The sequence below is a fragment of the Equus asinus genome, chromosome X (assembly GCF_041296235.1).
Source record: "Equus asinus isolate D_3611 breed Donkey chromosome X, EquAss-T2T_v2, whole genome shotgun sequence".
Classification (NCBI taxonomy): domain Eukaryota; kingdom Metazoa; phylum Chordata; class Mammalia; order Perissodactyla; family Equidae; genus Equus; species Equus asinus.
The window spans coordinates 117,803,404-118,380,119 of record NC_091820.1 but is presented as its reverse complement, the minus strand read 5'-3'; the positions used below and the strand labels follow the sequence as shown (position 1 = coordinate 118,380,119).

At 38.4% G+C, this 576,716-nt stretch overlaps 1 long non-coding RNA gene across 1 annotated transcript; it reads left to right on the top strand.

Annotated features, from left to right (window-relative positions):
• The first annotated feature begins 108,516 nt into the window (after positions 1–108,516).
• On the top strand, positions 108,517–549,483 carry LOC123282718 (uncharacterized). The gene is made up of 7 exons (XR_011499886.1): positions 108,517–108,735; positions 170,720–171,029; positions 173,447–173,605; positions 371,009–371,164; positions 437,186–437,398; positions 500,668–500,766; positions 549,375–549,483. It is a non-coding gene; the product is annotated as an uncharacterized lncRNA (long non-coding RNA).
• Positions 549,484–576,716: the final 27,233 nt, after the last annotated feature.

Genomic DNA, 576,716 nt, shown 5'->3' with positions numbered 1-576,716 from the left:
CCTTGCCCTGGCTCTGAGTGGGAATTCCTCATTGTTCTCAACAGAGGGGCATGTCAAGAATTTGAGGATCAGGTCAGAAAAGGATTCCCCCTGAAATGAAAGGTGACGTGAATCTTCCAGGAGTAGATAAGTGCAATTTCTTGCAGCAGGAACCCTAAGTCAGATGCATGAAGATGCAGCTGCTGAGGTGGAGGGTTGGGGGTGTCTAAATGCCAGACAGGGAAATATCCCAAGGAAGATACCTATCTCAGAGGGAATTCATGGAAGATACCCTGCAGTATCATTAATATCAACATGGGCTTCAATGAGGAGATGTCAGCATGATGGAGCTTATGGTGTCTGGTAAGGAATTTTGAAAAAGAAGAGTTAGAGATCTGGGATTTCTCCATGTGTCCAAGGGACAGAGACTGTATGTGGTGGCTCCGAGTCTTTAGAAAAGCAGTCTCTGTAGTGCAGTGTTTTATCAGTTCCACCGGAGTCGGGGTAAAACTGCCTACAGAACTCTCTAGTTCTACTTTCTCAGATTCTATGTGCACCAAACTGCCTTCTTTTTGCCAAAAATAACCACTTCCATTTGTATCATGCTCTCCAGTGCACAAAATGTTTTCAAATATCATTAAAAAATGCTAAGTGGTAAATATTATTCTGTTTTATACAGACGAGAAAATCTAGGCCAAAAGGGTTAAGTTACATGAAACTGTGAACCTAGATTTAAATGGATGCAGTTCATTTTTATTTTCTTTTCTTTAGAGTTGTTTAATGACTTCAGTTTCTTTCTTGGAGACCAGGATAGTGGGCCCAAGTATTCTGATTGTTGGACAGGTCCATCCTACCATCATCTATAAATCATCTATTGATAACTTGGCAGTCCAGTTTATCAGTCTGTTTATTGTGAGTTTAGCTATTATAAACCAGTGCCCAGAGGATGGGGAAATTGACAGAGCCAAGGTCCTGTAGAGTGCCAGACCTTGGATCATGGTCTTGCATCATACCAAGGTGCAGACATCCTCACAAGGCCTGGCTGGAAAAGAATCTGCTGACCTTTTCCAAACTGTCTTAATTGCAAGATCACTCAACTGTTTCCACTGTTTTCAAGCTGCTTGAAAAAGAGCAAACAGTTCTAATTTCGCTTAGCCAGTTTGCCAGCTGGAGATGCAGAATGGCGTGGGGAGCTGATTAAAATGAGTTGGTAGTTTAAAAACCAGGAGCCAGTTGACCTTAACTGTGTTTCTTCCAGCTTTTGTATGTCATTGTTGAAGCTGTAGGTAAGTGATTTGCTGACCTCAGCTCTGGAGAGGTTTTATACATTGTTCATGTGGTCATAATTCTCACCCCTTTTGCTTTCATACTTCTCAGGGGAATAATTACTGCCTTGGGCTCCTGCTTTTGGGGTATTATGACATGATTCTCTGAAAAGCCCGGTCTGTCTGTCCTTCCTTCTTCCTTCCTTCCTTTCTCTTTTTAACGTCTCTTTGTTTAGAAGAAAGAAATCAATTCTTGAATTGATTTCAAATTGCACTTGAATTTAGAAAATTAAAACAGATGAACAGCAAAATACCATTATTTTTAGAGCTCATAAGACAAAGCCTGGCTGACTTGGGTTTTGACTATTGGTTCTTATAACAAATGGCTCCTTTAAGATGGCACCAAAGTCAATACTAATGGTTATTATGATTAAGTACAGCTCCCTTGGCATCCGTTTCCTGCTCTCTGGCTTCCCTCCCCTCTCTCCAATGCACACACATGGATTCTGTAAAGTCAACTCTCCCTGAGATACACAAGGCCAAGGAGAGAAAGTTTGTGGCTGGCAGTTCCACCCGCTTCTCTGTGTCTTCTCTCTGCCTAACAACTCAGTGTCCTGGCTCCACCAGGGCCCCCCCACCCCACCCCACTGCACTTGCCCCCTCCCCTGCCCTCACTCTCTAAAGATCTTCTGAGCTTAAGGCACTTCAAGGCATTTTAAGGCATTTCAAGATTCTCCTCCCATTTCTCCTCTTACTGAGACTGCCTATCCTGGGCCCCATCCTTTCAGGATTCTGCTCTCTGCCCAGGTAATGATGAGGTCAAATGCCTGCACTAAAGGTTCACAATGCTTTTCACTATATTATGTCTTCAAGATAGCACTAATCCAAGGGTGTGACTGATAGTGTGGTTTTCAGGTGCCTGTGGTGGGCATCCTACAAAGAAAGCAGAGGTAGTGTATTGGGTGCCTCAAATAATACTAAACTAATTCATGTTTGTACACAACTCTACATTTTACCAAGTACTTTTGCATTCATTATCTTATTTTTTTCCTCCAAACAGTATTGTGAAGTAGGTGATATTAATTGTTTCATATAAAAAATGAGGAAATTGAGGCTCAGAGAAGTTAAGCAATTTGTCTGGCATCACGCGGCTAGTAAGAGACTAAACTGAAGCTGGAACCCAGCTCACTTGACTTGAAATTCCTTGAGTTTTCTGCTCTGCCACCATCTCATAATCATTTATCTCAAGAATTTTTTAAGCACTAATTGTGTATAGTCCCATGAGGGATACAGTGGTGAGTGACACAGACATAGCCATGTCTTTACTGGAGCTTATTATATTCTAGGTGTATAGAGAATATAAGTATATAGAGATGGAGACAAAATATGAGCGAATGTATATACTTTTAAAATTACAAATCATGAGAAGTGCTATGAAAGAAACCTAGACTAAGGAATATTGGTGGAAGAGTTTCTCTAGATAGGCCTCTTGGAGTAGGTGACATTTAGGCCGAGGACTGAAAAGGAGCTAATAATGGGAGGGTGGAGGGGGAGACCAGTCCAGGCAGAGGATGTGCAAAAATCTTTGAGGCATATTCATAGTACACAAATGGTTGCCTGCCTCACCCATTCCATGTCCTCAGGAGCCATGTTCTGTATGTGCAGATGCTTTTAGTGCTTGATGAAGTATCATCAGGAATTGTTATACTATTGTGCCAACCATATGCACCAGTTCCCTTACACACTGGACTTATTTCCTTGCTCATCTTAAGAAGGTCCTTAGAAACTAGACTGATTTTTCACCAGAACTGCACAAGGTTTGCTTTTGAAGTTGGTCATTTCCCCTAAGCTGTACCTCTAGCCTCACCTGTCATTTTCACAAATACTGTGTCCCAAGTATGAGATTGTGGATGGTTCAGGCAAACCCATCCCCATTGCTGACCAAATAGCTCATAGAGACCACACTGACATGGGGCCACCAGGATGGGACCAGGTGGAATTTTGCATGTGAAAAACAACATAGTGAAAAACAGATTGTTCTTGATTTGCAAGAAGAGAGGATTTGGGCATCTTTTGCCAAAGGGGTTCTATCACACTAAGATGGATGGGTTTATACTTAGTAGATGTTCAAACAATGTCTTGATAGTGCAAGAAGCTTAGCTTAAACTGTCTACCTGACTCACTCACTGGTAGCCTTCCTTTTTAGATGCTTCTAAACCAAAAACTTACTTAATTAAGCCCTGACTGTGTGTCCCTCCCTGTACCAGGCCTTGTGATACATGCAGAAATATCACCATCACAGTCCCTGCCTTTGAAGATGCTGTAGTCTACATGAGGAGACAAAACATAAACATGTTTAACAAAGAGAGGAGAAAGAAAATCAAATATTCCTTCAAAAGCTAGCTGTTGGCATAGAGAAGCACAGTAAGAGTTCAGGAAAGGAGAGGACACTTCCTGGAAGCTGTCAGATTGGACAAAGTGTTTGAAGGGTTGTAGGAGTTCGATTTGTGGACAGCAAATACAAAAGGACAACCCAGAAGGTCAGTGTTGCTGTGCCCTGGATATACTCAGTTGGCCTTTTGGAGATGGGATCCATGTTGCTGCATATTCAGGCTAATTCACAAATGGTTCAGGAAGAGCGATGCACTTGCTGGTGTGCTGATAATGCCCTACGACAAGAAGTACGAAGTGTTCTCACTTTCTCTGTTTCACTCATCCTCCTTAGGTTCTATATTGCATTTTGAGATTTTTGTTTCCCCCTTCGAGGATACCCTTAAAGTTAATTTGAGCTTACATTTACCTAGATACAAAGACTGATGGTGGTGATGGTGGTGTGTGTGTTGGAGGAACGATGTCGTTGGAGTTCAAGCAGATCATTTTCTGTACTGTGGACATCACCAAGGATGGCCATGAACCTTACATTATCCCTCAAGGGTGACCCTGGTGTGAGCAGAGGGGTGGAGTTGGAATGAACATAATACAGGCTGGAGCAGGGGAAGGGGGCTGTGGGAGGGAACGATCACCACAGGTGAAGAAACTCAAAGAACAACTAAGAACACTATCCAGCAACCTTAGAGCTGGCCGCCAACACTATGGGGATGCATAAGAAGCAGGAGACATGGTCCAGGCCCTCACAAACCATCTGGTACAGTTGCAAAGACACAGTGCACAAGTGGAAATAGCATCAGATGGCAGGATTGGCAGACACATTCCAGTAGCTCCATAGGAAATATAGGGAGGCAGATGGGGATTGAGAAAAAGTATGGCCTTTTAAGCATTAGAGCTGTTCAACAGTAAAAGGGCAGCTGCCTTGTGGGGTGCTGAGCTTCCTCCCGGTAGGGGCATTCAAAGGTGGGATGCCTCTCTGTCTGGGAAGTTGCAATCCAGAGTGTAGACAGCGTGACCTGCAAGCCTCCTTCCCCGTCTTAAAGTCTGGGAGTTTGCAGCTTCATGCCTTTTTACTGACCTCGCATTTAGAGAACCATGTAAGCCACCCATGGTGACAGCAAAGACTTGACCAGCAGGTTGGAAGGGCTCCCTAGACTAAGAATTCGCCCCCTGGCTCTGCAGCTGGATCTGTGCCTGGTTAGGAAGCAAAGCTGCTAAAGGCAGCACTGACTGCTTCAGGGCTGCTCTAGGAAAGTGGTTTCAGCCGTCTTTCTTCATAGGCAGGTGTCAGCCAAATGTGCGACAAGCCACTTCATTCTGGGAGGCACTTTCATGCCCAAAGCCTGGGGAAACACTAGAACTAAAACATCGCCTGAGGGAATCAGCTGCTGGTCTGGCTCTGCAAACCTTCGAATCCAGCTAATGAGGAAGGCCTGAGGGGAAGCGGCAGAGGGAAATGAAAAAACAGAGGAAGGAGGTTTAACCATAGCAACTCCCCACCCACTCCACTAAGGCCTGGGCCCCGATACTCCTGTGAGGAAAATGAGGCTCAGAGAACTGCGGAGGCACCTCCCAAGGTCTGCTGAACTGAATTCCAGGCTCCTTCCCTGGTGCCAGAGTTATGTTCCCCAGGCTTGGGAAGAATCTTTTTAATGGTCCCAGGTGTCCAGGGCTCCATGGAAAACAAAAATCATTTCCCAACCCTTCACTACTCTTGGGTGAAATTCATAGAGCTGGACTGAGCTCCCTTAGAGGAAGATAAGCTATTACTTAACTTTCATAGAGGTTTCAGGGGATGTGATAAGACAAGCCAAAGAGATTGGCTCTTGCTGATGCAGTTCCTGGCCAAGGTCTGCTTCTCCACCAGGTCTAAAGGGCTCATTTGGGGGTGAAGTGGGGAACTGGACTCTGAAATCAACCTCAAAGCAAGGGATCTGACATGTATTGAGAGCGTACTATACATCTAATGTAAAGTTTAGATATATCCTGGCTCATCTTAGCAGCCATTTATACCTTTACGGCTCTACTTAGTCAAACATTTGGTTTCCTTCATGCCTCACTTCTTGGGGAGAATGTATTCAGTGTGTGTGTGTGTCTGTATGAGGTAGGATGGCCTTTATTTGCCCTCAGTAGTAAATTGCCCCAGAACTTGACTTCCATCAACCGAGTGCCTTATGGTCCTCAGCTCTGGCTTGAACTGGCAATGGAGTCTGCTTCAGCCTCAGTTTCCCTGGCGGGAGATATTATAGACTTCCAGGGTGTCCAAGATCATTCTGGGCGTGTTCTGCATCAGTGAGGTCTGCCTCTACTCCAATGACTTGGGATAAGCCTTTTGTTTACTCCCATATAAAGAGACTTGACATGTTAACTGTTCAAGACCAGGTGTGGCCTGGAGAGCTCTCACAGCAGATTACTTAAAATTTTGTTTCCTGTTCCTGGGGGATACACAAGAACACAGCTGCAATTTTGCTAAACTTTTCATAGGATTTCAGAATTCGATGCTCCAAAGTCTCTGATACCTACCCCTCCTTGGCATCTTCATCATTCTGGGCTCTCCCTTCTCTCTCCTCTTTTCTCCTTGTTGAAATATGTTTCTAATCTTCCAGGCCTCTCAAACGCATCGGTGTTTCCTGCTTCAGTGGTCCCGGTGGAGTCACTCATTCTGTATTTAATGTATTCCGCACTTTAAATGGTCCTGTTAATTACTCCCTCCTTACTCTGAATTTACTAATTTATTGATCAAATTTCTTTTTGTGCATGTGAGTTTTATTTTGTATGTGCAAAGAATTTATTTGGATCAATTTTATTGACCCCCCTCCCACCCTCGCCTCCCAGGATACTTTCTCAAACTTTAATTAAGTCTCTGGGAAGTCTCTTTGCTTAAAGGGGAGCCTCTTGCTTCCTCCTTTTGTGAGCATTGATAGCATCTGAGTACTCCGGGCTAAAGTGGGTCTAACCACATTTTCAAGCCAGTGGACATTTGAAAAGGTAATTAGAGTTGAGAACTAGGGCAGAGGCTCTCAAAAGTGTAGTCCCCAGACCAGGAGTCTCAGAATCACCTGGGAGCTTGTTAGAAAAGCAGATTCTCAGACTCCACCCCAGAACTGCTGAGTTGGAAACTCTACGGGTGGGAGGCAGCAATCTGTTTTAACAAGTCTTTCAGGGGATTCTGACTGATGCTAAAAATTGAGAAGCAATGCTCTAGGACAGGACTCCTCAACCTTGGCACTACTGACATTTTTGTGCTGATTCTTTGTGGTGGGGGCTGGCCTGGGCATTGTATGGTGTTTAGCAGCCAACCAGCCTCTACTCACTGGATGCCAGTGGCACTCCCAATCGTGACAACCAAAAATGTCTCCAGACATTGACAAATGTCCCCAGGGGAACAAAGCATTCCTTGTTGAGAACCACTGAACTAAGGGTTCAAATCACCCTCCCTTTCCTGCCTAGAATTGTCTCCTCTTTATTTCACTTGGAAATTCATACACCAGATAAAAGTAACTATGAGCAGGTATCCTGGGTTCTCTAGCATATTGCCTTCTTTCATTTTGTATTTCCTATGTATATATTTCCTATCCCCAACTATTCTTGTCTTAGGCTAGGCAGATAATAAACCCAATGCCTGACTTGTTTTAACAGTTCCTTTAACCGCCTAGGATTAATGCCCTATTTCCTGGCCTTTGTACAAAACTCCTTAACTTTGCTAAAGAGTGATCCAATTTTTGTTTCCCTCAGAGACATGAGAACATTTCCAGGCTGTGAAAGAAGTGAGTGGGTGGGGGCATTCAGACAATGTCATCACTAAGGAGATGAGCGGGAGGAGGGACAAGGCAGCATCTTCTGCTCATGCCCCTCTCCCTGCTGAGAGCACCCAAATGCCCAAGTGCCACCGTGAAGAGGACAGGTGAGAGTTACTAACTGTGCCTGGATGAATGGGTTAGGCTGAATGAATTTCCCTTTGGATGGAAGTCTTCCTTTCGATTGCAACCTGCTTCCTCTATGCATATCTACCGCCTTCTATCCCTCTTCCATCTCTGGGCCGTGGCAAGTCTGCCGTTTGCTCCCATACCTGAGTGACTCTCTCTCCACGCCTCATGAAGCACCGCTGTTAGTATAGCGGTCAGAATGCAGACTGGAGGAGGTGCTGAGCTTATGGTAATACCACTGTCAAACTCCAGCACCTGGTCCACTGGGAGAGGCACCAGTCAGAGGGGCAGTCATGGAAACCTGCCTCCCATCACAGAAATGGGCTGGAACATTTAGGGTTTTTTTCCACCAGGCTAATCTGGGAGATGAAATGTCTGCTCCTGAATAGTACCCATAAGCCCACAGGGCATTCTCCCCTTACCCAGGCCAGGTGGCCAATTAAGAGGCAGCCAGCTGGAAAACTTTCCATGTGCCAATCTAGATGGGGCCTAAAACATTACTAGAATAAACCAGCAATATAGTGCCAGTTTATTCAGGTTTCCATACATGACTTCACATAACTAGTGACATGCAAATTGGTTCTGCTTCCAAAGTAGACAACATCCTTGAGTGAAAATTAAAAAGGAAAACCAAACAAACACTACCACCACAAACTCAGTTTACAGCCCTAGTCAGCTGGAATTCTGACACCTAATCACACATGGCAAAGTGCTGATAATGGCAACAAAAGATTTATTGACTAAACTTTGCCCTTTAATATGATTCTCAAGAAATTGTTTGGTTCAGAAATTTGCAAAAGAAAAAATGGAGAGCAAGAATGAAGAAAAGAAGAAAGCATATTGCAAAAATAGCTTTGGCCTGTGGGAGTAAATTAATAAATGATTATTATTAGAAAATCAGTTTTATCCCACCCCAACTAAATTAATGTTAAACAAATATTTGAAGAGCATGCCCAGAGCATCCCTAAATCTCAAGCCTTCTCTGCCTAGGTCTGCAGAAAGCATTTAAAAATGTAACGGACTCACTGGTTCAGGGAATGCAGCCTTTCAGACCTCTCCTACCTTCTCACTGCCTGCACCATGCCTTCTGTGAGCATCTGTGTTTTCAGACATCCTTGGGTTCCTGTCTTGGCTCTTCCTTCCTACCTTGCTTTCTTTAGACTTGGTAGCCTGGTTCTCATGGAAGCTGCCAGTAGGAATTGCCCCACCCTCCCATCTTTAGAAATTCTGTTCACGTGCACCTGCAGCATCAATGACGCTCGGTCCCAAACTCAGGTGTGCATAAAATGTAGCTTTCTTAATTTTCTTTAAGTTGTGGAAAAAAAAGTGCAGACTGAGAATTTTTGATTAAGTCTTTGCTGTTTATAAGAAGTGTATTACAGGAAGGAAGTCGAGAAGTACTCACGAGCCGGAGGCTGAGGCATGCCACACCCTTGATCCTCACATCAAAATCGCAGACTGTCTTTTATATGTGAGTATAACCTAAGACCCTTTCCCAAGAATTCTCTTATGATAGCAGAGTATGAGGATCTTTGTCATCCTCAGATGTAGATGGTGAGAACTTGTGACATTCATCAGGTGTAAGAAATTGTCATAACTGCCAAACTTCCAAAAGGCTATTTAAAAGAAGTGCTGATAACATCATTTGAAAGGGGGGTCACCATGTTTTTCTAGTGAAATATTAGAGATCTATCATTTTTGCTGACATTTTTTCCCTTCTAATTACTGACACAGGACAATGCCTTTTGGTGGAGGAATTAATTTCTTCTCATGTTCTATCCTCTGTGGATTGTGAGTCCACACATTTTTACCTGTATGTTAATTTGGCTATGAATATGCTTCTCCAAGGATTATACTTGCTCACCATCACCATTAGAGACGCTCCAGGGAGATGCACAAGCTCTGAGGCAGAAAAGGAGGCCCTTGCTTTTGGATGATGGCAAACTACAGTGGTAAGCAAGGTGAATATGGTTAAGACTCCAGTTGCTATTAATTAGCTCAGTTGTTTCCCAGTTCATATAATTAATCCTGAGGTTATCTGCCCACGCATTTTTTTGAGATTTCATTGTAGTCTTCACCTCAGTAAGTCGTGGATGCCAAGAATGACCCCCTTTTCCCTTCTAGGCTAAAGATGCTACAGGCTTTGGAAACCTAGGGGATCCTATCTAGGCTTTGAGATCTTAAATTGTGTCTGAGCTTTGTAGAGGAGTTAGATTTTCTCTGTTTTTATGGGCTTGTGGCTTGAGTCCTTGGTTTTCTGATTCACAGGTGGGGCAGGCTTGCAATTAGATGTACGTTTCTAGTAGGTGGTCTGGAGTCCACACAGCTGTCTAGGCGTGCTATAGACTGAATGTGTCTCCTCTAAAGTTCCTATGGTGAAACCTAACCCCCAGTGTGTGTGTATATATATACCTAGCATGGATATCTTGGTGTGGAGGCCAGTGTTGGTCCCGCAGCCTGCATACATTGTGAAAGGAAATGTAGGCATTCACCCTTGGCTATAAGACGGCAATGTCTCCTTCAACATTTGAGGGAGTGCACTGCACTACTAGCTGCAGGACAGTTGCGTGCAGGCTGAGTTGTGGCTTGCAGCTCACAGGTTCATCATAATTTGAAAGGCCTTAGGCCACGTAAGGCCTATTTCGTGGCAAAATGTACTTAATCCTTGCTCGATGTCCCAGATTTTGTTTTGCTTCTGCTTTGCCAGAGCTTTGAGGGTGGTAAAGAATATATGTTTGAAATTTGATTTTTATGGCTTTAAGTACATGTTGGAAATTTTGTCCCGTAAAACAAAAACCTTGGTCTGAGTTCATGTTAAAAGGAATTCCACAGGGAAGAATGTATTCCTGGAGCAGTTTTTAAAACAATGGTAATAGCTTCATCCTTACTGCAGAGGAAAGCCTTAGGGCAGCCAGAAAAAAGGCACACTACAACTAAGACATGGGAGTATTCCACTCCTGGAAACAGTCAATAAAATCAATTTGCAGGTAGGTGAAGGTCCTTCCACTCCAGTCGTGCCCTATATCACATTTGTAGCAGCTTCCTTGCATTATAAGCAGCACAAAGAGGGTAGCACATACACACTGAAAAGATGCTATATTGGAAAATCTCGGTATAATTCTACCATTTTTAATTTATTCAGTTATAACCCTCCCCCCCAACCATGTGTACTTTAAATAGGATGCTGAGCTAGTACATGACTCAAGGCCTGTACTTAGGGAGGAAGGCTTAGAGGCCATAGGGTTCTGGTCAGGGTATAGTGAACGGGGGCTGGAGGAGGCAGCTTGCTGTCCAAGCAGGATTTCTCTTAGTGAGGCCCCATTGTGTGGATGGGACTGTCTGGGGACAGAATAGAGGGGCATCTGCTGTGGGCTGACAGTCTATGCATCTGTGCAGGAAGTAGTGTGAACAGCTGCGTCACCTCGAGCATGTCCCTTTTTAGTATTTTAGCTGTCTGATCTACCAAACAAATCTGCCTGGGAACTAAAATTTTCTTAAAAATTAAGTAAATTTATAAAAATGACAAACCTAAGGGTCTTAGATGTCTCAATACTGAAAATAACTTAATAAGATTTCACTTTTAAATCACACCTCCAAATTAATTGCACATTTCAAATTAGATTTACAAGGCTGTCACTAAGAGGGCAAATTTTTTCATGTATCCCAAATGTATAAAATATCGAATATGCACAGATTTCTTCTTAACACACACGAAAATAAATACAATGGGTTAGTTCTTTTAAATATCTCTATACCTAATTCTATATCATCCCACCTAAAGAAGAGTTACCATACCAAATAAATGAGGATATTTACCAGCAGAGATTGAGGCCTGGAGGATGACAGGATTCTCATTCATGACCCCCAAAGAATCTCTTGAACCCTATTTATGGTTGTTCTGTGAGTGACTCCCTAACCTTAGGAGGTGAGTGATCAGCTACTTAGCCTACTTCCCTGGATTAAAGTTTTATACATTATGTAGTAAGTTTGCAGCTTCCATCCTGGTTGATAAAACCTTATGATATTTTAATGTGTTTCTCCTCATTCTAAAGAACTTGGAAATTGATGGAATCCTGAGATATGTTAATACTTTTTACATTCATTCATATTTGTAGGACCAGATAAATCTTAAGAGTACTTAAATTTATACCCAATTGAGTTCTAGATATTTCACTGGGCTTTGTCTTATTTGAGACCACAGTTTATGGGCCATGTTGATATTCCCCTGGAGTCAGAAAATGCCCTCTAACTTATGTATTTACCATTCTAATTTCTATATTCTCCATTGATGCTATACACTAATCAATAATGCCTCATGAATGAGAAATAAGACTCCATAAAATACATTCTATTCTAGTCACCTTCTTTTAGAATCATTTGTTATTTTTTCTTTGTGTATCATTACGGAAGTATGGTTTCTCATATATTTAATCAACTATAGTCATTATTCTCTCCCTTTCTTTAAAATCACTTTATTGAGGTATGATTGACACACAAAATTGTCACTTTGTGACAGTGAGAGTCTCTTTTAAATTTGCTCCTATGTTGTTCTCACATGACCCACTAATCATTGAAAGCTTTGTTGCTTTCTGGCGCAACAAGTTTTTTCCAGGCTCATCTTGTGCCTTTCTGGCCCAGACATAGAATCACTCATTTCTCCAAGGAGTGTGGCTCCTTTTAGTGGAAAAATATCATCAGAGACCAGAATTTGAGCACTAGGGGGCACTGTGGGGGTTTCATTGCTCTTGGGTCATTTCAATGAACAGAACTAGAAAAGATTTTCGCTTTCTCTTGTTTCATATTGGTATTTCCAATGCTTTTCTAATAGTACAGAATTCCTTCCTAAATTTTTCATTCCTAAGACAATAAATATAGTTACTTATTTGCTTAATCTGGTAAAACAGGAAGATTTCCAAAATAACAATATAGTACTAAAACAATCAATAAAGGTATTGAATAAAGTTCAAGTTTTTCAGTACAGTTCCTTTTGTTCTTAGTTGCATCCCACTAAGAATATGCAGTCAGATTTCTTCATTCTAAAATCACTCTTAGCTCCTCATTCTATGTGGTTAAATAGGAATTTGTGTGATAGTTTCATTCAATTATTTGTTTGCTTTCAGTGTGAAGGCCTTGACTTTTACCAACTGATACTTCTTAGTTTTTAGAAAGTGAAGGTCTCTACTTCTGTTTTCCTGGTGGAGATGGATTTAAAGGAGAGAGGAGGGTCCACCTACCTGTCTATCTGAAGATGATGGAAAATTTCAGATGCTCAGTTTACAAGGTTCTGTTTCATATATAATGGTACATGATTCATGTCCATGATTTCTGACTGAATAAACTAATTCTGACTCCTATTATTTAATTTCTAGTAATATAGAAACTTTACATTTTCAAATATTATTATTATTAATATTGTTTTTGAAGAAGATTAGCCCTGAGCTCACATCTGCTGCCAACCCTCCTCTTTTTTTTTTTTTTTTTTTTGCTGAGGAAGACTGGCCCTGAGGTAACATCCATGCCCATCTTCCTCTACTTTATATGTAGATACAAATATATGTATATACAAATATATGTATATACAAATATGTCTTGCCAAGCGGTGCCATGTCCGCACCCAGGATCTAAACTGGTGAACCCCAGGCTGCCAAAGTGGAACATGCAAACTTAACCACTGTACCCTGGGGGCTAGCCTCAGTATTATTATTATTTTTAAAGATTGGCACCTGAGCTAACATCTGTTGCCACCTTTCTTTTCATAGGTGTATATTCTAGTTGTAGGTCCTTCTGGTTGTGCTATGTGGGACTCCACCTCAGCATGGCCTGATGAGCGGTGCCATGTCCACGCCCAGGATCCAAACCAGCGAAACCTTGGGCCACTGAAGCAGAGCATGTGAACTTAACCACTCAGCCATGGGGCTGGCCCCTCAAATATTATTTTAACTGTACTGAATTCTGTCCTTATCTTAAAACTACTTAATTTCTTGCTCTCTTTTCTAAGCTACACTCTCTTCTCCTTTTTATAACATTGCAACTTTCCTTTCACAATTACATATATCATGCTATGTACTGTTAAGCGATGTTTGGAGTTTATAAAATGATTTTTCCAATTAGTATTATTTTAATGCGGTAACATTCATTATCTTTAATTTTCCTAGTGAGGATACAGATGATAGCTAGAATATTAGAATTCCATATGATTAACAAAAACAATACCTGTAAATATAAATTCTGAAGGTTTTGCCCCAAACCCTCTTTTGATTCATGGCTCACAATTCAGATTTTACTTGGTATATACTACCAGTATCCTTATTTAACTGTATACATTCCTGTTGTAGAATTTTATTTTCTTAGAGGCTTTTAGATAAATACCTTAATGCTATATGAATTCAAACTTCTAAAAGCCAATTTAAAATGTTGGAAAATATAACCATAGTATAGTATATAAAAATAAAATATAGTAATTGCTGGAAAATGTTTCTTTAAAATTTAGTGAGAAACTTCAAGTAGATTTTTTTTCTGTAGATTTCCAACATTTCTAGATTATCTGTGTCTGCTAGAATTTATGAGACCAGTTTAGAACAAAAATTTCCACTGAGATCACGAGGTTCATATTATATTTACATAAAGCTCTACGTATTTTTATTTCAGTGCAGAAATCCTAATCCTTGCATGGGACCAGATACACCATGCCCCAATCCCAATTTTACTTCCTGTAGGTGCTGCACAAAATTGCATCCTTTCATTTTAAAGTAAACCAAATCATCTCCTATTTTCATTATACAAAGTGCTTTTCAATCACCTTTTGGAAATTAAAAGATATCCAGTACTAAATTCCCACATAAATTATATATTTAAAAAACAAGACTCAAAAATGAAGATTTTATACCAAAGAAAGAGATTTAAGATGAACTGACTCATTAAGATATTTTGTCCATACCCTGTAGTCCATCTCTGCCTTTTCTGGCCCTTCCTGCCAGGAAATTGGGCTATTTATTTCTTCTTGTCCCTTGGATTGAGGAGCACCAGTAGCAAGTCCATCTAGTCTAGAGACAGAAAAGCACACTTCAATTTTTTGAGGTCCTGATGGTGAGCATTCACAGTAAAACTACACTGGCAGGCTAGATTGCTACTTGGAACAGCAAAGCCTTTCTGAGCTACAAAGGACTCAGCTGCAGAGGATGCCCAGGTAGTGGCAAGGAGGCGAGGAGGAAGGATAAGTTCTTACTAGGGGTGCACTTGCCCTGCATCCTCTCATCCATCTCCACCTTTCACTGGTGGTCTGTGTTGCCTTCTCTTCTGTGGGGTCTTCCTGTCTCTTTGGCCTGCAATCTGAAAGTTGGGGGCTCTGGACTCTTCTATTTTGAAAACCCACAGATCTGATTCTCTGGCGTCTTGCTGTTGCCCTGCAGGAGGGATTAGAAAGTGGGGTAGAGAGCGCCCCTCTCTCTTATTCTTACTTCCCCCAGCTAGGGGAAAACCTGTTTCCCTTCATATTTCAGGCTAAGACATTTTGTCTTTACCTGAGAATCCCCTTCTCCTAAGGGCTTCAGCTTTGGGAACTTAAAAACCAGAATGATTGGCCGGCTAGTTCTGTTTTCTACTCTGCCACTTGCCTCTTTCGGGACATAAGCACAGAGCAGCTACTTGCTTGAATGAAGGGAAGGGAAGAGTAAAAATGTCAGGAGGAATCCACCTCCACCTCCTAAATTAATAATAAGAAAAAATACTATCATGGAATGTGCAGTGCAGAGTAACACAGGGGAAGAGTGAGCCATGGCTAGCCGAGTGAGAGTGTGGACACCTACTTTGGCAATGGTGCTGAGCAGTGTACAGTACATTGCACATCTCTCAAAAAAAAAAGTCCTTGGTTGTCCACATATGGCCACATCCTAGAATAACAATGACAAACTAAAGGTTAATGGATGAAAAAAAACCCACCTTCAATGCAATGAGGCAGTCACTGCAGTAGCCAAAAACTGTTTGGGTAAGAAAAAGATTCAAGGACATTTAGGCAGGTGAAGTTGCCAATTGACTAGATTCTCTTATGATAATTTTCTCGAAAAGACTCCAGAAGACTGATCCTGTCAATATTTTATGCTTTATTTCAAAAGATGGAGATAGACTATCTCAGACTAGATATAGTTTTAAAAGAACTGGTTAAGAGAGCTTGTTGGAGGTCTGATAGTGACCTGTATGAACATATTACCTATTCCCCCCCACAAAAAAGTAAAACTAACACCACTGGCCTGGCATACACAGCAAAATCGGAGAAAGCTCCTCCAGACCTCTTGGGCCACCATGTAGGGAGTGGCATTTAGATAGGCCTACTAGTCCAAAAGTCTGTTAAAGTCACAAGCATTCATTGTGTATTTAGTAATTATAGAGCACACTTATGCTAATGAGGCCAGATTTAAAGATTAGCAATGCATTTTAATGATTTAATTATAATCCTGAAGTGATATATAAGGGATAAAATTGTACATTGCAATGCTGTTGCTGATCGGAGCTGCTTTGTTTTCTTATCATTTTTAAAGGTGTGCACACAAGGGTTGGGGGAGTGGGAGGAAATTGATAGGAGTTCTAGGAATGCTCATGTAATAGATCCCTGGCTTATAATAAAGTAACTAGAGCAGAAAAACAGCAGCATTGTAAACTCAACGGAAGGGATTTCCAAGAAGTGTTTAGTTTCTGAAAGGATAAACTGAGTGAGGGGCCATCTACCTCCAAATGCCACCCACTAGTAAGAGCCAGTCAGAGGATTCTGTTGAAATTAGTGTTTAGCCAGTGTTAAGGCATAGTAAGCCACTAAGAGTCCCAGATAAGGTATTAGTAAATAGCTTTTAAGAAAGTCATTTATCCGAATTGCTTATTTAGCATTCACTGTCATTTAGTTGAAAGCATGATCTCCAGAGGACACAGAAAGCTTGATAGGTGTTTAGCAGAGAGCAAAGGAGAAAGAGTTGCAGGATGAGGCCCTGTTTAGGCCTTCCCTGGCTTTGGGAGTCACAGCATGAGGGCATCAGGGCCAGGGGACAGAGGATCAAAGACAAGCTTTATCCACTTCCAAATTTGGCTCTAGTTAGTCCTATTATCCACTTCACCAGGAAACCTGAAACTAGAGAGATAAGCCCTTGCATTTTTATAACACTTTCTACCTTTGTAATGACTTCTGTTCGTTATCAATTTCGATCTTCACAGAATCCTGTGAAGTTATCAGGGTCAGATTTTATTATATCCATTTGGCAAATAGCCAGCTATATTTCCGTCCTCTTCCCTTTTGTGGTGGAGCATTCTTGAGCAGGGAAGAGACCCAAGGAATTGGATAGGTACTTAAAGAAATCAACTGCCAACTGGAAACAGAAAGAACATTTACTATTCTATCTGGATTGTGTTTTTAAAACCACTTTATTGAGGTGCAGTTGACATACATAATACGACTGCACGTATTTAAAGTGTACTATCTGAGAAGTTTTGACATATGCGTATACTTGTGAAACCATCACCACAATCAAGGTGATGAGCATATCCAATACCTCCAAAAGTTTCCTCATGCCCCTTTGTCACTCTTCCCTCCCTGTCCTCCCTGCTCTAATTTTTTTCTTTCTTTTCCTTAATTTGGGTTTTATTTGTTCTTCTTCTAGTTTCTTAAGGTAGAAGCAGAGATCATTGATTTGAGATCTTTCTTTTTTCTAACATAGGCATTTAGTGCTATAAATTTCCCTCCAAGTACTGATTTGGTGGTAACCCCTAAACTTGGATAGGTTGTGTTTTCATGTTCATTTTGTTCAAAATACTTTCTAATTTCCCTTTTGAACTCTTCTTTGACCCTAGGTTATATAAATGTGTGTTATTTACTTTCCAAATATTAAAGAATTTTCCAGATACTTTTCTGTTACTTATTTATAATTTAATTCCATTCTGGACAGGGAATATAATTTTATGACTTGAATCTGTTGAAATTTATCAAGACTTGTTTTATGGCCCCATAATATGGTTGTCTTGGTAAATGTCTTATGTGCACCTGAAAATAATTTGTATTCTGCTGTTGAGTGGAGTGCTCTATAAATATCACTTAGGTAAAGTTGGCTGGCAATGCTGTTAAAATATTTTATATCTTGATTTTCTGCCTACTTATTATATCAGTTGTTGAGAGACAGATGTTGAAATCTCCAGCTACAATTGTGGATTTATCTATTTCCTCCTTGTAGCTCTTTCAGTCTTTGTTATATGTGTACTGAAGCTCTGTAATTAAGTTAATAAATGTTTGGGATTGTTATGTCATCTTGCTGAATTGACCCCTTTATCATTATGAAATGACTTTCTTTATTCCTGATAATATTCTGAAATCTAATTTTTCTGATATTAATATGGGCACTCAGCTTTCTTTTGATTAATGTTAACATGATATATATTTTCTGTCCTTTTACTTTTAACCTATTTATGTGTTTAGATATGAAATGTGTTTCTTATAGGTAGCATATTGTTGGGTCTTGCTTTTCTATTCAATCTGACAATCTTGGCCTTTTAATTCGGGTATTTAGATCATTTACACATAATGTGAATATTGATATGGTTAGGTTTAAATCTATCATCTTGCTATTTGTCTTATCTGTTTTCTGTTCCCTTTTCCTCTTTTCCTACATTATTTTGGATTAACTGAATACAATTCTGTTTTTTTTCTTTGTTAGCTTATTAGCTGTAACTCTTTGTTTTATCTTAGTGTTTGCTTCAGGGTGTATAGTAAACATCCTTAACTAATCACAGTCTACCATCAAGTGGTATATACCACTTCATGTATGGCATAAGGACTTTACAATAGTTTACTTCCATTTCTCCCATCCTTACCTTTGTGCTTTCATTGTCATACATTTTACTTTTACATATGTTATAAACCTCACACTACTTTATTATTTTTGCTTAAACAGCCAGCCATTGTCTTTTGAAGAGATTTTAGAAATAAGAAAAAAATCCCATATATTTATCCATATAGATACCATTTCTAGTGTTCTTTATTCCTTTGTGTAGATCCGGATTTCCATCTGACGTCATTTTCCGTTTTCCGCCACTAACTGGTGGTGAGGTTCTGCCAGTCCAAAAAGAAGGCTCCTGAGGAAGACAAATAAGTAATTCTTATTGTACACTTAAAAGCCAAGGTTTGATTTTAGGGATAATGAACTTTAGGGATGTGGTCATAGACTTCACTAGGAGGAGTAGGAAAGTCTGAACTCTGTTCAGAGGGATCCAGATGTGATTACCTTAATGGAACAAAGGAAAGAGCCCTGGATGGAAGAGAAGAGATAAGAAGTGTATGGTACACAGTGACAACTTGGAAGTTTGCCTCCTGCTAGAAGACTTGGCCTGTGATGGTTCTGTCTGACGTGGCCCATTTGGGAACTCTTCATCAGATTCAAACATGGCAAGATATTTCTGAGCAGTGTAATGAATGAGTTTGTATAAATTCAATCAAGCGACCAATATGGATAATATGCTGGGTATGTGGTATGTTGTGGAGGATGGCTAGGAAGCAAGGTCTCTGCTAACCTTCTACAGGTTGTTGCAATAATCCAGATTGGAGATGATGAGGTTTTATTATGGTACTGGCAATGGAGAACAAAGAAATTAATATGAAGAAGATAAAATCAAAAGAACTTAGAGGCTAATGTGATATAAGGGGAGGGAACAGAAGATTTTAGGATGTTTCTCAAACACTCAAGAAGCATATGTGTATGCTCTAGTTTCCAGGATTGAACTTAGCCAGTCTTTTATAACAATAATGGTGTCTAGAAAGCCATAGGCTTACAATGTGGTTACTTGAAGTTGTCAGATTCAAACCATATCCTTGGCTTTTCTATAGAGGCAGTTACCCCCAATTTCCATTCCACCCTTCTTTCACATTAACAGAATCACCAATTTCTTGTTTGGCTTGTGACCATCCACAAAAACAACTACTTCATTGTTGTTGGATGTGGTCGTATAAGGCCAATGGGATGACAGGAGAATTTTGTGGCAGTTGGGGGGAACCTTTCTTAAAAGAAAACTGACGTGTTCTCTTTATTCCCTTTCTTCTTCCTCCCCTCCTCATTCAATTCCTGGATTATTGTGAGGTCCCTGAGGACTTGGTGGAGCAGAGCCACAATGCAATTTTAAGATTGCCTATCTTCAGACTTTCACGTAATGGAGAAATAAACTATCTTCTTTGAAACACAGATATTTGGGGTCTGTATTGCAGCTACACTTAGTTTTAATTTGTACATCTTGGTTGCTGTGTATTAAGAATAGTCAGCACACACTTCTATCTCGTCTAACTCAAAAAGCATTGGCCTACAGAAAGATAGAATCTTTCTCAAGTATGTTCCCATGTAAGTACTCATCCCCACTTCATGAAAACTAGGAAAAGAGAGAGGCTTTTTTCCCCTATAGTATGTGTTTCTGTTCTATCAGTGATCCTCCAGAATGAACTCATAGAAGGTGTTGAGTGATTTGTTGAAATAATATATGAACTTTGAGAGATAACAGGGGCTTTAGGGGAGGACTTGGTGCGGCTTGGATGTTTCTTATAACCCTATTAATTGATGTAATGGGATGAACAGCATTTTGGAAAATAATGATTCCCCTGACACTCGGCTTTAGTTTTCTATTGAAGTAAGTGGTCAGCAGAATAACGGCCTCCCAGAGATATTCACATCCTTATCCCCAGAATCTGTGAACATGTCACCTTACATGGCAAAAGGGACTTTGCAGGTGTGGTTAAATTAAGGATCTTGAGATGAGAAGATAATTCTGGGCTGTCTGGGTAGGCCCAGTGGAATCACAGGGGTCCTGATGAGAGGAAAGTGGGAAGGTCAGGGCCAGAGAAGGAGGCCTGATGATAAAAGCAAAGGTCAGAGAGACAGTCAAAGACTTGAAGATGGAGGAAGGGGCCATGAGCCAAGGAATGCAAGTGGCCTCTGGAAGCTAGAAAAAGCAAGGAAACTTATTTTCCCCTGGAGCCTCCAGAAGGCATGCAGGCCTGGTGGCACCTTGATTTTAGAATCCCTGACCTCAAGAATTGTAAGATAATAAATATGTATTGTTTTAAGTCACTAAGTTTGTGGCGATATGCTCCAGCAGCAATAGGAAACTATTACACTGTGTAACAAATTATCACAGAGTTAGTGACTTAAAACCGCTCCCCTTTATTATCTCACAGTTTCTGTAGGTCAGAAGTTTGGGCATGGCTTAAGTAGGTCTTCTGCACAGTGTCTCACAAGGCTGCAATCAAAGTATCACCCAGCTGTGTTCTCATCTGAAATGCTGACTGGGGAAGTATCCATTTCTAAGATCATTCCGTTTGTTGGTAGACTTAATCTTGCAGCTATGGAACTCAGCTTTTCGTCTTCTTGCTGGCTGTGGACCAGAGGCCACTTTTAGCAACTAGAGCTGTCTGCAGTTTCTTGTCACGTGGCCCTCTACATAGTCCCTTTTACAACACACGTGTGTGTGTGAATCACAGGAGTGACATCTTATCCTCATTGCAATATAACTATAAATATAGCCTAATCATAAGAGTGACAGCCTTTGCCATCTTCTATTATTTATAAGCATATCACAGGTCTTGCCCACATGCAATGGGAGAGGATTATGCAGGGCGTGAATGTGGGGGACACCCTAAGATCTGTTTGCCGCAGTTGGCATTAAAAATCACAACAGTTAATCAGTCCTATCAGCTGAATCTAGTGAGATTTGGAATCAGGAAGAACTTGGAGCTTGGCAGAGATTGGAAAGCTAAAGTCCATGAGAACAGGCATATGCTCCTCAAAATACTTGTGCTAGAATGTTCATAGCAACCATATTTATGACAGTGAAAAGTAGGGAAACTACCCAAATTCCCCTCAGTGGTAGAATGGATAAATAAATTCGTATTACTTTGGATGAATAGACAACTAAAAGAAATGAGAAGAACATTCTAAAACTAGATTCAACCATCTGAGTGAACACTAAGCAGAATAGTGAGCAATTATTGAACCACTAAAGCATAATAGTGAGCAAAAGAAACTAGACACAAGAATGCATACTGTAGGGCTCAAATTTATATAAAATGCAAAAACAGATGAAATTAATATACGCTGGTAGAAGTCAGCATAGCTGTTAGCCTTGGGTGACAGTGACTGAAAGGGAACTGGGGAGCTTTTAGGATGCTAGCAGTGTTTTAGTTTTTGATCTAGGTGTCAGTTACATACACGTTTAGTTTTTGAAAATTCACTGTGCTGGACACTTATCATTTATGCATTATCCTTTATATATTATACCTCAATTAACTGCTTTTCTTAAATGCCCCCCAAGAAAGAAAAAAACCCAAAGTTTTGACTGGTGGGATCCAGTAAGAGGTGTTAGAATGGCCTAAGGGCAACAAGGACTGTAGTAGAGTGGACTGGCCAATCTATTCTAGAAAAGGACACAAGAGTACAGTCAGGGAGCTGCATGGGGTAGGCACTGGGCACATTGTTACGAGATATTCAGTGTTCCCCACGCCCTGCATTCAATCCCCAGTGGAGGTGGCCTTGAGGGTGCTGCTGTTTATAACTTCTCCCCTGTTACTAAGGACACTTTTTAAGGCAAACTGTCTGTGGATGGGCAAAATGGACCTCTCCCCTCCCCCAGAGGCCCCTGATAAACTAGTAGTACGACTTCAAGGATCCTTCTGTGCCTATGAGAAACCCATCTTGGCTGGGCTCCTCAGTGGCCTATCTCTTTGTGAGCTCACCATAATCTGTCAGCTGATGCTAGGACAGAGCAGCAGGGCCCAAAATGGGAGCAAAACTCACAAAGACTTTCTGAGGCAATTAGGTGCCCCAATAGAGCATTCTGGTTTGTGGCTTCAAGTCACAGGCTTTATCTTGGCCTTCATGGACCTTTTATTTACTTTTAGGACTCTACTTCTCACTGGAGTCCTGAAGAAGCAGCAAGAGGATGGCACAAAGCCAGAGTCCTCCACGAGTGAGCTCTTTATCTTTCTTCTACAGAAGCTCTGTGCAGAAACAGCAACTCAGGCTGTCCCTTAAGCAGCTTCATTGTCAAAGGCTCGATAGAATTCTCCTTCTGAACAAAGGGAGATACATTTCTTTATCTCTCTAATTAATGCTTAGACCTAAAAAAAATGTGTTCAGTCTGCAGTCTAGAGGATGAACTACCTGAAAAAAAGAGTATTTTTCTTTGGAAGAAAAAAATAATGTTGATGCCGTCTCTGCTGTATGGATTTTCACATCAGTCAGGGAGCTTGATAAATACAGAATCAGAAAAAAAAATTCCAGGGGGTGTATTCTGCCCCAGCCTAGACATTCAGGCTCCAATTCCCATTATCTAGCAGTCCAGTGGGTTGAAATGGAGCAAATGCAGATCACTGTGAGCTACGCTAAATGTGTGTTGCACCAACCACTGTTTAATATGTGCAATGCTTTCTGTCTTCACAGTTATGCATTTTCTAGTCTTGTGCCAAAAGACCAATCATCAGAATATAGTGTGCTGGTGGGGAGCAGAAACAAGTATAGAATGCATTCAAACTTTCTGTCTCCCAGATCAATTCTAAATTGACCCTGCCGGCTTAGGGAACGTAGTGCATGGATCTGCTAAAGCTTATCTCCCTGAATAAATCTCTTCTCTCCCCCTTTCATCCCTCCCACCACATTCTGTCCTTACTCTTTATGCTCCTTTTGTCTTGTTGCCTGTCTCTTCCCTGCTTCTTTCTGGGTGACTGGACTGTGGCATCTTCCTTGCCACATCTCAACATATGATCGTTTGAATATCTTGCAAGAGCCACAAAACAAGCAAAAATTAGGCTACAGCACAACTAAATGATTAGGGTTTTATCTTGATGAAACAATATCTCAAAATGATTTAGCAAAAAGATATGGAATCTTTTTAACGTGCATGACCAAAGGATAATCTAGATATTGAAATGGCTTTGGGTTTATATTCTGTACATATTGTAAAGCTTCAATTATGAGAGAGACTATGAACATAAAGTGATCAGTACAGAAGAAAGAGAAGCCAGGTGGCAGAGCAAATGTTTTCTATTCTGCTCTCCTGGAAAATAGGAGAGATGTTTCTGTAATTTAAGTGAGGCCTCTATTCCCTAGATTCTCTCCTTCTGAAACCAAAGGATCCTTTCCAGAGCCAGCAAATTCAGGTTTCATCCAAAGGCATTATTATACCTTGTGGCCAGAAATTCCTGTCTTGCCTCGTTCCTTAGATCTGAATCCCTCTTCCCCAGAGCAGCTGGTGCAGTGTGGCCCTTCTACCCTATTTTTGGGTAGATGCTGGCAGAGTTACCCCCTGAACACTTTTGGCTTTGGCTTTGCTGTTGGTGTCCTTTTGTTGGTGACAAAAGGTCAGAAGTTTGGGACATGACGCTTCGTGATCTAACACCGCAATACCGACTACTCAAGACACAAAACTCCAAGGAGGAAAGAGAAAGGAAGTTGATAGAGGATTGGGGGACTTGGGAGGAGAGAGGCTGCAGCCCATACAAGCACCTTCAGAGTCTGCACACTGAGGCTCCACCCCACAGGAGCTGTTCTATTTTTCTTATCTGTTCCAGATCAGCTCACTTTCTGTATTCATCCCTGTGGAGTTTTGTTTGTTTGCTTCAAAAGACTCTCTTGCCTGAAGCTTCTAGTTGCAACCTTTTGTTTTGAATTTTATGGTGACCATTACACAGATTCTGCCACCCAAGTCATTCCATTTGAGAATTCAAAGGTGTGAGGTTGCATGAAACCTCTATATAAAGACACTAACACCGTGATCCCAACTAACCAAGAGATGACATTACAAAAAAAAAAAAGAAAGAAAGAAAATCAAAGGAGTTGTTAAAGGGGACAGTAGGGAAGACAGTTGCTGCCTTCTGCTATGGACAAATATAGCATCCCACCCCCTCACCCTCCCCAGCCTTCTTACTTTTCCATCTGCATGCGAGTCTCGAAATGATCACTAGAGCCTGCAACCACAGGCTCCATTTCTGCAACCTCAGCCTCCCCCTACATATATATATATGTGTGTGTGTGTGTATATGTATGTATATACACACACATACACCCACATACAACTTCCCTTTGATTCCTGTTCACTTTTGACCTAATTCTTGAAAGCTGCATTCTCAGTGCCCCTCTCTGACAAACACCCAGGGGAAGGGGGCACACCTCACTGGCTCCTGAGTCAGCTCTTGAATACTCTCATGAGGCCTCTTTTTGTCAGATGCATTCCGACTACTCTCGCTCAGGCTTCTCTCTGCCCCACAGGCCCAGCCTCCTACTGGAATTCTCCTCTTGAAGTTTTTTAATTCAACCTCTGTGCTCTAATAGACAACCTTGTATTTCTCCCCTTTATAGCCCTCCCCTTTGTTGCGGAGTCTCAATGAGGTGCACAGCAATAAATATTTTTCCTCATTAACGTATCTCTTCACTGTCAGGGCCAGATGTAAGCAGAGCTGTGAAGTCTTTATTAAGCATGCACTATCTTCCAGCACCATACAAGCATTATCTCATTTAAGCCCTGTAATGTTCCTATGAAGTGGGCATCGTTATCACTGTTGCACAGGTGAGGAAATTGATATACAGAAAGGTTAAGTAACTTGTCCAAGATTAAGTGACAAAGTCAGGAGTCAAAGCTAAGGCTGCCTCTTAACCAGCTCTCCACAGAGGTGATTTAACAGGGTCCGACCTGAGCAGTGCTGTCCATCCTTTTTCTTTCCCCTGAACCTCCTTTTCAGCTCCACCGCAGGTGCCTGGCACCCTCAGCTTTCACCAGGACCCTTCTGGCATTGTGGGCAGTGATAGTTATCTATTTGACCTATTCTGGAGGAATATGGAAGCTGGGAGGCATCAGGAAGAAAAAGGTCCAGGCTGGCTACTTCAGTTTATATAGTTTTCTGGCCAGAGATGGACTATGAGGCGAGGAAGTGTTCTTTGTTCCTCAAATCATATGATAGAGACCAGTGCCTACTCTACTCATATGTAAGGCCAGGCCGGAAACCACATTTGACATGTTTTAAAGCCTTAGAATGTGGAGGAGGAGCTCAAGAAGTAGTATAGGAACACTGTATTGGTGCTTCCTCTCATGCTTCTTAGCACTCTGTCACTTAGCAATGCTCTGAAATCCTGGAGGAGACTTTTGTGCTCTCCATGAGATGTCTATGTTCCCATATGTTTTATTTTCTTGTGTTTCTGCTAGAGTAGCCATTCCATTCTCTTGTATTTCCTAGTTAGTTTTGTCTAATTTTCCCTCTATACCATAATCTTCTTAAAGCCTGGAGACCACATCCTGTGTAATCTAGCACAGTACCTTACTTTAAGTAGGTGCCTGTTACATCTTTGTCAAATTGAAATGAAGTCAAAAGGATGAATGCTGTTTGAAATTTCAGATTTTGGTACAGGCTAGAGGGAGCTCGTTATGTGTCATAAGGCAGGCTCTAGCTACAAAAAACATTGATTTTTCTTTCCTTCTTCATTCTTCTCCCTCTCTGACTCCTTGCTTTCACCCCCCCAAACCAAACCATCTGCTGTGAGGCACAGAGAAGGCTGGGAAAGATAAAGAAATCCAAAAGTGAAATTTTGGCACGGAAGCAGTGTGCTTTGAATCCACTCTATACATTAATAACAGGAACCAGTGAAGGGAGCATTCTTCAGGCTGAAAGGGAAGTCCTGAGATTAATAGCTTCTGGGTTCCTGATGGATACCACTGTCTCTTTTTGGGCCTTGGGAAAAAAAAAATGCAGTCCCTGGATTCGTGTGTGATCATGAACTCGCAGAGATCACAATGCAGGGAGAGCCTCTAAGAGGAGCTGCCTTAATGTGCTTCCCTTTCCTGGGTAGCTGAGCCTCTGACTAATTGGGGGTCATGGTAATTGGGGGCACACAGAGGGTTGCTAAAGCTAGAGATTAAGCCTCCACCAACTGTGCATTGGTTTCCAATTGTTGGAGGACTAGTGGTGGTACAGCTGCAGTTGGGTCTTGCTTTTGTTTATGTCTGTGCTGAAAGCCCAGGAGGGAAAGCCTTATTGGGAGAATTGCGGCTAACGAAACAACCCTCAGCCAGCTCACAACGGATGACCATCCATGGCATTTATAGATATTTTAATGAGTGTCTAAAGTGTAGTGACAGTGAAAAGTGCAAGGTAGAACTGGCTGCTGACATTGTGTGCTCTTTAATTGGACAAAATAAGCATTGGCTCAGATTTTCAGTTGGCATTTGCTTTTGAGCCTGGGTGGCAGGGTATGGCCTACAAGATACCTGATGAGATGCGTGGAATTCAGGGCACTACTTTTTATTTTTCGGTCAGGTCTCACACTGAGGCCTACTTGATGGACAATAGAAAGCCCACATCAGCATCCTTTCTTCCATTCCCGGGAATATCCACCATTCCTTTTTTGCTGATAAGTTAGAAAGCAGAAGCCTAGGTGTGATCTCTCCAAAGGCCACCACTACATAACCAAAATAATAACTCATATTAATAATGCTATTGTTATGAATAATAATAATAGTATTATTCATAGAAAAGTCTAAGATAGAATTAACAGTGAACCAGGAGGGGACATTCAGAAACCTTTTAAACTTTGCTTCCACTCCCATTTTCTGCCAGGATTCTGATAATCAGAAAGTCAGAAAGGCTTTGAATGGTCATCCACCTATGGCTTCCCTTTTTTTCTTTATTCTCCGTCTAATTGAGCAAAATACCTCTGTCACACACCCATGACTTGGACCCAGTTATAGGCTCCCTGTAAATAAGGGTAGAGGTGGGAAAAGACAAGAAACATTGTTTCTCCAATATGGTACATAAGAATCTAGAATTGAGGTGAGGTTTGGCATGGGTGAAAAGGAGTCCTGGCATGGCCTAGTATGAAAATCAGTGGATGCGATAAGACATTGGAAAAGATAGTATCAGAGATAACTAAGGGCAAAAATTGAAAGTTGTAACACCAACTGATTTATACTATCTCCTGTGATCTTTCCTCCACTACTACCCCTTGGTCATATGCCTGTTGTATCTGGGAGGGGGGCATATTTAGTGAAAGGGGACTGGAGAAGTGGGGCTTATAAAAACTTAGTGAAAACCTCTCTCTTTGAAACAGTCTTGAAGTGCAGACATTGACATTTATGATGTGGGGTTTGCCATGCGTCTGAGAATATTGTCATAGATTCTTCCAGGTCAGTCTCTGTTCTCTGATTTTATTTGCATTTATTACCCCAGGATCCTAGGTGCCATGGCTATAGTGGCAACGGTTCCTGGTTATGGTAAAACTAAATCTGTGTCATTACCGCCTTTCTCATTACTGTTATTTAATTGACCAAATTAATTTAATTATGATCAACTTAATCCAAAATTAGAATGGAGGTGGTGGGATAAATGCAAGCTTCAGAGAGTGAAGAATTGTTTAGCACACTGCTTAGGCCTCTGTGTCCCACCTTGTGACATCCAGCTTTGCCTGAAAAGGCCATTGATCACTTTACCTTAAGGGTGCAATGCCTTCTCTCTAAAAAATAGATCCCTTCTGATTCCCTCTTTAGTTTTGGTTCCTGTATGTTTATAGTTTGCTTGTTTTGTTTATTCACGTTGCCCGTGTGGATGTCTTGTATTGCACTAGCCGTCCCCAGCTAATCACTTTGATAGATGAGGTTTAGGGCATTTCCTGACTGCCCAGAGTGGAAGTTTAATTAGACACCCAATCCGCTGCTGTGTATGTAGTCTGACGTGTTAAAAATGTATACTCTACCATTAGTATAAGGGTTGTCTAAACATAGATATTTGCTTTGGACCTTTAAACTTTCTGATTAATCTACAAAAGAATTTTTTGTATGGCACCAGTTTATCCTCAACAGATGGTTTATTAAGTAAAAATCAGCTTTAAAACAAACATGTCACAATTATTTTGTTCTCTGCAGCAGAATTCCTACTGTTGATGAACCCCTAATTGGAATTTGGTTCTGGCAAGGAATGAAAAACAGAGACATACTGTGAGGACAGAGTGCCAAAAATAGCACACTGAGCAATACAAAGGACCACAGCAGTCCTACCTTGTGTTTTCTTCCGGCGCCTTTCCTCTCCTTTCATATGGAGGAGACCATTTGGCCCCAGTATAATCCCATTTTGTGGCCAGGAGATGGAAACACTGAGATGTATGGTCCAAGCCACCAGTGAGGAAAGATCCAGGATGTCTGATGAGTTCTGTCCTGGATGTACTGGAATAAACAAGGTCCCAAGCTCAACTGCCTTTCTCTAATACCAAGAACTACCATTGCTAATGTCTCTCTAGAACTTCCCTGATGAAATGCCAACAGCGCTAGAGAGGAGTGACAACAGCAGCGATATCAAAATGGCTGAAAATTATTGGACATTTGCTCTATGATGGGTTCTGTGCTTAATGCTATATATACATCATCTCATTTAATAGTGGCAAAATCCCTGTGAAAGCTATACTATTATTTCCCTGGTTCGCAGATGAGAAATAGAGGCACACAGTAGTAAATGACTCACTCCAGGTCAGGCAGCTAATAGATGATAGGGCTGGCATCAGTACCCACCTCTGTTTGATTCCTAACCACTACGGTACTTATTTGACATATTTGTGTGTGATCATTAGGCCGTTAGTGCCCATTAATACATTAGGCTGGTCTCAGTTATCAGATTACCAATCACTCCCCTCTGTGCCTGACTTAATAACACACAAGACAGAGGAGTTTTAGAATGGGGTCTGAGTATTACGTGTGTGTGTGTGTGAATAGAAGGATAAGTACAGAGCAAGGTTCTGTACCTCATCTGTTGAAGTGTAATACTAGGAAATCCAAGACAGTTGCAATGAGGGACATCAGTGGGAGCATTATGAATATTCCTGAAATTAGGTTTTATTAATGAAGATTTCTGATAAAGTGGCTTTACTGGCTCAAAGACTAAACTCAGTGCAAACTCTTCCTTGTAAGTATGCTGACTACCTCATTGTTGGCTGCACTGAAACACGTACTTTGAAAAATCTACCTATGCTTGACACAGCCACCAGCCCTTGCTGGGGGAAGTAATGCAGTTTCAGGTCCCAGGGGATGCTGCAGGGAAAGAACCCCAGGTGGTCTGCAAAATTATCAGCTCCTGAAAGGTAGCCTTTTCTCTGAGCTGGGGGCGCCAGGCACACTTGGCTTCTAACTCACCATATGGCATGCGTTATTGGGCCAGGCTGCTCTGTTCAGTCTCTGGTGTGATGTGGCACTTAACGCTGTGGAATTATTTCCTTACTCAATTAAAAAAAAATGCCCTGCTCTAAATCCTCATCTGTTTCTCCCCACAAGCCCCTCTGCCAATCCCCTAGGCACCAAATGTATTTTTCTGCTGTGCTCCTTGCTTGTCCTTTCTTTTTGCTTTGCTTTCTTGAAAACTTTTGCCCTCTGACTTAAAAGTATAGCAGGAGAATGGGGCATGGTTTCAGACCCTGGGCCTGGATTCTCTCAAGGCAGCTGATCCATGAGATCTGGCCATTCCTTTTCTAAGGAAGGCTTTTGGTTATTTCTCTCCTGCCATATTTTTTAGGATTCCAAAAGTTCTTGAAGGCAGCAGACAAAACAAAAGCCAAAAAAGAAACAAACAAGACATCGAAACTAAGGTAATATATTAGGAGACCTATTGCTTTTATTTCTATAGCTCCTCATCTTCTGCTTAGTTCTTCTGAGTCTCTAATTCCATCAGCTCTCTGGTTGTGCTAACATATACTTGCTCAAATAATCATTTTCAGTGTCTTTATCATTTTGCTCCCCTGCTCAGGAAATGGCAAATGTGTGGGATTTCCTGAACTCAGGAAGACTGTCAGGCCCTAAACATCTCTATGCATCTACGGCAGGTCTTCAAAGTCCTAGGAATTGAGTAGTGTCTCTTGAAGGCCCCAGTGAACAATGCAAGTTGTTCCTGGGATAGATCCTGCGTGCATTTATGAGCAGGGTCTATCCAGAGTTTGCATCAGAATTACTTGGGTAGCTTGTTACAATGGGTATTCCTGGGCCCTACCCTAAATTTACAGAATTAAAATTGTGTGTGTATGTGCTCACTTGTGTGCGGGGGGAGGGAGATGTCAGGCCCAAGAATCTGCATTTTAAAAAGCTCCCAAACAGTGTACCCAGCAATTTGAGAACTATTATCATAAAGATTTTAAGAACCATGATCATATTTTTTAAAACAAAGATCTAGTGGCAATGAGGAGGTTTTCTGGCCTGTGGCAAAGTAAAGATTCAGATAGGAAAAGCAACTTAAAGAGCTGCTCCAGGGGGGGCAAATTAACAGGTCACCTGTGGGAAATTAATGGAAGGTTTTGCTTTTAGATGTTAGGAAAGAAGTTGGAAGTCTGGAATAAATGGCTGCAGTGTCCGTAACTCCACCTCAGGTCTCTCCCCTAGCAGTTTCCATCATTTATTTAAAAAATATTTTAGAGGGCTTTTCATTCACCCTTGTCCATCACAGGGAAAGAGCTCATTTCTGCCGTTTAAACCAGAACTCAGTGGTATAATGTCACATCTGTGGAAGAAGGATGGTGCCACTGAAACAGTAGATTCGAATAGTCTCCAAGTGTGATGCTCTGATCATCTGCATCTGAATCAGCTGAAATGCTGGTTGAAGTGCAGATTCCTGGGCCCCACCTCAGACCTAGTGAATCAGAATAGGAGCCCCCAAATCTGCATTCTAACCAGCTTTCCAGGTGACACTGATGTATAATAAAGTTTGAAAAATCAATGTTCTAAAGTATTTCTGTCTTTGCTCTTACTGGGAAATTCTTTGCCTCCATCTCTGCCTGTGGAAGTCTTGCTCATCCCTACAGTCCCAGACTTCCCTGATCCACTTGCCCCAACCCCAACAGATGTGACCTCAACAGATGTGACCTCTTCTGTTGCTATGGAAATGGGAAATATGGGGAGACATCATGACTGGGGTGCAGGGGAGAGTTGGGGAGCACTGAAATGCAGCGGCTTGACGGGAGGTGGTGGGAGAGACCCAGGGTTTGTACTTAGAATTTGTATACTTGAGTTGAGGTTGCAAAAAGGCAGGAAGCCCAGGGCAAACCAACAACAAAACTACCTAGGCCCTATAGTTGCCTAAGCTCAGCAGTGAATTCGACCTCCATAGCAATTATGTTGGAGATGAGAATTGGAGGTCATGTCAGGGAAGGGATCTGGAGTGGCAAGTGAGACCAAATGCCTGCCGACTTGACAACAGCATGTGGAAGAATGGAGATAGGCTGGCCTGGATTCTCCTTCCCCTTTCTCTTTGCCTGTGGGAACCCTATCCCATATTCAGCATCACAGTGCGCCTTGCCCAGGCTGCTTGGGCCACCCCAATCTGAGAGTAACAAGTGACCCATGATACTCTCCCACCCCTCCTCTTATTTGAGGAGTATGGAGGTACACTTTCCTGGGCTCTTTTGCTGATGTCTTCAGAGGCCCTGGGGCAGAAAATACCAAGGAGCAGCCCATAGTCCTTGGGAGACCAGGCTATAAGAAGATCCAGGGCAAAGTGAGGTCTGGGGACCACTTGCATCAGCTCAGGCTGCTATAACAAAATACCATAGACTCAGCAGTTTAAACCACAGACATTTATTTTCTCACAGTTCTAGAGGTTGGAAGTCTGGAATCAGGATTCTAGCATGATTGGGCTCTGGTGAGGATTCTCTTCTTGGCTTGTACATGTCTACTTTATCCTCACGTGGCCTCTCCTCTGAGCATGTATGGAGAGAGAGGTTGATCTCTCCCTCTTCCTCTTTTTATGAGGCCACTAATTCCATCGGATTAGCGCCTCACCTTATGATCTCATTAAATTGTAATTGCCTCCTAAAGGTCCTATCTCCAAATACAGTCACACTGGGTGTTAGGGCCACAACATATGAATTGTGGGGGACATGATTCAATCTACAGCACACAGCATCACCTGTGTGTGCTTGTTTGAAAGGCTCCATCTCACATCTCCTCAATCCAAATTCCTTGCAGAGTAGGGCCAGAGAATCTGTAAGCACTTCAGGTAATTCTGATGAATACTCACACTTAAGAACTACTGCTTTCAAGGATGTGCTTTGTTTGTATTTAGTTCGTATGATCTCGATGTTTTTGAAGCTGGTTTTATCTTTACCCTGTACTATGACTTGGTGGGCAGCACAGTCCCTACTTTCAATTACTTTTGGCTGAAGTAGAGCTTTCTTTCGTGTCCTAAACTGGTGGTTCTCAAATTTTAGTGTGCATGTGAATCAACTGAAGATCTTGTTAAAACTCAGATTCTGCTTCAGCAGGTCTGGGGTGGAGCCTGAGATTCTAACAAGCTTCCAGGTGATGCTGTTTTGCTGGTCCATAGACCACACTTTGAGTAGCAAGATCCTAAACATTTTTCCAAGTGTTAAAGGTGCGCCTCTAATTCAGGGATAGCAAATTCCAAATTCCAATGTTCCAGTAAATGTGTGAAACTATCAGAGGTGATGTCAATAGGGCGTGATAGAACCTGTAGGCATTGAAATACACATTTTTAAAACCCACTAGGCTGGCCAAATAGTCTGCAGACTGCTTCCATCTGAGGCAACTGATTTGCAGCCACTTTGCTAGTACAACTATTTTAAGGTTTGTCAATAAGTATTTATTTTCCCATCTACCCACTTTATAGGTTTTTAGATTTCAACCACAATCCCTTTCACTCTTCCTCTCCCCACTCTTAATTGGCACTGCTTAATGTTGCTTTGTAAGCATTTTTAAGGGTTATAATTATTTCAAAATTTGTGTCCTATATAAGCAAGCAGGTTGTAACTCTTCAAGGGCAGACTGGGCCTTGTTTCTTTTGTCTCCCCTCAATAATGTTTATTTAGTTCAGCGTTCAGTTCACAGTGAGGACTCAGTCCCTGATGACTAATTGACTCACTGTCAGGACCAGGACAGGACTTCAGAAGAGAAGTGAGTTCACTAGGATGGCTGAGATTGGGAGATAAGGACCACATCCTATGTGATCAGCATACAGTTCCTCCTAGTTCAACAAAGGCAAGCCAGGATTTTCTAAAAAACAAACATTGGATTTTTCCAATATTAGAACACAGACCAGGCTTGCTCAACTACTATTGTTTTGAATTTAGCAGGATGTGTTGTGTTTGCAGCTTCTGGACTTACTTGATCTGCTATTTTTGGTGCTCTTCATTAAATGGATTGTTGATATGTAAATACACAAGTTGCTGTGCAAAATTGCCCTGATTTTCTTGTGAACTTTCTTTCTGCAGTTTGTGGAAAGGCATTATGTTACTTCCTCACATTCAAGAATATTTTAAGTACTTGCAGCTAAATTGTGCTAAACCAATTGTCAAAACTTGGGAGTGTACCATAAAAGAAAATTGATACAGATAAAATCAACCCATTTGCATGGTCTCCTGTTTATTTATATGTATGCAAATATTTCAGTACATGGCATAGATATACACACACATTGTGTTATGGCGAAAGATTCAACTAGAGTTAAAGACCATACGCAGGGAAGAGCTATTAGCAAATTAATTAAGAATTGTCTGTCATGCTGTTGTAATACAAAGTCATTTGCTGGCTTAAAGAAGAACTCTTTCCCTCACTGAAAATTGTGATTTTATAGACTATTAGCTGATCTCTGCCAGAAAAGAGACTTCTGTTCAAATAAACAAAAGGTTGTAGATGACTAGTCAAGTGTGAGCATGAACTGAATTGATTACTTTTTCGATTATGATTCTCTGCTTTTTCATTTGTTCAAAAAATATTGATTAATCGGAAAGTCTTCTCTGTCAGACATAGTACTGGGCACAGGGTAAACAAGGGGTTGTAGCAGTGCCTTCTTGAAACTTACATTAATTCCAAGTTCTGTCATCAGTGTGTGTGTGTGTGTGTGTCTTGGTCCCTTTGGGTTACTATAATAAAAATATCATAGACTCAGTGGCTTAAACTGGAAACATTTCTCACAGTTCTAGAGGCTGAGAAGTCCAAGATCAAGGTGCTCGCAGATTCAGTGTTTCTTGAGAGCTCTCTTCCTCGTTCACAGATGGCCATTTTTTTGCTGTAACTTCACATGGCAGAAGAGGTGAGGGAGCTCTCTCAGGTGTCTTTTATAAGAGTGCTAATCCCTTTCATGAGGGCTCCAGCCTCATGACCTAATCACCTCTCAAATGCCCCACCTACTAATACCATGACCTTGGGGGTTAGGTTTCAACATAAGAATTTGGGGAGACACAAACATTTAGTCTATATCAATGTGTATTTATATCTTATAGTAATTATAACAATCTTGGATATTTTCTTTATATAATCAAAGAATTATACAGTTGGAAGATGCCTTGAAATGCCATTTAACACATTCCTTCATCCTTCAGCTAGCTGAAGAAGCTGTATGTGTGTTGCAGCTACACTGAAAGATGTGCCCCACTCATATCTCCTGGGCACTCACCATTTCTGTGCACACCCACCTGACAGCTTTGAAATGGAAGCACCAAGCACTTGGCTATGTGCTTTTTCTGGTGTCTGGAGCCCGCATGACCTATGCTGGGGAGTTGACACATCTCCTCCAACCAGTGAATCAGCCCTCAACCAAGAACTGATGGGAATTGGTAGGTAAATACCCCAGCTCCCTTCCCCTCTGTTGGGATGACTCTGAGGTGCGTTCTACACTATCTTGCAGAGGTCCCTAGTGGGATTGAGCCTCAGTTACCCACAATGATGACCTGCTCAGGAATCACTTTATATTGGCTTCCTTCTGTTCCTTGCAATACTTCCTTATTTCCCTACCAGTGCTTCCTGGGATCACCACCCAAATACACCACTGGTATCACACTCTTGTCTCAGGGTCAGCTTCTGGGGGAACCCAACCTAAGTCATGTGTCAACCCTTGGCTCTTCAAGGATACATGATGGAATTGTATATTTAAGGGCAAACTTATTTTGAAAGTCATATATAATGTAAAATACATGGCTATCATTCATAGGCAAATATAAGTACATTGTTTATTTTTGTCAAACATTTAGATGCACATGATTAGATAAGTATATTTGGGGAAGACTTTATCTTTGAGAAAAAGTAAAATTCTTTTGCAATTCAGATAATAGAACCTCACTATGGTTGGGCAATTTCACAATTTTGTGTATTGGAATTTTCAGAAAGCCAATCATTAGCTTGTAACATTATGAAACCTTGTTTTAGGATCTGGCTGCCTCTTTGAATCTCTTCCCATCGCCTCTCCCTACATAACCTAGGTCTTCCTGGGATAGAACGTTGAACTGAGTGGTTACACCTTAACTCAAAGCTCACCTCCTTTTATGTCTGTTTCATTTTCTGTTGTCTTTTGTTGCTGTTATTCTCTCATCCACAGTCTATGTCTGTTTTCCTCTATCTTGAATGGAATCTTACCCCTAGTTTTATAGACATGTTGTCCGGAATTTCCCTTTGCAGCCTCATAAACCCACTGCATATATTTTTCTCTTCCGTTTATTGGTGTTGAGAAAGTTATCTGATTTTTATCAGACTTAGAGTATTCTAGTCTATGAATAATATAGTATGGAAAATGAAACCAGACAAGAAACATAACTATTGGGCTTATGGCAGGACTGAGAACTTATAACATGGACTTTTTATACTCATGCATTTTATGTATGTGTACTAGAATTTATTTACCTCTCTCATTTTAACTTCATTCTTCCCTCCAGTGCCCTGCAACTGTTAGGATCCTTTCATTTATGAGCTTGAAGGTGGCCAGTCCAGGGGAGGAAGTATAGGAGAAGTTCCTTGATTAGAAAGGAAGGCTTGGCTTCAGTTACCAAGGCCTTTGTTGTTAGCACTCCATGTCGCCTGCCCCAGTTGCTTGTCTGGTTACTTGAACTCTTGTCTTTTCCTGCAAGTGTCTTGATTCAGGATGTTTGCTTAGACTTTGGACTTCAGACTCCTGTCTTGTCTTTATTTTCTACGTCCAATGTCCCTGCCTAACTCACTGCCTATTATGAATTCTTACACATAGTAGGTATTGAATAGATATTCCTTAAAAATTGGATATATACCCCGACTCCTGCTTGCATGATCCTTCTAAGGCTTCTAAGACCTAAGCCCTTGACTCTTGGCTCCAAACTTCATCCTGAACTTAGGATCCTGGATAATTTCCCAGGGCTGGCAAGCTCCTCTGCCTGGATCCTTTCCTTTACCCCCAACCCCGCCTCAGTTTCTTGGAGTTCTATTCCTTATTTTGCACCACGACTTGATGATTTGCTGTAATGCTGACAGTCCAATATAGATAATATAACTAGAATGTTCACAATAAGGGAGTAAATTAACAAATCTGAGATACACAATCCTGTTTACACTTTTATTTTGAAGGATAATTATGTCTCTGCTTAAGTAAGACCCTATGTATTGAGTGCAGATGTCAGAGCAAGAAAGTGTTGACTAAGACTGGGTTCCTGCTGTGAAGTGCAAGATGCGTGAAATTCTAGCATATGTGCTGAAATTTAAACCCATCATTTACTGACAGGCAATAATTACTTTAATGAAGTCAGGAGACTATTTCAAACAAGCAATTAGAGTTAACAATAAAACTGTAAACAGGACCCTAATTAATGAACTTTCAAACTGTACTTCCTACCTCTGTGAATGCTATGAGCTATAAAAAGAATGAGAAGAATATTATTGAATGCTTATGTCATGCTGGGCTCTGTGCCAGGCACTTTACGTGTATTGTCTCTTTTAATACTCACAACAACTCTGTGGAGGAAAGAGTGGTATCACTTCCATTTTGCAGATGAAACTGAGGTTCCAGAGGTTAAAAAAAAATTACCCACAGTCATACAGGTTAGTAAACGGTGGACCTGTGATTTAAACATTGGTTAGTTTGACCCTAGAACCCAAGCTCTTAACCATGACATCTAGACTAGACATTTGTAAAACTCACTTTCCAATTTTGTTAGTCAGTATGTACTAATAGGAAACACATGATACCCTTAAATTAGGATAATTTGAAGAGGGTCTATTCATAAATGGACTATTTACAGAGGTGTAGGTATAAGGGTAGGTATATACTCCACAAAGAGTAGCATGGTAATATCAAAGGTTGCTGTTACTATCTCTAAGTTGAAGGGACAAGAGGAGGGAGCAGTTACTGGTACCCAGAAGGAGAGACTCATGTTGAGGAGGCCGATATGAGGGGGGGCAGTTGTCCTTCTCTAGAGGCACAGTCAGACAAAGGCAACCTTGCAGGGAGGAAGCCGAGGGACTAAATAAACTTACCTCACCTTCCTCCTTCCTTCCCATCCCCTTTCTGGTCTCCCCACTGGCCAAACCTAGCCAGAAGCCAGAGAGTAGTCTTAGGGGTTACCTGGTAAACATGTTGGAACAGCACACCCAAGTGTAGAATATATTTTCCTCTGAAATCCAAAGAAGCCTGCCAAGCGTTGTGCCTCTTTCTTCAGGGTGGGCAGTACCAGGTATAGGAACTTGTTTCTTACTTTGGAAAGGACATCCTGACATATCCCAGAACGCTGAACATTCTAAAAACATCATCAATGTGGCAGGCCCCTGAACTTTTGCAGAGTTTATCTTCTACCCTCTGGCATACGTATATCTAATGGAGACATATAGGATTCTTGCTACCTCTTGCTCATCAGGTCGCTAGCCATCCGTTATCAAGTAATGGAACAGTATCACGTTAAGGGGCCTCTGGACTATGTTATGGCAGAGAACAGAAGAATTGACAAAGCTGTAGGGTGTGGTAGTGAAGATATACTATTGTCCCTACCATGTAAATTCAAACTGCTTTAATTTTCCTTACTGATTGAGATGGAAACGGAAGCATTTTCCAGGTCAATAGCTGCGTACCAGGTGCCAGGGAGTATTTCAATTTTATCTAGTAAAGATACCATATCTGGAACCACAGTTGTGATTGACATCACCATGTGGTTAAGTTTATATTTACTATCATTCACCAAGACCTACCTCAGCTTTTACACCACCAAAATAGGCACGCTGAGTGGGGTTGTGGTAAAAATCACCATCCCTATGTCTTTCGTGTCTTTTATGGTGGCACTAGTCTTTGCTATTTCCCCAGGGATGCAGTATGTCATTTGGTTTCCTATCATGGTGGGGGAGAGGCAGTTCCAGGAGTTTGCATTTGGCTCATCCTACCATACTAGCCCTTGCTGTGTGGGCAAAGGAACAAAAGAGGCAAATCTTCCAATTACTAACTATGCTACTCCCATTTCCACTAATCTGAGATTGGGAGAATAGACACATAATGGGGCTTTTGTCCTGTTGGATGAATTGTTAGACTCAGGCCAAGACTCGATCTACCACCTGACTTCTGAAAGCGCCTGTTCTGACAGGTGGAACACAGTGGCATTTTGGTTTCTGGGGATAAGTGTAAGATTAGAGTCTATATCTAATAATCCCCAAAAGACCTGGGTATTTTTATTTCCCTAGTATTTGGCCATACGTGCTTCTGGGGAAGGCTTAGAGATGATTCAGTTTACTCTTCTGGCCTCAGCAGTCTGGGAATTGGCTTAAGTTTGGGAATTGGATAAAAGGCCATGAATTGCCACTACAATGACTTAAGTTTCTGCTTAGTAAACTAAGGTTTTTTCTGCCTGTATATGCCAAGCAGCACCTTGGTAGTTTTCATGTATTTCATTTTTAGACTTCCGTGATCAATTAACCGTCACCAGACATCTGTACAGGTTAACACACTGATTGCCATTTGGTGCTTGGGTCTTATTGTGGTAATTGCACCTACCATGTCACTGATTGTTAAATGACACTACCTTGCTATTAGCACTTCAGGATCCCATTATTCCCATTGAGAACAGGATGAACCATTCTACGATAGCATCCACTACCATCATCTATGACCTACACAAGACAGCCACCTCAAAACTCTTTGAGGTTGTTGGTTCTCTCCCTCACCAATGTTTGTCATAATGTCTTGATGAAGGAAATGTTGTCCAGGACCTCATGGACTAATTGCTATGGCCATTTGATTTCCCAAGACATTGCTCTCTACCTGCACTTCATTCCATGCTATGATAAGTGATAATATGAGTGATTATGATGCCACTGTATGCCATGGATTATCTTCTTCCTATTTTTCCCCAGCAAGGAGGTTATCCTGGTACTCCTGAATATGACCAAACCAATCTCAGAATCTCACTTTGAAAGTCTGTTTCTTAGGGCCACTTAAGAAATAATTACTGTATCAGTAAGATCTCAACTGAAATAAAGTGGAAAATTAGCATAATTCATGGAAGACTTATTTATCAAGGGATTATTTATAGGGGTGTAGGTGTAGGGAAACTGCAAGGGATTGTGTAGTACTCTAAGGATGGTATCAGTGAAGACGTTACCACTCCTGGGCCTACGGAATGAAGAGAGGGAGCAGTTATCTGAACTTGGAAGGAGAGAGTTGTGTAAAGGGGACTATCTTGAGAGGAACAGTGACCTTTGGATTACGGACACAGGCCAAAGCAATCTTGCAGGGAGATAGCCAGAGGATTAAAGACCCAGACCTTACTTTTTCCCTCCTTCTGCTCTTCTATTGGAGACCACACCGGCCAAGACCATCCAAAAGCCTAAGGTGAAAGGAGACAATTGATAAGGTCCATATAGGTCATCTTCCGAAAGCAGAGAGCAGGGTGAAGGCTGGAGAGTGGCTCTAGAGGGGTAAGTGGAAGATATCCACCATACCACGTATTAATAGAATATCTTCGTCTACCAATGTGCTCTGCTTAGTTAAGATAGTTTTCACAATTTTCAGCTAAGCGGAAAATATAAACCCTTCACCAATTGGGGCTTTTCTGCCTTTCTAAATGGTTTCAGCAAAGTTACCATTTAATGTCTCACGATCACCTGATAATGCAGTCACTATTTTCTTTATTCTGTTGCATTTAAGTCAGAGTTAACTTGACATTTACATTACTGTAGGTCTTCTCAGGGGGATAGTTCAGTTATTTATAAATGTGCCTTAAAGTCTTTCTATAACTTTTCATTTTTATCTCCCACTCTTCAAGACTTTCCCGTTTCTGTCAAAAATACCCAAACTGGAAAACTGATGTCATCTTTGTCATATCCATCTTTTCCTTTAACATCAAGCCAGACACCAGTTACAGTTAATTTTTCCTCTAATTTCTTTTCCAGCCTCAATTTCTTTCTCTCCTATTGTAACCACCCTAATACAAACCTTTATCACTTCACACCTGGATTTTAGTGATGGCCTCTTAATTGCCACATTAATCTTCTTAGATGGTAATTTTGAACATGAAACTCTACTTTCAAAAGGATGTCAATGAGTCCTCAATTTCTGCAGGAACAGGGCCACGCTCCCTAGCATGGCATTCACAGCCCTCCACAATTCAGTTTGCCACCTTCTTTCCCCAACTTGCCTCTCAGTAGTTTTACCAGGCAATTCTACTCCAGTGAAATCACTCAATTCCTTGTGCCCTGAAACTGCATTTCCTCTTCAATGTGTTGGCGAAGTCGTTCTTTCTTTTTGGAATGGGCTCTTTCTTCCTCTTCGGTTTTGTAAATCCCATTCTTCCTTTGAGGCTCAGCTCCGCTCCTGTTTTCTTCAGACTGCCTGCACTTAGTCCTCAGTGAGATTTTCTTCTGCATTCTGGTAGCACGTACTTGGATGAATAGACAGAGTAATACTAGTACTTCTTCCTTAGGGCTTTTAAAAATAGTACTTTTCTCACAATAGGTTTGTTGTGAGCCTTATATAACTTAATATATGTGAAATTTTTGGAATAATCCCTGGTACATAGTAAGCTCTCAGTAAATTTTAGCTGCTATCAAAATTGTTTATTATTATTATTACTACTACTCATTTGGCACTTAGCATAGTACTTTATATTATTACTTTGCTTTGCATGTATTTGGAATATTTCCCTAATTAAATTAGATTACCATCCCAATGAAGGAGGGTATTTTTTTTCCCAGCAATTGCTGTATTCTCCACATCTACCACAGAGCCTGGCAGAGAGTGGGCATGAATAAATGCTTACTGTGTGGTAGATGATGATGGTGATGGTGGTGATGATGATGCCACTCTATTCTCCACTGCTTTTAGAAAGTGGCTGTAATAAACATCAACTTCTAAAATCGTTGATTGCATTATAAAGCTGGTAAGTACCTCACAGATAATTTAGTTCCACAACATCATCTTCTAGAAAGCTGAGGTTCAAGAGAGATAAAAGGACTTGCCCAAAGCCAAAGTTGCCAGTTAGTGACAGAGACAGAGCTAGAACTCAGAATGCATTCCAGATCAGTGAATTGAAGAAATATTTATTGAGTATCTGTTATGTGTCAAGTACTATGCTAGCTGTTGGGGACATATCTGTGACCAGAACAGAGCCCCTGCCTTTCATACCATTTACTTTTTATGGCAGGGAGAGAAATAAATAAACACATAGGCAAACAAACAAAAATAAACAGTGACAATTGCTATGAAGGAAATAAAAGTGGGTGATGTGAAAGACAGAGTGAAGAGGTAGGTAACACAGGTCTTCTGAGATGATACTTGAGCTAAGTCCTGAATGATGAGAAGGAGACAACCAAGGGAAGAGCTGATGAAGATGGTTTCAAGTTGAAGGAGGAGTAATTGCCAAGGCCCTAATGTGGGAATGAGCTTAGTGTGTTCTAGGAACTGGAAGTGTGGCCTATGTAGCCAAAACATAGTGCATGAATGACAGAGTGGTAGGATTTGAGGCCGGAAATCTAGGCAGGGGTCAAGTCACATAGAGCTCTGTAGACTATAGTCAGGAGTTCATATTTTGGTTTTGTGAACCTGTTTATGCTTTAAAATGATCATTCAGGCTGTTGTATGGAATAATAGCCTATACAGAGAAGGACAAGGGTGTGTGAGAATAATTAACCCAAACTTGGAACTAGGCAAAATAGGTTACTGAGCCTTCTTCCAGTGCAGTGCTGGGCTTGACTTTCTATTGTCTAGGATATTTTACAACCTTTTGAGGCAGAGGTTATCTTGTAGATTGTTGCCCAGTAGAGAAGCAAATGAGGTTTTGTGGGTTTTTTTTGCCATTCCTATTGTAACAGATAATCCCAAAGTTTATAGTTATGGTCTTGTTGGCTATTAACTAGTTTTGTATCTAACCTATAAGTCATATCCTACCATTACCTATAAATATCTAGCTTCTCAAATGATCTTTGGACAAGATTTAAAATCTTATTGGTTCTTGTATTAATTGATGAACTGACCCAAATCTTTGACATATGTTTGTCTATGAGAATCATGAGTTTACCTTTTTAAATATTAAAAAGTAATTTTTTTTAACTTTTAAATTTAAACTAAGTTTAAATTTAACAAGTGGAAGCAGCCAGAATAGTCAGAGGGCAGTTGTGGTAGTCCAGGTGAGCCATGGCAATGTCTTGGATGAGGGTGGTGTTAGTGGACATGGTTGGAAGTGATTGGATTCCTTATAGGTTGGAGGCAGAATCAACAGGACTTCTGACTGATGGAACATGAAAGATCAAGGAAAGAGTAAGCAAGAAAGATTCCTAGGTTTTTGGCCTAAGTAACTGGCAGTGCCATTAACTAAGATCGGGAAGACTGAGGGTGGAAAACTTTGGCAGAGCATGTGAGGTAGAAAATCAAAAGTCCAGTTGGGATAGCTAAGTCCAGGTGTCAATTCGTTATCTGTGTGGAAATGTGAAATAGGCTCTGGGATATATGAGTCTAGAACTTAAGAGGAAATTCTCAGCTGGAGATAAAGATTTAGGTGTCATTAGAATTTAGGTGATGTTTAAAACCTGGGCCTGGATAGAGCTGGAGTTCTAAAGGGGATTTAGAAAAATGAATATTGTTAGGCTCCATTACATATTCAATACATTTAGGGCAGGACCTGGAAATCTCCAATTCGATTACATGATTCAGGTGGTGATTTTGACACTGAGAAACAGTGATCTAGACAGAGTTTGGCAAACTTTTCTGCATTAAGGTCCAGATAGTATTTTAGACTTTTCAAGCTAGACAGTCTGTCTCAGCTCCGCCACTGCAGGAAAGCAGCCACAGACAACACATAAATTCCTGAGCGTGGCTGTGTTCCATTAACATTTCATTTACGGACCCGAAATTTGAATTTTATACAATTTTCATGTGTCACAAAATATTATTTTTCTTGTGATTTTCTCCAACCATTTTAAAATGTAAAAGGCATTCTTAGCTCCTAGGCTGTGTAAAAACAGGCAGTGGGCTGGATTTGGCCCGTGGGCTGTAGTTTGCTCACACGTGATCTTGATCAGTGGTCTGTCAAGAAACATAAGGAAATGTAATGTTAAAGTTTTTCTTTATATTTACTTAATCTTCTCCGTTAAAATTTCCTAGTTTTGTAATCTCTGTAATGTAATCATCATAACAACATTTATGTGGCCCTTTCCATGTGGAAGAACTTGACGTATATTGAATCATCTAATCCTCACAAAACTCATTGGTTAATAATAATAGTCTGATAACATTATTAGTATCTCCATGTTATGGATGATGTAACTGAGGTAAAGAGAAGGTGGGTAACTTGTCCATGATCACACAGCTGGTAACTAGCAGAGTCAAGATTTGATTCCAGGCAGTTTGGTGTCAAAGTCTGTCTCTTAACCACTGTGCATACTGCTTCTCATAGATTAGTATCTCTCTCCTCCTGTTCTCCTCATATCTTTCTCTCTCTCTCCCTTTCTCTCTCTCAAACACACACACTCACATGCACACTTACACACTTGTGTATATATTTATAATCTACAAATAAATATCCACCTATTGGGGAACATACTAAAAACCTTTTACCTGTAGGGGTTGGGATCACAAAAGTTTGGAAACCACTGATCTAAAATATAGAAACTGGATTAGTCAAAGTTCTCCAGAGAAACAGAACCAATAGAAAGTAAGGGGGCGGGAAGAGAGAGAGAGACACAGAGAGACAGAGAGACAGAGACAGAGAGAGGGAGAGAGAGAGAGGAGCGGGAAAGAGAAACAGATTTATTGTAAGGAGTTGGCTCACATGATGTGGAGGCTGAGAAGTCCCAAGATCTGTAGTCTGTTAGCTAGAGACCTAGGAGAGCCAATGATGTAGTTCAAGTCTGAAGGCCTGAGCACCAGGAGAGCTGATTGTGTAGATTCCAGTCCAAAAGCTGGTAAGCTCCAGACACTCGGATAGCTGATGTTTCCGTTCAAGTCTGAAGGCAGGAAAAGAACTATGTCTCAGCAGTCAGGCAGGAGGAGTTTCCCCTTCTTAATGGAGGGTCAGCCTTTTTGTTCTATTCAGACTTTCAACTGATTGGCTGAGACTCGCCCGCATTAGGGAGGGCAATCTGCTTGATTCAGTCTACAGATTCAAATGTTAAGGTCACCAAATACACCTCATAGACATACCCAGAATAAATATTTGACCAAATATCTGGGCACTCCATGGCCCAGTCAAGTTGACACATAAAATTAAACATTGCAGGGACTCTCTTGATTATTCAACCCTCCATTCATCCCTCTTTGCTGTTGTGAGGTTTTCTCCTCACCTTGAAGGGGGAGCATAGTTGTTGCCCTGAGGTGGTGGTAGACTTCAAATGCTTGAAACTTTCTAGATCAGCTCATAGCACGCCCCAAGCCACACTCCGTGTCCTGGGCTACCTCACTATACTCTGTACTCTTAAGTGCTTTTAGATATTTAGCTTTATGAAAATTCTTTTATATCAACCAACTTTTCTTATTAAAGCAATCCTGGTCTTAAAAAACAGAAGCATTGCTGACAAATGGAAGCACGTTTAAACATTTTTGAAATAAAATAGAGCAACTAGCTCTAAAGGGAAAGTGTTTGAGAAACCTGGATTTGCTCATTGTATTTGCTTAAAGGGAGGCATACCTCAAGCTGCTTGCTTGCTCACCCTGATCAATGAGGATTTCTGCTTGTTAAGTAAGCGAAATTTCTACTTGTATTTATTTTCTTTTGTGACATTTTGTTGAAGCAGGGTGAGTTTGAAAGCTAAACTATTTGGGGGCATGTGTTCTTTTAATTTTTCCCCCTCAGTCCTTTTATTAACTCTTGCTCCAAATCTGTTGTGTTTTCTATAAGATGTGCAGTTAGGAGAAAAGAGAAAAATACTAGGCAAAGGTCAGGGTGGGTGGGAGGCATGGGGGCTCCTGCACAGAACTGCTCTGCTCAGTCTCCTCTGGAGTACAGCAGATGGGGAGGGGTGCCATTGTTGCTGGGGGTGCAGTCAGAGCCCCAGAGCTGTGAGGCCAGCAGGAGGAGGCAGGGTCCATACCAGAGAAGGTAATTAGTCTCAGCCTGCGATCTTCCACCCTCACAATCCCCTGTAGCCTGCTTCCTGTATATAAAACGGCCTCTGTGGTGTGTGTGGGTGGCTGGGGATAGGAGAAGAGCAGCCTCATACAATGTGTTTGGTCCTAGCTGGCCCAGAGAAGAGCTCTGTGGAGGTTTTGCTAAAAGTCAGGGAAAGAGAGAGAAGATGTTTGCAGAATGACAAGTAGTGGAGCAGTGCCAGGCATGCCAAAGTCAGAACAAAGGGGGGATCCTGAACTCCCTGAAATGCTCTGGACACGTATTTGACACAGCCAGTTTCCCCCACCCCGCAAAGGCTTGTGCCCACTCCTTGCTCCTGTACCCTCAATTTAAATGCAGTTCCATTTTCACATGCTGGAAGCTCAAGGGGCAGAGGAAAAGGGGATAATGGTAGGAGAGTCTTCGCAAGAGATCCTATAAAGTGGAGTTGTTTGAATAACAAAAAGCAACGAAAACAATAGGAGACCAAAGGCAAGGAATGGGACAGGGCAGAGGAGCCCTGTAAAGTGGGAAAAGAGATGCAGGACACGTCATAGAGAGCAACTGTGGTTTCTCTAAAAGGGGGCTTTTGCTTGATTTTTCACCTCTCAAAAGGTGTCAACTTAAGAAAACCTTACAGCTCCTGTGGGCTGCTTGCTCTCAAAGGGAAATGAATTATTTAGGAGTGTGATGAATAGTTCATCAAACCTCCCTCCCGCAGGGTTGCTGCTTAGGCTCAGGGTAATTGGCCAGGAGCAGAAGGGGGGAAGGCCCTCTCCTCGATGATTCTTCCCCCGACCTCTTGGAGGAGGACAAAAGTGGGAGGGTGAAGGTGACTGCTCCAGGGTGGATCTTTAATCCCAGATGGGAAGAACAGACTGAGGCAGAACCCAAAAGAGGGATCATTCCTAGGACAGGCCTGCAGGAGGAGCCAGCATCCTTCAGTGGAATAAGCTCTCTTCTGAAGGGAGGGCTCTTACCTGCGAGGGCTCCAGGAAGCCTCAGAATCTGCCCTGACTCCCAATCTCCCCTACGGCAGAGCAGGTAGCAGGTGCTCCCAGGCCGTTTCAGCCTCTGCTTTTCCCTGTTGCAGGCCCTTGGGGCTTTGGGTGTCTGTAGGTTGAAGGTTGTCTAACAGAAAGAGAAGTGCAGAGCAGCAGCCAGCCATAAAGCTATGCTTCCAGGCCTGCCTCTGAACAGCCTTGTTTTATCCCCAATCTTCCCTCCCTCCCCGACTCCTGTTGTCTCCCAGGAGACACCCACCTACCCACACCCACGCAGCCACACACTTAACAGAAATGGTCAAAGGGATGGGCCCAGCATTATGAAGACAGATTTCAGACTGAAGAGACTGCATATTTTAAAAGCAAAGAAAGGAAGGACATGATCAGAGTTTATAAAATCACTGACAGGATTGAAGGAAGACAGACAAGAACTCTAGCTGGCGTCAGCCTGATCAGTGGAGGGGGTGAGAGGCAATGTAACGTGCTGCTTCTCTTTAGTCCGTCAAACATGGGTTGAAATCAGGGCTCTGCACCTAACCTGTTTGACCTCGGACCCTTCACATAAGACCCCTGAGCCTCAGTTTCCCTGTCTATACGTTGGGGATGGCAGTACATCTCTCACAAGTATATTGTAAGGATTAAATGAGCTAACTTTGGTAAAGTGCTTGGCCTATAGTAAGCTTTTGAGGAATGCTAGCTGTTGCTGTTCTTATTTATATTATTGTTATTCTACTCCCACATTTGTCATAGATCACATGGGGAACTGGGCAGAAGAATTTGAATGGCTCTGGGAAAATCCACTCCTTACTATTGGAGAGAAACATTCTCGTGTCTAGGTCATACATCCTATCTCTTCTTCTAGGCATTAGATGGCTTTTCTTGTCAAATTGCTGTTGCTGTTCTAATTCTCTCTCTCTCTTTCTCTCTCCTTCCCTTCTGCCTGTTGTGTTCGGGGGAAATTTTTCTCAAGCGTTGTGAAAGGTCTGCTTTATAACGCCAAGTTCTATTATTAAAGGATTTGTATTGGGTTACTAAGCCCGGTTGGCCAAAACTTCATTACCTACTGTTCCAAAGCTAACTTCACTTCACACAAAGAAGAATAATTTAACTACACACATGCGCACAAATAATGATGTGTCCCAGTTGACTCCCGTTCTTCTGAAAGATTTAGAAAATCATTTAGTACAATTATTCCTAATGTGCTGCCCATCAGCTCTAAGACAGTTCTGCAAAAAACAGCTGCAGCCATTTCACTCAAAGTAATGGATTAAGATGATAAATCTGACAAGACCTGCCTGGCGAAGTTAGCATCGAACTAACATAGTCCTTTCCCATTGTTTGGGATCGCCTCTTTTGACAGAGGACATGTTCTGAGTAGGAGCATGTGATGTCTCCCAATAAGTGATCAAAGTTGCTAATGTGGGGTCATCATGTGCGGGAAGCTCATAAGCTCAGTTGTTAAAGGAGCCTGACAATTTCGGCTGAGTGTTTTCTGCTCAGTGCCACAGTGTTCTCTGTGGCTGAGGAGCAGCAAGCTTGATGTCAGCTAAAGAGCCCCAGGTAAGGGCAGATGGTTCCCAGCCTTCTGTGTGTGAGGAGCAAGGTCTCTGTGGCCAGGAAGCTTCCACAGGCCCGCTAATAGATGTGATGGGATGTTCATTCATTCATCTCCCCTACGTTTACAGCTAGCATCCACGATATTCTAGGCAATGAACTACAGAAAAGACTAAAACCTGGTCTCTGCCCTCAGGGAGCTTATGGTGTAGCCATGGCGACAGGCACATGTAATTAGTCTAAATTAAGTGGCAAATACTGGATATGTCTGGCAAACTGCTGTGGTGGGTCCTCCATACCATCTATCTTTAATTATCTGACCAATTTCATGTGGAGGAAGGATTTTATTTGTCCTACAGAGCCATTTAGAGCAGAACTAAGAATTTAGAATAAAAATAATTCCACTTTTTGAGTTCTACCCATTTGTATCAGGCACTTTACACATTATCTCATTTAATCCTCACAGCACCTGTATTAGCCAGCGCTTCCATAACTGGGTGGCTTAAACAACAGAATTTTATTTTCTCACAGTTCTGGAGGCTGGCAAGTCCAAGATCAAGGTGCTGGCTGATTTGGTTGTTGGTGAGAGCTTTCTTCTTGTCAGACAGATGCCTTCTTGCTGTGTCCTCTCTTGGACTTCCCTCAGTGTATGTCTGTGAAGAGAGAGAGGGAGAGAGAGGTAGAGTGAGAGGAAGGGGGAAAGGGAGATGGAGGGAGGAAGAGAGAGAAAGAGGGAGGGAGGGTGAAGGAGAGGAAGAGAGGGAGAAAGGGAGGGGGAGGGAGAGGGAGAGAAAGAGAGAATGTCTTTCTTCCTCTTCTTTTAAGGCCACAGTCCTATCAGATTAGAATCCCACACTTATGACCTCATCACACCTTAATTACCTCCTAAACACCCTATCTTCACATACAGTCACATTGGGGGTTAGGACTTCAACATATGAAGTTCGGGGGGACACAATTCCATCCACAACAGCAAGCCTGTGCCTTCAATGATGTTATTATCACTGTTTTCCAGATGAGAGAAAAGAGGCTCAGAGAAGTTAAGTGACTTCCCCAAGGTTACACAGCTAAGAAGTTGAAGAGATAAGATTCTAGATCTGACTAAAGGGCACCTGCTTTCTGCCATACCCTATTGCCTTTTGGATCAGTGGCACCTCCCATACCACTGGGTGGTAGACTTTAAGTCAATAAAGGGAAGACTTTGATGTTTGGAATAATTAGAGCTGGTAACAGATTTTTAAGGTAACGAGGTCCTCATCATTGAAGGTGTGCAGAAGAGGTCAGATGCTGTAGAGGACACTCTTGGACTGAATGGGAAGTTGTACTGAAGCAATGATTTTCAAAGTGTGCCAAGTGAGGGTGTGGGCTCTGGGATGCCCATCCTCAGCCCTCTTTCAACCAGAGCCACTCAGTATTCATCTACTATGATAACAATAAGCCAACATTTACTGAGCATTTACCAGGCAGTGTTTTATGAACTTCCTGTGTGTTTATTCATTTAATCACCACAACAGTGCTCTGAGGTAGTTACCGTTAATACTCCCATTTTAAGGTAGCTGAAAACGAAGGCATGGAGAAGTGAAGAAACTTGTCCAAGGTCACACAGGTGAGGTAAGTGGCGGAGCTGGGATTTGAACCCAGGCTGTCTGGCATGTATTCCCTCTGTAGTATGCCAACCAGCCTCTCAATTTTATTAGAAATCATGTTTCTTTGAAAGAATTCATATAAATAAAGAGTCATATGGAGAAAACTTTTTGAAAATTACTGTAATTATATCCTCTGAAGGTTTCAAGTTTCATTGGTTCAATAATTGTCCTCCAGGTTGGACTGGTCAAGAAACTCCTATGACTTTTTCTATCCAGCTAAGGTCTTGGCCTCCACCTCTGACTGCAGACTTGAATCTGGCCCCTGGCTTTGCTAAGCCAGGACTTGCTGGGTTTGAATCTTGTTGTACCTGCAAACTGGCAAGGTGCTACAGCCTGACCTGGTCTTCTGGTTCTGCACTTCACTTTCTGGCTCATGATACTTGACTGTAGTCTATGGCATTTCTACACACTGAAACCAGCTAATGTATTGTTTCCATCCAGCTTGAACACAAACTGGGATTAAGTTCCGTTGGACACAGCTTGTGAACTGGTGGAGCATGTGAGCCTGAGGAGCCTCCTAGGGGAGGACTTCCCCAGGGAAGAAGGAGCCAGGCGAGAGTGATGAGCCTGACCCAGTGAGAAAGCCCTGGAATCAGAGCAGAGGGGAACAATAACTGTGCAGCATGGTTGTCTGTCTCCCAGATTTGTCTCCTGGCCAAGACCCCCATGGAATGATGCCTCAGTGCTGTGGAGAGTAGGAAGGATGTAAATAAAAAATCAAGAGCACTGGTTCATACAAAACTCCATAAGACATCTGGGCACCAACAGTGCTGCTTAACTATGGCTCTCATAGAGCCAAATCTGAACAACGAAGTCAGTCATTCAGTTACCAATATGGATTGAACACCCAGAGTGTTCAGAGTCCAATGCTTGGCTTTCTGCTGAGTAAGGAATATAAGTTTTTCTTGGAAAGGGAATACAGAATAGGGAAATAACGTGGTTTTTATTTGGCAGTGTCAGTGGAGAAAAGGAATAAAAATACAGTGCTCAATGGAGTATGCATGACCAGAAAACAGCTATATGTATATTGACTGCATATAACCCTGTTGTCAGAGATTCAGTTTCCATATCTTACAAATAGGGCTATTATTATCTACCTTGCAGGGTTGTTGGGTGGATTAAATAAGTAAATGCATATACATGGATAGGAAATACCTAGTTCAGTGCCTATCACACAAGGGCACTGATAAATGGAAAGCCTTATTTATTGTTATTGTTATTGTTATTATTATTAGTTGTAGTAGTGGTAGCGGTAGTGTAGTAGAGGTAGTAGTATTATCCTTATTATTAGCACCCAAAAAGTATATTGTTCCAACAGCAAAAAAATATGAATCTAGGGACAATCTGAATCATGGTAATGTTTTATTTATCAATACCAGCTTCAGGAGCTTAATCTATATGATCTTCTCGCTGAATATGCTCTGAATGTTATTTCTGTCTTACTAGTTGGATAAGAAGTTCACTGAGAACAAGAATTTCTTTCTATCAAATTCGAAACTTGCTATGAAAGAGAATAATGTCTTCCCAGCCCTACTGGTGACTCTACCATCAGACATGGGGCTACCTGAAAGCTGGCTACAAGTCACCACTGGGCTTTAGGTCTCCCCAAGGACACAGACACCATCAGCATTCCTTTTTCTTACTGGTTAGTGACTTGGTATTACATATTACAAATGACTTGGCATTACTTTTGGGCTGAACTGGAGTGAGAAGACGGGAAAGGGATGAGAGAAAATAGGATCCAGAAGCCTTATCTTAGTTGAGATTCTATGGAATATCAAAAACTATTTGACCCTCCAAGATTTTACAGCTATCAGATTTCCCCAGATACTGCACTAAGATGTTTTCATTCATTCTAAACCTGGGCACATTTTAGGACCTATTGAATCCATGTGCTTTCAATTGATTTACATTTAACACATCAAAATGTTGTTTTGTAAGAGAGATTTGATGTCCAAAAAGCCTGCTGAGCTGCTTTTAACATTTTAAAGGCTTTTTCTTTGAAAGAATGGAAACCTGGGTGGTACTCTCTGTTATTTCTGGTCTCAGAAGGCCAGAGGGTGCTGGAATAGTAGAGGGTGTCCTGGGATAGACCGTCTCATGTAGAGCTGGCTGGTTAGCTGGAGGAGGAGAGAGACTGAATAGAGTTGCAGGCCAGGTGTGAATGGGGCACGTTCTTTGAGCATGAAGGCCAGACAGACATCTGAAGTCCCAATATCACTTGTTAAAACTAGTTCAGGTCTTAGCTCTTTCAATGAGTCTTTCTTTCTCCTTCTTCAGACTTTACCTTCTTCAATTTCTTAACTTTTATTGGGCAAACCACAGTGTTTGGCACAGAGAAGTGGCTTGACTGAAATGTGACTTTGGTGAGGGGATGTAGAGCGGGAGGTGCCTGTTGGAAGAGTAAAAGAATGCAAAAGGCATGAAGAACTGTTAGAGTCGAATGAACATTAGGTACAAAGCACCTAATCCAGTGGTCCTAAATGCAAACGCCCAGGAGTGAAGCTGGTGGGTGGAAGGCATTGGGGAGTGGTGGGCACTTTGGGAAAGTAGAACATATTTTCTCCATCTACAATCATTTACAAAAATTTAAACACTGTGCAGGCCAAAGTATATCAGTGGGTCCAGTTGACCATACAGGTCTCAAACTTACCGAATCTTGGTCTAATTCAACCCTCAAATTTATCAATGAGGAAATTAAGGCCTGGGAACTATGAAGTGCCTTTCAAAAGGCACCCAGTTAGTAAATAGCAGAAAGAGAGTTGAACTTTAAGCTTTTTGAGTGTAAGCACTTTAAGTCCAGTGCTTTTTGTAATCACACTATGCTGCCTCCTTAGTTGGACCTTATAAATTAGAAAAAATAAGAGAGATACATATGAAACCAATGAAGGAAACTTATGACTCATCACAGTGCCCAGTGCTGGTAGTTTTGTGGGGAGAAGACTGACAAATTGACAGAGGAGAAAGTATGAAAAAGTGGCCTAGGAATCAGAATTGAGGAAAAGAAAAATAGGGCAAACTCATCAGAAGTTGGGGTGGCCCAGAGAAGGTGGGCCTTGAATCACTTCTGGACTGGAAGTGACAAAACTCAAGAGAGCATAGAGGTGAGATGTCAAGAGGGAGAGTGACGGCAACAGGTAGCCCCTCTGAAGAGTTAGGTGAGGGAGTCTCAGTAAATATTTAATGGACAGTCCCCTGTGGTTGATATTTGAGTTAGCAGTTTAAAAGCATACCTGGAACTACCTAAGCTAAGAACTGAAGGAGACAATATTTTCTGTCACCTGGAGGCTTTGATTTTGAGCCATGTGACGTGCAAATATACGTGTGTGTGAGGGCATGCTTCTTTGCATCTAGAACTGTAAGTTAAATACTACTGTAGGTCTAAGCTCAGATATTTGACTGACAAGAAAATGAGTTACACTGTACAAGTATCTGATGTCACCTCCATATATATAGCTAAATTTTTTTTTTAAAGATTTTATTGTTTCCTTTTTCTCCCCAAAGCCCCCCGGTACATAGTTGTGTATTCTTCGTTGTGGGTTCCTCTAGTTGTGGCATGTGGGACGCTGCCTCAGCGTGGTCTGATGAGCAGTGCCATGTCCGCGTCCAGGATTCGAACCGACGAAACACTGGGCCGCCTGCAGCGGAGCACGCGAACTTAACCACTAGGCCACGGGGCCAGCCCCTATATAGCTAAATTTTGACAGACAGCATCTCCTGGGGAAAATTGTACCATCCACAGCCATCACGGTCCTCATTTAATTGCTGTCTAATTTTTATGTGCAGTTAGAAGTTGATACTATGTGCACCTGTGAGATGCCATTTCAGGCCCTCTGTTTTCCTAGCTAACTGTGTGATGTAATTTTGAGAGTTGACACCATTCAATAACACCCCCCAAAGAATCAACTTAAATTTAAGGAACCCATAAAGTAGATTACTTCAGGGACATAGTCCTCTTCTACATATTGGGGTGGTAGGTTCAAATCTCAGTCCACAAATTTAGGTTTCTATAACTCAACTTAATTTCTGTTTGAATCTTTATACCCCCTGGATGGCAGAACTTAGTATAATTCTACTCAAGAATACCTTCTTCTTTTCCTAGGTTCATGTTTGCTGGGGAGCCATCTGGTCCTCCATGTCATCTACCAGGCAGAGTGCCCCTTTGTCATTCCTCCACGTGGCCCCTTAAGCTCTAATGGCTTTCTGATACTTATATGCTTCATTTGAGGACTTGGAAATCATTCTGCTCTTTCTAGGCCATGACCAGGATCAGAAATTTCTTTTCCTCCCCATTCCCCAAGCCTTTGGCTAGGAGGCAGGTTGCAAAGACCCGCTCAATAAGTTTCAGTCACATCTATAGTCTCAAAATTTCCCTGTTTCTTCCTTTCTCACAGTGAAGGGTCTTTTCTAGTCTGAGGAAATATGAACTACTTCCCTCCACCATAAACATATTGACTTTACTCTCTGTCTTCCCTAGTGCTCTCAGAACCTAAGCTTTTGGTTACCAAAGCTGAATGACTCTCTCTTTTTTTTCTGCTTTTGTTCAATCATATCCCTTCCTGAGGAAATGAACATAGAACTGCTGAACTGATGGAGTTGGGAAGAAAGTGGTGGTCATTGGGGTAGAGACTGCACTACCAGGAGAAAAATGATACTATCCTGATCAATCCTAAACGATCTAAAATCATGATTGCCATCAGCATTATTATTTATTCTTTGTTACCTATTATGTGCACTTTGAGTTACTTCTCAGGGACCAAAATTAAGCTTTTTTGGAGCTAGTCATATCATCCTTATTCCTAGGAGCTGCTGGGATTCTGTGGCATCAGGGGCAGTCTGTGGCATGGGAACTAGGCAAAGCAGCCCACGGGGCAGTTGAATGATGCCAAATCTTCCTTGCACTTCCTCCCACTTTAGTGCAGTTGTGGCCCTGTATAAAGATGTTGTTTACTGAATTCCTTTTTGAAAGGTCTAAACTATTCTTTAATCCTCCTGAAGAAGCAGTGTGTGTACTTCTTGGCTTGCTTAAGATTTCTAGTTGAAAATCCAGATATCGTAAATCTTTTCAAACCTTGACACTTCTGCTTACAAAATGTGTGTATGCATACGCATGCGTTCACACAAGGAAGTGAGTCGAGAAGAAACACAAACAGAGAGAAAAGAACCAATTAGGGCATTGTGGTATAGGGGACAATAAAAAGATATTTGGATTCCAGGAAACAAATGAGTACTTGAATTATGGGTAAGAGCAGCAGAAATGAGCTGATGCTTAGAGGGTTAAAATAGGAAGCTTGGCTTTGTTTTCACTAAGAGACAGAGGCTTGCAGGACAGAGGAGAATAGAAGCTGCAAATGTTAATTCAAGCTCATTGCCCCTTCCTTGCTCTCCTCCCACCCCACCTCCTCATCCCATGGTGAGAAATAATGATCATGTTCTGCACTTGGAAGATTGGGTAATAGGAAGCTTGGTGAGAGGAAATGACTTTCTCAGCTAATTGTCAGCAGAGGCTGAAGGACCCACAAGTAGTGGCTCCCAGGGTGCTCTCTCATCCACTTTTCCAAAGCAGATGCTGGCTGGTAAACTCAGCTCGTCAGAGTCCTGTGCTAATGAGACCAAGGTTGTGGATTTTTTCTAATTTGGGCCAGGTAGCTTTGCTCTGCTCCCCAGGTACAGACTGAACACAGGCCGTAAATTTTAACCCTAACTGTAGTCTCAATCTGAGCCTCAGGCTGGGGCCCTAACCTTGATCATAGGCTGAACTCTCTTTTTCTGAGGAAGATTAGCCCTGAGCTAACTGCTGCCAATCCTCCCTTTTTGCTGAGGAAGACTGGCCCTGAGCTAACATCCATGCCTATCTTCCTCTACTTTATATGTGGGACACCTTCCACAGCATGGCTTTCCAAGTGGTGCCATGTCCACACTGGATCCGAACCGGCGAACCCTGGGCCACTGAGAAGCCGAACATGCGAACTTAACCGCTGTGCCACTGGGCCAGCCCAGAACTCTAACTCTTGTCACAAGTTGAGTCCCTAACCCCAGCCATAGGTTGAGTCCCCAGCCCTGGCCAGCTACCTCAGATATATGTATTATGGGTCATAAAAGAGACCAAGAAAGAAGGTAAGAATGTTGTAGTATATGTCCATTACTTCTACTAAAAAGCCACGCACACATGCACAACGAACTTCTCATATTAATAGGACAGGGTGACCTGTTTTCATACGATAACAAATGCTAGATACAAGATTTTGTACTAGAAGTCACAGGGCTAGAGTTCAGAGTATAAGAACTGTTGGCCCTAGCTCTGAGGATAGAAGCTGGGATAAAAGTGATCAGCTCTCTTGGAAAATGTGTCTGGCATTTTTCAAATTTGTTTTGTTATTGTTAGTGCCACTGAGTGAATTTGGATTCCTAGCGACCCTGTACAGCAGAGCTGAACCCTCCTCAGTCTTTTCATGCTATCCTCTCACCTTCTGGCGCTATAGCAGACAACACTCTGCTGCTATTCACAGGGTTTTATGGCCACTTTTTGGAAGTGGGTGGACAAGTCCTTCCTCTTAGCCTGTCTTAGTCTGGAAGTTCTGCTGAAACCTGTCCACTATGGGTGACCCTGCTGATGTTTGAAATACTGGTGGCATAGCTTTCAATATCACAGCAACACGCAGCCACATAGTAAGATAACTGACAGACGGGTGGTGTGGTTCCCTGACTGGGAAATGAACCCAGGCTGCAGTGGTGAGAGTGCTGAATCTTAACCACTAGACCATCAGGGCTAGGTTTTATTTGTTAAAGGGACAAATAACAAATTTTTTTCTAGTTTGTCTTGCTCCGCTTTCTTATGTTTAAGATTTCAAGGCCAATGGCCATGAAAGATGTTTGTGAAAATGGCACCTGGTACCGAAAGCCCCTTCCATTCCTGAATCATTTACCCAACTGATGTGCCAAAGTATCTGAGCCCGCCTTCATGCAAGTCACTGTTTTGCAATTTGATATTGGTAGCCCCCATTTTATTTATTTAAAAATTTATGTTTTTTCTTGAGGTAACATTGATTTATAACATTGTATAAATTTCAAGTGTACATCATTATATTTCACCTTCTGTATAGACTACATCGTGTTCCCCACAAAGAGTCTAGTTGCTATCTATCACCGTACACATGTTAGTAGCCCCTGTTTAATTGCAGATCTTACCTGAGAAACTTCCCAAGTATATAGATGCTGAGAATTAAAAATGCATTTGGGAAAGGCGTCCATCGTGAGTAACCAAAATAAACTGTTTCCAGAATTCAAACCAGTCCAAAAGTTGGTGGGTAAAGTGTAGAAGAGGTTTAACTACAAACTGGAAGAAGAAGACTTAAAATGGAGTAAATCTCACTTGATTTGTGTCTGCAATCACTTCCTCTCTTCTCAGTTTTTAATCAGTCTCAAGTAAGTTGTCTCCTTAACATAAACAAAAGGAAAACTGTCCTTCAACTCCATGTTCCCTTCCCGGCCAAATTGAATCAAAGAATAGGGTAAACTCACTGTCTCTACTTCCTCACTTACATTAACTTTTAATTTTCAATTTTATTGAGGAACAATTTACATATAACAAAATGCATACATTTTAAGTGTACATTAATGAGTTTTGACAAATTTATACACCTGTGGTGTGTAACCATCATCACAATCATGATATAAAACGTTTCCATCACCCCAAAAGTCAGTTGCCCCTTCCCAGTCAATTCTCTACCTCCCAGCCCCAAGCAATGACTTATCTGCTTTTGTCACTGTAGCGTAATCTTTTCTGAACTTTGGTATCAATGGAGTCAATGAGTACAGCATGTACATTTTTACATCTCACTTTGACTAAGCATAGCATTTTTGAGATTGACCTATGTTGTGGCGTGTATCAGTAGAGTGTTAGCTGTAGGTGTTTTAGATATGCCTTTTATCAGGATGAGGAAGTTCCCTTATTTGCCAATTTTGCTAAAACTTTTTTTTTAAAGATTTTATTTTTCCTTTTTTTCCTTTTTCTCCCCAAAGCCCACCAGTACATTGTTGTGTACTTTGAGTTGTGGGTCCTTCTAGTTGTGACATGCGTGATGCCACCTCAGCATGGCTTGATGAGCAGTGCCATGTCCATGCCCAGGATTCAAACCGGTGAAACCCTGGGCTGCCAAAGCAGAGTGCATGAACTTAATCACTCGGCCACGGGGCCAGTCCTGCTAAAACTTTTTATCAGGAATGAATGGTGAATTTTGTTAAAGTGTTTTCTGCGCCTTTTGAGATGATCCTGTTTTCACTTTTTTAGTCTCTTAATATGGTGACTTATTTTAATTTATTTTCTTTTTTTTCCCCCTCCTCAAAGCCCCAGTGCATGGTTGTATATCTCAGTTGTAAGTCCTTCTAGTTCTTCTTATGTGAGCCACTGCCACAGCATGGCAACTGACAGACAAATGGTGTGGTTCTGTGACTGGGAAATGAACCTAGGCTGTCAAAGCGGTGCGAGCACTGAGCTTTAACTGCTAGGCCATCAGGGCTGGCTCTTGATTGATTTTCAAATATTAAGTCAACTGTACGATACTGGGATAAGCCTAACTTGCTTATGATGTATTATCCATTTTATGTATGGTTGGATTCAGGTTGTTAAATTTTGTTAAGAATGTATCTGTTCTTGAGGGATCTCAATCTGTAGTTTTCTTATCTTGAATGGCTTTGTCGTGCTTTGGTAAGAGGAATGCTGACCTCATAGAATAAGTTTAGAAATATTCCTTCCCCTTCAATTGTCTAGAAGACTTTGTGTTGAATTGGTATTATTTCTTCTTTAAATGTTTGGTAGAATTCCCTAGTGAAATCATCTGCGCCTGGAGTTTTCTTTCTTGGAAAGTTTTAAAATACAAATTCAATGTCTTTAATAAATACAGGTCTATTCAGGTTAATTCTTTATCCTTTAGTGAGCTTTCGTAGTTTCTGTGTTGCAAGGAATTGATCAATTTCACCTGTTTTCCCATTTATTAGCAAAAGATCTTCATGATATTCTCTTAATATCATTTTAATATTTGTAGTATCTATAGTGATGTCACCACTCTTATTTCTTATATTGGTAATTTGTTTCATCTGTTTTTTTCCTAATCAGTCTGGCTATAGGTTTATCATTTTTATTGGCCTTTTCAAAGAACCAGATCTTGGTTTCATTGATTTTCTCTATTGTTTTTCTGTTTTCTATTTCATAGATTTCCACTCTGATTTTTATTATTTCCTTTAACCTGCTTATTTTGGGTAACATTTGCTCTTCTTTTTCTAGTTTCATAGGTAGAAGACCTTTCTTCTTCTCCAATATATGCATTTAATGCCATAAATTCCCTCCTAACTATTGTACTAGCTACATCCTACAAATTCTCATTTTCATTCAATTCAAAATATGTTCTAATTTCCCTTTTGCATTTTTGTTTAACCCATTAGTCATAAATAAATGTGTTGTTTAGTTTACAAATATTTGTGATTTTATAAATATCTTTCTGTTATTGATTTCTAACTTAATTTCAAAGAACATTCCTTGTATGACTTGGATCATTTTAAATTGATTGAGACTAGTGTTATGACCCAGAATATTGTCTATCTTGGTAAATGTTCCATATGCCCTTGAAAAGAATATATATTCTTTTTTTTTTTTTTGAGGAATATTAGCCCTGAGCTAACATCTGTCGCCAATCCTTCTCTTTTTGCTGAGGAAGATTGGCCCTGAGCTAACATTCGTGCCCATCTTCCTCTGCTTTATATGTGGGATGCTTGCCACAGCATTGCTTGATAAGTGGTGCATAGGTCTGCACCGGGGATCCAAACTAGTGAACCATGGGCCGCCAAAGTGGAACATGCAAACTTAATTGCTGCACCACCAGGCTGGCCGAAGAATATATATTCTTATGTTGTTAGGTAGAGTGTTCTATCTATGTGAATTATATGTTATACAGTTCTTCTCTATCCTTGCTTATATTCTGCCTAGTAGTTCTATCAGTTGCTGAGAGGGAGACATTACAATTCTCAACTATATTTGAGGGGTTTTCTATTTCTCGTTTCAGCTCTGTCAGTTTTTGCTTCATGTATTTTGCAGCTCTGTTGTTAAGTGCATAGATGTTTAAGGCTGTTATACCCTCTTACACTGACCTTTTTATCATCATGAAATGACCTTTAAGCCTCCTTTGTGAACAAGCATTATTTCCTGCCCTGCATGAGCTCTGAGTATTGTTCCCTCTAATCATTTATGGGTACTCCCCCTCCGCCAGGATTGGGTAGTTTCCTCATATGGCTGTGCTAATACTCAGCTGAATATTCAAGGAGGACTCTCCACAGATCTCCAGAGTTCTCTGCTATCCAGAAACTTTCCCAATAAACTCTGGCATCCTGACCTCTCTAGACTACTAGCTCCATCTTACCAACTCAAGGATTCTATTAAGCTGGGTGTGGGTTTGCCCTCCTGTGCTATGGCCTAGAAACACTTTACAGGTAGTGAGCTGGAAAAATCATAGGCATAGGGCTCACCTCATTTGTTCAACCTCTCTCAAAGATCACTGTCATTTGTTGCTTGGTGCCCAATGTCTGAAAACTATTGTTTCATTTATATATATTTTGTTTGTTGTTTCATGAAGGAGGGTCTGTTCAGTCCCTGTTATTTCATCTTGGCCAGAAATAGAAGTCCCAGAAACATTTACTTTTAGATATATTCAAATTTGGCTTCTACGTTCTTGATACTGAAACTGCCCTTGTAGGACAAACCAACGACATTTTATTGACAAATTCAATGGATGATTTATAATCCTCTTATTTGACCTCTTGGCAGCATTTGACTCTGTTAGACCAGGACTTTCATCTTGAAATACTCTCTACATTTGACTTTTGTTAAATTACACAGTGTACTAGTTTTTCTCCAACGTTGCTGGCACTCCTTCTTAGTCTATTTCATGAGCTCATCTACTCTACCTGTCTCTTTAACCTCAGTATTTTAAAAAATAATAACATACATGGATTGGAAGAATAAACATAGTTAATATGTCCATACTACCTAAAGCAATCTACACATTCAACACTATCCCAATCAGAATCCCAATGATATTCTTTACAGCAATTGAACAAAGAATCCTAAAATTCATATGGAGCAACAAAAGACCCCGAATTGCTAAAGCAATCCTGAGAAAGAAGAACAAAGCCGGAGGCATCACAATCCCTGACTTCAAAGTATACTACAAAGCTACAGTAATCCAAACAGCATGGTACTGCTACAAAAACAGGTGCACAGATCAGTGGAATAGAATTGAAATCCCAGAAATAAAACCACACATCTATGGACAGCCAATCTTCGACAAAGGAGCTGAGGGCCTACAATGGAGAAAAGAAAGTCTCTTCAACAAATGGTGCTGGGAAAACTGGACAGCCACATGTAAAAGAATGAAAATCGACCATTCTTTTTCACCATTCACAAAAATAAACTCAAAATGGATCAAAGACCTAAAGATTAGGCCTGAAACAATAAGTCTTCTAGAAGAGAATATAGGCAGTATGCTCTTTGATGTCAGTTTCAAAAGAATCTTTTCGGACACCATAACTTCTCAGATGAGGGAAACAATAGAAAGAATAAACAAATGGGACTTCATCAGACTAAAGAGCTTCTTCAAGGCAAGGGAAAACAGGATTGAAACAAAAAAACAACCCACTAATTGGGAAAAAATATTTACAAGTTATTTATCCAACAAAGGGTTAATCTCCATACTATATAAAGAACTCACACAGCTCAACAACAAAAAATCAAACAACGCGATCAAAAAGTGGGCAAGGGACATGAACAGATATTTCTCCAAAGAAGATATACGGATGGCCAATAGACACATGAAAAGATGCTTATCATCACTAATCATCAGGGAAATGCAAATCAAAACTACACTAAGATATCACCTAACACCTGTTAGAATGGCAAAAATAACCAAACCAAAAAGTGACAAATGTTGGAGAGGTTGTGGAGAAAAAGGAACCCTCATACACTGTTGGTGGGAATGCAAACTGGTGCAGCCGCTATGGAAAACAGTATGGAGATTTCTCAAAAAATTAAAAATAGAAATACCTTATGACCCAATCATCCCACTACTGGGTATCTATCCAGAGAACTTGAAATCAGCAATTCCAAAAGTCCATTGCACCCCTATGTTCATTGCAGCATTGTTTACAATAGCTAAGACATGGAAGCAACCTAAGTGCCCCTCAACTGATGATTGGATAAAGAAGATATGGTATATATACACAATGGAATACTACTCAGCCATAAAAAAAGACAAAATCGTCCCATTCACAACAACATGGATGGACCTTGAAGGTATTATGTTAAGTGAAATAAGCCAGGCAGAGAAAGATGATGTCTGTATGACTCCACTCATAGGTGGAAGTTAAACATGTAGACAAAGAGAACTGATTGGTGGTTACCAAGGGAAAGGAGGGTGGGGGGAGGGCACAAAGGGTGAAGTGGTGTACCTACAACATGACTAACAATAAGGTAGAACTGAAATTTCACAAGGTTGTAAACTATCATAATCTTAATAAAAAGTTTGAAAATAAATAATAGCAAATATTATTTGAACATTTCCTGAGTGCTAAATGCAGTGGTAAGTGATACAAGAACTTCAAACTCAACATACCTCAAACCAAAATCATCTTACGTTACTTCTCACCCTGACCTCATAATTTACTCCTTTTTCTGTGTTTCTTATCTAAGTAAATGCCTTCCAGTGGTCCCAGCTGGAGACCTAAGAATAATCCTTAGTTTTTCCCTCTCCTTCACCATTTGTCTTTATCCATTTGGGCTGCTATAACAAAATACCATAGACTGGGTGGCTAATAACCAATAGAAATTTATTTCTCACAGTTATGGAGACTGGAAAGTTCCAGATCAGCGTATTGGCTGATTCGGTGTCTGGTGAGAAATTCATAGGGGACCATCTTTTCACTGTAACCTCACATGGTGGAAAAGGGGAAGAGTCTCTTTTATAAGGGTATTATAAAAGATAATGGAGGGGCCAGCCAGTGGTGTGGTGGTTAAGTTTCTGTGTTCTGCTTTGGCAGCCCAGGACTTGTAGTTTCGGATCCTGGGTGCAGACCTAGCACCACTCATCAAGCCATGCTGTGGTGGCATCCCACCTAAAATAGAAGATTGGCACAGATGTTAGCTCAGTGACAGTCTTTCTCAAGCAGAAAAAGGAAGATTGGCAACAGAGTTAGCCCAGGGCCAGTCTTCCCCACAAAAAAAAAAGAAAAAGAAAAAGACAATGGAGTCCCTTATAAGCACATTAATCCAATTACTGAGGGCTCCCAAAAGCCCCACCTCCAAATATCATCACACTGAGGATTAGATTTCAACATATAATTTTGGGGGGAGCACTTAAGTTAAATATTCAGTCTATAGCATTCCACCTTTGGCCCCCCCCCAAATTCATGTCCTTTTCATATGCAAAATATGTTCATTCCATTTCAACAGCTCCAAAAGTCTTAGCTTGTTCCAGCATCAACTTAAAAGTCTTAAGTCTAAAGTCTCACCTAGATATCATCTAAATCAGATATGAATGAGATTCAAGGTGCATTCATCCTGAGACAAATTGCTCTCCAGCTCTGACTTTGGGAAATCAAACAAGTTATTTGCTTCCAAAGTACAATGGTAGAACAGTCATAGGACAGACATTTTCATTCCAAAAGGAGGAAATAAGAAAGAAGAAAGGAGTGACAAGTTCCGAGCAAGTCCAAAACTTCACCCTGTTGCAGCACTAATCGTTCTTAATTATAATTGCCTATTTAGCTGTTTGCCTCTATGGCTTGACTGTGAACTCCTTGAAAGCAGGGACTTTCTTGTTCATCATTATATTCTGAATGGTGAGCACGATTTCTAGTACATAACACATTTTAGGGACAGATGAGCGAATGCTCAACTTGACCTATATTTTAGGAGGAGATAGCACCTTAAATGTGTCCCAGAACTACACCTAGGTTGCCCTGAGTCTCTTCTCTATTCCTGTGGGTGGTATGGAGGAGGGAGAGAATAGTTCTCCATGGAGTGATCAGTGGAGGCTTCATGGGGAAGTGAAATTCAAGCTGGAGTTTGAAAAACAGATAGGACTTTTGAAAAGTGATTATTGAGAAAGGCATTTTCAAACCCAAGGAATAGTATCAGCAGTGACATAAAGGGAAACCTGATTGTGCATGGCATGTCTGGGGAAGAGCTAATGGTTTAGTGTCATTAGGAGAAAGGGTTGACATAGAAGTGTGTAACAGGAGATTAATTTAGAAAGGTAGGTTGTGGATCTCATGTTAGAGACTTTGGATGGCATGCTATGGGGTATGGAATTTATGTCATTGGCTCTGAAGGTTGCTTTTTAGAAGTTTATCCTGTATTAAAGACTTCCTGATGATTTGAAAGGATTGGACTATCTTGAAAACACAATGCATTTTCTTTTTTTTCCTTAGAAATTGGACTATAAGTCAAGGGAGAAGGAATGATTCACTTTACAAACATTTATTCTGCAGATCATCTTTTGAGAGCACTTTTTTTTAAAATGATGTAAATTTGAAATATACATTAAACTCCAAACAAATGATTTTGAAATGTATCCGTTGTTTTGAACTTGTTTTGTTTTGGCTTCCTTTTTAGCAGAGGTAATTGACAGTCAGCTACATATTAAATAGTCAAACTGTCAGCTTGGCACGTGCTGCCTTCCCCCCACCAAACACCTTAAATTATGATTGCTGTTCCTAGGATCAAATGCAGTAGTCAGCCATGTCAATCGTTAGCTGTGGCAGGAAAGGGCAGTATGAGTTAGAGGGGTGGGGGCTGGAGGAGAAGATGAATCATGGCGCTATAAAGCAAAAGAACTGTATTCTAGTCTTTCTCTGTTTCTGGCTGTGATTTTGGAGAAGTCACTTCCTTTGTTTGTACTTGAGTTTCCTCAGCTGCAAAATAATTAAGTCTAACATTATGTATGGCTTTATTTATGTCAATATTACTCACCAAGACATCTTTATTTGTTGAGAGAACATACTTACCCTAATTTGTTTCTAGTGAGTTACTCCCATAATCACTTGGCCAACTTACTTGGTTCTAATTAGTAGAAACAAAGCCAAAACCAAATCCCAGATCATTTTGCTCCACATAGCACTTTACTGAAAATGAATCAAATCAGTCCCCTAGATAACGATTCTCCATTTGGAGCCTTTGTCCCGTTCTCCTCATGACTTCTTCCCTTCATTCATTCTGGTGGGTGATCTAATCCACTCTTGCAAAAGACTTCTCCAATTTCTATATTTTAGTTTTGGCCTCTGTCCTGAAATTTGGATTGGAACTTCCAACGGCTTATGGGACATTTTCACTTAGATATCCTGCAGGCACACCAAACTCAAACTATCCCAAAATGAACTTCTCACCTTCAAGCGACAATACCATTGCCGAAACAAACAAAAACCAAATATAGTTCTCCTCTTGTTCCCTAACTCCGTGAATGGTACAAGAAGTGCAATTTAACATCATCTGTGCCTCCTTCATCTCCCTCGACCTTTAAACCTCAGCAATTACAGATGCTTTACAACGTTTCTTACTTCTTTTCTCTCCTTTTGTCTTCTACTGCCACTGCCCTCAATTAGGCCTTAGTCATCTCTCTTCTAGTCTGTTGCAAGAGCCTCCTAAATGGCTCTACTCTCTTCACTTCTATCTGCCCTCCGCATGCCCATCAGAGTCATCTTTATAAAAGCACAGTTATCAACATGTTACTCTCTTCATAAACTGCCACCGTATCCATCCTCATTGCTTACAGAATAAAACGCAAACAACTCTACTTGGCATCTTAAGCCCTCCACAATCTGGCCCCAGCCTACCTTTCCAGGCTTATCTCCCCCTTGCATCCTATGATCTATTCTTCTTGCCCCTATGCCTTTGTTGATGTATTCCCTTCTACCACCAATGCATTTCTCTCCATCTCTGCATGGTAAAATCCTTCCCATCCTTCAGCTTGTTGAGTGTGCTGCTCCTCAAATATTTTGTCATTCTGGATTATGAAATTATCTTTATTGATCAGATTCCCTGCTTGACTCTTTACTGCTCCTGTTCATGTGGTTCCCTAGGAGGTGCCTATTGGGGTCTGCGCTCTGTTTTCAGTGAGAGTAGAAGATGGGTAGAATGTGATGATGGGCAGCATACTTTAACAGTTGGCAGTCAGGATGTGGCCACCTCCTTTCCTCCCGGAAGTTGCCAGCCTCCAGGGATACTATTCAGGCTCCCTGCCTCAAGCACTGTTCCTGCCTGAAGACAGACGCCCCCACTGCTGTTGCCTGACTCACTGTTGGGATAGGGCAGGGGAATGCATAGCGGTTGGACAGCTTATCTGCTATGATCTGCTACAAATGTGACCCTGTTAATGCCCTTGTTGGTTTCCCCTCTCCCATAGCCCTCATACTTATTCCTCTGCATAGAGTGCTTCTATCCTCTTGTGTGCCTCAGCCTCACTCTTTACCCAGATAATACCAACTCACCTTTTATTTCTCAGCTTAATCATCAGCCTCTCAGATTAGGTTAGATCCCCATTTTCTTTTCTTTTTATTTCTCTTCACAGCCTGTTGCATGCTTTAATCATTTAATTAATTAACTTCAGCCATTTATTTAAGTTCTGTTAGGGTACAATTATATTTTGTTCACCACTGTATCCCTCAGGGAATAGCATAGTTTCTGGCATATAATCAACGTTTAAAAAATATTTGTTGACTGACTCAGTGACTGGCTAGGTGGCAGTTTATTCTTGGGCTAGTCCTTCATGGTGCTCTGGATTGAATTGTACCTTGAGATATTTCTTTTCCCAATGTCTCTCCAGCCACTAGGGAGACCTGAAATTTCCACCATTCCTTACTCCTCAATGTTGAGGCTTTGAGGATACCTGTGAGAATGCAAAAAGTGTGGCCATTGATTATTACCAGTGAAGAGGTCTTAGCCAGATCACAGGACCCTTTGAGATGAACGTTAGGCTAGTAAATTAAGATGGTAGGGGAGGAAGGGCCTTGGGAGAGAAATCCTACAGCATAAACTCTGGGGAGGGTGTGTGACAATGCCCAAGCACTCAGTGTGAGGGTATTGAGGACAGAGTGAGAGCAGGAATAGAGAAAGGCAGTGATGTACAAACCAGGCTCCATTTATGTCTCAGCTTAAGTTACGATCTCTGTGCATTATTTTGGTTTCTATATGAGAATTTGTTGTCAAAAACTGGGGCTTTTTTTGTGGTGAAGAAAAATCCTAACCTTTTATCAAATGACACTGTGAGATTTATAATTAGATAATAGTGGCTGTCTCCTGAGGGGACTGTCAGTTTGCAAATGATTCTCACCAGATTATGGTGGGATCAATAGGAGCTGAATAATTAAAATTCGATACTACTATGTCTTTTTCAATAACATTGTGGAGAATGATGTATGACAGATTTAATTGAATTTGTCAGACACCATGGCTACATGCATAGATCACGGGGGATATTTTTAGAGTTATGTATTTGATTTTCTGATGAGACTTGCAATGGGCCTTTTAACATTTGAGGTGCCTCCTGAGGCCCGCACTGTTGTGCTCTGGGAGTGCTGACAAGGCCAGGAAACACTGACATGACATTGTGCTGAACGTCAAAAAATCTGAACATAAAGTGGCATGGTGGGCTGCTAACTGAATGCATGGAGAAAGTTGATTTTTTAAGCAGGAAAAGGGTCCTAAAAGAAAAAACAGCACCTATTACCTAATAATTTTCTTTCTTATAGCATTTGGTTAGCCACTGGAGCGATCATTCTGGAATAACAGGCAACTTAAGTTCTCGTCCTATCTCTGACATGTACTAGATCTGAGACCTTCAAAAATCACCCAAATCTCTCATATACAAAATGATGGGGTGATGCCATCTGTTGGCCTTCTCTGCCTTACAATATTATCAGGGACAAATGAAATAGAAAGTTTTAAAGGGCTTTGTAAACTGTGACGTACTGTGAACATGTAATGTGTTGTATTTGTTTTTGTTACTGTTGCCTTCATTCATTTATTTGTTCATTCAGTCATCAATACATTCATTTGCTTATCCATTTAGTCATCCATCCATCCACTGATTCGATGGAGTTTTACTAACAGTGAGCTATGCCAAGCTCTGTGCATAGTCCCTGTCCTTGAGGGGTAACACATCTAGTGAGAGAACAAACCTATATACAATTAAGTGCTATAAAGTGCTACAGGTATTATGACAGAATTGTGTACTGGCTGTGGGGCACAAATTAGGTCATAGTGAGGATGTCAGGAAAGGCTCGAAAGAGAAGGTAAATGTGATATGAATTGTGACTGTTGGGTAGGTGTTTACCAGGCAGATGGGGGCGCAGGAGACAGCATTTTGGGTAGAGGGAGAAGCACAAACAAAGGCAAAAATATACGAAATATCCTAGTGTGCTCTGGGAACACCAAGTGGTTTGGTGTGTTTGGAGAGATGAATCTGGAGAAGTAGGTGGGGCTGTCTTACGAAGTACTCTGGAGTCATTAGCGGATGCTAGGTCTTTATGCTGAAAGCAATGGAAGCCCAGAGGGGCTTTAATTAAGGGAGTGGCATGAAGATATTTACCTTTGAGTTAGAACCCTTGGCAGCAGTGTGGAGGGTGGACTGGAAGGGGACAGGGCTAGAGGCTGGGAGACCAGTTAGAGGTTATTATAATGGTTCTAGGGAGAGGAAATATGGACCTGAGTTATAGGTTTAAACCCTACATGAGTAGGAGATACTCATGATAGGAGGAGAGTTTTAGACAAACTTGTCTTCTATGACAACTTATGAGTTTCCCTCCATCCAGTATTCACAATCACAGGGATGGCTCTACCATCCTTCTATTTGCTTAAGTCAGAAACCTTCCCCTTCCTAACCCTCGACGTCCAATAGTGCAAATTCTACCTCCAAAATCTCTCTCCACCTCCGCTGCCACTATCCTGGTTCAGGGCACTGAAATTATCTTATTATTCCCTTCCAATCTGAAGTCCACACTATGGCCTCGAAAGCTCAGAGAGCAAAGGGTGAGAGTGGCATAAGAGAGTCTTAACCCTTCTGAGCCCCAGTGCCTTTATAACACAAAGAAAATAAACAAAGTTAGTTTGAGAAGTACTTGGCAATCTTTTTTCAGTTGGTGGGAAAAGATAGCATCCAGTTTTGCTTTATTACGCTGCCTAGAGACAAACTTGTTCCTTTGTTCTATGGAAGGTGGTGGGGGGTGGTGATTTACAGACTCTTAGCTTCCATACAGCTTATTTCCCTTTCGCTTATAGGGCGAAGGTGGGCGTGTCTCTCCTATTTTTAAATTTAGTTAACACATTAACTATCTTTCAAAGACCTATTCAGGTCTCCTCTCTCTGGTTTACTCACAGTTACACTTAGGCACCAAATGCCTTTGCTCTGTATCTCTCATTTATGCTACTCAACTTTATTCTTTTCACAAATATTTATGGAACTGGCACCTTAAAAATGGTTAAGTATTCAGCTGCATACATGGTGGGATTTCGCAGACTCAAAGAGTGTCAAAGCCGGAAGGGGCCTTTGGGATCATCTGTGCCAAGCCCCTGGAAGCAGTGCAGTCAGACACACGAGTCAGGATCAAAATCCTTCTTCTACCACTCACAAGCTTTGTGGATTTGAGCAGGTTGCATAACCCTTCTGAACCAAATGTTCCTTATCTATAAAGTGAGCATTGTGATAACTGCTTGGGAAGATGAAGGAAATGATTAATCTAAACAGTCTGGAGCACAGTGTCTAGCACATGGCAAGAGCTCTATAAATGTTAGCTCTCTTCATCTCCTTCCTTTCATTTTATTAATGAGGATGCAGAGACTAAGAGAGAAGTTACTTCCCTAAGGTCATACAGCTAGAGTCCTGATTAGAACACAAGTCTCCCGTTTCCTCATTCATATTTGTGGCTATACTTAGAAGCTCCCAGCTCTGGTGCAGGAACAGGTAGAGGTAGAGGTTTGGAAGACTTTGTGTTGCTGGCCAAGGAGATAGAGGGGAGGAGGACAGTGAAGCCAGCGAAGACAGACTTCACCTCCCTCCTAATTTTGCTGAGGGCTACAATTGCTGCTCTCGTCCTAGAACATGGTGTGGTCTCATTTATCATTGATGAGTTCTACTTACAAGTTTACCTGCTGTCAGCATACAGGGCTGCTGGAAACAGGAGTATACCTGATCCCTAGAGGAGCTTCCCAGCAGCATGTTGCATGATAGGAGGAGTTAGCTGGGAGGAGTGATCAGCCACTAGGGAATAATTGAGAAATGACTGGATTCTGAGATTGTTACAAAAAGACACAAGAATGAATCTCCAGCAATTAATAGCAGGCAGAACTTAACAGTTGTTTCAGAGTCAACTGTCTTGAGGTCATTCAGATGTTTTTTTCCCATATTTCAAATATGATGCCATTGAAAGACTGAAATTTATTTTAAGAACTGTTATTTACAGCTCACAGCTACAACAAATGGCAATGATGTTGGATGTTTCACATTTGGGTGCACCTAAGGTTGTTGCTCTCAGACATTTACTGTCTGTTCTGCTTATAAATATTTACTTCCATGAATATTCTCACAACATGGCTCAGTTCCTATTTTTCCAATATGAGCAAAGTCAGGGCTATGTCAGTAAACATAATAAAAAAAAAAACCACATCTTGATATTGTTGACCATGAGGCTCTGAGGTCTGGGTGGAGTAGGCTTTGCTTAATTCGCTTTACTTGTTCACTTACATAAGAGACTCTATTGCTGTCCCTCCCTACCCCCCACCCCACATCTTTTACTGGTGGATTATCAATTAGAGTTGATAACTTGGTATCCTTCCCATAGCAAGGTAACACTGCTGATTTATAGTCAATTAGACAGGACGTATCCTTTGAATTGTGTCTGTACTAGTGGGGCATGGGTTTCTCTGAGTCAATCATACTTTTTTTTGTCGTCTTAGTGTCCAACCATAAATAGCTGTCAGATGGCCAGGGTTAGAGCTCAGTCTGTGGTCAGCATTAGGGGCTCAGTCTGGGGCCAGGGTTAACTAGGAGCCAGGGGATGCAGTGAAAATAACTGGGTCATTTACCATTAGTGGAATAGGTTAGTTGGGATTGACCCCCAAGTGAACTTTCCTGAAACCCCAAAGGGCATTTACTTATCTGACCTAGCATCTACCACATTCCATTCAGAAAGAACACAGTCTTGAGAGAAGAAAGCCAGAGCTGGAAGGTAGACGGCGAAGGTACAAGGAAGGGAAGGTCAGAAGCAAGTCCAGGCTAGAGAAACACGTGGGTCAGCTGCCACTGTGGGATGCCCGAGGGCATCAGGCCCTGCCAGATGGACTGTGCAGGGAAAGGACATGGAGACTAAGGAACCCTGGAAACAAACTTCACCTATTTCACAACTTTGTCTTTCACACTTTCTTTAGAATCCAGCACTTCTGTCTGGAGGGATTTTAAAAGGAAGCATTTTGGAATATTATATGTGGAATGACAGCTGTGATGTTTGTTCTCTCCACCCTTGAAACCATGGGCTACCTTTGAAGCGTTAACCACCTTGAGCAGTCTCCCAGTCCCATCGGTAGTCAGGACCTTTGTGTGCAGGGACTTCCAGTCTGGTCACGTAGGATGCTGTTTAACCTGGAGGTCTGAGCCTGCTGCCAGGCCTCTCGCCTGGGAGAGGACAAATCTTTCACTGGCTGCTGGATGTGCTGCTGAATGTGATAATCAGAGAAGGTAAAAGGTCTCAGAGGAAAACCCTTTTAAAGGTGTTCAACTGTAGTGTCACCACAGATGCCTAGTGCAGCTTTGTAAAGAAGACAGGAAATGCCCTTGGTGTCTGCCAGGGGACATATGCTAGAACGCAGTTGCAATGGCAGCCAGTTTAACAAGGCTCTGGTGAAGAATCAGGCAGTCCAAGAGGACTGTGGCTTAGGAGTGCACTAAAAGAGTGGTTCCCAAAACCATCCGGATAGCTTGTTAAACATGGGGATTCCAGGGCCTTAAACGTGAAGATTTTGATTCATTCCACCTAGACCCATTCCATTCATTCCATCTAGAGTGGGGCCAGGGAATCTGTGCGTTTAACAAGTGCCTCAGGTAGTTCTGATGCTACTCGTGCTCAAAACTACTGCAGGAACAATTTATTATTTCAATTTTTTTGAACTGGACTTTGTGGTGATTCTGATGTGAGATGAGCTGAAACCTCTGTTGGGGTCTGTGATGAGAGGGTCACTTTAGCAGTGGAATGCTGTAAACAAGTTCAAAATAGGGAGAATGGTTTACCTGTGTAAGAGAATTCTCTGATTCGAGGAGAATCAGGCATTTGCAAGCACTGTTAGAATATTGCTTTGTGTACTAAAAATTAGTACTCTGTGTACATTTCTGATAAGTGTTCTCCTTTCTTTGTGGTAAATTCTATAAGGCCCTCTCATATACAATGCTCACTTTTCCAAGCTTAGGTTAATGTTGAATGACAGAATAAAAATCCACTTCAGGTTAAAAAAAAAAAGCTCATAATTCATGTTGACTAGATCGACTTCCTCATAGCTTATTTAAACGATTAATTTTTGACTACAGTAGAATTACAGATCATGAGGTGAAGGGTATAAATGGGGAGAGCAGTAGCTGAATTGTAGAGAAAGATGGACTTCAAATAAAGGGCTTTTGTGCTTCTTGATATAGAGATTGCTGCCAGTTTCCCCCTGGGAAAATCCTATGTTCATCAAGCCCAAAGCATTAAGAGCCAGACAAGAGGGAAGGAGAGAGGAGTGGGAGTGAGAAACCCTAATGTATATAGGATCTTGCTAAAATACAGACTGATTCTGTAGGTCTGGGAAGAGGTCGGATATTCGGCATTCCTAACACCGCCCACGGTATGGGTGGGGGTGATTAGGGAAGGCTTTAAGGGAGAGGTATGCCTTGAGTGGGGCATTGAACAATAAGGTTAGGTTTGGATAGGCAGTGAAGAGTTAGGAGACATTCTGTGGTGCAGAGAGTAGGAGAGGCAGTTTGAAATAAAGGCACTGAGGATGGGGCAAGCATGATGTATGCCCAGGACAATGAAAAGCTGGTCTTTCCAGGACAGAAGGTGAAGATAGAGTAGGGTGGGTAGGATGGGGGCATTGCATGGAGAGTCTTGAGCGCTGGCCTGGGGAGTTTGGGCTTTGTCCTGTAAATAAAAAAAGTTAACAAAAGATTTTGTACAGAGGAATAACATGCTGAAAGCTGTGTCCTCGAAAGAATTAATCTTATGGTGGTACATAGGATGGATCAAAGGGAAGAGAACTTTGGAGGAAGGTAAATGTCAATTGTGGTAAGACAGCTGTGAGGGGATGAGGCCCTGGATCAGGGTGGCAACAGAGTTTGGAAAGCAAGACTGGGAAACAGCAGGACTCTGTGACTGATTGAAGGTCCCCCTGTGTCTTTCTGCCTCTCCAAATCACCTCATCTGGAAGGGCTAAGAGGCTGTGGGGCCAAGGTTTATCTCACTAGTGCATTTTTGAAGCTCTTGTTAAACTCCTGAAAATCAGACTGTGAAGTGAGATGGCTGCTGTGACCTTGTGAGAGAAGCAACCCTCTCTTATATTGCTGAAGGGGCTGAAAGGTGATGTTCTAAATGGTATATAAAATTCTGAAAGGATGGGACAAATGGTTGCCAATAAGCCTCGTGAGATAGTAACTACCGCTGAACCACAAGGTCATAGGCAGACCTTGGAGAAGCTAGAAATGAAGCAAGCAATTTAGGCTGGATTTTGTTTACAAGGTATGTGTAACTGGAGACTATACTGACAAGAGCTCAGCTATAAATATAGATTTCATCCAGAAGCTATTTGAGGACAATGCCTGATATGCTGTGGGAATGAAGGGTTAAGAGGAAGAAATAATTGTGGGTTTTGTCCTTTCAGGATTTGTGAGGCCCATGCCTGATTGGCTAAATGTTATTCTGCCCTTTGTAATACCTACAGTGTGTTCCCGCAGCGTGGCAATCATCCCCTGTGTTCATTTCATTGTTCAGAAAATTAAATGACGTATGCCCCTATTCCAGGACTATGAATTGAACTCTGCACCAAAAAGCCCCCACCCCTGTCTGTAAATCTTGCCCATCGTTACTCTGCCATGGGTCCTGGAAAGGCCACTGTGCAAATCACACTGTGAAGGCACTGGGTCCTGTGAAAAAGCAAGTATGTTAAACTAAGAGGAGCAACATCGGTAGAGATTACTTTTACTGCCTCCTTAGCATAGAGAGAGCATCAAAGGAATGGGGATAGAGGGCAGATAAGTTGTGGGGAGGGGAAACAGGAAGTTTTGGGTGATTAGATACTGTTGGGAGAAGCCTCCTCAATACGCATGTGGGTGGTACTAGATAGCTAAGAGCCACTGCAGGGTGTGGAAAGATGAGAGACACGTGTTGACTTCACAGGTCTTCCTGGGTCAGCTCGTGGCAGCCCCACAGCTGAGGAGCAGCAAGCTTCAGAAAGTCTTCAGTCTGAAGGTCTGGTGATTGACAGTTTTCCATTGAGGGGATGTTGGTGGTATGTGCTGTTTGAGAGGCACCTTGCCAGGCATTAGGCTTTTGTGAAAAGAGCATTGATTCATATCATAACTATATGTTTCTGCTGGGATGAAAAATAACCTGCTGGGCCTTAATGGAAGAAATTTGCAGACCCCGGGATTAACATATAGAGAGGAACACACCACCCCTAGATCCCTTTGTAGCACCAAGTGGTGGTTCTGAAGGGAAATTCTAGACTGTGAACAATGTGACAGCTCCTATTACCCGACACAAAGTTGCCACTTGATATATGTTCATTGAATGAACAAATAAATGATTGAATGAATGAATAAAGTACAAATATTGTGAACAAAGCGCTAAATTTAAAGCCACAAGGTCTGGGTTCAAATTTCTGGTCTGCCATTTAGGAGCTGTTGGAACTTTGGTAAATTTTTTCTCTCTCTGGGCCTCATTTCCTTAATATTTAAAATGAAGATAGTGATACTCGCCCTGCCTCGCTCACACAGTTGTGAGAGAAACAGCATATAAAAAAATCAATATTCTTTTGGAAACTCTAAAATCCAGAGACATCCTGGGCTGACTGAGGATGGCCATTTTGGTGTTTGCTAAGATAAAGGTGTCTCTGGAGCTCATAACGGAGGGTCACTACAGCTGGTCTCTGCCCCCAGATATATCCTCCTACAAGAAACCTCTGTGCTGTCCCAAATCCAATCCCAGAGTCCTGTGCAAACAGTGTAAAAATCAGATTTCTGTTCTGCCTGGCTGGCCTGTCTTTCTGAAGGATGGGGAGCACAGGAAGCATTGAGGGCTTTGTACACAACGTCTTTGGAAATCATTGACCAGAGGCCTGCACTGTCTCCTTGGCTGGTCACAGTCATCCCTCCAAGATGACAGTCATCTCAGGATCTTTTTTCTGTATCCTCAACTATCCTTATGATGGCACTACCCCAAGGTAGGGGGACAGGAGTGAGGGGAAGAATGGGTCTCTCTCTCTCTCTTTCTCTGTCTCTCTTTCCCCTCACCTTGTGATTCACAAAGAGCAGTTGATTTGACTTTTAATCAGTCTTCTCTTTGTGTCTCTCTCCTTTCATCTGAGGGCTCATTCCTCACCTTGGCCTCTGCTCAGTTGATTTCAAAGGCAGCTCCCTCACATTCTCTTTCTTGGACACATTGTGCAGAGTCCCTATTTAAATGGATGCTTTGTTCTGGGGTTAAGGGAGAGAAGGTGGGATGATTTAAAAATCCTGCTGGGAGTCCTTGAAGAAGCAGGCTGAAGTACTGTTTGCAGAAGTCAATAGGCTTGTTGTAAGCAGGCATTGTGTGTTCTAGTACAGGCGGCTGAAACAAATCAATTTCAATTTACTTGTCCAGCAAAAGGAGCCATTATTTAGAACTGAATAGCCAGAGCTCCCATAATATATTGTGAAAACTTATTGTAGTTTTTACTGAGAATTAGCTTATGATGAAATTATTTGTTTAGAAGCAAAGTGTGGATGTTTACAGAATATAAATTCTGGAGGTATGGATTAGAGGCAGTTGAAGAATGGGCCACATTTCTTTTCTAAATGTGGTGGCTGGGTGATATCCATCCGACATTGATATCAGAGTACATTGCTGGCGAGAAACCAGGCAGGATCCTTATTTTGACAACAGGCACAATTAACACCAGAGGAGGGTGTTGGCTAGTTAGGGAAATACTATAGTTAAGGCTGAAGTTCATTCACCTTTAAAGAGCAAGTTGGCTCATAAATTTGGCTCCCTTACTTTTTCCCTTAGAAGAATGTCTGTCCCTGGCTCTATATTTTACGTTAGCTATATGGCTTGGTATATTACCAGTAAATTGTTGAAACTCCCTGTAGGAGTAACATTTAAGGCTTGATTCACTGAAGTTTTACGTTTCCCTTTTCTCACAGTTTACGTTGGGAAAAAAAAGACACTTGGGCTTGAGACGTGATTTATGCCTCTCCCCTAAATTGGCTGATCATATATTTTCCTATTTATCGAGACTTTCTGTGCAAACTGTGTAACTTCTGATTACTGATCTTTTGGAAAATGGCTCCAGTTTTTACTGTCTGTATATTGTGATTTTCTATTGAAAGATGTCTCCCTATCTCTTTCATGAATGCAAGTTCTCATGTTTTCTACAAAGTTAAGATACCTTTACCTACTGGAAAACATATCAACACCAGGTTCTTTGGAGTATCTACTCCGTGCCAGGTACTATGCCAGGTCCTGTGCATTGTCATCATTGTGGTCTAGCAGAACTTTGGATCCTGCTCAGTTGACTAAGTTGGGTAGAACACTGGGTTGTAGAGTGAAAACTGATGACAACTTACTACAAAAGCCTCAGCACCTGGTAACCTAGAGGTTATTCTTACCCTCATTGTGCTGTCCTGCTTGTACTTGCCTTCCTTTTGCAGTGGTCTCCACCCCACCTCCCTCCACTTTCCACCCTGAGTGCTTTATCAATAGTACTTACATAGAGCTTGAATTTAGTGGGTGTTCATTAAATGTTTATTAACTGAATGAATGGAAGGATGCCTCAAGGTAAAGAAGTAGATAATTTGATATACTAAATCAAACTAATGTAATAATGAATGGCTATGATGACTTGGTATGCTCCTTTGCTCAAATATACTATTTATATTTAATAGAGACTTACATGGTGGGAGCTTTAGACACCATAGCTATCCCAAGATGGACCATGTGTGGCAGCAAGGTCATACCCCATATGTAGATTAAATGTGTTTGATTTGAACTTGCCCTGTTTTCAAGCCTTGCCTTTATTTATAAATGTGAACCTTGTTTTGGAAGGAGAGGGTGGATTAAATATAGCATTCAGTCAATACTGGACAATGCCTTCAGCCTCAGAAGCCAGGCATTGGTAACCTAAGGTAAATTGGCTACCTTACCTGTGCTGCTGAATGATCCAGAGAAAGTCATGATTCATATCAGTTTGAATTTTCAGACAACAAAGAGCAAAGATTCAGTTGCATCATTTTAATGTACTGCCAACACAACTAGTTAATTAGGGCAGCTCAATGAGCAGACATTAGTGGCAATCCAGTCAAACTGGATGTTTGTAACACATAGACCAGTAGGAAAGAATCAAAAGCCTAGAAATAAACCCATGAATATACTGTCAACAAGTATTTGACAAAGAAGCCAAGAATACTCAATGGGGAAAGGAAAGTCTCTTCAATAAATGGTGCTGTAAAAACTGGATATTCCCATGCAAGAAAATGAAATTGAGCCCTTACATGACTCACAAAAATTAACTGGAAATGCATTAAAGACTTAAGTATAAGACACCAAACCATAAAACTCTTAGAAGAAAACATAAAGGAAAGTTTCTTTGACACTGCTCTTGGTAACATTTTTTTGAGTATGGCACAAAGCACAAGCAACAGAAGCAAAAATAAACAGGTGGGACTATATCAAACTGAAAGCTTCCACACAACAAAAGAAAAAATCAACAAAATGAAAGGCTGCTCTCGGGATGGGGGAAAATATTTGCAAACTACATATCTGATAAGGGGTTAATATCAAAAATATATAAGGAACTCACACACTCAATAGCATAAAAATACATAATCCAATGAAAAAATGGGCAGAGGACTTAATAGACATTTTTCCAAAGAAAATATACAAATGTCCAACAGGTCCATGAAAAGGTGCTCAACATCGCTAATCATGAGGGAAATGCAATTCAAACCCATAATGAGATATCACCTCACAGCTGTTAGGATGGCTGTTATCAAAAAGACAAGCGATAACAAATGCTGATGAGGATGTGGAGAAAAGGAAACAATTGTGCACTGTTGGTAGGGATGTAAATTGGTATATTCACTATAGAAAACAATATGGAGTTTCCTAAAAAATTAAAACTAGAACTACCATATGATCTAGCTGTCCCACTTCCTTCATCCGAAGGAAATGAAGTCACTGTGTTGAAGAGGTATCTGCACCCCCATGTTCATTGCAGTGTTACTTACCAAGGCCGAGAACATGGAAACAACCTAAGTGCCCGTCTACAGATGAATGGATAAAGAAAGTGCGATACGTATATATATATATATATACACAATGGAATATTATTCAGCCATAAAAAGTAGGAAATCCTGTCATTTGCAACAACATGGATGAACCCTGAGGGCATTGTGCTAAGTGAAGCGTGTCAGACAAAGACAAATACTGCATATTCTAATATGTGGAATCTAAAAAAGCCAAACTCATAGAAATAGAGAGCAGAATGGTGGTTGCCAGGGGCTAGGCAGTGAGGGAAATGGGAACATGTTGGTCAAAGGGTACCAACTTCCAGTTATAAGATGAGTAAATTCTGGGGATCTAATATATATCATGGTGACTGTAGTGAACAATACTGTATTATATACTTGAAAGTTGCTAGGAGAGTCGCTCTTAAATATTCACACTGCAAAACCAAAAGGTAATTATGTGGGATGATGGAGCTGTTAACTAACATTATTGTGTGAATCATTTTGCAATATACACAGGTATCATTCTACACCTTAAAATTACATATGTTATATATCAATTATATCTCAATAAATCTGGAAAAAACCCTGATTTTTTGCATGATATGTTGACAGAACCACTAGTTGATTGACCTCTTTTTATTTTAATTGCTTATAACATTGCCACATAAGCACAGGAGAGGTTCTTGTAGGGCCCGAGAATATTCAGCATACTGAGAAATTCAGTTCTTCCCTAAAGTCATGGTTTGAAAGTCATAGCAGGTGAAACATACCAGATGAACCCTGGACCTTTAACTCAGACCCTTATTTTCTTCTTAAATAGTTAGCTGATTGTGGTGGTCTGGTTTGAATATTGTTTTGGATTATTTAATGAAATTGAAACACTCCCATATTTATCAGAACCTCTTTTACAGTTAACATCATTTTTTTTGCAGAGACATCTGCAGTCTCCATTTCAATGTAACTCTCCGTCTCCTGATCTAACTTTCTTTCTCTTATCTCAACCAGTCCTTTGCCACTTACTCTATTGCTTTTTGACCTCTCCTATATTCCCTTCTTTTATGGTTATTTAACATTGTTTTTGGTGGGTTTTGCCTCCCTCAACTCTAGTAAATGGTCCTTGAGGGCTGAGGCTGTGTTACATTCCTTGTTAACCCCCACAGGCACTAATATCTATTGAATTAATATTACATCCAGTTACAAAACTATTGTAACATTTTGCATTAGTATTGCAAGGAATAACCTTACCATTAAAATAGATTTAACATGCGTGAAATAATAATAATGATCATTGATTGGTCTTTACTACCTGTCTTTCTAGGAACTTTGCATGTATTATCTCATTTAGTCCTTGCAATGATTTCAGGAGCTCTCACCGAAATCCGACCGTGCTGGCATCTTGATCTTGGACTTTCAAGCCTCTAGAACTATGAGAAATAAAATTCTGTTGTTTAAGCCACCCAGTCTGTGGTATTTTGTCAGGGCAGCCTGAGCTGACTAAGACAAATGTTGAGCATCTTTTCATGTGCTTGCTGGTCATTTGTATATCTTTGAAGAAATGCCTATTCAAATACTTTGTCTATTATTTACTAGGATTATTTGTCTTTTTATTATTGAGTTATAGTAATTCTTTATATATTTTGTACACAAGTCCATTATGAGATATATGATTTTCAGATCTTTGCTCTCATTCTGTGGGTTGTCTTTTAACTTTCCTGATTATGTCCTTTAAAGCACAAAAGTTTCTATTTTTGATAAAGTAGAATTTATCTGTTTTTTCTTTTGTTGCTTATGCTTTTGGTGTCATATCTAAGATTCCATTGCCAAATCTAAGGTAATGAAGATTTATCCCTATGTTTTCTGTAAGAGTTTTATGGGATTTGCTCTTACATTCAGGTCATTAATCCATTTTGAATTAATTTTTGTTTATGATATGAAGTAGTGGTCCAGTTTCATTTTTTTGTATGTAGATATCTAGCTGTCTCAGCACTATTGTTGAAGAGACTATCTTTTCCCCTTTGTATTATCTTGGCACTCTGGGGTAAAAATCACCCGTAAGTCTAAGAGTTTATTTCTGGACTGTCAAATCTATTCCATTGATCAATATGTATATCCTTGGCAGTCCAATACTCTTTTTTTTAAAGAACTTTATTGAACTATAATTGATATACAAAGAACCGCACATATTTAATGTCTACAATTTTATGAGTTTGGACATATGCACAAACCTGTGGTACCATCACCATAATCAAAGTAATAGACATATCCAACTCCTCCCAGACTTTTCTTTTGTGTATGGGTGTGTAGTAAGAACACCTGACATGAGATCTAGCAGATCTCTAGAACTTATTCATCTACTATAACTGAAACTTTATACCCATTGAATAACAGTTCCCCATTTCCCCCACCCTCAGGCCCTGGCAACAACTATTGTATTCTATGCTTCTAGAGTTTAACTATTTTACATATTTCATATAAGTGGAATCATGCAGTTTCTGTCCTTCTGTGACTTATTTAACTTAGATACTGTCCTCAAGGTTCATCTATGTTGTTCCAAATGGCAAGATTTCCTTCTTTTTTATGGCTGAATAATATTTCCTTGTATGTATATACCACAATTTTTTATCCAATCATCTGTTGATGAAAACTTGGGTTGTTTCTATATCTTCGCTTTTGTGAATAGTGCTACAGCAAACATGGGAGTGCAGATATTTTTTGTAGATCTTGATTTCAGTTATTTTGGATATATATACCCAGAAGTAGAATTGCTGGATCATATAGTAGTTACAGTTTTAGTTTTTGAGGAAATTCTGTACTGTTTTGCACAGCTGCTGCACCTCTTTAAATTTACAATGGCAATTTACAAGGGTTCCAATTTCTCTACAACCTTAGTAACACTTCTTATCTTTTGCTTTTTAAATAATAGCCATCCTAACAGGTTTGAGGTAATATCTCCTTATAGTTTTGCTGTGCATTTCCCTGATAATTAATGATGTTGAGCATCTTGTCATATACCTGTTAGCCACATATATGTCTTTTTTAGAGAAATGTCTGTTCAAGTCCTTTGCCCATTTTTTAATCTGTTTATTTACTGTTTTGCTATTAAGTTGTAGGAGTTATTTGTATATTTTGGAAATCAACCCCTTATCAGATAGATGGTTTGCAAATATTTTCTCCCATTCTGTAGGTTGCCTTTTCACTCTGTTTATTGATTTTTTTGCTGTGCAGAAGCTTTTTAGTTTGATGTAGTGTAGTCTCATTTGTCTATTTTTGCTTTCATTGCCTCTGCTTTTGGTGTCATGTCTAAGAAATCATTGCAAAACTGGTGTCAAGAGGCTTTTCTCCTATGTTTTATTCAAGGATTTTTGTAGTTTCTGGTCTTGCATTTAAGTCTGTAATTCATTTTGAGTTGATTGTTGTGTATGGTGTAAGGTAGGGGTCCAGTATAATTTTTTTTGCATGTGGATATTCAGTTTTCCCAGCACCATTTGTTGGAACAACAAACCTTTCCCCATCATGTGTCCTTGGTACCCTTGTCAAAGATCAATTGACTCTACTTGTGTGGGTTTATTTCTGGGCTCTCTCTACTGTTCCATTGGTCTATATGCCTGTCTTTATGCCAGTACCATACTGTTTGAATTATTGCAGCTTTGTAATATATTTTGAAATCAGGAAGTATCATGCCTCCAGATTTGTTCTTCTTTCTCAAGGTCACTTTGGGTATCCTAGGTCTGTTGTGGTTCTGTGTGCATTTTAGGATTCCTTTTTATTTCTGTAAAAAAAATGCTACTGAAATTTTGATGAAGATAGCATTAAATCTGTAGATTGATTTGGGCACTATGGACATTTTCAAAATATTAAATCTTCCCATTCGTGAATGTGATATGTCTTTCCATTTATTTGTGTCTCCTTTAGTTTTTTTCATCAGTATTTTGTAGTTTTCCATGTACAAGTCTTTCACCAGCTTGGTCAAGTTTATTCTTGAGTATTTTATTCTTTTCAATGCTATTATACATGGGATTACTTTCTTAATTTCCCTCACAAATCCTTTGTTTCTAGTGTATAGAAGCACAACTGATTTTTATATGTTGATTTTGTATCTTGTGACTTTACTGAATTCATTAGTTCTAACAATCTTTTTGTAGAATCATTAGGATTTTGTACATATAGAATCATGTCATCTGCAAACACATAATTTTACTTCTTCCTTTTCAATGTGGATTCTTTTTATTTCTTTTTCTTACCTAATTATCTTGGCCTGAATCTCTAGTAAAGTGTTGGATAGAAGTGGCAAGAGCAGACATTGTTGTGTTTTTCCTGATCTTAGGGGAAAGGTATTCAGTCTTTCATCCTTTTTTTTTTTTTTAGGAAGATTAGCTCTGAGCTAACAATCCTCCTCTTTTTGCTGAGGAAGACTGGCCCTGAACTAACATCCATGCCCATCTTCCTCTATTTTATATGTGGCATGCCTGCCACAGCATGGCTTGACAAGCGGTGCTGTGTCCGCACCTGGGATCTGAACCGGCAAACCGGGGGCTACCAAAGTGGAACATGCAAACTTAACTGCTGCACCACCTGGCTGGCCCCAGTCTTTCATCATTTATTATTATCTTAGCTGTGTGTTTTATATAGACCTCCTTTATGAGATTGGGGCAATTCATTCTATTCTTGTTTGTTGAGTGCTTTTCTCATGAAGGGGTATTGGATTTATCAAATGGTTTTCTGCATCTATTGAGGTCATCCTGTGGGGTTTGTCCTTTATTAATATGGCATATTACATTGATTTTCTTTCTTTCTTTTTTTTTGAGGAAGACTATCCCTGAGCTAGCTACTGCCAATCCTCCTCTTTTTGCTGAGGAAGACTGGCCCTGAGCTAACATCCATGCCCATCTTCCTCTACTTTATATGTGGGACGCCTACCACAGCATGGCTTTTGCCAAGTGAAGCCATGTCTGCACCCGGGATCCGAACCTGGGAACCCCGGGCTGCTGAGAAGTGGAATGTGTGAACTTAACTGCTGAGCCACCAGGTGGGCCCCATACATTGATTTTCATATGTTAAACAAAACTTGCATTCCTGGGATAAATCTCACTTGATCCTGATATATAATCCTTTTTATATGTTACTGGTTTGCTTTGCTAGTAGTTTGTTGAGAATTTGTGTGTCTATGTACATAAGGGATATTAGTCTCTATTTCTCTCATCTTGTGATGGGTTTGTCTGGTTTTGGTATCAGGATAATTCTGGCTCTATAGAATTAGTTGGGAAAAATCCTCTTCTGTTTTTTGGAAGGGTCTGTGAAAGGTTGGTATTAATTCCTCTTTGAATGTTTGATAGTCACCTGTGAAGCCATCTGAGCCTGGGCTTTTCTTTGTGAGAAGTTTTAAAAATTACTGTTTTAATCTCTTTACTTGTTATAGGTCTATTCAAGTTTCCTATTTACTGTTGAGTCGGTTTCAGTGGTTTGTATCTTTCTAGGAATTTGTCAAATTCATGTGATTTGTCAAGTTTGTTGGGATGCAGTTGCTCAAAGTATTCCCTTATAATTCTTTTTACTTCTGTAAATTCAGTAGCGATGTCCCCTCTTTTAATTCCTTATCTTGTTAATTTAATAACTCTTCTCTCTTTTCTTTGTCTCAAGATTGCCTTTAGAATAATGTACATTGGATATTACATTGAGTCAGTGAAGAAAGATGATTCAGTTATAATAATAGCATTTATTTTAGTTATAATTAGGGTTGGCCTTTGTAATATTCATTCTGATACAATACAGAAGAGTTTATGTGGGCTTTTAAAGGTGAAAGCAAGAGTTTTCTTTCATTTATTTCCTGGTCACCTGAGGTAATATGTGTCATCTAGGGCCTCTGGTTGTTTGGCCAAGTTTACAGAACCCTGATGGTTATGAAATATTTCTATGTATTTGGGAACAGTTAGGAAATAAGGGACCCAGCCCCTGCATTTTGGGACAGAGAAAACTAGAAAGAAGATAATTTCAGATACTGTTGTCACTATAATTTATTATCCCTATCTCCAAAAAGATAATATGGAGATCAAGGGAAGTAAAGTGGCTTTTGCAAGGTTTTATAGAAATTTACTAAGAAAGATGAAACTAGAACACATCTCTTACATGTGTAGTCACATAGTCACACCTAACTGCAATGGAGATTAGAAAATATAGTCTTTCCATGTGCCCAGAGAGAAAAGGAGAATAGATTTTGGTAGGCAGCTGATAATATCTAACATACTCTGATAGCTCGAGTTAGGAAGGCCAGAAGGAAGACGTGGAGGGAGTTGATAAAGCAAGGAGAAAGAGGTCTTTTTTTTTTTTTAAAGATTGGCACCTGAGCTAACAACTGTTGCCAATCTTCTTTGTTTTTTCCTGCTTTATCTCACCAAATCCCCCAGTACATAGCTGTATATTCTAGTCGTAGATCCTTCTAGTTGTGGCATGTGGGATGCCACCTCAGCATGGCCTGATGGGCGGTGCCATGTCCGCACCCAGGATCTGAACCAGCGAAACCCTGGGCTGCCAAAGTGGAGCGCATGAACTTAACCACTCGGCCACAGGGCCCACCCCGAGAAAGAGGTCTTGATGAAATAGTTCAGGGTCTTCATAGAGTTGTTGTGAGGGTATGCATACAAAAATAGCTATTATTCATTCAAGTACTGGGTTAGTGATTTCTATGAATTATCCTATTTTATACTTAGAACTTTGTGAAACAATTACCATTATTATCTGCCTCTTAAACATGAAGAAAATAAGGTCCAGAGAGATAGGCTACTTACCAAGGTTCACAGAGTTTATCGAATATGATAAGGGATGGTTATGAAGCCAAACCCATCAAACTCCAATCACTGCATGGGACTGTATTTTAGTTATAGTGCAAGAATGAAAATAAATATTTGGTGAGAGATTATCTTTGGTTGGGGCGCTTGGGCAGATTTTGCAGAGCAGGTAGGGTTTGAGCTGATCTTTAAAGAATGAGTGGGATTGAAGTTGGAAGAATTTAGAGATGCAGGGAATTCCAGGGAGAAGAAGCCTCATGAGAAAAATTAGTAAGTGAAAGTATGTTTGGAAGATAATGAGTGGAGTGAAGTTTTACAGGTAACTTTGGAAGATGAATCTGGAAATATTCAGAAGATTTGAACGTTAGACTAAGGAGCACGGACTTGATCCTATAGACAGTGAAGACAAATGAAGTACTTTAAGATGGTGTCAACCCCATGTTGTTTTTACAGATGGGCAAAAAAAAAAAAAAATACTGGTGTAAATTGAGGAATGCTGGAGAGCCCCCTCCACCTTATTTCCTCACCACTTATAACTTCCTTTACCAAGTATCGTATTTCTGAAATTCCACTATTAGTGATTAATTCCTTAGGGTTATACTCTCTGCTCTCTTTTGAAATACAAACATCCCTGGAAAGAGTAACACATTGTCATTAAGTTTTCAATGCGAAGGTCTTCATTAGTTCCGTTCATCCCTCAGAGCAGAGGCCCTCCCAAGAGCACGCAGAACCTGAGAAGAAAGGAGGAAGGGTCTCTGGAGGAGGAAAGAGAGGGCCATCCTTGCCAAAAAGGCTCTGCCTGCTTCTGGCTTTGAATTTGAGTCAGCTCTCAGTCCCAGAAATTTGAATTACTAACCAATTAGAAGCCTGAATCTTTTCTTGAAGAGGGATGGGCTAAGAGTTGTATTTTTCTGTCTGCACAAAGGTTTCCCTTGAGAATAAGTCACTATTCACTGTGAGAATCCAAATCCCCAGACTGGCCTAGTCTCATTCTCTCTCTGCATCAGTTCTTAATTTATTTGCTGTGAAATAGACCTAGAAATAATGATTATGTGTTTGCGTGATTGTATACACACGTATTATATAATCATTATTTCTATGGTCATATGCATCTATATTTTTGGGGAGAGAGTGTTGCAGGAGTCTGATTAGTTGGCTTTCAAGTTTGGTGCTGAGTTAGCTGAGGATTTCTCTGCATTGTCCTTTAAGAGGAAACAGCTCCTCTGCTGAGAGAGATCCATTTCAGCTTGGAGAGCTTATGGCAGGAAGGAAAGAAGTCACTGGGGGTGGCACTGTGGGAGTTGGGGTGCATAGTGTGGAAGGAAGATCGTCAGATGCTTTAATCACCGGTGGGTACCTTACACCAGGAGAGCAGGGAAGATAGGTTTAAAAAGGGCAATCAGGCAGGGCATTGGACTCTGATGTGTGTCCTCAGGACTCTATTCTAGGAAATGGAGATTTTACAGACCACAGACAGTGCCAGCCCTAAAGACTCTGTGTGGTTCCACATGAAAGCCACTCTCTGTGACAGCAAATGCCAGGCACTAACTTTGGGTGACCTTTGAGTGTGTCTCTTGAGTAGTAAACTTTAGTAGCAGTCTGAGTTGATTTTTTTCCTCAAGTGAAACGTTGCTCTGTTGAGAGAGTGAGAGTGAAAGAGAGAGAACAAATGAGATCTGGAAAACTTTTCAGTCAGGGAGAGCTAGAGGGCCAGGTTTGCTTTACTAAAACAATTTCCCAAATGGTGACTGTCACTGAATGTCTTAGCTGACGGGATTTGAGAAAATGACAGGAGAGTGTTGTGCACTCAAAACAGGTTGCACAGGCAGGATCTGGGCAAAAGTTACCTTCGTCTATGACAACTGCACTTGGATTGCCCCCGTCTTTTTCTTGTTACCCACTAACAGTGAAAGATTTATTATTAGTGAAGGGAAGGTGGGGCTGTTTGCAGGCTGATAGGGTAGAAGTGGTGTGGGAAGGAGAGACAGAGACGCCTGAGGATGCACCTATGGTGTGCTGCGAGAAGGCGAGTCTAAGAACAGCCTTATGAAACTGGAACTGTTAGTCTCCCCACATTTTAAATGAGGAAATAGTCTCAGAGAGGCGAAGAAATTTGCCCAAGGTCACATAGCTAGTAAGAAGCAGAGGTGGAAGATGAACCCAGGTAGTGTGGCCTCAGAGAATGTGATCTGAACCATGAAGCCATACTTCCTCTGTTGGGCAGTCCTTATCCTGGCTAGGCTCTTTTTTCAAAATGTTTTTTTTTTATTGAGGTCACATTGGTTTATAACATTATATAAATTTCAGGTGTACATCATTATATTTCTACTTCTGTATTGACTGCATTGTGTACACCATCAAAAGTCTAGTTTCCATCTGTTACTGTACACACGTGCCCCTTTACCCCTTCCACCCTTCCCCCACTTCCTTCCCTTCCGGTAACCACCAATCTGTTCTTGTATTCACATATGAGTGAAATCATATAGTAAGTGTCTTTCTCTGGCTGATATTTTACTTACTATAACACTTCAAGGTCCATCTATGTTTTCAAATATGGCATGATTTTGTCTTTTTTATGCTAAATAGTATTCCGTTATATATATACATATTTCTATATATATACCACAGCCCCAGGCTAACTGGTCTCAACTTGAGTTCACATTGCCCCAGATTAGAACTTCTTTCTCAAGCCCCAGGTCTCTGATCCCTAATGATGGATTTGACTTGCCCCATGGAAGTCTCTGGAACATCCTGGGATCTAAAACTAGTGATTTGGTCACTGGAATACATAAACAAATCCACCTGGAACTTGGAGGGGTGGGGAAGGGGGTAGCAGTGATCAAATAAATGATGATCTGTTGGGGAATTGTTGTCCAGAAATGGGATGTCATGAATTACATCCATTCAACCAGATTTTATTATGGTGTACCCAAATTCATGCCTCAGGTTGAGTTGGTAAGTTGTGTTCGTCCTCTTCCAAACCATTCTCCACACAGCTGTCAGACTGATCTAGAACATAAATCTGATTATACCACATCCTACCTAGAACCAGTTTTTCTAATATGTCGTTCAAGGGCTTTCATGATCTTGTCCCTGCCTCCCTCTCCAGCCTCTTTTAAAACATGTGATGTCTCTTATTTTATGCTGCTGGTAGATCCTCAGATATATCCTTTTGTTTCATGTGTCCATGTCTTTCTTTATTCACGATGTCCCTTCTGCTTGAAATGCTTTTCCTACCTGTTACTTCTCTTTTTTCAGGAACATTCTCTGAACCCCCATTTCCCTCCTCTCTGCTCTGAAAGAACCGTAAATTTACCTCGTTTTAAAATACTTAATCATATTGTATTCAAATTATCTTATTCTATGTCTGTCTCCCTACCTAGATTTTCGGCAGAGTTGACAGGCTCATGGGTGGTCATCTGACCTCACCAGGGCCAGAGATGATGCTACAAGAATTTGAATTGAGACATTGAGAAAGATTCTGCCTTTGTGTGGCTGGATCAGTAATGTATGCTCAAGGATTACCTGAAGCTATGTTTTCTACCATGTTTGTCCCCAAAGTAAAGGAAACTGGTTTTCAAAGAAAGATAAAAGGATTAAAATAGTTCATCCCTCAGGCCCAGCTATATTTCTCTCATTGGATTGCATAAGACATTTCTATATCCTATAATTAAGTCATCATTTATGCTTAAGCTACTCAACTGACTTTCTGTGGTTTATGTCCAAAAGAGTCCTAACCAATATAATCTAGAACATAGTAAGTGCTAGGCGACATTTGTTGACTGGGCTCAAATGGGAAGTCTTGATTTCTGCCCTATGAGAACTTCCTACCACTCTAGTTTGGGAAGAAAAAATAATCTACATGAAATAATTGGATAACAATATACCACTATATTACTAGGTCTTTAGTCATGGGACACAGACTGCTAGCACCATAGGAATGCAGAAAAAGGTTTGCTAAGGTAGCAGTGGGGCTAACCAGGAACAGCTTATGAAGGTGGTAGAACTCAGACCTGGCCTTGAAGGATGGGTAAAATTTACCTTGACCCCTATCGTTCCAAAAGCAAGGTTCCGGAGAGACCGCTTGCAGTCCTCAGACGTACCCTAGATAAACCTAGATAATGATGATCCTAGCAATGATCCAAATAACTTCAAAATCACTAGGGTGAAGATAGGGATCCCAAAATGGGTTAGATCTTGGTTGTGCCACAAGGGCATTTGAACAGAAATTATCCGTTGCTGACTGGGCCTAACAGTGATGAATGATTTGGTACAGGTTGGAAGGGCCCTAGGAAGATTAAAAAAACCCCAAACCTATAGTTATTATTTTATTAACCACTCTGTGCACCTGGAGGGTGATCCTAGTGATTCTTAATCTAAATTCCGGGACTAAATGACAGTGGCCAGCTAGGCCTTGCTAACTCGAAATTGCTATCTGTGAATTTGCAAGTCCCTATGCGGAAGGAATAGCTGTTTCTGCTCTTTTATTCCTGTCGTTAGATATGCTAGGCCCAGTTCCTTCATATGACCTGAGAACATGGCATGGAATGCTTGCATGGGCACTAAATGGCTGGTTTGTTCACTGCTGTCAAATTGCATAGTCTGTAAAGGCCATTTACTTTGCCTTCCTTGCCACATGGATTTGAAACCTTAGATCTGAGAAAAATGTCTGTTTGCTGTAGATTTGGCTGTGTCCCAGGGAGACAAAGCTTTATGCAGCCTTTCAACCAGCAGCATAAGGGTTTATTAGATATAAAAAATATATACATTTGCTATTCTTTCAGGGCAGTTAATGGAGTTACTACGTATAAAATTTTGATAATATTTTCTATTGCCCATGAAAAATTATACAAAAGCATGTAGGTATTAAAGATATGCTATTAATAGTTTATGCACACACAATCCATGTTCAATTAACTTCAAACATTGTGTTTACTATGTGCTAGTTATATGTTAGACATTAGGGAAAAATGATAAGTAAGACAAAAATTCTTACCTGGAGAATATTCACAGTATGATAAATGTGATAAAAAGAGAAAATACGTAAGGTACAGAGTAAGCACTGAGGAAGCACAAATGACTTTATTTAGGAGATCAAGGAAGACTTCCCTGAAGAGAAAAGTGGCTGCTTTTCATGAGTGAATGGGTATTTACTAGATATACATAAGGGAGGAGGGAGAGGTCGTTTATGTGACAGGATCAGCATGTACTAGGGCAAGGAGAAGCAGCAAGATATGTTTCAAGAACTTGATGCAATTCAGATTGCTAGAGGATAAGATGCAAAGGCATGGGTTGGGGAACATGAGCCTGGAGAGGCAGGCAAGAGTCCAGTCATGAAGTATGTCTACATTATTTTTCACATGGTAAGGAGGCAGTGATATGGTTTAAACAAGACAGTTTTGTAAACCAATTTGCATTCACTTATTCTTTCAGGCTGTCAGTTAATAAGAATTTATTGAGCTACTACTATGTGCCAAGGTCTCTGTCAGGCACTGTGGATATAGTCTTTCTCTTGATGGAAGTAGGGAAGACAGATAAGGGAAAAACAAATATAAACGTGATGAGTGCTCTGAAGGATAAGGGCAAAATGCTATGGGAGCTAATCTAGTCTGGAGGGGTGCGGGTCAGAGAAGAAGTAATGAAATATGTATGAGTATAAATTAACTCAGCAAATGGGGAAGGGGAGATTATCAAAGACAGAAGGAGGGAGATACACAAAACTCCAAGGGAGAAACCAACAAGGTGTTTCAGGTAAATGAAAGTACACCAGGATGGCTGAAATGTAAAGGACCATGGGAAAGAGTAGCAGAGAAAGTGGGTTGGTTTGTTAGTCTTTGTGTGTCTGTTTTGGTTTAATTTGAGAGACTATTCTAGCAGCAGGATAGGGGGTGGGTTGTGGGAGTGGAAACTGGAAGCAGGATGAAAAAAAGAGTATTGCAGTAGTCCAAGGGAGATGTGATGAGGAGCTGGTTTAGGACAATGGCAGTGGGAGAGAATAGAATGGAAAGCTGTCCAGGTGATAGGGTCAATATGACTTAATAACTGATTAGATCTGACTGCTAAGAAGAAGAGAGGAGTAGAGGATGACTTGGTTTTCTGGCTTGGGTACTGGGAAAGGGAGGGCCACAAACCAAGATAGGGAATATAGTAGGTTGTTTCAACTCCGGCATGGCTTCCAGTTGCTGATTGCTTTCATGGACTTTGACCTTCTTGTCTCACTCTGCAGGGCAGCACTTCTGCCCTCTGTCAAGAAACAATGCATTTTTATTAAATTAAAATTATAATACGAATGGGGCTAGCCTGGTTGCATGGTGAAGTTTGTGTGATGCGCTTCAGGGGCCCGGGGTTCATGGGTTCAGATCCTGGGTGCGGGCCTACACACTGCTCATTTAGCCATGCTCTGGTGGCATCTCACATACAAAAGATAGAGGAAGATTGGCACAGGTGTTAGCTCAGGGCCAGTCTCCCTCACGTACACACAAACACACAAAATAGAACATGAATGTGGTAAAACAATTCAAACAGTACAGAAATGTATAAAAGGAAACTTAAAATCCCCCATCCCATAACTCCTAGTCCATCTCCCAAAAGTGACCTCTGTTAATAGTTTCTTTGGGAAAAATATAGTATGAATCTAATAGCATACATATGTAATCTTTGTAAATTTGCACAAATAGAATCTTATAGACTTATGCATCTCCTTGCTTTTTTAAATTTTAATATATCTTGGAAATCCTTCTATATTGGACATACCTTGTTCATTTTAATAACTGTTTAACACAGTGTTCCATTATATGGACGTTTGGGTAGTTTCTAGTTCTTTGTTGTTATTCATTCCTTAAATAGATATTTATTGAGGGACTATTCTGTGCCAGACATAATCTCTGCCTCTGTGAAGTAAACAGTCCAGTGGGGAAGATGATCATTAATTAAATTACAGAAATGTAGAATTGTAACCATGACACATGTTCCAAAGGTACTTTGAGAACCTGCAGGAGGGCATTTGGCCCAGTTAGGGAGGCCAGGAAAGGCTCCCCTGAGGAATTCATGCTTGAACGGATTGCAGAAAGATGAGTAGGTGTTAACAAAGTAAAGAGGGGAAACAACATTCTAGACAAAGTACCATGGGTAGATGTATTTTAATTTTCATATGCAACAGGAAATCATTATTATCCAAAGATTAATTATCTGAGTCCTCACAGTTACAAGATTTTATGGAGAAGCAAAAGTCATTAGAGCACAATATTCTTTAGTGAATTGACCACTTTGGAAATTATTTCTCTCATAACATTCCTCCGTACTTAACACTGAAGCCTATGCTTGCCCATCATATAAGTGCTTTTGGCAGTCTTGACAATGGAAAGAGAATACAAATGAACTGCAAAGTGAAATTTCAAATTTTGTAAAAGACACAGGACTTAATGAAGTTGGTGAACGTGGTGGAGATTTGCTTGACTTCCACAAAGCCATCGACAGGTGAGGACTCGGCATAGTTAACTTTTTAGGAAAACAACAAATTCAGACAGATAGTGATAAGATGGATAAGATCAAAGAGAATAATTGGAATATCAGGAATCAAGACAGGTCATTGGGAAAATTGATGAAGCCCTTGAATATTTTGTAAAACTTAGTTTTTATGATCCTATTGTGAAATCATGAGGATGCCTTGTACTATCATGCTGTTTTTGTCAGAAAAGTCACACCAAAGAAATCCACATTTAACATTTGATTTATTTATTGTTCAAACAATGCATGCATAGTTGCGTTAAAACTTTACTTTTAAAAAAATATAACGTATAGTAGACTTCTGTAATTTTTTTTATGTTTTGAAGACAAAATTCCTATTAAACTTAAAAAATCTACTATGAAATTCTGGTTCTCATTTTAAGTAGGTTTCCTTTATGTGGCCCCTTTGCCAGTAGCGGTTATTCTTGAATACATGGATTGCTTCTATTGCCCAATTATCCTCCCCAGAAGTGGGACCAATTTGCATTTCCACCAACAGTGTATGAGGGTGCCTATTATTCCTCATCTTGGTGAGCTATTGAATTATTGACAATCTGATGGTTGAAAAAGTCATTTTCATTACTGTTTTTATTTGCATTTCATTAAGCATGAATAAGGTCAAGCATCTTTTCATGTGTTCAATGGCCATTTGTATTTCTTTTTCTGAGAAATGGCTGTTACTATTCTTTGCTTGATTTTCTTGGGGATTGTTCATCCTTTAGTCATTGATTTGTACAAGCTTATTGTAAATGAAGGAACATAGTTTTCCGTTTGTCATATACACTGTAAACACTTTTCAGTCTGTTTTTTGTTTTTGACATTTTCAATAACAAAGGTTTACATTTGTTTGTAGTCAATTTTATTTGTCTTTTTCTTTTTGGATTCTGAGGTCTGTATCCTGCTTACAAAGTGCTTCTAACTTCAAGTTTATCAATTAATTCCCTTATGTTTTCCCCTCGTAATTTTAAGTTTTTGTTTTTTTACTGTTGAAATCTTTGATCCATCGGGGGTTTATTTTATTATAATAAGTGAGCAAAAAATTCAACTTTTTTCTGAAACAGTCACATGTTTCAACATCATTAATTGAATTATCTGTATCTTCTTTGCTGATGTGAAATGCCAACTTTGTCCTATACTAAATTTCCTTATGTATATCAGTTTAATTTTGGACTCTATTGTATTTCATTGATGTACCTATTTCTTCTCCATTTTTAAGTTCTTTTAATCTTTGCAGCTTCATAATGGTCTTAATTCTGCTCCCTTATACTCCTCATTCAGAATTTTCCTGGCTAGTCTTGCTTATTTTTTGCCTACCTGATCTGTCTTAGATGACAGAATGTGTTAAGATCTACTCCTACCACTGGTTTTGGGAGATTTCTGCTTGCATTTTATGTAGTTTATGTTCTGCATATTCTGATTCTGTTATTTGGTGTATGAATATTTATGGCAGCTATATCCTCATTGTGGATGGTGTCCTTTATCAAAACACTTTTTTTCCTTGAATTCAATCTTCTCTGATATTAATATGATGACCTCTGCTTTCTTCTTTCATCATTTTCATGGTACATAATATGTTTCATAGTTCAATAATGCTACTTTGGCTTTCAATTTGTTTTCTTAGCTCTGTAGTCTCCCTTTTTATCTCATTCCTCTCATTCCATTGTTTTATCATTTGTCTTTGATGTCTTGTTTCAATGACTCTATGAGCTCCTGACATTTTTCTTTTCTTCAGTGAGGAATGTTTTCTTCCAGCATGGATTCATGATCTGTATTTCCTTCTTTCCTTTTTCTCCCTTGCTTTCTCCCCGTCTCTCTCTCTTTCCTGTAGTATTTTTTGCAGAGTTGTCATTCTACATCTTTTTATTGTATTCATGTTTAAGTTAAAGATTTCTCTGAGAAATTCTATATATAGTGTGATGAAGTCTTCACTCCCTTTTCACTCTGTATCTCTTTAAGAGCTTCAGTTTGAGGACTAGGCATTGGCCGTTCTAGTCACATTTTGCTGCCCCAGGGCAGTCGTAGTTGGTGGATCCCAACTTTCTTGTCTGTCATTTTGTTAAAATGCGTATAACAGGATTTATTCCACCTAGTTCAGTGATGATCTATCCTTACTAGGCATCACAATCATCTGGGGGAAACTTTTTTTTTTTTGAGGAAGATTAGCTCTGAGCTAACTGCTGCCAATCCTCCTCTTTTTGCTGAGTAAGACTGGCCCTAGGCTAACATCCATGCCCATCTTCCTCTACTTTATATATGGGACGCCTACCACAGCTTGGTTTTGCCATACAGTGCCGTGTCCGCATACGGGATCTGAACTTGCGAACTCCGGGCCGCTGAGAAGCAGAACGTGTGAACTTGATCGCTGCGGCACCGGACCGGCCCCTGGGGAAAACTTTTTTTAAGTACCAATGCCTGGGCCTTGCCTTCAAAGATTCTGACTTATGGGTCTGGCCTGTGGCTCAGGCATTGGTATGTTTTGGCAACTCCCCAGGTGGTGACTCTAATGCATAATTAGGACTTGGAACCACTGACACAAGGGGCAGCTTCATTTATTCCATGTAGATACCTTCAGCTTTAAGTTGTCCTCTAACTCAAGATGAAGCCTAGAACCTTCCCTTTCAACAAGTATAATCAATGCCAGAAGTCAATTTTTCCCACTTCATCCTCCTCTCTTAGATAATAAAGAAAAAAACCACTATGTGAAACCTTTGGGTTTTGGCCACGGTACTCTTATCCTGCATGCTTGGGGGGAATTCAACAGGGCATGTCCGTGTGCCTTTCCGTTCTGAGACTCTCACTCCTTCAAACAATTTTGTCGTATTTAATTTTTGTTTATTTTCTACTCTGCCTGCTCTCAGTTGTTGCCAGAAAAAAATTAGCCATGGGTGATTAAGATTGGTTTGTCTTCTCATTCCAGCACCTGTCGTAGGCTGCAAAAACCAAAATGAAGCCGTGCTGACTTTCCTGTATTTTCCCCAGTATCCTGGCACAATACTGAGGTGTTAAGGAGTGCCTTCTCTTCTTGAGAGATTTTCCAAATCTCTTCCCTTCAATGTGCTTTCAGGATTTTTAGCCACTCACATTCTTTCCACTGAACTAATTCATAAGAGAGAGTGGCTTGATGAGAGCTGTATCAATTCTGAGAAACTTCTACTTCTCATTTCCCTTGGCTGCAATTTTTCGAAGATTGTGGCTTGAGTATGAGCCTGCCTTTGTTTGATTGCCGCTTATTTTTTTTTCGTAATTTATGTTTATTATTGTTCTTTTCATTAAATTTTGGGAACGGATTTTGTGTGAACAAACCTCACTCCACCGTCTTACTCTTAGAGTTCATTTGTGCTGTCTTTGTTTATCTAGCTTCATTTCTGTTTATGAAGTACTGTAATTCTTGGTTCTGTATCCTTACCCATTCCCATAGTCCAGGGTAGCCAAAAGCCTGCATTTTCTAATCTGTGATGTGGTGTAGGGTATTTGCTCCGATACTAGGATGGCTTTAGTTTGTGAGGATTAGCCACTAGAAATTAACAGTATAGGTATTTCAAATTGTTATTGTTACTGAACATGGAAACATCTTATTGTCATATTTTCTAAATGACATGGTACCAGAAAGTAAGGCACAGAAATATTTCAGGCAGCTTTTCAGGATAGAATAAATCTCAAAGATTTGATTTGGGAAAATGTGACAATTCAACTGACACTGCAGAGTGGCGTAGTTCAGATCTGTCCACAAAGGAGTTGAGAAAGGCTACCTCTCTCCTTCTAAAGAATTGGCAGACATATTAACTGGTCTGTATAATATTGGGCAGTAATACTGGTTTGGCCATTTGGTTTCAAGGTTAATGACTCTTGGTATCAGGTGACCAAAAGGAAGTTACATCAGGTGTTTAGTCTGTTTCTTCCTTCAACAAATATTGAGTGCCTACTGTATGCTAGGCACTGTTCTAGACACTAGAAATATAGCAATTGTATCAAAGAGACACGACCCCTGTTTCTCTGGAGCTTATGATCTAGTAGGAGAGATAGAAAAAGCAGACATAACAAAAAACCCTACTTTTGTTGGGTAGTGATAAGTACTAGGGAGCAAATAAAGGCAACAAAAGGGATATAGTAGAGTGGGATTGGGGGCTACCTTAGAGAAAATGGTCAGGACAGTCTCTCTGAGTAGGTAACATTTAAGCAGGACTTGTTTGTGTGGCTGAGGTGGCATGTGAGTGGGGGTGGGAAACTACTCACATAAGATGCTCTATGATAAAAGGAATTGACAGTTATCTAAATTTGTGAGATGCTGCATGCTATACATGCTATATTTTTCTCCTGAGGATTCTCGATGTAGATTAGTATAATAAAGTCTCTTGGAAATCTTTCAGGAAAAGAATCAGTTAACTTTGTATAGCTTAGTGTTTCTCAAATGTATTTGATGACTTTTATGTGTAATTCATATTCCAGGGAAGGAGGTGAAACATGGGACAAAATGTGATAGGATAGCCACATTAGAGCTCAGATACAGGGAAGTCCTTCTTTAACTGAAGCGCAATTATTTAGAGCCCATAATTACGGGAGTTTGTGCTGAATCTTTCCCTTCCCAGTACCCTGCCCCCAGCCCACTTGGAGGAAAAAGAGCCAAATGGTAATAAAACAGGCTGAGATAGGGGATAGAAAAACATTCAGAATTGTTTTAATTAAAATAAAACCAACAATTATGTTGTCATGGAATTCACTGGGCTAGAGTAATTTAGCCCAGTCTCCAATCTCTGATACACATATAATCTTGTGCTACTGACCACTGATATGTTCAGGAGACCCTGAGGCCCTCTAAAGGTATTGTGGGTACTCAAAGAGGAATTCAGCTATATTCGCCAGTCTAGACTTTTTTGAGATACAAAAAAGAAAACACATCTTAGAAAGATTTTCCAAATTGGAGGTTGAATTTAAATTCTGCTTAATTTGTAGTTAACCAGAAATTATAAATGACCCTACTCCCCCAGTTTCCAATATCTGTTCCCTGAAGCTTTCAGAGTGAGCACTAAGTGAGTGAGTGGGGCCAGGGCCATGGTTGTGGCTACTTTCAGTCACAGTCCTGAGCTTCCCTGCTGAAATGGGCAGAAGCATTTGAAATACACTGAGTAATATGTAAGTTCTGTTGATGGAGAGAAGAAAACCTGTGGTGCTGAAGTTTCTTCCCAAACTCCTATGCATCTACTCAAATATATTTCCACAGTCTTCATTGCCATTTTCAGGTTTTGCTTTATGAGTCAAGTCCTTATCAAATGCAAGTAGTCCTTGGAAGATCAATACCTCGGGATGTTAGCCCACTTTCAGAAGCACCAGTTTAGTGGTTCCCAAGCTTTAATATTTATAATAATCACCTGGAGTTGATTGCTAAAACTGCAGTTTCCAAGGTATTTCCCCTATCGAGAGTCTGCTTCAGTAGAATTTGGGTGTGGCTCAGGAATCTGCTTTTTTAACAGTTCCCCAGGTGATTTTGATGCAGTGGTCCAAGGATCACAATAAGGTAAACATTAGATTGGTTCAGAGCTCTCCCATTCCCATCCCAGAGGTCTATGTTCCTTATTTCCATTTGGCTTCAGGTCTCAGCTCTGGAGCGCTGCCACTGAGAATCATCTATTTCACCAACACTGGCACTAATGCTCCAAATCTCCAGCTCCAATATTGTTTCTCCCATGGTGAGTTTGCTTCTTCCACTGCACTGTGCAATAGGAAAGCTGTGTCAAAGCTTCTTACTGGTTCTCTAATTTTTGAAGCCAAGAAGTCCTCCTCTCTGTTTCCCCATCTAATGAATCTTGAAAAGGAGACAAAGGCTCAGCACACTTCAACCATTTTTTTTGAGAGTCTACTAGATTCAAGGCCAGAGGAAGATGTTTTATGCTTTCAAAGTAGAGTTATTAACGAAGCCTCTAAGACCTTTATAGCTGGAAAGATTTTTCAAAATGAGCCACCATCATGGGTTCAGAATCCAACTTCACAATAAAGATTGAAAGGTTTTTTTTCCCTAAAATCTCCAACACCATGCTTGGTAATTTCTACAGTATTGCAAAAATCAAATTGAATGTGCCTGTACATAAAACATCATTTAATATTCTGGGCAATTTATTTTTAAAGAGGAGCTGTCAGTCTTTTGACAAGCTTCAGACTTGACTTAGTCTTACAAATGTCAAGGTCCAGTATCAAGTTTATATCTCATCAATCTTTGTAAGTTTGCAGCTAGGGAAGACACTAGCTAACATTATCTTAGGGTCATGAAAATATCAGTTTACTGAATCAGCAGACATGAAAATCTGTCTCCTGTTTGATGTTTGATTTTAGTACCTGAACATAGGCTATGGTGTCTGAATATTGTTATATTATCTTGAAATTTTAATAGGTATTGTAGAAAATCGAGAGTCTTTGGGGGAACATACATAAATATCATTTCCACAGTCTGGGAAACCCCAAATATCAGAAAATGACTCTTCTTAACAAGATGTCAGTGGTATCTCATAGGCTGAAGAGTGGGCTGGCTCCACTTTGCTCCATTTTCTCTATAATCTCTATTCTTCCCAGAAAATTACTGCTAATTGGACAAAGGACAACACTAGCCCTTTCATTTAGAGTTTTTGTATAGATTTTCTCCTTCCATTAGAATATCACTGGTCACCGCTTGTGCTGTGTAATCAGTGTCCTCCTAAGAGAATATAGGGAACTGACCACTGATGTAAGATTTAGATTAAGATCTTTATTTTTCTTGTTTAAGGTGGAAAACAGTATTTATTGAATTCTGAATTTGAATTTATAGTGGTAATCCTATCCCTTTTATTCATTAGTGTGTGTATGTGTGTGTGTGTGTGTGTGTGTGTGTTTGTCTATACACAAGTATTGTTTTCAGTCACTAAAGTGTTCTTGATTATTCAATCTTTTGCAATTTAATTGAGATATGGGACAAATAGATTACTCATGCTCATATAGCAAGCTCCCTGGTTTTACTGGTTAGTCTGGGAATATTTTGGAAAAAAATATTTAGCATCTTAGGAATCAAATTTGAGGTTCTGATTGAATCTGCTCTTCTATCAAGCATGTTTCTAATATATTTTGCGTGAAAAAGTAAACTTTGTGAAAACATGTATTGAGTGCCAGGCACTGTGTTAAGTATTTTCACATATGGTCTCTCACTTTTAGCAATCCATGACTCCATTTATACTCCATTTTATAGTAGGTGTTCAATACACATTCATTCATTCATTTTTTCAATAATATACTTATATTGAGAACCAGCTATGTGCAGACCACTCTACATGCTCTGTGATGAGGATGGTATTGGTGAAATTAAAGAGATATAAGAGAAATGAAAGGCTCAAGCAGAAGGTGACAAAGTAACTTATCAAAAGTGTGGGGGCACTTAAATGTACCAGGTATGACTTTGGGGCATGTTGGTGCTCGAGAGGGCTATTATATAAACCCTTGTTTAAAGCAAATACATGATTTTACATTTCCTGTCTGTTTCTACCTTCTCACCTATCTCTACCAATATCATCTACCTCCAAGGCTTTACAAATTTGGATTCTCTTATAGTGGATTTCCTTAATATAGAACATGTGGGCCATGCAGAGCCCAGACAGGGACCTTTGTGAGGTAGAAATAGGACTTGGTATTTGGACTATTTTTATGACGGGAAAGGACGGTCCTACCATTTTGTTTTAGTGTCGAATGGATGTTTTACCATCACAAAAACTGGAGTTTGTGATTAGGAGTTAGTAGTCTGCAAACTGAAACCCAACTGGGTTGCCGAAAGGCAGGCAGCTGCAAAGGAAAGCTCAGGCAATTATGGGTTTGCAAAAAGAATAAAAGCTTTCCCTAGCCATTCAGGATAGTATAATCAAATTTGTGTCTGTCAATTGCTAGAGTCAGATCATGGAGTTTGCCTACGATTACATAATCTGAAACCCAGGATGTGCAAAACTCATTAAAAGGAATACTTGGGAAAATGAGCGTGGTACTGAACAGACTTTGAAATTGCTTTTCATAAGTTATCTCCAAATAATCAAATCTAGGGAGGAGAGAAGCCAAGCAGGAAGTGACAGGTATTTCACTAAAGAAGAAAATAGGTATTTCTATCTTATTGTTTCTTCTCTGAAATGGTGGTGATAATAATAATGATTTTTAAAAATCTAGCAAGAGATCTCCCCTCCACCAGTTGCAGGGGAGAAATCAATAGGTAATGTTTCCTAAAACCTCCACCTTTGTTCAGACTCCCAAATGCAAACCCTCTTCCCCTTCCTCAAACACGTTTTATACAACTAAGTCTTTTCTTTGGGTAGATGCTGATTTTCCTCCCTTCTCTGGGTTTTGCTACCTATGCAACATAGATGTGAGAAAGGCATTGTAAATAAGATGGTACCTGGCCTGTTTCCTATCTAATCAGAAGATGAACACATTTATGCTAGTAAATGTATGCCCAAGGCAACCGGGTACTCTATCTTGTAACTTACATCATTGGCTGTCCTGCACTGAGGAAATCGTTATCTACAATGTATAGAGCTCATTCTCTCAGTCTAAACAAAACTTTTATGGTAGCCATATTGGCAAAACACTGCTGACATAAATTTTATGTGGGAATAAAACTATGCTTGGAGGGGGTGTAAATTTTATTTGGATATATAGATTTCAGAATTCAAACTTGACAAATTGATGGGATGACCAGGGAGAGCTGAATTTTCTTTTTTAAAAGGTGATAAAAATAACCCAAGGGCTATAGACAGAGATAAAAATAAACACGCTACATAATGTATTTGATTTAATTTATGATGTCTTTTCTGTGGCTGTTCTTAACAGACTGGAAGGAAGTGGGGCTGTAATGCCACTAGGCCCTGCTTTCATCTAGCAGAGGTGGTGTTGATTGCTTACCATGAAAGACGCTTCCTCCAGGGTGAATATAAGAGGTGCTGTGGGAGCTGTGAGGCACCACCCAGATGCTCCTTCACTCTCAGCTCACTGCTCAGCTACTGGGAGTGAGATTAGAGGTAGCCTCCAGCTGTCAGCCCCTTCAAGGTTTGCTTCAGCTGTAGAGAGTCACCTCACCCCAGGTCACACTTCTTCCTGGAGTTTCCCATATCCACTGCCGGCTGTGGAAATAAAAAGGCCTGTCTTCTCAGTCTAATGGGGAACAACTCTGAAGGGCCATTCTAGTTCCAGAGCGCCCTGTGGAGCCGGCTGAGTCTGTCCTTGAGCCTGCCTTGCAGCTCAGCTTTTCCCTCTGTTCCTTTTCACTTCATTTCCTGCTTTTCTACAAGTGTTGCTACCACAGGCACTTCTTAAAAACATCCTGGATGTAGGGGCTTGCCCTGTGACCAAGTGGTTAAGTTTGCGTGCTCCACTGCAGGCGGCCCAGTGTTTCGTTGGTTCGAATCCTAGGCACGGACATGGCACTGCTCATCCAGCCACGCTGAGGCAGTGTCCCACATGCCACAACTAGAAGGACTCACAACGAAGAATATATAACCATGTACTGGGGGGCTTTGGGGAGAAAACGGAAAAAAATAAACTTTAAAAAACAAAAATCCTGGATGCTAACCTCTTTCTCACTGTCTGCTTCCCTGGGAACACAACCTGGGTGCAGTGCCACATTATGACTTTCATGGGCCCTAGGCACTTTTGCCTTCATGGACTGCTTCCTCCATAAAAAATATTAAAAATTATATTCTATGACTATATTGGTATAAAGATGAACATATTAATATTATGTTAAAACTTTTTCTTCCACCTAAGAGTTCATGTTTTTTTCTGATTTTAAAAGAAAGCAAAACATTCTTGTGGGCCTCAGGCACTGTGCCTATTGTGCCCACTGAAGAAATCAGCGTCCCCGTGATGGGAGGCAGTTGTCCATCCAGCACAATAAAGACTATCAAGCCTGGGAAGACTGCTTTTGTTGCTCTCTCTTCCAACGTTAGATCATCAGGTCCCTTAACTATCTCCCACTATTCAGGGGACCAACTGGCAGCTAGCTCTCCTTTTGGAAAGGATCAGTTGTACTAAGATGCAATTGATTAATAAAGCTGAGGTTTAAATATTTTAACTCTAGAGAGGGTAGGTGGTGGAGGCTGGCTTTGTATGACAGAACAGTTCTTGTTGCTGATTGTGTCATTCCCTTTTCACTCTCCACCTTCTTTCCATGTCTGCATTTGTTCTGTTAAAGCTTCTTAAGGGGGAGCTGGCCCTGTTGCCGAGTGGTTAAGTTCGCTTGCTCCGCTGCAGGTGGCCCAGTGTTTCATTGGTTCGAATCCTGGGTGCGGACATGGCACTGGTCATCAAACCACGCTGAGGCAGCGTCCCACATGCCACAACTAGAAGGACCAACAACGAAGAATATACAACTATCTACCGGGAGGCTTTGGGGAGAAGAAAGAAAAAAATAAAATCTTTTTAAAAAAAAGCTTCTTAAGGGAACATAGATTGTACCTCAAGTCTGAGAGAGGCTCAAATGGTCCTTACCCATAGCACTTATCTGTGTTTGGAGTTGAAAAAGGAGTAAGAGGGAATACCTAAAGTGACCTACTTATCCTCTTACTCCCACCTTCTTGAGGCTTTTATTCTAGGCTGATCAGCTATCTTCTCTTTTGGTTTACTTAGGCACTAGAAGGTTCTTTTTGTTTGTGTTTAACAATCTAGCAAACAAATGTTTTTGAGAGTCTGCTATGCACCAAACATTTTTGGGGGATGCTTTATTTGCATGGTCTCAATTCAGTATAGCAGGATAGCCTAGCTCAGCCTGATCTTGGATTCATAATCTGGCTGCATGCAGAATCAGTGGCCCGCATATTATCAAACTACATTCACTGAAGTGCATAGCAGGAAGGAGACCTAAGAGAAGTAAGCTTCTGTGCTTAGGTGGCTAGAGTCAGAGACAGAGACTATCTGTCACTGGTGAGGACATTATGCGCAGAAAGGCAATAGAGCATCGTGGCTAAGGGCACGGACTCTGGAGTCAAGGTGCCTGAATTTGTGTGCTGGCTTCACCACTTACTTGCCGAGTAACCTTGGGCAAATTACTTAACCTTTCTGTGCCTCTGTTGCCTTACATGTAAAATGGGGATAATGATAAGTACTAACTTCATTGAGTTTTTAGAAAGGATTAAAAGTGCCAATATGTATAAAGCTTTTAAAATAGTGCCTGACCTATAATAAGTGCCTCAAAATGTGGTAACTAATGCTATTATGGTGTCCATTACCCTTACTGACCCCATGGACTAGTTTTCTTAGCCTCTGTGGACCTAAAGACTACAGACAGAAGTTGAAGGAATTGTTTTTAGAAGGATCTTTGTGAGACTAAGTACCAGTAGCACTCTTTTGGGTCCAGGTGACAAAATACAATCCACAGCTGGAGAGAGGGGATTTGGTGCCAGCAGGTGCCATTTGGTATCTTAGGGGTTTTGCAGCTTTGTGAACACTAAGAAATAGTCCCCTGAGCAGATAAGCTGTACCTTATCTTGAATGTGTCCCCATAAGATCAGGAGGCAGAAATGACTCCTAACTTGTGACAACAAATTATCAGGACTAAATCGAGCTGCTATAGCTTGCCAAACTCCCTCCAGCACTGCCTGCCCCGTTTACATGACCTGTTGTGATTAGGCCCAGCATCTTGGGTGTGGTTTGGAAGGGCAACGGTCATCATCTGCTCAGAGACTGCTTGCAGGTGGATCAGATACTTGGCTGCATGGCCCTTTGCTCATTGAGTACCAGACCCAGTGTGACCAGTACTGTGGCTCCCCTCTAGTGAGTATCTGGAGACAAATGTTTTATGCAAGGCTTTTACTGTAGAGACCTTGTCATAAACAGACATGTTAAGCAGACAATGGGAGATGAGGAGAACTCAGAAGGGGGAGAATGTAGGGGTCAGTAAGTGTTAATTTCAAACAAGCATCTTTGCCAAAATGAAATAATTACTGTATCTAGATAAAGCAAACTAAGTTGGAACAAGCAAATGTTCTTGGCAGGAATTCAATCACATGCTGCACAATTCAATTTACGGGCAGCTACAGACAGATTTAAAATATTTTTTTTGGCTTAATGTGATGTTGAATTATTGAACCCCTTTTTGTTAAAAATTTATTAACAATCCAAAAATACCAATACATGGATCACCAATCTATTTGTCTTATTCTTAAATAATCTGTCTACCTCATCTTTCAGAATTGGCATTACTAGATTTTTCAGAACATTGGGGAGCTAGGCTTCTTCCCTGTGATCCACTACTAGGGATCTGACTTGCCTTTTTCCAATATGGCTGCCATCTCAATGGTGACCTTGAAAGAGATCACAAGCAACAATTAACATTTCAGTCTCTTTTATTCTACAAACAAAATCTCTTCCTTGATTCCCATAGTCCCATTCCATCTTATTTTTTCTTCTTATCCTAACTTCTTAAGTAGATCACATTCATTGTCTCCACTTTCACACCTCTATTCCCTCTTCATGCCACTCTAAACTGGCTTCTGCTATCATTACCCACGAAAACTACTCTTGCCAAGGTCAACATGCTCACTGGGCAATGCTGTCCTCTCATCACCTATGTGCTGATGATTCCCAGATCTATATTTTCAGCCCCAACATCTCCCAGAAATGTCAGGATTATATATTCAACGCCCTGCCAGCATCTCTAGCTGGGTGTCTCACAGGCAATTCAAACTCTTTATATCTAAAAGGAAACTCATCACTTCCCCCTGCAAACCCATTCTTTCTTTTGATGTCTCTATTTTGTCACCCAAACGAAAAGTCGTATTTTATTCCTCTGTTTATTTTACCATACATCTAATAAGTCACTATGTCCTGTTGACTTTCTCTCCTAAATATTCCATGCATTTGTCCTTTCTATTCTATCCCTACTAATGCTCTCTCATTTTAACTTTAACTATAATATAGTTTGCCAATTCACCTCTGTTCTTCTCCTTTCCAATCCATTCTCCGTACTACCACCAGCAAGATCTTTCTGTAATAAAATCTGAGCTTGTCATTTCTATGGTTAAAACTCTGCAAAGCCTCCCCATTAACTACTGAATAAAGCTCAACCTACCTAATATGTCATTTAAGGCCCTCGAGGACCTTATCCTGCCTACTTTTCCGGCCTTACCTTGGAAATGTTTCCTTTTCGTTCTTTCCCTATACCATGCCAATTTTTGCTTTTATACTTTGCATATACTCTCCACTTTGTCTAGAATACATTTCTCTCCCTATACTCCCCTGGCCTATATAACTTAACATATCTTTAAAATTTAGCTTAGATCTATCTTCTTTATGATATAGTCCCTGTTGGCCTTCTCCACTCCCAGGGTAGATTAATACCCTTTTTTTGTGGTCCTATAATACCATAATAATTGTGCACACATCTCTCAATTTGCCTCTTCCATTTTTTTTGTAATTGTTTGTTTATATCTCTGCTCTTCCACTGCACTGTGAGCTGCTTAAGGTTAGAGGCCACTTGCTGACAGTTCTATCCCCACTATCCATCACCATCCCTAGCATCTAAAAAGGAATGCAATAAATGCTCAATATACAAATTAATGATGACACTGAGCACATAATTTTATAGTATTCTACTGTTAGTAAAGTTATTTCCCATATACTGTCTTACTTGAATCTGCAAAGTCAGATTCAGGAGAAACAGCTATCCAAAAGGGAGGCAATGTGGTAGAGTGAGTAAGAGTTTAGGCATTGGAGTCATATCTAGCTTGGAATCCTGCTTCCACCACTCACTAGCTGTATGCTCTTGGGCAAGTCATTTAACCTCTCAAAGTGTTGCTCCCCTCATCTATAAAATGGGAATAATAACAGTTCCTATCTCACAGAGGTGTTATGAAGATTATATGTGATACATAATTCATAGAAAACAAAACAGTCCTTGCACATGGTAAATACCCAATAAGTATTATTATTATTGTTGTGATGATGATCATGATTACTATTATAATTATTGTTATCCCTAATCTTTTTCTCTACCTGGCTTTTCCTCTTCATTCTTGGACTAGATCATCAGATACTGTATGTAAGGCACTTAGAATAGTTCCTAGCACATAGTAAGCATTCAAAAAGTAATTATTATTATCCTGAAGCAATACTATCCTCTATATTTGCTGGTTCACACATGGGGCAGAAGAAGAGTTGCTTTGGGTTTTAAAATATTTCTCTTTTGTCTTAGGCTGGGATACAGTAATCAATTATCCTGCTCATGTCAACAAAGTCCAAACTATGACTTCTTCTGAGTCAGTGGCAAATGCTGAGAAAGAAACATTTTCTCAAAGAATTAAGAAATGATGGTACCCCAAAAATTCAATGCAAAATTGTCTTTATTTTCATGGAGAAGTTTTTAAAAATCAATTTATTTATTTCTTCACCAAATAGTTATTGAATACCTACCATAGGTTAGGCATTGTGCTGAAAATTGCCTTCAGGGAGCTTGGAGTTTACAATATAGACTTACTAAATTAGAGTCTTCAGGTACTGGCCCCAGGTTTGAGAAGTGTTCTAGGATAAATGCAGAGATGTATAGTCCAAGGAAATAAAGATAAAATAGTTTAAACTATAGATTTAGCCTGCAATGAAAATTTAATGTGTGGCCCTGAAAAGTCCTATGTAAATCAATGATCCTTCCCTGCTGATTGACACTGCCATTTCAGAGCTACTTTATCTTCATTTCTGATTGATCTTCAGTGGGCAGAGTTTTTCTTTCCTTTATCTTTCTTCCTTTTTTTTTTTTTAAAGGATTGACTATAAATCTAACTCCATCAAGAGTACTTAACATGTCATCTAGCAAAAGAACATGTTCGGGAAAAGAAGTAAGTGCCATGCACTGGGCACCCATTATGGCCTTCCCTAGCTGCTCCATCAGAGTCTACCCCTCATTGGTTTTATTTCTTCTTTTTCACTTGAATTATCAGGTATGTGGTATAATCCATGTTTACCAAATTAAATGGTAGATAATGCACTTAGTTCTAAGCTGATTCTGCTGCCATTTCAGCAAAAACTTCAAGGACAAAAGAACCCCACCTCCCTGGCCCTTGGCATCTTGAGGATGAAAGACCCAGGCCTAATTATCTAAAATATGAGCTATCCTGCCAACCCTTACCACTATACCTAGTGGCGTAGCTTCCTGACGAGGTTGTACTACTGTATAAGTTGGCGTTCTGGGTTGCAAGCAACACAAACACACTCAGGCTACATTAAACTAAAGGAGATATTTGTGAAGGATATTAGGAACTCATATAATTGAAGAGAAGCTGGGAAACCAAGTTTGCAAAGAGCAGAAACTAAAGAAGTTCCAGTGAACATAATAATGTTGTTTCACAGCAGGAATCGCCTGGTTAGGACACTGCTACTGCTGCCACTACTTCTACCACACATATTAACTTTTATTTTCTTGCTTCTCTTATGAAAAAGGCAAACTCCTGATAGAACATCTGATTGGCCGAAATTGTCACTTGACTGTTCCCTGCCTGTATCAGAGGGCTGGTAGAAAAAGGATCTGAGTGACTGGGTATTCAGAGAGAGGTGGGAAGTGAGAGGTGAAACTAAGAACTACTCTTCTGCTAAGTCTACCTACAAAAGGGGAAAGATGTTTTCTCCCAAATTGGGACAGTAGTAGGACAGGAGATAGATTCTGGACAGCTTTTCTCCTGGACCTACTCTAATTAGGCTTTTATAATTACGTTTCCACTGAAATGATTCATAACAGTCACCAAAAATCAATAAATTGCCAAAACCAGTGGTTAATTCTCAGTCCTCATCTTATTTTCCTTTTTAGCAGTGTTTGTCACAGTTGATCACTCTTGCCTCCACGGAACAATTTATTCACCTGACTTCCAAGGTATGAGTTTATCCTATTTTCTCTGTAGTCACTCATTGGCAATCTTCTTTGCTGGTATTTCTTTATCACTGTGACTTCTAATTGCTGGAGTGTTCTAAGCCTTATTCCTTGGACCTTTTCTCCATCTATTCTCACTCCCTTATGATCTCATCCAGTCTCATGGCTTTAACCACCGTCTGTATCCTAACTACCCATACATTTATCTTTTGATCTCAGACTTTTCCCTGAATCCCAGAATCAAATAACTAACATTAATTTTCGGTTGGATTTCTAAAAATCATCTCAAATTTAAAATATTCAAAATCCAACTCCTGATCCTGCTCCGAACTTTTTCCTCTTTCCCATTTCAGTAATTGGAGATTCTATTTGAAATCTTGTCCTTACAGTTAAAACATATTCAGGATCTGACCATTTCTCACCACCTCTACTTTTACCTTTTTCATCCAAAGCACACTCTATTCTCACCTTGATTAATGAAAGAGCCTATTAATTGATCTCTGTTTCCTTCCTTCTGTATGGTCTACTTTCCGTACAGCAGCCAGTGTGATCTTGTTAGAACATAAATTCAATCATAGTACCCTTAGGGTCAAAATCTTTCAGTAGCTCAGCTATTTGATACAAGATTCTCATGAAACACTGACTGAGAAGTGTCTAACCAAGTTATTGTATGGAATACTTGTTGTTTAACAAATCTATTGCTTAGGAAATGTACAAAAGTTCTTAACAAATGGATTAGGCTCCAGAAGAGCTTATCTAATTCTTTGTTACATTGATCAGAGAAGGGAAAGAATATACAAAGCAATCAAAAATAGACTTCCTCTGATATGACTTGGGGAAGTGAAATGTGTTATGTGTCAGAGGCCAAAAGGTTGAAGAGAAAGAGACCTCAGCAGAAATGGAGGTAACGGAAACTGTATAAACAGAATTATTACCAACTAATTAGACAATTCCAAGATTGCAAAGTTTATGTCTTTGTGTACTCTGGGCTCATTTCAATCTTGAAATAGAACATGTTGTTTTGGAAAGAGTCACGGAGGTCATGGACATCCAGATAAATGACTAGAAGAAAGCTGGCTTAAAATTTGCTAAATTTTAATGCACTAACAAAGGCCAGTTGGGGCCTTTATGTTCTCAGTTTTCATGTGTGCAAGAAAGTAAGAGGGTTAGAGATAAGTTATGCAGGTCATCAGAGTAGCCACAATTATTGACTGATGCTGAAAGAAAGATGAAATAAATAGAATTTCCAATGGAAATGTCTAATGAACTGCCTAATTTGAGAACTGAGTTTGGATTCAGAAGCCCGTTATTGGGTGACAAGCACATAGCAGAAATGGAGATAATGGGCCATGCGTCCAGGATCCTGGGGAAAAAGGACATGACAATCTTGAGATTTTAATCAGGGTATTACCTAACTGATGTGTTCACATTAGTAGAAGAGAAAGCTAGGAAATGCTTTTTTCTCCTTTTTGATTTATAATGCAACCTGAATTGATTTCTAAATAAACTTCTCAAAGAGACAAGCCTGATAAGATTAATATTGAGGTCATTTACTGACATCAGGAAAAATATTGCTAATTGTTTCCTTGTATGGTATCAGTGGGAGAGAAAAACCTTGTGGATGATTAGCTTTCAATAAAGGGAAGGCCACTGGATTTAAAGTGACAGTTTCATTCTTTGTCTTAGCAATGAAGCAAAGACCAAATAGAAGGAGAGGGCTGCAGATATCTGTAGTGAATAAAGTGGGAAACAGAATAATTTAATAAGAAAAATGGTACTGACTGGTACAACTCAATCCAATACATATTCATTGGGCATCTACTGTGTGATAGGCATTGTGTTAGAGGCACCAGGGGATACAGAAATGACACAGCTCTTGCCTCAAGCTGTTTGCAATTATACTAATGATAGGGATAATAGCAAAAATAGTCATATCTGTAGAGTTTATGTATGACCCTAGGAGCACAAGTTATTGCTGCTGTGTCAGCTAAAAGCAGGGCATAACTGGTAGAGAAGAGGGGTTTCTCCCCACTGATTTCAGCTTAGAGTCTGTTGGGGCTGACAGGGAAGATGATAAGGAGGAAGCATTTCACAGTGGTATACAGATTGACAGGGCAGCAGTGATGGCACAGAGGTTCTGTGGGAATCTGCAGGAAGGTTGCTGTTCGTCACTTGCCCACGGGCGTCACTACTCTTCCTGATCCTGAATTTGAGATAGAAGGAGAGATATGGAAGGGCTGGAGTTTGGTAGATCTTGGGATTGTTATGTTTGTAATTGGGCCACCCTCTCACTTGTTATCATGCTCAAGGACTGCCTTGACTGTTGGCTTGTTTGCCAAGAAGACTTTGTGAGGCTTGTTGGCTTTCAGTTTCTTTTTAGCACTATTGTGTCCCCAGGCTGGTGGTTCTATAAACACTTGGTTCATAAGGTTTACCCTGTATAACATAAATGCAAAAAGTGTGGACATTTCAGAACACTGGCCTCTGCAAATTACTGTACGGTCGTTTAAAGTCATTCTTATCTACGCATTAAAGCAGAATTCCTAGTAAGTGGTTGAATAGACCAGCTAGTCCTTGTGCCTGCCTCATGGGTGCTTTCTTATGTGTTGTTCTATAGCCACTGCGTGTGGAACTGGCCAAGTCAGCCTTTTGCTAGGGGGTAAGTAGAAGATAATAAAGCTAGGGAAATAAGTTGAAGAAAAACTGAAAGAAGAAAGAATAGAATAGGACAAGCTGGCCCAGAAGGAATAAGAAAAAGAAAAGATTATTAAAAGTAGGAGTGAGTGACAAGGGAGAATGGATAGGAGGGTGGTAGAGGTGGCAGTGTGGATGGAGAAGTAATCATTTTAAGTAGATAGTAGAGTCTTGGATTAAGAAATAGAGGGAGAAAAGAGGAGAGAGAAGAAACAGCAGGAGTTATTACAGGAATAAAGAGAAGATAAAGGATGCTTGATTATGTTGGAGTCAGCAGACTGAGGACCAAAGGTTGATGTGAAATTGCTAGGTTTCCTTTGGGACGAAGGACAGGATTATAGTGCTCACACACAAACCCTTGAACAACTCCAATGACATTCTGATTCAACTTACCTATAATATGATTCTTGGATGACAGCTTTTATTCATTTGGGATATTATGCGAGATCTCAAAAAACCTAATATAATGGACAACGTTTCTTGATTGTGGCAAGAAATATGGGTTTGGTCTCCCAGGCAGAAGTCACCCTGTGTGTGCTGCGTGGCAGGTCACAAGAGTTGAGAGAGAAGATTGTAAATTGCACTTTTGAACCTGGCCTTGCAGCGCCCATCCAGGCAGCCGAGCCAGGCTGAAATGAACACGAGTTCAGCACAGGCGAATAATGATAAAAAATGTCGTTTGCAAGTCTTTTCTGTCAATAACAAAGCTCATCTTTTTGTGCCAGCAAGACATTGCAGGCAGCCCACATTTCAAATTCAGTTAATCTCAAAATAATTCAAAAATCAAAGAGCTTATTCAACCATCAAGATACACTAGATTGACTCACTGTATATTCATAGAAGAGACTGTGTTTCGGGGGAGGGAAAGGGAAGAATCCAATATCAGAATCAGTCAAAGCAGCACTAGTTTTTATTCAGTTTAAATTGTTTTCAGACCACACAACTGCACTCTGAATGCTAAGAAATATTGCTAAAGAATAGTTGATGATGGCATTATTTGCATTCTCAACTAGGAGTAAAATACAGTACCTTTATCTCCACAATTAAGTAGCCCTTGTTTCCCCTTTTAGTTCTTAATTTCACACTCTGTCCTTGCTACAGTTGCTGTAGCCCAAAAAGCTAGCAGGGAGGTAGGCAGAGGCATCGAGTTTGCAATTTGTTACAATATTGTCATTTTCACACTATTTTGTGTGTGTATAGTTAGCGCTTTGGTTTGTTCCTATATTTTTCTCCTGCATTCTCTCGATTATCTTTCTCCCAACTGAAGGGGAAAGGGCTGGGTTTACCTAACTCTGAACCTCAGTTCCCTCATCTGTAAAATATAGACAGTAATTGTACTCTGGAAGGCTCTGAGTAACTATTAGCTATTTATTCCCTAAATTTATCCTTTCTTAGTTTTATGGAAGAGGCGATTGCAACTAAGAAAGGTAAAGGCATTTGCCTAAGGCCCTAGCCCTGTGAATGGGAGAGCTACCAGCTCTACAAATGCACCCACTGTCCTTTGCCTATGCACCACAGTCATGTGCTGCATAACGCTATTTCTGTTAATGACAGACTGCACATGGGATGGTGGTGCCATAAGATTAGTACCATAGAATCTAGGTGTTAGTAGGCTGGACCATCTAGGTCTGTGTAAGTATGCTCTATGATGTTCGCACAATGAAATTGCCCGACACATTTCTTAGAACTCCCGTTGTTAAGCGATGCATGCCTGCGTTTGAGGTTAACTGAATGGAGTGAGGGAGAAGCACTGGCTTAAGGAAGCTGGTTATATTGTATAGGGCATGTCCATTACCGTAAAGTAGTTGTTCAATTTTGATGTAAGACACAGAAAGCAAGCTTGCCCAAGGAGTTAGAGGAGTTAATAACATCTCCCTACACTAAAAGGGGTGCTGAAGCTAAAGACTGCCCTTCTCCATTCATTTATTTATTTAATACAGGCCCACAATTCCAAAACCTGAAGTCTGAAAAATCAAGCTTTTTTTTGTTGTTTGTTTTTTGTAAATTTGGCGCCAAACTTCTTTAACAGCAAAATTCTTCCTGATCTGATGTGTGAGGGCTTTTGTATTCTTTATTAATCCAACTCAGAGTAAATATTTCTTGGTTTCACTACAGATATATTTAAGCTATTCGATTATGGGGTGCTGCTCCAGATCTTGCTGGGGTGCAATTTATAGTATGTGCCCCACATTATCTTTCTCAAATCTGAGAAGTGTTTCAAATTCTGAACTACTTATGGACCTAAGGGTTTTAGGTAAATGATTCTGGACCTATATATACATATTTAATGCTTTAATATGCCAGGCTCTGTGCTAGGTCCTGGGAATGTGATGAGGGATGAGAATAATGATGATACAGCTAACAGTTACAGAGTACTTACTCCATGCTGAGTACTGTGAAGTGCGTAATGTGAAACCTTCTATTTATTGGTAATACTTACAACAACCTTTTGTTGTAGATACTATTATAAGTCATGCTTCCTGCGCTCAAGGAACTTCTAGCCCCTGAAGGGAAAACAGAAGCTCTATGTGATAGACACTAAAAGAACTCTATAAGGAAAATGTATGCACTTTAGCTGCTACTGCTGCCTGAGCCCAGACCCTGTACTAACTATTGCCATACACTGGTGTATAATGGAGTGGGAAAAAGTCCTAGGACCAGGGGACGAGGAGGTGGCAGTGATAGAAAAGAAAAGAAAGATAAGGAAGGGGTGGCAGGTAGCCCAGTGGACCAGGAGGTATTCAGGGATAATATTTAATGGGATATAATGTCAGCTGGAGGGGAATTGAAATGTAAGAGTATGTTGCTTGCTATGGAGTTCTGGTCATGAGCCTTTAATGCCCTAGCACAGGTTACTGTGACAGATAAGAGTTTATGGGACAGTCTTGCATGTTAGCTTTGGAGGAATTAGTGAGGGGACAATTCAATATGTAGCATCTCATATTTCTCAGCCATTCCTTCCAAAGGCATCATTTGAGATGAAACCTCAGGGTCCAAATTTGTCTAAAGGGCAGGAGCCTTTAAACCTAAGGCCTAAGGGTGGCTGCTCAACCCCTCCTAAGTGAGTATGGCTTTGCCCATAAGTATATCAAATACTGCCTTGCCAGGTTGCAGGGCTAGGGTCAAGTTCTAAAATGTGTGAGAGAGTCTAACCTGATGTAGCACCTGCCCGTTTCCAGTAGAACTTTCTTTTTAATTGCTCATACTTAATGCAAGACCTGATCCATGCTGTTCAGATGACCATCAATTACAGATCTCTCCTGGCAGCAGGCCATGCTCCCCCCACCTCCCTTGCAGGTAATTGATGGGCTGAAGCGATCAAGGGTGATATGCTACATTGCAACCATCATTCCCATAACCAAGAAGACATGAGCACACAAAGCATCCTCGGTCCTTAATTAATAATTCTCATGAGCTGTCTTGACAGGAGCCATTTATATATTTGGTGCCCTCGTTTTTCTTTCCTCCCTGGGGTTAGGTGCTGCAGCTGGTGGGGCCATTAGCCCCTTGTCCCTGCTGGTGAGTTCTGGCTTGTGGCCTGCTTGTTTGTCAGAACAGAAGCCTCGAGCAGAAAGTGGGTAGTAGGACAGGATAGGCAGGAGGAGAGGGGATCTGGGAACTAGTAGTACCCACTTGGTAAGGCAGAGAGGCTTTGGGGCTAACCTAACTGTAGGCTATAGGAACAAGCTGAACCAGGCTGGTTGAAGGATAGCAATAACAATTGTAATAACATCAATAGCAGTTATCATTACTGTTAGTATTATAACAATTATAATGACAACTAGCATTGCTTGAACACCTACTCTGTGCTAGGGGCTTTACATTCATTATTTCATTTAATATTTGCAAGAACCCTATGTCATATGAATCATCATCCCTAATTTGCCCAGTGCTATATAGCTAAATTGTTGCAGAGACCAGATTCAACCTCAAGCCTATTTCTGTCCAAAGCATATCCCCTTTAACTAGACTATACTGCCCACTTGGAAAAGCATCATACAGTGAAGGTAATGTGTTTGGAATTCTCTGGAAGCAGAATTGGTTTGAAGGACAGACCAGCCAGGTAGCTGCCCAAGACATCAGGCTATAAGGGATATGGATACAGCACTGGAAAATTTGGAATTGTGGAACCAATTTACTCAGGTTTCCACATGTGAACACATATATTATTGGCTGTACCCCATCCAAAGCAGACAGATGCCTCGAAAGAAAATAAAAACAACCTCTTACCAGACTTAACATGTATCCATTGACTAATTTCGCAAGACTTATACAAGTTGCATGAAGTGCTAGAAGCCCTGCCACCAATCCTCAGAACAGCCAGTTGCCTAAAGTGACAGTAGCAGTCAGTTGAAAATCTGAAAGAGAATAATACATGGTCTAGTGCTGTGTGCCAGGAATGAGTGAGTTATTTTCCTTCCTACATTTTAAACACTTTTAATATGCCTCATAATAAATTTTCTGGTTCAGAATATTGTATTTAATAAATCCCTTAATTTGGACATAAAGAGGTATTAATTTTATTAATATAAAATCATATTTCTCTATACTAGTTTCTTTTTTTTTCTTCCCTTCTGCTCTCTGCCATCCTCCCTCTCTCCCTCCTCCTTCTGTCCTCCCCTCCTTCTACTATACTTTCCCAGCAGTGTGTCTCAGCATTGCAGCCCATTACTAGTTGCAGATCCTACTTAATTCTTTATGTATATGACCTTGGGCATCTCCATTCTGGGAACTGGCGAATTTCCTTGCCGTGGCAATGGACACCCCGTGCTGTCTGAGTCTTACAGAAGATAAAAGACCATCAGCATGGAAAGAAAATGTGTTCTCGGAAAAAGGGCCACCAGGTGCTCCAGTAGCATTCTGCTCCTCACAAAGCAAGGCTTTGATGGTGTGAAAGGAAAACGTGTGGCTTGTATGTTGCTTAAAATGAAGCCCTGAGTCTTGAGGTTTTTCTTTCCTTCCTCCGCTCTCACCCCAATCCCCCCAGAGAAATTGACTTGTCAGTAGATGATGCTCTTAAAATCCTTTTAGCCACCCATGTGGGCAGTACAACTGGCAAAATGTCAGGCAGTCTGTGTTAGCAATGTTAGCATCCTAGTGTCAGACAGCAGCACTGAGTAAAGCCAAGGGACAGGGAGAGTAAGTAATTCTGGTGGCATGGAAACTGGGAAAGATTGTAGAGAGCCCATACATTGCAAAACATTCAGAATAGTATGATAAACATTTAGAACTAAAAGGTCTCATAGAAATCATTAATCTAACCTCTTCCTTGTACAAACAGGAGATGGAGGCCCAGAGAGGGAAAGGGTTTCCTAGACTTATATAACGAGTGTCTGTGGCAGAGTAGGCCCTAAACTCTGGTGAATGTAACTATGATCTTACACAGCAGCAATTAAAGCCCAGGCCCCTGAATTTTCTTGCCAGTTGTATACTGTGTATTTTCCTCAGGTCAAAATGTGATCTAACTCACTCACTGATCTAGCTACAAAATGACTTTGCTGTCGAAGATTATTCTAGAATCCAAGTATACAAGATTCAAACAAATATAACTCTCTCTGCTTTTAAACTGTCATCTCTAAGTAAAGGGGAGTGGGGAAGGTTTAAACACAAATTGTTTGCTGGTATTTGCAATATTAATGGAATCGAAAAAGCAATATTAATAAAGGCGGTGGCAATGTGGACAGGGACCTGGCTCCACACTTATTGATTTGTCTCTGAGACCCTGCAGATAATAGGGGAAATGGCATTTATTTGACATGGTCTTGTTTCATTGTTGGGGCTCTTTATTCCCTATATGCTTTAGTTTCTTACATCAAAGAAGAATGGGTTCTCTTGGCTATTATGTAGTAGGCTATTTATGTTGACTTAGAGAATCACAATTGGTCCTATTATCCCCAACATACTTTAAAAAAATCCAGGATGAGTGTTTTGGCTTATGTTCATTGAAACAAAAAAAAATTAGAGCTAGTGGGGAATTTCAGATTGAGCTCTCCAAGTGCTTCATTTTAGAGAGGAGAGCCAGGACCAAGACATGACATTTCAAGGTCACACAATAAATTCATGCTGAGCCAGGATTAGAACTCAAATCTTATGACTCCTAGAACAGTATGCTTATTGGTGTAAGGAAGTGTTTTTATGACTTTTTTGGTAATAGGTTATCATGTCATATTAGTCTCAAGATATTGATGAGTTCTGTGTTCATATTGCACAAAGCATTTCTGGAACATTGTTCAGCTCCAGATGTGGAGGCTAATCTTGAGTCTATTATGACTTGTGCGACCTTGGGTAAGTCACTTAAACTCTCTGTGTCTCATTTCTCTCATCTGTCAAAACGGTAAACTCACACCTGCCTCACCTAGCTCACTGGATTCTTGGAAGTCTCAAACAAGATGGTGGGCAGAAATGTGCTTTGCAAAGAATAAAATGTTATTCAGATGAGGTTACAGTAGTATTAATGCCATTAAAATAGCTTCAGAGACACTGTTTACAATAGCCAAGACGTGGAAGCAACCTAAGTGCCCATCAACAGACGAATGGATAAAGAAGATGTGGTACATATATACAATGGAATACTACTCAGCTGCAAAACAGAACAAAATCATTCCATTTGCAATAACATAGATGGACCTTGAGAGAATTATGTTAAGTGAAATAAGCCAGCAAGAGAAAGATAATCTGTGTACGAATCCACTCATACGAGGAATTTAAAACTATGGACCAAGGACAGTTTAGTGGATACCAGGGGAAAGGTAGGGTGGGGGGTGGGCACAAAGGGTGAAGTGGTGCACCTACAACATGACTGACAAACATTAATGTACAATTGAAATTTCACAAGATTGTAACCTATCAATAACTCAATAAAAAAAAAGTAAAAAAAAATAGCTTCAGAGAATTTTTGCTTTCAGCAGTGGCAGACTACTACTTTTTAGGGCCACATTATGACTTTTGTGGGCTTTAGGCACTTTGGCCTTCATGAGCTCTTTCCTTCATAAAAAATATTAAAAAGTGTATTTTATGACTGCATTGGCATAAAGATGGATATATTAATATTACATATTAAAACACCTTCTTCGATCTAAAATTTTACTTTTTTCTTTTTGTTTTAAAAGAAATAAAAAAATTTTTGTGAGCCCTTAAAAGTATGTGGACCTTAGGCATGGTGTCTACTGTGCCTAATAAATAACTCAATCCTGCTGGTTTCAACCAACCCACCAACTGAGACAACAAAAAAATCTGTTCAAAATATAAATAATATCCATTTTAAGACACTGGAGCTCAAACAAGGCAGGAAAGAATTGGTGAACCAAGACCAAGAGAGGGGAGAAGCCCAGAGAGGTGAATCCAACATGTAGTGCTACATTTCCCCTCAATGTATTTCTCGATTCCAGATGTGCAGCTGAGAGGCTAAGAAGCTGAGCAGAGTTTACAATTCCACGGGGACAAAATTGAAGGTGAGGGCCCATCAGAGGGGAGGGTTTCTGGTAAAGACCCAGTTTGGTGTTGGAACCCTGAAGGGTAACATTCTACGTGTAAGGGCAAACCAGAAATAGGCTAGGCCTTATGGAGACTTGAGCCTGGCATCTAGTCGCTTTAATACCTGACTGGATTAAAATGATCTGGGGTTGTTAGTGCCCTTAGACTGTTAGTGCCTGCCGAAAACAAATGTAAATCATCTCTGGAAGATGATAATATCATCTAAGGCCTCAGATTCGTTTTCCAGTTTTTTACATATGATGTGTTGGACATTCAGTCAAAAATAATCAGTCGTGGGAAGAGATAAGACCACATGGATAAAAACTAAGGTAAACTATAGATAATAGAAACGGATCCACAAGGGCCCCAGATAATGGATTTATCAGATACAGACTTTAAAATAAGTATGATTTATATGTTTAAATAATTAAAATGTGTACAGATGAGATGGTTTGTTTTAGACTGGAGATAAATTACAGAAATCTACATGGATATGCAGTGAGACATTTGTCATTTTGGAACATTTGCCACACCCATCCCCTATATGTGGATCTTATACTTAGAAAGGAGCCAGTGTGTGATGTTGCCATCCACGTGAACTTTGGTTTTCCACAGATGCTTATGATTTCCTTGAACATTTAGTATTCCATGTTTCTTTTCAGGTGTACACTATAGTGCTCATTTTTATAAGCCCCCTCTAAAATTTAGAACATATGATCATTTGGAAAACACTGGGCTTTGATTTATCTTTGCATGCACAAATAAGTAGTAAAACAAGATTGTAGGAGGAATGCCAAGTTTACTTAAGAAATTGAACTTTTTAAAAAACAGTTCTCGAATAGCCTTTTTTTGTACCTGCCTTGCTAGAAATATTATTCTAATTACAAATGAGTCATATCTCTTAATTAAAGTTTGTCCAAGGGAGTCTTTTTAGTAAATCAGTTTGTTAGCACTTAGTTTACATTTGTGCATAATACTTGGTAGAATTATTTTTCTTTAATCTTTGTCTGGAAGGTAGACTTTGCACAAATTCAGATTAATCCTATTTCTAAATAGTTTAATTTGGCAAAGCTTTAGCCTTATAAAAGGCAACTCTGAATATCCTCTTTCTTGGATTCCCTCAACTGGCCATCTTACAAAACAGAGAGCATAAAAATGATGTTTTAGTAGGGTCTGGGGAAAAAAAGGTAAATATTTGAGACACGGTTTCAATTATTCTTCTGAGGAAGACTACTCATGGCTAAAGGAATGCAATTTGTTTTTTCAGATAGAGCAGGTATGACCCAGAGTGGTAGAAAGGAATTAGGCAGAGAAAGAGAGAAGAGTTCAGAATTATCACTTTAGAGACAGTTTCAACTGACTGTAACGAAACTATTTTCCACTTGACAAAGGACAAAAATGATATTCAGTGGTCACCAGCGACACAAGTTTTCCTCTCCCCTCCTCTTTCTTCTCCTTACCTCCTCCTTCCCCCACCTCTTTCCCTTTATTGGATGTTGAGTTTTCCCCCAGCAAGCTGTCATTGGTTTGAATAGTTCTGCTGCTTTTTGAATTATGCCCTTTTGCTGTGTGGTGGCCTCTGACGGGAACAAATTTAGTCCTAAGATATATTTTTATGGCTATTTTAGTACCCTCCCGGGAGCCTCACTTCATTTTCCCATAGAAAACAACATGGGTACCACCATTCTAATTCAGGAGGGGGTTGTGTCATTAATTCAGGAGGATTTGTATTTTCTGAGCTGTTGTCTTTCATAAATCATATGTAATCACATCTCTAAAAGTATTCTCAGACCCAGTGTTAACTGGGTATGAAAAAAGTTCAGCTCCCTGCCCTGTCTTCTGACAACAATGACAAAGAAATTAATAGCCATTTACTGAGCCCTATCTACATGAGGAGTTCACATTAAGAGCTAAAGGGAGATGCAGAAGAAAGCACAGCAAGGGGTTCTGTCTTTACAGGGGTTGTGACCAAATAGAAGAGAACGGATATACGTGAGGAAATGGTGTGAGGCCTTTGCTCTGCTCTATATTTGGACCTGATCTCTTTAGCCCCCACTGTGCTTAACATAGGGCCTGATCTATTTTCACCACTCAATAAAGGAATGTTAAATACATTAAAGACATGAATTGGTGTGGGTACTCATTTGTCATTAAGCCACACATACCTCCAGGACAGCGCTCATCTAAGGAGGGCTAATGCAGTGTTCACAAGGAAGCAGTGAAATTTGATGGTTCACTGACCATCAACTCAGCAGTAGGTCTCAGCCTTTGATGAGGTCATTGACTCTTCGAGAATATGATAAAACTTATGAATCCTTGCTACAGAAAAATACATGAGTGCACAAGTATGCTAGCTTTTGAGTGCAATTTAATCTTCCTATGGATTCTCTGTTCATAGTCCCCTGGTTAGGAACCCCTACTCTACTAGGTACCTATTAGGAGTCAGGCACTGTATGGTATATGCGGGGTGCTGTGAGAGCCCAGAAGAGAAGTACTTATCCTGACATGGTGATTCAGAGCAGGCTTCCTGGAGAGGTGGAGATTGAGGTGGAAACCTGAAGGATGAGTGGAATACTACTGCTACTACTACTACTAATTCATGTGACACCTTTAAGAGAGGCCTTTCTTGTCCACCCTGCTGAAAATAATGCCCTATTTTCTATCTCATTTCTCCTTCTCTATCTTTCATAGCACTTATCACAATCTGTAATTGTGTTGTTTTATTTACACATTTATTATCAATCCCCCCTCTAGAATATAAGTGCCATGAAGGTAAGTGAATTCTGTCTGTTATGTTTCCTCAGTACCCGAAACAGTGCTGGAAGACATTCTTAATTATTTGCTGAATGAATGAGGGCTTCCTAAGCAGATGGAACGGGTTGAACTAAAGCATAGAGCCACGAGAGAGTATGTGGAGACTATGAGCAATTCAGTGTACCTAGAGGGTAAAATGTAAGACTGAGAGTGATGGCAGATGAGATTGAAGAGGAAAGGAGTGTATAGGCCATGGAGGACCTTGTTAAGGCAGTTGAACTCTCTGTAGTTCCACTTCGGACAGCAAATCCATATACTCATTCATGGGGGCAAGATTCTAACTTCCAGGAGCAAGAACTGGGGGTGGGGTTGAGCAGGGAACCAAGCAGGAGAAAGGAAGTCCAATACAGTCTGACTTAGGATATTCTGTCGTAGGAACCCTACAACTGCTCCTTGCTTTTGACTCTAGTTTGAGTCTCTAACTATAGGCTGGTATTTTGGACTTAAGCTCTGTTAACAAGAAGAATAATGATGATGCTAAAAATAATAGTTGAGCCAGGCACTGTGCCAAGCTGTATACATAGATTTTGTCATTTCATCCTCACAACTGTCTTACAAATGAGGTGCTGTTATATCATAATTCTGTGATTTAGACAAGGACATTCAGACTCAGGTGAATCAACTACTTCAATGTCACACTTCAGCAAATGGAAGAGTAAGGATTTGAAACTAGACATTCTGCGTCCAGAGCCCAATTCTAACTAGTAACCTCTGCTGCTTTCCTACACTCTCAGGCTCTGCCTCTGGACTTGGACAGACTCAGCTCTATACTTCTGGGCTTCTTGTCCTTAATTTCCATCCTCAATGTCCTAACACTGGCCCACAGGGCTTTATGGCCAACTGCTCTGGTCTGTGATAAAACAACATCACACAAGGAATAATCAGATCCCTAATAACATTCAACAGTGAATTCTCTAGAGGTGGTTTGAGTGGATTAGAAATTATCTGGGCCAAATCTTGCTTTCAAATCAGTATTGATGTTGTCACTTGAAGTGATTTGTTGACAGAAACAGTATCTTTGATTAGCTTGGTCTAGAGAAGGCCTTTTCTGTTAAAGGAGATACCTGCCTGTGTCAGGGAAAGTAGGAACTGGAAAGTCTGTGGAAATGTTTTATGAATCAGCCTGTATCCAAGAAACATGTAAGGAGGTAATTATGATAACAACCATTAACACTTCTGGGTTGCTTACTATTTGCCATGTACTTTTTATAGTGTTTTTCATGTATTAACTTCTTTAATCCATATGACCTTATGAGGTAGGCGCCATTACTGTCTTCATTTTATAGATGAGGAAACTGAAGTACAAAGAAATAGTTATTTAAATTGCCCAAAGTAAAAAGCTAGTAAATTTCCACTTCGTATTCTAGCTGAATATGAATATAGGTAACTCTGGCTCCAAACCCTCTTCTCTTAACTACACAGGATGTCCTTTGCAAGGTGGTTTCATCATGTTGTGCAACACATTTCAGATGCATGTACTGAATTAGGATGCCTTCACATAATGCAAGAGATGATGGAGGCTTAAGCTAGGGTACTGGAAATAGGTTTGGAACTGAGGGCCAGGTACAAATGACATTTTGGAGATAGAATTAGTAGAAGTTAGTGACTTTTTGGATTGCATGTGGGTGGGAACATGTTTGGAGAGTGGCTGAGTGAGGAAGGAATCAAAAATGACTCGGAAATTGTTAGCACCTGTGACTAGGAAAATTGTGGTCAAATTGACTGAGATGACTAGTGGATATTTGGAAGTCATGTTTGAAGCTCAGAAGAGGGATCGAGACTAGAAGCATGAAAAGGAATGAGTTCACTTAGGTGGGTAGGGTAGAATGAGAAGACAAAAGAGCCAAAGAGAATTTTGGGAAACCACTAAATTTAGGGAATGGGCAGAGTAAGAGGAGTCAGTGAAGGAGATTGAAAAGGAGTGGAGAGGGATTTAAGGGGGAATAAAAGGAGGCAGAATTGTATAAGCCTTGGGAGGAGTAAACGATGAACACTGTCAGACGCTCTACAATGGTCATTGGGATGAATATTGAGAGGAGGCCTTGGGATCCACAATTATGAAAATGGTATTTACCTTTATGAGCATATTAGTCATGGTGAGGGTAGAGGCCAGGTTACAGGGGAAAGAAGTGAGCAGCTAATGAAAAGGAGGCAGTAACCTTAGACCACTCTCTCAAGAAGGTGGCAGGAAGGGAATGAAAGAAAATAAATGGTAGCTTGCAGGAGGTGGAGGTTTGTTTATTTTAGAGTAGGAGGACTTGAGTGAGCACATGTCAAGGGGTGTAAGTCCTGGGAGAATGAAGAATGAAAAAGGTGACAGTGGTGGGAAAAGCAAGGTTATGGAGATGATGAGATCAGAAGCAGAAAGCAAGGTTTAGCTTTATAGCAGTGGAGAGCTACATTTATCTTGAAGAGAGAATTTTAAATTAAAAAGTTAGGGAGTTCACACACAATGGATATATTTTTTCTTAGTGAAGCAGGAGGCAAAAATCATTAGCTAAGAGTGAGGGGACCCAGAATGCCTGTGGCATTTCGAGAATGGGTTAAGAGAAAAGACTTGAGAGGAGAAAATAGAAATGGCTGACTGAAATTACAGCATATTAGCAAATGCTATCTCTCATAATATCATTCCAGGAGACAATGAGAAAAATGTTTCTAAGGCAGATACATTGGGGAATTAATCATAGTAAATCTTTCACATTATATATGAAAATATTAAAGACTTAGAATTTCTGTAGTAGAGAAAGTATCTATCTTTATTCTACATTTTCCAACATATTTATCCATAGTCATTTCTTCACATAGCAACTATTAATATTCCACCTCATTAGTGTTCCAAGGAACACACTTTGGGGAATGTTGATACAGAGGGTTGATTTGAGATAAATCAAAGAACTGGTGAACTACATTGAGAACCCAAGTGCTGTTTCAGAAAATACATGTGTAATGCATATGTTTAGTGCTGTGGGATGACTTCTGCCAGCAATGCTTTGTAGCCTGGAAGCTGAAACAGAGGAAATGGAGAGTTGTATTTGTCCAAGCCTGGGTTTTGTCTAGACAAACACAGCAGAAGGCAAAAGGCATAAAATAATTGAAGATCTAGTGGGAGTGCTGTTGATGTGGTTGATGAGGAAGTGCAGGCTGGCGAAAGAGAAGGGCAAAATAACTGGGAGAGGTAGGAGAAGTTAAGGGCTTTGTTGGCTTAATGACGTCAAAGGATATTTCTAGTGGGAGAGAGGGAAGGGAAGAGGTGTCAAACAGGAGGTGATAGGGGAGAAGAGATTTTTTTTAAACAAAATAGGGTGTGATAAACTATCAAATGCTGCTGAGAGATTGAGTAGGATGAAGCTGGAGAAGAGGCTGATGCGTTTCGGCCATTAGGAGATCATTAGTTACCTCTGTGTGAACAATTTGAGTATAATAGTAAGAGTTAATAAGGGAGTATGTGGTGAAGAGGTGTACAAAACAAAATCTACCCATTAATTTTTGGCAGTAAAAAGAGTGAGAAATGAGGAATTACTTGAGAAGAATGCAGTGTCCAAATAAGGCTTTTTAAAAAAGTTATTATTTTGTTTGCAAGTGTGAGGAATAGGTGAAACTTGGGGCTTGAGAATAGCGGGACATTGGCTGGGAGGGTTGGGATAGTAAGTAAAAAATAAAATGACCAGAAGCATTGAGGGCTCAGCTGAGGAAAGTTAACATGGATTTGTCTTAAGTCGTTTCTTTGATTTATGTTACCTGGGAGCAGGAGGGTTAGGAGATCAGGCTGGCAAGGAAGGAGAGTGAAAGCACGAGAGCCCTCACAGACCGGGAAAATGCAGAGAAGTTGAGAGCGGGAGTCATGAGGAGGTTAAAGACTGATTTAGTGGGAGTGAGAGAGCAAAGTAGGTTGTGTCTAAAAGGAGCACAGGCTCTTAGTTTGGGTTCTAGGTGAGACTAAGTTACAAATTTTGATCAGAAGAGAGTGAGATTTGAAAAGAGTAGAAATGAATGTCTTCAGAGGAGAATAAGTTAAGGAATTGCTAGGCCAGGGTGTGATATAGATTATGCATGTAGAAATTGATGTCACCCTGGACAGGAGTCTGTGTGGAAGGAAATATTATTAGAAACACAATATAGGGAGGGCCCAGGGGTGGGCAATGCCACAAGGTGGTATATTTGGACTATAGCATGAGCTTCAAAGGAGTGGTAGCTGAAGGAAGGAGATGGAATAATGGAAGGCAAGCAGCTCAGATGAGTGACATGAAGGCAGAACTGTTCTCTTGGCCCTGAGAGGGAGAGGAAGAGGGGCATCCTCTTGGAATGGTCATGAGGGAGGCAGAGATCATAGGGGGAAGCCAGCAGGCAGCAGGTAAATCACAGGGCAGAGCGAATACTGTGGGGGAAAGGTAAAAAATATAAGAAATGCTACTGACAGTAGAACAAGGCTCCAGAGGGCACAGTGAAAGAGAACAAAGGGACAACAGAAAGCAGAGGAATGTGACACAATAGGGGATGGACCGAATTGGAGAGGGATGGAAATAAAGTAAGTAAAACTAGGTTTGATGTTTTATTCTGTGAGCAAGAGTGATGGTGTGTAACAGGGATGAAGGACACAAGGCCCCCAGGCTTCAAACTGGGACCCAGTTTAGGGGTAGGCAGTTCTTGCCCCAGGAGGAAGGAAACTGGTGTGGTTGCCTAGAGCTAGCTAGAATTCCCATGAGATCTTGGTGAGGCTGAGGGCTGTGCTGGGGTTTGGCACTGCATCAATATGCTTACCTGTGCTCCTCACTGATGATGACAGTACAGCTTTTGTGAGTTGTGACATCCCACATCAAAGACTTTTATTCAAGAAGACCAATCCTATTTCTGGTGATGGATGGGTTTCCTATCCCTATGTCTGTGGATTGGCAGTGCTTCCAAATTCCTTTGTATTAACATAAATAAAAGAGTATTTTCAGAAGTACTGGGGAGTAAAGGGGTGAGAGAATGAGCCAAGCTAATTTTGTAAGGTTTCCTTCAGAGCCAGCCTTGCAAAACTGTGACATCAAGAAATGTTCATGGTACTAGATATTTCCCTACCTTTCCTCTGGGTGGCTCACTGCTGCCTGTTCAGAAGTTGTTTAGGGACCTTGCGCCATTTCCTGTTTAACCAGGGCTGCTTGAGGTAACCAGGCCTGTTCCAAACCCTGGTGAGGCTCTGCTCTAAACTTTTCCCTTTCTTTATTCCGACACCTGATCCTGTGCCTTCAAGGCCCTACTCTCTTCTTCCCAGGGTGTTCCCCTGGTAGCTATTAAGTGAATCGGTGCTAAAGTAGTTAAATCTAATAAGAAGTTAATGTTTCCATGCTCCCAGGGGTTTTTCCATTTCGCTTGAATGCCTTACCCCAAAGAAAAAGACTGACTATAATGATGGAAATTGAAAGCTCTAGAGTAGGAGAAAGGAAAGTAAGGAAGGGCTTTCTGGCCCTCAAATTAAACCAGCAGGACATTTGACTGCTGCTAGTTTCACTGAGGTGCAGGCCTGATTCTGTCTTCCAGAGCACTTGGGATTAGCCCTGGCTTCCTGTGACACCCTAGATTTCTTGGTACAACAACTTGCAACTTCTTGAATTTTCACTCTCTGGCCCATCTATTTAGGCTTCTGAGAATTACATAGTTATTTTTTTCTCTTCCTCAGAAACTTATGCTCAAGGCTGCTTGAGGCATAAATAAGCTAAATCTTGCAAAGAGCCTTAGAAAGGTACTTCTTCCTAAAATCAATGAAAAGAAGCTTTGAAAATAGACACATTAAGTGTTTTTAACTCTGCATGAAAGACTGTATAATCAGATAAATCTAATTCTTAAACAGGCTGAAACCTGAGTTTTTCCATCCATTTTCCTTCCTCTAGCCAAAGAACTCCAGGTGTTCACTAAGGAATGTAAATGTCAAGATGGGCTTTTTTGATATGTGCCTTCTAGGGAGCAGAGACTGTGTCAATGGCCCTGTTGGTTTCAAGCAGAGTCTGGGGCCCTTGCCAGCAGTCCAGGGCCTGAGTGCTCATCATATGCAGAGCCTAAAGTGGCGCAAAGCCCTATCCAGAGCCAGCACTAAGAAAATGGAGATACTTGACTCTCTATTCAAAATATCCACTTAATATCTATTCTTCAAAGTGTGCTATGTGTTTCCGTGTAAGAGTTGTCTGTTCAGAATGGCAAAATCTTAGGAGCATTTTTTCTATCCGTGAATTTCCCAGACTAACCTCTTTCTTATCCAGCTAGCAACCAATTTATTTGACCATCTGCTTCACTCTCCGCTTTCCGGCACCTTATACATAGAGACATTTACAAGCACACTGGCCTTTCTTCTTCTTCAAGATGTTGAGTGCCTTCAGGCAACCCTTAGACAGCTCAGGGACCTCTACCATGTCCCTTGTTATGGACATGTTGTACTGCACGATGTTCTGTCCTATCCAAGTACCTACCTGCTGGCAGTTGTCACGTTGAAAATCAATCTGGCAAATCAATCTGTGCTAAGGTCCTAATACCTGATAATTGCCAAAGTGTGGCTTCCATTCTTTCCCTCAGGCACATTTTCATTTCAAAAAGAAATTTTTAGGAACACAAAACCTGATTCCAAGGAATGACTCTCTATGGCATGCATTTCAGACATTTATTCTTTTAATAAATGCCTTCCATGAGTCAGACATTGCATTAGGAACAGTGGATATGACAATAATAAAATGTGGTTCCACTCTGGGAGCTTACAGTATAGTATGAAAGATGGGCCTATAAAATAATTCCTGTGTAGTGTTATAAGTGCTATGAGAAAGGTACTTTTAAGCAATACATTCAACACATATTTATTGACTGCCTACCATGTGTCAGGCACTGTGCTAGATACCAGAGAAATAGCAGTGAATAAAGAAGACAGTCTCTGTCCTCATTAAGCTTCCCTTCTCTTGTTGTACAGGAGAGTATAGTTCCATACAGGAGGGAATGACGTAACTGGGAAGGTTGGGCAGGGCTACACAGTGGTCATGACTTTTGAACTAGATCTGGGAGAATGAGTAAAATTTCATCCAGTCCATGAGATTTGATATTCCAGGCAGAAGTAATATGTATAAAGACAGAGAAGCATGAAAGATGGACATATGGCGTCCTTGAGAAATGATGAGTAGTTTGGGGTGTCTGGAGTGCTGAGAATATGTAGTGAAGCATCATGGCAATGAAGTGGGAAAGACAGATTAGGCAAGATGCTGAATGATAACAGCTATATAACCCTGTGGTTCTGGATCAGATGGAACTGGTTCAAATTTGGGCTCTGTCACTCGCTATGTGAGTTTGGGCAAGTTAATTAATCTCTCTGTGTCTTGGGTTCCTTACCTGTAGAATGGGAATGATAATTGTAATAACGTCATCAGATTGTAGTGAGGATTAATTTATGCAAAGTATGTTTTTCAGGTGTTTAGCATGTGGCCTGAGACACAGTAAATTCTCAGTAAGTTGTAACTGTTGTGTTGTTCTTATATATAGGAGATTGAATTGTATATGTAGGCAGTGGGGACCTGTTGAAGTTGGATTCTTGAGAAGGGGAGTGACTTGATCAGATGTGTATTTTAGAAAGACCTCTCTGGCTAGAGAGAGGAGGAGAGATCTTAGGGGTTAGAGACTAGAGGCAGAGTGCATAGTCAGAAGACTAGTGCAACAATTAAGGAAAGAGATAACAAGGTCCTGGACAAAATTGGAGCAGAGCGACAAAGACTCTCTCATTGACCAAACTTTAGTTAGGCTGCTCGGAGCCCTATTCTTGACTAAGCTCCAACCTTGGACTTCCATGTCCACCCTTACTGAGTCCAGTTTTAGCAAGAATCCTGCTAAGTCAGTTTAGAGAGCGTCCCTCACTCTTGATATCTGGTCACCCTGGCCTGCCTTCAGCAAGAATCCTGTTAAGTCCATTTAGTAAGAATGCCCTCACCCTTGATGTCTCCTCTTACTAATTTCCATCCACTGACCCTTTCACTCTGTTCGTTAGCTATAAATGCCCAGCTATCTTTGCTATATTTAGAGTTGAGCCTGATCTCTCCCCCCATTACGGTACCCCTATTGCAGTAGTCTTGAATAAAGTCTTCCTTACTATATTAACAAGTGTCAGAATCATTTTTTCTTTAATAAGGAGATGAGGAGGGTCTGAGGGGATGGAGTTCAATGGAATTTAGAGGACTGTCCTCTTTGCTCTTGATTCACAGGGGTAAGAACAGACAATTAAGGTCAAAGATGGAATCACAGATGGTTCTGGGTGGTTGGAAGGAATGATGATACCGTTAACTGAAAGATGGATTACCAGAGGATGGGTGTGGGGGTTTTTGGTTGGGGGGGAGGGTGCTGAGTCCATTTCAGCAAGCTTTGTCAAGTTTGTTTGTCTGTGTGATATATCTCTATCTCTGTCTCAAGATTGATTTAGCAAGCTGATATAAATACATGGTTGTTGATGAAAATGTAGTTGATGAAATAGTCTTAGACGAGATTATCTAAAAACAGTGTATAAAACTATAAGAAAAGAGGACTGAAAACAGGACCCTGAGGACACCAACATTTAAAGGGTAGGCAGAGGAAGGGGAATGAAGTAAGAAAACTCAGAGCGGTAAAAGGGCATGAAGGCAAAAAATTAGGGACGAGTGTTACCAGAGCGAAGGGCTGAGAGTTTCAAGGGGGAAGGAATGGGAAGTAATCTCAAATGCAGCTGAGAGGTCCAGTTAAATTGGAAATTAGGAGGACACCGAGACTCTTTGCCAGAGCTGCTTTATTGGAGACATGGGGACAGAAGCCAGAGTGGCTGGGTTGAAATATGGCCTTGACCTCTTTATCCACCCTGTTCTACAAGTGGCAATGGGGATGAGATCACCATCAGTTTGGAAGACGGAATAAGACTTTGGTCTTGTATACATATGCAACCAAGTGCTCCACTGCTCTTGTAGTGAGGCTGTTTCACAGGCAATATGGTCTGTGGCTTATTTTGCTGACCCTTGCAAACAGTGACTCAGTAGCTGTGTAGGCACATTCTAAGAAAACAAGATTTTAAGGGTTTAAGAGAGGAAAGTTGATCTTTTAATTTATAATTCAATGAAATCGGAAACCCTTTGGTTATCCTTGTTAAAATTTAATCATAGATTAGTGAATTCTGCTTTCCTTAATGAAATGCAGTTAGCATTTTCATCACTGAATAGTCCTTTAAGGAAACTTGCTGCTATATTTGCCTTCGCGAGGAAAGCTAAGTTACCTCTTATTATCTTTGACTCACATGTGAGGCATAGAAATTCATGTGGAATACAAAATTTCTTTCTTTTTTTAACCATGTAGGATTTTCACAGCATCCAGATGCTTGTATAACAAAGTGTGGACTCCATCCCCCTCCCCCACCACCCTGCTAACCTTCCTTCATTTGTGTTGAAACAAGTTTTCTACTTTTCTCTTGTGCTCATAGTATATTAAAGAATATATACAGAAGAAAAGAAAACTTTCTAAAGCCACAATTGCCTTTGCCTAAAAGAGAAAGCACTTTGCAAAGGACCATTGTGTAGCAGACCTAAGGTGTTCATAATAATAGATTCCGGATGTCAACCTTACAATTGGTTTCTGAAAGGAATAAAACCACCAGTTCTAGCACTTGTCTGGGAACCCCTAAGCAGAGAGGAAATTGGCTAGCAGATATGCAGATGTGGGGGTCTGAGCTACCTAACTGCTGAGGTCTAGGATGGATCTTAATCACAGAGGAAGTTTGGAAGCAATAAAAGGGGCCTCTGTGGAGGCTCTTCAAGTCCCAAAGCTCATTTTACCCTACGAATACAGGGCCCTGGGGTCTATGTATTCACAAGCAGTAAAGCAGTCGAATTCTTCCCAAGTCGCTAAAAGAGCACACTAAAAATGATGCCTTCCTCAGCACTTCCTTTCAAATGGTTCAAGAAGCAAAACCATGGCATCTTTTCTAATACCCACATCCTATTTTCAAATCTACCAAAAATAGTGGCTTTAATTCACAGGCTTTAGACAAGAGGGGAAAATGCACTCAAAGGGACAGCTTGATTTTCTGCTAATCTTAACATTTTATAAAAATAAGTTTACTGAGAAGGCACTGATCTTGGATAGAAAGCAATCTGATTGGGATGCCCAAGCTTTTTAGTTCATTTGCTTTGCTTTTGTATTTTTTTTCAACTGCGGTAGATATCTTTTACCAAACCATCTCTGTGTCCTTGGCCCTTAGTGAACAAAGAAGCAGTTTTGCTAGTCCAACTATTGCATGGTGAAAAGAAGTCATGAAAGTTGCAAATGAGGAAGACATTGGTGATGGCCAGTCATTTCATTAGAACCTTTGGCATATTTCCTAAAAGACAATATAAAAGATCTGTAATATATACCTACAATGGAACCCTAAACTAATGTCTCTTGGGCATAGTACATAATATACACAAAGTCAGAAAATTGCTGTTATTTACTGATTAAGTGGAACGATGAAAGTGTTTTGGCTTTGCTTCAGGCTACTGGTCAAAGGACTAGCTGAAGAAATTGGCCACCATGAAGAATATTTTTGCCATTGGGAAATAGGGAAAGGTAAAGAATAAATACAATTAAGCCATTGTGTGTGTGTGTGTGTGTGTGTGTGTGTATGTGTGTATGTATGTGTGTTGAACACAGTACCCCGTTAAACTTGGGCAAGTATGGCTTTTGCTATGGTCCACGCCTCAGGGAGCCCTGTGCTTTGAAGTACCTTCCTCAAAATTGTCTAAGGCAATTCTTGTGATGTCCAGATGAGCTTCTCTGAGTGTGAGCTGGTACCTGTGTGAATCTCAGTCCCCGAGTTTCTCCATTTTAGGGCACTATCTACTCCTCCATGCTGGGCCTGGGGTTGACCAGATGCTCCAAGAAGCTCAAGGACTTATTCCTATGAAATCCTTTCACAGACCTGTGAATGATACCCTATCCCAAGAGGGTGACCTGGTAAACTGATAGCTCCCACTGTCTGATGAAGTATTTCTCTCCTAGGATTGGGCATGACTGGGCTGCCAGACTGGTACTGTGATGTGGGTTTGGAACAACTCTCACACTGAACACAGGATGATTTTAGGGCACCATTGACCTAAGCATTGGCTCTTTCCCATCTGCATTCCAACTGTGAACTAGCTTTCTGCCTATATCACCAGAGGGCAGTGAGGATAACTGCAGGCATCTTTTATCCCTCTCCATCACTGCTGGCACCCAGGATTGTCACCCCACCCCTTTCCACAAGCTCTGTGTCATGTGTCACACAGTCCTCTGTGGATGGTCACTCACATCTCCTCTCAGGGCTTTTGAGACCATTGCTCTGCACTGCCAACAGGTTCTTCCTATTGATGTCCTCTCTTGGCTCTGGTTGGTGTGGTGATGTCATGTTCTCTGAGGCCAATCTTAAGCTGTGCCAGATGAGGGACAGACATTTCTTGCACAAATAGAACCACTCTTCTTACTCTGCCGCTGAGTCCCTTGCCTATCCTCCCAGCTGATGGGATGTATGAAAGTCAGGGGTGCAGTCAACGTTGGAAGCAGTCATAAACTAGGAATGCAATAATTGTGGCCTAAAGCATTCAAGAGAAGACATGGGTGGAAGATATGTTGTTCAAGTTTATGCTATAAAACTCCAAATGGTAAAAATTTAACATGACCAGACAACAAATTATCATTCATATTTTACTGCATACCATGGGCAAGGCATTTAACTGTGAATGAAACATAGTAACAGTTTCTGAAAAAGTTGTTGGAAGCCAGTATTAATGGGGAGTAGAGCATGGATGATATAGCATCATAAATAATGATGTTATCAACAGTGAATAAATAGTATTAAGGAACTGCAGATGGAAGAAAATCAACATCATTTCAGTACAAACAGGTTCTGAAGAACCATGACTGTGAATTATAACAGTATTGCTATGTTTTTCTCATGGGGGCCAATATGAAATTAGCCAAGAATGGCATATTTGACAATAAAGTACATGAAGAGATGGAGCCCAAACACTTAGAAGAATCTTCATGTGTATAGATTAGACAAGAAATAAATATAAAAGTGCCTCTTTTCTACCTATCATTCTAAATCTTCATGGATAAGTCACTGTGCTTCACATGGGCCCATTAATTTTGTCATCCATTTTTAAATCAAATTGTTTATATAGCCAGGAACCCCACAGAAAAATTTCCCAGGCTTTTCCCCATCCTAAAAGTGGCCCTGACTGAAGAGTTTAAGACTTTCAACTGTTTGTTACCCCAAGTACTACACTTTCCTTCCCAGAAAGTTCTTTATTTACCTGCAAAGAGCAAGGTCAAATAAGAAAGCAATGGTTCCTTTATATTTATGAGATATTATCTGGAGCTCAATCTCAAAACTGGAAACTTAATGAGAAACTTAGATATATACGTTAACAAGCAATGTAGGCTTAAATTTCATTGGCTTAGACAAAGTCATTTCATGCTTATTTCTTCAATATATTCCAAAATCTTTGTTAAGCATTAGATGTATAGTGATGAACAACACAAATAAGGTCCATACAAGGACCTCATAGAGCTTAGAGAAGCTTGGCAGGCAGGCATTAAACAACTAAGCATACAAATATAATTATTATTACAAAGGTTAATACGTTCTAAGAAGAAGAAAAGGAAGATTCTTTGTGAGACAATGATACAAGGAGTCCTGCTTGTATAGGAAACAGAGACGTTTCTTGGGGAGATGACAAGCTGAAACACGGAAAATCAGAAGAGATATCCTGGCAGGACAAACAACACCTGTGAAGCACTGAGATGGTTCTTTCTAGGAATGGAAAAATTCAAATGTAAGAAGAATGAAATAAAGTGAGATTGGAAAGTTTGGCAAAAACTAGATCATGCAGGGCTTTGAAGGAATTTGAATTTGATCCTAAAAGCAATGGGAAGCCATTGAAGAGTTTTACATAGGAAAGGATAGGATCTGATATGCATTGTTAGAAGACAGCTCTGTAAAAAAGGTAGGGGACTGAGAATGGAGGTGGAAAGACCAGGTAGAGGACTACTGCATAGGTCCAGGTGAGAACTATAGGAGCTTAAACTTAGGTAGCAAGAGTTGGTTGGAGAGAAGCTAATTTGGCATATATTTTGGAGATAGAACTGACAGGAATTGCTGACGAACTGTATTCATCCATTCATTCATCTAACAAATATGTGAGTGTCTCCTCTGTGTCAAGCCTTGTTGTAGGTGCTGGGGATAGTGCAGTGAACAAAATATAATCCCTGCATTCATGGAGCTTATAGTCTAGTGTGAAAATACATACATTAAACAAAGAAGTAAAATACAATATGTCCAATGGTGATGAGCGATGGACCGTAATAAAGCAGAGTAAGACATAAAGGGTTTGGGGTTTCTGTTTTATGGAGAGTGGTAGAGAAAAGCTCTCTAAAAAGGTCAACATTTAAATAGGTACTTGAAGAAAACAAGGGAGCAGCCTATGTGGTTATGTGGGGGAAGTATTTATTCTAGGCAAATAAAACATCAGAAGGCAGGTATGTACTTGGTATTTTGAGGAACAGTGGAGAAGTCAGCACGTCTAGAGTAGAATGGGTGAGTGAGAGAGTGTTAAGAAATGAGATTAGAGTGGTTCTGCAATGGGGAAACTCATGTTGGGCCGTTGTAAGAACCTTGGCTTTTAAGATAGTAAGATAGGAAGCCCTTGGAGGGTTTTGAGCAGAAAAGTCATATAATGGCTTACATTTTGACGGGATCATTCTGGCTGCTGTGTTGATAATAGACTGTAAAGGGGCAAGAGAGGGAACATAGAGACCATTTAGGAGGTTATTTCAGTAATCTAGGCTAGAGATGATGGCAGTTTAGATATGTGAGGTAGTAGTGAATGTATTGCGAAGTGGTTGGATTCTGTATAAATTTTGAAGGTAAAGTCAGTAAAATTTACTGATCAATGACATTGTGGGTTGTGAGAGAAAAAAATAGTCAAAGATGATTCTAAAGTCTGAGAAACTAGAAGGAATTAGAATTGCTGAATACTGAGATGAGGAAGACTATGGGGAGTGATTTTGGTGGAGAGGGGTGATAGATTTGGAGAGTGAGGGAAAAGGAAGAATTCAGAGTGACTCCTAGATTTCTGGATTGAGCAGTTAGGTGGATCGTGGTGCAATTTCCTTAGGTAGGAAAGATGACAGACTTTAAAATCATCTAGTACAACCTGCTTGTTTTGATAGATAAGGAACTGAAGCCCTTAAGTAGTGGAAGAGCCTCAACTTGGTTCTCCTAATTGAAGGGTCAAGATTCTTGCCACTTTCTACTCTGATTTTTTGTTTTATCTGAGGAAGAGTGGCCCTGAGCTAACATCTGTGCCAATCTTCCTCTATTTTGTATGTGGGTCACCACCATGTCAGCATGGCTGACAAGTGGTGTAGGTCCACTCCTGGGATTCCAACCCACAAACCCGACTGCCAAAGCAGAGCCTGCCAAACTTAACCACTACACCATGTGGCCAGCCCTCTACTCTGAGTTTTTAATTTTAAAATCTCTGAAATAGGAAAATGAAATTGTAAGCTTCTTAAAGACAAGCTCTATGCTTTAAGCTTCTTTTGTATGTTATGCTATAGTGGGTATCTATTCTTATGCCCAGAACACCCCTTTTTTGAGGATCCATTCTCTCCCTATCCCACGCAAAATGACATGGTTTCCACAGGAATCAGCGTGCTAGTACAATGTGATCCCACCTGTTGGCCACAGTGGATTGTTTGAGGGATTGCCACCTGACCCAAAGTGGGCAAGTTTCCTCTTCCCACTTAGATGAGAAAGGGAGGAAAGATTATTCTAAGCACTTAGTAAATACCCATTAGCCTGAATTGAAGGAAGAGTGAAGCTTTCAGAAACCATATATATAAAACTTTTTCAAAACATATGAATTAGGGGCTGATTATTCCCATTTCAAGAAAGATTTTTGCTCTACCAGAAGATTGACTGTAATTTTACTTTAAACAGCAATCTTCATAGTGCATTTAAGCATTTGTTATATGATCATTAACTACTTGACAGGCTGGGGTTGAAAGGAGAGCATTTTAAAGTGAAAGCATCAGAAAATACTTCCCATTAAATTCTCTTTCTGAGAGCCTGGAGCCTAAGCTCTATAAAGGCCTCTACTTCCAAACAATGAATTATTAGCTGTCAAATGGGTTAACATCCAGTATCAATATTTGCTAAATGATGCTTAAAAAAAAAAACTAATGGTGGGGCTTGCCTTGTGGCGTAGTGGTTAAGTTGACATGCTCTGCTTTGGCGGCCTGAGATGTACGGGTTCAGATCCCAGGTGCAGGCCTACACACCGCTCATGGTGCCATACTGTGGCAGCATCCCACATACCGAATAGAGGAAGATTGGCAACAGATGTTAGCTCAGGGCCAATCTTCCTCACCAAAAAACCAAACCAAACCAAAACCAAAACAAAACAAAGCAAAAACTAGTGATGCTTTGAATTGTGCATTTACCTTAGTATGGTTTATAGGCCTCTGTGTAAAGACTTGTTTAAATATAGAAGCAATTACTCAAAAACATTGTGCACACAGAATACTTAGAAGTATGTGTGTATGTTTATATGTTAGATAATATAGTTACCAAAGATGTATGGATAGAATCAAGGGTTGCTGATAATACATAGTAAGAATCAACAAAACTACATCTGTTGTTGATGGATTCATTAGCAGAAAGATGTACATTAGTGTCTACCAATGAGCTTCTGCCATATTGCAGGATAAAAGGAAAACAAAGTTGGCACCAACCTATGGGAGCATAGGTCCAAAGTCAGATAACCCATCTAGCATATTTGATAATCTTGTGTTTATTCTGTGAAGACAGAGGTGATAAGAGGTCATAACCAGATTACTGCTAGGTAGCATTAAAAAAATTAAAAAGTTTAAAACGCTCAAACTGGATCTGTCTGAAGAAGGAAATAAGGAGGAAGAAATAAAAGGAAGAGGAAAAAAGGTACGAAAAAAGAAAGTTACTTCATAAATATGTGTAGCTGCCAAGAGCTGCAGAACCTCCCTTCATTTTATCCTGCTTAGAATTGCCCACCAATACAATCAGGCATGTAGTGAGTAACTTCTGAATGAGTTTGTGAATAACAACTAAATGAAAATATTAACATTTGAATGAACTTACATAGTTTGTTGTAGATAATTGCTCAAATCTCTACACTGCATCAGTCATAGATATGGTAAGTCTCTTTTTCTCAAACTTGAAATAATTCCCTTATATTTACAAGTTGCAACTAAATCTATCTAATTTGGGCTTTGGTGACTGACCAGATCACTTTTCCTGGTAGTTTTGGTTTTCAATGGTTTGGTGACAATATAAGAATTTAAGGTAGTGTTTAAGGTCATGCCATTGATATTTTAGTAAAAAAAGTACATACACCCACTTGGTCTAAGTTTGACTGAGAGGGCTAACTATCTATTCAGGGTGACCATACATCTGTATTTGCCCGGGACAGTCCTGGCTTATGCCTGTTTTCCTGATGTATGTATTAATAGTATCTTCTCTCACTCCTAAAAGTGTGCTGGTTCAGAAGACAAATTATGTTTGTCCTACATATCACTTCCACAGGTAATCCTGATCCAGCCAACACAGAAAGAATCGGCAGGGAACTCAGCTAACTCTCCTGCTTTGTGATGAGGTCTTATAGACAGTTCCTTTTGATCCTGTCTCCTCCAGATGAGAGACTATATTATTAACTCATACCTCACTTAAAACATTTTTTCAGAGAACTAAATTTGAAGCCAAGTTCTACTGCTTTCTGGTGATCTAAGTGAATGTAGATAATGTAGAAGGCCTTGAGGAATGGATGAATAGCATGTCTTTTATTCAGTTCTTGACTATTAGTTGTTTTAACTAAGCTTTTGGCAGGAATTAGATGGATATTGATTTAAGCTTGAGCCATCTGGCAAGTGCCTCAACTGGAGAGATTTTGTATTGCTGACTGAAGGGAGATACGTAAGTTTTTGTTGATGTGAATTGTTTAATTTAGAGTTAGTTCTGGCTGCCAATGGCAGAAAATCCAAACAACAAGGGGCTCAAACAAGACAGCTTATTTCTAACTCAAGTCAGACACTGGAGCTGGGTGTTATGGAGCTGGTAAGATGCTCCACAGTCTCAAGAATCAGGATCCGTCCATCTTTTTGCTCAGTTGTGTACAGTATTCATTCCCAAGGTCATTCCATAGTCCTGGGTGGCTGCTTTAGCTCTAGACAATGCATCCTTGTTCCAGGCTGCAGGACGTGGGAAAGGGGCAAAGAGGGGAACACCTCCTCTTTTACTGGCACTTCTTAAAAGTTTTATGTCACTTTTGCTTAGATGCCTTTAGCCAGAATTCAGTTGCAAGGACACCTTTAGCTGCAAGGGAGTCTGAAGAATGTGGATCACCATATGCCCTACTGAAACATAGAGGTATTAAAGGAAGAAGGGGAAACGGATATTGGGGGAACTAGCAGTCTCTGCAATAGGACCAAAGATGGCAAATTTGACATTCTGTAATGAAAAATCAAGACTTGAATTATTTGTCCAGATCAGAAGTCATCCTGCCTTCTCACAGCAGTAAGTCTAGAAGTATGCTTATTTATCAAAATTTTCCCCCTAAATAAACTTTTGGTTGTGCTTGATGCCATTTATTGCTTTTTATTTTATATGTACATGCCCTTTATTAGTGTACAAATTTATTCAAAATCATTGAGCTTTCTTAAAAGTTATTGTGAAGTAAATAGACTAGAAATACATAAAATGCCAGGCTGTCTTTGGTCAAGGGATGGTCATTTGTTTATTTTATTTTTTCCTTTTTCTCCCCAAAGCCCCCTGGTACATAGTTGTATATTCTTCGTTGTGGGTCCTTCTAGTTCTGGCATGTGGGCCACTGCCTCAGCATGGTTTGATGAGCAGTGCCATGTCCGCGCCCAGGATCTGAACCAACGAAACCCTGGGCCGCCTGCAGTGGAGTGCACGAACTTAACCACTCGGCCACAGGGCCAGCCCCAAGGGATGGATATTTGAACTGCTGCTACCAACACTAGCCTAACTAGGCCCAGGCTTCTCCAGCAACTACTTGCAGGCACAGTACTCCAAGTTACTCTCTAAGAAATGCATTGAATTGTACTGCATGTGTGATGAAGAAAAAAATTACAAACATGAGAGTCTTGATATACTTTTCTCCTCCTCTTAAGCACTATGCCTTCCTGAAGACTCTTTTTGCTAGATTGGTTCCCAGACCTTTGTGAGGTATAGCCACAGAATGGGCAAAGAAGGAAGAGTTAAAGAGAAGGACATGAGGGGGAGGGGAATATATTATAAAGTGAGGTTAAACCAAGTTATATAATAAAGGACTTGGAGGGAAACAGGAGTTGGGGGAAAATAAAAGCCATGTGAGCTAGCGATGGGGTGGAAGGGAGACATTTTTGGAGGGGATTTTGAATGGAAGTTTCTTAAGGGCATTGCATGAACTGTGCTTTTAAAATTTCATACCATTTATAGTCCGAACCAACTGAGTTCCACACACATTCATGAATAAGTGGAGTTGCAACTTGGTTGTATTTTGAGATCCTCTTAGAGTTGATTAATTCCTCTCAGAATCTTATGTCATCAAAAATATAATTAATTGTACTTAATGAATTTCCTGCTGTGATCAACCATTTTGGTACTTTATATTTAAATGTGTCATTCACTTACACACCAGGGGACCACAGTCATCTTGAGTTTTCATGGCTTGTGTCCCTTGGAATTGCTTGCCTAATTATAGCTAACCATCTTCACAACGCTCACTCAGGTTTACTGGTTCTATTGGACATTAACCTGCAGGTGTTTGGGAGGTAGTTCAGGGTCTCTACAGTTGGGCATGTTGTTCATTACATGACTGTATGTGTGGTCCTGAATACAATAAAGGGAAAGGCATTTACATTTGTTCTCTGAAGAAAATAAATGGTTCATCACTTTATAGGCAAAGATATTTTTTCTACCCATATGGAATGAGCAGGGTCATTTTTCCTGAAAAAAAAAGTGAAAGAGAGACAAATGTGATAAGGTTTAAAAAAAATAAGAAACAGGATATTATTGACTTGATATTGTAGACCACATAAGGGTCAGCCATGATTGAGGGAGACTGGATGGTCTAGAAGACGGAATAAGCCTCTAATGGTGTGCGGCGGGTATTCAGAGGACAGAGCTATCAGATGTGTGGCAAGTGTGGTGTCCAGCAAGTATAATGACAGACAACACTCTGGCATCCAGGTGAGCAATTGGTATTAAAAGATCTAGCCACAGGTAACAAGGTAGGAATGTCACTGCAATGTAGAATTCAGGAATAGGCAGTTTACAGATATCAAAATAGGTCATAGTTGGGATGGCTTGTTTTTCTAATCACTTTATTGTGAATATTTTCTTCTAAATTTTTGTCATTCTGAGATTACCTGTCCTGAGGAGAATCCTTCTGAAGTGACTATTCTTTACTTTGCATCTGTACTATTTACTATTCCAACAGAGGGGAGTGACATATGATGTCAGGCTTAGTAATCACCAAAGCTCTCTGTAACTTTGGAAGACTAAGATTAGGCCTAATTAAGCCACTCTCTCCTGACCTCCACCAAAGCAATCCAAACCAAATTAAATCATTTGTTCTTCTCATTGAGACTGACTGCTGTTTTTTCTACAGGGGTACTTCACTACAAGAAAACATGTTATATGAAAATTCAGATATATGAAAGAGGTCAATGAGGCAAGCGGTACTGGAAGAAGTGATCCTTATAAATGCTTTCACCATAGGATTCCCTTAAGCAGAGAGCTCCCTGAGTATATTTCAAATAAAATTTGATTTGCCAAACTTTGACTTATATAAAATTCTTCAAGAACACAAAATATATCCCTCTACCTGTTCTCTGGCTGTGCTGTTGTCCAAGATGTCATGCTAAAGACAGAGAGGAAGGGGAAAAGCAAGAAGGAACTGAAATGCCAAAATTTCGATTACAAAGGATGGAAAGTCAGACATGCTTCTACCATAACACATGCTATAATCAAATCAGTAGGTAATTTGAGTGATAGATGATCCAGAGTATAGATAGAGCCTGTATTATGTGAGATATATATGTGTGTGTGTGTGTGTGTGTGTGTGTGTGTGTGTGTTATATGAATCTGACATTGGGGTTTTGCCATGACCTGGCCAGATACCGCCAGTGATATATATAAAGCATTTACCTTATAAAGAAGTATATAAAAAGAAGGGTATTCTAGGGCCTGCCAATTAAAAAATATTTTGATTGCTAATAGAGTGATGTTGGGCAAAAAAGGATGATCTCAAATGAGGTTACAAAGACAATATGGAATCAGAACAGGGGCAGACACATTTATATTGAAATGGAATAGAGATTCCAGAAACAGGCCTATGTTTGTAATGAACTTTGACATAAAATAGAGGTGATATATCAGATCACAGGGAAAAAGAGGAACTATTCAACAAATGAAGCTGGAAAAACTGTACAAATGGGGAAAAATGAAAATTGATACCTAACACACCATATTTAAAAAAAAAAACAACTTTAGGAGGATTAAAACTTGAATGCCAGAAGCAAAATTTTAAGACATTTCAAAGAAAATATAGGTGATTATTTTTACACCTTGGAGTGAGGAAACAAACATAAAGGCCCTAACCATAAAATAAATGATTGATAAATTAAAGATCTTTTGATCATCAATGAATGCCATAAACAAAATTGAAAGACAAGTTACATACTGGGAGAAATGTATTTGTAACACATATAATCAAAAAAGTCTTAATATCAAGAATATATAAAGAAGTCTTATAAACCAATAACAAGGACAGATATCCCAAGAGAAAAAATATAGGGAAAAAATTAGGACTAGGTATTTCAGAGAAAAGGAAACATATGTGGCCAATAAACATGAAGAGATATACAACCTCACTTATACTCAGGGAAATACAGACCGGGATTACAATGGGATACCATTTTACATCCATTTAATTGATAAAATTTAGGTATCTTGGAAATGCCAAATGTTAGAGAGGATGTGTATGTGCGCTCTCTTTTACGTTGCTGGTGGGAATATAATTTGATACAGCTTTGGAAAACAATTTGGTATTATTTTGTAAAGTTGAACGTTTGCGTATCCTATGATCTAGCATCAACGGTAGATATATTTCAAGAGAAATTTTAGCACATGTGCCCAAGGAGATGTACTGGAATGTTTGTGGTGTCATTGTTTGTAATAGCAAAATCTGGGAAATCACCTAAATGACTATTAACAAGAAAATGAGTAAATGACGTGTGGAATGTTCACATAATGGGATATTATATTGTGAAAATGAATGAACAACTACAAGCAACAACATGAGTAAACCTTGGTAATATGATACTGAGTGAAAAAAGCAAAACTTAGAAGACAGCATAGAATATGATACTCTTTTTGTAAAATGAAAAAACAAGTGAAAGAAGACATTTTTAAGGAATACACATATACCTGACAAAATTAATAGAAAGGGACGGGAATGATATACATAAAATTCAGGATAGTGGCTACCTCCAGGGGATTGTTGGGGGTGGGATAGTAGAAAAATACAGGTAATATTCCAGTTTGAGGGCTAGGCAGTGGGCTCATGAATGTTTATTAGGACACTAAAATAAATACATGAAAAGAATGATTCATAAAGCAGTGATAGTATAACCTGAACCAAGAATTATGATTAATTCAATTCTGTACACCTGAGGTTCAAGAAAAATTCAAAACAATAAACACCTTGTCATGGCCTACAAGGTCCTATATGATCTGACTTTTGCCTTGCCGTCTAATTTAATTTTCTACTTCTTTTATCCTTGTACACTCAGCTTCAGCTACACTGCTTTTTCTGTTGGTCCTTACATTCTTTAAACATGCTCCTGCCTCAGGGCCTAGAATACTCCTCTCTCAGATAGCCACGTGTCCTGCTCCCTCACGTCATTCAAGTCTACTCAGATATCTCAGCAAGGCCTTCTTTGAGCATCCTTTCTAAAATTCACCCTATTATGCTATCTCTGTACCTGCTCTATTTTTCTTCATACCAGATACTAATATATTATTATTATATATATTATTTTTATTATTTGTCTTTCCCTACACTGAAGATCCATGGAGGCAAGCATTTTGCTTTGTCCACTGCTGTATTATTGTCTGAATTGTCCTTTGACTCAGGTGTTATTTCTTCCAGAAAACCTTCTCTGACTTCCCTAATCTAGACTAGCCTTTCTCTTCTGAGCCCCTTTTCCACCTGATAATAACCCCAAAATGAAACTCCTCGCATTCTTTTAAGATTGGCTGCTTACCTGTCTGTCTCTTCCACTAGATTTGTGTGTGCTTTGAGGACAGTAAGCCCTGGTATATATGTACATATGTGCATATGTATTTAATCCCAAACATATAGTTATAGATGTTCAGTAAGATTGTTTAATAAACAATAAAATAGAAGAATCAGCAAGCAAGCAAGTGATCTAGCCTCAGGGCTAGGGTGGCTAGCCAGATAAATGAAGAAGGAGATTGGCCATGTGGAAACAATAAATTGTGGTGTAAATAGGAGAAGTTGAATATTGTTTGGGGGAGACTCAGTTGTGTTTCTATAGTAAGCCTTCTTTTTATGCAGATTTTGTTGAGCTTCATCACTTTTAGTGTAGGGTCTTAAGAGATGCCCCAGGCTGGATATAAGCTTATGTCCCCATGAAGGATAGAAATCCAGAAGCCTCTTAATTACTCAGAATTTCTGTAGTTATAGTTCAGGGGGAAACTCATAAGCATATGATGCTGCTGAGATCTTTCAAGATGTTAAAACAAGACTATTTATGATCAGATTCAGATTTCCTATTGCATGAATTTCAATGGGTCCTAAATGTTTGTTATTTTATAATCTATGTAAGGTCTATACTTTCCTTTGTATTTACTGAAATATAAAATTCACTGGGCAAGTTCTTTTCTCTGCCCCTTGACCCCTGTCATGTCAATATCCAAGAGCTATCAGTTTCCTACAGATGCTCTCAGTGGCTTCATGTCTTCCAAATCAAATTACCCCCTTCTTTTTTTTGGCTGAGTCATTATGGGATCATCTTTCCCATCATTATCAGCATTAATGCTGTGCCATAATTATACACATAATTGGATCACTTAGTCACTTGCACAGATAATTGCATCAATGTGCCTTTAGCTTTGCCAGTTATGAGAGTATGAGTAAATTATTGGCACTGATTTACTTTATGTGATGGACCAGCTTTAGTGTTAGTGGTTTGAGTGTGATTATATGTTGTGATTTGTTCATTAAGTGAATGTTACCTCTCTTTTATTTATGAATAGGCTATGTCTATAGCATCCTGAAACTCCAGCCATGTTTATGTGGCCTACTCAACCACTAGTACTTAGAAGTGGTGTTTGGCATCCAGATAGTGAAAATAAAGTACTAATTAGACCAAGGAAATAGATTTTATTTATGTGGATGAGTGAACTTTGGTCCCTGGTCCCAAACTGCACTCCTATTTCTGTAGGCCCTGTCTTTGGCTCCAGATAAAACCCCAACCACAGCCATAACTAGAAGATGGTGGTAGTTCAATCAGATGGATGTAATTAGAGAGGTCCCTCAAGGACAGAGTGGTCTGACAGGCATGTGCAACATGATGACAGACACTCTGGGAGCAGGAGGTATGCCAAGACCCATATGAGCAGAGATTTTCCAAACAGAAAGGGTGGATAGATAGCATGTGCTCAGGTCACTGCTGGGGTTCACTAATGGAACTTTAGTTTGAGAGAAAGATAGGGCCAAAGTTTTACAATTATCAGGATTAAGAGATAGGGAAAATTGCTTGAAGTGGGTTCCAAGGTAGAGTCTTGGTCATGCAATGATGTGGTGTAGCTGGCTCATACTGATTCATGAGAGCTGATGGTGTATACTTCTCTTCCTAACTCTATGTTCAGTGACTTCATGTTAGTTGTTTGATATCAGGTATGGTGGGAGTATTTGTACCAAGAGAATGAGCAAACAATACAAATGAGGGCTTGTTTTCCCCCTGGAGAGCCAGTTAACTACCACACCACTAGTAATAGGAATAAGCTAGTAGCAGGTGACGTTTATTGAATTCTTGCTATGTGCCAGGCATGTGCATTATCTTATTTATGTCTCACACCATCCCATTTTTCTGAATGAGGAAACTGAGGCATAGAGAAGTTTAGCAAGAAGTTAGGTTACTAGAATGGGCCCATGTGATCAGAACCAAACCAGTAGTAAAGGTGGTTTAATGATGGGCTGCTTGAATACTAAACTACATTTCATAAATCATTCCTGATTAGGAATAACTTGGGTCCCAGAACTGGGCTTGCAAAAGGAATAGAGTATGGCCTAGGGAAATGGGCTAGTCATGTGGAATTCTCAAGTAGAATTCTAAAACAGGTAGAATTCTAAGTAGAATTATGTCCTTATCTTTACTATATCATCTTGGCTGAAGTTTTCCCAGGATTCCCCAATCTGAGGTAGGAGAGCAGTAGAATGAGCCTAGCTATCCCCTTCCATACCCTATGTCTTTACTCTAAGTAATGATTTCTCTACTCATAACCCCTTCTCAAAGGCCTCTCTCAGCATCATACTCATGACCCTCTGTGTGATCCTAAGGTAATATAGAATAAAATGTATGTACTTTTCACAAACTTTGAGTACACGTGTCCTCATTTCTCTATGGCACATTCCACATTTTTATAGGCAGAAAGAATCTTCAAGATAGACCTATTTTATTTGTTTTCTAGTAACATGTAGTTTTAAAAAAGTCAGTTATTACAGTCCAGACACATCACTGCCAACAAGATTGAATTTAATTTGTCTTAAATTTCTTCTCTGATGAGACAAAATAAATAACCAACCAAAAGAAAAAAACATATTAAACTGTGTAAATCCAAATATACAAACATCTAATGGGTCCTAACCAATTATTGGGAATTGTAAATGAGTTTTCTGGTGTGGTGTGTCTGCAGATTAATGTAAACTTTATATGAAACAACTTGTTCTTTTGAACCCTAATGATGATTTTCTTTTTCGTTACTGTAGCAATTCACAGCAAGTCAACTGCAGGCAGATTTAGCAGAGCAGTAATATGCTTTCTATTACCTTAGACACAATGGGAAACACAACTCTTCCAAGAAATCATTTTTGCTCTGCAGTTGGTCCATAATTTCATGTAGATATGAGGCAAAATAGAGAAAAAGCACATTTTAAGCAGATGTAGGTTTTGTATATGTAGCATTTGGTTTTGGTTTTGATTGATTTAACATTTTACATACCACACGAGGTCCTGTGCTGTACAGAGTGAAGATTCACTTGAGTCCAAAAGAGGTTATGATACTTAGCTAAATGAATATGACTTATATTACATAGACACAAAACTCCATTATCCCTATGATGTTTTAGACCCAAAATCTAAAACCTTCCAAAACCAATATACCAAAGTTTTAACTCTTCTGCTGGAACATGTATATATGTTCATACAGGTATTGGAGGAAGGGGATTTATGATCGAACACTATAGACTGAAAGCTCTTTTAATCAGCAAGTTATTGGTACATAACAAATCACCTTAAAAATTAGTGGCTTTAAGCAACAACCGCATATTATTGCTTGTGAGTCAATGAGTTGGCACAGCAGTTCTGGTCTTATCTGGTCTCACTCATGCATCTGCAATCATCTGTGAGTCCCCTGGGGACTGGCTTGTTTAGGATTGCCTTGGCTTGGATGACTTGGCTCTTCTCCATATTCTCTAGTGTCTCTCCAGCATACTAGCATGGGCATGTTTGTATGATGATGGGCGGGGTCTAATAGAGCAAGCATAAATGAACAAAGTCTCTGCTTGTGTCAAATTTGCTAACATTCAATTAGGGGAAGGAAGCTTCATGTCCAAGGTGAAAATGAAGAGATGGGGAAGAACACCTCGCCCAGATTGGGCAAATACTGCAAAGTCCTACAGCAAAAGGTATGGATCCAGTGATGGGTGAAGAATTTGAGCCATTTTTTGCAATCTCTCTACCATGTTATTCTAGTATAAAATGGTAACATCTTATGAAGCAAAATTGATGAGGGTCCATGGATGTGGTTTCTGGTTCATATACCAATGAGAATTAGCTTCTGTTCCATCTTTGATATACATAAAACAGGCTGCTGATGCATTGAAAAATGAAATGCATTACTTTTGAAATGAATGCTACTTGGGTTAAAATAATAGAACCATAATGTCCAGTATAAAGAAAGAAATTATCCTACTGTACTTTGCATTGATCATGGAATATTGTTTGTTCATTCCTTCATGTAACATGTATCTCTCACCTAATATGTGCCACTCTACAGTTTAGGAAGGATATTAGCAAACTGGAGCATAATCAGAAGGGAACAATGGGAATAGTAAGGAATCTGAAAACAATCTAGGAGAAATGGTTCAAGAATTTGGTGACTTTGGCTTGCAGAAGAGGAGACTTGGGAGGATATGAGCAATGTCTTCAAATATGTAACGAGCTGTCACATAGAAAAGGGATAACATTGGTATATACCATCCTAGAAAGCAGAACAGTCCACTGCCTTTAGAATAAATACCAAGTTCTTAACTATGACCTACAAGGCCATGCATGATTGGCATCTGTCTATTTCTCTCAGCTCATTACCTACCACTCTTCCTTGCCCTCTGCAGTCCAGCCATATTGGCCTCCTTGCTGTTCCTAGTGCACACTAGCACACTCCTACCTCAGGGCCTTTTTACTTGCTGTTCCCTCTTCCTCCATGGAACACTGTTCTCCAAAATATTTGCAAATTGTAGCTCCTCGTAGTTATTCAGGTCTTAGCTCAAATGTTAGTTCCTTAAAGAGGTCTTCCCTGACTAACCAATCTAGTATTAGCCCCTATGCCTCCCCCATTTTGTTATTATTTACTGATAACCTTTTTTTTCCCTTTATTGCACCTATCACAATCTAGAATTGTTTTATTTATGTACTTACTTACCTGCTTATTATTTGTTTCCTTACAAATAGAATGTAAGTTTTATGAAAGTAAGATTCTTATTTGTCTTGCTTGCCACTGTGTCTCCATCATACTTAAAACAGTGCCCGCCACATAGTAGGTTCTCAATAACTATATATTGAATGAATGAATACATTTAATAATTCACAGGTGTTTTGTGAGACATCTTGTGAAGTAATGAGTTTCTCATTCCTGTAAGTGTTTAAGTAGAGGTCAAGTAGAGATCAGATGACCATCTATCAAGGAGATTCTGCATGAGGTGTGAACATTGACTTGATGACCTCTAGGAATACTTTGAATTCATATATTTTATGAATCTAAGATATAGTAGGATACTATATTATAATATCTGCAACCTAGTATTTTTATAGATTTACAAAAGTCAAGAGGATTTCAAGGTTAGTTATCCCATGTTTTAGAAGGTATACAGTTATGTCTTTGGAAAACTTTATGAGGTCAGTGTATCACCACACTAGATGCACTATTGTGTCCACGATTATGATATGTTTATTTTTTGCTAATTTTGCGCTTTCAGAGAGTTGAATTACAACCACCACAATATGAGGCTATTGGATTCTGAATAGACTCTGCACCAGAGATCTTCTAACCATTATATCCTTTCTTTTCTCCCCCCTGAAGGAAAGAATTCTTGAGAACATGCTTATGAGCTGGGCCTTGAAGGATGGGGCAGCCTTTGGATCATAGCAGACATTTTAGGCTGAGAGAAGAGCCTGAATTAAGGCATGGCCACGGAAATAAATGTATAATATGTGTGAAAGAAGTGGAGTGGCAAGCTTAATATAAGCAGACAATATCTTTTTAAGAAAGGCTAGGAAATGGAACAGGACAAGCAAGCTTAGCTTGAATTATAGAGAAGCTTGAGTATCAGGTTTGCATCTTATCCATAGAGAGCAGGAGCCTAGAATAAGAGAAGGATGTGCACCTGTGAAATAACGGGGAAGCCTGGCCAAGGATTTTGAATGACATGAAGCTTGACCCTTTTCTTTCTTCTAGAAAACTGAGACCCAGAGAAAAGGAATAACTTACCCAAGGTTACCTAGCCATTTACAGCATAGCTGGGCACAGAACTGAAGCTTTCTGATTGCCAGCTCATTGTATTTTCCACTATATCATGAAAATGATAAAGTGAGAGTGGTATGTGCAATTTTAGGTATTACATGCTTATTTAAACATGTAAGTAATAAATTAGGATGAATTCTTTGCTAACAGATGTTCAGGACCAACTCCTGAGGGCTTTGTAGGTAACAAATGTCTGGTAGTGACTGCTTTGATGAAGAGCTGTACCACAGGGCACTATGTTCCTCTGCAAACAAGAAGATCTTCTATACTGTGTCCACTGTGGGTGGCCCAGCTGGGGAGATGATTAAATTTAGACATTAGACGGGAATGATCAAGTACCTCTCACCACCTGCTCAGTGGTTTGCTTTAATTTCCAAATGTTGTACTGGCTAGAATCCCTCTGTTTTAATTGATGGATATTCTATTACTTGTCTGCCCAGTGCACTCTATTTCCAAAGGCCATCACTATCCATCACTGCTTTGGGTTAGACTAGGGATATTCAGTGTTGTTGAAGCTGCCATATTGATTGGGAAATCCCAACTGGAGGCATGGGTGACAATGTAACTTCTCATGCCAAAGTTTAAGCCTCTTGATTAATGTTTTCTTAAGAAGAGGAAACTGGAACTACTTCTGATGTACCTTGGAGGTTCTAGGAATTCTAGCCCTTGTGATATACCCTATTAGTCTTCTGTTACTGAATTGCTCTGAATCTACAAACTTTACTGTTTAAAAGGCTTAGAGTAAGACAGACTTGTTGTTTTTTTTTTTTTGAGGAAGATTAAATCTGAGCTAACAGCCGCTGCCAATCCTCCTCTTTTTTGCTGAGGAAGACTGGCCCTGAGCTAACATCCATGCCCATCTTCCTCTATTTTATATGTGGGACGCCTACCACAGCATGGCATGCCAAGCGGTGCCATGTCTGCACCCGGGATCCGAACTAGCCAACCCTGGGCTGCCAAAGCCAAACGTGTGAACTTAACCACTGCACCACTGGGCTGGCCCCAAGACTTGGTTTTGAATCTTTATTCTACCATTTACTAGCTATGTAACTTTAAGCAATTGACTGAATCTCCTGGTTTTTAGCTGTAAAAGAAGAATAATAATAGTATTTACCTAATAGGGTTTCGTGGAGTATTAAATGAGATGATATTTCTAAGTGTGTGGTAATATATTGTCAATATGTTAAAATTACCATTATGACTATAGAGATAGATGAAACTGAAACTGAACAACATTGTCTCAGTAACTCACATTCTCACAACGGTAAGATTAAGCTTATCCTCTTACAGAAAACAGGATCTTGAGGGAGGAGAGATGCTGGATGGGTAAATTTAGATAGGATGTAATGGATAGATAATGCACGTCTGATTTAAAACATACTGTCAGGAAATGGGTAGGATTAGATATAGTACCATATCGGGGCCCTAGGTAGGCAGAAAGTATTGTGAGTTCAAATGTTGTGAGGATATGTGCCAAAAGGGAGACGAGTGTAGAAAAAAACTCAACGAATTCTACTGTGTTAAAGGCCTTTTAAAGTCTATGATGTTATTTTTTAGGGAGGCAGGAAAGAGCACTAGACTGGGATTCATGAGCTCTGACAACTAGTCCTGACTCTGTTATTCACTAGCTTTGTGACTATATGCAAGTCACTTAACATCTCTAGACCTTAATCTCTTCATCTGTAAAATGAGTGTTAGACTGGACGACGAGTTGGTAAATATGTCTTACAGCTCCAATCTGGCCTTTTGTACAACCTGGAAGATAATAATGGTTTTTAAATGGTTGCTTAAAAAGAAACAAAGAATATGTGAGAAAGACCATAGCTGATCCTCAAAGCCTAAAATATTTGCTATCTAGCTCTTCACAAATTTTGCCAATCCCTAAAATAGATGACCAGTTAGGGCCTTTCAACATTGACAGTCTATGATTCTTGTCTGTGGTTGATTTGTAATTGTTTTAATGGACAGACCTTGTTTTCTTTTCCTTTCAACTTTCACATTTACGACAAAATGTGTGTAATTCATTTAGTAATAGGCTGTGAGAATTAAAAGGGCATTTAGAGGTCATTTCATCCAGCCCTTCATTTTCAGATGAGGAAATTGATGGCCAGAGAAGTTACCGTGTCACCGTCTCATGTCTTGCTAGTGGCAGAACCAAGACCAGAACCTGAATCTTTTCTATTCTTATCTAGTCATTTTTATGTTATGCTCTCATACTTCGATAGCAGTCATTTCAAAGAGCTTAGGACTTTTCCATCCCCTCTCTCTTTTACTCACCAGATCAATTCCTTTACTTTAGTTCCTGATGCCACTACATAAATATTGGTATCATCTTTATAGCTTACATGAACTGCTGTAAGGTTACAAGAACATGATATTAATATGCAGATATGAAATACTGATGAATATTTAAGTGCACTTGATATCACATCAATTTTATAGCCAGCATTAAGATATCTCTTAATTTTTGGATAAAGTTTTGGACAGAGTAGGGCTGAAGAAAGGTCATGAACATTGATGGTTAAAGATTGCTTTGGTACATATTAATATGCTCAACTGATGTTTATACCGGCAAAGGACAAGACAGCAAATATATATTTCATTGAATTTTACACAGTGACAAAGAGAACAGATTCAGCTCAATTGGGCTGCATACTTGACTTCTCTGACCTGACACAGAGAAAACAGCCCTGAAGAAAAGTCAGGGAGAGGTAACTCTGGAGGGAGCTATTGAGAATATGGTTAATCATTCTCATCTGAAGTCACTGTTTATCTATGCAACCACGAAATTTCATTCATCTTTTTAGCTCTCTGTTTCTTCTATGTTAGCTGTTAAATTAATAGTTTTGGGGAGAACTACTTTAAGGCATGTTTGCAATCTTTAGAGATGCCACAAGTGGAATCATGTGGCCTTCGCCAGATATTAAGATCCTTGAGTGGAGAGACAATTCCTTTTTAGTCACTGTATCCCGTCGCACATGCTTTCATCTAGTCATTGTTTGAGGTTTGTTGAGGTGAAGTCCATGCACCTGCAATACAGAAGGCTTCCCCAAGGGACCTACCTCATTCCTTCCAGCTCCATCTGCGATTCTATTTCTCTTGGAAACTCCTGGGATAAGTGATCCTTGTTGATCCTTCTTCATCTTGATTTCTTGTCTTTTGCTCACAATTTCTTGTTTCTCCACAAGATTTTCTTCTGAAGGCAGAGTTTGCTTAGTTCTTTTCATTATTCTATGATGCTAGAGACAAAAATATTGAATTTATTTGAATTAACTTAAATAGCTACATACATAATTGCGTAACATTTGTTATCATTGGAAACATTTTTTTTTTTGAGGTAACGTCTGCTGCCACTCCTCCTCTTTTTGCTGAGGAAGACTGGCCCTGAGCTAACATCTGTGCCCATCTTCCTGCACTTTATACGTGGGATGACTGCCACAACATGGCTTGCCAAGCAGTGCCATGTCCGCACCCGGGATCCGAACCAGTGAACCCCGGGCAACCAAAGTGGAATGGGTGAACCTAACCACTGCGCAACTGGGCCAGCCCCTATCATTGAAAACTTTTGTATAGGTCTTACATTCCATCTTGACTTAAAGTTGATTATTGGTTGCTAGTGGCCATAAAGGCAAATATAAGTTAATAGCTTACCTTGGGTTTTCCTAAGAAGCATCTAAAATTAAGTGCTCTATGATTCCAAGAGCACAGGATGAGGAACCAGAAGACTGGGGTTTTAATCTGCTAAGTAGTATGGCCTTAGGTAAATGAGTTCATATCTTAGTTTCTGATATGTAAAATGAAGGAGTTAGATGAGGTGATCACTCAGGTCCCATTCCACTTATGTCACTTGGTGACTCATCAGTCCCTTTCCAAGAGGCACTGTAGTATAAGATAGCAGTCAAAGGGCAGCCCAGTGGCGTAGCTGTTAAGTTCGTGTGCTCTGCTTTGGTGGCATGGAGTTCGCAGGTTCGGATCCCAGGCGTGGACCTAGCACTGCTAGTCAAGCCATGCTATGGCAGCATCCCACGTAAGATAGAGGAAGATTGGCCTTGAGTTAACATCTGTTGCCAATCTTTCTCACACACGCACAAAAAAAGATAGCAGTCAATTTGTGGGCTAAATCTGGCCCCAAACCTGTTTGTATGGCCCGCAATCTAAGAGTTCTTTTTTTTTTTAAGTTTTTAAGGGGTTATATAAACCAAACAAGAAGAATATGTGGCAGAGACCTATGTGGTATACAAAGCCTAAAATATTTACCATCTGGCTGCTTACAGTAAAAGTTTGCTTACCCTTGGTATATAGGACGTGAGCATGGCCTCTGGTCCCAGCTCTGTCAACTTACCAGTTGCATCACCTAAGGTATATTTTATCATTTTCTGTGTCCTAGTTTCTTCTACAAAATGAGAATGATAATGGTACCTAAAAATGTGGTTATTGTGAAGATTAAATGAGATTCTATTTAAAGAAATTTAGAAAAGTGCCTTCCACAGAATTCTTACTCAATAATGTTAACTGTTTTCATTATTTCTATTTTATTGTAAGAGGTAATCAGACAGTTGAAAGCGAAGAGATTATGAAGAGCAAGTAACCTTGAACCATGACATTTTAGAAATGGAATAGGACTCAAACACCATCTAATCAGCTCATTTCTATTAAAGGTGATGGAACTGAGACTCAGAGGTCAAGTTGTTTGTCCACAGTCATATAGTTTGTATACTTTGCTTTTATCAGAGTCACGTAATGATTCTTCATCCTAGACCTTGGCTCAGGAGTTCATTTATTTTTAGCTTTTTATTCTGAAATAAATTCAGACTTATAGAAAAGTTGCAAAAATAGTGCAAAGAATTTTGATATACCTTTCACTCAGATTTCCCAAATGCTGACATTTTCCTACCTTTGTTCTTTCTGTTTCACTCTCTCTCTCTCTGTAGGTAGATATAGATATAAATAGATTTTTTTCTGAACTGTTTGAGAGCAAGTTGCAAATATGATGTGCATTTAATCCTAAAACTTCAGCGTGTGTTTCCAAAAATCAAGGAAAATATCTTATGTAACTAAAGTACAATTATCCAAATAAAACCAGTAAACACTAGTACAGTATTATTTAATCTATAATCCTTATTCTAATGCTCCCTATTGTCTCACTAATGTCCTTTCTAGTGAAAACATTTCTTGGTTGGTTCCTTGAGAACACAAATTTAATTTTTAATGGGCAAACTTGTCCCTAGTAGGTTTTGAAGATTCTCTAATAAAATGTTTCTAAACTCCTCAACATGCTGATTCCATGCATTTTAAGGACAGAAGTGAATTTCCTTTGAGATATCTTTTTTTTTCCTTTGTCTTCATCAATCCAAAGTGGTCAGCAAGATGCAAGTACCATTTCCTCATAGACTAGCGGAAGCCATTAGCACAAGTGACATGTTCCTGGGCTTTAAGTGATTCTGTGCAATGTGGTCCAACACTTAGATGAATGGTTATTTGTATTTAAACCTTAGGGTGAAAATGAAGTAAGAATTTGGCACATTTTACCTTCTGCTGAATACAGACAAATAAAACTCATAAAATCAAGACTTAGATCAAATGTGTTCTATTTACTTAGCAAATGACAGATTGATAGTACCATCTATTGGAACACTTTCAGAGGTGTGTCTGAGGCTGATGGAGGTGGGGATGTGTAAGAGAAAGGACACTTTTTTTGCATTCTTCTGGCTTATCTTGTTTGGCCATATCCCAAATGAAAAGATTTAAGTCTATTACAGTCTTTTCAGAAAGACGGGCAAAGACACCCATGTCTTGTTTTAGCATGACTGTGGAGCTCCATTTTGAAGGGCCAGATTATACTATAAACAGTTTCCTTTGATATATTTGTTGGGTAAAAATACCTTGGAGGGAGGTTCTCAGTGCTCCAGTGTAATATTGAGTTCAGCTTCACAAGGTACATCTTTCTAGTGTGGTTCTTGTCGTACAGATGCTATTTATTTTACACTTGCTTTTTTAAGCAAAAGTAAAGTTAAGATATTGTTGTTCAAGAAGCCTTATTGTTCAGCTTGAAGGCTGCATATTTCAGTAGTAATCCCTGGCTCCCCTTATACATTATTGCTTGGAACTACTTTGCTCAGCACCTGATATTTTCTTTCTTTTTTTTGTTGTTGTAAAATATAGTAGACATACAGAAGAGTGCACAAAACAAAATATAGAACTCATGAATTTTCACAATGTGAATACTCACATGTAACTACCACGCAGCTCAGGCAAAGAAATTGAAGACCACCATGCTCCCCAAAAGTCACCCTGTGCCCTCTTCCAAGTACTCATTCCTGATTCCTCCTTACAGATAACCATTTTCCTAACATTTATGGTCGTTACTTCCTTAATTCCCTTCATAGTTTTTACCATCCAGGTTTATAGTATTGCTGACTTTTTGACTCTATATAAACAAAATTGTATAGTGTGTTCTTTGTGTCTGTTTTTTTTTCTCAATATTATGTTTTTGAGATTCACCCATGTGTGCCAGTGTAGTTAGTTCGTTTTAGTTGCTTTTTCATGAATATAGCACATTTTCCTCCAATAAATAGACATTGGGTTTTTTCCCGTTTTTAGCTACTGTGAATACTGCTCTTGTCGTATAAGTGCATGCATTTGTGGTGGATATATACTTGAGAATGAGAATTGTGGAGTCGTGGGTAGGAAGACTACATCCCGATTTGCTTAATTCAGTTCTGGTTAGTACGTATTGTATTGTCCTGGTGTACCCATTTCATTCTCAAAAATATATTTGTTTGAACGATAAAATATAACATCATAGTCATGGGATATATTTTAAGGTTCAAATTTAAGATAATGCTAATTGGTGTTTCGACATGGTTGTGCCAATTTACATTCAATTTAGATATATGACCAGCAATGTGAGATTTTCTGATGCTCCTCATCTTCATCAATACTTATTTTCAGTCTTTTTAATTTCACCTTTCCTGGTGGGTGTGTAGCAGTATTTCATTACAATGTTAATTTTCATTTCCTTGATTGCTATTGAGATTGAGCACTTTTTCAAACATTTGTGGGCCATTTGGATTTCTGCTTTGTGCTTGTGCGTATGTGATAATTGCTCAAGTTCTATCACTTTTGCTTTGTAGATTGAAGACTGTATTACCAGGTGATACATTTAGACTTGTTATATCACTTATTGTTACTATCTCTAATGATGCTTTCTGCATAAACATCAATTGTGTCTGATGTCAGTAAAGCTACATTGGTTATTGTTTGAATACTATACCTTTTCCAATCATTTTACTTTCAACTATTCTGTAGCCTTATGTTTTAGATATGCCTCTTGTACACAGCATATACTTTTTAATACAGTCTATGAGTCTTTTTCTTTTAACTGAAATGTTGAGTTCATTGACAAGTCAATGTAAAAACTGATATATTTGGGTTTAAATCTGCTATCTTACTATGGACTTTTTGTTTTCTCTGTCCAATTTTAAATTTTCTTTCCTTTTTAAATGTAGTTTGAGCTATTAATTTTTATTTTTATTTTTCCCCACGTATTTATGTGTTCTTTTGTTATCTTATTGGTAATTAAACTAGAAATTATAACATCCATCCTTGACTTACTTTAATTTATTGAAGTAAGAACAATTAATATGAGATCTACTCTCTTACAAATTTTTGTGTACATTATTATTGACTATAAGTATAATGTTGTACAGCAGATCTCTAGAAATTATTCATCTTGCTTGGCTAAAACCTTATGCATAGGGTTTAGTAACTCCCCATTTATCCCCGGCTTTAGTCCCTGGCAACTATTCAGCTCTTTGATTCTATGAATTTGACTATTTTAGATACCTCATATAACTGGAATCATACAGTATTTGCCTTTTCATGACTGGGTTATTTTACTTAGCTTAATGCTTTCAAGGTTCATCCATGTTGTCACATATTGCAGAATTGCTTTTTTGTTAAGTCTGAGTAGTATTCTGTTGTATGTGTATACCACATTTTCTTTATCCTTTCCTCGGCCAAGGGACATTTAGGTTGTTTCCATATCTTGGCTATTGTGAATAGTGCTGTAAGGAACAGCGGAGTGCTGATATCTCTTTGAAATCCTGATTTCAATTTTAATTTAAATAATTTAAATTTTAATTTTAATTAAATACCCAGAAGTGGGATTGCCAGATTGTATGGTAGTTCTATTTTTAATCTTTTGAAGAACCTCCATACTGTTATCCATAGTGTCTGCACTATTTTTGCATTCCCACCAACAGTGAGCAAAGGTTTCAATTTCTCCACACCCTTGCCAATACTTCTTCTGTAGTTTGTTTTTTTTCTTTTTGATAATCATCATCTTGACAGGTCTGAGGTGATATCCCATTGTGGTTTTTATTTTCATTTTCCTGATCATTAGTGATGTAGAGCATTTTCTCATATACCTGTTGGCCATTTTTATGTCTTCTATGGAGAAATGTCTATTCAAGACCTTAGCCCATTGTTTAATTGGGTTATTAGGGATTTTTTTGCTATTGAGTTTCTTATGTATTTTGGAAATTAACCCTTTATCAGATGTATGATTTGCAAATATTTTCTCCCATTCCAAAGGTTGCCTTTTCAGTCTGTTGATTGTTTCCTTTGTTGTGCAGAAGCTTTTCAGTTTGGTGTAATTCCACTTGTTTGTTTTTGTTTTTGTTGGCTTTGCTTTTTGTGTCCTATCTATGAAATCATTGCCAAAACCAATGTCATGAAGCTTTCCTCTATGTTTTCTTCTGGGAGTTTTACAGTTTGGGGGCTTGTATTTAACTTTTTAATCCATTTTGAGTTGATTTTTGTGTGTGGTGTGAGATAAAGGTCCAGTTTCATTCTTTTGCATGTGGATATCCAGTTTTCTCAATACCGTTTGTTGAAGAAACTATCCTTTTCTCATTGTGTATTCTAGGCACCATTGTCAAAAATCAATTGGCTATATTTGCATGGATTTATTTCTGGGCTCTCAATTCTGTTCCATTGGTCTATATGTCTGTTTTCATGTCAGTACCGTACTGTTTTGATTACCGTAGCTTTGTCATATGTTTTGAAATCAGGAAGTGTGATGCCCTCAGCTTAGTTCTTCTTTCTCAAGATAGATTTGGCTTTGTGGTCTTTTGTTCTTCCATATAAACTTTAGAATGGTTTTTTCTATGTCTGTAAAAAATGCCATTGGTATTTTGATAGTGGTTGCACTGAATCTGTAGATCACTTTCGGTAGAGTGGAGATTTTAGTAATAATGTCTTCCAGTCCACTAACATGGGATGTCTTTCCATTTGTTGAGCCTTATTTAATTCTTTCATCAATGAATTTTAGTATTCATATATAAGTAGTTCACTTTTTAATTGTTTATTCCTAGATATTTTATTCTTTTGGCATATCAACTTATTAAAGTTTTAATTAATTGGTAATATTACCCTCCTCCAAGAAAATTCAAGAATCTCGAAATAGTTTAACTCCATTTTCTCTATTCCTCACTAATATGCTATTATTGCCATGTATTTTAATTTTAAATACATATATAAATATATGCGTATGTAAAAATCAATTACATATTATTATTTTTTATTAAATTAATATTTTTCTAGATACACTCAAATATTGACAGTTTTCTCCTCTCACCCAGCTTTATGGAGATATAATTGACGTATAATATTGGGTAGGGTGTACAACAGAATGTGACCATTTGATAAACGTGTATATTGAAAAATGATTACCACAATAAGGTTAGTTAACACCTCCATGACTTCACATAATTACCATTTTTTTTTGTGGTAGGAACTTTTAAGAACTACTCTATTAACAACTTCCAATTATACAATACAGTATTGTTAATTATTAACCATGCTATACATTAGATTCCCCAAACTTATTCATCTTATAATTGGAATTTGTACCCTTTGACCAACATCTCTTCATTTCCCCCAAGCCCTAGTACCTAGTAATGACCAATATAACCTTTGTTTCTCTAAGTTTGGCTGTTTTAAGTTTCACACATAAGTGAGATCATACAGTATTTGTCTTTGTCTGAATTATTTCACTTAGCATAATACCCTCAAGGTTCATCTATATTTTCACAAATGGCAGAATTTCTCTCTTTTTATATGGCTGAAAAATATTTCATTATATTTATATACCACATTTTCTTTATCCATTCATTTGTCAATGGACACTTAGATTGTTTCCATGTCTTGGCTATTGTGAATAATGCTGCAATGAACATGGTGTGCAGATATCTCTTCATCTCTTTGAGATGGTGATTTCATTTCTTGTAGATATATTCCCAGAAGAGGGATTGATGGGTCAAATGATATTTCTATTTTTAATTTTTTGAGGTATATCCATATTGTTTTCCATAGTGGCTATAAAATTTACATTCCTACCAACAGTGCACAAGAGTTCCCTTTTCTCCACATAGTCGCCAGCACTTGTTATCTCTTGTCATTTTGAGAATAGCCATCCTAAAAGGTGTGAGATGATATCTTATTGTGCCTTTGATTTACGTTTCCCTGATGATTAGTGATATTGAGCACCTTTTCGTGTCCCTGCTGACCACTTGTATGTCTTCTTTGGAAAAGTATTTATCCATGTCCTTTTCCCATTTTTAAGTTGGATTATTCATTTTTTGCTATTGAGTTGTATGAGTTTCTCATATATTTTGGATATTACTCTCTTAGATAAGTAGTTTGCAAATATTTTCTCCCATTCTGTAGATTTCCTATTCATTTTGTTGGTTGTTTCTTTTCCTTTGGGAGGCGTTTTGGTTTGATATAGTCCCATTTGTTTATTTTTGCTTTTGTTGCTTGTGTATTTGGTGTTATAGCCAAAAAAAAAATCAATACCAAAACCAATGTCAAGGAGTTTTTCCCTATGATTTTTTCTAAGAGTTTTACAGTTTCAGGTCTTACATTTAAATCTTTAATCCATTTGAGTTAATTTTTGTGAGTGGTGTAAGATAGAGGTCCAATTTCATTCTTTTCATTGTGAATACCCAGCTTTTACAGCACCATTTACTGAAGAGACTAACCTTTCTCTATTCAGCAATCTTGGCTCTCTTGTCAAAGATTAGTTGACTGTATATGCATGGGTTAATTTATAGACCCTCTGTTCTGTTCCATTGGTCTATGTGTTTGTTTTTTGGTTAGTACCATATTCTTTGATTACTATAGATTTGTAATATATTTTGGAATCAGGAAGCGTAATGCCTCCAGGTTTGTTCTTCCTCAAGATTATTTTGGCTCTCCATGGTCTGTGTGGTTCTCTATGAATTATAGGATTGTTTTTTATCTATTTCCATGGGAAATGAGTTTGTAATTTTCATAGGGATTGCATTGAATCTATAGATAGCTTTGGGTAGTATGGACATTTTAACCTTATTAATTCTGATTCATGAAGATGGGATATCTTTCCATTTATTTGTATCTTCTTTAGTTTCTTTCATCAATGTCTTATACTTTTCAGTGTACAGATCTTTCACCTTCTTGGTTTAATTCATTCCTAAGTATTTTATTTCTTTATGCTATTTTAAATGGGATTGTTTTCTATATTTCGTTTTCAGCTGGTTTTTTTTTTAGTGTATAGAAACACAACTGAATTTTATATGTTTATTTTGTATCTTACAACTTTACTGAATTTGTTTATTAGTTCTATCAGTTTTTTTTTTTTTTGAAGATTAGCCCTGAGCTAACATCTGCCGCCAAGCCTCCTCTTTTTGCTGAGGAAGATTGGCCCTGAGCTAACGTCTGTGCCCATCTTCCTCTACTTTATATGTGGGATGCCTGCCACAGCATGGCTTGATAAGTGGTGCATAAATCTGTGCCTGGGATCTGAACCAGTGATCCCCGGTCCGCCAAAGTGGAACAAGCAAACTTAACCACTACGCCACCAGGCTGGCCCCTCCTCTTTTATTTCTGATTTTATTTATTTGAGTTTTCTCTTTTTGTTTCCCAGTCTAGCTAAAGGTTTGTCAATTTTGTTTATCCTTTCAAAAAATAAGTTCTTAGTTTCACTGACTTTTTCTATGGTTTTTCTGGTTTCTATTTCATTTATTTATACTCTGATCTTTTATTTCCTTCTTTTTACTAACTTTGGGCATAGTTTGTTCTTCTTTTTCTAGTTGTTTACTGTGTAATTAGGTTATTTATTTGAGATATTTCTTTTTTCTTAATGTAGGTGTTTGTCTCAATAAAATTTTCTCTTAGAACTGTTTTTGCTGCATCCCATATGTTTTGGTATATCATATTTCTATTTTTCTTTGTTTTGTGATATTTTTTGATTTCTGTTTTGATTTCATTTTTTATCCTTGGTTTTTTTTTTCAGGTATGTTGTTTAATTTCCACGTATTTGTGAATTTTGCAATTTTCTCCCTGTTTTTGGTTTTATACCATTTTGGTGAGAAAAGATACTTGATATGATTTCAGTCTTCTTAAATTTGCTATGATTTGTTTTGTGACTTAACATACGTTCTGTCCTGGAGAGTGTTCTGTGTGCACTTGAGAAGAATGTGTATTCTGCTACTGTTGTACAGAATGTTCTGTAGATGTCTGTTAGGCTCATTTAGTTTAAACTATAGTTCTAGTCCAATATTTCTTTACTGATTTTCTGTCTGGATGATCTATCTAGTGTTGAACAAGGAATATTGAAGACTCATACTATTATTTTATTGTTGTCTATTTCTCCCTTCAGATCTGTTAGAATTTACTTAATATATTTACTTAATTTTTTTAGGTGCTCCAAGTTTGGGTGCATATATATTTACAATTGTTAAATTCTCTTGATTAATTGACCCATTTATCACTATATAATGACCTTCTTTTGCTCTTGTTACAGTTTTTGATTTAAAGTTTATTTTCTCTCATATAAGTATAGCTATCATTGTTCTCTCTTGGTTTCTACTTGCATGGAGTATCTTTTCCATCCCTTCACTTGAAGCCTATGTGTGTCTTTAAAGTTGAAGTGAATCACTTGTAGGCAGCATAGTTGGGTCTTGTTTTTTTTAATCCATTCAGCCACTCTATGCCTTCTCACTGAAGAATTTAATTCATTTACATTTAAAGTAATTATTGATATGTAAATCACTAATGTAAATGTAAATTAATAATTTATTAATTATTTTATGGCTGTTTTGTAGTTATTTTGTTCCTTTATTTCTCTCTTGCTTTCTTCCTTTGTGAATTGATGATTTTCCACAGTGGTATGCTTTGATCCCCTTCTTTTTATCTTTTTATTATTATTATTTTTTGTGAGGAAGACAGCTAGCATCTGTTGCCAGTCTTCCCATTTTTGCTTGAGGAAGATTGTCGCTGAGAACATCCCTGCCAATCTTCCTCTACTTTATGTGGGATGCCACCACAGCATGGCTTGATGAGCAGTGCTAGGTCCACGCCCAGGATCTGAACCTGTGAACCCTGGGCCACTGAAGTGGAGCATGCAAACTTAACCTCTACGGCACTGAGCCAGCCCTTCTCTTTATCTTTTTTTGTATCTTCTGTAGGTTTTTGCTTTGCAGTTACCATAGGCTTACATAAAACATCACATATACATATATATGTATATATAGTCTATTTTAAGCTGATAACAACTTCAATCACATACACAAGCTCTACCTTTTTGCTTCCCCTTGACATTTTATGTTTTTGATGTCACTGTTTACATGTTTTAATATTGTGTATCCATAACACATTATTTTAATCATAGTTGTTTTTAATACTTTTGTCCTTTAACCTTTATACTAGACTTAAGTGATTCATACACCACCACATTACAGTATTAGAGTATTCTGAATTTGACTGTATACTTATATTTACCAGTATGTTTTTTATGTTTTTTCATGTTACCAATTAGTGTCCTTTCATGTCAGTTTGCAGAACTCCTTTCACCATTTCTGGTAAGGCAGGTCTAGTGGTGATGAACTCCCTCAGCTTTTGTTTGTCTGGGGAATTCTTTATCCACCTTCATTTCTGAAGGACAACTTTGTCAGGTAACGTATTCCTGGTTCGCAGTTTCAGCACTTTGAATATATTATCCCACTGTCTCCTGGCCTACAAGGTCTCTGCTGAGAAATCCATCAATAGCCTTATGGAGGTTTCCTTGTATGTGAGGATTTTGTTTCTGTTGCTGCTTTTAAAATTCTCTCTTTCTCTGTGTTTTTAGACAGTTTTATTTTAATGTCTCTTGGAGAAGATCTTTTTAGGTTGAAACTTTTCAGTGATCTATGGGCTCCATGAACTTAGATGTCCAAATCTCTCCCCACGTTTTGGAAGTTCTCAGCCATTGTCTCTTTAAATATACTTTTTGCCTCTTTCTCCCTCTGTGCTCCTTCTGGGACTCCAATAAAGCACAGTTTGCTTATTTTAATGGTATCTCATAATTCATGTAGGCTTTCCTCACTGTTTTTCATTCTTTATTCTTTATTTTCCTCTGACCAGATAGTTTCAAATGTCCTGTCTTCAACTTCACAGAATTTTTTTCTTCTGCTTAACCCATCTTTTTGGCTTTTCTTTCTGAGATTCAGCTTTCACATATGTTAGCTTTCCTTGCTGTATCCTTTATATCCCTTACTTCTCTTATTTATTTTCGATTCTTTCTTTCAATTTACCTCATCTTGGATTGGTTTTTGTCTGATATATTTTCCATTTCATTAGTTTCTTTTCAGCTGTTAAGCTCATCTATTGCATTCCTGAGTTTCATTGTTGAACTATTCAGTTTTGGAATTCCTATTTGATTCTTTGTCAAACTTTCATTTATTTAAATTAATTAATTTGTTGTTGACAAATAAAAATTGCATGTATTTGGTGTACGATGTGATGTTTTGATGTAGATATACACTGAAATGATTACCACAATCAAACTAATTAACAAATCCATCACCTCACATAGTTGCCATTTGTGAGTGTGTGTAGTGAGAACACTTGAGATCCACTCTCTTAGCAAATTTCATAGTAACAGAGAGTAGAACAGTGGTTACCAGAGTCTGGGGTGGTCAGGCAAAATGGGAGATATTAATTAAAGGGTACAGACTTTTAGTTATGAGATGAATAAGTCCTGGAGGCTCAATGTACAGCATGGTGACTATAATTAATAATAATGTTGAGTTATTTTTGTAGTGTCATGTTCATTGCTAAAATTTTCAACTTACGTGTTTATCTACATAAGAATATTAAGCATATTTGTGTTATACCTTTTAATCTTACTTTCCATAAGTTTTGTGGAGCTCCTCTTCCATCTGTTGTTTGTGCTGTTTCTCTCTCATATTGTAATATCTCTTTTGTGCCTGTTTATCTCTGATTGTCTGCTAACATTGTATTTTTTTAATAAATATATTTCAAAATGTTTAGAATAGTTTTTAGATTTACAGAAAAATTATAAAGACACTACAGTAAGTTCCTATATACCCCACATCAACTATCATCTCTTGTTAACATCTTAAGTTAATATGATAGATATGTCACAATTAATGAACCAAAGTTGATAAATTATTATTAACCAAAGTCCATGCTGTATTCCAATTTCTTTCATTTTAATCTAATTTCCTTTTCCTATTCTAGGACACTACCCAGGGTACCACATAAAATTTAGTTGTCATGTATCCTTGGGCTTCTCTTGGCTGTGACAGTTTCTCAGACTTTCCTTGGTTTTATGATCTTGACAGTTTTGAGGAGTACTGGTCAGGTATTTTGTAGAATGTCCATCAATTGGGATTTGTCTGGGTTATGCTATCATGTGGTTTAGGTGCAATTACCATAAAAATGTCATACTAATTTTGAAGTAAGAAATGATTCTCCAAACAGCTATTATATAAATGAAAGCAAGCCCATCAAGGTGTTAGCACAGTTCCTCTAGGACTGTCAAATTGTGAGTGAAGGATGATGATTCTCAATGGCTACCTTCATGGGGCTCAATAGCTTATTGGATATTTTATTAAATGATACAAAGATTTCTTAAAGGTGAATCTTAGGTCTTTAGTTAAAGTGCATCATTAGCTAAGCAGGTCAATGGCAAAAGTTTATCTCATGTGGCCAAAATAAGACCTGGATATTTGAAAAACAATACAAAATTGTCAGAGAACTGAAAGTAAAAGCAGAGAATACATGATATTTAGGTGGCAGAGGTTTTGTGTTACATCTGTGGATAGCACCAAGATTGACTGCTTCTTCAATTGGAGGAGCCATTTGGGAAGCAACATATAGTCAAATCTAAGTATGTTCAGTAATGATGTTAAGGCTAAAATTGGAACCATGGATAACTGTAAAAAATTCAACATTCTTTGGAAATCCAGTATGCTTTGTATTGAATCTCCAGATGATAACAACTCTCTTTTGGCTCAAACTTGCATTATCCAACTAATTCTTGAACTAAGACTTTTTCCTGTATTATTTGGGATGACCATTTGTAAAATACTCAGACATTAGGCTCTTTTAAACTTCAGCCCCTTTTAAAGAAGTGAACAACTTGAGGGAAAAGACCTCCTGCTAAACTTCCAAAATTATTTATATTAAAAAAGGAATAAATAGCTCACAATCATGAGGGTCAGGATCACGGCTTCCTGAGGTCACTGAAATAAAGGAATGCAACACTTAGTGAAAGAGAAAGGGAAATCCCATGTAAATAAGAATGGGAGATGGCAGAGAAAATAAGCAGCTAAGGCAAAAAGGAGAAACTGCAGAAACGAATGAAGGTGAATTGATAGCTGGCATTTCACATGTCAGAAAGGAGGCATAAGAACGGCGAGGTGATTAAAAGCCAGCTTCTCAAAAAAGGAGTTTCTCATAAAAGAGGATAATGGCATATGAAATTGGCAAGGGGAATTGAAACAGAAGAAAGTGGCAATATGGTATCAACAAAGCACCAAGTTAAAACATAGAAAAAACAAGAAACGACAAACTGAGGAGCAAACTACCATTCGGTTGTGATGAGATCAGCCAGGTCCCTCAAGCATTTTACTGCTGTGCCTCAGCTCATGGTGACCCTGAGGAGAAATAGTGACCCTTTCATGACACAATTAGTGCCCTGTGGTGTCTCTGATTCTTTTTCATTACATGGGTTGTGACTAAAAACCTCTCTCTTCTAAGGACAGGTTCTAATTTATCAAAGATAACCTATGCTAGCTAAAGGATGGCTCCCATAAATGTATGGTAAAATTTTATGTTATATTTACTGCAGTAAAAGCAGAGACAGATTTTTCTAAATGCAGATTATAGTTCTTGAACATAGAAGAGAATTTAAAGGTGCTGTGTGCCAATACAGCAATAACTCAATAACTGAATTGAGTTCTTAAGCTGCAAGCTGCTGGAATTTGGGGGTTTCTGAGGAGATCATGGATGCTGGAGGTGCATTGTTAAAAAAAAAAAAGATATTTGGTAGTTGTGGCAGTTACAATCTAGCTGGTTAATCAAGCCTCATTTCCCCATGTTGTTACTGTATACGTCCTATTTCCTGAGTCATCAACTTCTGCTCCGCACCTTTTATGTCCTTATCAATCAAGTGTTAGTCAATAATGTTTAAGGGACACTTTAAAACGCATAATTGTGTTAACCACTTTCCTTCACTGCACTTTATATTTGGTCAACCACTTTCCTATCCCTTATTTCACTTGATCCTCAGCATAATCCAGAGAAGTATGCTTGACAGAGACTTTTTCCTTTGTTTAAAAATGAGGAAATGTAGGCTCGGAAAAAGGTTTAATGACTTAAGCAAAGTTGTATAACTAGTGAGTGACAGCAGTTGGAATATACCCCGTGTCTCCTGACATCCAGTCCTATGCTCTTCCTGCCACAACATGCTTTCATTTTTAAAGTTCCTGCTACTTTGATTCTTCATTTATTACATTTCTTTCTTCCCATTCTCTTTCTTTTTTCCCTATTGCTAAGAGAAAAGCCAAAACCATATTAGAGATTTTTCCTTTTAAAGAGCATAGGAATCCCTTGTGAGGAGAGGTTGCTAAAGTTCAAAACTGAATTTATGGATAGAGAAGATGGATACATTACACTGTTCACATGCATTCATATACAAATTTATGGTCTCCTGACCTCTTTGACTCTCCTTTTTCCTCCCTTATCCTTGCTGTGGTGTGCGTATGAAAGAGAAGAGACAGAGAAAGAGAAAGACTGACATTACTGTAGATGATTAGAAGATCTTGGGTTCCATCACCTTGAGAGTCAGGCAGCTTAGAGATTTTTAGCTACCATGTATTAAATGCCTACTATGCATCAAACACTGCGTCAGGTCTTTGCATATAAAGAACAGTGTGATATCCTAGCTGCAAGGGCCATCCTTCATCTTAGTATTACTCTGACTTATAGGTAACTTCTTTGAAAAGTAGGCTACACTCTTTTTATTAATAATCTCTGTATGAAGTACATTTATAGCAACTGGACAATCTCAGATTTGTTTTCAGTTGTATTTACTTGCCAGATTGTTATCTGAAACCGTTACTATGCAGAGGCCTGGGCCTGGGTAGATAAGTCCCCATTCCGTGAAGCCTGAAGATGGTTTCCTTTCCGACTGCAGGAGGAAATGTTTTATGTAGTTGCCAAAGATATGGAACTTGATTCCTTTATTTTTTCCTTTGAGTAACTAATGCCAGGCTGGATGGCAGATCTGTGTGACACACCTCCTGGGAAAGCCAGGACCAAATGAAGACCCTGAGTATTTGACAGACCTGGTTATAGCAGAGAGTAGCACTGAAAGAGAGATAGGAAGGTATAGAAGACACATTTTTATTCCATACAATGTTTTAAAGAATCAGCCTTAACTAGAGAAGCTGGACAGCTTTAATTAGAGGAGATGTGAAGACAATTTCCAAATTTAGGAGAGCTAGAATTCCCTGCCTAGCCACAAGAAGTATATGCTTAGAATCTAACAAGATGAGGCAACATAAAAGTGATGGCTCCACCTCATACGAGATATGACCATAAATGAATAACTAGTTTGATTTAATTAAAAAATACTGAAGCTGGCATAACCCACTGAATGCTATTGTCGTTTACATGAATGCTTTGCAGTACTAACTCTTGTTATAATGAGGCTGCCAGAGCTCTCAACATTGCTGAAACTCAGTCTTGGGAATTGCCTTCTGGCACTGTGACTCATTTTAATCTCCCCCTTTGTTACAAAGCTTTATTCTTTAAGGATATTTTTAAATTTTTGAAATACATAAAGGCTACTTAAATACGAACTTTATGAATAATATGTATGATTAAACTGAATAAATGCCACCTGTGAGTCAAAAAAAGACTTTTCTTGTATGCTTATAAAATGATGCTGAAGTCTCTTCACTAAGCGTGTTTTTAATACAGCTTTTGAATGACATCTTTGGAATGAGCTATAGCCTCCCAATCTAAGCACTTTGGAAGGGATCCCATTCCTGTTTGCTCAAAATTAGTCTCGGTATATCATGGCCACACCTTGCTTAGCCTCCCTCCAAACCCTTCCATTGTAAATTGTCTTTATAATTCAATTTGGCTTGAGCTCATTTTTCATTTCTTTCTTTCACATCAATAAGCATGCATTTTCAGCTATGAACTTTTCTAAGTGAAGCTTAACTGAAAGAATAATCAAATTAATATACTCTAAATTGCATTTAAGCCAGTTATAGACTAGGGCAGTGTTTTGCAACTTCTGGTCTTGAATTCCCATGTTTCGCAATGTGTTCCAGGTAAGTATCAGTTTTGTTAAAAGCAGTAACAAGTGGCATCTGTCTCAATATCTAATTAACAAAAAAACATTAAGGGGAAATGTTTAAAAATATTTCCCCTTAATATACATCAATTTCAGAGGCATCTAGCATACACTGAGTGAGCATGTCTTGTGATAAGAAATAATCAGACAGGCATGCTCAGGTCCTAGTCTTTGTTTTGGCAATCATTCAGCTCAAGCATTGCAATTTTCAAGATGGTTATGACCATTTTACAGTTTTAATTGTTTCTATTCTTAATCATATATCTGCAGAACTTTATACACTTAATAAAATGTTAGTTTAAGGCAGGAAGCATCAAGAACACAGAAGTTAAAATTTAACATGTCAATAAAGAGAATGAAAAAATATTAATACAGCATGTATCTTAAGATGTGTTTTCACTAGATTCATAAATTGCCCTCCTCTGATCAAATTCTTCTTCAGTATACTAAAACTTTTCTTGAGAGGCAGATTAATGTTACAAAGAAGAAATACAGTATTAATTATATCTACTTTTGCTCTTTCTTTCCTTGGGAATGAAGACTATATGTACAGCCAATTATGTGGGAGAGAAAAGCTGGTGAATAAAATACCAAAACCTTGTTGCTTAGGTTGTCATTTAGAAAAAAGAGCAACAAAATTATAAAAATAAACCAGTTCTGTCTTTAAATATAAAATGCTACAGGTCAAAAAAATCAGTTGTTGCCTATTTTTGATGCTATAACATTTAGCGGTATTTCAACTTTCCTTTGTGTAAACATTTGGTCCCCAAACAGCAGTATATCATTTAGGAATTTATAGGTTGATATTATGCTAATATTACATAAAGTAATTTAATTATCATTCCTTATTAAATTATGACTATAATTAAACATTATGTTAGAAATTAATTTTATGTTAAAATGTATACTAATACACTGATCAACGTGGACTATTTTTTTACCTAAAATATTTTCCTTATTCCTTCATAGAAACAACAAAAAATATTTTTAAGTATTTCTTGAGTGATTTCTTAAGTCAAAAAAGGGCGGAAAATAATTTTCTAGAAGGAATTGTGGAAGAAATTAGTCTCATTGTGTTTTATTTATTTACGTACTTGATGGCTAGAATCTCTTCTGTAATGGAAAATATTTGTTCTGAGATCAATAACACTTCATTTTCTGAATTTAAATTTTATATCAAGGAATCAGCATCTGGATTATTTCCCTGCTTCAAAAACTAGATGAAGTGGGAGTGCGCAGCTAACTTTCTGGACAGAACATGCAGACAAGACCTTCTCACTCTGAAAAGGGGGAAGCTGCGAGGTAATAGGATTGATGTCTACGGAATCATGAAACAGTTGGAAAGGGGACTCAAGCAATGTTTTGTGACTCCCAGAACATTAGACCTCAGTGGGCCCCTCTTGAGTTTTGAAAGGTCACTTCAGGATAAATAGAAGGCAAACTTTCTTCACACAGCAGGGAGCAAGCTTATGGAACTCATTACCCCAACAGGTGAGTAAGTCAGGAAACAGTCTCAACAGAGACTTAGATAAACATCTCAATATCAAATCTGGAATATTAGAGGAAAACAAGAATGTTTCTTGGCACTACTTTGTATTAATTCATAAGATACCTTGTTTTGTTGCATTGTGTGTAGTAAGCCACATATTTATTGTGATTACTGATCAATTTAGATAAATTTTTATCATCTTATTTTACGTCTTTTATTTGTCTTACTTTTTCTAATGCTTGTTTCCTCCTCTTTTTTTGTTTTTCGCCTTCTTTTGGATTGATTGAGGTTTTTTTTTTAAATCCATTCTGTCCCTTCTACTTATGTGGCAATTATACACTCTATTTCTTCTATATTAGTGATTTGCCATAAAATTTTCAAATTCTAAACATTGTGTCTTGAAATCTCCACCAAACAATGTAAAGATCTACAACACTTGAACTCTAATCACCCCAATCAGCTTTACGTACTGTCTACCGTTTGCTATTTTTTAATCCTCATAATTGGTAATTATTATTTTTACTATCTATGCTTATTTAAATCTTCCCTCCTGGTTTACCAATTTCTTTATTCACCATTATTTCTTGTAACTCAGTTGTATATCTGGGATAATTTGCTTTCTTCCTGAAGAATATCTTTTAAATTTTGCTTGACTGAACGTTTGTAAGTGGTACACAGAATTTTTGTTTGAAATTTTCCTCTCATTCTTAGATGGTTTTGATACCAACACAATTCTAGATTGATTTCTTTTCCTTGGCACTTTGAAGATAGTTTCATTGTCTTCTGGTGTTTCTTGTTGCTGTGGAGAAGCCTATTCTCAGTAAAAACGTCTTTGTAAGTTACTTATCTCTTCCCTAGGGCTGCATTTAAGATCTTTTTGTCTATCTTTGATGTTTTACAGTTCCATCACAATGTGTCTAAGTGTTTGAGATACATCACACTTCTCAAAGAGGATGCATGTCTTTTATTAATTCTGTAATCTTCTCAGCTGTTATCTCTTTGAATGTTGCTTCCACAATTGTCTTAATTCTCTCTTTCTAGAACTTCAATTAGACATATGGAAAGCGTTTTCACCATATCCTCTATATCTCTGAATTTCTGTTTCCTGTTTTCTATATTTAATCTCTCTATATTTTATTCTGGGTATTTATTTGTGTTTAATCTTCCACTTATTCTCTTCAGCTTTACCTAATCTGTTTAACTCATCTACTGAGTTTTATTCCAATCACATTTTTGGTTCTAGATATTCTAAATTGTTTCTTTTCAAATCTGCTCATTTTTACTGTGTATCATAAAATTTTGATATCTGAAATCTTTGAGTGAGTAAAACCTTTTCTTGTTTCTACTAATTCTGAGCATGGTTTGGCTCCGGCTGAATTTACTTCGTGTGAGTTTTGAAGGTCTATATTAGCTGCTTTCCTCCAGAAAAAAGGGAGGTTGCTTCTTCCAGGTGTCAAGAGTTGTTACCAACCTGAGATCTCTTTAACTTAACTACTTGCTTTGGGATTTCCTGAAGATAGTATAAATATAAACCACAGCTATAACTGAGGGAAGGCCCATTGTTACTAATCTCAGGAGAGGCCGTTTATCCATACCTGAAGCTACAGGAGAGCGAGGCAGGTCTTCCCCTGGGCTCCTATTGCCATTAGGCAGATTTTCTTCTGGTGTTCACTAACGGTGTGATCTCCTTCTGGACTCCAGCAGAGGTTTCAGTTTAGGTGCACGATTTGCTCTTATTCTGGGCCAAGGCATCATCTCTGTTACCTAAGGTATATGTTGATTCCCCAAATCTGGGTTTCCCGTACCTGCACAGCCCATAATCCAATGCTGGTTTTTGCTTTTGCTTAGAACTCTGTATTCTGCTTCTCTGTCTCTCTCTTATCTCACTGTCTGTCTCTCCCTGCCCCCACCCCTTAGGGATTTCCCTTATTTCTCACAAGCTCAGCAGTGCATTTAGCTTTATATTTGTTGTAGTTTATCCACAATGTAGGTGTTTTGAAAGAAAAGCACTTTTGAGATTATGCATTCTTTCATACTGATGGAAATGGAGTCTACTCTTTGTGTATTAGGTATTCAATAAATATTTATTGAATAAAGAGACAATGTCAGGGAAGATTGGAAATTTTCTTTTCAAATGGCCCTTAGGTTTATGTACTAGAATCCTGGGATGGATGCACCCAGTGTGGAAAATGGTTTTCTTCAGTATTTTCCCCTGGAATGCTTACTTTTATGTGTCTATATCCTCCTCATGGCTGTACATTTAGTAAAGATTGTTGTGTTCGTTTAAAAATACTTAGAGCATGAAGTTGTTTGGAGTAGAATAAGTATGGGGGAAAAGACTCATCACCCTAACTTCAAAATATGACTGCTTTTTAATATGTACCTTTTTATTCTTTATATTTTTTTACTTTTGGCTTAGTTCTACAAGAGACCAAATAAAAGGAAGCTCATAGCAGCAGCCAGAAACAAGTCCCGAGAAACCAAAGCTATGATAACTGGAAACATCTGTGTCAATTTTTCAGCGACCACGAAAACAGACCAGGAGTTTGCAGGGAGCATGAGCTGTGCTTGTTACCAGGTACTGTGGTGCTTGTGTGTGTGTGTGTGTATGGCACTGGGAAACTTTATCATCGCTTATGAGATTTCATGACAGTTCTCCTTCCTCCATAAAACCTGTGAGAAAGAAAAACATGGCCCCTGACTGCTGTCTGCCTATTGCTGTCCTGGTACTCACAGGTAGATCTGAGTGTTCTGTTCAACATAAAATTTCTCATAATACCTACATCAGATAAGGTCACTCCGTGACCATGAGAGAACAAGGCAAAACAAGACCACTTTGTCATCATGTCTGAGCACGGCCAAAAACAAGAACAATTCCCAAACTACAAAAATGACCAAACATGGCCCTATCCTGACGAATATGAGTGACTGCTACTTCTTCACCGATTACAGTTTTAGTCCCACTGCGTTTCTTGTGCCTCCCACACAAAAATTGTTGAGTTCCAATCATAGAATTACTGCTGCTTCCTGAGAGAACCTAATCCAGAGCAAAACCATGGGTACTTAAACCCTCCCCAGAGTAACTCAACACAGGCCCAAATATTGTAACAAGTTCCTTTCACTGAAATACACCCACAGGCCCCCATGGTATGTTGTCCCCTCATTGCAATGAATCAATACATTTAATTTTCTTCAATAACAGGTGTGTTTCTGATGGTCGTTAGCTGGAGGACGTTGACCCCTGGGTGACATAGAATTGCATTTTTCCCCTAATTAAGACAAATTTTGTTCTGTAAGTTTCATCAAAATTTCTAAGCAGGCTTTGAGAGCACTGGCTTCAAAAGGCATGGATCTGAACATTCTCATGACTTGTTGTCACTAATGATGTACATAGGTATGGGGATGTGACAGTATTCTATCTGTAAAGAAAAAAAGTTAAACTTGGACTATTTTTAAGAGACCTAGTTGATACCACATTGGTGACACACTTATCAGCTATTAAGTCTCTAGTCTAGTTTTCTATTAGTGTTAACGGCAATATTCACAACTGATGGTTGACTTTCATCAATACCGACCCTTCTCCACTTTCAAAGAACTGAGACAACCACTTTAGAATCATCTAACTCCCTGCAAAGTGGAAAAGAAATTAGAGTTACATATTTGCCTTTTAAATTTCAAGTAGCATAATCTCATGGGTCAGGTGAAACCAGTTTAATGTAAATTTGGAGTGTAACAAAATATGCTTTGTGAACCTTTCAGAAGAATAAGGAAGTTTGATGTGCTGAGATAGCAAAGGGAACTGGGGAAGTCTGGGTTTGTTTCTCACCCTCAGAGCATTCGGCCTGGATTTGTGAAAATGTAAAGAATGATGAATGAGCTGTAAATAGAAGATTTCTGTGACTGCGAGCCATAAACAGCCACAAATGGATTAAACTGAACAGCTGGGAGCAAAATTGTGGGTATTATGCAAGCACACAGGACTGGCTGTGGACTGTAACTAGCATCCCACCCTACTGATTAGCTGTTTCGTGGACCATAATAAAACTATCATGGTTAATTGCTAGAAAGAGGCATACACCCAGAAACAGGCAAGTTAAGGTGTCAGCCCTCCTGTTTATTGCTCAAAGGCAGCATAATTTGTGTTTCATTACAGCACATTCACTGCAGGATCTGTAGGGTTCAATCAAATACCCTCTCCCTCATACACACACAGACTTTTCTTGGGCATAGGAACATTTGACTACATTTTGTTGCCTTCTGGTTATGGATCAGTGACTGTTCTAGCCAGGCCTACTCTTATTTGCAAGTATTCTAAAGAAAAAGCCGAGATTTTTACAGTGCAATGTAGCCTGGGTAATACTATAGGGTGTTTTTTCAATATCAGGCTGCGAATATTCTCTACCAGGTCAACTTGGGCTCCTTTAAATTTTTACTTACACAGACGCCATAAGAGGAGCCATCCCATAAACCATATAGTTATGAAGGGGAGATTAGGTCTTCTTCATTATTGTTATTTATACCTGAGAGAAAGTGACAAGCGTTTGATAAGGGACTCTGTGGAATTTTTCCTCTGTTTAAGACTCACAGTATATAGGATAGAAAATATTTTGGTTTATGTCATATAATGTTATAGAAAGGGTTAATGGGCTATTCAGTTTTGTGTTCTATCACAGCTGTCCTGTTTGAATAGGTAATACATCTTTTGAGGCTTTATTATACTAGGAAATATGAGGACTATTGCTATTTCCCTTTACTACTTTTACTCTAGAGTGAAGTGTATGTGTGTGTGTACTGGGATCATAGATCACATGTATCCTCAGCACTGGAGGAAATGGGTGTGTCTTCCAATATGAGGTGTGATGTGAAGGGAACTTATTTCAACTTATTTCCAGGTACCGTGCATGTCTATATGTGGTTTCCTGCCACATTCGGAGATGTTCTTTTCCTTCTGCTATATTCCTGAGGTTTCTAAACTTGACAGCCAAAAGCACCATTCATTTTATTGGTTCCTATGTGCAGTCATTGATATCCTTGACCATGTTTTTCTTTGCATTAGGGAACCGGAGAGATGTTATTTGCTGGTAGGGTACAACCTTTCTGACCACAACCATCCACGTTGTCTGGCAATCTGATTTACAGCTCTGGCCTTGTTGGTGCGCTCTCACAACTCTCACAATTGAGCCATGAATGTGGGCCTAAACACAGTAATCTGTGTTTCATCGAAAGAGTTAATATTTACTTATTGAGCACTTACTATGTGAAAGACAGCTTGGCACGGACAGTGGACGCATTATTGGACTCATTATCTAACTACTTTTAGTTTTATTTAAGGTGCTAATGTCACCACCACACATTAGTTTATTTCCAGAGTACCATAATATATGCACCCATCAGGGTTTTTGTTTTAGGTCTTGTAAAGCAAAATATGAGCCTTGTTTAAAAAAAAGGTATGCACCTGTTAGAACCAGAGAGATGGGGAAGGAGGCAGATGTGATAGCCTCAGGGACAGAGCTCTTGATAAATTGCATTTTTTGGAGTTAGTAGCTCTCCTCTTCTAAGAAAGACTTGGAAGAGTCAAGCCCCTAAAAGATTAAGAATTCCCTCTAGACTGGGGGATGTCTAGCTCTTTGATAAGGAATAAATTTAGTTGTTGAACTGCTTCCTCTGAGCAGCTGTTGGAGGTTTATTTCTCTCCTCCTGAACAAATCTGAAGTGGATGAATTGTGTCTTCCCAAAAGGTATGTCCAAGTCCTAACCCCTAGTAGTTGTAAATGTGACCTTATTTGGAAATAGGGTCTTTGCGGATGTAATTAAGTTAAGGATCTTGAGATAAGATTATCCTGGACTTAGGATGGGCCCTAAGTCCAAAGACTATTGTTCTTGTAAGAAAAAAGAGCAATTTGAGATAGAGACAGAGGGAAAGGCCAAGTGAACACAGAGGCAGGGAATAATGTGCTGCACCTACAAGCCAAGGAACACTAATACTGGTAGCAACCAGGAGCCAGGAGAGAGGCAGGGAATGGGTTCTCTCTCAGAACCTCCAGAAGGAACTAACCCTGCTAACACCTTGATTTATGAACTATGAAAGAATAAATTTCTGTCATTTTAAGTCATCAATTTCTGGTTATTGGTTATGACTTCCCTAGGAAACTAACACAAACTCCCACACTTTATTCTACACAAAGTTCCCCTGGGATGTATTGGGTATAAACAGAGAGGGTACATTGCCCTTGGTCAATTGACCCTTATTAGTTTTCTCCTATGTGGAAGAAATGTGATGCCCTTTTCTTAAACTCTAAACTTGACTGTCAACCTAATTATTATAAAATTTTGATTGAATACAAGCATATCACAACAATTCTTGTTTCCTTCTAACTGCTATCTCTATCAATCTTAGAAACATAGAGCAACATACATTCTGGGCATGACAACACCCTTCTGAAGAGCCTTTTCTCGTCCATATATGCCATATATACTCAGATATTTTCCTTGCAGTTTTACCGGGAACTCTTTTTTTGAAAAATTATATACTTCTAGACTTCAGGTATTATTGAAATTCATTATCCAAGCTCACTCACTAGTCTGAGAATTGGTAAGTCAAGTTCTAACTCTTCTTCCTCATACAGGCTATGATCTTTTTACTTTTGGTTGGGAAGATTGTCCCTGAGCTAACATCTTTGCCAATCTTCCTCTATTTTGTATGTGGATGCCGCCACAGCATGGCTTGATGAGCAGTGTGTAGGTCTGCCCCCAGGATCTGAACCTGTGAACCCTGGGCCACCAAAACAGAGCACGAGAACTTAACCACTATGCCACCAGGCCAGCCCCAGGCTATGATATTTTGTTATAAAAAGTCCCTTCTCTCTGGGCCATTTGGTGACCTATCCTTTTCTGGGGCACAGATTAAAGAGACAAAAGTTGTCTATAGTTATAAGTGTACCTTTTCTCCTTGCTGTGACCATTCTTATTTATGTGTTTCCTAGAGATACATGGCTTAATTCTCAGCAGGTCTCATATGTCTGCCTTTTGCTTCTCATCCTAACTTGAGATATTCTCAGTTCAGCAGAGAGCAAGAAACATGTCTAGGGGATGATCATTTGGGTCCGAATTTCAGTAGGCTCTCGAGAGATGTGCCGTGAAGTGAAATGTTCCCTCCTGGGTAGTCTTCCCACTGTTCCCTTATAGTCAATGCATGCTGACCCGAGGGGTGGGGATGGAGGCACATGCATCCTTAGCTAATTGTCAGGCCATTAGTGTGTAGTTTTCCCAGCCCCTTCCATCTACCTTCAGTCTTATCCTGTCAGTGTGCTCTTATAACGGGGGTGGGGCTCTTATCCCCTCCACCTTCAGCATCCAGAGCCTTATGGGCAGGTCTTTCTGGAGCATCTTCACATAAAATGGCAGGCATGCACTGGACCCCTTCTATGATATTGCCAAGAGGAAATGTGTTAGGGAATTTGGAGAAAGAAGTTTATGCCAAACTGGCCAAGGCCTATCAGCAGGAGTGGTGTGACAGGTTTAAATGGACTTTTCAATCTGTGATGAGTGACTGAAATATTGAAAGGTATGTTTTGATCAGAATATGGAGGACCCTGAAAACCAGGCAGAGGAATTTAGAAAAAACATGATAAGATAGGGGCTGGCCCCATGGCTGAGTGGTTAAGTTCACACGCTCCGCTTCGGTGACCCAGGTTTTCTCCGGTTTGAGTCCTGGGCACGGACATAGCACCACATATCAAGCCATGCTGAGGTGGCATCCCACATGCCACAACTAGAGGGACCCACAGTTAAGAATACACAGCTATGTACCAGGGGGCTTTGGGAGAAAAAGGAAAAATAAAATCTTTTAAAAAATTAAGATAAATGTGTTTATTTATTTATACTACATATGCTTCCCAAACCTTTCCAGAAAGAATATAGGTAAATACACATAACAGGGCAGTGAAAACAAACTTTGGAAGAGAGATCAAGAGACAGTTATAACTGTTTCCCACTTATGCCCCAAACCCAGCCCTAACAATTATTATCTTACATTTCTATGTTATTCTCATCCATAGCCTGAACTATCATCAGACATACCATATATTTACTTGTTTATTTTGTTTATTATCCCAGTCTCCTAATTACAATGTGAGTTGCGTTAGAGTGAATATTTTTGTCTGTTTTGTTCTCTATGCTATTCTCAGTGTCTAGAATGGTGCTGGGTAGTGGTAGATGTCTAATAAATACTTGTTCTTGAATAAATAACTATACTAGGAACCTGGAAAAGGATTGCTCTATATTATTGACTCATGACAAAGTGAAATAGTCTGAAGCAGCTGATAGTGGTGATAGTGGCCATAGCAGGAGAAGCCACTAAGGGGACGCTTGAAGTAATTCTGTCCTGTCATGAGCCTAGTCCAGAATGGTAACAGGAGTAAATGGATAGGAAAAGGAGAATCCAGAATCGATGGTGTGATTCCAGCCTCGTTTTCTGCAAGATTGCTCTTACTTTCACCATCTTTCCTGCCCAAGGGGATATAAGAAAGGGTGGGCATAATTAGCTCAGGATGGTTTCCACAGCCTGCCTTCAGGCAGTATGCTGAGAAAGGTGATCTTTTATGAGTCCTTTTCAGGACTGTGATGCTCTAACACTGTGATTTCACCATCCCTAACTTCGAAGCAAAGCATGCTTCCCTCAAGCACAAGGGATCCTAAGAGCAGTTTTGACTGAGACAGATAGACTATAAATAAAGTTGGATGAACGTGGTTCTAGAGCTGTTTGCACTGTTTGAACAGGGATATTAGTGTTTGTAAGGCTGACACTTTGGGGCAGCCTGGAGACATGCCTCTTTTCTCTCTCTTACTAGCAGACTAACAGTGGTAAATCATGCAACAAGTAGGCACATTGTGAACAGGACAAAGACTTAGTTGGGGATATTGCCAGAAAGCTCATGAGAAACAAATTGGTCCATTGATGGCTGAGAGCCCTGGTACTGTTTCTTATTCTCATTTCCTCAGCCAGTAACTGCTACCATTGAGTCGATGTTCCGAGTTAGAGAAAAGGTTTTCCTGGAATTGGAGGTAGCTCCATTTGCTTCTCTTCAGGAGCAAATTCTCACCTTTTGGAAGAATGTTTTCCATATACCTCATGAGTTGCTGATAATTGTTATTAATGGGTTCTCTATCAGTTTCCCTGGCTGACCTACAGAGCAAAAGAATAAAAGTCTTAAGGAAGTGGAATTAATAACTCCATTGCAATGCATCATAGAGATAAGCAAGTAATTGCAAGGTCAGATGGGTACATACAGATGGATTGTTAGCTGGTTATAGTATAATGAAAGAGCAGACCTTTTACATAAGTTTATGAATAATGTTTCTCATAAAGACAGGAGATTGATTATCCCAGAAGAGCTTTCCCCTGAACCTGAGACCATCAGCAATCACAATAATGAAATATTAATAACAAATCTATCAGGAGTAAATTTCATAACCCGCTATAATGAGCTTCTTGTATCTAATTTTGGAGGGGAGCTAAATGAAATATTACTGAAGGCAGTAACAGAAGAGTGTGTTTTACATTGGGGGCCAAATCAAGACTTTCTAATCACAAAGAGTAGATTTGAAGAGGTGGAGGGTGGGAGAACAATAGGAAGTTCAGATGATTCTCCTATTATCATGTTTACTGCTATTTCCCTGTGTAACTTTATTTATTTCCCATATAGAAATGATTGCATTAGTTAATCTCATTTTAGGGAAAAATAGTCTTTGTAAGTCTTTTTTTCCTGTAAGCAAGTGTATAATTATACTTTTATATTACAAGAGCTTGAAGAATTATATTTGTTGGTTCCCTAGCAACCATAGGAACTCTGGATTTTTCAGCTGGAGATCAAAACTAGAGTCCTTAACGTAGAAGTTAAATAAGATGCTTATTAGCAAAAATAGTATATGTGGTAATTTTGAAAGATGACCAGGAAAACAAAAAGGAAAATGACCCCATCCATATATCTTTATTTTTCTGATCGATATAAAACTATGTGGGTGGCACTTGAACAAATCCAATTTTCAGCTGCTATATTTAGCATCCACGTTCAGCTTATCTTCTTTGTGGTTTTAGTTACTCACATTGAGATATCTGAATGTATCAGTACTACATGATTGCAATTTTTTCAGATATAAAAAGGATGGTGTATCACTTTAATGCAAATCAGAAGAACGCAATCTAGGACCATATATATGTTGATATTCATGATCTTTCATATTTTAAGTTGTGTCTCCTACAGTAGGGCTAGGCTCACATTGGATACTCTCTTTCTCAGTCCCATTTGTGATCAGAAGATTTCATCAAAAGTCAGTTAGGAATGTTCTAAAATTAGATTGTGGTGATGGCTGCAAAACTCTGTGAATATACTAGAAACCACCGAACTGTACACTTTAAAAGGGAGAATATGGTATGTGAAATATATCTCAATAAAGCTGTTATCTTTTCTTTTTTAAAAGCAATTGGGTCTCTCAACCCCTGCAATCCGTCTTTCCCTTTCTCCTACTCAGCATGACCTCCAGAGGTAGCAGCATCTTCTGACTGGCCTCCTGGACACTCCTAGACCCCTCAAGAAACCTAAGATTGCCAAAAAGAGATACAATACATTCAGCTGATACCAGTCCACAACTTCTGTCAAAATTAAGCCTAACTGGAAGAAATCTAGGGGCATTGGTGGCAGGATGAGTTTGAGATGTAGTGGTCATCTCTTGACATCGTATATTGATTATAGAAACAACATGAAAACTGAGCAAATGCTGCCCAGAGGCTTCTGGAAGTCTCTGCGCACAAATCAAGAAACTGTGACTGCTGATGATGATATGCCACAAATCTTCCTATGGTGAGACTGCATACGATGTTGCTTCCAAAAAACTCAGTCATTGTGCAAAGAGCAGTTTATTTGGCCATTAAGTTTACCAAAGCCAAGTACCAGACTGTGGGTTGAGGAAAATGAATAGCACCTCTCACTGCATAATTTATTTATGCTCTATATATACCACTATATACCACCCAAATAAGGCATAGGGCCGGGGTCAGGATCAAGATTATAATTTGTGATCACAAAACTGAATAAGATTGTTTCATGCAGTGAGTAAATTTAGGACATGGTGGACTCCTGAATTTTGTCCTGTACATTATAATTCTCATACTCGTAAATGTTCTTTCTTGTTTATGCCCAACATGCCAACTACTATTACTTTCAAAATATCTTTTAAAAAATGTCCATGATTTATAGATTGACCCTAATTGCCAATGCAATTATTTGAATAAGATTCACTGAATGAGATTAACCAAATCTCACAATTACCAACCCATTGTTATTCAACTGAATATTTTGTAAATGCCTGGTTAGTACAAAATAGGGTGGTGGATCTTTTGGAGAATTTAGACATGAGTGAGACAGAATTCTTGCCATAAAGGCAAAATTTCTAGATGATTCTAATAGAAAGCAGACCAAAGAAATGGAAAATAGATGAGGTAAATCATACCTTGTGGTTTCAAAGAATCACAGCTGGTTGAGATCAGGAAGCGTGTGAAAAAATAAGTAGCATTTCTGGTTAATCTTGAAAGATAAGTTATATTTTGACAGATGGAGATAAGGTAGAGAAAACTTGCCAGATACAGGGAGCAGCAAAAGTGAAGGCACACAAGTGGGAAAGTGGGAAAGAAGTAAGTGTGGGACTCACTAAGTGCAATTGGATATTTTAAAATGATTGATCAGTTGGCAGTAAGTATATGATATATGTGATTATTGTGTTGGCACTATGGAGGATCTAAAGGAATATAAAATTCTATGCTTGAATCAAGCCAGACCTCCAAAAGGCTATATATCAACATATCTCTATTTTCTTAGTCTCTTGCTGGAGCCACGCCTTCTACCTAACTTCTGTTTTAATGTCCTGCCCTTTGCTGTTATCATACTCTGTGATAGAAACAACTAAAGGAAAGCTGCAGAAGTACTGTTAAGGATATCATTCTGTGGATCACCCAGTGCCTCTTATGAGCCCCGTGTGAGCAATTTATTTAGAACAGAATTCTAGAGAAAGGTTTGTTTCACCTGAAAAACTGGTATGAATTATTCTTTTTGAGAATTAAATCTACCTTCCTTTTTGCTTTGGCTGCCTTGAAGTTTATGTCCAAATTTGGGCTCAATTGCAGCAAGTAGATTTTGCTTTATGGTCTACATAGAATGTTACTTTAAAATTCATTAATTCAGCATGTATTTATTGAGTACCAACTGTATGCCAGGTGCTGAATATAAAGTGGTGAATGAAACAAACATAAACCCTTCTCTCACAGAGCTTATGGTCTAGTGAGAGATTCAGATAATTAAGTAAACCAATGAATAAATTTGTATAATCTATATTGTCCTGGTCCCGATTCCATTTTTATTCCATTTATATTTATCATTAGCTTACTAAATCTATTCTTACTGTAAACTACCTTTCTGGAATGAGGTAGAGTATAAATAAATGCATAAATGAATAACATGCCTATATGAAAGTGTTGCACTGGGAAAATACTTTGTTTTAAGTGAATTTTTAAGTGGACTCAATTTGTGGCAATTTTTTTCTTGAACTAGAACAATATATGCATAGCTATATATGCTGATGAAATGGAATTTCCAAAGTTAAGATCTTTTGTTTTTAAAGCAGTAGGGAACATAGGAAAGCAATTTTTCATGTATGCTATCCACTCTTGAGGCACTGCCTGAAAAAAACCACAAACAGAAGAATTTCGCACTGTACGGTCTAGTCCCATTACAACCTTTTCCACATAAGTGATTTCGATGGTGCACTCATTACAATCAAGTCCTGGGCTAAAGGATTTGCCCAGTCTTCTTGAATCATTAAAGTATAAGTAGCAACAATGTTCTTCAAAATAGATATACAATCAAGTATACAAATCACATTTTTTTAAGGATCTTTTCAGTCATAAGCTAAAATGAGCATGGTTATGGCCAGTGATTCACATTTAAAAGAAGCATTTTTGTGAAGCCATAGTGGGGAGAGTGAAGTCAACTAGAGCTGGTTTCTACCCTCTGAGGCGTACCCCTAAGTAGGGAGCAGGATCTAGACCAAGTACACAACTAGAAGGCAGAGTGTGGTAAGTGCTCAGTAGAGCTATAAGCAAAAAACTACCATGGTGGCACAGAGGAAAGAAGTGTTATGTCTCACTGGAGGGAACAGGTAAATTTTATGAAGAGCTGGCAATTGGCCTGGGCTTTGAAAAATGATTATCATTTTGGTAAGCAGAGCATGTGGGGAAGGGTATTATGACTAGAGAGAACAGCATGAACAAAGCAAGGGAGGTATAAAAGTTTAAGCGCTAGTGGGTAGTTCATGGTATTTAGAATAGAGAATGATTGAAGGGTGCCATGGGATATGAAGGTTAGAGATTTTGATGGATCAAAATCGTGGAGAACCTTGAAGGAAGTGCTAGGGACTTTGCATTTTGAGAGGAAATAATAAACACTCAATAAATAGATAAAAAATGGCCATTTAAGAAATATGGAGATCTCTATAGATATAATTTCAATCTAATTCTTTATTAGGTCTTTGATGGGTTGGTCTTTTGGTGTTAGCTCAGTGAGAGAATAAAATATAAAAGCCATGAAAAGAGAGATTTTAATCTCCTGAAATTTGGGGCAGCTAAGTACCTGGCGGTTGTGATGAAGTACTGGTTTGCAGCAGAGGACCTAGATTTAGAGTGCAAGGTGTTCAGAGATACACACTGTATGCTTGAATGTCTTCAGCTTGCAGCCTTGAAGATTAAAAGTTAATACACGTGTCTATAAAAGATCCAAGAAGGCCTGTAAGAAACTATGGTGAAAGTAGGAATGTATAACCCCAGAGAAATACAGAAGACCGTACATTATGTTGGAATGCCTAGCAGTCGGGGAGGAACATTCTGAGAAAATTTTGTGTGAAGGCATTTAGCCAGTCCATCCTTGTGAAGGCTCTGAACAAGTTTCTTTGCATGTTTTGTTTTTTAACCAGGACTGGCTGAGCTTGATCTCGGCAGTCCTGTATATGGACCTAATATGAGCCTTATACAGTTGCCTATAAAATGTGATGAGAAAGGACCTGAAAGACTTTTCTGATGAAAGCTGTCATCTTCCACATGAATCCTGGTCAATAGGCTGGCCAGCTAGTCAAGTGTTTCATTTAATGGGTAGTTCCCAGTAGGAATGACTCATTGTATGTTTGTCATGGTATTTTTCAGATTCAAATGAACAGTGACACCCTTTTGAAAAAAATTATTCTGCACTTCAATATATAAAATGGACAAAAGGGGAGCTTTTCGTTTAAAGCAGGGGAGTGCTGAGCTCACCTGCTCTTATGAGACACTCTCTGAAACCAGAGTTCTGAGGAAAACAGATTCCTTCCAGACACCTGAAAAGCTCCCTGGGAAGGAATATGATGTTGGTTGAGAGGGAAAGTTTTGGAATTTTGGTCGAGTAGGATAGGGCCAATCATGATGGGACAGTCAGTGGGAAACCTGAGAAATAAGAGACAGTATGGAGCTATGAGGATCTGCAGGAGTGGAAGGGAAAGAAGGTGACTATTGACTAGGCTATGGACAGGTTGTGAAAGGAGTAGGGGGGGCACTACATGGCCTGACATCACAGTTTCCACAAATCCAAGAAGCTTCTGTTTTGTTTATATTCCCTCTTCACTCTATTCCCTGCCTCCCTCCTCGCCACATCAACTAAATTTTTTTTCTGTTGACTTGATTTCTTGCCTCTTTGCCCAAACACTGAAAATATCCTGAACTTCTTTCACAGCAGGAAGCCTGAATGCTTCCTGTAAATTCACAGTTTAATACCCTTTCCTCTTTACCTCAGGTTGTGTCGTTATTACTTCTACATTTTCAATTATACCTCCTCGTAGGGCTGACTTATTGTTTCTCTCATTATATGGACTTCTCTGTTTCCAGGCCCTATTTCAAACATATTTTGGGTGAATTAAAACCGTTTATCTGTCCCTTGGCTCTTGTTATTCTGCATGTATCACCTGCCTTCTTTAAAACCTTATTTCATGCTGTCTCTTTGATTAGCACTTAGAAATTACTCACCATTACATGTGCAGAGGACATTTGGGAGGAGGTACAGTTAAGAGACATTTATCTGGCATCTGAGGGGACACTTGTTTTCCTTCCTCCCTTCATTCTAACCGAATGCTTCAGGCCCAACCTTGATTTGGGGTGACAGGTTCCATTGAGATTCTCTTCCACTCGCACTCTCACTGCTCAGCAAGGATTTTCACATCTCTGCAGGGGCTTCTGTCTTGCCCTTGAAATTTCCCATGCTCTGGATGCAGGGGACTTGGCCCTGGGTCAGAACCCTCCCTCTGCAATAATGTATACTATTAAGCAAATGGCACTGAGCAATGTTCTCTCCCCAAGTCAAAATGCTCCCATTTAGGTAAAATTTGAGCCTGCTGCTGGCAGTTAGGAGCCAGAATGGCAAAGGAAAATACAATGTAAAAGCAATATGAGTTTGAATGAAATTATGACAAGTGTCAGATGGCGCCATTACCCACATCCCCATAGGCAGGCATTAGGGAAGCTATGTAATGTAATGCTGGAACAGAATTCCAATAGTGGAGGGAAGAGTGGCATTCCATACTGGAGTGTGAAACAAACATGTTAACTCTTTGAGGTCCTTTGGGAGCCACAGATGTGAAGGAGTGACCATGCTGTGTATGTTGGTTGAATGAATGAAGTTTTGGAATATGATATATTTGTGGATTCTTAATATTTATATATATATATATATATATAATATAGTATGTGTTTTCTGTTTGAAACTTAAGAAAGGTATATTCATGTCACATTTATTTTCAATAATTGGAGAATCAGATATTATACACAAATTCCCAGATAATTGAAACTTAATCATTTGAAATGTGAAACAAGTTTTAACTTGACTATTTTTGGGAGATAATTTTCCAAATTAAGGAATTAAAGTAATGTGATCCTACCTTATTAAACTGAATATACAACTATATGTTGTTTCTTGATGATTCAGTTTATCATTATAATCAGTATTTATAGTACTGCACTCTTTTGTTGGGAAAGACTTCATCAAGAGAGTGACATTTTTACCTGGGATTTGAATGATGGCTAGAATTTGCCAAACGTGGAAGGGGATAGGCACTACATGAAGGGATAACAGGATCAACAACACAGAAGAATGGAAATGCATGTCATATTTTGAGAAGAGTGAGCAATCTAATGTAGCCAGGGTGAAGGCATATATAGCCCCTAAGATAACTAGGGGATGAAAGATCAGAAGAAGAAACTAGAATAAGAATTTGTGACTAAATTGTAGAAGACTTTGTAGGTTATTATAAAAAGCAAGAATTTCAGCCAATATACAATGATGAGTTATCAAAGACTTTTAGTCAGGGGAGGGATATGTTCTCCTTGTAATCATGTTTCTATGTCTTTATGTCTATAGCAGAGGCTGCATTAAGGAGTGGTTGGGGAGATGCTTAACATCCCTGTTAAGGGCTCCTTTAGCCCTTCTCCTGTTGGCCATTTCTGCAATCTAACGAAAAGTGCTATGCAAACTACTTCAAGCCCCTTTGCAACCAGAACTAGAAATAGAAAATAGAAATTTTCCCCCTCCAAATAGAAATTGTAAAGTCACCTCTGCTCTATGTTTATACCTCCGTGTATCTCAATATCTGAAAAATGTTTGCTATGTTCCAGGCATTGCATTTTTCCATACTTTAGACACATTTTCCTATTTAATTATTCGACAATCCCATGAAGTAGGTATTAGTGTTATATTAGTGTTATCCACCCCCCCCCCATTTGACAGAAGAGGAAATTGAGGCAGCGAGGAGTTAAATAACTTACCAGTGGTCACATGGCTAGTAAGTGGCACAGCCAGTTCTCAAGTCTGTCTGGCTCCAAAGCCCATGCTGTTGTGGTAGCTCAGGCTAAAGGTGACATTGACTTAAATTAAGGCATTTGCAGTGGGGCCAGAGAAGAGGGGTTAAATTTGAGATTATTTAGGAAGAAGACTTAATGTTCTTTCAAAATGTCCAGAATCCATTAAAGCAGTTCTGGTAGGACCATGTTATAAACCTTTGGCAATGTCTATTTCTGCACAGAAATTAGTTAGAAAAAAAGCAGCTGTTAAAATCATTTGATTGAGAGGTCATTTTGAAAGCACTAGTAAGAAATTGGATATTTCTTTTGTGACTTAATTCAGTCTGTGTTGCCAGTGTTTGAGTGTAGTCACTCACTATTATTGTTACTGTGTGTACCCAAGAGTAATGAAACATAAGTTCTTTAAAAATACACTATTGTTTAAATTACTAATTAATTAGATTTGTCACTCCATCCCTATTTGTCTTAATCTGTAAGTCTGTGGCCCTTCTTTTCCTTATCAAACCTCACATTTTTCCAGATGGTATAGTTTTCAGAATTCTCTCATACACATTTTTTTATTTGAATTGTTTATAGTTATGTAAATAAATGCGGCTCAGAAGACATTTAATGTCTTGCCCAAGGTCACATAGATAATTAGTGGTTGAGCCAGACTAGAAGTCACAGTTCCTTACTCCCAATTCAGTATTTTCTCTCCTTAACTGTAGGCACCATACTATTCCCAGCGCCCAGCACAGTGCATGGACATAGTAGGTGCTTACTCAATGTTTGTCCAATTCATGAATGGATACATAGCAGCTAACACGAGCATTGAGTTATGAAAGATTTGATAAATAAATTGCTGGTAATTAATGATGCCCGATGTCTGTTCAGAATCAATCCTTTCCTTTAATGATGCATACAGGATAGTTCAAATGAACTATTGTAGCTAACTTCATTGAGGATAAACTAGAGCTCTATTGATTTTGTAGTAGCTTCCAGGGATTGTGGTGGTGGTTAAAAGTCATTCTTTTGATAAAAAGTAATTACATTTGGTTACACAAGAAGGATGATTTGTGGCATAGAAGGAAGAAAGCAGATCAGAGGACTTGCATTCAAGCCCCTTGTCTGTAATTTATTAAATATTGTGATCTTGGGGAAATTATAAAACTTTCTGAGCACTAATTTCTACATTGATAAAATAAGGATAATAATATATGCATCAGTAGGGTTGCTGTGAAAATCGCATGAGGTTATATATATATGTGGATGTCCTTTGTGAACTATAACGTACTATACAAAATCTCTTTGAGAGTTTGTTATTATTTGATATTTTAGATAAGATTAAAAACTGTTCAGTAACAGACAACAATACCAAGGAAACCATATAACTCCAATCAGCAAGGTACTGCTGCAAAGACGACCAACCAGCATTAAATTGAGCCCTGACAAAGAAAAAGTTAGAAATAAGTAATAACTCATTGTTACCAGGCTTACAAAAGAGAATGGTTCTATGTGGCAGGCATTCCTTTTTAAAAGTCTCTGTTAGGGGCATTGCTTGAAATGGTTGGGAAGTGAACTGATTGAATGTGGATTTGTGGGAAGATGACCCATTTCCCACTTAAGCATCACTTTCTGAAATAAGACTACTTTGTTCAAAAATCTCTGAAGGAGATTGACTGTGGCATCTAACTTACATGCATGAAAATCCATAACTATTAGGTCCAAGGGCCAATGGAAACGTATTTGCTGTTTTGAATTTCTTAGTTGTGCCAGATAGCTCACATCCAACCTATCTGAAAACAAGCCGATCATCTTCTTCTCAAACCAGCCCCTCTTCTTGGTTTTCTTATTACTGTATCGAGCAGTTTTTTGGGTGCATTTTGATTCTATCTTTCCCTTCCTCCTTAGTCACCAAGTCTGTTGACGATTGGCAAAGTCTTGTATGTATATTTCTTCCTCTCAGTAGTCACTACTTCATACCCTCGTTGTGTCTTTATATATGCTTTAGAGTCTACTAAGTTACCTCCTTGCCTCTAGCTCTGTCGCCTCAATGCATCCCATCACCTCTCCAGATGAATTTGCCTAAACTCCTGCTGTTGATCACTTCATCTCCATGCTCAGAAGCTTCAGTGGCTCCCAGTTGCCAACTGAACATATGCTAACATCCAAGGCCTACCACAATCTGTCCCAGAACTTATCTATCCCACTGGTTCCCTATGGGCTTTAGTCAAAATCTTTTTTCACACTTTTTAGGATATATCTTGCTTTTGCCTTTCTCTACGGCTTTATTTAAAAATTTCCTTGCTTATGGAAGCATCCTTGTTACTATGACTCAACAATAATTTTCCCATCCTTTAGAGTACAGATCGAATGGCCTTTCCTCATATATGAACTTTGGAGTCATATACCCAATGTTTGAATCATGGCTCTACTACTCCAGGATGAGTTACCTCATATGTTCCATGACCTTGAGTCAATTACCTGACCTGTTGGAGCCTCATAACCTAGAAAGGCACCACGGTGCCTTGCACAAATAGATAAGCCATTTTTCCAGTCCCTTTCTATTTCTCAGGGCCCACACTCCATTCAGAGCCCAGATGGCAAGCACTCTATTTATTTGCCTGCATGTGAGAAAATAAGTGCTGTATTTCTAACGTGGGGGAAGTAATGATGTTCAAATAAGCAGGCTTGGCAAACTCAGGGGAGGGATTGACTAAAGGTCAATATTTGTAATAATGACAAACTATGGAGTTTCATAACCTAGAAAATGACGACAGCTCTATAAAGTTGGTACTATTAATCCTGTGAGGAGGAAATAAACTGAAATACAGGAAAGACTTGCCATATGCCTGGTATATAGTAATCACTCAATAAAAGCTATCTGTTTTCACTGATTACCTCAAACAGAGACAATGTAACTCCCCCGTGAATTTTGAAAGCACTTCATACCACCTTCAGGGGATTTATCTCATACTGGTTTGTAACTATTTTTTCATGTCTTCCTTCCATAGAGATTGCAAACTCCTTGAGGTTGAGGAACTTACATGGTATTTCTACGTGAAGTGCCTGCAAAGTAGGCACTTACTAAATGTTTACTGAATGAATGAAAGATACTTTAAAGAAGCAGAGCATCACACTTCCTTCTCCTTTTATTTTTTTTGGAAGGTCAATATTTGTAATAATGACATTGTATGCAATTGAATTAGACATATATTCACAGCATCCTTGTGAAAGAATGGGGAAAGACCATCTCTTTTTGTATATGAGAAAAATGAAATCATAAAGGCTTTGAAGCAACACTGGAACACTTCTCACTGAGTTAGCAATGGTTGAGAATCTGGTCCCCAGGCCAGTTGATATTACTGTGTTATACTCCATGCACTTGCTTTCTTGTTAACAAGCGTCAGATTTCTTAGAAAATTCTTCATTCATATCATGTTTGCTCACACAAGGCAAATAACATAAAATGAAAATAATTACATATTTAGTTGACTATTTTTAGGAAGACTTAGATCCCCATACATTTTTCCTTTCTGGTTTGACCTGACTTAAATAAATCTCCAGAGAACTATGCAAATCCTGGCTTGTGTCCTGAGTATTTTCCAAAATGGATGAGATGGAGATAGAGGATGCTAAAATAAATGCCCTCCTCCTTGTCCCTGCCCAAGCTGTGTAAAATGGGGAAGAGCTGGAGATTACCTCATGACATGATTGGAAAACATCCTGACTCTCCAGGCTCAGAGGCAGTGTTGATGATGGTGATTCTGGAAGGCCAGGAAGGGGGAATTACATGAGAAGGGGTTAGAAAAGTGAGAATGCAGGCGAATCCCAATGAGATTCACCACGGTGCCTTGCACAAATAGATAAGCCATTTTTCCAGTCCCTTTCTATTTCTCAGGGCCCACACTCCATTCAGAGCCCAGATGGCAAGCACTCTATTTATTTGCCTGCATGTGAGAAAATAAGTGCTGTATTTCTAATGTGGGGGAAGTAATGATGTTCAAATAAGCAGGCTTGGCAAACTCAGGGGAGGGATTGACTTGAAGGAATGCAATAACAGGTGACCTCATCCCTTCAATGAGAAGAGAAAGAGGATGACAAATCACATAGCCTGTTTTCACCTGTGTGGATTTGGAGTCAGTTGTCAATGTCAATGACCATGCCCTCACAAGTGGGTCTATCTGTGTTATTCTTTTGGCCTAATGCTCTGCACACAGTGGGTGCTCACTATTCATTTCTGACTGTCTGGTCAATTTCATCAGAAGGCAGTTCTATGATCTGAGCTTCTACTGTAACCAGCTACAATGGGTTTGATTCTCCCTCTGAAATAGTGGCTACAATCAATGTATAAACTGATGGTGTATGCTCCTCCTGAGAGAAAATTGATGATAACCATGCCATGTTCCAGGGAAAACTGAATGCCGTCTTCCCTAGCCCACCAAGCTATGGTATCTTGCCCTTAGTGCTTCTTTACACAAGGAAAGATTGCACCTAGAAAGAAAGTCATCCATTGATGCAGTTATGAGCATTTTATCATGTAACTATTTTAATTTCTTTACTTTTTTGTTAAGAAGGATGAAATCCTGACAAATGAGAAGGAATTCAACTGGCTTTGTTTCAATATTATGTAGAGTATCAAATTAGGTTTTGAGTATTTACAAAGCAATAACTCAAGATTGATGGATGGAAATCTGGTAATCCACAAACGTGATCCAGCACAATATTGTCTTAATTTGCTTTGTGAGGATTAATCCAGCTATTTTCTGCTTTCATGGCAGTGAATATACAGTATGGTACAAATGATGCCCTGTAAACAAATCTGAGCTCCCTTAATCTTTGCAAATATTTTCAGTTGACCTTTTCTCTGAGTGTCCTTTAGTGAGTTCTAGGATAGAGCCCAAAAGCACGTGTGGAAAACCATGAAGAAAGAAGCTTCCAATCAAAGAGAACAATGGCCCATTGGACCCATTGTTCATTCCAGGAGTTCCATTTTTCTATGATATTTTAAATACAATTTTGATGGCTTGTTGATAGTTTTTCCTAGTTGGCTATAATGACTGAAATTCCAGAAGTGAAATTCCACTGTAATGGAATAGATTATACTAAAACTTCCCATATTTAATGTGACGCTGAAATTTAATTCCAGCAAATACAAGTAGTAATGATATCAACAGAAGAAATTTGGATTGCTAGCTTGGCTGTGGTCTCAAATATCATGTAGAAAATATTCTCTCGTTAGGCTTCATAGCCTCTCTCAGAGCACTGGTTTTGGGAAGGGCCACGTTGAAAAGCTAAGAGAAGCCCTCCCTGAACATTCTCCCCACATGTAGACACACAGCATTTTACTCACAAATTCTGGGGTTTACAGATCTTTTAAGTTTAGCCACCAGAGCTCCATGTTAAAGAATCTCTCTTATAGAAGAAAGCCAGAAGAAAGTAGTGGCAATTTCATTATAGCCAGAGACTTTAAAACATTATTTTTTTTTTCCAAAATAGAAGCAATAAACTCAATCTGAGATAATGCAGTGAGAGGAACAGGCACCATGTAAAAATCTGTTCCTTTCCCCACCCCCGCCCCGTGTTTCTTAGTTTAGCAGCCCATGTTCTATTTCAGTATTTTAGCACTCTCCTGTTTTATGAGCATCCTGTTAATTAGCCGTGTGGTTTCTATAAAATTGTTCCCATAGCACTGGTGGTAGCTATTAGTGGCTGCCTGAAAACCCTGACTTTTATGAAATATCCTTACACAAAGAAAGGGCAACATAATAAGTATGGATAATGTCTGGTCACGGGGAAACGGAGATTGACAATAGGCGTTAATAGAAAGGGGTTCAAAAGTCCCAATCCTAATTTAGCACAAAGGGACTGAATAATTGTAACGTGTCTTATATAAACAACATGTTGTGAAGTGGTATCATAATTTAAAGCTTTGTCTTGGTAGACCAGGGATTTAGTTCCTATGAGGATACTGAAATTACTTTAGGTATAATTTTATGAAGACCTGGATCCATTTTTTTCCTTATTTTGGCTTTGATCAAACCCTTTTGGCCATCTTGCATAATTGTGAAAGGGGATTGTGGAGTCCAATGTGAAAGAAGAGAAGTAAAATGTTCTGAACTAAGAGAAGGCGAGTTACTTTAGAATCTAAAGTTTAGATACTTGAGATGGCCCAGGAGCATGCTCAAAGGTGGGAAAGGAAGGACCATGCCCAAGATGGGTCAAAAGAAGGCAGGCTTGAAACAAAGGCTGAGCTGGGGTGTAGGAGAACAGATTTTGGGCAACGTGAGAGCTATCTGGCCATGGACGCTGCTCTGAATGCTATTTAGCAACTTTTCACATGTCCCTATATCACCTTTCCTGAACTTCCAGACCAAATGGATCTCTACCTTCTCTGAATCAAAGCAAATTCTCCTACTGGGAGGCAGGAGAGTATAAAATTTAAAAGCATGGGCTTTGAGATCAGGCTGCATTTTAACTCCCAGTTCCACCACTTACTGGGTGCATTCTGGACATGCTATTCAACTACTCTGTGTATCAGTTTCTTCTCCTGTAAAATGAGGATACTAGTTACATCCGTGTGATAGAGTTATTGGGAAGATTAAATGAGTTGATGTTCATGAATCACTTCAACTCCATATATATTAAGCACCAAATAGTGATTGTTACTATAACTCCATAGGCCTTTGTTTTTAGTCAGTATAATGGGTTCTAATGATTCATCTAAGAGATCATGAATTCATTGAAGGCAGGGGCAGTGACTTAATGTTTTTAGGCATTTTGACACCTAGCACAATGTCTAGAAGGGATTAATATACAGAAATACACATATACAGAAAAATGATAAATGGCTTTTTGAAAGATTTTCAGCGACAATGGTTTTAGGTTTAAATGTCATTTATCCAGCACATTTAATTAAATTCTACCCCTATCCCTTATGTATTAACAAACCTTTTTATGATGATTGAAAATCTCATGTTAAATATCAGTTCCATATACAGCAAACATATCTTGAATGTAGGAGCTTTGTATTTTCAGTTGGCTATGTTCAGACTTGGGAGCTAAGAGCGATATCCCCTGCCCCCTACCAGTTCTTTTCACATTTCATGGTTCGAGTTGTGGAACTGAGGGCACACCTTCTGCATTTTTCCTGCTCACTTCAAATTCCATCAATACCTTTCTGTCTGGCAGAGGTTTGTGGTGGTATGGGCCAGGAAAAAAAATTCTATTCATCTTCTTTTCCTGTCCAGGCAATTATTGACCTTCTTTCAATCCTTCTCTTTGATGGTATTTAACCTTGTCCTCCACATGGTTCGCTGTCTGATTTCTGATTTTTTAACAGGCACTTAGTACTGCTGCTTCTCAACAAGACTTTTGGCACTTCAGAGATTGCCAAGTTAGTTCAGCTTTTTCCTAATTTGGACTTTTAACAGCCTTCCTTTTAGACTCTGGAGTTTGCTAGAATTGTGGCTCTGCATACAATTTGAGTAAATTTAATTCAACAAACCAACCCTAATTTCTTGAATTTGGTCAAGTAAGTGTAGCTTTTTTCTTTCTTCTTCTTTTTAAGTCTCCCTCCTGATTCCAAGCAGTCATGTACACTGAGTTTTGAGCCAGGTTTTTTTGGGAGGGGGTGGGGTGTCGGGTGGTATGTTATGCTAAATAACAGGGAGAGTCCTGTGAATGCTTAGTTTCACAGATAAAAGGGAACATTTTGAGATAACTTTAGAGTCTTATCCAAACTTCTACGGCTGAGACTAATTATCTTTTAATAAGTTTGTCTCCCTTTCTTAAATTCATAATTGTCCATGAGTAAATGAAAATACTTTATTTCTCAAAGATACATTTCATTTTCACATATGGCATGAATGATGTCCTAGGCTGGGCAAATGATTTTTATGCTGAGACTTATAATCAGAGTTCATCATCCTATTTAAATGTATTACTTACAAATATAGAAATAATAGCCCTCTAAATATTGAGTATCTATGATGTACTAGACACTGAACTAGATGCTTTATGTGTATTGTCTTATTTAATCTTCACTACAATTCTAGAAGCTAGGTGTAGTTATAATCCCCATTTTACAGATAAGGAAACTGAATGGTTATATAACTTTTCCAAGGCTATACGACTATGTTGTCATAGTTAGTATGAAATACAGATATGTAAATTGCCATTTAGTTAATTGGTCTTCCACATTATGAACACTAGCCATTACTTTTGCTTTGGATAAATAGCACTTTTCCTCCTCTTCTGTTATTTTGTTTTTAATAAAATGAACACACACACACACAAATGAACAGGCACTTCTCCCTCATGGCCACTTACACCATTGCCTCTCTCATTTTAGTTCTTGAGCCTTATCCTCTTTGCTCCCACTGGCTTGGACACTGGAACGACTCATAGACTTTGACTCTAGCCCTTGTAAGAATGGACTTTGGGGTCCAAATTTCAAAGCATCTCTCTGACTTTGGCTATAACTTGTTCCTACTCCACTAACTATGTCCTGCTATCCTGTAGATATTCTTTTGGCTTTTTACCCATTGGTCAGCACCTACTTTGGCTTTTGCCCTTTTGTCCCCCAAAATAATGACATGATCCAGTCCTAAGTCATTACCTACTAGAGAAAATATATTCAGAAGCTCAGTGTCTCTGCCTTTGCCCACAAAGAGGAAAGAAAGGATTCCTCAGCTGGAGCTCAAGTAAAATGAGGACCAGAGGAAGGAGTACTGTCTTCTGAGGATCTTTCTCATCTGGGCAATTGTCATTAATCCAGGGTACACCTTCTTTCTTTTAAAAGACTGCCTTGAAACAATCCTGTAAACTGAGGCTAACCGTATGTAGGCAGAATGTGCAGAAAATGCTGTAATTGTATGATTACCTACTCATTATATTTTACATAAAGTCTGATATTTAGGTTTAATGCATTAGCATTCCATAGCATTGTCTAAAGAGAGCTGTCTTTCAGGTACTCTGCCACCTGAAAAAAATTTTATAACATCAGTCTTATAGGTAGAACCCTAGCAGAAAGCTAGGCCAGAGATAATGTGACACAAGACAGAAGTTTTTTGATGGGTCTAAGGGAAAAGTCTAGACTTTAGACATTAGGGTACTGAACAAATCTAAATGGGGCACCATAGTGTGGGGCTTTACGAACCTGAAACATAAGGTCATCTGGAGTTACAGTAGAAGATCAACAAAGCCTAAATCTTTGTCCACATTTGATTTAGTCTTGGGTTATCAGCTTCAAGACAATGTTTTTTGGGTGAGGCAATTAGGTAATAAACACCTCCAAACAAGATGAACAGAACTGAACATCAGCCATGGGGGAATGGTCTAATGGTGGCCTGCTTGATCTCTGGCTCTGTGCTTTTTTCAAAACAGGTAACCTACCTAATTACTCCTGTCCCTCTTTAAAAATGGGACTTATCACAGTACATTTCATTAAGTGTGTACATTATCCCAGCCTGTGCCACCACTACCACTATTTCCCCTTTGGAGAAGGTAGTGACTTTATTAATGCAGATCCTTTATGAAAACTTAATGAGGCTATCTATCAAGAGTGATATAATAAATTTGCTTACTCACTAAATTAGTGTGGGACTTCTGTGTATTACCTATTAATGTGCTTTTGTTATGGGCCTCACTTCCTTTAAGAGCATATATGCCAGAAACTGGACAGAATGGCCCCCAAGAATGGAATGGCCACACTACAAGCAGAGTAAATGCCTTGGGATATTTTTAAGGCATCTTCTTAAACATGATAATTGTGGGTGCTAAAGGAGAGCTGAAGGGGGACAAAAAACATGCTGGTGAAAAGTTAGAGGAAGGCGTACAGGCCCTAGACATGGACAGCTCTGTAGAAGCACAGGCAAATCCCGCCTCAGACTCATGCTTGGTAACCTGATCATTACTGAGTGAAAATGTCTCTCTTTACCAGGGATGGGATTAACGTTCTGCTAAACTGTGAGGAGGCAAAATTTATGTTCCAAAGCCATCCACAAAATTTGATCTCCTTGGGTCCCTAACTCAAGGAAACTTTTTTTTAATTTTGTTTTAATAGTTGCCTGTGGCTTCCCACGATGGATGCCTCCCTAACTCTGTCTTCCTACACAGCGTCTCACGTTCAGCCTCTGTCATTTCTTTCTTGCTTTCTTATGTACCAGAACCTTCATGTCTCTAGAGGGTCTCTACTTTCAGGGCCCAGGCTTTGGGGAAGCTCATCTGTTGTGAGAGTCTTTGGGAAATATTGACTTAATGTACAGCTCCTTCTCCTTTCAATATCTTCATTTGAAAGAAGATTTTCTGAAAATCCAGTGATTTACCCAAAGATTTGGATCTTGTTTGTATTTGTGATGCAATATTGTAGAGCCAAGGTATTGTGACTCAAATGAACAGGCCTGTCTGCAAGAATGTTGAGGTTTTAGTTGCATGGTCAGGTGGAGGAAGGAAAGGAAGCTGGCACTAGATCAAGACTCATCTAGGGAGCAGCATCAGTGTCTAAATGGGGGATGAGCGGAAGCTGACGGGTGAAGAAGAACAACAGGAATCACAAGGATGTGGTCATAGTTCAGACATCAATCTATGTTAGAATACTACTCAGGCCAGTCAATACTACTCTGGAGCCATGGAAGATTGGGGTCTATCCCTCATGAGAAGGAGCTGGCAAGAGGTAGAAGTCAATCAGGCCTCCAGCAAAGTGGACTGAGGTTCAGACAGGAGTATAGTCCCAAAGGAGAAATGCAACTTAAACATAAATCAAGGCACAGGACTAGTTTTATAAATTGTGCCCAAATTGTCAAGATATGGCTACAGTTCATTCCAAGCATCCAGACACCAGGCTTCTGGTTGTCAGATTAGTCCCAGATACTATTTCATGATAAGGTGAGCACTCCTAATGTGACACTACCTTAGATGGACTTGTCTTTAGGAAGTAGGCAGGCTGAGTTACAGGGGTGAAGAAAGCAAGAACTGCAATATGGAGCTTTTAAGTAATGACCCCTATACCATAACTACATCTTATCTCATTCAACTCTTCATTCCATAAACATTTATCAAGCACCTGCCATGTACAAAGGACTGTGCTAGGCATCAAAATCCTGCCTGTTTGGCCTATAACGAGGGTCAGTCTGATCTCAGCAGGTAAGTCTCACTGATTTCCTGCCTGGGTACCTGTTCCCTTTTCTATATATGCTATGAAGCTAATTCCATAGAAAAAGTACTAGTTAGGGATTGGGGTATCTGGGCTCTAGTTCCAGCTCTACCACTCATTTGCTTTCATCTTGGGTAAATCATAACTCTTCTCTGCGTTTTATCTTCCTCCCTGACACATAAGGGGTTTGGGCCAGGTAATCATTAAAGGTTTTTTTCTGGCTTGATTGATCTTTGGTTACGTGACTCTTTGACCATCATTCACTCAGTCATTCATTCATTTACTCATCAAATATCAGATTTGAAAAGGGAGGAAATTGAAGATAAGGTGAAGATCATGAGCAAAAGTGGTTCTTGTTATGGCTTTCATTTCCTGAGTATCCTCTGAAGGTTTAAGACTCAAGAATGCGAAGCTCAGGGGCTGGCTCAGTGGTGCAATGGTTAAAGTGCGCACGTTCCGCTTTGGCGGCCTAGGATTTGCCGGTTCAGATCCCAGGTGTGGACATGGCACCGCTTGGCAAGCCATTCTGGGGCAGGCATCCCACGTATAAAGTAGAGGAAGATGGGCACGGATGTTAGCTCAGGACCAGTCTTCCTCAGAAGAAAGAGGAGGATTGGCAGCAGTTAGCTCAGGGCTAATCTTCCTCAAAAAAAAAAAAAAAAAAAAAGAATGCAAAGCTCAGGATGCAAAACACGAGAAAGCCTGAATTAAAGCTATAGGAATTGGGGGATTAGTAAAGCAATGGGATAAAATGCTTGTGATAATTCACTGTTTTTCCACTTAACAAAATAGTTGCTGCCTCCGACAGGTCATGTCTTAGTGAATGCAATGGGTGCTCATCAAACACATTGCTAATCAAATGTCCTGTGGAGAACTGAATGCATGGTAGGCAGCTACCCAGGCAATAAAGACTAATATTCACAGACAACACAGAATTGTCTTCTTCATAGGAAGGAAAATGTGGAGTAAGGTAGAAGGTAAACTGAAGAAACACTGTGCTGGCCAATGAGGGTTACAGCTGGCTGAAAAGAGGGGAGAAAGAATGGAAATAGGCATGCCCAGCTCCTGGGAAAACTTCATGATTTCAGGGTCATTTTCTCACCTCTCTCTGTTTCCCTATGTGGTGCTAGAGTATAGGAGAGGGAAGAGATTTGCTAATTTAAGTGTTGAAAAGGCTCACTCTCTGAGAAGCAGGTAGAATTTATCTTGGCTTTCTTCCAACAGCTCTCTCTCCACTTCAGTGGTTCTCAGGCAGAGGCATTTTGCTCCCCAGGGGACATTTGGCAATATCTGGAGATATTTTTGGTTGTCACAAACGGGGGTGGGGGGTGCTACTGATATCTACTTGGTAGAGGTAAGGAATGCTACTAAACATTCTACATTACACAGGACAGATATCCCATAACAAAGAATTATCCAGCCCCAAATGTCAATAGTGCTGAGATTGAGCAACCTTGCTTTAGGTTATTCATGCGTTAAGTCATACAGACCACCTACTGTGTTCTAGGCACTGTGCTGGGTGCTGGGGATATGGTGATAGATAAGACAAACGTGATGCCTGCTCATATGGAATTTACAATGGGGGAGACAGAAAATAAACAAGTAGCAATAGTTTCCTTTTATTTATGCTACAATTCCCCATGCCTATTCATACAACATTCATTGAACACCTACTCCAAGCCAGATATCTTGTTGAGGAGGTGATGATGCTTAAACCAGATATGATCCGTATTCCATAAAGGTTAGTCTAGTGAGAGAGACAGACGTGGAAATAAACAATTGTAATACTAGATAATAGCTTTAATGGAGGTGTGGCCCAAGTGCTATAGGAACGTTGATTTATATAAGAGTGCAGTCTCTCCTGGAGGTGATGATGCCAGTAAAACCTCTTTGGAGAATATGTTCTTATAGCTGGGTCTTGAAGAAATATTTTGAGTTCACTGGACAGAAGTTGAGAAAGGCATTTCTGTTAAAGGAGCAACATGAACAAAGTCATGGAGGGTGAACATTCACATGCATTGGTGAAATGGCCATGGCATGGTGTGTTTAGCCTATGGGGTACCTGAATGAGAGTGGCTGGGATGAGGCTGGAGAGGCAAGCAAGATCCATAACAAGGAGGGCCTTCTGGGATATGTTAAGGTCCTTGAGTTTTCTCTCAGAGGCAATGTGGAACTGTTGAAATGTTTTTTCTAAAGATTTTATTTTTTCCTTTTTCTCCCCAAAGCCTCCTGTACATAGTTGTATATTTTTCATTGTGGGTCCTTTTAGTTATGGCATGTGGGATGCTGCCTCAGCGTGGTCTGATGAGCAGTGCCATGTCCACGCCCAGGATTCGAACCAATGAAACCTGGGCTGCCTGCAGCAGAGCGCGCGAACTTAACCACTCGGCCACGGGGCCAGCCCCTGTTGAAATGTTTTAAGCAGGATAGTGATATGGTCAGGCTGCTGATAAAGATGAGCAGGACTTAATAAAGCCCTCCTGCAGCTACAACTACTGTGATAAATTTTCTTTTACCATGGTCTTTTGCCCCCCAGCCAAGGTTGTTTTCTGTCACTGATGCCTCATTGTTCACTGTAACAGTTTCCAATCTCACCAAGCAGCTGGGTGCCTTACATGAGCCTGGGCTCCTTATTGTGATAGATCTGCATTCTCCATTGGTTTGGTTCTCCTGGAATTATAGACTATTGAGTTTGGAAAGGACCTTAGAGGAAGGGCAAGAGGAAGGGACTATTGTTTAGTAACAGATTACTATGTGTCAGTAACTGTGCCTACCTTATTTGCCATATATCTCCAGTGCTTAATGCTCAGCAGAAGCTCGGTAAGTGTGAACTATCCTCCTCCTCTTCCTCTCATCATCACATTGTCTCATACATTTCTTACAACTCTTTGACATAGATGCTACTGTTGTTTCCATTTTGCATATGGGAAAACTGAGAGCCAGAGCTCAAAGTACTTCTGAAACAGGGGATTTCTATTAAGTAGGTAGGCAAATGTTTACTATAGTAACAAAGGAACACAAAAACATATGAGGAGACACTTTTCTTTGCTATTATGTGTCCATTGATGTTTTTGGATTCAAGCACAGTTGTCTTTCTTTTGAAGGGGCAGTTTACAATTACGATTTTGATTTTATTTGGTTCAGGAAGGACTTCAGAGGGAAGTGGCTCAGGTATCAATTTTGGTGCCAACCTACTTGGTGGTTAAACTCTAACCAGTGTTTTTCAAACTTTCACCTGTGATCCACAATAAGAAATGTATTTTATATTGTGATCCAATATGCATATACCTAACTGAAACAAAAGCTTTACCAAACAAATATTAACTTTACCCTATGTAACACGTTCTTAGATTTTCCATAGAATATACTCAATTCTATTCTTTTCCATCCCATTCCTTTAATTTTTTAATAAAAATGCTAGTTCTGACCCCTACTTTAAAAATCCACTGCTTCAACTATCTTGTACCAGTTCTATGTGAGCCTTGGAATCCAAAGGGGCCTCTTCTGACAAGCAGTTATCAGTTCTGGGTACAGGGACCATGTTGCCTACAAAACCCAGTTAGAGTCCTGAGCTCCTTTTAAGGCAGTGGCTGATCTACAAACAACACCTCACCAACCCAGGCAAGAAGCTCAAGTGTGGGTAAATTATCCTGCAAACACAGGAAACACACACAAACTCATATTAAAGCAGCATGAGCAAAAATACATATGAATCTTCATGCAAGAAATATGTTGCTGGACTCAGGTACCAACTCAGAGGTACACCCATCAAATGCAGTTTTGAAGAGGGAGATCAAACCCAAAAGGTATGACGAAAGGTAGGCACAAGTGTAAATAGGTCACTGCCTGTTCTTTTGGCATAAACTGGGATTAGTACATAAAATCAAGGAAGAGCTAACTGTTTTGGCTCTCTCTTCTTGCACTCTCTTGGCCTCTGGGGTTCTGTTCCCTCTATACTCTGTCCCATGCTAGAATCTTATGGCCGTGTTTTGTTTTCCTAGTGTCCCATTACTAGAAGTAGAATGTATACCAGGCTCACTACACTCAGCCAAGGCTTTCACAAATTTCAAGGCCTTGTTCCAGATTATACATGATATTGTAAACAGCACGAGTCTTTTATGTGCAGAGGAAAGCTTTATTAGGACTCAAGATCTTTGCATTTTAGTAGTACTCTGAATGCTATGGAGAGTGTGATAGTTTTTCTTTGTATCCCTAGGGATACTTCTAGCAACAAAACCCTTGGCAATGAAGTTCCATTATTTGAAGGTTGCTGGTAGAAAGGCAAAACATCAAAGGATTCATAAGACATGTGAAGTAGTTTGCTTGTCAATCTTATGATGGAAATATCTTGGCATACAGCTTCATGTTTTGCACCCCCACTTCCTACTTCAATCCTCCCCTTCAGCTGAAGGACACTTTCTAACATAGTCAGGTGGGAATGTGTCCTTTTTCTGAACTGTTTTTTTCTACTCAGAGGCAGACTTGCCTCCTAATCTACCCACATCCCATGGGGTCCCTCTGCCATTTTCCTGAATAGCCAACCTCTCCCTTTATCCAAACAAGAAAGTAACTGATGTCATTCTTTAGAATCTGGGATTGATTGAGAAATTTATCTATCCCAAAGTATTTCCTTGACTATAGGCATGTGTAGTTTAAGCTCTTCATTCCACAATGAGCTTTGACATTTATAAAGGGATTTCAGGCCTCAGCAAGCAAATATGAAGATTTTGGGAGAGATCAAAAGGTCCCCTAAAATCTCAATAGGCCTATAGGACCCTGAAACTGAAGGCAAATCTTAGACTTTTTGAGATTAGAGGAGAGACAGGAAGAATGGCTGCGACTGATCCTGATCTACTCCCCGCCCCCAATCCCGTCCCCTAGCACACTGATCTTCTAAGAAAGATAAGCCCATGTTGGCTCTGATGAGGTTGCAGGAGGCCTGGTCTTGATAGGGGCTAGTAGTGGGAGGGAAAAATTCATTCTCTCTGACTTTCTCCAAGATCAGAAGCCTACTATGTCCTAACAGAGGTCTGCCAGAGCACCCCTCTCCTTGCTCACTGCCTGAGAGCTAAACATAACACACTGCTTCACATTTGTATATATTTTCTGGCACCGGTTTTATTTCTCATTTATTGCTTTCTTTATATCTGACAGAGAGGGATGCATGTTATACTTCTTTGTGCCATTTCTACCATTGGTTGCTGTTGTTGACAAGGAAGGCCTTTCCTCTTCGATAATCTCTATTTTATTCCATACGTGTTTCCTGAATGCTTGATGGCAGATTGCTGGCCTCCGTAGGCTGCCTAGTATGTGTTGGATGGCTTCACAGCCCAGTTAACTTTCATTAACCCCATTTTCACGGAGCAGAGGTTTTGACAAACGACCTAAGATGTTCGTTTTTAATATTGTTTTTGCATGGTTATCTACACCAGTTACTATGCTAGTGCTTTACATGCATTATGTCACTTAATCCTCACAGCAACCCTATGAGATAGGTTCGATTATTAACATCCTATTTTAAATTTGAAGCAACTCAGAGGGGCTAAGGATCACGCCCAAGGCCATACAGAAAGTTTGGCTCCTGAATCTAGTATGACCGGACATATGTAGTAGCAGATATAAGGAATGATTGGACTTAATAATTGAAATAGTGATCTGAAGCAGATGTATCTCTGGCCCAGGTCTTGTACTTTCATGTGTAGGCCCTCAGAGAACATGTAAGTAGTGGTGGGATTGATGGCATATTGAATAGTTTTTCTTATGGATTATATTTGAGGAGATATTAAAGGTCCTCACATTTTGATTTACAGAAAACCCACTAGAAAACTTAATTAATGGTAACAGGATGTGTTGTTGTTTGCAGTAAGGCTAGGACTATTAAGCAGTATTTTGCCCAATTGCCAAGGAAGGGCTGCACTGAGCTATCTGCATACTCTCACCTGCTCCCTCAGGGAGGAAGTTTTCCAAGCCCCTCTCAGCTGATGTCTTCAATCTAATGACTGTCTGGCTCAGTTTCTGATCCAATCCTGACCAATACTGCAAAAAGCTTGCTGTGTATGTGGTATGCTCCATTCACACGCCCACTGACCTCAGCTGCCTCTTCCCCTCACCAGGTGTGTTCCCTGTAGACTTCGTGGTTCCTGACTAGTTCTCTAACTACACTGCTAGGACTTCTGTGCTCTAAATTCCACCTCGCTTTGTGACCCTTAAGCCCCACCTAGCCCAGGTGTTATCCCTTTCCCCTTAGGAGCTGAAACCTGTCACTCACTCCCTAGTTTTTTCAGAATCTTTTCATCAAACCGCCTGGAACCGTGTTTCCTGGTGCTGTGTGCTTGACTTTGGGTATTGCCGTTGTCTGGAGATTTATGATGTTGTGCCCCATTCTGTAGATTTCACCTCCCATCCTTTCCAAAATGGCAACTCCAGCCCAAATCAAACTGAGACTTGAAAATTTATTGGACTAATGAGCACCCTCCTACTTAACAACCACAGTTTATGGACCAAGCCACATAGCCATGTCATTTTCTTTGTCCTCAAAATTACCCTGTTCCAGCCTTCTCTGCTTTCTCACTGAGATCCCGGCATGCCTGGTGGCCAAGTTTCCTGAAACGGACACCGTTTGTTGAACTCAAACACTCACTTCTTTAGTGCTGTGCTATAAACAACTTGCCTAAAGAACAAGAAACCTCCTCTACATCAACAACAATGTAAGGCTGTGAAATAAAAGTATCTCCTAAAGTTCAACTGCCTAGTTTCCGTTGCAAATGTAGAAAAAGGTAGAGAAATAACCCAGCGTTCTCTGCTTCTTCTGACTTTCAAGCAACACGTTAATATAGCTAGTTAGTGCTTTCCAGTTTATGCCATCAACATTGTAAATTCAGTAGCTTAAGTCTCACAGTGATTTTGGTATAAGCCTTTAATCTTAGTAATGATTCCTTGATCAGCTGTGTCCCTTCCAATTCAGAGGTCATTAGAGGTCCCTGTTGAGGACTCCCCAGCTGCTCCAGTTCAGTTCATGTATATTTATTTACATGGCTTTTGAACCACATTTGGGTATGTGGGAGCACAGCTCCTTTTATAGGTTGGTGTTCCAGATCATTTCCTGAAAATGCAGCAGAGGCGGGAGAAAACCAAACCTAGGGCACAGTGTGTCTGCCATATTTGAGATGCAACTGGCACCCTGCTTTTAATTACCCCTGGGTTAATGACAGGCCTGCCAGAGCCTCTTTGTTGCTTTCCAAAAGGCAAGTTGGAAACAAAAAGCCATTTTCCAGGTAGGATATCATTTTGTTGGAAAAGACAGGTCATTTAGACAAGGAAACTAAAATGATCCACTGAAAAGTGAAAAATTCGGTCAAACTGTTCATTTGGCATTACTGAGACCAGAGAAAAATGTACTAGCTTGAAGTATCAGGCTGAAAGGGTTTGCAAGTAAAAAGATTTCATAGTGATCACTTTCAGGTCATAGCTGATCAGTGTGAAAAACACCCATTTTGGAAGAACTTGTGAAAAACTCGTGGCATCAAATGGCACCTAAGTGGATTTTAAGGGTTAACATGTTTCTCTTAGGAATTTAAAAGTATGTAGCCATGAACTTCTAGAGGACATTAGAGATTACCTGGATCAATCTCCTAAATTTACAGATGACAGAACTAAGAGAACTAGAGAAGGGAAACTGCTCACCAAAATTCAGGCGGCAAGTTAGTGGCAGAGAGAAGACCAGACTCCAGGCAGTGATTAGAGTATTGGGACATCTGTCCCTCGTTTTAAGAATATAGATATATTGGTAGCAAATTTCACATTGCTACCCCAAATTAGGGAGGCGGTAGAGTAGTTGAAAGAGCAAAGCTCTGAAGTCAGGCCGGTATGAGTTAGAAGCTCTGCTCTACTGCCAAGTAGCTATGTGAACTTGATTAAATTATTCCATCTCTCTGAGACTCAGTTTCTGTACTTGTGAAATAGGGATAAGGATACCCAGCTCAAAAAGTGCTTCTGGGATTATATGTGATAGCACGTTTGGGATTAATCTGATAGCACATGTAAACTGCCCAATGTGATGCATAGGCAGTAACTACCAAATGACAGCTGTAGCTGTGGACATTGTTGTTATTTCTAAAGGAGTCCTTAGAAAAAGCAGGTTCCCTTGTGCTAGAAGCCTCTTTTTTTTACGTATATGAAAAGACATACAAACTCGTTTATTTACTTACTGGAAAAAATTTGCTCTGAGCTAACATCTGTTTTCAGTCTTCCTGTCTCTATTTTGTCCCTCCCCAAAGCACATAGTTGTATATTCTAGTTGTAAGTCCTTCTAATTCTTCTATGTGAGCTGCTGCCACAGCATGTCTACTGACAGACAAGTGGTGTGGTTCCACGACCAGGAACCAAACCCAGCTGCCAAAGTGGAGCACACTGAACTTTAACCACTAGGCCATCAGGGCTGACCTTATAAGCCTTTTTCATGTCATTAAATATTGGACTTGGGGGTCAAAAACAGAAAAAATCTTCAAGCCTCTATCAGTTGAGGCTAGCACCCAAATGATGACAAAACTGCTGTGAGACTGTATTGTGTAGCAGGGAAGAAATATAATTTGACTTACAAAATTTCAATTTAGGGAACTCACCTGAAACTTACTTGCATAAAGGAAGACACATCTGTACAGCAGTAACAACACACAGAAGCACTTCTGTTGAAAAAGCGTCTTCTAGTAAAGAGGAAAGAATGTACACAGTCTTAGCCTCCAACTGGGTAGCAAATTTCAGAATATTTCCTGAACAAAGGCTAGTAAGCATGAGGTGTGTCATGTTTGATCATTAGGTAGTTCAGCTGGAAAAAAATAACATACACCAAGACAGCAAGGGCTGTCAGATATTCCATGCAGTGCTTGCAGAATCAGGGTCCTTTTATTTGCTTTTTCAGATTCTCACTTGAATTTCCTTCCGTTATCCACAGAATGACCTCAGGGATACCCAGCTGGATTTTATCTCATCTCTTTCCATTAGCTCCCCCATCCTGCCACCAGCTTTTCTTTGCCTTAGTGATCAATAGCGAGATCTCTCTCTATGAAAAATAACAAAGCCCTCAGCAATGCCATTTTTCTAGTGGCTGTGGCTGGCTCAGCTCCAGGCCAGGAAGTCAGAGTTGTGGCTATTGATTTGATTACAGCTCTGGGAAGGAAAGGGGGAGAAAAGCTTCTTGTTCTCCTGTTAGATTAGGAACTAGTTGCCATGACTAATCTGGAGACTGAGGACAAACCTGAATAATTGATAGAGAAGACAGGTATTGAGATACTTGTGGGAGAAAAAAAAGGTCAGATTTGTGTGTTATATCCCATGAATTCTCTGATGGTAACTAAACAGTTCATTAAGGTTTGACTTATGAAGAATGCTTTGGTTATTTTCCTTTGGAAATAAAACTTAAAGTAGACACCTTTGAATATCCCCTTAAGACCACGAGTCTAGCCACTGTAGAACACGGATAAAGAGCCTGTTTGCAGTTTGGAGCACCAGGGTTCTTGAGGCAGAGAAGCTGTGTTCCCTTGAGCTGCTCGTGATTCTACTGGGAGAATTAGAAGTAGGGCAAGTCTACTTCCCACCCACCTCCAGTAAACCATCCAAGGAAATATCACCTCAACGGCATCTCAAAACAGGAGCAAGTCCAGAGAAAGAAACAAATCCCATGTCCAAGTGCCGGGAAAATTCAGGTGAGAACAATCTCTGAAGGTTTCATGGAACTGGTTTATTTGGGGCTAAGTTTTCAGAGAAGGAGAAGTCCTTGCATCCCTTTGGGCCTTTAGTTCACCATCTGTACATGAAGTGGATGAAATGATCCTGAGGTTTTGACTAGTTCTAACGTGATATGCATCCTATTATAATAACCACCCTTTACTGAGTGATTCTTATGTGCTAGGCAGTATGCTAAGTACTTTTCCTACCTAATCCCATTTAATCCTTAAAAAACCCAAAGAAGAAGCTAATATTACTACTCCTGTTTTTAAAATGAGGAAACTGCAACTCAGAGAAGTAATTTACCTAAGATTACAAAGCTAGTAGATGGCAAATTTGGGTGTGAAGTCACTTCTCCCTGACGTTAAAGACAGACCCACTTCCTGGCGTCGTCGAGTTCTTAGTCTAGTGCATCTAACTGGTAAAACCATTAGATCCTCTCTTCAGCTCTGGCTCAAGGGTCCTCACTGTATACCAAACGATTCTGTGACAGACATGAGCCATCCTGAGCATTATCCTCATCTGGATGCCATTATCTCCAAGGGAGCTGACATCCAGTAGCTCATTAACTGCTATTACATGAAATTCTGGGTTACTTGATCAAAAATTCTCAGCTCACAGAGAACAAAGTCCTATTAGAATGAGATTGGAAGCATAAATACTTCAATTAGATGATGAGGGGGTCAGGCTTGGGTGGGGATCTAGAGTGGAATGCCCTGAGTGGTTAGGACAAAGGTTAAGTTTGAGGACATTGGGAAGGTGTATAATCAGCCTATGGTAACTGCCACAACAAAAAATTCCTACATAGTACTGGCATAACACATGTGACGTATATGTCCTTTTCATGTCACTGTCCAGTGCAGGACTTCAGGAAAGCTCTGCTCCACTCAGTCATCAGGGACTCAGCTCTTTTCATCTAGTGGCTCTGCCACCTTCTAGGGTCTCAGAATCTTCCACTGGATATTTATGGCATCTAAAGGGAGGGGACACAGAAGGCACATCCACTGTTAAACTCTTTGGCCCAGAGGTGACCTAAATCACTTCTGCTCATTGCCGAGAATTACTTACATGGTCCCATGTTGACACAAGGGGCTTGGAAAGTGTAGTCTAGTGGTGTACTCAGGAAGAAGAGAAGAATATAAATTTTGGTGGGCACATACCATTGTCTCTGCCACAGGAGAAAACAGAAGGTATGGAGAAGGCAAAATGAAGCAGGTGACAAAGGGCTGCCCAGAGTAACCATTACTTGGTTCTTGTTTGTTTTCATATCAACGTCTGGGAGGCATGTGCAATTGCAGGGTTTCAGTGTTACCCAATTCCAGGTGGTACCATTCACATTATAGTCTGTATAAACGGTATCTTCTGGAGCACAACCATATGTCTTTGTCTTTAAAAAATGATTTGGGGCTATGTGGGATTCTTGGAAAATAGAGATTCTCAAAGCACAACCCTTGAACTTCTTCAAAGATTAAACTAGAAAGCAGAATACAAACAGGCAAAGAACATTAGTGCTACAATGACAGGATTTGATTTAAGACCAGTGAGACAGATGGTGGTGTGTTTTCTTAGAAGCAAACTAGGAAACAACAGATTTGCAAATAAATTTTAACTGCCTTCATTCTTCTAATGCCCCACATAAGCAACACAAGCCACTGCAAAGCATAGTGCTTCCTGAAGGCAACCTGTCCCTCAAATGTTTTCCTTCCCACCTATTCAGAAGGAGGAGAGGGCTGCAGCAATGTTAATGAAATAATTCCACCCCTACTATTATTGAAACGCTGACCTTTACTCTGGTCTCTGAGCAACTGGAATCGATCATGTCTATAATAGAAGAGAATGAGCAGAGCATAGGAAAATTTGTAAATCAGTCTGATTTACTTGCTGGGAGTGATGAGAATGGTTTTTGGCCTGAATCCTCACTCCGAAATTCAAGAATGGTCAGATTCAAACCTACAGGCAAATTATAGAAACACTTTTCCCCTCAGAATGGCTTTAATCTGATTGGAATATTTTAGTTAAATAACTGTTCACCTTAGGAAAACAGGAGGATACAGAAGCACAACTCACAAATAATTTTCTTTTTCTTCCTGATTGGCCTGTACTCTGGGGGATCATCAAAGCCTGCCACACACTTGGCACAGCTGGTGTTTGCAAGCCTACGCCTGACCACTTACTTGTCCTGAAGTTGAACCACCACAACCTCACTTTGGCTCATGGTGATTGTACACATCCAGCCATTATCTTCATGGGATTCCTGTCAATGAATATACTGGCTGCAGTGGTGAGGAAACTTCAATGATCAATTAATTCCACCTCAACTCCTGTTCATCTAGCTGGATCTTTAGGGAATAGGGCACATGTTGAGACAGCTGTTGGTGGGGGCAGGCAAAGATCAGTGAGGTGCCCTGTGGGTACTTGTGAAAGTACCCCAAAAATAGACTTTACTTATCAAAACTCTGCCTAGCTATTATTATTGTATTTTCTATCATAACAACTTCCCAAATAGTCTTACTGCCTTTAGCTTCTCCTTTTCAATCCATTCTATGAAATTATGCCAGATTACCTTTTTTTAAAGCACGGTTCTACTCCCGGCATTCCTCTGCTCGAAATTCTTACATGATCCAACATTTCGAAAATAATAAAGCCAAATTTTTAAGCTACACATGTAAGACTCTCTATTTTGGGGCCTCTAATTGCCCTTTCAGTTTTACTTTCCTACTTCTCCTAATAATAAACTGGAGGTTCATGATAATATGCCTGGAAATTTCTTACCTTCAGGCCTTTGCTCTTTCTGCTCACTCTAGAATGCTCTTCTCTCTTTCCCTTCTCCCTAATCACTGCCTGTGAAATCTACTCATTCTTCAAGTATCAGCTCAAATTTTACCTGATCTTTGAAGCTTCCCTGACTCCAAGTACAAAGGAATTACTTCTATGTGCCCATAGCATATTGCTGATACCCATATTCCACATTTATGTTATTCTGCCTCAACTGTTAGTTTGTTATTTACAAGTCCGTCACCACTAGTCTGTGAGAGACACTCAAAAACAAGAACTGTGTCTTTTTCATCTCTGTATTTTCCACGGCACTGGGCACAGAGACTAGCAGAGGGGAGATATGTGGTGAATGCTTGGTGACTTGAATTGATAGAGTACTCAGTTTTCCTCTCTGATACAAGTGGTGACAGCTTGCTTATTGCGGACACCAACCACATTTCTGCCAGTGGGGTCAGAGGTGGAGGGTCAAGCTACTTCCTTCCTATATTGAAGCAATTAGGCTGAAAAACCCAAGTTGACAAATCCTTAATCTTTCTCCATGAAGCCATGAGGCACCTTTTATTACAAAGTTATTACAAGAACAACTTAATATATTGAAGGGGAAAATTGGGGAAAAACTTGAGTCAAAGTATATGCCCATCACTGCTAGGGTGAGAGGCCCAGGGCAGGCACTAGGAGCCTGCAGATAGACCCAATGAGGTTGTTATGATATAAATTCACCTCGGCACCTGCCAAGCATCATTTTGCTTCTATCTTCATTACTACCTTCCTCAGTATCAAATATACATTTTGTGCTTTCTATCTGTACAATACTTTAGATACAAATGGTACTGTTATGTTTATCTAGCTGGGGAGACAGAATAGGCACCCAAGAAGATAGATACCATAATCTATAGGATGAGGGTTAAGAACAAAAGACTCTGGAAGCAGACTGGATGGCTTTGAATTATCACTGCACCTTACTAGCTGGTTGATCCTGGAAAAGTTATTTTACTTCTCTGGAATTCATATTACTCATCTGTAAAAGGGGATAATAGTAGTAGTTAACTGCAAGTGTTGTTGTAAGTGTTAAATGCGTCACTATCTAGAGAGCACTTAGTAAGTACTTGCAGTGTTAGTTATCGTGATCACATACAAGCACAGCATATGATAATGTCGCCCAGTGTAATAAACAAAAGCTGGAAAGTCAGAAAACCTGGAATCTAATCCTGACTGCCACTCGCTCACCTTGGCCAACATATATATGCTTTCCGATTCTTGGTTTCCTAACTATGAAATGAAGTGTAGAACTAAACAATATCCAAAGTTCCTTCCAGCTCTAAAATGCCTAGTGTTCAATATTGAATGTAAGATCCTTCCCTAGTAGATGGTTTATTAAAAAAGAAAAAAAAGTAAAGAATGTAATTCATATCCGCCAAGAGTCTGTTCATTGGCTTCTGGTAATCAGAAAAAAAACCAAACGTGTAGCAGTTCGCTTTTATGCCTCCTATCTTGATTCTCCATCTGTCTTCCTGTCACCATTTCACCAGCGTTCAAGAAAATGAAAGCCCTCAAAAATAAGTATTCTTAAAGGCCACTGATTGCAAAACAGCAGAGGTGATTGTCCAGTGCAGAGATTCAGCTCAGGGCAGCTTGACTTGGAGATCATTCCATGTAATTAAAAATGCAGTCTGTCTGAGGAGATAGCAATCTTCTTTGTGGAAAGAAAGCTTTTATTAACTAACCCATTAATTGATGTGAAGTTTTAAAATAACTGTCTTTTTGATACATGTAAAACAAGATTGAAGGGAGCTTAAATGCCAGTTACCATTTACAAAAATTTAATAACATCCTGTTATCAGCCCTGATGAGAGAGGCATGCACATCTCAGCGATCCCAGGTCTTATTTTCAATTTAGTTAGTATTCTGACAACTCTCTCTTCTTCTACCATCTCTACTCCAAGCAGCAAAAATAAAGTCAAAAGAGGTGTTTACTGCCCTTAGCTTTTTAAACTAGGCTAATCCACTTGTGAACCACCTCTTAAGGATTCACAAAGGCTGGTTGACAGTCACTTCAGCTTGGCATAGGTCCAGCTTCCCTGTGCAAGGAGATAGGAGGACTCAGAATGCCAAGACTTGAAGGTAAGGAAGTGACCTTGGGTTGGGAGCATATTTCACCTTAAAGTTAGTATGGTGAAAAGCTATTAGAATGTTTCTGTAGGCAAAAAGTCATCAAATATTGCAGTTTTATATGGATTAATCAAATAACAGTTGGGCCTGGACTCAGATGCACACCAATGGCTAATTGTCAGGGAAATGTTCATTCATGCCATTGGTCACTACTCTTTGGGACCACAGACAGAGACATAAAGGCAAGGTTTAATGAAATCTTTCCTAGTGTTTGTGCATAAGAGTGTTATCCATTAATATAACCAGCCTCCCTTTCACCATTTTCTTCCATAAATGTTTCTTCCTTTCACTTTCCCTTTTCTCTCTTTTTCCTTTATTGTGTCACTTTCTTTTCTGTGCTCTTGCTGTCACTCTTCCTTTCTCTAGGTAAGTAGTTAAGAGCAGATATTGGAATTCTGCTTTTGCCACTGACTGCTTCTATGACCCTGGGCAAAGCAATTAACCTCTTTCTGCTGCAGATTATCCATCTGTAAACTTGGATGATCAGCTTTACTTCATGAGGTTGTTGAAAAGATTAAATAAGATAACATACATAAAACATTTAGTTCTGTCCCTAGTACATAGTAAACATTTAATTTTAGCATTACTATTTTCTCCTTTCCTCCTTCCTTTCATATTTTGTTTTTCTCTCATGTTTTCTTATTATTTTGCCCTGCCTCTTGTTCTCATCAGTATTGAACTCCATTCTTTAGCATCGCTAGTTTGTCTCAGCCAGTGGACAGCTCCAGGCAGGTACTTGACAATTTAGACTCTGTGATACATCCTTTAATCTTTTCCTGCTAGCCCTACCTCTATCTGGAAGTCAGAGTGATTTTTCTAAAATGCAAATATGACCATGTAATTCTCTGTCATAAACTTGCCTATAGTATATAATCCTAAGTCATCATCATGGAATACAAGGCCATCTACAATATGGCTCCTATCATCAATCAAACTTCATCTCTGCCACTGAAAAAATCTGTAAAAATAGGTCACATAGGCGTGCTTGTTCCCCAAATACACCAGACTCTTTGGTTTTTCTGAACCATGGTGCTCCTTTCCCACTCTTCTACTTAGCAAACTCTTATACAGCCATCAAGGTCTCCCCCAACTCTCTTATCCAGAATTGATTCTTCTTTCCCTTTTGCTCCCATAGAATTTTGTGCAAATTGCTATTACAATACCTATCATACTCTTAGTATGGCTGTCCGCAAATAGACTGTGAGCCCATGGGGACAAAGCTCAGTTTTGCTCCTCTTTATTATTTCTGAGTCCTATAACTGAGCCTGTCACTCAACAAATAAACATATTCTATTTCTAAAACCTCTTCCACAAGTCTGGATAAGTTTAGGTTTAGAGTTTATGTCCACATAGCTGATATGATTTATGTCAACTTCGATATCTTTGCTCAATTGCAGGCTACCCCAGAGAAAAGTTGCATAATGGCTCTTACTAAATGTCTTTGAAAATGGGCAAGTATACAGGCCTGTACTGTGTGAGGACCAGGGGGTAGACAAGCATGACTCTTCAAGTCCTGTGTTAGCCTTAGGGTTATATTTTAACAAGCCATACAGTTTGTATGTCTTGGAAAGTGCTTAAAATTTTTGACCAATTATTCTTTTGATTACAATTCCATCTGAAGTTTTCTGATAATAGGATAAAGGTTGAGAATCTTCTGTGTTTCTGATTGGGAGAGAGGGATAGTATTTTGTTTTCCAGTTTTGCTTTATCTGCCTCCCTCTGAGATTTCAAGGGCTGCCCTTTTTGCTTTGTGGTTTTACATCTGGGCCATTACCTGGTTGGCTTGCAAGCAATTTTCCAGTAGAAATTAAATATAATCTCCACTCTATCAGGACTTGAGGAAACAATCCTAAGAAAAAGAGAGCTGCAAACTTTTGGATCAACAAATTTCAAAGCTGGTATACACAAAGATCCTTGGATTCTAAAGAAAGAGTAGAATCCAGATGTGGGATTGATGGCTGTCACTGGCGTCAGTATAAGATGATAAAGTGGAATTAATTTCTTCAGGTAATAATGAAGAAAAGAGATGGTGACAGGGAGAAAGACTTATCATCCAAGTATTCAGGAGAAATTACACAATGCCCCTGGAAGCCTGAGCACTGAGGCAAACAGCTAAAGGCAGTAGGAGACAAAATGAGAGAAAAAGAAATAGATATGTTTATTTGCTAACCTGGCAGCAATGAAAAGGAGAAATTAGAAATAAGAAAATGGAAATGTAAGAGTGAAAAAGTCCCACTGAGCCTCCTGATTTCACAGTTGCATCAAGGTAAATTCTCCTAATTCCATTAAACTGTCTCCAAGAATCCTGACATATACAGGATCCTTGGCATCTTTAAGGATACATTCATCCAAGATAAAGGAGAGTATGGCTGACTCATGGAGACACTACTAATTTTGAATGAGAGCCCATCTCATCTGAGTTACTGCTCTAAATAGGCCGGGAAAATGTTGGCTGGAGTGAGTTACATGTGGGAATCACAAGAGCCTGGACAATCTTTGCTCTACAATGTGCAGCTGTGTGAGCTTGGACACGTCTCTTCCTCTCTCTGTTTTTTTCTTCTCTCCTCTAAAAATGAAGAACATTAAACTCTGTCTTATGTCCCTCAAGACTGCTTGTGAGAATCAAATGAGCTGGCACTGAAAACTGTGATCACAGAGACTTCTGCCAGGTTACTAGGCTAAGATCTCAGGGGTTTAAGCTCTATCTCCACTATCTAGAAGTGATTATTTTTCTCCAGAAAGATACCAGAGGACTGCCAAAGATGGACTCAGTAGCCATGGCCTCAATCCCTTCATCTGCAGCCTGACAGCAACATTACCAATGGTGTGTGTCAGATTTTTTTAAATGTTAGAAATGATAAAGCCATGCATTTCCTACGGTATTGATTAAAAAAGCATTATGCAGCTCAAAGGTCAGGACTGTGTTCTCTGTACACATTCTGTATGGTTCCAAGGGAAATAAAACATAAATAAGCCAACTTGGTAGCCTTAAAGCTGTGCTAATCGCCAGAGGCAAAGTTATTACAAGCAAAGAGCACAGATTGAGCTGCCAGAAGTAAGGAGTGGTCTGGGCATGTTTACGTTTTGCTGGACAAAGAAAAGAATGGGCCGTCTGTTCTTTGTATACAAAAATGGCATAGTTTGGACCCAGTAGCAATCTGCCTTTAGTTTTTCTCCAGTAGTCAGAGTAGGTATACACTGAGCCATCCTTATAATTCACTTCTAAAGTCCCTCTTACTGAGGTGACTCACTGAGCTGAGGTTAGGATTCCATCTGTGGCCTAGGTTAGAGCTCTAGCTTTAGTTATTAGAATGGTTTTTCTTGTATATGTCAAATTTCTATCTTAGTTTTGATAATTTTGGTTTCTAGCCAAATGAGCTAACTGGATCAACCCAAATAAAACTGTGGTTTGAAAATTTTTCTTTGTAGATACCTAAACATGTACACGTTAAGAAACATATTGGTACAATTCTTCAAGGCCTACACCCACACCTGTGTATGTGCATGTGTGTGTTCATAGGGACAATGTTTAGTGCCATCCATTATTCCAGGAGAATTATTACCTATAGAAGGACAAAAAAATACAAATTAAGTAAATAAATAGCAAGAAGCAAATGTTCAAAGGAGGGAAAAGTTCTCACTTCTCTGATATTTTTTACCCATCTTTCGTATATTAACAAAGATAAGCCAATACGGCCAATATGGTAAATCACAGGAATATTCTGGTGATATTTTCTTCAGGAAATGGTTCCCTTGACTCAGAGTATAGTCACACTTGGAATACTTTCTGGAGCATCATGCTTATTTTGTTGTTTAAATTTATATTTGTGTATCACCTCACACTCATCAGAATGGCTATAATCAACAAGAAATAACAAGTATTGGAGAGGATGTGGAGAAAAGGGAACCCTCATACAGTGCTGGAGGGAATGCAAACTGGTGGAGCCACTGTGGAAAAGAGTATGGAGATTTCTCAAATAATTAACAATAAAAATACCATATGACCCAGCTATCCCACTACTGGGTACTTATTGAAAGAACACGAAATCAACAATTCAAAGAGATGTATGCATCCCTATGTTCATCACAGCATTATTCACAATAGCCAAGATGTGGAAACAACCCAAGTGCCCATCAACAGATGGATGGATAAAGAAAATGTGGTATATATATATATATATGTCCCTCAAGACTGCTTGTGAGAATCAAATGAGCTGGCACTGAAAACTGTGATCACAGAGACTTCTGCCAGGTTACTCTTGTATATATATATACAAGAGAATACTACTCAGCCATAAAAAAGACATTTGCAACAATATGGATGGACCCTGAGGCTATTACGCTAAGCGAGACAGCCAGACAGAGAAAGACACTGTATGATTTCACTCCTATGTGGAAGATAAACAAACATAAGGATAACAAGAACACAATTAGTGGTTACCAGAGGGGAAGGGGGTGGGAGGAGGGCAAAAGTGGTAAAGGGGAACATACATATGTGACAGATAAAAACTAGACTATTGGTACTAAACATGATGCAGTCTATAGAGAAACTGAAATATGATAATATAAACTTGAAATTTACACAATGTTATAAGCCAATATGACTTCAATAAAATAAAAAAAAATATCTCTGGGATAACTTAGGTATCAAAAGTATGTTACAGAGAAACATACTTGGAGATTCTTCACTGGGATGCTGTTATATATTGAGGTTTGTTTACCAAAGGCACACATACTTCACACACAGATAGCATTTAATGGGATTGGTTAGATCACACTGAAACCCTAGGACCACTTGGTCCTCATCTCTAACCACCTCAGGGTTGGCCTTATTCATCTGAGTTCCAAGGTCCTAGAAATCTCCCAGCCTCCTGTGAAGCCCATAAAAATGTTACTGGTTAAATTAGGCCCAGAACAGGGCTCAGGAATGGTATACACTCACTGTATGTTTATGTGGAAGACCTGGAACAGGTTCCCCACTTCTTTTTTTTTTTCTGAGTTCATAATAGTTTACATCAATGTGAGATGTCAGTTGTACATTATTTCTTGACTGTCACCACATAAGTGCTCCCCTTTACCCCCTGTGCCCACCCCCACCCCCCTTCCTTGGTAACCACTGAACTGTTTTCTTTGTCCATGTGTTTGTTCATTTTCCACATATGAGTGAAATCATCTAGTGTTTGTCTTTCTCAGTCTGACTTATTTCGTTTAGCATAATTTCCTCTGGGTCCTTCCATCTTGCTGCAAATGGGATGAATTTGTGTTTTTCATGGCTGAGTAGTATTCCATTGTGTGTGTGTGTGTGTGTGTGTGTATATATATATATATGACATCTTCTTTATCTAATCATCAGTCGATGGACACTTGGATAGTTTCCATGTGTTGGGTGTTGTGAATAGTGCTGTAATGAACATAGGGGTGAATATGTTACTTTGGATTGTTACTTTCAAGTTGTTTGGGTAGATACCCAGCAGTGGGATAGCTGAGTCGTATGTAGTTCTATTTTTAGTTTTTTGAGGAGTCTCCGTACTGTTTTCCATAGTGGCTGCACCAGTTTGCATTCCCACCAGCAGTGTATAAGGGTTCTCTTCTCTCCACACCCAATCCAGCATTTGTTATTTTTAGTCTTAGTGATTATAGCCATTTTAACAGGCATAAGGTGGTATCTTAGTATAGTTTTGATTTGCATTTCCATGATGATTAGTGATGGTGAACATCTTTTCATGTGGTTATTGGCAATCTGTATATCTTCTTTGGAAAAATATCTGTTAATATCCTCTGCCCATTTTTTGATCGGGCTGTTTGTTTTTTTACTGTTCAGTTGCATGAGTTCCTTATATATTATGGAGATTAACCCCTTATCAGATATATGATTTGAAAATATTTTCTCCCAGTTGGTGGGTTGTCTGTTTTGATCCTAGTTTCTTTTGCCTGGCAGAAGCTCCTTAGTCTGATGAACTCCCATTTGTTTATTTTTTCTTTTTTTTCCCTTGTCCGAGAAGACATGGTATTTGAAAACGTCCTTTTAAATTTGATGTCGAAGAGTGTGCTACCTATATTATCTATCTTCCAGGAGTTTTATGGTTTCAGGACTTATCTTCAAGTATTTGATCCATTTTGAGTTTATTTTTGTGCATGGTTTGAGATAACGGTCTACCTTCATTCTTTTGCATGTGGCTCTCCAGTTTTCCCAACACCATTTATTAAAGAGACTATCTTTTCTCCATTGTATGTTCTTGGCACCTTTGTCAAAGATTAGCTGCCATTAGATGTGTGGTTTCATCTCTGGGCTTTCAGTTCTGTTCCATTGATCTGTGTGCCTTTTTTGGACCAGTATCATGCTGTTTTGATCACTATGGCTTTGTAGTACATTTTGAAATCAGGAATTGTGATACCTCCAGCTTTGTTCTTTTTTCTCAGGATTGCCTTAGCAATTTTGGGTCTTTAATTGGCGCATATGAATTTTAGGATTCTTTTTTCTATTTCCATGAAGAATGTCATTGGGAATCTGGTTGGGATTGCATTGAATCTGTAGATTGCTTTGGGTAGTATGGACATTTTAACTATGTCTATTCTTCCAATCCATGTGCATGGAATCTCTTTCCATCTCTTTATGTCATTATCAGTTTCTTTCAGTAATGTCTTATAGTTTTCATTGTATAAGTACTTCACCTCCTTGGTTAAATTTATTCCTAGGTACTTTATTCTTTTAGTTGTGATTGTATTCTTGAGTTCTCTGTCTGTTAAGTTCATTATTAGACTATAGAAAAGCAACTGATTTTTCTAAGTTGATTTTGTACACTGCAACTTTACTGTAGTTGTTAATTATTTCTATTAGTTTTCTGATGGATTCTTTGGGGTTTTCTATATATAAGATCATGTCGTCTGCAAATAGTGAGAGTTTCACTTCTTCACTCCCTATTTGGATTCCTTTTATTTCTTTCTCTTGCCTAATGGCTCTGGCCAAAACCTCCAGTACTATGTTGAATAAGAGTGGTGAGAGTGGGCATCCTTGTCTTGTTCCTGTTCTCAGGGGCATGGCGTTCAGTTTTTGCCCATTGAGTATGATGTTGGCTGTGGGTTTGTCATATATGGCCTTTATCATGTTGAGGTAATTTCCTTGAATCCCTATTTTGTTAAGAGTTTTTATCATAAATGGCTGTTGGATTTTGTCAAATGCTTTCTCTGTATCTATTGAGATGATCATGTGGTTTTTATTCCTCAATTTGTTGATGTGGTGTATCACATTGATTGGTTTGGGTATGTTGAACCATCCCTGTGTCCCTGGTATAAGTCCCACTTGATCATGATGTATGATCCTTTTGATGTATTGCTGAATTTGGGTTGCCAAAATTTTCTTGACGATTTTTGCATCTATGTTCATCAGTGATGTTGGCCTGTAGTTTTCCTTTTTTGTGCTGTCCTTGTCAGGCTTTGGTATCAGAGTGATGTTGTCCTCATAGACTGTGGTAGGAAGTGTTCCATCTTTCCTAATTTTTTGGAATATCTTGAGAAGGATAGGTATTAACTCCTCTCTGAAAGTTTGGTTGAATTATCCAGGGAAGCCATATGGTCCTGGGGTGTTATTCTTTGGGATGCTTTTGATTACTGTTTCAATCTCTTTCCTTGTGATTGGTCTATTCAGATTGTCTGTTTCTTCTTGGTCCAGCTTTGGGAGGTTGTAAGAGTCTAAGAATTTATCCATTTCCTCTAGATAATACATTTTGTTGGCATATAGTTTTTCATAGTATTCTCTCATATTCTGTTGTATTTCTGTGGTGTCTGTTGTTATTTCTCCGCTTTCATTTCTAATTTTGTTTATCTGAGCTTTCTCTCTTGTTTCCTTTCTAAGTCTGGCTAGGGGTTTGCCAATTTTATTTATCTTCTCAAAGAACGAGCTCTTTCTTTCATTGATCCTTTCTACCACCTTTTTTTGTTTCAATAGCATTTATTTCTGCTGTGATTTTTATTTCTCTCTTTCTGCTGACTTTGGGCTTTGTTCTTTTTTTCTAATTCAGTTAGGTGTAATTTGAGATTACTTATTTGGGATTTTTCTTGTTTGTTACAGTGTGCCTGTGTTGCGATGAATTTACCTCTTAATATGGCTTTGGCTGCATCCCATATGAGTTGGTATGGTATCTTATCATTTTCATTTGTCTCCAGATAGTTTTTGATTTCCCCTTTGATTTCTTCAATGATCCATTGCTTTTTCAATAGCATGTTGTTTAGTCTCCACATCTTTGTCCCTTTCTCAGCATTTTTCTTGTAATTAATTTCTAGCTTTATAGCATTGTGATTGGAAAAGATGCTTGTTATTATTTCAATCTTCTTAAATTTATTGAGGCTTGCCTTGTTTCCAAACATATGGTCTATCCTTGAGAATATTGCATGTGCATTTGAGAAGAATGTGTATTCTGCTGTTTTTGGATGGATTGTTCTATATATGTCTATTAAGTCCAACTGGTTTAGATTTTCATTTAATTCCACTGTTTCCTTGTTGATTTTCTCTCTGGAGGATCTATCCATTGATGTGAGCAGAGTGTTGAGGTCCCCTACTATCATTGTGTTATTATTAATATCTTCTTTTAGGTTTGCTATTAGTTGCTTTATGAACTTTGGTGCTCCTCTGTTGGGTGCAAATATATTTATAAGTGTTTCTTCTTCTTGATGGAGTGTCCCTTTGATCACTACATACTGCCCCTCTTTGTTTCTCTTTACCTTTCTTATCTTGAAGTCTACTTTGTCTGATATAAGTACTCTGACACCAGCTTTCCTTTGTTTGCCATTATCTTGGAGTATCATCTTCCATCCCTTCACTCTTAGCCTGTGTTTGCCCTTGGAGCTGAGATGTGTTTCCTGGTGGCAGCATATTGTTGGGTCTTGTTCTTTAATCCATCTCGCCACTCTGTGTCTTTTTATTGGAGAATTCAATCCATTTACATTTAGGGTGATTACTGATGTATGATGACTTAATGCTGTCATTTTATCACTCGTTTTCCAGTTTTCCTGTATTACCATTGTTTCTCGTCCTTTGTGTTTGGTCTACCCATTGTAGTATGTAGCTTTTTATGATGTGTTTCTTTGTTTTTTCCTTATTTATTATTTGTGTCTCTGTTCTGCTTTTTTGTTTTGTGGTTATACTGAGGTTTGCATTCAGAATCTCATGTATGAGATATTTCATTTTCTGATGGCCTCTTATTTCCTTGACCTAAAGTGATTCAGTCCCTTTCCTCCTCCCCTCCTAAGTTGCTTTTCTCACATCTTATTCCATCTTGTGTTGTGAGTTTGTGGTTAAAATGACAGGCTTGTCTTTGTTTTTGGTGTTTTCCTTCCATTTAGTTTATTGCTACACTTGAATACTTGCTATCCTATTCTGATTCTCTCTACCTATTTAATTCCTTACTCTGTGTTTTGTGACCCCTTTCTCCCTCTTTTTTTTAAGGTATGAGGACCTTCTTGAGGATTTCTTGTGGGCGGGGGGCGTCTTGTGGCTATGGACTCTCTTAGCTTTTGTTTGTCTGGGAAAGTTTTTATTTTTCCCACATATCTGAAGGATATTTTTGTTAGATATAGTATTCTTAGCTGAAAATTTTTGTCTTTTAAAGATTTGAATATGTCATTCCATTCTCTCCTAGATTCTAAGGTTTCTGCAGAGAAATCCACTGAAAACCTGATAGGGGTTCCTTTGTAGGTTATTTTCTTCTGCCTTGCTGCCCCTAGTATTCTTTCTTGGTCATAAATTTTTGTCAGTTTTACAACTATATGCCTTGCAGTGGGTCTTTTTACATTGACATATCTAGGAGATCTGCAGTCCTCTTCCGCACAGATCTCCCCCACTTTCCCTAGCTTTGGGAAGTTCTCTGCTATTATTTCGTTGAACACATTTCCTGCTCCATTCTCCTTTTCTTCTCCTTCTTGAATACCTATGATTCTTATGTTGCATTTCCTCATTGAGTTGGATATTTCTTGGAGACTTTCTTCCTTTCTTTTTAGTCTAGTTCTCTCTCCTTCTCTGTCTGGAGCATTTCAACATGTCTATCTTCGATTATGCTGTTACACTCCTCTATGATATCCACCTGAGTGTTCAGGGAATCTGTATGTTGTTTTATTTCTTCCATTGTGTCTCTCATATCTAATATGTTTCAATCTCTTTTGTGAAGTAGCTCCTGAACTTGTTGAATTGTTTCTCTATATTCTCTTTTACATAATTGAGTTTTTTTGATGATAGCTATTTTGAGTTCATTGTCATTTAGATTACATATTTATGTGTCCTCAGGACTGAATTCTGGGTACTTGTCATTTTCTCTCTGGTCTGCAGATTTGCTGTTGTGTTTGACATTGTTAGAGGAAGTGGGTTATGTCTTTTGCATTCTGATATTGTTTGGTTGCAGTTACTGCCTATTACCACTTGCTGGGGGTCAAGAGCCGTGTATTCTGAGCCCTCTGCCTTCAGCTGAGATCCCTGGCAGTGGAGCTGCATGGGGCGGGTGGAGGGAGTGGCACTTCCTCTTGTGTGCTCTTGGGGTTTTCACACTCTGCTCTCACTTTCTTGTCTCCTAGGGTGTTGGCTTGATGAGGTCATCCCTCATGAAAGCTCTTTTCCCAGTAGAGTGCTTCCCTCTAGGCTGCATGGGCCCTTGGTGATCCTTAATGTTCCCATGAACACATGTCACCTTGCCTTTTCCTTCCCTCATGGAGTGTCCCGTGGTCTCGGATAGCTGTCTTTAGGGGAGGGAACGAAGTTCTCTCTTACCCTGTTCCAGCTCCTCTGAGGGGGCCTCCAACCTCTCTGCCCTCGGTCGTACGGCTGCATGTCTCTCTGACATTTTTGTGTTGTGTTAGGATGTGTTCTGTTAGAGTATGGATGGCCCTTGTCATTGTATGTTGGAAGGGAGAGAGTCTCATGCAAGTTCACTCTGCCATGATGCTGACGTCACTCCCAGCTCCCTGCTTCTTTTTGTCATACAAATGGATCTTTGGAATTCACATCTCAGAAGCTGCTGCTCCTCTACTAGCCCTTAGAGACATAGATGTCCAATGGGACTGAGAGCCACACTAACATTTCAGAATGGTAGGAGCTACCTCATGGCCGTCTCTACACAGGCAGACAGCTCTGGAGATAGGTTTCAATCTTCAGGGAATTTGGAGTATCTCAATAGCCTAGGGTGGATTTTCTGAATGAAGTGAAATTCCTTCCTGTGTCAGAGGGTGGTAACTGACTAGTGCCTGACATGATCCCCGCAACTGCAGGAATAAGAGAGTTTTGAAGTGCAAAAGTGTTTTTTTTTAAATTTTATCATGGTAAGAACACTTAACATGAGATCTACCCCAACACATTTTTGACTGTACTATACAGTGTTATTGATTATAGGTACAATGTTGTAAAGCAGATCTCTACAGCTTATTTATCTTGCTTAACTGAAAATTTATGCCCCTTGACTAGTAACCTCCCATTTTCTCCTCCCCCTCATCCATGGCAACCACCATTCCACACTTTGATTCTATGAATTTGACTATTTTCTATTTTACCACATTTTATTCATTCATGTATCAATGGACATTTAGGTTGTTCCCACTTCTTGGCTATTGTGAATAGTGCTGCAATGAACATAGGAATGCTAAAATATCTTTGAGATCTTGATTTACATTCTTTTCGATAGATATCCAACAGTCGATTGCTGGCCCATGAGATAGTTCTACCTTTAATTCCTTTGAGGAACCTCCATACTCTTTTCCATAACGTCTGCACCATTTTGCATTCCCACCAACAGTTTGCAAGGGTTTTACTTCCTCCACATCCTTGCCAACACTTCTTGTTTTTTGTTTTTTTATAATAGCCATGATGACAGGTATGAGGTGATGTCTCATTGTGTGTGCATGTGGTTTTTTTAAAGGAGGTTTCTCCTTTTTTGTGTGTGAGGAGGATTGGCCCTGAGCTAATGTCTGTTGCCAATCTTTCCCTTTTTTTTCTTCTCCCTAAAGCCCCCAGCACACACTTGTATATCATAGTTGTGAGTCTGTCTAGCTCTTCTATATGGGATGCTGCCACAGCATGGCTTAATGAGCTGCGTGTAGCTCTGTGCCCTGGATCCAAATTGGCGAACGACGGGCCACTGAAGCAAAGCATGCAAACTTAGCCACTCAGGTACAGGGCCGTCCACTCATTATGGTTTTGATTTCTATTTTCCTGATGATTTCTGACATTGAGCATTTTTTCATAAACCTGTTGGCCATTTGTATGTCTGCTTTGGAGAAATATTTATTCAAGTTCTTAGCCAATTTTTTAATTGGAGTATTATTTTTTTGCTACTGAGTTGTAGGAGTTCCTTATATATTTTGAAGATTAACCCCCATATCAGATCTCTGTTTTGCAAATATTTTCTCCTATTCAATAGGTTGCCTTCTCACTCTTTCAATTGATTGTTTCCTATGCTGTGCAGAAGCTTTGTAATTTGATGTAGTCCTACTTGTTTATTTTTGTTGTTGTTGTTGCCTGTGGTTTTTGTGTTTGATTCATGATTTCATTGCCAAGGCCAATGTCATGAAGCTTTTCCCTAGGTTTCCTTCTAGTTTTATAGTTTGGGTCTTATTTTTAAGTCTTTAATCCATTTTGAGTTGAATTTTATGTTTGATGTAAGATAAAGATCCAATTTTACTCTTTTGCATGTGAATATCCAGTTTTTGCAACATTATTTGTTAAAGAAACTATCCTTTTCAATTGTATATTCTTGGCACCCTTTTCAAAGATCAGTTGACTCTAAATGCATGGATTTATTTCTTTGCTTTCAATTCTATTCCATTGGTCTATATGTCTGTTTTCATTCCAGTGTAATACTGTTTTGATTACTATAGCTTTGTAATATATTTTGAAATCAGGAAACATTATGCTCCCAACTTTGTTCTTCTTTCTCAAGATCAATTTGTCTATTTATGGTCTTTTGTGATTTCATATAAATTTCAGAATTAGTTTTCTATTTCTGTAAAAAAATACCATTGTTATTTTGAGAGTGATTGCATTGAATCTGTAGATTGATTTGGATAGTAGGGACATTTTTGACAATATTAAGTTTTCATATCTATGAACATGGGATGTCTTTCCGTTTGTCTGTGTCTTTAATTTCTTTCATCAACGTTTCATAATCCAACTTTGGTGATTGATCAGTAATCTAAAACCTCCCAACAAAGAAAATTGTAGGACCAGATGGCTTTACAGGTGAATTCTACCAAAAATTTAAAGAAGAATTAATGTCACTACTTCTCAAACACTTCCAAAGATTGCAGAGGAGGGAACACTTCCAAACTCATTTTATGAGTCCCGCATTATCCTGATACCAAAGCCAAACAAAGACACCACAAGAAAAAAAAGACAATTACAGGCCAATATCTCTGATTAATATAGATGAAAAAATCTTCAAAAAAATACTAGCCAACAAAATCCAATAGCACTTTAAAAGGACCATACACCATGACCAAAGAGGATTTATCCCTGGGGTGCAAGGATGTTTCAACATGAAAATCAGTTAACGTGATACATCACAGTTACAGAATAAAGAAAAAAATCACATGATTATCTTAATATATGCAGGAAAATCATTTGACAAAATTCATCACCTGTTCATGACAAAAACTCTCAACAAACTAGGAGTAGAAGGAAAGCATCTCAACATAATAAAGGTCGTATATAACCCCAAAGCCCAAAGATACCATCATTGTCAATGGTGAAAAATGTAAGCTTTTCTCTAAGATCAGGAATAAGACAAGGATGCCTACTATCACCACTTCTATTCAATAGTACTGGAAGTCCTAACCAGAGAAATTAGCTAAGAAAAAGAACTAAAAGGCATCCAAACCAGAAATGATGAAGTAAAATTGTTCCTCTTTGCAGATGCCATCTTCTAATATTTAGAAAACCCTAAAGACTCTGTTAACAAAACTATTAGAACTAATAAACTCAGTAAAGTTGCAGGATACAAAAATCAACATAAAAATTAGTTGCGGGCCAGCCCCGTGGCCGAGTGGTTAAGTTCACGTGCTCTGCTTCGGCGGCCCAGGGTTTCACCAGTTAAGATCCTGGGCACAGACATGGCACCACTCATCAGGCCACACTAAGGCAGTGTCCCACATGCCACAACTAGAAGGACCCACAAGTAAAATATACACCTATGTACTGGAGGGATTTGGGGAGAAAAAGTAGGAAAAAAAAAAAAAGAAGATGATTGGCAACAGTTGTTAGCTCAGGTGCCAATCTTTAAAAAAAAAAACAGTTGCATTTCTATACACTAACAATGAACTATTTGAGAAGGAAATTAGCAAAACAATTCAATTTACAATAACATCAAAAAGAATAAAATACTTAGTAATAAGGTTTTTTCTAATGTAGTCAAAATGTATAGCTTCTTGACTGAGTTATAATTAGAAAGACTTTCCTCAGCTAAGTTTATAAAGGGATTATTGAATGTTTCATTCTAGTTTTTTGTGGTTTATTTTATCTTTTAATATTTTATCCATTTGGGGATTATCCTGATGTACTTATGAAGTATGATTCCAACTTAATTTTTCCAGATGACTATCTAATTGTCTTAAAATTATTCATTAAATATTTTTCTTTTCCCCCATGCATTTTGGCCTATTCTAGACTTTATATTCTGTTTCAATGACTTGCTTATTTGTACACTGTATCACAGTTTTTTTTTCTTTTTTTGAGGAAGATTGGCGTGAGCTAACTGCTACCAATCCTATTTTATCTGAGGAAGACTGGCCCTGAGCTAACATCTGTGCCCATCTTGCTCTACTTTATACGTGGGATGCCTACCACAGCATGGTTTGCTAAGCAGTGCCATGTCCACACTCAGGATCTGAACCAGCGAACCCTAGGCTGCTGAAGTGGAACGTGCACACTTAACCGCTGCACCACTGGGCCAGCCCCTGTATCACAGTTTTAATTGTTGTAGCTTCATAATAACTTTGAATATCTGATAGGTCTGTCCCTTACTAATTGTTCTTATTTTTTTCAGAGTTTTTTTCTCCCTGGGGAATATTGTTTGTTTAATTTTCTTTAAATTCTGGAAACTTCTTGTCTAATTTTCTGCACCAAAAAAATTGCTAAATTTATTGAGATGTTAAATTTATAAAGTAACTTAGGAGAAGTTGAAATTATAATGAAATTAAGTATACATATATAAAACATCTTCTATATGCAAGATTTTGGAATTTTATTTTCTTTTTATTCTCTCTAAAATGATATGCTTTTTAACTGTCTGGACCATGTTAATTTTGTTTTTAGGGGAGTAGAAAGGCAGGTCTTTGACAAACTCTCCCTTATTCTTTAGTGGAAATCAGCTTGTTTGGAATTTTCTTTCTCTTCTAGTGTCAATTTTGATAAATTATATTTTTATAGAAAATTATTCACTTTATGCTTGCTTTCATATTTATTTATATAAGTGGTTTTATAATTTAAAAAATCAGTAGTTATTTCCTTAATTCCAAAATTTTAGTGGTCAAATATGGTAAAAATATTTCACACATGCAGAGCCCAATATAGATATTCCTGCTTTTGTGTCCAGACTTCTATGTGCTTGTTAAGAACTCAGACTCCTTCCATTATGTGGCTTTGCCATCTATTAGCGCCTCTTATTTTTTAATAAAAATATTCAATTTTAAGAGGTTATCTGCCTCCTATTGACAGTTATGAGAAGAAAGAGTGAGGACACATGGGGACATTTTGTGGGCCATGCATAGATGTGGTTTATATCATTTATATCTACATTCCATTGTCCAGAATGCAATCACATGCTTATATTTTACTGCACGTAAGTCTGGGAAGTTTAGTCTAGCATTTTGTATATAAAGAAAAGGAAATAGATTTTGATGAACATTTTAAAGTCTCTGCTATACCAATTTCTCTAAAAATGACATTTATAATGTTTTGTTTTATTTCAATTTCATAATAATTTCTAGAAGGAGAAGTGAGAAGATGTTGAAATGATGATTCTTTGATGTACATTTTGAAAGCCTATAAAATAGTGGATAATAAGATGGACTTTGATGTAAGATAGACACAGATTCAAGTTCCAGATCTAACTTGATCTGGGTGACCTTATACAAGTTGTGTAAAAAAGTATAATAATAGAACCTACTTCAAAGTGTTGTTGTGAAGAGTCAATGACAAAAGTTAGTATAAAGTTCTTAATCTTGTAGCTGGCAATATTATTGTAATTAGTAATAATAGTAGCATCATGTTGGCAAGCAGAGCACACGTTGGTCTGTGAGGAGTTAGAGGCACGAGAAGCAGACACGGTTAAGATCTGTGTGGGTTGAAATAGGCAAGCACACATTGAGAATTAGCAATTACATAGGGCAGTGGTCTTCTGTAAACCTTTAGAACATTGACCAACATAATAGGATTTCTTTTAGCCTTGGAGGAGCTGTGGTACTCCCATGTAATCTTGTTCAGGCCTTATTGTTGAGCTGCAAGTTCTAAAAAATCGCTGGAATTGCTGCTGTTTGATGCTAGGCTGTGTCTCTACTTATGCCACTCCACCAGAGCTCTCTGAGCAGTAACGGTCTCAATTCAACATTTTCTTCTTCTACCTGACCATCACGTATTAAGCCACATGCTACTCACTTGCATATCACATCCCTTCCTTCCTTCAAGCTATGTCTACAGAGTCACATTTTCAGTAAACCTGTTTTGACTAGTTCCATGGTTATTCTTCCTTCTCATTGGCTTTACTTTTTCCTCGAAAATATCATTCAGTTGACTTTCTAATTATTCACTTTCTAGTTTTTGGAGAGGGAGAATTAGCCTTTTTCTTGTCTTTATGTGCTTGGGAAAAAATAGATTGTCATGTTCTCAGGGGCATGGACAAAGGAGCTTTTCCATCTTCTATTTTCTTTAAGTCCCCTCTAGAATACCTAAAGTTTATTTTTCTCACAGTGGTCATTTGCGGAAAGTTGAGTGATTAACTGCCCATTTCATTATATACCTAGATACTTCCAGCTTCTTCAAGGAAAGATGCAAAAATAGTCTTTTTACTTCCTGCTTCTTCTTGAGAGGAGAGAGACCTGATAAGGACCAAGAATTTGCTGGACAGTTTCTCAAAATTATTCATAAGACCCCTGGAAAGTAGTACCTATTTTGGTCACATGGCTGACCAGTGCTCTGAAGGTTGACAGGAGACTTCTTTGGGCACCAGAGGACCTTACAAATAAGCAACACTGTGTGTAAGTGTGGGGTCACTGTTTGGGCCAGAAACCACAAGGGATCATGGGAAATGTTGAGAATTAGCTCCCATAGCAGTAAACAAATTCTGTTCTACTTGAGTAGTTCCAAGATACAGAACAATGACTTGGCATTTGTGTAAATGGAAAGGATTTGAAAGCTACAGGGCAGTCAGTGATTGAGGTTAAAGCTGTTACATGACTGGTGTTTAACACGGTGTTAATTGGGTAGTGGGAAAGAAAGCAACTGGGCAGTCCAGAGAGACATGGTGCTTTTAACATGAGAAGAGAATTTGGCCTGCACTAAATTGTGCAATAAAAAGCAATATGTTTCTCATGGACAAAGAGAACAGTTCAGTGGTAACCAGGGGAAGGGGGCTAGGGGGTGGGCACAGGGGGTGAAGGATAGCCCTTATATGGTGATGGACAAGAAATAATGTACAACTGAAATTAACAATGGTATAAACTATTATGATATCAATTTAAAAAAAAACAATGAGTTTCTCTTCTGTGGTATGTAACATTTCTTACCTAATAGATTGACAAGTAGTCATATTGGGTCTATTCAGGCCAGCAGAGCAGTGGAAAGGTTCTTGGAGGAGTGTCATTGTGCCCTTTGTAAACTAAGTTGCCATTTCTAACCATTGTAACTGCAATTTGGCAGACATTTACTGAGAAAGTGCTTGCTTTATATTATGCTCTGTGTGAAGTGATAGGGATTCTACAGTGAAGGAAGGAGACATGGCCTCTGACTCCTAAAAATCAGATAAACAAATGACTGACCAGCACATATCATACTATGAGATGTATCTCCTGAAAGGGAAAGGATTGGAGGCACTGACAGGTACTGTCTCCCTTGTGGTTGTCAATAAACTTTCTACTTTGTAAAATAAGACCGTTTGTTTCTAAATTTAACACAGACTAAAAATTTGGAAAATATATAAATTCTAACAAAAGAAATCATTCATAATCCTAAAAAACAGATAATCACTGTTAATATTTTTGTGTATTTCATTCATTATTTGCATTATATAGATGTACATAAACATATAGTTGACGCACTGCATATAAAATTTCAATCTTGCCTTTTCCCAGTAAGTTAGAATAATTTCTCTCTGTCATTAAAAACACCATAAATATTATATTAAAGACTGTATAACATTAACTTGTAGATATATTTTACTCAATTGTTCCCCAATTGACGGACATTTCAATTAGCATATATTTTGCAAATGCTTGGGATGGATAAACAATTTTGGTTATATTAATGTAGTTCTTTAAATGGCGTAGTTGATCATAAGAACAATAGAGAGAAAGGGAGGCAGGGGAAGAGAGAAAGAGAGAGAGAGAGGGAGAGAGAAGAAGAGATAGAGAATGAATGACATGACCATGAAAACACCTAGATCTGAAAACCTGCTTCTGTGATATAATGCCTGGGATACATGCCCCTGAAATCTCCTATGACGGCTACCTATCAATCAGGGATCCTGCATTAATACATCGTGACCTCAACATCAGGACTTCATGGACATTTATGGCTGACATCAGGGGTGTAGTTTTTCCTTTTTGAAGTGGTTCTAAGACTTCATAGCATTTGGGAGTTTGCCTTTGGTGGGGTCTGAAAGACCACAGAGTCAAAGTTAGGCATTGAGTAACACTGGAAATTTTAGTATGAGCGTGAGAGGGTAGAGGAAGCCAAAACAACATCTTTTCCTTTCTGTGGCTAGGAGATTAGGGCATTGTAGACTTTGAGGGAGCACAGTCCCCGAGACTGTCCTCACTTCTGATCCCAACTGAAAGTTTGAGGGGTTCTTGAAACCAGTCTGAGGTTCTATGATTTGCTAGGACTCACACAACTCACTGAAAGCTGTTGTATTCAAGGTTATGATTTACTGCAGGAAAGGATAAAGATTAAAGTCATTCAAGGGAAGAGATTCATAGCGCAGAGTCAAGGAAAGTTGCAAATTCAGGACTTCCAGTTGTCCTTTCCCATGGAGTCATGGACAGTATTATTTTATCAGCATCCATGTGTAACAATACACACAGAGTATTGCCAACCAGGGAAGCTCACCTGAGTCTTGGTGTCCAGAGATTTTATTAAGGCTCTGTGATTGACTGCCCACATGACTGATCCTTAGTTTCCAGGACCTCCAGATGTAGAACTGATACCACATGGCTGACCTTTAGTCTCCAGTCACTCTTGACGTATAGTGGACACTGTGTGTCCCAAAGTCTCTGTCATAAGCTATATCGTTAAAATATCCAGTGGCCAAGGGCCCCAGGTAAACAAAGACACTTTTATCAGGCAGGATATCCCAAAGGCTTAAGAGATTACCTCCCGGAAGCCAACAGCAAAGGCCAGACCTCTTTCTGGGAAAAGTTAAATTTCTTACTATAGAGGTAATCTGTCTAGCAGGGACCTCCCCTTGTGATTCTCTACCAGCCTGTGGTGTTCTATGAAGGACACCACTGAGGGAATACTACTTTTGTCTTGTAGAAGGGAGGTAGTAACTTAAGCACATAAAGCACCATTCAGTGGTTTAGCATGCTGGCACTTTGCTTGGCTCACCCTTTTTCTTCTCAGGGCTATCTGGGTCTAAGCACAAGCAGAATAGGTAGTTCTTATGTGGTGTGACATGAAATCTATTTTAAAAATCCCCTAACAACAAACCTGTTCCTTCATGCTCTGGAGCCACAAAACATCAGAACCAAGTGACCTCTTAAAGACCATCTAGTTTGGGTGTTGGAAACTATGACTTGGGGCCAAATCTGGCTCTCTGCTTGTTTTTGTGAATAAAGTTTAATTGGAATGGCCATGCCCCTTCATTTACGTATTGTCTATGGCTGCTTTCACGCTACAATGGCAGAGTCGAGTGGTTGTGATGTAAACCAAATAGCAACAAAAACGCTAAACTATCTGACCCTTTACAGAAAAACATTGGCTGAGTTCTGGACCAGTTTAACCATATCATTATGCAGATGGAGAAATTGAAGTCCAAATTGTAGAAATATTATGAAATTAGGCAAATAACTATTGAATCTCTACTCTGTGTTGGGCACTATCGAAGGCACTTGAGATACATCAGTGAACAAAACAAATGAAAAATGTTAGACTAGTTATACTAACGATTATACTAACATTATACAAAGGTTAGCGATTGATAATGGCATGGAAAAAGACTAACAGAATGACAGTGGGTTAAAGTGGGATCAGGAATATGGGGCAGGAAAAGTTGAAACTTTAAATAGGGTGATGAGAGTAGGCTTCACTAAGAAGTTGAGATTTGAGAAAAGACTTGAAGAAGGTGGGGTGAACGTTGGAGACTCCTGGGAAAAAACATTTTCAGGTATAGATAACTGTTCAAGCAAAGCCCTGAGGCATGAGACATGTTCCAGGAACAGCAAGGAGGCCAGTTTCTCCGGAGTAAAGTGGGTGATGGGGAGGATAGTAGGAGATGAAGGAAGAGAGGTGATGGGGTACCACATGCCATAGGGTTTATAAGGCCATTGGGAAGACTATGAATGAAATGAGGAACCACTGCAGATTTTGAACAGAGAAGTGACATGATCTGACTTGGATTTAGATTTTAGTGTCTCTATTGAAGATAAACTGTTAAGGGGGTGAGGGTGAATGCCAAAAGTCAGTGGGATGGTTAATTTTATGTGTCAACTTGACTGGGTTAAAGGATGCCCAGATAGCTGCTAAAACATTATTTCTGGGTGTGTCTATGAGAGTATCTCTGGAAGAGATTAGAATGTGAATCAGTTGACAGAGTCTCACCAACACAGGTGGGAATCATCCAATCTGTAGAGGGCCTGAATAGAACAAAGGTGGAGAAAGAGCAAATTTACTCTCTCTGCTTGAGTTGAGACTCAATCTTCTGCCCTCAGACATTAGCACTCCTGATTCTTGGGCCTTCAGACTTGGCCTGGGACTTACACCATTGGCTCCTCTTGTTCTCTGGCCTTTGGCCTTGGATTGGAATTACACCACCACGTTTCTAGGGCCTCCAGCTTGCAGGTGACAGATTGTGGGACTTCTCACCCTCCGTAATCATATGAGTCAATCCCTCATACTATATCTCTTTATGCATATCTTATATATTTCCTATTGGTTAAGTTTCTCTGGAGAATCCTGACTAATACAACCAGTTAGGAAGCTGTGATAGTAATCCAGCCTAGAGATGCTGTTGACCTAGGTCATCTTAGCAGCAGTGGAAAAGATGAGAAATCATCAAATTCTGGATTGATTTTGAAGGTAGAACCAAACATGATTTGTTGAAGGTTTGAATGTACGGTATAAGAGAAAGAGAGGAGTCAAAGTTTTTGGCCCAAGCGACTGGAAGGAGTTATCAAAGTCATACAGGAAGTTGGTGGAAGAGTGAGTTGTTGAAACCAGGCCCTCCTAACTCCCAATCCAATGTTCTTTCCACTAATATCCTTGTGCCTTCCGGGGGATGCTGATATGACTCAGACAATGGAAGCTGGTCCAAAGCACGTGCGGCAGCAGGAGTGTGCAAATGATAAATGACAAGTCTCAGAGCTATGGCTTTTATAGAATATCACTATTTCCAGGTTTATCTTTCTGAGTGCAGAGAAGGGAAACTTTCCTTAATATTTAGCTCAAGCTCATTAAAAAGTCTCCCCATGACCAGCTTTGATAAGGAGAAGAAAACAAACATAATGGCCCTGCTTGAATCTCATAAGATAATAAATATTCCAAGTGAATGTAATTGTTTTTAACCTTTATGCCAGGTACAATAAATGTCGAAGGGAAAGATAACCTGGCACTCTACTGAAATGGCTTGAATAATAGGCCCAGTTTGCTTTAATGGGAACTTACCCAGTAGACACACTCATATAATGAATGAGAAATCCCTAATGAGAGTTGCATTATTTCTATTGGCTTTTATGCCATCCTTAATTGATTGCCATCATGCACGGCTAATTAAGAGCCTGATAGTCTGACTGAGGTATTTTCAGCCAGTGCAATGGTGCCTGCTTTAAAACAATGACTTCTGGAAGCTCATGTCAAGGTGGCTGGCAGGTTACTCCATAGCTAGAGACTGTCCCATTAAAAAGCATTATCCTTCACTGACCAATCTAGCCTGGCACAATCCCGGGGGTTGATTGCCTCAACTGTGGATGGAAGCATTGAGACCATCCCTCAATGATGCTAAAACCCCCTAGGGCACAGCCTTTTTGGCCTGAGCACTACTGGCTAACTTCCTTTTTTTAAGGCCCATTCCTTTATACCTCGCCACTCCCATTCCTTTATACCTCGCCACTCCCGAATATCAGAGATTTCCATCCTGAATCTTTTTCACAGGCCTATTCCAAGAGGGTGGGGGTTATACTGAAAAGAGAACTGGATTTGCATTCTACTCTCAGCTCAGCTACAAATTGGCTATATGACCTTGAATAAGTCACTTCTCTGTTATCTTCTGTCTTTTCTACTCAACTTGAAGGGTTGAGAGAGGTAAATTTCAAGGTTGCTTTTTTTTTTTTTTTTTTATAAAGATTTTATTTTTCCTTTTTCTCCCCAAAGCCCCCCGGTACATAGTTGTGTATTCTTCGTTGTGGGTTCTTCTAGTTGTGGCATGTGGGACGCTGCCTCAGCGTGGTCTGACGAGCAGTGCCATGTCCGCGCCCAGGATTCGAACCAACGAAACACTGGGCCGCCTGCAGCGGAGCGCGCGAACTTAACCACTCGGCCACGGGGCCAGCCCCCTCAAGGTTGCTTTTAATTTTGCCTTTTATTTATTTTGTGGCTCCACCTTTGTCAAAAACCAGTGGTATGATTGGGAAAGGTTTGTTAAACTCAGAGTTTCCATAGTCTCTTCTGTGAGTTTGGGATAAAGAAACTTACTGACCCACCTTGAGCACCCCCTTTTATGAGAATCAAAATTAAAGTGAAAATAACTTAAAATATCCAAATGCAGACATACGGTCAGTATCATTATTATGTAATTGAATTCATTCAGCAAACACAGAATTGATTCCTTCCCATCTATGGATGTTTGTGAAGAGTGCCCTGAGGAGTTTGTCAGGGACCTTAAACATTTGTGCCTCTGATATTACACATGTCTGATTGAAGCATAAAATTAGTTCCTTTGCAAACTAATTTGTATCATAGATATGAAAATTAAAACTGTAAAGAGATATCATTTCACAATAAATGAATGGTAAAAAAATTAAGATCTGTCAATACCAAGTACTGGTGAAGATATAGTGTAATGGGAACTCTCTACTGTTGTTGAGCATGTGCATTGGTACAACTTCTTTACCCAGTAAATACAAATATGTGCATGTACATGAATATTCGTAGCAGCATTGTTTGTAAGGGGAAAAAACTGGAAATAATATGAATGTACATGTAATATGCATAAATATATTCGGGGAAAACATGCAATGAAGAAAAATGAGTAAGCCATACCTATACATATCAAGATAGTTAGATCATGGTATTTACCAAAAACTACTATGCCATAGATAAATACAGATATTGTAATTTTAGTTTTATAATTTTTAAAAAACAGACAAAATTAAATAATACGTTGTTTAGGGATATGGGTATAGGTGATAAAACTACTTTTAATAAGTGAAAGAATGACTAACAAAATATTTAGGATAGTGAATATCTTTGGTGAAAGAATGGGGAGGCAATTTTGAAGGAACGTAAAGGGGGATTCAAGTATTGGCAATGTGCTCTTTAGTTCTGGACATTTAAAAGCTATTATCACAGTAATGCATGCCTATCATAATTACTCAAACACTACAGAAGAATATAATATTAGGAGTAGAATTTTCCCTTTTCCTCTGCTCTACAATTCCATGTAAGAGAGGAAACTAGCACTATCAATAATTTGGGGTATATCCTTCTAGAGTAGTGGTTCTCAGCGTGTTCTCTGGGCCAGCACCATGGGCATCACCTGGGAACTTTTTAGAAACGGAAATTATCTGGCCTCACCTCAGACCTTCTGATTCAGAAACTCTGGAGGTGAGGCTATGCTATTTGTGTTTTAACAAGCCCTCTGGTGGTTGAATAATAATAGAATTACCAGAGGAACTTTGAAAAAAATACCAGAGCCCAGGACTTACTTCCAGAGATTTTTTTTAAAGCTCCTCCAGTATAGGCAGGATTGAGAGTCATTGGTCTAGGCTTTCTACACTATATATACATATTATATGCATAATATTATATATACATATATATTACTAATGAAAAGTACACAGGGGACATTTGGCAATATCTGGAGCCGTTTGGGGTTGTCACAACTGAGGGAGGTGCTACTAGCATCTAGTGGGTAGATGCTAGGGATGCTGCTAAATATCCTACAATATACAGAACAGTTACCCACGATAATGAATTATCTGGCCCCAAATGTCAATAGTGCTCAGGTTGAGAAACCCTGTTTTAGAGGAATACATTGTGCTCTATTCTAAGGTGATATTAGATTTTATCCAATCTATCCAATGTGCTTTGGTGACTTGACTTAATACCCACAAGCTATGAAGGGTTTGAGAACATGTGGGTTATATGGATGTATCTTGTCTCTCTACATACTTTCCAAAAACTCAGTAAAGTACGGTGCATGACTTTTTCTTTTTTTATGTTCCCATAATAATCAACACATTGCTGGGCATGTTAAAAGTATTGAAGAAAAGCCTATTGAATTGAATTGAATCATCCTCAATCCCCACAATATAGTGAAATTCTATTGTATTTGTCTCTGGTTTCTGTTAAACCCTACAAATGAAGTCTGGGTGAAATTCTTTCTGTCAATAACAAACGGAATTAACCGTAGAGTCTCGGGTGTATTGCAGAGTGAATGATTAAAAATCATTGGCAAATAGTAAGCCGTCTGCTGTGACCTTTCAGCTCTTGGTATTTTGACTGACAGTCCCCTCTTTACAGTTTAGTGAAGTTGTAAACAGAGAGACATGAGACCCACTGATGGGCTAGACAGTCAAATACAGAATATGAAAAGGTCAGCGTCAAACTCTGCTTACCGATATGACTCAGGCTGGCTTGGAAATAGGTGGGCCTGTGACACTGTGGCTTTCAGCTATTGACTTAAAGGGAAAATGACAAATGGTTCCGTAGCAAAGAGAATAGGAAAATATTTAGTTTACACCCTATTGGAAGATGGGAAACCAATCTTCCTCTGGCTGAAACTTAGGTCTAATTAAGGCCATGCATATTTCAAGTAGTTAATGCCATGGGACTTGACATTTTGAAGGGTTTGTCTAGGGTGGATGGTGTTGTTCTCCCACTTTTCTTCTATTTAATGCTATTAAATGTACAGTCCTTGGTCAACTGTTTTAGACCTAGTTCTCTACTTTGTCATTCATCTCTCATTTTCATATTTTCACCTCTGTCTTCACTATTTCTTTTCTTCTTCCTTTAAGACTCTCTGGCTCCATGAAGTACTTCCATTCTTTGCTTTCTCCAGCCTTGGGATGTAGTTTGGAGTCTCATAATGGGAGGTATTTGAACATATGTTCATTTATTCACCAAACATTTTCTGAGTGCCTGTGTAAGCTGCCAAGGGGCAATGTATGGTTTCTGTTGAGTGTAATCAGCATAGGAGGAAGACCAACACCTAAGGAAATGTAACTGATTTATTAAGCAGTGTGAATTTAATGGGATATAAACATGAAACAGTTTTACTTTTCCCCAATAACTGCCTTCAACTACGTGCTGTTGAATTTCTATTTCTGTTTTCTTATGATATCTTGGACATATCCTGCATCTTTCTGACTACTTTCCATGTAAACAGTGCATTCCACCTACTAGAATGGCGAAGAAAAAAGCCCCCACAATACCAAGTGTTGGTGAGGATGTGGAGTAACTGGAATTCAACTACATTGCTGGTGTGAGTATAAATTGGTACAACCATTTTGGAAAACTTTGGGCAGTGACTACTAATTTGAACATATGCTATTCTATGACACAGGAAATCTATTCCTAGGTATTTGTACAACAAAAAAGTATATACATATTTACTAAAATATAGATACTAGATTGTTCACAACAACCCTATGCATACTAATCAAAAACTGAAAAAATTTCAAATATATGTCAATAGTAGAATTTATAAATAAATTTTGATATATTCACAAAATAAAATACTATTCAGCAATGAAAGTAAACTAGCAGCATGAAAAAATGGGTGACTTTCAGAAGACTTTTTTACAAATTATTATAGGTTTTTAAGTATTTTGGGATCATGGAGTAGAGAATATATTGGAGGAGAAGTGATCATGGAAAACTTACTGGGGAAAGTTAAACCTGACTTTTAAAATTTTTTAAATTTTTTATTGCAGTAACAGATTACATCATGTTCATCACCCAAAAACTAATTATAGTCCATCACCACACGTGTGTGCCTAATCCCACCTTTTGCCCTCTCCTCTCCCCCCTTCCCCTATGGTAACCACCAATCGAATCTCTGTTGCTATGTGTTTGTTTGTCGTTGTTTTTGTCTTCTACATATGAGTGAAAACATATGGTATTTGACTTTCTCCCTCTGACTTATTTCACTTAGCATAATACCCTCAAGGTCCATCCATGTTGTCACAAATGGCCAGATTTCATCATTTCTTATGGCTGAGTAGTATTCCATGATGTATGTACCACATCTTTATCCATTCATCCCTTGATGGGCACCTAGGTTGCTTCCAAGTCTTGGTAATTGTGAATAGTGCTGCAGTGAACATAGGTATGCTTTTATCTTTATGCATTTGTGTTTTCAAGTTCTTTGGATAAATACCCAGCAGTGGGATAGCTGGATCATATGGTAGATCTATTCTTAATTTTCTGAGGAATCTCCATACTGCTTTCCATAGTGGCTGCACCAGTTTGCACCCCAACTAGCAGTGTACGAGTGTTCCCTTCTCTCCACATCCTCTCCAATACTTGTTGTTTCCGGTCTTGCTAATTATAGCTATTCTGACTGGAGTGAGATGATACTTCATTGTAATTTTGATTTGCGTTTCCCTGATAGCTAATGATGTTGAGCATCTTTTCATGTGCCTGTTGGCCATCCATATATCTTCTTTGGAGAAATCTCTGTTCAGATCTTTGGCCCATTTTTCAATTGAGTTGTTTTTTTTTGTTATTGAGATGTATGAGTTCTTTGTATGTTTTGGATATTAACCCCTTATCTGATGTATGGTTTGCAAATATCTTCTCCCAATTGTTAGGTTGTCTTTTTGTTTTGTTGATGGTTTCCTTTGCTGTGCAGAAGCTTTTTAGTTTGATGTAGTCCCATTTGTTCATTTTTTCTTTTGTTTCCCTTGCTCGGTCAGACATGGTACTTGAAAATATGCTGCTAAGACTGATGTCAAAGAGCGTATAAACCTGACCTTTGAAAAAAGAGATTAACCCATTATCTGATGTATGGTTTGCAAAAATTTTCTCCCATTCTATATGTTGCCTTTCATTTTGTTGATTGTTTCCTTTGCTGTGCAGAAGCTTTTAAGTTTGATCTAGTCCTACTTGTTGATTTGTGCTTGTGTTGTTTGTGCTTTTGGTGTCAAATCCAAAAATTCATTGCCAAGACCAATGTCAAGGAGCTCCTTCCCCATGTTTTCTTCTAATAGCTTTATGGTATCAAGTCTTATGTTTAAGTCTTTGATCCATTTTGAGTTAATTTTTGTGAGTGGTGTGTCAGATAGGGGTACAATTTAAATTTACCACCTGTGCTTATCCAGTTTCCCCAACACAATTTGTTGAAGAGACTAACCTTTCCCCATTGGTTATTTTGGCTCCCTTGTCAAATACTAGTTGATGATATAGTTGGGAGTATAATTCTAGGCTCTCTATTCTGTTCCATTGGTCTATGTGTCTATTTTTATGCCAGTATTATACTGTTTTAATCACTATAGCTTTGTACTATAGTTTGAAATCAGGAAGTGTGATACCTCCAGCTTTGTTCTTCTTTCTCAGGATTGCTTTGACTATTCAGGGTCTTTTGTGGTTCCATACAAATTTTAGGAGTTTGTTTCTATTTCTGTGAATAATACTGTTGGAATTTTGATAAAGATTGTGGTTAATATTCCAAATATATAAAGAACTTGTACAACTCAATAACGAAAAAACAAACAATTCGATTAAAAAATGGGCAGAGAAACTAAATAGACATTTTTCCAAAGAAGGCATCCAAATGGCCAGCAGAAATGTAAAGAGATGCTCAACATCAATAATAATCAGGAACATGCAAATCAAAGCCACAATGAGATATCACCTCAGACCTGTAAGAATGACTATCATCAACAAAACAAGAGATAACAAGTATTGACAAGGATGTGGAGAAAAGGGAACCCTCTCGTACACCGTTGGTTGGAATGTAAATTAGTTCAGCCACTATGGAAAACAATGTGGAGGTTCCTCAAAAAAGTGAAAATAGAGCTACCATGTGATCCAGCAGTTCTACTTCTGGGTATATACCCAAAGGAAATGAAAACAGGGTATTGAAGAGATATATGTACTCTCACGTTCATTGCAGCATTATTCATAATAGCCAAGATAAGGAAACAATCTATGTGCCCATCAATGAATAAATGGATAAAGAAGATGTTGTATATATACACACACACAATGGAATATTATTCAGCCATGAATAAAAAGGAAATTTTGCCATTTGTAATAACATGGATAGACCTTGAAGGCATTATGCTAAGTGAGATGAGTCAGACAGAGAAAGAAAAATATATGATATCGCTTGTATGCAGACTCTAAAAAAACCAAACATGTAAAAAGAAAAAAGTAAAATGGTGGTTACCACTGGGGGGGCGGGTGGGAGAATGGAGAGATATTGTTTAAGGGTACAAACTTACAACTAGTAAATAAATAAGTCCTTGAGATCTAATGCACAGTATAGTGAATATAGACAACAATATTGTATTATAATCATCAAACTTGCTAAGAGACTTGATCTTAATTATTCCCACCACAAAAATAAATAATAATTATATGATATGATAGAGGAGCTAACTATTGATATGATGGCAATCATATTACAAGACGTAAAGGTATCAAATCAACATATTGTACACATTAAATTTACACAATGTTATATGTCAAATGTTTTCAATAAAAACCTCATACATGCAATAAAAAAATAAAGCCAAAAATAAAAAAAAAGAAAGAAGAGAAGATAACTATATAAGTAAAGATGCAGAAAGTTGGAAGAATTGACAGATATGATTGCGTAGTGGTATGAAAAGGCATAAAACATTTAGGAACAACATGAGGTAGGTGTTGGAAATATCCATGTTTCAAGCTAAGGGATCTACAGAGAGTGTCTTTCCCAGGGTCACACATATAGTAAATGATAGAGCTAGAATTTTGATCCAGGTCTGCCTATTTCCAAAGTTGATGTTTTTAACCTCTAAGCCATACTACTTCTTTGAAAGGTTTGGTGATTGAGATAAAAGTAAAGTTCGCGTAAACATACATATAAAGGCAATTAGTTTGCTTGTGGAGGAGGATCATGTGAACCAGGACAATCACTTTCAGAAAAAGCGGACTACATATGAACTAGACCTTGAGGTAGAGGTAATCACCAGGTTGACAAGAGAGCACAAGCAGAGACATAAGTACAAATTCCTGTTTTTTGGAACCTTAGGGTGTCATCAATAATTTCCAAGATATCTATGAAATATTCAAGGACTTCTTGCTGTGGGCAGCTTCACAAAAGTAAATAGCCTTAGCATGTTGCAATTCCCACAAAATTTGGAATTTCAATAATGGACTGTTCTCTTGGCTTGATTTTTTGTCAGGCACATTTATTGACAGTCATCTTAATTCTCATAAATAGAATTGTTGGCAACATTCCAGCTTAAACATACATTTAGTGGCACTGTTCTCAAAGGCAGCATGCTGTTTTGTTGCCCTTTGTATATATGCAAACATGCTGCTTCAGTCTTTGAATTCCCAATTGAAGTTCCCCAGGCCTTTTGACTCATGGTGAAAGCCAAGTTTAGCAGGCTTATATGGAACGCTCTTCTCCTGAGCTATATTACACAAAATGAATAACTTGTCTCAGTATTATATCCATATTATCTTGATATTTAGCTAAAATCTTGCATTTTAAAATACAGAATGATTGGAGAATTGAGCATTAATTTCAGAATTTATAATCTTCAACAGTCTCAACTTTTTCTAAAATAGGTACATACAGCACGTTGCAAGCCTTTTCTCTTCAATGTAATGCTTAAAGCTGTGGCATAGGAAGACTTGGTAGGCTACTGTCTGTTGCTTTCTGGTTTTTACTTTCATCCCACATTGAAAGAGAGAAACAAAATAAGAACTCCTATCGTCTTTTTCTTCCTGTGGACATAAATCATACCTAATGTTAGTAGATATTTTTGCTTCCAATGGTATTTCAGTTTTACTTTTTCTTACTATTGGTAAGAATGTAAAGCATTTTGGGGCTATGAGTTATTCTATAAAAGTGAACCATCCAGACAATTGAGTTTTACCCCTAGAAGATTTTGTTGACAGCAGGTGAAATTCTGGCTAATGACAATTGAGGACCAGTATATCTATAGATGCCAGCTGGGCTGATCTTTTCTCCCCAACCTAATTGTGTGTTTATTGAAGCAATAAACACCATGCTGGCTCTTGTCTTTAGTCAGGGAATGTTAACATATTACTAAATGACTGATAAATTGTATCACTACTGATTCTTTTGTTCCAAAGTCTAAGATCTAACACTATTTTAGAAACAGAAAACTGCATATCATCATAATGTGATGTCTTTGTATTTCTGACTAGAGTTTAGCTGTATACACACATACTAAAAGGCAGCTCAACAGACTGATATAGTTAGAGTCCTTTATAAGGTATGTAATATAAGCTTTTTTTTCTTCTATATGGAATGCAATTTTACTTTGTGTCACCTCACCTGGATTCTGACCAATTACATATGCCATCTTGTAGAGTTATACCCTTTAGAAAGTTATATTGACCAGTTTTCACTATCAGGTTAGCATATGATGTCCTAAAGTTGGTGTGTTGCAGTCGATAGCCTCCATGTTGGGTGTCATTCTCCTATTCACTCCTTTCTGTAAGCTATTTTTCACACTGCAGCCTGAGTAATGTTTTTAAAAATATAAAACTGATCTTGTAATACACCTTCTTATGACCTCTTAATCTTTTCCCATTGTAACTTACATTACACCCAAACGTGTACCTCCAACTTCCATGTGATCTGGCTCCTAACCAGCTCTCCAATTTCCTCCAGTCCCACTCTGCCCTTTGCACAGCACACTGCAGTCACATTGTCCCTCTTTTTCTGCTTGGCTCCCTGTAATGCTCCAAGCTGCTTCTTCCCACCTCTAGGTCTTTCCTCTGTCAGAAACAACCTTAGCTCTTCCTCCAAATGTCTCACATGGCTGGTTCCTCATTACCATTTAGATCTCAGACAAATGTTATCTCGTCAGACAGATGTAGAGTAGTCCCCAGTCACTCTCCATCCAATTACTATATTTTATCTCTTTCATAATACAGCATTATCTATCGACCATTACTAGAATGTAACATTTACGAAGGCGAGGTCTTTGTCTTCTCACACTATCCCTGGAATGTAACACAATGTCTGGCACATAGCTTGTGGTCAGTAAATATGTGTTGAATAAATGAATTAATAAATAGAATATTAGAGCTGGAAGGACTTGTGACTTTTAAGATCATCAAGTTCAACTTCCATTTAGAAATAAAGAAATTGGGATGCATGGAGGTAACGTGACTTGGCCAATGAAGTACAGCAAATTAATGGCAGGACTGAGACTAGAACTAGATCTTGCTACAACCAGTTTAGGGATCTTTACAGTAAGAAGTTAAAATTTATTAAGCTATTATAAGTAACTGCTTCAACAAAAGTCCTTACATTCAAAAGACCCTATTTGGAGAGAGCTATGCTTAACCCAAATACATGCCACTTTAATAACAGAATTTTCATCTTCTAGCACCTGCATGAAAAAGTTTCTGTAGATACATTTAAATCACAGCCTCAACTGTACCAAACAATTGTCACTCCTGTAGCTTCACTTCTCTGGTGTTATATCACATTGGTTATTAATATAAACATTAGAAACAGACATATCTGGGTTTGAAATACCAGCTCTGCTACTTAAAACTGTACTGTCTTATTTTTCTCTTGTTTTTGTATTTGTCTTTTTGTTCTGTATTTGTCTTGTATTTGTCTCTTTGTTGATTTTGATTTAGTAAATTGCAGGCTGCTTATCCAAAATATATTTTTAATAGCTATATTGAGATATAATTCACATGCCATAAAATTTGCATATTTGAAGTTTAAACTTAATGATATTTAGTAATTCTCAGAGATGTGCAACCACACCATAATCCAGTTCAAGAGCATTTTCATCAGCCAAAAAAGAAACACTATACAAATTAGCAGTCACTCTCCCTTTTCTTCCACCCATCTCATCAGCCTCTGGCAACCACTAATCTACTTTCTTTATCCACATATTTACCTAATCTGGATATATCATATTAATGGAATCATACAATATGTGATCCTTTGTCACTGGCTTCTTTCACTTAGCATAATGTTCTTGAGATTCATCCATGTTGCAGCATGTAGCAGTGCTTCATCCCCTTTTATGGACAAATAATATTCTTTTGCATGTATATACGATAATTTGTTTATCTATTCATCAGCTGACAAACATTTGGGTTGTTTACACTGTTTGCTATTATGAATAATACGGCTATGAACATTTGTGTACAAGTTGTTGTGTGGATGTATGTTTTTTACTTCTCTTGGGTGTATAATTAGGAGTGGAATTGCTGGGTCATTGGGTAATTCTATGTTTAATTTTTTTGAGGAACTCTTAAACATTTCTTTCAAAGTGGCTGTACAATTTTAAATTCTCGCCAGCAATGTATAAGGGTTCTAATTTTTTCATACATTGGCAACACTTGTTGTTATGCATCTTTTTGATAATAGCTACCCTGATGCATGTAAAGTGATATCTTGTGGTTTCATTTCTCATTTCTCTGATGGCTAATAATGAACATCTTTTCATGTGCTTTTTGGTCATTTGCATTCTCTTCAGAGAAATGTCTATTCAGATCCTTTGCCTATTTATTTTCTTTTTATTATTGAGTTGTAAGAAATTTTTATGTATTCTATATTCTAATTCTTCTATATCAAATTCTTTATCAGTTATGTGATTTGAAAATATTTTTTTCCAATTCTGTCAGTTGTCTTTTCATGTTTTTGATGGTATCCTTTGAACTACAAATGTTTTTGTTTTAACTTTTATGAAGTCTACTTTTTTCCTTCAGTCACTTGTTTCTTTGGTGTCATATCTAAGAAGGCTTTGACTAACTCAATGTCACAAAGATTTACTCCTTTAGTTTCTTCTAAGAGTTTTATAGTTTTACCTCTTACATTTGTGTCTATGATACATTTTTAGTTTAATTTCTTTCTATGGTGTGAGATAAGGGTCCAAATTCGTTGGATATCTGGTTGTACCAACATCATTTGTTGAAGAGGATATTATTTCCCCCATTGAATTGTCTTGGCACCTTTGTCAAAAATAAATTAACTATAAAGGTAAGCTTTTTTCCTAGACTTTCAATTCTATTCCATTGATCTATATGTCTATCCTTATTCTAGTACCATACAATCTTGATAACTATACCTTTGTAGTAAGTTTTGAAATTGAGAAGTGAGAATCCACCAATGTCCTTCTTCTCTTTCAAACTGTGTTGGATATTATATGTCCCTTGCATTTCCACATGAATTTTAGCACCTCCTTATCAGTTTCTTCAAAAAATACAGCAGGGATTTAGATGGGGATTGTGTTGAAGCTGTATATCAGTTTGGTCAATATTGCCATATTAACAATATTGTCTTCCAAGCTTTGAACGTGGAATGTCTTTCCATTTATATAGATCTTTAATTTCTTTCAACAATGTTCTATAGTTCTCAGAATATAACTTCTGTATTTCTTTTGTTAAATTTATCCCTAAGTACTTTATCCTTTTTGGTGCTATTATAAATGGGATTGTTTCCTTAATTTCATTTTCAAGCTTTTCATTGCTTGTGTATAGAAGTAGAACTGATTTTTGTATATTAATCTTGTATTCTAGAACCTTGTTAATGACTTATCTCTTATTTTTTTTATTTTTGTGGGATATTTAAGATCATTCCATCTTGTAAATGAGGATTGTTTTACTTTTTCCTTTCCAATCTAGGTGGCTTTGCTTGCTTTCTTCCTTCCTTTATTTTTCTTTCTCTCTCTCTCTCTTTCCTTCTTTCCTTCCTTCTTTCTTTTTTGACAAATTACTTTCTCTAGTACCTTCAGTATAATGTTGTATAGAAGTGGTAAAAGTAGACATGCTTTATCCTGTCCTTAGGGGGGAAGCATTTAGTTTTTCACCATTAAATGTGATGTTAGCTGTTCATTTTTCATAGATGCCCTTTATCAGGTTGAAGTTCCCTTCAATTTCTAGTTTGTTGAGTATTTTTATTTTTTAAATCACAGAAGGGTGTTAGATTTTGTCAAATGCTTTTCCTATGTCAATTGAGATGATCATGTGTTTTTTCCCCCTTCATTCTATTAATGTATGTAATCCATTGCATTGATTTTTGCATGTTCAACCACACTTGCATTTCTAGGATAAATCACATTGCTTGTGGTATATAATCATTTTAATATGCAGCTGAATTCATTTGCTAGTATTTTGTTGATGATTTTTAACATTCATATTCATAAGAGACAGTGGTTTATAGTTGTCTTTTCTTGTGATTTCCTTGTCAGGGTTTGGTATCAGGGTAATTCTGGCCTCATAGAATGATTTGGGAAATAATCACTGCTCTTCTAGCTTGGGGGAATAGTTTGTGAAGGATTGGTGATAATTCTTCATTAAACATTTGGTATAACTTATCCATGGTAGCATCTGGTCCTAGTCTGTTCTTTACTGGTAATTTTTATCATTATTATTATTACTTATTCAATCTCTTTACTTTTTAAAGCTTTATTATGATTTGTAAATTCTTCCTAGTTAAAATAGTTTGTGTCTATCTAGGAATTTGTACATTTCATCTGGGTTATCCAACTTGTTCACAGTGTTTCCTTATAATTAATTATTTTCATTTCCATAAGGTCTACACTAATATCCCCTCTTTCGTTCATGATTTTAGTAATTTGAGTGTTTTTTCTTTGTTTCTTGGTCAGTCTAGTGAAGGAAGGTTTGTTGATTTTTGTTGACCTTTCAAAGAACCAACTTTTAGATTTGTTGATTATTCTTCATCCCATTGGCTATTTAAAAGTTTACTGTACAGGGGCTGGCCCGGTGGCATGATGGTTAGGTTTGCACACTCTGCTTTGGTGGCCTGGAATTTGCAAGTTCAGATCTCGGTTGCGGACCCACATACCGTTCATCAAGCCAAGCTGTGGTGGCATCCCACATACAAAATGGGGGAAGATTGACATGGATGTTAGCTTAGGGACACTCTTCCTCAAGCAAAAAGAGGGAGATTGGCAACAGATGTTAGCTCAGTACCAGTCTTTTTCACCAAAAAATAAAAACAAAAAAGTGTATTGTTCAAATTTCACATATTTGTGAGTTTCCCAAGTTTCCATCTGTTATTGATTTCTAATTTCATTCCATTGTGCTTGGAGAAGATACTTTGTACAATTTCAGCACTTTTCAATGTATTGAGACTTCTTTTATGGCCCATTACCATATCATCTCTTCTGGAATATGTTCCATGTGCACTTGAGAAGAATGTGTATTCAGTTGTTGTTGGGTGAAGTGTCCTATGGATATCTTTTAGGTGTAGTTGTTTTATAGTATTGTTCAAATCTTTTATTTCCTTGTTGATCATCTGCCTAGTTGTTCTATCCATTATTGAAAGCAGGGTATGGAAGTCTCTGTTATTGTTGAATTGTCTATTTCTCCCTTCAATTATGTCAGTTTTGGCCTAATGTATTTTAGAGATCTTCTGTCATTTGCATTTATGTTTATAGCTGTTCTGTCTTCTTGATAGATTTACTCTTTTATCATCAGAAGATACCCTGTTTGCCTCTAGTAACAATTTTTGTCTCAAAGTCTATTTTCTCTTACATTAGTATAGCCACTTCAGCTCTATTTTGGTTATTATTTGCATGATATATCTTTTGCATTCTTTTACTTTCAACCTATTTGTGTTTTTAATCTAAAGTGAGTCGCATGTAAACAGCATATAGTTGGATTTTTTTTTTACTGATTCTGCCAATCTTTTCCTTTTGATTAGAGTGTTCAGTCCATTTACATTCAATGTAATTATAAAATAGGATTTATGTATGTCATTTTGATATTCATTTTCTATATGTCGTATGTCGTTTTTGCTCCTATATTCCTCCATTATTGCTCCATTATTCCTCCAATATTGATTCTTTGTTAAATAGATATTGTCTAATGTGTCATTTTAATTCCTTGTTATTTCTTTTAGTGTTTTTCTTTGAAAGTTATTTTCTTAGTGATTGCTCTGTGGATTAAAATTAACATCTTTCCATATAACAATTTAGTTTGGAATAAGACAATGTAATTTCAATTGTATAAAAAAACTTTGCTCTTATATATCTCCATTCTGTCTACCCTCCTTTGTGCTGCAATTGTCATAAAATTGCATCTTTATACATTGTATGCCCATCAACATAGATTTATAATTATTACTTTATGTAGTTGTCTTTTAAATCAGATGGGGAAAAAGTTATAAACAAAATATATTTATACTGTTTTTTATATTTACTTACGCAGTTACTTTTATCAGTGCTTTTGATTTCTTCTTAGGGATTTGAGTTACTGTCCAGTGTATTTTCATTTCAGCCATCAAGACTTTGTGGTATCTCATGAAAAATCAGTTTTTAATCTTACTGAGGATCCTTTGTACGTGAGTAGTGCATCTCTCTTGCAGCTTTCAAAATTCTCTTGTTGTCTCTGACTTTCAGCAATTTGATTATGATTTGTCTAGGTGGGGATCTCTTTGCATTTATACTACATGGAGTTTCTTGAGCTTCTTGAATGTGTTAATTAATGTTTTATATTAAATTTGGGAAGTTTTCAGCCATTACTTATTTAAAATCTTTGTTCTGCCTTTTTCTTTCTCTCCTCTCTTTCTAGGACTTTAATTATGTATATATTAGTATATTTGATGATGTCCCACAGGTCTTTGAGACTCTGTACCTTTTTCCTCATTCTTTTTTCTTTCTGTTTCTCAGACTGCATAATCTCAATGGACTCATCTTCAAATTCCCTTATTCTTTCTTTTGCCTGCTCAAATCTGTTGTTAAGCCCTTCTAGTGAATTTTTATTTCAGTTATCTGCTTTTCAGCTCCAGAATTCTCATATTTTTTTTTAATAATTTCCGTCTCTTGATTGATATCTTCTATTTGGCAAAAGCTTGTCCTCATACTATTTTTCACTTCTTAAGCATAATTTCCTTTAGTTATTTGAACATATTTATAATGACTGATTTGAAGTTTTTGTCTAGTAAGTCCAATGTCTAGATTTTCTCAAGGACAGTTTCTATTTACTTCTTTTTATCCTGTGTATGTGCCATACTTTCTCATTTCTTTGGATATCCTATATTTGTTTTTTGTTGAGAAACTCTAGAAATTAGATTCTCTCTCTTCCCATGGTTTGTTCTTGAGGCTGATTGTTTTTTGTTTATTTAGTTACTTTTCTAAATTAATTCCATAAAGTCTGTTTTCTTTGTCGTCTATGGCCACTGAAGTCTCTGCTCAGTTATCTTAGTGATCAGCTTATGATTAGACCAAGATTTCCTTAAATTCCTGGAACCAGTGAGACCCCCAGTATTTGCTGAGTGGCTCTGTGTGCTTGTTGGGACACATCTTCAACACTCAGCGAGGCAGCTTATAATTCCACTTCACTTTCTGCTTATGCAGAGCCTCAAGGTCAGCCAGAAGTGATGGCTTAGGGTCTTCTCATGTCATTCATGAGCATGTATACAGCCTTGGGCATGTGCACAGACTTATGCATGAGCATGGTCTTCTATTTCTATATTTCTGGGAATATACAGGAGCTTTTCAAAGCCTCCTTTGGATATCTAATTCCCTAGCTTTTCCTTTTAACATTTTTGGTTAGCCTGTCATTTGTCCAGCTGTTATCTACTGCATCAGGCAGCCTCAATGGTAAACAATTTCCAATAATAGCTTTCAACAAATCCCTCTCAATCAAAGGCTATTCACATTGAGTGATCTCTTAGGTCAATTAAAGACAAGACTTGCAAGTGAGATATTTCAGAAAATCACTAGACATGTCAAATAATGACAATTCTCTGGGAATGGCTCTTTGAAGGAGATCCATCCTCATTCTACCTCCTCCAGTGTCTGTCAGGCTGCTGATTTTCATTGTGATTACATATTGTTGGTTTTCAAGGCCACTGTGGAGCTGGGGAAAGGGGATGGGAACAGACCAAGTTAAAATGCCACAAAGCTCACTCCTCTTATCAACATTCAACCATTTTTCTTAAATAAATGCTCATTATATTATTGCAGCCATTTGACTAATTCCAAGAGTTCTGGAAAAGTTGATTCTTATAATTTTTGCCAATGCTGTCATTGTTTTTGTGGAGGAGAGGATTTTTGAAGTTATTTATTTTGCCATTCCTGGTGATGTGACCTTTTTTTCTTAAGTCATCACTAAACTCTACTTACACGGTCCAGTCTATACAGTTTCTTCTTCATGTAGCATGGATACTACTCAAAATTTTAATAAAAATACATTATTGGGAACATTGATTAATAGTGAAAGTTGCATGTTGGAGAGTATCAGGAGATACAATATGACATATAAAATTCAATTTATGAAAGAAAAAGACTCATAGATTAAGTCTTCTCAAAACTTCTTTCTCAAAAACAGAAGCCAAGGACACCAAGATAAGTGAATAAAGGATAAGGAAGAAAGAAAACTGAAAGAAATGTAACTACCTCCAAAAAAGCTAGCATCATTAAAATATATAGTTTCTCAGAACTGTAAAAAGCCAGAGATCAGTGAAGGCAGAAGTTAGAACATTCGAGGATAAAAAGGAAAACATTGTCACAGAGGATGGCAAAATTATTAAAGTATTAAATGAATTTCTTAATGGATTTACAAGGAAGGATACTAGCCAAATACCAGATGTCATTTGCTATTTACACATCATCTTACTAGATTTTAAATTCACCATTGCAGGGGGGCTTGAGCAAGCCATGGAGATTTAAAACCAATAATCTTTCCAACCAGATGGTCTTAATTCTAGGTACCCACCTCAGACCAGAGCCACCTTTGATGGTGACCATGGGCAATACTTGGAGGAAAAAGACAGTGCCAGCCTAAGCTGTTGCTGGAACAGTTTGAAATAATGTGGTGCTACTCTCTGTGCCTTGTCTTGAGACCAGCTTCTGGAAATGAGCTACCCATTTGAATGGAGTTTTAAAACAATAGAAATAACTCACTTTCCATTGAAGCAGAGCCTTCTGTGTGATAGATTCAGAGCTGTGTCAAAGGTTAAAGCAGGAATATCTAATATTTTTAAAATCAATGTCCTAGCATAATTCATCGTTTACAAATTTAAAAAATCTGTAAACATATTATATCTCCTCCTGAAGGAACACACATGATCTTTTTCCTCTATTTTTTTCTTTTATTTTCCCTTTAAATCTCTTTGTGTTGCGAAGTAGAATTCATACAGATAAGTTAGCAAAACATGAATGTAGAGCTCAATAAACTATCACAAAGCAATCATCCATTTAACCACCACCCAGATCAAAAAATAGAACATTGAAAACACACTAGAGGCCCTCCTTGACTTTTATTTTTAAAGAATGTATTGCACTTAATTTTGTTAAATGATTTTGTGACAATTCTAAAAATAAAGATATCTTGGCAAGAAAGGGGGATGTTATGAAACCAGATTTAGAAAATAGTGTACTATAGAAGTAGGAATCAGGAACTAACCTTGGAAACTTAAATCTGGTGGCAGAAGAAAACATACAACCAATATGTTGGTAAAAGTGGCATAAAACCAGAGGAAAATTTTGTATGTGATTGAGTACTGAACTTGCATCCCCCCCCCCCCCCCCCCCCGCACCGAACTCCTCAGGGAATAACAAAGACTCAGTTTCAAACTGTGAAAAGCTCAGTATAAATGTGACAGGCCAAGAGAAAGTATCACTTTTTTAGTCTGAGACATGAACTAATTAGAGTTTACTCATAGCTAAAGTACAAGACAGGCACTTGGGCTCCATAAACTCACGTTAGACATCTCTAACAATGCTGTGTCTGGTGCTCACACATGATCTCGGTTTCAAGCAATTCACCAATCATATTAAGAATTAACACTTACATAGCACTTATTGTGTGCTGGGCACTATTCTAAGCATCTTGCACATATTAGCTCATTTAACCCTCATAGCCCTTTAAGAAAAATGGAGAAACTGAAACATTGAGAGGTTAAGTACATTGCCCATGGTCACTCTGGTAGGAGGTGGCAAAGCTGGGACTCAAACTCATGCTGGCTGGTAGCAGAGTCTGTTCTGGAACTATTAAGCTAGTCTACTTCCATATAAGGAATATGAAAATAGCTGTTCCCTAGTATAAACATTAGACTTTCCTTGGTCATTTTCCATAGAATATATACATGTTAATAGCTTAATTATGAAGAATAACTCTCTGTTAGCGTAACTATAACTATTTATTAACTGTACTTTGATATATAATAGGTGTCAATATAGAGAAGACAATATCTGAGATTCCCATTGTGACTTAAAAGATATGTGGAATTTAAACGTGTTTTACAAAGTCAGAAACATTTTTACATGGGCATAAAAATTTTAATAAAGACAGAACCTCTTATTTTTCAAGATATTTTTTAAAAGGAAAGTGTATTTATTAACTTGTATAAGCCGTATTTATTAGTAGTATTGTAGACAGTCCATATTTACTATAGCACTCATAACAGTTTGGTGCCACTGCTTTGATTAATGTTAGGAGCCCAGTAATTTTATCACCATTGCTTTTGCACCATCAGTGAAAATGTCAACACAGGGAAAAAGGCAAGGAATATCTTAGTATTACTATGAAAATAATGTTGACTTGCAGACCCCATGAAAAGATTTCAGGGACCACTGGGAATACATGTACCACACTTCGAAAACTTAAACCATTTACTTTATTTTTGTCCTATTTGGGAACAACTACACTTTTCTGAAATCTTAGCTCTCTAACTTCTGTCTCAGAATCAGGGTTGACTTGCAGACACCTGACAGCCTTGCTTACAAATTTGGTTGTTCAGGCTGCCCATGCCCACACCCAGACACTATTTGCATTTCTAGAAAAAAAAGAAACCTGTGTGCCCCAAGTCCAGAAGAACTCCCTGATTTAAGATTAAGTTCCTTCCTTGACTTCTTACAACATGAATTCCTTCTAGAGATTCCTAAATTCTTGACTCAGCGTGGCCCTGCATCTAGTTATCTGTTTACTTTACTCTTTTCTTCACTTAAATTTTGCCAAGTAAATTGGGTGAATGGTGGGAGAAAGCTAATAGGAAAAAATAAGAATCAAGGTTGATAAAATAGAGGATAGTAAAGGTATCTTCTTGGTCACGTGAAAGGAAGCAAATCCTTCAGTCAGGCTGCTCTCCCACTATTGTGTCAAGGTGAGTTGAATCATTCTAAATACTTGGCAATCAATGGTGATCTCCCATGACTTTCACGGATTGGAAGTGTTTAGTCATCCTTAGCAGCTTGTACCAACAATGGAAAAAACAAATGAAACAGAGCCCAGTCTTTCCTCCTCCTTCAGGCAAGCTTCATGGTAGATAGCGTACTCTGACAGATAAATTTGAGGCTGACATTTCTGTTCTATTTCTTGTGGCTCCTCACTGTGGCCTCCACAATTTCCCTGGGAGCAGTTCCCTATTAAGTACTACTGAAGGACTGTGTTTGTAGGGAATCCGACCCAGCTAATTGTGAAAATGTTAGGGAGCATGCTTGGACCTTAAGTTACAGCAAGCAAAGGGTCTAGGTAGGAAGGAAATCTGAGTCTGCAAGTGATAACTTTCATCCATGCCATTCTTTTATCATCATTAGAATCTTTTCAGGATTTAAAATTTATTTTTAAAAACTCTTTGTCTTCCCCTGTCTCTTTATTAAAAAAAAAAGAACACAGCAAAAATTTCAAAGCTGGCTAAAATTTATTCTTAGACTATAGGAGGTTTTGACTCCTCCAACCATCTTCAAATTACAGTAAAGGCACTTATAATACTTTTACCTGATACTTAGTATTTCCTATATCAAAAACACATTTAATTAAACATTAATTAAGCACTTGATAGGTGCAAAAACCTATAAGGACTATGGGAAGCCAGAGAAATAAATAACATATACTCCCCCCAAATCTCAAACTGAGGTGAGAGGCAGAAAATAGAGGAGGCAGATAGGTATTAATTACTTAAAGTAGAAACTAGTAAATACGGATGGTACCAGCCTACCTCATGGTTCTAATTATAATATTGGTGGTGAAGACCTGTCCCAGGTTCATGATGTTCTCCTAATGAGCCCTTCCCAGGCATTAAGACACAGGGGCTGGTAGTTGATTAAGAGCTTGCTTTTCAAGCACTGACTAAGGTAGGTGGTATCCACTGGCAATGAATATCACTCAGGCACTCGGATGTAGGCAGAGTCCGTCTATAGAGATGAATTTTTGTCTCTCCTCAACTGTCACTAAAGCACTGCACTTAAAAGTAATGAGTCCCATCTAGGAAGGAGCTAAGTATCCTCTCTTGGGCAACGCCATTGAAAAATCATTGCAAAAGGACTGGTTACTCTTTGTTAGTTTTGAGGGAAGATCCCCAAATCTAAGAATAATCAAGCTGTGATCATTAATACCAAGCAATTTGCTAGTGGTTTTTTTTTTTTTTGAAATTTTCCAGTTAGGTAATTAACATCATAAAGTAAGATGAAGATCAAAGTATTGTCTGGAGTATCTCCTCCCTTTAGGAGATGAGGCAAGGTCAAAAATCAAACAGAACTTCATCTTCTATCCTACTCAGCTTTGATTTGGAAAGGAGGTAGTTAAGTTTCATCAAGAAAGTGGCAGTTATAGAGCTTGCCTTCTATTGCATGCTTTTGCAGCAGCAATTACCTCAGCTACAAATCTTATTTACAGAACTCTTTGAAAGTGCTATCTGGATGATGGCAGAATACACTGGAAATCAATGGAGGGTGATTTCATTCCCAAATTGAAGTTACCATTTAATAGTCAGGGAAAAAACATACACATGCACACCCCAACCTCCTTCTTACTCATTAATAGATTACTCAGTAGCAATTATGAGGCTCAACTTTCACAAATTCAATTACCCCTCCAAAAATATGAATTATAAACACTTTACCAATTGAAATGCAATAGCATCCTAGCTTCCAGAAGGAAAATAGACAGGAGCTGTTGGAAATTATCATAATCATGATGCTAATAAGTAACAGCCCAGTACGTAGGCTGCAAAACAGGCCAGCGCCTGCCTCTCTGCACATACCATTATGTGATGTTTTCTTTCCCAATTTATAGTATCCTAGCAACCATCGTACATGTTAGTTCTAATGGATCTAAAAGTGATGCACTAGGAAATCTGTCTCTAAGGGCCCCGTGCTCCTGGGAGGGGCACTTTCTCCTTGGAGGGCATGTCAATAGCCAAATAGATATGTGGGGATTAGAGTCATTTTCTTTGCTCTGAGATTTTGTTGCCTTTCCTGATCCTATGTGGTCAGAGGGCCTGTAATCCAGGTTTAATCTAAATAGATGGCAGAGCTGCCAAGAGATCCTAATTCCACATGAATATTCAATAGCAAAGCACAGGAGCCTGAGGGTATTGCCCGCTGGAGATGACCTTGAGTCTAGCAAAAGTGGGCGCTGACAATGGTGCTAAATTTCCACCTTATTTACTATTCCTCGATTTGAGTTAAGACAGGAAGGACACTGTCAAAATTTTCATGTATCCCAGGACTGGTAAGGCTTTAAGTCATTCTGAGCCATTCTCATCTTACTGCGAATTAGATTAGCTATCAGCTCCATTAGGGCCCTCTGATAGAGGTTGGGTATTTTTTTGACAAGGAAAAGGAAAGATTTAGAACTAGGGATAGGGTCTAAGGGCTGGAGAAAAGTTAGATGAAACAAAACTGGAGAGAAGCTCCCCTATCCTTAATTCTGGCCCAGATTCTCCAAAGTCAGTGATCAGGTCCAGCCAGGGACTTTTCCAGATAAGCTCTGTATGATGAGGTAGACTATACCTGAAACAGTAGGGAGTCCATTGTAAAGTTGAATGGTCCTTTAGTTTCACAATGTTGCCAGGGAAGAGATTTTATAGCTAAGTAAGACAGTGGTGAGTAATTGAGGGGTCTTTGCATTCTGGCCCTGAACTCACTTCCCAAATTCCATGCTCCCTTCATTTCAGTCACAACATACATTCTGTCATCGCTGAGAACAACACTGATCCATGATCCCGAATTCTTATCCTCTCTAACCACACAATCTCCTGTGCCTTTCTGGATTTCTTCTCCTTATTTCCCACTGAATGTTCCCTCTTTGATCCCATTATCACCTTCAAACCCTTTTGTAGTCCCAATTCTCTCAGCCCTTAACTTCTTTTTTTTGCTTTTGAGGTGTTGAGGGTTTCTAAGAAAAGTCACAAAACCATGATGACTTGTGTAGGGGACAAAGACATTTCCTCTACTCACTCTAGGTCCTTCTCGCTGTACTATGAATTAAATTGACATGAGACAGAATAACAGGAGAAAATTAAACAAAGCTTTATAACACGTATTCATGGGAGAGACCCAGGAAAACTGAGTAACTCTGCCAAAATGGCGGAGGTTCTCATCTTAAATACCATCTTCAGCTACAGCTAAAGGAGGATGTTGGGGGTGGGTGGAGTCAGTTATGGGAGATTACCAGAAAAGTACAGTAAACAAGAGTAGGGTTATTGTGCAGATTTAAGTCCTTGTCTTCCACACTGACAAGAGTTTCTAGAGATAAAGTCATCCCCCCCTTCTTCCTGGTACAGAGAAGGAAACACCTTTAGAGATGGATATTTCCCTTACAAGTAAATGTCTCTTACAAAGGGTAAGTAAATTCTGCTTTCCAGAGTTTCTCTCATGTCTGCAGTTTTTAAAAGTAACCAGCCCAAAATAATCCTCATGCCAAAGAGAGATATCTTGGGGTGGCCAATTACAGTCCCCCACATTTGATTCCCTGTAGCTATGCTAGCTCATTTCAGCTGGGCTTTCTTGACTACTTGTCTACATTTCTTTTCCTGACTTGCTGGCTCCCTTTGCCATTTATTCATCGTTTTGACAAACCTTTATTAAGCTATTATTATATTTCAGCTATGGCCCAAACACTGAGGATGCAATGATGATCAAGATCACTCATGGAGTTTATCACTTAGTAAAGGAATGTGGAAAATAAGCATGTTTTTAAAAAGAAATTTCATAAAAGCGAATTCTGTGCAGAAGGCTAAGTGCAAGATGACCAGAGATAAGAACTAGCTCAGGGTGTTCAAAAGACAGAATGAAAGTCAGTGTAGGTGGACTGCAAAGGAAGAGGAAGAGTGATGGGACGTAAGGTCACAGAGATAGGCAAGAGACCATGAAAAAGACTTAGGATTTCATTCTACTTTCAATGGGAAGCCATTGGAGAATTTTAAGACAGGAAGTCACAATATCTGATTTATGCTTTGAAAGGATCACTCCAGCTGCCGTGCAGTGGATATAAGAGGCAAGTGTGGAAACAAAGAGACCAGTTAGGAGGCTGATAAAAGCTCCAGGTGAGGGGTGATGGTGGCGGTAGAAGTAGAGATGGTGAAAAGTGTTTAGATTCCATTGAGGAAGTAAAAGACTGAATGATATGCCCAGGGTCTAATAAAATGGCAACTTTTATCTTTACAAGTCATATTTAAATTGTCATCTGAAGGAGAGAAAGTATGTTTTTCTCTTCTGTTCACCCCTCCCTACTTTGGTTCTAGCCCTGGTGCAATTGTTTAAAAAAAAAAAAGAAGGAAAAGAAATGCCATAGGCATCTCTTCTCCTCTTGAGTGCCCTCTTCCTGTTCCTTTTCTGGACTTGCTCTCCTTCAATGCCCTGCTTATATTTCTTGCTCTTTCTTCCCGTCATCCAAACTACCTAAGTCTTGCCTCTTATGTCCACAGAGGTGACTCTAAGATGAGAATCTCAGTAACCATAAATGCTGTAAGGAGAGAGGCTATTGAGCAGAGTTGGGGACTGAGAGCATCTCTGGAATCCCTCACAGCAAACCACATAGGACTGATTTTGGTGACTACTACTGAGCTTGGTTTCTAGGAAAGTTTTTTTTTTTTTTGAGGAAGATTAGCCCTGAGCTAACTACTGCCAATCCTCCTCCTTTTATGCTGAGGAAGACTGGCCACAAGCCAACATCCACACCTGTCCTCCTCCACTCCATACATGGGACGCCTACCACACCATGGCTTTTGCCAAGCGGTGCCATGTACACACTTGGGATCTGAACCAGCGAACCCCGGATGCTGAGAAGTAGAAGTTGTGAACTCAACTGCTCAAGAGATTTTATATGGGGTTAAGCGCTATGGGGCTGGCCCCCCAAGAAATTCTTTTTAACTAACATTTTATGGTCAGACACACAAATACCGGACTTCTTGAAAAAAAAATAGGGTTTCAAAGAAACCAGCAGACCCCATCATGTTATTTAATATTTGCTGATCACTAGAAAGGTTTGGAAGGAAATAGAAAATTGATCCTGATCTGTGCATTCACTCTGAACTTATACTGTCTTTTATTTATCAAGCTCAAAGCAGTGTCAATGTTAATGTATATTACCTTGCTAATCTTGGTATCACAGCTGTGAGGCCACGTCAGTAGTCAAATTTCTCATTTTCCAGATCAATCAATCAACACAAATATTTTTAAAAGCGCGGATTAGTTTGAGCAGCCATGGTCTAAGTCTTGGCCTAAAATACAGATGTGTGAGTGAGCCATGACTCCTGTATTGTGGATACAAGCTGCATGTATAAGAAACAATTCAAGACCCCAGCAGCAATTTGTCATATACTAACCTGGATCATATAGATTCTAATGTTAGCATGAGTTCTGAGGTAGATGCATCAATTTTGATTTAATGTTGAACTTTAGACTGTTAGACCCGGGAAGGAATTTAGCATCTCATCTAGTCATTTCATAAGTGATCCAGGATCTGAGACCTAGACAGATGAAGTAAACTAACCACAGTCACAGAAAAATCAGTGGTAGAGTCAGGACAAAGACTCAGGTGGTCTCTGAATGCCAGCCCAGTGTTGTTTACATTCCCCAAAACTTCTCCACCAGTCATGTTCTTAGTGTGCTTCTCTGATGTTGCATTTTATTGGCCATTTGGATCTTATTCTATTAATACATAGGAAAAACCTGCAGTTTCTTTAGTCATTTATGCACCTTACCCAAGAATGATTTCATTATGGACATCCAAAATCTAGGGCCCAATGTTGCGTGACACAGGTCTCTAAGAAACATATTCAGCTGCTCTCAGAATTTATCAGTAATCTCCAGGCTCTGCTCTATGTTCACATAATTAATCAACAATGGATTGAGAGTCAGCAACGTTTGTGGGTGAGACGGAGCTGGGTTGGAGGAGACTTGGTCCTTATTTTCCAGGAAAGCTCAGTCTATTCACAATGGGGGTCTTACTATAATAGAGATACAATCCATGATCTCAAATGGTTCCTAGCTTGATTTAGGAGAAAGGAAAAACAGAAAACATAAGCACACATATAAAAGACACACACATAAAACACACACACACATATATGTCATAGTCACACACACACACCATACGTATAACAAAGGCAGACATATACATATCTATAACAAAGAACTGCAATGAGTAAATCCATGAATTTGGTTTTTATATTGTTATTTTAAAAAGTATTATGTGTTTAAGTGAGCCCATATAACCTGGTTAAATGAGGAAGCTAGTTGAACTTGAGTTTCTCCTACATAATGCAAGGTGTGTTGAAATTCAAATATTATTCTCATTTGATGTAGACTCTGATAATTTTGATGAAGACACATCATTTCACTTAACACAAATGTTCACCTGACAGTAGGGGTATATATTGAATCTGATTCTTGAATTTCCTCTGTATAGATATTATTTAGTGTTTAAGCTTGACCCAGGGATAAGAGTAGGTGTAAGTGCTAATGAAACTGGTCTTTATTGAGTACCTACTATATACCATACTCTTTATAGAAATTATCCTTACAACAACTCTGTGAGATATGTATTATTCCATTATTAACAATGATATAACTGAGACTGAAATGGGACAGGAAACAGACCTGTCTGACTCAACCTCATGCTCCTATCATACATAGTATGTAGGCACTTTGAAATACTTGGTTTAGGTTCTGATGATTGGGAGTAGAGTGGTGGAACTGGAGCTTTCCAAAAATCTTAGGCAAAAATTCCAAACAGTTCAATTATTTTTTAAACTATTTTGATAGATGACAAATATTGTAAATATTGAGTGAGTCTTGAAGGGAGTAACATTTAAGCAAAGCCAGAAGCTGCTTTTTAATAAATGTGACCTAAGTCTTTAGTTGTTTCTGATCAAAGAGTGGAATTTTTACCTGATTCACATTCATCAGAAAGAAGTTATTTTGTGGATTTAATCCTCCTTTGGTTGAGTACATGTTAGTACTGGACCTTTATCTAAACCAAGATTTTGGATAAAGATGCGTAAAGAGGGGGCATAAAATAGATATGAACTAAGATTCAGAAATTTCTGATTAATTTCAGGCAATGAGAGTTCTAGTCAAACAATGAAAATTTAGATTTAAAGATGAGTGGGGAGGGGTGTATATTATAGTTTTTGTGAAAAGCACTATAGAGTGTTGACATATTCATCATGAATTCTCCTTTGGTAAATCACTTCCTTTCTTTCTTTTTTTTTATTTTGCTTGAGGAAGATTGTCCCTGAGCTTATCTTCCTCTATTTTGTATGTGGGACACCACCACAGCATGGCTTGATGAGTGGTCTGCAGGTCCACATCCCAGATCTGAACCCACAAACCCCAGGCTGCCAAAGCAGAGTGTGCAAACTTAACCACTATGCCACTGGGCTGGCCCTGGTAAAGCACTTTCTTGAGTGGTAATGTCAGAGATGTCAAACCTCCATGAAGAGTACTTGCATTATAACATTTTAAAGCTTTTCTGCATAGGTGATTTTTCAGTAAACCCTCCTTCACCTGTGTTATTCTAGTAAACATAAAGTACAAAGTTAACCTTTTAGAAAGTTCTGATGTTAAGAGAGTAAGGAGACTAGATCAAACAGCAAAGTTACCCCCACTCCTCTCCTCGCAAGGGTATGGTGGGACAACAGTTTTTGATGGAACTTTTTTAACGCAATATTTTTTTTCTTGGTGAGTAGATAATATTATCAGTTGAAATTTGAATGTTACATAGTTCATTAGTAACTTAGGTAAATTACATTCCAATAAAATCTCCATCAAATTCAAGCCAATTAACTTAGACCCTTAATTATACAGAATTGTGGTTGATTATCATTACCTGTTCCTTCCCGAAAAAAGAAGAAAAATAAGTATAATGATGTCATATCAGGTATTTACTGAAACAAAAATATCTCTGTAGGATGTCCTGGGCTCAATACAATTGCAATGCAGTGCCCTACATCTCCTGTGTCTTCTCTGTTCCTAAGGTCCCAGGCAGTAAATACTGAAGCTGAAGAATGATGATGCTTTAAGAGCCTGAAGCAAAAAGGAATGATTCAATTTTATCCTTTAGATTCTAGGTTCTAAAGCAGAGAAGCGTACTGAGATATTATGGAAGGATTTTCCAACAAAAACAAAGGGTGAAATTACAAAGCATTTTCACACGGTATAACAGAATCTTGGCAGGTTAGAACAGTGGAATGAAACCAACAAGATGAAGTATAATAAAGACTAATGAAAAGTTCTATACTCAACTTCCTTCCCCACCTCCACCCTACCTCCTCCCCAAAAGACTCAAGTGAGGAAGCCAAGATTGAAGTGACTGCTTATGAAAAAGCCTAAGAGTTTTAATCGACTGTAGGGGCAAAACCAGTCAATGCTACTGTTGTAACCAAAAAGCTAATGTAATCTGAGACTACATTGTATCTTTTCTGGAATTTTACAGTCCCACTTTATCCGTGCTCAGATCACATATATAACATGGTGTTTTTTGGGAGACATTTTAGGGAGAGTGTTTACAAATGGAGTGTGATAAGCAAAGGTGACCAAGATGGTTAATAGTTTCTATAAGCAATGGCTGAAGGAACTGAGAGGGTCAAACTTGAGTTGAGAGTAGAGGGCATAATAACCCTATTGTAACTTATGAAGTGCTGACATATAGAAGGCAATAGATTTATTTTGTGTGGCTCCAGAGGCTCTCACTATGACCAATGGACTTTAAAAGATAAAAACATTTATGGGTTCTATGAGTCGATTCCTGCACTCTGCAGGGAGTTGTATTAGATGACCTTGCAGATCCTTTCAAGTTACAACATTCAAGCTTCTGAAATGTATCCAGCTGATTATTAATCCTCTCCTCATCTTAAACCTCATTATACAAAATTCATTTGACTAGAAGAGAACAAAATCACACCAAGTCAATTTGGACTGGATTCCCTCACACCAAAAGTAGGCATTTCTACACTTTTCAGGTAACTGTGTTGCTTTATCTTCATCGATTTGATTTTTCTCTATGTCTTTGTCACTCTTTCTTTCTCCCCTAATTTTGAATTAGCTTTTGGGGATGCTATTATTAAAACTCAGTGAGACATAAATTACAATACAGTTATACGATCATCTCCAGTGTTGCGGGCTGACTATGGGGACATAAATCTATGGACTACAGATCACAAAAGTTGACTCCCTCTTTTTCCTGTCTGAAAACTAAAGTTTAAGTCCTGGAAGGAGAAACACTAACCTTTGGGTTAATTTGTAAGATATCTTGAGCAATTGAACTGTAATTCTGAGTCCTGAGAAAGTAATTGCTCAAGAAAAAGGACCATTATTTTGCAGTTTTTTGTTTTTTTTGAGGAAGATTAGCCCTGAGCTAACATCTGCTGCCAATCCTCCTATTTTTGCTGAGGAAGAGTGGCCCTGAGCTAACATCCGTGCCCATCTTCCTCTACTTTATATGTAGGATGCCTACCACAGCATGGCTTGCCAAGGGGTGCCATGTCTGCACCCAGGATCAGGGCTGGCGAACCCCAGGCTGCTGAAGTGGAACATGCACACTTAACCACTGCACCACCAGGCTGGCCCCTATGTTGCAGTTTTAAAGGCAGCAGTGGCAGCAGCAGCAGTAGCAGCAGCGTCCTTGACTGAGGTAGACACGGTGACCAGACAAGAGGTTGCTTGACAAAGGGGCATTAGGCCATCCCATAATCTCCATTAGCCCTGCCCTGCCCTGTACAAAAGCACTTCAGGTTAATAGTGTCCCAGCTTAATTGATGGAAGATATGTGTAGTCTACCACTATAAAAATAGTCCAACCTTACTAAGCACATAAAAAGATGTTAAATTTCACTAGTCATCAGGGAAATGAAAATTAAAACCATAGTGAGATACCACTACACAACCACCAGAGTGGCTAAAATTAAATAGATTGACAATACCAAAGCTTTGTGTGTGAAGCAACCAAGACTACCTGTACTTTGCTGGTAAGAGTGTAAAATGTTACAATCACTTTGGAAAACTATTTCTCAGTTCCTTGTTATTAAACATATGCCTACTCTGTGACCTAGCATTTTGACTCCTAGGCACTTTCCCCAGGAGAAATTAAAATATATGTCCACAAAAAAGACTTGTTTCGAATATTTAAAACAGCTTTATTTATAATATCCCCAAGATGGAAAAAGCCCAAATGTCCCTCAACAAGAGAGTGGAGGAACAAATTGTGTTATATCTATTCATTGAAATACTACTAAGCAAAAAGCATGAATTACTGACACATGCTAAAGCACAGATCAATATTTTTCAAACCACTGTGTCAGGGTATTATTGACATACAAAATGCTGTACATATTTAATGAATACTATTTGAAGAGTTTAGAGATAAGTAGACATCCATGAAACCATCACCAAAATAAGTGCCATAAACTATATCCATTGCCTCTAATAGCTTCCTCCCACCCTCTTTATTTATTTATTTATTGTGATAGGAACACTTAACATAAGATCTACTCTATTATTATATTATTAAATATACAATTCAGTATTGTTAACTACAGGCACTATCATGTACAGTAGATTTCTAGGATTTCTACATCCTGCATAACTGAAACTTTGTACCCTTTGACCAACACCTCCCTGTTTCCCCCTCCCCTGGCTCCTGGTAACCACCATTCTGCTCTCTGCTTCTATGAGTTTGACTTTTTCATATTCTTCATACAGGTGGGATCATATAATATTTGCTCTTTGTATCTGGTTTCTTTCACTTAGCATAATGTCCTATAGGTTCATCCATGTTGTTGCAAATTACAGAATTTACTTCTTATTTTAAGGCTGACCAAGAATACACAGTGGAGAAAGGATGTTCTTTTCAATTAATAGATCAATCTTACATATACAAGATTAAGTGAAAGAAACCAGACACAAAAGAGTATATACAGTATAATATCACTTAAATGAATTTCAAAAAGGGACAAAACAATCAAAACAGTGGTTGCCTGGGCTAGGCGTTGTAGGGAGGGATTGACTGGGAAAGGGTAACATGGGAACTTTCTGCTGGGATGATAGAAATATTCCATATCTTGATTTGGGTGTTGTTTACAGGGCTGTATACACTTGTCAAAACTCATTGAATGAGTACCCTTAAGACGTGCATTTCCTATGCATAAATTTTACTTCAATAGAAACAAAGTTAAAAAAAATAGGGCAATAATTAGGAAGTAGAAACTTTCACGTAAATCAAAGCAAGAATCATGTGCTTTGCAGCTTGATATGGGGATGCAACTTCATGGCAAATTTCTAGATAGGCCCCAAACCAGATGATCATACCTAAATTTCCTCACCACACAGCAACTCTGGGGTTGCCTCTGAGTTGGCTCCTATGGAAATTAATAGCTGAGAAGAGGACATGTTCTTTAGAGACCTAGAGATCCCTGTATGGTCTGAACATTTGGCTATTGAAACATGCACCCAATCTAAAAGAGGATGTAAAGAATGAAAGAAAGTCTCAGAAGCCAAGATTTGAAGGGTGGGGAGAGATCAAAGCCTTCCATGTGGCTTTTCATGGAAGCCATATGTTACAAAGGAAAAAGTATGTCTTTAGAACCAGACAGGCCTTGGTTATAATCCATGCCTTTTCATGTACTCAAGCCTTCATCTGTGAAATGGAGCTCATGCAATTTCCCATAAACAATTTAAGTGAAAATTATAGAAAATAGCTATAAATCATCTAGTTATGTTGGAAACATTTAGTTCAGTGTCTTGTACATGGGTAAATGGGAGCTAACATTAGCATTGTCCCATCCTCTGCTATTGCCTCCAGAATAACCCCATACTTTTACATACCTCTATCCCTGCTCAAACTATCAGCCTCCTCTCAATGGAGATTCTCCTTTACTTTTTAATAGACCAATATATGCCCATAATTCAGGCTCTGACTCTTTTGAACACCTCTTTGAAGAGATCTCCTCTTTCCTTCTGGGCCTACAAATTCCCCCCAAGAACCTTTCCCTATGCCTAGGCCTAAAGATATCTACTTTACATCAATAGAGTGGTGCAAATTAGATGGACTTTGGACACACTGGTTCAAATCCTGCCTCTACCGCTTAATAGCTGCATGATTTTTGGAAGATAACCTCACTGAGGATCAGTTTTCTCGTCTATAAAATGAAGATAATGATTGTATTTACCTCACAAGATTATATTATGTATGTACAAAGCACCAAGAATGGTGTCTGGCTCATAGTAGGTTCCCACTAAGTGGTACCTGTTATTATTAGGATCAAATGTGCTAAGCTGGTCCATCTGTAGGATGGACCCACTTGCTTGCACTTGTCTTCCGTTTAAATATATTATCTGCCTTCCTGTTTCAATTTTATTCTTTGTTGCCTGGTGCCCAGTGTGAACTAATTACTGCATATACACTTAGTCTGTGCTATACTTGTGCCCTTTTGCCTAACTGAGACTTCTGACTTGCCTCAGCTTGAATATCACAGCTGATCTTCTTCTTGTTTAAGTTAACATCCAAAACTATGATAAAGGCTTTTCCTCTTGGTCAATCTGTTCCTTCTGGACTTTGCTCCCTGGCGCTCTGGCTGTAAACTTGTATCTGTGTGTCATGAACCTAACATGACCTTTTTGTGACTTGGCTTAGTTCCCTGAATTCTCTTGGCCTACCTTGTCCTAGCATCACTCTCAATTCAACACCAACATGGACTATTACTTTTCCCTGTGTCTTAGATTCCCAGTTATGTCCTATTCTATTGGGAAAAAAAAGGCTGTGCTCTTATGCACTTGTTCTTTTTAGTGACAGGTATGTTTGATCAATATTCATTTTCTGGTTGCTAAAGAAAAGCCAAAGCTACTGCACTGTCCAAGATAGTAATCACTGCCACATGTAGCTATTTTAATTAAAATTAAAATTAATTACAATTAAATAAAATTAAAAATTCAATTACTCAATTGCACTAGGCATGTTTTAAGAGCTGGATAGCCACATGTGACTAGTGGTTACTACCTTGAAGCTCAGATATGGGTTCTAGACTAGGACATTATAAGATTTGTCTTTAATAATACTATCTTGAAGGTCTGCTGGGGAGAGAATGTGGAATGTCAGATGAATTTTACCTCTGGCCTGATAGTCAAAAGGGGACAAGTATAACATAGTAGTTAAGGGCATGGACTTGAGAGCCAGATGATGTAGGTTAAAAGCATGCCTCTGACATTTACCAGCTATGTGACCTAGGGTGAGTCTTTTAGTTTCTCTGTGCCTATTTCTCTATCAGTAAAGTTTGAGTGGTAGTAGTGCCTGACTCATAGGCAGTCTTATGTGAGGAGTATTATATACATACACGCACGCGCAGAATTTAGAATAAAGCCCAGTGCATAGTAAGTCCTGTATACATGTTTGTTGTTGCTGTTCTTGTTCTTGTTTTGGAAACTGGATTTTAGGACAATTGTTTACAAGAAATGCGGTTTTTATAAATTATTAGCATCAGAAGCAGAGGTTTAAAAAGCAAAGATTTGAATATCTCTGATATGTTAGAGGAAAGAGCCCAAAATCATTTTGCATGTCTCATACTTGTGACTCTGTCTGGCTTTCGTGGGGGAGGAGGAAATGGATATATTTTGTTTCCATGCTGAGTTTCAAATCCTGGGGAGAGCTCCCAAGTGAGAGTGGAACAAAACAGCAAGAGAGTCAGAAACGGTCAGAGGGGAGCATCAGGCTAGAAAACTATATTGAAAAATAATCTGTTTAAAGATAGCAGTTGCAGCAGGTTGGGAACACCTACTGAAGGATATATTGAGAAAACAAGCTGAGTTTTAGCAAAGGGGATGAGCTAGGGGTAGTGATGGACAATGAGAAGCTTAAAGAAACACAAGAAAGTACAAAGACATGTTAGAATCCCTTCCTGTTCTCTCTTTCAGTGCTAGCAAGAATGCTTAAAGACAAGAGACCCATTCCCATGTGGTGATGGTCAAAAATATTTGAGCATCAAAATCTTTCTCTTGCTAGTCTACCTCAGAATTTGGATTAAAGTATTGAGTAATTGTACTCCAAAAGCATTTGGGTAACCCAAGCCCAATCTAGTCCAACTTCTGTTGGCTAGGCTGGAAGACATCCTGAGCAGACATGTTACCCTTGGTTCCCTTTCTAACCTAAAGACCATCTAATCTAACATTCCCTACCCTCAACAAAAACACCTCAGGCTCAGTCAGTTATTTCCTTGTAGTAGCAATGGTTCTGACTCATAAAAATGCAGATGGACTGTTCTCAGGAAGAAAATCAAATAACACCTGTGTATCCTTGTGTGGCTGCAAACAGTATAGAGTCACTTGGTATATAATTATTTCCACTTAACACTTAAACTGAATCTTAAAAAAACCTCAATTACAGCAAACAGTCTCTGAAAAATTAGAAAAGCAAGAGAGGAGTATGTATTTAGTGAAACATAAATAACTTGTTATGATGCAAGCATGGAAAGTGGCAAAGAGATTGGGTTGATTCAAAAAAGATGACCCTACAGTATTAGCCAGGGACTTAAACACGAAAAGCATTCTGCACCATGCTTAGAACAGAGTTGGCAACACAATAAATATTGGTTAAATAAATGAGCATTGGATGGTTGTAATAAGAATTTTGGATTTCATGCTGGTGGTGGCAAAGTATTAGTAGGGAGGTAGAGAGGAAGATAAGAGTTTAAGAGATAATTAGGAGGGAGTCTTGAGATGACTGTGTTTGGAGGGATGAGAAGGATGGAGGAATCAAGATTGACTCTTACCTTTCTAATATGAACAACTGCATGAGTAGTGGTGTGATTCACCGAGAACACTGGAAGAGGAATAAATTTGAAGTAGGGTAGTTGATAAGTCTAGTTTGGGAAATGAGTATGAGTTACCTGTGGGTCATCCAAGTGGAGATTTTTAGTAGGAAGCCAGATAATGAACCTGGGGCTCAGGAAATATAATGGGGTAAAAGACACCAATTTGGAAAATTACAATCAGTAGGTAGAAGAGTATATGCTCTTTCCTAGGATGAATTTAGGAAAGAAAGCCAAAGAAGAACCCTGGAGTTTATCAATATTTAACTGATGGATGAAGTAAAATGAGCCAGTGAAGGAGAATGGAGAGAAACAGTATAAGAAATTCGATGAGAGCCAAGAAAAAAATGGTGCTACAAATATCACCAGAATAATTACTAAAAAAAAACTGGTGGTCAGTAGAATCATATGGCATATAGAAATCAAAGATTTTGCATTTTGACATAATTGCTGAGCTTAGTAATTTCAATAGCAAGAATATCTCAATAACCAGATTATACTGGGTTAAGGTAGAAGTAGGACTAGCGGATGTAGATTACTCATGGAAAATGCTTGGCTATGAAGAGGTGAAGGGAGGAGGTAATAGCTAGAGGGAGATAGATAGTTGAGGGATTATGGTACCTTTTCATTGCATTTGGACTTTTAAAATATATATATGGGGAACACTTGAACATGCTTGCTGATGGAAAGAGTCTGTTGCTTGGGAGAAGTTGAGAAAGTGAAATTGTGACATCCTTCTCTTTACAGAAAGGACGTAGAAATGAAATTTTGACTGAGGTCAGAAAAGCTACAGCAATATTGGAGTGAACCGTGCCTGAAAATCTCATCTGGTGCATGAGTGATCATTAATTGCCTCCTGTATTTAGCATTAATGAGAAGGCGGTGGTGACCATTAATTAGAAGATGTTTGCAAGATGAGAAAAAAAAATGTTCACTCTTGGGAAATTCAATGGATGACATTAAAGGACACTGACTTCTAACAGGATTAAAGAGGGGGAATTAATGACATGAAAACTTGAATAAAAAGGTGTTATGAAATGACATCCAGGCAGGTGGAAGAAACCAGAAAATTCCCATCTTGAAATAGCCACTAAATCTGTGTCTAAACAAGCAAAGGGAAATGGAGAGTTGAAGTAATTGTTTTAAAATCTCAAGGTCTCCAACCCCATTATGGAGAAAGGATAAATTTATAAGATCAGTCAGGACTTCTTAGGGGTGTACATGGCTCAGGGTCCATCCCTAGGGTTTGTGGAGCCCAGAAACAATTACACTACTATCTACCTATCATATTCTACTGATCTCCCTCCTCTAGTTTATCCAGAAGGAATCAGATTATAAAGAACATAAAATAAAAACCTAAAAGGAAAACAAAACAAAGTCTTTATGAAAGGCCTTCCTGGGGGTATAGCTCTGGAGAGTTGCAGCAGTCCTTTCACTTAACTTGGCTGATGTGCTTTAAAGGCCTGTTTTATGCATGTGAGCTTCTGACTGAGTTTCCTTTATTTTAGTATCAGGTAGGTCCATTTTCTCCCCTCAGCTGCAGTCTTAAGGTATAGCTCCCATTAGGTATGTCTTTCTTTTGTTAAATGTTGCCCTTGCCTGATAATTTGGATATTGAGGGAGCAGAATTGAAGACCATGGAGTATCCATTTAGAGTCAGACAGGTGGATCTGCAAGGCTTATTGCTTTAAATAGCTTTTTGGAGAAGTTCCTTCAAGACACGGAGAAGCTCAATTCCCATTTTTCATTTATTCATTCTGTTAGTAAGCATTTATTAAGCAGCAGCTATATTTCAGGCCTTGTGCTTGGCGCTAGGAATATAGCAGTGAACAAGACGGGCACTGCCTACATGGACTTCATATACTATTAGAAATTTTTGCTACGGACATTTCTTGCACCTTTACCCATTGGCTCAGCATCTGATATTGCCAAATACTATGTTGGAAAGACTTGACCACTTTGTCCTTCTCTGTGAATTGACTTTATGCTGACCCACTCAGCCTGCCTGCTCACTGGCTTGCCTCATTCTCGCATTTAGCCTCTTGGGTACCAGACATGGGCCTTGAGACATGGGCCACTTTGCTACTACTGCTTTGCAGACCTGAGGGAAGCATCAGTACAAGAAAGCTATTTTGCATCAATCTTGTTTGCACAGGTTGAATTGCCAGATTTAGGGAGGAGAAACAACAGAGAATTAGAAGTCAGGAAAAGACTGAGGCCCAGGTGCTGGCTGTTGGCCCCATTGCCCTTGGTAAAGTTTGAGACATTGGGCAAATTAATACAATCTCTCCTCTGTACCTTCGTTTGTACACTAAAAGAGTTAAACTAGATAAGTGGTCCTCAATATTTTCAATTATGAAGGATCCTTTTTATTATCAAAGTATTTCAGAGACTGTCATGGTAGTAATGTGTATTTAAGGCATCTGTGAGTTGAACACTTAATAACATTAAGACTATAAAAAGAATATGTTCTTTAGCAATTACAGCATCATATGCACAGTTTGAAAAACATGGGACATTGTTCATTCATTCAGTTATTTATTCACCCACAGTTTACTAGCATCTAAGATGTAGCAAGAGCCTTGCTAAGTGGTAGAGGAACAAAGATGAATGAGCCAAGGTCTGTATTTTCAAAGACTCATGGTCCCTGGGGAGACAGGTAAGTTGACAGACAGTTGTAGGATGATAGGTAGTGTGGTATGGGTACAGAGCTTCTCTGGCAGCTCCCAGAAGAAGCATCTAATACAGACTGAGGTCATCAGAGAAGGATTTCCTGTGGAGGTCATATCTAAGCTAAGGGCCAAAGCATCAGTAGGAGTTATCCAGGCGAGGAGAGGGGTAAAAAGCATTTCAGCTGAGGGGACAGTGAGGCACTTTACTTATCCTGACTATGAATGATCCTGGTGTGTGTAGATTCCTGTGATAGTGATGCGGGGTCGGTGAGCCGAGGAGTCAAAAGAAAGATTTCTTGGACTCTCAAGATGTGGCAGTAGTGCTCTTTTTATTTAGAGAATAGTGTGGAATAGCATGGGGACAGGACCCATGGGCAGTCAGAGCTTCTGCTGCCCTGAGTTGAGGGTTAGGCTAATTTTATAAGGCATGGGTACGTGACTTATTTTTACTGGAAAAAAAGAAAAGATGATGTAAAAAGTCATTAAATGATTTCAGTGCAGATGGGGTCTGGTTATTGTGGTCATATAACTTTTAGATACGAATCTTGCCATATAGATCGGCATGTAGGTGAGGATGCCCTGGGCTTCTCTCCCTGGAGCAGCCCTAATTCATACCATAAAAAAATCCACTGGGTCATATAGTTTGCATGTAGGCCAGGTCACCTTGGGCTTCTCTAGCTGGGGCAGCCTTAATCCACATCAATAGCACCTTATCTCACGGGTCTTTAACACACAGGGTGGGAACCGCTGAAGTCAATATACCTCAAGATTCCTCCTAACTCCTACAATTGATGGTTCTGCATCTCTAACTTTTTATAAGTTAATATATGCCCATTAAGAAAAGTAAAAAATGCAAACAAACCAAAGGGACACAATGAATAATTCCAGACAGTGGACTTCCAGGGAACTCAAATTTTCTTTGTTTAATTAAATTACAGAGACTTTGAGATCTCCATCTGCCTAGGACCTCTCAAAAGTGTCCCTACTTTATGAGAATCTTCAAGAATGCTCTAGAGTTGTCTTTGACAAGGTGCTTTGTCCCTGCTGCCAATGGTCCTCAGGATCGGTGGTTTTGCTATATACAGGTGTTTTCTGTTCATCTTCACTGTTGCTACCACTACTCCAACCATGGATTGAAGACCCTGTGAATGTCCCATGTTTCTCACAGCTGATAAGACTGAAACTTTTTCTTTTTGCTGAGGAAGACTTGCCCTCAGCTAACAGCCATTGCTAATCTTCCTCTTTTTTGCTTGAGGATTATTCGCCCTGAGCAAACATCTGTGGCAACCATAGAGCATTAAAACAATTGCAGTACTCTTCTAAATGTGTAGCCATGTGTAACTGCACATGTTGCACACCCAGGAAGTTAGCCCTTCTTTTCATAACACTTTACTAAAAGTTTGGGGATCATGGAAAGAAAATACAACACAGAGGACACTATCACCACCACCACTAGTAGTATATGTGGCTGCTCTCATAGTGCACAGGGCCAAATCCATAATCAGGATTTCATAAAAGGTATCTCTCTGCCTAGCTCTTGGCTTGCTTCCATGTAGCCAGGAGCTAGCTGCCACTCCTTGCCCCAAACAACAAATAGTGTCAGCATGTTTACACAGTAGGTTCCAGGTTAAGTTACAACTCTTTCCAACAGAGAGAGGAAAAGTTTCCTATTATTGCTAAAAGAGGACCAATTCCCTTGTTCTTATTTCCTCCCCCAATCCCTGTCCTTTTTAAGGATGACTGCTAATGGGAATGTCAACACTTTTGAAAGGGCAACTCCCACTCTCTCTTGCTTGAGGCCTTGTAGAATTGTATCCTTATTCTTTAGCTCTAAAGACAGTGATTTATTCAGCATCAGTGCATTTCCCAAAGTTTGGATCGTTTGGTTTCAAATTAAAATGTATGATGCATAGAATACTACCAATCCAGTCCAATTTAAGCCACATACACCTATTGTCATTCTTCTTTTATAAGAATTAGAGTTATGCAGCAGATAAAGATCACACCTATGCATCTTTCCTGAGTTCTCGAGATCTCAACTAAAGCTATCCTGTGAGAAATTGCTAAACATTTCCACTTCCCCAAGCGAACAAGCAACAATATAAGCACAGTGTAGGATAAATTCGTGGAGAGCCACACCTTACTACCCCGAAAGCAATAAAGTACAGCCCTAACTCAATCATATATAACAATTTACATTACGAAAGAGAACAGTTACTTCTGAGTCTAAAACACCTACATCCAGACTACTTTATAGTTTTCCCCAAGAAAAATAGATGTTTTTTATTTGTGTAACAAGGGGCTGTTCAGGGGACTTTCCCCAAAAGAAAAGAGCAATCTGCCCCAAAGGTGATTTGAGTTCTTATCATTTGAGAGAAAGAAAATGACTTGCAGTGTTTATATGACAGTTTTCCCCTCTTGTGTCCATCACATTTTCTGAAATCATAGAGCCAATTTTCAGCCAGGGTAAGGGCACCCTGTTTCAAGAGAAAAGAGAAATAATTTACTTATAATCCTGTCATCACTAATGACTTTTGGAATGTCTTTTTCTAGCCTATTGTCTTTATTTTTAAAAAATATTAATTTAAATCACACAAGAAAATCACAAATATATCCTAGCCATAAACCTTTAATAAAAACTGAAAGCCCCTATTGACCCCTTGTGCCCCATTCTCACTCTCTTCCCTAGAGGTAACAACTGAAAAGAAGATGGTTTGCACACTTTCTGATCTTATTTTATCTATTTACATATATAAGTGAGTGTATGTGCACATGTAAATAGGATAATACCTAGAATATGAATGCTCACTCAGAGGACACATATCTTTTTTTTTTCTTGTTTCTGACTTTAATGGAAGTTTTTTTATTGAGGTCATATTGGTTTATAACTGTAAATTTCAGGTGTACATTATTCTATTTCGGTTTCTGTATAGACTGCATTGTGATCACCACCAGTAGTCTACTTTTTGTCCGTCACCATACATATGTGCCCCTTTACCCCTTTTCCCCTACCCCCACCCCATTCCCCTCTGGTAACCACTAATCTGTTCTCCTTATCCACATGTTTGGTTATCTTCCACATGAGTGAAATCATATGGTGCAACAGGGATTGACCTTGAGGGTATTATGCTAAGCGAAACAAGTCATGGGACAAATATTTTTAAGTGGTCATAAACAAGGCCAAATCTCCCTCCAAAACAGCATGACCAGTTCACACTACTGTGCATGAAAGTGCCTGTTGCTCTCCATCCTTGCCAACATTGAATGTTACCAATATTTAATTTTTTTTAAAGTTTTTCTAATCTGTTTTTATACTTTCTGTACTAATGCTATAATGGTTTTTATATAAGACAACTGGTTTTGAAATCTAGTAGGGCATGTCCTCCTTTTCTAGGTCTTGTTTTTCTCACCTGTGGAATGGGACTAATAATGGTGTCCTCTTCATAGGCCTATTGTACAAATTAGAGGGGTAGCAAGAGTCAGAGCAGTAAGCCTTTACAGGGTTTGGTGAGGAGTTTGGATTTTATTCGGAATATGACAGGAATTAAAGAGCAGGTTTTCAGCATGAGAACGACGTGATTTGATATATGCTTTAAAAGATCACTCTGACTAGGAATATTGGTGCTGATAAAATTAAAAAGAGGCCCACATACTGGTTTGCTGCCCTCCTCCCAGAGAAATCTTTGCTGGGATTGTCAAAAAAAAAAAAATACGGAATGCCCAGTTAAATTCAAATTTCAGATAAACAATGAATAATCTTTAGTATAAGTTTCCCCAGATAATACATGTGCTATGCTTCTACTAAAGAAAAGAAATATTTGTTTCTTATCTTAAATTCAAATTTGACTGGGCACCCCATGTTTTACCTGGCCACATTAGTGGGGTAGAGGTTACTATGGAAGCTATCATGGCTCCTTTTACTCTTTCCTTTTTTAAACACAGGTCCCCTCATCTCTTTCTTTTCTGAATTTTCACAGCATTTTATCTGTCCCTTTCTTAGGAAACTCCTTAATGGCAGGAATCATGTCTTTCTTAGTAAACTCTTTGGGAAAGGGCTCATTCATCCTGTGCTGAATACAATGCCTGCATGTAGTAGTTACTCAGTAAATATTTACTGAATGAAAAATAAAGAGATCTACAGAAAGGAGAGGCAGAGATGACTTGAACAGCCACAATCTCATTATTTTTTGTTTCCCTTCTGACTCAAAGTAATCCACAGAGTCCGCTGAGAGATGATTCTAATTAGGACATTTGGTGATTTACAGAACTTGGGACGTTAGGACAAACTGGTCCCCATTGATTTAACATTCAGCCCAAGGATGACACGTATTAGCTTAAGAGCTCTATTAGTGAGGCCTCTTAGGCTGTGTGGGCTGTTCCCTTCTCTGCAGCAGCACCGTTTACTCCCTGGCTGCCTCATTCTGCTGTTTTTCCAAAGGGACACAAGATCAAGTCTTTTGAATATTGGACAGTCTAGCCTCTTAGTTCTTCATAGTTATTTGTCAAAGCTTTTTTTTTTTTTTTGAGAAGGGTGAAAGGAAACTTGCTGCCATTTCATGTATTTTGTGAAGTACTAAACGGTCCATTAGTGGGTTCTTTTTATCAGATGGAGTTATAAAGCCAATTCTAATAACAGTGGCTGAACTATGTTGGGAGGGGGCAGAATGAAGATCATTTTTTTCCCCCAGGAAAAGTAGCTAATGCTAAATTTCTTGCCTTTAAACTTGGTGTCAGAGAGGAATGAGACTGGGACATATGGCTTTCTCTGCCACTCCCATACACCACAACATTTATGCACATTTATATATGTATATTACCTGTTATGTATTATGCATTTTATATATATATATATATATATATATATATATATATATATAAATCCAAGTTAAATCTACTGGAAATGATAAACACTAAAAGCTGTCTTGTAGGAGAAAAAAATGACACATGGAGCCTGAGAGATGTATATATGGGGAAGGAAAGTCAAGGTTGAGAAAGGAAGAATGAGGATATATAGGTCAATTGAATATATATCAGCATCAACACCAGCCAGAGTTCGATTTCCATCTTTTTAGTTCCTCTATGAATTTTAGAACTTGTGCTTTAAAATTGAATGTCTCTCTTTGGGACGAGCAGCTTGTAATTAATTTGAGACTGCCAGTAGCTAAATGTATCTTCAAAACTGGAGTGCCTGATGTTTGAGATGATGCCTTGACATACATGTGCATAAGGCATTCTATCTTTACTTTATGGAAATCACCAATCACTCTGGTTATTTTGGTCTTGATGTATTTTTAGATTTCTACATTGGTGTCACCTTGGTTTTCCTGGTTTAGTTTTTTTCTATTTTTATCTCTTGGATTGCTTCCAGCATCTGAAAAAGAGAGGAACTTCCTTATTTGAAACAATGCTGACTAAATATTGTGGAGTTTACTTTGAGTTTGGGTCCTGAATTGGATCATAGCCAGGGATGTAGGTGAACAGGTAGCTCTTTCTATGGTTTGTGAAGAACTGCTAAAATATCTCGATGCTCACTTTTACCACCCCTTCCAATATGGGCTTTGACATTCCATCTGCATATCTAAATTTCAAAAAGGCACTGTTACTAGGCAAAAAGCCATTCCAAATGTGGATCCCAGGTGTGATTGTCCTGGATTGTGTGCTTTAGAGGTCCCCTTCTGGATCACCTGAGTGGACAGCAGCTCAGGAGGGAGCTGATGGGGAAGAGAAAGTAAATCTTATAGAATCAGGAGAAATTGACCACTCCACCATGATAGTAAGAGAATTTTATATACCTCTCCAAGTAATTGATAGATCAAGCAGATAAACTCAGTAAGGATACAGAAAACTTGAATAACAAAATTAACAAGCTTGACCTAGTGGACATATATAATTAGAACACTGTGCCCGACTATTAGAGAACAGAGATTCTTTTCAAGCACACAACAAACTAATCATGTACTATGCCATAAAATAAGTTTTTAAAAATTTATAAGACTCAGCATCAGACAAAATATGCTCTCTAACCAAAATGCATTTAAGTAAGAAACAAGTAACAAAAGTGTAACCAGCCCCATATATTTGGAAATTTAAAAGCATGTTACTATTTAACTCATGGGTCAAAGAAGACATCATAGAATTAGAATCCACCTAGAACCTAATAATAAAGAAAATAGTGTATATCAATGAACAGTGGGAGATTATAGACAAAGGATAGTTAAAATATATAGTCTGAAAAGTTTGTATTAGAAATTTAAAAAGACTAAAAATTAAATAAACATCCAACTTATAAATTTCAGAAAACAATAGAATAACAGCAAAGATAGTATATGCAGGGAAATAAATGTAAGAGAAAACTGTAGAAGTTAAGGTGCTACATAAAGCAATAGTTTTCAACATTTATTGATTGTTAGAGTCACTTTGGGAGCTTTAAAAAATACAGATATTCAGGCCTCATCTCAGACCAATTAGATGAGAGCCACTGGGCATGTGCCCTCAGACATCACTATTTTTTTTTTTTTGATGAGGAAGATTTTCCCTGAGCTAACATCTGTGCCAATCCTCCTCTATTTTGTATATGGGTTGCCACAGCAGCATGGTTTGATGAGTGATACACGTCTGCATCTGGGATCCGAATCTGCGAATCTGGGCTGCCGAAGTGGAATGCGCTGAACTTAACCACTACACCACCAAGCTGGCTCCTCGATATTTTCTTAAGAGATTCTTCAGTTGATTCTAATATGTAGAAAGGATTCAGAACCTCTGATAAAGAGGATAAACAGGGACAAGTGGTATTCTAAAAAGGACTAAAAATATTGGCAAAGTTTAGGCAATACTAATCACGAACAAAGATAGAAGACACAAAATGTAATAAGAATAAAGAAAAATGGAACATAACTACAGATTTAGTAGATATTAAAATGCAATTAAATAATATTGTGAGTGACTTCATGACAATAAATTTGAAATTCAGATGAAAGGTAAAATTTTCTTTAAAAATCAAACCAAAGCAAACTCACATAGAAATAGAAATTGTGAATTATTAGTTTAAAATCTTCCCCAAAAGAAAACACCATACATATATGGTTTATAGTTGAGATCTATAAAATATGTAAACACCATATAATTCCAACCTCACACAGAAAATAGAAAAATATTGAACACCCCAAAACATTTAATGAGGCTATTAATAACCTTGTCAAAAAACAAATAAGGATAATATAAGGAAGAAGAATTACAGGTGTCTCACTCATTAACATCAATATGAAAACCAAAAACAAAATATCAAAAAATATCAGCAAACTGAGTCAAGCTATGCATAAAAAGGATAATATATCATAACTACATTAAGGTTTTTTTTAGGAATTCAATGTTAGTTCAACATTACTCTTTTTATGCAAGTCAACACTATCAGTTTAAAGAATTAAAGCCATATGATTGATCACCTAAATACAAGCAGAAAAAATTAAACTTAACATTCACTCATAATTTTTAAAAAACTCTTACCAAACTAGAAATATAAGAATACTTCCTTCACCTGATAACAAGTATCTGAAAAACACCATTAGCAGCACTCATAATTAATCATGAATCATTAGAAGCATTATAATGTAAATTACTCTGAATTAAAAAGGAAAAGACACACATCTCAATAGAAATATGGGTTTGGAGAGTCATTTCACAGAAGAGAAAATATATATTCAATAAAAATATGAATAGACCACAATGAAATACCACTTCACAATGAGATACCGCCTACTAAAATGACTAGAATGAAAAAGACTGATGCCGTAAAATATTGGCAAGGTTTTGGAGCAACTGGAGCTCATACATTGCTAGTAGGAATGTAATATGATAAAAACACTTCAGAAAATTGTTTGGCGTAATCTACTCTATAACTCAGCAATTACATTCCTAGATATTTACCCAAGATACATGAAAGCATTGTCCACAACAAACATTATTCAAGAATATTCATAGCGGAGTAATTAATAAAAACATCAAACTAGAAATAATCTAGATACCCATCAATAGGAGAATGGACAAACTACGTATTCATACAATGGAATGCTACTCAGCATTAAAAAAAGAAAGGACTACTGATATATGCTACAAAGTGAATGAATCTCAAAAACATGATGGATAAAAAGATCTGACACAAGAGCACATATACTGTACAATTTTATTTATATTAAGTTCTACAATAGGCAAAACTAATCTACTGTGACAGAACTCAGATCAATGGTTGTTTCTGGTCTGGGATGAGGGGATATATGGGGAGTAAGAAGGGACGAAAGGAAACTTTTGGAGGCAATGGGGTGTTTTATATCTGGATAAGGAGCTGGGTTATACAGCTGTATGCATTTGCCAAAAATGACTTGAGGTCTGTGCATTTCACTGCATGTAAATTATTCCTCAATTTTAAAAAGTCTCATAAGTGCTGAAAGTTATTATTTTGTAGAAATAAAAAAATCAAAAAAGTTACTTTGGATTTAAGATAAAATTTCCAGTGAAAGCATGATGCTCAGATTAAAACAAAACTATATCTTAACTTAAATAGAAGAAAATATAATATGATTCAAAAAGTGACTCTGGTTTTAGTGAAAAAGCACTTAAACGTTGACTATGGTTGAGAAGAGTTAGAATAAAACTATACATGGAAAAATAAATAAAAGTTAAATCTAATTATTCTTCATGGAAATAAAAATTATAACCTCAATGAGATATCATTTTAAATCTATGAGATTGGCAAAAATTTTTAAAGCCTGATATTATCAAATGTTGATGAAGTGGGGAACTGTGGGGATCCTTCATATACTGCTAGTGGGAGTGCATTGATATGGTTGTATTTGAAAATACTTTGCCATTTATTAGTAAGTCGAAGATATGCCTACCCTATGACCCAGAAATTCTACCACTATATACTCTAGAGATACACGTTCAGTAGTCTTTCACCTCTCTTAGAATAAAAGCCCAAATTCTAACAATTGCCTAAAAGGTCCTATAGAATTTGTGCTGCCACACATTCTCATTACCTATCTGACATGTCCTTTTACCATCTTCCTTGCTGACTTAGCTCCAACCTCATAAAGTTCCTTGCTGTTTGCTTAACACTCCAAAAATGCCCCTATCTTAGGACTTTTGCATTTATCTCTGTTTGAAACTCTCTTCACCCAGAAGAGAATAACTTTCTCCCTCCTTACTTCAGAGCTTTACTCAAATATCACCTTCTTAGTGAGCCTTACTCTGATCACTCTATTTTTAAATTATACTCTACCAAAACTCCCTAACCCCCATGCCTGCTCTATTTTTTATCTATAGCACTTAACATCACCTAATATGCTAAATATTTTGCTTATATTTTTAATTGTCTTTCTCTCTGCACTGCAGTATAAACTCCATGAAGCCAGACATTTTTGAGTGCTGTTTTACTACTGAAATCCATGGACCTAGATTAGTTCCTGGTCCATAGTAAGTACTCAGCAATTCTTTGTTGAATGAACACATGGACATTCATAACAGCATTACTTTTTAAGTAGACTTTATATTTCAGAATGGTTTTATACTCACAGAAAAATTGAACAGAAAGTACAAAGGGTTCCCATATACCCCCTGTCCCCCTCCCCTAGCCTCCTCCGCTATTGACATCCCCCACCAGAGTGGTTAGGTTTATTACACTTGATGACCCTACATTGACACATCATTATCACCTAAAGTCCATAGTTTACATTAGGGTTCACTCTTGATATGGTATGTTCTATGTGTTTTGACAAATGTATCATGACATGTATCCATCATTATAGTAATATACAGAATAGTTTCACTGCCTTAAAAATCTTCTGTGCAACAGCATTTTTAAAACATTTTATTGAGGTCATATTGACTTATAACATTGTGTAACAGCACTGTTTTTAATAGGAAAGATCTGGAAACAACCCAAATGTCTATTGACAGGAGAATGGTAAATAAAACATGTTGTATTCATACAAGGAAAGACTATACAGTTGCAAAAAGACAGCTAACCATTACTCCACGTATCAGCATAAATGAATCTCACAAATATGATGTATAGTAAAAAAAAGTCATGAGAATACATATAGTATAATTCTGTTTATATAAATTAAAACATGTAAAACTAGAAATGTATGTTTTAGAACTCCATATGAATTTAGCAAAACTATAAAGGAAAGTAAAAAGATCTAATAAACATGTTTTAGGATAGTGGTGACCTCAATGTGAGAGGGAGTGTGATCAGAGAGAACTTCAAAATTATTGGTAATATTCTTTCTCTTAAAGTAACTGATGGTGACATGCATTTTTGTTTTATTTTGTGTCTTTACATCTTTAAATATAGGTTGTATGTATTGTATGCATAAATATATCAAAACTTTTTAAAAATCACAAAATGTAACTCAGAGGGCACTACTTTAGATAAAGTGGATAGAGACAGTCTCTATGAGAAGATGACATTTGAGCTGAAAGCTGAACAAAGCGAAGGAGTAAGCCATACAAAGATCTAGGAAAGCACGGATTATAGGCAAAGGGAAGAGCAGTTCTAAAGACTCTGAGCATGATGTAATGTATACAGAATTAGAAATATGATGTACATCCAAAAAAAATAAAAATTAAAAAAAAACAAAATAAATGCATAAAAAAAATAAAGACTCTGAGCAATGACTGAAGGAAGCCCAGAGAAGGAAGGGGTTGGAGAAAAGGAAAAGGAAAACTGACTTAAATATCTGAAGGACTGAGGTGAAAGAGGAAGATTTACTCTGGATAACCGCAAGAGGGTAGAAATATGGCCAATGGGCGAAAACAATAAGGAGACAACTCAGTACAAAATAAGGAAGAATTTGTAAGAATCCGAGCTTTACAGGAGACTGCTTCAAGCAACAGCAAGCTTCTTGCCACAGAAATGATTCTTAGTAACTTGGAGGGGTTTTCATGTATCTTTTTATGTGCATATTTTATTTTACTGCCCCTCTGTATTCATTTCCTCCTCTTTGGAGAATAGTTCTCAATTTCCTTTAAGTGAACGGCTTTTCCTCCTCCATGTGTAATGCTGGTGTAACTATTTGTTAAAAGGCCCTGGCTTACTCTAGCCAAGTGGTGAGCTTGAAACGCAAGCTAAACTTCTTTCTCTCTCTTTGTCCTGGGACTTTCTTGTCCTCAGAGGCAGAATATCCATTCCAGGGGGCTTTCCAGTGACTAATATCTGTACTGGAAGGGTTTAAAAGTAGTCATTAGGTTTGATGGCAAGGACTTGAAACTGTTAGTATAGCATTTCATTTTACATATGATCAACATGACATAAGTTGTCCATGTAAAAGTAGAGGGCAGTGTAATCACCGCTCTGATGGCATCCATAGGCCCACTCTGAAAAGACTGTTGGTTAGTTTCTGTTATCTCGATCCCTGGAACTAACTTGGTTCCTGCCCCTTTTGGTCCAAGTTTTTTGACTGTTCCTTCCATTTTATGATATACTGTTCCCAATAAATTCCTTTCATTTATTGATTTCAATTCAGTCCTCAAACTCAACATATGTATTCTGCTTTCTTTAGGTTCATTACACAGCCAGTATGCTGCAGTATTTTCTGCTTCTGATTGTAAGATCTGAGAAGGGATGGAAATACTCACTTGGCCTTTAGTGACCATTATGAATGGTAAAATTAATTGAAGTGAGATGGTTTGATCATATTCTTTCTTTATTTTGGTCATTGAAACCATCCTACACCACTGCTTGAGTCCCTGTGGGCAGTGCTAATAATTTGAGATAGTCTTTTAGTTAATTTAGTCTAATTTTGCAGGTGCTGTTAGGAAAAACCAGCTGGCTTGAATAAAATTGCCCTCTAGATGCCAGCTAGTCATGATATTATCGGCTTTCTGAGGGTTTCCAGAATAACAGATGAGATAATAGTAGGTTTTTAAAATCCCAGTTTAGATCCAATTTTGCTGCATTTGTCTCCAATGATTTTGCAGAAGCAGTTATGATTCAGTTCTATCCTGAATGCATTTCCTTCTCTTCTCCTCTTCCTCCATTTCCTCAGCAAATGAAATTTCTCCTTCCCCCTCTCTCTTTTCTTCCCTCTCTCCGTTCCTCCCTTCCCTCCTCCAGCTCTCCCTCCCTTTTTTTGTCTCTCTTACATACACAAAGAGACAAACTAAAACAGAGTCATATAGGTCATGGACAGACTTCAAGTCGTGCTTGGTGCAACAGTAAAATTCAACTTCCAACCTATTGATTGCAGGTTGTAGAAATGCACTATGGGCATCGGTGTTAAACGTTATTGGGGCAAGCCAACACAGTGATTACTTCGTCATGTAAGTGTTAACATTCACTCAAAATTCTGACCAATGTTGCCAAACTAGCTCAAAAATTTGAGAGAATGTTACCAGTGTTTTCTTACTTCTATGGTATTTAGAAAAAATAAGCCAAAGTGTATCCATGCATCCTTGTTGAAATAAACTCTTTTTATTGCCATGTTTCCTGGTTAGGGGAAAATATACAGGAAAGAGATTCATAACCTGTAAAGAATTAGGAGATGGGGTATTTTTATAACAAAGCTATTATCCTTCATTAAACTCCTTACTGTGATAGAGGATTCTTAAAACTATGTATGACAATCAAGTTTGGGAACAGTCAGTAATTTGAATTGCCAATAGGAAAGGCTAAAACTTCAGGTTTCCTTCCACAGCTTCAAGTAAACTAACTTCGTTTTCATCTATTATACATTTAGGGCTTCTATATAAGACTGTTAAACAAAAGATTCAACTGAGGGCTGAAGAAAAGTTTACAATTACTGCTGTAACAGGAAAGTCATATAATTTTGGCAATGGAAAGGATCATAGAGATCTTTTCTTCCAACCATCTCATTTCACAGATAAGGAAACTGAGGCATAAGCAGATTATGCAGTTTACCCAAGGTCATACAGCTAGCCACTGGCCACAACCTCATGATCTTGGCTCTGCACATGTTGTTCCCTTTTCCCAGAAATAATCTTCCTGTGCTTCTTTTCTTGGCACACTCAGATAAATTCTTCTAGAGCAGAGGTAGTCAAACTATGATCCATGGGCCAAATCTAGCCTGCAGGCAGTTTTTATAAGTAAAGTTTTATTGGAACACAGTCACATCCATTCATTTCCTATTGTCTATAGCTCTTTTTGTGCTACAATAACAAAGTTGAGTAGTGGTGACAGAGACCATATGGTCTGCAAAGTATAAAATATTTCTAATCTGGCCCATTACAGATAAAGTTTGCCAACCCCTGACCTGAAGCCTAAAGTTTGTTCTAACCTCTGAATGGAATCACAAGAAACAAAAAAAAAATGAGGTTGGTGACATGTTTTGTGGCTTCATGCCAGCAGAGTGAATTCTTGAAGTGGCCCTTTTCCAATTAGCCTTTTTCTTGCTTGCCAGCTTCCAAGTCACTCCAGGCTGCTAACGCCTCCCTCCACCAACCATTTGCCAGGCCATCTGCATACAATTGGTCTCCCTAGTAATAATTTAGCACTATTCCTACTCACTTGCAGCCTAGCTTCTGATTTTTTAAAGGCCCTGCATCCATTTTATAATCAGAAGACATTTTGCAAAACAAAGATATTCAAAATATAGCAAGATGTTTTCTTAGTGAAGAAGAGAAGCTGCTTCTTCACAGGGAGGCAAGCTCCAGATAATGAACTGGCTCATTTACCTTGTGGTCTTTGGAATGTTTTGTACTAAATGCAGATATAGGCCTGGTGACACTGATCAGAGTGTCCCAAATCCTCGGAAAGCCTAAAGGAATATTCCTGTCCATTTGCAATCAGTTGTTTAGTCTTTGCCCCTGACTATGGAGGGACTTTGGGAGAGGAGTGGGTGGGGATTTAAAGAGCTACGTTTAAGCTATAACTGTGCTTCATTCAGAGCTTGTGGCATTTTTTTCTGGGATATATACTAAACCTTGATAATACTTTTCAATATTATTAGCTAATGCTAATTGAGCACTTACTGTCAAGTTCTTTGCTATATGTTTAAAGTGGGAAATCAGTATTATTTTTCTCTACATTTTATAGAGGATGAAATTGAGACTCAGAGAGATCAAATGACTCGCCCAAGGTCACACAAGTAGTAAGTAACAGTCAGATCTTAGACCCAGATTTGTCTGCTCCCAGGGCCTTTTCTTTTAACTACTTTACTAGCTTGATTTTTTAATGGACAATAATACAAAACTGTTTAATGCTAAGATGCAGAAACAGAAAATAATCTTTCTTCAAGACTAGATGGGGGCAGGCCCCGTGGATGAGTGGTGAAGTTCGCACTCTCCGCTTCGGTGGCCCAGGGTTTCACTGGTTCGGATCCTGGGCGCGGACATGGCACCACTCATCAAGCCACGATGAGGCAGCGTCCCATATAGCACAACCAGAGGCACTCACAACTAGAATATACAACTATGTACTGGGGGGCTTTGGGGGGAAGAGGAAAAAGAATTACAAAAAATAAAAAGATTGGCAACAGATGTTAGCTCAGATGTCAATCTTTAAAAAAAAAACAAAAAGAAAAGAAAAGACCAGATGAAAACTCAAGGAAGAGAAATGTGTTTGCCTAAGTCTATTCCAAAACCTTTCTACTTGCTGGTCTTTCTCGCATAAGACATTCAGGTTATCGTCAGAGTTTGGCAGTGTTTTACAATTGCTGTATTATATCAATTCAACCAACATATTCTGAGCACCTAGTAGGTGCCAGGGACTCTGCTGGATTCTAGTCCTCTAGAGGTGTGAATAACACAGTCATTGTTCTCTAGGAGTTCACAAATTGGCTGACAAGATAAACATAGATAATTAACAATTATCATCAAATGAACAAATCTAGTGTTAAGGAAGACATAGGGCTATATTCCCAAATCCCCCAGTTCAGTTGGTGAGGCAAACAGACAGATGATGAATGTGTTGGATGATAAATAAAATAATAGAAGTGCGCATAAAGTGAGGACTTAGGAATTTGGCAGATAGACAAAGTGGCGAAGACCTTTCTGGCAGGAAAACTTAGAATGTGCAAAATCACTGAGATTTGAAATATCATGAAGTGTTAACTGATTTATAGGTAGTTCAGTACTCTTGGGGGATGAAAGGGATAAAAAGACATGTAACTGGTCACATAGACTGCAGAACCAAAGAGTGATTTTTTTTTTCATTTAACCAGCATTTACCAAGCATTGTTTGTGCAGGGCACAGGAATATGATCTGTAGGAGCCATGAGAAATAGAGGAAATTTCTATAGAACCCTTTTCTCGAGATGATAATCTGCTTCTGAAGATAAAAACACCTAGGGCACATGAGCAAATACGTGTGCGTGTGGTCCACACTGAATTTTGGAGGGGCTTTCCTGACTTGGAAGAAAATTTACCCTCACCTTATTTTTTCCTTCTTGTCCTAGTCTCCTACTTATCTTTATACCATTCCTCTTCTTTTTTCTGTTTATCGTTACCATTTCTCTTCTTTTTGTTTCTACTTCACCTTCCTCTCCCCTTTATCCACTTTTTTTCTTGGAGTGTTAAGGAAGCCCCCAGAGTCAGTCTCTCTGTCTGTGTCTCTCTTTCTGTAAGGGCTGAGGACTTGGAAGGAGAATTAGTGGGAAGAGAGTAATCTTTTCAGTTATTTTTCATTCCAACCTCAGACACAGAGAAATGTCACAGTCCCCTCGTATGCCAAATAGGAGGTTTTTGGACCTGAATCTAAGTTGTGCTCTTTGAAATTTAAATAAAATTATGTCAGGGTGCTATCTCACATTCTGTTGGAAGTTCACTGCCCTCCCAATTTTTTTTTTCTGTGAATTAAAAAGGACTCACATTTTATTATTACTTATGCTTCTAACTTTTGCTTCCACTGAGTTCTCATTCTTACTGGGCTCTTTCTACCTCTGCTTTCCTTCTCTTTCCTTTGTCCCATGCCAATCCAGAATTGGGAGCTCAGTGACATTTTTTTATTTCCTCAACAAATACCCACCTATATAAGTTTTTGTCTTTGAGGGAATTTCACAGCATCACAAAAATCACAGTATCATAAATGTCCTTTCTCTGCTCTCCCCCACCACAAACTCTTATTCAACTGGTATGCAGGGAAATTATCTTGACCTATTTTTAAACTTTTTCTTTCCAAACCAGGCCCTCCTGGTCTCATCAGTCCTTTGATGAGGCATTCTGTCCAGAGATTAAAATATCATTTTCACCCTGATATAAAAATAGTTAAAAGCATACCTTTTCCCTGGGGGTTCTGCAAAGCTCCCTCCGGAGCCACTAAGGGATTGGCCAGAAGATGGAGGCTCGAGCAGCAGGCCTCTGCACACCCACAGCCCTGCTTCAACCAATACCAGCTTCACTTTGATCTCTTTTACGTATTTGATTTCTTGACCATTTGGGGTGAAAAAAAGTTTCCATTCCTAAAATAAAATTTGAAAAACCACTGCTTTGACATTTGACACTTATCAACCCCAAAAGATAGTATGAATTGGAGATTGTCGACAAAACTAATCCATAACCAATCTATAAATGAAAATGTGAGTGAGTTTATTCTGAACCAGAATGTGAGGACCATGGCCCAGGGCCTTCTTCCCAAAGGAAGGAAGGGCACCAAAGAAGTGGGGTGTACAGAGTGGTTATACACCCTCAAAGGGGATGTTTCACATATGATGAAATGTCCCTTTAACAATAGTCACAAGATTGCTCTGTCAGCACAGTAATTGATGGACACAGCAGGTAGTAGGTCTGCTGTCTTGGTGGACACAGCAGCAGAGTGGCAGTTCCGTTGTCTGGAGCTGGGTGGTCAGGTGAACACAGCAATCAGTTTCTAGCCTGGGGAAAGATGCTTATCCTTAAGGAAATGCCAATGTGGGGGGAACTTGCACCTTTATATTAAGGCCATTTGTTCTTGTCTTTGGGACATAGCAAATGTTTCAGCAGATATACAATCCATGCTCAATGGCCCTTTTGGAAAAACAAAGTCAAACGGAATTACATTTACACCAAATGTGTTCCTCGTATACTCCAATATATCCTATTGCTTGCCATTTCTATTTGTTAAGATATATGAATTTGTTCCAAAAGAAGGCAGAGAACATCATGGATGCTGGATCTATACTGTTACTTGAAAAATGATTTAAGGCAAATGAGGATGTTTGGAGGTCATGGAAAATCCCCAAGGTTGACAAAAAGGAGGACAACAAGATCCTTTGGAGAATTCCTCAGAGGCTAAATTCTTGTTAAAATGGACTCTGGGACATGATGGCATTTCTGGGAAGAGGAGCCCTTTCTGTTTCCAGCAGACTTTGGAGTCCTGCTATATTGTATATTTGAATGGAACAGGAAGAGGTGCCAGAGAGGCAATTAAAGATAGAGCTGTATTTGAGAAGCCCAGATCTTAGTTTCCTAAATTTGTTTTCCCCCACATGTGAGAGATGAACAGCTTGGCATTTGAGTTTAGGATGATTTTACTATTTGATGCCATTCTAAATCTTCTTTCCTTGCTTCGTGCACTCCCCTGATCTTGAGTGTGCTTGACAATGTGAGACAGAACTGCAGCTGTCTCTCAGATGGATTGGTTTGATATGCTGCTATCATGTAAGGAAAATAAAATTCTATTAATTATTCATTTTTTTTTATTAACTCTTGAGTAATTAAAAATAACTAGTGTGTTTCCTGGGATTTAATAGTAAACTATGTCATTTTGGCTTGTTCTTTGAATTGAGGTCATTTGTACACCTATTGTTTCATTTATGGATTACTATCTGCTTGAAGGTAGGAGTTGTGTTTGATTTATCTTTGTGTCCTTCATAGTACTAGGTAGGTATTAGGTGTACGGAAATAATTTGTTGAATTGAGTTTGTGCCAACGTGGAGCATGACCCACCATAGCATTCTATGTTAAAAAAGGGGGGAGGTCCTATGGAAAATAAGTTGAGATTGGTAGGGAATTAAGAGGAAGGGAACTGACAATCTCGTAAATTTACTATGTGCTACACATTATCCCTGGAATCTTGTCTATGTCATCTCATTTATTGTGCTTATATACCAATACCACAGGTTTCATGATAAAAGTCCCATCTTGCCTTTGCTGCTATGACTTAATCAGCAGGACTTCCCTTTGGGCTGTGATCTGAAAGATACAACATCCATTCAGTCCCCAGTGGTTATTTTTAAAACCATCCTTTTTGGCTAGTTTCATTGAGTTTAACAAATATACTTTTCTGTATGTCTGAGGGTATCACAGGGTACAAAGTATTAAAAAGGAAGCAATTAGACATACAAACAACCTTGGTAATATGGACTTGAAGTAACCTCCAAATATAGTCCCTTTCTGACCTACAGCCTTCCCTTCTTGGTTCTCTAACTAGTCTTCGCTTCCTAGTTCTTCTATGATCACACCCCGGATCAGGTTAGAGATGCCCCTAAACTTATCTTACAGCTGAAGAAACTGGTCAGACTCTGTCGTGGCCCCTAATTCCTTTTCCAGTTTGCAAAAAAGAACATCTCAAGTCTAGGGCCCTTGAGTCTCATTGCTACATCTCTTCACAGTTACAGAATCCTTCTCTTTGTTTTAACCTCCTTCCTTTTACTTTATTTTTCTTCCATACAGTGATCCGAACTCCTTTTATCTTTTGTCCTGCTGGCTTCTGGCAGTCATTCAATCCAATCACTCTTGTTAACATGCAACTCTACTTGTTTGTTTCTCTAAATAGTCCCATGTAAATCACAGAATGGTGAGAAGGTCATATAGTGAACAGAAGGCTAGCCAAGAGGACCTAGACAATGGGGAGAACATTTCTTCCCAGCAGGTAAACTTAGATATAAAAATCTGGATTTATACAACAAATAAATCAAGGGATAATTTTTCACTTTACAGAAGGATTCACCATGGGGTTCCTTTAAATAGCTGGTTCCCTTAGTGTGTGTTACAATGGTATTCTATTGCAAAAAAAAAAAATCAAGTCCAAGTGCAAATTTTCAGAAAACAGGCAATGAAACTTGATACTTAATGATACATGATAAATTTTATACATTTTTTTACCTTGAAAATAAAATTTTAAATTTATTTAAAATGTATTATATATGTATGGCATGTTAATATACATATATGGCATGGTAACACGATAATTCTAAGGGGAGTTAGGACGTTGAGCACGATCAGTGTTTCTCCCCATAAACCATCTGCAGCAGAATCTCCCATGGTACTTTTATTTTTTTTAATCTCTTTTAATTTATTTTTTTTTTTAGGAAAATTAGCTCTGAGCTAACATCTTTGTCTGTCTTCTCCATTTTATATGTGGGATGCCTTCCACAGCATGGCTTGATAAGCAGTACACAGGTCCATGCCCGGGATCAAATTGGTGAATCCCATGTCGCTGAAGAGGAGCGTGCAAAGTTAACCAATGTGCCACTGGCCCAGCTCCAGCCCTATGGTACTTTTGAAATGTAAACTCTCTAGGGGAAAGGCCTGAGAATCTGTATTTTAACAAACTCCTCCAGGTGATTATAATTTACACTGATGTTTTTGAGAATGATTTAACTAAATTATTTCCTGCCTGAATCTTTCCTGCGTGTCTTTCCTTGGCTTTAAGGAGAAGGTCATGACTTAACATTTTAATTGCTTTATCACTGAAAAAACAGAGTTACTAACATTGGGATAGTAAAGAAGGGGATAGTAGGAGCAGGAATGGTGAGGGTGGTGAACATACGTTAGTGTGTGTATAAGGAAACAAAAGTCTTAAAATATATAAACAAAAATCTGGAAAATGTTCTTATATATACCCTTCTCATTTCTTTTGTATCTGACCTTATGTGATAGGTAAGCCAACATTTCACAATGGGTCCAGCTGTTCCAAGTTTTGGCTTCCTATGCTTTTTGACAATGGTTCCCAAATAGTTTTGTATTGAGGGATGCATTCTGTCCTTCATAGATCTCTACTTTTTTTCTTGTTTGCTCTATTACTCTCTTTTTCTCACTCATGTCAATATAAAGTCAGTCACCCTTCGAATGCTAAGTTTGGTGCTAGTCATCATGACAAGCTTGTAATAGAGATTTGGCCACGGTAGTGAGGGGACTGAGTCAACCAAGCAGATATTAAAAAGTCCAGTGTCACATGAAGTGACTCTGAGTCAGACAGAAAAATGACAGTGAATGAGCACAAAGTGAAAACATCTGTTATAACCATTATACAGGCCAATAAAGATAGCATTACGAGCCCCCAGAAACTCCCTTTACTCCTTATGTTTATTATCCCCACTCCCCTCTTCAAAGGTAACTACTATGCCAATTTCTAACTCCATAGATTAGATCTGCCTATTTTGAATTTTATAAAATTTGAATCACATAGTTTGTACACTTTGGAATATGAGTAATTTCATTCAACATAGTGTTGATAATATTTTTTTAATTCTGGATATACACCCTTTGTCAGTTATATGTTACAAAAGCCATTTGGTGGCTTGCATATTCACTTTCTTTTGTTTTTTTATACAGTACATCATACTCACCACCAATAGTCTAGTTTTTATCTGTCATCATACATATATACTCCTTTACCCAATTCGCCCATCCCCTACTCCCTTCTCCTCTGGTAAACACTAATCTGTTCTTATCCATGTGTTTATTTGTCTTCCACATATGAGTGAAATCATATGGTGTTTGTCATTCTCTGTCTGGCTTATTTCATGTAACATAATACCCTAAAGGTCTATCCATGTTGTTGCAAATGACACAATTTTATCTTTTTTATGGCTGAGTACTATTCTATTGTAGATATATACCACATCTTCTTTATCCAATCATTACTAGATGGGCACTTGAGTTGCTTCCACCTCTTGGCTATTGTGAATAATGCTGCCATGAACATAGGGGTCGATAAATCTCTTTGTATTGTTGGTTTCAAGTTCTTTGGATAAATACCCAGTAGTGGGATAGCTGGATTGTATGGTATTTCTATTTTTAAGTTTTTGAGAAATCCCCAACTGTTTTCCCTGGTGGCTGCATCAGTTTGTGTTCCCGTCAGTGGTGTATGAGGATTCCCTTTTCTCTGCATCCTTTCCAATATTTGTTATTTTTTTGTCTTGTTAATTATAGCCATTCTGACTGGTGTAAGGTGATACCTCGTTGTAGTTTTGATTTGCATTTCCCTAACGATTAGTGATGTTTAACTTTTTTTCACATACCTATTGGCTGTCTCTACATCTTCTTTGAAAAAATATCTGTTCATATCCACTACCCACTTTTTGATCAAGTTGTTTGTTTTTTTTTTGTTTTGAGTTATATGAGTTATTTATGCTCTTTGGAAATTAACCCCTCTTCAGATAAGTGATTTGCAAATATTTTCAACCAGTTGGTGGGTTGTCTTTTCATTTGATTCATGGTTTCCTTTGCCTTGCACAAGCATTTTAGTCTGCTGTAGATCCATTTGTTTATTTTTAGTTCTGTTTCCCTTGCCCGAGTAGACACGGTATTCAAAAAGATGCTGCTGAGACCAGTGTAAAAGACTGTATTGCCTATATTTTCCGCTAGGAGTTTTATGGTTTCAGGTCTTACCTTCAAATATTTAATCCATTTTGAGTTAATTTTTGTGTATGGTGTAAGATAATGCTCTACTTTCAGTCTTTTGCACGTAGCTGTCCAGTTTTCCCAACATCATCCATTGAAGAGACTTTATTTTCTCCATTGTATGTTTTGGGTTCCTTTATTGAAATAAACTGTCCATAGATGTGTGGGTTTATTTCTGGGTGCTCAATTCTGATTCATTGATTTGTATCTCTGTTTTTGTGCCAGTACCATGCTGTTTTAACTACTACAACTTTATAATAGATTCTGAAGTCAGGGATTGTGATGCCTCCATCTTTGTTCTTTTTTCTCAGAATTCCTTAGGCTATTTGGAGTCTTTTGTTGTTCCATGTAAATTTTAGGATTCTTTGTTCTATTTCCATGAAGAATGTCATCGGGATTCTGATTGGGATTGCATTCAATCTATAGATTGCTTTAGGTAATATGGACATTTTAACTATGTTTTTTCTTTCAATCCATGAACATGGAATATCTTTCCATTTCTTTGTCTTCTTTCATATCTTGCAATAATGTCTTGTAGTTTTCAGTGTATACATATTTCACCTCCTTGGTTAAATTTATTTCTATGTATTTTATTCTTTTTGTTATGATTGTAAATGGGATTGTATGCTTGACTTCTCATTCTGCTAGATTGTTATTAAGTGTATAGAAATGCAACTGATTTTTCTAAGTTGATTTTGTACCCTGCCTCTTTGCTGTAGTTATTGATTATTTCTAATAGTTTTCTGGTGGATTCTTTAGGGTTTTCTATATATAGAATAATTTCACTCACAAACAGAAAGAGTTTTGCTTCTTCCTTGACAATTTGGATACCTTTTATATCTTTTTCTTGCCTAATTGCTCTGGTCAAACCCTCCAGTACTATGTTGAATAGGAGTGGTGAGAGTGGGCAACCTTGGCTTGCTCCTGTTCTCAGAAGGATGTCTTTCATACCATTAAGTATGATGTTGACTGTGGGTTTGTCATATATGGCCTTTATGATGTTTAGGTACTTTCTTTCTATACGAATTTATTGAGAGTTTATATCATAAATAGATGTTGGATCTTGTCAAATAATTTCTCTGCATCTATTGAGATGATCATGTGATTTTTATTCCTCATTTTCTTAATGTGGTGTATCACATTGATTTGCGTATGTTGACCATCCATGAATCCCTGGTATAAATCCCACTTGATCTTGTTGTGTGGTCCTTTAAATGTGTTGCTGTACTCTATTTGCTGGCAATTTGGTGAGGATTTTTGCATCTATGTTCATCATTGATATTGGCCTGTGATTTTCCTTCTTTGTGTTGTCCTTGCCTGGTTTTGGTAACAGGGTAATGTTGGCCTCATTTAATGAGCTAGGAAGCATCTCATCATCTTCAATATTTTAGAATAGTTTGAGAAGGATAGGTATTATGTCTTCTTTGATTGGTAGAATTCTACAGAGAAGCCATCTTATCCTGGACTTTTGTTTCAGACGTGGTTTTTGATTACTGTATTAATCTCTTTACTTGTAGTTGATCTGTTCATAATCTCTATTTTTTCTTGATTCAGTTTTGGGAGTTTCTATGAGTCCAAGTATTTATCCATGTCTTCTAGGTTATCCAATTTGTCAGCATATAGTTTTTCATAGTATTCTCTTATCATCTTTGTATTTCTATGGTATCTATTGTAATTTCTCCTCTTTCATTTCTAATTTTGTTTATTTGAGCCTTCTCTCTTTTTTTCTTAGTGAGTCTGGCTAAGGGTTTGTCGATTTTGTTTATCTTCTCAAAGAACCAGCTCTTAGTTTCATTGATCTTTTCTATTGTTTTTTTTTTAGTCTGTATTCATTTATTTCTGCTCTAATTTTTATTATTTCACTCCTTCTATTGACTTTAGGCTTTGTTTGTTCTTCTTTTTCTAGATGTGGTAAGTGTAGTTTAAGATTGCTTCTTTGAGGTTTTTCTTGTTTACTGAGGTAGGCCTGTGTTGCTATAAATTTCCCTCTTAGTACCACTTTTGCTACATCCCATGAGAGCTGGTATGTTGTGTTTACATTTTCATTTGTCTCAAGGTACTTTTTGGTTTCTCCTTTGATTTCTCCATTGCCAGTTGTTGTTCTGTAGCTTATTACTTAGTCCCCACATATTTGTGACTTTTCTTGCTTTTTTCTTATAGTTGATTTCTAGTTTCATAGCGTTGTGGTTGGAAAGGATGCTTGATATGAATTTGGTCTTCTTAAACTTTTTGAGGGGCCGGCCCAGTGGCACAGTGGTTAAGTTTGCATGTTCTGCTTCTCAGCGGCCTGGGGTTCGCTGGTTTGAATCCCAGGTGCGGACATGGCACCGCTTGGCAATCCATGCTGTGGTAGGCATCCCATGTATAAAGTAGAGGAATATTGGCACATATGTTAGCTCAGGGCCAGTCTTCCTCAGCAAAAAGAGGAGGATTCGCAGCAGTTAGCTCAGGGCTAATCTTCCTCAAAAAAACACATTTTTTTTTGAGACTTGCCTTATTTCCCAACATGTGGTCTATCTTTGAGAATGTTCTATGTGCACTTGAGAAGAATGTGTATTCTCCCGTTTTTAAATGGAATATTCCATATATATATCTATTAAGTCCATCTGTTCTAGTGTTTCATTTATGGTCATTGTTTCCTTGTTGACTTTCTGTTTGGATGATCTATCCCTTGTTATAAGTCGGGTGTTGAGGTCACCTATTATTATTGTGTTGCTCTCAATTTCTCCCTTTAGGTCTGTTAACAGTTGCTTTATACACTTTGGTGCTCCTGTGTTAGATGCATATATATTCATAAGTGTTATGTCCTCTTTGTGGAATGCCCCTTTTATCATTTTATACTGACCCTCTGTCTCTCATTGTCTTTTTTATCTTGAAGTCTGCTTTGTCTGGTATAAATATGGCAACACCTGCTTTCTTTTGCTTGCCATTTGCTTGGAGTATCATCTTCCATCCCTTCACCCTGAGCCTATGTTTGTTTTTGGATCTAAGATGTGTTACCTGGATGCAGTATATTGTTGGGTCGTGTTTTTTAATCCATCCAGCCACTCTGTGTTTATTGATTGGAAATTCAATCCACGTACATTTAGAGTGATTATTGATATATGAGGGCTTAATACTGCCATTTTATCTCTCTTTTTCAGGTTGTTCTATATTTCCATTGTATTTCTGACTGCTATTTCAGTTTGGTGGTTTCTAAGTGTTCTCTTTATTTATGATTTGTGGCTCTGCTATGACTTTTTGTTTACTGGTTACCAGGAATTTTATATAAAAGATGTCATATACGAGATAATCCATTTTCTGATAGTGTCTTATCTCCATTAGCTTAAACCAATTCCATCACTGTCCTCTTCCCCTTCTGAGTTATTGTCGCCACAAATTATTCTTTTTTGTGTTATTAGTTTGTGACTAAATTGAAGTGTTTATGGTTATTTTTGATGTTTTCTTTCCTTTTATCTTTTACATTATAATTTAGCGTTTGCTAACCTGTTCTGATAGACAAATGCAATTTTCCGATTTTGTATTTCTATTTATCTCCTTGCTCAGAGCTTTGTCAACCTTTGCCTTTGTGTTTCAGGTAGGCGGGCTCTCTTCATCATTTCTTCTAGGGGAGATCTAGTGGCAATGAAATCCTACAGCTTTTGTTTATCTGGGAAATCTTTTATTTCTATTGTATCTGAAGTATAGTTTCGCTGGATACAGTATTCTTGGCTGAAAGTTGTTGTCTTTCAGTATTTTGAATTTATCATTCCATTCTCTCATAGTCTGTAACCTTTCTGCTCAGAAATCCACTGAAAGCCTGATAGGAGTTCATTAGTAGGTTTTTGTCTTCTGCCTTGCTGACCTTAATATCTTTTTTTGTCATAGACTTTTGCCAGTTTTAATATTATATGCCTTGGAGAAGATCTTTTTGCATTGATGTAATTGTAGTTCTATTGGCTTCATGTACTTGTAAGTCCGTTTTCTTCACAAGGTTTGGGAATTTCTCAGCTATTATTTCTTTGAACAAGCTCTTTGTTCCTATCCCCCTCTCTTCTCCCTCTGGATTACCTATAATACTTATATTGATTTCCCCAGTTGAGTTGGATATTTCTCAAGGAATTGCTCCATTTTTTAAAAAAAATGTTAGTTCTCTCTCCTACTCCATATGAAGCATTGCTATCTTCTATCTTCTAATTCACTAATTCTGTCCTCCATAAGGTCAGCTCTATTTTTTATGGTTTCTAGATTATTTTTTATCTAATTGTGTTCTTCATTTCCAGAATTTCTGCATAGTTATTTTTTGATGGGCTTCAATCTCTTTGGTGTTGTATTCCTTCTACTCATTAATTTTATTCCTGAGCTCATTGAACTGTCTTTCTGAGTGTTCTTGTAACTTAATGAATTTCTTTATGACAATGATTTTGAATTCCCTGTCATTTAGATTGTAAGCTTCTGTGACTTCAGGATTGGTTTCTGGAGACTTGTTATTTTCCTTCTGCTCTGAAGTGTTACTGTAGGTCACTTAGAGTCACACTGGCTGCCATGCGTGGATCTCTGACCTGGATCACTGCCACCAGGGAAGGGGAGGGGCAGGGGCCTGCTCACCTAGTTCCACTGCCTCCCAGGGATCCAGTCCACCCACCTTCAGATGTATGTCTGCGTGGATCTCTCAGGCATCTTGTTGTGCTGTGTAGGGAATCCTGTGTTGGTTAATGCATGTCTGTTTAGTTGTAACTTAGAGCAGAGAGACAATGGGAAGGACTCACTCTGCCATCATGCTAACATCTGCATATTTGCTTTCTTAATCATATCTACTTTTGAACAAAATTTACTAATTTTGGTAAACTCACATCCATTGTATTTCCTTTCATGTTAGAAATATTTTCCTACCCCAAGGTCTTGAAGATATTGCCCTGTGTTATCTTTTGGAGATTTGTTGTTTCATCTTTCTCATGTTGATATATAATACATCTTAAAATGATTTTTCTGCATGGTGTGTGGAAGGGTCAAGTTTTAATTTTTCCCTATGGATATCTAAATGACCCAACACTTCATTTTTTCACTTCTTTTCAGTGCCAGATTTGTCATTAATCCAGTATTCACATGTGTGTTGGTCTATATGCGAACTTCATATCATGTTTTATTAATCTCTTTGTACCAATACCACACTGTCTTAAATATTGTGGCTTCATAATAAGTACTGATTATCTAGTAGGATAAGTGCTCCAACACTATTTTTCATTTTCAAGATTGCCTTGCCATTCTTGCCTTTTTGTATTTCCATTTAAATGTTAGAATTAAGTTGCTAATTTCCACTAAAACTGTAAGATTTTAAGTGGAATTGTAACAAATCTACAGGTGGATCAATTTGGGAGAATCAACATCTCCCAATCCAAGAAGTTGGTGTATTTCTCCATTAATTTCAGTCTTCTTTAATTTCTACCAATAATGCCATATAGTTTTTCTGTATAATAGGTATTTTGCATTAGATTTATTCCTAGGTATTTGATTTTTCATTTCTTTTTTTGTTGCTAGTGTACATAGTACCTTTAGAAAATCTGTATTATTATTATTTGTTGATATTTATATAGAAATACAATTGATCTGTGTATATGGACTTTGTATCTAGTCATGGTGCTAGTTTTAATTATCATAGTGTGCTTTTAGATTCCTTTATATTTTCTGTATATACAATTCTGTCATCTGAAAATACTGAGAGATTTATTTCTTCCTTTCCAGTCCTTAAAATTTTAGTTTGTTTTTGTCCTTGACCTCTTGCTCCAGTGATTATCTTAAGTAAAATGATGAATACAAGCTGTGATTGGGGGCAGTTTTGTATTATTCTTTTTGGGGGGGTGGAGGTGAGGAAGATTGGCTTTGAATCAACATCTGTTGCAGGCTTCCTTTTTTTTTTTCCTGAGAAAGATAGTCCCTGAGCTTACATGTGTGACAATCTTCCTCTATTTTGTATGTGGGACACTGCCACAGCATGGCTTTCACGATCGGTGTGTAGGTCCACACCCAGGATATGAACCTGCAAACCCTAGGCCACTTGTAGTGGAGCATGCAAACTTAACAACTATGCCACTGGGCCAGTCCCAATTTTTTTTTGTCTGATTCTTAATGTCAGGGAATAAAAGCTTTCAGCATTTCACCTTAAAGTGTTATGTTTGCTGTAAGTTCTATGTAAGTCTTTTGTTACACTGAAGATGCTCCTTTTTATTACAAGTTTGCTGAGCCATTTTAAAAAATCATGAATGGACTCTGAACTCTATCAAAAGCTTTATTTACTTTATTTGAGATGATTTTATATGTTCTTAAATTTTACTCATGTATTGAATTGCAATGATTTGTTTTTGAAAGTTAAACCAGTGTTGAATTCCTGCAAAAAAATCTAAATTGGTTTATATTTCTTCTTTTAATTATGTCAATTTTTGTTTCACATATTTGATGCTATATTCTTACGTGCATACCAATTCAAAATTATTATGTGTTCTTGATGGAATGTGTCATCAGAATATAATGTCTCTCTTTACCCTTAGTCATGTATCTTATATTAAAGTCTACTTTTTTTGTTTTAGTAGAAGTACACCAGCTTTCTTTGTCTAATGGAAACATATTTTTCTATCCTTTTACTTTCAATTATACTGATGTTGACAGTTTTGAAGAGTACCAGTGAGCTACTTTGTAGACTGTCCCTCATTTGGGATTTGTCTAATATTATTTTCATGATTAGACTAGGGTGATGGGTTTGGGGAAAAAGATGACAGAGATAAAATGAGTTATTACTGTTGATATTACCTTTGATCATCTAGCTGAAGTAGTGTTTACCAAGTTTTTCCACTATGAAGTTACTCTTTTGTCCCCTTTCTATATTCTCTTCTGTCATCATTTTTAAATGATATTTTCAGTGAGTATAGAATTTTAGATTTGCAGTTATTTTATCCCTCCCTTTGAAAATATCTTCTATATATCCATTTTAGTGTTGTCTTTGGACTCCTTTTATGACTTTCTCTTTGTTGATAATTTTTAGCATTTTCACTAAGATATATTTCCAAGTGTGGTTTTCTTTGTGTTTATTCTGCTTGAGTAACTTGAATCTGTGGGCTCTTAAATCTGTGCCTCGATATCACTCATCAGTTTTGACAATATAAGCTGTTATTTCTTCAGATATCACTTCTACCTCATTCTACCTCCTTTCTCCTTCTGGGACTATTGTCTTCCATTTGTTAGACAATTTCACTATGTATGATATATCTCTTGAAATCCATTCTGTATTGTCCAACCTTTTGTCTATTCATGCTTTGGACAGGTATATATATTACCCATTTTTATAGCTTCCAGTTTACTAATCATTTCTTCTGTGTTGCCTAATTTACTTTTAAATCCATGAATTGAGTTCTTAATTTGACTAAATGTGTTTTTCAGTTCTGGAATTTTTTTCTTATTTTATAATTTCCAGTTCCCTACCACAATTTCCCATCTTATTGTTTAAATCCATAAACCTATTAATCATAGTTTTTATTTTCTATGTATCTTTAATATCTGTGTCTGCTATGAGTCTGTTTCAATTTTATTTTCTTAGCTTTTGCAAAGTTTGTGTCATTTAGTATGATTGATTATTTATTTATTTATTTTTTTTGATGAAGAAGTTTGGCCCTGAGCTAACATTTGTTGCCAATCTTCCTCTTTTTTTCCTGAGGAATATTGGCCATGTGCTAACATCTGTGCCAATCTTCGTCTATTTTTTGCATGTGAGTCACTGCCACAGCATGGCTTGATGAGTGGTGTAGGTCCACACCCAGGATCCAAACCTGCAAACCTGGGCCACCAAAGCAGAGTGTGCTGAACTTAACCACTACGCCACTGGGCCAGCCCCATGACTGGTTATTTTTGATGGAATATCACACTTCATGTATAAATAATTTTATACATGAATAATTAATGAATATAATTCATAATGAATATGAATAATATAATGAATAATTTTTTTTTTTTTTAAAGATTTTATTTTTCTCCTTTTTCTCCCCAAAGCCCCCCGGTACATAGTTGTACACTTCGTTGTGGGTCCTTCTAGTTGTGGCATGTGGGACGCTGCCTCAGCGTGGTCTGATGAGCAGTGCCATGTCCGCGCCCAGGATTCGAACCAACGAAACACTGGGCCGCCTGCAGCGGAGCGCGCGAACTTAACCACTCGACCACGGGGCCAGCCCCTATAATGAATAATTATTATAAAATAATTTTAAGCTATTCAAAACTCTGAATGGTGTTACCTTTCTCTAGAGAGGATTTATTTTTTGTTTCTGACATGCAGTTAGGCTGGCAGCTTTAAAGTGATTCAAAGACGGTCTTCAGCCATTTGAGGCTTCATCTATTTCTGCCTCACCTTTATTATTAGGGCATAGCCATTTGAAGATATGAATTGAAAACCTGTAAGATTTAACAGGAGCTCTTGGCAGGAGCTAAATTCCAATTTTTGTCCTCTCAGCCCTGTGAGATTACAGAACACTCTTAGCTTCTCAGCCTTCATATGCTGCTTTTTCTTTCATGATTGAAAGTTGCCTTGAGAGGAAGAGCAGTCCCAAAGTCCAGGCTCATCTCTCTTGGCCCTCCTTTCTTTCAGATTTTAGTCCTACATATTCTCTCTTGATATCTCTTTAGTATTTTCAAATAAATTTCATTTTGTTTCATTTTTGTCCCCCTTTCCTAATTGTTCTCCATGAACAACATAGTTGATCATTAATGAAAATGGACCAAATTCTTGGGTCACACTATCTGATAATCTAATTCAGTAGGTTTGGCATTGGGCCTAACAATCTACATTTAAAGAAGAGCCACAAGGTGAGTGTGACCTAGGTGATTCACAGATTGTCCATGCAGAAAACTTTTGAGAAACACTGTCTTAGACAGGTGCGTAACATGTGCTGTTGAGGAAAACAGACTATGTCCTTTAAGGTTCTCTTTACCCCAGACTCTTTGGGAATTATAAGCAATCTTCAAAAGTCTGAAATTCCATAGTCCTCAAATAAAGAGTGCTCAGTAAGGTCAGACTTCAGATCAGCAATTTTTCTCTGGCTCAGTGGCAATTATCCTGTCACAGTGTGCCCAACAGTCCCCTGAACACTAGTATTGACATTTTCCCGTATCCTGCTCACTACTCATAGCAACTGGAGAAATCGTGTTTGTCTGAGTAGGAGAAAGTAGGGAAGGAAAGTTTTTATAGAGGAGGATACATTTGAGCTGGGTCTTGAAGGATGTGTGGAATTTCTACAGAGATTTAGAGAAATAGCAATCCAGAAAGAAGCAACAATAGGAGCAAAGGCATGAATAGTGTAGGACAATGATTCTCAAACTTTATTGTGCATCAGAATCAGTTGGAGAACTTTTAGAACATGCAAGCAGCAAGATTCCATCTGCAGAGATTCTCACTTAGTAAGTTTGGGGTGAGGTCCAAGAATTAGCTTTTTTCATAGGCTCATCCATTAATTCTGAAGCAGGTAGTCTATGGACCATACTGGGTGAAACACGAGTTGAAATGGAAAAGAAAAAGATAATTATCCTGTATGAAATAATTAGAAAAGGTTTCAAATGCTATTTGGTTCATTGTTACAAAAATTACAAGGATATCACATATTCAAAAAGAAAAAAATGATTTGTGGGAAGGAAGTTGTTAATGACATTTGAGAGAGTAATTGAAGTAGAAAGGTAAGAAGAGAAGTTTTATTTTAGGGGAACTAGGTGTTCTTTTCCCACAGAAAGATGAAGCTTTCAAAGCTGTGGTGTGCAAATCCCAAGAGCTTTCCTCCACTCTCCTTTGGAAGAAAGTAAGATTCATGGACTAACGTATTGTGGTTCACCTTACTCTTGAAGCTTCTATATGACCTGTCTCCTGCCTTTCATATGATTACTGTTTTATTCTTCTAAAAATGTAAATCAGATCATGTCACCCTTTTGTTTAAAACCCTCCAAAGTCTTCCCATTAGAATTAAGTCCAAATCCCTTACAGCTCTATCATATTCTCTGGCCCAAGGGCTCTTCGCTAATCTTATCTCCTACCACTCCTCTCCCTATTTCCTACACTTCAGCCTACTGCTTTTCTTTCTGTTCCACTAAAATTTCAAATTAGTTCTCCTTACATGGCCTTTGAATGTGCTGTTTTCCCTGCCTGGAGTGGTTTTTACCATAATCCTGATCTCTACCTGGTAGGTTCCTTCTCACCATTCAAATCTCAGGTCAAATGTCATTCCCTCAAAGAAATCATCCCTTACCATACTATATAAATTTTCAATCACCCTCATCCCTGTTACCCTTTACCTTATCACCCTGCTAAATAAATTCCCTTCACATTGTTCACATAATCTAAAATTATATTTTTCTCGATTATTTTCTTCCCTATTAGAACATAAACTCCATAAGTTCAGGGAGCTTATCTTTTTTTTGTTGATTGCTGAAGTTCTTGTGCCCAGAAAAGAATTAGCACATAGTGTCAATATATATTTGCTGGAAAAAAAAAGAATGAATTTAATGGGTACTACCAAATGTCTCCCTTAGTCTAATTTCTTCACATATCTCCATCTGTTAAAAAAAAAAAAACCCTGAATTTTTTCTCTCAGAGAGACATTTTCCTAAGCGAAAGCTCCTCAAGACTTTTAAAATGAAATATACCGCTCAGAAGAGTAATGCCTTAAGATCTGATCAGCCATGTGTATCTCAGGTGAGATACTGAAGGAGTAGAATTTGGGATTGGGAGCAAAATAGGAGGGAGCTAGAGGGATCATTCTAGAGAGAGGGTGTCTACTAGGGAAGATAGACCTAACTTGGGTACCACAGCAGGCAATCCAGACATTGGGCACAATGAGAGAATAGAAGGAAGGCTCTAAATATCAATTGTGTGGACTTCCAACTTGGCCAAGGGCCAAATCTGGAATGAAGGAACTCTTTATCCATTTTTCAATTTGTAAGCAGTTTTCATTTCACATTCAATTTCAGCACCTGCCCTCCCTTCAGAAAACTGTACTTTCAAATTTTGCAGACTTATTTGTCATTTCCTTAGATGCCACAACCAGTTGTGTCTGTTGTTGCATTGTCCTATTGACATAACGTAATCTACCGTGACAGATGCAACTGTGGTATCTCAGTGACTGGTAAATGGGAGACGACAGAGGGTTAGATTCTGGAAAAGTATAATGGCATATGACTTTGCTGACAGAATCTTAATGACCAGATATGATTCTAAACCTTCATTTGTGGGCTGAAGCTTTACTGGATGGATTTAGGCTTTTAGTGGAGATAGTAGGTTTAGCAACACAGACTGAGAACCTGTTGTGAGCTGAAGTCACTCTGGAGACCTGTAAGCCAAGCCCTCAAGATGTTTACCAAAATACTAATAATAATAGCTAATATTTACATGGCACTTACTCTGTGCCAGGCACTATTTCTAGAATCCTAAACTCTGACCAAAGCCAAAGTCCCTAATCTTAACTAGCTGTTCTAAAAATCACAAGGACCCGGCAAAACAGGAAGCAACAGTTTTCTCCATCCTAACAGCAAGAGAACCAATTAAAAGTAACATTTAGAGACAGTAGATGGGGTGTATTATCTTTGTATATGAAAAACGGCAAAGGGAAAACTGGGGTTGTGTAAGGGAGAAATAAGATTTGTCTTGAAATTCTTCTGTCAGAAGTCCCTCCAACAGGGCCTAGGGTTAGGGGGACTGCTGCTTTTGTTTCACATATGCTGGCTTATTTAATCTTCACAATCCTGTGAGGCAGGCAATGCTATTATTATGGAGGCATAGAACAAACTGAGGTATAAAGCGGGTAAGTGAACTGTCCAAAGGTACACAGCTGTGGAGTGGTGGAGCACATACTGAAACTCAAGTCTGGTTCCAAACCTGAGCTCTTAATAATGACTCTCCTATACTCTATTGGTAACCCTGGAGAGAACTGTGTTGTTGTAGTGGTGGTAATAATAGCAATTACAATAACTGTCATTATTTTGTCCTCTGACCTGTGCTAAGTATTTAACCTACATTATCTCATGTAACCCTCACATTAGTTCTATAAAATAAGTCTCATTAGAATCCTTGTGTTGCAGATGGGGAATGCGAAGCTCAGAATGTAGACTGAGTTGCCCAAGATCTCGTACCTAGGAACTGAGACAGCCAGGAGTTGAACCCAGGTTTCTCCATATACGGTTCCTCAAAAAATTAAATCTTTATATCATAGGGCCGTGCTTCAGTTAACTTATAGGCCAACAAGTAAAGATTTCCTCTGTCTTACAATGAGGCCCTCTGGCAAGGTAGGAGAAAACAATGACTCACTCTTCCTCTGCTGCATTGTAGAAGGGCAACCTCGAAGTACACACATTAGCATTATACTCCACAGGTCTAGCCAGTCAGCCAAAAGCAGCAGTCCCCCTAACCCTAGGCCCTGTTGGAGGGACTTCTGACATAAGAATTTCAAGACAAATCTTATTTCTCCCTTACACAACCCCAGTTTTCTCTTTGCTGTTTTTCATATACAAAGATAATACACCCCATCTGCTGTCTCTAAATGTTACTTTGAATTGGTTCTCTTGCTGTTAGGATGGAGAAAGCTGTTGCTTCCTGTTTTGCCGGGTCCTTGTGATTTTTATAATAGCTAGTTAAGATTAGGGACTTTGGCTTTGGTCAGAGTTTAGGATTCCAGTCTTGTCCAAGGTTAAGGTCTGAGGCAGTGATAAAGATAAGAGCCAACTCATTGTCTCACAGTGGGATTATACTCATACTTTTAATAGTACTGACCATTAGTCAGTTGCCAGAAAGGCAGCAGGGACTTCAGTTTTCTGGTCTTAGTGCCATTTGCAATGCAATTCAAATTGCTAAATGCAGGTTTTTCCTGCTCCCACCTGCTGCCGTATATTTGAGTTTCCTGCTACTTCTACCCCTCTGTGAAGTGTGCAGTGAAATAAGCGTGTTTTATTTCCCTCTCACACAGCAGTCAGCAACTCCCTGTTGGGGCAGTGAGACAAGGCAAGGGTAGGGCATCCCAGCCACCTGCCTGTTGGGATACAGCTTTTATAAATCCTTTTGACCCCGCACCCCAGGTCATTACTCAAGTGACCTGGTAACATCTGCAGAAGGCTTATCAAAGTTAGAGACCAACTCCCTTCCCCTCCCTCAACACAGAAACGTTGCCCCATCTCTCAGGAGGGAAACTGAGCTGAGCTCCGTTGGAAGCTGCTTTTTGGATGCCCCCTGCTTATATTTCTAATGACTTTCCTTTGGCATTAGCTGCACTTCACTGCCAGTGGACCCCTTCACTCACTGAGAGTGGACTGAGATGGGCATGCTGGCTTGGTGTTATGAAGTAGCAACAGTGTCTTCTTGCAGTCACTGCAATATTAAGGTAAGAGCTTTCACAGGGAAAACAGTCTTTTAAGCCTTAAAAAAGGCATCCATTCTCCTTATGATAGCTTCTGCCTCAGCAGTGTAAAAGACCTCAGACCTGGACTATTGATGCAGGAGGAAAGGCATTGTGAAGAAGGTGATCCAGGAAGATGGCTGGGAGAGAGGACATGTCTGCCCTTACAGGAAATGCACCATGTCCACTTTGATTATTTGCAAAGAAACAGCATTGTCCTCACTTGGAGTTTTTGTCCCACTCTACAGCCTGCACCCCATGTGGGGCTTTGTGTCTAGGCCAGTGAGTTTCAAGGGATGGGCACATTTGTCACTGTGTGTGTGTTTGGAAGATGGGAAGGCAGGGAAGCAGTGTGAGGACAAGAGTGTATCAAAATAGGGCAGGGGACATGTGTGTCTTAGAAACATATTCAACATTATAACGATTTTAATGGTATAATGTAATGTTTGATAAATGTTTCTTGCCTGATGGAAATCAGTAGCACACACACTAGCTTCCCTATATCAATGATTCTCAAATGGTGGGGTAGCAAGCCCCCCAAAGAAGATTTATCACAACAAAGGGAAAAGTTATGGTTTATATTCATAAAAGGAGGTAAGAGTTAAAAACAAATTAAGAAAATCAGCTTTATCTTTCAGGCCTTCCTTGCTCATGCATTTTCCCTGACTGGTGGTCCTTTGAGTTCACTGGTGTCCTGCATGGGAGAACAAGGATGAATGCCTTCGATGACAGCACCTTGCACTCTTTAAGAGCCAAGTCGGGGTTAAGGCTTTGCTTCTTTTCCTCTTTGCATTTTCATTTCAGCTGTCTTTTGCTTTGACTGATCCTGCCTCATTTTACTCTCCCGGTTGTTGTTGAATAGGCATCTTGCATTTGGTGACTTCAGGTTACCTCTCTTTCGGTGTCTGTAGCTCTGAGTATGCCTGCTTGTCTCTGTCTTTCTTTTTATTGTGATCTATCTCTTTGTCTTAGACTCTCAATCTGTGTCTTTTTTTGGCTTTATATCTTTTTTGGGTCTTTTCTCTGCAAAGTCTCTACCACATAGTTATCATGAGGACTATCTGTGTGAAAGTGTTTTGAAAACCACAGTCGTTATACAAATGTAAGGTGGTGGCATCCCTACCAGTTCTAAAAGTGTGTCAAAGCCCAGACAGTTATTCATGAAAACAAGGAAATACCAGAGTAACGCCCCTGACAGGCTTTACAAATCATCTTTTGGTTTCATGGAAGCATAGAATGGAGACAACCAATACCAGCGAAATTAGTGAACCTATGTTTTAAAAAGTATGTGTGATGAGAGAGTCAACTTTTTATAATCTTATCACTTGCTACTTATTCCAATTTCTGCTTGGTATTAGCTAGATTTTGCCTGATATTAGCTTTTGCGTTTTAGGCAAAATTGATCTGGATAGGGGATACAGAGAAATTGAGGCCTAGTCATTCTTGAAGGCTGACTTGCTATGGGGGCTAGAAGACTGAAGAGGCAGCACATGGACATAAGGGAAGGAAATAGTAATCAGAGCCTTTAGCAGGTAGCAATAATAATGAAAACAACTACCTGAGATATTTATTTGTAATTAGCATCACTCCACAAATCTACAGCCACCATCCTCTATCACTGAGGAAGCATGGACAGGACAGAAGTAAGTCTGTTTCTCTATGTCCTTACAAATGCTATCTCCTCACATTGCTATGGCTTGTGGCATGTCAATATAGAGATGATTTCTTTTTTTTTTTTTTTTGGTGAAGAATATTGGCCCTGAGTTAACATCTGTTGCCAATCTTCCTCTTTTTATTTGTGGAAGATTGGTCCTGAGCTAACATCTCTGCCAATCTTCCTCTATTTTTGTATGTGGGATGCCGCCACAGCATGGTTTGATGAGCAGTGCTTAGGTCTGCACCCAGAAACCAACCCCATGAACCCGGGGCCACCAAAGTGGAGCACGTGAACTTAATCACTATGCCACCAGGCCAGGCCTTAGAGATGATTTCTTGTGTTGAGTACTTACTATGTGCCAGGCATTATGTTAAATTGTTTGTATTAATCTCATTTGACCAATCGTCAGAATAATCCTATGAAAGAGAGAAGTATTATTATTGTCATTTGAAACTTACAGATCTGAAAACAGACTCAGAGGAGTTGAATTCCCTTCCCAAAGTCTAGAAGTTTTCATGTGATGGTCCCTGGATTCAAATCCAGGTCTTTTTGACTTCAGATCACATGCTTGTCTGTTTTGCCTTATTGACCCCTGCTTGCCCAGATTTATTGCCTTCACTTCATAATGTTTCAGAGTAATCTGGGGAGAGATTTGTTGCCTGCCTACACTACAACACAAAACAGATTGTTCCAGGAGCCCATGGAGGGGTATTATTTCCCCATGGTCCATCCTCAGTCAGAGCCTCTTTCTTTCCTGTGGAATGCACTGCAACTTGCTTCCTTTCTGAGTATCTGGTGTACCAGTGCAGCCCCATGTGTGAGGCAAAAACCTCAGTTTCATGAAATCCATCCTGCCCTGTGCACTGCATGAGTAATAAGTAGGTAAGGGACAGAAAGCAAAGGGTTTGAGGGAGGGACCAGAAAATGTAAAGTAATTAATGCAATTGCTAAAAATAACAGCCTTTGGGAGGGAGAATTGTGGAGACATGTGCCAGTAGGGCATTTACTTCTTGTTCTTTAACTGTGATACAGCCCGCCATCCAAAGATGGCAGGGAGCTTTGTGGCCATAGTGTATGAATCATATCCTCTCCCCATCTCAAATGTCTCTTGAGATTCATCCATGTAAAAATTCCATGGTGCTTTCTATCTATCCATCAGTCTGTCCACTGTAGAATGTCTCCTATGTGCCAAGCACTGTGCACTGAGCATTGCCTTTGTAATTGCTGTATTTGCTATTGCAAGGCAGACAGTGAGCTTAGAATAGGGCACTAATCTCTACAGAAATAGGTCTTTATAGATATTTAATGTAGTGTATGTAGCTTTTGCCAACTTCCTTTGGTTAGTTGGTCTGCCAAGTTTGGACCACCATTGCTTAGGCTGCTTTTTCTCCAGCAGAACCAAGGATGTCTGCCTCTCCAGATAGCTTAGTTTCCCTTTGTCCGAACTGATGTCACTTCTCCTTTTTATGAATTTTCTGAATTAAAACTCTTTCTCTAATTTAGTTTTTCTCAAAGAGTGGTCATGAGACCATTGCTTTGAAATTTCCTACAACAATTCTTGTTAAAGTGCAGATTCCTACATCCCATCTTAAAGTTCAGGAATTGGAATCTCTAAGAGGTCGGGCATTGGAATCTGCATTCTTACCACACTGATGTTAAAGGACCCTTCCTCTAATTGGTTTCCTTCCTGCATTCCACACAGACACCTGAGTCCTCTTTGATCTTATTGTTTCCTACTTCCACAGCAGTTTAGTGTCTCCAGGAGATGCTTGAGAGGATCTTTTATGTACCCAGGAATTAACTGCTAGTCATTTAAGAGAAAAACTCTGAAGCCATCAAGGTAATTAAAGCAAATGTATATCACCCAAGCCCTGAGGAGTGCAAGGGCAGTTAAGAAGAAAATGTGTGGACAGTTCCTCCCACATGCACATGAGGGCCCTATAACGAGATCTGAATGCCAGCCTATAATCCATTCACTAACACCATGTCTCTCATTTCAACCTCAAGTGCATGGGCTTGTCAGTGGGGTGGCTTTCTACATCCCAGTTCATCAGCTTCATTGAACTGTGGAGACAGTTTTACCTACAAAATAACCTTACAAACACCTGGCCCTAAAGGCAGAGTTGGGAAAGGGAAATTGATTTCAATTTCCAAGTGTAATGGCTAAAGGTTGCCAGTGTACAGTTAGGGTTCGGGATAATGTTATTTTGGAGCACATCCTGGCTGCCAAGGTCATGTGCAAAGCCTGCTTAATGAGATGCTGAAAAATAATAATCTCATAAGGAAGAGGTTCCAAGCTGTAGAGGTGCCCTGCAGACATTTAATGCAGTTTATATACTTAAAAATCATCACTCACTTTCACTTGAAGTTACTGGCCTTGAACATATCTAGTGGTGGATACACAGACAGAAGTCCAAATATTAATTAACGTAGAGAAAAACACAACTGACCCAAGGAATCACTTTGTTTATCTCAGGTAACTCTATTATTCATAGTTCAACTGAGAAAACTTTGGAAATGAATAGGGTCACTACTAATCAATCCAGGACAATAGACATAAGCTGTTATGTAAGCAAACCTTACTTGCATGTCATTTAGCCTTAGTAGGCAAGCTCTGACATATATAGTCTCCTTTCCTATTGAGGAAACTATATCAGTCAGTGTTTTGGGGTACAGAAACTCAAATAGATTTGGGGAGAAGATAAATAGAAAATCAGCCTGGTTTCCGCTCCCCCCCCCTTTGTTCTGAATGATGAGATAGCTTTTTTTTTTTAATCGAATGTGAACACAGGGCATATGATGAAAGGTGACCGGATGGCCCATCTGCTGTGGCAACAGTGTTTTTTAGCTGATAATGGCCAGTGAAAAGTTATGTACATTATTCTGTTTGAGACCACCTGCTAAGCAGTTCCATTACAAAAAATAAGCTTAGAATGCATGTGGGCCATTTTAGGCTCAAGTTGGGCTTCAGGATTTGCTGGATTTGAAGCCCAATTAATCTCAGGGAGACCCTTCACCTTTCAGTTCTTTTCCCATATTATTTCAGACACATAATGACACTCTCACACACGTTCTTAAAATCACAAGAGCTCATGAACATGTGCATGCACATACATGCACACCGTGTCCCACTTAGCGACCAAACTCAGCCTAATGGGGATATCAGGATCTAGTGGCAAAAGAGTGTGGCCTAATGTCAGATCTCCAGCATGGAGGGATATCATTTTGTTCCGCGTCTCCTGTAATGTACTAGCTGCTTAGGGGAAGAATCTATATCCCTAGGGGGAATTGAAGGAGGCAACTGCTACGAACCATTTCCTTTATTCAGACCTTTCCTTAGTCTCCATTGCATTTCCTACTTTCTTCACTGGAGACCAGATTTTTAACTTCAGCAGGCTGACTCACAAATATCCGGTGAATGAGGGAGTGCTGGCCTTTCTGGCACATAGAGGATATAGTTGAAGTGGTTATTGTATGCAAATGCAGGGTTGAATGATCCCTCATAGAGCACCAATGCTACACTGTAAAAAATGTCTATAGTTCTCCTTTGACTTCCATGGCTCTCTTGGGGACCTTTTAGCCTCTGTGTCACCAAGCCATGTGAAGGTTGCCCAAGATTTAGCTGACTTTTGTAGAGGATCATTTTCAGAAGTTGACAGTGAACTTTTAGGAGCTGATGTGCAGAGCATTTAATATTGATTTCATGTCTATATTATTGGTCCCCAGGGTTTAGACTGCTCTAAGGATATGAAATAAGATTTGCAGACATTCTGTAACTCCCAAATACCCCTTTCTTTCCCGTGGCCCTCTCCAGGGAGTAGCCTAAGGTTGCTAGGTGATTGGATATTGCTTTGTTTCTTCTTTACAATGCCAGGGCCAGTCAGCATTGTCCCTTACCCTCTGGTAGACCCCGAGAAATACAAAAGTTAAATCACAGGACCATAATACATTGGAGTTTGAACACACTAAAGAGGTCAGCTTGTCTAACTCCTCCTTCTGCAGATAAGATCTCCTTGGTTAGGCTCAAAGTTGGCCTTGGGATTGGAGGAGGTGGTTCAAGCTAAATGAACCTTAGGAATACCTTATCCTCTTTAATTCTTTCCTTCTTTTGATCACTATAATGTTTCTTTATTTTTCTCTTGTCATCTCTCCCAAGACCAGCAACAGACCACATATTCCACACCTGCTTTCCTAACTGTTAGGATTTGATCAGGCAATGGCTTCCCCTTGCTTGCTTCTCTTTTCCAGAGCCACAAGTGGGAGTTTCATGGACTTTCTCTTTCCTCAAATGGGATTAAACAAAGAATCTTACTTGTATTTCTCTACACACTCATTCCAGTCTGTGGGGAAATAGCATAAGCTCTTTCTGAACCATGAGAGGCCTTAAAGTTTAGAATCTACCAAGGATAGATAACCACTAATTTCTATGCATCTCAGATCCACATCAACATGTAAAAACTGCCACTCCTCAATTCTTTCTTTCTCCTAAAGAGAATTTACTCTCCCTCAGCACTTGCTTTTATTTCTACTTATCAGAAATTTCACTGTGTCTGGTGTTACAGTACCTATCTGTCTCCACCATGGGACAGTTAGTTCCTTGAAGGGGGGCTAATGTCTTAGTCATCTCTATGTCTCTAACCCCACCAATAGTGTCTGACACAGAGATATCCAAGAAAGCTTGTTGAATTGAGATTTAAGACATTTTTTAAATCGTCTGTCTATTGCAAACCAACATAGTGCTAGATACCACAGTGATTTCAAAAACAGCATATATAGATCCCAAATTATAAATTCATTCTTTAAATTTTTAAAAAATAAATATCAAATGCCTACTATGTTCCGGGCATTAAGGAAATAGCAGAGATCTTAAATAATTTTGTTTTGGAGAGGTGTAACACATGTAACATAGATGTTACACCATATTCTGGGCCTGGATAGTTTTACTTTGTTGTTGATAGAATCTCTACTTTACAGTCACATAGCAACCTCAGCTGGAACAAAACTCTAAATGTAAATCTACGATCTTTCTCTCTAGATCTATCCCTTTCCAGAGCTCCCAGCACTCCCTTAACCCCAGCTCTGATGCCTCCCCATATCTTCCACCACAGAGCAATAGAAGAGGACTCCTCTACCTACAATGGGTTAGGAACATGAAATCATGGAAAGCTTTCTGGAGGAGGCTGAATTTAAGCTGGGCCTTGAGGGATAGACAGAGGTGAAGGGAAAGGACAATCTAGAAGAGACATTGGTAAGAGCAATGATACAAATATCGTAGGGGAGTGGTCATCAACTTTACTTTGAATTGGGATTAACTGTTGTGCTTAGGGTCTTTATAAAAAGGCAAATTCCTGACACCCCTCTCCATCTCCAGAGAAGGAAGATCTTTTTAAAGAAGCTCAGTCCTTTTAATCATCATCAATCTCTCCTACACACTTGGCCAACTTTTAGTTTTCCCTTTCAGTGACATTCTCCATACTCTTTCCTGAAAACAGGCTATCCATTTCCTTCCTCTTCCACTAACCAAGCCTGACCCATTGATTGAGACACAGTGCAGTTCTTGGCTCTTCCCAAAAGCCCTTCTTGACTGTAGCTGCTAGCTCTGTGTCGTCCCTTGTTCTGAACTCTGATCTAAAGCACTGATTGGCCTTACCAAAAATTTGGAGGCTGGTCTTAACAGCCTATTTTAGACAGTCAAAATTCTAGGTTGAGAAAAACTTATCTTCTTGGAATATCCCATATCACTTTGCACAGTGCTCTACACATAGTACACATTCAGTAAATGTTTATTAAATTGATTTGGCTTAACGTAGGAAACTGACCTTAATCAATGCTTGACTCTTGGTTGCAATGGAGTTTTGAGTCCTGAGTATATGTGCAATCATAAGAACTTCACTCACGGAAACTGAACATGATATAAAGGGACTGTATGAAAGCAGACTCTCTTACAGATTTTCTGGCTTGAGTCAGGGCCTGAATAGTTTATGATGGATTTAGAACCATTTTATGAAAGGCTTCCTGGCAAGGAGAAATCATCCATCTCTGTAGTAGTGATTTTCCCATTTTCTCTAGTAGAGTAGTTAAAGGCAGAAAGCTATGCCAAATAAGAGTGTGTGTGCAAGCGTGTGTGTGTGCATGCACATGCTTCTCTTTGCATATTGAAACCATTACTAAAGAAAGTGCATTCCTAGTGTTATCTTGCACCAGGATTTCTAGCATTAATAAAATTCATACCCACAAGCTCATGTCTTCCATTTTATTATTTTTTTTGATATCACCTTTCAGGGTAAGAGAAGTTCCTTTGTCCTTTCTAATTTGATATTTATTCTTTATTTTTGGGGGGAGGGCGTATGTTTATTGAAGGAAAATAAATAATTTTCCATCAGAATTCCCAACCACTGTGAGGAAAACACGTGGTGAGCCTTTTAATTTTTCACTTAGGGCCAAAAGCCTGAATACTTTTTATATCGTTCTGTTCCTGAATTCCCATTTCCCTAGAAGGGTGAGCATTGTTAGGATTAAGGGCAGGTTTTATCCACCAATGTCAAAGTTTCTATGCATCATTTTTTGGTACAGGGGAGTCTTTGACTATCTGGTTTCCCTCTCCTTTTGGACACATGGGAAGATTGTCTTTAGGCAATGATAGATGAGCAGGTGTGACATGAGTCACTTCAGCATGGTTGCTTTTAGTTCCTGGCACTCGACTCTCCAACCATCTCTTCCATTAGTGACAAGATTGTGGAGACAGGTGTTGATATGGAGGTCTAATAATAATCCATCACATGGAAAACAGCTACCCTGGAGAGTCACCTGGATCTATAGCACATTTTGCATGAGTGAAATATAAGTAAACCTTCTTTTTCAGGGAGATTAGCCCTGAGCTAACATCTGCCACAGAAATCTTCCCCTTTTTGCTGAGGAAGACTGGCCCTGAGCTAACATCTGTGCCCATCTTCCTCTACTTTATATGTGGGACGCCCGCCACAGCATGGCTTGATAAGCGGTGCATAGGTCTGCACCCGGGATCCGAACCAGCAAGCCCCAGGTCACTGAAGTAGAGTGTGCGAACTTAACCACTACACCACTGGGCCGGGCCCTAAGTAAGCCTTTGTTGTTGGAAGCAACTGAGACTTGAGGATTATTTGTTACTGCAGCATAGACTATCCTATCCTACCACAAGCACCAAAGAAATGTTGTTTTTGCCCTGATGGGAATCACTTTCAGCCAAAAAAACAAAAGTTATTTTTCTCTTTTGTCTGCACTAGTTCACTCATTTAATCCCTAAATGGCATGAATTGTGAATACCCAACACAATGTCATGTTCTTAATACATTAATTACGTCCTGCATTTAAATACAAACTTTTCCCTGCTGAGCTGTGCTTCTCATTCTTGAATGTGCTAGAAGGATAAATTTCTTTGAACTCATTCCTACCGTGTCTGGCATATAGTAGGCGTTCAAGACATATTTGCTCAACTTGATGCACTATGAGAAAATCCTATTTTAAGGAATCTGGCTATATTGGAACAGGTTGATCTTTGGAAGAATTGTGGTATCAGTGAAATTTGTATCACTGCAGCCTCTCCTCTCCCTTGTCTCTGTTCCCTAAATGATCTTCTCCCTCCATTCTTTACCAGTCACCAAATATTCATGTGATGTCTTAAGTTCCTCTGGTCAGAAAGATCTGTTGATAAATTCAGTATCAATAAGGGAGAAATGAGGTCACGTGTTACCTTTCCTAGAGAGGATTGTGTTCTGTTAAGGGAGAGCAGTGGTTCTCAAAGTATGGTGCCAGGCTGGTATGGGCGGCATCAGTATGATCTGAAAACTGGCTAAAAATCCAAGTTTAGGGGTCTCACCACAGACAAACTGAATCAGAAGTTCTAGAAGTAGATCCAAGCTATCTTTTCAGAAAAGTTTTTAGTAAAGCCATCTGTGTTTTAGTAAGCTCTCCAGTTGATGCTGTGATACTGATACACTAAAGTTTGAGAACTTTATTTAACTTACTTTGGAGATAGGAACTTGCCTATGTGACCTACATGCTTAGTCAGCTTCTGAATGCAAGTCAAGGCATGGCACTGCATACACCTAACCCTATGAGTAGGGCGAATAGGTTGCAGCTTAGTGGACATGATTTCAGGACTGCTAGAGAAGGATGAAGACTTAGATTTACTGCTCATCACATTCCCTGACATTTCACCATTAGAGATTCATTTTATAGTTTCCTATGAAAATGTTAGTAGTGTTTAGGGGAGTATACTTTAAACCAGTATCAACCAATACCCTGCTGAAAATAAGAGCCTGTAGAACTAGCCACAGTGGAGAATCTGGAAATAAGAAAGAGGGTAAGAGATAAATATTACTAACTGCAGACTGCTGATCCCATCTCTGTGTGCCATACCTACAGATGTTATGGTTTCTCACTCACTGTGAGCTTACGAGCCCAAAGCAAAGTCCTAACCTGGGCATTCTTCCTATACCTCTCATGTGCCAGTATTTTTGAAATAAACTTTCTAGTCCCTTTGTAACCCTGTAGTAGATACAAAGTGCAAAGTTACAAAGGAATGTTCATATCGCAATAACAAAAAAATCACATTAATTCTAGAGAATAGGGAGACAGTATAGTATAGGTTTTCTAGGAATGGGCAAAAAGTCATTTGAAATTGGATTACCACATCCTGTGCTGAGCAATTCCCAACCCACAGGCTTCACTCAGCCCCGAGATCAACAGAAGGTAAATTAAAGTTAAAAAGAAACTTCTTAAAGTTCCAGGGACTAAATGCAGCTGACATGCCCCTTAGCCTACAGTTAAATGTTTCCAGTGGACAAGCACTATCATTTTGACAGTACAGGTGCACACATGTAATTGAACAGAACAACACAGTATATATTTACCTCTCTCTCAAATGCTTCAACATTTACCATTTATAATTTCAAATGACTTTAAGTAATCTATACATCTCTAAATATATGTAAAACATTTATTTTGGCCATGTGGGGCAGTTCATCGGAGAAAGGTCCAATGAAATATTTGATTTGAATCTTCTATAGGGTTATGATGATAAAAAGCCTTTGTAATTCTTAGCATAGCACAGCAGCTACATCCAAGCAGAGAAATATGCACACAGTAGCCATTTGATTCCAAGTTTACTTTGATAAGTGTGGAAAAATGTGAGACCCTTCTAGGAATTTTTCTTTTTTAGTCTAGCATGAGACTAGACGCTAAAACAATCAACATTTGGTATCAGAAAGCAAAACTAATGAAAAAAGCTCTTTTCCAAAAAGCAGACTTAATAAGAAATGTCATTAGCTCAAATGTTCAGTATTTAGCTTTTAAAAAATAAACTACCTGATTCTGGCTAAGAGCCTTGCCTTCCTTGGCCCGCTACTTCTGGGAGGGTTTAAGTGAAGTTAAGGACATAGAAGATGGGCCATTTGTCTCCTGGCCAGCAGCGGGCCAAATATTGGAATAAATCAACCCAGCAATAGCAGTTTTATCACAAACCCAGCCTTGGGTATAGTCATTTTCAGAGCTGTGTCACCTCGAAGTGTGCAAAGTCACTTTTCCTTTGATGAAGATGGGGCAGGGCAGATGTTTTAGAGAGGCTTGCTTCAAATTTTTCTCCACAAATATTTCCTGCAATGCCCATGGGTGGGACTAAATTCCTCTAAGAGAAATGAATTTTATTCTCAGCAATCAGTGTTGTTGCCTAAGTCCAGAGTCCAGCTCTGGAGTCCAGTGAAGCCTAGATTCTATGCTCTCAATCACGCTTAAGTTCCTGACCTCTGTTGCCCATTGATTGCAGGCATTTTTTTTCTCACTGACTTCTGTGCATTTGAAAAGTCCTCGGTGGGTGAGTACAGGAAGCCACATAACAGCATCAGCTTCTTTTAGTCTAGATGTAAAATATCTCTAGAATAAGATTTTAGACTCCCATTTCTTATGCTCATGTGACAGTGTCCTTAGGGGTCTCCTGGCTTTACTGCTAAATGTGTGGGTTAACATACAATCCACCTGTGGTGGCATCCACATGTGGTTCTTAGGGTATAACACTTGTTTACTCACCCACATTGACACATACAATCTCTGGAAATATTTTCTGATACTTGTGAGGCCATCTCCCAACCTTTATCACTATCTTGGGAACAACAACTGTAGATTCTCTCTGTGACTTCTCATGGTTCAGCTTTGACTTGAGTTTGCAAGTCAAAGCTTGCAACTCAGAGTCGATAGCAGTACATACACTGACAAAAAAATATATGGCAGAAAATAGCCAAATCCCTAACATTGAGTATGCCATATAATTGTTGCCTAGCTCCTGCCATGCTGAATGTCCTTTGTACCCTGCTTTAGCAAAACTCATGTGTCACCTATTTGAAAGAACTTCTAGTGCTAACAACCCCACCTGAACTCCTAATTCTCCTGAACACCTTTCAGAAGAAAAGGCCATATTCAGGGACGGTATTGATACACGTTAAAGGAAGAAAACAACCTGCCATTTTGCTTCTGGAGCATACCCTCTTCTTAAAAAAAAAATCTAATATTTCTGATGTGAGGAAGCTGTTCATGGTGCCCTGTTAAACCAAAGCAACGGTACATGAGGTTCCTGTCATGCATTGAACATTTTGTAGGTTCCCATATTTCTTAGCAGATGAGGTAGACCCGGCATAGGATGAGGGTTCATGATGGCTGGTGGCCTCCCATTCTGCTTGGCATGGCTACCTCAGCCAGAAACTCATCAGGAAAGCTGCTTGAGATTGGCACTGGCGACAGGGCTAATTATAATTAAATGTTATCCAGTTCCCACTTATATCCCCTGAATATACTACCTGGCAAGCTCTCCTTTATTTCTAGAAAAAAGTAAAATATAAGAGAGAAACTTTCTTTAGCTTTTTGAAAAAACTCATTCATTTCAGCTTGACCTATTATTTCTAATGCCCCATGAGCAAACAACTTTGATGGTAAAAGCCATCTGATAATTGAACCTATAACAATATCCCACTCTCACATGGGCTTAGAACCACTTGGAAAAGTGAGATAGATAGGGAGGAGAGAAGTTCTCCACTGTCTGAGTTTGAGAAATGGCACTAGCTCCTTCTCAGCCATCCTGGGAACTATACAAGCTAACAGGCAAGTTACTAGCTCCACATGCCAAGCCCTTTTTGAATTGGGGGTCATAGAGAGTGATGTGATCAACTTGTGTCACTCTATCTGCTTTTCACACGTTTCCTTCCACCCCAAGAATGAAGCAAATATTTTTTTATTTTTTGAGGGAGATTAGCCCTGCGCTAATTACTGCCAATCTTCCTCTTTTTGCTGAGGAAGCCTGGCTCTGAGATAACATCCGTGCCCACCTTCCTCCACTTTATATGTGGGATGCCTGCCACAGCATGGCTTGCCAAGTGGTGCCATGTCCGCACCCAGGATCTGAACCAGCGAACCCCGGGCCGCCGAAGTGGAACGTGCACACTTAACCTCTGTGCCACCAGGCCAGCCCCTGAAGTAATTTTTGATACCCTCTCATTCATTTCCTCCACACCCTCCTTGGCTACTATGGTAAACACATTTGGCTGAAGGTTTTAAAGGCAGATAATGATAGTTCATTCCTATTCCTAGGCATTTTTCTATCTTTTTGATGGGCCTTCCATGCCTTAATACAGGGAAGTAAGAAATTTGGAGATTCTGAGTCAGTGCAGTAAGGACTTAGATTAGCAGTATTCTGGGATAGAGGGCTTTTCACTATTTTCTGCAGCTACTCAAGAGTCAATTATTTAGGAGCTTTCCTAGGTACTACTCCTAATGTGTCACCCCACACTCCTGCAGCACCTAAGTCCCATCAAGCAGAAAAATGAATGAAAATCAACTCAGAGTTTAACTCTGCAGGTTTCACTGCCCAAAACCTTGAAATTCAGAGTAAAGGAAGAGTTAATTTAAAATTTTTTATAGCCTAGTAGTCCCCACTCCTAGTTCCTTCCTTGCTGTTTAAACAGAGACTTGACATTTCTAATTAGGAAGTTTTACATCCAGGCAAGCGGAATTTACCCCCCAGCTGGGAAAACATGGCTTAGTAAGAGTTTGACATCAGCCCTCATTGATCTGAAGATTATCTCCCGTTTGAGACTGAAGAGCCTCTGGGAGACTGGGGAGGGGAAACAAATGTGGGAAAGTGTGTGGAAATGATTTCTTTGACTTCAGGCTTAGGTAGATAAAGTCCGGCACACAGAGACTTGGGAGCAGAAATCATTTTGTTTCTTCCCCCTACTGCAGCCTTTCTCCCCCAGCTCTCCTTGTCAATATTTCACATCTGAACTTGCTAAAAGAAGGCAAAGAACTTGTTGATCACAGCCATTGGAAGGATTTTCACATTGTTTTAACTTCCCTGACAAAATGGCTTATTGCTTTGTGGTTTTCAGAGATTTGATGGGGATGTTACGGGATGTTTGAGTTACATGGGGAGAGCACTCAGGAAAGCGATTTACCTTGATTTTTCTCCCAGGAACAAGTGTATTTAGTGGTCCTACCAAAATGATAGTCATCAGGAAGCCTACCTCCAAATTGGGAACTACATGCAGGTTCTCTTCCTCGTATTTTACTTGGTTACTCCCTTTGGTACCTTTGACATATCAGGATTACCCATTACCCTATGTCTTCCCTCTATGGCTTAGGAACTTCTTGTCATCATACCCATGGTCCATACTGTGTGCCTGAGACTTGGCTCACCTCCGCTACAGGATGCCTAATGGCAGGACGTAGCTTCCTTGTAGTGGAATGTCCTCTTTACTAGGAAAAAACTCTGGTCCCCAAATTCCCTAGCCCAAGTGTACGGAGTCATCTCTGGGAAGTGCACTCCATACTTCTCATTGCATACCTGTCTACAGGCCACTCTAGTCTCTCTTGGGACCACTTTGCTCCATTCCTGACCTTGTTATCACTGTGGATGGTGGTGTGACATAAATAGTTAACTTTGTGTTGAGCTCCACTGCATGGCTGTTCTTCAGTGGGCTATATGTCTTTAACGCCTAGAACTTGTAAGGCTGCCCAACTCCCATACGTTAATGTTGTCCTGAGAAGTCTTGGCAGAGACTTCTTGAATCCAAAGAGAACTTGACAGTGCCTTGAAAAGACTTTCGAGGGCTGGATCTCCCTTTTCTTAGAATGATGCCTTATAGCCTTAGGAGTTGTAATATTCCTTTGGTTACCTCCTTCTAGAGAATTATCTTAACTATTATATAGGGGATGTGACAAGGTTGCCATCCACAAATCTCTAATAAATCCTAGGATCCTTGTATAAATTGACCTAGTGTCCTACAGTTCTATAAAAATATACGAATTTGACCATAACAAGGACCTAGGCTTAAACTGAAAAACATATTAATGGAAGAGGGCCTTGTTACTGCAGCGTGCATTATAAGTAAACTGCTTAAAAATGGCTAAGGAAGTGGGGAGTTTTATACAGATGAGAATAGCAAGGACTTAGAAGTCCCTTGAACCACTTTAAGTAGGGAGCCACCTGCATTTCCTATACATAAGAGCACCTTGGACCTAGAGCAAAAAGGCCTGAGGATGAAACAAGTGAGAGGAGTGGTAGCAGCAGATAAGGTACCCCAAGAAAGGAGCTAGGGTCTTCTCTTGGGGGGCTCAGGCTTAGGTGGGTATCAGAGTTCAAGGAATCTCTTTAAGAGTACTATACCATGTTCCTGACTTTTTCTCTTCTGATGTTCTGATGATGTGATAGAGAGCAGGGAAGAACCACACAATGCTCTCTAACTTGTAAGTTGGAAGGTAGGAATGGCATGTATTTTATCTGGGCAGAGTAAAGAGCCTTCTCTCTTAGGCAGAGTACAGAGTTGTACTGTCTCTAAGTCCTATAGCATAGAGTAGCTTTTGAGGATGGTGGAGAGGGTGCTGTGGCAGTGCCAAGTAGAGTTGAAGTATGGTTCAATTTATGTAAGTTTGATTTGCAAAGGGCGGTTCAGGAGTATGGCTATCGTGTAAAATGTTGCACACACATGCTAACAGCATTATGGATCATGTTTCAAAGAATTGAAGCCACTTTATAATGATAACTATCTTCACAATTCACCTTGGTGGTAAGCAGAATAAGTTACAATTTGGAAGAACCAAAGAATATGGATTCAGGTTGGGCCTAAATTATCAGTCTAAGATATGCATGTGCTTTCCTGTTCAGGATAGCAGGCAAACTTAGTACACTGATTCTTCTTTTCACTGTTGAAGTGAATGTCAGGAGAGCTGGGGCAGGGGGCAAAATTGTACAGTCAGCCAAGTTTTTCTTGGAAGCTTCAGCCTTTCATTTCTGCTCCCTTTGCCCCTTGAAGTACTCTTCTCTTTCAAGTTCTCAGTACCCTGCTGCTTTCTACCTTCCTCCCTTAATTAACCAGGAAATAATTTGATCACTTTACTCTCACTGTATTCCTGTGAGGATGATTTTTCTGCCAGGTGTTGTTTGTACTTTACTTCAATTCAAATCAATGGCTATTGAGCATCACTGCATACAGGTACCGACTGGGCTAGATGTGGCGGATATAAAGGCTAATGAGTCATGGCCCCATCCTCAAGAAATTAACAAGTTAATGTTTAAATGGAAGAGATGAAATACAAACTCTAGGATAACTCAGAGACAAGATTGTAAAACATGCTATAAACAAAATTCGAACGAAATATAACAGAAGTATATGATAAGTGGATTATTCTTAGAAGATTTTAAATTGAGACTTGAACTTTTTTACAAGCTAATAGAGATGTTGGAGAAGGGTATTATGAGCAGAAGGAAGAGCAAGGGAAAGGTACACTAAAAGAAAAGTGTAGGACATGTTCCAAGAATAGCGAGGAGTTTCATGTGGCTAGAATGTAGAGTACATGAAGAGCATGTTATGGGAGATGACACCAAGGAGCTTTGGTTATTAAGAAGAATAGTTTAATAGATTTTATTCTTTATGGAACAGCAATCCAACAATTACATTCGAAGAGAGGAGCTCTAATTTAGGGAGGTAAGTCTGATGGGACTATGAATTTTGGGTCGAATTGGAAGAGGCAGAAGGATAGGAAACAATTAAGAAGCTACTGTAATTGTTTAGGTGTTATGTGATGATGGCCTGAACAAGTCTACTGGCAGGGAAGATGGAAAGGTGGTACAGATAAAAAGACAGGGAGAAGAGGATCTATAGAATTTTAGTGACTAACTAGAACTGATAGATGAAAGGGGGAAAGGCTTTAAAGATAATATTGTTATGTCAGTGCTGATCAGCTGAGAGAAGGGTAATTCATAAATCAAACTTGGAATCACTGGAGCAGTTTGTTACAGGAGATATGTGATGAGATCAGATTGCAACATGTTGAGCTTAGTCGTTACTTGTATAATCAGTTGGAGGTATTTAGGAGGCAGCTGGAAATGCACGTCATGTGATTCTCAGGAGAAAATTCAGAGTGAAAAATATGGATTTGGGAGATATCATCATAGATGTGACCTATTACTCTATAGGACTGGTGGCATCACTAAAAGTGAGGGTCCAGTGTGAGAAGAGAAGACTGAGGACATTTCCTTGTGGAACTCCTGTACTTAGAGAATAGGAGGAGAGAAAGAGCTCATGAAGGATAGCTGAGAAAGAATAATCAGAGATGTGATAGTGAGATAAGTACATACTCACCAGCCCATCTGTTCCTTGAGGGCAGGTGCTTTGTTGTACTGTTATTCTATCTCAATGTAACAATCGCTCAAAAACTACCTGCCAAATGAATGAATGAATATCCCAGAAGCCATGGGGAAGACTACTTTTCACAGGGGATAAACACTGACAGATATGGTCTGAAGTTGAATAGAATTACACCTGGGAGTGGCACTGGACATGGTGATAAAGAAGTCATTCATTGGTAATTTGCTCAGAGCAGTATCTGTAGAGAGGTGAGGGCGCCAATCGTATTAGAGAAATTTGAGTGGTGAATTGGAAATGGATATGAAGAAGCAGAACTAAGTATAAGCTACTCTTTTGAAAAAGATTTGGAGTGAAGAGAATGAGAGCTATGGGATAGTTTTCTCATGGAAAGAGTTTTTCACAAGAGGTTTCATGCGTTTAATAAATATCCATTGATTGCCTCCTATTTCCTAGATACTTTTCTAGATGCTGGAATGTTTTAATTAAAGGAATATTTGAACAGGTTTGCAGGCTAAAGAGAAGGAATCAATGCAAAGAAAAAAGACAGAAAATGTAAGAGGCGGAAGGGCTGAACTCAGAGTAGGGTATTGGAGGAGGCCAGAAGAGCTGAAAGGGCCAGCAGAGATTCAGAGATCAGTCTTCAAAGAGGTGGATACTTCTTCTTTGGAAACAAGAAGTAAGAATGAAAGAAAAGAAAGGTAAAAATACAGGAAACTTTTGAAGTTTTATCACTGAGAGCTGAAAGAATTCATATTAAATGTATTTTTTTCCTTCAGAAAAGTGGATAGAAGAGGTCATCTGTTGAAGTTTAAGGCTTGGAGGCCTTGAGAAAAGTGGAATATCTCTGGTGTAGGTACCGGGAAAAATTCCCTAAATGAGCCAGACTAGTGACAAATAAAAGCGTTGTCAATCAGCTCTGAAAGTCTAATTGAGTTTGGACAGCAAAAGTTTGTGTGAAAGAGCCCCATCATGATTTTCACGTACTTCCCCCAGGAATGCTTAGCCCCCACAAGAGTAGGAGAAGAGTAAATGGGCATTTGAATAATTTTAATAAACAATTTAATTTGGGAGTTTGGTAGAGACACATATATGAAAGACAAAGGAGTGAGAGTTTTGAGAGTACTGGTGAGAAAGAACAGGATTAAATATATTTTTCCAATTTGTTGAGCATCTTCTAGGCCAAATTCATGATAGATGCTTTTCCTACATGTTCTAACATAAATCTCAGGATATTTGTGAAAAATGAGGTTATTATTATAGCATCCAGTTTACAGATGATGAAACCTTGGCTCAGAAAGATTGCCTAGAATTTTCACAGCTAGTTTGAATGGGAACTGGAATTCAAACTCCTGTCTGACTGAATCTGAATACCATAAATTTTAAGTCTTCAGCAGTAGAGTTGATTTATTGTCTTCCTTACTGTTAAAGGGATATTAGGTGGGAATGGGGTAAGGGATTAAAGATATTTGGGAGCTAGAGAGGCTTTTCCTGTGTCCCTGAAAGAGTTAAACACGCCCTCCCTTGCTATCCCTCAAGGTAGCTCCTTTATTCTTAGGGGCCTGGGTCAAAGAATGAGTCACTTCCTACAGTTGTCCTTCTCCTCCCACTTGCTAGGGTGTTATGTTTCAGAATGCTTCAGTTTTGAAGTTAGAATTACTTGGATTTGAATCTTGCTACGTACTAATTGTGAAACCTTGAGTAACTTATAAAACCTCTCAGAGCCTTAGTTTCCTCTTCTGTATGATGGAGACAATAACTACCTCATAGGATTAAGCAAGATGATATGCATATTGGGGCCGACCCTGTGGCCAAGCAGTTAAGTCCGTGCGCTCCGCTGCAGTGGCCCAGGTTTTCGCTGGTTTCAATCTTGGATGCGGACATGGCACTGCTCATCAGGGCACGTTGAGGCAGCGTCCCACATGACACAACTAGAAGGACCTGCAACTAAGATATACAACTGTGTACCAGGGTGATTTGGGGAGATAAAGCAGAAAAAAAAAAAGAAAAAGATTGGCAATAGCTGTTAGCTCAGGTGCCAATATTTAAGAAAAAAAAAAAAAAAGATGATATATATATTAATCCCCTAGCAGAGTGTCACATGAGCTCAGTAACTGCCATAATCATACAAAACTGTCATCATTACTATTATTTTTTCCTACTTCATTAACATTGACTTTATTCTCTCCCGTTGCTCTGCCCCAGGATTCTTAGATGTTGGGGAATATTCCTCCCAGAACTGTGATCATATTCATTTCCAATCCATAAGGCCTAGACAGCAATTCAAAATCTTATAGTCCAGTGTATCAGGTGCCTTAGAACATCCTGCATCCAGGTTATTTGACTGGGGCCCTTGAGGTTTGGGGCTTGGGCATGAGAGAAGCCAGGCAGTTTGGCTGCTAGTGGGTGAAGCACAGGGAGACAGTTCTGGAACAAGGCAGGGAAAAACAGTTGGTTGCAGGGTAAGCTCAGACTTTAGAGGCTAAAATCTGAGACCTGTGTTTCCTTTAGTTTGTGTAGTGAGGATGATGATTACATGGAGTCAGTATAAAATGCCCACAATGATGCTATATAACTAAAGTTATAAAGATCAATTAATGCATGCATTGTCATCACTCTCTGCTATTTAGTTTTCTTGATCTGGCTCTTCCCTCATTTTCCAACCTTACTCCTACTTCACACTTTATACTCCAGCAGTGATGAAGTGCTTGCCTTTTCCTCACACATGCTCCACAATATTTTTGCTGCCAGTATGCCTTTGTTTCTGTAATCTGTTTGTACCGACTGCACTCCCGTCCCTTTCCTAGTGTACTCCTACATACTTCTCCATTAAGAATCAAGTCCTGTATCACCTCCTCCAGAGATTTACCTGCCTTCTACTCCCCATGCCACAGATTAGATTGCGCTCTCAAAACATGTTGTGTATATTTGCACCACAGTACTTCTAAATCATTTTATCAGTTTGTCTTCTCCCTCTGGACTTTGAGCTCCTGGAGGACCAGGATGGTGTCTTATTTATCTTTGTACTCGTAACATTTAGAATGGCATTTAGCACAAAATTAATATTCAGTGAATATATATGTTTTAAAAACATGAATTTCCATATAGCATAGTAATAATTGTGTAGGTCATTTAATGTGCAGTGGATGACAACTTTGTTGAAAGTTTCATTGGATTACGGCAGTGATCTCTCTATACGTTTGCTCAGTCTTCATAGTTTGTTGCTGATATAGCATGGCTGTCTGCTCAGAACTTAAACAAATTACTGGGAACACTGCTTACAAGGCACACGTTTTTCTTTATAGTCCTGTGGTCTTTAACCTCTTGGGATTTCTGAATTGCTGTATACTATTTAGTTTGGAACAAAATCCCAAAGAATGCAGCCTCCTGCAAAACACGTTGAAAATATATATATATATATATTTCAGTAGCCATATTTCATTGTATAAGTAAAAGCCGATTTACCTAGCCTCCTATCACCAATAACTCTCCATTAACTGGTCCCTTCCCACAGTTGCTATTCAAAGAGAACTGATGTTCATAACATGAGTCCTGAGACCCGGTGAGTTCATGAAGTGCCTTCTGAATTATCAAAAGAAAGTCCAAGCTCTACTCAGCCTTGTTTTAGTATAGAATATATTTTCTCTTCTCATTCCTTGAAAGTTGTCTGCTCCAGAATGGTGATTATCAAGTAGAATACATCCCTTGACCATGCCAGAAAACAGATTTCTTTAAACAGGTCTGGTGACAGTAATTGGATTATTGTGTAGAATTTAAATAGCATGCCAAGTATGATTTCTGTCTTTAATGTTAGGAACCTAGATGCTGTTTCTTTTCTTTCAGAGAGCTATTTTAAGGATTAATTAAATGATGCTTGAATCATGCCTCTGGCCTTTTAGAGAAAGGTGCTAGTTAAGTGTAATACCTCTAAGTGAGGCAGGCGTCACTTATTCTAGTCAATATTGAAAAAATCTTGTAGTCTTCATCTAATTGATAAAGATATTTTTCCTCTTATAGTTAAGGTTGACCATTTCTTGCTTCAATTGGATACAGAACTTTGAATTAGTGTCCTGCAAGGTATGCCTTTCCTCAGCTCTGTGAATGGCGTTATGTTATGTTGTATCTTGGAGTAAAATGAATAATTCTAATTAGCATGACTCTAGATAACAGGTTAATGTTATTTTAGGGGAGACTGATTATTTCCTTCGCGGCAGTATGCTTGTACATGGTAACTATGACATTAAATGTTGCAGTGTGTCCTTTGGCTCAGGTGTCCAGTTCTTTCCCTGCCAGCTGAGTCCAAGGGATAATATATACCAACCTGTAGGTGCGCACCTCTTGGAGAACAGTTTTGAAAGAATGGTTTATGGCCTGGCTGACACCCCACATGGTATCTACTAAAGTGTCCATAGTACAGGCAGATTAATTTAAACAAATTTTCTTTCCTGGGAAATTGGAATCAGGACCAGAGTTTCCAACTAGTCTCTTTTGGACATTCAAAAGGAGACATCATATGAGGCTGAGGCTGGAGTGACCTTGTTTTGGCTATGTGCACATGGAACAGAGAAAGACAGGAGGAACGGAATGAGAGAGAGAGAGAAGGAGAGAGAGTTTTTGTTATGGACTGAATGTTTGTGTTTTCCCCAAAATGTTTGGATGTTTGTGTTGTCATATGTTGAAGTCCTAATCCCCAATGTGAAGGAATTTGGAAGTAGAACCTTTGGCAGATAATTAGGTTTAGGTGATGTCATAAGGGTGGACCCCCATGATGGGATTAGTGTCCATACAAGAACAGGAAGAGACCAGAGCTCATTCACTCTCTCTCTTTACCATGTAAGGACACAATGAGAAGCCAGGCATCTACAAGAGAGGAAGAGGGCCCTCACCAGGAACCAAATCTGCCAGTACCTTCATCTTGGATTTCCCAGCCTCCAGAAGTGTGAGAAATAAATGTTGTTTAAGCCACCCAGTCTATGGTGTTTGGTTTTAGCAGCCCAAGCTGACTAATAGGGAGAGAGAGAGAAGCAGAGACACAGAGAAATTAAGAGACAAGGGACAATTTGGCCCCAAAGAAAAAGAGATATAAGGAGTCTTTGTTCTGATCAGCTTTGCAGTTTCTGGTTCCTGGTCTTCATGGAATCTGCATACACTTCCTAACCTACTTTCTGTGACATACGCCTACATTATTCTAATAAATTCCACCACCCTTTTTTGTTTTGGCAAGTTTAATTGACTTTTTGCTTCTTGCTCCCATATGAACTCTAAATCAGATAGCCACTTGATCTTTATCCTGATTTACATGGAAAAAAACAAAAGCAAAAACAAAAACAAAATGATATTTTTAAATATATATTTTTAGTACTGAATGGATATTTTATGTTGGAAATTTGCCTAGTGTTTACAAGGATGATATAAATAACTGACCTTTATGCATGGACCATTTTGTAGAAAATATTAAAACAAAATAGATGTTCAATTTCCCATTTTTCCTTAACATTGTTGAGAACTATGTGGATTTTTCCACATTATTTGGGATCAGTGCATCTTCAGTCTAAATGCTGTGGGACAGTACATTATATGAATATATATATACATACGTATATATATATATATATAAGTTACCCCATTTACATCTTCAGTGAAGATATTTAAAGGTCATGTTGCCTTTATGATTTTAGCATACTGTTGCTAGAGACTGCTGATCTTTAATTAAAAGGTCAGATCTCTCAGCTTCCTCTGGTGATTTATGATTATTTTCATTACCAATGAGCTGAATTTGTATTATTTAAATAATTATTTAATCTCTAGAGCTTGGAACAATTTATTAATTCCAAAGGCTAAATTGAACTTAAAATACTCCATTTCATTCAAATACTACCTTCATTAAATAGCATTGCTAGAAATCTCTAAGGATATTTTGTTCACCCTTTCTCTCTCTCCTTTGGCCTCTTAAAAACCATACCATCTTGAATTTCTTGGTTCTTAGAACCAAGGTAGAAGCCACATTTGACTTTGGTGTCCAAATCACTCCCTTGAAGCAGCATTTGACTTCATAGGCCCATCCCAAGAATCTCATGGCTTTAGACTCCTCCTGGTTACTGGAGGTGCTGTCTTTTCTAAGCTCTGCCCTCCTCCCAGATTTCAATATTTGCCACTTGCATCCCTATATCCTGATGTGAAATTGTAGTGGCTGAAGTCTTATCCTGTAGGAGCTCTGTTTTATCTGCTATGATAAATCACTTCTCATGACAGTGTCCACAACTATAGATAATTGACAGATTCTCTACCCTGGTGCAAGTGAAATTAAAATTTGAATTGGAACTCCTGTCTCATCAACATGTAGTGACTTAACCCATAGAAATAAACGATAATGAAAACTTGGGGATTTGGGGTATGAGGTGTGCCAATGTGGGTTCTTATATGATTTCCCACTTCACCTGGTAGAAGGCTCTCTCCCCTTTTGAATCCTAGCGTGGACTCTGGGAGACAACTATAGAAGTGACCTCATAGTGGTAAAGAAAGAAGAATAGAGGATGGGCAGTTGTAAATACTCTCTTGTTCTGCTCTAACACTATAGTGAGATCTTTGTTCTCTGTTATAATTTCATTCACTCACTCATTCATTCATTCAAAAAATCTTTAATGATCATCTACTCTATTTTTCTAGGCGTAGTGCTAGCTTCTAGGCATATAATGATGGTTAAAATAGACACTCTACCCTCAAGGAGTGTGAAGCTAGGGACAGAAAGAGAAAGAAAAATATATGCACATTTTCATGTTATCATTGTTGTTGATAAGAAAAACGTAGAAAAGGGGCACCTAATCTATACCTGAGTATTCAGGGAAGGCTTCTAAATAAAGTGACCTGTAAGAGAAGTTCTAAAGGATGAGGAGGCGTTAGCCAGGTGAAATGTGTGTGGGTGGGGAGAGAGAAGATATGTTGCAGGTAGGGGAAGAGGAGGATGAGAGTTATGCAAAGGCTTTGAACTCTTTTAGGGCATAGAAATTAATTTGGCAAGATTGGAATATAGACTGTAAGGGTAGGCATAAGCAATAAAAGAAGCTGAAGAGAAAAGCAGGGCCCAGAAAGTGAGTGGTTTTTTACATCACACAAAAGGGTCTGAAAATTATCTTGAGGACAATGGGGAACTTTTGAAAAGTTTTAAAGCAGGAAAGTTAAATCATCATTTCATTTTCCAAAAATCACTTTAGGTGCTGGATATGGAATGGATTTGGTTGGGCAAAGGAAAATGTTGGGAAACTAGATAGAAGCCTGTTTTAGTTGTCTAGGTGATGGCAGTGGGTGTGGGGATGGAGAGAAGTGAATTGATTCATAATATATTAGAGCTGAAGTGTAGATTTCAAGATCATTTCTATCTAATATCTACAAAAATAAGTAGCACAGAGTAGGTGTTCAATTGATATATGCTTAGTGAGTGAATAAAGGTGGCTAGGTGAAGCCTAGTGGCTTCATACTGTATACTATATACTATATACGTACTATATACTATATACTAAAGACTGTGTGGGAATAAGTATATAGAGAGAAGAGGAGAGGACCTAGGACTGAGCCTGGGAATCTGCTCATGTTTATAGAAGGAAAAAGCTAATGAAAAAGCTGAAGAAGAAATGACAAAGAAGGAGGATGAGAACTACGGAGAATAAAAAAGGGAATTGAAGTAGAGGAAGTAGTGACAGCAAGTATACATTTTTCATTCAAGATGTTTGGTAGTTTGAAGTATTTGAGAAATAGGACTCAATGGATAGCATGGCCCAGGGAAGGTTTATTTTTAACAAATGAAGACAGGAGCACTTTTTAAATTCAAAAATTAAAAGGAAGAAACAAGAACCAAGAGAAGGCAGAGCTAGGTGGCAGTGCCATGTTAGATAGGAGGGGGTCAAGGGTACTGTGGAAGGCAAAATAATGACACCCCCTCACCACTGCAAAGATGTCCACATCCTAATGTCTGGAACCTGTGAACATGTTACCTTACCTGGCAAAAAGGACCTTGCAAATATGAGTAAGTTAAGGACCTCGTGATGAAGAGATTATCCTGAATTATCTGGGTGGGCCCAATGTAATCAAAAGAGGCCTTAAAAGAGTGAGAGGGAGGAGATGTGATGAGGAAAGCAGCATGTCAGAGTCAGAAAACGTTGTGAAGATACTATTCTGCTGGCTTTGAGAAAGGAGGGAGAGGGGCAAGAGCCAAGGTATGCAGGTGGCCTCTAGAAGCTGGAAAAGACAAGGAAATGGATTTTCCCCTGGGGTGTTTTGAGAGGTACATGGCCTTACCAACACTCTGATTTTAGCCTAGTGAGGTCTGTGTTAGATTTCTGACCTCCAGGACAGTAAAATAATACTTTTCTATTGTTTTAGCCACTAAGTTTCTAACAACTTGTTGTAGCAGCAACAGGAAACTAATACAGGCACCAGTGGAGCTGTGTGCCTTGAAAAAAGACTACATCTTGTGAGACTAAAGAAAACACAGAGTGAATAACATAACAAGGAGATTTTCAGGTATAAGGAGTAAAGGGACACTGAGAGTTTATATGTGACCAGACAGGCTCTTTCAAAAATACTGGAATTTGAACTGAATGATTCCGAACTAGTTAACTCAGACCCCAATGTCAAAGGCAGAAATTATGCATCATTGGTTGTGGTCGTTTTAATGTGGATTGGCTCTTTATTAAATAAATGTAATATGCAATCATTGAACTATTCCAAATCGATACTCATACTATTCAGAAGGATTGTTTTTTTAAACTGTAAATTTCCCACTGTATTTTAAACCCCGTGAGGCCAAGGAATACATGGGTCTTTTTCACTATTATTTCCCATGCCTAGCATAGTGCCTGGCATGTCACAGGTGCCCAATAAATATTTGCGAAATGAACAAATAAAAGGAAAGGCATTACCGTCAGGAGTCTCCAATATATTAAGAAAAGTTTAATGCATCTTTTTATTTACAGACAGGTTTTCATGAAGATAGGATTTGTGTAAAGGGAGGGATGCCAACAATTGGATTTATCATTTATTCAATATATTGAGCATTTTGGGCTTTCACTCTCTGGTCTAGGGATATGGGGTACAGCAGTGAATGAAACCAAGTGACTGCTCTCGTGCAGTGTATAGTATTTTTAAGGGAGACAGACAATAAACAGATACACTACGGATACACAGGTACTCTGTACCTCCTACAAGGAGATGAATTGTTTATCCAATATTAATAGGACGTGAGCTTTCAGTGATTATCCAAAAAAGTGGGCTTGTAGCCATCCATGTTCTTATCTAGCCACCTTTTTTATTAGGTTCCACTCAGGGGTGGTTATTTGATAGAGCAAAGGAGGAAAACTAGCATTTCTTGAATGCATTCTATGTACCAAGCACTGTTCAGGGTTCTCTCTCTCTCTCTCATCTATTCATCTAAAATATATGTACATTTACTATTTTAATATAAAGTTAAAAGTAGTTTATATAAATTATCTTCTGTTATTATCTCCATTTTACACAGGCTCAGAGATGTGGGAGAATCACTCAAGAACACACAGCTAGTGGGGCCAGACTGGTGGTGCAGCGGTTAAGTTCAAATGTTCCACTTTGGCAAGCCATGCTGTGGTAGGCATCCCATGTGTAAAGTAGAGGAAGATGGGTACAGATGTTAGCTCAGTGCCAGTCTTCCTCAGCAAAAAGAGGAGGATTGGCAGCAGATGTTAGCTCAGGGCTAATCTTCCTCAAAAAAAAAAAAAAAAGAACACAGCTAGTAAATGGTGGAGACAGGATTTGAATGCTTGTTTATCACCAGAACCCATTGCACACAAACTATCACACCACTGTGTTTAGCCCCATTGACACTGAAAACGTGACCTAAACTTGTCTGCCTCAGTATTGCTTTTTCTTTTTTTTTGGTGAGGGAGATTCCCTCTGAGCTAACATCAGTGCCAATCTTCCTCTATTTTGTATGTGGGTCACCGCCAGAACAGTGCTTGATGAGTGGTATAGGTCCATGCCCGAGATCTGAACCCATGAACCTGGGCCACCAAAGTGGAGCACATCAGACTTAACCACTATACCACAGGGCTGGTCCCATCACCTCTGTATTTTAGCAAGTTGCAGTCAAAGACTCTTGAGTTGCCAATTAGAATTGGAGTTATAATAAGCCACTGTATATCATAATACTGCGGCAGAGGAAGCCTTGTCTCACTAAACCAAACGTTTTGAGGGAATGGCAGATCTTGGAGATGTGAAGGAGCACCAGTGCTGTTGAGGCCAAGTCTGCCAAATCTGCTAACTAGTGTGTGAATCTAGAGGATGTTTCTGGAAGGTGTCTCACTGAGCCATATGTTTTTCTGGGCTTCCTGTCACTTGTCACAAACTTTACCTTTGCGTTTCCTTCTGACTTTCTGGATTTCGCAATCTCATTAATTGCCTGGTCCAGGTCCCTGATGCAGTGCTGTGATTGGAGAAGCACTACAATCTGTCCCTGGTCATGAGGAGAGGCTGGGACTCGGGTGTGAGAGGCAGCGCACCCACACTACTTTTAATTAGCTGCGGCTCATTTCCCATAACCTGGATGTGGTTCTGGAGTGCTGCAGCTCAGAGCATTTGAATAACAGGCTGCATTGACTGTGAGCTCCCATCCCCTGATGGGAGTCTGTCTAGTTTGAGCTAAAGAAGCTGATGTGATTAAGTGCAGAGTTTTTGATTAGGTGGACTTTGACAAGGCTTATTTGATTGTGTCAGACTGGGGTTTCTTGAGGAATTGCCTCTGTCTCAAAATTGAACCAAAACTTGACATGTCTGGGAACTTGGGATTTCCAAGCTGTGAGGCTGAAGGAATTAATTTTAATTGGCTAAAACTAAAGACTACAGAATTAAGGATATCACGCAAGCCCCCATTATCTCAGTGAACCATTTGTTTTCCTATCATGGACCCTAATTTAAATGGCATCTGCAGGCTCTACAGATCTTTTTAATCTTTGCACTAGGCCTGAGAGTTACAAACGTATCCAGTCAGAGGAGATTTTTGGCCTTACCCTACAGGATTCGTACCGGGGCCATATTTTACTCTAGCATCTTTAACAGAGGCTCTAGGCAGGACATCTGCAGCAAGGCAAACAATGGAGGGAGTAAGGGAGGTCAAGAGTGGGTTTGGTGTTTACACCATGTGCAATTAATTATTCATTTCACTAAATGCTGCAATATTATGTCCTTTCCAGGTAGTGAAAACCTGTGGGACCTGCCATAAAGATCGAGTTCAGTAGTTCCTTAATTACTGCAAGGCTGAATCTTATTGGTAATTCAAAAGAATTCCCAGGCTGCCTCCCCTGTGAAAGTCAGGAGTCTTAGCATTGTCGGGGGTGGAGCTTCTGTATGTACATATTTCTTGTGTTTCGGGGTTGGTTACCATTCAGCCTTATATGTTAGAACATAGTAAATGCTGCATCAAAGTTTGCCTGGGCAATTGAGCTTGGTGTTTAACCTCTGAAAGGGCACTTGGGATAGTCTGGGAAAGAGTGGGGCTCCCTGAGATAAGGGAAGTTGATCTCATATTGTTAGCAACTCTATTTTGAGCAACAAGTTATTAACGCCCACCTCAAAGCTCTTAAATGGATCGAGCTTTCCATAGAACTAATTCCACAATGGCCTCTGTCACCAGTAGCATCTTGCTAATGACACAGAGACTTAAACCTGGTTTTAGACAAAGGACATGGATATCTGTTGAATGAGAGCTGTTTCTGAAGAGAGGCAGATGTGATACCCAAACTTAGTTCTTTGAGTGATTCTATAGTAATTGTGTGCCGGATCCACATACTTTCCCCCTCTTCAGCTACTAACTTATAAAGGGCAAATGTCGGAAGTAACATAAAAGATGCAATGACCCATCCCGCCTAGGATTCCACCAGTAACCATGTCAACAAAGGACAGATTGTAAGGAGCCACGTTACTCGTGTGATGCTCTCCTAGTATTGCTAACTTCCTGAAAGTTGAGAGAAATAGCCAGCCAGACATATATACTCTTCCATGCTTCCCTGGCCACAGCATCTTCCTTATGAATTAAAATTAAGAAAGATTAATTAGTTTGCTGCCGTAGAACATGTGGAAGATGGCTGTTCCCATGATGCATGTAGAGAGGGTGCTACAGGCCTGTGATTCATTGCTCTGTCAGCAGTGTGAGATACACTGTATGAAAATGCCATATAAATGCAAATACAAATACAAACACCACCTTCCCCTGTTGCCTAGTGATAAGGTGCTCATCCAGATGAGACATTAAGATTTAAAAGCAGAAGAGTAATAGCTAGGAGGGAAAAAAAAAACCCACAATTACTCCTCAAAGTTTCCTTTTAGAGAAAGTCATTAAAATGCTTGTTGTCCTCTCCTGCAACCAATGACAGTTATTCACACAGCTTAAATAGGTAGGGCATAGTCAGAAATGATGCATTTGTGGTTAATTCAATTAGTAAGGGTACAAATTCAGAAACAGGATTGGGAGATGGGTGATTTAATGTGCAAAGGAGGGTGTTTTCCCCTGAGGTGAGTAGCTCACAAACAAATTGCCTCTGATATGAGCCCTAGTCATGGATTTAATAATGAATTTGGATCTTAACTTTAAATAATTCCTTACATTCTTCAAGTGCTTTAGATAGAAGGGAAAAAAGCAACAAAGCAGCTCGGAGAAGGCCTAGTGATGTGCTTGGTACTTTCTTCATAAGGAGAAGAGGGACTTGCAAAGAACCATTTTCTCAGTTGTGCTGCCTGATTGTGTTGCCGCCTGATGGCTTACTATTGATATATGAAGAGATCCCTTAAGATGAATGTGAAAAGAGAATGAATAGTGGAATTATAGAATTTTAGAGCCTAAGTGGGCCTTAGAGGATTTTACCATTGTTCTAGAACTGAAAATTTAGCCAGACCCAGTCAGTAACGAAACTTTCATTCCAATCAGCATTTTTGTATAACAGCATGAAATGTCCCACTTGAGTTTCATCTAGTCTAGAATTATGAAAAATGGGGCGCCAAACCAAAGGACGTCTTGGGGGTAGAACTGCTTGTCCTTCTTGCCGTCATCCTCAAAGCTAGGGGACCTCCTAAACAACTCACATTTCCCATTATAATCCATTTGAGAGATGACAGTGAATTATTGAAACCCTTCTTGAACCAGTTTATATTATCTGCCTGCCTCCTGTCTTGGAACACTGTGTTCACTATGACTTCAGTTTATTGGTCCCGAAGCTATTTACCTAGAATTTCATGTTTGGAATATGGCCAGGAAGCTTAGTTTTAAACTTCTGGGAATATGTGAGTCTTTCGTTTTAGATTCATGAGCAAGAAAAAATATCAACCATGTCATTCAGGCTATCTTAGCGCTGTCCCTTTCCTCTGCTTAATACTTGCAGTGGCCTCTAATTGTTTATTGTATTTAAGCAGCATTAGTCAATTTGGCATGCAGGACCTGCCACTAATTTAATTATTGATCATCTATATCAGGGCTCAGCAAACTACAGCCCATGGGCTGGTCACCTGTTTTTGTAAATAAAGTTTTATTGGAATACAGCCATGCTCTTGTTTATGTATTGTCTTTGACTACTTTTCTGCTACAATAGTGTAGTTGAATGGTTGCAACAGAAATTGTGGCCCATGAAGCCCAAAATATTTAATATCTAGTCCTTTACAGAAAAAGATGGATGACACTTGCTCTATATCACCAGTTTTTAATTAGAGATGTACAACACGATCATAAGAGGAGCTTTCTCAAAATACTGGTTGCTAGAGTTCTACCTTGGTCCTAATAAATAAGAACATTTGTGGTTGGTTCTTGGGCAGGGTGTTTGGAAAAAGTACGCTCCAGGTGATACTGATATACCTTGGTTAGGAAGTACTGTTCTCTGAACATTTTAACTTATAACAACAACCTATGGGTACAATTTGAGTTGCATTAAAAACAGCAACAGAAATTTCACTAGTTCTTGCCAAATTGATGACATAGGATCTCCATATCCCCTCCGAAGTCATACCTAAGATATTGTTGGGAGCTCCCAGGAGTTTTTATGTGCAGTCTTGGATTAGTTTACCATTGCTAATTACCACCTGCCACCAATGATCACTAAAGATACATTGTGTATCCTCATGTTCATGAAGCACTGTCCCCTCTGCCAGGTGTTGCCTTGTCTGACAGGTACTACTGTCTTCTGTCATAACTGATGAATCAGAGCCCCTAAGATGTCAAAGATACATTGTGTTTCATTGCCAAGTACAAATTGATCCTCCCTCTCTGCTCTATGTTCCATTATATTATAAGTATTGATGCTGATGCCCCAACACCTTACAGAGATCTTAGCAAAATGTTTCAGTTTTCGCTTGTTCTCCATAAGTCTCAAATATGAATTCAGTATAAACTGGGTAAAGAAACAAACCTGTTGTACTCATAGTTATCCACTCTTTGCTTCTTCATTAAGCTTATTGTATCTGGTTACTTCTTCACTTGGGAAGAATTCTCTCCTAGAAGGTTTCTCACTTAAGTAGGCCACCAGTTCCCCAGGAATAGCAAGGTATGTCAGAATCCCATCTTAGGCTCATGCTGGGAACCAATTCGCTCCTCTGGCCTCTAGCTCTTATCCTGCAACCCCTAAAAGAGTTCTTAGAAAAAATTTCAATTCTATAATTAGCATGAAGTTGAAATCCTTTGAATGTTTAAGTGTATGTTTGTTCTTATTGGGAAGTCAGTCACACAGTCCTGAAAGAAAGAGCTAGCTGGGTAGATAACTCTCTTTTCTTTAAAAGAACAAATAAAACAAAATAAATTATTTGTTGAGAGATATTGCCAAAGTTGAAAGTGTCTAGAGAAGGCTGTTCTGGGTGTTTAAGGAGTGTAGAAAGCATTTTAATTGAGAGGATGGGGATATTTAACCTCAAGAAGAGAAGGCAAAAGATAGATACAATAATGTTTTCAAAAATTTGAGAGGATGCCGTATAGAAGGATTTAACTTGCTCCTCATAACTGAGCTAGACAAATAAATGAAAACCAGAATGAGACAGAGTTACATTCAATCTAGATAAAGGACTTTGTGACATTAGAACAGACTGTTGTGAGAAATAGTAAATTCTCCTTTACTATGTATATATCCTAGTTACATCTGGATGGCCAACTGCCTGGGATTTAACACATGGGATTTCTGCACTGGATGGGAGGTCTAGCTAGACCAATAGATTTCAAAGTGTGTTTTGAAAGGCCCTAAATTGTTCCACATCAATGTATCAGAACAAGCTAGCTAGGTACAAGATGGAGAAGGTAGGACAAAAAGATAAAAGTAAATTTACAATCAAGCTGAGAAGGCAAAATAATATTATAGTCATTCTTGACTACCATTGCATTCCCAGCCTTGAGGACACCACTTGGCATCTAATAGATGCTCAATTTAAAAATCAGTGAATAAATGAGTGAATGAAAGAATGAGAGGAAATAACCCATTACCAATAACAATAGCAAAGTAACAGAATACAAGAAGAATAAAGTAATGCCAGCAGTATGTGTTTATGTGTTAGGGGGAGGAAAGAATGTGGAGGAGCTGTGAATCTTTTACTGAAGATTCCGGGGTAGAGGAAAGTGACTTTTGAGGTGAATTTGACTTTTGAAGATGAAAAATATAGCATGGCAGAGGATGAAAGTAAGCGAAGGCAGAATAACAATGCAAGTTCTCTAAGAGGCAGGTGCCTTATCTGTCTTGTTTACTCCTACATTCCCACTGCATGGTAGAGTTCCTGACATGCAGTAGGCGAAACGATAATTTGTTAAATGAATACATGTAGCCATATGTGGTGATGGAAATGAGTCATGTACAAAGAACAATGGGTTGATCTTAGAATTTCAAATTTAACAGGTGCCAGTAGTTTTCAAACTTATTGTCTCCAAACTTCCATCTTTAAAGGATGTTCTAGAATTTCCTTTTGTCTGGATGAACATCCCTAGTGTGTCCAACTATTCTTCATGTTATGTTTTGCTTATGCCATTTGCTAGCTATGTGTCCTTGGGTAAGTTCATAACCACTCTGGGCTTCTGTTTCCCTATCAATGAAATAGAGATAGTAACAATGACATCTCATAGAGCTGTTGTGAGGATTCAATGAGATAATTTGTCTAAGGTGCTGGCATACAATAGATGCTCTTTTTTCTTGCAAAAGTCCAGCATGGTATGGTGGAATCATCCAGACATTGGTTCAAATATTGGCACCATATCTCATTAGCTGTTTGAACTTAGACAGGTTATTTAGCATCTCTGAGCCTCAGAGAGTAGCCTTGTTCGAAGGACTGTTGCAAGGACTAAATGATATAATACGTATAAAGTATTAAGCACAGTACCTGATAAATGCTTAATAAGTGGTAGCTATTATGATTATGTGGCTAGATCTCAAGGGCTTCTATCCTCATCTCCCTCTCCTGAACACATTTCCAGTTGGTGCACAGCCTTCTGAAGGAGTGATGATCAGAAGTCAATAAAATACTACAAGCGTCATCTGACCAGAGGATAATGGACCAGCGCTATTATTTTCTTAAGTACCATACATTTAATACTACAGGTTAGACTGAATTAGCTTTTTTGGTAGCCCTTTATTAATATGTCTTATATTGAGCTTACTAGGAGGAGTATCACACATGATGCTAAATCATACTCTCCCTACCCTTCTCTTGTCTTTGTACATGTGGTTTCTTGAACACACACTCATGACTTCTTTGGCTCATAGGTCTCATCTATTTACTTCCTAGCCATGGACCACCTAGTTAACTTTAGAGCACTCAGCCTCCCAGTTATAGGAGGGCACAGTAGCTTACATATACCCCTGCAAGGTGTCCAGAGAGTTGATAAATTTGAAAAGTCCTTGGAGATTTCCTACAGGATATGAAGGAAAACCTGTTACATGAAATGGTAATATTTCTTCTGGAATGGTTGGTTATATTTCATTTCTTTCTCTAAATACTCACTGGAACAATTCAGATGTTTCCAAAACACATTATGTATTCAACATGTCATTAGGCTTGCCCTGGCTGGTTGTATTGGTAACACTTGAGCTTGTATCTCAAAAAGTACAGTACTCAGAGGCCACTGAAGTCCATGGTAAGGGCAATGAAAAGTTGAGTTCTTAATTGAAAATAGTTTTTCTAAAATAGTAGGCAATGTGGAGTTTCCATCCTTATGTGTACCCGTATTTGTGCTGCACTGTGAACAATAATAAACAATATATCACAGAGTTTAAGAGCATAGCCTCTGAAATCAGACTGCTTGGATTTGAATTCTAGCTGTATCATATATTAGCTGTGTGATCTTAGGCAGATTATTTGTGCCTTAGTTTTCCTATCTATAAAACTAGGATAAAAGCAGTACCTGTCTCATAGGGTTGTCTGAGGATTAAATGAATTTTGCACATATAGCAGTTAGAGTAGTGCCTGATAGGTAGTAAGTGCTTTGTGTTAGCTATAATACTTATTCTAATATTACTATAATTCTAGTATTACTCTCCTGCTGGATTTTCCAAATTGTTAATGAGCACAGGACCCCCAAATGATATCCCAATCTATTAGGAAACCCTGTTGGCTCTACTTTCAAACTATAGCCAGAATTTGACTACTTCTCATCGTCTTCACCTCTACTGATCTGTCCAAATCACTGTTGTCTCTTTTCTTAATTACTGTGGTAGTCTTCAAATAGCTCTCTACTTTCACCCTTGTTCTCACCTCAAACCAGATTGATTACTTAAATCTACATTGGATCACGACTTTCCAATGTTGAACACCCTCCAATGACCTTAATTTTAGAGCAAACCCTAAAGTCCTTGCATGACCTCTCCAGTCATCCTGTCATTTTTGACATTTCTCAAACATATCAGGCATGCTCTCCAGGCACTTTGAGTTTGCTCTCTTCTCTACATGGAAACATGACCTCAGATATCCACATGGCTCTCTTTCTCACCTCCTTCAAGTCTTTGCTCAAATCTCATTTTCTCAGTGAAGCCTTTCCTGAACCTATGTTTAAAACTGCACCTGCTCCAAAATCAGTACCCCCTATTTCCTGATTCTGTGAATTTTTCTACATAGCCCTGAACACCACCAGGCTCAATCTATAGTTTACTTTATTTGAATATAACTGTCTCCACTCGTCCCCATTAGAATACAAGTTCTTGGAGATGAGGTACCATGTTTTGTCCAGTGCTATAGTAGATCTGAACTTGACCATGTAGGTACTAAATTTATGTTGAATAATTTTTAAGCTATTCTCTGGTTGTTGCCCAAAAGCATTTCATAGTACTGGGAATCCTTAGATACTAAATACCTTAGGCCTTGGTATACTCCCTAACTATCTTGATTTTTAAAAAATTTTTAGAAACAGTGTTACCAGTCATAGTTAATGGAAGGAGATCTGTGTATCTTATCAGAATCTAGAGTGTGAGTTGAGTGAATACATACTAGGAAAGAAACTGGGGCGAGCATTGCAGAGTAGTTAGAAAATCTAAAATAATAGAATTCTTAAGTGGAAAGGACCCTTAAAGACCTTAGAGAACATATAATTCTTTACTTAATGGATGGGCAAAGTAAGATGTGAAAAGCCCCATGATTTTTCAGCAGCACATTGAGCTTTCAGATTCTAGTCTAGATATCAAGTTCAATGACATTTTCCTTATATGCGATCCTTATCTCCAGGTAGGGGCCAGTGTACCATCTAATTAAGGGACACTCAACATATAGAAATAAAACAACTTAAGACCAACTCTAAAACTAAATGTAGTGAGGGCAGAATGACATTATAAAACTTGGATCCTGAAGGCAGAGGAAGAACAATGGGTATGGGTTAATCTGAGATGCTTCTTGAAAGAGATGCATTTTGCCGTATTTTTCAGGGAGATAAAAGCTTCAGCTGAAAGAAGGAAGAGCTTATATTATACATGAAGAAGAGGAATAGACTACTCGAAATCTTAGAGCAGGAATTAGCAAGTTATTTCTTTTTGTCTGCTTCTTTGTGGGAGTCAAGTTTACAGCAAAAGATAACCTTGGCTAAAGCAAAATGATCAAGTCTTCAGAAAGTGTGACTTATTCCACTAAAAACAACTTACTCTCCAGTCTCGTAGTTGACTGCCATACAATTGATGCTAAGAGATGCTGTTTGTTAAGCAACCTTAAAAAGGCTATGCGGAAGGGGCTTGTGGGTGCTGAGAGAAGGCGGGAATTGGGTGGATTGTTTTAATTTGATGTAGGTCCGGGCTGATCAAATAGATGCTAGAAGGAGAATAAGCTTAGGAGATTGGGAAGCGAGGCCTAATTACTGGAAAAGAAAGAAAAAAAGAGAGAAGAAATTTGAGTATCATTCTCTACCTCATCCACATTTTTCTTTCTACCTGCTTGTGATGGAGATATACATTAATATTTTTCTCTTCAAATCCATATGCAAGACAATTATGCCACTTATTAGATGTGTGACACTGAGCAAGCTGCTAACCTTTCTGAACCTAAATGTCTTTATCTCTAAAATAGGTGATAACTACAGCCACTTCTTAGGGTGACTGTGATGACTGAATGAAATGATGCACATAAAACATCAAAAACACTGCCTGGTACGTAGTAGGTACTAAATCATATGTAGCTCTTATTCTATATAATGAAACTTCCTATTGGTATTGTACCTCACTGAATATACATCATGATAATACATTCTTATTTGTTCCTCACATAAACTTGGTGAGGCAGATGGTGTTTTGGTAGTGGTTGTTACTGTCAATAATTTTAATTTTGACAAGGGCTATTTGAGGCAGCCCTGATGGCCTAGTGGTTAAAGTTCAGCATGCTCCATTTCAGTGGCCTGGGCTCGGTTTCCTGGCATGGAACCACACGACTTCCCTGTCAGTAGCCGTGCTGTGGTGGCAGCTCATGTAGAAGAACTAGAATAACTTACAACTATACACAACTATGTACTGGGGCTTTGTAGGGGGAGAAAAAAAAGGAAGAAAAAGGAGAAAGTTTGGCAACAGATGTTAGTGTAGGGTGAACCTTTCCCTGACAAAAATTAAAGAAAAGGAAATGCTAGGAACCAAGGTGATAAGTCAGGCTTCAAAAAATAATAAAATAAAAATAAAAGGGGCTATTCATTTGCTGTTAGGATCACTTTCAGGCAATTGCTAGCTTATACATAGAAAGGCATACCTTTTCCTGTTGCTTTTTCTATGTAGGATCATTCTCTTTATTATACTGTTTCAAAATCCAGGGCCAATGCCTACATCTCTCCAAATGACTATTTCTGTAGCTAGTTATTCCTTCTTTGTGGCAAACAGATGTGAGACATTTATTGAGAGGGGCTCTCTAAAGGGCACTATTATGTTTCTGCTTTTAGAGATGGAGTTTTCTGACCTTTAGAAGCTAAGACCTTTTATCCAGAGGGAGGATAATGTCTGTTTACGTTTATAATTTCTCATCTGTGAGTGTCCAGTCGGATGATATAGAGAGTTGTTGACATTGAAGTACCACATGCTGAGTCCAGGCTGGGCTTACAGTACATGTAAGGGGTGCTGGAGGCTTCAGCTGTGAAATAGCTAAAGATACATGTTCCTTGTGTAACATCCATTAGGGCACAAGCTTTCCCACTGTGTGCAAACAGGGTTCTGGGCAAGAAAAACGGATGACACAGTGAAAACCAAGGTGAAAGAATGGAATCAATCAAAGTCTCTGAACACTATTGGAGCTCAATCTCTCAGAGACTTGACTACCAGAAACACTCTCTGTATCCTTTGAGACACAGTCTAAGACAGTGTGCTTGAGAGAAAGACAGAAACAAAGAGAAAAAACACACTTGCACAGTCACAGACCAAAAAACCAGAGTCAAACTAACAGAGACAGATTGAGTTAGAGACAGATTAAGGAAAATGTAGTTGGAGAGAAACTCACTACAGAGAACTCCATTATTCTCTGTATTAATGTAGAAGTCTGCTTTGGCTGGAGTTCAGAGTGAGATAAACAACCTGACATTGGAACTGCTTATAAAATCAGGAGCACAATGTGTACTAGAAAATGTCATTGTTCTGCTGAGAGACACCAGAGCTACGTGGGACATGTGGGGAAATCTATAATTTGGAAAGTGCATAATGGAAGGTGGGGATGGGTGTTCCTAAGTAACTACAGAATGTGCACGCCTCTGGAATCACCAAAATAATCAGACTCTAGTGACCAAGGCTCCCACTCTGCATGAGAAGACCAGAGGCTAGCCAAAGCCTATCAAGTGAAATGATATCTACATGCAGAAAGAATCTGGTCTTTCTACCCAAGATGATAGAATGGTAGGGGAGATAATGGAATGATGATGCTCAAAGTTGTCAGATGCAGGCATGTGCCACAAGATAGAGTGGGGGAAGGGAGGCAGTACAGAAAACACAGAGAGAAATGATCTAAAAATATAAGATGGGTATATCTGAGTTTATATCCTAGCAATAATTTAGAAAAAGGACAAAATAGTTGACGGCTTAAGATTGAGACTAAGAAAGCAAAACAGGCCTCAATCTATATATCTTGATGAGTGGTTGCTCATTCAACAGATGAGCAATCTATTAGATTTAGATCTGAAGAATACTTTAATTATCTTGAAAGTGACTGCCTTCACTTAAGAATATTGGTCCTAATATTCTGATCCATGCTTCAGAGAAGAAACTTCAGACTAATAACCTCTGGCATTCAGGAACCTTCTGAGTAGAAGTAAGATTTCTTTTATAATAATAACGGCATTGGTAATTTAAAAAAAGATTAGGATTAAAACAAATTATAAAAGTAAATCATGATAATGACAAAAAATATACAAAGCAGACACATGAAAGAAAAATTAATTAAGACTACCTCTACTCTCATTGTCCAGAGGTTGACAACTGTTCATATTTTGGTATCTGTTTTTTCAGACATTTTTCTCTGTATATATATAATACTCATGCATATATTTAAAATACAAATCATAACATACTATGTATACTGTTATGATATCAGCCTTTCCTCCTACAATGTACTATATACGTCCTTTCCCATAAGTTCGTACAGTTATAGGAAGTATCTACATCATAATTTGTAATGAATATATAGTATCCCATTGCATGGATGAACCACATTTTATTTAACTAGAATTTGAATTCAAACCTATCTGACTCCAAAGCATGTGCTTTTCCCCATAAAGGATAAAACAAGGCATAACTAAAAATGTGCAAATTAACATTGTAGAAGAGGAAGGGTATGGCTGCAATTAAAGGATTTTAGCGTTTCTTGTACTGTTCAAGGGGATGATGTAAAGAGAATGATTGACTTTAGAGTTTTAAATATGGGTGTTAAAAATTAAGGAGGACTTCTAAAAATAAGGGAAAAGGGACAACAAATTTGAGACTTTCTCATCCATTCTCAACGTGGTGGCCTGAAAGCTAAGTTAATTACAAATATACCTTGTTGTACAGAACCCACACAGTGCAGTGAAAAGAGCACTGAATTAGGAGTCTGAAGGCCAATATCTTTTTTTTTACTGAGCTGGTTACTAGTCATGTGACTCAATAGACATATTCACTCAACATGGATAGGTTTGTAGAAAACTGGTCTGTGACTGTTTTGGTTTACTTTGTTTTCGAAATTCCACTTGAAGTTATTGTCTACTTTGGTGGGAGTAAGAACAATTTACATTATTCAATGTACTCAGTTTATATTTGGGCATCTCTTATAAGTGAGTGCCAGAATAATTGCCCAGCTGGCTTTTCCCTTAATCTGATTCTGTCTACTGCCTTACATGTGCCTCAGAAAGTAGGCTCTGTGGTTGAAACAGAAAGGTTTCTTTAGCTATGCAGTACAGCTAACCCATTGCCTGTGAATAGTTTCCTTGTCAACATTTTTACGGTTCTGCCTTGGGGTGCAGGATGATGAGGGGGGTGACTGGCAGTGGAGGATGGAGGTGGGAGACCCTGCATAGTGACAGAGGTAGTTTCCTTGATGGCAGTCGTCTCTCTAAGCATATAATTTGTGTCCATTCAGATCACCAATGACCCTCTCACAAAACCCACTCAAATGAACTCAAAAACTACACAGATGTAAAGAGAGGACCCAAACCTTTGTCCTGTCCTTAATAAGCTCTTGCTGTTCTCCCTTTTCCAAGTCATTCCTCTTCAGTGCTGCCTTCCTTTATCATATCCTGTCTCCCTTCCCACTGTCTCTGTGTGCCTGGATCACAGCATCAGGCCTAAAGCCCACTTAACGTTTTCCTAATATCAAAGTACACTGTATACACAGTATTGTATCCCAAGAATAATTGGTATGTCGGGAGAGTGTGGAAGCCCACAGCCCATTCTCCTATTTGTCTTTGATAATGGGACTAAGCCAGGCTGGCTAGTTAATGAGCCAATTATTTTAGGACAAGCCAGTAGATCTGAACACATAGCTCTATAGCTTTTGGGTTTTATCTTATTAAGGCCTCTTTTCTTCAGGGCTTGCCTTTCCCATGGGGAAGCTCTTCATGAGAGTCAGAGGCCAGCACTGCAGGTGCCTAACTTGAAGCAATGTGACATATGAATATTTTGAGTCTTCCAAAAGAGATAAAACAGGAAACTTTGAGGAGGAGATTGCTTCTCTTTATATATATATAGAGAGAGAGAGAGAGAGAGAGAGAAAGAGAAAGAGAGAGAGAGACACACACATATATATATAGACACACACACATATATATATACACACACGCTAATTTTGCTTTGTAATTTGCTTTAATGATATAAAGCTTTGAAAATGTTCATACCCTTTGTCCATGTGATTACACTTTGAGGAATTTATGCTAGTCCAATAATCATGGATATGTGGACAAAGATACAGTTGAAAGAATGTTCATATAAACTTTGTTTATAATTGGAAAATCATAAATATCCAGTAATAGGGAGCATCATATATGAATACCATGACACCATTAAAAATAATATTAAAAATGGGAAATATGTTACACATATGAAGTAAAAGATACAGGTTGCAAACAGTATATAGTGTGAACTCGTGTGTGTGTGTGTGCGTGTGTGTATAGTTTATAATGATTAGATAGATATACACCAAAATATTTTAAGTGATTTTCTCTGGGTGTTGGTGCTATTGGAGGCTTTAATTTTTCCAAATGTTTATTTTGAATAATTAAAACTATATCAACTATGCTTATATAAATCCCTCAGAATTTATAATGATTAACATTCTGTTATTATATTTCATCTTTTTATAAATAAAAGAGGTAAAAAATTACTAATATCATTGTCCTTATCTTCTTCCCTCACCTCCCTCATCCTGAGGCATACAAAATAACAAGTTCTTTATATTTCTTTCCAATCACTATGGATAGTATTTATTTTCTTTTTGTCTTCATTTTCTCATTTGTTACAATAAAAGAATATTGCTTTTGTTGTGAGGAAAAGTTATTAAATTTTCTCCACTGATGCGTTTACATTTTGATTTAATTTTCAAGAACATTGTATATAAATGATCTCTTCCTGGCATGAAATCACATGAAGTAAAGTATAAGCTGTCTAGGTTGATCTAAGTATATCTAGGTGTATCTTGCTAATTGACATTGCCACCTATGAACTGTGAGATCTTGGGCAAGTTATTTATCCTCTTTGTCCTTTAGTTTCCTCATCTGAAATGGGAATAGCAATAGTTTTCACCTCATTTGGTTTCATCTCATAGATTAAATGAGATGATAGGTGTATTTAGCCTACCATCTAGAACATAAAGGATTTTCAGTAAAATGTAACCATTATCACCATCTTTGCCAATCTAAAAGGAATAAAGTGGATTATATAGTATGGTAGTTTTAAAGCATGATTGCAAATTCTTTGACCTTCCTCACACTGAAATGTGGAATCTAACTTCCCTCTTGTTGAATCTGGGTAGACTTGTGACTGCTTTGAGCAAAAGAGTGTGGTCAAAGTTATGCTATATGGCCTCTGAGGCTGAGTTTTTTTTTTTTTTTTTTTTTATTAATGTTATGATGGATTACAAGCTTGTGAAATTTCAGTTGTACATTTTTGTTAGTCATGTTGTGGGTACACCACTTCCCCCTCCGTGCCCTCCCCCCACCCCCCCTTTTCCCTGGTAACCACCAATCAGATCTCCTTCTCAATATACTAATTTCCACCTATGAGTGGAGTCATATAGAGTTCGTCTTTCTCTGACTGACTTATTTTGCTTAACATAATGCCCTCGAGGTCCATCCACATTGTTGTGAATGGGCCAATTTCGTCTTTTTTTATGGCTGAGTAGTATTCCATTGTGTATATATACCACATCTTCTTTATCCAATCATCAGTTTCTGGGCATGTAGGCTGGTTCCACGTCTTGGCTATTGTAAATAATGCTGCGATGAACATAGGGGTGCAACGGACTCTTGAGATATCTGATATCAGGTTCTTAGGATAGATACCCAGTAATGGGATGGCTGGGTCATAGGGTATTTCTATTTTTAACTTTTTGAGAAATCTCCATACTGTTTTCCATAGTGGCTGTACCAGTTTGCATTCCCACCAACAGTGTATGAGGGTTCCTCTTTCTCCACAACCTCTCCAACATTTGTCGTTCTTGGTTTTGGATGTTTTTGCCAATCTAACGGGGGTAAGGTGATATCTTAGTGTAGTTTTGATTTGCATTTCCCTGATGATTAGCGATGATGAACATCTTTTCATGTGTCTATTGGCTATATTCATATCTTCTTTTGAGAAATGTCTGTTCATGTCCACTGCCCATTTTTTGATCGGGTTGTTTGTTTTTTTGTTGTTAAGCAGTGTGAGTTCTTTGTATATTATGGAGATTAACCCTTTGTCGGATAAGTGGCTTGTAAATATTTTTTCCCAATTAGTGAGCTGTTTTTTTGTTTCAATTCTGTTTTCCCTCGCCTTGAAGAAGCTCTTTAGTCTGATGAAGTCCCATTTGTTTATTCTTTCTATTGTTTCCCTCAACTGAGGAGTTACAGTGTCCGAAAAGATTCTTTTGAAACTGATGTCAAAGAGTGTACTGCCTATATTCTCTTCCAAAAGACTTATTGTCTCAGGCCTAATCTTTAGGTCTTTGATCCATTTTGAGTTTATTTTGGTGTGTGGTGAAAAAGAATGGTCGATTTTCAGTCTTTTGCATGTGGCTGTCCAGTTTTCCCAGCACCATTTGTTGAAGAGACTTTCTTTTCTCCATTGTAGGCCCTCTGCTCCTTTGTCGAAGATTAGCTGTCCATAGATGTGTGGTTTTATCTCTGGGCTTTCAATTCTGTTCCATTGATCTGTGGACCTGTTTTTGTACCAGTACCATGCTGTTTTGATCACTGTAGCTTTGTAGTATGTTTTGAAATCGGGGATTGTGATTCCGCCGGCTTTGTTTTTCTTGCTCAGGATTGCTTTAGCAATTCGTGGTCTTTTGTTCCCCCATATGAATTTTAGGATTGTTTGTTCAATTTCTGTGAAGAATGTTCTTGGGATTCTGATTGGGATAGCATTGAATCTGTATATTGCTTTAGGTAGTATGGACATTTTAACTATGTTTATTCTTCCAATCCATGTGCAAGGAATGTTTTTCCATCTCTTTATGTCATCGCCTATTTCTTTCAAGAAAGTCTTGTAGTTTTCATTGTATAGATCCTTCACTTGGTTAAGTTTATCCCAAGGTATTTTATTCTTTTCGTTGCGATTGTGAATGGGATAGAGTTCTTGAGTTCTTTTTCTGTTAGTTTATTGTTAGTGTATAGAAATGCTACTGATTTATGCACGTTAATTTTATACCCTGCTACTTTGCTGTAGTTGTTGATTATTTCTAATAGTTTTTCTGTGGATTCTTTGGGGTTTTCTATGTATAAGATCATGTCGTCTGCAAACAACGCGAGTTTTACTTCTTCGTTACCTATTTGGATTCCTTTTATTTTTTTTTCCTGCCGAATTGCTCTGGCCAGCACCTCCAGTACTATGTTGAATAGGAGTGGTGAAAGTGGGCACCCTTGTCTTGTTCCTGTCCTCAGAGGGATGGCTTTCAGCTTTTGTCCATTGAGTATGATGTTGGCTGTGGGTCTATCATATATGGCCTTTATTATGTTGAGGTACTTTCCTTCTATACCCATTTTACTGAGGGTTTTTATCATAAATGGGTGTTGGATCTTGTCGAATGCTTTCTCTGTGTCTATTGAGATGATCATGTGGTTTTTGTTTTTCATTTTGTTGATGTAGTGTATCACGTTGATTGACTTGTGGATGTTGAACCATCCCTGTGTCCCTGGTATAAATCCCACTTGATCATGGTGTATAATCTTTTTGATGTATTGCTGTAATCGGTTTGCCAAAATTTTGTTGAGGATTTTTGCATCTATGTTCATCAGTGATATCGGCCTGTAGTTCTCCTTCTTTGTGTTGTCCTTGTCAGGTTTGGGGATCAGAGTGATGTTGGCTTCATAGATTGTGTTAGGGAGTTCTCCATCTTTCTCAATTTTCTGGAACAGTTTGAGGAGAATAGGTATTAAGTCTTCTTTAAATGTTTGGTAGAATTCTCCAGAGAAGCAGTCTGGTCCTGGACTCTTGTTTTTGGGGAGGTTTTTGATTACCGTTTCTATTTCCTTACTTGTGATTGGTCTATTCAGATTCTCCATTTCTTCCTGATTCAGTTTGGGGAGATTGTAGGAGTCTAGGAATTTGTCCATTTCTTCCAAGTTGTTCAATTTGTTGGCATATAGTTTTTCATAGTATTCTCTTATGATCTCTTGTATTTCATTGGTATCTGTTGTGATTTCTCCTCTGTCATTCCTGATTTTATTAATTTGCGATTTCTCTCTTCTTTTCTTGGTGAGTCTGGCTAGGGGTTTGTCAATTTTGTTAATTCTTTCGAAGAACCAACTCTTTGTTTCATTGATCCTTTCTATTGTCTTTTTTGTTTCAATATCGTTTATTTCTGCTCTTATTTTTATTATTTCCCTCCTTCTACTGACTCTGGGCTTTGTTTGTTCTTATTTTTCTAGTTCCGTTAGGTGTCGTTTGAGGTTGCTTACGTGAGCTTTTTCTTGTTTAGTGAGGTGAGCCTGTATTGCGATGAATTTCCCTCTTAGGACTGCTTTTGCTGCATCCCAAATGATTTGGTATGTCGTGTTCTCATTTTCATTTGTCTCCAGATAATATTTGATTTCTTCTTTAATTTCTTCAATGATCCATTGTTTGTTGAGAAGCGTGTTGTTTAGTCTCCACATTTTTGCACCTTTCTCTGCTTTTTTCTTGTAGTTGATTTCTAGTTTAATAGCGTTATGATCAGAAAAGATGCTTGATATTATTTCAACTCTCTTGTATTTATTGATGTTTTCTTTGGTTCCCAAAATATGGTCAATCCTTGAGAATGTTCCATGTGCACTTGAGAAGAATGTGTAACCTGCTGTTTTTGGATGAAGTGTTCTATATATATCTATTAAGTCCATCTGGTCTAATTTTTCATTTAATTCTATTATTTCCTTGTTGATTTTCTGTCTGGATGTTCTGTCCATTGGTGTTAATGGTGTGTTGAGGTCCCCTACTATTATTGTATTGTTGTTGATGTCTTCTTTTAGTTCTATTAAGAGTTGCTTTACAAATTTTGGTGCTCCTGTGTTGGGTGCGTATATATTTATAAGTGTTATGTCTTCTTGGTGGAGAGTCCCTTTTATCATTATATACTGTCCCTCTTTATCTTTCTTTATCTGTTTTGCTTTGAAATCTACCTTGTCTGATATTAGTATAGCGACACCTGCTTTCTTTTGTTCATTATTAGCTTGGAGTATTGTTCTCCATCCCTTCACTCTGAGTCTGTGTTTGTCTTTGGGGCTGAGGTGTGTTTCCTGGAGGCAGCATATTGTTGGATCTTGTTCTTTGATCCATCCTGCCACTCTGTGTCTTTTGATTGGGGAGTTCAATCCATTTACATTTAGAGTGATTATTGAGACGTGGGGGCCTACCACTCCCATTTTGTGTCTTGTTTTCTGGTTTTCTTCAGTTTCCTTTGTTTCTCGTCCCATGGTTTAATCTGTTCTGATGTAGAGCTGCTACTCTCTGTTGTTGTCCTTCTACTTATCTCCTCTGCTCTTGGTTTTGTAGCCCCTTTCCTTTTTTGGATTTTTCAGGAATGAGGGTTTTCCTGAGGATTTCCTGAAGAGGAGGTTTTGTGGCAATGAACTCCCTTAATTTTTGTTTATCTGGGAAGGTTTTTATTTCTCCATCGTATTTGAAGGATATTTTCGCTGGGTAGAGAATTCTCGGCTGTAGATTTTTGTCCTTCAAATTTTTGAATATATCATTCCACTCTCTTCTAGCCTGTAAAGTTTCTGCTGAGAAATCTGCTGATAGCCTGATGGGGGTTCCTTTGTAGGTTAGTTTCTTTTGCCTGGCTGTCCTTAATATTTTCTCCTTGTCGTTGACTTTTGCTAGCTTCACTACTATATGCCGTGGAGTTGGTCTTCTTGCGTTGATAAAGTTTGGAGATCTATTGGCTTCTGTCACCTGAAGATCCATCTCCCTCACCAGATTTGGGAAGTTCTCAGCCATTATTTCTTTGAATAGGTTTTCTGCCCCTTTCTCCTTCTCTTCTCCCTCTGGTATACCTATAATCCTTACGTTGCATCTCCTAATTGTGTCTGATAATTCTCGGAGAGTTTCTTCATTTCTTTTAAGTCTTGCTTCTCTCTCCTCCTCTGCCTGCAACAATTCTATATTGCCATCTTCCAAATTGCTAATTCTTTCCTCCATATTATCGGCCCTACTGTTCAGAGCATCTAGATTTTTCTTAATCTCCTCTATTGTGTTCTTCATTTCCAATATTTCTGTTTGGTTCTTCTTTATCGTATCAAACTCTTTTGTGACATAGCTCCTGAACTCGTTGAGTTGTCGGTCAGAATTCTCTCTTAACTCATTGAGAATCTTAATGATGGCTGTTTTGAAGTCATCGTCATTTAGGTTATATATCTCATTTTCTTTGGGATTGTTTTCTGTGTATTTGTTGCTTTCTTTCTGTTCTGGAGATTTAATGTATTTTTTCATATTGCTTGATGTTGTTGATTTGTGCCTCCGCATGGAGATAGAGTTTAGTTGCTCCTTTCACTTGTTTCAGCTGCTGCGGTGGGAGGAGCAGCTGTTTATATTTCACCAACCAGGAACCCTGTCCGTAGTTGCTACCTGGGCCTGGGCCCCTCTTCGTAGCCACAGTGGCCCTTTGGATTCCCTCCTCTGCCGTGGGGGCCGTCACAGGGGGGCTTCAGGCTGCAGGTGCCTACTGTTGCAGCCCACCTAGATGTGCTCTCTCCTTGGGGTCTGCAACGGTGTTATGGGCTTTTCCAGCGGCCAGGGGTGGGATCACTTATATTTGTCGCTCCGTTGCTATCGGCACCCACCAAATCTCACTTGTCCTCTATGGGTCGCAGGAGAGCTATTGGCATCTTCTACAGTCTGTGGTTGGTACACCTAGCTATGCTGCTTTTGCCCTGGGGTCTTCCAGCCTTGTGGCTGGCGGCTGGGTGCCTTCTACTGGTGCTGTGCAGAGGCTTTCCCTAAGGCTGCTGTGAGCCTGTAGGGTTTCCCCCTAGGCTACTAAGCTGGGTCTCTGGAACTCTCTCCAGCCCCAGTCCTCTCTGAGATCTCCGGCAATCCCTAGCCTCACGGGGTGGGCAACGGCAGCTGGGGGTCGCCCCGCCCTCTGGGATTCTCTCCGGGCCTCTCCCGGAGCCGTGAATGCTCAGCGTGGCCCCTCTGCTAACGGCAGACAGAGAGTTTTGTCTGCTGCCCGGGCGGAGCTCCGGCGCTTCCCCTCCGGGTCGCAGGACCAGCCTTTGAAAGTTCCCCCCGCCCCAGTCCTCTCCGAGATCTCTGGCAATCCCTAGCCCCACGGGGCGGGCAACGGCAGCTGGGGGTCGCCCCGCCCTCAGGGCTTCTCTCCGGGCCTCTGCCGGGAGCCCTGAATGCTGGGCGTGGCCCCTCTGCTAATGGCAGACAGAGAGTTTTGTCTGCTGCCTGGTGGAGGTCCGGCGCTTCCCCTCCGGGTCGCAGAACCGGCCTTTGAAAATTCCCCCAGCCCCGTCCTCTCCGAGATCTCCGGCAATCCCTAGTCCCACGGGGCGGGCAACGGCAGCTGGGGGTCGCCCCGCCCTCAGGGCTTCTCTCCGGGCCTCTGCCGGGAGCCCTGAATGCTGGGCGTGGCCCCTCTGCTAATGGCAGACAGAGAGTTTTGTCTGCTGCCTGGCGGAGGTCCGGCGCTTCCCCTCCGGGTCGCTGGACCGGCCTTAGAAAGTTCCCCCCGCCCTGGTCCTCTCCGAGATCTCCGGCAATCCCTAGCCCCACGGGGCGGGCAACGGCAGCTGGGGGTCGCCCCGCCCTCTGGGATTCTCTCCGGGCCTCTCCCGGAGCCGTGAATGCTCAGCGTGGCCCCTCTGCTAACGGCAGACAGAGAGTTTTGTCTGCTGCCCGGGCGGAGCTCCGGCGCTTCCCCTCCGGGTCGCAGAACCGGCCTTTGAAAATTCCCCCGGCCCCGGTCCTCTCCGAGATCTCCGGCAATCCCTAGTCCCACGGGGTGGGCAACGGCAGCTGGGAGATCTCCGTGTCCTCCGTGTCTCTCTCTGGGACCCTCCGGGCACCCCGAGCACCAGGCTGGGTCTCCCCGCCAATGGCGGGGAGAGACTCTCCCGGCGGGCTCAGGTGTGCAACTCCAAAGTTTCCCTCTGCGTTTAGGAGTAATTGCAGGGGGTTTAGGTAGGGTTCTGGTCACCTGTTTCCACCGTCGCTCCTCTGTTGTGTTCTCGCTCCTGCCCTAGATGTGTGTGGATCCTCTGGGGGCGTCCGTTGGAAGAAAGCCGCTTGCGGGTACTAGGCTGCCTGTCGGGGTCGGAGAGTTTTCACCTATTTCCACATCCTCCCGGAGGAAAGTCCATCCGCCTTCCGATGTATAGTCGCGTGGGTGTCTCAGACGTCCTGAGATGCTGTCTGGATATCCTTTGTCAAGCGATAAGTGTCCAAACAATTGTAGACTCGAAGGGCGAGAGACAAAGAGGACTACTCACGGCGCCATCTTGGCTCTTCTCCCCGTGAGGCTGAGTTTTAAAAGCCACGTAGCTACACCAGTTTCTCTTGGAACACTCTGAGGCAAGTCTTGTAAGAACCTTGCAAGAATTTTAACTATTGGGAGACTACTCTGCTAGAGTATGCTCTGGTATCAATTGAGCTCAGCCTTGTAGCCATCCCCACTAAGGCACTAGGTATGTGAGTGAAGCTGTCTTGGACCCTCCAGTTCATTGTACTCACCAGCTTAGTACCACTGAATGACCTCAGTTGACATCATGGGAAGCAGAAGAATGCCCAGCCAGCCTTGTTCAAATTCCTGACCTATAAGATCCATGAGAATATAATAAAATGTTTCTTCTTTTAAGTAATTTTATTTTAAATACTGTGTTATGCAGCAATAGTAACTGGAAGAGATTTTACTACTAGTACTAGGGTACTGCCCTAAAAATGAAAAATCCTAGCATAACTTGAGGGCCAAGCATCAGATGGAAACTAGAAGGATCTTGCGGAGACTGTTAGGGGAAGCTTTGTTGTGCCTCAAGGAGGCTGTTAGTGAGGGCTTAAAGGAAAATGTTATTGGAAGCTAGAGGTAAGGAGACGTTTTGTATGCCGTGGCAGGAAGTTTAACAAAACAAATAGAAAATATACCTGAACTGATGAATCTGGCTAAAGAGATTTCCAGCGGGATGTTGAAGGTATAAACTAATTCCTTTTAGTTGCATATCATACAGTATGAATAGAGATGAGCTAAAGAAATAGCTCTTCAGTTCTCAAGAAGAATTTAGAGGAAATATAAAAGAGACAGCACTTAATGGATTAAAAAATAAGACTATTTTCATCTCCAGTTAATAGAAGTAAAAGATTCTTTAGAAAGATGAAATGACTTGTCCCAAATCACAAACTAGGTTACATTGGAGAGATTATCCTTAAACTCCATGACTCTTGACTATTTCTACCACACTGCCTTCAAGGCTTTGTTGTTTCTTCTTTATACATGTCAATGTGCATTCATATAGAATGCATACAAAGCAAAAGCACTGCTAATGCATTTTTTCTCCTTGCTAATTAAAACTGAAATACTCTTAATACATCATTATAAACAAACTCCAAACGATTGTCCAGATTGAATTTAGAGCCTGGAATGCAGAGATGTTTAAGTATTGTATGGATCTTCGAAATCTTTTAACTATACCAGAAATTTAATTTTTGATGAATAATGCTTGTCAGAAGAAATAAGATTTAGAGTGTAGATCAAATGGAATTAGTTAAGATAATTGTGAAAAACACAACTCCTACTGTTTTAAGGCTGCCATGGAACTTGAACACAGGGAATGTTAGATAAAGGGTCCAATGCAAAATGAACTTTCCCAGGGATGAAACCATTGGGCAACTCAGCCCGGCATCAGGACCCAGTTTGGATCACAATGTGGCGGGGGCAGTACTACAAGGCAGTGGAACATATGCTGCCCCATGAGACAAGAGTCGTGGTTTCTAAGTTCCTCTCATTTTGACTGGCCATGTGGTTTTGTCAAGTGATTCTTTGAGTTTCAGGTGCCTAATCAGCAAAGTGGAGATTTATTTTTACCTGCCTGAAGGCAGGCAGCTGGGGCAGGTGCTCTCCTGAGATCCCTTCCCAATTTAAGGCCTAAGATTGTAATCTTTCCTCTTTGGTTTCCCTTTTCCCTCTATGGACATTTCATTCATGAATTTACCTAAGCCCTTTGTAACTGATTTATAGTTTGGCCTTCAGGGTAATGAGTTCCGCTGAAGTTCAAAACCCTTTTTCTTTAAAACTCATTCTTTCAAGCATTGTGGGGATGTGGAGTGAAACTAGTACTACAGGACGTGGTCCAATCTGACCAGTTCCTTGGTGACACTAAGTCCTAGACTGCTTTGAACAGTAGAAATGCAAGAGAAGGGGCCAGCCCCCTGGCTGAGTGGTTAAGTTCGAGGGCTCCGCTTCGGCCGCCCAGGGTTTCGCCAGTTCTGATCCTGGGCGTGGATGTGGCATCACTCATCAGGCCATGCTGAGGTGGCGTCCACATAGCAGAGACAGAAGGATCTACAACTAGAATATACAACTATGTACTGAGGGGCTTTGTGTAGAAGAAGAAGAAAAAGATTGGCAACAGATGTTAGCTCAGGTGCCAATCGTCAAAGAAAAAAAAGAAATGAAAGAGAGGAGCTGGGGGTAAAGGGGAAATAAGTCTAAGCTCTGCCTTCATTTCTTTCATGAATCAACTGCATTTACAATCCATGAAGCATTTTCTTCGTGAATTTAAAATCGACTCCTCCAATCCTTAGTGTAATAAAAATTAGTTTAATTTATTTTCATTGTTGTCAGATAACTTGCATTTCTCAGGGCTGGATATTTGTTATGATTCTTAATTACATTATAAATCTTTGTGATCATCACAAAAGAAATAACAATGGTATTGTATAACACGAAAGAGTAAACCTAAATCACAGTGGAGGAAGATAATATGGAATAAAGTGTATTCATAATCCAAGAAAATGGAACTTACCCACAGCAAATATTAATTATTGGAACAATCATCTAAGCACATCACTTATTTGAGAGATAGGAAATAACTCTGAATCTCATGCCAGTATTGTTTTACAAACCAAATGATATTTGTTTTGAGTCAGAAAACAATATCTGGTTTTTAAATTGGATTATTTTTTTAAATTAAATTTTCTTTCAGATTAACTCTACATTAATGGATCTTCAAATATATTTCTATCGCTAGCATAAAGTCATCTCAAATCTTAGGTGGGGTTTTCAAACTGGAATTGCATTTCACGATTTGTGTTGTGTGAAGAAACAGGCAACTCACATTTGTTCTTTCATTTATTCAGCGAGTAGTTTTAAACCACCTGCTTTGGGGCAGACACTGTACTAAGCACTGGTGATATCATGGTGAATGAGACAGATGTGGTTCTTGCCCTCTTGGGATTTAAAGTCTAGTAGGAAGATAGTCACGGAACAAGTGATTACAAGTGCTTTTAGCATTACTAAGGACAATTCAAGATGAGGTTTAAGCCCATGCTCAGGCTGTACATATCAGCTGTGTGTCCTCAGAGAAGAGAATTTCTCAGAACATCAGGGTTTTTTTTTTTTTTTTTCATTTCCAATAAAGGAATAACAAATACTGCCTCACAGAATTGTCATCTTAATAAAATTAGATATTTGATAGAAGAGTGTTCTTTAAAATGTAAAGCAGTCCATACATATTAGTTCTACTGCTTTTGTTATTCACATATATTCATTTGTTTTAGGAGTTGGTAGGTATATTTAGGCCATTTAAATTTGGAGCTCTCTTACTTGTCCCTTCATTCTTATGACTGGTCGCTAATTCTCACCTTCCTTTATTCCTTATGCCTCTTTCTATTTACTGCCTCGGCTGACTCTGGCCCCTTCTCAAAGACCTCTTTGGCTAGGTTAGGACTGTGAATTTCAGGAAATTAACAGTTTTACTTAAGATGTTCTATGAATGGTTACTTGTACATTTCTCATTTCTTTTCTTAATGGATTTATTCTGTTAGCTCAGGAGCTAATGATGATTTTGCAGAGATGTGGCATTGCCATTCTTTCCAGTGGTATACTTGGCCCTAATTCTATTTTCTCTCAGCCTCTGGATACTGGTTAAAGTTCTTTTTAATACAGACTCAAAATGTACAGAACACTCCTATTACCTTCTTGGAAAAAAGGAACTTATAGAAGACTGATCATTCTAATGAAAGTGGACCCGAAACAGGGCCAGGATTACGTGAAGGCACAATGAAAGATCTACTATGGGAGTTTGCTTCTATCGCAACGTATCACCATCATTTATTTGCCAATAAGTGTATAATTCCCTACTATTAGTCACTGATTAAAGCCAAGGCATTGAAACTAAGAATTCACAGAAAATGTTTTTTTCATGAAGAAGGGTTTGAGGTAGGGTTTCAAAGCTAAGCAGAATAGTTTAGTTTAATGAGAAATAGGATACCATACAAAGTTTTTGAAAGGTGGAATAATTTAATGAAAATGGAAGTCTAAGACATGTTAGATAGGCAGTGTCGTGCAGGATGTTCTGCAGTGGGAGTAGTGCCAGAGAAGCATGGCGTAATGATAAAAACCTTAATTGAGAGTTAGGAAATCTGACTTCTATCCCTGACTCTGATTATGATTAGCTTTGGGAACTTGAGCCCTTAACCTCTTTGGGGTTCAGATGTCTTATTTGCAAAAAAACAGATAACTAGAGAAGCAGAGGTTGGATTAAGTAATCCCTTCTATGAAATAAGAAAAGCAAAATTATTAAAATAATCTGATAATGCTGTCAAGACTAGATGCATAATGGTGGCAGTGGAAATGAAGCAGAAGGAACAAATTGGAGAGAGAAGCATCTTGTAGGAATTATTGTTAGGATTCCATGAATAACTGTGTATGGTTGATGTATTAGAGAGAGGAGTCAAAGCTGTCTTCAAAGTGTCAATTCTGAATGACTAGGTAAATGAGATTGACAATAACAGAGATGGAGGAATAGAGAGAAAACTATGTGAGTGAAGAGGATGAGTTGTCAGTGAAGTGGGAGGAGAGTCAAGACAATATGATACTCTGTTGGGATGTGAACATTTCTGGAAAGGCAACTATGTCAATACTACTGAAAACTGAGAAGAGCTTCAAAGAAAGGATTTAGTGTTTAGAAGATGAGTTCATCTAAGAGATGAGTGGGATCAGGAATATGCAAACAAAGGTACATATACATGCACCAGGCATTTTCTTCTTCAATATATCCAATATTTTTTCTCTGGACAAATGGAGAAAACTCAAAGCATTATGATCCATGTAGGAGGTCTTTGATATAACTTTCATTGTGAACATACACTGATTGGGAAATAGTGGACTGGGGAGAAAATGTAAAGGGTTGTTGTTACATTGAGGGTTAGAAATTGTGAAGCAAATCACCAATGGAAGAACCTCCTATTATTTCCCAGTCTTATTGTCTGGATAGTTTTCAGTTCCAAATAGATCCTCTTTCATGGTGAGTGAGAAACTCTACTTTTTAATTCTCGATTTTTGTATAAACACAGAAATCCAAGAGCTGCTTGGTAATTATCTTCCTTTTGTTTTTTCCTTTCCCCTTGTCATGTTTAATTTCACAACTGTTTTCCTGAAAATGAGGCTGGATAGAGTTGAGATGTGTTGTACCTTATTTGTCACAACATATTGAAAGGAACTCATAATGGTGTACAGATTGTATGACACCTTTAGATGAATCTTATTTCCTCCCCTTACATGGTGCTAATAGGGTATGAAAGGAAAACATGATTATATAGGATGATTATTACGGTATTGTGTAAGGGCCTGGAGTCACTTGAATGGTTTGGAATTAAAAACAAATATGTTTTCTGAGAAGTCCATATTACTGTCACAAAGATGACAACCTCTTTCTTTTATCGGCTAGAGTCCCGAGGACATTTAGCATCTTTTCTCTTATTCCTCTTTATCCTAGAGACTTCTCAAAAATCTCTCCAAAACAATTGCAGTGCAAGCGAATAAAAAGAAATCCTATCTAGTGCAAGTATTAGAAAAGGTTGATTTTCGTCTCAGATAAAAGTAGTCTTGTTATCTATTTGCACTGTGGCTTGAGTGTTAGTAACACACTTGTGAAAGGTAGAGAATACCCAGACTAGGAAAACCATTGTTAAAGTCTTTTTGTGTAAGGGATGTTGCTTAACTTGTATGCTGCTCTGGGTACCAGAACCTTGACTGCAATTAAGTGGGGTTGCCCTGTCCCAGGTAACTCTCAACAAAATGCCACAGGGCTTCTTTAACACATAATTTTAAGAGACAACAAAAAGGTTAGATCGGGATTACTAAACAAACACAATGGAACGACAATTTCCTAAACATTAGACATATGTACATACAACACACTGTGAATTATAAGAGTAGAGCTCTGATACTAGTATCTGATTTCCCTGCATTAGGAATTTTTTAAAGACTTTAACTACTTGAGGGTTAGAACATTTTTTTGTTCTTATCTGATCCACATTTCTTTAATTTTCAAGTTGTTTAAGTTCTTCAGATCCTTGTTAGGGTGCCCTGAGCAGTTCTTGCCCTGTGCTGCTCTGCCCTGGGGGTGTTCTATACCAGAGCCCTTTATTTCAGCCTCTGATTAAATACTTGCTGAAAAATCATTTGTACTTCAGAGTATTTATCAATTTTATTCCTAAAGAACCCTGGATTCTCTCTGAAATGCCTCCTGTGTATTACATATTACATTGGGAATGATTTCTCATATGTTTCTTTGGCCCTTTGGCTTTCTATTTTTCTCTCCTGTGAATGTTTGGTGTTTTCTGGGGAGCTGCTTCTGTCTACACTGTGATGGAAGCAATGTTTTAAATTCTCCACTTATCCTGGTGGAGAAACCATCTGCCAGACTGGATCTAAATTGTAGTGGCTGAAGGTTGGATGCCATATCATTCTCCATTTAACACTATTAAATGTTCCTCCTGGCTATAGCAGTTCAGTATTTTATTGTTTTATACCCTCTGTGATGTGGACTATGCTTGATCTCAGTGACGCATAAAACCAGACATGACTTTTACTTTCTTGACCCATAACTCCAACTGACAGACAGACTTAGACTTTGAGGAAGGGACAAGATACAATGAGAGGTAAGACTTTTTCTACTTAGATATATTTCTCAAGTGTGGTGGCATTTGTAATTGAGATTGAAACTAATATATTCTTGCAGATTGTTTTAACTGGTTTAGTGGTCACACTAGTCAGTTCTTGGGCAAAGGATTAGGACTAGGTTAGAGAATATCTCTGTCACTAGATGAAGATATTTGCATGAAACTACATTAAAACCTTAACTAGAGCCCAATTAAGTGCATTCTTCAATTAGTTGGGATATTTAAGTGATGATTCAGTTTTAGGAGAAAATAATAGATAGCCAAAAATAATTCCACATCAAGAATCTAGTGAATGACTTATGTACTCATTTATTAACAGCACTAGGCACTGGGTATAGTGACAAAGGACACAGTCCTTGCATTCAAATAGAAAAAGACAAATGGACAAATGAATGATTACAATGAAATGTTCTAAGTGTGGACCTAAGCATAAGATGCTATGGATTGCATAGGATAGACAACTATGGGAATATCAGGGAAGGGTTCCTGAGGAGGTGACATATAAAGTTATTTTTGAAAGATTAATCAAAGTAGACCAAGTGAAGTGGTAGAAAAAGGGCAAAGGGCATTCCATGCAAAAGGAGAACAATGAAGGAAGAAGGCATATAGTAAGAACTGCAAGTAGTTCAGTATGGCTGCAGCACATAGTGAGACGTGGAATGCAGCAGAAAAGGAATTTGGGTGTGTAGGCACAAGCCAGCCCATTAACGGACATGTTTTCACGTTTAGGCATTTAGACTGTATCTTGAAGGCAATAGCGAGTTACTGAAGAGTTTTCAGATGCAAGGAGTCGTGGCTTTATTTGCAGTTTAGAGATACCTCTGATGCAATCTGGAGGCTGGACTTGAGCAGATAAGATAGAAGGCAAGAAGAACAATTAGTTGACTATTGTATTAGACTGGGTGAGAAATGAGGAGGTGGTAGTGGGAATGGAAGGAATGGGGGCAGATATTCAGATAGTGAGAAAGATTTATGAGGTCGGATGGACAAGACATGGTGAATTTGACATACAGACTGATATTTAGAAAATAAGAGAACTAGCAGGAAAGTACATAGGGATGATGATAAATTCCCTTTTGTGCATGACAAAAACACTTGGAAGTGAAAATGACGTTTTCCGTGGGCATGGACTTTGGCCAATGGTACACAGTATGACGATTCTTAGGCCTCGCACCAGAGTCAGTTAGCAAAGAGAGATTCAAGTATGTCCACTAAACCAGAATGATTAAAGAAAGTCTCAGATTAAGCTTCAGTTCCACAGCAATTTAATCAGCTAAAACCCACCATTCCATTAGCATCTCACTTATTGATGCTTTATTGTACTTCTTAGAAGATAAATCTATCCTGGTGTTGGATATTCTATGATGTTACAGCCATGCGTCACTGAACGATGGGGATATGTTCTGAGAAATGTGTTGTTAGGTGATTTTTGTGGTTGAGTGAACATCATAGAGTGTGCTTACACAAACCTAGATGGTTTAGCCTACTACATACACACCTAGGCTAGATGGTACTAATCTTATGGGACCACCATCACATATGCAGATTGTTGTTGACTGAAACATTGTTATGTAGCACATGGCTGTACTGTCACTTTGGGCTTTTCATTGTTTTTAAAGCACATCGCGTTTCCTTAATCACTCCCAAGGAGACAAGGAGCAATCCTCCTCTACTTTACAATTGATCAAATTCTCTTTAGTTTGATTTTTACATTCTCTGTTACATGCCGAGTGGGTTTGTTATTTTTTCCTTGACCCTTCACTCATATTCATTATTGCTTTTTCCTTAATGGTTCCAAAGCAATTACTGCCTACCTCTTACTTCATCCTCCATGAAAGGATCTCAAATGTCTTCTTAGGGCCCTGCAGAATCAAGGGTTGTTTACACTAATCACAAAACTCAAGACTTTTTCTCAGCTTTCCAAGATAAAAGTTTAAAGTGCTTCCTGATTAAAGTGCTTCTGTGATTATTGCTCTGCATCAAGTTCCATACTTCCCCTTTCTTTCCTTAGAGCTTTTTTTCACGGCCCTAGAAGCATCTTGGGGCACAGCCTCAAGTAAACAAAAAGCTGATGAAGGGAGGCATTCAGACTGGTAGCTACCTGTCTAGAAACTAGTGAAAACTCCTTTGTTTCTCTTGTTTTTTGACAACCTTTTTTAGAGTATCTCAATCTACATTGTTGCCCAATATGTCTGTGCTAGTGAATCAAATTGCATTGCCCTTTGGTGTTTCCTTTGATGAATGGTCTTTTCAGGACTGGTGCTATTATTCTGGGCTTTATTGATCATTGCCAGTTAGAGATTAAAATAAGATGGCATCGGGGTCAGACAAGGTGAATTTGACTCATGATTCCATCATTTACTAGCCGTATGCTAAGTCGTTTAATTTTTTTGAGCTCCTTGTTTCCTCATCTGTAAAAAAATATAACCATATATACTGTGCTTTCCTCTTGAGTATGGTGTCGTTTTAAAATCAGGAAATTATTTTACCAATTTCCAGACATTAACACATGTAATTTGGCAGTTTGGGCACATAATTTGAAGATGTAGGAGAAAAAAGTAAAAGGTTTTGCTGCTATTCTCTGAAAGACACAATGAATGATGTATGGTGATCTGACAGAGTTTATTTGTGAAACCAAAGATATTTACAGAAAGTTATTTCTTAAAAAACAAAAACATGAAAGCTTACATGTATTGAGTGCTTACTACATGCCAAACACTCTTCTATATGCTTTGGATAAATTACCTCATTTACTGGTCTCAAGAGAGAGTTAGGTATTATTATTAGGGAAATTTTATAGATGAAGAGACTTGCTCCAGTTTACCCAAATTGTAAGTGGAAAAGACAGAGGATTTAAGTTTGGGCATAATCAAAACCCCATGATTTTGGCCACAATGTGGTTGGGCTTCCTAATCTTGATATAAACTTGTTTTGTTTTGATTTGCCAGTTTATCCTACAACTATACACGTATTGCGGCAGAACAATCTAAGTTAATTTGGGTACCAGCTATTATAGTGTGCAGGAGAAGAGATAGTAAGGACCCAGCAGCCATACAATCCAGTGCAAGCGATGGTTCCTAAATTTTAGAAGTTCTCTTGTTCCCTAATTTCTGTGTCAACTATAGGAGCAGATTTAACAAAGTCCAGAACAGATACTGAGAGAAAACTCTCGAAATAGCTTTTGCTCACTAGATTTTGAAGTCCTGGAAGGAAAAGAACATAAGCCTGGCAGAGAGGCTGACACGTATGTGGTATCCAATGAGTGCTTTGTTCTCTCTTATTTCTCAGCAAAGCAGTTATCTACCCTGAACCCTTGTTGACTGTAGCTATCTGTATAATCAAGCAACTCTGCAGAAAGCAGCATAAAATGAGATTCAGATCTAGTGTTTGTGTCTACCAAGCAATTCTTAAAAGTTTTTGTACACAAGAGGATTTATATTAATCAATTGTGAAGCATGACCAAGATATATAATTTACTTTGAAAAACATCTGTGGTTGATAATTGTTTGGGAAATATAAGGTGCACCACAATTAAAATAAATTTACATTAGGTGACTTTAGATGAAGTGGTTTAGACTAAGACAACTGGAAGGAATCTTGAGAGTTCACATAGATTCCCCCCCCCCCCCAAACTTACCTTTGTGTAGTATAGGGGAGGAAGAAATATTCCTCTACCCTTCTAGTTTTTTCTGGCTGGTCTAAGAATTAAATTGACATGAGACAGAATAACAGGAGAAAATCAAACAAATTTAATACCATGTATACATGGGAAAACAGAGTAACTCACCAAAATGGCCAAAGCCACCATTTTAAATACCATCTTCTGATAAAAGACAAAGGAGAATGTTGGGGGTAGTGGTTTGGGACTTCAAAGGGGAGGAAGGCAATTCACATGGAGAAGAAAAAGCAAACGTTTGGTAAACAAATGTTTGCCATGCCTTGCAGAGACAATGGGACTTGGAGAGGACTTTGATCAAATGGACCTTGCTAGGTTTCTCCTTGTCTACCACACCTAGTTCATATTATACTATAGGTATCTATGGTGATAGCTCCTTCCTGAAACAGGACTTGATCTTAAATTGTTTTAGGCAAGTGAGGGGGTAGGTCAAAGTTTCCCAGGCCTTTGTCCTTAAAAATAATCAAACCAAAGAGATGTATCCTGGGGTAGCAAATTCTGCTCCCCTACAGTAGCTCTGTGACTAAACTTTACAAAAATCTCTGAGGAATTACATAATGGTTAAGACTAGTTGGAAAGGGATCATGCCAGTCTTTTTATTAAAACATTTCCATGTGTTCCTACCTTTAGTATTCATGGATAAATTTTTCGATTATTTTATATAGGTCATAATGATTGATAACATTGTGTAATTTCAGGTGTACATTATTATCAGTTTCTGTATAGCCTGCATCCTGCTCACCACTAATAGTATAATTTGTATCTTTCACCATATATATATGCTCCTTTATGCCTTTTACCCATCTCCCGCAACCTCCTTCCCCTCTGCTAACTACTAATCTGGTCTCTTTGTCCATGTGTTTGTTTATCTTTCACATATCAGAATCATCTAGAGCAGCAGTTCTAAAACTTTTTGGATTTATGATCCCTTTATGCTCTTAAAAGTTATGAGGATCCCCTGATTTTTATTACCCATTATATGATTACCTAAATAACAGTTTTATGAAAACTAATCTTATTTTCCAAAATAAAAAATTGTAGTGAAAGAATTGAATTGTTTTACATTTTTCCAATTCTCTTTAATATCTGGCATAACGGAAGGCAGCTATATTATCATATCTGTTTCTGCATTTAGTTTGTTGCAATGTGTTGTTTTGTTTGAAGTAAAGGAAGAAAATCCAGCCTCACTCAGATACATAGTTGGGAAGGGAAGGAGTATTTTAATAGTCTCTATAGATAATTGTGAATATTCTTCTTTAATACTACACCAAAATTCAACAAGTGATAGTTTTTTAAAGGTTAGTTACAATGTTACATTGGAAACCATATTAATGAACTTTTCATGCTCTGTTTCATTACCATCCATTGGTTTACCTTGCACTCTGAATGAATCTTTTACTCACGCATGATTTTGTAATATCATTTGGGAAATTTTAATTCACCAAGTTATATAGATATTCTAAATGCTGATGCATTATTATAGAATATCAACAATCCCATTCATTAATATTACCACTGATCTTATCAGAAAAAGCTTTAAGGGTAGGACACTGTCATGCTTATGGTGGCAGAAACAAGTTTTTACTTGAAAGCTTGAATTTTATCATTGGCATCAAATACTATCCATTATTTTCCTTGAAGTGATAGGCTCATTTCATTAATTTCTCAAGAAAATGTCAAGAAATATGCAAGTCAGAATACCATAGTTTGTCAATCTTTCTTTCAAGTGAATATAGTGTCCTATAAGTAAAGTAGCTGGTTCAGCTTGCAACTCAAGCAATAACACAAGTGCTTTTCCTTGAGACAACCTTCATATGTTGGCATGTGTCAGAAGTGCTTTATGCAGATTTTACATTTTGTGACACAAAATATTAAGAAGGCACATATTCAAGGATCAAGATTTGGCAATATTAATAATCTTAATGCTTCACCAAGGACATTTTAAAATGAAAATGGCTTTTTTTTGGTCATGCATTTACCACAAATGCATGGCAGTGAGGCATACAATGACTACTAGTCCTATGTGGTACCGATGCTTTGATTCATACTGAGCTACCAGCAGTTTTACCCACCACTGCTTTTGCATCATTAGAATAAATATCATCACAATGAAAAAGACAAATAACAATTATTATTATGAAAATAGTTTCCAGGTCCCCTTGAATCAGTGAATCTCAGGGGTCTGCAGACCATACTTTGATAACTCCTGACCTAGAGAATGTCTTAAAAATGCTGACTTTTTTTGCCAGACTTCCAGAAATTCCAATTTAAGAGTTTGGCAAAGGAGTCCAACAATGTGTGTTTTTATCTAGCACTACAGAGGATTTTGAGACAGTCGGCCTATGGAGCAAAATTTGCAAAATACTGCGTTACAGAAGAGATGCCTTCGCTTTGGCTATGATTACATGAACTAGAATATATACTTGCCTAAAGCAATTAATCATTTAATTTAATAAAATTAGTCACCCTATTTGCTTCATTGGTTTATTTTGTTTATTCAATCCAAAAAGTTGCACTGATGGCCCTTTCTTTGTGTATAATAATTTTCCATCTCACATATCCCATATCCAATTCTTTAATTGTCTCTTATTTTCTTTATTTTGAACTTGTTTAAACTTTGTTTTTCTTTGATAGTTTGTGAAAGTTAAAATTGGACAGACATGCCATCCTCTAAGGGTCTGACTGTGCTAAGAGGAAATCCTTGCTGTGTTTTTACATCTTAATATAATCAGACTGTTTTTCCTTTTAGCTCTTCCTTCTCACCTGTATCTTTCTAGCCATTTACATCTGCCTCTGGAATTCTGACCATGACTGCCATGGCTGGGGAAAGTCAGAGAATATAAATGAGTCTTGCCCAGGACTTTTGTAGTTGAACAGTCTGGGTTCCTTTCCTTGGGGATAATACACTGAAGTATGTTTGACAAAGAGGGAAAGAGTAAGTGTGAGTTGGAGAAAAATCTTGAAAGTATGAGCATTCCTTATATAATTGGCCTACTTCTCTTTCCTTTCCTAACAATGAAATCTTTGAAACTAGGACTCAGCCACTCCTTTGATCTCTCTTCATCTTTCTCTTTTCAGATATCCTGCAGTTGGCTGCCTGGCTTCATAGCTTTTTTTGAACTTGGGAGACTTCAAGCCTCAGCTGAGGAATCCTTGATGCCCCCATTGTCTTGTCTTGCTAAAATGTACAAGAAACTTGCAGAGCTCAACCCTTCAGGCTTAAAATTTTCCCAGGTGAGAAGAAATTGCATTGGTCTTGTCTGCATTTCTTGTTGACCTTTTCACCTTACCCTTTAGGCCATTTCCTTTAATTTTGAAGGCTTAGGTTTTATCACCTCAAATATAATTATAGATTGCTATTAGTTTCCAAGACAGTTGTGTAGTGCTAAGCAAAATTTGCTACTCTAAATGCCCAAGTCTGCAGTGACATATCGGTGAAACAGACTTAATTGCAAAGATGCTTTGGTTTAAATCTTGCCTGAGGTCAGAATTTGTGTGATGGTGGTGTTGGTATAATTTAACTGAAAAGACTGTTGTGTATGATAAAATTTGTTAAAAGTGCTGCCTTCATTGTGGTTGAAAACTTTAAAAGGATGTAATTTTAATGTTCAAAGATTTTTAAGTAATGGATATGGGACACAGACATTTAGCACTTTGTTTTTCAAATCTGACTTTCAGATGTGAATATTTCTGTCATATTCACTGACCCAAGCCCATGCATATACATATATAAATGTATATATATATATATACACATATATATGTATATATATATATATACACTTATATATGTACACAGCTGTTCAAACTTTAAAGATCAATCACTGGTGCATGTAAGACATCTATAGCAAATAAAAAGCTCCGGATTACACTTCTATTCCTAAGACTAATTTTATATTTGTGCAGCTAACACTTTAAGACTTTATCAGGTATTAACAAATACATGTATTTGTTGAGCATGCCCTCTCTGATATAAAATTCAAATCTATTTGTGGCAAAGCAAGCACATTTTTATAGTAATTACTCCAATCGAGTCAAGATCTTTCTTACTTTAACAACAGCAACAATAAAAACAGCTTTGGGAACAAAAATATAAGCTAAACCATAAGTCATGCATTTTCAAGTTCTTCTTCCATGCAATAGAAGTTAAACTGAATTGTATTTTTGTCCATCACTTCTATTGACTTATATGTGACAGGCTAATTTATTGTGATACTGATTACTATATTATTCTCACTGAGGTGGACATTTATTTCCTTCCCCATCCTGAAAAAAGAGCCAAAACTTTTTGTTTGTTTGCCATGGTAGAAGTGAGAGTGGAAGACTGCTAAATATTGAGTCACTGAAAGCACTAGTTTCCGGAACTGCAGACAGTGACCCCCATCCAGGTCTTTTGCCTTAAAAAAACACAGTTTCCTGGAAGGATTGTTTAAGAGGAAGTGAGGTTCCAAGATATGGAAGAGGTGGAATAAGGTCACCTAGAGAGTGGAGCTTTTGGGTACAGCTTTCCTAATTCTGATAGTCAGGGATTTTTAAGGTTTACAGGAGCAGAGAAAAACCAATCCACTTGCTCACGGGCCTCCAGATGGGAAATTACTACAGAATGACCACAGAGGTTTGGCCATATGTATCATGGTCTTGAGAACAATGGTGAAGATCCTTGTGAGTGAATCTTTTGTCAGTTAAGCAGATTATTAGAAGAGGCGCTGTGAATCCCAGCAGAGCAGAATGACTAAATTAACTTGGAGGGTCTCCTTGACAGCAGAATTAGGTTTCTCAAAGAAAACTTAAAAGATGATAACCATTATGTACTATGCACTTGCATAACCCCTCAATTTTGAGTTACCACTTCAGCCTGGCATTCTGATATAATCCTGTGAGGGTTGGGGGAGATGTCCCCAAAATGACTAACACCCAAGTTGGTGGACAGTGTGGGCAGATTGCACAATTTGGAAACATAGTGAAGTAAGACATTCTTTAATCGAAATATTGTGGAATGAAATCACATTTTTAGCAAATGCATCTACATTAATAGATATCAATGAATGGTGGTATGTTTCTCGTTAGTCTTCTGATTTCCCCAATTTATAGTAGCTAACTTTTTGTTAAAGTAGAACACATTATAATTATATGCAATCCTGCTACTGAAGAAAAAATACTCCTGGCCTATTTGAAATACTATGATGACATTTTCGTTTGTTTTTATTTTCTGACCACCTATTGAGGGACATAATTAAGCATACTAAAGTCCTCACAAAAGATTATTCAGTGTTGGGTGAACTGAATCTCATACATTAAATATTTATTTTGATTTAGATTATGTGAATATGTAATAGACTGATAGAAATCTAGACTTGAAAGAAAACAGAGTTATAATTTATGTCCCACACTGTTGTCTAAAGGTGCACTTGTTCAGAAATTTCCTGAGAGCATAAAGTGACTTTTATGGTCTATTCCTTTCCTCTATGACTTATAGGATTGGTTACTACATATTGTAAAATTTGTGGTAAGTGTAGATAGCAAACTGACCACCTGGAAAACCTATCTGAACTTAGTGGAAGATTGCCCAGTTCATGACAGGGATAGAGGAAGCTCTAAGGAAAAGATTTCACAGCTAGTCTAATTTATTTTGTTGACTGTTTCTTGTCTTCCACATGATAAACCCTAAACTGAAGGCTTTGAGAGTCTGCATTTCTGTCTCTAGACGTGCAGTAAGTGGTCAATCATGTATTTTATATACATATATATATCTAAATCAGGGAAAAGATGGTTGGAAGGGGACCATGCCTCTTCCTGCTTCTTTGCTCATACTTCAGTCATCAAAGACATTAATTCATGGAAAACAAAACAAAATAAAACAACACAAACAGTACTGAGTGGTATGGTTACTTGTTGGAGATTAATAGTAGAAAAATAGAGTCAAATCATGGAAAATCTTGAATTCTCACTCAAGAGTTTATATTTAGTCTTCTTAGGCACTAGGTGACCACTGGAGTTTCTCAAGATAAGGAGATAGAAGTGGCATTTTGGGGAATAATCTTGCAGCAGTGTGCAGAATAGATTGGAACATAAAAGAGATGGAAACAGAGGGAGACTAGTTAAGAATTACTACTAAAATTCAGGGAAAAAATATTACTTGTTTGTATAAATTACAATCTACAATACCCGGTTGAAATACATAACACTGTTACACTGTTCAACTATTTGTCCCTCTCAATTTCAAGTTTTAAATATTTTTTTATCTCATGCAATTACTTGAATGTGCGACTTCCTGTGTGTCAAAACACTAACTGTAACTGTTGAGAAACAAAGGAAAACATGCTGTAATAACATAATTACTCATTTTTTAAATAATATGTGAGCTAAAGTGTGCATCACTAATAATAGAATAGAGAAAAATTCCCTTGAAGTCCAATCTAAATTTTAAAAATAATAATTTATCTAATAAACTAATTTTGTGTATAGATATACTGTCTAAATTGATTTAAGCTTTAAAAAATGGATTTGATAGAATGTCACCATCAGGTAATAGAAGTGAGATTCTGAATTTTGAATTTGGATTTAGTCTGAGCCAGGAGTGCTTGGAATTTGACCTTAGGAGGTCAGCATTCTAAACCCAGTTCTATTGCTAATATATTATGTAGTTACATAGTAATCACAAGAATAAGTCACACAATCTCAAAGGCATCAGTTTTGCCATTTAGAAAAAAATATTAAGGGGTAAATTGTAATATCCCAGATGACAGGGCTAATGGTTTGTTTGGCTTTTTCATGTTGTTTATTTGGGGCAATTGCATCTCCAAAGCATACCTAGAAGGAGTTGAATAAATAAATCTTGAATGAGTAAATAGAAATGAAACACTAGTGTAACTGTCAACAATATCTAGCTTGTTCACTGCTGTACCCTCAGCATTTAACATAGTGCCTGGCACCTGCTAGAAGAATGAATCAACTATAAAACTCTTAGAAGAAAATCAGCAACCTAGTACATTTTTTTTTTGAGGAAGATTAGCCCTGAGCTAACATCTGCTGCCAATCCTCCTCTTTTTGCTGAGGAAGACTGGCCCTGAGCTAACATCTGTGCCCATCTTCCTCCACTTTATATGTGGGATGCCTGCCACAGCATGGCTTGACAAGCAGTGCCATGTCCGCATCTGGGATCCGAACTGGTGAACCCCGGGCAGCCAAAGCGGAACGTGCGAACTTCACTGCCACACCACCGAGCTGGCCCCCAACCTAGTACATTTTAAACAATTAAATCCACGATTATATCTCATTTGTGGGAAAACAAAACTTTATAATGGGATTACCTTTTTCAAGTGGATTCTCCCTTTTGCATCAATTACTAAACTGAAATCACTGAGACAAATTGGTCATTGCAGGCTATTTAGTAGCAATAAGATGCTATGCAGACTGGTGTCTGTGATTAGACTAGGACATATCTGATAGCTTCAGAAAGTTAACTGACTACCCGACTGTGGTAGTAGTCTTCCGTGGCATCATTCCAGAAGGGCTATTGAGAGCGATGGATTTGGGCTTGAGAACAAGGGGCTTTTTGAATTCAGAGCTATACAACTCTAGTAATTTCCAAGACTACTTGTATGAATGACAATTGGAGTGATTATTATTGCTAAGAAATAAATCCCTTAGAGCTTAGGTGTTTTGTGGGGCATCCTGTGTTTCCTAGCAAATCCAAACCAAGGTATACCACATTAAAAATATGGGCTAAGCAAAGCACCCACAACAATCAAGACTAAGACAAATGTTCCAGGAATTTTATATTGATGATGATGATGATGAACTGGAGTAGGAGTAGGAGGAGCAGGAAAAGTAGTAGTAGTATCAGCAGCTAGCATTTATAGAGTGCCTCTGATGTGCTCGATACTGTTTTGTAGTTAATCCTTATAAGTGCCCTGTGAGGTGGTAGTTATTATTATAATCACCATTTTACTGATGAGGAAACTGAAACAAATACATTTAGTAAGTTGCTCAAGTTCACATAGATAAGTGGAGGAGCTGGGAAGTCAAACCAGGCAATCTTCCTTCAAACTCTTAACCCTGTTCTAAACTGCCTCACAAATAGGTGCTTTTCAGACATAATTTCCTTGAAATGTAAACGGCTACAATTTTATATACAAAGCCAACATTACAAAGTTTATGTTTTTCCAAATTTTCTATCTCAGGGAACTAAAATCTACCTGAAGGCTTTCTTCCATGTATTTCAGAAATAGATAAAATTACTTCATTTACCATCATTGTTTCCTTGAGGTCATTATTGGAATCATTGCTTCTGTAGAGGATTTAGTGTCTTCTCTTTTATTCAGCTTATATTATCTTGATCAACCCTAAATTCTGGAAGCTTCTATCAAGCTTCTCCCTGGTGAAAGGGAAGTACTGTGTATTTTGCTATAAATGTTGTTAAGAAGATGTGCTTGAAGCTGAGGAAACTTTCAATCTACTTGTCCTTTTTGTTTAATCATTGTGTTTTTTACTTTAACCCATTGAAATAAAACTGTAAAAAACCTGTTCGTTTTGTGTTTATTTGTATTCAGCCGTTTTGTGTAAAATTTATTATTAATAGTTTATTAGAAAGAAATATTGTTCCTTTCAAATATTCTGTAGTAAAAAAAATGTGTTGCTTTTTAAAGAGGTAATTTGATTATGCCCAGAACCAAATTGTTTTTCAAAGAAGCACATAATTTTACAAAAAAAAATTAATAAAAAAATAAGATCCTATATATAGAATGTGCCCTACGGGCAAGTTTTGGGACATAGATCTGTTCCAAAGAGGGAGAAATTTTCACATTCTCTATAGTTCCCCATTGCGGCAAACCCTAGCGCTTACAAACCTTTGTTTATTTTTACCTTTTTAGGGAGCAGTGCTTTGCTGTGGATGTAAGCTTTAGTCAGTGATGTTAAGGCCAGATGGGAAGCAGGTAGGCAGAGAGCTTTGATGTTTAACAACACCATAGATCACGAGTTCTTCTGAAATAAGTTCTGGGGTGGTGGTCTTCTCTGAAACTGGTAATACAGCCATGCATCGCTTAACAACGGGAGTCCATTCTGAGAAATGCATTGTTAAGTGATTTCCTCATTGTGCAAACATCATAGAGTGTGCTTACACAGACCTAGATGGTATAGCCTACTACACATCGAGCCTATGCTACAGCCTATCGCTCCTAGGCTACAAACCTGTGCAGCATGTTATTGTACTGAATACTGTAGGCAATTGTAACACAATGGTAAGTTTTTGTGTATCTAAACATATCTAAACATAGAAAAGGTACAGTAAAAATATGGTATAAAAGATAAAAAGTGGTGCACCTGTATAGGGCACTTACCATGAATGGAGCCTGCAGGACTGGAAGTTGCTCTGAGTGAGTCAGTGAGTGAGTGGTGAGTGGATGTGACGGCCTAGGACGTTACTGTACACTGCTGTAGACTTTATGAACACTGTGCACTTAGGCTACACTAAATTTATAAAAATATATTTTTCTTTTTTAATAATAAATTAACTTTAGCTTACTATAACTTTTTTACTTTGTAAACATTAAAATTTTTTTAACTTTTTGCCTCTTCTGTAATAACACAGCTTAAAATACACATTGTACAGCTGTACAAAAATATTTTCTTTCTTTATATACTTAATCTATAAGCTTTTTTCTATTTTAAAAATATTTAACTTTTTTTTACTTCTTAAACTTTTTTATTAAAAACTGAGACACAAACACACACATTAGCTTAGGCCTACACCGGGTCAGGATCATCAATATCACTGTCTTCCGACTCTACATCTTGTCCCACTGGAAGGTCTTCAGGGGCAATAACACACATGGAGCTTTCATCTCCTGTAATAACAATGCCTTCTTCTGGAATGCCTCCTGAAGGACCTGCCTGAGGCTCTTCTTGAGGAGGTTTCACTCTTTTCAGAACTATGTCCGTGTCTTTCTTTCATCCTAGATTTGCTTGTAAGCAAATAATGCACTGTGAAAATTTCTCTCTACTAATGAAAACCTTTTGGTGTTGGGATCCATGTTTTCAAACGTTTTAAGGAGCTTGTTGCAGTCTGCCAAAGCTTCTGCTAAACCCTTCCCTGTGAATTTCCTTTGGGGTTTTTCTTCTTTTTCTTCTCCCACAGTTTCCTTTTCTCTTGCCTCTTCTTCAGCTATGTGTTCCTGTTCCAGTTCCAACAACTCCTCATTAGTCTATTCCTCAGGAACAATCCCTGCGGGATCCTCAATGTCATCCTCATCCACAACCAGGTTAAAGTTGTTTGCCATCTCAACCACAGTCTTGTTGATTTGTGCAAACTTCTCATCTTTGGCAAATCCTTTGAAGTCATGGACAAACTGCTTTAGTGTCTTCTTCAAGGTGCCATTTATACACTCCTTGGTGACATCACCCCAAGCCCAAGAAAGGTTCTTGATGCGGTTATAGTGTTACTGAGCAATGGGCTTGCTTGCTCACCACGATCTGAGCCAGTTAATCACAATGAGTTAGAGATGGAGAAAGGAAGCTTTTATTTCGATTAGCCAGCACAATTGGAGGACGGCAGACTAATGTCTCAAAAAACATCTTAAAGAATTACAGAATCTTGAGGCAGTTATATAGGGAAATGTGCAGTAAGGAGGCGGTTTAGAGATGTTGACCTTCAGGCACGATGGACTCTGGGGTCCCTCATTGTTCTTTTCTTCTGTCAGTGATGAAGCATATCCCACAGGTGTTCCTTCTTCCCAGAGACCTTCTTATTCCTTGGGAAAATTTGTTAAGATTGTTAAGAACAAAGCTATCAGGGTACCCCAGCAGGGGAATGTCCACAGGATCAGGGCCAGAAAATCATGAAAGCATGTAGCAATTTATAATGATTACATACTAGAAGGGTTTTAACTAGGAAAGGGTCATTTAGCATAACAAGATGGCCTCACTTATGTTCACTTACAATAGATGCTGTAATCCTTCCAGAATCGTGACAGTGTCTTCCTACGTTGCAGCAATAGCCTGAGCAAAGGTCCTCCTCAGGCAGTAGGCCTTAAAAGCTGATAAAACCACTTGATTAATTAAGTGAATCAATGAGGTGGTGTTTGGAGGGAGTAACATCACTCTGATAATGGAATGAAGATCATTAAAAGGTGGGTGTCTGGGAACATTATCAAAAATAAGCAAAATCTTGAAAGGTATGTTATTCTCCAAACAGTACTTTTCCATTTTGCTGGCATAGCGATTCAGGAGGGCATCTTGGAAAAGCAGCTGGGTCATCCATGGCTTCTTGCTCCTGTAGTTCACTGGCAGTGTGTGCTTACTGATATGCTTGAAGGCCCTGGGGTTATCACTGTGCCAGATCACAAGAATTTCCATTTGTAGCCTGCAACATTGCCCCTAAGCAAGACTGTTATCCCATCCTTAAAAGCCCTGAAACCTGGCATTGACTTGGCCTTCTTGTGGATGAAAGTCTTTTGAGGCATTTATTTCCAGAATGAGGAGTTTTCATGCATATTGAATATTTGCTCTGGCAAGTAATTTTCCTCCACAATCAGCTTATCTAGAGTTTCCCAAGATTCTTCAGCTGCCTTCACATCAACACTTGCAGATTCACCACTCACTTTCACGTTATATAGTGAATAATGAATCTTGAGTTGTTTAAACCACCCCCACAGCTAACAGTAAATTCAGTATCATAGTTGAGTTCAGCCTTTTCTTTCAACATCACAAACAAACTTTTTACTTTGGCCGTGATCTTCATGTTGCTGAGAGGGATACACTTCTGTCTGGTCTTCAACCTAGATCATTAGAAGTTTCCCCATAGGCCCTTCTTGAATTTTTGTTAATCTCAGTGCCTTCAATGAAGCAGATCCTCTTATAGTTTCTGTCACTTTTTTCTTGTTCTTCAAAATTGTAGCTATGGTGGAATGGGACATGCCTGACTGGCAAACAATAACTATCACTGATTTTTCATCTTCATAATCCTTAATCACTTTTAGTCTCACTTCCAGGTGAATCACTTGATGTGGCCTCTTACTGGCAGTATTAACAGTGCATTTTGTGTGCTTAGGGGCCATGATAAACAAAACAACATGAGATTAAATCAAGCGCAGGAGAAAAATGTGTAATCACGAGAGAGTGTAAACACAAGATGAATGAGACTGCCACCAGCGTAACGTAGCATACTGTTTTGCAGAAAATTTATTTACTATTTATTTATTTGTTTGTTTTGGTGAGGAAGATTGGCCCTGAGCCAGCATCTGTGCCACTCTTCCTCTATATTTTTGTATGTGGGGTGCTGCCACAGCATGGCTTGATGAGCAGTGTGTAGGTCTGTGTCCAGGATCTGAACCTGCAAACCCTGAACTGACGAAACAGTTTATGTGAACTCAACCACTACACCACTGGGGCTGCCCCCAGAAAACTTTATTTTTTATGAGTAGAATGCATACACTCTAAAATAACGATGAAAAGTATAGTATAGTAAATACATAAACCAGTAACATAGCTGTTTACCATCAAGTATTATATACTGTACATAGATGTAATACTATACTTTTATATGACTGGCAGCTCAGTAGGTTTGTGTACACCAGCATCACCACAAACACATGAGTAATGAATTGTGCTATAATGTTAGAATGGCTACAATGTCACTTGGTTATAGGAATTTTTCAGCTCCTTTATAATCTTATGGTACCACCATGATATGACCAACACATCATTATGTGGTACATGTCTGTACTTGTTTGAGTCAAATCTGAAATGATCCAGGTTCTACTGCTATTAGAAGAAAATAAAAAAGAGCATTAAAAGCTGCACATTGCCTAACCTACTGCTTCAGATTGGGAGAGAGGATCCTGGTATATTATTTACCATGCTTGATTTTGTTCTTCAATTCAGAAATAACAGGCACAACATCCCTGTTGATAGAAGGCTTCTGGTTGACCAAAGGCGAATTTACAGACTCCTGTCAGTAATGGACCTTGAAGTAATTACTTCTGAGAAAGTCCTCTCAAGAAAATAGATCAGGGGTCAGCAAACTTTTTCTGTAAAGGGCTAGATAATAAGTATTAGGCTTTGTGAGCCATATGGTCTCTGCCACAACTACTCAACTCTGACATTACAGCATGAAAGCAGTGATAGACAGTACATGTAATTTTTGCATGTCATGAGATATCCCCCTTTTGATTTTTCAATGATTTGGTAATATAAGAAACATTCTTGCAGACCATATGTAAAGAAACTGCCAGCCAAATTTGGACCCTGAGTAACAATTTGCAAACCCTTGGGGTATACCAAATGGATTTTTGCTATAATCTTTTCATCTCTCTCATCTCTCATGCTTTATACCCCTTCCCATAAAATGAAACCAAAACCACCAAATCTTGTCTGAAAGTGAAGGTGGAAAATATTAAACTATAGATGCTTTTTAATTAATCACCCTCTTATTTCAAGAGATGTCACTGACAGCATCCTCATTATAATAGAAGCAAATCAAATAAGGGATGTGAATCAGATAATTAGGGACTACAAAGTGCTGGGTATCCTCCAGGACATATGTCCATCATAGACCCAGCAACTGGAGTTGATGGATCAGGATATGACCAAGGCTATTCTTTTGAAAAAATACAATAGATAGCTAAAACTGTTTTATTCTAGATCCTGGGTAATCAACCTCAATTCTCTGTTAGTGAAAGCCTTGGCTTTGTATGGAATTACCCTGTTAGGAGATATGATCAAGGTCTTTTTGTGAGCACAAAGGAAAACAAGATTAAGTTATCTTTTTCTGTGATTAAGAACATATTCTAGAATTGGTTATTCCCTCATTTATTCATTCAATATTTATTGAGAACCCGATATGTGCCAAGCACTATTCTAGCCATTTGATAAATATGATCTCTTTGAGTTCTTTACATCAATCCCCCTTCTTCAGAGGAATACAATGAAATTTATAGAGGTTAAATGACTTGTCCAAGGTCACATATGTCATATGTGGTAGAACTGTGATTTAAATAATTGGTCTGTTGCCTGGAGAACTTGAGATCTCCAAGGAGTACTGTGTTGAGTCCGCTACAGGTCAGTGGCCTGCTACTACAAGAACACATATAATATAGGAGGTTTGGAGATGAGACATTTAAAGTGAAGAGATAGGGGTAAGCCCAGTGGCATAGTGGTTGAGTTTGCATGCTCCACTTCAGTGGCCTAGTGTTTGTGGGTTCACATCCTGGACGTGTACCTATATGCAGCTCATCAAGCCGTGCTGTGGCAGCGTCCCACATGAAAAGTGGAGGAGGATTGGTGCAGCTATTAGCTCAGGGACAATCTTCCTTAGAAAAAAGTGAAGAGATAATTGGGATAATGGCTAGTATAGCTTAGTTTGTTGATAAATGAAAGTCCGTTCCCTTCTAAATTATGATCTTCTTGTGTGTGTGTGTGGTATGTGTGTGGTATGTAGAGGTATAAGTTTTGGCTGGTGCAACAATTCAGATATTTAATCCTATCCTCTCTCTCACTTGATCCCTCTCCTTCATTCTCCTTCATCACAAATGTAGCTCCCTTATGAAGACTTGAAGGCATATCCATAGGACATGAGGATTCTTTTTTTGTTGTTGTTGAGGAAGATTAGCCCTGAGCTAACTGCTGCCAATCCTCCATGCCCATCTTCCTCTACTTTATATGTGGGATGCCTACTACAGTATGGTGTCCCAAGCAGTGCCATGTCTGCACCCGGGATCCGAACTGGTGAGCTCCAGGCTGCCGAGAAGCGGAACGTGCGAACTTAACCGCTGCGCCACCCTGCCGGCCCCATGCAGGTTCTTGAAACAGCAGACCTTCTTACTGGAAGATTGGTCTATACTTGTCAATGTGAGCTCTAAGAGTTGCATCTGTTCCCAGGGTTCAGTCCCAGTCAATTCTACGATTCTCTGGCACAGCTTGTGAGCCCCTGTTAGTAAGTAGAAGTCCCTTGGGAAAGAGATGCCAAGATCTATTGTGGAGTGGTACAGTTAAGGTGAGTCTTTCTTCACCTTATCTAGAGGAGTCAGTGCTTTTAGTTGGTTCTCCTATAGCCCAGTATAGAAGTTGAACCCTCCGGGTTTGCTAATGGTTTTGCAGGGCACTTCTTCTGGGTGAATCTGTATATTATCTGGATGTTGAACTATGTAAAGTAGGTATGCAAGTCAAACGAAAGAAAACTCAAATTTGATATTTGGTTTGTGAGGCAGTTTGTGTAGTGATTGGGATCAGAGAACTGTGGAACTACTCTGCCTTAGTTCAAATATTAACTGTACTGTAAACTGTATGACCTTGAGCAATTTAATTTACTTGTCTGTGCCTTAATTTCTATATCAATAAAACTGGTATAACAGTACCTACCTTATGAGATTTTAGTGAAGATCGTGTGTTAATACTTGTAAAGCAGTTAGAATAGTGCCAGACCTACCATAAGACCTCTATAAGTTACCTATTATTCTTTCTATGATTACATAAGTTATATCATTGGCCTGATCAAAAAGAAACTCTGAGGCTTCACCTCCTCAGAAAGTATAGTAGATGGACTAAATCTGCTGGCCTAGGAGCCAGAAGTCCTTGGTTTGAGTCTTGGATCTGCCACTTGTAACATGTATGGCTTTGGAGAAAGAAGCTCTGATACGATGGTTAGGAGAATGGGTTGGCATCAGACCATATATAATGATGAGTTGGAAGGGCAAGTTTGGTAGAAGAAGAGGTCTAGAAGAAGAGTAGGGTAAGGAGATTGGGAAGCATCATTCTCAGACCAAGATTAAGCAGCAAGCATCATCTTGGTCTATAACACCAATATCCTTTGGCATTATAGATATCTAATACTTTTTAGCTGAGTGACATTTTACGTAAATCACTTATCCTCTCACCGCTACAGAATAGATCATAAATAATGCCTAGTTATACAATTGTTGCCAAAATGAGAAGAATGAATGCTTATAAGACAATCAGAACAAACAATTCTTCCATGTAATAGGGGCTCAATAAATGTTTATTATTATTATTATTATCATTATCACCTTTGAGACTTCTTGTTAAAGATGAGGATACTGAAGCCCAGAAGAAGTGACTTTCCCAAAATCACAGAGCTAATTAGTAACTAGAATACAGATCTCCTGACATCTAAGTAACTGCTCTTTCTGTTACAGCAAACTGCCTCTTAACTTCCTGTGTAAATAGAGCTTGGTAATTTTTGCATTACATACAGAATATCCATGAGGAGCAGAACCCCTCCTTTTCTACTTTGGAAAGGTGTTTCTTGCTAATGGGAAATTTAGTCTTATTTTCCTCTTTTTTATGCTTGGGAAGGGAAGGGTGTTCCTCGACCACTGCTGGCCCATGGACTTATCCATAGATGCTAATTACCATTGATGACTATGCTCAATAATGTACATGGGATTTGGTGCTATCTCAGCCATCATTGAAGAGCTCCTGCAAGATTATTTCCCAATGGTTAGATCCTTTCCTGAGTACTTGCTCCACTAGTCTCGTCCAGACCCAATGTGTTGTGCTATAATAATATAGTCAAAGTTTCTTAATGAAGAATCAAGTCACTCTTAGAACAATAGTATAGTTTGGAGGAACAAAGGTTGGAACTCTAACCTAGTGGTTTCTTGTGCCAAACAAGGGGAGTTTGGGCCTTTGAAGAGGAAGATCTCTCTCTACTCACCTCCCCTTCCCTTCCACACATCTCTTTCAAGTCCCCTAGATTTGTGTCCTGCCCCTTTCCCTCAGAAAACCCTACCTTCTTCACAGAAGTACAAGTTTTTAGTCTACAATTTCTTATTGTATTTTGTGAACCTGAAACTTTCAGGTTTTGGCCAAATGATAAATGAATTTCTTCTCTGCTTCAGGAGGTGGGAAGCACTGCCTCTAGTCTAGTGAACTCTCTCTGACTCTAGTTGAATCTTTCTAACGGGGAAAGCTGGGTCTCATTTCCTCACTAGATGCCCCAAGAATTAAGCATTAGAGACAATTTAATCTATCATACCTAAAAATGATATTTTTTTCCTAGCAACAGGGCTTTTCCCTGGCTCCTTAAAAAAAAGAAAAAGAATCTACCATTATTAGGCTAAGAAGTATTTGCCTTTTTTCTAAGTCTGCCTTGAATTATAAGACCCACTGTCTCAAGTATTTCTTAAGGTGAAAGACATTCAACTGAACCAATCTATAAGAATAAAATTACCCCTGCCAGTAAAACATTTATGTAGGCATCTCTGGAATAGTTGGACACTGATTTCAAAAATACGTTCATTTAAATCATCCTGGCTTACGTGCCATGAGGCATTTTGATACAAATACTAAAAAAGCTTATTCAAAGATTACAGACTTAATCTGGATAAATTGTCATCTTGTGCCTAGTGGATTAATCAGGCCAGGTCTACACTAACAAAATGAAAGTGATGAACCGAGTTAATTATCTGGACTATCCAAGTCAATACATTTCAATTGCTTCCATTTCTTGGACCTTTCATATAAAAGCCTATTTTGGGTGAATTATTTGGATAAACTCCTCAGTTTAACACTTCTCTCTGACAATGAAGCCCTTAAGGCTTTGAGTCCAGTTAGCATTACATCTGTCACAGGCATAGTGGAAAAAATGCTTATGGGCCTTGGCACCACATTGCTTTGTCAAGCTTCCTTGTAGTGCCATATTGGACTCTCTTAATGATTAAATGCAGCACCATTTCCTTAGAAGGAAAGAAAGAAGCATCTAATAAGGATGATGGGTGCACAGAAAAAGATGAATGGAAGCGAGACCACTCTTTTCTCTGGGTAGGAATGAGGGACACTAACTTTTCCAGCCTTACCATCACTTACTATCATCAGCCATGCTATCACTAAGCATGGATTGGTTTGCTTCCTTTCTCATTTTGTAAGTTGCAGTGAACTGACTGATGATGAGTACCAGACACAGACACAGCTTGTTGCAGGCAACGTGATTAAGTATATCAAGTGTGTTTTGAGCACTGTGTTCCTCTTTCCCTTGTTTTTCTTATCCTAGTGCCTTCCTAAACATCCAGGAGGATTTCTTTCTTTCTTCCTTTATTCTTTTTTTTGCTTAAACGATAGAAATTTATTTTCTCATGGTCAGGAGGCTGGGAAGTCCAAGATTAAGGTGCCAGTCAATTCAGTTCCTGGTGAGGTCTCTCTTCCTGGCTCGCAGATGCCCACCTTCTTGCCATGTCCTTACATGGCCTTTCCCCAGTGTATGCATGTGGGGAGAGAGACTGGGAGTGATTGCTCTCTCGTTCTTTCTCTTCTTGGAAGGCCACTAATCCCATCATAAGAATCCCTCCCTCAGGACCTAATGTAACCCTAATTACGTCCCAAAGGCCCCACCTCAAAATACCATCACATTGAGGGTTAGGGCTTCAAAATATGAATTTTGAGGAGGAGAGGCACAAGCATTCAGTCCGTAACGCTCTAAAATGATCTGGTCCCTGCCTGTCTCCAAACTTTTCCAAAGGCACTCCCAGGAGCATTTATTTTGGCTGTACTGGGCCCCTTTTCACATCTACCTTTGTGACTCATCACTCTAGGGTCTGCTTCTTCCTGAATGTATTTGAGCTAAGGTTGTTAATGACCCATAATCACTAATGTAATAAACTTTCTGAAAACTACATTTACACTATCCTTCACTCATGGGAGTGGGTCAAGTGGGCTTTCCAGTCATTGTGGTAGAGCTAGTAGGAGAGAAACTTGGAGTCAAGGAGGTCTTTCTAGTATCCATTACTCATTCCACAGAGGTGACTGCCTAGACTGCCTATGCATACAGATGAATCCAGACGTAGGCTATGTTTATCACACAGAAAAAACACAGAAGGGGCATGAAGCATCTGGTTAGGTGTCTGAATGTATGTTCTACTATGCTAAGTTTTTAAAGTTTGACCTTATATTTGTACAACCATATTTCAATCTTAACCAGAAGACCTTTGTAGACAGAGTCTAGAAAGCAGTGCTTCTCAAACTTGAATGCACTTACGAATCACCAGAGAGGATCTTGTTAAAACAGATTTAGACTCAATCTTGAATGATACCTGATAGTCTGCATTTCTAAAAAGCTTCTAGGTGATGCATATGATGCTGGCCTGTGGATCACAGTGACTAGCAAAAGCTTCTATAGAAGATGTTCTCAAACTGGATCCCATGGAGACTAGGATTCTATTTAGATGCCTCAAGGACTTACTCATAGGAGTAAATGGGTTCCCAAGGACATGAAACTCTGGACAATTTCTCCTTCACTCTTTTAAAAAATATGCTCTACTTTTATATGTTAAATATAATGGGGTCCTGTATAAGATTTTATTAGAAAGCTAATAGGGTTTGGTTGCTAAAAACGCAAATAAATAACAATAACAATAAAACACTGATCTCAAGTATTTCACAAGGTAAAGGTCATTCAATTGGGCCAATTTATAAGAATAAAATTGCCTCTGGCAATAAAAAATTTAGGTAGATATCTTTGGGATATTTGAATACTAATATGAGTATTCCCTAATTAAACTCCAAATTTCCTAGAGGGCCTATCCAAATGAAAACGTAGATTTTATAAAATGGAAAATATGATTTGACTATGGTCTTACTACTGGCCTATTTGTTGTTGTAAGTGAAAGAAGATAGAACTAGGTATCAGGAGATTTGCCTCTCATTTATGGCAGTATACTAATATATGGGTGACCTAGGACACCTCTGTCTATACCTCTTCATGTATGTCTTCTCCTTGGTAAAGGAAGGAAATTGTCCCTACTCTAACTAATTCGCAAGAATGTTTGAAGATATAATAAAATGATAGGTCGCCTGTTACTGGGCAAGGGCAGAAGCGGGGAGAGCTGTTGGCAGACTACTGGAATGATCTAGGGGAGACATTATGATGGCTTGGCTAGCATGGTAGAGATGGAGGTGGTAAGAGGTCACATTTTGGTATTTCTGAGGCAAACCTAGCAGGATTTGTCAATAAATTAGATGTAGCATGTCAGAGAAAGAGAGGTTATGTAATTGATCAGGGGACTTCTGACTCTAAAAATTAAAAAAAAAAATTCCTACCAGGAAATAATGCATAGAAAATAATGAATTTCGCTCACATTGATGTAAAAAGCTGGTTGTTGTTTTCCAGAGAAGCAAGAAATATTCATTGTGAGGCAGAAGCACACAGATACCTGTTGGCTCACATGATGTTTTGCCAGACCACATCACTTTCCATTTACCTCTGTTCCTCTTCCTGAACTGAGGCTTGTTTTCTAGAAAAGCAGCAGAACTCTTAATGAAAGGACCATTAGGCCTTATGGAAATTTGATAGGTCATTAATCCAGATGAGGATTCACTTCTTGAATACGTTTGGGAAAAGAATTTAAATGAACTAGACTGACTTTTTGAGCAATACAGTTGTGTTTTTCCCTCCTCAGCTTTATGTGAGTATTCTGCATTCAGTTACCTAGTCAACGCATCTTCATGGCTGTTGAATTCTTGATGATAAAAGTCAGTGAAGTCTAATTCTCCTCTCAAGTGTACTTCATTTTTTATAACTGTTGTGTTCCCGAGTGCTGGGTTATGGGGAAAAGGCTGTATTTATCTTCATTTATTTATAAATCAACTCCTATTTTAATCATCTTTCTATATTTCCAGGAAACATTTACTTAATTCCTACTGGCTATTAGATACGTTGCTAAAGGCCCAAGATTCAAAGACAGTTAAGTCACAAAGTTTGCCTATAGGAAAGAGATCGTCTAGTCTAGTGTATGGCACAAGAAACAGGCACAGGGGCTGGCTCCATGGCCCAGTGGTTAAGTTCGTGCACTCCGCTTCAGCAGCTTGGGGTTCACTGTTTCAGATCCTGGATGTGGACTGACACACCACTCATCAGGCCATGCTGTGGCCGCATCCCATATAGAGGAACCAGAATGACTTACAACTAAGATACACAACTGTGCACTGAGGCTTGGGGAGGGAAAAAAAAAAAGAAACAGGCATATATAAAATGGTGTTAAATCCTTTTTAAAAGGATATGCACAGGGTGTTATGGGAACACAGAGGAGGAACACCTACTCCAGACTGAAGGTTCAGATATAGCTACATGGAGGTAGTAAGTTATGAGCTGGGTTTTAAAGGAGTAGTAGGAGTTAGCCAGGTAAAGGAGGAGTTGGGGGAGAAGATCATTTTTCTGGGTAGATAGGGCTGCATGTGCAATGGCATGGAGGTATAAGAATTTGCTATGTCCAAAGAATAACTAGTAGGTGAGTGTAGCTGGGGTTAAGGGTGCCTGTGAGGTGTGACAGAATATGTGGCTTCAGAGGAAAGCAGAAGCCAGGTAGTGAATGGTCTTATTTGTTAAGCTAAGAAGTTTGGGTTTTACAAATAATGATAGCTAGTATTTATTGAGATGTATTATGTGCTAGTAAGTTACTGTTGTATGCACTTTACTCATATATTCTCTTTTTAAATTATTTTATTGAAATCATTAAGGTTTATAACATTGAGTAATTTCAGTTGTACATTATTATTTATCAATTTCTGTATAGACTGTATCATGCTCACCACCTAATTTTTATCTGTCACCATACATATATGCCCCTTTACCCCATTCACCCACCCTCCAGCCCCCTTCCCCTCTGGTAAATACTAACCTGTTCTCTTTATCCATGTGCTTGTTTATCTTCCATATATGAGTGAAATCATACTTGCTGTCATATACTTTTATATACACTTTATATACAATATCTCATTTAATCCTCACAACCACACAACACAGTATTATTGTCATTATTATTATTTATTATCATATTTTTGGTGAGGAAGATTGGCCCTGAGCTATCATCTGTTGCCAGTCCTCCTCTTTTTTGTTTTTTTGGCTTGAGGAAGATTGTCACTGACCTAACATCTGTACCAATCTTCCTCTGTTTTGTTATGTTTGATGTCACCACAGCATGGCTTGATGAGCAGTTTGTAGGTTCACCCCCGGGATCTGAACCTGCAAAACCCAGACTGCTGAAGCGGAGCACATGGGCTTAACCACTGCACCACCAGGCCAGCCCCTGTTATCATTATTTTGTGGATGTGGAAACTGAAGCACACAGAGATTACATAATTGCTCAAGATCATTAAGTGACAAATCTGGGATTCAAATACAGTCAGTTTATTCTAGAGTTCTTGCTCTTTACCAATACACTCTAAAGCCTCTGTTCAACCTGAAAACCATGAAGAACCTATGATGGGTTAAAATTGGCCGCCAATTCTTTGATGCTCCTCTCTCTGAGAGGTCAAGTCTATACCTTCTTCTCTTGAATCTAAACCAGTTCTGCAACTGTCTTAACCCAGAGTGTGGAAAAGGTGATGCCATGCCAGTTTCCAAACCTAGACCAGGAGAAACTGGCAGCTTTCACTTCTTGCATCTTTAAACACTCTGTCTGGAAACCCTGAGCCACCATGCACATCGTTGAACTACTGTGAGGTTACTGTGCTGGAGGGTCCGTAGGTAGGTGCTTCAGTTGATAGTCCCAGGTGAGGTTAACTTTCTAGGCATCCCTACCGAGTTACCAACTGTATGAGTGAAGCCATTTCTATTCATCTGATTAATACTTCTAAATGACCTTAGTTGACACCACTTACTTGGAACAGAGGAATTGCCCAGCCTAGCTCTACCTGAGTTCCTGACCCACAATATCACGAGATATGATATAATGGTGGTTGTTTTAAGCCAGAATATTTTGGCATAATTTTGGCAAAATTTGTTGTGAAGTAATATGTAGAGCTAAGCCATTGAAGGATTCTAAGTAGGGCAGATACATGTTAAAATCACAAGAAAAGTCTTCTATTTGATGAAACACTGAAATAACTGTTTATCCAACCTGAAATGCCTGGCACACAGCAGTCTCTCAATAAATGAATGAATGAACTCAATGTGCATAGTAACAACTTAAATTTTTATACTTGTGTGTGTGTGTGTGAAATAGGGTACCCTGTAGACGTTGCTATGCTAACAGACAAACTAGTACTAAATAGTCTGAGAAGACCCAAGTCTCCATCATCCCCTGGGGCTTGCCCTTTTCTTACAAGTCACATCATCAGGAGAGTTGGCAGAAAGGATCTATCTTTTGAGCCATTTTAGTCACCAGCATCTCACTCTTTAAAGATCAAATTCCCACTTCCTCCGATCTTTGGTATGTGCTTTTGGTGGATTACTCCCTCTGTACTTGCTTCCAGCTTCCTGATAGAGCAGAGAGAATCAGGGAGTTGAGAAAAGTGAAGTGTTTCCCTAAGTGCCCAAGTTATTTTCAACCAAATGTCAGTTTTAGCAGATGGAGTAAACTATGAAATGTAACATCTGAGTATTGGGTGAATGTTTAAATCCCTAAAAGCCCATTACCATGTGGACTATGAGCTATGAGGGCATACCTGTTTGGATAGCAATCTCAACATTTTCCCATCAAAAAAAATCCCCTAATACAGATTTACACCCACTATCAGAATATGCATTTTAAAAGACCCCCAATACATGTTAATGAACCATAAAATCTACTTATAAATGTCAAGGGTCTGGTTTTAAAATGCACAAAATTTAATTTGGTGTAGAATTCTGGAACTCCTAAATTTTGGAGGGAATACAAAAGTTTGAGTGATATATTTAGTGTCTGCTTGTATGAAAATCCCTCATGTCCTGTTGTATTTATAAAATTTATATATTATATATAATATATATCATATTATATATATTTTATATATATAAATTTATGTATTTATAAAATAATTTTTACTTGTGAAAGGCACCTCACCCCTTCTTGCCAAAAGGAGAGCTCCCTTCCTCTTTCTCTCACTCCCTTCCTCCCTTCCTTCCTTCCTTTCTTTTTCCTTTCTTCTCCTCCTGTCTCTCTGCCTCTCTGTTTCACTTAGAAGAATAAAGATTTATACCCTGTATCAATCATTCTCTTTTCACTAGCTCAAAGGGACATCTTTCCTGGGAAAGCTTTCATTCTTTCCAGCAGCTGAAACAAAGCAAGTAATGTCACTCTACTTTCTGAGATGAAAGTAAAGAGATATATCTAAAGTGCCAAGTAGAAATGGGTACGAATTGACACAGGCTTGACTTTTGCTTGTCATTCCAGCCCAGGAAGTGAGGTGGATCCACATGCCTTCTGCCATAAAAATGGAAGAGCATTTGTAGAGGCAAGAACAGAGAAACTTTTTGAAAGTGGATTGAAAATAGCAAGAGTAACCATATCTGAATCACAGAGCAGCAGCTAGAATTTTTCTGTCAAACCTGCTTTTTTGCTTACCTGACCCAAAACCAGTTCAGTAGGAACATTTGTAGAGAACAGAATATACAGTGGTTTAAGAGTAAGTGGCTTTAGAGTAAACCAGGCCTGGCTATATACTTGACTCAGAGTCATTAGCTGCTACGTGACCTTGGTCAAATCACTTTATTATTCTGAGCTCTGGTTTCCTCATCTATAAAATGGGGATAATAACAGTAGATACCTCATAAGGTTATCATGAAGATTCCTGAAATAATATTTAGCATGTTGCCTGGCACACAGCAAGTGCTCAATAAATAGTAACAGTAGTTGATTTGCTACTATTATGATTATTATTTCTCTGTTAAATGTAAAATGGCTGTGTTCCAACACATAGACCAGTTCAGAAAAAAACACTTAGGTAAATTCCAACAATTGCCTAACAAAGAGAAGAAGAGTATTATTTGTTGAGAACCTATATAGTACGTCATTTAATTATCCCAGCAAGAAGGTAAGTGATTTTTCCAAGGATATGCAACTAGCAAATGATAATAATAGGAATTTGAAATTTGCTCAGTCTAGTTCCAAAGCCTGTTTCCCCCAAACCACATTATACCTCACAGTCAATTATTTTCTATGCATTCTTCAAGTTTCTGTTTATATCCTATCTCTTCATTCAAGCATCCTTGGTCCATGATGATAAACGCTATCACTCATTTGGCCGCCTAGAGTTATTTGCATTTTAATTTATTTTCTCTCATCACCAAGAAACAAACCACTAATTTCTTACAGGAAGAGAATCATATCTTTAATTTCTTTATGCTGTGCATAGTAGGTGCTCTTATATCATTTGAATGACAGTAACCAGTTTGTCTGAATTCAACCTCCTTCTTCCCCTTTAAATTGGTTTATACATATATGTCTGTACCATAAAGACATAGGATGAGAGGCATCCTCACCAAACCCATGACCTTGGCTTTTTATTTACCTTTATATTGCTATGGAGGAAAAGGCAGTAAATCAGTGCTTTGGGTGACCACAATGATGATGGGGAACAATTGGCCCTATTTGTTTATGATGGCAGCTGAGCACTTGTCTATTTATCCTCCTTGGAGGTTAGTGCCAGATTCTTTTTAAGCCTGCCTGGAAACAAGTGAGCAGCATCTTTGGTCTGGATAGAAACCTTGAGAGAGGTGCTGGGGCCACAGTGGAATTGGAAGAAGAAGTGTCCAGGAATGATGTTCCTCTATACCTGACTTTGTACAAATTTGTTCAGTTTCCTATGGGAACTTTTAAATTCAAAATGAGTGATTCCAGCAGATATGAGTACAGGTTACCAATCTTTGGGTAAGGTAAACATGCTGGCGAAGCCAATGACTCTTGGAAGCTTGTCATGGGATATCAGGTACTCATTGCTGGCTAACCTTATGTCTTGCTGTGAAGTTGACAATTTTTTAGAAAGGTGTTGGGAAGAGGCTAGGGAAGAACAAAATATCCATCTCCCCAAATTCTAGGTTTTTTCTTAAGTGCAATGGAAAAAGATTTGGGTTTCTGGGGTTAGAGGGAACCAGATAAACTCCAGGCATGCTGTCTGAACAGTCAGGGTCAGTGATCTCTCTTTTCATCCCCCTCTGTCTCTTCTTGATCGCACATTGGAACAGAGAGGAAAGAAAGGAAATGATTTTTTTCTAAAGGGCATATTTGAACAGTTCACACTGCTTTAGAAAGAAAGTTAAAATCATAGACTGAGGCTATTTTCTGAGCTCAATGGGGATTCCAGATGAATTTAGCAACTGTCTGATATGTTCTAGGAATGTACCAGCGCCTAAACTTAGAGCCATCTGTATAAAACCATCTTTGACCTTAATAAACAGGCTCATTTTTCTTGCCCTTTTTTCTATCTTATGCATTCTAGTACCTAATTATCAGTGGTGTATTGTTGTTCATACTAGATCATGCCTACATCGTCTTCCTCCATTTGCTCGTTTATTCAACATTCTTTTATTAAGTGCTTACTTTGCTTCAATTTCCTATTTATGCACCGAGGATAAACATATGAGTAAGACCTGGTCTCTGCCTTCAAGGAGCTTGCAGTCTAGCAATGTTTCAATTATTATCTAAGATATTCTAGGACAGAAACCACGACTTCTACCTCTTAGTACCTACATGAAACTGGAAACGCAAGATATGGTGAAGTAAGATTAAGTTTGGTTGAGTCTTGTCTGAACAATAGATTTCTAGGTTGGCTCTTTAGTAAGCAATGCAATACATGAGAAAATGCAAGTATTCTAAGATTGCATCATTTTATTGCTTGATGCAGCATCCCAAACAACTTCAAATACAGATGGATGCAAGATATATATATATATATATATATATATATATATATTTTATTGGTAGGAAATTATCAATTAGGTCTATGCAAGACATCCCTGGGCAACTTCAGCTTCAACAGCAGTGGCTCATTATTCTTCTGTTTAAATGTGTTTATCCACACTTACTTGTGGACACAGCCCTCTTACCTTGTGTATCAAATCTCAGATAGATATGACCAGTTTTTCCCAATCTATTTTATTCTGACCTGAACTATACTGTTCAGGTCAGAATAAAAGTGAGTGAGTAGTCATGTAGAATAAAAGTAGAATAAAAGAAGAGTGAGTAGTCATATAGGTACTCTAGTTTTCCACCCTTTATCCACCCAGTGACAAAGTGAATTGTTTGCTATTGTGGGATTCATAGCAATGAATCCTTTACAAACTCTCCAAAGCATGATGTAACTTTCCAGAGCCTTAGCTTATTAAGTGACCCAATTAGTCAAAGCAATACTGGCCAAACCAAGGGTTCATATCTTTGCCAAATTAAATATCGTAAGGAAAGCAGAGCAATCTCAAGATTCAAAAGTGTATTTTTAGTGAAGATGAAACGGGTCACATAAAATCTACTTACTGCCTCAGCAACTGGAATGTTCCATGAATTTCCCTACAAAATTCTGACTTGCTTTCTTCCTTTTTCCTTAGCACGCTGGCTGGAGAGAGAAACCCATGAGCAAGGAAGCAGGGTTTTTTTTGTGTGTTTTTTTAAATGAAATAGTTTAATTCCAATTATTAGGGAAAGAGTGAGCCCATATCCAATACAAGCAGGCTGCAGCACTGATGTGTGTGAAGTTATCTTTTTTTCTTTCTCCAGGTATCCTACCATATGGGTCATTTGAGTCATCTTGGCAAGTTTTCAAAATGCTTGTTTTGAATTGATGGGCTTGAACTGTAGCAATTTGTTACATTGACACTTTTCCTTGCACACCTAAAAAGAGACAGTTCTTTGCAGACACATTGTCTTCCTCTTCCCTGAGGACCTGCTTTTCTCTTGGTATTTTTCAGATGAGATGAAAGGAATGGAAAAGTTTAGGCCTGAACTGAAGGTCAAAATTGATTGATTGGCTGAAAACTAGCTTTGGATGTACAGATTAGATGGTAGATCTCTCTGAAAACTTCATTTCACACACATACACACACACACACATACACTCACACACCCAAAAAGATAAAAATTTCTAGGGAAATAATATTTTCTTTTAAATAGCATATAGCATTTTGTTTTGTGCTTCTGTAATAGAGAAACTTCAGAAGATGTATTTGTGTATTTCTTTTCTGAAATCATCTTGTTCACTTAGCATGAAGAGTACTTTAACACTGGCTTAGAAATTGTTTTGGTGCCCAGGTAGGATTGTGAGAAACATAATTATGGCTGTTAAAAATTATATGTATATATATGCACATACATGCATATATATGTATGTTATGTGTTTATGTGTATAATATATACAAAAACATAATATATATAAAATTTCTAAACCTGTTCAATTTACTGTCTGCAAATAATAATAACTACAAAATTTTGAGTGTGAATAAAATTAGACAAGTATGTTGATAACAGTATTCTAAAGCAGCTAAGTCTAATTGCCTCTGAGAAAAAAACAAACTAAAAGCAAAAATGAATGAGGTCTGTTCAAGTACTCTACTCATTTTTTTAATTCAGTTGTTTGGGTTGTTTTGATATTAAGTTGTGTATGTTCCTTATATGTTTTGGATATCAACCTCTTATTGATGTATGGTTTGCAAATATCTTCTCCCATTCAGGAGGTTGCCTTTTTGTTTTGATGGTTTCCTTCGCTGTGTAAAAGGTTTTTAGTTTGATGCAATCCTATTCGTTTGTTTCTGCTTTTGTTTCCTTTGCCTGAGGAGACCGGTCCAAAAACATATTGCTAAGACCAATGTCAAAGAGCTGCCTGCCTATATTGAATCACCATGATGTATACCTGAAACTAATAGGATATTGTATGTCAACTATACTTCAATGAAAAAAAATGAATGAAGTCAGTTAATCTGATAGAATCATGTAGCCATTTTGGATTTCAAGTGGGGAAAAATAGGGTGTAATTCAACTTTGGCTAAACCTACGGTTGCTGAAATTAATGTGAAAATGATTAGTCTTTTAAACAACCTGATGTAATTTTGTGATGTGACTCACCTGTTTGAGTGCCTCAGTACCTGTAGGTCAGTCAACTCAAGGGGAAGCTCATCCCTGTCACTGAAAAAGATGATGATGACAATCCAACATGGATCATCTGGGTAGGAGACCTCAACCTCCAGGCAACCAAGAGTGAAAGTGAACCTAGCTTGAATTGATTAGTCTGTCATGACTTCCTGATGATAGATGGAAGTCTGCCAAGTATACCATGCAGCAAAAGTAATAACGGCCATGTATACTACTAAGTCTAGAGGGTATTTCTGGGTAAGTGGGTGTTCTCACATCTTTTTTTTAAACTTTCTGGAGGAAAATTTATTTTATTTTTTCCCGATTTTATTGAGCTATAATTCACATACAACACTGTATAAGTATAAGGTGCATAGCATAATGACTTGACACATGTATATGCTGCAAAAATGATTACCACAAGTTTAGTTAACATCTACTACCTCATATAATCACATTTTTTTTTCTTTTAAGTGAGAAGTTTTAGGATTTACTCTCTTAGCAACTTTCAAATATATCATATAGCACTGTTAACTATATTCATCGTGTTGTACATTAAATTCCCAGTACTTATTTATCTTATAACCAGAAGTTTCTACCTTTTGACCACATTTACCCAGTTCCTCTACCCTGCACTCCTTGCCTCTGGAAACCATAAATCTAATTTATTTGTCTATGAGTTTGGTTTTTTAAAGATTCTACATGTGAGATCATACAGTATTTGTCTTTGTCTTACTTATTTCACCAAGCATAATGCCCTCAAGGTCTATCCTTGTTTTTGCGAATGGCAAAATTTCTTTCTTTTTATAACTGAGTAGTATTCCATTTTGCGTGTGTGTGTGTATGCATGTGTGTTTGTATATATATATATATCACATTTTCTTTATCTACTTCTCTGTCGATAGGTTGTTTTATGTCTCGGCTATTGTGAATAATGCTGCAATAAACATGGGGGTGCTGAAATCTCTTCTACATAATTATTTCGTTTCCTTTGGATATATACCCAGAAGTAGAATTGCTGGATCGTATGGTAGTTCTATTTTTAATTTTTTGAGGAACCTCCACACTGTTTTTCATAGTGGGTGTACCAGTTTACATTCTCACCTGCAGTTTATGAGGGTTCCCCTTTCTCCACATCCTTGCCAGCATTTGTTATTTCTTGTCTTTTCAATTCTAACAAGTGTGAGGTGATATCTCATTCTGGTTTTGATTTGCATCTCCCTATTGATTAGTGCTGTTGAGTACCTTTTCATGTACCTGTTGGTCATTTGAATATTTTCTTAGAAAAAATATCTATTCATGTCCTTTGCCCATTTTTAAATTAGATTATTTGGTTTTTGCTATTGAGTTGTATGAATTCTTTATATGTTTTGGATATTAACCCTTTATCAGATACGTGGTTTAAAAATATTTTCTCTCATTCCATAGGTTACCTTTAAGTGCTATATCCTCATGTCTTAACGTCCCCTTCTTTTTCCTTGCCCCAAATATATTTTTATGAACCTCATTGATTGTCATAAAATATGCTGATTTACCAATAAATAATTATTTAAAAGATTGTTTTAATGGTATAATGTTTTAACAGTATAACATATCTAGTTATACTACATATATTGACACCTGCTGACAGAGATAAACTAGTTATTGAATACATTTCAGAAATTCAGAAATTCATAGTATCCAGACCATGCATTTTAGTTTGATAAGGTGTTCCACAGGCATCTGTGATCACTCCTTTTATACATTACTGCTTATGTGCATTTATTTTAGATGACATGGTATATGTTTCTCAGTAGTTTTTACTGGTTTTATCTGCCCATATTGTTTCTCTTCACCTGGATTTTTTATATTTTTGCTGAGGAAGATTCACCCTGAGCTGATATCTGTGCCAATCTTCCTCTATATTTTAGTGTGTAGGCTGCCAGCACAGCATGGCCACTAACAGAGAGGTGTAGGTCCATGCCCAGGAACTGAACTTGGGCTGCTGAAGTGGAGCATGCTAAACTTAACAACTAGGCCACTGGGGCTGGCCTGGCATGTGGATTTTAAAGTACTTGAATTCAGAGGGTACATTTTGTACTTTTCGTAAATGCCTTAATAGGATTAAATTAAAGAAGAAAGAAAAGGAGAGAGAAAGTTATTTGTGAATCACGGTTTTCAAGTCAAAGCAGGAGAGGGGATGGGGAAAAGGTAGTGTTTAAAGGTACACTTACTTGAAGCTGTAAGGTAATTTTAGCACATCTGTGTCAGTTTTTATTTGGGGCAGAGTTCAACTAAACTGATTTGGCTTCTTTCTGGAAATGATTACCAGTTACAGGCTCAAAACACTTAATATCCCTTAAGAAGTATAAAATAGGGCAGAGAACAAATCATCTCTGTCTAGGATTAAAGTTCAAATCTGCTCATTAATGTGGATTTTTTGAACCCTTTCACCTTCTGGACTCTGAATCTTGTCTGATAACTTAGCTGTTTATGACCTGCTGGCTGCTCCCCACCTTGTCCAACCACGCGAAACATAACCCTTTTCTTGTCAGCCTACATCTGTGGATCTCTCACTTAATTAATGGAAAATATAGTGCTAGTACCTCCTGACCAACCACATCTTTTTGTCACCCATACCACTAGTAAGAGAAAGTGAAATGATCAATTGTACATCTTTAGGTAATCCATACACAGGAAGATTAAGTACCTGTTTGGGAATCACCAGTGTAGATTGGGGAGGATATTGTGATTATAATAATATTTACTTTACAAGATTGATAAGACTGTTAAAAGAGTGACTCCATACACTGGACTTGGCACATGACAATAAGAAGGCAATAAGTGCAGGGCCAGCCCTGTGGCCCAGTCGTTAAGTTCCCGTGCTCTGCTTTGCTGTCCCAGGGTTTTGCCTGTTCGGATCCTGGGCATGGATATGACACCACTCATCAAGCCATGCTGAGGCGGCATCCCACATGCCATGACTAGAAGGACCCACAGCTAAAAATATACAACTATGTGCTGGGGGGCTTTGGGGAGAAAAAGGAAAAATAAAATCTTTAAGAACACGATAATTGCTATTTTATTTTTTATTTTTTTCTAAATGTCTTATCTGTTCTTGCTTAAGATCAGAAACATTGTAAAGTACTCTGATGATAGTAATACATACACAGACATACATGCATACACACACACACACTACTTTGAAGATCCGTTTCCTGTTCCGTATTTGTATAACTAAAAGCTGTTGTAATGGTCAGAGCTGAAAGGCATTTGATTCTTAAACATCAGAGGGCATATAGACAGACCTTTTGAAAAATTGCCTCATATAATTTAGGTTGTGTGCTCATTGGCTAATACTGTAGTTAGTTTTCACAAAGGTAGTATCAAAACCATAATGATTGAGTGCAAGGTAGCTCATAGTTTTCTCTTTTCATCAATTATTCACTGAAATCTCAGTCTTGGTAACATGGAACAAATGAATGAAGTGCTCTTGAAACTGATCAGCTACAACATGACAAATCCCAAAGATCAGAGCTGATGTTCCAAGAAACCTCTTTTGATATTCAGTGGTGATTTTTCATATTGAAAATGGGGCAAAGAGGGAGCACAATGACTGGTCAGAATAAAGCTTTCCACTTGTAACTTATGACTATTGTCATTTAAATGGTCTATATATTACACTAACCTGTTATAGGCTCATGGCATCTAATGCAAAGAAGACGTCATGCAAATAATTTATAGCCTATTGTGTGGGTGATGAAGTGTCCTGTGTGCACAGTCTTTCCAACTGCAGATTGAACCAGAAGCTTTCAGAGCCAAGGTTTCCATTCACTCCGCCACTAATACAGGCCAATATTTTTCAGTTAGTTGGGTGAATTTCTTATTCCCATCAGAACACTGGTAAAGATGAAATTTTGGTCCATTTGATCAATTTTGGAAAATTCTTTAGCATTGTGACTATATTTGTTTATCTTGCTAACCCTTTTTTTCCCAGTCTTAGATGTTCAAAGAAAAAATTATTTCAGTTGATATGGTTTTAATGTAATATTAAAGTAGAAATCCTCTCTGAGTTCCATCTACACAAAAAAACCAAAATGAGACTTTCCCAATTGCCTGCGTTCCTCTCAAATCCAGGATATACTTCTGATGGAAATATGCAAGGACAGCTTTAAAGTAGAGCAGAATGGTCATTCTCTTTTACCTTTAAAGATCAGGCAGCTGGGCTCTCCTCCTAACCATCTTAACCTCCTTTAATGATCCATAGTTCGACTGTCCACTATGTTTTCAATACCTTTCTCAATCCTTTATATTTTAAATGTGCACCCTATGTTCATTCCCTGTTGTATAAACTAAAAAAGCAACTAGGTATTGTGGATGATGGTATACCTTTTGGACTCTGTGCAGTCTAAAGGATGTAGACATCTGCCTGCTAGCTGTGATTTTGATCAGTTGAGGACAGCTGGACCAGATAGTTCATCTAAATGCAGGTTACCTTTTGCAGTTACTGAATAAAAGGGGATTTTGGATGATTCATGAAGCATATAGCCTAGGGTTCAGTTCATCCTAAGAAAAGAGTAGTAAAAGAGTTGATGAGAAAAAAGATGGAGGCTGAGTGCTCATTTTAGGTTCGGGGCAGATGTTTGTGCACTTGGGCAATACAACCAGAGTGATAAGGGCAATCAAATGTCAAGGTCAGACAGAGCAACAATGAATCCAACTTATGGACCTAGGGTTGAAATTGAGATAGGTTGAAAGTAATTCTCATAAGCAAATAACCTGGACATTCCTTTAGAAGGCCAAGCCTGGGCTCTGCACTCTAGCATCTATTGATCATATTCACACAAACTACTAGGTGTTATTTGAGAAACCAACTAAAATGTGATTATCAATGCATAGAGCCTATGTCTAACTATATTTCAAATTCCCTTATCAAAGAGCTTTCATATACTTCTCACTGTATCTTTGTATATAAAAAGAAATGTGTTTTCCCACAATTAAATAGTATAATCCTAATAGTTAATATCAATCGAAGTATCTTTTCATGAGAATGCATTTTTAATAGTAAAATTCCCCTTCTGAGTCAACCCTCCCTTTTGGCGGTGAAATGGTTTCTGTGAGGTATAGAACTATTATCTCTTTCTTAACCACATACGATGATCTTCTGAGTATACATGTTCAAGTGAGATGAAGCAGGTTCTATAGTCTTAATTAATTTGGGGTTCAACCATCAAGTAAAAGAGAAAGGTAAATATGCAAAGGATAGGTTCTTCTTTTGACAAGTGGCACATGTGGGATTTATGGTTCTGTGAAGGGACTTTTTTTCAAGCCAGGGCATGGTTAGGGAAATGGAGGGATAAGGTAATAATATATTTAAATAAATTAATTCATTTTATTACTATAACATTGGTTTGTAACATTAAATAATTTTCAGGTGTACCTCATTATATTTTGACTTCTGTATAGACTACAACATGCTCACCACCAAAAGTCTACTTTGTATCCATCACCGTACACATGTGCCCCTTTATTGCTTTTGCCCATCTCCCACACCCCTTCCCCTCTGGTAACCACCACCCTATTCTTTGTATCTATGTGTTTTTTCTTTTATCTTCCACATATGAGTGAAATCATATGGTGTTTTTCTTTCTCCATCTGACTTACTTTGCTTAGCATAATACCCCCAAGTTCAATCCATGTTATTGCAAATGGCACAATTTCAGCTTTTTTATGGCTGAGTAGTATTTCTCTCTCTCTCTCTCTCTCTCTCTCTCTCTCTATATATATATATATATATAATTACTTTCAACTTATATATATATATAGGTTGAGAGAGAGAGATCTCTCTCTATATATATCTCCACATCCTCTTTATCCATTCATCCTTCGATGGATGCTTAGGTTGCTTCTATGTCTTGACCATTGTAAATAATGCCGCAGTGAACATAGGAGTGCATATATCTTTTCAAATTAGCATTTTTGTTTTCTTTGGATAAATACCCAGAAGTGGAATAGCTGGATCATATGATAGTTCTACTTTTAATTTTTTGAGGAAATCTCCATACTATTTTCCATAGTGGCTGCACCAATTTACATTCCCACCAGCAGTGTATGAGGGTCCTCTTTTCTACACATCTTCTCCAACATTTGTTATTTCTTACCTCTTTAATAATAGTCATTCTGATGGGCTTGAGGTGATATCTCATTGTAGTTTTGATTTCTATTTTAAGTAGGGCCGTTTTTTATACTCATTCTTTCACTCCCAGGGATGCGATGTTTTCCTAAAAGACCTGTAAGTTGGAAGATTTCCTGGTGAGCATATACCCTCCTCTTTACTCAGGAAAAAGATGACCACAATGTACTTGCACTAGCAAATTATTTTATGTCTAATATATTTTATCTCACATATGGTTCTGGGCCCAACTCCAACACTGATTATATCATAAACAATATTAATTACAACTACATAATTCATTGGTGTATCATAGAGGGAACAATGGACTGGTATTTAGGGGACCTAACTGCACTGGTCTCAATTCTGCCTCCAAGAGGCTGTGTGAATGTAAGTTTATTATTTAACCTTCCTAGGGATCTGTTTTCTCACCTTTAAAATGAGGAATGAGAATGTTGGTCCAGATTAGTGATCTTTTAGGTGATTTGCTTATATACATGTTTGTGTATGCATTTTCTCAGCATAAATTTTTCTTCAAATAAAAGCTTGTATAGAACTCCCATATATAGGACAGATGAAAATAGAGCTGTTTTACTTTACGCTAAATCCATTTCATCAGACCTATCCCAACCATGTATCAGCCCTTGGGCTCATTGGAACAGAGTTTAAAAATCACTAGTTAGGATCTAAGGCCCCTCATCATTCAGTTCTTCCATGAATCCTAGATTTGGCAATGCTGAGCCAACAGGTCCGAATGACTCAATTAAGGTGAACCTTATCTTTATTCACCAGGACGGGAGAAACCATCAACTTATTTAGCAGTGCCTAACGTAAGGAAGATTCATCCAAAGTATTTACTGTGGTAGGCACTCAGTGTCAGATGTGGTGAATTAATTGTTGCAGCCCTATTTAAAAAATCATCAGAGCTCTGTGCTTAATCAGCTGCAAACTGTGCTAAAAATGAATTTGTCCCATTAAGAAGGGGCATCAAGAAATAAGGTCTATCATGGAGGAAGACAGCTGGAAAAGTTACTAAATTACTGGAGTATGTGTACATGTATAATATGTAGTGGTGGAGATGTTTGAAGTTTTTACTGCAGTGAGTTTGCAGTGACCACATTTACTTATAAGTGACAGCACTAGGCGTAAGTTATGCTGGTCTTCCCAAGTAAGTGGCAATAAAAACTTTATAGCACCCCACACCATCATCACATATTTTATTTAAACCACTTATTTTCTTTAGGTTTTGTCTCTTTTAATCCATCTCTATTTATTCCTTCTTGCTTGTTACTCAACATAGAAATATGACTTCTTTGAAGTGGGTGAGGTGAAGAGCATTTGAAAAGGACAGAGTGGAATCAATTATGTTCCAGTTAGAAATTTATGCATTGGTGTGGGAAGCCCATAGCTTGTATGCTGGTGGTTGTGGTCAAATATGAATTAGGAAGTATAAATTATAAATCATAATTTATAAGAACAAATGAGAAAGACATTTGGAACACTGTAATGGGAAGAAAGCTGTTAAGTATTGTTAACTGTTTTCACTAGCTCTGCCAGGTCAATGTGCTGTCTATAATTGGATTGGTGAATATACACAATCCAGCCCTCTGGCATAGAAAATAACTTTGGCTTTGCTTCTAGATTGAATTACTATTGGAATATAAGCTTCACTGGAGCAGGTTTCTTTTATGTGACTCACCACTATATCTCTAGTGCCTGGAAGACCACCTGGAACATGATAGGTTCTCAGTATTTTTTAAGTGAATGAAAGAATGATGCAATCTTTAGTTCTAACAAGGAAATGCACATGTTTAACCTGCATCACTGAGTGGGGAAAAAAGTTAATCATACTCTTACTTTTAACTCACCGAGTACCTTCTGAACCTTTTAACCTCCTGAAAAACTTAGACTTCAGCAGCTCAAGATATGTGCAGAATGGAAGGCTTGAGTTTGGATGGCAGTGAAATGTACCAGAATGGAAAGTTATGATACCCACCAACCAGATACATCCACATGGGTAGACTAGGCAGTTGAAAATAAATCCAGTTTTCCATGATGGAATAAACTTTAGCTGAGTATCCTGATAGTATGATAAAAGGTATTGAGTAGCACTCCAGGAAGACCATCAGTATTAAAGGAGGTAACCTAAATGGGAAAAACAATCAAACAAAAAATAACAACAACAACAACAACATAGAGATGGAGAACAAATAGTTTCTGTCCTAGAGTCATTATTCATTCACTTATTTTCAATTAAGTTTTTATGAATGCTACTGTATATACAGTAACATTTTTCCTCAGTAGAAACACTGTCCAAAATTCTCTGGACATTTAACTTTTACCAGTTGAACTTTTATATTTCTAGCTTTATCTGAATTTCTCATCTCAACTCATCACTTTCTCTGATGTTACAGTTTTGTGCTATTCTAGCTTATCCAAATCTTTTGAACTTTAAATCATCTATTCAGTGAATCAACAAAAATTATTTAGTGGTGTATGTTATTCAGTACTGAGACTACAGTGATCAAAAAGATGGACAAACCCCAACTATCCTAGAGCCTCCAGCCTAGTCTTTTCTATTCTGGCCATAGGGGTGGCCAGATATTTGGTCAAACATTGCTCTGGATATTTCTATGAGGATAAAAAATATCCTGAGTAAATCAAGCTGGCCTCCTTCCATCAGTTGAACGCCTTAATAGAACAAAAAGGCTGTCCTTCCCTGAGTACAAGAGAATTCTTCCTGTCTGATGGCCTTCAAACTGGAACATTGGCTTTTTGCCTGCTTTTAGACTGGAACTGAAACCACAGCTCTTCCTGGATTTTGAGCCTGCTGGCCTTCAGACTAGAACAACACCATTGGCTCTTCTGGTTCTCAGGCCTTCTGACTCAGACTGGAACCAAACCATCATCTCTTTCTGGGTTACCAAGACTCACCCTGTAGATCTTGGTACTTGCCAACCTCCACGATCACGTGAGCCAATTTCTTATGATGAATCACTTTCTCTATATACATTCTATTGGTTCTGTTTCTTTGGAGAATCCTGAGTGACACAAGGGTCTCCTGTGTTACGACAGGTCCTTTCCCATAATCATACTTCTCAAGTCCATTTTCCCAAAACTAGCTTTGTTTAAAGCTTGGGAAAAATATAAGAACAGAAATAAGGTCAATATCCTCTTTCCTTACCTACCCACATTATCAGACTTTATTCACTTTGTTTCTTACCAAATTAGGATAATTATTTTACCTAACTAATCAGATTGCTTATTTGAGCTAAGCATACCCCTCATGCAATATTTTTACCATAATATGGACTACCAAATTAATTATTTTGAGGCGTTAATTTTATGAGTAATTTCAGGTATTGAAGCAATTCAGTGAGGAAGATTCTTTTTGTCCTAATAACTTTCCCATAGACCTTCATATGAGTGGGGCTATCCCTGTTGACTGCCAATACCACTAACCAATTTCAGTTAGACATTGAACATACCTCCAAATCATGGAAAAGAATAATGTCACACACATTGAAGGCAATCTGTACTTAAGACCATGGAATCTCAGCATTAATAAAGTCCTTTATTTATTTATTATTTTAGTTTTCATCTATATAGAGACCAACTTATTTTTCATGCTGTAGTTTAGCCAGGAAACAAGAGGACTATCATGCAGTGAAATCTGTAAAGGATTTCTTCTACAGAAAGTGTCTATTAGAGTATGCTTAACTGAGTTGATTAAAACATGACTGATATCTAATGTGAATATTTAAAATGTGCTGATATTGTGATATCTCCTTTTGGTCTCCTCTGCCCCTACCTTTCTACTCCCAAAAGAAGTAACTTTCCATGGGTCATGATGACTTAGTTAAAAATGGTTGTACTAAGAAGGTGTTAAACTGGCTACAAAAGTGATAACATTAGCTCTTTCGGGCTATTGCACATCCTATTTCTACTTTTAATGATTCATATGTTTTCTAAACCTTTATATAATTAATATCACTTAATAGTTATGGAAATGTTCATAGGACATTCATCCAAGGGGATGAAATATTTCTTAATGGCTGCAATATAAAAATTTAAGCAAATGAGTTTCTCAGATGATACTGTTCTGTGCTTCAAAGTAGATATTTTCAAATTGTGCACATTAAAATTTCAACTGCAGATATCACCTTTAATGTATGCTTCACTAGCTTCTGGGGGCTGGGAAAAAATCATTACTAATTGATATGCTTTAATGACTTGAGAGCTTTCAGAGTTGGCTGAACCCAAGAGAAATGCTAAGAGGGAGATATTTGATTCTAATTTTGCCTGATAAATGCTGAAAGTAGACCCATTGTTACATTTATATCATTGTCAAATTCCTAGACCTCAGGTTTTCTACTAATTTGACACTATTACCAAACACTGCCTCACTGAATTCATGAAAAGAAAAGTGAGATAAAGGATAGGGGCAGAGAAAATTAGGGCTTCATGATCTCTACTTGCTACAGATATTGCTATATTAAAAGAAAAAGGAGGTGAAAATAAACCAAACCTGAGCTTCATAAATGATGTTAATTGACTTTACTTTTATTTTCCCTTATGGCCTTCACATCACAAACCTGAAAATGGGAGTAGCAGAGATCTGAAAATCCATTTGCATTGTTTATTACCAAGCTCCACTTGAAGAATTGAGTCTATTTAGTATTTCCTGGGTAATTTACGCTTCTGTGAGAATTACTGCTAGAATCTAGATTAATATCTGCTTTTCCAAAACTAGAAACCATTGTGACACTTGTCTGGGTGCATTTTTTTTTCTATCTAAGCTGATAGGCTTTTATTTTGATTAATTTATTTTAACACAGTAGACTTTATTAACTTTCTTTGACTTGTTGGGATGTTGGGAGAACTGAATATACTGTGGAAGAAAATTAAAAGCTAGATGTTAGCTTTTTATTTCTTATGAAAACCACTTCATTGCTTCTTAAATATACCATGTATTGAGCAGGAGGAGTTCAGGGCTTTTCCCTCCTCTAATTATGTTTCTGGAAGAAGTGCACAGAGTTATTTCAGCTTCATAATTAGAGTCAGCTGAAAGTGTCAAGACACATTAAAGCCTGAAAAGGAAGGTGGATCACTTCGAGATCTGTTTCTTATGATCATCAAGTATGAGAGCTCAAATGGACCCACTTAACACTGTAATCCAACCTTCAAGTAATGGATAAATTATCTTGTATCTGTGATTGATCATAATTAAGATTCTGAAAGTCTTTCATGATCATCATCAATTTATTAATGCATAATCATTGGCCTTCAAACTATAAGTCTTTCAATATTTTAAGACTTAGAATCCCATTAATGAACAAATTAGCTGCTCTACCACTAATTAACTCAATAAACACATACTGAACCATATGAAAGGCACTATCCTTAAGCATACATATATGATATGGTCTCTGTTCACAAAAAGTGTTACAATGTAGTATGGGGGATAAATCATGTACACAGAAGTGTAAAAAATGGAACAGGATGTAATGAATGCTGTAGTCATATGGTTATGATGGTCATATGATATATTGTCTAAATTGGAGTACTTTTGAAAGCACATAGGAAAATGAGGATGTACTCACCCTGTCTGAATGATACGTACAAAATGCTCTGAGATTTCATAGATGGTCAAGAGCCTTTCAAGCTAGAATGTTTATGGAAGTCTTTATGGAAGAGATAGCATTTGAGCTGAACATTGAAGGATAGATATGACCTTGATAGGTAGCTATAAGAGAAGGACATTCTAAAAGATAGAATTATCATGAACAAAGTCCTGGAGGTAGGGATGGGAGAGGCCTGCTTGAGGAGAAGCAAGCGATATACTTTTAAGTAGGACAAAACAAAGATAATAATTAGAAGATGAAATTGGAGTGGTTGGTTGAGGACAGAATATATCGGGCCCACAGCTTTGAATTTTATGCTAAGAAATTTAAACTTTATTTCAGTAGGCATAGTGGCGTATTGCAAACACAGTTGTGTAACTTGAAATGTCAGTGATTATTATTGCTTTAACTATTTAGGATAGACTGTATTTTCTAATTAGCCTTAGCAGGAATCAAGATCTTAAAGGAAATCAATGTGAAATTGGCCTATTTGATGGGCTAGTGGATGGTCTTGTTGGGAACATTCAAAGCAAAAGTTCATCCCCAAGGGCTAGAGAGTATGGATAGACACTGCCATGGAGGTATGCTGTATGTTGGTAGAAGCAAATGTACCAAAGTGTACATCACCATCTATCACTGTTATTGTTTATATTCTCCTTACTGGCTAGATGAACAGTCATAATTTCATTGTGTATCTTATGTGCTTTTACAAGTACATGTATTTTGTGGAGTCAAAGTCTTGCTTTTCTTTCTCTTAAAATTGACTTTTGTTTGGTATGGGCAAATGTGGCCTTATTGTCTTAAAAAGTCTACATTTTATTTCATGTAACATACTTTATTTTACCACGTTTCATATAAGCATTTCTGATTCTTCTCCAACTTCCTCTTTCCATATCTGCCTGGTACAGTTAGTTCTAAAAAAATACATGGAATCATGTCAGCATCATAGTGGATTGAGCTCTTCCCTTAGTCTCTCCACACTAAGATACAATGAAAAGAACATTCATAAACAAACAGAGGACATTCACACAACACAAGAGACATCTGAGAGATCTACACAGCCATACATCTGAGGGTGTGGGTGCTGGACCCTCCTGGGATGCAGTGGAAGGAGGTAAGCATATCTCCTTTCCCTCCCAAGTGGCAGCTATCTAGGGTATTGGACTTCATGTGGCAGCCAGTTTGCAACTCTGAGATGAGAAGGGGGAAAAGGCAGCCCTCTGCATGAATGCTTGCATTCTTGGAGTGGCCTTCCAGCTTGTGAGAATGCTCCAGACTGAGTAAGCTAAGAAATCATGGGGGCATCCACACAAAGATGGGTAACTCAGACAGGCAGACAGTGAGTGCAGGGCAGGAGTGTTCAGGATTGCCTATGCAAAAGAAAGTGCCCCTCCTTCCCTCCCACCTGGAGTACCAGCTTGGCTAATCAGCCAGAGCTGGGGCTCTCCACCAGAGTGCCTGCACCTATGTCTGTAAAGCAGCAGCAGCCAGTGGGCAAACACAGATGGGCCCTGTAAGCACAGGTTCCAATGGATAGGCATATCTGCCAGGGGCTGCAGATGGCTCAGAAAACACAGCTCCTGCCCCCCCTAGTGGTGGTAGGTGGAATCTGTGGCCAGACACTACCACTATGCGACGGCAAATGTTGACCTCCTCAAATAGCATGAAGAAGTATATTAACATTCTAGACCAGAAGGAAAATGACAAGTACCCAGAAATCCATCTTGAAGTCAAAGAAATTTACAATCTAATTGGCAGAGAATTCAAAATAGTTATCATAAAGAAACTCAACGAGTTACAAGACAACTCAGAAAGACAGTTCAATGATCTCAGGAATAAAATTAATGAATAGAGAGAATTCTTCACAAAAGAGATTGAAACTATACAAAGAAACCATTCAGAAATGTTGGAGATGAAAAACAGAATAAGTGAGGTAAATAAAAATCAGGAATCCTTTAAAAAACAGAGCTGATATTATGGAGGACATAATTAGTAATTTAGAGGAAAAATTAAAAAATTCTGCAGATGGAGGAGGAGAGAAAACTAAGACTAAAAATAAATGAAGAAATTCTCTGAGAAATATTCGACTCAATTAGGAAATACAATATAAGGGTTATAGGTATTCAAGAGGGAGAAGAAATGGAGAAAGGAGTAGAGAGCTTGTTCAAAGAAATAATAGCTAAGAACTTCCCAAACATGGGGATGGAGCTGAAATTACATGTAAATGAAGCTAATAGAACTCCTAATTACATCAATGTAAAAAGACCTTCTCCAGTGCTGGCAAGTTGGTATAGTAGTTGAGTTCACAAGCTCTGCTTTAGTGGCCCAGGTTTCATGGGTTTGTATCCTGGTTGTGGATCTACCCATCGCTCATTGAGCCGCACTGTGGCACCTCCCACATGCAAAAAATAGAGGAAGATTGGCATGGATGTTAGCTCAGAGAAAATCTTCACACAGATACACAAAAAGACCTTCTCCAAGGCGTATATTAGTAAAACTGGCAAAAGTCAATGACAAAGAAAAAGTATTAAGGGCAGCAAGGCAGAAGGAAATAACCTAAAAAGGAACCCCTATCAGGCTTTCAGTAAATTTCTCAGAAGATATCTTACAGGCTGTGAGAGAGTGGAATTATATATTCAAAATTCTGAAAGACAAAACCTTTCAGCTAAGAATACTCTACCAGTGAAACTATCCTTCAGATATGATGGAGAAACAAAAGATCTCCCAGGTAAGCAAAAGCTGAGGGAGTTCCTCACCATAAGACCCAAGCTACCAGAAATGATCAAGAAAGCCCTTATACCTGAAAAAAGGGTTTACAAAGCCTTCAGCAAGGAGAAAAATAGACAGACAAAATCAGAAAATTGAAGATCTATCATAACAGGTTAGCAAAGACTTAAATATAACATTAAAGATAAAGGGAAGGAAAGCACCAAAAATAATTATAATCACTTCATTTTAATCACAAACTCACAGCACAAAATGGAATAAGTTGTGACAAGAATAACTTAGAGAGGGAAGGGGAAAGGGATGGAAACTGCTTAGACTAAAGAAATAAGAGGCTATAGGAAATTGACTGTCTCCTCTACAAGATCTTTTATACAAGCCTCACAGTAACCACTAAACAACAAATCAGAACAAAGACACGAATGATAAATAAAGAGAAAACTGAGAAAACCATTGTAGAGAAACACTGAACTGAATTGGCAGTCAGAAATACACAGGGCAAGAAACAAGGGAAATACAGAACAACCAGAAATCAAGTGATAAAATGGTGGTATTAAACCCTCATATATCAATAATCACTCTAAATGTAAATCAATTGAATTCTCCAATCAAAAGACACAGAGTGGCTTGATGGATTAAAAAATAAGGCCCAACAATATGCTGCCTCCAGAAAACACATCTCAGCTCTAAACACAAACACAGACTCAGACTAAAAGGATGGAAGATGACACTCCAATCTGATGGCAAATCAAAGAAAACAGGTGTTGCCATGCTTATATCAGACAAAGTAGAGTTTAAGATAAAAAAGGCAATGAGAGACAAAGAGGGGCAGTATATAATGATAAAAGGGACACTCCACCAAGAGAATGTAATACTTATAAACATATATACATGTAACACAGGAGCACCAAAGTACATAAGGCAACAATTAACAGACCTAAAAGTAAAAATTAACAGCAACACAATAATAATAGGGGACCTCAACAGCCCAGTTACATCAATGCATAGATCATCCAGACAGAATGTCAACAAGGAAATAGTGGAATTAAAAAAAAAACTAGACAAGATGGACTTAATAGATATGTATAGAACTCTCCATTCAAAAATAGCAGAATACACATTCTTCTAAAATGCACATGGAACATTCTCAAAGATAGACCATATGTTGGGAAACAAGGCAATTCTCAATAAATTTAAGAAGATTGAAATCATGTTAGGCATCTTTTCTGACCATAATACTATAAAACAAGGAATCAAATACAAGAAAAAAGCTGGGAAAGCCACAGATGTGTGGAGAATAAACAGGATGCTACTGAACAACAAATGGATCAATGGAGAAATTAAATGAGATATCAAAAATATCTGACGACAAATGAAAATGAAAATACACCATACCAACTCATATGAGATGCAGCAAAACCAGTCCTAAGAGGGAAATTTATAGCAATAAAGGCCACCATAACAAAAAAGAAAAATCTCATATAAGTAATCTTAAACTACACCTAACAGAACTGGAAAATGAACAAACAAAGCCCAACATCAGCAGAAGGAGGCAAATAATCAAAATTAGAGCAGAAATAAATGAAATAGAAACCAGAAAATGGTAGAAAGGATCAATGAAACTAAGAGCTGATTCTTTGAGAAGATCAACAAAACTGAAAAACTCTTAGCAAGACTCTAAGAAAATGAGAGAAGGCTCAAATATATAAAATTAGAAATCAAAGAGGAGAAATGACAACAGATACCACAGAAATACAAAGGATTATGAGAGAATACTATAAAAAAGTAATCGTCAACACATTGGACAATATAGAAGAAAAGGATAAATTCTTAGACTCATAAAACCTTCCAAAACTGAATCAAGAATAAATAGAGAATCTGAGTAGACCAATCACAAATAATAAAGAGATTGAAACAGTAATCAAAAACTTCCCAAAAAGTAAAAGCCCATACCACATGGCTTCTCTGGAGAATTCTACCAAACATTCAAAGGAGATTTAATACCTATCCTTCTCAAACTATTCCAAAAAATTAAGGAAGGCAAAGCACTTCCTAACTCATTCTACTAGACCAACATTACACTGATCCCAAAGCCAGACAAGGACCACACAAAGAAGGAAAATTACAGGCCAATATCACTGATGAACATAGATGCAAAAATCCTCAACAAAATTTTGGCAAACAAAATACAGCAAGACATTAAAAGGATTATAGACTATGATCAAATGGGATTTATACCAGGTATGCAGGGATGGTTCAACATCTGCAATCTCTCAATGTGATACACCACATTAACAAAATGAGGAATAAAAATGACATGATTATCTCGATAGATGCAGAAAAAGCATTTGACCAGATCCAACATCCATTTATGATAAAAACCCTCAATAAAATGGGTATAGAAGGAAAGGACTTAAACATAATAAAGGCCATATATGCCAAAAAAGCAGCCAAGATCATACTCAATGGGGAGCAACTGAAAGCCATCCCTTTGAGAAGAGGAACAAGACAACGGTGCCCACTCTCACCACTCTTATTCAATACAGTACTGGAGGTTTTGACCAGAGCAATTAGGCAAGAAAAAGAAAAAAAAGGTATCCAAATTGTTAAGGAAGTAGTGAAACTCTTGGTGTTTGCATAGGACATGATTCTATAGATAGGAAACCCTTAAAAATCCATCAGAAAACTATTAAAAATAATCAACAACTGCAGCAAAGTTGCAGGGTACAAAATCAACTTGAAAAAATCAGTTGCATTTCTATACTCTAATAACAAACTAACAGAAAGAGAAGTCAAGAATACAATCCCATTTACAATCACAACAAAAAGAATAAAATATCTAGGAATGAGTTTAACCAAGGCGGTGAAAGACCTATACAATGGAAACTATACCTCATTATTGAAATAAATCAATGATGACATAAAGAAATGGAATGATATTCCATGCACATGGATTGGAAGAATAAACATAGTTAAAATGTCCATACTGTCTAAAGCTATCTACAGATTCAACGCAATCCCATTTAGAGTCCCAATGACATTCTTCACAGAGATGGAACAAAGAATCCTAAAATTTGTATGTAGCAACAACAAAAAAATAGCTAAAGTAATCCTGAGAAAAAAGAACAAAGTGGAGGCATCACAATACCTGACTTCAAAATATATCACAAAGCTATAGTAATCAGAACAGCATAGTACTGGTCCAAAACGGACACACATCAATAGAACAGAACTGAAATCCCAGAAATAAAACCACAAATCTATGGACAGCTAATCTTTGACAAAGCAGCCAAGAACATACAATGGAGAAAGGAAAGTCTCTTCAATAAATGGTGTTGGGAAAACGGGACAGCCACATGCAAAAGAATGAAAATAGACCATTATCTTTCACCATATACAAAAATTAACTCAAAATGGATTAAATACTTGAAGGTGAGATGTGAAACCATAAAAATTATAGAAGAAAATATAGGCAGTACACTCTTTGACATTGGTCTTAGAAACATCTTTTCAAATACCATGTCTATTTTGGCAAGGGAAACAAAAGAAAAAAATTAAAAAATGGGACTTCATCAGGCTAGAGAACTTCTGCAAGGCAAAGGAAACCGTGAACAAAACAAAAAGACAACCCACCACTGGGAGAAGATATTTGCAAATCATATATCTGACAAGGGGTTAATCTCCAAAATATATTAAAAAAACTCATACAACTCAACAACAAAAAAACAAATAACTTGATCAAAAAATGGGCAGTGGATATGAACAGACATTTTTCCAAAGAACATATACAGATGGCCAACAGGCCTATGAAAAGCTGTTCAACATAACTATGTATTGGGGAAATGCAAATCAAAACTACAATGAGATATCACCTTACACTTGTTAGAATGGCTATAATTACCAAGACAAACAATAACAAATGTTGGAGAGGGTGTGGAGAAAAGGGAATGCTCATACACTGCTTGTGGGAATGCAAACTATTGTAGCCACCATGGAAAACAGTATGGAGATTTCTTGAAAAATTAAAACTAGAAATTGCATACAATCCAGCTATCCTACTACTGGGTATTTATCCAAAGAACTTGAAATCAACAATTCAAAGAGACTTATGCACCACTATGTCCATTGCAGCATTATTCACAATAGCCAAGATATGGAAGCAACCCAAGTGTCCATCAATAGATGAATTGATAAAGAAGATGTGGTATACATATAGAATGGAATACTACTCAACCATAAGAAAGACAAAATTGTCCCATTTGCAACAACATGGATGGACCTTGAGGATACTATGTTAAGTGAAATAAGCAAGACAGAAAAAGAGATACACCACATGATTTCACTCATATGTGGAAGCTAAGCAAACACATGGACAAATGGAACAGATTAGTGGTTACCAGAGGGGAAGGGGTTGGGGCCTGGGCATATCCAGTAAAGGGGCACATACATATGGTGGTGACAAAGAGTGTACAACTGAAATTTCATCATGTTATAGACTATCATGACCTCAACAAAATAATTTTAAAAATCTAAAAAAAAATTACACAAGTGAAGACACAAAAATCACACAAAATGGAGACATTTTCTGCCTTAACGACACAAAGTCATTTTCAAATATTTGCGCTGAAGACTCTTTGATGAGATGAACATCATGAAGTCTTTCCGTTAAAGCTTGTTTGAAGTCTGCCATTCAACTTCATGCTGCTGATATGTGGGACTGTAACATTGGGGTTAGCCTGACTGAGCCCAGGCTAATCAGAATCATAGTTATTTCAACTTGACATCCATTGTACTGAGGTAAAGTAGAGGGATGTAAAACAAAGAAGAAGAAAGGAACTAGGTTAGCCCCACACAGCTTGGACTCCGTGTATGAATTTGAGAAGCTTTTGTTTCTTTACCCCTCAATTCTGACTCTGAAATCTTCTGACCCAGTGGCTCCTAAGATTTAACATTAAAGGATTCCACTAGTCTTTAATCAAGTCATATCTACTGGAATCTCATTTACCCCCTCACTAGTATTCTCATAATGTAGCTTACCCCATCAAACACCTCACTTGATTATCTATCAAAGTTTGTTTTAGTTAGTTAAAGAAGACATAAGAAATCTAGAGTATATGCAGAGAAGCAAAATGTGACGATAACAAATTGGGGACTTCTGTAGATGGGCATCTGAAAAAGAAATAGTTTCTTCAGTTTCAAAGATAAAGCTGAGGGGTTGTAGGCTAAGAGGAAATAATATCACAAAGGTGCTAGAAAAGTGAGCACAAAGTTGTTTCAAAGTTCCTAAAAACCAAGTTCTTGAAGATCCTGTTATAGCTTGTGCCATGTTTTGAGGTATGGTTCAGCATTGTCTGTCACAATTCAGGCAGATTCAAGATTTATGGTGGGATTCACCACTAAAGACTAAGTAAGCTGTGACTAGGAGAGAAAGGAGACTGGGGAAAAATGTGACTCAGAGGCTGATCAGTGTAAGGGAACCTGGGGAGTAAAATGCAATATTCAAAGATGTATGGAGAATATGCGATTGTTTTTAAAAAGTATTGATCTTAAAAGTATTTCAACCTGGTGTGTGGGACATTGCATCTAGAATCCAGGAAGCAGGTGATACACTGCGATAGGTCAGTAATGCTTTTGTGGTTCCTAATCAGTACATTTACAGCTAGGCCAGGGAGGCTGAAACATCCTGTCCTCATGGGGACTTTAGAAGTAGGCAATAAAACTTAGAAAGAAATCCAGTTGGATGGCATGGACCAACTCTGAAGTGAGCAAAGGAAAACTGAAATTTTGTTTCATTGATCCTTTCTACTGTCTTTTTTGTTTCAATATCATTTATTTCAGCTCTTATTTTTATTATTTCCCTCCTTCTACTGACTCTGGGTTTTGTTTGTTCTTCTTTTTCTAATTCTGTTAGGTGTCGTTTGAGGTTGCTTATGTGAGCTTTTTCTTGTTTAGTGAGGTGAGCCTGTATTGCAATGAATTTCCCAAAATATGGTCTATCCTTGAGAATGTTCCATGCGCACTTGAGAAGAATGTGTAACCTGATGTTTCTGGATGAAGTGTTCTATATATATCTATTAAGTCCATCTGGTCCAATTTTTCATTTAATTCTATAATTTCCTTGTTGATTTTCTGTCTGGATGTTCTATCCATTGGTGTTAATGGGGTGTTGAGGTCCCCTACTATTATTGTATTGTTGTTGATGTCTTCTTTTAGTTCTGTTAAGAGTTGCTTTACAAATTTTGGTGCTCCTGTGTTGGGTGCATATATATTTATAAGTGTTATGTCTTCTTGGTGGAGTGTCCCTTTTATCATTATATACTATCCCTCGTTGTCTTTCTTTATCTGTTTTGCTTTGAAGTCCACTTTGTCTGATATTAGTATAGCAACACCTGCTTTCTTTTGTTCATTATTAGCTTGGAGTATTGTCTTCCATTCCTTCACTCTGAGTCTGTGTGTGTCTTTGGGGCTGAGGTGTGTTTCCTGGAGGCAGCATATTGTTGGGTCTTGTTCTTTGATCCATCCTGCCACTCTGTGTCTTTTGATTGGAGAGTTCAATCCATTTACATCTAGAGTGATTATTGAAATGTGGGGGCCTACTGCTGCCATTTTATGTCTTGTTTTGTGGTTCTCTTCAATTTCCTTTGTTTCTCGTCCCATGGTTTAATCTGTTCCGATGGAGAGCTGCTACTCTCTGTTGTTGTCCTTCTACTTATCTCCTTTGCTCTTGGTTTTGTAGCCCCTTTCCTTTTTTGGATTTTTCAGGAATGAGGGTTTTCCTGAGGATTTCCTGAAGAGGAGGTTTTTTTGTTTATCTGGGAAAGTTTTTATTTCTCCATTGTATTTGAAGGATATTTTCGCTGGGTAGAGAATTCTCGGCTGCAGGTTTTTGTCCTTCAGATTTTTGAATGTATCATTCCACTCTCTTCTAGTCTGTAAAGTTTCTGCTGAGAAATCTGCTGATAGCCTGATGGGGGTTCCTTTGTAGGTTTATTTCTTCTGCCTGGCTGCCGTTAGTATTTTCTCCTTGTCGTTGACTTTTGCTAGCTTCACTACTATATGCCTTGGGGTTGGTCTTCTTGCATTGATTTAGTTTAGAGATCTATTGGCTTCTGTCACATGAAGTTCCATCTCTCTCTCCAGGTTTGGGAAGTTCTCAGCCATTATTTCTTTGAATAGGCTTTCTGTCCCTTTCTCCCTCTGGTATACCTATAATCCTTACGTTGCATCTCCTAATTGCGTCAGATAATTCTCGGAGAGTTTATTCATTTCTCCTCCTCTGCCTGCAGCATTTCTATATTCCTATCTTCCAAATTGCTAATTCTTTCCTCCATATTATCGGCCCTACTGTTCAGTGCGTCTAGATTTTTCTTAATCTCCTCTATTGTGTTCTTCATTTCCAGTATTTCTGTTTGGTTCTTCTTTATAGTATCAAACTCTTTTGTGACATAGCTCCTGAACTTGTTGAGTTGTCTATCTGAATTCTCTTTTAACTCATTGAGTTTTTTAATGATGGCTGTTTTGAAGTCATCGTTGTTTAGGTTGTATATTTCATTGTCTTTGGGATTGTTTTCTGTGTATTTGTCATTTTCCTTCTGTTCTGGAGATTTAATATATTTTTTCATATTGCTTGATGGTGTAGATTTGTGCCTCCACATAGAGATAGAGTTTAGTTACTGCTTCCACTTGTTTCTACTGGTGTGGTGGGGGTACAACTATTTATACTGCACCAACCAGGAATCCTATCAGCTGTTGCTAACTGGGCCTGGGCCCCTCCTCATAGTCAAAGTGGTCCTGTGGGTTCCCTCTTCAGCTGTGGGGGCCGTCACAAGGGGGCTTCAGGCTGCTGGTGCCTACTGTTGCAGACCACCTAGACATGCTCCCTCCTTAGGGTCTGCAGTGGTGTTATGGACTTTCCCAGCGGCCAGGGGCAGGATCACTTATATTTGCAGCTCTGTCACTGTCGGCGCCCACAAAATCTCACTTGTCCACTATGGGTCACAGCAGAGCTATGGGCATCTTCTGCAATCTGTGGTTAGCTCACCTAGCTATGCTACTTTTGTCCCAAGGTCTTCCAGCCTTGTGGTTGCCAGGTGGGTGCTCTCTACTAGTGCTGTGCAGAGGCTTTCGCTGAGGCTGCTGTGAGACTGTAGAGTTTCTCCCTGGGCCACGGAGCTGGGTCACTGGAACTCCACCCAGCCCCAGTCCTCTCCCCCAGGATCTCGGGGAGCCCCTTGCCCTGTCTGGGGGATAGCCAGAGACCCTGAGTTCAGTGGCAACTGGCCGGCTGATACCCTGCCTGGGATTCTCCTCTTCGGGACCCTCCCGGCATTGTGGATGCTGGGTGGGACCTCTCCACTATTTGCAGGTAGAGGCTATGCCTGCTGCTGGGACGGAAGCCTAGAGTTTCCCCCTGGGCCATGGCACCAGCCACCGGAACTCCACCGAGCCCCAGTCCTCTCCCAGGAGATCTCCAGTAGCCTCGTGCCCCGACTGGGTGAGAGCCACTGGGACTGGCAGCGGCAGCTGGTGGGCTGCTGCCCCGTTTGGGATTCTCTCTGGGAGCCTCTCGGCATTGTGGATGCTGGGAAGGGCCTCTCCACTAATGGTGGGTAGAGACTTTGCCTGCTGCCCGGACGGAACTCTGGAGTTTTCCCCTGGGCTGCAGAGCCAGCCACTGGAACTCCACCCAGCCCCAGTCCTCTCCCAGAAGATCTCCGGTAGCCCCGTGCCCCGACCAGGCGACAGCCGCAGTCTGTTAGATCGGCGGTGGCAACGGGTGGGCTGCTGCCCTGTTTGGGATTCTCTCTGGGAGCCTCCCGGTGTTGTGGATGCTGGGTGAGGCCTCTCTGCTAATGGCAGGTAGAGACTCTGCCTGCTGCCTAGACGGAACTCTGGAGTTTCCCCCCCAGGCCACGGAACTGGCCGCTGGATCTCCACCCAGCCCCAGTCCTCTCCCAGGAGATCTCCAATAGCCCCGAGCCCCGACCGGGCGATAGCTGCAGTCCGTGAGACCGGTGGCAGCAGCTGGCGGGCTGCTGCCCCATTGGGGATTCTCTCTGGGAGCCTCCCAGTGTTGTGGATTCTGGGTGGGGCCTCTCTGCTAATGGCGGGTAGAGGTTTTCCCCACCGCCTCTGGTGTGTAACTCTGGAGCTTCCCTCTGGGCTTAGGTGTAATTGCGGGGGGCTTATGTAGGGCTCTGGTCACCTGTTTTCACCGTCGCTCCTCTAGTGTGCGCTCCCTCCTGCCCTTGGTGTGTGGCGATGTTCTGGGGGCATCTGCTGGAAGAAAGCCGCTTGCAAGTACTAGGCTGTTCAGGGTTCGGGGTCGGAGAGTTTTCACCTATCTCCACCTCCTCTCAGAGGGAAGTCTGTCTGCCTTCCAATGTATAGCAGCGTGGGTCTCTCAGTCGTCCTGAGATGCTATATGGATATCCTTTGTTAAGCAATGAATGTCCAATTAGTTGTAGATTCGGAGGGGGAGAGACAAAGAAGACTACTCATGCCGCCATCTTGGATCCCTCGGAAAACTGAAATTTTGAGAATAGATGGGCATCCAGGCCTGGCCACTTGCACGATAGATTCCATGTTTCTGATAGTTCATATATTGTTTATAGTGGTCAGGACTGGTTTAAGATATGGACAGATATGAGATATAGACATAGTTTATTAATGACTCCAGCTGAAAGCATCCCAGAGAGGGAGGAGCTAAAATTGACTGACTGGCTTAATTCAGTGAGAGTGAGGGGGTAAGGGAGTGCCCATACACTGGGGTGAAGCTGGCACTGGGTGACATACTCTGCTGAGTTGGAACAAAAGCCACTCTGATAAGCAGAATATGTTATTGATGGACAGATAGCAGCTCACAGTCATAGGCAAGCTCTAACATGAAGTAATGGAGCTATCCTAAAAAGTGGATGGAGCATCATGTCCAAGAGTCTCAAAGTTGTTGATGATCACAGATTCCCCAGGCAAGAAGTTATCAGGGAAGTCTACCAGCAGGGACCCAGACACAAGTCTGGGATTCTGAAGCAAGACTTTCCTTTTCTAAGGACTGGCAAATGCAAGGCAATGCCTTAGGCTAAGGTTACTAAGATATAGATAAAGTCACAAGGCAGGAATGTGTCAGAAGTGGGGTTCATGTGGTCAAGTGGTCCTAGCAATGGGGAGTGCGTAATGGAAAAATAAACTAAAGGAGATGCTTTGCATATGGTTCATATTTACTACCAGTCTTTCAGTTGCTTAGTTAAATAACTATTTTACACGGTGGGGAATAAAATATGGATTAATTTTATCAGTGGGTGGTATAAGTCAAATTTTTTAAAAGAGGCTATTAAAAAAATAAAGTCTGTGGCATTTGACATAAAGGAGAGCTAACAATGAAGAGGGGAGTCCTGAGTTGCCTTCAATGGCACTCTGCTCTGGGGCTTTTCTATTTTCACCTACTTTGTACCTTTTTTTTTTTTTAAGATTGGTTCCTGAGCTAACAACTGTTGACAATCTTTTTTTTTTTCTGCTTTTTCTCCCCAAGTCCCCCCAGCACGTAGTTGTATATTCTAGTTGTGGGTCACCCTAGTTGTGGCATGTGGGATGCCACCTCAGCTTGGCCTGAGGAGCTGTGCCATGTCCCTGCCCAGGATCTGAAATAGCGAAACCCCATGCTGCTGAAGTGGAGTGCCTGAACTTAACCGGTGGGCCACAGGCCGGCCACTTTGTAGCACTTTTTATGCTTCCTAAATATAGAAACATTGAATCTCAAAGAGTCTATTGGTATTTTGAGGGCTGTCTTAGGCTGGGTTCCTCAGAAAGCAGAGCCTGAGGCAAATTCTTTATTAAGGAGTGCAATCTCAGGGAGAAGGAATGAGGGAAAAGGTGAGTGAGACAAGGAAGTAGGGAGAGTCAATACAAGGATTAAACTGGTCACCACTTGATATCAAAAACTTGCTCTAGTTTATAGGATTGTCTTCTGAGAAGCTGTATAAACATCTGCTTCTCTTGGCAGTGGGTCTATGGACAGATAAGGAAATAATTTATTCTTCAGTACCCATTTCCCATTGGTCAGTGAAGACCATGGTGCCCTAATTCCCCCTGCACTTTGGAATTGTGCTCTAAGAAGTTTCCTCATTTCTCACAACCTGGAAAAAATAGTGAAGCACCAGAAAAAGAGCATAGGTGCTATCAGGTTTGTCCATAGGGAGTTGGTCAAGCCCCACATGGAATGGTTTGTCCTGATGGTAGGTGGAGTGGTAACAAATGGCCAAAACTCCTAGGGACAGGAGTGCCTAAAGTGGCATAGAAGAGATGCCTGACCAGGTCTATTCTGTGATTTCACTTGAACTTTACTGAAGTGTTTCTACATGCACCAAAATTGAGGTACCTAATAAGATATCTATAGTACCGGTTACGATCTTTTGGTGCTGTTACAAATAATGCAAGTCCTGAGAGGGAGAAAATGAAGAGCTGATAGATATCTATAACAATCTGATGTATTCCCTTTCTCTAAAACTTCTCTCTCCCTTGGTCTCTATCTCCTTTGCCTTGTCATTACTCTCTCTTCTCTCTTTTTTACTATTCTCCCTTAGTGATTAGTCATAGCAGCTTCCTTCATTATTTCATTCCCAACTCTTTAAATGGACATTTGCAACTACATTTTGGTAAATTCAATTCTATCTTTTCTATTGATTTTCATTGCTATTTCTATAATTATTTATCCTCATTTTGAATTGATCTTCAGAGGATAGTTACTAAGTTTTAGCTCTCAGCCTCTCTGGAAAGGAGTTAACAATCTGTAAAACAACACAAATACACAAGTTCAAGAACTTTCCTATGAATTATTTTGTAAAGGGAAAAATTACCCTTCTAAGGCCAATAAGAACTTCTTTATTTATCTTTGTTCAAGGTTTTGGTCTTTGGATTCTAAATTGATTTTTTTCAGTACAAAATGAGGTAGTGTAAGTGAAATCAAATGAAAGGCAAAGAGTTAACAACTCACTCTTTTCTTTCCTACCATAACTTGAAGCTCTTCTGGAGGGAATCTACCTGATGAATGATTTTGTGATTATCTGTTTACTACTATATAAATATGTGGATTTGCTCATTTCAGACAGTGGACATTGTTTATGAATTGTTTCTGTACCCTTGGTGCCCTAAGAATATAATGTGAGCTCAGATGGTGAGAGTTATTTGTGTCTAAATCTTGATTGCCTTCCTGGTTTCTTAATTTGTGTTATCTCAAGCCCTCCTCAGTTTAGAGTGTTACCATAAGTTGAAAAGAGTCCAGTGGGTATAGACTTGTGTGTTCTGTGGCAGGGCTGGAGGTGGAGAAGTGCTAAATTTTTTAGGACAATTCTTTTTATAAAGTGTGAAACTTTTGATGGTGATTTGGAGTTTTACTTTGCAGTTTTTTCTGTTTGCTTTATTTAAGATTCAGATTTCTGGCCATTTACTTTCCACAGGTTTCTCCTCTTTATTTTTTTCTTTTCCCACTACTTCAATTGTTTCTGTTTATTTCCTCCCTCTTATTTCTCTTTCACTCGACATCCACGTCCTTCTTCTCCTCTTCCTTTCTCTTCTCTTCCTCTTGACCTCTTCTATTTGTTGTCCTTGCCTTTATCTCCTACTTTTCCTCTCCTGATTTCTTTATTCCTCACCTATTAAAAGCTTTCTTCTTTCCACTCCTTCTGATTTAGTTTTTCTTGATTACTCAAAAAAGTTTAGGCTAGGAAGAAGACCCTGTGATAATTTATTTTTATTTAGGATGAGGATAGCTCTAAAATACAAAGCCATGAATTCCATAGAAAGGCTTGCATAATTTTCTGGACAAAAGTTTGCAAAAAGTAAAAGAAATGAAATTGGGTTAGGGTTGAATAACTTACTTATATCATACAAAATTGCTGTTGCTTGACGTTTAAAAAAATAAATGCCTGCACTTTTAACACTTAGGAGTTTTGTAAACCTTTATGTAAACCTGGAGGCTTAAAGTGGTTTAGCTTCCTTGTTCCTTACTATCTATCACTCTCCATATCCCAACACACACACACACACACTCAACACACATACGCACACATGCACATAATTGTGCATGCCATATTTATTTTGTGACTGAATTTAGTTCTATCACAAATGGATTGCATACAAATCTGATAGTTTATTGCCTACCAAGGGAAGACACCCTTTGGATACTGCTTAGGGCCAAGCGTGAGTGGCTTAGCATGAAAAATCTGCTACTTTGCAAAGTTAGCAAATAGACTGATTTTCAAGTGATTTTGCCTTGGCCTATTTCAACTGTTTCCATTGAAGGAGGGACTCTAGAAAGCCTCTTTTCTTCTGTTATATGATTGGGTAGATGAAAAGAAATGTTCAGATTACATTTTGGAATGTTCAGAATGCCAAAGGATTGATTTTCAGGAAATAGTTTTATTGAAGTGCAGCATATAAACAAATAAGTGCAGGAGACATAAATATAGAGCTCCATGAATTTTCAGAAAGTAACCACTACTCGGATCAGGAAACAGGACATTTCCAGCACTCCAGAAGACCACTCATGCCCCCACCCAGTCACTACCTCCTCTCCACCCCAAGGTAATCACTAGCTTGACTTCCTGAATTCTAATGCCATAAATAAGTTTTGCTTATTTTTGAACTTTATGTAAATGGGAACCATGCCATAGGTACTGTTTTTGTTCGATATTGTATGTGAGATCTAGCCACCCTTCAGTAGGTAGCAGCAGTTTATTTATGTTGTGTATAAACCTAGTTGTAGAATTACTGGGTAATAGAGAATGCCTATGTTTGGCTTTCATCTTAAATAAAGGAGCCAAGAACATACAACGGAGAAAGGAAAATCTCTTCAATAAATGGTGTTGGGAAAACTGGACAGCCATATGCAAAAGACTGAAAGTAGACCATTATCTTGCACCATACACAAAAATTAACTCAAAATGGATTAAAGATTTAAATGTAAGATCTGAACCCATAAAACTTCTAGAAGAAAATATAGGCAGTACACTCTGTCATTGGTCTTAGCAACATCTTTTCAAATACCATGTCTACTTGGGCAAGGGAAATAAAAGAAAAAGTTAAGTGGGATTACATCAGACTAAAAACCTTCTCCGAAGCAAAGGAAACCATGAACAAAACAAAAAGACAACCCACCAACTGGGAGAAAATATTTTCAAATCATTTATCAGACAAGGGGTTGATCTCCAAAATATATAAAGAACTCATACAACTCAAGAACAACAAAAAAAACCCCAAAGAGCCCAATCAAAAAATGGGCAGAGGATATGAACAGACATTTTTCCAAAGAAGATATACAGAAGGACAACAGACACATGAAAAGATGTTTGACATCACTAATTATTAGGGAAATGCAAATAAAAACTACAATGAGATATCACCTTACACCAGTCAGAATGGCTATAATTACCAAGACAAAAAACAACAAATCTTGGAGAGGGTGTGGAGAAAAGGGAAGGCTCATACACTGCTAGTGGGAATGCAAACTGGTGTAGCTACTATGGAAAACAGCATGGACATTTCTCAAAAATTTAAATAGAAATGCCATATGGTCCAGCTATCCCACTACTCGGTATTTATCCAAAGAGCTTCAAATCAATGATCCAAAGAGTTTTATGCACCCCTATGTTCATTGCAGCATTATTCATAATAGCCAAGATGTAGAAGCAACCCAAGTGCCCTTCTTCAGATGAATGGATAAAGAAGATGTGGTATATATATATATCTACATAGACACAGTGGAATACTACTCAGCCATAAAAAGACAAATTTTTTCCATTTGCAACAACATAGATGGACCTTGAGGGTATGATGTTAAGAGACATAAGCCAGACAGAGAAAGACAAATACTGCATGATTTCACTCATATGTTGAAGATAACAAATACATGGATAAAGGGAATATATTATTGGTTACCAGAGGGGAAGTGGTAGGGAGCTGGGTGAAAGGGATAAAGGGGCACATATATATGGTGATGGATAAAAATTAGATTACTGGGGGTGAGCACAATGAAATTTATTCATAAATTGATAAACAATGTACACTTGAAATTACATAATGTTATAAACCATTATGATCTCAATAAAATTACTTGGAAAAAATATTTTCCAAAGTGGTTGTGCCAATTTATATTTCCATGGGCAGTGCATGAGTCACAACTGCTCTACATTCACCCCCAACTTTTGGCATTTGCAGTCTTTTTAAAAGCTAATTTTCTTTAGGGCTGGGCCCAATGGCATAGTGTTCAAGTTCATTGCATTCTGCTTCAGTGGCCCTGGTTCATGGGTTCAGATCCTGGGTGCACACCTACATCACTCATCAGCCATACCATGGCGGCGACCCAGATATAAAGCAGAAGAAGATTGGCACAGATTTCAGCTCAGGGCTAATCTTCCTCAGCAGAAAAAAAAATTTCCTTTGATATAATATGTGTAACATAAAATTTAGATTTTAACAATTTTAGATGTACAATTTAGTGGCCTTAAGTACATTCACATTGTTTTGCAACCATCACTATTATCTATATTCAGAATATTATTATCATCCCAAACTGAAACTTCCTACCTATCAAACAATAACTCCACACTTTCCTCTTCCCCTAGCTCCTGGTAGATACTATTCTACTTTCTGACTCTATAAATTTCATGATTGTAGATACATCATATAAGTGGAATCATACAATATTTGTCCTTTTGTGCCTGGCTTATTTCATTTACCAAATGTTTTAAAGGTGTATCCACATTGTAGCATAATGTTTTAAAGCTTCATCCACATTGTGGCATGTATCTGAATTTTATTCCTTTTTAAGGATTTGTTCCTTTTCAATATTCCTTTGTATGTATAGTCTACATTTTGTTTATCCATTTATTCATCAATGGACATTTGGGTTCTTCCTACCTTTTGGCTATGTAAATAATGCTGATATGAACATGGGCGTATGGATATCTGTTTGAGTCCCTGTTTTCAATTATTTTGGGTATATACCTAGAAGTAGAATTGCTGGATCATATGGTAATTTTATTTTTAAATTTTTGATGTCTCAACATAGCAGACTTTTATTTATAGCCATTTTGTTATCTGTATGTAATGATATCTCTTTGGGGTTTTAATTCCCATTTCCCTCCTAAATAATGAATTTGAGTGTCTTTCATCTGTTTACTAGCAATGTGAATGCCCACTTTTCTATTGGGTTTTCTACCTTTTTCATACTGCTTTGTAGAAATTTTTATATATTTTGAATATGAGTCTTTAATAGGATAAATAAATTGCAAATATCCTTCACACACTGTGGATTGCATTTTTAATCTCTTATTGGTGTTTTTAAAAATTAATTTTATTGAGATAACATTGGCTTATAACATTATACAAACTTCACATATACATCATCATGTTTTGACTTCTGTGTAGACGACATCGTGTTTACCACCAAAAGTCTAGTTGACATCTGTTACCATACATATGTGCCCCTTTTATCCCTCTCTCTCTCTCCCCCTCCTGCCTTCTCCTTTGGTAACCACCAATCTATTCTCTGTGTATATGTGCTTGTTTGTTGTTTTTTTATTGTCTTCCACATGTGCATGAAATCACACTGTATTTGGCTTTCTCCATCTGGCTTACATCGCTTAGCATAATACCCTCAAGGTACATCCATGTTGTCACAAATGGCAAGATTTCACTTTTTATGGCTAATATATATATATATATAGTCCATTCATCCATTGGTGGGCACTTTGGTTGTTTCCAAGTCTTGGCTATTGTGAATAATGCTGCAGCAAACATAGTGGGGCATATATCTTTATGCATTCGTGTTTTCATGTTCTTTGAACAAACACCCAGAAGTAGAATAGCTGGATCATATGGTAGTTCTATTTTAAATTTTTTTCAGGAATCTCCACACTATTTTCCATAGTGGCTGCACCAATTTACATTCCCACCAGCAGTGTACAAGCGTTCCCTTTGCTCCACATCGTCTCTGACACTTGTTATTTCTTATCATTTTAGTAATAGCCAGTCTGACAAGTGTGAGGTGATAGCTCATTGTGGTTTTGATTTGCATTTCCCTAATAATTACGGATGTTGAACATCTTTTCATGGGCCTGTTGGCCATCTGTATGTCATCTTTGGAAAAATGTCTGTTAAGATCCTCCTCCCATTTTTTAATTGGATTGTTAGTATTTTTGTTGTTGACTTATTCTTTATATATTTTGGATATTAACTCTTTATTGGATATATGATTTGCAAATACCTACTCCCAATTCACAGGTTATGTTTTCATTTTGTTGTTGGTTTCCTTGGCCGTGCAGAAGCTTTTTAGTTTTATGGAGTCCCATTTGTTTATTTTTTCTTTTGTTTCTCTTGCTTGAGGAGACATCATATTCAAAAAGATACTGCTAAAACCGATGTCAAACAGCATACAGGTCTTGTTTTCTTCTAGGAGTTTTATGGTTTCAAGTCTTACATTCAATTCTTTAATCCATTTTGAGTTAATTTTTGTGTGTCGTGTAGGACAATGGTATACTTTCATTTTTTGGCATGTTACTGTCTAGTTTTCTCAGCACCATTTATTGAAGAGACTTTACATTCTCAATTTTAAGTTTTTGGTTCCTTTGTGGAAAATTAGATGTTGGATCCTTTTAATTTCTTTTACTTGCCTGATTGCTCTGGCTAGGACTTCTAATACTATGCTGAATACAAGTGACAAAAGTGGACATCCTTGTCTTGCTCCTGTTCTTAGAGAGATAGCTTTCAGTTTTTCACTGCTCAGTATGATGTTAGCTGTGGGTTTGTCATACAGGGCCTTATTATGTTGAAGTACTTATCCTCCATACCCATTATATTAAGACATTTTATCATAAATGGATGCAGTATCTTATCAAATGTTTTCTCTGAGTCTATTGAGATGATCATGTGATTTTTATTCATTTTATTAATGTGGTTTCTCACATTGATTGATTTTGTGATGCAGAATCATCCTTGCATCCCTGGAATAAATCCCACTTGATCATAGTGTATGATCTTTTTAATGTATTGTTGTATTCTATTTGCTAATTATTTGTTGAGGATTTTCTCATCTATGTTCATCAGTGATATTGACCTGTAATTTTATCTTTTTGTGTTGTCCTTCACTGGTTTTGGTATCAAACTAATGTTTCCTTCATAAAATGAGTTAGGAAGTGTCGCCTACTCTTCAATTATTTGGAAGAGTTTGAGGATAGGTATTAAATGTTTGAGTGTTTGGTAGAATTCAGAGAGAAGACATCTTCTATCCCCTTGTTAAATGTTCTTTTTTATTATTGTTGTGAATGAATGTTGAATTGCATAAGAAGTGTTTTGACCACCTACTCACACAATCATATGATTTTTCTTCTCTTGTTACAATGGGGAATTACATTGTTTGATTTTTTTTAATGTCAACTACCCAAGTATTCCTGGGATAAAACCAATTTATACTGCTATGGTATCCTTCATTAAATTACTTGAATTGAAGTTGCTAGTATTTTGTTTAGATCATTTGCATATGTGCTCATAAGAAAGAATGACATATATTTTTTACTTTCTGTTAAAGTCTATTTTGGGTTTTTGTATCTTGTTTATGGTTGCCTAATGAGACTAGTTGAGGAGGTTGGTATCAAGATGGCAGCATAAGTGGAATCTGAAGTCACCTACTCCCATGGACACAATTTACAACTATTCTTGGAACAATTATCCCTGAGAGGGAACTGAAAATTGGAAAAAAGAAGCCCTGCAACAAGGGAAAGTCCTGACTGAAGTGGAAGAGGCAGAAATTCCTTTCTGGAGAGAATAAAAGCTACTTTCATGAGTCACAGAGCTTCATGGTTGGCCAGCAGCAATCGTAACGTATGCAGCCTTCCCCAGAGGAGCTGGGGAGTGTTACCACCATAAGCATCCTTCTTACTCAGCACAACTGAGATGAGCCTCATAATATCTGGCTTTGCTGACTATTAATTACAATGGGAAATAGCCCTAGAAAAGCTATTGGACATAAGTGGGAAAAGGCCACTTCTTAAAGGGCCCACACACAAATTCACCCATTTAGGAAACATAAAATCACCAGAAAGAAAGGTGCACAGTCCTTTCTTGAAAAGAGATTCCCCTCATAGGCTCTGGGCACCTTTTGGTGAGAGGTGAGACCTCTCCAGGGACTGAGACACTGGCAGTAGCACTTATTGTGACATTGTACAAACACGCTGACACAGACACTGACAGATGCCTTTAGAGTTCTTCCCCTGGCATGTTAGCCCAAGGTCTGCCTCACCCACTAGAGTATAATTGAATCCAGCTCAGCCAGGGAAGGCAGCCCACCCTCAGGACCAGCCCCACCCAACAGCAAGCCCTTGGACAACTTGTGGGTATGCAAAGATTGGATGCCTGAATCCTCTGCAGGCAGGCAAGAGGATCTGCCTCAGCAGGGCAGGACATGCACAAAGAGCAGATGGAGTGTGTGGGGTGTTGGTGGAGCATGTTGGAGACTCTGCAGGGGAGCAACTGGGTCCACTTCAGGGGGTCAGGACATGCCCATGGGCCAGGACTGTGTTTATGATGTGTGTGGATAGTGGGCCATGGGGATTGTCAGCTGCAGAAGACTTGTGATTCTCAAACAGCCACAGTTTGGGATTGAACTCCCCTTCCAAAGACTGAAACAATTGGGTGCTCCTGTGCCTGTGGCAAGCCCCAATCACCAGCAATACTGACAGAGCTGACACCAGCCTTGCAGAGCTGAGTCCTGTAGGAATTGTAAGCCCTTGAGCCTAGGAACCAGGCTTGCTGGGGGCCCACTAGCTTAACAGAAAAACTGCAAAAGGCGTGTTCTAATAGACCTTAGAGTCAAATGTGCTGGGGATCCCCAAACCTCATAAAGTGACTGAAGGGTCCAGACTGAAGGATCTCAGCCACATGCAGCTGAAAATTACAACCAGTCAGCCAGGGGGATTGCCTAGCGTCTTTGGGTGACTGCAGCAAGAGGTACCCTGCAACAACAGAAGGACACATGTAGTCCACACAAGGGTCAGTGCTAGAACATTTGGAACATGTGATAAGAGGGAAGCACACTGCTCTGCCTCAAAAGGAATCTCTTACATAAGGCCACATCTCCAAAATCAGGAGATGTAGTGGACCCACTTAGTACATAAATATAAGCACAGAGAAAGAGGTAAAAGAATATGTTCCAAGTAAGGGAACAGGACAAAACCCCCTAAAAAGAACTAAATGAAAGACATATAAATAACCTCCTGACAAAGAGTTCAAACAAAAAGTCATAAGGATTCTCACTGATCCTCGGAGAAGAATGGGTGAACACAGTGAGAACTTCAACAAAGGATTGGAAAATATAAAAAAGAACCAATCAGAAATGAAGAATACAATATTGGAAATGAAAAATTCACTAGAGGAACTCAATAGCAGAGTAGATGATACAGAAGAATGGATCGGTAAGCTGGATAAAAACTAGAGGAAACCAACCTCTGAACAGATAAAAGAAAAAACAATTACAAAGAAGAACAGTCTAAGGGACCTTAGGGACATCAAGTGCACTGAAATTCATGTTACAGATGTCCCAGAAGGAGAAGAGAGAGACAAAGGGACAGAGAATCTATTTAAAGAAATAATAGTTGAAAACTTTCCTAACCTAAGGAAGGAAACAGACATCCAGGTACAAAAATCAGAGAGAACCAAACAAGAAAATCCTCAAGAGGCCCACACCAAGACATATTATAATTAAAATGTCCAAAATTAAAGATAGAGAATCCTAAAAGCTGCAAGAGAAAGACAACAGTGACATACAAAGGAAACCCCATAAGGCTATCAGCTGACTTATCATCAAAAACTTTATAGGCCAGAAGGGAGTGGCATGATATATCTAAAGTGCTGAAATGAAAAAACCTACAGCCAAGAATACTGTACTTCGCAAAGTTATCATTCAGAATGGAAGGAGAGATAAAGAGTTTTCCAGACAAGCAAAAATTATAGGAGTTTATCACCATAAAACCAGTTTTACAAGAAATGCTAAATGGACTTATTTAAGTGGGAAAGAGAAGACCACAAACAGGAATAAGAAAATTATTTTTTAAAGGCACTAAAGTCACTGGTAAAGGCAAACATACAGTAAACTTTAGCAGATCAATCACCTATGAAGATAGTACGAAGGTCAAAAGACAAAAGTACTAAAATTACCTATTTCAATGATAAGAGGGTAATGGATACACACACACAAAATAAGAGGTTAGATATGATATCAAAAACATAAACTGTGGGAGGAGGGGAGTAAAAGACTAGAGATTTTAGAAAGAGGTCAAACTAAAGAAAGCATCAACTAAATATGGATTGATATATGTAGGTTATTAGATATGAGCCTCAAGGTAATCATAAACCAGAAACCTATAGTAAAAACACAAATAAGTAAGAGAAAAGAACCCCAACATAAAACTAAAGAAAGCCGTAAAACCACAGGGGAAATCAGCAGGAGAAGAAGAAAGGAACAGAGAAGAACTAGTAAAACATGCAGAAAAAAAGTAACAAAATGGCATAAGTACATATTTATCAATAGCTACTGTAAATGTAAATGGACTAAATGCTCCAATCAAAAGACATAGTGTGGCCAATTGGATTAAAAAAGAAGATCCCTATTTATTCTGCATACAAGAGACGCACTTCAGACCTAAATACATTCACAAGCTAAAAGTCAAGGGCTGGAAAAAGATACTCCATGCTAATTGCATAGACAATAAAGCTGGGGTAGCAATACTTGTATCAGATAAAATAGACATTAGAATAAACCTGTAACAAGAGACAAAGAAGGGTACTACATAATGATAGAGGGAACAATCCAACAAGAGGATATAATGCTTGTAAATATCTATGCACCCAACACAGAAGCACCTAAATATATAAAGCAATTACTAACAGACATAAAAGGAGAAACAGACAATAACACAATAATAGTAGGGAACTTTAACACTCCACTTACACCAATGGCTAGATCACCCAATCAGAAGACCAATAAGGAAACATTGGCCTTAAATGACACATTAGACCAGATGGACTAAGTAGCTATATACAGAACATTCCATCCCCAAACTGCTGAATACACATTCTTTTCAAATGCACATGGAACATTCTCCAGGATTGATCACATATTAGGCCATAAAACAAGTCTCAATAAATTTGAGTATATCAAATCATACCAACCATCTTTTCTGACAACAAACTTACGAAACTAGAGATCAACTACAGGAAGAAAATCAGAAAAGCACAAATATGTGGGGATAAAAAAAATGCTACAGAACAATGTTTGGGTCAATGAAGAAATCAAAAGAGAAATCAAAAATGCCTTGAAACAAATGAAAATGAAAATACAACCATCCAAAATCTGTGGGATACAGCAAAAGCAGTTCTAATAGGGAAGTTGACTACAATACAGTCCTACCTACATAAATAAGAAAAATCTCAAATACACAATCTAACGGTGCACCTAAAGGAAATGGAAAAAGAAGAGCAAAGAAAACCCCAAATCAGTAAAAGGAAGTCAGTATTAAAAATCATAGCAGAAATAAAAGAAATAGAGACTGAAAAGCAACAGAAAAAAATCAATGAAACCAAGAGCTGGATCTTTGAAAAGATAAACAAAATTGACAAACCTTTAGCTAGATTCACCAAGAAAAGAAAGAGAGAAGGCTCAAATAAATAACATCAGAAATGAAAGAGGAGAAATTACAAAAGACACCTCAGAAATACAAAAGATTATAAGAGGATATTACAAAAAGCTATACGCTAACAAATTGGACAATCGAGGAGAAATAGATAAATTCTTAGAATCATACAACCTTCCAAAACTGAGAAAAGAAGAAATAGACAATTTGAATAGAACAAAAATCACTAAGGATATTGAAACAGTACTCAAAAACTTCCCAAAAAAGTAAAAGTCCAGGACCAGACGGCTTCCCTGGTGAATTCTACCAAACATTCAAAGAAGTCTTAATACCTATCCTTCTCAAACAATTCCAAAAATTGAAGATAAGTGGAAGCTTCCTAACTCATTCTCACAGACCAACATTACCCTGACAACAAAACCAGACAAGGTCAACACAAAAAAGAAAATTACAGGCTAATATCACTGATGAACATCCATACAAAATTGCTCAACAAAATACTATCAAAAACGATACACCAATACGTTAAAAGGATCATACACCATGATTAATTTGGATTTATTCCAGGGAAGCAGGGATGGTTCAACATCCACAAATAAATCAACGTGATACACCACATTAACAAAATGAAGAATAAAAATCACAAGATCATTCCAATAGATGCAGAGAATACATTTGACAAGATACAACATCTACTTATGATAAAAACTCTGAATAAAATGGGTATAGAAGCAAAGTGCCTAAACATAATAAAAGCCTTAAATGACAAACCAACAGCTAATATTCTCAATGGAGAACAAGCCACCCCTCTAAGAACAGGAACCAGACATGGATGCCCACTTTCATCACTCTTATTTAACATAGTATTTGAAGTCTTAGCCAGAGCAATCAGGGAAGAGAAAGAAATAAAAGTGATCCAAATTGGAAAGGAAGAAATGAAATTGTCACTATTTTCACACGATATGATTTTAGATATAGTAAACCCTGAAGAATCCACTAAAAATCTTTTAGAAATAGTAAAGGAATATGGTAAATTTGCAGGACACAAAATCAACATACAAAAATCTGTTGTGTTTCTACACACTAAGAATGAAGTAGTAGGAAGAGAAATTAAAAATACAGTACCATTTACAACTGCAACAAAAGAATAAATTATGTAGGAATAAATTTCACCAAAGAGGTGAAAGATCTCTACACTGAAAACTATAATACATAGTTGAAAGTAATTGAAGTAGAGACAAAGAAATGGAAAGATATTCCATGCTTTTGGATTGAAAGAAGTAGCATAGTTAAAATGCCTATACTTCCTAAAGCAATCTACAGATTCAATACAATCCCTATCAAAGTTCCAACATTTTTCACAGAAATTAAACAATAAATCCTAAAATTTATATAGAACAACAAAAGACCCCAAATAGACAAAGGAATCCTGAGAAAAAAGGGACAAAGCTGGAGATATCACACTCCCTGATTTCAAAATACACTACAAAGCAATAGTATCCAAAACAGAATGATACTAGCTCAAAAACAGACACACAGATCAATGGAACAGAATTGAGAGCCCAGATGTAAACCCACACATCTATGGACTGCTCAGTTTCAACAAGGGAGCCAAGTACATACAAGGGAGAAAAGCAAGTCTCTTCAGTAAATGATGTTGGGAAAACTGGACAGCCACACGCAAAGGAAGGAAAGTAGACTATCTTACACCATACACAAAAATTAACTCCAAATGGATGAAAAACTTGAATAAACCTGAAACCATGAGACTTCTAGAAGAAAACATAGACAGTACACTTTTCTATATTGCCCTTAGCAGCATATTTGCAATTACCATGTCTGACTGGGCAAGGGAAACAATAGAAAAACATAAACAAATTGGGCTACATCAAACTAAAAACCTTCTGCACAGCAAAAGAAACCATTAACAAAATGAAAAGACAACATAACAATTGGCAGAAGATGTTTGCACACCATATGTCTGATAAGGGGTTAATATCCACAGTACACAAGGAATTCATACATCTTGACAACAACAAAAAACTAACAACCCAATTAAAAAATGGGCAAAAGATCTGAACAGACATTTCTCCATAGAAGATATACAGATGGCCAACAGGCACATGAAAAGATGTTCAACATCAGTAATTATCATGGAAACGCAAATCAAAACTACAATGAGATATCACCTCACTCTTGTCAGAATGGCTATAATTAACAAGACAGGAAACAAGTATTGGAGAGGATGTGGAGAGAAAGGAAATTTCATACACTACTGCTCTGAATGCAAACTGGTCCAGCCACTACGGAAAACAGTGTGAAGATTCCTCAAAAAATGAAGACTAGTACTGCCATATGATCCAGCTATTCCTCTGCTGGGTATTTATCCAAAGAAAACGAAAACACAAATGCGTAAAGATACGTGCCACTCCTATGTTCATTGCAGCATTATTCACAATAGCCAAGACATGGAAGCAACGTAGTCCCCATCAAGGGACAAATGAATAAAGAAGATGTGGCAAATATACACACTACTCAGCCATAAGAAACGATGAAATCTGGCCATTTGTGACAACATGGATGTACCTTCAGGATATTATGCGAAGTGAAATAAGTCAGACGGAGAAATTCAAATACCGTATGATCTCACTCATAAGTGGAAGATAGAAACAACAAACATACCAACAGAGATTGGATTGGTGGTTACCAGAGGAGAAGGGGAGAGAGAGGGGGGTAAAGGGGTGATTAGGTCTATGTGTGTGGTGATGGATTGTAATTTGTCTTTGGGTGGTGAACATGATGTAATCTACATAGACATCGAAATATAACGATGCCTGCCTGAAATTTATATAATGTTATAAACCACTGTTACTGCAATAAAAAAAAAATAAATGAATAAACACAGAGAAAGAGAAAAAAAAAGACCAGTTTGGAATTATTTTTTATTTTATTCGAATCTCTATGCACTTTTAGATGAGTTCAACCTTGAATCCATCTCTTCTTGGAAGTCTTTAATTAGTTCTTTGAATTTAAGTTACAGATTTAATTTCCTTAATGGTTATTAAGATTAATCAAATATTTATTTATTCTTGTGCTAATATTGGTAAGTTTTTTTAAAAAAAATTTCATGTAAATTTTTATTTGTTTTGGCAAATCTTTGTTAACGTTTTTCATTATAACCTTGTATTAGTTCTTTATCATTGTTTAATAAATTACCCTAAAAGTTAGCATCTTAAAACACACAAATTTATTATTTACATTGTTTCTGAAGTGACAAATCTGAAAGCAGTGCATCTGGGTGTTTCTTTCTCAAGGTCTCTTCATGAGGTTGCAGTCAAGATGTCAGGGGAGCTGCAGTCATCTGAAGGCTTGACCACAGGTGGAGGATCCACTTCCAAGATGGCTCACTCACATGGCTGCTGGCAGGAAATATCATTTCCTCATTGGCTTTCGGCTGGAGGCCCACTTCCTAGCTTCTCCATGGATGACTATCCTTATGACTTGGCATCTATCTTCCTCCAGAGCAGGTAATCCAAAAGAGAGAACGAGCAGGAAGCTGAAGCACATTTTACGATCTATTCTCCAAAGTCGCACACCATTAATTCCCCCTTCATTCTATTTGGTAGATGGGAGTCACTAATTCCAGTCCACACTCAGTCAGAAGAGAATTTGGATCCACCTCTTGAAGGGAGAAGCATCAAAGAATTTGTGGGCATTTTAAAACCACCACAAACCTTTGTTAATTTTTTAAATATCTACAGGATATGATATTGATTGTTCTTTCTTACTTTTTTTAAAAAAAGTCTTACTGGGTTCATAAATTTAATTAATCTTTTCAAAAAATCCACTTTTGGTTTATTGATGCTCTCCCATGTATGTTTGTTTTCTATTTCATCAAATTCTCTCATCTTCATTATTTCCTTCCTTCTTCTTGTTTTGCATTTATGTTGCTGTTCTTTTACTAACTGTTTGAGATAGATCCTTAATTGATTTTTAGTCTTAATTCCTTCTAATATAATATTTTAAGATTATGTAATTCCTCCTAAGCATGGTTTTAAAGGTATCCTATAAGATTTGATATATTCATTATTATATAGTTCAAGCTATTTCAATTTTCTTTCTGATTTATTTTTTGGTCCACAGTATATTTAGAAGTGTGTTGCTTAATTTTTAAGAATTTAGTGATATTCTAGTTATGATTCATTGTTTGTTTTCAGCTTAATTACCCTGTGGTCAGAGAACATGCTTTGTATGATTTCAATAATCATACAGATAATTTGTGATATGGCCCAGCCTTTCCAATTTTGGTTAATGTTCCATTTACATTTGGGAAAAATGAGTGCTTTTCAGGTGCTGTGTGTAGTGCTTGTTAAAATGTCAATTAGGGCAAGTTAGTCAGTCATGTTACTCACATCCTATGCATCATTACTGATTTTGTATATGCTTATTTTATTAGTTATTAAGAAAGGTTAAAATCTTTCTCTGTGATTGTGTATTTATTATATCTATAATTTTTGTTGTTCTCTATGTTTTTTACTTTATATAACAACTAAGTGGAAAACTTTTGGATTGTTACATCTTTTTGATGCCTGGGACCCTTTGTCATTATAAAGTGTCTATATTTTTAACATTTCTTTTAGTATGGCCTAGAAATTATCTGAAAAATTCCCTCAGTTTTGGTATTTGGAAAGTTTATTTAAGTTTCATTTTTAAAAGATATTTTCACTAGACATAGACTTCTAGGTTAGCAGTTTCATTCCATTAGCTTCTGCCTTACCTCATTTCTTTTGAGAAAGTAGTTAAAAATCTTACCATTGTTCCTTTGAAAGCTATGTGTTTTTTGCCTCTTTTTTAAGATCTTTCTCATTGTCTTTGGTCTAGAAGATTGCTAGATATTATTTTTATATTTTTTTCTGCTTGTGATTTATAGCGAAACTGGCAAAATTCTACATTTGTATATGTTGAAATATTTCTTCTGTCCCATTCTCTCTCTCTCTTCTGGACTGTAAATACATTTGTTACTCTTTTCACTGTGTCCTTTACATCCTTTATGTTCTCTTCTATTTTTGTTTATCTTTCTCTCTGTGATTCTAATATGTAGAATCATATCTACTGAGTTTTTCCCCAGTTCAATACTCATCCTTTAGATTGTTTCTAATATGCTCTGGGACCAAACCGTTTATTGAATTCTTAATTTCCGTTTTTGTTTTCCCAGTTTTATATTTACACTGAATTCTGTATTGACTTCAGCTTTATGTTGAACTTCTCCATCTTTTCACGTATTTTTTAGAACACATTTTTAAAAAATTTTTTACTTTATTATTTTTTTGGTGAGGAAGATTGGCCCTGAGCTAACATCTGTTGCCAGTCTTCCTCTTTTTCTTTGAGGAAGATTGTCACTGAGCTAACATCTGTGCCAATCTTCTTCCATTTTGCATGTGGGACACTGTCACAGCCTACCTTGATGAGCAGTGTGTAGGTCTGTGCCCAGGATCTGAACCTGTGAACCCCAGGCCGCTGAAGTGGAGCACATGTACTTAACCAATACACCATTGGGCTGGCCCAAGAACACATTTAACATATGTATCTTAAGGTATGCATTGATAACTCCAATAATTAGATCTCCTCTACATTACTTTCTACTGTCTTTTTTCTCCCTTGCCTTTTGCTCATTTTATCCTTTTTGTGGAATGCCTACTATTTTTTTATTTAATGTAATAGTTTTTATATTAAAAATTGTTGCCATAATTTAAGTGCATGGCAAATGGTTTTTTTCCTTCAGAGAGGATTTACTTTTACTTCTAATGGACAATTAAGGGAGGGCGAGATCACCTTTATCAAGTCTTGATTTGAAATTATTTTAAAAATGTGTTTCATTCCTTTAGAGGGCTAAACTAGTTCTGATTTCTCTTTATTACTGGAGAGTGGTATTTCAGGGGCCCCAACTCTATGACTGGCGTGCTAGGGCTGTTCTTCCTTGACAGGACGTGAATACCATTTTTATCTCTCTTATTCCATGAGATTTCTGAAAGCTCAGTTTATCTGTGCAGCCTACCAGCCACTGATTTCTGTTTGATTTACTAGTCTCTCTGTTACTGTTTAAAAGTTGGCAAACACCTCGACGGAAAAAGTGGAACTGAATTTTGGTTAACTCCTTGTTCTTCATTTTACCCCAGAATCTTAGACCCTCAAATCTTTATTGTTATAGTAATTCTCCAATCTATTCAAATAGATTATTTTTTAAATCTTACTTTCCTAGTTGCTGTGGGCAGGAATGTGTTTCTATAATGAAGTAGTCTGCTCTATTTGGAAGACAAAGTCCCAAAAATGTTTTGAAAATGAGTGGGAAATCACAAAGTTTCTGTGGCTAGGGGAGTCAAGCCCCATAGTTTATATACTCACTCATTTCATTCATTCATTCAAAAAAAGTTTTCTGAATGTATATTCTAGGCAAAGCACTGTGGTGTATGGAAAGGTAAATGTGATTTATGAACCCTGAACTGATGAAGATAGTTTGCCTTCAAAAGAGGGGTATGATTAGTTTAACTCATTGTACTTGTGGTTCAAAACAGAGAAAAAAATCATCTTCACCCTAACAACTTCTGACAGGAAAGACAAAATATGTGCACATGCATCTGTGATATAACATAAACTGTTCTAAGTGCCATGGAGGAGATAAACATAAAGGAATGTGAGCAAAAAATCAGAGAAATGTGAGAATATTTCTAGATTTGAAAGATTCCATAGAGCAGAAAGCATTTAAACTAAGCCTTGTAGACCAAGTTGAATTTGGATGTGCAAGAGATGAAAGAAAGACATAACAGGCAGAGTAAATTATGTTAGCAAAATCACATGGGTAGAAAAATGTGAGGTAAGTTCTGTGAATGAGTAGTAGAATAGTTTGAGTGTGATATAGAGTACATAGAGGGGAATTTTGGACTATAGGTCTGAAAAGGAAGGGAGATAGATTCAAGATCTTGGAGTGTCCTAAATGCCATTCTTAGGAGTTTACTTTTCATTATGACAGATATTTTACTGGACTAAATATTTTACTTCATTCCTCCTGTACCAGTTATTGAACTTATCATTTTATTTTGTTTTCTTTTTCTTTATTTCCACTGTGTTTCCTGACTACATTTTCTTCATCTAGGCCCTGGCAAAATGGGAGAAGCACACAATTTATAGGTAGCTGTTGGTCATAATTTTGCCCAAGTAGATAGTGGAAGAAGAATTACAGAGTTAAAGACTTGATAACTATGTGAGTTGTTTAATAGTGGAATGAGATGCCTTATATGGTCATTAACAGCCTAAAACTCTGCGAATAATGGCGGTAAATCAATAAGTGGTGTCAGTACTTAGTATGAACTTTGCCTTACTTAACAATCATGCTATCAACCAATATTCCTTGATTTTAGAAAGTGTGTAGGAAATGTTTAGGTAAGCAGGACCTAAAAGCAGTATAAGTAGAAAAAACTTAAATTTTGGTGTGAGAACTATGCAAACTAACCAGTTATCTGTGCCTTGTCTCTAATCATCATGATGTAAAGCACTGGAACATAGTAGATACTCAACAAATGTTTTACTTTAGAAAAAGAAAAATGCCTTGTTGCCATCTAAATTAAATATTAAATTAAAACAGTTATACTAACCTTTTGCTCTTTATTTGTTTAGAAGTAAGAATGAGTCTTCTCTAAGCCAGCCACCTACTTTCTGCTAATTTTGCTCTCTTTGTGGCACGGTAGCATGAATTTTCCAGAAGAAAATATATATGTATCATGAGAAGTGCCTGTAGATTAGAGAAATAGCATGCCTCACGTATCACTTGCTACCACTGGATTTGATGTGCTTCAAATTCAGTGATTCCAAATCTCAGGGGATTCAGAATGATTGCAAAGTGTACATGAATATATTTGCACACAGATTGTTTGTTATAGATTGAACAAAGAGCATAACTCATATATTAATATGGTATTATTTTTCAAATGTATGTAGATGTCCATGTTGAGGTTTGTTTTTTTTCACATGGATCTCAAACTGTTCAAGCACCATTTGTTTGACTATCCCTTCTTCATTGAATTGCTTTTGTACATTTGTCAAAAATCAATTGACCATATTTGTGTGGGTCTATTTCTGGATTCTGTTCTATTCTATTGATCAGTGTTTATTCCTTGCCAGTACCATAGTGCATTTTTGCATATCTTAAAATCAGAGTGAATCCTCAAATTTTATTGTTGTTAAAATTTCTTTTGCTGTTACTGTTCCTTTGCCTTTCCGAACAAATTTTCTTGTCAGTTTACATGCATCTCCAAATTATTGTAGGATTTTGACGAAAATTACATTAAATGTACAGATTGATCTGTGGAAATTTGAAATCTTGACTATATGAGTCATGTTTTCTTACATATTGACATAGTAATTTTTTTATGGAAATACTGAACATTGTGAATGTTACATTGTTGATTGTCTGAGTTTTGTCATCTTCCATGAAAGTTGTTTGATTTTGTTTTGGAAAAAAATAAGTAACTTGCAGATCAATTTGATCCCCTCAAGGTCTGTTTTTAATATTTTCTAAGGGAATTCTAGGTTAACCTTTACTCCAGGCATAGTTGAATTGTACTATTAAGGAGTGATTCCTCTGGGGTTTCCACTGAATGTCCCTGGGATCACCAAGGACTCTCTGCTGTGACTGGTTGGAACTTAAATTTTTACTGACTTATATGAGCTCTAGGAATTGCTAAGCTTGCAACCCTCTAGTCATTCTTTGCCCAGCTTTATAGGGTTTTGCATTATGCAATCACAAGGGATGGCTACATAGATGTCTGACAGTTTTATTTCTGCATAGCTCTTGCTTATCCAGAATTCTGCCTTACAAATTTCAGCCTCCTCAGTATCTCTGAACTCTGATCTCCATCTTTTCAACTCAGCAAGGCCACCAAGCTCTGTTTGGATTATCTATATCTATACCCTCATTGTGGAGATTGCCTTCATATGGAAAGCTGGCGCTCTTGTGAGGCTCACCTTGTTTGTTTCCCTTCTCTTAGAGCTCCAAGGCCTATGCTGTCCATTGTCCAATATGTGAAAAGAGCTATTTTATATACTTTGTCCAGTTCTCTAATTGTTTATGTTGAGAAGTTAGGTGTGGTCCTTGTTACTACAATATAGTCAGAGTAGAAGTCAGCTAATAGTTTGCTGTTTACTTTGCATCTGAATTGATTGGTATGGTTACCAGCAATTCTCTTTCTGAGGCTTCCTTAAGATTATATACAGAGATACTTCTGTTACAATATTGATTTAAAAAATGAATATACCATTTCTAAATTATAATTATAAGTAACTTACTCCTTTGAACTAACCTAGCATACTTGGGCCATTCTTCCAGCTATCTCATGTGTATGCTATGTTCATGTACACTGACACGTCTCCCCACACCTTAAATATCCTCATGTTTTTCTCCAAATCTTTTCACTTCCTTGAAGCCTTCCATAGCTGAGTCTCAAACTTGAATACTTCCATTGGCCAGAAAGTTAATTCAAAAGTGAGACTATTCAACCTTAATTCATGTGATAACATTCATATAGACTATGATGGCAACCCTGCATCATTTATTATGGAGATCTGTGGCAAACTGAAAATAAAGATATCCAAATTCATTAAAAACAAACAACTAGCTTGAACACTTTAAATATGTAAATACCATGAAAGATATCCAGAAATTGAGTAAATATTCCTGTTTAAAGTAGACTAAAGAGGCATGATAACTAAATTCAATCCATGATTTTAGAGTAGATAATTAATTAGAAAATTGAAATAAAAGTAAATATTGACAAGATTTGAATATGAGGCTCATATTAAATGATAATAGTGTATCAAATTAAATTGTCTAAATTTGATAATTTTACATGGTTGGGTAAAAAAAAAGCCCTTGTTCTTCAGAGGTGTATGCTGTAATGTTTCAAGTTAGATAGTCATTATGTCTCCAACTTGCTCTTAAACAATTTGTGGGGAGAGAGAGAGAGAAAATAGAAAATGCATGTGAGTATGTGTAAGCCAATAAGATGAAATGTTAACAATTGGTGAACCTAGGTGAAAGTTTGTGGGAATTAATTTTATTATCAATACAGCTTATATAGCTTAGAACATGTTTTAAAAACAAAAAAAGGTTGAAAGAAACCAAACCAAATTAAACAAAAATAACACTCATCTAACTAAACAAAACAGATCTATATGGCAGATTTGCCAATGAACCACTGTGACCTCTGATTAGTTCTCAGAGCATCCTTTATATTTTTTGATCCTCATGGTATCTACTATCTCTACAATACAAGTTTAATTACATTCTACTTTCTCTTGTTTCCTGTGCATGTGTCTTGTTTTTTCACAGTTGGATAAGCTAATTTAGGACAGTCTCTGTCTTTGTATTATTTATATATTCTCCCAGCAATTAGGAAAGTTTTGAGCACAAAATGTTCACTGAATAATTCTTGAATTTGGTAAGTTTACATGAAATTGGCAGATTGAACTCTCAGGTCTGGGAGTTCCTATTATCTTTACCATTTTTACTGAAGTTTTTACTTCCTAAGCAATCAGGACAGTTATTTAATCTTTGTCTTTTTTAAATGATTCTAAGATTGGGGAAACTCAATGGGCATTTGGCCAGGAGGGGGAAGTATTCTAGAGCACATGAAAAGGTAGCTATTCTTTTTTGATATACAAAGTAGGCCACTATCTCTGTACTTTCATTCCCCAGGCCCAGATAGAAATTCAAAAGTAAAGCCTTACTGAGCTGCTATAACTGAAAGAGTCTGAACAAAGCACTGACTTGTTAGTGAAGCTCAAAAAAGTTTGAATATAAAAGCTTCTTTTTTTTTTTTACCTTCAAAAGACTGAGTAACATTTGACAGATGTTTTGTTTTTATGGTATGTCTACCCAGAATGTTAGATTGAGGGGCATTCAGAAGGATCTCCTTGTATAGGACCAGTTCAGAAGCCGTAATCAATCTTAAAAATTCACAGTAGCTATGTACAAGCTGCATTCATCAGTCACCAGTAGGGTGCATATATTTCATCATCAAAGCCATTATATATTGCCTTTCTCCTGATTACTCAGTCAAGTGTAATGTTAATGTGTCCTGTAGTAATGGGAAAAGTTAGCCTGAACTAAAGACGTGACTTCATTTTAATTAGGTCACCATGGGTTCAGGGTCAAGTTTTATATCCATTCATTGAACCAAGAGTCATAATTTCCCATGGTGAACAGCTGTATCTGCTAAGCTTTTTTTTTTTTAAAGAAACATTTATTTTTGACAAAAATAATTATATATGTTTAAGGTGTACAATGTGACATTTTGATATATGTATGTATTGTGAAATGATTACTGCAATCAAGCTAATTAACATATCCATCACCTCCCATAGTTACCATATTTTTTGTGAACAATCACCTTATTGAAGAGTAATTGTGCTCTCAAAATTCATCTTAAATTTATTCATAGCAGGAAACTAATATAGATATCTGTATAAGCTAAGAATAGGATGTCTGTATAGAGTCTTGTTGGGAAAACTATATTGCTTAACGAATACAGAAGTCAAGAAAAGGTAGTTGTTAATAGCTCTTACTAGCAATGAGAACATTCTGATATTTGGCTTCTTTTGGAACATTTTACTTCAAGGGGTGAGAATTTTTCTAGAATTTTGCTGCTCAAAATGTGGACTATGAATAATGTTGCTTCTTTTCAAGATGCAGAAAGCTAGAAAGAGATTTGGTCACAACCTAAACAAAAAATAAATTTAGAGTAGTTACTAAATGATAAATTTGCTTGAATCCATCAGAGAACTGAGGCTGAAAAAAATCCAAATAGCTTGAAATCTAAAGAAATATAGGATCTTCCAAGGAGAAATGAGATACAAGTACTGGCTCACCTATGCCAGAAAACCAGACAAAGAGAGGCCAGATGCCATACAAGTCAGTTAAAAAAAAAAATCAGGTAAAATTTTTAAGGGATTTCTAAAGGCTATGTGTGAGCTAGTGTGAAAGTATAGAATTCTTGGGATCCTGGGCACAGACACAATTTGCATACACTTGTAAGCTCTTTTCCATGAGTGAGCAATCAGTGCTCATGAGAAATAGAGTAAAATTAGTGACAGGAAAAGTCATTACTCAATGGTGGAAAAAATGGATTTATAGAAAATAATAAATACAAAAGATGACAGAAAAAGAAGAAAAAAGCAAAGAACAGAAGGAACAGATTATAGATCATAGTATGACCACGTAAAATTATATTAAATTTAAATGGTATAAACACCAATTAAATGGCAGAGATTGTCAGAATATGTTGTTTATAGGAAATCCACCTTGAATGTAAAGACCCATATAGTTATAGAGTAAAATGGTCTACCTTTGTCTATTTACATAGATACATAAATAGACCATGTAAATAGACAAATCCACATTTGACAGAACTTTTAGGCAGAAAATCAGCAAAGATATAGAAGACCGAAGTAATGCTATCAATTAACTTGTGTTAATTGACATATAGAGGAAAATTGACAAAGTAGCAGTTGAATACATGTTCTTTTCAAGTGCTCATGAAACATTCCCCAACATAGATCACGTTCTGGTCTATGAAACAAATCTGGTTTAAACAAATGTAAATAATTGAAATCTTATAAAGTATATTGTTTGAGCACAAAAGAATTAAAGTAGAAATAAATAGAAAAATATTTGGAAAGACAGAACTTTCAAGAAGGGCATGCTGACAGGTGGTTTATCTGGGAGGAAAAAAAAGAACATACAGATATTGCAATAAATGCAGGCAAAGAGTCTTAATATTACTAGTCATTAGGGAAATAGAAAATTAAGCCACAGTGAAACTAACAGACTACTCAAATGACCAAAATGAACAGAGAAAACCCAGCCATTCCAACTGTCAGGAGGATGCATAGAAACTAGAATTCTCATACATTTCTGGTAATAATGTAAAATGGTACAGTCACCTTGGAAAATAGCTAAGCTGTTGACTATAAATTTAAATATACACTTACCCTATGACTCAACAATCCTACTCCTAGATATGTATTCAAGAGAAAGGAAAGAGAGTTCACATAAACACAAGCATGTGAATGTTTATGCTGGCTCTATACATAATTGCCAAAATTATGAAGCCACTCAAATCTCCATCAAAGAGGAAAAGGATAAATAAACTGTGGTTCATTCTCATACAATAAAATACTACTCACCAATAAAAAAATAATAAACTTCTGATATATGAAACAACATCGTTGAATTTCAGATACATTATTCTAGGTGAAAGCATTTGGATGAAAACGTTTACAGAACATATCTATGGTTCAACTTATCTTACATTCTGAGAAGTCAAAAATATGGAGCTGGTTGAGAAAGCCGTGGTTGCCACTCAACAAAATAGGTAGAAGGAACTTACCTCAACACAATAATGCCTGTATATGAAAAGCCTATGGCCAACATCATAGTCAATGGGGAAAAACTGAAAGCTTTTCCTCTAAGATCTGGTACAGGGCAAGGATGTGTAATCTCAACACTTCTGTTCAACATAATACTGGAAGTCCTAGCCAGAACAATTAGACAAGAAAAAGAAAAGGCATCCAAATCAGAAAGGAAGAATTAAAATGATCTCTGTTTGTAGATGACATAATCATATATGTAGAAAAATCTAAAGACTCAATAACGACAATAAAAATATTAAAACTAATAAACAAATTCAGTAAAGTTTCAGAATACAAAATCGACATACATAAATCAGTTATGTTTCTATATATAAACAACAAACTATCCAAAGAGAAATTAAAAAAACAATCCCATTCTTAATAGCAGCCAAAAGAATAAACTACTTAAGGAGGAAATTAATCAAAGAGGTGAAAGACTTGCACACTGAAAATTATAAAACATTATTAAAGGAAATTAAAGAAGACACAGGTAAATGGAAGACATCCTATATGAATTAACAAAATGGAAGAGTTAATATTTTTAAATGTTCATACTACACAAAGTGATCTGGAGATTCAGTGCAATCCCTATAAAAATACCGATGACATTCTTTACAAAAATAGAAAAAAAATAAAATTCACATGGAACCACAAAAGACCCCAGATAGCCAAAGAAATCTTGAGCAAGCAGGATAAACAAGAGACATAACACTTTCTAATTTCAAAATATATTACAAAACTATAGTAATAAAAACAGCATGGTACTGGCATAAAAACAGACATGTAGACCAATGGGACAGAATGGAGAGCCCAGAAATAAATCCAGTTATCTATGGTCAACTGATCTTTGATAAGTGTGCAAAGAATACACAATGGAGAAAGGATAGTCTCTTCAATAAATTATGTTGGGAAAACTGGATATCCACATGCGGAAGAATGAAATGATTTTTATCTCACATCATAAAAGAAAACCTCAAAATAGGTTAAAGACTCAAATGTAAGACCTGAATCCATAAAACTCCTAGAAGAAAACACTGTGAAAAAGCTCCTTGAAATTGATGTTGGCAATGATTTTTTGGATATGACATTCAAAACAAAGGCAATGAAAGCACAAATAAAGAAGTGGGACTACATCAAACTAAAAAGCTTCTGCACAGCAAAGGAAAAAATCAACAGAGTGAAAAGGCAACCCCTGGAATAGGAGAAAATATTTGCCAACCATGTATCTGATAAGAGATTAATGTTCAAAATATATAAGGAACACATACAACTCAATAGCAAGAAAAGAAATAATACAATTATAAAATGAGCAAAGAACCTGAATAGACATTTCCCCAAAGAAGAGACACAAGTGGCCAACAGGTATATGAAAAGATGCTCAACATCCCTAATCATCAGGGAAATGCAAATCAAAATCACAATGCAGTATCATCTCACACCTGTTAGAATGGCTATTATCAAAAAGATGAAAGTTAAGTTTTAGCAAGGGTGTGGAGAAAAGGGAACCCTGGTGCACTGCTGATGGGAATGCAAATTGGTACAGCCAATATGGAAAACAATATGAAGTTTCCTCAAAAAGTTAAAAATAGAACTACCATATAATTCAGCAATCCCACTTCTGAGTGTATATCTAAAGGAAATGAAATCAGGTTCTCCAAGAGATATCTGCACCTCCATATTCACTGGAGCATTCTTCACAATAGACAAAATATTGAAACAACCCAAATGCCCACTACAGATGAATGGATAAAAAATATGTGATAGATATAGATATTTATATCAATGTAGATATCAATTTATAATCTATCTATCTAAAATGGAATATTACTCAGCCTTAAAAAAGAAAGAAATCCTGCCATTTAGACAACATGGATGGACCTGGAAGAAATTTTAATAAGTGAAATAAGCCATACATAGAAAGACAAATACTGCCTAATCTCATATGTGGAATCTACAATAGTCAAACTCATAAAATCAGAGAGTAGAACAGTGGTTCCCATGGCATGGGGGAAGTGGGAATTGTGGAGATGTTGGTCAAAGGGTATAAAGTTTCAGGTATACAGAATGAATAAATTCTGGAGGTCTACTTTATAGCATAACAAATATAGTTAACAGTATTGTACTGTACACTTGAAATTGACTAAGAGTAAATCTTAACTGACCTCACCACAAAAAAAGAAAAAAATAATGAATGGAAATGGTAACCATGTGAGATGATAGATATGTTAATTAGGTTAATTATAGTGATTACGTCATAATGAACATGGAGTGCAGATGTCTCTTAGAGATCCTGATTTCATGTCCTTTGGATATATATCCATAAGTGGGATTGCTGGTTCATATGGTAGCTGGATTATGTGGTAGGTAGTTTATTTGATATCCTTTTTTCTTAATGTAAACATTTATTGCTGTGAACTTCCCTCTTTTTGCTTTTGCTGCATCATATAGGTTTTGGTATGTTGTGTTTCCATTTTTGTTTGTTTCAAAATATTTTTTGATTTCTCTTTGGATTTCATCTTTGATACATTGATTTCAGGCGTATGTTGTTTAATTCCAAAGTATTTGTGAATTTTCCAGTATTCCTCCTGTTACTGATTTCTAGTTTCATACCATTGAGGTTGGAAAAGATACTTTGTATGATTTAAATCTTTTTAAATTTGCTGAGATTTGTTTTGTGACCTAAGATTTAATCAGTCCTGGAGAATCTTCCATGTGTATCTGAAAAAAATGTGTATTCTGCTGCTATTGGATGGAATGTTCTGTATATGTCTGTTAGGTCCATTTGGTCTAAAGTATAGTTTAAATCTAATGTTTCCTTATTGATTTTCTTTCTTGATGATTTATCCATTGTTGAAAGTGGAGCATTGAAATACTGTACTATTATTGTATCGTCGTCTGTTTCACACTTTAGATCTTTTAGTATTTGCTTAATACATTTATGTGCACCAATATTGAGTGTATATAATAAAATTGTTATATCCTCTTAATGAAGTCACTACTTTATTTACATATAATGACTTTCTTTGTCTCTTGTTAGTCTTTCTGACTTAAAGTATATTTTGTCTGATGTAAGTATAGTTACCCCTGCTGTCTTCTGGTTTCCATTTGTGTGGAATATTTTTCCATCCCTTCACTTTGAGCCTATGTGTGTCCTTGAAACTGTGTCCTGTAGGCAGCAGATAGTTAGGTCTTATTTTTTTTTTTAATCCATTTGGCTACTCTGTGCCTTTTTATTATGTAATTTAATTCAATAAATTTAAAGTAATTGTTGATAGGTAAGGACTTACTATTGCCACCTTGTTAATTTTTTTCTAGCTGTTTTGTAATTTCTTTGTTCCTTTCTTCATCTCTTGCTGTCTTCCTTTGTGAACTGATGATTTTCCATAGTGGTACTTTGAAGTACATAAAGAATACTTTGATTCTCTTTATCTTTTGTGTATCTACTATAGGTTTTTGGTTGTCATTACCATGTGGCTTACATGAAACATTTTATAAATATAGAAGTCTGTTTTAAGTTAACAACAATTTAACTTAAATCACATACAAAAACTCTACCCTTTTACTCTCTCCTCAAACATTTTATGTTCTTGATATCACAATTTACATCTTTTTGAATTGTTTAACATTAACAAATTATTGCAGCTATATCTATTTTTAATACTTATGTCCTTTAACCTTTATACTACAGTTAAGTAGTAACACACCTTGTTACAGTATTAGAGTATTCTAAATCTTACTATAGACTGACTTCTACCAGTGGGTTGTATATTTTTATATATTTTCATGTTACTAGTTAGTGTCCTTTTGTTTCAGCTTGAAAAACTCCTTTCACCATTTCTTTTAAGGCAGGTATAGTTGTGATGAACACCCTTAGCATTTGTTTGTTATATAAAGCCTTTATCTGACCTTCATTTCTGAAGGAAAATTTTTCTGGGTAAGGTATTGTTGGTTGGCAGGTATTTTAAATTTTAGTACTTTAAATATATTATCCCATTTTCTGCTTGCCTGCAAGGTTTCTGCTTAGAAATACAATTATAAACTTATGGGGGTTTCCTCATATGAGAGAATTTTTTTTCTCTTACTGCTTTTAAAATTCTCTCTGTCTTTTATTTTAGACAGTTTTATTTTAACATTTATAGGAGAAAGTTGTTTTAGATTGAAATTTTGGGTGGTTTCGCTTTATGAACTTGGATGTGCAAATCTATCCCCAGATTTGGGACTTTCTCAGCTAGTATTTCTTTAAATAAGCATTCTGCCTCTTTCCCTCTCTTCTTTTTCTGAGATTCCAGTGGTGCATAAATTGTTTCTCTTAATGGTGTCCCTTAAGTCCCATAGGCTTTCTTTATTCCTTTTCATTCTTTTTTCTTTTTGTTCCTTTGGATAATTTCAAATGATCTGTCTTTGAGGTCACTGATTCTTTCTTCAGCTTGTTCTAGTCTGCTCTTGGAGCTCACTATTGAATTCTTTAGTTCAGTCATTGTATTCTTCAGCTGCAAAATTTCTGTTTGTATTTTTTTTTTGGTATTGTTTTCTATATATTTATTGAACTTCTCATTTTGTTCTTGTATTGTTTTTCTGATTTCATTAAGTTGTTTATCTGTGTTCTCTTGTAGCTCTCTGAGTATCTCTAAAACAACTATTTTGAATTTTTTATCTGACACTTCCTATATTTCCCCTTGTTTTGGGTCAGTAACTGGAAGTTTATTGTGTTCCTTTGGTGGAGTCATGCTTTCCTGGTTCTTCATGATCCCTGTAGTCTTCTGTAGGTACCTGAGCATTTGAAAAAGCATTCACCTCTTCCAGACTTTATGGGCTAACCTTAGTAAGGAATGACCTTCACCTGTGGGTAGGGGCATGCTGGAGCATGCTGTGACCCTGGGACTAGTGGTACAGAGCACCAAATGTGGGTAGGTGTATGGTGGCTCTAGTTCCTGGGGACATGGTTACCTGTTGGCTCATGTCACTGGAATCTAAAACTTCAACAACTGTGTGGTCTTTGGTGAACACTGTATGGGTCTAGAGCCTATAAGGGCAGTTTAGTTCTTTAGCAGTGCCTCCAGGTACAGTGGATAGGGTCCAGGGCAGGCATTAGTGGTGGATTGATTGAGTGGTGTGCACTTGCTTGAATGTGGGGGCCAGCTGCTGGTGCCTGTGTTGTGGCAGGTGCTTATTGCAAACAGAAATGGAGTGGTGGGGGCCAGATAAAGCAACAGGGGTCGGGGCCAACTGCAGGCACACTGGCAGATGTGGGGGCCACAGTTGTCAGCCTGCACTACCGTCTTTGCTGGTTCTCAACATGGGCACATGGCAATGGAGGCTAGTGCCAGGAGTCAGGCCAGGGGCATGCAAGAGCACAGCTGGAGGGGCTAGCAGCAGGTGAGCTCAGTGGTAAAGCCAGTGACAGGATATAGGGCTGAATCTGGGCCCACGTGCAGCTACAGGGGCCCAAGTTGTCAATGTGCACTCCTATGGGTGCATAGTCTCTCCATGGGCATGCACACAACAGTGGAGGCTGGTGAGAAGGGTCAGGCAGAGATGGAGGGATTAGTAGCAGAGGAGCTCAGTAGAGCAGCCCAGTTACTGGAGACAGGGATGAATCCAGGTGCACAAGCAGCTGTGGGTGTCCTGGCTGTCAACATATGCTCCTGTGGCTGCATGGTATCCCTATGGTGTTCATACAGCAGTGGAATTTGGTGACGGGTGTTGGCAAGTGGACACCTGAGGGGTAGTTGCAGGTAAGCCCAGTGATGCAGGCCAGTGGCAGGAGATGTGGCCAAATCTGGGTCCTTGGGAAGCTTGGGGGCCTTGGCTATCAATGTGTACTTCCGTGGCTGTAAGATCTTTCCACAGGTGCAGCCATAGCAACAGAGGCTGATGATAGGTTATCAGGTTGGCAGCATGCAAGTGTACAGGGAGTGGAGATACCCCCAAGTGTGTGCATGGTGATGGGGGTCAACTATGGGGTTCTAAGCTGGTGTCTTGCACTCACACAGCCAAAGATGCCTGGGCTATCTGCCCATGTGAGCCCTGGGCTCAGGTGGGGGTGGGGTGGAGGTAGGGAGCAGGGAAGGACAGAGGCAGCTGGGATAAGCAAAAACAAATACCTGTGGAGCAAAAACTAGTGAAATCTGCAGGGGGTCTGTGGTGGCTGTGCTGGCTATTGGTTTCTTCAGTGGTGAAAACTGCTGAGGTCATCTACAGAACAGGTCACTGGGTACCATTGTCTCTCCTATTGTATAGCTGATATTGGTAGCTCCTACTTTTCTTTCCTGTTACTTGTTACTTTATACATCTATATACTTTTATATATATATACACACACATACATACATACATATACACTTTTCTTTCTTGTTTCTTATTACTTTTTACTTTATACATCTCAGCTTTGTTGGTCTCTGGGTGGACTGAAATCAAAGTGAGTCATTCTTGTGGTGCCCCACAAGGCTGGGGAAGCTGGTCGTTCACTCCACTCTCCCTTTTCTGGTGAGGGGAACTCTTTCTGGTTGAGGAGTTTCCTCTTGGCACTGAGCAATGCTGACTTTGGGGATGGGATGATGCAGACAAAATGCAGCTGTTCTTTCTACATTTTGGAGGAGTTATTTTCAGAGTTTTTATTCTACTGTATTGCTGAAGTTTTTAAAGTGGACTCCAGACCTCCCCCAGAGCTATTTCTTTTTGTGGATAGCTGTATAATTGTTGATCTTTATGGGGAGATGGAGACTGGGCTCTCCTACCTTGCCATCTTGGTAGTGTCACTGTTTTTTTAAATTAAGTTTTTGATTTTCCCGTTGATTTCTTCTTTGATCCTTTGATTGTTCAGCAAACGAGCAATGGCTAGAGGAAAATTTAGTTTGATCTAGTACACATATGAAATCAACAGATTGCTATGTCTAGTTATATGAGACATGAACAATTAGAGAAGTGAATACAGTACCACAAATGGTCATGTCCAGTCTTCTTCCAGGCCAAGAATCTTCAATTCCTAGCAGTATCATGAAGTTGTCATCTCTTTCTTCCTTAGTTGAATATTTGTCAAGGAAATTAAGCAAGGAATGAAATATACCTGTCTTTGTTAGCAAATCTGGGTAAGATCATGCTGAAGTCTTTTGAAAATAATATGTCATTAACTCAGGAACAGATGCCTCATTTTTGATGGATTTAATAGGAGTGTCTTCATTCTGAGGACAGTCTCCTTACATAGTACATTGAGGAAAATTGGCAATGAACTCGCCAGCTGTGTTTTTGGCTCCAGAAATCTTCCTTTTTCTTTCTACCCATCAAAACAGTTTTTCAGGCAAGTAGATCTCCACCATTAGATTTTGAACTCCTTTCTGAGCAAAGGCCATGTTGATTAATCTTAGGTATTTCCTTCCAAAAGCCCAGCATAGTATCTGATACAGAGTAGTTGCTCCATAAATAATGGTTAAGGAAAATCAAACCCATCTAAGCTTCATGTTAACTCGTCAGGTCTCTATGGTCCTTAGGAGGAAATGACTATTGATAGGTTAATCAAGTAAAAGGGTATCTAAACTAGTTTGTGCCTTATCTCTCTTGAATAAATGGCATCTTAGTCTACTTATAATACACAAATCTCCAGAAAGACTCTTACCAAGTGAATATAATTGTGGAAATATCATACAGATGAGAACAAATAAAATGAATTTTCTGTTGATATTGAATACACCTATTTTAGACGTATGGACAGTCCTGCTTATAGGCTGCCTCTAAACTCTAGTCTACCTATCAGAATAATATGTTGAGCATTAAAAAATACAGGGCAATCCATAAAGAGTTGAAAACTTTATAGATTCATTTCTCAGTAACTAGATTATATGTTGACATGTAGTATGCACCTAATTATAGAGATATACTTACATTTGCCAATTTTGTGAGTTAGAGCTTGTTGAAGTTGGTTCTGTAACTGTAGTGCAAAGATCATTATGTGTACTATACAACAAAATTTCATAAGTCCTAACAATGTTTACTGCTGCTCTAAATGGATGGGGTGAAAAACATGCATCTGTAAAGGGCATAAGCACAGAGTGACCTAGTGTGTCTGAGGTAGTCATCAACAACATTGGTGTCACCATCAGCAAAGTCCCAGGAAAAGCTAGCAGTAAAGCAGGCATCCCCTAGCCATTGGTCTGGCACATTTTCCATAAGCTGATAAAGATAAAACTTGACCCCTTGCACCTGATAAAGACTTTGATAGAGCCAGATGAGGCAAAATGATATAACTTCTGCAGTTTTGGGAGTCATATGGAAATGAATCAATTTTGCAAATTACTTTATATTCAGTGAAGAAGCTGCATTTTACTGAGGTAAAAAAGTGAACCACTCTGATATCCATTTATAAAACAGTGGAAACTAACCAACATGACACATGTTAAAGAGTTGTCACAAGTTAACGTTTTTTGTGCCATCTCTTGCACATGGGACTTTGTTATTTTTTTGTACAGACAGTGACAGGAATCTCATCTTGGACATGCTGATGGAATGAGGTTTTTCTCCACTGTTAAAAGTATATCTCCTTCAACTTCACTTTCCAGGAGGATGGGTCTCTGTTTTACTTCCATAACAAGCCTGGAAATCCCCTAATAAACATGTAACATGGCACTAGACTGAGTATAGTGTTCAAAATTTTGACCTACCTTAAGACCAGTGGCCACCCAGACCCCAGTTATCACACTGTGAAAATCTTTCTTCTTGTGGGGATATCTTCAGAACTTTGTTTTTCGTACCACCTCTTTCCTGAAGGCTTGAGGAAATCAAAGAACAAAACAATGTGGCTGCTATTCTTACCAATGACCATCTGGGATAAATTGCTATAGGATTGAACATTTGCTTGTGGCATCAGGAATTAGTATTGAGCATTTATAAAATTATAAAAATAACTGTGATTGATTCTTTATAAATGAATTTGGCTATATGCTCATGCATAACATACTTTCTGAGTAATTAATTGTTTAAAATGTTCAATTATTTTCTGAATCACCTATATATATGCCCTGGGTAGAATCTTTTATATATATTAAGACTGGCTTGGGGCTAGCTATCTGCATGTTTAAAATACTTCAAGATGTTGATTTGGAACCGAAGTGGAAAACATCTCAGAAACAGTCATTTCTGTTTGCCCTTATTCTGTTCTCCAATCTGGACCAATAATACTGAACTCTACCATCCTCTGTGATCCTCACATGAAATTATCATATATACACACATATGTATGTATGTGCATGCACATGCACCACCTCCCTACACACATGCACCTTGAAACTGAGTATTGAGAGCTGCCAGAGATTAAATCACATCTCCTTCCAAGAGTTCTCTGAAGATATTTCCAACACTATTCCTGTGATATTTACTTAATTACACATCATAATTACATAACTGCACATTGTAATTGTATGATTACATGTGTTTACACTCAATAGACAATTAGATATAATCATCTTTAGCACATAAACGCATGATGACAAAAAGTTACTTAGTGTAAACCAGGAACCTACATAGAAAGCAAAGTGGATTAAATGCTATTCTGCTATTCTGACCCTTTCTGTCTGGTAGTTTTCATGAGGTGGGACTAGCAGGACACCTCGCCTTAGGTTGGAGAAAGGGCTTAAGAAAGTATTCTTACTAAAGAGAATGGGAATGAAAAAAAATAAGGAAAAGTTTTCTTGGTTAAATTTGTCAGAATCACACTATTGAATTAATATTGAAATAAATATTTTTAAAAATTTATATTTGTGGATTTAAATACTTGCTGGGATATTGATGAATGGGAGTATCATCACATGTAGATAGCATTTTAGAAACAGAGGCACACATTACTTCATCTTTTCTGCCCATTTATTCATTCACTCACTCAGTCAGTCATCCATCACATGTATATTGAGCACCAAGTGTATAGTGGGACATGAGGTAAACACTGGTCTATGTCCTCGTTCTTCAGTCAGTACCCCTAGCCCCTGGTGTGCGGTGCTTTTACCTTCCATCACAGTGTGTAATGCATACCCTCCCCATCAAAATTTCCATTTGATGTCTTTATGTATCATGGTTGGATTGCCATCTAGGACATAATGAGTTGTCAGAGTCTTCAGAAGTAAAAAAAAAAAAAATCCATGCTGGAGTATTAAGGAGCTAAGCGATCATTTTAGTACTGGTACTGATAGGCACTGAGACAATAGTGCTCCTGTCTGGAGCTCATCAATATGTTCCAAGTGCTGCCTCTACTCAGGCCTAAAGCTGAGGCAATGCATCCAGTCCACAAGCAAAACACCTTCGTAATGCCTATGTCCACCATGCCCATTTCCCTTGAGGAAATAGATACCATCTCAATAATACCTAGTGCATAGTAAAGGGCCTTTTGTGGGACATGTCTTCTGTATGTGCTTGCTAACTCTCTGAATGAAGAGGAGTTAAATAATAAGCAGGGCCATCCCTGCCCATATTTCCTCTTTATAATAACCAAAAGTGATGGATTTTTCATGAGCACTATTCACGTATTTCTAAAATCTTCCAGTCAAACATCTACAGTTAATAATCTATTTTGCATACCAACTATCAATCATCACCATTATTCAGGAGGTGCTTGATTTGAATATCTGTTAACTCTTCAATTAGAAGCTAATACTAGCTATCTCACAGTAAGCAGATGCCTAAACTCAAGGTAATCTACTTAAAGATATTTTATGATAAGACATTTTCTAAAAATAGAATCACAAAATAGAATCTTGGAGTTGGAAGAGAACTTAGAGGTCATCTGGTACAATCTTCTAGCTTCCACTGAGTATAGAAATCTACAATACTATATCTTTGGCAGGTAGACATTTAGTCTGCATAAACATTTCCAGGACAAAAGAGCCAAATATTAGAGAAGTCAACTCATTCTGCTCTGTTCATGGATGACCTTACATTGAACTGAAACTTATCTCCTTTTAACTTCTCATTGCTCCTAATTCTACTCCAGGAGCTATACAGAATAAGTTTATATGTTTTTCCACATGACAGCTCTTCAGATAGGTAACTGCCATCCTCGCTCAACTTCTGCCTCCATTTCTTTGTTTGGTTTGGCCACCCAGACATTGTCAGGTTTTCAGATATTCTTTATACGTCATGGTTTTAGAACTACTTAGCCTCATCCTTTGGATTTTCTCCTCATTGTCAATCTCCCACTGAAAACGTGAGGCTGAAATCTAAATACTTTATTCTGGGTTGGCTTTACCAGGTCATAGAGCAGAGAGCCTATTAAATTCCTCCCCTCCTTATTATGGAAGGTTTTTTTTTCTTCTCAAGTGCAGAACTATTTGTCTTAAATTATATCATTTGATCTATCATTCCGGTCTGTTTAGAAGTCTTTGAATCATGATTCTGTCATATTAACTATCTATGTCTACTTTGGTTAATTTATAAATGTGGTCAATCAGTGAACTTTCTGGGACTACTTCAAGTTATTAACAGAATGAATAGGACCTATGACAGAAACCTGTTCATCCAAGTTACCACTGATTTATTCTTTGAGGTGCATTCTCTGGCAATGGTCATCCAAATTCATAAGTATCTACTTAACTGAATTCAGTCAGCATCATTCTGTGTAGTTGCCAGAGTTCTCACATCCCTTTCTGAAATCTACATGAACTCTAATTGTAGCATTCAGTAAATCTGCCAGAAAATCTGCCAGCTAAGTAACACTATGGAAAAAAGAAATGAACATGAATTTTTAGCGAACTCATATTGGCTGCTTTCATAAATGCCTAAAAGCCATCTGCTGATAACCCATTCTTGAATTTTACTGGAAATCAACATTTATCTCTCTGGAGTTTTGTTCCAGAATCCAACATTTTTATGGTTTTGAAAATCAAGCCATTTACCCATATTTAGTCTTCAGGTACCTTTCTCATTGTTGCCCATTTCTCAAAGACTAATATGAGTAGTTTAGCAATTGTAAATGCATATTCTTCTGTCCTTCACAATTGAATTAACCAAATCTTATTTATATCGACCTAGTGCTGCTTTCTTATTAATCTCCAGATCTTACTTAGGGTTTAATCCCCTTCCGAGAATACTTTATGAACCCTTCCAATATGGGAATATTCTAAGTTGTGAATCTTTAGAGGGATCCACAATGACTCCAGAAGCTTGGAACCCCTGGGGAGCATATTCATTTAACATACTCACTTTGGGTTAAATCTGATGAAACCTGTGTTAAAATTGCCCCAGAAGTCTCGGAGATCTCCATCTCCTTCACACTACCATATACCAACAATTTCTATATTTTTCCAATCCTTAAGTACCCTTCTTACTGTGCATCTCATCAAAGCTGGGGCAAACAGATACCCTCTTTTCAGTGCCTTCTTAGTTACTAGCAGGGCTTTTCCTTCTCCTCCTTCATCTTACTGTAGCCCAGGGATCTCGTACTGATTCCTGAACTCCAGAACCACTAGGCCTACAAAAGGTTCCATACTTCTGACATTCTCTTAGGCTAATACTCTTGAAGGACCAAATAATCCCCTGGGGTTCTGCTCTCTGCCACATGACAGGTAAGTTAGTTTTCTACAACTAGGTTAGTTAAATGGAATGCCATCCATCTCAGGTAACAAAATCTCTAAATCCTGATGAAGTGTGCATGACTCTAAAGACTGTTAAATGTTGCTTTGGATGGTGTTAATTGCAGGCATCAAGGCATACTGGGGTAGGGGGAGTGGGAGAAGGGATATTTTAGGACAAATAAGTCTTCCAGTGGTGTCCTCTAGAATGGAACACTGTATATAAATACTTACTTACTCTGCCATGACACTTTGTGGGCAGCAGTGAGGTTGAGGCATTTTCCGCTGAGTTACGCCATGCTTATGACAAATTGGAGGATGAAGACAATATGACAGGAAATGTTTCTGACTCAATAAATTGAATTTCAAACACCAGTCTCCTCTGAGCTCTTAACTGCAGGCTATGGTCTGTTTCCTGGGTTACAATATTGGGCTGTAATGTTCTAATCTTGGCTCTTTCTTCTCCAGAGGTGGTGAATAGTCTTGTGTCACCTTCTCACGCCTCGGTTAGACATAAAGGCTGAGAAAATACTATTCTCAGTCCTGATAGGTGAGGAAGAGTTAATTATAGCAGAATAACTTTTTGTCTTCCCTGGCTCCAGCTTAAGTGCATCTGCATTTCTCTTTTCTGTATCACCTTTTCTCATTTCCGAACTTTCAGGGAAAGGAAAAATAGGTGACTGCTGCTTCCTTTATGATAAGTTGCGTGGCCAAGTTAGCAGCAATCCTGAGAACTCTGGGTTTTGGTATCTGTGGCATATAATTGACAAGAATAACCCATTTAATTAGATACCCCCCCACTTGGTTATTATTAAGTAAAATCTTGAATAAAAATACAGTCATATGGTCCAATACTCCATTCTCTACCAGCAAACACATACATCTTTCACACACGCACATAGACACATGCATACACACACACAGTTATACTCCACAAGCACACATATAGGAGCTGACTTTCTGAATTTATGCCTATATTGTCAACTTTGCCATCATAAGATGTGAAGTTGGAGTCAGAAGGAAAAGGCAAAAGTGCATAGTTGACTTGATAACTGGAGTTCCTGTGGCCTTTTCATTCTTCTTTCTTTTTTCAGTACTTCAGCATAGCTTAGTTGGCATCCCTGATGTACTTGGGAAATGTACAAGGTCACCTAATATGTACTAAACTCTGAATTTAGAGAGTTTAATTGTTGGGGACACTAGGAAATTGATATAACACAGGTAGGTAAAAGCACACTTGCGATAGCTTTTTGTATTCAGAGCCTGATACCAGAAGCTTCAAAGAGGAGAGTATTTCATAATAGAAAGAATTGTATTTATTTATTTATTTATTTTGAGGAAGATTAGCCCTGAGCTAACATCTGCCACCAATCCTCCTCTTTTTGCTGAGGAATTCTGGCCCTGAGCTAACATCTGTGCCCATCTTCTTCTACTTTATATGTGGGGCACGTGCCACAGCATGGCTTGACAAGCAGTGCATAGGTCCGCATCTGGGATTTAAATGGACAAATCCTGGCCCACTGAAGTGGAATATGCGAACTTCACCACTGTGCCACTGGACTGGCTCTGAAAGACTTGGATTTAAGTCTAGTTTCCTGAGCATTCCTCACTTAACCCCTCTGAGCCTCTATTTTATCTGTAAATCGTAGAATTATTGTGAATGTGAAAGGAGATAATACATGGAAAAGAGCCTATTGTAATTTTGGCCACAAAATAACTATTAAAATAAAATTATTTTTTGAGGAAGTGGGGGAGGAGTTGGTAGAAGAAGAATAAACCAATATTTATTGAAATTCCACATAACCAGTTGGAAACAAGGGCCAAGTTATCATGAATTACGTAGTTGTTGGAATTCTTGTCCATTCCCTATGCTAGAGTATAAGCTTACCTATGGCATTCAAAGAACTGAAGAAGGAGTCAATATATGAAAAATAGTTCCATGCTGACTACATAAGCTTGAGGGGTACCATAATGCTACTGTTTTGAATTTAAAGTTTGCAACATCAGTCATTATGAAAGACATTCTGCCCATAACCTACTCCTAGGCAAGTTTGGTGCCTTGATTATTGTGACTATATGATTCAACCAAGTTTTCTAAACTCAAATATCCTTAAAAATTGGACTCTATAATTCCCATAGTAGTTGTATTAGCTCTATATTTTACTTCAATTTATTTTCATCAGCAGTCCTTTTACCACAATGTCTACATTCCTGATAATTTATCTTCTTCATACTTATGTAACCACATTTTATCCTCAGGTAGTTTTTTCAAGAAAATTTAATAGTTGCTGCAGTCTGAGTTCTTGCTTGCTTAAGACATTCTGTAGCCTTTATTCTGCAGGGCAACTTGGCGAGAAATCATATATTTGGGTCACCCTTTGTTTTACACAACATGGTATATCCTGTTTTAGTGCCTTCTGGCATTGAATATTGCTTTGGAGAATTTTGATATCAACCAAATCTTCTTTCTTATAAATAATCTGTTTAATGCCTAAATGTATGAATACTTCTTTTATTAACATTGAAGGTCAGTGACTCAACCAGACTATGCATTGATTTGAGTCTCCCATGTCAATTTCTTTATCACTTTGTGGTGGAGTGTGATGTACCGTCCTCTTTGGCAGTCAGTTCTTTTCCCAGAGTAATTTTCTTGTAAAGTTATATATATGTATAACTTCATATATATATATAAAGTTATATATATTTATATATTATATAAACATTATATATGTAAAATTATATATTATATATATAACTTTTCCCTCAGATATATATGTATATATATATATTTAGGTTCCCTGATTGGATTGTCTTTGCCTAATGCACACACATATATACACACCCATAATCTTATCTCTAATTGCTTTATTATTTATCTTTTTTCCTGGATTCCCTGTGATTATCTCAGGTACATCCTCCTTTTCAGTAATTAGATTTTAATCCATATCTAGTCTGTTTCGTGAATATTAATGTTTATTACTTCTGTAATGGTATTGTTTTGATGCTTGGTTTACCTTGTTATCTCAGTAATCTCACTTATCTCAATGTGGTCTTTTATTTTCTTGTTCTGAGGTCTTATTTTACTGAAATAAAATTCTTATTAAATTATTTTACAACATGAAGTACTCATGGAGAAATTTCTTCCTTTCAATGGACTATATATATTTTTAACATCGGATTATTCAATCCTTCTTCCATTTCCCAAATTGGGTTCTCCAGAAGCACCCCCTGAGAGGGAGGATTCCTGGGTAGTAATTTATTAAAGAAAGAAGTACTGCCAGGAGAAATCCCAGAGAAGCAAGAGAGGAAAGGGAAGAAGCCATCCAAAGACGTGTCTTAGGCAAAGCTTTCTAGAGGGTACGTTAAGCCTGTTCATGCAGGAAGATTCTAGAATGTAAGTTATAGTTCAGAGTTCCCTCAAACCAACTCATGGAGAAGAGCTTTCATACTTTTTCCACCCATCAGCCACTGGTTATACCCCAAATTGATTGGGGCAGAGGGAGGAAGAGCAATATATTTTTTGGTGCTTCCATTTCTGATGGACTATAGGCAAAGTGGGCTCTAGCTGCTCAAGGGCAAACCCCTGAAAAAGAGCCTTGCATGCTGGTTATTAGAAATAAATTCACATTAAAGCAAAGGATACACACACAAAAACTTGTAAGAAAGGATTTAATGGGATCTTGGAGGAGCAGCAACACTGTCTGCTACACTTGCTATATTACTTTCATCTATTATTTTTAAATAAGTTTCATAGTTGCGATGCAGCTCGTTTTTATATTGCCTGTTGGTGAGGCTTACCATGTGTAAGCTCTATCCAACTCTTTCATTTATTCTTATATAAGGTAGATAAAATTTCTTTGATTTCCTTCCTATTGTTTTTGGAACCTGTTATTTTTTGTCTCCCAAGTACATTTTGAGGAATGCAGCATAGAAAGTTGGGGATAGGTGGAAGGGGAAGACCTGCACTGTTCATGGCTATAACAGTATGGATAGCCTGGATTCTGCTGTTTCTTCAAATATTATATAATAGGTCCTATATCTGGATTCAATCTACTAACTTGGGGAATATATCATATTCCTCTATCAGAATATGCTTGCACTTTAGATCAATCCTACAATTTGTCATGGAACCCTGAAAAATGTCAGAATTTTCCTGCTTGTGCTGAATTCTTGATGATAGTATGTATAGACTCCTACTCTTGAATAATTTACCTCAACTTTTCTCTTGGATTTGTCAATTTACTTTTCTTCAGATTTGAGGTTTATTCACAAAAATACTCTGGGCCTTGATCTACTGTCTTTCCTCAGAATGGAATTTATAGGACCCACATAGTATCACACCATAATGTTTTATTACTTTGTTTGGCTATCACTGTTCATTTATTTATTTATTTATTTTTATTTATTTTGAGGAAGATCAGCCCTGAGCTAACATCTGTGCCCATCTTCCTCTACTTTCTATGTGGGATGCCTACCACAGCATGGCTTGCCAAGCAGTGCCCTGTCTGTACCCGGGATCCGAACCAGCGAACCCCGTGCCGCAGAAGCAGAATGTGTGCACTTAACCGTTGTGCCACCAGACCGGCCCCTGGCTACCACATTTTAAAATTTACAATATAAAGTTTTATAATTTTCTTTATGTTGATGCTACTGTGAATTTCTTTTGCTCATTTATTCATTTATTTAGGGAGAGAGATTCTGTGATCTAGTTTTACTCTGCCATTACAAATGAGAAATTTATTGTCATCTCAGTCAGAAGTTTCCATGTTACTTATGGTAGAGTAGAATCAAATCCCTCTTGTCAAATCTACTTCACATGTTTATGTCTTTACCTTGATCTTACAGATGTTGAAAGTCACGTAATGGTCTTCTTTGTATCAATCAGCTTTTAAAACTTGTCTATAACACTTAGAGTTGTAAAAATCTAATTTAGATAATAAACAGTTTCTTAAAGAGTCTAGTCTCTAATCAGAGGAAGTAATTTTTAAACAACCCTTAATGAGAATTAAACATAATTTTAGTCATAGATTTTCAGTGTTTTTTCCCCAAGAAAGCAAAGGAAAACAGTAATCAGCCCTTTACGTTCTCTCTGTGAACATTTTATAATGGTTAATTCAGGCTATCAACCACATCTCTACCTTGATTCAAATATCACTGAAGTTGAATGAATGTTGCATCCATGATGTCTACTTTCATCACACTGGGTAATGTCCAGGTTGCTGAATAAGCTATGTAGATTGGGCCGAGAGAATGAGGAATTAAAAGAGGACTATGAAAGATTTTCAATGTGGAAAAAGAGAACAGCTTACATAAACATCTGTGAACATCTACTCTTTAAATTGGATGTGAGATTCTCTATTGCCTACTCCTATAATGAGAGCCGGCACCAGGTGGTCAGTAAAATTTCCCAAGATGATATACCTTGGTTTGTGTCTGTCCTCACTATGATACACCTCTGAAGTCACAGCTGCTCTAAGAGGAGGCCTCATAATTGTAACAGCTTGGAGATGATCATGTTCTTTTGGACTGTTGTGAAAGGAAGGCAGCTAACTAAAGTTTGTGGCTGCTTGAGATCTTGAAAAGGTAAGGAAAACACTAGTTTTTACCTAGATCATTTGATTTCTGTACTTGTGAAACAATTTTACAACGAAATTCTCTTGTCCCTATTTATTGCTACTTAGCCAGCTTTGCTTCTAACCCAGGGAAAATAAGAGAACTCTGGGATGGGATAAACAGGATCGCCAAAAAGAGAAACCAGATGAAAAGGCAATAAAGATTTTTGCTGTAGTATTTTTTCAGGCAAAATATAAAAAAAAATACTTGGTGAGATATGTCTTTCTCATTCAGGTCAGTTTCTGTTTAGATAGTTAGTAGCTAAGTAGGTTTGGGATATGTGTTAGTAGTTTCTGTTTGTCTCCAGTAGACAGATGTGAATGATTCCTTTCTGTCAGCTTGCTCATTTTCAGAAAACTAGATTTGTCATTCTGTTGTTGAGGTCATAGAGTCACCCAGTCATCAGCTGCTGACTGCCTATCTGCTTTGACAGGGAAGGAAATTGAGGGTGTTAGTAGAGGTTATTTAGGGTCAGTCAGTGAGTATATTGAAAAGAAACCACAAGAAGTGCTTTGGCAGATTTGAATTGAGAGGAAGATAAGACCAAATAGAAAAACAGTAAAGTTTGGTTGTTAAGTGCTTTTTTTATGAAAAGGATTGTACAGTATCATTTCTTCTGTATATCCATGTGTGTATATTTTTCTTGCCTTTCCCATCAATCATAGAATAAATTATGAAATTATCAAATTGCCATTTATATTTTTCTAAACTATATTACTGTACTTCTAATTATCAGGATGTGTGTGCATGTGTGTATTTTATGCTGACCCATATGAACTTGCCTTTGTTATAGTTCAAAAAGAGCTAAATATTGGCAATTTTATATGATTTAATCTAACATACTGTAGATGATTAAAACATTCTTAGCTTTAGGTATTATTCTTGAGTCATTCAAAAACTGATTAGTTTTAGAGACTTTTTTAAATTTTACTAAGGCAAAAATTTAAATTGCGTGTACTATAAGACAAGTATATGTGAGGAAGCCCTTAACCAGTGAATGACATAGTAACCAGTATTAACTAGCTTTGGCAAAAAATAACGTTTTTTTAAGTGGAGCAGTAAACATTTTCTCCAGCTATTGCTGAAGATACATGGAAAAAAAGTGAAGCAAGTGGTGGTTCTTAGTTGGACAATAAAATTTGTTAGTAAATTAAAGAATAAAGCAATGGATTCTATAGTAGCTCAATCAATGATGTGAATAACTCACCCTATATGCTCTATGGGGAACTAAAAAAATTTCACTCCTGAAATTGTTTCAGTCAGTGCTCCAACAAGTACAAAAATGTTCATCGAGAGAGAGAGAGAAAAGTTATTGAGTGCTAAAAAATGGCTTAGTTTTGCTATCCAGCGTTGATTTTCTCCTTGTTCATATAACAGTGCTCTGAATTTCCTTTAGAAATTGCTCTTTCCCTAGCCCTCTCATATTCTCACCATGTGATTTACATGAGATTGTTTCTACATCCAGCTTCAGGTGGATCCAGATTGGTCTAAGCCAATCAACATATGGCATTCACCTAATAACTGGGTCATGGGTAGGCACATGATGTGATCCAGTCCAATTACAATGAACCTCAGGAGTTTTGCTCAGAATGCTAGAATGAAGACTTTCTCTTCTCCACTGGGTTTAGCACTCTGAGAATGCATGATTGGGATTACTGCAGTCTTTTATGAACACCATGAGGAAGGATAGCCTCAGAAAAAAGTTTGAAGGCAGAGGAAGGCAGAAAGAGAGACTTGCACGACAACAGAACTGGAAACCTGATGATATCTTGAATTTCTGGATCAAACTATGTCTAAAGTCAGTCCTATTTTGGAAATTTCTGCTATCTGAGCTAATCGATATCTTATTTTGTCAAGACACTTTTATTCAGGTTTATTTCTCACCAGAAAGAAAAATAATTCTAACAAATATAGGTGGTTAATTTGAAGTTTGAGGATATGCATGGGAAACATTTGATTCTCAGTAAAAATTTAATTTGAGAGAAAGCCAGGGAACTGTTCAAACATGTCTATCATGCAAATGTTAGAAGAAACACTAAAGTGTCTGCTTGAACAGATCTTCACTATGAGTAAAATTTGGATGAATAATTAAAATGTGTGTTCTATTAAGCATTTTTTCCAGAATATAAAAGTACACACTCATACGAAAAAATTTAAATGGTCGTTTAAGGCAGAAAACAGCAGTCACCTCTAACTCCACCACCCAGAGGAAAACACTGTCATTATCTTAGCATTTTTGCTTCTATTCTTCTTTCTATTTATTTTCACGTAGTAGAGATCACACTGTACATACAATTTTTATCCTGCTTTTTTTCATCAACACTAAGTAATAAGCATTTTCCCACATCATTAACAACTCTCCTTGGAGATCATGTTTTTCTTCCCAAGGAAATTACACTTCATTTGGAGATGTGATACAAATACACATGAAATAGTGAATGGCCTAGTAAAAATTGTGTAATACAATCAGTTCTAGCATATGACTGTACTAAAAATAATATGATTGTGTTATTTAAAATATGAACTTAAAATTGAGTTTTAGAAAATCAGCAAATTTGTCATAGCAAAGTTGGAATTTATAAGGGAATGGAGTATGGATTAGGAGCAGGGAAGGGGTTAGACAGTCTAGATCAAGAGAATTGCATTTAATGTATATTCTGATCAAGTTGGGGCATGGTCTATATAAAAGGAATAAAGGCTAGGATGAAGATTTAGTAAGGGTGGTCAGAAATAAGAGTTGATGTAGAAAGTGTTTTGATTTTAGAAGATCTTGTAAATCAGGCAAAAGGTTTCCATTTTTATAGAACAATGAGGTACATGTGAACAACTGAGTAAACCTGACATTAGTTTAAGGGGAGTCTAGGGCATACAGAAGACTGTGTTGTCTCATGTGACATGTTTTAACTAAAAATTGTGGAGAAAGTAGGAGCCAAATGACACGAATGGGACCCTTCCAAGAGGACACCACGCAAACTATAGTGTTTCTTTTGCTAGAGAATTAGAAATCAAGCACTCTAGCTGAATTATGGCACTTTCTTAAAATTATATTATGCTCCTGTATGTTTATATTATTTATTTTCCTCACTGTAAACCTATGATATAGATATCATTGTCATTGCTGTTATCTTTGTTTTATAAAAGAAGAAACGAAGGCTCAGAGAAATTACAGGGACAATAATCCAGCTCAAACTAGCTTAAGCTAGTTTAATATAAATATAAATATGGATATGAATATGCATATAGTTTGAACCAGATTACTGACACTTGAGACCAAATAATAGCGATATACAATCTAGTAGCATATATTCTGAAGAAATGCGTCGTTATGTGAACATCATAGAACATACTTACACAAACATGGGTGGTATAGCCTGCTACACACCTAGGCTATATGGTTCTAATATTATGGAACCACCATCGTATATATTGTTTGTCATTGACCAAAACATCATTAAGTAGCACATGACTGTAATTGGAATTCCAATACAGGTCTTTTCCCAGCAAGTCTTATGTTCTTTCTACCACAATTTACTGCATTGCTAGTGTTAATGCTAGGGCCCTGGGTCTTTGTCTATGGTAGCACAGGCATCAGTCTTGTCATATTACTGCTTCTCTATTTGTGGATCCTAAACATTCATTCATTCTTTGGGCAGTGGTCATATGTCCAGATATTTAAGGGATTATGTACAATAGTAAAATTAACCATTTGCACTGTCCTATGAGACTTTGACTACATGAGACTGTACCTTTACACATAAAAGATAATTAGCCGCAGTATATAATTCTTAGTTCATGATATTTCCCCTCAAAATTCTGTTGATATTGCTTCATTCATTGCCTTTTGGGGAACAGCCCATGTCTGAGATGTTTGAGGCTAGCTTAAATTTTATAGCTTTATAGATAACCTGTTTGTTTTTCTCCATGGATGCTTGTAGGGAATTTTCTTCATCCTCCTAATACAAATTTATTTTGGTCAGGATATGTCTGAGTGTAGATCTCTTTTCATTGTCTTTCTTTAAAACCCAGAAAAGCTTTCTTGAATCAAGTCTTTGGTTATTGCTTCTGATATCTTCCTCAGTAACCTCCATAATTCTTGGGTTGAGTTTCTATTCTCTGTTCTCTATATCTATCATTTTTCTCTTGTCTTGTTTTCATGCTTGCCTATAACATTTTACTTGTGGGGACTGACCAAGTGTTTTCTGGGAGTTTACATCTCTGGATGTAAACAGAAAAATAGTAATGGTGTGGGGATGGAGAATAAAAGCACTCTGGTTGCTTCTGGAAGATATATGCATACACTAAGTGGTCTGCCCTTGCTTTACTAAATCATGGGATGGGCTGTGAGGTACGGATGAAGTGTGTTTTGGTCCTTAATTTCAAGTGAGATATCGGTTTCCAGCAGGACTGGACAGATGGGCTAGTATTAGCATTTCCTGCAATCCCAGCAATCACAGATGACCATAAGTGCCAATCTTCCTCAGCATTTTTGGTTCAGATTTGCAGGTTCAGGTTAGTTCTCAGTTAGTACTACAAAATGATAGAGTTTATTTTAGTGGCCAAATTTATTTTCATAGCTTTATAAATGATTGTTGTCCTCTTGTTGGAATAATAAATTGTCTAAAGTTTTACTTTGTAACATTTTAAAAGAGAAATTACATAACATAAGTTCACAGATTTTGAATATATGAAAATCTCTGGACATATACCTTGGGAATGTCAAGGCTCTACTATAAATGTGCTTATCTGAATCTATATATTTTACATATTTATGGGAAATAATAGTTAACATTTATTGGATGCTTGCTATGTACTCTATATTTTCTAAGTACTTTAAATATATTAGTACTATAAATATATTAGGTTGTTTAATCCTCACTAAAACTCCATGAGAAATGTACTATAATTGTTCCCATTTTACAGATAAGGAAAACAACGCACACAGGGATGTTAAGTGGTTTGCCTAATGTCACACCACAAGAAAGTGTTGTAGCCTGGATGGAAATCTAGACAGTCCAGCTCCAGAGCCCCAGCACTAAACCACTATGCAATTCTACCCCCCATATGTATACAATATATATGTATCATTTATCTATTTACCTATCTATAAATCAATCAATTGATATGTGTGTGTGTGTGTGCAAGGTGAATCTGAAATAAATGTCACGGACAGCCTCCTTTTCTAGATCACATCAAGTTTAATTGGCTAGATCCAGGCATCTCCAGCTGCTGAGCCTGCTGCTCTCCAAACCCCTGATCTTTGCTTCTGGATTTCTCTTCTGATTTATTACTATTTGTGCTTCCACTGGTCACAAGCATGAAGACACATCCGGATCTTTGAGTGAGAATGTGAATTTCTTACTTATGTCACTTGGGTTGCCCTTGTCCTTCCTTACATGGATTGATTTACAAATTGGGGACCTACCTTCAGATTTTATATTCATTCTGAATATAACTATATGCTTGATTGTAGAACAAACAGCACTTGGCTTTGTTCTTGTGTTTAATTGCCATTCCCTCATCTGACCCAGTGGGTCAGCCCGCACTCTGGCCTACTCTTTAACCTCTTAAGCCTAAATAATAATACCAAGCTGGGAGGATTGCTGTGGGCATTAAATGAGAGAATATATGCAAAGCACGTGACATAGTGACTGGCACCTCAGAAGGACTAAATTAGTAACAATATGTCAACAGTTAATGTTGTGGGCTGAATTGTGTCCTCCTAAAAGATGTTGAAACTCTAAACCCTCAGTACTTGTGTATGTGACCTTGAAAATAGGGTCTTTGCAGATCATCAAGTTAAGATGAAGTCATTAGGGTGTACCCTAATCCAATGTAGCTGTGTCCATATAAAAAAGGAAAATTTGGACATAGAGACAGAATGTACACAGGGAGAACCCATGTGATGATGAAGACAGATTGGGGTGATGCATCTGTAAGTTAAGAAACACCAAATATTGCTAGAAAGCCATCCGAAGCTAAGAGGGATATGGAACAGATTCTCCCTCACAGCCCTCAGATGGAACCAGCTCTGCCAGGATCTTGAACTTCTAGCCGCCAGAACTGAGAAACAATAAATTTCTGTTGTTTAAGCCACACAGTTTGTGACACTTTGTTGTGGCAGCCCTAGCAAGGTAATAGTTACCTAAACCTCTCACATTCATGACTGGCTCTGATGCTACTTACACAGAAAGAGAGTAACAGAAGATCATTGCAAAGATCTATGACTAAAACGCTATCCTCTGGAATACATCATAAATCGTGATGGTGAAACTTGAGTGGTTCCATATATTATTCATTTGTGGGAGTAGGTAGATATAGAGATTTGTACATGATAAGCCTACTCAGGCCTGTTGCCCTTTGCCACATTTGTAGAAAGAAAGGGTAATTAGAAGAGAATTGAAATGTGACAGTTGTGGAATCTGAAGTCATTTTCCCAGACACTGGCCACTGGACAGTACCACCAAGGTGCCACTGTGTTGGTCAAGGCTGCAAGAGTTGTTGGGATGCTTATATGAGTACAAGTATTCTCAAATAGTTTTGTCTGTCAAATTACTTCAACCTTTCTCATTTTTTTCTTTTCATTTTTTCCCTTGTTTCCTCACATCATGAGTAAGAAAGCCTTCATCAGTTCATTCAGGGTGCCTAATCTAGCCACACCCAAAGGACTGAACTCTTGGTTTGAAGTGCCCTTGCTAGAATATAAAGCCACAGAAGCTCACTTTAGGTCAGTGAGTGACATCATTTTGATTTGATTCTGTGATAGTTTCTACATTTTTTAGTTCATGGTCTTGACCTTTGATTTAGCTTGAGTTTGAACACTGACTCTACTTATCCAGAAACTCTGGCTTTGGTCCTTGACTACACCCTTTGCAATGATCATACTGAATGCCATCCTTGTCCTCTACACTGTCTTCAGTGTTATTTTTCTAAACCTGACACTTATTTTCCTATATCAAAACATCCAATAGATACCTACTGCCTAAATGACAAAGTATAAGCCTTTTCAAATAACAACAGTTTGCAAGACTCTTCACAGTCTCATCTCTGCCTGTCTTTCTAGTTACAAGTCACGCTTAGGGTCTAAAATATGCTTCCTCCCCAGAGGGGCAAATAATGGGCAACACTTGAGCTTCACCATAGTAGCCAATACTATATTTGTTGAATTAATTAAGTAGTAAAATATTTAGGGCTGTGGCATGAGGTTGGGGGGTAATGCTGGGCTCCAGGCATTGTCTAGTGTCTAAGCAGGGCTCCAAAGCAGGATATCAGAAGCACCTTGAGCACCATAGCATGGTGGCAAGGTACTAACAAGAGGGATGCAGGGAACCTGCAGAGAAACTTTGTCTGTTTCGCAGCTCTGCATTGCTAAGAACAGTTCTCTAGTATCTGTGAAATGAAGTACGTGCCTGAGAAGGAGACTGACTAGGGCATATTGTTTTTGAAGATCAATTATTTGAATCCTGCCGTGTCAGTGAATAAATGGACGTTTGGCTAATCTATGCACACCTTCCTTTTGCACATCTGAACCTGAAACATTACAGTGTCCTGCTAAGGCCTTAGACAGTAGGATTTTTGCATCTGCAAAGTCAGAATCAAAGACTAATCCATACTTGGTTATTCTGAGTGAACTAAAACACAGTAATACATTTTCATTATAGATCGGGCAGGCTGAGGAGAGGAACTGATCCATTACTGAAATCTGCTGTCTGTTCTCCATTAAGCCTGCTGAGGCAAGGGTCAGTCTGACACCTCACTATGGGAAAGCCAGGGGGAGGGGGATCATCCCCAGGAGTGTGAATTTGGCCAGGGTAGTTTACATTGTATTTTTGGCAGCTGAAAGTACACTTTAACTAAATGGCTTCTGTCAAAGCCTTCTCTGGTAATGACTTTAGCAGAAAATATGTGGGATGATGACTGAGGAAGCTGCATGAAAGCCAAACAGATGTGGAAATCTTGTTTTTATAGAACATAGAAAACAAGATTTAGATACATGTTTGGTCTTCCTTGTAAATGGATCCCTAGGGGCTAAAACAGATTCCAGTAGGATAAAAATGGTGGTGTCCTCTGCTGCTCTTATTGTTCTTAAATGTTTGGGAAGATATTTTATCAGAGCGAATGCAATCGTATAGTCTTCATTCCTTTCCAGATGGTCATCTTCTGTTAAGCCTTCTTGGCTCTACAGTTTTATTTTTAATGAGTTCACTCAGCCATCAGGAACTCATATTGTACCACAACTTTGGATGTTTTATTCCTTTGCCTTATCATCGTTCCTATGTTGAGTGTGCATGTGTTTGTGATGGCAATGCGCATATATATATATATATGTCTTCTCTTTCCATTTAAAGTGCAAGCATCTAACATGCAGAACATTTGGCTGTTTTCCTTTCTTTTGCATTCTCCCTGTGCTTTTGGGTCTCCATAGCACAGATCTTACTATAACTCCCTTTTCCCACCAGACCATGTTGGAAAAGCTAATGCAGAAAAGCTGTTCTTGAAATTATATCACAGAGACAAACTGGAATAGAAGAACGAAGTGTATAATAAATCTTGAATTTTAACTCTGAATATGCTACATTTTTCCAAAATGACCTGAGGCAAGTCTGTTTCTATCTCTACATCTCAGGTTCCTAATAATAAAATGAGAGGATCAGACAGCACTATCTCTAAGGCTCCTTCCAGTTCCATCTTCTGGAATCGATCATTACTATTCTTTGTCACAGGATATATGGAATTGAGCTTGGAAAGAGATCTGCTATAATAAATCAGGCTCTTACCTTTGAATAGTTTAGTTCAGCTACCATTTATTGAGAACCTACTACATACAAAGTATGATTCCAGACCTCTTACACATATTATTGCATTTAATCCTCAAAACAACTGTATGAGGCTGACACTATTATTTTCTCCATTTTCAGAGGAGACTTTAAGTAACTTGCCCACTGTTACATGGCTAGACAGTTCTAGAGCCAGAATATGAATCTATGTCTGACTCCAAAGCCCATGTTTTTAACCACTGTACTGTAACATATCACCTTACTGTACTGTGTTCCCTCCAGTTGAGGATATAGGACAGACTCAGGCATACAAACATGCATACACTTACACATATACAGATAAAAGAATAGCAAAAGGCTAAGAGTGAACCTGATGGGCTGTGGTTGTCTCTGCATGGATGAGCTTTAACCTATTTCCTGAGAGTTGACCTGTGATCTAAGCCTGTATACATCTGAAGTTAAAGCTATCCAAGTACTTGAAAGTGGCTAGGAAGGGGTGCTGAACAGCAGCATGGAAAATAAGGAGATTTTACCAAAGGCACAAGAGTAGCACTGCAGGAAACCCTGCATGTGTGCAAGGAAAAAAGATGTAAGTAGCAGGTGGTAGCATGAAGAAAGTCAGAGGGGAATGAAAAAAGGGACAATGGAAAGGAATCGAAGACAATTTTCTCCTGATCCCTGCCCAGATTGGCTCTATGTACTTCTTCACTACTTGCTTTTTCAAGCTCTGAGCTCCCCTTACTTCCCAAAACTAAATAGGAATTTCAAATCTTCTTAATCAGCTAATGATGAGATACAGATAGTATATGAACCATGAAAAGTTCCTGTGTCTGATCCATGGGAGTAAAATGGAGGCAGCTTATAAAGGAGAAAAGCCTGTTTCTAATTGAACATTGTCCTGTGAGGTTGGGTGAGGAATTGCCCAACAATTGGTCAAAGTGATAGCTCATCCCCAGCACCAAGGACACATACTATAGATCCACTCTCCCCCCACTCCTCAACTCCATGTTGGAAGAATAGATCTTTTATTAGGCTATTTATTTTTTCAGAATGAGAGAGAATCCCAGTAGCCCATGTGGTTTGGAAGGAAAAAGGGGCTGGGGGGCTGAACATGGTGCAGTGGGAAAGAAATCTCACGGCCCATTTAAGCTAAGCTTTAAGGCAGGCATTTAGTGGAGCCGAATTGTACTTAGTTGAAGGAGCTCCTGGGGTGAAAAGCAATGACCTGGCTAAGATCAAATGTTATGTCTTTGATCTGTGTACTATGAAGGGGGCGCTTAAGGGCATGGTGAGTGGATTTGGAAGGAATTCTTGTAGCAGATTAAAATGAGAAAGGGACGAAAATTTGTTCTGTTAGAAGTATCTATGGAGAGGCTGTTTCTCTGACTGGCTGGAGTGCAGCCATTGTATGAAGCTTAGCCATTAAGTCCTCACTTCATATGGCTTCAGGTCTTCTGTGGCCTGTATTATTCAGCAACTCTCTCAATGAAGCACAGAACATTTTCTGAGGCCATTTGTCTCACTTGGAAGGGCCAGTTGAACTGAGCTGTTAAAAGGATGGAGTAGGGCAAGAAGAAGCTTTCAGAAAGGAAAGAGCAGAGAGTCTTAGTAAAAGCTCCCTGGTTTCTGATAGGGCAGTGCCGGAAAGAAGGCAAGAATCATTCTGGAAAATTAATGGTATTCAAATGAAGAGTCTTTTTGAGAACCCCAAAGTGAGGGCTAGAAAATTATTTGCAGTAGATGGAAGTCTTATTTATTATCCTCCACACCTCCTCTTGTGAATGTTACCTCTCTCAGCTGCTTCCATGTGTGTTGTTCGCTCTATGGATTAGCTGCTGCCAATTTAGAATGCCTCAAGCCCATCATTCCAAGTCTCATAACCCCATGATTCTCATTAGCAAACATTCTCATTTTATTATTAATTCAAGCAGAATCTCAGAAGGTAAAGCTGCAGCAAAGAAAAAAATATGTACAAGTATCGTACATCCCAAAGCTAGATATGATTGAATTTATATAATTGCCTATTAGAGTTTTTGTGAATCTCTTCCAATGCCATGAAAAATCAAGGGTTATTTGGCATGCAGGATAGGGCTCATCGGATAAAGAAGAAAGCAATGAACTGCATTGCAAATAGCTGAGGCTTTGGCTAATATGATGATCTTTGATGCAAATGAGTTTTGCTGTCCCATTAGCCTCTGAAGAGCATTGAAGGATTCCCAATTATTACAGCTGCATTCTAGGAGGCTCTTTATTTTCCCTCTTGGACATGCAGCAAAATAAGACTTTCCATGTATCTTTAGGGGAAACAAAAGTTGTTTTGACCTTGTGGTTTTGTGAGAGACCTGAGAAACGTGTCTGGGAAACCACAGTTTTACGTCAAATTCAAGGTACAAAAATGATTGTACAAACAGTGAGCCTCTGGGTGCCACCTAGTTGAAGCAGAATTGTGAAATTTGATCCACTTTTTGTTTCTTCTTGTGGAGGCAGGATGGAGACCTGCAACATTTCTTTCTTTGCTTCATTAGTGAAGCATGCTACTAGTATGACCCTGGGATCAGTTGGAGATCCCTGACATTCTAAAATAATCTCTGTCCAGGAAATCCCAGAGGCCAGAGTTCAATCCAGGGATCACAGGCACCACCTGTAAATGTGAGGTGGCATTCACACCTCATGGCTTTTGCCTAGATTTATAACTGGACTTGGAGAAAGATGAAATCAACCGGTGGTATGCATTTTCTGGGATCCATGCTGCTGCTTTTATTGTCTCCTGGGTACTCACAGGAATTCAGAGAAAGAATGATGATCACCAACATTTCGGTTGTGCCTGACAGTTTTTGAATCATTTTATTTTGCACTTCTTTCTTGTTTAGCATTTATCAAAAACCTGTCATGTTCCAGGCACCACGCTTTCACATATATTGCATAATTTAATCATCATGTCAATCCTGTGCTGTGGATCCGAGTATCCTCATTTTACAGATGAATTAACTGACACTCAAATATTTAAATAACTTGCCTAAGGTCCTGAGACTTACAAGTTTTGAATCTGAATTTCCATGTACATCAGTTTGATTCCAAAATGTGTGCCAGTTCCATCACATGCCTTGCCTATTTCTGTGATGGGTGTGATTCAAAAGATCACAGAGAGACATAGCCTATCACACATATGTTGTTTTCTTCTCTGCATTAATCTGCTCACCTCATTTGCACTGCCTTTTCATGCCTCAGATTGTCTACAGATGGGTTCACTGATCTCTCCACCTACAGTATTGGCTTTGACCCATTTCTGAGGTACAATATAGGAAGTACTTAACCCAGTAATGGGAAATTATTTTCATCCCATTCCAACACTGATAGCTTGGCAGTAACTACTTGGAACACTTTTGAGAAGGCTTGTGTGGTGGTATCCAGGCACGGGTACTATGATCAATTACTCATGGCTGCAATGGCCATGGGAGGAGAGAGCACATGTGCTATATATTTGTTATCCTTAATCCCAAGCTCCACTCCTGGTGAGGGGAAAAGTAAGTGAATGTCTGTATTAGTAATGTATACTTACAGCCTTTGACAGGGTTCATGCTAGTTTTGACCAATGAATCTTCATGTAGTTCCTGAGTTAATGCTCACTGCTTCTCTCACCACCCACCCTCAGTACACACCCTTGATCTGATAAGGCAATTCCTTTACTCGACTTCCAAAGGCTGGCTTATTCTTGAGTTGGTTTCATGGCTTCCTGTTCCTTGATGCTAAATGAGACATGGCTGAAACACTGAACATGAAAACTCTCCATCTAGAATCTACATCTCAAGGCTTTACCACCTCCTGGAAATTTCACTCTTTTTTGAATGCCACATCATTCTATTTTCCTCTATCCCAATTGAAAATTGCCTTACCTTGGAGATCACATGCCTTGATTCACAGTCTGAATTTCTACTATCATTTCAGCCTCCTCCATATCTGTCCTACCCTAGTGGGCAGGTGCAGTGTACAGTACCAGATCCTATTCTTTCTGGGTCCAGTTCCTGCTATGTCTTGGTGCATGAATATTTCTGTGACATAGGGATTTCAATCCCCGATATGTCACGATATACTGTTTAACTAAGATACACTAATCCTGTTATTGTTAGCCTGTATAACCTTGGGACTTTAATAATTATAGACCAAATCCTAAAAAACTGGGACAACCTCAGATACCTTTACATCAGTGAGGGCATACTAAAATCAGGCTCCAGATCTGATCCTGGATATTTAAAAGATCATTTCAAAAATCAAAGTAATACTTGTAGATAGTATGAAAAGTCAAATGATATGAAATACATATTACCAAAAATAGTAACCCTTCCTAGCCTCTATTTTCTACTCTATAAAATATGGATTAGATCTACCTTATAAGACTATTGAGCCAAGGTATTAGCATAGTACTTGGCCTATTAAATATTAAATGATTTCTATCCATCTGTCTACCTATTATCATCATGAATATTAAGCTATGCACCCTAGCAAAGACTGGAGTGCAAGACAACTTGTTGCCATATTTAGCAGAGATCTCTAAGGATTTCCTTTTTCTCCCCTCAGTGAATGGGAATGAAAAGCCTGAAAGCACTAAGAAATGAACTGGCATGACTCTAACAAAATGGAGAAAAATTGATTAAAGTATGAAACTTTTCCACTCTTTCGTCCCTCTCTATGTGTCCTGAAGAAGTCTATTGGCAAATAAAAAGTTGTCAAGTATAAGGCAAAGAATATGATGATTTGACCACTGGAAAGAGGTTTACCTTAGCAAAGGATCATTCTGAAATAAAGGAAAAAGAAATTTGCCTTTCACTTTCTGATTAATATTCTTCTTGCTGAGCAGACACCAAATGCTTAGGAGACTGGGGAAGTCATCTGCTTTTGCAATTTGATCGTACCTTCAGATTATCAGGTGATAAATTTGTTATAAGGAATGATAAAAATTGTAATTCTTCCCACCCACACAAATGCGTCAAACCAATTTCCCTGTTCAGGTTCCTGAGAAATAAACATGCCAACACAGAAAGGCTACTTATCATGGCTGTCATAATTAGGTCCAATTGGGGAAGTCAGTTCCCTTTCGCAAATGACAAACTTCAAATTCCAATTCACCAGCACCATTTTGCAGGACACGTTTAATAACCTCCAGTCATTTATCACTATTCCCAAATGCCAGGATCATCAGAGGCAAGGCAGGTGTTCCTCATTCCAGTTCACTAACCTAAAATTATTGCCATCATTTTACCAGTATGAAGATACTTCCTGGCTTCTGACATAAGCACATTTTCAAAGGAGATTTTTTTCAGTTTCTTTTAAAGTGTAGGGAGTAGAGTTCATAAAAATTATTAAGGTAGTTTTTTTCCCCGGACTTTTGACTTTACAAGCAGGCAGTCTGCTGCTACCTTTAGCCAGGGCATGCACATGTGTGAAATAAACATTAGGAGACAAGGGGATCAAAGAAACCCCAGGTGTCTCCCATTCTACTTCCTGCTAGCATAGGCGAAGAAAGAGAACAATGCATGGCTGGTGCAATTATCTGCCAAATCACTGGCTAACAGGCTTGTGCACTGTCTGAACTTATAGACCAGAGATAGAACTGAAAGTTATGATTAAAAATCATAAAGATTATGCTAAATATATCGCACTTCAATTAACAGGAAAGATCAGGAATTGTGTGTGGTAGGAGAGGGTGTGATTGATGAAGGGATTCTATTTAATGAGATACTCTCAAACTGAGAAATCTCATTTGTTTCACCTCTCAGGATTGAAAATCTTACTAAAATGATGATACCTGCTTCCTTCATAATCAGTGTAGTTTAGTGTCCTTTATGGACTAGATGAAAAAAGGCAGGAAAAGAGCAGTGGATTTGGCATCAGCCAACCTGCCACGAACAATCTGGGTGTACTTAGGCAAGTCACTCAATTTTTCTGGACTGTGATTTCCTCTTTTGTAAAGTAGAGATAAATACTACTGCCCTTATGAGAAACCAGGAAGAAAACACTGGTGAAGTAAGTACTACTAGTTTCATATTACAGAAGAAGAAAACAAAGCTCAGAAACAATGCGTGACTTTTAGAAATGATAAGTGACAGCCTTGTTTACATAGCTAATACATATCTGAGTCAGACTGAACCCAGGCATTGTTAGCTCCCACACCAGTGTTCATTCTCCTGTGATACATTTATCATCTATTTTCCAAGGATTGGAATCCAGTGAAACACCTTTAGTAGTTCAATTAGGCAAAAGGACATCTTCTCCTTTGTAATGCCACGGCGTCACAGGCACATTTCTATCACTGCACTTAATTCATTGTATTGTAGTTGTCTATTTGCATGTCGGTCTCCTCATTAGACTGCAGGCTCCTCAAGGAGAGGGACCATGTCTTATGAATCTAATCCAGCATTCAGTGACACGGTAAGCATGCTGTTAATACCTTTTATAGAAAAAGGAGGAAGGAATAGGGAATTCAGAAGTCACTTTGGACTCCTGCCTTGCTGTTACTTCTTTTGTACAACACCTGGAGGTAATTCTGACTCTGAACTTTCTAAGGGTTTGAGTTCTGGAAAAATGGGGGTTTACAAGGATGCCTAACTAATTTGAACTTCTTGAATGCTTTAGTGATAAAGTAATCAGCCAGTCAACTCTTAGGCCATGTATCAGCTAATCAATAGGGATGTTCAGGCTATTCCAAGATTTTTTAACAGCTGTCAAGGCTGACTAATCAGTGATTGTTCAAAAATCACATGGAAGAGAAACCTTTCTCTTCTCCTGGGGATTTGCTATGAGAAAAGGCCTTGGGTGGGAATTGGATGATTCAATTCTCAAGTGATCTAATTATTATTAGGAAGACTATGTAAAATGAGGAAGTGGGGAGGAGGTAGGGAGAACCAAGTGACTTAATCATGCTCATCTTTTCACCCTATGAACAGATGTAAAAATGTATCAGACCCTAGATTTGAGAGATTCTCTTGGAGTACCACAGGAGGTAAGGAATAGGGAAGGGAGAGATGGTTAGGAAATTAGAATAATGGGGAAGGATGATAGTGAGATAACAGTGGTGTGTGGCACCCACTCCTGAAGCACATGAAAATAATGTTTCCCAGCAGCTTTTTCCTTTTTAAAATGTCCCCTCACAGGATTAATGAATTTGAATCACTGTACACATCTTCCCACCCCATGCCTCAAACACACACAGACTTGTAGCTTAGCCCTTCCTGTACCACCTGCCATTTTCACATGCCTAGAGCTCAGTTACATTGGCAGTGTTATGGTAAAGGGTCTATCATTGTTTCAGTCATAAACAGTGTTTACCCTAGGTTTACTAGTTAAACTGTTTCAAATCCTATAAGGCTCAAGCTTGGTACCAAACATCAAAGGACAGATGATTTTTAAAATGTTGCTGCTTTTTTTAAACCTGAAATAATCAAAATCTGTTAAAATATTGTTAATTTAGAGGTGAGAATATGTGTCCTTACATCTGATTCAGAGTTATTTTTAATCCTCTCATTTAAAGATATATATTTTTGGGCCAGCCCAGTGGCACAGTGGTTAAGTTCGCAGGTTCTGCTTCTCTGTGGCCTGGGGTTCGCCAGTTTGGATCCCAGGTGCGGCCATGGCACCGCTTGGCAAGCCATGCTGTGGTAGGCGTCCCATGTATAAAGTAGAGGAAGATGGGCACGGATGTTAGCTCAGGGCCAGTCTTCCTCAGCAAAAAGAGGAGGATTGGCAGTAGTTAGCTCAGGGCTAATCTTCCTCAAAAAAAAAAAAAAAGATAGGTATTTTTTAAATAATATCAGGGATTTTTTTTTTTTTTTTTTTTTTTTGGAGAAGAGAAGGCAAGAGTCGCTGGAGAAGCCTAGAAAAAATTTGTCATGCAGTAGGGAAGGGAGGAAGTTGGGAAGGGTGAAGCATGGTGTGATTTGAGTTGATATTTTAAGATTTTATCCTTGATACTTTGGAGAGAATTTTTCTCTCCTCATGGTTCTGGGAAGGTTATGGGTGAACTCCACCTCTTTCCAAAATGATGTATTCAATGCTCATCCCTATGGGATAGATTCAGATGTGACTGGAATGACTCAAGTTGCAAATGCTTTCAGGATTCCATCTATTTTGCTAGGAGTAAGTATACCTGTCCCAAACAACAAGTTCTACACTCTGATGGAAAGTACGATTATGCTCAAGCTACAGTGCATAACTAATGCCTTTAATCATTTTGTGAAAATAGTCTTATGCCCACAGTCTTGAGAGTGGGTAAATGAGAAGGGACTACTATTTTAAAAGCACCCATTTTATGTCCATATGTTATGAGACTTGCGCATGTTGTCTTAATTAATTTTCACAAAAAATACGAATTAAGTATTGCACCAATTTCCAATTGAAGAAACAGAGGCATCAGATTTGGGGACCAATAGAAGTTCAGATCCTCGAATTGTCTTCTAAGTCTGGCTATAGAAAGGTGTGGATAGGCGCCTGCAAAGATACTATATAAATTAGTAGTCTACAGAGAAAGATTTGTAAAGTCAGCTAGTCTTACTTTCAGTGTGTGTGCATGTGCATTTGTGTGTGTGTTGGATGAGGGTAAGGGGAATGAAATATCAACTTAGATTCTCCCCTGGGTGATGAAGCTTGGAAGCTAACAAGCTATCCACCACCTATGGAGCACTAATTCATATTCATTCATTCACATAGTCTTATTTTCCCTCCTCCCTAGGAGTTCCTTCAGCAAAGAGGAAGAAAGAAAGAAAAAACACCACCAGAACAGGTCTTTCGAGCATCTGTTTTCCACAGCAGGTTCCAGGATAGCTGATTGCTTTGCCAAAAAATTCATCCTTATCCTTCTTCACCATTAAGACTCACTTGACTCATCCTTATCCCTAATTCTTCAGCCTGTCAGTGCTCTCATGGGCTTTTCTATTCAAGAAAGAGAAAAATTTCTGGCCTTTGAATGTGCTAAAATATGCCCAATGTCCTGGGGACAGGTAATAGCTCAGTATACTGGCAACAGCAGCCAAACCCAGAATAGTGCGTCTGACTCCTCTGTCTCTGGAAGACTCAAGGGCCACAAAAATGGCCTCACTGATTTGCCTCAGATCTGGTCCCACAGTTGGAAGGTGCTGAAAATGAACATTCTCTGGCACTGGCTGCCACAGAGATAAGCATTTATTTGGTCCCTTTCCAGTCCTTTATAGCTGTTATTTAGTCTATTTTTCAGGATGAGATTCCCCTTTTTTTCCTGGCAGTGCCATTCTGGGCAAGTTGAAATATAATTCTCCATCCCTTAAAAGATGTCCCATCCCATGGAAGCCAGAACAACCGCTCTGTGTAGCCAGCATCTCCTGAAATCCTAAAGACAATGCTGCTGCATTAGCATACTGTTTCCCCCACCCTCCATGCAAAGGCTATGCCATGACAGTAAGAGCTTTACAGAAGTGGAAACACTTTGTGAAAAGATGTCCTGATGCCCTGTTTATGGCTCCAAACTTGTTATCAATAGCTGGCTCCCACAAATCACCAACATAACCTGTTAAGAAGACAAAGCTGATTTTATTGCTTCCCCCAATAAGAGTGAACACCACCTCACCTCTGCAAAGCTTCAGCAGTGTCTCAGATGGGGTAAAAGTAAGGTCAGAATTTAGTGAGAATTGGATGTTTGATTTGAAGTGAATTTTTCAATGTGGGGACTTGATTAGGAGTGGATAAGCATCATGATACAACAGTTCAAGACAGATGGAAACAGCAAATTGAGGATTTCAGATGAGGGATTCAAAGAACCTTAGAGTGTTTTCCACTGTAGGGTTGATGGATCTTTCAAGAAGTTCCTGTAATGAAAAATCTAACCGTTTGTTTGGGGACATCATTCCCAGAAGAGTAAGGAAATGTTAATGAAGGGAGTGGAATAGCAAAGACATAAGTTTTAGTGACTTCAGAAAGACTATAGAAATGTATTTTGCTGTTTATTTTGTATTATATGGAATTCTTTTTTTCTTTAGATACCTCAAAATTTTTTTTCTCATTGTTGCTTTGTTTTGTTTAATACCAGCCAACCTCAGCTATGGTGGCAGGTAAAGGATAGGAATCAGGGACTATGTTTGGGGTAGAATGTTCGAGGTTGAAGAGCTCACATCTGGGCCCTGAGCATGATGTTGAGTGTAATTATCAAAGGGAGAAGTGAGGAGACCCTCAAGGAAGGCGGAACAGGGTGTTGGCCCCCCCTTTTCTGACTGGTCAGCTGTCTGGAGCTGTCTAGATCTCCAGAGCTGTCTGTTTCATTTTAACAAGAATGAATCCATTCCCTTAAAGTGTGCTTTGGTTGCTAAGTGTCAATCACATTCTGATGTTACTAAAGCCCTTAGTCCATGGTAACTTGAGTAGGAACTTTATCAGAACCCGTTTCTTCTTTCCTGGTCCTGTCTCCATTCTGGGTATCATTTTCCCAAGTCCTATGTAGTGAATCGGTGACTTCTTTGAACATTTGACCTGATAGGCAGTTTGCAGAGAGGTTTTCCTATGTTTTTTTTTTTTGAGGAAGATTATCCCTGAGCTAACATCTGCAGCCAATCCTCCTCTTGCTGAGGAAGACTGGCCCTGAGCTAACATCCATGCCCATCTCCCTCTATGTTTTATATGTGAGATGCCTGCCACAGCATGACTCAACAAGCGGTGCATAGGTCCACACCTGGGATCCGAACCCTGGAACCCCAGGCTGCTGAAGCAGAACGTGTGAACTTAACCTCTGCCTCACCAGGCTGGCCTCGCAGAGAGGCTTTCCTAAATCTCTCTTTTAGGAATGCTCAAAATTCAGCCCTTAGGGTGCAGGAGCTTGCTGTGTCAATTAGAAAGAATTTACCTACTATTGTGGACCTTTTCATCTACCATCTGATAGGGCTTGCATTGAATCTATAGCTTGCCTTGGGTAGCATGGACATTTTAACAATATTAATTCTTCCAATCCATGGATACAGAATATATTTCCGTTTATTTGTGTCTTCAATTTCTTTCATCAATGTTATAATTTTCAATGTACAGGTATTTCACCTCCTTGATTACATTTATTCCCAGCTATTTTATTCTTTTTGATACACTTGCAAATGGGACTGTTTTCTTAATTTCTGATAGTTTGTTATTAGTATATAGAAATGCAACTGATTTTCGTATGTTGATTTTGCATTTTGCAACTTTACTGAATTCATTTATTAGTTCTAACTGTTCTTTGGTGAAGTCTTTAGGGTTTTCTATATATATTATCATGTTATCTTCAAATAGAGACAGTTTTACTTCTGCAGTGATTTGGGCACATTATATTTCTTTTTCTTGCCTAATTACTCTGGCTAGGACTTCCAGTACTATGTTAAATGAAAGTGGTGAGAGTGAGTATCCTTGTCTTTTTCCCAATGTTAGAGGAAAAGCTTTTAGCTTTTGACCATTGAATGTAATTTTAGCTGTGGGCTTGTCATATATGGCCTTTATTATGTTGAGGTACATTCCCTCTATTTCCACTTTGTTGAAAATTTTTATCATGAATTGATGTTGAATTTTGTCAAATGCTTTTTCTGCATCTTTTGAGATAATAATATGATTTTTATCCTTCATTTTGTTAATGTGGTGTGTCACATTGATTGATTTGCAGATGTTCAACCATCCTTGTATCCCTGGAATAAATCCCACTTGATTATGGTGTATGGTCTTTTTAATGTATTGTTGAATTAGGTTTGCTAATATTTTATTGAGGATTTTTGCATCTATGTTCATCTAGGATATTGTCCTGTAATTTTCTTTTCTTGTAGTATCCTTGTCTGCTTTTGGTATGAGAGTAATGCTGGCCTCATAAAATGAGTTTGGAAGTATTCCTTCCTCTTCTGTTTTTGCAAGAGTTTGGGAAATATTTGCATTAATTCTTCTTTAAATGTTTGGTAGAATTTATTGGTGAAGGCTTCTGGTCCTGAGTGTCATTTGTTGGGAAGTTTTTGATTTTTAATTCAATCTCCTTACTAGTAATTGGTCTGTTCAGATTTTCTTTTTCTTCATGATTCAGTCTTGGTAGGTTGTATGTTTCTAGGAATTTCATGCTTGCCTATAACATTTACTGGTAAACAGAAGAGATGAAGTAAGTTGGTGACAGTGATGATGGTGGGTTCACTTACTGCCCAAGGAGGGTGTGATGGGGATAATCAAGCCCTGTGAGCACAGGTGGTTGCTGAAGTTTGGCAATGTGAGAAATTCACAGGGTAAACTGGATTCTTACCTTATCTCATATTCATATTTCATTGTGATGTCTGCCTATATTTATGGGGTTTAAAACCAATGAAGTTTCCTTCCGTAGAAGTTCCATTATATAATCACATTTCATTTTTTACTCTTATGGATTTCATTCATCTGTCAGTCAGTCAGATAGAGAAGGAGAAATCATTCCACTCAGAAAACCACAATGGATAAGCTATCGAATTGTGATGGTGGTGAACTTCTTTGCTTGTACATTGGTTAGTGTTGGGGTTTGTGGTGAGGGAGGGAAGGGTGATGTGTATAAGACAAGTGTAATTTTCTTTTCTTTTCTCTGGACTTAGGGTAGTGCTGCCATATGATGTAGGAGCCTTTATTTGACACTCTCTTATTCCATTATAGTCAAGATAGTGTGACAGTGATGATACATGAAGCATTCATATTTCCAAGTATTTTCAGTTATAATTTGCATTTCCAAGTATTTTCAGTTATAATTTTTAAAGGCATGTTTTCCCCTTTCTTATGTTAAGTAATTCTCTTTTTGCTGGGGTATGCAAATGAAATAAGAAATAGAAATTCCCTCCAGCCTCTCCTTATTAAATAATTAGAGCCAAATCTCAATCTGAAGCATTAGTGGAGGGGAGCAGCCATCTGGGCAAAACCTAGATCACTTTGTTTGGCTTTGGAATGCACCATGTGAGGATTTTTCCTCGTCTCAAATGTATTTATCTCCCTAAAAATACCTAACTGTGTAGATAAATTGACTTTATATCATATGATTATATAAAAATTATTGGTGGAGGATGATCACTCAGGCACAAAATAGTGTACAGTGGTTTAGAAAACAGGCTTAGGATTAAGATCTATATTTTAACTTTGGTTTTTCCATTTACTGATCGTTGAATTGGGGCAAGTTTTATCTTTCTGAGCCTCAGTTTCCATATCTGTGAGCAAAAATGGGGATAATTCTAGTACCTACCTCTTGTAGGTGTTTGAGGTCCAAAGGAGTTAACGAAGAGAAAATACTTAGCATTGTGAATAGTACTCATTAAGCACTCAATCAAATGTGGGAATTATCGCATCAAACACTGGGATGGAAGCACTGATTTGGATTATAGGCCAACAGGAATACAGTGAAATGTAGCAGAGATTAGGTAAGTAATTTGGATATATATAGCCCACATATCTGCCGATGCCTGACTCAAACTTAAGTCCTGAACAAAATTGTCAAATGTGAATGTGAATTACTAAGGGCACTGGCTCTTACTGTCAGATTCCTTGTCTGTGGTGTTGTAAGGCAACTGGCACAAGAATTTGGCAAGGACCTGTACCCTGGTAATCAAATGTTCTTCCACAGCATTAATTTTAATGGTCACAGATTATTCCATCATATTGGTGTACACATCTTTCTATCTGTCTTTTTAATCAAAATCTTGGACATTTTGGCTGTTTGTAATGTTTCACTGTGGGAAAAACTGATATGTGTTCACCAATCTGCATTTTCCTTTTACTTATTAACTGAACTCATACACTTAGCTAGATCCATGGCTGCCCAACTTAAAACTATATTTCCCACACTCCTTTGAAACTTTGGCCTTGTGATTATATTTTGACCAGTGGGATACGAGTAGAAGTGGTATGTTCCTCTTCCTAGTTCTGTCCACAAGAATGAATTCATGCTCTATGCTCCCCTGGACAATTCTACTTTTCTCTTGGCTGGAAGATGATGAGAACTGAAGCAGTAGCCTTGGTTCCAGAGATCAAAACTGTATGTTGAGACTAGAAGGGCTGCTTGCCCAGCCCTGGACTGCTTACATAAGAAAAGCACAAATGGCTATTTTATTCATGCCATATATGTGTCGGCAGGGTGGTGGTGGGGGGGGGGGGGGTCTCTTTGTTATATAACCTGAATCCCTACATAAGCAATGCTGTGATGATCATCTTTGTATCTGTGAACTTCTGATTATTTCTGTAGGATAAATTCCCAGGAGTAGACATTCATACTCAAATAGCATACATATTTTGAGGCATTTGTTAACATATTTTGAAATAACTCATTGGCAACATATGACAGTGCAATTTTCCCTTGCCCAAACTGACTCTAGGTATTGTTACTTTTGCTTTTATCTTTGTCAATTGATAAAATAAAATATGTTATTTTAATTTGCATTTGCTTGAGTACTTGTGAGGGTGAATATTTTTCTTAGGTTCACTGTTGACATTCTTGAACAATTTTTTAAGATATTGGCATATTTCTAAGTCATTTTCAAAAAAGCTTTCTATAATTTAAGTGTATTAACTCTTCATTTTGGTTCTATCTTGAAAATGCTTCCTCATTTTGTCATTTAATTGTAATGTTTGTTTAGTATTTTTTAGTGTTAACATCAAATAAAGATCTACCAGTGGTTAGTTTTAATAATTAGACCCACTGTGGTCGTGATCCCAAAGCCTAAAATCAATAATTTTTGATAATACTTTCCTAGTGTGATTTCACTTTTTCATGTTTAAATCTTTAATCCATAGGAAATTGTTTTTAATATATGATCTAATTTTATTTTTAGCATTGTTTTCATAGATGAGTAGCCAGATTTTCCCATACCGTTTACCCACTGCTACTCACCAATGAGCAGACTCTCTCCTTTAAGGTGAATTGGTAAATGTGTATAGACTTTTTTGTATGTCACAATGACTGGGGGGTGCTACTGACATTTGGAATCCAGGGACCAACATGCTAAATATCCTGCAATATGTGGGATAATGCTGGACAAAGACAAATTGCCCTTCCCAGAATATCAAAATTGTCCTATTTCTCAATGAAGACATGTTGTTGTTTTTGCTGATTGTAATTCGTGCCTTTTTCTTAGAATAAATTTCCAAGGGTTATATATATGTATATATACACATTATTTTGTTTCATCTACTACCACTGCATTTGAAATCATCTTTGTTTAATGACAAATTAAATTGTTGCTTCATTACGTTATTCTTCCTTTGTCTAAAACCCCATGGCTATCTTCTTCAAGTATTCTTTCAAATGAGTAATTTTGTCAAATCCCATCTTTTCATTAATATAATTTTATGTGATTTTGTTTTAAATGTGTCCTGTAAAGAACAAATAGTCTTATTTTATTTTTATAAATTATATAAAAGTCAATACCTTTTACTAAAGGATTATTTTGGTAACTGCTATATATTTGGTTTGACTTCTGTCTTTAATATAATACTGATTTTTTTATATTTCTTTATTTTCTCTCATTTGATAATCTGATTTTTTTTTCATTGTTTACTTTATATTTAAGGATTTGGAAGTTATATATCCTATTTTTTTGTGATAGCCTAAAGGATTAAAATAAAAATGTACAGATGACTTGAACAGATAATTCACAAAATAAAAAAGCATTAAATGAGTAAAAAATATAATATAGTCATAATTAATATGCATATTTAAAATTAGACATTGTTTTTGTCTGTCAGTTTGGCAAAGATTAAAAAATATAATCTCTCTCATTCACAGTTGTCTCTCTCATTCACAACTGGTGGGGGTATATCATATGAATACCGTTTGCTTTGCACATGTCTATAAATCTATTTTTTCCCTAATATTTTGCCTAAATAGTCCTCAACCTATGAAGAAATAATCAAAGATTTTTAAATTTCTCTTTTGTTCAAGAAAATATAAACGTAATTTTATCTTTCCTATAGCATAGATGATGGGATTTTTTAAATGGTAATTTAGGATGTTTTTAAAGGTCAAAAATGATTATTTGTAATGTCATATAAATTTTTAGGATTGAAGTCAAATTTTGGAAAACTTCTTTCAGGTTTCTCTCTTTTATGACCTGTAAGATTTGGATTAATTTTCCATAGACTAACTTCTAGCTCCATGCATTTCAAACCTTGCTTCTCCTCCACTGCTCACATACTTATGATGTCAGATGTTGGAGGGCATGGGCATGTTTACATCATCATGCAACCTGTGCTCCTTCATGTCATGACAACAAGAATTCTGGCACGGTAGGCATCGCAAGTGTTTCTAGAAGTCATTTCTACATTGGGATGGCTACTAAAAACTATCCACGAAAATAACCGAAGAATATTATGTATCATATTGTAATATATATATATATTCCACTATATATTATATTTATAATATAAATTACATATATATGTATATATATCCAAATAACTCTCCCCAAAATGTGTCCCCAACTCACATTTCCTTTAGGTGAATCCCCAAAATGCCCATGATTACTCCAATGTCCCTGACACAAGGGGAAGTTTAACAAAAGAGATGTTGAAGTGAAAACAAATCATAGCTAAAATACCTTATTTTTGTTTCTGTTTTTCAAAAACATAGGATCTTTTAGACACATTGCTATGGGTCATTCCTTCCAGAGTCTTGGGAGGGGGCTGAGCATGTAAGGGGACTTAAAGCACAAGTTTCCTTAGCTTCATTGTAAATCTGCCTCTGATAGAAAAAATTTTAAAGATTTCATAGCTTTCTTAACAATTACTTTACATTTTCTTCACTTTTTTTTGAGGAAGATTAATGCTGAGCTAACATCTGCTGCCAATCCTCCTCTGTTTTGCTGAGGGAGACTGGCCCTGATCTAACATCTGTGCCCATCTTCCTCCACTTTATATGTGAGATGCTTGCCACAGCATGGCTTGACCAGCAGTGCATATACGTCTGCACCCAGGATCCGAACTGGTGAACCCTGGGCAGCTGAAGTGGAACGTGTGCACTTAACCTCTGCGCCACCAGGCTGGCCCCCATTTTCCTCACTTCCTTACTCACTGTTATTTATTCTTCAGCATACCCTTTCCATTCTCAAATTCATTGCTTTAACTCATATCTTGATTGACTAAAGTTATTTTTTTTAGATAGAATAATTTAGCAGTATACTTTCTCAGCCTTGAATATCTGCATTTCTGCTGCCCTCATAGGTGGATAATTGCTTGGCTGGGTATAGAATTCGGTTGCCATTTTCTTTCTCCTCAAAACTCCAAGGTTATTGGTTCAATTGTTTCCCAACCTTTAATGTTAGGGAAGATATGACTAATAAAAGTAATATTTGGTTTTTCTTTTTAGGTAACCTGTTTTTGATTTGCTTGTTTTCTTTTTGGTTTGTTGGTATGGATATTTATAGGAGTTTTCCTTTTTCCTTGATATTGAAAAGTTATTCATAGATATGGATTTACTCAGTAAGTTTTTTCTTTTTATAAATATTTTTTTAAAAATATTTCTCCTAAATATGCTATATCTTTTTGTGAAATTTCATATATGTATATGTGAAGTATATAGGTATATGTATATGTTAAGTTGGTTGTTAAAATATGGTAGAATTACTTGATTTAACTTTAGGTCTTTGAATTAGGAAAACCCGGTTTTGAGTCCCAGCTCTGCTTTTTTCTAGCTATGTGGCTTTGGGGAAGTTATATAAATTTACTATGCCCCCATTTCCTAAACAATAAAGTAATAATAATAATAGTAATAACAATAATAATAATATATATGCTTCACAGCAGTGAGAAGAGTAAATGAGCTATAACATGTAACATATTTAGAACAGCTTCTGGCATATAATAAACACTCAATAAAATTAGATGCTTTTCATTATTTTCCTCTATCACATTTTTAAGTTAAATGAATATGTTATTCATCTCCATAAAATCTTCCCTGATTTTATTTTGTTCCCTTTTCATCACTCTCTGCCATTTTAAAATGTATTTTATAGATACCATATACTATAAATTCTCATTGAAAATACAAAATTATGTGTTACAGATTTTCTAACATTTCCTCCTGTTTTTATTTTTTTCTGGTTTATTTGCTTTTAAGTGATTCAATTTCATAGATCATTACAATTCCAGAGGAAAATTTCCCAGGGGAAGGAAATTAATAAACTTGTAGCCGGCATTCTGCTGCTGCTTCATTCAATTTTATTCTCTCTGTTTGTTAGAACCCACTCAAAGATCTTCACCTAAATTCCTTCTCTGGTGGTGGTATAAATGAATACTTTTTTCTTTTAAAGATTGACCCTGAGCTAACATCTGTTGCCAATCTTTCTTCTTCTTCTTTTTCTTCTTCTTCTCCCCAAAGCCCCCAAGTACATAGTCGTATATTCTAGTTGTAGGTCCTTCTAGTTCTGCTATGTGGGATGCTGCCTCAGCATGGCTTGATGAACAGTGCCAGGTCTGCGCCCAGGATCCAAACCAGCAAAACCCTGGTACTGTGAAGCAGAGCATGCAAAGTTAATCACTTGGCCATGGGGCTAGCCCCATAAATGAATACCCTTTGACAGGTATATCTAAGAATTCCTTGTAACAAACAGTTCTCCTTGGCTAATTGCATACGTAACAGTTGATTTCAGAATATGACGGAAAGTTTCCAGTATTGGGTGACAATGTGTCTTCATTGATGCAGAAGAATAGTCACAAACTGTTAACCCACTGATTATATTTCATTTGACCAGTGCAGTGTTTTGCTTTATTTAAATGCCTTTGGACACTGCGTGTGCATGTACTTGTACTCTCTATTTCTCCATAATCCCAACTCTTCTCAGTTGTTTTTACACCAGGGCCAGTTCACTCATTCCTACAACTTGCTCTGTAAGCACTTAAGATTGTGCTTCCTAAGTTGGTGTAATGTTTGTGCAAGTGAGCCTCAGTGTGAAGATCGGGACTGGAGAGAGGCCATAAAGGCATGTCTAGACCTGTCAGCTGGGATGTTAATTGATCAATGCATTGACTACATATTCACTGAGTACCTATTATGTACCAGAATTTGAGATGAGTGCTAAGGATAGAACAGTAAAAAAATATACATAGTGAATGGCCCTCTTAAAGCTTACAATGTAGTGAGGGAAACAGAAAATTAACAAGTTACTCAAGTAAATGAAAAATTGCAGTGGTGATTTACCACACTGGAAGAAGGTGGAAAAGAAAAAGAAAAAGAGAAAGATAGAAGAGACACAGAGAGCAAACGGAAAGAGAAAGAGAAAGGGACGTGAGGGGAGGGAAGAGAGGAAAGAGGAGAAGAGGTAGCTGTAATATTAAAGTGGAGACTTCAGTAGGAGACCAAAGAAACCCACTGAATTTTGGGGAACATTTAACAGCGAAAGAACACCTTAGTTATTTGAGTCCACACAGGTATTTAAACATGAAGGTGATATAATCTCTACTTATATCAGGAAATATTTGAAAGTCTGACTGAGGGTCTCAATTAATGCCTCTCTATAGCTACTGTATTTATTTTGTTTCAAAGTGGAATAAATTTGCTCAACATAAAATGGCTTTTTAGCGTGGTCACCATATAAACATGTAAAAGAACAAAAAGGTGTAAATCAATATGGATAATACAACTTTTGGATAAATATCAAAATTTCAAAGCACACTGAAGTTTTATCTTTCCAGCCCATTTCACTGGGATGTATGCATGATCAGAGCAAAGATTTACATTCTTTATGGTTTGCCTGATATGTATATACCAAAAATAGCAGAGCCTTGCTCTCTAATTCTTGTCCCCTAAGTAAGAAAACCTTGATTTTTTCCCTATGAATCTCGACTTCCTAGCAAGAACAAATTTATTCTTGACGTCTGCTATGCTGATGCCTGAAAATATGTCATGAACTTTGTGAACATGAAAAATAACATGAAAACGGTGCTATTTTTTCACCGTGAAAAGGCTAATATAAAATTGCTTATTTGATAATTTTTATGACTTTTTTTCCTGTAAATAATTTTTAATCAGACTAGTCAACCCTTCTGACACCATTGCAGTCTTTGTAAAGGACACTTTTCTTTCATTCTCTGAAAATTTCCTTTGACAGTGTCTACCTACCTATCTACCCACCTACCTACCTACCTAATTCGAACATTTATACAGAATTATTCACCTGAATATTGGTAGATTATACTTGCCTAAGTGCAGAGAAAAACTTGAATTATGGCTAAAACATGAAACTCTGACAAAACCTTGATTTTTTTAAAAAAAGTTATTAAGAATTAGAGGTCTTCAGTTAGACCTGCATTTAAATCCCTGATGTTTTGCTTCCTAGCTGAATGATTTGGGCCAAATTACTTAATTTTCCCAGCCTTTGTTTTCTGACCTATAAAGTTGTGACAAAAAGACACCTATAACATAGGATTGAATGAGACTATGCATGAAGTGTTCTTAGTACGCACCATGACTAATAGTAAATGGTGATAGTAAATGCTCAAAAAGTACTTTTAATATTGTTATTGAAATATTCTTCAAGTTAATTGAAAAGGTCGTGTAAATTATTGTTGTTTTTAAATTTTCTGATCAGCTGGTCCATTTACAAATGGATTCCTTTCGGTACATGACCAGTGACATAGCTCACTGACTGACATAGCTCACTGACTTACTAATCTGATGGCAGTCCAGTTAACCCTCTCTGCTAAGCTCTCAAGTGGCTGGCTCAACTCAAAGTTTCTCAGCCATTAATTCATTGAAGCAGTTTATAAAATTTCTCTTTAATTTTCTAATTGTCTGGCCCAAACAGTATGTTGGAGCTTGTGGCTTCCAGCCCCGTGGGGCTGAGTTATCTAATATGTCTTGACTGTAAACCACTGCTTCAGTCACTGCTTATTTCTAATGGCAACCCAGCTGATATTCAGTCCAATAGTAATCTGATCAGAATTCATGGCTGCCATGAAGAGACTGAGTTCCTGATAGGAATTTGTCTGAACTTCTATAGGTTTTCCTGTGGTACCAGATCATGGTGACCTCTCATAGGCCTCTGCATATTGACACAATTTTAGCTCATACTCGAAATGGATAGAATATGCCCTTGGCCTATGCCTCTTCCCAGCAGAGCTGAATCTGTAATGTAAACTTTCATTGATCTGGTATTTGATAGCATAGCTTCTCACTTGAGCACTTGTGAATATTTAGAGCTTAATAATAATAATAACTAGTATCAATTGGGTGCCCATTATGTGCCAAATACTACAAAGATTACTTGGATCTTCCCAATATCCCTTTAGAGTGGAAATATTATTGTATCCTCATTTTACAGATAAGAAGATGGTGACTTAGAGTGAATTTCCCAATATCTGTGCTAGTAATTCATGGAGCTGAGATTTTCACCTCGGGTCTCTATGGCTTTAGAACATGAGATCTTAACAACAATACTATCCCCAGAATGTTAGTTTTTATGTTGCCCTGTAATTATGAAGCACCGAAATATATGAAAGTGACTTTTGATTCATCAAAGCAAGATTTCTGGTTTTTCCAGCTTAGCAGTGTGTATCCTACTATATAATGTTATTTCCCAGAGATATAAATATACGTAGTGTAATTTATATTTATATTACAATGTGATAAGGGTCATACTATCAGTTTGGACAAAGAGATTTCAGAGCACTGACTAGTAGTGATACTACAATTGGACCAGATAATGCCAGGGATAATGCTAAGCAAAGAACAGAGAGAAGGGAGTTCCATCCAGGGGGAATATTGTAAACAAAAGGTCATAAACATGTACTCCAGTAGATGGAATGTTTCAGGAAAAGTAAAAATAATTTGTTGTTCCCAGAGCAGAGCATGCGTGGAAAGTTGAAAGAGTGGGAGAAGGAGAATAAATTGTGAAGGGGCATGGATGTTCTTTATTCTATTAGCAATGGTGTGGGGGTGTGTGTGTGTGTTGGGAGGTGATGGAGGCTAGAGTCAAGGAGAAAGATTTTGAGTGATAATATTAGACATGCAATATAATCTTTTATTTAAAGCTTACTCTATGATCTTGGAAAAGTTACTTAATGTCATTAAACCTCAATTTCCTAAAAGTAAATGGAGACTATAATCCTTTCCTCACTCTGTTGTCGAAAACATTAGATTAAGTAAAAAAGCACAAACACCATATCTAGAATATGGTAGGTGCATATAAATGGCAAATGTGCTTTCCAATCTCTCTTGAATTGATTGTTTACTTGATTTGAATATTCCATTACTCAATCATATTGGTTGAGTAGCAATTTACTATATTTGCACAAGGAAACCTATGAACAAAATTCTCCTAAATTGAGTGATATCTGACTACTTTCTCTACTCATATGAGACCTGCATGTGTACTAATGTGACAGAGTATAGAAAGGAATGCATTATCTTAAAATAATAACTCAGGATCCAAGGGACGAACCTGATAGACAATTATTAAGAACGATATTTCTATGAATATAGATATATGTTTGTCATTCATTCATTTGTGCATTCATTTATTCATTCATCCAATGAACACTTAGCAAGTACTTACTATATGCCATGTACCATGCTAAGTGACAGTGATTCACAGATGTCTGAGATGTGGCTTCTTTCCTCACAGGAGTCTCTCACAGTCTAATTGCATGCAGCCCATGATTCGTTTCAGTATTAAAGTTATAAATTAGAGTATTCTCCTGATCATTATTTTCCTTCTCAACAAACATACATATTCAACAATATATACACACCACCCATATGTTTTAAGATCCTTTTCAAAGCCCATACTGAATGTCTAAACATTCTGTGTGCCCATTATAAACATCCAGTACTTATTGCTCAAATTTATTCTTTAAACTGGTCACTGAACTTCTCACTAATCTCCTTTGGGAACACTTTTACCTCTTTGTCCCTTGGAGGGAGGTCACTCTAAGTGCATTTTAATGTGTGCTGACAAAAGGGCAGCACAGCTGAAGCCTGATTGAAAATCTGATCTTCTCCCTAACGTCACAAGGACATTCTGAGACAATGAATGAGGAGCTATGCACCAGTACCCTGCTGGATCCTTGATACTTACATTGACAGATGCATTATCAACAGAGACATTGATTTAGGGTGAATTAAGTAACCAATTTCCATTATCAAGCCTACAATTCCATTTTAGCACCAGGAGATATTAACCAGTATTCTTTTAGGTGAAATCTGATTGTGTTAAGGAGGGTGCCTGGACAATTGGAGGCAGCCAGGATAGGAAATTAGAGTTCTGAGTTTTGTTCCCATCTCTAGCCTGCTGGGTCACCTTGAGAAACTTACATCATGACTGAATCTCAGTTTCTAAAAGTCAAACTTTACTTGCTGTAATCCTGAAAGAGAATTTTTGGATTACTGACTTGCTATGTATAACTCTCTCAAGGTAAGTATATGCAAGGAATTGCTGTAGATGCAGGATTTTGCAAATTGTTGAAATGAAACACTGGGTTGGCGTTGAAATATACTACTTTTCATTTGTGTAGCCTGCAAATCAGAGAGCACAGTGAAGCATTTAAATGCTCTCATTTCCAGCATCATTTCAGCAGATCGATTGAGCATGGCAGGGGAGGAAGGGAAGAAAAGAAGAAATCTTATGTACAAAGTCATTGTAATGCATAGAAAAAATATTAATATTTTGTAATAACTCTTCTGGGTATAATTGTCCTACTTTAAATATTTAAAAAATATATTGGTGCTATTTATCATCAAAAAACATTTTAAACAACAAAGGTGTAACCAGAATTATGTTGACTCAAATTGTGAATACACAGTTTTACCCTGGAGTATTCTTTCTCCCTCTCACTTTCATCCTCTGTCTCATATATATACATACTTATACTAAAAGCAAAATTATGTAGCATTTTACAATTCGCATGTAAGTTAATTCATTTTAGCTATTACTATTTTCTTTATTTCATAGTTGAAGAAACTGGAGCTCAGAGAGATTTTAACTTGATAATATTTCCTAGCTAAGACTAAAACTCTTGCATTCTACGTGTTCTGCTAGTGATCTCTCCTCCACAGGATGCTGTGTATGCTAAATTGTGCTACATGGGCCAGCCCCACTGACCTAGTGGTTAAGTTTGGCGTGCTCCACCTCAGTGGCCTAGGTTCAGTTCCTGGGCATGGACCTACACCACTCGTCAGTGGCCATGCTGTTGCAGCAGCTCACATACAAAAAAAGATTGGCAACGGATGTTAGCTCAGGGCAAAACTTCCTCATCAAAAGAAATAAGTAATAAATTGTGGTACAGCTAAAGAAAGCTATGACACCTGAGAGATTCAAAAGAATAATTTGTGCCAAAGGCCTCAAGGAAAGATTTCATTACTGAAGTGGGATACTTGAAGTATAGTTTTTATTTATATTATAGAACACTTGAAGTATATGATACTTTGCCTTAATTTTGATCTCATGATGATGCCCATAGTTTTTGAACATATATAGCTTAAGATATTTTATTAGCAGTGTGTTTTATAGGTTCTATTGGGGAGAGAATTCCATAAAAACAAGGACATATACCTTTGGGAAATGTTACATATGATGGTGCATGTCAACAGATAAAATTTTCTAAGAAATCCTGTGAAAAGGAAATTTGTTCAAGGTTGTTAAACTCAGCTTTTCTTTCTTTTTAAAATCTAATACCTATTAAACCTTTCTGGGAACACATATTTATGTGAAATGCGGTTTAGAAAGTGGAAAGAAATCATCCCATTTTTCCTACTAACCACATCACTTCTTTTTCTTCCGTAATTATCCTTTAAGTGAAAACTAAAAGAATGCAAGATAAATTGATAGTTGAATATGGCTGTACTCATCGTTAGTATTATTAGAGTGGAAACTTACACAGGCCAAGATATGCTTTTCCTATGCTTATTAAAGAGCCTCATGCATCTCAGTTGCTCAGTATATTCTAATATGTTTCCATCCAATTGACATGTTAATCTGCTCTGAACATTTTTATCCATGACAAAAATAAAATATTCCTATACTTTTCAAGAAAATATAAGTATCTATTCAGAGACATTAGACATTTATCTTTTTAAGAGCTGAGGGCAGGAACTATTAGTCCTTTAATATTTCCTATAATTTCATTAACAGAGGTATTTTTTAAGGTATCTGCCTATTGCTTTTATTCAACTCTTTAGCTTAATCAAATACCGGTTGTGAGGTAATGACTTCTTTGTTGCTCTATGGATATAACACTTTTTTGGCCTATTGGATTAGATTGAGTGTTGCTTATACTGATGTGCCTATCAGAATAAAGCCACATACCCATGTAGTTTGTGGCAAGGAGTCTCTTGAAATATAAAGTTATCCCCAATGTCCAACCACTTGGGAAAGGGGAACCTATTTCAGACCAGAAATAGGAAATGAGAAGGAGAATTTGGTGTCACAGACTGAGAATCTCTCTCTTTTCAATAGATCGAGATGTTCGAGGGTATTCCTAGATGGGTTCTTGTGAGATTTTGGGCTTTACATGGAGGAATTCTGGAAGATAGGAAATAAGAAACAGGCGAGATGCTGTTTAAGGTGTACTGGAGTTTTGTGGCTCAAGTACTGATATTGCAAGACAATGAAGAAAATTGGTGCAAAGGCCCTCAAACCCTGGAAACAAGCTAGCCGTGGTAGGATTCAAGAGTTGTATGTTTGGGCCAGCCTGGTGGCATAGTGGTTGGAATTTGCATGCTCCACTTTGGTGGCCTGAGGTTTGTGGGTTCAGATCCTGTATGAAGACCTATACCACTCATCAAGTCATACTGTGGTGGTGACCCACATGCAAAATGGAGGAGGATTGGCACAAATGTTAGCTCAGGGACAATTTTCCTCACTAAAAAAAAAAAAAAAAAAGAGTTGTATGTTTACCTCTCTAGTTTCCTCCCTTATCTCTCACTGTTTCACCAGTCTTCTATGGAACAAATTTATTAAACATACTTCAGATTCTTAAATGGATTATTCTCTCTACCTTTTAGTACTTTTCAAATTCTGCCCCCTCTATCTGGAACATTATCCGTTTAATGCTTCTCTAATTTGATGAATTCCTACACATGCAATTCATTCTTTCAGACGTTATTGTTTCTGAGAAGGCATTCTTCATCCCTACGTACCCACTTTGCCTCATTTAGGTTTTGAGTTGGATGTCCCTCCTCTGTGATCTCAGAGCACCCTGCATTTTTCGATCATTTCACCCACACTATTGTATAGTAAATGTCTGTTGAATCTCTGTCTCTCTTACTGAACTTTGACCTCTCTTTGGATGAAGTCTATGTCTTTCTTGTTCACCATTTTATTTATACCAATATTTAGCAGATAGTAAGTTTCTAAATAAATATTTACTGAATGAATAAATACAATATTTTATTATTTTCCCACATGTTTTACTGTATTTTTACTGATTATATTTTCATGATTATTATTCAAGGTTGCCATAAGGAATGGAGAAAAGGGGAGAAGAGAATAACTCACACAATTATAGCATCTTGGAAATCCTGAGCAGGAGCCAGCCTGACGAAGGGGAAAGGTGAGTAGATGCCATTTTACCTCAAACTGAAAGACCAAGAACTTCTAATTTGCTTTTTATGGTATCTATACAAATTAGATCTTTTCTTTGAGATTTTCTTTCATTATAAATTGTGGCATGTATTCAACTTTAGTTACCCCCAAAAAAGAAAAAAACAACCAAGGAAACAAAGAATCTGTTTGTTGATCTTTAAAGATATAAAAAGAAAGCATTTGAAAATGGCCACTAGGTTGGCACAGTGTGAATAGAAATATGTAGAATGTAATTTATGTATCATAGGTATTGTATTTATTTTTATTTTGCAAAACTTTTAATTTTTTTCTTTTATTGAGTTAATAGTGCTTTATAATATTATATAAATTTCAGGTGTACACCATTACATTTCGACTTCTATATAGACTACATCATGTTCACCACCACAAGTCTAGTTTCTATCCGTCACTGTACAAATGTCCCCCTTACCCCTTTTGCCCTCCTCCAACTCCCCTTCTCCCCTGGTAACCACCACTGTGTTCTCTGTATCTATGTGATTCTTTGTTTATCTTCCACAAATGAGTGAAATCATATGGCATTTGTCTTTCTCTCTCTGACTTATTTTGCTTAGCATAATACCCTCAAGCTCCGACCATGATGTTGCAAATGGCAAGATTTCATCTTTTGTATGGCTGCGTAGTATTATGTTGTATATATATATACTACATCTTCTTCATCCATTCATCTGTTGATGAGAATTTGGGTTGTTTACAAGTCTTGGCTATTGTGAATCATGCTGCAATGAACATAGGGGTGCATACATCTTTTCGAATGAGCATTTTCATGTTCTTTGGATAAATACCCAGAGTGGAACAGCTGGATCATACAGTATTTCTATTTTTAATTTTTTGAGGTATCTCCATATTGTTTTCCATAGTGCCTGAACTAGTTTAAATTCCCACCAGCAGTGTATGAGGGTTCCCTTTTCTCTGGATCCTCTCCAACACTTGTTTTTTCTTGTATTTTTAGTAATAGACATTTTGACAAGCTTGAGGTGATATCTCATTATAGTTTTGATTTGCATTTTACTAATAATTAGTGATGTTAAACACCTTTTCATGGGCCTGTTGGTCATCTGTATATCTTCTGTGGAAAAATGTCTGTTCAGATCCTCTCTGCCCATTTTTTAATCAGGTTGTTTGTTTTTTGCTGTCGAATTGTATGAGTTCTTTATGTATTTTATATATTAACCCCTAACTGGACATTTGATTTGCAAATATCATCTCCCAATTGGAAGGTTGTCTTTTCATTTTGTTCATGGTTTCTGTTGCCCTGCACAAGCTCTTTAGTTTGATGTAGTTCCATTTGTTTTTTTCTTTTTGTTTCCCTGTCCTGAGGAGTCTTATTAAAAAGAATACTGCTAAGACTGATGTCAAAGAGCATACTGCCTATGTTTTCTTCTAGGAGTTTTATGGTTTCAGGTCTTATATTCAAGTGTTTAATCCCTTTTGAGTTAATTTTTGTGTATGGTGTAAGACAATGGTCTACTTTCAGTTTTTTGCATATGGCTGTGCAGTTTTCCCAGCACCATTTATTGAAGAGACTTTCCTTTCTCCATTGTATGTTCTTGGCCCTTTGTCAAAAATTAACTGCCCATAGATGTGTGGGTTTGCATTTAGGCTCTCAATTATATTCCATTGATCTCTGTGTCTTCTTTTGTGCCAGTACCCGTGGTGTTTTGATTACTATAGCTTTGTAGTATATTTTAAAATCAGGGAGTGTGATATTCACCTTTGTTTTTTTTTTTTCTTTTGGAGGATGCTTTGGCTATTTGAAGTCTTTTATTGTTCCATATAAATTTTAAGATTCTTTCTTTTATGTACTTGAAGAATGTCATTGCGATTCTGAATAGGATTGCACTGAATCTGTAGATTGCTTTAGGTAATATGGACATTTTAACTGATAATTCTTCCAATCCATGAGCATGGAATATCTTTCCATTTTTTATGTGTTCTTTGATTTCTTTCAACATCTTATAGTTTTCAGTGTATCAGTCTTTTAACCTCCTTGGTTAAATTTATTCCTACATATTTTATCCTTTTTGTTGCAATTGTAAATGGGATTGTATTCTTGATTTCTCTTTCTGCTAGTTCATTGTTAGTGTATAGAAATGCAACTAATTTTTGTATAGTGATTTTGTACCCTACAAAGTTACTGTATTTGCTAATTATTTCTAATAGTTTTTTGATGTTTTTTTTTTAGGGTTTTCTTTAAAATCATATCATCTGCAAATACTGACAGTTTTGCTTCTTACTTTCCCATTTGGACAAATTTTCTTTGTTTTTCTTGCCTAATTCCTCTGGTTAGAGCTACCAATACTATGTTAAATAAGAGTGGTGAGAGTGGACTGTTAAATAAGAGTGGCGAGAGTGGACATCCTTGTTTTGTTCCTGTTCTTAGAGGCATAGCTTTCAGTTTTTCACCATTGAGTATGATGTTAGCTGTAGTCTTGTCATATATGGGTTTTATAATGTTCAAGTACTTATCTTCTGTACCCATTTTATTGACAGAGTTTATCATAAATAAATGCTGAATCTTCTCAAATGATTTCTCTGCAACTATTGAGATGATCATGTAATTTTTATTCTTGATTTTGTTAGTGTGGTGTGTCACATTGATTGATTTGAAGATGTTGAACCATCCTTACCTCCCTGGAATAAATCCCACTTGATGGTGGTGTGTGATCCTTTTAATGTTGTTGTATTCGATTTGCTAATATTTTGTTGAGAATTTTTGCTTCTAGTTTCGTTAGCAATATCGCCCTATAATTTTCCTTTCTTGTGTTGTGCTTTTCTGGTTTTTGTATCAGGATAATGTTGGCCTCATAAAATGAGTTATGAAGTGTCCCCTCCTCTTCAATTTTTTTAGAAGCGCTGAGAAGAATAGGTATTAAATCTTTGAAAGTTTGATAGAATTCATAAGAGAAGCCTATAAGTCTGGACTTTTGCTTTTTAGGAGGTTTTTGATTACTGTTTCAATCTCTTTACTAGTGATTGTTCTATTCAGATTCCCTCTTTATTCTTGATTCAGTTTTGGGACATTGTATGATTCTAAGAATTTATCCATTTCTTCTAGGTTATCCAATTTGTTGATGTATAATTTTTCATAGTATTTTCCTATAATCCTTTGTATTTCTGTGATTTTCGTTGTAATTCTTCCTCTTTCATTCCTGATTTGATTTCTTTGAGCCTTATCTCATTTTCTGATTGAGTCTAGCTAAAGGTTTGTCAGTTTTGTTTATCTTTTCAAAGAACAAGCTCTTAGTTTCATTGACCAATTCTACTGTCTTTTTAGTTTCGTTTAATTATTTCCACTCTGATTTTTATTATTTTGTTCCTTCTATTGACTTTGGGTTTCATTTGTTCTTTTTCTATTTGATTTAAGTGTGGTGATAAATTGTTTGAGGTTTTTCTTGTTTCTTGAGTTAGGTGTGTATTACTATATACGTCCCTCTTAGTATCCTTTTTGCTACATCTCATAGATTTTGGCATGTTGTGTTTTGATTTTCCTCCATGTATTTTTTATGCTATTTATTTATTTATATTTTGAGGAAGATTGGCCCTGAGCTAACATCAATTGCCAATCTTTCTCTTTTTTTTCCTCCCCAAAGCCCTAGTACATAGTTTTATATCCTGGTTGTAAGTGCTTCTAGTTCTTCCATGTGGGATGCCACGACACCATGACTTGAGGAATGGTGTGTAGGTCCACATCCAGTATCCGAACCAGTGAACCCCAGGCCACTGAATTGGAGTGTGAGAACTAAACCACCATGCCACCTGGCCAGCCCCTCTACTCTGACTTTTATCATTTCCTTCCTTCTACTGATTTTGGGCTTCATTTGTTCTACTTTTTCCAGTTCCTTTAGGTGCACTGTTGGATTGTCCATTTGAGATTTTTCTTGTTTGCTGAGGTAGGCCTGTATTGCTATAAACTTCTCTCTTAGAACAGCTTTTGCTGTATACCATAGATTTTGACAGTTGTATTTTCATTTTCATTTGTCTTCAGATATTTCTTTGATTTCTCCATTCATTTCTTTGTTGACTCAATCGTTGTTCAGTAGAATTATCTTTAATTTCCACATATTTGTGGCTTTTCTGACTTTCTTCCAGTAGTTGATTTCTAGTTTCATACCGTTGTGGTCAGAAAAAATGCTTGGTATTATTTCAATCCTCTTAAATCTATTGAGATTGTTTTGTGGCCTAATATGTGATCTATCCTAGAGAATGTTCCATGAGAATTCTAAAAGAATATGTAATCTGTGGGTTTTGGATGGAATGTTCTTTATATGTTATTATTGTGTTACTGTCTTTTCTCCTTTTATTTCTTTTAATAATTGCTTTATATATTTAGGTGCTCCTATGGTGGGTGCATAGATATTTACAAGTGTCATATCATCTTGCTGAATTGTTCCCTTTGTCATTATGTAGTGTCCTTGTTTGTCTCTTGTTGCAGTATTTGTTTTAAAGCATATTTTGTCAGATATAAGTACTTCTACCTCACCTTTCTTTCCATTTCCATTTGCTTGGAGTATCTTTTTTTCCATCCCTTCACTTTCAGTTTGTGAGTGTCTTTAGGTCTGAAGTGCGTCTCTTGTATGCAGAACATATATGGGTCTTGATTTTTCATCCAATCAGCCACTCTATGTGCTTTCATTGGAGCATTTAGTCCATTGACATTTAAAGTAGCTATTGATAAGAATGTACTTACTGCCATTTTGTTACTTTTTCTGGGTGTTTTAGTAGTTCTCTGTTCCTTTCTTCTTCTCTGACTCTCTTCCCTTGTGATTTCATGGCTTTCTTTAGTATTATGTTTGGGTTCCTTTCTCTTAGTTTTTGGTGTATGTATTATAGGTTTCTGGTTTGTGATTGTGAACCATGATGTTCATATACAATAACCTATGTATATAGCAATATGTATTCAGTTGATGTTTTCTTAAGTTTGACCCCACACTAAAAGCTCTGCTTTCTTACTCCCCTCCTCCCACATTTTATGTTTTTGGTATCATATTCAACCTCTTTCTTGTGCCTTTATATTCATTACCCTCCTATCATGGAAATCCATGATTTTAGTACTTTTGTCTTTTAACTGTCACATTAGCTTCGTAGGTGGTTGATCTGCTACCTTTACTGTATATTTGCCTTTAGCAGTGATTTTCTTGGTGGTTTTTTTGGTAACTTTCTTATTCCTAACAAATTTCGTGGTCTTTTATCTTCCACTTAAATAAGTCCTTTAGCATTTCTTGTAAGGCTGGTTTCTTGGTTATAAGCTCCTTTAGATTTTCTTGTCTGGAAAACTCTTTATCTCTCCTTCTATTCTGAATGATAACCTTATCAGGTAGAGTATTCTTGATTGTAGGTTTTTCTTGTCAGCACTTGGAATATATTGTGCCACTCCCTTCTAGCCTGTAAGGTTTCTGCTGAGAAGTAGGCTGATAGCCTCCTGAGGTTTCCTTTGTACCTAACTTGTTGCCTTTCTCTTGCTGCTTTTAGGATTCTCTCTTTATCTTTAATTCTTGTCATTTTAATTATAATGTGTCTTGGTGTGTGCTTCTTTGGGTTCATCTTGTTTGGTGCTCTGTGCTTCCTGTACCTAAACGTCTGCTTTCTTCCTTCGGTTAGGAAAATTCTCAGCTATTATTTCTTCGAATAAATTCTCTGCCCCTTTGCCCCTCTCTTCTCCTTCTAGGACACCTGTAATATGGATGTTACTGTGCTTGATGTTGTCCCAGAGGTCCCTTAGACTGTCTCTGTTCTTTTGAATTCCTTTTTCTTTTATCTGTGAGGCTTGGGTGATTTCCTCTAGTCTTTCATCCAACTTGCTGCTCTGCACGTCTGTATCATGTACTCTGCTATTGATTCTATCTAGTGAATTTTTCACTTCCATTATTTCAGTCTTCATTTCAGATTGGTTCCTTTTTTATATTTTCCAATTCTTTGTTGAAGTTCTCACTGAATTCATCCATTCTTGTCTCAAGGTCAGTGAGCATCCTTATGACTATTAGTTTGTACTCTTTATCAGGTAGATTGTTTATCTCTGTTTCATTTAGTACTTTTTCTGAGGATTTGTCCTGTTCCCTTATTTGGAACTTTTTCCTTTTTCTCGTCATTTTTCCTCCTTCTTTGTGATTATATCTATGTATTAGGTAGACCAGCTATGTCTCCCAATCTTTGAGAGATGCCTTTTGAGGTCCAGCAGTGTGCTTTCCTTTTGTCACCAGTTCCAAATGTTCCCTGTGTGGGCTACGAGTCTTCTTCTGTTGTGGCAGGGTTGCTCTTGCTGAAGTTGCACAGGAGGCTAGGCTCTCCATCTGGCTGGCTGGTTGTAATGCTCAGCTGCGTGCAGCTGTGATAGTCCCTTCAGTAACCTTTTGGGCATGGGGAGCCTCAGTAGTTGGCTACAAGGTCTAACTGCACATTTCTGCTGCAGTTTTTCTCTTAAGTGAGTAGGGCATCAGCATGTCTGTTTGCTAGGCTCAGGGGCTTACAGTTGCTGTAGGCCTCTGACCTACAAGACTGCTGTCAGCTCTCTCAGTAGTACGGCTGGATGGGGCCAGCATTGGAAGGTGGGGCTGATCCCCTATGTGGCTGTTTGAAAAGCACAAGTCTGCTACAGCTGACAAGCCTCACTGCCTGCAGACTCACATACTCCGTCAATGCAGTCTTGCTCTGTGCACACACTGCAACACAATGAAGCAGACCCACTCATCTCACTGCAGAGGTCGCACAAACCCTGCCTACGTGGACACACAAATGGCCTGAGGGCTTGCTGCTGGGTGGGGCCAGTCCCTAGAGTGGGCTGCCTGCCCTGGCTAAGCTGCATTAAATCAGTGCTCTAGTGGTTGAGGCAGACCCCTGCTCTAACAGGCCAGTGGAAGAACTCCAATGGTGTCTGCCAGCGTCTGTGTCAATGTGCCTGTACTAGGTCACAATAATGGCTGCTGCCAGTGTCTCAGTCCCTGGGGAGGTGGTCCCAGCCTAGGTAGGTCTTGTCTCTCCCCAAGATGCACCCTGTGCTTATCAAGTGAGTCTTTTTTCATGAGAGGACTCTGAACCTTTATTTCTGTTGATTTTTCACTGCTTTCTGAAATGGGTGAATTTGTGTGTGGGCTCCTTAAGAGCAGGCTTATCTTTCCCTTATGTTCAATAGCTTTTCTGGGGGATTTCCTGTTTTTAATAGCCTATAAAACCAGATATTATGACACTTGCCTCAGTTGTGCTGAGTCCAAAAGCTGCTTGTTGTGGCAAAGCTCTTCTGCTAAGATACCCTGCTCCTCCAGGGAATGCTTCATACCTTAAGATTGCTCCCGGTCATGAAGCATCATGGCTAGAATGTGGCTCTTTTGTCCGCAGAAGGGAATTTCTGCCTCTTCCACCTCAGTCAGCACTGTCCCTTGTTGTGGGAGTTCTTCTATTCAGTTTTCAGTTCCTTCTCAGGGGTAATTTTTCTAATGGTAATTTTAAGTTTGTTATGTCCATGGGAAGAGGTGAGTTCAGAGTCCTCCTATGCCACCATCTTCCCAGCAATCCTCTGTCTAATTCTCCAAATGCCTATCTTCTAATATTTTTAATATATCATTCCACTCTCTCCTGGCCTGTAGAGTTCTGCTGAGAAATATGCTGATATCCTTATAGGGAGTCTTTTATAGGTTATTGTTTTCTTCTCTCTGGCTGCCCTTAATATTCTTTCTTTGTCATTGACTTTTGACAATTTTGATATAATTTGTCTTGGAGAAGCTCTTTTTGCATTGAGATAATTAGGTATCCTATTAGCTTCATGTACTTGTATATCCAGTTTCTTTCCCAGGTTTGGAAAGTTCTCCACTATTATTTCTTTAAATAAGCTCTCTGCCCCCTTCTCCCTCTCTTCTCCTTTTGAGATACCCATTATCCTTATGTTTTCTTTTTCTTAATTGAGTTGGATGTTATTCATAGAATTTCTCCATTTTTTAAATATCTTAGTTCTCTCTCCTCTTCCTTCTGAGTCATTTGTGGATTCTGTCTTTGAGCTCGCTAATTCTCTCTTCCATATGATCTGCTCTATTTTCAGTGCTTTCTATTTTATTCTTCATCCCATTTATTGAGTTCTTCAGCTACAGAATTTCTGTTTTATTCTTTTTTAGTTTTAATCTATTGGTGAAGTACTACTTCTGTTCATTAATTTTGTTTCTGAGGTCATTGATCTGTCTTTCTGAGTTTCCTTATAGCTCATTGAGTTTCTTCATGACAACTATTTTGAATTCTCTATCCATTAGATCACAATCTTCCATGGCATTGAATTTGGTTTCTGGAGAATTGGCCTTTTCTTTTTGGGATAGCATGTTACTATAGTTTTCCATGGTGCTTGATGATTTTTTTCTCTGCCAGTGCATTTGTAGCAAGAAACACCTTTCTTATTTGGGTAAGGCTTTGTTTACTTTGATTCTGAGTTACTTCTGATTGTATTTAAGCCTGTAATTTCCACTCTTGACTGCCTCTGCCAGAGATGTCATCATTTCCCTCATTGTGCTTTTTGTTCCTCTGAGGTTGCTGGTGTCTTGCTGATTATGGTGTCACTGAAGTGCAGACATCAACACCACAGTCACTGGGTGGGCAAGCACATCTGTTGCTTCTGGTGTCACCTTGGTTGTGGGCTCCCCCACTGCAGTGGAGGGGTGTGGGAGGGTGGGATGGTAGCCAGGATCACAGGCACCTCCTCCATGCCTGGGTTTGTTTGGCTTGCAGGTGCTGCTGCCATGAGTAGGGGGCTGGAGTTTCAAACACTGCTGCAGCTTCGGGGTGCCATGGTTGTGGGCACTGCTGTCACTGTTACTGAGCTCTCTGAAGCTTTAGGCACTGCTGTCATGTGTGCCACCTGTGCTGTTGTTCCTGGGTTTTCCACAGGTGTTGGCACTGCTGCTGTTGGGAGTACTGGGTTCACAGGTGTCACTGCCATTGCCAGGTGGGCTGGGGTTGCAGGTGCCACTGCCACCATGCGGGGAGGGGTACCTGTGTCACAGGCACCTCCACAGTTCCTAGAACATCAGGTCACAGGCACTGCCACCACTATAGGAGTCACCAGGGTCTTAGATGCAGCCCTCACTGCTTATAGGGCTGGTGTTGAAAGCACTGCCACCAAGGGAGGGGGCTCAGTTGTGGGTACCACGTGGTTCCTGGAGCCTCTGATCTCAGGTGCCACAGCAGTTCCTGGAGCCTCAGGTCATGGGCACCACACCACTGTTGGAGGAGCGGTAGGGGCTGAGTCATGAGTGCTGCCACAGTTCTTGGAGCCTCTAGTCACAGGCACCAGCATGATTCCTGGAACCTCAGGTCGTGGGCACCACCTCCGCTGCTGAGGGTACTGGGGTCTTGGATGCAGCCCCTACTGCTGGCAGGGCCAGGGATGGATGTGCCACTATTGGGGGAGGGGGTTGGGTCATGGGCACCACCACAGTTCCTGGAGCCTTTGGTTGTAGGTGCCCTGGCAGTTCCTGGAGCCTCCAAGTGTGTGGGCTGCCTTGGTTCCTGGTGCCTCCATTTGTGGTGTTACTGCAGTACCTGGAACCTCTGATTGCAAGCATGGCTGCAGCTCCTGGACCCTCCAGTCTCAGGAGCTGCTTCCACTGCTCCCCTAATTCCACCGCCTCCATGAGGTCCAGTCCACCCATCTTCAGTTGTATAAATGTATGGATGTCTCAGATGTTCTGGTGTGCTGTGCAGGGAGTCCTTTTTTGGTCTATGGATATCCTACTGGTTGTAACTTAGAGAGGAGAGACAAAAGGAGAAACTCTGCCATGATGCTGATGTCACTCATACATTAAGTATTTTAAAGTGCATTTTTCAAATGCGTGCAGTTAAAAGCCTTACCCTCCCCACCCCTTATGAAGGTGTTATTGATTCACAATGTAGGATATGCTGTTTTCAAAGAAACCACCTTTTTTCCTTTTCCATAGCTGTCAGCTGCCCATATCTGTCTCTGACTGTTTGAGACTCTAACCATAGCCCTTGAACAGAAATGATGAAAAGGAAGAATCAATGAGGCTAGGCAGTTGACAAGGTACCAGGAAGGAGTGAGGGCAAAAGAAATTGATCTTTATTTGGTTATCTGACTGAAATTAGGAAGCAGCCTCTGCTTTCTTTTTGTTCATAATACTCAGATTAGTTGATGTCTTAGTATGGCCTAAACAATACTCAATTCCAGTATTTTCCCATCTACAAAATGAAAGCATCTCTATGGTTTGTAACGTTTCTGCCAAAATCTTTATACCTATTGCTGATGAAGGAAATGATACAATGTTCTGGGAAATTATACTTCAATAATCTAAGGATTTGGTTATAAAAGGAAGGAAAGAAAACAACTTCAGAAGGTTTACAGATGATATTTTTCTGGAATGGTAAGACTGTACTGATATTTTTTCCCCCTTTAACTTCAAATTTTAGCCTCAAACAGGATGGAATAGTCTAAGGTTAGATTGTTTTTTGAGTGACTTGGGGAAAATTTAATTAATATCAATCAGTCAATCATTAGGCAAGAGCTATGAAGCTCCTATACCATGCCTAGCTCTGTGCTAGATGTTACAGAAAATACAACAAAACTATGTTTCCAGACCTAAAAACGTTTAAAATTCTGTTGGGGAAACAAGCACACCTCACACTCAAAATCATGAGATAATTTCACCAATTGTAAGTGCTAGGGATATGCTACAAAATGCATTGTTGTGTAAGTTCAAGAGAAGTAGAGATCACTATGAGCTAGGGCCATAATTAAAATCAGTGAGATTCTCCAGAGCATGGGGTATCCTAGCTGGACCTTAAAAGACTGTAGTATGCTTTCACTTTCTGGATGTTGAATGGACACTTTCCCTTTGCTTAAGAAATGCATGTTCAGTTAAATCTTTTAAACTACTAGGAGGAAAGAAGATGAGCAGAGAAGAGGGGAAGACAAAGAATATTCTTTGAGATAGAAGAAATCAGTTTAATAAAGTTGCTGGCCTGTTATTTTTGTTTGTTTTAATGCAACTTATGATAATAACTTCCATTAAAGTGTAGGTCTTATGCCCATTACTTATGGAAGACTGCACAGATTTAGAACTGTAGCTTAGAATAATAGCAAACACTTATATAGCACTTGCTATGTACCAGGAACTGTTCTAACCACTTTACAACTATACATTATTTCAGCATCATAATTCTATAAGCCTTTACAGATGAGGAAACTATATCACAGAGAGGTAAAGTAACTTGGCCAAAGTCATACAACTAGTAATCAGCAGAACCAAGGTTTGAACGCAAGCCACTTGTTTCTGGTTTTTAAATATTGTTCATTGTGGTTTGGGTTACACTTATTTATTTGTACAACCTCAGTTGACTTTTGGTGTATCCGTATATGTTTCACCTTGTGTCCTTTGTGCCTCTTTCTTTGGTTTCCTTTGACCTCTAATTTATTTTTGGCATATATTATGCAGATTCTTAGGAAATTTGGTGGGAATGTTGATCCGGGGATCAGCAAGGAGGTCAATATGGATGAAAAGTAGGACTTTTTTAGTATCTCTGCAATTATGATGTAAATTATTGAATACTCAGCTGGCTTCTTTGATTACGCTCTTATGTCTTAGTGAGTTGAGGACTATAGTAATCTACCAACTGACCATATGCCAGCAAGGTGTAATTTGTACTCCTATATTTGGATAGGGAAGAATTTTATAGCAGATAACTGTTCAAGGTAGATCTCTTACAGTGAGTGGACATTCTGAGGAGGTACAAATACTATCCCACTAGGCTCTTTCTTCCCATTTGTTTGGTCATTCTTTATCATGGAGTCTTTGCAACAAGGTTTATATTTATGAGTAATAAGAGTTTCTTACATCTCGCCCTCCAAAAGTCCAAACCTAGTACTACAAAAGTGCTTGATAGACAAGACTTAATAGTACTGGATAGTAAAGAGCTATGCCTAGTAGTTCTTTAAGTTGGGTCACCTTCAATTCCTTTATTATTTTGAGAATCTCTACTCAAAGCATAAACATTTTTAACAAGATGCTTCTAAACAGTTTTCTGAATTCACTTCTGGAAGGAAGACCCAAGCAGATGGGCTAGAGGCATTTCTAGCCAGCATACTGCACGAGGTCTTTGCCCCTTTACCTTCCTCACTGGATTAGACTAATGCCCACTCTCATGCTTCCCTCATCACTGATCTTGCTAAGGAATACCATTGCAGTCCACACTCCCTTCAACCTGAGAACAGATTTCAATGTGTATTGGAAAGGGAAAATAATTCACCTTCACTGAAAAGCTGAGGTTCTACATCAAAATAGTATTTTGTTTATTTTGCTTTTGTTTGGGAAGGCAGAGGATGGGAATTCCACTATGCCTGTCACAGTGATTGACAGAAATGAAGCATGAAAGAAAACAACTGTGTTTATGAGCCAGAGAGGTGAAAACTAGACAAGACCTAGATCATATATTTTTAACAACTCAATAAATTTCCTTTACCCGTTCCCCAAATCTTCACGTTCCAGCCAGAAAAGAATGACATCAAGTTTCAGCTAGAAATGAATTTTTGTTTGTGAAGGTTGGAAAGTTATAAGACTATAAAACACATTTTTTTAATGAAATTGCAGTATCCTCCAGAGTCTCACTCAAGCCTAGTCCTTGGGGCCATGCTATTCTTATAGGAAAAACACCATAGCAAGGTCTTTGTGCTACTTCAGCAACTAAATTATTCTGGACAGGTCTGAAGCAGTCTCTTTTTATGCGGAGTTCTGTGTTGTTCTCTCATTGTATTAGACAAAAGTCTGACTTACTTCACTGTCCTAAAACCTTGACATTCATACTGAAATTAGGAAAGAATTGGTTTATGGTAAACATGTTTTGTGGAGGCAGTTTGACAAGTTTAGAGTCAATCAATGGGCAAACTGTGCCAGGATATACAGGTAATGGCCATGTCTCATTTCTGGGAAATCCAGAGGAAAGAGAAGATTTGTCTTAAAAAGTTAAAATTCATTTTTTCCTTTTAATTATATATCCCTCCACCTTAGAGATATTCTGCTACCCCTTATTGAGGCATTATGATATAGTTGAAAGAGCACAGACCTTGAAGCAAATCAGACAGATTGGAAACATGGCTGTGCAAATAAGTAGACTTGTGTGAAGCCTTGGAAAAATAGTTAGCAGCTCTGAGTGTTTCCTCCTCTGCATTTAGCAGATAATAGAACTCATCCTGCGGGATTGTTCAGAATAAATGACATATAAATATATAAGTGAGATATAAATCTACATCAATACAACAAATACTGAAGTCTCTACTACATACATTTCTTGTGGTAATGATTTATTTATCCTCAAATGTGAATGAGGGGTCCTAAAATCTAAAAAATGTGCTGTCAGTCTTTTCCTCCCTGTTTTCTCCTGTTCCTTACTTTTGACTGGGGTCAATTTATTTTGTAAGGTGCTCCTAAGCAAATGCTGAGTGAATTTGATTGAAAGAATAGTCACAAGGGACACATTTTCCAAACAGGTTGGCTAACTGTTTGTCATAAAATTAACAGCTCTCAAAAAGAGAGTGAAGCCTCATGGTTATAGTGTAGGACTGAACTGGATCCTAGATTGTAGGCATAAGCCTCTACATGATGCAGTTTGAGAACAGCTGGCAAAGGACCCTAATGATCTTCGTCATAAAAGCCCCTGCCACTTGCCTCTTTCATCTACATGTGCCTGTTGATGTGGTGAAGAACACAAGAGAGTAGAAGCTTCCCCAAGTTCCCAAACAGGCGAAGAATATCTTTATATCTGTCATGAACATAATATTACATGTTACCTACTATATAAATTGTGACGCATATGCTATGGTTTTCTTTCTTCCATAACAGTGTAGAAATTGCAAAATGTCCATGAATTTGAAAAAAGAAAAAGGAATAACTAAGCGATTTTGGATATCTCAACTGACATCACAATTTACAAAATACTTACTCAGTAGATGTTCTTAACTTGACCCCAATCCTGAAATATTTATTTTTTTTAGTTTTTCCATATATTTATTTAGCATGTTTTACTTGACACCTCTTATATGTGAGACACTCTTTTAAGTGCTGGGCATAGAACAGAGAACAAGGCAAAAGAAGACTCTGTTCTTTTGGACCTTATGTTGAACTGGGAAGATCAGACAGTAAAAAGGTAAACAAATAAGATTGTGAAAAGAGATTTTGAAAATAGATTGTGAAAAGATAAACTAATTGGAAGGTCCTTGTTTATATTAGATGGTAAAGTCCTCTCTCACAAGGTGATGTTTAAATTAAAGCATGGATGGTGAGAATAAGTCAGCCCTACTGAGAAATGGGACAAGAGTTAGAGGGACTAGAGCAAGACCCTCTGATAAGGGAAAGAAATAGGCATGCTTAAGGATTCAAAGAAATTGGTGTGGTTGGATTGGACTAAACAAGAAGGTAAGGGGGAAGATAAAGCCATGTATGGCAGTGTAGGCCAAGATAAGCAGTCTGAATTTTATTATAAAGTGAATTGAAAGCTATTGGAGAGTTCTAAGAAGATGATGTCCAATTTACATTGTTTTTTTTTTCTGCTTTTTCTCCCCAAATCCCCCAAGTACATAGTTGTATATTTTAGTTGTGGGTCCTTCTAGTTTTGGTACAGTGTTGTTTTTTTTTAAGATTGGCACCTGAGCTAACATCTGTGGCCAATCTTCTGTTTTTGTTTTTTCTTCTTTTTCTTATCCCCAAAGCCCGCCCAAGCAAATAGTTGTATATTCTAGCTGTAGGTCCTTCTGGTTGTGTTCTGTGGGATGCCACCTCAGCATGGCCTGATGAGCAGTGCCATATCTGCGCCCAGGATCCAAACCAGGAAACCCTGGGCTGCCAAAGTGGAGAGTGTGAACATAACCACTTGGCCACGGGGCCGGCCCCCAATTTACATTTTTAAGTGATTATCTTTTGTGTGGCTAGTGGACTTTAGGTGAACACACAGGAAAACTAAAAGTCTTGTTATAAGGCAACTTAGGAATTCCAGGTGAAAGATAGAATTTTAGAAAGAAATTTTAGAAAGATAGAATAATAGAATTTTGAATTCCATGCTTTCTATTTGAATTTTTGGATTAGAATTTCAATGGTGGACAGTTAAGTGTGTTCAGATTTAGGGTGTAGTTAAGCTATGGGGCTGCTAGGAATCCTATTGGATTGGATATGGGAAGTGGAGATAAAAGAGAAATCAGGGATGATTCCTAGGTTTGGAGCTTGAGCCACAAGCGAAAGATCGTTACATTTACTGTGATGAGGAAGACACGAGATGGGACAACTGTTTTGTTTCTGACATGTTATGTTTGAGATGCCTATTATGTACTCAAATAGAGATGGAAAGGAGGAAGCCGGATACACAAGTCCAAATTTCTGGGGAGAGGTCAAAGCTGGAGATATGGATACTGTCTAGAGACATGTATCTAAGAGGAGATAACCTAGGATACACTATATATAGTGATGATGTCTGAAGAGAGAGACCTGGGGTACACCAATATCTTTATGCCATATTTGCATATCTTTATCTTTCCCTCTCTTTCTCTCCCTCCCTCTCTCTTTCTATCTCTGTTTTCTACTTCTATCACTGGGTTCAGAATTCCTGGGAGAATTGAGACAGCAGTTATCAATACCTTGATTATTACGGATCACAGAGTGAAATGGGAAGTGTTGGTATTCTCTCTCCCCTAGGCATTTTAACCAGGCTTTTCTTATTTCCACTGAGTATAGTGGGCAGCTATAGGTGTGAATACAAAAACGTAGCTGATGTAAGGGAAATCTAGTAAGTAATAATGGGGTATCCCTTTGAGTAGCAATGAGCACATATAGCAGTCAGACCTTAGTTTCCAAATATCACTTTACACCACAAGTCAGTGATACTTGAAGAAATATCTAATTCCAGGCAAAGTACAAGGCGAGCTTGGAACAAACATCTCATGACTGAAAGTAAGGAAGTGCTCAAAAATTGAGAATATATAACAAGGAATGTAGGCTCTCTGTGGTAAAATTTTGGAAAACTTGGTCATAAAAAAATGATGGCAATGATTTGTAACACATTCAATTAAAAAATTTATGACTTCATAAGAATATTTACATTCACACAAAAATGGTAATGTAGAGGAGAAGAGAAATAGCTTCTTTATGGAAGAATAACAATTCATAAATGTAGAAGAAAGATAAAATTCAAAAATGTCCATTTTGTAACCATGGATTTGGTAACTGGTTTGGCAAGGACCATCAATGATACTAAAGCCCTAAGGTGAAAAGTTTTTGAAGAGCAGGATATTATATTGTCTCAAAGATTGTTCTCTATAAATTATATATATATGTATACATATATATATGTATATGTACATATATATACCTTTACACTGGATAAAATGGCAGAAACCATTTCCTAACTAAGAGAACAAAGTTATCATGAATATGGAACAAAGTAACATGTGATTCCTAATAAGATGCACTGAGAAGAGCACAATATCACTTACGTGATAGTCTTGCCAAAATGTTTAGCCTAAATCCAGTCATGATGAAACAATTAGACAAACTTATATTACAGGACATTCTATAAAACAACAGGCCTGTAATCCTCAAAATTGTCAGTGTCGTCAAGGATACACACACAGGCACACATTTGGAAGAATATTCTAGATTAAAGGAAGCTAAAGAAACATAACTAAAAACAACATGTGATCCTGAATTGAATCCTGAGGGAAAAGAACTATAAAAAACATTATTCGAATAATTGGATATTTGAAAATTTATGGTATATTAGGTAATATTATCATATTAATGTTAAATTTCTTAGGTGGGATAATAATATTGTGGTTATGTAGGATGATACTTTGTTCTTAGGAGATCCATGCTGAATTATTTATGGGTTACATGTCATGATGTCTGTAATGTACTTTCAAACGGCTCATTGAAAAAGAAATGTATGCATGTACATATATGTATATACAAGAGAGGGAATTAATGTAGTAAAATGGTAACAGTTAGAGAACCTAGATGAAGGGCATCATACTGGTGTTCATTGTAATATTCTTTTAACTTATGCATAGGGTTGAATTTTTTCAAAATAAAAGGTTGGCAAGAAATGGAGTATCCCAATGGACAGTCAGGTGGAATACAGGAAATTCAGGGCCATCTAATATTCAGAGATTCAGCTGGGCAAGTAGTCTACATCAAGGTAATCTGTCAGCAGATATCAGGTAGTGAGCTTCCTGGTATGTACTTGTGGCGGATCAACCCTAAGGTGACCCCCAATAATATCCTGGCCCTGTGGTGCCCACACTTTTGTATAATTGCCTCCCCTTGAGTGTGAGACATGTGGCTTAACTTCTAACCAATAGAATATGGCAAAGTTGATGGGATTATATAACTGGAGTGAGATTCTCCTTGTTGGCTCAATGAAGTAAGCAGCCATGTTGAGGAATCCCATGTGAGAAGAAACTGTGAGTGGCCTCTAAAAAGTATGAAGTTTCTAGAACCTGAAGGCAACATCCAGTTGAGAAAAATCCAGCCAGAAAAATCTCCAGCCAGAAAAATCTAGGGCTGTCAATCTTATAAAAATAGGAAATTAATTCTACCAACAACCTAATTGAGACTGCGAATGTGAACACAGTCTGGCCACTACATTGAGCATAGCCTTTAAGACCCACAGCCAAGGGACCAGATAAGCTGTGCCTGGACTCCTGATCCATGGGAACTATAAGATAGTAATGTGTGTTCTCTTAAGCTGCTAAGTTTGTGGTAATTTGTTACACAGCAATAGATAACTAATACAGGGCTGAAGAATGAGACTCTAGTTTCTGGGAAAGGAAGGACTACCAAGAGCAAAATAGTGTGCCAGAAGTCATGGCCTACTGTGGGGAAGCGGCAAGGAAGGGGATCTGTACTGAGGAATGCAACAAACATCCTGTCACTAGAAATGGGATACAAGGCAATGATTTGGTCTCAGGAACAATATAGAATACTGAACACTTTAAGAGAGTGCGAAGTCAGGGTGGGCCTAGCAGCAAGAGAACTTGAGTTCACTTCAACTTATCCTAGGTCACAGAACTTGTAAATAGGGCAGCTGGCATTTTGAGTCCAGACAGCCTTGCTTTCTGAGCCTTGCTTGCGCACTTAGTCACTCTGCTACACTGCTTCTCTTTGTTAATGGTAACATAGCATTCCTTTGTTACTAATGTTCCATACTTTATTTGACAACTCTAGTATCACTAGGCACATATTTCCAGTATGTACTATTATACATAACTCCACAATGCACATCTTTACACAGACGTCTTTGTGCATGTCTTTTATTATTTCATTAGGACATGTTTCCAGTAGCCTTATTTGATCAAAAGCATTTTCAGCTCTTGACTGTTGTAGAGCTATTAGTAGAGATGTGTAAAACTTACGAGTCTTAAAACTACTTCTCTGGTAAATTATGATAACAGCTATGATTTACTGAGCTCTTACAATTTAGCAAGCATTGTGCTGAGTGCTTTATATTATCTAATTTAATCTTCACAATGATGTTATGATAATCGGTCACACACTGCATAATGATGTTTCAGCCAACACCGAACCACATATATGATGATGTTCCCATAAGAATAGTACCATATAGCCTAGGTGTGTAGGCTACACCATCTCAGTTTGTGTAAGTATGCTCTACGATGTTCACACAATGACAAAATTGCCTAATAATGCATTTCTCAGAATGTATCCCCGTCGTTAAGCAATGCATGACTGTATGTACTATCATTATCCAACATTTTAGATAACGAAATGGAAGTTCAGAGATAGTAAGTAATTTGTCCAAGGTCACATAGTAAATAAAGATTCAAACCCAATTTAGTCTGACTCCAGAGCCTGCATTTTGACCATATTTCTCTTCTGTATGGGGTAGGCATGTATAGCAAATTGGAGGAATGAATGTTACAAGGCCGTTACACTAATTTAGAAGGAGTAGATTAAGACGGTGTTCTCAAAGTGTGTTCCCCAGACTACAGCATGAACACCATCTGGGATTGTTTAAACATGCAACTTCTTGGGCCTCATCCTAGACCTACTGAATCAGAAACTCAGGGAGTGGGGCCCAGTTATCTATGCTTTTAACAGTTGGTACAGGGGATTCTGATGCATGCTAAAATCTTAGAAATACTGGACTAAAGTGATGACAGTGGAAAATGAGAGGCAAGGAGAAAAAAACTAACATGACTTGGAGAGGACATAGGGAATTTTCAAGTTGAGAATGTTCCCCATGTTTGAAGCATGGGTAATGGAAAGAATAGTAGTGACATAGAAGGAAAGAGAGAAAGACTCATCTTTATCTTTTCTCCGTCAATTTGATGTTAAACAACTTTCAACAGGTACGTTCTTGATACACAGAAATAACTTAACAGTGAGTGCTAAGTTATTTTCGTTACTGCCTCCCCAGCTATCCTGATAGTTAAAGCAAGGCATCAAGATATTTGCATTCTGCACTGAGGCAAGCAGGAGGGGTTGGTGGCAGTGGGAAGTGTAGTCCAATTAAACATAAAAGAAAAAAAAAAGATGCGAGGCTCCTGTGAAAGCGAAAGGATCGTAGAAGTTAATTTTAAACACATGCACATGTGGCTGGTACGATAGCGTGAGTAGAGAAGATGCCTATATTAATAAAAGTAGTATTATAGCAAATGGAGGTAATAAAACATTGCAGCATTAACTGGGCTACATCAGAAGCCCTACTGTTCTTAGATTCTTGCCTTTCAACCTTACTGGAAATTAAAAACTAAGCCCCTTGTGAGGAAAACCTCTTCCACCTGAAACAGTATCAAAAGCGTTCATCTCAGTGAAATTAATTGCATTAGTCTTTGCCACAGCTGAAGAAAGCACCAGGAGTTAATGATAAACGAACCTATCTCATGAGCTACGTTTCTGAGGAATTGCCTTTGATCACCTAAACTAATAAGACCAACACATTTGAATAACAGCTGGCAGTTTTCAAATAATTTTAACATATACCACCTTATTTAAGACACATAAACTGGTGAATGAGGCAAGGAAGGTGTTATTGTTCCCATTTTATGGTGGGGGGAATGGAGATTCACAGAGATCTATGACAAGGGCCTTATTTTAGGTCAAGTTGCTATTCTTGGCCAAATTTGTTCTGTGTACCTTTCTCTTCCCTTAAGATGAGTTCCGTTTAAAGAAGTTCCTTGTTCTCCTACATAGTATACTTCGGGTGGGTTCACTCTACTAGTTGTCAGATGAGACCAATCATGTCTAAATTGCAGCAGGACACAAGATTTGAGGTTAGGCTGGGTTCCTCTACCGCAGATAATTTTTTTTCCACTTAAAATTATACTGTGAATATTATCCCATGTTACTTAAATATTTTTCTAAAACATAATTGTTTTCAGTTTTGGAGGATTATTAATGTTTACAGGAATATCCTTATGTATAGATATTTGTGCATATCTTTCATTTCCTCAGGACAAAATACTAGCAGTGGAACTACTGTGCCCAAGGGTTATGATCATTTGCAAAGTCTTTGGTACAATATCGCCAAGAAAAAATTCACCCATTCACATTGCACCCCATGATGCTTAAGACACCTTTCCCTGAACCTTTCCTAGTACTGCCAGTTTGATAGGTGAACCTGGTGTCTAATTTTTGTGATTTGCATTCTTTGATGACTAGTAAATCAAAACATTTATATTTATAAATAGATTGGCCAGTTACCTTTCTTCTTCTGTGAATACTTTTGTCTCTTTAGTTCAGGCATTGGTAAACTTTTGTTGTAAAGTGCCCGATAATCAACATTTTAGGCTTTATGGCCATAGGATCTCTGTCACAACTACTCAACTCTGCCTTTGTAGCACAAAAGTAGCTATTACACAATGAGTGAATGAGTAGGCATGGCTGTGTTCCAATAAAACATTACTTACAAAAACAGGCAGTGGGTCAGATTTGGCTCATGGGCCATAGTTTGCCAACCCCTGATTTAGTTCATCATGCTCCTGGAGGTATTTATCACTTTCTTATTGATTTTGAAAAGTTCTGCATATGTTAAGGACAATTAGCCCTTTGTAATCTATGTTGGAAATGCCTCCCGATTTGTTCAAAAATTTATGTATTTAAATATATCATTTTCCTTTTCATTTCTGCCTTTGATTTTATGCTTAGCAAGATTTTTCCCACCAAGAAAATAGATAACTATTTACCTATATTTTCTTCTAGTCCTTTTATGGTTTAATTCTTTTTTCTTCTCTCCAAATCCCCCCAGCACATAGTTGTGTATTTTTAGTTGTGGGTCCTTCTAGTTGTGGCATGTGGGAGGCTGCCTCAACGTGGCCTGATGAGCAGTACCATGTCCGTGCCCAGGATACAAACCAGTGAAACCATGGGCTGCCAAAGCAGAGCGTGTGAACTTAACCACTGAGCCACTGGGCTGGCCCCCAGTGGTTTAATTTTTATAATTCACTCATATCCATCTGGAAATAATTTTGGTGTGAGGCTTGAAGTAGAGAACTGACTTCATATTTTCCAACAAATAGTCAACCAAAGGTGTCAGCACCTTTTATTGAATAAACCTTCTGTGCTCAGTGGGGCTTCTTTTAAAGCTAAGTTTTTACTAAACTAAAAATGTGTCTCTATTGATCTCAGAGGTGTTGTCCTTTGAGTCTAGCATCGGAAAATAATGCTTCTAGGAGTATGTTCACTGTAGGGGGCCTCTCAGGCTCCCTTTGTACTTACTTTAGTCCAGTTTGAAATGTAGCAAGAATTCTGCCTGAATTACAGCTCTTGCTATTGTTGTAGCTGCTGCTGTCCTTACACTTTATCTTTCACATAGCTCTGTCTCTTTATATTTGTGTATAGTCTTGTATTGCTTAATGGGAGACATGCCTTTCTTATAAAGCCGGTAAAAACTGTGACTCCTCTATCTGTTGTAATTTAGCCTTGGTTCAGCATTCTCATTAGTGATGGGCTTAGTTTCCTCATGGTATGAAACTACTTGTCTACGCTATGCTATGTCCCCTTATCACACTTTTCTTTTTATCCATACCTGAAAGCTATCTTTTCCTTTTTATTACCTGACTGTAAGAATAACTTTAAGCTTCCTGTACTCCTAAGGAACCCTACTCTGGACTACAGATTGGGATAATTGACCTTTCTTTTGAGAATTCCACAGACCATAATGACATGCTCCAAATATAATAGTTCACCTTGACCATTTCATCTCTATGGTCTTTTTCTGACAACATAATCATAGTAGAACCTTCTTATCTCCCTAGGCTCTCTCATTCCAATTATCAGTCTCTGTTCTCTGCTCTCAGACTGCTAGAAGCCGGCTAAGGGGTTGGATGTGCTTTCCCTATAACTTGAGAAAAAAAGGAATGGCTTTCACATAGAAGACCACTGAGTAGATTAACCCCACAACCCTGGGAAATAATAATTTTTTTTCTAAATTCCTTTCCTGATTTCAGTTTAAAAATTACCATGCCCTTAACACTTCAGGGAAAGGAACAAAATGGTTGTATCTAAAATATGCAATGTATGAACTGTATTCAAATTTCTCCTTCCCTAACGAAGTCGTTTTCAAATCTTTGGTTTCCTTCTGATTCCATAATGTGTATAGTATGCATGGTGGAGGCAGGACAACATGTAAAAATTCACACATAGAATCTGGAGTTATAAGTTCGGCAAAACTCTGGGTAACCAAAGACTCTATAAAGTGTAAGGTCTATTTTTAGTGAGAACTATCTAAATTTTTGTACTAGAAAATCAATAAATACATTTTACTAAACTTTACAGTTGAAAAAAGTATAACATTAATATCCTGCAGTGCTATTTTAAATTTAAAAATTGGATAAATCAAAATTTTCCATAAAGCAGCTACCCCTATGTAATTATAGCGTTTTGTAAGTTGAATGCAACTTTGGTTCATGCTGTTCCAAGTACCTTGCAAACATTTGTTTGTAATCCTGGCAGCGCCCTTCTAAGGTCTGTTAAGTAAGATGAACTTGTTATTCGCTACAGAGAAACCAAAACCTGGAGGTAAAATGATATGTCCTAGGATGTGTAGCCTGTTAATGAATAAGTGAGACCCTCCATGTCTCACCAACATCTTTATGCCTAACCTCACATATCTGAAGGTGACTTTGAGTGTGGCATATTCTTTTCTGTTATCACCAAGAGGCCTCAAGTGAAAAAAATGCATCTACCTCTTCTAGGAAGCAAGCTTTCCTCTCCCTTGGCTCTGATCACAGCATTCCTCCATTTTCTTTTTGTTCTTATGACCACAGCTTATGTTATATGGACTTGCCTTATTTGGGAGTATTACAAAATCAACAAACCTTGAGAGTTTTCATTGTTCAAAATTCTACTGAAAGCACTTTGACACTGGAAATAATATGATCTTTGTTTCCTCTCTCTCTCTCTTAGTATCTAGTTCAGGGTTGCAGGGCTATATATAGTAGAGGCCTGATACTGAATGGTTCTAAGAGACATGCATTTATTTGAGGATAGTATAGTAGAAGAAGTAATTGACTAGGAGTTGTTTGTCCTTAGCCAAATCATCCTATCCTTCTCGACACTGGTTCCTTTCTATTAAAAAAGGAAGACTAAAGTATTTTATCTCTAAACTTGCTTCCAGTTTTAGAATTCTATGATTCCCAATCATTTATTCCTTTTTTCTCCTTTTTATAGTCCCAGTATAGCACAGCTGTTATGCACATGGATTTTGGAGTCAGATAGACTTAGGTTAGAGGAACAATTCTATCACTCTATAGTTATATAATCTTGGGCAAGTCATTTGGCTTGCCCAAACTTCTAATTTCTTTATTGGTAAAGTGGGCATAATAATACCTTTCTCACAAAGTCATTGTGAAAAAGTGTGTGCAAAGTGTTTTGCACAGTTAATAGCACATAGAAATAACTCAATAAAAGTTAACTGTAACTATAAGCTATATTTAGGTCCAGCCCTTTGCAAAATTGTAAGTCAAGTTGGAGTTTGGTACCTCTGTTTCTCGCTTTCTGAGCGCCTCAGTTTTGTTATTTTTCTGTGCTCACTCCCTTTTCACCCACATCCAGGTGGGAGGTGTTGAGGTGTCAAGGGAGGGCTTTTGCTGGGAGCTCAATGACTACACAATACTACAGTGACCATGTCTCTATCTAAACAAGCCATGTATATATAATGCTAATATTTTTAGATCTTTGAGTCTGTAATTTTCCACTTCCTGCTTAGGAAAATTTCCCTGGTAATTAATACTGAATATCTTATTCCAGGAACCATGCCTCAAGAGAGTTTTCCTGCATGCAATGTGCATCAGTTATTAGGAACTGCCTGGCACTCATTTATAAAGCTGATTACAAGACTGTTTTCTAACACTTACAGAATGTTCATAATAGCTGCACAAGTTCAGGCAGACTATGTCTCTCCATGAAGCTATATATTTTCAGAGAAAGAAATCTTTATCTTTATTACATGACAGCTCACATGCTCACATCCATCACTTTTTTGAGTGTAGCTTATTTGCAGCCTGGTGGGAGTTATATAATCTCAACAAAGAAAGTTATATAATTTATCAAAGTTATATAATTTCAACAAAGAAACAGGAGGCAATTAAAAGAGAGGTGCACCACTCATCTTTCCACAAATTCTGTTTAGTAATAGAAGTGAGATATCAGATCAGTGGCAGATTCTCCTGCCCATTGCAAGTTATGCTATTCTGTTCAAATCACTAATAATCTCTCTCTTTCCTCTCTCTCTCTTTCTGTCTCTCTCTCTCATACACACACACACACACACAAAATAGGTTGTGATAAGTATATAATGAACATTAGAAATATCCCTAAAGTCAAGACAATGGGGTCCATTTGTATGTGTTTTGGTTGTTCTGGTGAGGCCAGGCACTAACTTTATATCAGGTTGGAAAATGTCCATGAAGTGGGATTTGTGAGGCACTATTAGGCTATGCCCCTCTAAAGCAGGATTTCTCAGCTTTGACACTATTGCCGTTTGGGGCCAAAGTTTAGCAGTATCCTGAACTCTATGCACAAGATGCCAGTAGCACCCCTCACTTCCCCAATTGTAACAAACAAAATTTTCTCCAGATATAGCCACACATCCCTGGGGGACAAAATTACCCTCAGCTGAGAGCCACTGGCCTAAGGCTATCTCCTTTCCCCTGCTTCTTCCCTGTTACAATTATCACAGATGTAATAAAAAAATCATCTGAGGGCTTTGTTTCCAAATAGCCACAGTTAAAAGGTACAGGCATTTCTTAGGAAAGGAATAAGACACCAGTGATTCTCAACTTCTCTGCACACACACTAGGATCACTTGGAGATCTCTACAATATACTGTTGTCTGAGCTGCATTGCTCCTAGAGATTCTGAGGTTTTGGGTGTGATCTGGGTATAGGGATGTTTAAAAACCCTTCTTGTGATTCTAATATATTACAAAGTGGGAGAATCATTGTTCTAGATGTCTTCTTTCCGGAAATTGGCATGGTAAAGCTGTTTATGTTAGCAGCTCAACAATAGAAGAGCCTGGTTTATGTGCTGGGCTGGACTTTCCTTGGAAGGAAAATGGTAGATAGGAACTGAATGATAGTTAATGTTGCTTTGAGACCAGGGAGGGGCTTAGCTAGAGATTACTTTGGATGATACTGTATATTTTGGAAATCACTCCCTCTACTCCCTGCCCCACACCCTTACTTGATGCAAATAAACATAAAAAGTGCTATTTTAAACTAGGAGGAGCTATTTTTTTAGATGAACTTTATTGATAGATAAACTCATTTTAGATTAACATTATAACCACAAGCACATTTAGAGCGAGTTCGAACAGACCCCATCTCTAATCAACAGAATGGTTAAGAAATTGTCTTTTAGGAAATTTGCAAAGTCACATAGCCACAGCATGTGCAGAAGAAGAAATCTTGACTTGAATTGACCATGGAACCAAAGATTCTCCTCCACACAGAACCAAAGGACTGGGACATGGCCAGAACTTAAAAGTTGGCCTCTTATCAGAAGCAAGGGATACATCATTCAGGAATATCTGGTGTTAAAATTCCTTCCCACCTTACCATAATTGTTTAGAACCTCATCATACTTGTTTAGAACCTTACCAAAAATGCTTGAAGCCCACCAATCAAAACCTGTCCTGCCAGTGTTTCTGCATGCCAGCCTGTTCTCCTTCACCTCTTAAATTTTGCCCCAAATCCTGAATCAGGGAGACAGATATGAGGGCACATGCCCCCTGTTTCCCTGCAGATCGATTTTTGCAGAATAAAGCTGATTTCTTTTCCAAGAAGCTGATGCCATAATTAATTGGCTTGTTTATGAGCATCAGGTAGGAAAACCCCATTTTTCTGCAGTAACAACATCAAGACAGTCCTGAAGGGAAATAAGGTAACTAAAGGACAAGATCCTCTAGGCCATGGTGTAGAACAGAAAATCTATGACTTTGCTTAGTCCTAGAGGTGGAAGATAGATGTCTGCCTTAGTCCCGGACATCTTTGGATGATTTTATGCAGATGAGTGACAACTGGCAAAGGCATCTCTGTCCTCATCTGGCTGCCTCCTTAGGTCATGGCCCAGCCACCAGTGACTGCAGCAGCATTGGGCCCACAGAGAAGTCTAGCTGAGCACCCAATAGGCATAAAACAGAGAGCTGTGTTGTGCACTTAAAGGAATCAATGCAGATGAACAGTAGTCAAAACAAATATTTCACCACTAATGTAGAGCTGTGCTATTTCTATGCCGTAAGCAATCATTTTGGCTAAAAACAGAGCTTAGGTAGCTGTAGAACTCTCCAGCTTCTCTTAACAGCCCTTTATGTGTGAATCTGTCATTCTTTGAATTTGCCTAACTTCATCTTGAACTAACTTTTGTTTTCAGCTACTCTTCTTTTGGGAAAAATAATTTAATAATCCTAATCATTTTCATCCGTCCTGAATGTACTTACTAGAATTGTCAAATCCAAGGGTTGAAAAGGAGCCTAATTAGAAGTCATTGAGACCAGTGATTCTCAAATTTTAATGTCCATATGAATCATCTGGGCCTTGTTAAATGCTACTCCAGGTGTGGTCAGGGGATTAACATCATCAGCATCACTTGGGAGCTCGTTAGAACTGCAAAATCAAAGACTGTCTTCCCGGAACTATTCAATGGTAATCTGCATTTTTAACAAGATCCCCAGGTGATTCTTTATGCACATAAAAGATTGGGAAACATGTAGCTGAACCAACTTCTTTCAAGATTCAGTGCCGGGTGGGCAATCTCCCTAGACCTTATATTTCAGTCTGCTGAATAATTGTGCATATGTAGTCTCCAGGCTTGTTCAGTTTATCTCACTTCTCCATACTATCACTGAGTATCCATGTTCCGAGCACCAGGAATATAGTAGTTAATAAAACATTCTCTGACCTTAACATTCGTCTTTCTCCTCCTTGTTCAAGATTACTAGAGTTTCCCTTTTATGAACCTCTTCCAAATGCTGTGATATGTAGTGACCGAGGCCCAACCTATACATGGTTTTGAGAAACTCCAAGCCAGATTACGGAATACTTTTCTAACTGGATCTCCCTACATCTAAACTTGCTCTTTCAATTTGTTTATGCATACAGCAACCTAGCGATCTTTTGACACCTCTCACCATTCCCTCGTTGACTTCTGTGATCTAGTCATAATAGCCTTTCAGTTCCTTGAAATCATCAAGCTCTATCATACCTTAGAGACTTCACATATGCTTTCCTCTTACTGTGGAATGTTCTTCTCCTTATCTGGTTAAGTTTCATTAATTCTTCAGGACATATCTTAAGTCGAACATCTTCAGAGAAGCTTCCCTTGACCACTTCCTCTCAATCTAAATTAGCTCCTCTTGTTATCAACTCTCATCCCACTCCTTTATGTTTCCTTTGTCATACTTATAAAATTGTGAGTATAATTTATAATTATATATTTATTTTTGGAATTATTTATTAACAGTCTCTTCTACCATAATCTAAGCTCCATGGGGATAGAAACGTTGTCTGGTTCTTCGTGATGGATCCTTAAAGCTTAGAATAGAATTTGGCACATTGCACATGATCAATAAATGTTTCTTGCATGCAATATATATCTTCTTTTACCAGCCTATCTAATATTACTCCCCCCAGCCACTCTTTAACTCATTATCCTGTTTTATTTTCTTTATAACAGTTATTGTTAGCTTAACTGTCCTGTTGATTAATGTATTTACTTATTTGTTATTGTCTTTCAATTCCATGAGAGTGCAGACTCAAACAGATTGCTTTGGTTTGAATCTCAGCTTTACTACTTACTGCATATGTACCTGTGAGAAAATCACATAAGCCAGCTTCCATGCCTCGTTATTAAAATGGTGGTAATAATTGTCCCCATCTTACAAGCCTTCTGTAAGGATTAAATGAAAGATTATATATAAACCATCTAGGAGAGTGACTGCCCATACTAAGCATTATATAAGTTGCTAACTGTTGTGATGTTGGTAATAATCATTATTATTCACATCTGTTTTCTTGGCAAATAGATCCATACCAGTCAAATAGTAGATACTCCATATATATGTTTTGAATATATTAAGGAAAGCATTATGCCTTATTATCCATTAAAGTGATATTTTACTGGTTGTTGAGGAACAGTGCCAGTTCACTAAGTTTCATAGAAGTTATTTATTTATCTGCCATGATGTACTATAAAATTTCCCATTATGACTATAGGTGGAAAGGAAGTAAGTTAGCCTTTGCTGCTACACTTCTGATTTTAGAGAAAAAGGGTGACATCTCTAACATTTAGATACAATTCCAGTCTCTTAATCAGTGTGACTTTGGATATCCTGTTCTTAGAACAGCTGTTCAATTAAATTCCTCAGTACACACCCTGTTCCCACCCCAACCTGGCCCATGGTGAATATCAGTTTTAAATTGATTTTAGCATTACTGTGAAGATAACTTCTGCCTGAGCAAGCAATGTCTTCTAAAGGTAGAATTGGATGCTAATTTAAATTCTTTTTTTATTTCTTTTCTACAAATGTTGAAACATTGAGACAAGTTTGAGCAGGGAGATTCAAGCACTTAATTCAACTCTCTCTCCGCATATATGAAATAGAGAAGCTTAGTGATTTATCATACTCTATATTTTATTGTACTGTCATTTTTTTGTATATTTAAGTTTGGTTAATACAATTTTGACAGCAGGGTGGAATGTAATTTAAATTTTAATATTTTCAGCTACAGCAATGGCAAGGTATTATTTCTGCATATGGAAAGATACTAGTTCTCGGATTGACTGATATAGTGGAAGGGACAAATATATATCCCCAGGTTACTTTTTAAAAATAGAAGTGAAAAATCATCTCACCATCTCACTGATGTCATGACATAACAGACACTTTGAATTATTCGCTAAATTTCTTGGTGCCAAAGGTCCCATCAAGTTTTGGATTATATCTTTTAGACCATTAAAAAGGATCTTAAAGAGAATTATTTCATTTTCAAAATTGGTCTTTCAACATTAGAACGCCATTATAAGAAAATCACTCAATAATAACCGAGTAGGTTAAATTACGTCTCTCCAAAGGCAAAATCCTGAATGTGAATTGCTCATAAGGCTGATATTTATACCAATTCCAGATGCCAGCCTTATAAAAGAGCCCTACTATATTGATTTTGCTCTATGAAGATGAAAATTTTAGTAGCATCAATTAGAGTTAAGTGAAAATTAGAGAACTAGAGACTATTTGACCTAGAAGCAAACACATGTGAGTTCTAGTCCAAGGTATAGGGCAATAGTTGGCCTACTTCCAGGTTTATGAGTCAGAACATCTAGTTATCCAAACCTCATAGTAGGAATGTGCCCTCAGTTCATACATGATCTGAGTGAAAGAGAGTTTCCATTTATTCAGGACTCTGCAGAAATGAGCAGTATTTCAATCAGTTTGGAATAATTACTGTGGATCTATACTTGTTGGTCTTGTTTAACAGTCTTCACCATTGTGCCTGGTGTATAGGAAGTATACAATATATATTTATTGAGTGAATAAACAAATTTCTGTTATTTTTAAGATTAAAACCACAGAGCCCTTTTTCAGGTAGGATTTGGAAATCTAAGACTTTCCCTAAGGTCTGAGATATCTTTACAAAAAATTTGAAAGCCATTGGTGTGGGTAACAATAAGAACTGAGATGGAACAAGTTGCAAGTGGATGGTTATAGTCCTCCTCAATTACTCTGAATCCTACAGCATCATCTTGCCTCCAATCTTTTCTTTTTTGCCTTCACAATCCTATTTTCTTATATTCTATGTCCAGGTGACAATACAGGGAATACTAATGAAGGAGACAAAATGTGGCAAAAGGTAGAAGTGTGGGAGCTGTGGTGAATTGTTTCACACTCTCTGAAAAAGTGAAATGAGATCAAACCTCATGAAATGAAAAATAGTGAAATTCCCTTTTATTTTCTGGCATCTCATTCCATAAATGAATCTTACTGATAGAATATTTTCTAGAATACAACAGATCAACTTAGGTAAAAGTAAGCAGCTCAGCTGTTTGAAGAGGGGAGAAAGGATGCTAAGGAACCAACCCTAGAATATGGCAATCCCAGCCTTCCATCCACCTGAAACAGAACTTTAAGAAAAGAGAACTGGCACGCATTTTTGAACTTCTTTTCTGAATATGTGTATGGGTCTGGTATCCAAATTGTCAGGATAGCCACAGGCTAGTACCTGACAGCATTAGACTACAGGGCTTCCTCTATAACCTGAATTGAAGCACATAGCTCAATTTAGGAAAACAACCTGACAGAACAGTTTCCCATGATACAGTTTAAAGCCAGGTGACTGGATGTACTATTTAGTCAGACCACAGCTTTAGTAGATGATTTTCCCATAAGGCCAGCCTGAAGCAAAATTGAGAATAAAGGTAGTTTTTCTCTATGTGATCAACTTCTTTTAATCCTAGGTACCTCACTAGCCTGGGTCCACAGACTCTGGCTTGCAACTCCAATTCTGACTACATTCTCCCTGAGATAATCCTTTAGGATGTCCCACTGAAACTCTATGCCCTACATGTGCTGTCTTTGCAGGATGATGTTGTGTGGACCTAAATATAGAAAAGTACATTCAAAAACTTCCATGAAAAGACAGATCTGATTCTATTTCCTGCAACCAAAGAGGGGAGAGGCTTATAGAGAGGAGAAACACCCAAAGGTGTAATTATGAATATAACAAATGATTCGAATGAAGAAGAAAAGGGTAAATAACCAAGAATGATTATATGAGAGTAGCATAAGATATAAGAATAGTAGCAGAAAGACTAAGATTCAGAGTGAATGTGGACTTACACAAAGGGCTAATATTAAAAAGGCTTTGAAAGGTATACTTCAAGTAAGAGGAAGAGGAAGGAGGGTCTGATGCTGGAAGCTGACATAGAAAAAGTAGAAATGACTTCTTCACTCCTATTTGGCTTCTGCCTTTTCTTTTCTAAGAGTGGGCCTCATAGCCGAATGAATAGTAGGTACAGGTTAAGAGAGAATTAAATTTCAAGTAAGTTTTAAAAAAGCGCCTAGCTGTTTTAAATAATTACATTAAAATATATTAAAGAATTGACATATTATAACATTAATGTTTCTGATTGTCTTTGATTATATTTTTGAGGATAGAGGTAAGGCATACAAATAGAACCTTAAGGTTCAAAATCAAATGAAGACAAATTCTGTACCCTAAAGACCAGCAGTTTGGTATGAAATCTGGGTAAAATCATAGAATAAATAATTAAAAGGGTGATCAATGAGTCCTTACCGAATTATTCAATCACTTTGATGATGAAAATAAATGGAAAAATATACCATATTCTTGGACAGGAGGACTCCATATTGTAAACATGTCAGGTTCCCATCAATCATTTATAGATTTGATGACATCTCAGTCAAAAGTACTAACAGGGTTTTCAGGAACCTGGCAGATTCTAAAACATATATGGAAGAACAATGGGCCAAGAAAACCAAGGCATTCCTAAGTAAGAAAAATGTGGAAAGGACTTATACTATAAGGTATTAAGACATATTATAAAATATATTCATAAAAACAATGTGGTATTTTCCCTGTAATAGACAAACCAGTGGAACAGAATAGATATGATTTAAGACAGAGCTGACGCAGAAGATCAGTGGATAAATGAAAGAGTTTTGGTTATTTATGCGGTGGGAAAATATGAAAATCACTCCTAACCTCGAGAATGACAATATACCAAAAATTAAATATAAGAGGCAAAACTAAAAGTATTTTGAAGATGATAGAGGAGAATACTTTGAATATTTCATTAAAGGAACTTCTTAAGACATAAAAGAGCTCAGTCCATAAAGGAAAACAGATAACTTTGACTATAATAAAATAAAGAACCTCTTTTCATCAAAATAAAACACAGATAATGATTAAAAAAAGAAAGAAAGAATCTGGGGACAAATTTGCAAATAGGTAGAATTGAAAAGGGAGTGATGTCTGGGAACAGATAAGAAATTCCAAAAAAATTATTAAGAAAAATGAAATTAAGTCCTTCTTAATTGAGTAAAATACATAGGCATTTAATAAAAGGAAGCACACATAACCCATAAACATAGGAAAAGATTGTCAACCTCATTGGTAATCAGATAACAGCAAATTAAGCATGAGATACCATTGTCACACTCTCTATATTGGCAACAATTAAAAAGTCAGGCAATTCCAAGTGTTGGCCAGGATAGGGAAAATGGGAACACTAATCCACTACTTGTGGGGTAAAATGGTAGAATAACTTTGGAAAATAAATTTTCATTTCATATTAAACTAGTAAACGTGGCTGAGACATTCACTGTTGTCTAAATATACTGTTTTCCCATATTCTCCAGATCTCTTTCTGTTACGTGGTGCCATGAAACTAGTTTTGGATAGTGAGATGTGAGTAGCAACGACATGTTGCTTCTGTGCTGAGACATTTGAAAGTAGGTATAAGTTCTCTAATTGCTCTTCCCCTTCTTCAGAGACCAGGAAGCCATGTGTTGCAGTGGTGACACCACATATGTCAAAGAACCATAAGATGAGGTTTTAGCTTTGTTTTTTCAGTTTCATCATCATTTCTCCTAGAGCTTGACTTGAGACACAATTAGTTATTTTAAACTGTTTTCTTCAAGGTAGTGCCTTTTACCTTATGAAATCTTATTGTCTTCAAATGCTTACTTTCTCCCTAGAAAGCAAAGAAAGTGAGCCAAGCAGATGTTTTCTTATCTAGAATTCATAACAGACTTATTTATTCCAAATTAGCATATCTCATTAACTGTCTCAAGGACACAGACTTGAATTGTCTTTGAAAAAGGGTCTCAGAAACCTCATCATTTGGAGAAGAAACATATTCCCAAGCAACTGCTTTCTTAATTCTCTCCTTTCTCCGTGGAAATTTAACAAAAACATAATCTGAGTTGTCACTGTCCATATGAGCACTTTGATTGGTATGAATCCCTGCAATGATTACTAATATGAAGAGTCATGTAAGGCAGGCCCAGGTAGGGAGACGGATAAGGATAGGGAGGGAGGGGCCAGCCCGGTGGCGCAGTGGTTAAGTTCGCACATTCCACTTCTCGGCAGCCCGGGGTTCACCGGTTCAGATCTTGGCTGTGGGCATGGCACCGCTTCGCATGCCATGCTGTGGTAGGCGTCCCACGTATAAAGTGGAGGAAGATGGGCATGGATGTTAGCTCAGGGCCAGGCTTCCTCAGCAGAATGAGGAGGACTGGCAGTAGTTAGCTCAGGGCTAATCGTCCTCCAAAAAAAACAAAAAAGGATAGGGAGGGACACTGTCTTACTCTGTGTCTAGCTTCAATATTTAGTAAATATCTACTACCCCATGAGCCCATGATAATACTTTCCATTTTTTTATTTATGAATCACAGCTATGAGATATATACTCTTACTATCTCTCCTCCATTTTTCATAAGGGAAATCTAGACCATAAAAGATCAAAAACAGTGTCCAAGTGTCATAACTTAGCAGCAGAGATAGGACTAGGGATCAGTCCTATGTGACTTTGAGCCCACACTTTTCCACTAAATTATGCTGCATGATTGATCAAGAAACTAACACACTCCTCGGCACATAGTAGGCACTGAATAAATGACCTCCAAATAATGATTACGACTGAGACTGGATGCATGGCTGCTGGGTAAGAATTGTGAGTCAGCACAGCTCTATTATCATGCATCTGAATTCATGCCATGTCTCCCACACCTGCCTAAGGGTGCAAAATGGCAGGTGTTATTTTTTTAAAAAATAAATTTTATTTTTGATCTTTTAGTGAGAATTTCATGAGACTCCTGAGAATACCCAGATTGTTGGGTATTTTCTATCTTCCTAAAATAATACTTTTTTTTCAACATTTCTCTGGTTTAGTTTTCCCCTATGGCTTACCAGATCTAATCTAAACCTCTTTGTCTCCTGTTCAAGGTGAACCATAGTATGCACCATCTCTTCTGCTCGGTTACTTCAGGGTTCCATTACTACCACTATTGCCTCTTCCCCATACACTCACACAACACACACAAATACACACACATACACATTCTACCTTTTTCATAGTCTTCTTTCATGTTATCAACCCTGTTTGGAATGTCCTCTTTCATATTGATTTCACTTGTAGGAATCAATATTTTTACCACAACACTTGAGATGCAATAAAAGCCATATTTATTTATTGTTTTTAAATAAAATTAAATCCAGTTTGAGCAACCACTCATCAAGGCTGATGAAAAGTTCAAATCAGTCATTTGGGATTTTGTATGGGAGCACCTCCCTCATTATGGTTGTATTAGAGTTCCAGGGGCTTTCGAGTCTAACCTTAAGTGTCACCATTGCCTGTTGCTTCTCCTTATAGTCACTGGTTGCTGGTTCTACACCATCTAGCCAATGCCAAGGCTCCCTCAGGTATTTCTTAACTTATAAGCTTCATGCCTTATCCAGCATGGTTCCTTGAGGGCTGGAAGCTCTGATGGTAATTTTATTCAGTTCTGCCAAAGTTGGTCACAAGGGACCATCAAGAATAATGAGGTATAAGGTATTTAGTGCTTTTTACAGGTTCTTCTCTAATCATCCTCATTCAGCTTATTGTCACATTCAATCTCTGTTCTCTATAAGGCTCAGATCTCCTATGCTCTGGCCAAGTCCTTATACCAGTTCCTAGGGATCTAGGTACATAAGGACATAAACCTGTTTCCTTTAAACCTTTGAACCACCAGACTGCTTGTGGCAAATTGCAAAATTGAGCACAATTATTTTCATCCTTCTACATATGCCCCCTTGCAAAGTGACTTTGATGTTGTTGTCATCAAAAAGCTAAATCATTTTCTCTCCTGCTTAAATCTGGGCTTGGCAATGTGACCTGTGTTAGCTAACGTGATATTAGCAAACGTGACACAAGCAAGAGGCCTGAAAAGTACTTGAACTTTGGAGCCTGCTCCTTATTGCTGCTCTTGGCACCCAGCAATCACATGTAAAGAAGCCCAGGTAAGCTTTCTGGAGAATTAAGAGGCTACATGGAGGAGATGTAAGGTATTACAGGCAAAAGACTATCGACCTCCAGATAAATGAGTGAGGTCATCCTGGATCATCCAGCTTCCACCTGATAAGCAACTGCAGACATGAGTGAGGCCAATCAAGATTAGCTGAGCCAACTCAGTACAAAAGAAGCACCTGGTAGAAACAGGAACCAAATAATAGCTGTTGTTTTAATTCACTGTGGTAGTTTGCTGGGGCTGCCATAACAAAATGCCACAGACTGGGTGGCTTAAACAACAGAAATTCATTTTTGCTCAGGTCTGGAGGCTAGAAGTCTGAGATCAAGGTATCAGCAGTGTTGTTTCTTCTGAGGACTCTCTCCTTGGCTTGAAGATGGATGTCTTCTCCCTGTGTCTTCACACGATTTTCCCTCTCTACGTGTCTGTGTCCTGATCCCCTCTTCTTATAGGGACACCAGTTGTATTAGATTAGGGTCCACCCTAATGACCTCATTTTAACTTAATTACCTGTTTAAAGACCCTATCTCCAAACCTAGTCGTATTCTGAGGTGCTGGGGATTACGTCTTCAACATATGAATTTGATGGGTGTGGGACATAATTCAGCCCATAACAGTCAATAACATGTCATTCCATCTATGCGGCTTCCTCACCCAAACAAAGTTATCTTCAGGGTGTCAACTCCTCCTCACTTGCTCTAAAACATAAAATCTCATTTATTACTCCTCTGGAGTTAAGGAGACCCTAAATCTCTAAGACTTTCCTCTCTTTGTTCAGTGGGGATAAAAAAGACCAAGAAATTTTCTCACTAAACTATACAATTAATAAATTGCCATGCAGCATGCCAACCCTTCAGGACCCTCTGCCTTGAGACTTTCTTAACTATCTCAACTCTAAATGATCTTCTGCTTCACCGAATTTCTATAGCACTGACACATCCCTACCATACCACTTGGTACTTGAATATATACTATCCTACATTGTAATCCTAGTGCATAAAATGTGACATCAAGTAGACAGTGACCTCTTAGAAGATAGAGCTCTGTCAGATAATTTATACTTCCAATATAAAAGCTGGCCATGTAATTGGAGCTCTGGACCCAATTGGCTTAGTGATATTATATCTTGCAATCAATGACTCTAACAGCACCTGCTTTCCTTGTAATTTGTGTATGGTCTTACTTTGATACTTTCCATGGAAGAATACAAAGACATTGTGTTTTTCTCCTTTCTTCATCATAGAAATGACCTTGAGTTTTAGTGCTTACAATGGGCTTCAGAAAGGAGACACCTAGAACACCAACAGTGTTTAGTGTAATTTTGAATTTCGTGAAGATTATTCAAGCAGCAAAAATAGCTCTTGTAAACATATTTAATTATTTAAATTTGGACTATTAAGCAAACTGCTATGTTGCTATTATATCTAAAGCTAAACTTGGAACGTTTATTTTTTCCCATTTATGGATGCATAAGGAAAAGTAAAGCAATCTTCAACCTCAGAGGCTTTATGGCAGTTATTTGTTGCACACCAGAGAGGTTCCAATAAACAGGCAAGACAGAAAATGATGTTTTTATATCCTAGTTAGAAAGAAAACAGGTGCTATTATAGCTATTGACTGCAAGATGCAATATCACTCAGCTAATTGAAACCGGAAATCTTGAGTACATAGCAAGCTGCTGTAAATAGGTCTGCTCTGAGCTACACACAATTCTGACACGTCCAAAGGGATTTGTCTCTAAAGAACCTGGAAATGCAGTGGATGACTACCTATCCTTATACTTAATGGTGTTGCTGAGTGTAGCCATTCAGGCTATCCCCTCTTACTCCGTCTGGCCTCTGTGTCTACCATGATCTGAGAATGGCTCCTTCCTCTTTTCTTCCAACAATCTCTTGCCATAACTTTCTTTAAGAGCTAGTGTAGAAACTACCTTCTTTAACAAATAGTAATAATAATTAGCATTTACTCTGTGCCAGGTCGTGTTCTAAATATTTCCATATATTAAGTCACTTAATCCTTTCGATGATCTTACAAGACTGTTAGTATTCTCACTTTTTAAGCAGGAGATAATGAGTTATAGGCAGACCAAGTGAATAAATAATCCATGTTGCATGGCTATTAAGTGAAAGACGGAAACTATAAACCCAGGGAGTCTGTCCCTAGACCTCTTGTCCTTAACAATTATGCTATAATGCTATGATGAATTTATTCTGCACTGTGTTCATACTCACATATACACTTAAAGTATTTTTAATGTCTACTATATGCCAGGTACTATGTTGTGTACTCATAAATGTTATCGGTTAGTCTTCAAAACATCTCTGAAAAAGGGACAAAGATTCTGGGTATTTGGGTATTTGTACTTAACATAAATATGTAAAGATTGTACAGAGTTAAAATTATCCATCAAAATCCCTTAAATTGATCATGAAGAAAAGTATATATGGTTTTATGTATGTGCCACTGTATGATGATTCTTATGCACACTAGTGTTTGAGAGTCCCTGAGTTAAACTAAGGAAAGTACCAAAAGCAAAAGGAAACATTGTATGCTGGTACCAAAAAAATTTCAAACCATACAGCCTTTGGAGTTAACTGTCAAATCCCTGGAAGAGGATGGAGGATGAGTACAAAATTCTAAAGCATTGCAGATGGTCTGCACATTTTACTTCACACTACTTTTGTGTTAGGTCTGTGTAACATTAATATGTGTTATCAGATTTGTTTGATATGAGGATTACAAAAGATAGTATAAGCGTACCTCAGGGATGTTTGAGGTGTTAAGTTATTAAGGTTAGCTTCTAAGTTAAATGCATAAATATAATGTGACTCTACTATACTATTATTATCCTCATTTTAAAGATGAGAAAATTGAAACTTCAAGAGGTTAGGTAATTTTCCCAGTATCATCCAGCTTGGAAGTGATGGAAGTAGGTTCAAGCCTAATTCGAAATCACATTCTGCTTGTACTATAAAAGGCTTACTTAGGAGGAAGTATACCATGGCACTTAAGAGCTCTGGCTCTGAATCTAGACTGCTTGGGTTTGAGGTCTAGTCTATGATAGACTGAGTGTGAGAAAATTAAACCCTTTTTGCTTTAGTTTCCTCACAAGTAAAATATGGATGGTGAAGATACTGGTTATATTACACCTACTTCCTAATATTGTGAGAATAAAATGAAAACGAAAGTGTACATAAGACACTTCAAAAATACATGGCACATGGTAAGTGTTCAATACCTTATATTATTATCTAGTTTGTGTTCATAGCCCTAATTTCAGTAGAGTGGGATGGGGGAGGTGAGTAGAAATTCTATGCTGAATTGCACATTATGAACTTTTGTTTCCTTGTGTCACCCATGATCAGCCTTAGAAAAAATGACAGAAAAATAGAGTTTGATCACAGTGCTCTACTATCCAATAAAGGCCAAACCTACTATGTTCCCAGTTAAAGAAACATCTCCTTTTACAACAGCCTCTCCAAATATGTGAATGCAGATGCACTTGTTATATAAATAGCACACCTAAAGGCATCAGGCTAGGAAGCAGATGGAGACTGTACATAATTGTGCTAACATTTATGTTGTCAATACACTCTCTTGAGCTATCATTACAAGATTCTTGGGGGTCTCTTCCCCCTCTTTGGAAGGCTGCAATTCCCATCAATAGTGGCAGGAATTATATATTTGCATCAGGAGATGCATAAACTTCAAACAAACTGTGAGAATGAGTATGCCTGGGCTGTGGTTTGATAAACAAATGTATTACAATAAACCCTGAGTAAACCCCCTCCTTCCACCTCCTTATGGGGTGATCAAACAGCTGTAAATTTTAAACAATGTAGATCATTAAATTTTGCATCACTGAGCCTGATTGTTTCCCTGGAGTTGTAGATGTAGGGATGGTGCCTGGGGAGCCTGAGGCCCTGTGGAACCTGCTTACTGGTAAAATTATGAAGGGAAGATTTCGGATTCTCTCTGGAGGAAGTGTGTATGGGCAGCAAGAGAATGACAACAAGGATGTTGAGAATAAGTTTCTATTTAAAGGGCTAGGTGGTTTTAGTCCAGAGCAGCCTTCCTTAACCAGGGATGGGTAACAGAATTACTTCAGGAGATGTTACAAAACACAACTACCCAATTTTATCTCTGACCTACTGAATAAGAATGCCCATGGAAAGAATAGTTTTATTAAAAAATTTAAAAGCTCGTCATATGGCTCTTTGCACCCCAAAATAACCACTGTATTATGCACATTAGGATGCATCAGGATTACCAAAGAGACTTGTTAAAAATATAGAAATCAAGTCCCTTAACCATCTTCAGATTCTTATTTAGTAGATCGTGTGGTGGGCCCAGGAATCTGCATAACCAGGTGTCAATTTGATTATTAGTGTTTGAGAAGTAATGGCTTGGAGCATGATTGTAATGAGAGCTTCGATCTCTAGAAGAACCTGGTGCATTTCAGAGTTAAATACCTAGGTATTCAATAAGTACCTACCTCATGTATAACATTGAGCTAGACTTCTCTGCATTTGGGAGTGGAGATGGAAAAGAAGCATAAACTATGAGTCTTGTATAAGAGAATCTTCCTATGCTCCTGAGAAGACATATTTTGCCCACAGAGACTAAGGAGATAAGCTAGCCTTTTCATGCAGCTGGGCTTTGGTTATGGGGAGGTGAGTGGTGGACATGGTGCATCAAGGGATGGTAGCTCAATACAGCCCTTTCTACAGCTCCCTTAGTTCCTTCCTTTTATCCCAAATACTTCTACGTTGACCAACTCAATTTGCAACTTGAATTCAGGGTAGTGCACACCATCAAACCTCTGTAATCAGATAATTTACTCTAAGAGGAATGAGTTGACTTTTCAAGTCAGACTTCCTTATTTCTTTCCCTCTTCTGTCTTTTATCTCCTTCACTCTAGTGAAGACACTGCCTGTTACCTCCCCCCAAAGAAGCGTGAATTGCTCTCCCTAGAATACTTGGATGAGTTTATCAGTCACAGAAAGGAACAACACCTTTTCACTCCAGAAGTGTAATTGCACTTTGTAGGGGGGAGTGAACACAGGTTCTTTCACTTAACTTGCTCAAATAGAATGTCTGTGCCCTTTTCAACTATGGCTTGAGGCTAAGGCAGATGGTACATTTTAGCCTTTTAGGGTAATTGTGTCTTGTCACATTAGTTGCCACTCTGCATTTGCCATCTTTTACCAGTGTTCATGACCATCCATTTTATGCCACAAAGACCACCATTACTGTCATAAACCAACATGCTGTTGTGAAATCAAGTGGCAGATTGGTTTTTTTATTGAGTTACAGCTCTTCAGTGACAAGCTACCTTGTTGGCTTTTTGTCTGGCTCGAAGCTTGAGTCAGTTTTCATAGATCTTCACTCTTATTTGTCCTCTTTCCCTGAATTCTATCTTGACTTACAGACTATGAGATACTTTCCATTTTACACTAATAACCTAAATAAGAAAACATATTTTCTGGCAGTTATATGCTTGTTTTGTCCTTTTAGACATTTTGACATCTGTATTCTCATTGGATTATCACAACACTTCTCAGATATAGGTCAAGTAGAGGCAGTTACTCCTAGTTTACAGATGAGGAAATTAAAGTAAAATGTTTAAGAGATATTCCCATGATCACACAGTTCAATACTAACAAACACTCTGGATAAGAACCCAGGTCATCTCACTTCTGGTTAAGGTCTTTTCCTACAATTTTAAGATGAACTAGCAATTCTATATTGTACTCTGGAAATAAAAATATATAATAATGTAAGATGGCGGAGACTGCTAGTTACCTATCCTACATCTGTTCTTTCAATCTTCCTTACCAACAAAACTCTTATAATATTAGGTGTCATCATATATTCAGCTATAAGACTATAATTCCTAGTGTATGATATGCTTCATCAAAAATCCACTTCTTTCTGTTCCTAGGCACACAGTTGGACTACATGTTCTAGATTCCTATGCTATTAGCTTTGATCATGTTGACTGAGTTATAGCCAAGAGAATGTGAGTAGAAGGAATGCCTACCAGTTCAGGACTGAAGCTTTTAATAAAAGGATATCTCCATCCACATTCTTTATCCCCTTCCACCTGCCAGGTGCAATATTGGTGATAAGGCTTTAGAGACTGACAGTGCCACAAGATAGAAGGAGTCTGGATTATAGAACCACCATGTGGAAGAGAGCTACCCATGAATCAGCAACATCTGCCTTAATCAGTTAGGTGGTGAGAATACACTTCTGTTGGTGTTTGAGTCATTCTTTTTGGGTCTATTTAATGCAATAGTCTGCTCTATTCTATTCTATTCAGACATTTTTGTGGATTGATGTAGCCATGTGATAAAGTTCTGAAAAGTGGTATGGACATAAAGTTTATTGGGGTAGATTTCTGGGAGGATTCCTGAAACAGAGGTCAAATTGACAGGGAAAGTACTCCTCCTCTTGATTTAAAAAAAAACAAACAAAAACTTCCTGTCTGTTTTAATGTGGATTCAATGTCTGGACCTCCAACAGCCATATTAGAGCATGAAGTGGATTCAGAGAAAGAGTCCTGTATGATTATTGGTGAAGCAGAAATATACAAGGATCCTAGGTCATTGATTGCCTCATTGTACCACCATGCTAGCTTTAGACTGTCTATTGGATTTTTTTATGTGAAAGAATTAATGCTTATGTATTTACACTACTGTTATTTTGAGTTCTTTGTAGAGGCAGCTAAACCTAATCTAGATGAAAATGCAGACCACACATTTCCTGTCATAGAAATAAGTGAGAAGCCTCTGTGGGTCCAAATCTAACCCTCTCACCAAATATCCGTTCTTGGCTTGCTAGAAATCCCGAAATCCCATACTGCAAGGCTCAGCCGTTTGGTACAAGTGCATGATTTTCTAAGTGTGGTTTTTTGACATCACCTATGAGCTTGTTAGAGATACAGATTCAAGGACTTTACTCTGACTCACTAAATTAGAATTACTGGGAATGGAGCCCAAGAAACAGTCTTTTGACAAACTCTCTAGATGATTTTTATGCATTGTAAAATGTGAGGCATTTTTCTCAAAAGCACCTGTTGGTACTTAATTGTTATTTGAGTTACATAATCATTAGCAAATTGACATGGATTTAGTGATTCTCAATACAGGCTGCATGATAAAATCACCTGAGGAGCTTTAAAGACATACCTGTGCCTGCGCCAGAATTATCAGATAAGCTGATAGCAAAGTTATAGTTGAAGGGTCCAGGCTTGAGTCACTGGTCATCCAGAGAGCAGAAAGTAGACATAAGACCCAAAGTGAAATAAAAATACTTACCTGAGTTAGCTTGTAGCTTTTTTTTTAAAGATTGGCACCCGAGCTAACATCTGTTGCCAATCTTTTTTTTCTTTTCTTCTTCTTCTCCCCAAAGCCCCCCAGTACATAGTTGCATACTCTGGTTGTGAGTGCCTCTGGTTGTGCTATGTGGCACGCTGCCTCAGCATGGCCTGATGAGTGGTGCCATGTCTGCGCCCAGGATCCGAACCAGCAAAACCCTGGGCCACTGAAGTGGAGCATGGGAACTTAACCACTCAGCCACGGGGCCGGCCCATGTAGGGTTTTTGTATGAGGCAGTGAATGTGAAAGGGCTTTTGTAAATTGTTGTTTTATTTTCCCAACATATTCATGTTCTAAACTTCATCCAGAAGCTTAAAAATACTATTACTACTACTTCTACTACTACTACTAGTAATGAGAATAATAATACGAGATAACCCTTATTGAACATTTTATACTATAGGACTAGAAGATGTGCTGACACTCAAGGGATTATTAGGTTCTCTGGTTTCATCCAAATTAGTATGGGTATACTATAAGAAGCAGTGATGGTTGTTTTTAGACACTGTTGGAAATGAAGCCTTCAGCTCTCTAAGATATTGTCGTCATCTAGTAAGGAAGCTGGCTTCTGCAAGTGGCCATTTACCTGTTGAAGACGTATCAGTCTGTTAGTAATTGTCTTTCTCTTCCACTAAACAGTATTGCATATTAAATTAGAATCCAAAGCAGAAAATAGTTTTCTATTTTTGGATTATTTCAACAATAAAACATATATAATTAATCACCTCAAGATAGTTTGATTAGATTTTATGTGCACATATGCATACCCTTTGAATTCATGAGTCCTTTGTTTATTTGTTATCCTTAGCGACATGAAATTTTTGTTTATGTCTTTGGTTGCTAATCTTTTCTGGATTTCCTACAAACAACTCGGATCAGTGGGGAGAAATTTTAAAACAAAGAACTCTGATGCTGCATATTTTGCTTCCTATATGAAAACAAGGAAAGTAAGAAAGGGACAAAAAGCAGGAACAATATATGTGGAAATTTAGAACCGATAAGCTGAAATCCAACTGATGAAACAGAGAAACTTGTGTCAATCATTCGTAATACTGAAAGGATGCTTTGGCTTATAAGAAATATTTCTGGTTTCTTTATTCAGGGGATCTCCCAAATACATTTGAAATGTTTGCATTCTCTTACAAGACAGATAGGCTGAGGGAAGGAGAAAGAAAAAATACAAAGGGACAATACATAAGGAGGAGTGACTTTCTCACATATTCTGTGAAAAAACACTGTGTTAAAACCTTTCAGGTTTTTTATGTTTGAGAATGCTTTAAGTGTTCTGAAGAAATAGCAGAGTTCAGGCCCCTTCAAGATAATTTCAGGCAAGAAGTAGCTTTGAAAATTCTAGGAAGGATAGGGGTTATAAAATTCAGTTTAGCTTAATCCTTTCAGAGTTAATTAGCTATTCACAAGAAAAGAGGAAGGGAAGAGAGTTGAGAGGAGCAGGAAGGCAGAGGGAGAATAGAAGCTAACCAACCTAGTAATTTAGTCACCCAGGTAACCATACCCCTTCTGAAATAAAGGTAGTTGTCAGGGACTACGATTGTTAAATAAAAGAGGGGGGAGGGGGGCTAGTCTAATCTTTTTCCATATTACATGTATATTCATTTATTACTTATGACTTATGGGAGGAACACTCAAGGAGTAGGGGTATAGAAACAATAGCAAGTTGAGGCCTTATACTTATCCAGTAGAACTATTTAGTGGGAGATGAACAGCAACTAATAAGAGGGAATATCATGTCAACAATGGCTTAATTGGAACCAGGCTGCACTGAGTGACACCAAGCTTTGGGCTGGTGCAAAGCTAGAGAGAAAAGTGCAAGGTGGCCTTTCGTAAGCAGGGTAATGTCAATGCTGGATGTAACTGAAGCAAAGAGGAAGAAGTGCATCAAAGTGACAGGTTTCCTTGTTCTTACTGTCCTGTCACTGTAAAGAATTGTGCAATCAATGAGATCAGCCCAGGAAGGCCTCTGACCCTGGGAAATGACTCAAAATCAGACCATGACTTTAATTTCATTAAGTAGAGAGCCATTAGTCATGCCAGTGAGGATTGCATTTGGCTATGGATATTCCAAATGTAAATAGCTTAAGTAAAATAGAATTTATTTCTCTTCTGTGTGCAGAAATCTGAAGGTCCAGGGTTGATATGTGAGCTCCACATTCATGAAAGACTTGGGCTCATTATTTCTTTTGTTCTGCTTTCCTCAGTGTGAGCTTTATATCACATGAGCCAAGGTAGATGTTCAACTCAATGGGATAAGAAGGCTAAACCTACTTCTTTAAGGACACTTTTCAGCAGTAGCACATGACACTTGCTTTTGTATCCCTGTAACCAGAACATGGTCACACAGCCACATCTAACTTAAAGAGAAATTCAAAATTATAGTAATCATTCCAGGTAGCTACATTTCCAGCTAAAAAGCATTAGTTAAATAACTAAGGAGTGGGAGTAAAACAGAAATTAGGCAAACTAGGAGTCTCCATTGTCTCTCACACAAACACACACAATCGAGGGAGATTTTTTTCTTTTTTACTACAAATTAGAAAATAAAAATAAGAGAGTTCTTCATTCTTTCTTTGCTGGATTCAACTGCATAATAGCTTATTTGGCACCTAACATGAAGAAAGTAATTTTCAATCCACAGGAGAGGAAAAATAGGAAAAAAAAACTCGCAAAAAAACCTACAAGACAGAATGTGCTAAGCATTGTCAGAAAGGCCTGAGCAAAGTTCTGTATATTCCAGAGGAGAGAAAGTAATTCTAGCTAGAGCATTAGGGAAAGAAATATCTAAGACTAGGGGTGGATAAACTATGATCCTGGGGGCTAAATTGGGCCCACTGCTTATTTTTGTAAATAAGCTTTTATTGGAACACAGCCATGTTCATTCATTTACATATTGTCTGTGGTAACTTTCATGCTATGACAGCAGAGTTGAGTAGTTATGACAGAGACCATATGGTCCACAAAGCCTGAAATTTGATATCTGGCTTTTTACTGAAAAAAAAATGGTATTTGAGACTGGCCAGAAAGAATTCTAACAAGAAAGGCATTATAAGCAGGAGATAGTCTGAATAAAAGCACTGATGTGAGAAAATCCTGGATATGTTTGTTCATAAAAAGAAGACTGCAGTAAAAATTATCATACACAATGGTGGTATCCCAAAATAATTGTGTAAAATGTGAGGTTACTTTTTGAGAGATTAATGGAAAAAACAGGACTGACCTATTTAGCTAGCCTGCCAGGGATCTGGTTGAACAATTGAAATTTATCCAGGTCTTGGCTGTAGTTTGGCAACCCTTGATAGGTGGCTGTCAAGATTCTTCTAGGGACAGGAGGAATAACTACAAGAATATCCCAATACTTAGCACATGTTTCACTGGACAGACCCAGGGAGGTTGGATAAGGCTGGCAACATGAGATGTGGCCTGCATCTCTCTACTTCCCCAAATTGGACTGCTTACTTATTCCCCAATCAGCTTCATACTCTCCTTCATATCTAGCCTCTTACCTCTCTGGCCCAAGATAAGAACTTTAACCTCACTGCATTTGTAACTAGGCCTGTACAGAAGATGGGAGCCAGTGGCCAATCAAGCTAGACCCAAGTTTGCTTTATTACAGAGAATATGATCACAGGATTTTATATTAGTTCAGTTTGGTTGGAGCATAAGGTCCTTGAGAGAATAGCTGTCAAAGTAAGACTAAAAATGCATTGTGGAAGGTGTTTAATGACATGCTAAGGCAATTGGACTTCATTCTGTAGGTAATGGGGAACAATTAGATAAGGTCTTTACATATTTTTTTTAACTGGAGGATAGCTTGCTCTCTTATGGAAAAAAATAACCGAAGACATGGCTGTTTGAAATAAAGAGCTTTATTGTTTTAAACAATAAAAAGCATATTCCAGTATAAAAGTTTGAGTTTTAGATAACAACTCTTGGGAAAAAACTGCCTTCAACCTGAGAATGACAAGAATATCACACTATGTCTTATACTTTCAAACCTATTTCAATGACAAGAAGCATCTAGGGGCTCCAGACACATTTGTCAGAGCTGACGAAGGAAATGAAAGCGGGAGATCCCCAGTCCACTAGACTGTGGGCTACCTGAAGGCAGACACTCTTTCATGTCTGAATCCTCTGCACCTGGGCATATCCTGTTACTATACAAGGACACGTAGAAGGTGTAAATGATTGGTTTAACTCCAATTAATCCTATCTTGTTTTCTCAACACAGAGCAGAGTTATATTAGCACATCTGATTAATGAAGCTCCCTTTCTTGCTGGATCCTAATTACAGAATCTAGAAATCATCCCATGTACACTTGCACTGTATGACTCTGTAATCCATTGGAGACTAGGCATCTCCTGAAAGTGTGTGTGTGTGTGTGTGTGTGTGTGTGTGCATGCATGTATGTGTATGTTAATTGGTAAGATCCCATTCCTACATTTACCTACTGCTCTCTATTCCAAGATTTTGTTTTAACTGTTTTTTAGCTAATACCACATAAAATGCACTAAAGTACATTTGGTAAGCTCTTCCTTCTAAATGAGCATGTGGGAAATTTGTGAAATTCAACTTTGTTGCCTTACCTGTATATATAACAGCAGAAGGTAGACTTTCTCAGCATCAAAGAGAGTTGCTGTTGAGATTTGAAAGAGGCCTTTCGCCAACTGTCTGCTAAAAGTATGTGATTTTTATCACTCAAAATTTAGCAAGTAAATAGCCCTGCTTCTTCCAGCTTTCTAATGCCTCTCCAGGGCAACGTGAAATCTTTTCTAGACTCTACTTTTTAATGTTCCCATGAAAGACAAAGCAAGGTACTCACACTAGCTTCAGATTTCTAATTCCATTAGTACTCTAGTAGCAAACCTGAATCTCTGCAAAACTGCAAAAAGATGAGGTTTGACTCCAGAGTCCTTGAATTTTCCCATATAACCATCTTCTCCAATGGCTTTTTGATCCTGGTGCTCTCCTTATGACACTGGGTTGTCTGGAGAACCTGGAAGTGTTTTTGCCTCTGGAGAACCTTGACCCATACAGCAACCATCTTGGGGTCCTGAGAAAAACACCAACAAAATTTCAGCAACAGTGTCCTTGACATTGAACTATTGAACCACTGTCAGTCACTCTACTAGTAACAGCCTACTTCTAGAACTTTTGTTTTATGAAAAATAATAAGCCTTTAGTTTTTTAAGCACGTGAACTCAAAGTTTCTTTTGCTTTCAGATGATAGTTGTACTAAATGACACAGACTTAGTTCCAGCAGAGTAGAACAAGAACGTGTTGTAGGTGCTATCATAGGAGGCTCTAAGACATGAAAAAGGGGCACAAAGGAGGGGTTAGCCAGTTTTACCTAGGAGCCTCTGCTCTCACTTTGGTGAAAATAGCAGTCATATGACCTAATAGCCACAGTATAATTTTAAAAAGAACAGGTCCTGACATGTGAGAAATTAGGATTGAATCCCAGTTTTGCCGCATGATGGCATATAAGCTTATATCAATATCAAGATGATTTTGGAGGTTTGAAATAGTGAATATCCCTGCTGGTGGCTTGGGGTATATATTACATTTAGTGTTTTCAAGGCAGAACGCCCATATCCTTGTTCTGGAATCCTAATTATTCCATTGCGTTTTACCTCTTCTCCTCTTCAGGCCTGTTTTTCCAGCTTCTAGTTTGAGATTCGTTCCTCCCACATTTTGACATCTGCTGTCAATCATGTAAAGGAAACACCAACCTATTTCTTGGGACCAAATGTCGTAGGCTTCTTTGGTTCAGGTGAGTAATTTACAAAAGTTCTAATAAAATTCAGTTTATTTGAACTTGCAATTCCATGAATAGTATGCAAATATCTTTAAACAGAGTGCAACTTGAGATTGAAATACATGAATCAAGCACACTTAACAATGAACAAATGGAAAATGAAGGCTGATTACTGATTTTGCCCTGTCGGTTATTGTCACTAATTTTTAGCTACTTGTATATGCTTTGTTCATATGATTTCCACATCCCTGGCTGTCATAAATATTTCATAAGATATTCAAAGCCAGCCCACAGCCAAGTAATAACAAATGTCAGATGACACATTAGGAAGATGCATGGAGATTTTAAACATAAATTCTGTAGCAAAGCTTGATTCACATCTTATGGTCACTCTAAAGCAATAACATTCGCAGAGAAGTGTGTGTCTGAAATTAGCATGGACACCTTAATTAGTAGCCCATTCTCACTGGAAAAAGAAGAGTACAGAAGCCTTAGTTTTTTCCCAGGCTTTCTTCATACTCTCCACTTTCTTAAGCATCAAGAGGCTTTTATTGCAAATATTTAAAAAAAGACCGATCTTCATGCACTGTATGGACTTAATTATCCTCCTTTGGGTAACACATATTGCGTTCTTAATCACAAGACTGGTCCTTGGTAAAATTTTAAGTTGCCAAGTTAGGTGAGCTCTCATTTTTTCTTTTGGTTTCCCTTTCTCTCCTTTGACCCATCCCCCTATAATGATACTCATAGAGTTGCACTGATGTCTCTACTATAGAATCTGCCTTTTCCCTCACTTATCCTCAATCCAACTCCACTCTATTCATCAGAGCCCTATTCACTTGGCTTTTGCCTCTGAATGACTGGGTGACAGTTTCCTGAGAAACTATAGGAGGTCCAAATGTCAATGACTGGCAAGAGCTTCATGTGTTTACTTTTCTGCATAGCATACATGCATTTTGGTTGGAGCTTTCAGAGCCTTAACTCAAGATAATGATTACTGTGAAAATTCCAAATTCCAAGTACTTTGAGAAGTCAGATGGGGAAAGATTTTTATTGTTTTTAATTTTATTTATTTATTTATTTATTTATTTATTTATTTTGAGGAAGATTAGCCCTGAGCTAACTGCTGCCAATCCTCCTCTTTTTTTCTGAGGATGACAGGCCCTGAGCTAACATCCATGCCCATCTTCCTCTACTTTATATGTGGGACGCCTACCACAGCATGACATGCCAAGTGGTGCCATATCCACACCCGGGATCCAAACTGGCGAACCCCAGGCCGCCGAAGAGGAATGTGCGAACTTTACCACTGTGCCACCCGGCCAGCCCGGGGAAAGATTTTTAATCAGGAATGTCTTTCCTGGCATTCTTCAAATAATGCCATCTAGACATTGCCTAATTTACCTATACATATGATTGACCCAGCTCAGCATCAATCTTCTTACAGCAATCAAGAAGCTGAGATATTCAGAAGAAAGTCTTCTTAAGAGCTTACCTTTCTTAACACTGTTTAATAGTACTGATTACTGTGTTTATTTTCATGATTTTCTCCCTTTATCCAAAAAAGAGGAGTTGGAAAGATTTTCTTTTCTGTTGGACATTACCTTTGGCCAACTATATTTGATATTTCTCATTTATTTAAATAAAAGTTGTTGAGTTACACAGCCATTAATAGCTAAGTAAAGTGAAATCTGGCTCTGTAAAATTTCTTTCTTCCTCTCGAAATTCCCCAGTACTTATTCATTAATTCAAATAAAACTTTATTAAGCACCCACTGGAATGTACTGGAAACTATGTGAAATCTAGATACAAAGAAATGACTCATGGCTGCTGGTCTTGAGGACTTAGTATAATGAGTGAGATTGTCAGGTAATAAACACATAATGAAATAGAGAGTGATAACTTCTGGTAGGGGGTACATAAGGCATTGCTATGGCAGCACAGAGGCAGCAAGCTGAGCTTCTGGCAGCTAGCTTAGGGAAAATGAAAAGTACAGAGTGCTGCAAAAGGGCAAGTGGTTAGGCGCAGTAAGGCAGAGCAGAAAGAGCACCGGTTCTGAAATGAGATAGACCTATATTATACAACCTCTTCGAGTTCTTAGCCTACTCTTCTGTACAATGGAGATAATAAATCCTACATGACAATTTTTTAAATGATGATTGCAAGTGATTATAAAAGTGGTTACTACTTGAGAATTTTCATTCCTTTAAAAACACACCTCAAAAGCAAGTCCTGAATTTTGGGGAAGGTTCCAAGGAATTACTGTAGCCTGAGTTTTCTGCTACCATTTTCTCATAAAATTATAATTATACTGAAGAACTGACAGTCTTACACTCTTAGTTCAGGGGAGATAGGAGGAAAGAAATGATAGGGAGAGAAATTAGTGAAACATACCTGAGGTGGATAGAAGAGTGAGTGCTAACTTGCCCTAACAGTAGGGCAAGTGAAAGTACCTTACACTTTATCTTCTTCCATAAGAATAGAGCATGTACCAGAGTCACAACTATTTTAAATCTCTTTAAAAAGTTTAAATTTTGTGATAGAAACAGATTTGAGAGACAATCCTTATTAATTGAAGATTCCATTCTTTATGATGTATAACATTTGTAATGACTTCATCTTCATTTAAGAATGATGTAAAAGTACTCTTAGTGGGTATGTATTGCTGTATAAGAAGATTATAAATTATAAAGTTATTTCTATTAGCAACAACATATATATATGTATATATATGCATATGTGTATAATTACTAATTTGGTAATAGACGATGTTAGCATAAAATGCTACATTTATATTAAGGACTATGTTCCTAAAGAGAAATTATCAGGAATACTAAGAAAAATGTTCCAAGACAGAGACTCAGAACACTGAGAAACTGGGCAAGGTATCTCCAGGGGCAAATAGGGAGGTGAGGGCCTTTCCCCAAACATACAGTCTAACAGTTGGGAAATAGTCCAGATCCTGCCTATGTGTATATGTAATTGAGTAGATAAAATTTCCAGTAAATCACTTAGATGGAATAGCTTCAAAGACTCCTTTCACATTGAAGTTACATGCCTACATATCAAGAGAGCTGCTTTTACCTTTTCTATCCTCTGTAGATGACAGCTTTTATCTCCAACAGTAGGTGAGCCAGTGGAGAGTTGATCAAATAACCATAGGCTTCTCCCTTCCTATCTGTCTGTGATTCTCTGGGTTAGATAGATGGGAAAGAAGGAGGGACAATAAAACACTTATTTAGTCAAGTCATAAACTTCTACTTTTGTAGTTTATTACTAATACTATTACTAGCTTTAAGGTAAAGCTGTCTGCTATAAACTTCAGTGCTAAATCAAGTCGTGTATGCGTGTTCTGTCGGTAATGGTGGTAGCGGTCAGGGGAAGGGGACAACAAAGGAAAGAACCCGGCAAGGAGTTGTGCTTTCCAATATAATGTGCACTAGGCCCTGAAAAAGACAATTTAAATGATGTTCTATGAGCACAATAAAGACTACACCTACCTCTGACCTGCAGGGCCAACAAGGGAGAAGCAGAGAAGCATATGGTGTCTCCAGTGGCTTTTGGGCATTGTCAGTAAAACAAATTGTGCCTGAATTTATAGTTCTAAATTCACTGATATTATAAAGACCTCCCAAAGGCAAAAAATGACAAAATCACAACAGCCAGAACCCAAAATATTTTACACAATCAATGTATACCTGTCCCTGCCACAGGGATGAAAACTCAAACTCACCCTACTGAAAGTGGAGTGAGAAAGCTATCTTTGAGGAAATATTTGTGGTTGCATCTCTCCAGAGCCACTGAAAGGTTTCTGACAACATAGCTCTAAATACAGTTACAGTTATGTTATAGTAATGTTATACTAGAATTGTAGGGTTGAAAGGATCTCAAGGTTCGATAGCCCAAACACCACTCAGGTTGAGTCCTGAGATCATGCTCTAAACAATCAAAAAACTCCATTTCCTTTATCAAAGGAGGTAAGATTCCAGTTGATAACCCAGTCTGTTAATCCCGTGGTAGCTAAATGCTGTGATTTTTATAAGTTATGCTAAAATATCTCAGCATTGATAGTGTGATATGTATATGTTATTGAGGTTAACCTTCAATTTGAGGAGCAGTTGCTTGTTCAAATTAAAAATCCACAACGATAAGATTAGGGCATGAACAATTCATACTCCAGATGTTGTTAAGTAGTTTCTCTCAGAAAGGCTAAACTCCAGAGCCAGAGTTTTTAAGTGATTCTGTTGTTCTATTCCTATCAACACCGAGGCTTTTGCTAATTATCATACAGAATGTCAGAAATCGGCTTTTCTTGGTGAAATCTGTTACTTGTTATTAGCATGATGGATTATTAGAAATGGGCTCTTGCTGGAGAAATGAAAAGTATTCAAGATACAGATATGAGTACTGGCTAAAGCATTTTGGTGTTTCTCTCCAGATTTGAGGAAAGTGTTTTAGAATCCAGTGAGACATTTCTGTCAAGTTGATCCCAAACAGTTTGATCAGCCACTGGTCTAGGTTCTAGAGGATTTCTAGTTGCCTGATGTTGACTATCAACAAAAATGTATGCCTCCAGAATAGTGTTACATCTACCTTGAGTTTACTTTCATGCAACGTAGTGGTAGGAACACCTAAAGTGACAGAGGGCTAAGCCTTTATAGAGGTTACAGAACAGATGTATGATCAGTTTCTGCCTGCTTGCTAAGGAGGGTTTGTTTAATATACATGTGGCAGAATTTGGCTTTATACTTGCTTTTATTATAATCTGGCCATGAGGTTTAGGTAAGGCAGCTGAACCTCACTCACCTCAAACTTGCTTAGTGCCAACCCTTATCTAGAGAAAAGAACCTAAGAATTGTGCATGCTCAAATTGGCTTAGGTCAGTTTGCAACAAAAACTTTCTCTATAGCTGAGAGAATAATGACTCTGAAGAAAAAGCTTCATGCAAAAAGAAGACATGAGTCCCAGGTAGGTGTTTTATTTCTGACCCCAGTCTCTTTTTTGACATTCCTTGAGTTAATGCCTTTAGGGATGGCCTGTCAGAGGAAGATCAAAGCTCAGTTCTTACAGGAAGTGAAAAAAAAATTTTCTGCCTTGCCTTGTGTATCCTTAACTAAAGCGTTTGAGAAACATGAGTGTAGGGATTAGATAGAGGTGTTTTTTTTTTTTTTCCAGGAATGTGCTAAATATCACAGATTTTCTAGCACTTTGTTCTTTCTGATTTAAAACAGGAAAAGAATATTCATAAAAATGTTAGAAAACAGTGATCTGCCTTTGGTTTCTAGGAGAAAAGTGTGTATGTGGAGGGGGAGGTTGGAGGGACAGCTAAAGAAAGAAAGGCTTGAGGAGTGAAAATTGTCCTCTTCAACGACCTACTGCAGGGCCATTGCTAGACTTGCGAAGTATAGGAAAATGGCTTATCAGAGAAGAAGATGGTGTCTCATTTGACTCCACCCCTCTGAAATTATTTAAGGGTCAGATTGAAAAACAACTCTAATCAATAAGAAAGGGACACAGGGACTGCTAGACCAAGTTAGTCAGGAATATACCTAGACCAAAGCTTCAGAGAGAAACTGAAAAGAGGCAGGTGTCCAGAAAATTTTAATTACAACTTTGTAGATCCTGAATAACTTACTTAATTCAATCAAAATTAAGAAGTAAAAAAAAATTGAATATCCCAGCCTTGTTCATCTCTCTCTCTAAATAATGACAAATTCTCCTCTTCAAGTCTAAATCTGAATTCAATCCCTCTATGAGTATCACCTGATTGCCATTGACCTATTGCTGCCTCCGCTCTATTCCTCACTACCACGATCTTCGATTCTTTGCATTCTGGACGCAAGCCCTTGTATTTTATTTCAGCTATACTAGTTTGCATTTGTTAATAGTTCTTAACTTTTCAAATATTATTAATTTTTCTTTTTTCAAATTTTTCTGTGGCTGTAGCATTTGTTTGTAATGTTACGTAAATTTCAGATGAACATCACTATATTTCGATTCCTGCATGGATTACATCATGTTCACCACCTTTGGGTAGTAACAATCCATCCCCACACACATGTCCCTAATCCACCTCTTTCGCCATCCTCCCTCCCCGCTTCCCCTCTAGTAACCACTATTCAATCTCTGTTGCTATGTGTTTGTTTGTCATTGTTTTTATCATCCACTTATGGGTGAGATCATATGGTATTTGACTTTCTCCCTCTGGCTTGTTTCACTTAACATAATACCCTCAAGGTCCATCCATGTTGTCACAAATGGCCAGGTTTCATCCTTTCTTATGGCTGAGTAGTATTCCAATGTGTATATATTCCACATCTTCTTTATCCATTCGCGCCTGGATGGGCACCTAGGTTGCTTCCAAGTCTTGGCTATTGTGAATAAGGCTGCGATGAACATAGGGGTGCAAGTATCTTTATGCATTTGTGTTTTCCAGTTCTTTGGATAAATACCCAGTAGTGGAATGGCTGTGTCATATGGTAGTTCTATTCTTAACTTTTTGAGCAATCTCCATACTGTTTTCCATAGTGGCTGCATCAGTTTGAACTCCCACCAGCAGTGTATGAGAGTTCCCTTCTCTCCACATGCTCTCCAACACTTGTTGTTTCCTGTCTTGTCAATGATAGCCATTCTGATGGGAGTGAGGTGATATCTCCTTGTAGTTTTGATTTGCATTTCCCTGACAGTTAATGATGTGGAACATCTTTTCATGTGCCTGTTGGCCATCTGTATGTCTACTTTGGAGAAATCTCTGTTCAGATCTTTTGCCCATTTTTTAATTGAGTTGTTTTGTTGGTTTGTTGTTGAGATGTATGAGTCCTTTGTATATTTTGGATATTAACCCCTTATCAGATATATGGTTTGCAAATATCTTCTCCCAATTGTGAGGTTGCCTTTTCGATTTGTTGATGGTTTCCTTTGCCGTGCAGAAGCTTTATAAAGACTTTACTTTTTTCCGTTTTCTCCCCAAAGACCCCCCAGTACACAGTTGTATATTCTTCGTTGTGGGTCCTTATAGCTGTGGCGTGTGGGACGCTGCCTCAGCGTGGTTTGATGAGCAGTGCCATGTCCGCGCCCAGGATTTGAACTGACGAAACACTGGGCCACCTGCAGCGGAGCACGGGAACTTAACCACTCGGCCACCGGGCCAGCCCCTATGCAGAAGCTTTTTAGATTGATATTGTCCCATTTGTTCATTTTTTCCATTGTTTCGCTTGCTTGGTTAGACATGGTACTTTAAAATATGCTGAAAAGACTGATGTCAAAGGGCGTACTGCCTATGTTTTCTTCTAGAAGGTTAATGGTTTCAGTTCTTATATTCAAGTCTTTAATCCATTTTGAGTTAATTTTTGTGTATCGTGTAAGGTAATCATCTACTTTCATTTTTTTGCATGTAGCTGTCCTGTTTTCCCAGCACCATTTATTGAAGAGACTTTCCTTTCTCCGTTGTACCTTCTTGGCTCCCTTGTTGAAAATCAGCCATCCATAGATGCGTGGGTTTATTTCTGGGCTCTCGATTCTGTTCTGTTGATCTCTGTGCCTGTTTTGTGCCAGTACCATGCTGATTTGGTTAGTACAGCTTTCTAGTATACTTTGAAATCAGGGAGTGTGATGCCTCCAGCTGTGTTCTTTTTTCTCCGGATTCCTTTGGCTATTCAGGCTCATCTGATGTTCCATACAAAGTTTACAATTCTTTGTTCTATTTCTGTGAAAAATCTTGTTGGAACTAGATAGGGATTGCAATGAATTTGAAGATTGCTTGCGGAAGTATAAACATCTTAACTATTTTAATTCTTCCAATCCAGGATCACGCAACATCTTTCCATTTCTTTGTGTCTTCCTTAATTTCTTTCAACAACATTTTATAGTTTTCAGTGTATAGATCTTTCACCTCTTTGCTTAAGTTTATTCCTAGGTATTGTATTCTTTTTGTTGCAACTGTAAATGGGATTGTAGTCTTAATTACTCTTTCTGCTACTTCATTGTTGGTGTATAGAAACACAACTGATTTTTGTATGTTGATTTTGTATGCTGAAACTTTAACGCATTCATTTATTATTTCTAAAAGTTTTTTAGTGGATTCTTTAGGGTTTTCTAGATATAAAATCATGTCATCCGCAAAGAGTGACAGTTTCACTTCTTTCTTTCCAGTTTGGATCCCTTTTCTTTCTTTTTCTTGCCCAAACGCTCTGGCTAAGGCTTCCAATACTACGGTAAATGAGAGTGGTGAAAGTGGGCATCCTTGTCTGGTTCCTGCTCTTAGAGGGATAGCTTTCAGATTTTCTCCATTGAGAATGATGTTAGCTTTGGGTTTCTCAAATAGGGCCTTTATTATGTTGAGGTACTTTCTATACCCATTTTATTCAGAGTTATTATCATAAATGGATGCTGAATCTTGTCAAATGTATTCTCTGCATCTATTGAGATGATCATGTGATTTTTATTCCTCATTGTCTTAATGTGGTGTATCACGGTGATTGATTTGTGGATGTTGGACCATCTCTGCATTTCGGAATAAATCCCACTTGATCATGGTGTACAACATTTTTAATGGTTTGTCGTATTCAACTTGCTAGTATTTTGTTGAGGATTTTTGTTTTGATGTTCATCAGTGATATTGGCCTGTAGTTTTCTTGTTTTGCATTGTTCTTGTGTGGTTTTTGTATCAGGGTAACGTCAGCTTCGTGGAATGAATTAGGAAGCTTCCCCCCCGCCTTCAGTTTTTTGGAAGAGTTTGAGAAAGATAACTATTAAGTCTTCTTTGAATGTTTGGTAGAACTCCCCAGGGAAGCCGTCTGGTCCTGGACTTTTATTTTTTGGGAGGGTTTTGATTACTGTTTCAATGTCCTTAATGGTGATTGTTCTGTTGAAATTCTCTACTTCTTCTTCATTCAGTTTTGGAAGGGTGTATGATTCTAAGAATTTACCCATTTCGTCTAGATTATCCAAATTCTTGGTGCATAGCTTTCTGTACTATTGTCTTGTAGTCTTTTGTATTTCTAAGAACAGTGTAATTTCTCCTCTTTCATTTCTGATGTTATTTATTTGAGCCTTCTCTCTTTTTTTCTTCACGAGTCTGGCTAAAGGTTTGTCAATTTTGTTTATCTGTTCAAGGAAGCAGATCGTGGTTTTGATCATTTTTTCTGTTGTTTTCTAAGTCTCTATTTCATTCATATCTGCTGTGATTTTTATTATTTCCTTCCAACTGCTGATTTGTGCTTTGTTAGTTCTTCTTTTTCCAGTTCCTTTAGGTATGCTGTTAGATTGTTTATTTGGGGTTTCTCTTGTTTGATGAGGTAGGCTTGAATTGCTATAAACTTCCCTCAGGGAACCGCTTTTGCTGTATCCCATAGATTTTGGCATGTCGTATTTTCATGTTCATTTGTCTCCAGGTATTTTTTTTTATTTCTCCTTTGATGTTTTCATTGACCCACTCATTGTGAAGTATCATTTCTTTTTTAATCTCCAAATGTTTGTGGCTTTTCTGATTTTATTCCTGTAGTTGATATCTAGTTTCATAGCTTTGTGGTCAGAAAAGAGACTTGGTAATATATCAATCTTCTTAAATTTATTGAGATTTGTTCCGTGGCCTAGTATGTGATCAATCCTGGGGAATGTTCCATGTGCATTTGAAAAGAATGTGTGTTCTGCGCTTTTTGGATGGAGTGTTCTGTATATACCTACTGAGTCCATCCAGTCTAATGTGTCGTATAAGGCCAATGTCTCCTTATTGACCTTCTCTTTGGATGATCTATCCTTAGGTGTAAGTGGAGTGTTAAAGTCGCCATTATTTTGTTACTGTCTATTTCTCCTCTTACGTCTTTTAATAATTGCTTTATATGTTTAGGTGCTCCTATGTTGGGTGCATAGATATTTCCCACGTCGAATCCTCTTGTTGGATTGTTCACTTTATCGTTATGTAGTGCCCTTCTTTGTCTCTTGTTAAGGTTTTTGTTTTAAAGTCTATTCTGTCTGATATAAGTATTGCTACCCCAGCTTTCTTTTCTTTGCCATTTGCATGGAGTGTCTTTTTCCATCCTTTCACCTTCCATTTGTGAGCGTCTTTAGGTCAGAAGTGTGTCTCTTGTATGCAGCATATATATGGGTCTTGTTTTTTCATCCCATCGGCCACCCTATGCCTTTCGATTGCAGCATTTAGTTCATTGACATTTAAAGTAGCTATTGATAAATATGTATTTATTGCCATATCGGTACTTTTTGCTGGATGTTTTAGTAGTTCTTCTCTGTTCCATTCTTCTTCTCTTGCTCTCTTCCCTTGTGGTTTGATGGCTTTTTATTTTTTTGAGGAAGATTAGCCCTGGGCTAATATCCGCCGCCAATCCTCCTCTTTATGCTGAGGAAGATGGCCCTGAGCTAATATCCGTGACCATCTTCCTCTACTTTATATGTGGAACGCCTGCCACAGCACGGCCCAGAAAGTGGTGCGTAGGTCCGCATTTGGGATCTGAACAGGCAAACCCCGGGGTAGCGAAGTGGAACCCGCAAACTTAAATGCTGTGCCACCAGGCTGGCCACTGATGGCTTTCTTTAGTAATATGGTTGATTTCCTTTCTCTTAATACTTTGTTCATTTATTATAGGTTTCTGGTTTGTGATTACAGTGAGGTTCATATATAATGTTCTGTGTATATAGCAATCTATACTGAGTTGATAGTCTCTTTATTTTGACCTCTTTCTAAAAACTCCACTCTTTTACTCCCCTCCTCCCACATTTTATGTTTTTGAAATCACATCTAATCTCTTATTTTGTGTCTGTCTATCCATTACCCTCTTATCATTGAAATAGGGAATTTTACTACTTTTGTCTTTTAACCTTCATATTATTTTCTTAGGTGGTTGACCTGCTACGTTTACTGTATTTTTGCCTTTACTAGTGATTTTTATTGCCTGCAGTTTTTTTTTTTTTTGATAATTTTCTTATTCCTATTTGTGGTCTCCTCTTTCCCACTTAAATAAGTCCCTTCAGCATTTCTTGTAGAACTGGTTGGTGGTAAACCCCTTTAATTTTTGCTTGTCTGGGAAACTATTTCTCTCTCCTTCCATTCTGAATGATAACCCTGCCAGGTAGAGTATGCTTGGCTGTGGGTTTTTCCTTTCAGTACTTTAAATATGTCATGGCATTCTCTTCTAGCCTGTAGGTTCTCAGCTGAGAAGTCCGCTGATGGCCTTATGGGGTTTCCTTTGTATGTCACTTGTTGCCTTGCTCTTGCAGCTTTTAGGAATCTCTTTTATCTTTAATTTTGGACATTTTAATTATAACGTGTCTTGGTGTGGGCCTCTCTGGCTTTATGTCATTTGGTGCTCTGTGTTCTTCCTGTACCTGGATGTTGGTTTCCTTCCTTAGGTTAGGAAAGTTTTCAGCTATTATTTCTTCAAACAGATTCTCTGCCCCTTTGTCTCTCTCTTCTCCTTCTGGGACACTTATAATACGAATGTTAGAGCACTTGATATTGTCCCAGAGGTCCCTTAGACTATTCTCCTTCTTTTTAATGCTTTTTGCTTTTATCTGTTCAGCTTGGATGATTTCCTCTAGTCTTTCGTCCAGCTTGCTGATCCGTTTTTCTGTATCATCTACTCTGCTATTGAGTCCCTCTAGGGAATTTTTCATTTCCAGTATTGTATTCTTCATTTCTGATTGGTTCTTTTTCATATTTTCCACTTCTTTGTTGAAGTTCTCACTGCGTGCATTCAGTCCTCTCCCAAGATCAGTGAGCATCCTGATGAGATTTTGTTTGAACTCTTTGTTAGGTAGATTGCTTATTTCTGTTTCATTTAGTGTTCTTTCTCTGGGTTTTGTTCTGTTCCCTTGCTTGGAATGTATCCTTTGGCCCCTCATTATACCTCTTTTTCTGTGCTTATATCTATATATTACATGATTCAGCTACATCTCCTGAGCTTGAAGAAGCGGCCTTATGTAAGAGACGCCTTTTGAGGCCCAGCAGTGTGCTCCACTCTTGTCACCAGTCCAAATGATCCAGGAGTGACCCCTCTGTGAGCTACATATGTCCTTCTGCTGCGGCAGGGTTGCTCTTACTGCCGGTACACAGGTAGTTTAGGCTTTCCTTCTCTGGCTGGCTATTTGTAAATCGGGTTTGGGGAGCCCCAGCACAGTTGTCTGCAGGATCTCATAGCACACTCCTATTGCCGTTTTTCTGTTAAGTGAGTAGGCCCCCAGTGTGACTGGTTGCTAGGCTCAGGGACTTACAATTGCTGTCGGCCTCTGGCCTACAAGGCTGTTGTCAGCTCTCTCAGGATTGCAGCTTTGTGGGGCTGACCCCAGGCATGGGAACACCCCATTGTTTCAGAGTTTGGAAGGTGGGGCTGATCCCCTTTTTGGCTCTTGGAGAAGTACAGGTCTTCTGCCACTGATAAGCCCCATGGCTCACAGGTCACACACACCATCAACACAGTCCTGGCATGTGTGCACATCTGACTCCCTGAAGTCGACCCAGTCGCCCACTGCAGAGGCCACCTCACACTCTACCAATGCCCCTCACTGTCCAGCCGCTCCTTGCACATGCCCTACCCCTGCACAGGCAGACATACTCCCCTGCCTGCAGAGGTTCCAGGTTCCCTGCCCTTGCAATACCACATGCTACCTGAGGGCTTGCTGTTAGGTGGGGCCATTCCCTAGGGCAGGATGCCTGTTCTGGCTGAGCTGTATCAAATCATGGCTCTATTGGGCAGGGCAGACCCTCGGCTAACAGGCCAGGGTAAGAATTCCAATGACGTGTGCCATCATCTGTGTCAGCACACTTATACTAGGTCACAATACTTCTCACTGAGATGTGCCCAGAGCCTATCAGGTGTCTCTTTTCAAGAAATGACTGTGCACCTTTCTTTCTGGGGATTTCACGTTGCTTTCTGAAATGGGTGAACTTGTGTGTGGGCCCTTTAAGAGCTAGCTTCATTTTCCCTTGTGTCTCATAGCTCTTCTGGGGGTATTCCCTGTTCTAGTAATAGCCAGCAAAGCTAGATATTATGAAACTCATCTCTGTTTTGCTCAGTCTGAACGATGTTTATATCAGCGACACTTACCCACTCAGGTCCTCTCGTCTTCCACGGAGTCTGTGTACCTTAGGATTGCTCCCAGCTGGCTGTGAAGCTCTGTGCCTCATGAAGGTGTTTTTTTTCCTCTCCAGAAAGGAATTTCTGCCTCTTTCACTTCAGTCGGGACAGTCCGTTGTTGCAGTGGTTCTTTTTATTCTGTTTTCAGTTCTCTCAGGGGTTTGTGTTCCAAGAATAGTTGTAAATTGGTTGTGTCCATGGGAGGAGATGAGTTCAGAGTCCCCTTACACTGCCATCTTGACCCCAACCCCATTTGATGCTTCTAGCAAGTCTAAATAAGTCCCTATTCTTAGAGATTTGCCCCCCTGTTCCATGTTACTGTTACATGACACGGTCATCCTGATCACACTTAACTGGACCAGGGGTAAATACTGCACAAAAGTTTCACCAATCAGATTATCTTTCTAGCAGTTGGAATGAGAAATGTGAGATTTTGTTTTCAACTAGACTCGTCACTTGAACTGAAGTGAAATAAACTTGGGAGCAGTGGGGTTGGTTACATACAGGCTGAAGCAGAGAATGCTTTTTGTGGTGAGGGAAAATAAAGTGAAAGAGAAAGGAGAGGAGGTGACATCAGTGAAAACTACAGAGAATGCATCTCCACAAATTCTGTCCTCCATAAAAGCAATGAGAATGCTTACCAAATATACTTATATACACACACATATATATAAGCCATCATTTCAGAACTCTGGAAACTAAATAGAGGCTTGCAGCAATCTGGAGAGTGTTTATTCAAGAAAAATTGCTGAATCTCAACAAGTAAAGCAAGCTTTGTAGCATTTTTAATTGCCTTATTCCTATAACTCCTCTCCTAAATTCCATGGTAGCCTTGAAAACAGCAGGTACAACTATAGTGACAACACACATCCTGGCAACAATTAGAGGTAAGAGAACTGGTTAGATGAGAATCTAATCTTCAAAGACAAATTCCCACATAATTGTCATTGTTCAGTTTGTTGGTTCCCTAGAAGACATCATTCACAAGTCTGTCTTTATTTGACCAGATTTGGAATCTTCCCAGCGTGAACAGACATTTTCATGGGGAAGTTTGTTGTAGTAAATTATCAGAAGCAATTTCTTAATATCTCAGGTGCCTGAGGTAGTAAACAAGAGATGGAGCAAACACTAGGCTAAGCCAAAAACTTCAAAGGAAAAGTTTGGAATAAGTTGTGCATACGGGTTTTTTTTTAAAGCTCAGACATATTCCTGGGTACCTAGAAGGCTACACACAGGTTCCTAGGGCTGTGCACATGTCCAAGAAAGACTTAAGAAGTTCCTGAGCTCTCACTTCAGGCTAACCTTGAGACTTTGCACAATCAGGAAGTGAAGGCTAAGGCAGAGTTGTAAACTGCCTTGCTAAGTGTTAAAAGTGTGTCCCAGTACATACACATAGATCCTTGACAAATACTGGGAAACTTATTGGTTCCAGGCTTTTAAGGAAATCTCTATCCAATCATTAGCTGACCACTAAGCAAATGGTGTAGAGACTTCTACAGAAGTCACAGGGGCCACAGAAAACAAACAATAGATATTTTACAGAATTAGTTTAGAAAAGACACTAAATGAAAATATTTCTCACAGCGATATGAAGGTCAATTCAGGTTTCCCTATTCATGATACATCCTGCTTGGATCATGAAAAAAAATCAATTTAACTTCTTGACTTCTACATGAAGTAGGGGTGCTAGGGTTAGAAGAAGAATGTATGGTTTCTTTCCTCAATCACTGATGCCAGTCACTAAATTATGCATAAATAGAAACAATAGCTAACCCTCCAAGCAACACCCACCCAGAACAAATTACAACCAATATATCATCCTGTACATATTTGCATAGATTATCCTTATTCACAGTATAACACATAAAAGCTATAATGACTGAGATACGTATAAACTATTACTATAGCTTTATCTGAGATACATGTTTTGATTTAAGAGATCTAAAGTAAACAAAATACTGACAGATATTATTCACTCTTTTTTAAGTGTTTGTTTTTTGATCCCCAAAACCATCTCTAAGATTCTACTTAAAAGGACCATGTCTTGAACTTCATTTTTAATTTTGCTTCTTCCATAGCACTTATGCATTACTAATATATAACATTAAATTAAAAGTTGGTGATTAATTGTATAATTTTATTACTCAAAGGGCAGAATTACAATCGCAGTAGAATATGTCAACAGGTTTATTGTACGGATATAACAGGCAATCTGGTAGACATCTAAGGATTGAATCCAAATTACCATGTGGTCAGGTGGAACTGAAACAGGAAAGTCTGGAACTGAAACTACTTTTCCTATTTCTCATAGGTCATATGTTCTCTCATCTCTGTTTTTATATGTGCATATACTTCATTCTTGTATTTTTCTTTGAAGACTTATTTTCTCTTTTTACCCATGGATCTCTGATCCTCCATACTTCCAGCCTCACTATGGCTCAAACTTGTTCTGGAGTTGACTCTGGCCAAAATTGCGTATGATCTTTCTTCATTAAGTACTCTTTGCTTAATTGTCCTACTCTATCAGTTCCTCAGTTCCAAATTCTAAGGGAAAATATTCATTATCTGATAGGCAGACTTTGGACCAGGTGTCCTTCTCTAATTCAATCAACTAATCAACATTTAAAGGTAGAGTAAGTACTCAGAGAAGGGTTTTGTCTAATATATTAATTGATTTTCTATATATAAAATATTAGATACACATAAATCCTAAGTCACAATTATTCCCAGGATCATTGCATTTCAGAATCAAAAGAGACCTTCCTCAATTTTCAAATTAGAAAGCCATGGACTAGTGATGTTATAGGACTTGCCTAAGGTCAGGTAGTCATCAATGGGCACAGCTACGACTAGAACCTAGGTTATCTGACTCTTGATGAAGTATTCTTTGTATTGTAGCTCACTATAGTAAAATAAACTTTATTGTTCAGACTGAATTATTAAACATTTTGAGTGAAATGTAGCACCATTATTCTAAATAAACACAATAATATAAATGAGCCTGTAGGAGTATCATATAGTCAGTTCCTAGGGAACCTGCTTCAATGTACAAATAAAAATTAATCATGAGAAGTACACCAAGTTTTGATTGCAAATAAGTACTTCAAAATTTCTTTAAAGAAACGTTTTACCTAACAGTGTGAATAGCCCCTTTCTAATCATTGTTTCTGTATTCATTTACTTAGAAAATCCTTTTATTTCCCCAAATATAAAAGGAAAGTAACCTCTTGCACCATCTTTGTATAAATGGTTGTAAATGCTAGGATCCAAGTTAATGAATTTTAACTGTTTATCTGATAAGATATTGTGGCACAATGCAATTTTAAGAATATGAAAAGCAAATGGATTGATATATTGCAAACACAGGATGTTATCTATGTATAAACAATAAAATAATGATGTACAAGGGAGCAACATGCAGTTAAAGCAAGCATAAAACAGATGTGCAATAAGTATGCATTAATGACATTGAGACTATAATGTTTAAATATTTACATTTCCAATAAATTATGCCCTCAAATATCCAGTTATTTTGCATGTGACCAGCATGCTTTGCAAGTAGAAAATAGGACTTTCTTTTGTTCTGATATCTTCTCTCCTTCTGTAGGGATCATGCTAATAGTATCAAAAATCTTCCTAATGACATAACTTGACTGTAAAGTTTATTTCCAGACAACTGACTATTTTATTTATAGCAAGATCGTCACCTGTGACTTAACAATAAAATCAATAGTTTAAGTCTCACAATAAAATGACAATGAATTGCTCATAGAACCTATTGCCACTTCCCTTGCTTCATCATTGAAAGCAATGTTTGAGGAACAGAACTTAAAGTCAGCTTAACAGGGAGCCTGCAGGAGTCTTTTTCTGCTATAACCAATTAGTTCACACTGGCAAGGGCAAGTAGTTCTTTTGTCATAAAGAATAAAATGAAAGAAAACAAGATGCTCCTTCATCCACCACCCCATTGCACTATGGAATGACTCTGCCTTGAATTTATAAATGCCATAAAAATATTGTTTATGAGTGAGGATTTTTGTATATGAAAATTTTAAAATGGGACATTTTTGAAGTAAGGATATAGGTGTATCTCTGTTAACAACTGAAAGGGAGGAAAGGACATTAGATTTATCAGTGTTATGATGATGAAGCATAAGATGGAGGGTGGATGGAGATAGTGCCCACAGGACAGTTATTTGAACTGTCAAATAAGAGCAAGCATCTGTAAAGACTAGAGACCCAACTACACAGAAAATGGATTGAGGGGTCGTAAAAGGCAGATGGGGAGGATAGGATCCTCATTAAAGTTGAAGATTCCCAACAGGGACAAATGGTGAAGGTATCAATAACCTATTTCATGGTTTTACGCATAGATAATGCCCTTGAACACGCTATTTCAAAATTGGAGAGTTCCATGAACTACCATTCCATGACAACTGTACTTAATCTTTACTTATCTGCCAAGAGTTGTCCAGAAAGGTTCTGCACAAGAATCTCCTACGCTCACTAGTGCCAAGCAAGTCAGCACCAATTTGTTCTCTCTCTCTCTCTCTCTCATATCACTCTCTCTACTCTCCTTCATCTGTTTTTAAACTTGGACCTGGGTCAGGGGAACAAAAAAGCCACTTGGAGATTAGAGAGCTACAACACAAGGGCACTGACTACTCTTTAATCTCGGTTTTGTTCCTAATTACTCTCAAAGTAAAATAATCTTTCCCAGGTTATAGAAGTAATCAAAATTAATATTCTGATATTCTATACCAAAGCAATAAAATTAGAGACTGTTACAAATTCTTTCATAATAAAATACAAACAAAATAGTACTTAGAGCTAGTGGTTCAGTTTAATCTGGGGAGAAATATTAACAGGGATCTCATCAAGATGGCAGTGTAGGCGGACTCTGAACTTGCTTCCTCCCATGAACACAACCAGGATACAATTATTCTTATAAAAATTACCCCAGTGAGAGGACAGAAAACTGAATAAAAAGAACACCCACAACAAGGGACATTCCTGACTGAGGTGGAAGAGGCAGAAATTCCTTCCAGAGAGGAAAAAGCCACCTTGGTGAGCTGTGGAGCTTCACAGCTGGCTGGGTGGGAGCCACTCTAAGGTACACAGCCCTCCCTGGAGGAGCTGGAAACCTGAGCAGGGGTGTTTTACTGCTATAAGCATCCTTCAGACTAAGCACAACTGAGATGAGTCTCATAATATCTGGCTTCACCGGCTATTACTTACAATGGGGAATACCCCCAGAAAAACTATCAGACATAGGCCGAAAAAAGCTGGCTCTTCAGGGCCCATGCACAGGTTCACCCATCTATGAAAACAACCTAAAATCACCGAAAAGAGAGGTGTACAGTCCTTTGGTGAAAAGAGACTCATCTGGTGGGCTCTGGTTGCATCTTGGTGAGAGGTGAGACCTCTCTGGAGACTGAGACCTAGTCCCCTACTATAGGCTCCCTACTAAGCTGACTTGTTGTAATCTAGTACAAGCGAGCAGACACTGATGCTGGCAGAAGCCATTAGAGTTCGTCCCAATGGCATATTATCCCAAAGGCCTGTCACATGCACTAGAGCACAGATTTAATTGAGCTCAGCTCCAGCAGGCAGCCTACCCTAGGGAGTGGCCCCACCCAACAGCAAGCCCTCAGGCTGCTTGACAGCCTGCATAGACTGGGTGCCTTGATCCTCTGCAGGCAGGTGAGTATGTCCAACTCTGTGTAGCAGGAACTGCGTAAGGAGCAAGAGAACTGTGGGGGGCATTGGTGGAGAGTGTGGGGCCCTCTACAGAAGGGCAAATGGGTATGCACAAGGGGGTCAGGAAGTGTGCAGGGGCCTGGAGACTGTGTTGATGGTGTGTGTGGACCTGTGAGCCATGGAGCATATCAATGGCAGAAGACCTGGGCTTCCCAAAGAACCAAAAAGGGAATACCCCCAGAAGAGCTATGAGACACAAGGGAAAATGAAGCTAGCTCTTAAAGGGCCCACACACAAGTTCACCCATTTCAGAAAGCAACGTGAAATCCCCAGAAAGAAAGGTGCACAGTCATTTCTTGAAAAGAGACACCTGATAGGCTCTGGGCACATCTCAGTGAGAAGTATTGTGACCTAGTATAAGTGTGCTGACACAGATGATGGCACACGTCATTGGAATTCTTACCCTGGCCTGTTAGCCGAGGGTCTGCCCTGCCCAATAGAGCCATGATTTGATACAGCTCAGCCAGAACAGGCATCCTGCCCTAGGGAATGGCCCCACCTAACAGCAAGCCCTCAGGTAGCATGTGGTATTGCAAGGGCAGGGAACCTGGAACCTCTGCAGGCAGGGGAGTATGTCTGCCTGTGCAGGGGTAGGGCATGTGCAAGGAGCGGCTGGACAGTGAGGGGCATTGGTAGAGTGTGAGGTGGCCTCTGCAGTGGGCGACTGGGTCGACTTCAGGGAGTCAGATGTGCACACATGCCAGGACTGTGTTGATGGTGTGTGTGACCTGTGAGCCATGGGGCTTATCAGTGGCAGAAGACCTGTACTTCTCCAAGAGCCAAAAAGGGGATCAGCCCCACCTTCCAAACTCTGAAACAATGGGGTGTTCCCATGCCTGGGGTCAGCCCCACAAAGCTGCAATCCTGAGAGAGCTGACAACAGCCTTGTAGGCCAGAGGCCGACAGCAATTGTAAGTCCCTGAGCCTAGCAACCAGTCACACTGGGGGCCTACTCACTTAACAGAAAAACGGCAATAGGAGTGTGCTATGAGATCCTGCAGACAACTGTGCTGGGGCTCCCCAAACCCGATTTACAAATAGCCAGCCAGAGAAGGAAAGCCTAAACTACCTGTGTACCGGCAGTAAGAGCAACCCTGCCGCAGCAGAAGGACATATGTAGCTCACAGAGGGGTCACTCCTGGATCATTTGGACTGGTGACAAGAGTGGAGCACACTGCTGGGCCTCAAAAGGCGTCTCTTACATAAGGCCGCTTCTTCAAGCTCAGGAGATGTAGCTGAATCATGTAATATATAGATATAAGCACAGAAAAAGAGGTATAATGAGGGGCCAAAGGATACATTCCAAGCAAGGGAACAGAACAAAACCCAGAGAAAGAACACTAAATGAAACAGAAATAAGCAATCTACCTAACAAAGAGTTCAAACAAAATCTCATCAGGATGCTCACTGATCTTGGGAGAGGACTGAATGCACGCAGTGAGAACTTCAACAAAGAAGTGGAAAATATGAAAAAGAACCAATCAGAAATGAAGAATACAATACTGGAAATGAAAAATTCCCTAGAGGGACTCAATAGCAGAGTAGATGATACAGAAAAACGGATCAGCAAGCTGGACGAAAGACTAGAGGAAATCATCCAAGCTGAACAGATAAAAGCAAAAAGCATTAAAAAGAAGGAGAATAGTCTAAGGGACCTCTGGGACAATATCAAGTGCTCTAACATTCGTATTATAAGTGTCCCAGAAGGAGAAGAGAGAGACAAAGGGGCAGAGAATCTGTTTGAAGAAATAATAGCTGAAAACTTTCCTAACCTAAGGAAGGAAACCAACATCCAGGTACAGGAAGAACACAGAGCACCAAATGACATAAAGCCAGAGAGGCCCACACCAAGACACGTTATAATTAAAATGTCCAAAATTAAAGATAAAAGAGATTCCTAAAAGCTGCAAGAGCAAGGCAACAAGTGACATACAAAGGAAACCCCATAAGGCCATCAGCGGACTTCTCAGCTGAGAACCTACAGGCTAGAAGAGAATGCCATGACATATTTAAAGTACTGAAAGGAAAAACCCACAGCCAAGCATACTCTACCTGGCAGGGTTATCATTCAGAATGGAAGGAGAGAGAAATAGTTTCCCAGACAAGCAAAAATTAAAGGGGTTTACCACCAACCAGTTCTACAAGAAATGCTGAAGGGACTTATTTAAGTGGGAAAGAGGAGACCACAAATAGGAATAAGAAAATTATCAAAAAAAAAAAAAACTGCAGGCAATAAAAATCACTAGTAAAGGCAAAAATACAGTAAACGTAGCAGGTCAACCACCTAAGAAAATAATATGAAGGTTAAAAGACAAAAGTAGTAAAATTCCCTATTTCAATGATAAGAGGGTAATGGATAGACAGACACAAAATAAGAGATTAGATGTGATTTCAAAAACATAAAATGTGGGAGGAGGGGAGTAAAAGAGTGGAGTTTTTAGAAAGAGGTCAAAATAAAGAGACTATCAACTCAGTATAGATTGCTATATACACAGAACATTATATATGAACCTCACTGTAATCACAAACCAGAAACCTATAATAAATGAACAAAGTATTAAGAGAAAGGAAATCAACCATATTACTAAAGAAAGCCATCAGTGGCCAGCCTGGTGGCACAGCATTTAAGTTTGCGGGTTCCACTTCGCTACCCCGGGGTTTGCCTGTTCAGATCCCAAATGCGGACCTACGCACCACTTTCTGGGCCGTGCTGTGGCAGGCGTTCCACATATAAAGTAGAGGAAGATGGTCACGGATATTAGCTCAGGGCCATCTTCCTCAGCATAAAGAGGAGGATTGGCGGCGGATATTAGCCCAGGGCTAATCTTCCTCAAAAAAATAAAAAGCCATCAAACCACAAGGGAAGAGAGCAAGAGAAGAAGAATGGAACAGAGAAGAACTACTAAAACATCCAGCAAAAAGTACCGATATGGCAATAAATACATATTTATCAATAGCTACTTTAAATGTCAATGAACTAAATGCTGCAATCGAAAGGCATAGGGTGGCCGATGGGATGAAAAAACAAGACCCATATATATGCTGCATACAAGAGACACACTTCTGACCTAAAGACGCTCACAAATGGAAGGTGAAAGGATGGAAAAAGACACTCCATGCAAATGGCAAAGAAAAGAAAGCTGGGGTAGCAATACTTATATCAGACAGAATAGACTTTAAAACAAAAACCTTAACAAGAGACAAAGAAGGGCACTACATAACGATAAAGTGAACAATCCAACAAGAGGATTCGACGTGGGAAATATCTATGCACCCAACATAGGAGCACCTAAACATATAAAGCAATTATTAAAAGACGTAAGAGGAGAAATAGACAGTAACAAAATAATGGCGACTTTAACACTCCACTTACACCTAAGGATAGATCATCCAAAGAGAAGGTCAATAAGGAGACATTGGCCTTATACGACACATTAGACTGGATGGACTCAGTAGGTATATACAGAACACTCCATCCAAAAAGCGCAGAACACACATTCTTTTCAAATGCACATGGAACATTCCCCAGGATTGATCACATACTAGGCCACGGAACAAATCTCAATAAATTTAAGAAGATTGATATATTACCAAGTCTCTTTTCTGACCACAAAGCTATGAAACTAGATATCAACTACAGGAATAAAATCAGAAAAGCCACAAACATTTGGAGATTAAAAAAGAAATGATACTTCACAATGAGTGGGTCAATGAAAACATCAAAGGAGAAATAAAAAAAAATACCTGGAGACAAATGAACATGAAAATACGACATGCCAAAATCTATGGGATACAGCAAAAGCGGTTCCCTGAGGGAAGTTTATAGCAATTCAAGCCTACCTCATCAAACAAGAGAAACCCCAAATAAACAATCTAACAGCATACCTAAAGGAACTGGAAAAAGAAGAACTAACAAAGCACAAATCAGCAGTTGGAAGGAAATAATAAAAATCACAGCAGATATGAATGAAATAGAGACTTAGAAAACAACAGAAAAAATGATCAAAACCACGATCTGCTTCCTTGAACAGATAAACAAAATTGACAAACCTTTAGCCAGACTCGTGAAGAAAAAAAGAGAGAAGGCTCAAATAAATAACATCAGAAATGAAAGAGGAGAAATTACACTGTTCTTAGAAATACAAAAGACTACAAGACAATAGTACAGAAAGCTATGCACCAAGAATTTGGATAATCTAGACGAAATGGGTAAATTCTTAGAATCATACACCCTTCCAAAACTGAATGAAGAAGAAGTAGAGAATTTCAACAGAACAATCACCATTAAGGACATTGAAACAGTAATCAAAACCCTCCCAAAAAATAAAAGTCCAGGACCAGACGGCTTCCCTGGGGAGTTCTACCAAACATTCAAAGAAGACTTAATAGTTATCTTTCTCAAACTCTTCCAAAAAACTGAAGGCGGGGGGGAAGCTTCCTAATTCATTCCACGAAGCTGACGTTACCCTGATACAAAAACCACACAAGAACAATGCAAAACAAGAAAACTACAGGCCAATATCACTGATGAACATCAAAACAAAAATCCTCAACAAAATACTAGCAAGTTGAATACGACAAACCATTAAAAATGTTGTACACCATGATCAAGTGGGATTTATTCCGAAATGCAGAGATGGTCCAACATCCACAAATCAATCACCGTGATACACCACATTAAGACAATGAGGAATAAAAATCACATGATCATCTCAATAGATGCAGAGAATACATTTGACAAGATTCAGCATCCATTTATGATAATAACTCTGAATAAAATGGGTATAGAAAGTACCTCAACATAATAAAGGCCCTATTTGAGAAACCCAAAGCTAACATCATTCTCAATGGAGAAAATCTGAAAGCTATCCCTCTAAGAGCAGGAACCAGACAAGGATGCCCACTTTCACCACTCTCATTTACCGTAGTATTGGAAGCCTTAGCCAGAGCGTTTGGGCAAGAAAAAGAAAGAAAAGGGATCCAAACTGGAAAGAAAGAAGTGAAACTGTCACTCTTTGCGGATGACATGATTTTATATCTAGAAAACCCTAAAGAATCCACTAAAAAACTTTTAGAAATAATAAATGAATGCGTTAAAGTTTCAGCATACAAAATCAACATACAAAAATCAGTTGTGTTTCTATACACCAACAATGAAGTAGCAGAAAGAGTAATTAAGACTACAATCCCATTTACAGTTGCAACAAAAAGAATACAATACCTAGGAATAAACTTAAGCAAAGAGGTGAAAGATCTATACACTGAAAACTATAAAATGTTGTTGAAAGAAATTAAGGAAGACACAAAGAAATGGAAAGATGTTGCGTGATCCTGGATTGGAAGAATTAAAATAGTTAAGATGTTTATACTTCCGCAAGCAATCTTCAAATTCATTGCAATCCCTATCTAGTTCCAACAAGATTTTTCACAGAAATAGAACAAAGAATTGTAAACTTTGTATGGAACATCAGATGAGCCTGAATAGCCAAAGGAATCCGGAGAAAAAAGAACACAGCTGGAGGCATCACACTCCCTGATTTCAAAGTATACTAGAAAGCTGTACTAACCAAATCAGCATGGTACTGGCACAAAACAGGCACAGAGATCAACAGAACAGAATCGAGAGCCCAGAAATAAACCCACGCATCTATGGATGGCTGATTTTCAACAAGGGAGCCAAGAAGGTACAACGGAGAAAGGAAAGTCTCTTCAATAAATGGTGCTGGGAAAACAGGACAGCTACATGCAAAAAAATGAAAGTAGATGATTACCTTACACGATACACAAAAATTAACTCAAAATGGATTAAAGACTTGAATATAAGAACTGAAACCATTAACCTTCTAGAAGAAAACATAGGCAGTACGCCCTTTGACATCAGTCTTTTCAGCATATTTTAAAGTACCATGTCTAACCAAGCAAGCGAAACAATGGAAAAAATGAACAAATGGGACAATATCAATCTAAAAAGCTTCTGCATAGGGGCTGGCCCGGTGGCCGAGTGGTTAAGTTCCCGTGCTCCGCTGCAGGTGGCCCAGTGTTTCGTCAGTTCAAATCCTGGGCGCGGACATGGCACTGCTCATCAAACCACGCTGAGGCAGCGTCCCACACGCCACAGCTATAAGGACCCACAACGAAGAATATACAACTGTGTACTGGGGGGTCTTTGGGGAGAAAACGGAAAAAAGTAAAGTCTTTATAAAGCTTCTGCACGGCAAAGGAAACCATCAACAAATCGAAAAGGCAACCTCACAATTGGGAGAAGATATTTGCAAACCATATATCTGATAAGGGGTTAATATCCAAAATATACAAAGGACTCATACATCTCAACAACAAACCAACAAAACAACTCAATTAAAAAATGGGCAAAAGATCTGAACAGAGATTTCTCCAAAGTAGACATACAGATGGCCAACAGGCACATGAAAAGATGTTCCACATCATTAACTGTCAGGGAAATGCAAATCAAAACTACAAGGAGATATCACCTCACTCCCATCAGAATGGCTATCATTGACAAGACAGGAAACAACAAGTGTTGGAGAGCATGTGGAGAGAAGGGAACTCTCATACACTGCTGGTGGGAGTTCAAACTGATGCAGCCACTATGGAAAACAGTATGGAGATTGCTCAAAAAGTTAAGAATAGAACTACCATATGACACAGCCATTCCACTACTGGGTATTTATCCAAAGAACTGGAAAACACAAATGCATAAAGATACTTGCACCCCTATGTTCATCGCAGCCTTATTCACAATAGCCAAGACTTGGAAGCAACCTAGGTGCCCATCCAGGCGCGAATGGATAAAGAAGATGTGGAATATATACACATTGGAATACTACTCAGCCATAAGAAAGGATGAAACCTGGCCATTTGTGACAACATGGATGGACCTTGAGGGTATTATGTTAAGTGAAACAAGCCAGAGGGAGAAAGTCAAATACCATATGATCTCACCCATAAGTGGATGATAAAAACAATGACAAACAAACACATAGCAACAGAGATTGAATAGTGGTTACTAGAGGGGAAGCGGGGAGGGAGGATGGTGAAAGAGGTGGATTAGGGACATGTGTGTGGGGATGGATTGTTACTACCCAAAGGTGGTGAACATGATGTAATCCATGCAGGAATCGAAATATAGTGATGTACACCTGAAATTTATATAATGTTATAAACGAATGTTACTTCAATAAAATGAAAGAAACATCAAATGGTCTCTATTATATGATCATATCCCCAGAACTAGCATAGAATAAACAGTCAATATATTTTGAAATGATGAGTGAATGAAACACAAAATTAAATATCAGGGAATTCTTAGGCATGAATGCAAAATTTTTATTAAACTTGAGGAAGATAAAGAAAATATAATAAAAATGGAAAATCACTTTTATTCTTAGTATTCAGAGGTAATCATTCTTAACATGTTGATCTTCTAGTTGCATACAAATATATTATGAAAACTTTCCCGTATCATTAAATGTGCTTCTAAAATATGACAATTTAAGCTTTCCTAGTATTCTATTTCTAATCCCAGGATTTCCTAGGCCTCAATAGTCCATGGGTACTAATGGGCTCACCTGAAACAATATAACTCAAATTTTCTGAGTTATTTTTCTTACATACTTAATGGAAAACTTCAAATTTACACAAAATGTTTCCTCCTTCTCCAGGAATTGTTTCATCCATGACTATGAACATTATTTTAAATAAACCATTGTCTACAAACTTATAAGCTTAGAATTAGTTCACTGGAGTGGTTTTCTGTCCTACTTGGTCAAAAATTATGAATATGTTTGATGCTCTTGATATATCTTGGCTAATTTCCTTTTATACTTGATGTTTAAATCTTCCTTGTAATGAGATTTTCTAAAATCTGATAGAAAAAACTCTTTCATGTGTCTAAAATCTTTCTGGAATACCTTAAGTGAACTACTTTTCTGAATATTATACTACATTTCTTAAAAAATCTAAATTTACTGTGACAAATTTTATCCCCCCCATATACTATTTGGTCAAGTAAAAGTGATAATTTTTCAATTGTTACATAATACTTTGCCTCATCAATTTACTATATAATTTCAACATTTTTGTTCCATTTTTAATGATGATTTTATATTCTGATTAAGGAAACTTTGCATTCATGAGTAAAGATACCCCTTGTGGCATTGTATTTACTAAAGGGCAGTTATTAAAGTCTCTGAAAGCATAGAGATGGCTATTTACTACCTCTTGATGATTGCACTTCTCTGGGTGTAAGCTCCTAGGGAAAGCTTTTAGTCCAATTTTAATCTTCAATTTTCAAGGTGATGTTAATTCAATTTATGCTGCTGCACATTCAGAAAGTCAATTTATCACGAATCTCTGATCTTAGGC